Source organism: Arvicola amphibius, chromosome 5 (genome assembly GCF_903992535.2).
Source record: "Arvicola amphibius chromosome 5, mArvAmp1.2, whole genome shotgun sequence".
NCBI lineage: Eukaryota > Metazoa > Chordata > Mammalia > Rodentia > Cricetidae > Arvicola > Arvicola amphibius.
Window position 1 is genome coordinate 65904405 of NC_052051.1, and position 576716 is coordinate 66481120.

Here is a 576716-nt window from a genome sequence, read left to right on the forward strand (position 1 = left end):
TGGGGCACATCTATACCTGGAGTCAAAGCAAGATGTCAGGAGGTCTTTCCAGGAATAGAGACATGAGTTTTGCAGAGGGAAAAGAAAAGACTTTTTAATAGCATAATTTACATACAATCAAATGCTCAAACACTATGTGTACATATAAACCCATACTCATTGTCATACATACTATGCCACAATAACTTAAATATGCTTGGGTCTGTATATAATTATATAGAAATTTGGAACAAATGTGTTCAGATATAATATTTATTATAGGAAAATTCCTCTCTTAATCAATATCAGACCATTTCCAGGGCTCGAGTGGAAGAGAGCTTGCGCATAATGAGCTTCCACTAGAGTCCTGCCACATTTCTGGGAGCTGCATCTTAACACCTCCATTTACAGAAGGGAAAACCCATGGTACTCACCCTACACAAACTGATCCAAAGTCAGATTATTTTGTGATTTTGAGTAAAACACAGAACTGTGCTCTCCTTTTCTCAGTCTTAGTTGTAATTTACTAAAACTCAACCCATATTTTATTTATAACAATAATTTCTTACATAGTTTTGGTTGGCATTTTTGGCCTGCCCTGCCCTGGGTGTGCTAAGGAAGAAAACAGATAAAATCTTGATGTCAGTTATTAACTTCTATGAACAGTCTAGAACAGTGACTCTCAATCTTCCTAATGCTGAGGTCCTTTATTATAGTTCCTCATGCTGTGGTGACTCCTCAGTCATAAAATTATTTTGTTGCCACTTCATAACTATAATTTTGCTACTGCTATGCATTGTAAATATCTGTGTTTTCTGATAGTCTTCGGTGACCCCTATGAAAGGGTCATTTGACTCTCCAAGCGGTCATGACCCACAGGGTAAAAATTACTGGTCTAGAATGTGTCCAAATGAAAAGAAGCTAAAGAGTAAGTATTGTTTGGTTTGTTAATCATAGTTTGGATTAATGAGGAAGTACCTGATAGTGCTTAGCAGCACTGAGAGACTATTAGATTTGACAGAAAAGAAAGAGACAAAATGAGAGAGATAGAGAAAGAGTTGGAAAAGCAGACCGAGATGAAGGGAAAGTAGCTGCCCAGTGTTGACTCCATAGATTGGCAGAGTTCAGGTCTGCTCAGATGAAGAAGAAATCATCTTTCTAATTTATGCTTATTCCTCTGACCATGGAAGGTGGCAGGGTCATTGATAACATCACATTCAGGCTATTTACAGGAAATTGTCTTGGTTATTTTTCTACTGCTGTGAAGAGATAACGTGACCAAGGCAAGGTACAGAAGAAAAGTTTTATTAGGGCTTACAGTTCCAGGAGCTAGAATCTAAGGGTGTCATGGCAGGGAGTGTGGCAGAAGGCAGCAGGCAGCAGGCACGGGACTACAGCAGTAACTGAGAGATTACATCCTTATCTACAAGTAGGGATCTGAGAAAATGGACTGAAATTGCAGGGGCTTTGAAACCTTGAAACCAGCTCCCAGTGACACACCTCCTCCAACAAGGCCACACAACCAAATCCTTCCCCAACAGTTCCACTAACTGAGGATCAAGTATTCAAATATATGAGCCTATGGGAGCCATTTTTATGCAAATGGCAACCTAAGTCTATCTAAGTTGTTAATTAGTTAAGTCCATTCAAACACATGATGAAATAGGTCGCAGAAGAAGGAAAAATCTACATTAAGGTCAATGATAGAAGATGGAAGGATAAGATTTCCTTTGCAAAGCTTAAAGTAAGCTTGTAAGACTCCATGAATTCTATTGTGAGAACCTTCATCTACGATGTTCTAATCTTCTATTTTTTGGTTTTCTAGAAAATGCTTCTTCTTCTTCTTCTTCTTCTTCTTCTTCTTCTTCTTCTTCTTCTTCTTCTTCTTCTTCTTCTTCTTCTTCTTCTTCTTCTTCTTCTTCTTCTTCTTCTTCTTCTTCTTCTTCCTTGTCGTTGTTGTCGTCATCGTCTTCTTCTTCTTCTTCGTCATCTTCTTCTTCTTCTTTCTCCATTTTTATTGAATGAAGCCTTCATTTCTCTCTCTCCTTCTCATGCCCCATACACATCCAGAGGCATTACTTAATACAATATATTTGTTTCTGTTGCAAGTTTTACAAAGGTAGTCTATTGAACTCTTGCTATTTTAGAGAATACAAACATTCATTAATAGGCAATTCCATTATTCACTTGGGCCCAGTATTTTGCATGACAGCCATTACTTTCCTTTATAGAGCCTCTTAGGAAAATACCCAATACCACAGCATGGGAGGGGGAGCACTCAGCAGGTGAGACTCCAGATGACAGGCAGGTCTCCGATACATGACATGGCGCAGTGCACTAAAGATGTTCTTGTCGTTCAGCTAATATTGACAGAGACTCTTCTTTATAACAGGTCTCATGTTAGTAATACAACAGTGAACAAGACAGTCTTTGCCCTGGCAGACCTTGGTCTGTGTGATTTAAAAAGAGATAAATCACAGCAAAGCATGGGGCAAGGACCTCCAGTCTAGGCTGTGATTTTATTTTTTAAGTTGACTTCACCTTTCAACTGCCTATTTCCATGCCCTTTGATGAAGACGAGCAATAATATTAAAACACGCAGGAAGCCTCCTGTGGTGGCTATTTGCTCTGTCTTGTTGGGGTTCTGGCCAGATACTGGTAATGAATCCAGAAACTGCCTGTCCCAGCAGTCAAGCCCTGCAGAAATGCTGTTCTCTGGGTTTTCTTTTACAATTTTGATTACCAAATTGTTACTTGTTACCTTAGTTTGATTTCTCTTGCTGTGATAAAGACGATGATGAAAAGTAACTTGGGAAGGAAAGGGCTTATTTCATCTCATAAACTTACTTCCCCTCTTGCAGGGAAGCCTGAAGGAGAAGTCATGGAGGAATGCTGTTTTCTGTCATGCTCCCCAGGGCTTACTCAACCTGCTTTCTTATATAACCCAGGCCCACCTATCCAGGGGTAGCACCACCTTCAGTGAATTGAGCTTACATCAATCATTAATCATGAAAGTGCCTCACAGAACTGCCTACAGGCCAGTCTGGCAAAGACAATTCCTTAAGTGATTCTCCTTCTTCTTAGATTACTCTAGCTTGTGTTAAGTTGACTTAAACTAATTAGCTTGCTTGCTGTTTAAAAGTAAAGAGGGTAGCGGTATACAGATGTATTGGGAAATCACCCCAAAAGATATGCCCAAATTCTAACACACAGTCCACATGAAGATAACTCTTTTTGTAGATAAAATTAAGGATTTTGAGATAAAATTTAGGGTAGACTCTAAATCCAGTGACGGGGGTCCTTTTAAATAGAGGAGGGAAAGGTCCCTTTGAGTAGTCATGTGAACATGCCTATAAACCAAGGATCCAAAAGCTGTCTGTAATGGGAATCCAGGAGAGGGTCAGGGCATAGTGCTCTCTCAGAACTTCCAAGAAGAAGCCATCATGGTGGGCTGTTGAGTTCAAACTTTCACCTTCTGAGATGCTGAAAGAATCACTTCTAACGTCTTAAGCTGCAGTGTGTTTAGACTGGAAAACTAATTAAAGGGTCAATGCAACTTTGCTACCATTCTATTGATTAGGCAGGAAACTGGGCATTGGGATGAAGAGATTCCTGTTGCAGAGTGTAAAAGGATGGGATTCTTTTTCACTCCTGAAACCTAGAAAAATGGATGCATTTTTCTCTTTGGCCAAGGTTTGGGCATCAAACCCAAGGATCCTATCTTTCAGATATGCTACAATGTAGGCCAAACACAAATATTAACAAATTCAGAGAAAATATGTCCAAATAATCTTTTTTTGAAATATTAGATATTTGGTATTTCAAAAAGAATTAAAATAATCATCATGACAAAAATCATAAGTTCTTTGAATTCTTTGTATGTATTACACATTTGTGAACACTCTAATTAGAATTTATTCTTTGCTTTCCCAATGAGCAAATCAACAACAAAAGTTGTCAACATGAATAGACAAACTTCTGCATATGTAGATAAAATAATCAAATGCATTCATATTCTTCCCAATTTCTTAGTTATATTTATATATTGCAATTATAAAAATGCAGCCACGCAAAATTACACCTTTTATTTCTTACATATTATAATCCCCTGTTTAAAATCTTCATGTCTTTTTGACATTATCTTTGACGTGTATCTATTATTAGAGACATTTTTGAGTCAAATAAATTAGTTTTTGAGTTTTAAAGACTCAAAAAGTTCTTTTCTAGAGAGCATCAATAGCATTTCTAGATGAGTTGTTAGAAAGACAAAAATTGTTAAATTCATATACAACACTGTGACATCTAACTAGAATCATTCCCATAATTCCCAGAAACTTGAGTTTTTCATAGTTTGCTTAGTATTGTGTCCCTTTGAAGCAGACTCTCTTTATACAGTTCAAGTTGGCCTTGAGCACATGATCATCCTCCAGCCTCAGACTCTCAACTGTGGGGATTATGGGCATACCTTACCACAATCAGTTTGAATATTTAATAAATACACACACACAGCTTCCTTAGTATTAATATTTATTACCTACATATTAAGATGAGCCTTATAAATCTTGTTCATATGTTTAGGTCTTGAGATACATACTTGAAGCTATGTAGTATGACTTTGTCTTAAGAAACAAGTTTTGTTTATAGTATCTAAAATGTGAAATTATGGACTTATATTCATAATAACCATTTCTTCATAACCTCAATAATTTGTAAATTTCCATTGAAAATTTTTGTCTCTTTTTAAGTCAGTTTTGCCAGATAACTTCTGTAATTATCCTATGTCAAAATTAATTGATGTGGCTCAAGGTTACTGTATCTCTCCCCATAATGTACTTTTTTGCACAAAATGAATAATTTGAGATAATGTTCTAAAACATAAAACATTTTGGAAGACTTTAAATTTATGGGGACTCTGTCTATTCTAATGTATTTCTTTGGTAGTACTGGGCCTTGAGCCAAGAGCTATATGCCTGCTAACCATGTACTCTACCACTGAATTATGTTTCCAGAACCACTCTAATGGTTGGGATTTTTTTTTAGAGGGGTAGAAAGGGTAAGGCTTCCTATGGGGGAGTCAACAAAGTCTGACACATCAAGCTGAGGCAGGACCAAGCCACTTCCCCTTGGATTGTGGTTGAGCAAGGTATCCCTCCATAGAGAATGGGCTTTAAAATGCCAGTTCATGTACTAGGGATAAATTCTACTCCCATTGCTAGTGGTCCCACAGACTGCCCAAACTACAGAACTGTCACCCTCATTCAGAGTGTCTAGGTTGGTTCTATGTAGGGTCCTCAGCTGACAGTCCAGAGTCCCTGAGTTCCCACTAGCTTGGGTCAGCTATCTCTGTGGGTTTCTCCATCACAATCTTGAACCCTTTGCTCATATAATCTCCCCTCTTTCTCTTGAATAAACTCTGGGAGCTCAGCCCAGTGCTTAGCTTTGGATCTCTGCATCTGCTCCCATCAGTTACTGGATAAAGGCTCTACGATGACAAGACCCATCAGTACTACTCTTGGGCATATACCCAAAGGATGCACACTCATATCAAAAGGACATTTGCTCAACTATATTCATAGCAGCATTATTTGTAATAACCAGAACCAGGAGACAACCTAGATGGCCTTCAACTAAAGAATGGATAAATAAAGTGTGGTACATTTACACAATGGAGTATTAATCAGTGGTACAAAACAATGACATTTTGAAAGTTGCATGCAAATGGATGAAACGAGAAAAAAAAGCCATCCTGAGTGAGGTCACCCAGACTCAGAAAGACAAACATGTTATGTACTCACTCATAAGTAGATAGAAGACATAAGGAAAATGGTAACCAGGCTATAATTCATAATTCCTGAGAAGCTAAGTAACAAGGAGGACCCTAAGAGAACCATGCATGAATGCTCCTTGGAAGAGGAAATAGATGAGATCTTTTGAGTAAATTGGGAATGTGGGGAGGGGGAGCAGAGGGAGGAGGAGGGAGCAAGGAAAGAAATATCTTGATAGAGGGAGCCATTAGGGGAATAGAGAGCAACCTGGTGCTAGAAAAATTCCCAGGAATCCACAAGGATGCCCGCAGCTAAGACTCCAAGCAATAGGGGAGAGGTGTCCAAAACCTCCATTTACAATCTCTGTCATGTCCAGGGACCACAGCTATACTTCAGCTCCTGTTCTTGTAGAGTTCATGGAAGTCATAGCTCTTGTCTCACAATTTACCATTAAATTAGCGTGAGTCCAAAGCTAACACCTTCCAGTGTGGCTGTCTCCAGAAACATACTTTTCTTCCAGGGTCTCACTTGCTCTAGCTGATAAATGGTGCTCTTCAGAGGCAGCATTGAGATCAAATAACTGGGGTGCATGGAAGTGTTTTAAAAATTATAGATTTCCCCCTCCCTTAACCTTCGCCACCAATGATGAGCATGAGTGCTAGTCCTGACGTTGTAAGAACAGGAGAACTGACCCTGCCCCTTACCAGCTGCAGCACTTGTGAGAGAGCCCCAGCACCTCACCTGGGCAACACAGTAGAGCTGGGCCCGGTGTTGTATGTGCCAGTGAGCCCGCCTAAGGGTTAAAGACCAGGAGAACTGACTCTGCCCCTTACTGCTTGCTGCATTGGGAGAGCTAGTCCAGGCAGTGCTGGAGAGCTTGCCCTGGTGGCGAGGATGAGGACAACCTGGTGAGCTGATCAACCAGCATCACCCAGGCCCAGAACTAGAGGTATGAGTTGGACCATCCAGCATCCACCTTGTCTATGATCTGCTGGAGAACCAGTCCTGCAGACCCAAAGCTGCAGGGTCTCCTTGACACCGGGCGACAACATGCTATCCAAGAGGAGTCCCAGTACAGGTCTAGTATCTAGAGTGTAGCAGAAGCCAGAGTCCTCAAACTAGACCAATGATACATTGCAATGAACACTTCCAAGTAAAGATTTATGGACTAAAGAGTATATTGTGTCACTCATTGTGTCATGGTACAGCTTCCACCATGAGAGTTTTTTCCTCTTTTCTTTTAAATTTTATTTTGCGGGGAAAGGTGGAAAGGCAGAGGGTGGATATGAAGGGACAGGAAGATGAAATGGAATTGGAATGCATGATGTGAAACCCACAAAGAATCGATAAAAGGTTTTAAAAAGTATAGATCATTTATAAAATATGCATGAATAATCTAATTACTCTAATTATCAGCGGTAAATTATGGGGTGGCTCTCTTATGTTTACAAAGCAAGCTCATGGGATAACTGTGCTGCTCTCACAAGCTCTGGATCATGGGACATCCTCTGTCAGACTTAGCATATTGCCTTATCTAGTGAGCTAAGAATGATGTCCGTCACAGTGAAAGTCTTCAGACTCAGTAGGATTCCAGCAAGGCTGCTCCCCCTGCTCCCCCTCCCCCACAAGAACTGAATTGAGCTCATGTAGCAGGAAACTCTTCCCCTCTTCAATGCTTCTTGATCCATACCCCAGTTTCTTGGCTCTTCTAGTACCCTCCCCCTTTGCGTATACTGCTGTGAAATCCATCAGGGCAGGTCTCCATGTAGCAAACACTTCTTGTGATTTTACTCAGTCACAACCCACGTGACTTTCAGACCTTGGACTGATAGTGTGAGAAGCATGACTAAACAATTTCAGGCAACAGAGCCTGTTGTTGTGGTTAAAGAAATGGCTTCCTTTTTCCCCTGATTATGTGTACAACTGAGAAAATGTTTAGAAATTTCTCTAAATCATAGAGGAAACCAAAGCTAACACTTTGATATTTCACATATGTGGAACTAAACATAATAGGAACACACATACCTATTTACAAATATTATATATATTTCATTTAATTCTGCCTTCTTTTCATATTATATTATGAATTTTTTATTCTTATTATCCTCAAAATACTGTTTTAGTGTAGGCATAATAATTCTTTATTTAACTTTTCATCACATAAATTGTTAACTTTTATTTCAGTAATAAATTTTTATTGGCCATCTCTGTATCTTTGAATATCAATCTTATTTCCTTATTTCCTTAAAATACACATACACACAATACATGTATAAATATATACATATATATTTATAAATATATATGTATATTTAAAATTAGAAGTATTTATTCACACACATGTAATTTCTTTAAGAAAGAGGGTTTGAGATGGAGAAATTAAATATGATTTCAGAATTTGGCTACAATTGTAGGCTTGTTTATTCTCTGTTACTATTTTTTTTATAGTAACACTCTGAATATCCCTCATGGAATGATCAGTACCAAGTTCTCAGTCAATGTAGTTTTGTGATAATAGCTCAGCTTATGGCTATGATCTCAGTCATGCCCAGAGGGAAGGACAATCTTAGTTTTACAATTATAATCCTCTCAGGGATGAGCATGTGAACAATGATGGGACGTTTATATCCAATAAGAGCCAAGAACAACACTTTTGCTTGAGCATAGGTTCATAGAGTTCGCCTTTGCTGTGTGTGGAAATGGGAGAAGTGGACTCTTATTATTGCTAAAGGGTTTTCCACTTCTTGCCCCGACCCTGGAGACTTGAGAAGAAGCAACAAAGAGGAGCCCAGGAGAGAAATGTGTAACTAGAAACCAGTTCCTACCACGCTGCTAAGTCTTGACTCAGCTTCTTTCTAAAGCTATCCCTGAATTTTTCAGGACTGTGAACCAATATATTTTATATTTTCCCCTTATTTTAATCTCAAGGCACTCCAGTGAAATGAAAAATTCTGCTTGGTAAGTGCATTTGTCGAGGCCTGCAGGAAGAATGATTCTGGAACCCAAATAATGATTCTAAAACTACCAGTCCTTGGCTCCTTAGCAAAGGAGATAGATCGGCACCAGTAAGGCACATTGTTATTGTTTTGTGGTTAGTATTTTCCCTCATTTTAGGACAAGGCTTGGACTCAACAGATGTCCTCTCCTTGCTCTAATAATGGTTCAGCAGGAAGTTGGCACCTATCCCAGACTGAACAGAAAGGAGTTGGTTCAGCAGTGAGAAGGTAGATGTACAGGTGGCATCTGCTTTACTTATTAAGGTTACAACTTGTGGTCAGAAAGCCCCTTTTAGCTTAGGGATTTTTCCCTAGTTAGTTTGTATTTGTCAACATTCCTGAAATAGTCATGACTTTGATTATAGATAAAGTAGATGTACAGGAATATGACCAAAGAAACACAGAGAAGGGCATAAGTTCCCTCCCCTCTCCATTCAGGCCTAGGAAGGTGTGCATTCAAATAGAATAGGATCCCCAAAAGCAAGTACATGCAAGTAGAGACAAATCCCAGTGCCATTATCATTGTCTTCTTAGTCTGCCTCAATTGTCAGCCACATTCAGAGGGTCCGGTTTGATCACATGCTCTTTCAGTCCCAGTCCACCTAGCTTTGGAGAGCTCCCATTAGATCAGGGCACACTGTCTCAGTGGGTGGACCAACCCCTCGTGGTCCTGACTTCCTTGCTCATATTCTTCCTCCTTCTGTTCTTCAACTGGACCTTGGGAGCTCAGTCCAGTGTTCCAATGTGGGTCTCTGTCTCTATCTCCATCTGTCACCGGACGAAGGTTCTATGGTGATAATCAAGATAGTCATCAGTCTGACTATGGACAAAGTCAGTTCAGGTACTCTCTCCTCCATTGCCCAGGGTCCTAGCTGGGGACATCCCTGTGGACATTTGGGAACCCCTCTAGAGTCAAGCCTCATGCCAACCCCACAATGCACAAGACCCACTTGTACTGAAGGTTGATCCAGAATTTGACATAGTTCCTGGCAACGATGTACAATATACTATGAAGAAAATGGTCTTTACATTGAAAGGTAAATATTTGTTCATTCAATTTATGACATATTTATTCATTCGAAATTTAATATTTTCTATGTGGTAATTAATAATTATAAAGTTAGATTTTGTTAATAGAGCACATACAAATTAGATGAAAATATATATGTTCAACAATAAGAGATTTTTAGTTTTTCCAAGAACTTTTTCCTTTGAGAATAGTTCATGATTTATTTTATTATGGGGTATATAGGCCTCCGAATGAATGGGCTTACTGGTTTTCCTATAAGTCCACTGAACCCAGAGTGAGCATGTGGCCTATTAGTGCCCTCTGATTTTAGAGATTGATTTGAAAATGCCATGTGTTCCAAGACACAAGATTATGTCTAAGAATTTACAGAAGCAGTTAGCAGAGACAACTGTACTCTGCCTCTCTGGGATGTTGGTTTGTCACTGGAAAAGATAGTGACCTCTTTTCTTACCCTATGGGTTAGGGAAGGGTGGCTGGTCAAATATATTCTTGACAATAAATGTTGGTAACAAAGAATAAGATAGAATTTAGAAATTAGGAGATAAAAATAAAAAGAGCCCCTGAAAGTGGCAATGGAACATGTGGACCTGGGAATGCCTTTCAAGTTACATGGGGGATTATTTAACTTTCACATTGATTTTCTGTCCCAACTGATATATGCACAACTACAAATTGTTAAAATCATTAGGAAGGAGATGATCATGAGACTAGGAAGGGGGTGGGTATCAGTAAGAATGTGAGCACTGTTTGCTGTGTGGTTCACTTCACTCAGAGCCTGGGCAAGTGCCACACAACTGGAGGTGTCCACACAGCGGCAGTCCAAGAGTAATGCTATTGAATAGCTGCCCTCGGTTTCTGCAGTACTGTTGCCTTTTCCCAGGGAGATGTAAATAAACATCTGCTCATCTAAGAGAGGGTGCCAGGAACAGACTCAATAAACCATTCCATTCAAGTCTAGTTGGCGAATCAATGAGTTTATTTGGGTTATTTAGAAGACCATGGGTCATTCAAAGGCAGTTAAATAACCAAAAAGCCCACCTCAGCCTCAGGGATAACTTGTGAAAAGTGTATCTCTGGAACTCCCTGTCCAATTTGCTGGCTACTCTGTTTTCTCTCCCCTTGGAATTATGGCCTTGGGAAGGAGCTTTATAAGTCTTGTAACTTTCTGAGCATTTTGTAAGCTTTATGAGTTTCCTGAGCCTCATGATTCTCCATTCTCCTTCCAGGAGGAAGTCTCTCTCTCTCTCTCTCTCTCTCTCTCTCTCTCTCTCTCTCTCTCTCTCTCTCCTCTCTCTCTCTCTCTCCTCTCTCTCTCTCTCTCTCTCTCTCTCTCTCTCTCTCTCTCTCTCTCTCTCTCTCTCTGTATGTGTGTATGTGTGTGTGTAGGCTAGAAATCAATCTCAATCTCAGCTGTTCTTGCTCAAAAGACATCCACTATTTTATCTGTCTGTTGTGATGTGGTATCTCAGTTAGCCTAAGATAACCAAATAGATAAAGCTGGATGGTCTGTGAGTCCCAGGGATGTACTGATGTGGAATTCCCCTTAGCGAGCTGTGAATATGTTTTATGGCCATTGGTTAAAAAGGAAGCTGCTTTCGGCCAATGGCTTAACAGAATATAGCCAGGCTGGAAGAGATATATATAGAGAGAGAGGAGGCAGAGTTAGAGAGATGCTATGTAGCTGTCAGAGGAGAAAGACTCAATCTCTTAGGTGGAACCTTGCCGGTAAGCCACAAACCTTGTGGTAAAATATAAAATAATGGAAATGGGTTAATTTAAGATGTAAGAGCTAGCTAGCAATATGCTTAAGCTATTGGCCAGACAGTATTACAATTAATATAGTTTCAGTGTGATTATTTTGAGTCTGGGCAGACAGGAAACGACTACAGTGTACCTGCTTAAACTTCCTCAACGTTGGGAGAAGATGCAAGTAGCAGGATACTCAGCTCTCTTTTGCCTGGTCACAAGGTCTTGAACTCCAGTGATTACGCTTGTATGGCAAGTGCCTTATCAACTGAGCTATATCTCCCTAAGCCCTGGAATGTTTCAACTCTAAGAAAATAGCTACACAACAAGAACCTAGTTTCTGAGTTCGATGGAGCTGCTTTGGGGGAGATTTTGCCATCCCCCAACCCCCAGACAGGAAAGCTATGATTCAGCCTAAAGCCACTAACAAGTAACAAGCTCCTAGACAAAGGGCGGCCTGGGTTCTGGGAATTGTGATAATGAATCTGCTAAGGGCCTCTGGGCCGAGGCAGCTGCTAAGGACACGGGCCCTGGCCAGCTCCTACCTCGTGTGGGCTTTGACTGGAAACAGTAGAAGCTCATTAGGGACGAATAGCTTTAAAAATAGAACCATCTTCTCTCATCAGGCAGTGGGCTAGCGCTTAGACCCCTCTCAGTAGGGATGTAGGCTGAGAGGGGAAGGCTGGGGGAGACACTGAAGGGCATAGTAAGACAGCTGTAGCCAGCTGCCACAAGTCATATCATTACCGACCTTCGTGGGTACAGTGCTTCATGGTCTAATTAGACTTCACCACCGCCACCACCACAATACAATGTATTTCTTAGGAAACTGCCAACCACTGCCCCCACCAGCTTTGCAGAAGAGGAAGCATTGCTAGGTTTGGGATTAGGCTAGGGCAAGGCAAATCTGAATGAAGTAGGAGTAGAGAATGGTATCACACCCACGCAGATCTGGCTTTGCCGATTGCTCTGGGCTTGTGCTTCTGGGATTTCTGATGGGAATGCTGAGAATGGATGAGAGGAAGGCCCAGACTTCCTCCCCACCCAGACGCTGCTTATTGGAAGGATGTTGGCGCAAACCACACTGCTGGCTGTTCCATGCTTCCCCTTAGCTCAATTAAGGCAGCAATCGGTATTTCTTAATTGCTGCTCCTGTTCCCTCTCCTGCTCCTCCTCCTCTCTTTGTCCACTGCTGTATAGTGCCAGGAGACCAGTTCGTCCTTTGGGAATGGCCTGAGAGGAAAAGGGAAGTGACTCAAGGAGGCTGAAAAGCCTCAACACCTAGGAGAGTCTTGCGGAAAATAGTTCAGTAGTTATAACACCGCCTGGCTAACCTCCCACCGAAAGCTGAGGCTTCCCTCTGGCAGCCAGGGTGACACACGGACCAGCACTTCTGATTATTTTTATCTACTTTTTTCTGTATCTGGTTTGCCTGATTCCATGGCTCTCACTTGATAAGTGTCTTATTTTAATCCTAGTGTCATTGTGTGAGGAGCTGCGTGAGAGGACACCAGGTATAAATACTAAAGTGAAAATTGGAGTTATTTGTGTGGAAAGAAAAACAATAACATGAGTAACGTGATGGTAAGGGACAGCGTGTGTGTGTGTGTGTGTGTGTGTGTGTGTATGCATGTGTGTGCGTGTGTATGTATGTGTGTGGTGTGTGTATGTATGTGCATGTGTGTCCATGTGTGTATGTATATGTGTGTGTATGTGGTGTGTGTTAGTGTGTGTGCATTTATGCATGTGTGTGCATGTGTGTATATGTGTATTGTGTGGGGTGTGTGTGCATCTTCTATATATTTTAAAGAGGTTGGGTTGAGTCTTGCAAATTGGATGTGTATGGTCTTTGGGCAGATACTAAAGAAGTTACTTGACATAAATGAAATTCCAGAGGTTTAATGGTTAATTCTAATTGAGGCATTCAGGGCCTTTGACGTAGCTCTGTGAATGATCTGGGAGTTCTCAGACCAAGATTTCCTAAACAATGTGTTTCATGATTTTTTCCTTTTTTGTTTCTTTCCTCCACTCTTTTCTCCTTTTTTTCTTTCAGGTTTTTTTCTTACTTGCCTGCATGACTGCCTTTCTCTTACTTCCTTATATTTTATGGAACATTCATAGTTAAGATTCTGTATCAAGTGATAATACCACAATTAATCAGATATAGATCTTTATTAGAAATGTCTTAGTGCTAATTCCTAGAGATCAGATACATTCATGCATGACCGTTATAAATGGTGTGTGTTTGTGTTTGTGTGTGTGTGTATGTTTAACTAGTTATAGTTGAAACCCTATAGAATTTGTTATTTCTTTCTCCTCCATTGTCTTGGCTATTTCTATATTACTTACTATGTTCAGTTCCTAGTGACTCTATTTTGGTATTCAATACATTATTGTTCAATATGTTCCCCTTCTTGAATGATAGTTGTAAGCCTAGTAACTCTTTACAGAGTTTATAGGTAAGGCAAATATCTATTTGAAACCACCAAGGCCAAAAATCTGTTTAATTCACTTCTTGTATATGTCCAGTTGATGCAGACATTCCTAATCAGTGACTAAATTGGTAGTCCCATTGTGCCTGTGAGATGTGGATAGAGTGTGAGGACAGATGTTATGACACCAAAGTGCAATCTGAAATGGTTAATTCCAACTAGTGCTTTCTCTGAACTTAGTTTTGGAATCTGTCTCTTTGGTGATAGTTTATTAATCATCTTTGGCAAAAGCTCAGTAGAGGATGAAAGTAGCAATACAGGTCATGCTGCCACAGTTTGGAAGTTCAGTCAGGTGACCAGCCCCTCAAAATACTAACTGGGCATTGCGTAAAAGACTCAGTGGCTTTGTGTAGCTGCTGGACTTTAAAATTACTGATAAAAATGCTGGAAAATGGAATAGTTCTATGTCTCATTCAACTTTTGGACCATGATCTCTAATAAATCCAGCATGGAATCTAAGGTTTTCTAGTAGTGGACTTATTTTAGCATGTAAAATGGAACAAATGTCAGTAATTTTAATGGCATATTTTACTAAATTCTCTGTGACAAAATATCATTTCTACATGAACCAAGGTAAAAATAATTGGTGTGTATTGGGGAAAGGGTTGCTTGTTCATACTGGCTGTCCAGCCATGAAATAACCATTCAGGAAACCATATCATTTGAAATACTATTTGGTCAATAGCTTAAGCATAATTCTGGATAAACTAATATCTTAAACTAACCCATCTCTATTATTCTGTATATTGCCATGTGGCTGTGCCTTACCAGCTAAAGTTCCCAGTGTCTATCTCAGGTAGCAGATCTATGGCTTCTCCTAACCCTGTCTCCTTCCATGCTATAGGCCAAGCCAGTTTTCTTTGTTCATTAACCAATAATATTAACATAGTGATAGAAGGACCTCCCACACCAGGGGTGTGTGTGTGTGTGTGTGTGTGTGTGTGTGTGTGTGTGGTGTGCTAAGAACTTGGCTTCTACTTTCTGTGGATACTTGACAGTTTTGTATTGTGGGGATTCTGGTGTCATTAGTGGATGAATTCCCTGATGGACTCATAATCTGGGGGCATCATTGGGAGTGGTAGGAGTTTAGCAGGAGGTTGGAGGAATTAGGCTCCTGTAGATGGGCACCAAAGATATTCTACCTGTCTGGTCTACCTTTCTCTGCTTCCTAATCTCCATGCCTCCATAAGATGACATTTGTTTCACTATATTCTTTTCAGCATGATGTTTTGCCTCCCAACAGGTCCAGAAGCATGCAACCAGCTATGTGGACTAAAATAAGCCTTTAAGTAGTTTTTCTCAGGCAATTTTTAGAACAACAGAAAGTCTAACACACTAGCTCTTCAAAATCTAGCACTTAGTTTGTGCTGATAGTTAGCCACATGGCAAGTGTAGCTACCATGTAGGGCAGCACAGATTTGAACAATTAGGACAACCTAGTCACCACCAGGTCCTACTGGCAGAAGTATCAGCACTAACTTTACACTTCATCCCATACATTTATACATCACTTGTGGAAGGTACAATTTATCCATGCAACAAATTTGAAGTTGTGTATTTTGTCCCTGTTTTGTGCATGAAAAAAAATGAAGGTCAGTGAAATTAAGTCATTTGCATTACAAATGACCACAACAAGTCACAGAGTTTGGACTCCTTCAGCTTTGATTCCAAATCTCCATAGTTCTCACTGGCCAGCATTCCTTACGGTCTGTATACTCCATAGTAGAAAGATTTAGGGCTAAAGACATTGGAAGAGTGTTTTGTGCCACAGCTCAACTTTGGAGATTCACTACATAAATGAGCACGTTATGAACTCTGGGGAGTTTTACAGTTAAACACATAGCATGGGCCTGTTTATCCATGGGATATTTATTAAGTTCATAGGAACCAGTGTTTACCTTACCCAACTGTGAGATGCATAGTGCCAATGGAGTTCCGCTTTGTGAACTAAGTCTCCAAGTAACAAGAGGGCAGTTCACAAATAGTGACAGCGTTTTTGAGTGTCAGGCTCAGACATTCAAAGGAGGCATTGTCCGGTGGCTTCACTCTAGCAATAACATTGTTCCCATTTGGCCTCTGTGGTACCAGATAAAATCAGAGATTGTGACCTGTAAGGCTTGTCTCATGGACCCTGAATGCACATAGAACCCAGATAACTGTGGCTTCCTGCATCTCGCACAATGGTGCTTTGTGTTTATAATGTTAACTTTCAAGGACTTTCAAGAGTTTAGAACAACTTTGAAATCAAAGCTGAAAGAGTCACCCTCACACAGCCTAGTTTCAGCCTAAAGAAAATGTGAATATATTTCCATTTTGGGGAGGGAGATAACTGGTATTTATACAAGAAAATTAGCACTTAAACTTATTAAGCTGTAAATTTGGCTAAGAGAATTCACAGGCCACCAATGGGCAGGAGTTATCATCATCACTATCGATACTTTAAGATAAGAAAATGGAGTTACAGAGTGGTTAAGTCACTCAGCTAGAAACCAAGTTAATCATCCTTTAACTCAGGGGACCAAACTCAGGGGACCACTGAGCCCCCATGCCCAGTAACCCCTTTGATCTTGGGTGGAGAGATCTCCTAGAGAAGTGCACTTTAGAGCCCAGTTGGACAAGTGTGGTGAGTAAATTTATTTACATATGTGCAGTGAGACAAAAAGTGTAGAAGACAGAATGCAGATTAAAATGTGTTAGAGATTAGGAGAGCAATGGTAATGGGCCTTGCTTCCATGTAGTACTTCATTGAAAGAGTGCATACACACAATCACAGTGTGATGGTCATAGGAATTTGTTTGAGTCAGATACTGGCGTTGACAATGGTGGTCAAGTGTAAGAGGATGCCTCCTACTTGATGTCAATTTTCAACTCCTTCTACCTCTCAACCATTGCTTTCAGAAATCAGCCTCATGTCTCTCCCAGTCTCTTCTCTTTGCCTTCATTCCCCTACATGCATTTTTTCTTGTGGTGACTGGTGTCAGACTCAGGACATTGAGACAAACACTCCAGCACAGAACTAAAAGCCCCATTCCAGACACATTTTTACAAGGTTTGTGTTCCATGTTCCTCTTTTATATCTTATGGTACATTCTGCAAGTTCTAAATCCAGACACCACCCAAGCTGCACTCCACACATTTCTAAGGCCCCAGTGAGACTGACCGATGTTGTATGGCAAGAAGCCAGCACTCTTATTTCCTGAGGTTAGGCCTCTCCCTCCACACCCCCCCACCCCGTGTCTCGGCCTGTTTCCCAGCACACAGCTGCTGTGCTAGAGACTGGGTAAGCTAAGCGTTTTAGTATTTGACTGGGAAACCACACAAGTGAGAGTTGGAGGACAGAAAGACTCCTCCAGAGCCAGTGTCAGCAAAAGAAGGATGCAAACCATGGCAATAGGGAGCCTGGTTAGAACCCATCATGATGGTACCTGGAGAGTCCCATCCAGGTAACAGCAGAAGACCTTAAGGGTTAGCTAGGCAACGATGTATTTTCCATTTGAGATGCACAGGCATTAAGGTGTTTTTTGTTTTGTTTATTGTTTTTGCTTTTGTTTTTAAGTCTCTAGTTCCTTTGCTGGAGCATTACACAGAGAAAGTACCTAGAGGGGATCTGGCTGTTACTCCAGCAAGCTGTAGGCCATTCTTGGCTTTCTCCTTTGCCCCTTTCCAATACATTCAACAAACTGTACAAACTGGTTATGCTTTTTCGGATTTTGTCACAGAAGACACACACCCGAACTCACCTGAGGGCTCTATGGAATATCCACATGGCCCCAGACTCTAGAAAAGCTCTCATGTGGACAGCTGCAGCAGATAGGACTAACGTTTTGCTTTGATCTCACAGCTTAAGGAAGAGGCTTGCCAAAACGATCCCCAAAAGAAATGAGGGGAAAATAAAACGTAGTGGACTTTATTCTGTGGCCAAAATTAATTTCTTCACTGAAACATGATGATAATGACATTAGATTTCATCTGGTGAATGATATTTGCCAAATACTTGTCACATCCATTTATGTTATTCATTATTTTACCTGCCTGCCTTGTGTGTGTGTGTGTGTGTGTGTGTGTGTGTTGTGTGTGTATGTGTGGTGCTGAAGACTGAACATAGGGTCTCACATGTGGTATGTAAGTACTTGCTTACTGAGCCACATACTCGACTCATATTATATTATTTAATTCTCATAATAACTTTTAGTTAATTATTTTCTCCCGATGAGAAAATTAAAGGAAGATTACTTCCAAAGCTTTCCAAGATTTCCTCATTTGGTGTCTGTAATGGAAGCAGGATTTGATATCTGGATTTTTTTTTTTTTTTCAGATTCTAAAGCTCTTGCTCTTGACCATTCCTTCATTCATTGATTCATTAATTATTCATTCAACAAACATTTATTGTGCACTTGCTATGTGCTGGGCACTCTTTTAGGTGCAGGCAAGTTGAGTGGACATACAGGATTTACATTCTAACATAGAGACAGAAATCATGAACTTGTGATTTTATCATATTCTAGACGTGGACAAGTTCTGAATGCAAATTTAAGCAAGACAAAGACTATAGAGAGTAATTCCTGATCTATTGGAGTTGCTTTAGTTAAGGTTTCACAGAAGATAAAAGACCATGACCAAAAGCAACTCAGGGTGGAAAGAGTTTATTTTTTCTTACAGTTTATAGACTATCCATCATCCAGGGAAGTCAGGGCAGGAATCTGAAGGCAGGAACTGAAGTAGTGTTCACAGAGAGTGCTTCTTACTGTCTTGCTCTCTCAGGTACTTACTGGCTTTCTCAGGGTACTTTCTTATAGCATCCAAGACCAACAGCACAGGGGTAGCACTACCCACAGTAAGCTAGGCCATCTACTATAAATCATCAATCAAGAAAATACACCCTAGGCTTGCCCATGGGTTTTTTTTTTTCCTCAACTGACATTACCTCTTCCTAAATGACTCTAGCTTATATCAAGTTGACATAAATCTAGTAAGCACAGAGGTCCTGTTCAGAAAGTCCTGAACAAATGAGTTCAAGTATATTCTCGGCTTTCTCCTGTCAATTTCGGGGTATCAGGTTTTAGTTGAGGTCCTTGATTCATTTGGAGTTGTGTGTAGTCTAGGGTGATATATATGGATCTAGTTTCATTCATTTCTACGGAGCTAACCAATTTGACCTGCCCATCAACAGACTTCTCTAGTATATATTTTTGGACTCTTGTCAAAACGCAAACATTAGTAGGTATGTGGGGTTATGTACAGGCCTTCAATTTTATTTCATTGATCAACATCTCTGTTTTATGCTAATACTATGCTGTTTTCATTACTAGCTCTGTAGTGCAGTTTAAAATCAGGAATGGTGATATCTCTACCAGGTCTTTTATTTTTCAGGATTGTTTCAGCTATCTTGGTGTGTGTGTTTGTTTTTATGTGTGTATGTGTGTGGGGGGGTGTGGGGGTGGGTGTTTACATAGGAAGTTTAAGATTACTTTTTCAATTTCTTTGAAGAATTGTGTTGGAATTTTGATTGTGTGTTGAATCTATAGATTACTTTTGGTAGGATGGCTTTATTTCACACTATTAATCTTACTAATTCATAAGTTGGAGGAGGGAGTTTTTTCTGCTTCCTGATGTCTCTTCTTAAATGTCCTAAAACTTTGTTATGCAAGACTTCCACCTTCATAAATTTATTCTACGATATCTTACATGCTGATTTTTTGAGGTTATGATGAATGGTATTGTTTCATTTATTTATTTCAGAAATAGCCACAGTAAGTCTGTTATTTATATAGAGGAAGACTAATGATTTTTGTGAGTTAATTTTGTATGCTGCTACTTTCTGAATGTATTTATCACATCACCTATTTATTGTTGGATGATGTGATAAATTTTAAGGATCTTTAATCTATAAAATTATATCATCTGAAAGTAAGGATGCTTTGACTACTTTCTTTCTTATTTGTATTCCCATAATCATCTTCACTTATGTTAATGATGTAGCTAGGAGTTCAAGCACTATTCTGAATAGGACTGTGGAGAGTGGACATCTTTGTCTTGTTTTTTGCTTTAATGGTGATGTTTTGAGTTTCTCCCTGTTTAGAATGTTTCCTGACAGCTCGTCGTAAATTTCCTTTATTATGTTGAGATATGTCTCTCATATTCCCAGTCTCCCCCAAAATCTTATCATTAAAGAAATGTTGAATTTTGTCAAAGGCCTTTCCTGTATCTAATGAGATGATCAACTAGCTTCTGTTCTTTAGTTTGTATATGTGCTGAATTACATTTATTGATTTATATATATTGAGCCATTTCTGTGTCTCTGGAATAAAGCTGAATTGATCATGATGTAAAATCTTTTTCACGTGTTATTGAATTCAGTTTGTATTGTTTGAGAATTTTTTTGCACCTATGTTCAAAAGAGATACAGGCCATTTGTTTTCTATTTTGGGTCCAATCTTTGCCTGTTTTTTGGTATCAGGGTAATGGTGGTTTCATAAACAGAATTTAGAAATATTTCCTAATTTCTGTTTTGTGGAATGACTTAAATGAGTAATGTTGTTAAGTCTTTGAGGGTCTAACAGAATCCCCCACTGAATCCATGTAAGTCATAGTAATGACCTTCCTGACAATATATGCCTACTAGTGGAATAGTGGAAAAAACCGGTCACTTTTTAATTAGATTTAAGGGCTGCTCCATTAGACAGAGTCCATACCTGACACTGTTAATGAAGTCAAGAACCTATGACCAGACAGTTTATGAGCCCTCAGGGAAAACATACTACTTTTATTCTGCTAAATGGACATTGCAGTAAAATGACTTCTAATGATGGTGAATGACAAAAGACCAGCACCTCAATCAATCCTCTTTAGAGAAGCATCTTTTTACAAGAGATGCACTTAACACAGAAACCCACAACTGACCAAAATGCAGAGAATAAGAGAGTTTGGAATGTTCACCCCTGAAGGACATGTACTATAACATCCTTTCCCTCAAAACCCAGAGACTTGGAGGAAGAAAAGGCAGGAAAATTCTAAGAGCCAGAGGTGGTAGATGACTTTAGGGAAACAGTGTTATACCAAGGCAATAGAATAAATGCCCATATGAAGTTACAGAGATTGTATAGCATGTAAAAAGCCTGCACAAAGTGAAGACAGACAAAATCCTTCAGCATGAAGGAGGGGAGGAGGGCTTGACGTTCCATCTTCCAGCTGGAGAGATCCTGGCATTTGATTTCTGCTGGGAGAGGAGTCAATTTTCTTCAGGGGCGTGGCCTCTGGTATATTGACTACATTCCAGGGCAGGTATTATGGCCATAAGTAGTTGCCCAACACAGACTAGATTTGATGGATTTTGGTTTTTAAGAGACAGACATACAGACAGACAAATAATATATGAAGCTGAGGGGGTAGGGAGGTAAAGGGGGATGTTGGGGATGTAGAGAAGTAGGGAGTTTGGGGGAGCTGGGAGAAGATGGAGGAGTGGGATGAATATGATCAAAATAAGCTTCATGAAATTCTCCAAGAATAAGTAAACAACATTATTTTAAAGGGGAGCACAGAGAATGTTACATTGATTTTAGCTAAAGCATCAAGAAAGAACAAGAATATAGAGAATACTAGGGATGAAGGGAGAAGCTTGTCATTTTGTAGTGGCTAATAAGTACTGCCATTCCCTCGTAAGGAAACTTCTAAACAGAGACTGAAGGGCATAAGTCTTCAAGGTGAGAAGTGGTCCAGTCAGGGAAATAAAAGTGAAGGCATAGAAGTGGGAGTTTGCCTGGTGCTGGGGGAACATCAGGGAGACAAGGGACCAGAGTAAGACAAACCTCTTCAAAGAGGCTGGAAAATGGGGCAAGGGAGGGAGAACTAGACCAGTAGAGTCTTGTAAACCACAATGTGCCATGAATGGACCAAGAGCTCCAGATAGGGCTGTGAGCGGTGGGATGACTTGGGTTAATGACATTCTGAATGCGGGGTCCAGGAACAACACACTCCATATTCACAAGCATCTAACATTCAGATCTTGGCTTGGATAGGATGGATTTTGGGATCATATTGCTATGAAAGGAAGTGTGTTCTTCAGAGAAATTATCAGGATCGAAGAAGGAAAAAGAAATCAACATTAGCACGAAATACTTTTGGAGGAAATAAATCAAAATAGGGTGAAGACAAGCATAAAAAGGAGAGAAGTCGGCATGAAGTTCCTATCTAAGACAATCCAGAGAGTAAGATAAGAAAGAATTAAGTAAAATCCACAAGATCCAATATAGAGACAGAATTATATAACTTAATAAATAGATGGGAAAGAATAAGCTGCCTTTCCTTACAAAAGAACTTAATTAATAAATATAGAATAAGGGGTTAGGGAGATTGCTCAGTGGGTAAAGTGTTTTCTGTCTGAGCATGAGGACCTGAGTTCAGATCCTCAGCACTCTTGTGAAAACTAGATTCCCTCAGCACTACAGGCCAGAGACAGGTGCATCCCCAAGAGACACTGACCAGTCAGTCTAGCAAAAATGCCAAGCTCCAGATTCCATGAAGTGTAGTGAAATAGAGGACAAGATCTGATTTTGACCTCTGGTGTCTGCACATGCCTGCATGGCTGATAGCGTGCACACATGCACACACAGACACACACTAAACTGAAAAAATGTAAGATAATGTAAAGCCATTCTTGGAAAATGAGTAAGAAAAAACATTGCTACAGCTTCTAAGTATGTCCTCTGAAACCCTAGCCAGTTACAAAGGAAAAACTGGTAAACTAATAGATGTGTGGAATGTGCCACTTTATATTTAACAACCAATGTTGACATCAACAATAACATGCATTATCTCTTGGTACCCTGCATGTGGCATCTTGAGAACACTAGATGCATCAAGTCTGCAGTATACTTACTAAAACGACCTATCTGGAATTGGGAGGATTGCTTATTTGGTAAAGTCCTTGCCACAGAGCCAGTGTATGTGGTGATATGTATGCAACTCTAATGCTAGAGATGAGAGATAAGTGATTCCCTGAAGCTCACTGACAAGCTAGTCCACCTGAGTTGGTAAAGTTCAGGTACAGCGAGAGACTGTCTCAAAAAATAAAATGTGTAAGGAAGACAGCTAATGTTGACCCTTGACTATGCACACACGTGTACATGCACAAAAATACATGTATACATACAAACACATACATAAATATGTCAATACATATCAGCAAGAAACTAAAAGATCACCACACAATGCTATATATTTTATAACACAATTGGCCAATAAACTTCAAAGAATTTATCCCAAGATTAAAGACAAAAAAGAATAACAAAATTTATCACAAACAAGAGGAAACAAGAAAGGCACCGGCTTAGTGCAATGTGAGATCTTGAATTTTATCCAGGAACAAAAACTGCACACACGTAATGCATTAGGGGGAATAGCTAACTCCAGCAGGAGTTACAGTCAATAGTATGCTACCTGTATGCACGACCTGGCTCTAGTAATTATAAATCAAAGCAAAGTTATGTGGACACCGAGTAAAGGGCATATGGGGAGTCACTGTGCTGCTTGTGGAACTTTTCTAAAAGTCATTATTATAAAGTAAAAAGTTAAAACATTAAAGGTCAGAAAAATTCTAAGGCAAATAAAATGTCTCTGAATTGATGAGTAGACCATATGCGAAAAGAAGGAAGTGAGTATACTCTCGTAGAGAAGAGTCAGAAGAGAGTAGAGATGGTTTAGTTTAGCCCAAAGTGTAGAAGGGGAGGAGGTGAGAAGTTGTTGGCTTCGGGAAAGTTTTGACAATAAAACTATCAATATTTGCTGGCTGAATACTTTTGGGAGGATAAGTAAGATTAAGGATGACTTTTAATGTGTCTGATCCAAGCAACTGTAGGTTTGACAGAATGCCTTTGAAAGCAGCCTGCATCCAATATTCCTAACATTCAACGTACTCTAATGGCACCTGCTTTAACTTCAAAGCAATAATTATAATAACGTTTTCCAAGTATTTGTACTGAGCACTCTATACGTACTATCCCATCCGGTCTTCATCTGTTAGGTAGAACCATAGGTGTTCTTGTTACACCTATTTAACAGATAAGAAATGGAGACAGAGGCTAAGCATGTTGCCAGCTGGTGAGTAATAGATTTTTGCGTAGAAATACGGAGCCTGACTCTGGGGCCCACACAGTTAACTGATGCTTTCTGTTGCCTAATTTTACAGTTGAGGAAATCGACATTTAGGAGGTTGGATAATCTGCCACAACTCACACTGTTCCAATGTGGCAAAGCCAGGTTTTGGTGCCAGCTCTGCCCCCAAAGTCCAAGCTCTTCTCCTCTCTGCTCTGCTGTTGTAATGGGAATATTAGAATAAAGGGGGTTAGCTGCTCCCCTGGCACAGCCTGCATGAAGCTAAGGTCTGTTGGTGAAACACGACTTGGGGTAAATCAATGGGGTAAACAGTAGGACTGGAGGCCAGGGACTTGATTCGTGTTCTCGTGCTATATTTGTACACTGGCTAAGGCTGTTCCACGGCCCTGAATGATAAGAAGGGATGCTATTACCAGGCTCAGGGCAGCAACATAGTTCCATATGCTTGAGCCACATGTGCCCAGAAATCCTGCTATGCCCATCAGCCTCTCTGGTCAGCAGCCAGTTGGAGAGGAAAGAAAAATCATGCACTCATTTTAATGGGCCAAAAGGTCCCTGTTTTTACCTTTCTGCTCTATTAAAGGCATCTCTCATCTACTTTTGTTCCCAAATCATATAGAAATATATTTAGTATCTGAAAAATAGATTTTTCTTACAATAAATAAGAAGATACCCCAAAATAAGTATCCTTGAGTACTCTATAAATAATTGAGCCTGACTGTTCAGAGATTATTTTATTTCCCTTGCTAAATTATTTTCTGTCTTTTCTAGTCTGTTTTATAAAGAGTATATGAATTTCATAACTATCTATATTATTGCTGTTGTGTCAATTACTTAAAACAAAAATTGAATTGTGAACTCTGAAATAAGACTCTTTAGGTATAAGCCCCGAGTCTACCACCTCCTGTCTATGTGATGATACCTGTTTAAATCACAGTCATAATCTGTTAAAGGGGTCAATATGTGCATCTACTGCATGGATATCTCACTGGGATTAAGGAAGACAATATATGCAAAGAATTTAATAATAACTTCTGACTATTTTTTGAGGACAAAAAATGCTAGACATTCCATTGTGGCTATTTCCTTTCTCTCTTGTCCATTCTGGGTACTGAACCCATATTGTTGGCCAAAGAGAAACTCCATCATCTGGGGTCTGAGGAACTATGAATGGGAGGGAAAGTTTTCCAGAGAAAAGGGAATCATTTAGTTTTTTTACGGTTTATAGCAAATCAGTTCAACGAAGGACTGGTGTTTTTGTTTTTCCCATTCTCAAGGGGACACGTGTTCAGAGTCTCCAGTAAATTGGACTTTCAAAGGTAAATGTAAATTCTAGTGTTAATTTATTTAGAGTAAATTATTCAAAGAGTCATATGTCAGCAAACCTCATTTTGTGGCACTATATTAATGTCTTCCTTAAATACAGCTCGCCCTTTCTAAAAGCTGTTTTATGGGTCCAGGAAATCTGTCTATTACAAAGAAGTGCTTATTGTAAAGGATGTTTTAGTTCTTGGGTTCAATTAGGGAGAGAGCCAGGGTCAATGGGAGCCTATGTGTGAACAACTTTAATAGCTGAGATGTAGTAGGGAAGTGGGAAGCCCACTGAAGCACATGAGTTTTTTTTTTTTTTTTGCCCTGCAGGAAGTGACTTGAGAAAAGATAAATGAGTTTTATTCATATTTCACCAGCCTTCAGGGATCTCTGTGACAATGTCTGACCAGACCGTTGTAGTGAAGAAGAAGGCAAGTTCGGAATGGAGGTTTCTGGGTCCTAGAGCCTTCTCTGTAGTTTGCACAAGTCTAGAGTTTCCTCCTTGTTAAATGTGGGACAGCATCGGTTTTCTCTATATGACGGTTTACGATTAGTACCAAACAAAGATTAGAGGAAGGAATCAAAAGACCCAAAGACTAGAAATATAGAACAGCATATGTTATTATTATATTTATGATTACTAACCACTGTTTTTATTTTTTACCAGATCTCAGGTGCACAGGATCAAATTGCTTTTGCTTCTTAATTCCTACTTCCTTCACTAAGAAATGAGTATTCAATGCCCACTTACCTAGCTCTGTGTAGCTCTACTAAGCGTTAGGGCACTAATGAAGACTCTGATGGTGTCCCTGCTCGTACAGAATATAAGACACAGATGGAAGAGCTGGCTCATTTCTATACCACCAGGACCTAGCAGTGTTCCTGGTCTCGCTAGGAGCTCAGTTGGCTGAAGAAATGAAGAACAATGGACAGCACCCACCCTACTACTTTTCAATGTTAATGTAATAGGAACAATTCTTAGCCCCTAAGGTGCCTCCCCACCCCCAGGTAAATATGGTTCTTTTATGTACCACAGCTTGTTTTTGATATCCAAGGCAAGCCTTAACCCTTTGTAAAAGTTATTTGTAATTGACATGTATTATCTTCCAAGCACTTGGCAAAGGTCCTTTGTTCTCTAATCCTCATTCTGTGAAGTGGGTGCTACAGCATTATGATGCCTATTTACATATGGGGAAGTGCCTCAGCTCTCAGAGCTGCTGAGATATATTCTCAACAGTCTAAATAATGTTTGCCCAAGGCTCACACCCTGTCCACTATTAGGTGGGAGAGCTATTACCTCGGTCATACTATCCAGCACCTCACACATGCCTGTTACTCTCTTGACAAGTACCTGTTGAAGAACTGGTATTTTAAAACTGATGGCTTTGGTTTCTAGAAAATAATAAAAAAAAAAAATCACTAGTAGACCCTACCCCCACCCCACCCCCCGCGCAGCACTACCTTCAGCAGAAGAAAAGGATTCATTAGCATGAATCCCCAGACTTTGCCCAGCCCCCTCCCAGAAGCCTCAGTCAGTCCCTTTCCAAATGATTCTCACTCTTCAGGGCTAAAAAGATTTATAGCATCCTTCAGCTGCTGACGATATTTCCCTATTGATCCTGCTTCCGGAGCTCTGCTCAGGGGACAGGGAGTGACCAAAATGCTAAATTTTTACTAGGCTCACTGCAAAATCAGCCAGACAGTCTAAGCCTCCTTTGGGACCCAGAGCTGCAGGCGGAGAGCCACTGAGTCACACACTTCCTCCTGAAGCACAGTGAGCAAATGCTCTCCCTCCTCTTCAGGGCTTCAAAGTCAGTTTCTAAATTTAATTCATGGTCTCAGCATAAAGGTTTCAATCTCCCCTCTCCACGGAGACACTCAGTCCGTCACAGCACGAGTGTCCTATCTCCACCCCAGCATAAAGGTCCTTCTCAGCCTGCTAACCTGGTTCCGTCTAAAACATGTGTAGCTTTCTTGTTGGCCTTTAAATGCTCTGAGAGCAGGGGCTGTATACGTCCAGTTCTAGTTCAGGGTCTGTGGCTGAAAACACTGGGTTTTACAGAAGGCACCCAGGTCAGTGTTTTCAGGGTCTTAGAGGCAGAAACATGATGTCTCTCCTGTTTAGATAGAAGACAACTTGTCCACGGAAAAGAACTGTGTTAAAGATGGCAAAGAATGTGTGTGTGTATCACCCCTCCTATTTATCACACCCGCGATAGATATCGTTGATTGCTCAGCACTGCCAGTCAGGGTGTGTGCTAGCTATCCATCCAGGAGTGATGTACTACATTGTGCTCTGCTCCATAGATGATATCATGGGTTCTTGCAGTTGGAAATAAAGTTCTTTTTTGCACATGCAAACTATCACCATAGTTTCCTGTGATTTGCCACCATAATTTATTATTTCATTTAAAGACATTTATTAAGCATCTCTTACATACCAGGAACTATGAACAAACGTATACATATACTGTATTTATATATATATATACATACATATATATGTATATATATAGTATTGTAGTTTCTGCCTTCATGAATAAATACATATAAGATGAACTCTTCAACACATTTCATATCTAATAAAGGACATAGGTACATAAAGATGCATATAGCTGATCTACAATGAGGTAAGGTGTCTGACAGAAATATAGGAAAACCTCAGATGGTCTAGGAAGTATCCTGAGAAAGAGTGCCATGGTGTTTTCTGATTATGTAATCATCATAAACTGTTACCTTGAAACAACAGAAATAATTGTATTGCTGCTATTCTGGAGGCTAGTTGTACAACATCTTATCTGGACTTAAAATCAAAGTGTCAGCCAAGGCCACACTTGTTTTAGAGTCTTCCAGGGAGAATCGGCTATTGCCTTTTTTAGCTTCTTGTGGTTGCCAGCGTTTCTCAGTTTGTGGCCGCATCTCTCTTTAATCTTGAGCCCCAGATTTTCAAGTAATTTTTTGTTCTTTTTTCCAGCTCCTTCTTCTCTGTGTGTCACGTTCATTCTCTCCTCCATTGTAATGACACATGATTGCATTCCATGGTCCTCTAGTTATCCCAGGAGACTCTCCCCATCATAGGGTACTTAATCACAACTGTAGTCGTTTTTTTTAATTTAAAATAATATTTATAGATTCCAGTGGTGTGGATGTATCTGGCAGAATCCAGCCCTTGAGCCAGTGCCTGTTTCACTGTATACATTTAACAGATGTTCCATGAACGCATAAAGTTGAAACTAGCACGGGAATACAATCACGAGTGAGTACAGAGTCACACACTGCTTGTATGGACAGTCCATGGGGAAAGAATCTCCGGGCAACATCATAAAGCTGCAGAAGGAAGCAGAGGACTAAGAATCGGGGAAACTGGGTTCAGCAAACAGAAGCTAGGAAGTAAGACTGGGACAATCCTGGCAAAGATGCTCAGTAGAAGAAATGACTAGCATGGGACAAACCTCTGCAAAGTCACAGTCACCAGTGACCCACTGAAGCTATTGTCTTCATCCTTTGCTTTGGCTGAGATGGTGCCAGGGCGTCTTACTACCCTCTTCATTCCTCTGTTTATACTCTCCTTCCATCTTCTGCTTTCTTCCTCAGTGTCTGGACATTTTCCTGGTCTTATTTAGATATATTTTCTTGATTCTGGCTTTCCTATTGCCTCTTCCTAGAGAGCCCAAGTGACTAGTTAGAGATGGGGAATAGTAGTGGAACACAGGGTGAAAGTCAGAAGACTAGAACAGGGGATTCTGTGTGTAGATTTCAGATTTTGTACCTTTTTTCTTTCTTCATTGCAGCATGTTGGCAGCCCACAACCAGGCCTGGCACACAGTCGACTGCTGTGGGAACTCCTTCAGTGGACACTCAGCAAATATTAAGTAAAAGAATGATTGTATGGTGTCATGCTTTTTCATTAGCGCTCTGCTTATGTCATCACTACCCCTAAATTGGTGACTTAAATTCTCCGTGACCCCATACCACTATCTATAGAAACAGGTACAAATGTCTGCAAAGGAAGGAGACCAAATGAAGCAATACAGACAAATCATTTAGAATTTTCTTGGGGCAGAGATGTTTTTCAAACTTCATTAGATGTTTGATTAAGATATATTTTGAACTATTTTTAGAGTGTAAGTACCAAAGCATAAACAAACTCATAATAACAGTGACATACAACAAAACACCAATGTTCTAACTTACCTCTTACAAATTGACTTTAAATTCAGTAAGTGATCTGATCTAAAAATTTATCACTTATTCACCTCGTTGTGGTTCAGGGGATTCCAGCTGAAAAGAGTACATCTTCTGGAGAAAAATCTCATATATGTTCATGCATTTGCAAAGAAGAAAAATACTTGGCCCTTGTTAGAAAGACTATATATGTCTTACCTAAAGAAAGAATATTTGTGATTTGCTAAAATATAGTGTTTTTGCTCTGATGTTCAACTGTGGTTGCATAATGTGTGGTATCAAGACAAGATCAGTCTTTAGCTCTTGCACAGTGAAAAGCTGACCCAGAAATAGTAAATTAGTAGGACCTCTTCCTCCCACCTCCCTTCCTTCCGCCCTTCCTTCCTCCCTTCCTTTATTTGATTGTTGCTCTCTTCATTATACTATCTCCATTTATGCAGATGTTTTATTTTTAAATTTATTTATTAGCATACTTTTGATTATACATAATAACAGCTGTCTTTATTATGTCATTTTCATGCATACACATCACAAATTTTTGCTACACTCACCCTTATTATCTTGTCCTCTTGCCCTCCTACTTTTGCTGTCTTCTTTATCTTCTCATTTGGCCTGTCTTTTAATGTTGAATTATTTATTTATTTGATAGCCTTATAAGCTTCAATAGGGTTGCTTACAAGGTCCCTGGAAGGGAGTTACTTACAGGAACATGGCCAGTGGCTACACCATTGAAAAAAATACATCTTCCTCCTCTAGTAACCATTAAAGGTCTCCAGATACTCAAGGAAGGATGGAAGGGCTCATGAGTCCACCCTTCCCGCTGTCACTACCATCCTAGATTTTCTTAAGATACATAACAATGCATACACAGAGACACAGAAATACACGCACATAACATGAAAGCAGAAGGAAGCTGAGTGAGACAAGTAAGCCTAGAAGGAAAGAGAAATGGATAAAGGTGAATATGGTCCACATGCAACACATACAAGAAAGAAAAGAATTAGATTGTAATTACCCCCATATCTAAACTAAGTAAATAGAGAACTATGAAAGAATTCAGTATCAGCTTTTCCAGATGGCCACTACTCTTTGCCACATGTCCAGTACACCTTCAGTGTTTTGATCTTTCCCTGCATACCTGGTGTAGCTTTCTCATGCTAACATAAATGACACCTTCCTGTCTGGTGGCTGCCCCAAAGCTTTTCTTGTCTGCCTTTCTTGGGACTCAGGTTTCACACCCACAGATAGAAATCTTCAAAGAGAGATTGACCAACATAATAAAGTCACCAGTACAGGCTTTGCAAAATGAAGTAAGTCTTTGATCCCTCTCTGGTTGCCCCTCAGAATAAAGTGAAGTCTTTGAAGTGAAGATCAGAATGCCCAGAAGTGACAAAACAGGACCAGGGATGCTGCTATGTTAAGATGACGATGGTGCTGTATCTTGGTTATTTTGCAAAGGGAGTTAGGCGCAGGCTGTTAAAGTTAGCATTAAGAACCAACCAGATAATAATTCAAGCTGAAAGCCACCCATGCTATCCTGGCTATATGTACCCATGTGGCAACCCCAAGCCATTACTCATTCCACTCCTAAGAACTTTCCAGAATGTATTTCAGATGCCATATAAATCAATATCCAGATTCACTTCACACAGTCCTCAAACATACAATACTCTGCCCTTTAGAATTATACCTTGAAATCCACTACATTTGCCACTGAAGCTGTGCAGCACAAGTACGAAGGGCAGCATGAGCTGAGACCAGCAGAGCAATGTGAAAGCCATGTGATTCACACCACAAGAAGAGGGAATGAAAAGCTGGGTACCAGGCAACATGGTTATGGGTTGTTCTAGGGCCTGGAAAGAAGCCTTCATAAACATTCAGTGTTCACTGCATTCTTTCTTGGTCAGATACATGCACTGAAGGCCAGTTCAAGGTTCAGAGGACAATTCCAGGCTCCCACAGGAGGTGTGAGTACCCTGTGCTCAATTCTACCACTTCAAGTTGCCAGTAGGTGGCAGAAATTTAAAAATAATTTTAAAATTCGCTTTCTTCTTACAAAAGGTACAAGTGTGTCAAGTCCAGTCTTGGATAATAATCTTGCCACATCTGTTTGAGATTAGAGGCAGTGAGAGAATGGTTTGCGAGGGTGATGGATAACCAACTTGGACATACCAGGCTTTTAAGTCATTTCAGAAATTTCCCTGGAGGATGTGGTACAAAGTGTTTGGTCCACTGTATGATTTTTTACCATTCTTCATGAGAAACTGTTCTGAGTTGTGCAGAATTCATCTTCTTGCCAACTCTTTGGAACTGAGTATTTTTGTTGTCTGTCTATGCTTTTCATCCTTCTATTTTGAATGATTAGAGTTCAGATTTTTCCAAAGAGGATGCAGATAAGCGCTTCTGAGCATCACTTACTATCTGCTCAGCCTACAAAGACAGATGCCTAATAGGTGTGAAGACTTTTTTTAACACTGAAAAGATGTTTTTTTCTCATTTTTTTTATTAAAGATTTCCATCTCCTTCCCTCCTCCTCCCCCTTCCCTCCCCTCCCTTCCCCCCATACCCCCACTCCACCCCTCTCCAAGACAAAGAGCCATCAGGGTTCCCTTCACTATGTTAAGTCCAAGGTCCTCCCAGCTCCCCCTAAGACCAGGAAGGTGAGCAACCAAACTGACAAGGCTCACAGTGAGCCCATCTATGCTGTAGAGTTCATGTTCATTGCCGTTGTCCTTGGTTTCTCAGTCCTCCTCCACTGTCAGCCACATTCAGAGAGTCCGGTTTGGTCCCCTGTTCCATCAGTCCCATTCCAACTGGACTTAGTGGTCTCCCATTAGATCTGAAAAGATGTTTTAAGAAGCACATTTTTTAGCATGAATTCACAGGACAGAGTTAAATGGAAACAAGAATTGCAAGACGTGCAGAAAAGCCGTGTCAAGCCATGGAGAGGGGAAAAACCTGAAACAATTTCAGTGAAACCTACAGGTGGTGATTCTGAGGTTCTCAGGAAGAGCTGTTGGAAAGCAAAAGGAAGCATACAATGCAGGAGGCACAGCGCAAGCATTTCATTTCCTAAAGGACCCAGAAGAAGAAAAACCAAGTGTCCAGTTAGTTCATTGTTTTTGAAAGACAGATGAAGTACAACCCAGGGGTCTTTAGAGGGAATATGTGCAGGTTGTGTCAACTTTCAAATTCTTCAGGAAAGACAGAAAAATTCAAATAATTTTGATCACTAAGGATTAATTTCAAGGGGTAATCAAGGAATCATTCAGATCTTTGAAAACAAATATTATTAGCTTCTTGGTGCCTCTCCTAGTACAGACAGAGAAGACCCAGTGGAATTTCATTTCAAACAGATATTGAATTCCTTTAACCAAGCATAAGATAGCTCCCAAGGCAATCTCCTAACCCAGTGAGCCCCAACTCATTACATCAGTCGGTGACTGGGTTTGGATGATCCTCTCTTATCCTCCTCCCACTCCTTCTGGACACTCACCCTTCCTTCCTTCCTTCCTTCCTTCCTTCCTTCCTTCCTTCCTTCCTTCCTTCCTTCCTTTCTTCTTTTTTTAAATAACCTATTCAATTTAATTGGGATTACTTGCAAGAACATGAGTATGAGGTTCTTTATTGGATCAGGAGCAACCCATGAATAGCTACACCTGGGAAGAAAATGATCTCCCCTTTCTCAACAGACTTTAACTGTCAAAAGTTCCTCAATTTGGGTGTGGCTTCATGAGTCTCCTCATCATTGACAGAGTTTTGGTAAGCTTAATCTTGTGTAGGTCTTGCTATTTTTATAGCCTCTCAAAATCAAACTCACTTGCCCTACAAAGTGAGCCCTGTCTCCTCTTGACTGTCCTTTATTTGAGTCATGGTGAGAGTCTACATTTGGGCATGTAAATGACGTCATAATTTTCCTGTTCTCTGACAGACAGCTCACAGTAGGAACTTAACCACTTTATCCTTCTTCTGCTCAGGATCTGTGGTCTTGGGGCCATGCCTACCCAAGAATCACCCATCAGAAGTTGCATTCTGGTGGGCTGACATCTTGAGCAGTTGCCACCTGCTGCTCCTTTGACATGACCACTGGCATCTCTGTCTCTGTCTCTCTGTCTCTGTCTCTCTCTCTGTCTCTGTCTCTGCCTCTCTCTGTCTCTCTGTCTCTCTGTCTGTCTCTCTGTGTCTCTGTCTCTGTCTCTCTCTCTCTCTCTCTCTCTCATGTGTCTGCATTCTTCCACTTCCTGACTCCTCCCTCTTCCTCTCTCTGTCCATGCATTTTATTCCTTGGTAATCATAAACACAAGGAGCTTCCCAGTTTATTTCAGAAGGGTCCTTAAGGGCCCCAAAGATAGAAGATGAGTTACGGAGGAGAAAAGTAAAGCTACTTCTAGTTACTTCACATCAGGAGAAGTAAATATCCAACAAAGGTCTGTAGAAAGGAAGCAAATGTATGTTAGTCACGTTGTCTTTTCATCACTGTAACAAACTACCCTGTCTCATGGTTTCAGGCCAAGCTCAGCTGGAATCATTGTTTTGGTCCTAAAACATGACTTGGGGGAGAGTGGGTCCCTTTATGGCAGTTCCGAAGGAGAGCAAGGAGTGAGCAGGGAGAGAGAGGGAGGGAGAGAGGCAAGAGAGGAGAAGGAAAAGAAAGAGGAGAAGGAGGAGGAGGAGGAGGAAATACAATGACTGGGAAATAAGCCTTTGAAAGCTTGCCCTTGGTGTCTTACTACCTTCAATTAGGCCTTTCTTCCTGAAGTTACCACTCCCCAGTAGCACCTTCAGCTGGGTGGAGATTTCATATGAAAATCTAAACACTCTGTGATGGTTCTGGGGTGGGTATCCATCATGTCCACGGCTTCTTCTAGGGCAAGAACATTCTACAGAAACTTTGTAATTAATTGGACATACTCACTATAAAGAGCTTAGGCTGTCCCCCTTTAATATCGTTTCCTTCACTTAGCTTGATCTGTTTAAAATCTGTCTGTCCTCTCTCTCCTTCTCTCCCCTCCCTCTTTCACTGTGGGGGGGGGGGTCTAGGGCAGCTTCCAGCAGCTCAGGGCTCTGTACTAGATTTTCTACCTGAGGGGTTTATATTCTCTTTTCTCATCTTTATCCAGAAATGTCCCTTCTGTCTCTCTTGATGTTTTCCCTCTCCATCTAACCTCTTGATGTTCTTCTAATTCTCTCATTCTTGATGTTTTTCTTCTACTCTATCTTTATTCTTGATGTTTCTCTCGCGTTCCTTCTAAATCTCTCATTCTTGATGTTTTTTTCTAACTCATTTTAACTCTGTCTTTATTCTTTCCCTTACATCTTATATACCCAAGAAAAGTATTTTAGGGAATATAAAAATTACAATGAGGTTATATTCTGTTTTTCAAGTGAATGATCACAATGAATACAAGTAAAAAGATATTTTCCATATCCCTTACATATTAAACATTTTACATATTACAGGTTGAAAAACACATTATGCCAAGAACCCACGTACATTCATACCCAAAGAACTTGTTATAGGTTAACTGAGTAGGTAAGCAAGATATTCTTTTCAGTCAGGTCTTTTACTGGCTGGTTGCGTTTTGCAATTACAAAGAAATAGCCAATTATTTTATTACTTATCTTGAAAGGTAATCATATGAAGAATCTTAAAGGAATCATAAAGCTAAAATTTATATATGAAAAAGAATCAGCCAGCTCTACTTGAAACCTTTTGAGTGCATACCCACTTATCAATAGTTTTTTATATCAGGAGATCGAGGGCAGAAATGGGTATAAGGAATTAATCATCGCCGTTGGTCATAACCAATCCTAGCAAGAAAGGTGTGTCAGTGAGTAATATTCGGCTGCTTTGTTCTTGTTCCCTGACCTTAAAGAGCTTCTCACTCAACTCTGTGCCTTTCTAAAACTTTATATTGTCTTTCCCCCTCAAAACTGTTTGACGAAAACATGTCGTCTGACTTTAAGTTATTTTCAAAGCTTCTTTTTTTTAAGCTATGATACACTCTGAAACTTGTGACTACATCTCCCAACATTAAGATTAGAAGAATATAAATTAGCTGGGTTACTGGGATTCAATTATTTTTCTTTATTATTAACTTAATCTACAGTCTATATTGCTCCCCAATAGAAACTCATGTATTCTAGCTCTGTGACATTCCTTGTTTTATTTTTTTTATCATCAAAACTCTACTTAAACTAACATTATTATTAACAATTAGACAGTATGGCTTAGGAAGAAATCATCTTCATAATAATCCACAGACAAAAATGCCCAGTAGAATGGAATATTTCTATTAAATTATAGGCAGTGGGGATCTCCCCACATTCATTTACACCATGCCAGATACCAGAGAAGAACAACAGCAGCAAACATATAAAGGCACAGCAGAGGCAAAAGACAGTCCAGGATCTGTGGTCTTGGGGCCATGCCTACCCAAGAATCACCCATCAGAAGTTGCATTCTGGTGGGCTGACATCTTGAACTTCAGTTGCCACCTGCTGCTCCTTTGACATGACCACTGGCATTTCTGTCTCTGTCTCTCTGTCTCTGTCTCTCTCTCTGTCTCTCTGTCTCTGTCTCTGCCTCTCTCTGTCTCTCTGTCTCTCTGTCTGTCTCTGTCTCTCTCTCTCTGTCTCTCTCTCTCTCTGTCTCTGTCTCTCTCTCGTCTGTCTGCATTCTTCCACTTCCTGACTCCTCCCTCTTCCTCTCTCTGTCCATGCATTTTATTCCTTGGTAATCATAAACACAAGGAGCTTCCCAGTTTATTTCGGAAGGGTCCTTAAGGGCCCCAAAGATAGAAGATGTGTTACGGAGGAGAAAAGTAAAGCTACTTCTAGTTACTTTGAGGTCTAAGAACATAGAATCCTCTTATTTTGAAAGACCTTAAAACATCGTATCTTCCTCTTGCCTCTCCTTTTCCCTTCATATGTTTTATTCTCAAGCATTTCTCTTCTAATTTGGGTCCTACCCCTACTCATGCAACGTTGTCTGATGGACATCTTACTACCTTATGAAGACTAACAGAACCAACTCTTGTGCTTGAGATTCTCAGTTGGCTTGTCTGATGTGCTCAGCCCCGTGTCAATCACTGATCCAGCATTCTGATTGGCTGTTCTATGGCACTTCTACCCACTATTGAAAGAGCAGTGTTTCTCTGGTTGGAAATTATGATGTTATTACTTGAAAAAAATAGAGAGATTCCATGCTTGGGGAAAATGTTTCATTTTGCATTTACCGCCATATGTCTAAATGGTATGCTAGTGGTTTTATTTCCAATTTCCCTTTCTCATTTAGGTATTACTTGCAGACTTGAAGTTAAAAAAAGTAAAGATTATTTCTTTTATTTAACCTAATCCCCTAGCACATACCATCTCTCATCCCTTAACTTAATTCTTCATACAGAGCCATACCACAAATTTTACTTACACAAATATTCAGTGGTTAAATATTAATCAAATGTAGCCTGTTATGATAATAATCTTAACATGTATAATAAGTGCCAAAGAAAAGAAAAATAACAACAAACAAATAAACAACAAAAAAGTCTAAATCCTTTCAGTTGAGCAAAACAAGATTAGTAGTATAGTTCACCCACCCAGTAACTCTGCTTTTCTTCCTCTTTGATCTATTTAAGAATGCTACAAGAAACTAGTAATCCAAGTTCTTCTTACTCACAGGAGTACAAAATGGTTGTTTATGCTGGGATGTTATGGAGGCAGAACACTAAGGTGACCTTTTGCTGTGTGACTTCCTGGGGAGATATGAACAGATGTCTACTTGTCCCAGATACGGCGTGAATGACAGTCCTTAGAAATGTTCTACCCAAAGTCTGGCTTGGTAAAAACCTGAGCTAACTGATGTCACTTACGAGAGCTTGAGGTGAAAATTACCTACAGGAGCAAGCATCGGCTTTACTGTTAAGTCGGTCCCAGCATTATTGGAGCTCCCTCCTCAACTTGTACTCAGTTCCACTGAAGAGTCTCCTCTCGCCCAGAGACCTCCCACTGCTTTTATAACCATAGGGAAGTGTCTTGAGAATCTCTTAACTTACTCAGCTTCCTGGGGCTTCTAAGTTTCTTTAGCCTCTTGAGTCTTATGAGATTCTTCTTCCCTGCTGTAGGAGATGCCTCAATTCATAGGAAAGAGAACACCTCACTACTTCCTTTGGCTTTTACATTTTTAAAAATGTTCCATCTTCTCCAGTGTTCTATGATTCTAGGAGGCTGTGTTACAGATGGCTGACATTTTTAAACAATTACGTTTTATCAGTGGACTGCAGTGTCATGGCAGTTACTTATTCTCAGCAGCTTGACCAGTTGTGAGTTTCTTCAGAAAACACTGCCCACTTCAAAACAAAATAAGCCAAGCAAACAAACTCACACATACAAAGACAACTTACTCCCCATGACCAAGAGGGATAGCAGTGGTATTTTATGGTGACAAACATAAATGTTTAATAGTCAATTAGATGGGCCTATCACATTCATTTGACAGCACAGTAGCAGTTTCCCCACTGGGGACAAAGCATCTCCAGCTATAGGATTTTGTCTCATGAAACTAAATATTGTTTCTCTTCTATGGAAAGGGCCTTAAACAAAATTGGAAAACACTTGGTTGCAAACACAGCAGTCATGCCACTATGTCACCAGTAGGTGTATCTTACTTAATATCTTGGTAATGCAGCACACAGGATCTGTCTATATCTAACAGCAATTCTATTCCAGTGACTTACATACTATCAACTTGCATGATGAAATTCAGTTGTTAGGGTGACAAGATCTGGATCAATCTCGGCCTGAGCATGAGTTAGCTTCAGCAATGAAGTCTTATCTTCTTAGTTCTGGCATATAACTAACAGCAGTAATAAATGCCCATATTCAGTTGTGGGTCACTGCATGTATTTCCATCCCTGACAGTTCTTATGGGAATGGCTTGTGCTGCTAGTCCTGACTTAGGCCCAAGTAGGAGTAGGGCCGTTCTAGCCTATCTACATACTACTGGATCTGGTTCATTTGTTCTGATAGACTATGAACTGGGACTGTGGCACTTGCTTTTATATAAACTATACCTAGTTGCTGAACAGAACCCCGCAGGGGAGGAGAACAATGGTCTTCACTCCCAGAATGAATCTTGTAGGGAAAGGACATACATAGCATACTTTGGGGAGATCATACCCCCTGCTAGGATAAGCCTAAATTTTTGCCTGTACTATTGGATCATTTGTGCCATTTCTGAATTGTTTCTCAGGCTTTCAAATCTTCCATGGAATAATTAGCACAATTGCATTTATTGTCTTATTTTCACTGAAAATAAATTATTTTCATATAATATTTTATAGTCTTATTTTTACTAAAAGTAAATAATTCTTATACAATATATCCTGAACACAGTTTTCCCTTCCCTAGTTCCTCCTAGATCCTCCCTACCTCTCCACCCACCCAACTCAATGCCTTCTTTCTCTCTTTCTCTAGAAAACAAACAAGCAAACACAAAAGTAAATAAACCAGAACTTAAAAATGAAACTAAGGATAAGCACAAGAAATACACAAACCTTGTAAAAACACACAACTAGAAATCATAATATATAAGAAAAAGACTAGTAAGAAAAAAAGCCCAAGGTCATATTAAATAAAAAGTGTAAAAAAATACTATTGAATTTATTTTGTACAATAGTTTTTTTTAAATGAGAGTCAAATAATCCCAAGCTAACTCTGAATAGAGTATTTTAAGGTTTATTATTATTATTATTATTATTTTATTATTATTCTTATTGTTATTGGAAACTCACAAGACAGGAAAATGGATAGACCACAAATTTTTGGTACCCCAAAGTTGGTGTGGGAGGTCCTTCTGTCTATGTGTTGCTTTTATTGTTTAATGAGTAAAGAAACTGCCTTGGCCTGCTGATAGTGTAGAACTTAGGTAGGCAGGGAAAACTAGACTGAATGCTGGGAGAAAGTAGGCAGAGTCAGAGAGATGCTATGGAGCCACTGCCAGAGTCAGACATGCTGGAAATTTGTTGGTAGGCCACAACCTTGTGGTGATATACAGATTAATAGAAACGGGTTAAATTAAGATGTAAGAGCTAGCCAATGAGAAGCTAGAGCTAATGGGCCAAGCAATGATATAATTAATACAGTTTCTGTGTGGTTATTTCAGGGCTAAGCTAGTTGGGCAGTCAGGAATGAACAAGCGGACTCCCCTCCTTCTACACAAAGCCATGCCTCAAACCTGGTCCAGCCTTTCAAAGGCCATTGGCTGAAAGAGGCTCCCCATAACCTCCCCCTTTTGTTTCCAAACCCAATGTGAAACTATGTAAAATAAGAACAGATATCAAGTACAAAAATTAGAATTATAACCAGCATAAAAATATTAAGCAAGGAACATATATTAAATGTTTCAATAATCATTTTATTATAAGGAGTCTAAGTCCTGTATTAGAAATGGCTTATCTAAATTATGAGGAAAATAACTATGACTGGCTAATCTTCAACCCCATTGAAGTCCTGAGAAGGGAGATAATATTACTTGAGTAGGCAAGAAGTGCAACCAAGCAGCTTCCAATATGTGCAGTAGATGACAGAGACAACTGGTTACCAGAGCGATGACCCAAAGTCTCATTTGCAATGTTGAAGCAACCAACTTTGGCTAAGGCCTATAGTAACTGACCATTTTTAGAGGCAACACATTTTTTAAAAACTGTTTTATCCTGTCTTGGCAAGGCATGGCAGTCCTTTTTCTTGTATCTTGCTTGCCAGTCCAGACAATGTGCATTTTGTCAGTGGTCGAGGCATGAGAAGTTCCTTGCCCTAAGGCTAGTTTTGCCAAGAAGAAAACAAGCTCCAAGTGGAGTGTCTTCGGTGCTCAGTATTCTCTAGGGAATAGATTGGTGCTGCCAGGAGCAATCGTGTCTCATGACAGCAGATCCCTAAGTTATTTAAATGCCATGTTCTACAGTTTTTGAAGATTACCTATCTATACAGAATACAATCTCTATGTATCTAAAAAACCTGACATAGTCTAACTATAAGTATGACAAACAAGAATGACTTTGACCTATAATACTTAATACCTGTATAACTTAAGGATTAATACTTCATATTAGAATATTAAACAATCTCTAAATGACTTTGCAGCAATTGAGGAAAATGACCTCAAAATGTAAACAATGTACAAGTATCTTGATCAGAGGTAGAAATGTATAATTCAATATGATAAATACATCCTAAAATTGTATCAATATACAAAATGTCTTAAACAGAGGTAGAAACATGCATGCATACAATCTGATAAAATAACTTTGTATAGGTGTACAAATATTGTAAACAGAAATAGGAGCATATTCAATATAACAAATATAATTTGAACTTGTATCAGTATACAAGAATCTATACCAACGTAAATAGTCCATAAATAATAGCTCACAAGTATTTACTCTATTATTTACTATTATTATTATTAGGGTAAGCTCACACTAATCTACCTATTATCCCTTTCAATTTCCCGTTTTCTATTAAAAAAAGATCTCTTAAGTTCTTTATATATTTTGGAGATCAGATCTTTGTCTGAAGGGAGCCATTTGAGGGTTGGCAAGAGACTGGACCCTGGAGGGGTTCCCAGGTGTCCAAGGAGATGCCCCCAGTCCTTGAGCAGCTGAGGAGAGGGTGCCTGAACTGGCCCTATACTATAGCCACTCTGATGAATATCTTGCCTATCATCATAGAACCTTTGTCTGGTGATGGATGGAGACAGAGACAGAGACAGAGACAGAGACCCACATAGGAGCACTGGACTGAGCTCCCAAGTTCCAAATGAGGAGCAGAAGGAGGGAGAACATCAGCAAGGAAGTCATGGCCGCAACGGGTGTGCCCATCCACTGTGACGGTGGGGATGATCTAATGGGAACTCACCAAGGCCAGCTGGACTGGAACTTATAGAGCATGTGATCAAACTGGACTCCCTGAATGTGGTTGACATGGAAGGCCGAATGAGAAGCCAAGGACAAAGGCACTGGGTTATGATTCTACTCCATATACTGGCTATGTGGGAACCTAATCTGTTTGGATCCTCAACTTCCTAGACTGGGATGGAGTGGGGAGGACCTTGGACTTCCAACAGGGCAGGGAACCCTGACTGCTCTTTGGACTGGAGAGGGAGAAGGAGGGGGAATGGGGGGAGTGGGAGGAAAATGGGAAGAGGTGAAAATCTGTAGTAATAATAATAATAATAATAAAGAAAAAATAAATAAAAGATCTCTTAGCCTAAATAATTTCTACCCCAACTCCCAACCCTACACCAGTAATAATTAACCCCTAAATGATGTCCTTAACCCTGAGGACAAACTTTGTTGGGAGAGGGGGCATTGTCTCCTAGAATTATTTTTAGTTGTCATGGGGGTAATGCTCTTTCTATGGGATTCTGTCAAAGTAAAATGATAGCTAAGTTTCAAGATTACTTTCTGGAATATTGCAAATAGTCTCTGAATAGTCAATAAGATTTCTTTTTGAGGTTTGTATTTGGAGTTATTGCCAGAACATTGTAAGAAGGTGCACTATTTAAGCTAACCAATTTGGAACCATCTTGAGCAGCTGGAACCCAAAAATGATGCTGAACATGTCAAATGGGGGGATGGGGGAAGGCGAGTCAAATATTCCCAAACTAACTCTGAATAGGATATTCTAAGGCTTTTCTTTATTAAAAGGAAAAACTGTCGAAACAGGAATGGGGTCCAACATCAAGGTGTGGAGCACAAGAAGAGAGGGGCGAGCAGGTGGGACCATGACTTTTTGGTACCCCAAATTGCATGCCTCAACCTGGTCCTTATAGGCCCATATTTCTTTTTTTTCGTTTTTTTTTTTTTTTGTTTGTTTGTTTTTTCGAGACAGGGTTTCTAGAGCCTGTAGTTTCTAGAGCCTGTCCTGGAACTAGCTCTTGTAGACCAGGCTGGCCTCGAACTCAGAGATCCGCCTGCCTCTGCCTCCCCAGTGCTGGGATTAAAGGCATGCGCCACCACCGCCCGGCTAGGCCCATATTTCTGTATGGTGTGGCAGTCAGGCTATCAAGCCATAGGCCCCACCTGAGATGGTCACATCAATTTTCAGACAGGCTGTCACTAGCCTAACAAAAGGTTAGGATGTTGTTTTGCTCCATATATATATATATATATATATATATATATATATATATATATATATATATAGTTTGGAGGATGCCTGATAGAGATGTTAATTCAAACCTACGTGACAGCTAGCATACAGAGCAGAAAGGTAGATGTGGACATGATTAAAAGCCATTCACCTGGTTACCTAGGAGACAGAATGCTAATGTATTTACCACTCAGTTTATGTTTTGGTATAAAGACTGTTTGGAGAATAAACGAGAGGAATTTTTCAGCATGTGAACTCAGGATATCATGAGGAACCACTGAGAACCTCCCTCCCAATAAAGCCATGTGAGTTGTCTCAATTATTTCTGCGCCTCCATTCCAGTCCAGAGAGGAAAAAGTAGTTTATGTTGGGACATTGGACCCTGACAGGTCCTGCCTCTCAAAGACCATTGGCAATAGGAGGTTCCCCAACCTCCTATTACACCCAGTTACACAGCAAATCATAGAGTAAGAAGTAAAGAAAGGTGTTCAGAAATAAAGATAAAAGCGTGGAGTCAAAAGTTAAATGGGATAATTTAAGAAAAGCTAGATAGAAGCTAGCCAAGCTAAGATCAGGCAGTCATAAGAAAGAATAAGCCGCTGTGTGATTTATCTGGGAGCTGGGTAGCAGGTCCCAAAAGGTAAAGAGAACCAGCCAACTGCAGATAGTCCCAGCAATGAAGATTGCTTTCCCTCTACTGTCATCTTGTCCCTGGCATTTCTGGGCATCTTTGCTGGTGACACTCTAGAAGTCCTCACGACTCATTTGACCCATTCCATCAGATACTGATTTCCTTCATATTTCCCCAGGTTGTTCAGTCTTTATATTCATGAGTGATAAGTAGTCATATTATTGCATTTCTCTGCTCCCACAGCACTCAAATGGAATTTTCATATCACACAGCCTCATAATCTAGGCTGCGGGAAGCTTTTTCGATCATTGTTTAGAGGTCTTTGTCCATTGAAGACATTCTAATGAAAGTACTCTCTATTTATTATTTTCTAGAGTAGAAATCTATTAAGGCCTCTATCTTCATATTATCCTTTTTCTCTGTAGTAGTGGTTGGGGCTTAGTAGTCGCACCTATCAGTTTTATGCCTCTTCTTCTTCACTCTGTAACTTTTCCCATGGAAGAAATTTACAGTTGGAAATGGACACCCTCTAAAGTGCTGTCCCTGGGAATCACAGTTAAGTCATCTCATATCTTAATAATCGTATGTGATGCTGCTCAACTTTTCCCGTTCGTTCCGCCAGGGTATCTCTTGAGTTCATCTGCTTCCTCTCAGTTTCCATGCCCCTAGCAATTTCCTGGCATTGTCCTCTTGATTAATATTTTCATATATGATCTTTCTCAGCTTGTCCATTTTACAAACAAGAGCATGAGTGATAAAGTTTTAGGATGAAAACTGGATATGGTAGAAGGAACCTGTAAGTCGAGCGCTCAGGAAATGAAGGTAGTAGGAACAAGAAATTCTTAGTCATTGTAAAGGAGATAGTGAGTGTGAAACCAGCCTGAGCTACAGAGACCCCCATCTATAAACAAAAGAAAAAGGAAAGGAAAACGAAGACTGATGGAAAAACTAAGAGAAATGCATCAAGAATATCACTCAGTTGATAAAGTGCTTGCCTTGAAAGCACACAAAACCAAGAACTTACATAAAATTCTGAGTGTGGTAGCACGTGTTTGAAATCCTAGTACTGGGGGCCATGGTCAGGCCAACGAGTCTAGCGACTTGAGAAGTTCTAGTCCAATGGGGGGGACTCCATCTTAAAAAAAGTGCTGGGCCGTTGAGATGGCTCAGATGGTAGAAGGACTAACTAGGAAGATCTGACAAAGTGAGTTCTATACCATATCCCATGGTGGAAAGAGAGAACAAATTCCTCAATGTCATCTTCTAATCTCAGAACACATGCTGTGGCACAAGTGTGCCAGAACTCTTGTTTTACACACACACACACACACACACACACACACACACACACACACACACACCACTATAATTATATATTAAATTACATTTTTTTCCAGTAGGGAAAATGGTGGATGAGACCCAGAGCCTCACATATGACACCTGAGAATGTCCTCTGGCCTCCATCTACATACATACACTTGTGCACCAGCACACACGCAAACGTTCACCCACTAAATGCTTGTTTTCTGATTATAGTACCTTGGTAGCTTCAGAAAACACCTAGAGTAAAATTCAATATTCCTGAGGGCCCCACAGGCCTTGTGCTGTGGTCCCTGCCTACCTATGCAGGGGTAGTAACCCCACTGTCCAGGTCTTCTGTTTGCTGTGGCCATGCTGATTCTGCTGCTGTGTCACATTCTAGCTCAGGAGAGTTCTCGTTCCTCCTTTCAGATGACTCTGCTGTGAGTGACTGTCACTGGGCACAGCAACTGCCCTCTTAGGAAGTCCAGCTGAGTCCTCTGACACAAGGACTATCTCATTTGGTCTTGGTGATTGTCTACATCTCCCCATAGGAGAGCAGAGGGCATCATGAAACTCTAACCTTAGTTTCCAGCCTCTCCATACTGTGTGCTATAGGCTGCTCTGCCTTAATTGCACAAGTTCCTTCAGCGGTGCTAAAGTATGTAGGTTGAGACAAACTGGAGTGGAGTTGGTGTGGGAAAAGGAGAATGCACATATTGGGGCTACAGGGAAGCCCTCATTCCTGTTAAGTGAAGACTTTCCAGGTGCTGCCTGTGGAGAGGGGATCTACCCACACCTCTGTAAGTGACCCTTCACCTATGCTGTGTAAGAAAGTCCAATAAACACATTTCTCCAGAGCAAACATTGGTAGCATCATGCCTCATGTTGGGACTGTAGGAGAAGAAGAAGATGTTGCTTATGTCCCTCACCCATTTAGAATTCAGTTGAACCCCCTGCCCCCATGAAGAATTTATCTCATCCCTTCACTGCAAACAAATGTCTCCCTCCCCACCTTCATTTTATAAAAATATTTATTTATTTATTATGTATACAATATTCTGTCTGTGTGTATGCCTGCAGGCCAGAAAAGGGCACCAGACCCCATTACAGATAGTTGTGAGCCACCATGTGGTTGCTGGGAATTGAACTCAGGACCTTTGGAAGAGCAGGCAATGCTCTTAACCTCTGAGCTATCTCTCCAGCCCCCCACCTTCATTTTTTCCCTTTACAATAACTATGAACATTTGGCAGACTTGTATTTGTTTCCTGCTTTTCTTTTCTAGTTGGCTTGAATCTCTGTAAAGATGTGTACTGTGTCTTTTCTCCTACCACCTGCATGACAACACCAATTGACAAGGTTCATTTATTGAATGGAAGATTATTTGTTTGAAATTTTAGTCACCCAAATTCAATCCGAGCCTCTTTACTTCAATATTTGTGAGAAATTGGGCAAGTGGCTCAACCTTTTTTTCAGTTTACCTAGTTTTAAAATGGAAGTAGCAGGAAGCTACTGTGCAACTTTAAAGGAGAGATGCAATGGGTTTCTATCAGCTGGCATTTATTAAGTGCTTGCTGATTTTAGATGTTAATCTTATTGACAAGGCCAGTTTCTGACTTGAGTTCTAAGAGTGTGCAAACTTGGAGTAAAGTCATATAAAGGGTTTTTATCAATTACATAAGGTAACATAGTTACTTATGGACTATGACAGTAATCTTATAAACTTGTCTTTTCCAGAATAATACTATACAAACGGAGGAGCACGGAGGACAGTATAGGTGCTTAGCACATCTCTTCTCTTCCTTTGGCTAACGTGCTTCCCATCTTGTCCCTCCACCAGGGACTCATTCTCACCTCAGCCTGTTTGCCTTAGTGCCAGACCCCATTCCCAGCTCAGTAAAATTCAGATTAATCAAATAGTCATGAAAAAAAAATCCACTCTACTGGTAGCGATTGGCTAGGCACTGGCTGTACAGGCAACCACACAACCATTTTGTGACTGCAAGGGGGAATAGCTTTAAGAAGCTGCTGGAGAGATGGTTCGTAAAGGTCTCACTGCATTGCTCTTATTCCGCGCCTAAGAGTCACCGCTATGGTTTAGACAAATTTCGTTCCTATTGAAATTCATTTCTCCTTCCACCTCCTGGCAGGAGGAGGCAATTTCCTCTAACATGTAGGTCGAAGTCAAAACAGAATGTGAGCTGTAGCATCTCAACCAAAACCCAAGGGCTAGTTAGTTCTTCAGAAGCTGTACGGCACAGCCCTGAGGGCAAAAGGCCTTAGACTGCCCTTTCAGCTTTGAGATAACATGATGACATTTAGCCTTTTGTTAGACAAAAATTACTTGATGGGTTGAGGAGGCGGGGCACGTGGAGGGGGGGGGGTTGTTTAAAAACATTTTTGCCAGTAAACAGGACTTCACATTTGAGTTTTTGTAAGTGGGTGGAGTGATGTAAACTCACCACTCCCAGCGGCAGAATGGTGCCACAATGGGTCCCGTGAATAGACTCTTGTTTCCACAACATTATTCTTCCACTGTCTTGCCAGTTGGAAAACATCACGTGTTTTTCCTCTAGAGATAGGGGATCAATTCATTCCTCAAGTGTACCATAATAACACCCATTGCCCTGAATCTTTAGCCCTGTTTAGATGATTTCTGTTATTCAGCCTTAAACCTAGAATCCTTAGGAAACTCTCGGAAGGACGGAGGATTATCAGGCCCACCTGAACAGGAGAACCAGGTGCCAGATCCTATCAAGCCTGAGGGCAACGGAGTTAGTGGCGGGCTGAATATTTGCGGTTCAAGAGCATTCCTCAGGCTTTTGTCTCACTCTGCACTGAGGGCTGTGTTAAACCTGGCGAACGTTAGACAGAAGCACGGTGGCGTTGCTGTTAATGGCGAACGAGCTTGCAAAGTTAACATCTGAGGGAATTACGTGGAGCCCAAACCATTCTTGAAAGAGCCCTTAAAATATTCGATGTAGAGCAGTGTGCATACAGTTTGCTGTTTACAGCCCCACACATATATGTGTGTGATGAGCAATGTGTTTGGTGATGAGGAGCTGCCCCTAAGAAAGAAGTCAAAGGATGTTTGAATTAAAACAAGTTTCGATATTGGTTAACCCTCATCTAGGCAAGGCACCTACACCAGGAAAAGCCAGAGGAAACTGGGTACACAAAGGGCACAAGAGCAAATTTAGAAAGAAACTTCTACAAACAGAAATGGCTCTGCAGGGGTATCACTGACTTACTACTATCCCACGCCTAATCGCCATGTCTCTCAACTTGGTATTCTTTCCATGAACAAAGCCTCTATAGCTATCTATGCTTACCACTTTGATACTGGTGGGGTTTGGCTTAGGATACTTTATTTCCTAGGAGAAAGGCTAGGAAGCCTGTTCAAAGTCATACTAATCCTGGAAGTGAAACTCCTCAGTACTTCACTATGGCTGCAGTGGACTTGAACATCCAACACTAGGAGGTTCTGGGTTGATGCTAGAGCTTCACATACCTGCCCAGGTACATCCCATTTGAAGAAATATGAGGCTTTTTATAGGACACCTTGAAAGAAAATCAATATGTGTATCATAAAATGATTAAATGAGTACTCTGCTGCCAAATCGGATCTGCAATATCTTGGCAAGAATGAAAGGCTTAGAAAACATCATTCTTACATTCATTTTCTTCTCTATACTTCTGCTCCCTTCTTTTTCTTTCAATTCTTTCTTCACAAAGTTGTTACAAAAGTTTATAAATTTTCTCTGTGAATTTGTAAGTACATATATATATATATATATATATACATAAGCACACATATATGTATGTATATATATTCTGATCAGGGGTTAGAATTTAGGACCTTGTGTATGTTGAGCAAACATTGTACTATTGAGCTATATGCCAAGCCTCCAATATGATAAATTTGTATTATTTTGAGGATCATGAGTAAAGTTTATAAATTCAATTTTATGAGTATTCAAATTGGGTGGTGAAGAGCTATGAATGTGGACTTTGTACTTGGCTTCTGACAGCCGGAAGCTTGGTTTGGGTTTAGAAAAAGGGTTGGCTGAGATGCTGCTGCACTGAGGATTCCTCAACATTGGTGGATTAGGGTCATAGCCACTGTGACTCCTGAAGATGGCATTATGGGAGGAAGAAAGGAGAACCCAGTTCTGCTAAGGCATTTGCCTTGGATGAGACAAAAGAATTTCATCAAAAATGGGGCCTGTTTGCCTGATGCTTTTAAGTAAGTTGTAGTAAGGATGCCAAATCTTTTTTGTTCTTACTCTACTGGGATTCTGCGAGAGTCAGGGGAGAGAAGACACTTTAGAGTCTGTTGTCTTTTATGTATTTCTAATATTCAATACAGAAAAATAAATTGTACTTGATTTATAGTACTTTAAAACTTTAGGCTTCTGTTTCTCCTCTGTTTTCGGTTCGTTCAAGAAGAATCGGAGAACAAGAGTTATAGAATGGAGTTTTTAAAGGCTTTCCTCCAATCTTTCTTCTTATCTGACATTGGATGGGCAGTTGCAAGCACCCTCACTGATTGTTCCTACACATCTCCTGCTTCTTGCAGTTCATTTACTAGCAGCCAGAGCACTTGCTTCAAAACATACATCAGAGCAATGTAAAAAAAAAAAAAAACTCCTAACGTGAGCCATGTTCATGAACTTAAATATGCTAGCAGTCATGTTAATAAAAATCAAAAGGAAATGTAAAAGTGATTTCAATAATATATTTATACAGTTCGTTATGCATCAACATGCAATGTAAGGCAGTATGTAATCGATGTAGAAAAAATGATTAAGGTATTTCACATTCTGTTTTTCGTATTTAGCTTTTCAAATCTATAACATATTTGTACCTACAATGCATCTCAGTTAGGAACTTCTATGCTTTAAGTGGAGAAACTTATATATGTCCTTTGATACCCAGAAAGGACAGGACAACTGTAATTAAGCAAGACACTCCTTGAGATAACCCAATTCCCATGACAGGATGTTTTCCATCTGTGCTGCATTATTTATATGAAAATTCCATGAAAGCAGAGATTTAGGTTATATCGCCAGCTCCTAGAGTAATGCTAATCACCCAGCAAGGGCTCAACAAATACTTGGTGGGCATGTAGCTTATATATGAGCAAAGGAGAAAACAATCCAGAAGAAGCTGGGCAGGATGGCAAATATCTGTAATCACAGATAGTCGAGGGAGGAGGATCAGGAGTTCAAGGTCCTCTTCAGCTCCCTAAAGTTTGCTGAGGTTAGCTTTGATTACATAAGACTCTGTCACCAAAAAAGAAAAAAAAGGCTATGGTTGTCTTGTTCCCTCCATGGGCCTCATATGGGCAGTCAGCTCCTGTCTCAAGATTTTTGTGATTGGAATTCCCATTGTCTATAAGACATCCAAATAGTTTGTTTTTTCAATTCCAGCCTTTCTTGACCATCTAATTTAACACTGAACCTTTAGAGCCCTAAACAACTCTAATTTACTTTTCTTGTGTTACAACTTAAAATACAGTTACTTACTTACATTACCATCTCCTATTCCCTGTTAGATTTTATACTTCATAAGGCCAGTGGTTTTGTTGACATGGGTCTGTTTTACTTACTGCTTGAGTCAGCTACTTTCTAAAATATATGGACTTTAGTGGGCATTCAGAAAATGTTATAAAAAGTGATGTTTAGAAAGGAGCACTGATCTTGAGGCTCCCTGGCTTCTCTCTGACCACGTCAAGACTGTCTATGTGGATCTAAACAAATGCAAAATACCATTCAAAAATTCCAACAAGTGGGCACTGTCATTGACTAAGCACTAATTTCATGTCAAGCATTGGTTTGGAATTATAAATTATTTAATCCTTATGATGAGCATTCTTATTAGTTTTCTTTTGGGGAGGGGTTGAAGTTTAAGAAGGCTGAGTTTTATCATCTGTAAAATAAATAAACTGGGGCCAAAAATCCCCAACATCTCCTTCTCCCTCAAAACTTCCAAGATAATTATGTATTTCTGTTGGTACATATCCTTTTATTTACCTACTATGACTCAAAGAAAGGAAGGGGAGTCTCAAAGCTCATTCACAAATGTGTACTTCACCCTGCTGTTAGGTAAACTGTCTTCTGCATCTTTGAATTCTGTAACGCTCGCCTAGTGTGCTAGATCCTGTGTAAGGTCTATGGAGATCAGAGACCCCATAACACACTCTTTACACTTGCAAATAGCTTTAACTATGAAGCAGGGTGGTGCAAAAACTTGCCTTTTTCAAGGTATTTCATGGCCAGTTATTTTTAGGGAAACGAGTTTGATGTTCATTATTGGTTTTCTATTAGGCACGGGATTCAGAGCTGTTGTCAGCAATGCTCTTTGCCTCCAGCTCCATAGTCTTTCTTTAGCAACTTTTCACAAGAACATTGGGTTCAGGCAAAGATTCATGGGCTGTCTTCATACCCCAAATTACACACTCAAGGACTGGGAAGGACTGCAGCAATAACCTGAGGCCACTCTTTGATTTTGCAGAACAGAAGGAAGGCTCAGAGAAGGTAAATCACATACCAAACACATCCAGCCAACAACCGACCATTTAAAAATATGAAAATTAATTTATCTCATTCCATTGTATAGCAGTTCCTCACAGTAAGCTTGAGGAAGAGGTTCCCGTTTCAGATTTTATTTAGAGCATTTTTCCCCTCATAACAAATGTGGTAGAAGAAATCTAAATGTATAACATATTCTCATGGCATATTAGTTATGTATCTCATTGCTGTACTCAAGAATACCTGACAAAACAGTGTCAGTATGGAAACGGTTTGTTTGTTTGTTTGTTTGTTTGTTTTTGACTGACAGTGTCCATCACAGTGGGGAAGTTCTGGGTTGGTACTTTCATCAGTTGGTTATGCTGCATCCTCAGTCAAGAAACAGGGATAGGAATGCTGATGCCTAGTTGGCTCACTTTCTTCTTTAAATTCATCCTGGACCCATATCTAGCACATTTAAGGTAGATATGCCCATTTCAATTAGCCTAAACTAGATAATCAGAAATTTGTTTCCCATGGTGATTCTAAATACTATCAAGTTTAACTATTAAGATTAACTCACACACAGCATATTCAAGAATTGATAAAAATAAAATAGTATTTTGCATACAGATAAATGAAGATTATTGTAGGGATAATAGCATTTTCAGAATTTGTAAATGGCACATATATGCAAAAGAGTATAAGCAACAGACTAAGTTAAGTATTTCTTTGCCTTTGAGACAACATAACAACAAGGAATAGCTTTGGTTAAGTCCATTTACATATGTTTAGTGTTTTGGGCATTGTCTGCTCAGTTTTAAGTGAAAACTCAGAGGCAGCAAAGTACAGTGGTTAGTTGTCACTACACTTGCTGGGCATTGAACTTGGACTTGTTGCCTCTTTAGCTTGTCTATAAGACAGAGATTACTATGATATTTTCTTAATAGTATTTTTAAGGATGAAGCGGGGAGCTTGATGCTACTTGCCAGTCTCCGTTAAGAGTCCTCTGTGAGTACGCTCTCCTTTTATTTAGGCTTTACTGAAATACGCCAACAACGGCACTGAGATGCTTATTTCCTTTGCAGTCACTGGCACAGTTATGTAAAGGATAAAGCGACAGTGTCTGAAACATTCTAGAAGCTCAATAAATATTTATTTAATGAATCAGTTCCTTGAGCTATGTGCCTGTATCGTCCTCATTTTTCAGACTGAGACACTCAGCTTTTATCTTGTTTTGTTTTCAGAATGCATGACTCAGACATGTGATTTGGCGACATATTAAAATGTATGATAGACATGTTTTTTTTTATCTTGCTGTGCTGATAGTGACATGAAAATGCATATATTTAGCTTTTTAAAAAACAAGAGTAAAAAGTCTAATCATGAATCCCAAAAGTCAGGCATGGTAGCTTTTGCTTGTAATCTTAGCACTTGGAAAGATGAGGTGGGTGTATTGCCATGAGTTTGAGGTCAGCTTGGGCTTCACAGTCAGCTCAAGGTTATTCTGGGTCGCATAGCAAGACAATGACTTACCCCTCCAAATCCAGCTATTCAAGAAGCTAAGGCTGGAGCTCAGGCGTTCAAAGCAACTCTAGACAGCCCTGTCTCAGGAAGATAAAAGTACTTGCAAACTTAAGCGTCCCACCCCTCTTTCTTTGTTTTTTTGAAATAGGGTTTCTCTGTAGCTTTTGGAACCTATTCTGGAACTAGTTCTTGTAGACCAGGCTGGCCTCAAGCTCACAGGGATCTGCCTACCTCTGCCTCCCGAGTGCTGAGATTTATGTGTCCCCTTTCTCAATAGCAAGCATCGGTGTGACTTCTAAGCATAACGCCTTCACTTTTATATAAACCTTAATGTACATAATAACTATGATTGATTTTATTTAAAAGACAAAGTAGTTAAGACCAGACTAAATAGAGCTGTCTCTAAATTGATGTTAATTAATTTAAATAATTATAATTGTGATACTTTCAATGCAATTGGCTTCCATAATTTCATAGGGAGTGGCACTATTAGGAGGTGTGGCCTTATTAGAGTAGGTGTGGCCTTGTTGGAGGAAGTGTGTCACTAGAGGCAGACTCTGAGGTCTCATACATGCTCAAGGTATGGCTAGAGTCTCGACAATCACTTCCTGTTGCCTGCGAGTCGACGCATAGGACACTTGGCTGCTTCTCCAGCACTATACCTGCCTGCGTGTCACCATGTCACACCATGATGCTAGTGGATTGCACCTCTGAAAATGTAAGTGAACCACCACAATTAAATGCTTTCTTTTAGAAGAGTTTAAATGGTCATCGTGTCTCTTCACAGCAGTAGAAACCCTAACTGAGACAATAATAATCATCAAATTTCTAAATGTGGCTACTCTTACCATTTTAAGGTATGGATTACTGGAGACTTATTTGATACCTAGTCAGGATACGTCAGATGCTAGAATAAACTGTACACCATGCAGAACAATGAAGGTGCTAGGCCTTGGATAATACATTAAAGGGGTTTAAGCAAGGTGAGTATGGCGTAAGTGTTGTACATGGAGGATTGTAGGGATGCCTTGCATCAGGATGGGCTGGAATAGTCTTGAAACTACCTTAGAGTTACCCAAAACCATTAGATAATTACCCCAACCCTTGATCTCACTCACCAGGGCACAATGAGTGGGAGGAAATCTAATCTAGGCCAGTAAACTCCACGTGGCCTCCGAGCACCCTTAGCCCAGGTAGGAAAGGCTAGATGGTACATCTGCCTGACCCCAGGGATATTGATAGGTTCCTTTGCAGGGGAAGAGAAAAATTTGATCTGGGATTTGCCTGTGACTGTCCCAAGGGATAGTGCACACTCATGAATAATCCAGAGGGAATTCAGAAGCCCAGAGTGTCTGCTGTTCTAAAGTCAGCTGGCTTGGCTGACAGAGAAGTCGGGCTGGTGGCAGTGACCTGTGGGGTCAGCTCAGCCGAGCACAAATTTCCCTCCTCCTATTCTGCCACATCGCAGTTCTATATCCATAGAAACCTGGGACGTGCTGGGATTGTGATAGAGGAGAAGAGGGTGAGAGGGAGAAATCACAGAGACAGGAATGACTCAGAGAAGACCTGTGAGACACAGGGTCTTGCTGAGCCTGACGACAAGCCACATGGCAGTGAGCAAGTTGGGACCAATCAGGTCAGCCTCAATTACTGGAGACAGTCAAAGTGTATGGCCTCGGTGCTTACCTTATACTTCCACTAATGAGAACCACTGGAAAGCAGGAAGTGAAGAAAAAGGTGCTTGTGTTAAGAATCAGGATGTGTTAGGATAAGGATGGCACACAGGACAAGAGTTATTGAATTTTTGTTGTTGTCTGGCAGTTGTACCCACAAAGTTGTGGCTCTATGTGCAGATGTACGTAGGGACTGAATGGAAATGAGTTCCTGACTTTGTAGAATCGCTGGATATCTCTAATACTAAAGAAGGCAAAACTGCAGCAAAAATGAGCAGGCACAGAGATCTGTGTTCAGATCAGGACGCTTTTCTGATTGTGGATCTTTGAACTGATTGTGGATCTATATCACTTCGCTGGGCTTTGGGTGTATTACCTGTCAAGTAAGGCTGGCAATTGCACCAATAACTAATGGTTTTGAGTGCTAAGACGTGCCAAGATCATAATCATATAGTATAATGTATAAGAGTTATACCTATAAATTCAGTTTACATGGCTCACTAGTTATGCAAACCTGGCAAAGTCGACTTTTCTGTTTTCTTATTCATTCTCATGTCAAGAGAGACTTGTAGAAGCACCCGGCTTAAATGGCAAAGGCCGCATGTATATGACTGAGAATTGAGAGGTTGCCATATGATAATGTTTGTGCAAAACTGCACCCCGTGCTTGGCACAGAAGATCATTCAAAAGATATTAGCCATGATTACCAGTTAACAAGAGTGAGTAAACAGGAAAACATGGAAACTAACAATCTATGAGCTCTTGCTTGCGCTGTTTGCAGTGCCCCGACCCCTTGCATACTTTCCTTTTCCGGCTGTATGGATGACTCTTCAAAAATCTCTCACCTAACTTGACCTCCAGCCAGAAATCTCTGTTGCTCCAAACTGGTAATAACTGGGTACTCAACATAAAGTCAGTCTGTCCAGTAGATCTGAGAAGTGGGTCCTTGGTACTGGTATATGCACTAGGTGCCAGAAGTTCCTCCTCTGAATTCGAACTCTTCCTTTCTGCTGTGCTGTAAGAATGCTTGACCATGTCAATGCACCAGGTATTACGGGAATTCCCTGCTCATTTGTTGGCTCTCCACGACCCCCAGCTGCTGATTTCATCACAGCTCATGCGCACCATGTAACTCAGTAAAACATGCGAGTCTTCCTATGCCAAGTACAGCAGCTCCTGTTAAGCAGTATGTTAGTGTATGTGAAACACTTTGACATGTATTGAGCTCCCTAGAATATGTACTACCCAAGAGAAGGCAGCTCTGTGTGCTCTGTTTATTTTTTCCTCCGGCTCCTGGAAGAAGCCTGACATGTGGTAGACACCCAGCACACTTGGTGTGTGAGTGTGTTTCGATTCTCTCTGCAGCTCAGTGACATTAGAAGGGTGTGCTATTTTTACCATCTACATCTCTAGCTAGGAGAAAGAAGGCTCAGTAGCAAAGCTAAGAAGATATCCTTAAACTCTAAGTCTATCCCCTGTCCAATAAACCGTCCTTAATTCATGCTTATTTCCCCATTTGCGTCTGAAGATTTTAGCAGTTTGAGTGAGATTCCCGCTGTGGAGATATGTCTTTCAATTCTTCTCATAGTTTTTGTGGGCCTCTTGATTTACTGGTCTTTCTTATTTTTCAGTTATAGGCCACCGTGGCTTCAGAGAGATTGGATTTTAGTTTTTCTACATGGATATTTGCTCATGTCCTGCTTCTGGAATATTCCTCTACAAATGTCTGGCTCTGCTGGGATTACCAACTCTCTGAGAAACTAAAGAACAAGTGTGTAAATGCCAATTCTCCATAGGGCAAACTCTATTCAGCCTATTGGACAATATATATTTACAAATATTTTAAAGGCATATGCTTTAAGGTTGGTGGTTATCCAAAGTCAAAATAGAAGAGAATTTTATTTTCTACCTATAGTTGTGAAATGAAAAAAAACCTGTTTTGCAAATATTATTTTTATAAAAATATGTTTGTTACAAGCTCAGTGAAACACACGGGACACACTCCAGCAAGTCATTTAAAGGATGACAGCATTAGGGTCTAATTACCACGCTTCATACGAGGTGGTACGTAAGGTGTACTCTGTCCGTTCCTTATCTATTTCTGCTCACTCAGTAGTCTCTTCAAGTTACCAAGCTCTAGGTCCATTCTGTCTTTTTTTAATACCTGTTCTCTTTGGTTTGATTCCTCAATGAGGCCCTGATCACTGAATAAGTGAGCTCCAAAAATGAACTTCACCTTTATCAGGTAAAGAAGAATTGGGCATTCAGGCTCTAGAGATCAGATGATTGTAATATAAAGGTCACTTCTACAATTCCAGTTTCTGGTTTTTTTTGTTGTTGTTTTTTGTTGTTGTTGTTTTTTCCCTTGAAACTGAACGCTGCATGATCTGTGTCATGAGGCAAGCATCTCAAATAATAGTTTTTCATCTCACTTAGAAGAGTTTAAATATGTTGTTTATGTCCTTGATTGAGCTTCCTTCTTTAGGTAAGGGGTATTCTCTGGCAGTGTTTTACAGAGGAGATGGCCTGAGACTTCCTTGCTGAAAATAGCTCTCACAGTCTCACAGGTTTTTGGTTTTGGCTTTTTTTTTTCTTTTGATGAGTGACTATATTAATCTGCTCATTATCATTTACAAAATTCTTCATAATGGAGAACCAAACTGTGTCACCAGGCTAAGCTCACACCTCACTCACCTCTTCCTAGCCCAATTGCTAGTAATAATTAATTTCTTCATTGTTCCACAAATGTGGCCTTTCCATCACTTCCAATTGCCACTTAAATTATGCTTTTCTATGCTGATGCTGTCGCCTATGGTGTACAGAATACCCTTCCCATACAATATAGTGAGTGTTTCTGCCCCTTCTAGCACCCATTGATTTCCTCATCATCTTTCTGCAAAATCCCTTTTAACCCCTCTTACTTTTTAATTCTCTGATTCTGCTTCTCTGGCTACCTCCAAGTAAGACTTGAGTCATTCATTCTGGGGTGCCTCTAGAAGTCCCCTTTACACTATCCGAGTTGGCACCCAATAAATATATGCTGAAGAAATGCATGAGCACAAGACAGCAACATTTAGGTAGTTACCTTGATGGATTGAATGCAGAGTGAAGAAGGAAAGAAATGGGGGGAGCTCATTTTACTGGAAGTCAAAAGTATTAGTACTTGCATCATGCAGCATAGCTGACCACTCCCAGAAGGGAGACATCCAAATGTAAGATGCACAGCATTAAATATTGAAAGCAAAAGTTAAATATTAAATTTTAATATGAAACATTAATGCCAATAAACAAAACCAGCCAGAAGGGGGACAAAATTAGGACCAGGCCATAGCCAAAAAGGAGAGACTCATGGATTAGGCTGAAAGCTGACCATGACCTAGCCTTTCCCAGCAGGGCTCCTTGGTAACAGTCACACCCATCAAATTTCCCGGGAGAAGCAAAGGAGGAGGGAAAAAGCCTTTTATAACCCACAGCTATAAAACTCAAGTCTTTCCTACAAAACAAAGTACAGTAAAGTGTTTCAGGACCGCCAAGGCTCCAGAACTTATGGTACACTGGAGCAAAAATAGAGGCAGTGGAGAGGAAAATATGAGATTGCTGAGCCCTTGGGGCAGCAGTTCTTTCTTTCTTTGCACTGTGTACTATGGGGCTTGTGTGCAAGCAACTTGGACAGAATGAAAGAAGAACCATGAAAGGGGCAAGAACAGTGTGCTTGTTCCTGCTGCTGCCAATGTCTGTCTGTCTGAATGAGACATCACCGGCAGTACAGAACGGAAGATACAGCACACAGTTTGAATTTGCCAGAACTCAAACCTTAGCCTGACTGAGGATTACAGGAGCACTTAGGTCTACTATGACTGTCCAGGATCAATGGCTTCATCCAAATATGAAGTCTCATAAATTTTATTTTCCATCAGAAAGTCCATGGGTTTAGCCAACAAAATAGCCTTGAGGTTAGATGTTCAAAGTGTCTGCTTAACTTAGACTCACACCTAGATTCAAATATTGCTTTAAAATCTTTTTTATTTTTTTCTTATTCTAAAATGAAAATTGAGGCTGGAAGATCAGATTCTTCTGTGGCGACTGTGGTAAGGTATTAAGAATCAAAATCCACAACCATCTTAAGAAAATTACTTCATGGCTTTGGCACCCTGGAGGGCTAGGTTGAAACATGTAGCTGTTTGTCTTGCTTTAACCCTTGGAGGTAATGGGAGATGTGAAAGACAGACCCCCATCACAGCGAGTGTCACTTCACCGGTTACCTAGGATGTAGGAAATTTGAGAAGTTATTGAATAAAACCTCTGTTATGCAATGTGGTCCTTCAGCTTTGGAACAAACATGAATGTACACAAGATGGAGAAGTACACTGACAAGCTTCCCATTCCCTAAGACGATTTTTAGCTTCTGGGGAAATATGGAGACGATGGTAAGAAATAAGAAGTGGGGCTAATTCAGCTAGAAGGATAATCTTCACAAGAAATTAGCAACTGTAAAGGGGAAAATGAGCACAGATTGGTGGATTAATTTTAACCATATGGAAGGATTAACTGATCGGTGCTATCGAGTAACCCTATCACATGAAAGTCAATCAGGAGACAGCTTGGGGGAAATTGGGTTTTCTGAAAGGAAACAGAGTAAGAAAGTGGAAGCCGCAGTGCAAAAGCAGCGCTCACGCCGTGTGATGTTCTCTTTCCTCGGTGCTTCTTTGTTCCTTCTATTTTGAATGTTTTTCTTTCTCCCAGAGTCTTTTTTTGGGTGTATTTATCTGGCTTCCCCCCTCTTCCTCCAGAGTTCGTCCTTTTGCAGCTTGTCATGTGACGGTGACGAACGTCAGCCTTAGAAGTTAAGACTGTCTGATGAGTTCCAGAAGAGAACGAGGAGTTTAAAAATGGGCAAGTTCCGCCTTTCTTCCCGCACACAGCCTTACTTCTCTCTACATGAGGGTGAACACTGAACACAAGTGCATTCTCTGGGTAAGCAGTGAATTTCTTGCAAGTAAGACTGAGTACATTTTATAGTGGGAAAATAGCACTTATCATACTTTATCAGCAACACTTAATTATTTTTAATGCCTCACAAAATGCAGGATCAGAAGATCGGCAAGCCACAGGGTCAGGGACAGAGCTCAATTTTCATTCTGACTCACTGAATGACTCTCAGGTGAGGCACTCAACACTACCAGGCTTCAGTGCCAATACCTAGAATTTATGACAGCAGAGGGATGATTCTCAGACCATAGCCCACAGGTCCCCAATGGCTCCTGGAAAGGTGATACAAGGTCCCCATTAAAGGCAAACTTGAACACTCACTTGTTAAACCAAATGATCTTCATTCCAATCATCTTACTTGCCTTGTGGCCTCTTGTGTGATAATTTGTATTTAAAACTGTGTTGATGTTTCAGCAAGTTGAAACTCAAGTTGTTATAATAAATAACAACTAATTTATTTAACACATTTTCCCTTTACCAGTTCCCATTACATACAAATAGTTAATTTCCCAAAATGAGGAACCTGTAGTGAACTCTGAGAAAGCTTCTTTTTCTTGACTTGTCATTAGTGGCTGAATCCAAAGGCTGTCATCTTTTGATTATAGTGATGGCGAAACCTAGGATCTTAAGTGCTAGGGTGCTGTGAATGACATCATAGACCGAGTAGTTTAAACAACAGAGAGCTTTCTCCACATGGTACTAGATGCTAGAAGTCTAAGATAGAAATGGCAACAAAAATTGGTTTACTTTGAAGTCTCGTGTTTGGTCAACAAATGCTTGTCATCTCTCCCCACCCACCTGTTTTTTCTCACACATGTTCTACTCCCGATGAATATCTGTGTAGTCTAATTTCCTTTTCATATAAAGTCACTAGCTATACAGGATAAGAAGCCCCGACTACCTCAAGTGACCTTCCTGACTTCCTCATCTCCACTATACACATATTTTGAGGTTCCAAATTTGGGAGAGAAATGCCACAATTCAGTTCATAACAACTGGTAGTCATAGAGAATACCCAGAGAGCTTTTTGCTTCTTAAATCGCTTTAATACTTTTGAAATAGTAACATACACTCTTTCCAAAGATCAAGAGGTTCAGAATAGACATATTCTAGTTTTTCTCTTCATCAAACTATTATCAATTCCTCTTATCCCTCTTTTCGGGATAGCTTACGGATATTCAAGCTAATAGTGTATCTCCCCTAATATTGAATATACTGAAGAGATTTATGACAAAACGTCTCCTGGTTCAATTCCAGATTAATTAAATTAGAATGGCGTATGGGGACTCCCAGTTGTCTGCAAGAATAGGGGAGATTTGAGAAACTGCTCTGGTTTCTTGCTGCTCACACTGTGGCCTAAGGAGCAGAATCAGCATGGGCTAGGTGGTGTTAGAAATGTGGGTTTTCAGGTCCTCCTGGCCTCTTGATGGAAATCTACATTTTAATAAAATCCTTTCACATAATTTGAGTGTAGACAAAGTCTAAGAAGTTAAGTAATTTGCCTGTGTACGGGAATTTCTGCTGAATCTACACATTGGTGAGGCAAATGATACACTGAACAGGTCTGAAAAGAAGAAAGGACAATGGCTGATGCCTCATGGGTAGAAGATGTATTTTCACAGTCGCCTGTTATGGCCAGCAAGCCTGGTGATTTCAATGTCCTTAGGAAGAGAAAGGGACATTTCCAAGCTGATTTGCGTGCCTTTCTTCTGTAAGTGATACAATGCCTAGATTCGGAGCTGGAAGTTACTGAAAAGCCTGCTGCCTCCGTTTACTTTGGTTCTGTGACTTGGACAATTATTTGATAGAGAATGAATGGCGTGTCTACTGTGAGCTTGAGAATGGCCCCTGTAAACCACAGTGAACACATTACCCAACTGGCAGCATGGCATTTCTCTGGCCTGGTGTAATAAATTACCGAGACCATCATCCGTGGCAAGATAACCTAGCCAGGGCTGCCATCGCACGCCCAGGAGGGAGAAAAGAAGGGAGGGAAGTGTCATTTAGTCAATTAGCCATGGAAACAGCATTCCTTCCTGGAGGGTAGATTTCCTCTCTTAGCACCGCTAACTCAAAATGTCAACAGTTGTAACTGCCATGGATCACAGACTAACTACAGCATTTGCTTTCTGTAATAGAGAGAAACAACTGGGGCCATTTCAGTATTAACTGTTGGGGGCTCTGGGATTTGGAAGGGGGGCCAGGTGGGGCTGTTTGGTTAGCAAATTCTTTACTGTCTCCCCGCTCCTGCATGAGCGCTGCTCTTAGGGGTTCCCCAGTGCTGATTGCAAGGCCAGCGCTGGCGGAGAAGGGGAAGTTGGACTCAAGTGACTGTGGGTAGATGTTGGCCCTAATTAAATTAGAGCACGTCCCCAGCATCTCTAAACCCACCCCGAAAAGCTAATGAGGACTTGGATTCAGGCCAACCTGGAATGAACTGAGATGCCCTTCATGGCCCTGTAACGCCAGGTGTTCGCCTCAAAGAGGCATTTATGAGAGACACCAGTTTTGGCAATTCTATTTGGCAACAGCACATGATCCATGGGAACTGACCACCTGAGGGCAATGATAGGTGCCAAGAGCTCCTGTGAGTTGCCTAAGATCACTTGGCGTGGAGATGACTGGGCTCACAAAATTTCTGAACATGAGCTCCCAGCAGGCAGGGCAGCCGCCACAGTTTGTGGACATGTGGGGTCTGGTGGGCTCTCTGGAGAGGAGATAAGGAGGAAAGTCTGGATACTGGGTAGTGACAATGATGGCGAAGAGTGGACGCTGCCGTGTCCTTTGCCCTCAGGAACATGTCTGCCCCTCCGTAAGATACTACGGCAGGTGAACACTGCAATCTTGGAGCAGATGAGTTTTCAAGGGCTTCTCAGTTTCCTTCATTAGGAGGACTGGGGGAGCGGGACTGTACTGGACACTGAATTTTTACCCAGCTGGGACTGTTTAGCCTTAGGAAAATGATGTTCAAGGACTGAAAGGGTATGTTATCTATGGAATTCAGGAATGAATAGGAAGTCACGTTTGATGAGTAGGAACTGATCCTTTGAGTAGGTCTGAATTGCAGAGGCAGAAATCTAAGAGAAAAGGACAGGCTTAGAAACAGAATACAGAGTTAAGTAAGAACACGGAGAGAGATCAAGAGTAGAAACAGAGAAGCTGCAGAGATGGCTTGGCGGGTCAAACACTTGCCAAACAAACATGGGGACCTGAGTTCAAATCCCTAGAACCTATGGAAAGTCGGGAGTGGGAGCATGTGTCTGTGTTTCTTCTTATGGTGACATGGGATCAGAGACAGAAGGGTCTGTAGCAGCCCCTAGGCTAGCTAGTCTGGCAGGTGCAGTGGTTCAGAACAAGTGGGAGGTGAGGATCAATCAGCACTAGAGCTTGGCTGTCTGAACCACACAGGGACACAGGTACCTGCTCTCACACATGAACACACACACACACACACACACACACACACACACACACACACACACCACACACATGCTAGTTTCTGTTTTCTTCTGACTTCCAGCTTATTTGGGCATGTTTTCTATTAGCTTGTTTAAAGGGCTAAGGATGAACATAGTTTGGGGCACAAATTACAAAAGTCTTACTTCCTCTTCCTGCCATTAAGGCGGCTAAACTGTGCCCAGAAGGCTGTGGTTATAAGTAGGTCCCTCTCCACAGCTCTGGCCATTATGTACCAATAATGCATTAATTGCAGACTTGGGCATGTGGGCAATGGCCTGCCAAACCCTGACGAAACCACTCCTTCTATTTCTGAGATGAGCAGAAGATTCATGAACTGTGACTATCGTGGGTAGCTTGTCTGTTTCCTCACTGTGACAATCAATTAAACTAATGGGCACCAATAATATAGCAAGCCCGTGTTTCAGGTATTATTCTAGGGGCCATAAAGATATTTACTCATGAATTATCATAGCAACACTCTACAATTGGCACTGAGATCATCCCTAGTGAGACAGCTGAGGAACACAGAGATGAAGAAACTTTCTCTGGGCTACATCTTAGTAACAGATAATAGAAACCTGGTACACTTTATACAGAACTGTATTTTGAGCTTGGTTTTTACAATCTGTAGTATTATTTGACCCTAATTGGTCTGGGAATTGCCAAAATGCCTATATAGTAGATGCTTTATAAAAGCCTTCCAGTATGTATATATGGAGGAGGGAACAGGGCGAAGCCCAGGCCATCTTGACGAGATTCTTGTGAAACACATGGGTCAGTTTTCAGGAAATATTTTATGTAAGAAGCATCGGTGTTGATCCACATAATGGCTGCACAGCAAACACCTCCAGGAAGAGGATGTAACTGGAAGTCCATATCATCTTGGTTTTACCTAGACTCATACAAAGAAATGTAGTCTGAATTCAGAAGAAATTATTAGAGAGTTTTGATTTCTTAGTTGTTTATTCAAAAAATTATTTAATGGGATCTATTTTATAAGTCACATAGATCTTTCATTTAAACAAAAATCTTTTCCCTCATCCCTAATACATTCACATTTTGACACTCTTGCACTATTTTTCTCTCTCCCAGTTTTCTGGAAAGCTCCCTCTGACAATCAAGTAGTCCTTTCCCAGAGAATCATTTGGACATAGTCCACTGTAAGGAGTTTGGGCAGCGTGGGCCTTCTTATCCTTGTTCCTACTTTCCAGAAGCCTTGAGAAATTTCTAAGATCTCAGAACTCTGTGTCAGGGATGAATAAAGATGAAAAAGCTGATCTCTAAAAGGGGAAAGATTCTTCTAGAACTGTGTTTACAAGAATTGTCAGAACTGTGTGTTAAGACCACAGTACATTCCTTCCCATATCACAACGTCTTAGCCTTTTTTTTTTTTTTTCTGTACTTTTACCATACTGCTGTAACCTTCCTCTTTCCCACATGTGTCCTCCCCAGCCAGGTCTCCCTAAGAATCTGCCCAGCTCCTAGCAGCTTCTCACAGCCTCAGGCCTTTTTGTCTACTTTCCTTCCTAGAGAAGAAGGACTAGCAGTTTGCACTTGTTGCTGCTGGGTCCAACTGGTATTTTCCACTTACAAAACACTTTTAAAAAAGAAACAAAATAAGATCCCAAGTCTCTTCAAAATCAGAAACAAAGTCCTACAGGCAGGATCCAGGAAGGGTGGGGACTTCAGTTGTATCAGTGAAGGGAGGGACCCAGGCCTGGATTCAGCTCTTGTGCAAAGGGCACCTGGAGGGAAGGTCATTTGGCACTGCAGGAAGAGCACCCATCAAGTGTGAGTGACCCATGTCCTAGCCCCTTTGTGTCTCTGACTACTCAGGAGTCACTGACCTCTCTTAATTCCATCTCCTTCTGCATGGCCTGTGATGAAGCAACTCCAGCTTCCAGGGTCCACTCCCCATCCAAGAGCAAATGATTCTCGTAATGCTACCCGGCAGACCATCTGGGAAACATCCTATGGTTGAGACGAAGGGGCCTGTTCTCGCTCAGACTCTGGGTCCCCCTGGCTAGTGTGATTTCCCTCTCCAGTATTACACGACAGTATAGCTAACTTTTACTTTGGTTGAGGTGGTTGGTGGTTTTGTTCACTTACCTGTTAAGCAAATTCCTGCAATGCTTCCTGTTTTCCAGACGCCATGTTAGGTACCTGCGACACAGCAGAATACACTCTTGGTGGATTTATCATGTGTCTTATTGTCCCTTCAGCCTTATAACAACTCCCTAAGTAGATATTGAGGTAATTATTACCAACATATTATAAACAAGAAGTTCATCTTCAGAGGAGGTGAGTTGATTTGAGTTGAGGTGACTGTTCTCGGAACTCTTCCTGCCCATATTACTCTGCCAGTTTTGCCTTTCCAAGGTATGTGCCATAAGCAGGACCTTTTCTCTTTTCCCAGGGATAGTTAGACTCCAGCATCCCTGCCTCCCTGGACTGTAGAGACTTACACCTAATCACTTGCTTCTTCCACTCTAGCTTTTGGCAGAGTCCTTTCTTTAGACCTCTAGACTACATTCAAGATGCTTAACCTCCTTTCTATGGAGAAACACTCTCTTCTCGCATTCTGGGATCTTCTCTGTTCAACTTGGCAAGCAGCGATGGATGCCTTTTCTTTTCCAAGAGGTCAACCAAGCTGGGGACTAGCCCACAGCCACCTCTGCGACTTTTACAGTTCAGGTTACATTAAACTGCAAAACTTACTTTCCAGACTACACCACACCCAGGACCCTGTGTACCATGTCAACTTAGCACCCACCTTGGAGCACAACCATAGAGAGAAAGGAGTCTATGGAGCTTGACGTGCTTTATGCCATCTCTGTTCACAATAATCCTGCTGTTGTCACCTTCTACAGGAAACGTGGAAAGAGAAGTTAGCCAACATCAAGCAACAGGTACAGTTACAGTTTGAACACAGTTTGGAGGCTCAAGTTTCACGCCCATCTTGGTGTTTTCTTTTTGTCTTTGTTCACTTTAGTTTAGTTTGGAGTTTTGGCCTTGTTTCAGCTTTTGTCATTTAAGACTGAGTCTCATAGCCGCTGGCTTTGAAACATGGCAAAACCCGATGCCTCAGCCCCTTCAATTGGTGGCCTGAGGCACCACCCTCAAAGCACAAGCATTTCTTTAACTGTAGTTATGATGTTTGCTATTTTCATGATTTTGAAGGTCATATTCTTGTACATTAAACTTTCTAATATATTTTTTAAAATAACCCCCCAACAAGATTTAATATCTGCTATCATTACAGTTTATGTAATAATACGTAAATCATGATCCAAGAGTTCTCTACTCCCTTGTGTCCTGCTTCATGCCTGGGTATAGCTAGGAGCCACATTGGAATGCCTTGGCTAGTTCAACCCAGAGCCCTCATCGCAAGCTGCTCCTCTATTTAGAGGCTTTGGGCAAGACGCAGGCAGAGCAGCATCCCTTTCTTCCTTGCCTCATCTGCTCTGACCCCTTACGCAGGCCCAGCCTAGACTCACATTTGCACACACTATTTCCCAGACAGACCCAGGAGCCTCAACATTCTTGGTGCCCACCGCCTCAAGGTTCAACATGGACCACATTCGCCATATTTCTCTGTGAGTCTAACTCATTTCCTCCACCTCTCCCACTTCCCCATCCCAGCTCAAATAGGAGATAAGGCAGGCACACACCCCTCTTGTGGGTCTGACCCTCACCTGGTGCTGCCCACCCACAGTGCCCCTCCAGCCCCAGGTAGGAGCCGCATCTGTGAACACTCTTGGCCCAGGCATGCCCATCTCTGTATCTTTTCTTGTTAAGTCTGACCCAGGTCTGCCTCCGGGGCTAGGCCCAACCAGAAGTCATTTTCTTCATGATTTTCTCAGAGTCTGGCTGCTCCCTCACCCTACTATGATTCCTATTCCCAGACCCAGCTTGAAGCCCTCACCAGGGGATTTTTCTGGATTTCACCCAAACAATCTCACATGACCCTCAAGACATCTTTATTACAATGGTTAGCAGTGACTTGGAGTCACCCTAGTTTCTCCGATCTGTAACCAACACTGAGTATTGAAAGGACTGGCCTGCTCATTTCTGCTCTCTGACTTCCAACAAACCAAGTTCAGGCAACAGCACAAAATTGAAACAAACCTCTAGTCAACATAAACTGGCTAGAATCTGCTGTAAGATATGCAACCAATAAAATAAAATTTTTAAAAATGGTTTAATATATTGGTTGGTTTCATAACATGTGCTCAAATGACTGCTTCATACACTTGTGTAGGTACCACTGCTGCCCTTTGGCTTCTATACCATTTTCCACAGACATGATGTGAATGGCAGGGATGAAGACAGGCAGTCTGGGAACTAGAAAGACAAGACTCAATGGGAATGAAAGATGATCCTTTGCTTTGCTATAGCTATATAGCTTACAAAGCCATCTGACTTGGGAGCAGAGATAGTAGGTCAGCACTGACAAACAACTAGAAATTAGTTACTTGTGTCACCCCGAGCCGGTAGCCAGGTGCCTCTAAACACTCCTGTTTGCCAGAGCTGTTCTGAGCATTTGGTGTGTCGTGTATTCAAGGCATCTGTCTTCATGCCTGGCTAAGCACAACACGGCACAGTGTAAGCGCTGGGTAAGTGCTGTCTCTTCCTGACCACACTGCTCATTGCAGACCTCCCTCCTAGAAGAAGCCCAGGTCAGGGAGGTCAGAAGTTGGAGAAGAGAGGTGGTAATTCCTTCTCGTTTATCTAACTCTCCGTCCATCCCCCAAACCTCTATCCCACCTGCCAGGAACAGGGATGAAAAAGAAACCAGAGAAGAGAGACTGGTACAGCTGGAAGCAGCTAGGACTGTAAAATAATCAGAGGGCAGCCGGCAGGTATCGCTTTACAATGAGTGCTCTGGGGGGGTTGTGTGGAAGTGAGAGACTGGGTGGCAATCATGAAATATTAGCACATTGACACGCGTGGCCTTAGCAGTGTAGGTTTCTCTGGTTACAAGAGAGCTTGACCTCTGCCCTAGTCCCTCAAACCTGGTCAACAAAGACCCTCAGCAGCAGATCTGGGGCCACCCTTTGTGTATGGGCCCCATTGCTCTGAAGAAACTTTAAACCCTTTGCTTAATTATGACCTATGGCCCTGGGGCTACTTCAGGGGGACCTCCGTGCTGAATAAACTTCAGTGTTCCTGTCACATGTTAGGTAGGGAGGTTTGTTGATGTTAAGGTCTGACTTTAGGGTACTCTCTGTTTGGGCTTTGGCATCCAGGATGCCTAGAATACCACCTCCCTAAGACTTTGTGACTCTCTCTCTGAGTCAGTTTCTTTGTATGTAAGCAATACTAAATAAATGCAGCTATCAAGGTTAGTATGAGGTTTAAATGACATATTGTCTGTAATGTGGCCCTTGGGTAAAATCTCTAGATAAGATCAGTAGAAGAAAGAAAGTTTACTAAAATGAAAAAATCAGGGAAGATTAAAAACCTATTAGAATAGTAGGGAACTGAAGATAAAATGGGGATTCACTTTCTTTTAAAAGGAGTGGTGTAGTTGTAGTATCTCAGCATGCCGTAGCTTTGGAAGGACATCCAATGAGCCTCCTTCCCGTGCTCACTCCGAATAAGAGCTGTGCTTGCAGATGAGAGGTCCGGTCCTCTAGGAAGCATAAGAAAATTACAGGCTCATAAGGTTAGGATGCTTGGATGTGATCTTTGAAAGAGACTTGAAAGATATAGAGATGCTAAGAGCTCAAAAAGAAGACTAAGTAGGATTTTCAAATTTCATCCTTTTGTGGCCATCCATACATTGATAAACTCCTGTGCCTCTTCTCCAACTGGCAATCACCAACTTTGTCTATGATTTATCCATGGGGTTTCACCTGCTGATGGGCACCAGGCTGTACAATCTCTACCCTGAACCGAACCGAAACTGGGCTAGAAGGTGTGACTTCCAGGGCTTGATAGTAAAAGGGACCATGGCTCCCCCGTGGGTCACTTGAATCATTTGTTCTCAGGAAGAAAACTGCAATATTGAAGGACACCCAAGCACTCGTAGGGAGAGGCCTTTGTGCAGAAGAGATAGGACAAGAGTTGTGAGTGTGCCAACTTGGGTGTGAATCATCTAGTACTAGTCAGGCGTGAAGCCTACATCTTGACTGATGTTGCACAATCAACTTGAGTCCCACCTAGTCACTCAGAATCTCATTCATAGAAACCGTGGGAGATAGTAAGTTTTGTTATACTATTAGAACCACTAAGATTTGGGATAATTTGTTATCACATATAACTAATTTAGACTATAGCTAGAAAACTCAGCATAGGCCTCTATGTGGTAGAGGAATTTGCCATTGAGAAGCCTCATTTAGAGACTCTGCTGTTGTCAAACCCTGGCTGAAAAATATTGGTATCTTGAGATAACTTTTGAAAGTATATATTCCTGGTCCTGCCCATGGAAATTTGAATTCATGAACCCCGGACCCTATGAATAGACATCTTTAACATTCCTTAGTAGTTTTTGATGAATAGACAATTTAGGATCTCAAATATTGTCTTTATCATACTTCTCAGGGAGGGCTGAGATGGGAAATGGTTTGTTAAGGCAGAAAGGCAAAGAAGAGACGGAGGAAAGAAAATCTCAAAGGTCCCAGCACTGAGTTGGAGACTCTTGTCCCATAGTCATGGGATATCCGAGAAAGATTCTTATATGAAGTCAGGAGAGGAGGGCAGCTAGGGGCCAATTTATTCAGGTGTTGGAGACAGAGCACAGCCCGGTTTCCTCTAAGGATGCATTGGGTGGGCAGCAGCAGACAGGCAGGCAGGCTCCCACTGCCGTCTTGGGCTGGGACTAACCACACCATCTCTTGCGCAAATGCACATAATAGCATCTCGTAATGAACCCGCTGTGCTTTTAAGGCTGCAATGAGGGAAGATGACTGTTCAGTTTTAGGATGAACTTCCATCTGCCAGTCCCAACCAAGTGCCATGGTACAGTAGCAAACTGTGATAGCCTATACCATGTTTTGCATGTAGGATATGTGTGTGTGTGTGTGTGTGTGTGTGTGTAGGTGTGTGTGTAAAGAAATGAATATGATGACCAAGGGTATACCTGGAGGACTAAATGCATGGTCATGAGTGAGTTTATGAAATTTGTGAACACACACATCTGTTTGCCTGTTCCTTGATAATATTAGACCCTGTTCTACAGAAAATCTGCACGGTTTGTAAGTGCAGGAAGAGTCTTTGATGTTGCGCGTGCTTTTGGTCCATTCTTGGGGCTACACATGGTGACTTACAAAGATGATGTCCCATATTTTATCTGAATGAGACCTGGCATGAAGCCATCAATCTGGTGACTTAGGAAACATTTTCAGTGTACCAGTCACAATGATCATTGAGATCGCTATGCAGATCAAAGGCTTCCCCTGTACCATGGCATTTGTGAGAAGAAAGGATGGAGCCAAATAGGTCCTGATAATACTGGAGAGGAGTGTGGGGAACAGATGATCACCTGCCAAGTTGAGCTGCCTTCCCATTGCTCTCAGTCCTCGAGTTTTGGGTTCTGGCTGCTCGCCATGTGGGCCGCTTTCCAGCTGGGCTAGGGATGGGCTGTTTTAAGTAGAGCTGTGCAGTTTTGGCAACTTGGCTACACATAAGTCTCTGGCTTTAATGTTCTAGTTTCAGCAACTAATTGCTGGTGACTCCAGTGACTGCCCTTCTCTTCTGCTTCCTGAAGCTTCTGATGTATGTGCTTCTACGATAATCATTTATCATGTCATATTACAGAAATGTGTTAAAACATTCTATTTTCAGGCCTCCTTGTCCTCAGCCCTTTGCTGCAGTCACCCTGCCTTCTTGGTTGTAATAACCTCAGCCCCTGGTTCTGTACCTGGAATCTACGTGTCAGTCGCGAAGGAAGAGGTTATGAATTTGCTCCTGTGGCCAAACGTTTTGCCTTCACCCCACTTTCTAAAGCCCTTACTCAGCAAACTATTGGAGACCCCAGGTTTTAAATCTGGCTACCAGAAAACATCTCTCTCGTACTCAGTTCCAAAAGAGACAGAGGTCCTGGTTCTGACTCCTGCCCTGTGCCAGCATACAAAGACCAACCCAAGTCAAGTCCTGCCTAGGCCTGTGCTACTTGGGTCCCTGGAGCACTTAACCTTCTTCCTGGAATGAGGTTACTGTCTCTGTGTTCAGATGTTACCAGATAGGTCTAGTCCATATGGAGCAGCAAGCTCTTTTTTTTTAACCAAAGATAACAGCAAAATCATTCTTTTGTTTTGTTTTGAGACAGTGCTTATCTGTGTAGCCCTGGCTGTCCTGAAACTCTCTCTGTAGATCAGGCTGGCCTTAAACCCAGAGAGCCACCTGCCTCTGCCTCTGCCTCCCGAGCTCTGGGATTAAAGCACCACCACTGCCAAGCTTAGTTATCTTTATTTAAATTATAAAGTTACTGTGACATTAGAGCCAAGTGTCGAACATACTTAGTACAATTCTCACTTGTAAACTGAGGCCCAAGGAAGTTAACTAAGTTACTCAAAGTCATGATACTTCTTCTTCTTCTTTTCATGATACCTCTCAAGTCAGAAAGCAGCACAGTGACCTTGGGAGGGGCATAGACAATGATTTATGAATGCCTTGATCAGAGCGTGGGCACTCCTTTGACAATAAGGAAAGCAATAGCAGCCCACCCCTGCTGGTAACGACCCCTGACAGTGTTTCAGTCTCTCACAGGACTTGCTTGGCAGGCATCCAGGAAGTGCATATTGCAGTCTATCCGCTTCTGATTCTATCTTGAGTTCAGGAATCCTGATAAAGAGGAAGCACAGTGATGTAATTTCTGATCATCAGAGCTGCCAGCCCTGTGCTTTCCCCTTGTCACCTCTGGATCTCATTGTCTCTAAGGGAGCATAATGAGAAAGCTAGTATTCACTATTCTTAAAAAAAAGGTTCCTTGTGACACTAAATGTTTCCCCCCACCATGTTAGATCATTGTGAGCATGACAGGAGAGGGCCGTATAGAAAAGCAATTATTCTAAGTAAACGAATCCCACACAGACTCAAAGGGAGCGATTACAATGAGAACAGAGACATACATTATTAGGATATTAAAGTAGAAATCAAATAAGGATTGGGAACTCTGAGTCTCAAACATTTAATTGTCATAATTGCCTAATTAAGAATGGTTTTTAAAGCACTCCTCCCCCTTATCCATGAGTACTAGGAAGACTCTATTTCCAGGAAGACAATTACAGCACTTAGACTTATCATAACGTGAAGGTTGACCTCTGGCAAACCTTTTTGAAAGAAAAGCTACCCTGTCTCTTCATTCATTCCTCACTTGGCAAACAGAAAGTGTCTACTACGAAACACCATTTTGTAGGCAGCTCCAGGGACTGTCCTCTGGAGGTCAATGAGTTAAGAGGAGGTCTCTGGAATCAAAGCGAACTGACCTGTATTGCTCTAAAGACTACTTACTCATGGCTTCCCAAATCCGGAGGGAGTCCAGTGGTAACCTATACATGAAGTTGGGTCATGACCAAAAGGTAGGTCAGGCTGTAGGGAATAGCAAGGGCATAACCCCAATGAGTCACACTGAAAAGAAAGGAATACAAACAGAATATGTAATTGAGAGGGGTATAGTACCATTTGAATGTGTAAATGCAGACATTCCCCAGGATACCTCTGTGCTCAGTGTTGTCTGTAATGCTTGCTAGACAAGTTTGGGAAGGTAAGCCCTTCTTCCATCTTACTTGCCTTGTGTTCCATGCCTAACGCATAACCGGGCCTTTAAAAATGGTATTTCTTTAAGTTAGATCTTGATTCAAGTTAGGCATTCAGACAAGATGGGTACCTACGATGCCCACTACATAGTAAATGTTCTTTGAAACGCCTTGAGTGAATGAATGTGTGGCTTCCTGAATGAATGAATGAATGAATGGCAAGATAGCAAGCCCTATTGTACATTCTGGAATAGAACGATGATTAATGAATGGCTCTTGCCCTTGAATAGCTCTGAGATAAATGAGAGACATAGATTTTGGACCAGTTAATGAGAACCAAACCTGCTCTGAGATGAGTCATACCATTTATCAAGCGTGAGAGCTGGCGTCTCATTTTCATTAATGCAGGTACTGCTGTCAGGATCATTTTTGTGGGTCTAGGAGACTTTCTTCCCCACCTGAGTGTAAAGTTCCTGAGAAAAGAGTCCTATAAAACAGCAGATTTTTAGTTTGCCATTGCAGGATGAAGTCATGAATGAGAGGGCAATGGAATATTCTTGAAGTAGAAGGTTTTTCTAAGGTCGTTTTCATATTATATTGTCTTGCCATTTATATTGTTTGTGGTATCTACATCCACATTTGTCTCCCCACTTGACAAATATTTTTTTCTCTAACACCCCAGACACTTCTAAGTAAGTATTCCTTTGGAATGCTTTCAATAAATCTGCTGTAGTGCCAGATGCCATACGAAGAAGCAAGATATCATGCAACGTTGTCTTTACTCTTAAAAGCTTTATTTAAACTTTGGGAATAAAGCCTAAACCCAACAAAACAACTCACCTCCTATCAAAAGAAAATTAGAGACCTCATGATTGACACCTCTCTTGTGTTTTATCATATCCTATCTTTAAGTACTACTACTTACTGAAAGAGTTTTTGAGTCTGAAAACGTATTCATTGGGGTGGACCAACCTTCCTATCACTCTGACTGAAAATTGAAAACAGCGGCAACACACGCCTTTAATCCTTGGGAGGCAGAGGCAGGCAGATCTCTGTAAGTTCGAGGCCAGCCTGGTCTATAAGAGCTAGTTCCAGGACAGGTTTCAAAACTACAGAGAAACCCTGTCTTGTAAAACCGAAAAAGAGAGAGAGAAAGAGAGAGAGAGAGAGAGAGAGAGAGAGAGAGAGAGAGAGAGAGAGAGAGAGCATCAAGGCCCAAGACTTTTTAAAAGAACCTTAGGCAACATGAGTAACAACACACAGCACGAGATGTGTTTGCACTGACAGTGTGAGATGTCAGCTGTCGGTCAGGGAGTGACTTTATTTGAGAGCAGCACTTGAAGAGTGTCTTGAAAAGGGGGAAGGAATCATACATGGTACTCTAGAGAACAGTGAAGAATTATGTTAGGGTTTGGAAAAATGTATCTTATCTCAGGTCAACATCAGGAATCTAAGGAGATCCGTCCTTCTTGCCCTTGAGAAAAATGAGGTTCAGAGAAGTTGATTCATTAGTTCACAAATACTTTGTTTCAATGTGGCCCTGGATAAACTCCTTCTTTTTCCACCTAATTCCACATGGAGTGGGAGCTGGGAATAATAGAGTTGGAATATCAGTTTGAATGTACTGAAATCAGAGAGGGCAAGGCAAGTATCAAGATGATATTGAAATCTATTCTTAATTACTAGCAGCTGCATTTGCTTTTTGGCGGAATCCTGGAGTTATTTTTGCTTCACTTTCAAAGTTAAATCTCTGCAGGGTGAAGAAGCAGTCATGTGACTGACAACTTCAGCACAGCCAAACTCCAGGTCAGCCTATTTACCAGTTTTCTGTCTTCTGAAATATAAAAAGATTCTTTGAGGAGACATTAAGAGGAAAACAGTACAAAAAGAAGGGAACTGGGAATAAATTGACTTCCTCTCCTCTAAAAATTATAAGAATCATTGCTTTAATTTTCAATTATCCAAACAATTTGACAAAGAGTTCCACACAAACTAGGTCTGGTGGTACTCGTCTGTAGAGCTCCAGCCCTTTTCCAGCTTGGATGAAGATCTTAAGTTTGAGGTTGACTTAGGCTACAGTGTACAGCTTAGTACACCTCAGAACTAAAAGTCAGAAAATCAAACACAAGGAACTCATATTTTCTATAACTTCTACAAAATCCTACAGAAATCTGAGTACCTATTAACACAGCAATTTGAAAACATGGCTTGCTAGTCCTACTGTAGGAAGTTGTTGTAAGCAGAGCATCTACAGCTACAACGCCAGCCTCTGACATTTTCTTGAGATTACCTCTGGTGACAAATGTCACATACGTTACCCGGAGTGCCCCCCTCAAAGGTAGAACATCCAGTAGAAATAGAATCAAGGTTCAAAAGAAGAATCCATGTTTTTCTAAGTAGATACAGAGGTACTGATAATTACTTCGTTGCAGGATCCAACATAACTCTTGGAAAGCTTCAATAAATAAATGTAATGGGCTTCCCTTTAAAATGTATTGGTTGGCAATTATTACTCATGTATATGCACCTTATGGTATGTGACATGCTGCTCTTCCTCCCTTCAAGGAAAAGAACTCCATAGTACATTTCAATAGGTGTTGGTTGCTAAAGCCAGAAACAGTCTCTGTTTTATACTTAATGTATTCTTTCTACAGTCTTCTGTGTCCATCTTTCCTTCTCTGCTTTTTTCTCTCCTGTCTCCTTTTTCCTTCCTTCCTTTCTCCCTCCCTCCTTTCCTTCCTCCCTCTCTCCCCCTTCTGTACTTTTTTTTCATTCTACACTCTCATTCATTCATTCACTCATGCTTCAGCAAATGCCAATGAATTTGGTCCAGAGAGAGCTCCTGATGCATGTGGAGGGCAGATGATACTGTAAGTGCCGTATGAAAGACAATACATATGAAGGCAATGCAAAATTCATGGCACATTATTAATACCTTAACAGAACCTTTGTGGAAACTTAATAGAAAGTATATAACCAAAGTTTTAAAAAAAATGAATAAAATTTGCCTAGCAACCTACTCTGGGTAATTATCATAATTATCCTAAATGATGGAACAAAAGGCAAACCCCCCTCCCAAATAAGGAAGAAGTTTTGTGCCAAAAAATTTCATCATACATTATTTCTTACCAAAAGTAATAATTCATCTAAATTGGCTGCAACCTAAGTGATGAAGAAGTAATAACGCCTCTTTCTTAATTTCTAGCTGAGGTAAGAGTTGTAGAATGTCTCCAAAAAATACTCCCAAGAGAGCTAGAAAAACCAAGGTCTCAGGTCAACAACAAATAATTATACCAGAAACCAAGCGACAGATCACTTTGAGTAGTTGTCAGGTGACATGCAATGAGCAGGAATTAATTTTGACTTGCCTGTATTTTTGGTTTTCGTTATCGAACACCTACTAGGTGGGGGTCTCTAGCTACTTAGTTTGTGCTTTGGCAAAGGTGATCTTATTTAAGCCTCCAGGAATTCCAAAAGTTAAATTATCCCTAAGACATCCCTTCTGTTAAATGTCACGCAAACTGGAACTCCGAGAAGGAAATGTTGTGCTTGTGATAAGTGAGTCTAGGGACACACACACAATCTCTCAGCCAGTTTGTTTGCTTGTTTCTGAGATCCTCAGTGACTCTCCAAACATTTTAGAAGTTTTCCACCACACCGTAATCTCCTTAGTATTTTCATGTCCTACATATATATTTAATTCTAGAGTCCACAAATGAAAGAAAATATGTGATATTCATTTTGTGTTTAAAAAAACATACAAAACATTTTCTGTTTTCATTTTAATTAATTTTACAAGTTAGCATGCAAAGCATTGGGTTCCACTACAGAATATTTTTACGTTTGTATCATACCTTTTTCCTTAATTCATGTAACTTCACAATTCCATCTCCTACACCCTCACCCTGGATGATTCCCCTCCCCGTCTCAGAGAATACCCCACTTGTGCTTTCGTGTGACGTGTATCCCTGTTTCCCTGATATACTTGTCCTTCCTTTAAGGTACACACTCCCATCATTGTCCGATTAGTTCTATAATCTATATATCCACAATATATAATACATACAAGCCTAATTTAAATACAGGTTTTATGTATAAGAAAAAACCTGAGGCTATTTGTCTCCCTGGGTTTGACTCATATTTCCTGACATGATAGTTTCCAGTTCCATCAATTTTCTGTGAGTATCATATTCTCACTCTTTTTTGGAGATGAATAAAGTTCCATTCTGGACATATCATGCCATCTGTTGATGGACATCTAGGCTGGTTCCTATCTTGCTTAATGTATATGATGCAGCAATAATCATGAGTGTATTATGGGATCATATGGAGCTCCATTATTAGATATTCAAGGTATCTCCATACTTATAGTGGCTACACTAATTAACATTTCCACCAGAAGAGCACAAAGCTTTTATTTCCCCATAGCCTTGTTGCCATTTGTTAGTATTCATGCTTGTTTTTATTTTAATCTGAATTTAAATGGTGACTTTGGTTATCTTTGCAATTATAGACAGAGACTGCTTGTTCATTCCTCGCCACCCAGAATAATTACACAAAAACTGTGTTAATTAAATCACTGCTTGACTAATATCTTATACATATTTTTAGTTACCTCTTGCATCCTAAATTAACCCATTTCTATTAATCTGTACATTACCACCAGGTGTGGGCCTACCGACAAGGGTTCTGGAACACGTACATCTGTCTCCTGTGGTGGCTACATGGCATCTTTTTGACTCTGCTTACTCGCTCTTCCTCCATCTGCTTGGAAATCCCACCTTGTCCTATTTTGTGCTGCAATAAGCCCAAAGCAGCTTCTTTATTAACCAATGGTATTCATAGCATAAAGAGTGGAATCCCACATCAACTCCCCTTTTTTGCCTAAATAAAAAGAAAGGTTTTAACTTTAACATAGTAAAAGTATATATAACAAAACAGAGATCAAGTAAGAATTACAGTTACAATATTTATATCTACTTTATCTTTCATCATAGCTAAGGAAAACTATAATTACAACTATCTATTCTTAAACTCCATCAAATACCTCAGAAGGATATAATATTACCTAAGTTAAAAGGAAGTGCATTATAAGCAACATCCAAAACTCTAGAATTGACAGAGACATCTCGCTGCCTGGACAGTCACCCAAAGTTCTTCTGTAGCATTGGGGCACCCATCTTCGGTCTACAGGCCCATAGTATATGGCAGACTTTTTCATGAAGCAGGAAATTTCAAAGACAATTCTGACAATTGGCAGTTTGTCAGTCACTTTCTTCTGTGTCCTGTAGAATGTCTTGTAAACTCTTTCATGAAGCAGAAAACCTAAAGGATTGTCTCACTTTTAAGCAAGTTCAGCAGTCATTTTTCTGTGGGTCCTGTATGTCCAGTTTATACAGCATAATATCAAGCAGTCCATGCAAGAGCAGTTTCTTGCACAAATGGCTAACCAACTCCATAAGGAGTCTCTTTGATGACCATCATCTTCTTGAAGTAGATTGGTGCTGCCAGAAGTAGATGTGTTTCATTGCCATAAAAAATCATAAGTTCTTAAAACATTTTTAATGCCATATCCTGTTAGAAGAATACCTGTCCATCTGAAATATATCTCTGCATATATAGAAAACATAACTAACATGACTACAAGTTTAACTATTATAGATAACTATCTATTAACCTGTATTTGTTAATGATACATTACATTTTTAAATGAACTGCACAAATACAATACCTTAAACAAGAGTAGAAATACATATAACAAAATTGACCTTAAATTTGTATCAGTAAACCATGATCCATACCAATGTAAAGTATTCATATCTATAGTATACCCCCCTTTTAATATAAACAAACTTTTATAAATGATATTTGGGAATGGTGCATTTCTCTCCAAACTGTTTCTTGATTTTAGTTGGACAAAGTAATTTTGGGGTTCATGGAAACCTTTGGGTGATCTTGATCCATCAACCACATTAGTGTGGAAGAATTCATAAGTTCTCATCTTCTGTGGAAACAAAAGCAGAACCTTTTTCTCAAAGTCACATATCCTTACACCCCAAATTTTAAACACCTTTAAAATATATATGTTGGTTTAGCAGCCTGTACAATGAAATGTCTCTCTGTAGTTAGCTCATTCACAGTCAAAAATCCCCAAAAAAACCCCCACAATAATATACATTAACCCAGACTCTCTATGTATTTTCCATCTTACATGGCTTATTTTTATTCACTGCTTTAATCTATGACTGTCTGTACTCTGTCATTTTAAAGACTTTGTTTTATTTATTTATTTATTATTTATTTATGGTTTTTCGAGACAGGGTTCTCTGTGGCTTTGGAGCCTGTCCTGGAATAGCTCTTGTAGACCAGGGTGGCCCTCAAACTCACAGAGATCCGTCTGCCTCTGCCTCCTGAGTGCTGTGATTAAAGGCATGCGCCACCACCACCCGGCTTTATTTATTTATTTTTAAAAACCCCATTTGCTCCTTTTTATTACTGTTTCTTCTTTCTCCCAAGCCTATGTACATTTATCCAACACCATGGCCCATTTAGAGGTATTTTCCGTGCAATAACATTTAACAAGATAAATATACCTTTATCTACCTCAAGACTCAGCTATATCACTCCTAGGCATATACTCAAAGGATACTCTATCATATCACAAGGCACATGCTCAATGATGTTCATAGCAACTTTACTCATAATAGTCAGAAACTAGAAACAACCTAGATGTTCTCCCAACTGAGGAATTAATAAAGAAAATGTGGTAAATTTATACAATGGAGTATTACTCAGCTGATAAAAACAGTGACATCATGAAATTTGTAGGAAAATGGATGGAACTTGAAAAAAATCACCCTGTGTGAGACAAACATGATAAGTACTCACTTATAAGTGGATATTAGCTGTAAGTAAAATATACTCATGTTATAGTCCAGAGGCCAAGAGAGGCTAAGTAACAAGAAGGGCTAATGGGGGACACATGGATCTCTCTGGGAAGGGGAAATAGAATAGATTTTGCAGGTGGGTTGGATAGGTGGGATTAGAAACAGGAGAGATCACCATATTGGGCAGGAGGGATGGAGAAAACACTGGGAGAAATGACTGAAATTGGGGACACCTTGGGGATGAGGTGAATACCCAGGGCAATGGAAACACCATGGAATCTGCAAGAATAACCTTAACCAAAACTCTTAGTAATGGGGGAACGTGAAGCCTGAACAAACCACCTTTTATAAGCAGGTGTTTTAGGGTTTCTATTATTGTGAAGTGACACCATGATCACAGAAACTCTTACAAAGAAAAAACATTTAATTGGGTGGCTTATATGTCAAAGATTTCGTCCATTATCATTATGGAGGGACACAGCAGGATGCAGGCAGATATGGTGCTGGAGAAGAAGCTAGGAATTCTGTATCTTTGATCCGCAGGCAACAGGACGTGAACTGAGACACTGGGTAGGCTTGAGCATATATGAGACCTCAAAGTCTATCCCAACAGTGACACACTTCCCCTAACAAGGCCACTCCTACTCCAACAAAGCCATACCTTCTAATAGTTGATGTGGGAGAGTCTTCTGTTTGTGCTGATTTCAATAAAGAAACTGCCTTGGCCCATTTGATTGGCCAGCCCTTAGGTGGGCGGAGTAGACAGAACAGGAAGAAGGAAGTGAGGTAGATGGCTCAGTCAGATGCTACGCCTCTCTTAAGTTAGTCAGACTGCCGTGCCTCTGCTCAGAGAGAGAAGACAGACGCGCGATGAAGCTCCAGCCCAAGATGGACGCACGCTAGAATCTACCTGGTAAGGCACCACTTTGTGGTGCTACACAGATTGTTAGATATGGGTTAGTCAAGATGTGAGTAAGAGGCTGAAAATAATGGGCCAGGCAGTGTTTAAAAGAATACAGTTTCCATGTAATTATTTTGGGGCATAGGGTGGCGGGAAGCCAGCCCACAGCTAATCACTACAAATAGTGTCACTCCCTATGAGCTTATGGGGGGCAAATACATTCAAACTACAACACCAGGCAAGGCTTCAAGTGGAGGGACTGGGCCAGCAACCCAGCCACAAAATCTTCGACCTACAGTGTGTCCTGTCTACAGAGTGTTCTGAGATCAGAGTCTAGCAGAGTCATTGGTGTTCTTGATGGTAGTCATTCTAACTGGGATGAGAAGAAATTTCAAATAATTTGCTTTTTATTTATTTATTTTTGTTTGTTTGTTTTTTCGAGACAGGGTTTCTCTGTGGCTTTGGAGCCTGTCCTGGAACTAGCTCTTGTAGACTAGGCTGGTCTCGAACTCACAGAGATTCGCCTGCCTCTGCCTCCCGAGTGCTGGGATTAAAGGCGTGCACCACCACCGCCCGGCTGCTTTTTATTTTTGAGAGAAAGTTCCATTGTATAGTGTGCCTGGCTCAGAATGTGTAATATAGATCAAGCTGTATCTGCTTACTAAATTCTGTGATGACATGAGTGACTTGCAATTCTTTACAGATTCCACATGCTATTTTCATGTTTGATGTATAGTTGTAAAGAATTTTCTCATTCTATAGGCTGTCTCTTCATTCTCACAATTGTCATTTTTATTGTGCAGTAGATTTTTAGTTTTATTCAATCTCATTGGTTAGTTCTTTGGATTGTTGTGTGTGTGTGTGTGTGTGTGTGTGTTATTTGCATCCTCTTTATAAGCCCTTGTCTATGCTTATACCTTGAAGTATTTTGTCTGTGTTTTTCTCAACAGTGGAAGAGCATCAAGTCTTACACTAAGGTTATTGATCCATTCTAGATTGTCTTCTGTTCAGAGTGAGAGATATGAATCTGGTTTCATTCTTAGATATTTATTAGAACACAAAGGCAAATTTTATGTCTTCTGTAGGCACAATGGCAGAGTTGAACAGATGAGACACAGGCCATAAGATTTACACAGTCTAGGAAATGTTATTAGCTGGCACTTTTGTAACAGTTTTCTGACCCTTGAATTAAATAGTCACTGAGCTTATAAGAGAAAGGAGTGTCTTAGAGTCCTCATTTTTTTTCTGGTCCAAGCATGGAGAGATGTAGGTAAGATGAGAAGTAAAGAATTACTCAAGTACAGTTTATGTAGAACAGGCTATGACCCGGGTATGCAGCATTCTCTCTGACCACATCATAGTATCCAAACCTGAATAGTCAAAATAGGGTGAGGGGAAGAGGAAGGGAGAAGTGAAAGGGTGAGGAGAACTTGAGGGAATGGGATAGTCGAGATGGAGAAAGGACAGAGATGAGAGCAATGAAAGAGATATCTTGATTGATGGAGCCATTATAGGGTTATCAAGATTCCTGACTCTAGAGAAATTCCCAGAAATCTACAAAGATGACCCCAGCTAAGACCCTAAGCAACAGAGAAGGGGGGGGGGTCAATCTTGACTTGTCCTGTAGTCAAACTGATGGATATCTTAAATATCATCATAGAACCTTTATCCAGCAACTGATGGAAACATAGGCAGAGACCTGCATGGGAGGACTGGATTGAACTCCCAAAGTCCAGTTGAAGAGTAGGAGGAGTGAGAATATGAGCAAGAGGTCAAGACCATGATGGGTTCACCCACTGAAACAGTTTATCTGAGCTAATGGGAGCTCACCAAATTCAGCTGGACTGGGAAGAAATGTGGTTGACAGTAGCATGGCTGGGGCAGACTGAGGGGCCACTGTCAGTGGCACCAGGATTTATCCCTACTGCATGCACTGCTTTTGGGGAACCTATTCTCTTTGGATGGATGCCTTGCTCAGCCTAAATATAGTAGGGAGGGCCTTGGACCTTCCTCAGTGCAATATGCCTTACTCTCTCTGAGGAGTGGATGGGGGTGGGGTGGGAGAGTTTATGGAGGGAATGAGAGGAGGGGAGGGAGTGGGAACTTGGATTGATATGTATAATGAAAAAAGATAGTTTGTTCTCTTTTAAAATAAATAAAAATTAATAAACCTAGAAAAATTGCATGGCTATAATGTTTTCACCTCTCAAATTTGCAGCAAAACCTGGACAAGCATGTACCCATGGAAGGACTCTAGGGACCTTAGGATTCTTTGTAAATTGTCAGCATTAAGACCAGTTTGAAAACCTTGGGAGAGGCCACACTGGAAAAAATCAAGCATCCAATTTGTAAAGAATATTCTAGTCATTTCACAAGCTTTTCATTAAAAAGGAAATTCAGAAAATTGATAGATACACACTCTTGAATTAGCAGGGTCATTCCAAATTTGGCAAAGGAAGGAATGGAACTCAACACTCAATGAAATGAAGCACTATCCAGGAACAGATTATATTACCATATTAGTAAAACTAAGACACTAAAATGTGAAAACCTGAAAAACAGCAACTGACTCTTTGGTGAATATTGTTGGCCTTTTAACAATAAAAATTTTTATAGTCACATAAATACGTTGAAATTATCTAAAAGGAAGCTGGTTGTGTTAGCATATACCTGAAACCTCAGGGAGGATCAGTGAGTAAAAGCAGAATTGTCACATATTTTGAACCTAGTCTGGTCTACATAGTAAGTTCTAGGTTGGCAAGTGTTAGTTACAGAGATCTGTCCAAAAGCAATGTAGAATAAGGAGAGAAAAGGGGGGGGAGGAGGCAATAAAGATAAAAAGTTGGACAGAGCTCACTTTTGAGTCCTGCGGAATATTTTATGGATTATATTATATTGTTTGGTAACAACATTTTATATTTATTTATGCTTTCTCTATTAAAGGAACAGTATTAATAAATAAATTAATTAATTATAAAGATCAGTATTTGTATCATAGAATAAGAGAAGTATTACCACCAAAGACAAAGAAGACTCTAAAGTGCTGTTCCACCACATCTGGACCTACAAAGTCTTTTGCTTTCTCAAATCACAGGAAAGATGGAATCCCTTAGACTTTCTATTCTTTAAAAAGTTTTATTCATTTTATGTGTATAGATTTTTTTCAGTTTTTATGAACATTTTTTCACTGAATATATTTTGATCACACTATTTTTCCTCCTCATAGATCCTCCCCATCCTTCTACCCACTCAAGTTCATGTTCCTTCTCTCTCAAAAACAAATCCAGGTAAACATAAAACCAAAATCAAAACAGTGAATTAAGGAAAAAGGAAAAGAAGAAAGAAAGGAAGGAGGGAAGGAAGGAGGGAAAGAAGGGAGGAGGGGAGAGAGTCAATAAGACAAAAAATAAAACAAAGCAAAATAGAAAAATGTATACGCACACATACACATAATCTTCTTTGTGTTGGGCATAAGTATATGGGTGTTTTGCATATTTGTGCACAAATTGTATATTTGGTGCCTGCAGAGACTAGAAGACGATGTTGGATGTTCAAGACTGGAGCTGCAGACAGTTGTGAACTGCCATATAGATGCTGACAATCAAACCTGTGTCCTTTGGCAGAGCATCCAGTGCTCTTAACCACTGAGCAATCTTTTTAGGCTGTAGAACTTAGCTATTTAAAAAATGTGACCATTCCCACTAGATCTATGCCTATATTGCCTCCATACAACTTGTAGGCAGGATAGATTGTATGTCAGGTAGGTTGAAGGTTTTGTGGCTTGTTTGGTGTCCCAGTTCGACCATTGGAAGATGCCTGGTTACAGAAGATGGCTAGTTCATTATCCTTCATCCTTACACTCCCCCAAGCCTCATGCCTGGGGGTAGCACTATCTCCAATGGACTGGACCCTACCATATGAATTATTAATCTGTAATGAGGGGCTGTGGGCAGGCCTGCTTTTCATCCCACCCGGATCCCACTCGGCTAGCTTTACACACAAAATAACAACACACAAATTGTATTCTTTTAAACACTGCCTGGCCTGTTACTCACATCTTGACTAACCCATATCTAATAATCTTTGTAACACCACAAATGGTGTCTTACCGGGGAAGATTCTAGCATACGTCCATCTTGGGCTGGAGCTTCATTGCATCTCTCTCTGAGGAGAGGCACGGCGGTCTGCCTAACTTAGGAGAGGCGTGGCATCTGACTGAGCCCTCTACCTCACTTCCTTTTTCCTGTTCTGTCTACTCCACCCACCTAAGGGCTGGCCAAGGCAGTTTCTTTATTAAAACAGAAGACCTTTCCACATCATTAATCAAGAAAATATCCTATAGACTTGCATACTGGCAATCTGATAAAGTCATTTTCTCAGTTGAGTTTCCCTGGTCCTAGATGACTCTAGTTACCTTTAGTTGGCAAAATTATAATCATCATGCACTCCAAGCCCAAAACTCACAGAATAAATCTGTGGAAGAAAGGGAAGAAAGTTTCTAAGAGCTGGAGGTTTGGGAGGACCACACAGTAAAGCTGTATATTCTGAAAAGAACAGGACCACTGCACCCATGAACTTGTGAGCAGCTAAAGTTGGCTGTATAAATTCTGCACCGGATCTAGTCAGTCAATATTCTAGCATGGAACAGGAAGCAGTTCATGAGTCCTCGTCCCTAACTGATGAACTCTGAGCAGCTGATGGCTTCTCTGTGGATCCTGCTGGGTCAATAATGGTACAGTGGTCACCCCACACCCAGAAGTTTGGGCAGCAATAGCTGGAGTTGGTGGATTGTTAAAAGAAAAAAAGAGGGGGCATGAAGTTACTGGAGTGTGGAGGAATTGCAGAATTATCAGGGAGGAACTAGGAGGAGGAGTTGGGGTGAATATGATTGAAAGGCATAATGTGTAATTCTCAAAAATTTAACAATATTCTTATTGAAATAAGACTGATTCAAGGCTTTCCAAGAGCAGGGCAAGGCTTGGGTAACTGCTATAAAACATATTTGGTATCAGAATTCATCAGGTGCAGAGATTTGTGCCTCTTTTCTTGGGTTATTAAGTATGGTCTAGGCTTGGGGAGTCTATACTCTCAAAAGTGATTCTTACATATGCCACCTTACTACAATCTGATTTCATTACCCCATTTGTTAACGTCTCCATTTCTCTAACAAAACACATCTTTTATCTCAAAGGAATGCATATGTGTCTCTTGTACATCACGTATCAAATTATACATTAATTAGCACTGTAAACTTAGATAGCAGAGCCTATTTTCTTATCATCCTTGCTAACTCCTACATCATTTACCACAGTGCCTAGCCCAGAGTACCAATGTGGCTCTGAGAACATACAGAAAGTAGCATAAATATTATATTTTTCACTTCCCCAACTATGACAGGGAGACCTACTCAGAAAGTACCTAATTGCTATGTGATTTGACATAGTTGGGTAGTCAGGCTGAGATGAGGGTGATTAATTACAAGTATCATGCTGTGTTGCCCCAGAGGCTGGTAGCCTATGTTATAGTCAATTAGCTACCAGACACAATCATTTGTGTTGTTATTTATTACTGGGTATGTCTGAGAAATGAATCCTGTAAGGCAGAAAACAAGTGGGCCTCCAGGCAGAAGACACAAAAAATGTAGGGGGATCCCCAGGGGCTGTTCTCCTCAAATAGGGCAACTGGAAAAGATCCAGATCCTCTCACCTACAGCTTTCCATACACAAGATGAGAAGGAGCCGAACAAATTCCCTTCAACCAGGGTCACAAAGCACCAGGGAAGCCTCTGAGGTAGAAAATATAGACACAGCAATGTAAGACACTGACTGAGAAAGCAGAGAAGAGAGAGATCGTGGCTAGCAGCTTCAAATAGATTCCCATGACCCTAGTGAGTGAGCTGTAGCTGAGAATCAGAAGCAGACTCTGAGAAGTAAATCACCATTATTGGAAGAATAAGGGAAGGAGGGTAGACGAGGAAGGAGGTGGAGATCTTAAGAGTAAAAGAAAGGAAGTTTCAGGAAAGAGGGAGAAAAACAGTTTGAACATCACAGACACCACCTCTCAAATATTCTACCAGACATTGTGAAAGTCAGCACTGTGAGTGGAAACAGCATAGATGCTGGGACCAGATTCAACCTGACTTTGAAGATCCTGTTTCTGCCACTAACCTTGGGCTAATTTCTTAGGCCATCTGGAAGTGTTTCTTAATCTGCTAAGGGGGGGGCGGGAAGCGGGAAGATATTTATCTCAATGTGGTTTTGAAGATGAATTGAGATAATCATGTATGTGGAACACTTGGCAGGTTCTCAACAATTGTTTCCTCAGTGCATTATGCTACTTATAACAGACCCACAAAAATAGACTTATCTGTCCTATAGGTGAGACATCTGAGGCTTACAGAAACATTCAGTTTATACATGATCTCAAGTCAGTAAGTGGCAGAGTCATAACTGAAACCCATGTCAGGGGCGGGGAATGAGTTCAGCGGCAGAAAACAAGCAACACACATGTGAGGCCTTCCTTGAGTTCAATCTTCAGGACCAATGAGAAACCAATAAAGACAATAAGCTCACTTTTGTTTGGCTCTGAAATGTATAATGTTCGCTTTACATTTTTAAGCGAGTTGAGCAACATGGATTTACTTAACACAAAGTGGGTACAACACTTTGGGATGGAATGAACGTGATGGAAAGGAGTATGCAGACTCTTGCTAACAAAATAGAGCAGTGCAGAGGGACACTAATAATCAGCTTTAACCTCGTCTTCTTCCCTCCCTCCCTCCCTTCTTCCCTCCCTCCCTTTTCTTTTCTTAGCTCTGTAACAAACTCTTTTTGCACCTCTGCTTTGCTATTGCCTCTGAATTCTGCTACTCTAAATGTCTATGATGGTTAATACTGATTGTCAACTTGACAAGACAAGTTGACAAGTCTCTGGGCATGTCTGTGAGGAAATTTCTAATTAGGTTTAGTTAGGGTGGGAAGACTCACCCTCGTGGGAGGAAACATTTCATGGGCAGGGGGCTGAATAAAAAGGAGGAGGCAAGAGTACATGTGCATTCATCTCTGCTTCCTGGCTGAGGATGCAATGTTTCCAGCTGTCTCAACTTCCTGCTGCCACGACTCCCCCACCACGACCAGTCGTCCCACAAACTCTGAGCCAAAGTGTAATTCTTTCCTCTGTAAGCTGCTTATGTCAGGTATCTTGTCTCAGTAACAAGACAAGTAACTAATACAGTGGCCTTGCTTCCATTACTTCTTAGTACACTCATTATAGTGTTAATATTTATTGAGAGTTGAAGGTCCTTTGACAACATATTGGAAAAATTGTTTGTGCACACAACAGCCCAGCTGAATAATTTCTTAGGTTTTAGAGGCTAAAGCAACAACATAGTAGTGCTATATTTAGTCTTTTTTTTCCTCCACAAGGTGTGCTAACACGAGTGGGAAGGTGGGGAAAGGAAAGGTTAAGTCCAGCGTCCTAGAGGACTCGGCATCATCGCAGCATGTTTCAGAAAGTCCCGCTGGGCGGTGGTGGCGCACGCCTTTAATCCCAGCACTTGGGAGGCAGAGGCAGGCAGATCTCTGTGAGTTCGAGACCAGCCTGGTCTACAAGAGCTAGTTCCAGGACAGGCTCCAAAGCTACAGAGAAACCCTGTCTCGAAAAACAAAAAACAAAAAACAAAAAAAAAAGAAAGTCCCTCCACATGAAACCTTTGCCCACCTGAGTCTGAAACTAGGAAAGCTTCTCCCCAATTCCAATCCCAGTATCTTAAGTAGATACTATGACAAGGGTTTACTTAGACCCGCTTTGCAAGCACTCTGGAATATTGAGGTTCTTTGCTCGTTGCTTGTTAAAACATCACTTTCATTGCACTTTTCAATCTACAAAAGTCAATTTTCTTGAAAACCCAGGTAAAGATAGCCCTGAGTCTGTGACAAGACGGCTTAACCTTGGTCAGGAATTTTCTTCTTTGTCCTTGTGCTTTTACAGAGGCCAGGATTTCCTGGAACTAATTTTCCCACAAATAATGGAAGTTTTCGACTCAATTAGCACAGAAATGTGACCTGTTCCTCTTTCACATTCTTTTTTTCGTCTTTCTTCCTTTGTATCCTGTCCACTTCTTTTCCTTCTCATCAAACCTTTCCACAAGAAATACTACTAAGCTCATCCTATGAAACCAGCACTACCCTAATATCAAAAATTAGACAGGGATACAATAAGAACAACAAAACTAGAGACCAATCTCACCTACAATTAGGGTTGTTTGGCTCCTTCGTTTGTTATCTGCATCCTTGTTATATTTTTTCTTATTTTTTTAAAAGAAAACTTGACTTATATTGGATAAGAGTGGGGAGAATGGGCACCCTTGCCTCATTTTAGATTTGGGAGCAAAGCTTCTCAGTTTGTCCTCACTTAGTATTCAGCCTTTATCGTACTGATGCATGTTCCTTCTGTTCATTGTTTCTTTGGGGGATTCTCATCATAAAGGGATGTTGAAGTTCTTTCAAAGCCTTTTTTTAAAAAAATCAACTAAGATGATCATATGATTTTTGTCCTTAATATGTTGAATCACTTATTAATTTGTATACATAGACCCTACCCTGAATCTGTAAAATCAAGCTAACTGATCACACTGTATGACCTTCTTCAATAAGCAAGCGTTTTATGAAGTTTTTTGGTTAAGTTCATCAAAGAAGTTGGTGCGTGTTTTTCACTCTTTGTTGTACCCCTCGCTAGTTAATGTGAGTGAGTTTGCAGTGTGCCTTTCCTTTTTCCTTCGTTCAGTTTGAAGAACATTGGTGTTTTCTTTTCTTTGAAGGTTTAGAAGAATTCAGCCAAGCATCTGTTTGATTCTGGGATTTACAGTGTTAGGAATATTTTTATCACTACTTCAATCTCTATCATTATTATAAATTAATCTAAATTGTTATTATATTTTCTTGATTTTTGTTAGGTATGTCAGATGTGTCTAGTAATATACCCATATCTTGTTTTTAACTGTGTGCTTCTTTATTTTTGGGAAATGACTATAATTTCATTGAAAAAAATTCTCTATGCTTTAGGATTTACCTAATCTCCATCTATTCTGTGGATTCATAAATTTGGTCACTTGATCATTTCCAAGAACTCTTGGGTCTTGTGGTCATAGCTCCTACTTAAAGGATGTTACTTTACCTTCCACATGCTATCTTTCTTCTGCTTGTCTCACACATTGGTAATGCTTTCCATTTTTTATTTGATTCATTGCATTTTGATTGACAAATTTCTATTTTTTTTCAAAATGTTTATTACCTTGTTTAATTTTTATTTACTGTTTCTTTTTCATGTACTGTGCTGATTTTCTAATTCATAGTGTTACTGATCCCTCTACATCACTACTTTCGTATATAAGGGCTGATCAAGTCCACCTGCTGTTTTTTGGGTTTTTGCTTTGTTTTGTTTTGTTTTGTTTTTAATCTCCTTCCAGGTCATTCATCATTTTTACTAGCAAATGTTTTCAGGCTTCATTTGGTATTTTACCTCTTTCAGTATCTTAGGGTTCAGGAGTTATAATCACTTGGAGTCATCATGTTGCCTTCCTCTTGAATGTTTCTTGTGTTTCTGTTTCATCATTTGTACACCTGTTCGTTTGGATATTTCTGAACATGTGTATATTTGTATGTGTGTTTATGTGAGTATAAGTGTGCCTATGTTTGTGCCTGTTTGTATATGTGTACGTATGTGTCTGTTTCTATGTTTGTGTGTCTGCCTGTGTGTATACATGTCTGTGTGGTGTTTGTATATGTGTGTCTGTGTGTGCATACATGTGTGAGCATCTCTGTGTGTGTTGTGTGTGTATGCATATGTATGTGTGTAGTTGGAGCTTCCTATTAAGCAGCCTACTCTTGAAGGCTCAGCCACCATTAGCACTAAGAAAGGAGGAAACAACTTTCTATAGCAGTGACTACATCAAACCAAAGAAGATATAGAAATACATTTAAAGTCAATTACATCCCACAGATACATTTTTAGATAGTAGTACTGAAAGTGGGAAAGCTGTTTTAGAATGTTCAATGAAGTTTAAAATTATTTAGAGTAAGTGTAGAAATAGTAGATGAATGGAATAAAAGAAGGAGACAGGAAAAGGGAGCTAAAGAGAAGCAGGGTTAAGTAGATGGAAGAAAAAAAGAGAAAAATTCATGCTGTGGAGAGGAAGATATACGACTGAGCAATTAGAAAATACAAAAATTAAAACCTGAGAACCAAACACATTTCCCAATAGTGAAAATGCTTAAAAAACAAATAGGGTATGTATAAGGAATGAATGACAGTAAAACCATAAGTGTATTTATTTTAAAAATCTAAAAAAGTAAAGTCAGAATACTACTAAATGTATGGGGTTGGAGGGAGGACCATGTGCAAAAGTTTAAAAAAAAATAGGAAATAAAAAATTATTGTCTTCAAATGTAAACAACACATGAGCACAATTAGATATATGTATAAAAAGGAATAATAAATTTAAAAATGAAAAATACAGCATAAATTCACTAGATATATAGAAAACAAAAAGATATGGCTAGGCAGATGACCCAGTCCTTGCTCTGTAAACATGAGGATCTGAGTTCAAGTCCCAGAAGTTTTCTAAAAAGGCTGCAAGAGGCAGCCCATACCTGCAGTCTAGTGTTGTGAAGGTGGAAACAGAAGTGTGCCTGTTGCTTGGTAAGCAGCTGTGTGGTGAACTCCAGGTTCAGTGAGAGATCGTGTCCCCAAAATAAGGTGGTAAGCAGTTGAGGAGGATACCCAATATCCATCTTTGGACTCTACATGGATGCACATCTGCCTGGACACATATTTTAACATGTACATACACATGCAAAAAAGTGGTGGGGGCAGATTTACATCAAAATAAAAGAAAGTTAAAGATGTGTGCTAGAGTTGCTCTTCTCTCTAAATCCTCAAGTATTGGAGACATTTAGTTGCAAGGATGGAAAGTCCAAGATCAGCTGAACTGGGGACTCTTCTTTCTTTTGGTTAACCTGAATCTTTATTGGAATCTCTGTCCCACATGTCCAGCCATCTTCCTTCTTTTCCTATCAGGAGCCTTTATGGGCCATTCCTGTCTGTGTATTTTGTGGGCTTTGCAGATTCTCTCACCTTCTTGCCCAAGAATTCCCCAATTTTACCCTGCTGGAGTAGCTCATGTATTAGCTGGGTGCTCTCCACCGAGTGTATTGGGTGTATTGGAACAACCACAGGGATGAACTGGTATAGGCAGAAGACCTGCCTTACTACTTTCAAGGCCTCCTGAGCATCAACAGTCTTGCTGGGGGAGAGGGGATGCTGCCACTGCATGTGTCATATATACCCTTAGAACTACAGAGTTCCCAGACACAACAATTGTAAATAGTAGAACGGTGGCCCCAGAATCTGATCAACCTGCTGACCTCGGGCCCAGACCTGTCAAAATCTGGATTAATCCTCAGTGGATGAAAATTATTTCCAGACACAGAAGGTGAGGATGGGAATGGCATCTTCTTGTGAACTGTCTAGCTTGGGCCAGGCTCCTGGCACTTGCATCCTTGACCCATTTTGTGCCCAGCCATCTTACTCTTCACATCTGCCTATGTAGGTCCTTCCCAACCATGATGCTGCGGCAATCCCAGTTTGGGCTCTCAAACCTGAGATGTTCCCCCAATTTACAGCCAGAGATTCTCTCTCAGAATGGCAAAGGTCCTGTCCTCCCAGACATAAGGAGGATCGAAATGAGATTTCTCTCAGTTCTTGATACACACACACACACGAAGAATCAGTACCTCAGTGATACCCGGAGTTGAATTTGAGGCTTGTGAGGACCATGGGCTTGTCCTAAAGGTACAACTGCACCCTGTTTGTCTGGCCTACCTGTGGAAAGTGGTTTCTGAGGCCCTTCCTCTACCAGGTATCCGGTAGGTGTGTTTCTCTGGTTTTTCTGATGAGAAAATCAAGACACATTTTCTAGTACCCTTTCACTTTCTTTGTAGAATTCAGAAGCTTCTATTGTCCTCTTGAGATGACAACTATTTTTTATTTTCCTAACTCTGTGCTTTGCCAGCCACCAAAGAGGCAAACTCTAGCCACTCTCCTGCCTGGGAGTCCTGCTTTTATTTTGTAGTTTTGGCATCAGGACTGTGATAGTCACCAAGAAGTTCTCTGGTCATGTCTATTTGGAATTCTAAATACTCTGTGTTTCCATGCTCATTATTTCTCTTCTCTAGATTTTGGAAATTCTTGATTACTATTTCACTGGCTAAATTTTCTAAGGTTTGGTTGTCTGGATATACTGTTGGAAGTTTTGGTCGTGTTTGTTAACTTTATTCTTATACTTGTCTTTATGTATTATGTCTCGACCTTCTCTTCCATCTCTGAAATCCATTCTTTGGCTTGGGCTCATGTGTTGGAGATTCTTTCCATTGAGTTATTTATTTAGTTGATCTCATCTTTCATTTCTATTTCAATTTTCCTGCCATGTTTTTACAGTCCTCTGTGCAGTCATTCATCCTTTCTAAAAGTAGGACTTGGACATACATCTTTTTGTGGCAAGTCTGCTAGCTCATTGTCGTTTTCTCTAGTAGCTAGATACTGTAAGCTTGTGTTGGTGTCACAGTGGATTGCTCGCTAGTGTGCCTTATGTCCCTTTGCTGTGCTTTGCACATGATATAGTGGAATATATGTGTGCTCTGGTCTTTACACTCAACCCTTTCCACTGTATGTTTGTTCTATTTTACCTGAGTACTTTTGAGTTATCTTTGAATTTGAGCATTCGGTCCCCTTACTTACAAATACAGTAACAAGTACAATGGGTTCACAGCAGCTCCAGTGTTAACTGTCAATAGTATCTCACAAAGAAGACACCCGTGAACTGATTATGTGATGGGAAAGCCGCACTAGGGCACTAGTTAGGAAAATGCAGTTTATAATTATCTTAGGGCTAACTGTGCCAATAGCTAAGTAGTGAGTGAAGTGAGAAGGATATGGGACAGGGGAAGACTTAGTAAAGGAAGAATGAGAAAGAGAGTATGTAGGTAAGAGGCAATGCTGTATATTTGATTTAAAGAAAGACAGAGACTTAGAAGCATTTCTTGTGAGATACAAGTTACAGTGCAGCTGAACAATTGAAGGGCAAAAATATAAACACAAAATCCCCCAAAAATTGAAAATTAAAATTAGCAGTAATGTAAAGTAGAAGGTGCCATGTCTTCAGTTGTCTTCAGTTAGTGTTCATTTTCCCTCTTGTATTGTCTTCTTATAATCAGTCTCCAGAGTCAGCGAGATGGCTCAGTGGATAAATGTACTTGACACCAAGCCTGGCATCCCGAGTTTGATCCCTGAGACCCTCATAGTGAAGGAAAGGAACTGACCCTGGTAAGCTGTCCTTCACTTCTACATGTGAATCATTGTGTGTGTGTGTGTGTGTGTGTGTGTGTGTGTGCATGAGTATATATACACACACAAATATAATAAAATTTTTTTCAAAAAAATCAGTCTACACAGGCTATTGGGGGTGTTGCTGGTCTCAGTAATTCAAACAAATTAAGCCACTATTTCCCATCCAGAAAGAAGGATTTTTGTGGCTAAAAGCCACTTTTTCCCCCAGAATTATCCCAGCTGATCCCCAGTTTGCAAAATACAACCCTGCCTCTGGTGCTTTAGGGACCAGTTGTTCTGTTCAAGATTTTAAGAGATGGAGGAAATGGTTGGGGCCTGATCACCTGTGTTTACCTTTTTAGGTCCCTTAGGATATTGCAGTAAGTTCTGCCAAAACTCCCTGCCCTGACAATGACAGAGGTGTGGGGAGGGGCCAGTGAGACTCCTGAAGCTTCAGATTCCCTTCCCACATTTCTGTGGCTGTCCCCACCACCTGTGCTGCTTGGAGTCTGTTGCTCCCATCAGGATGTTGTACCAAATTCCATGAGCACTTTCTGTACTCTGGATCCCATGCTCTTCCAGGTAATGGCTGGGACTGGGAGGGAGGAAGGCCAGAGCCTTGCAAATTCTATTACTGCAGACTCCCATACCCCTTTCCTGGTGCTGTGTCTGCAGCCTTTTTGTGTACATGCATTTTTATATGTGCAGGATAAAACCCAAGTAGTGAACTAGAACAGTGTAGACCTTTATGCAGGGTGTGTGAGAATGCTGTACACTTGCAACCTTGCCAAAAGCACAGATTAAAAATGTTTTTTCATCATAGCAGCAATTTGCATTTTCTTGTTAGGAATGAATGATGATGAATACTCACTCACATGTCTGAGACATTTGTGTAGTGTGTTCCGTGATTCTTTATGAATTTATATCTTCCCTGTTAGAATGTTGGCTTTTACATTTAAAAAAATACACGTGAGACTTATTTATGTGATAGAAAAATTCACCCTTTGTTTTATGACCTGAAAATATATTTTCCTGGCTATTACTTATTTTTGCTGTGCCGTGGCTCAAACTCAGAGCTCTCCACATGCTAGAAAATGCTGTTATTACTGAGCAACATGTTTTTAGGCTTCTTATTGCTTCTTACTGTAGTAATTCTGCTATCTTGATTTTTTAACCAATAAAAATTGTTATTAATTAGGTTTTGGGTTTCTATAAATTGTAATTAGATATCTTTTCCCATGATAAGATTATAGAAGAACCCCATCATTCTTTTTAATACCTGTATTTTACTTTTTCTATTTAGATAGATGATTGCTTTGTACTGTGGTAAAGGATGGTTTAGGTATCTATTTCCTTTAGATCATAAATGCATTTGTTAACAAAATTACTGAATATCTCCTACCATTACTCTCATCTACCATTACTTTAATTTATTAACTTTCCATTTTAGGGTTGTTTCAAAACGTTAATTTTTACATGCATCATTTTCTAGCTGTAGTCCAGACCACACGGTTTTACTTATAAGGCTTTAGTGATGGTTAATCTTAGCTGCCAAATAAAGGGTACTTAGGAGCACCATGGAAACAAACCCCAGGGCCTATCTGTGAGTGAGTTCTTGACTGGGCTGATAAAGTGAGAAGTGACACTCTATGTGAACAGAGTATCCATGGGAAGGATATTTCTCATTCTTTCTTCCTGATCAAGGATACAACGCGACCAGCCATCTTCAGCTGCTGCTGCCAGGACTTCCCAGCCATGATGGACTGTATGCTGGTACTCTGAATTCAAATGAACCTTTATTTCCTTCCCCTCACAACAGCTGGAAAAATAACTAGCAGTTTTATAAGTGCAGTTCTTGTTACCATGCCATTATTATTTCTAGAAATTTTTGTAGATGTATATGTTTTTATTTTTCAAGTAAACTTTAGTGCTAATATATATATAGATGATATAGATAGAGATTGAGATTGAGATAGAGATAGAGATATCCCTAAATCAAAACGTTTAAAAGATCTAGTTGGTATATGCATGGGATTGTTTTTCACCTTCACCTACCATGAAGTAATATCTTTTTGAGGTTGTATTTTTCTTTTGAAAAGTGCCTTTTTCATTTGTCCAATTCTTTTTGAATTCCTAAAATGGATTTTAAACTTTCATCATACAAGTAGCATGCATTTCTTTAAGTTTATTTCTGGATACTTTCTCCTTTGTTCCTATGACAAATGCTATAGTTTATGTCACCCTTGAGATTTTGCTTGAAGGTAATATCATGTAACTCATAGTCTGTGGGGAATTCTCAACTTTGAACACTCCCTTTACTCTAAAGATCTGTCTCAGAAAGTTAATGGCATTTGTACCGTCCCTCCTGAAAATGTGAGGGGGGGGGTGAGAGGGAGACAATTCCTTTGCCTTAAACGAAATGAAGCAGATTTGGTCCCATTCTGTGTTGTGTAGAAGTACTCTGAGTATGAGAACTGGATGACTACTGATAAGTCAAGTGATTAAATCCTTTGATGTAGAAGAAGAGAAAACAGATCATAACATGGGGGGATGACCTGCTGAGATTGGGCAGAATTTGGGCTCTGGTTCATTCTGGTATGTGTTCAAGGCTGGATGGTGGATTTCCTTGTCACCAGAGCTAGGCAATACCCTTCTCTTTGGGTCTAAGTTTCTTCATAGATTTTTGATGTTTGGAAAAAATGTTCTTTACTCAATGTGTACTTTGCCCTTTTCATGTTATGGTTTCTTTATGCCCCTCCTACATATGAACTGTTTTGTGAACTACACAGCTTCACCTCTTGATCTGAGATGTCTGTAACTGTCTGTCCTTCTATCCCACAGTTAAACATTTCTTTTTCAGACCAAGAATGATATTGAGTTCCACTTGTCATTGCCTCTTAAGTCAAATTTGGACTGTGTGGATGTGGTCTCCATATCTTGGTTAACCAGGATGTGATTGCGGTTTACGAGAAAGATCACTTAATGATGTCTGCCAAGCCCAGCTTTTCCAAAACTTCTGTAGAAGAAGCACTATCTTAGAAAGTCAAAAGGTCTTGCTTTCAATTTGTCTCTGATGGTATGAATTGCATGAACTAATGATTGCACACATCCTCAAACCTGTTTCTTCCTATTCACAATGGAGATGCCATATTGATTTAGAAAATATGAAAATTTTGGTCAGTAATCTTGGTGAACCTCTATAGTCACAGCATTTGGGAGGTGAAGACAGGAGGATCAGGAATTTATTGTCACATAGGTCATATTTGCTTGGCAAATTTGAAGCCATCATGAGTTATGTGAGAACCTTTCTTAAAAATGGCAATAATGCCATTCTAACTCAAAAACAACCTAGTACCAACAATTTCTTATGATTAAATCTAATAGTGCTTATGGAATTGTAAAGAGTGGAGGAAACAGTAGACATGAGAGACTGCTTTAAGATATTCCAAATATTCCATCAATACAGGGAATGGTTGTATATCCCATCAGAATATTTGCCACATAAAAATAGTCCCTTAATAGTTCAAACAAAAGAATGTGTGACAGTAGATTATCAATTAAAGATTAAAAATTAAGATTAAAAATTAAACATGTACACGATTTGGACATCATGTTGAGTAGAGCCTAAATACGCCCATGTCCTAGTCCACAGAATCTGTGATGGTTGTGTCTTAGGGATTTGTTCACTACGATACTTTTCCTGGGTTGTTAGAGAGTAATTGGTACACACAAGAGGACTGACATCAAAGGAGACGGTGATGTGACTGATGACGCACGACCAAGTGATGACCAAGAAAGGACCACAAGCCAAGGAACATAAGTGTCCTTGACATCCGAAAAGAGCATGTAGCACATTGATGTCAGCCCCTTACATCTTATTTTACAGATCTCCACATCCTTTGGGGTGAGTGAGGAGTGAGTGCCCGAACCGCGGCAGCTGCCCAGAGAGGGACCACCGACTCTCCACAACTCCCCCTGCCACCAGCACACTTCCTGCTCTTCCTGCAGGGGTTATTCTCCCCGGATACCGCCTCTCTCTCCCTGTCCCTTCCCAGCTTGCACCCAGAATCTTCCCCCCTCCCCCTTCCTCATCCTCCCGTCTTTGGGGCCACAAAATCCCACAGCTCAGCCTGTTTGGGCTCTGGGGACCCGGAATTGAGTGCACCCAGGCTTGTGGGAGGTCCCCTCCTTCATTTGACTGCCTGGGGCAAGGAAGGCCTTTGTCTGAGAGCTGCTTGGCCTGCAAGGGGACCTCACAGTCTGCAGGAGGATCCATCATTCTTTGGGGTGAGTGAGGAGTGAGTGCCCGAACCGCGGCAGCTGCCCAGAGAGGGACCACCGACTATCCACAACTCCCCCTGCCACCAGCACACTTCCTGCTCTTCCTGCAGGGGTTATTCTCCCCGGATACTGCCTCTCTCTTCCTGTCCCTTCCCAGCTTGCACCCAGAATCCTCCCCCTCTCCCCCTGCCTCATCCTCCTGTCTTTGGGGCCACAAAATCCCACAGCTCAGCCTGTTTGGGCTCTGGTGACCTGGAATTGAGTGCACCCAGGCCGGTGGGAGGTCCCCTCCTTCATTTGACTGCCCGGAGCAAGGTAGGCCTTTGTCTGAGAGCTGCTTGGCCTGCAAGGGGACCTGACAGTCTGCAGGAGGATCCATCGTTCTTTGGTGAATGAGGAGTGAGTGCCCGAACCGCGGCAGCTGCCCAGAGAGGGACCACCGACTCTCCACAACTCCTCCTGCCACCAGCACACTTCCTGCTCTTCCTGCAGGGGTTATTCTCCCCGGACACTGCCTCTCTCTTCCTGTCCCTTCCCAGCTTGCACCCAGAATCCTCCCCCCCTCCCCCTGCCTCATCCTCCCGTCTTTGGGGCCACAAAATCCCACAGCTCAGCCTGTTTGGGCTCTGGGGACCTGGAATTGAGTGCACCCAGGCCGGTGGGAGGTCCCCTCCTTCATTTGACTGCCCGGAGCAAGGTAGGCCTTTGTCTGAGAGCTGCTTAGCCTGCAAGGGGACCTGACAGTCTGCAGGAGGATCCATCGTTCTTTGGGGTGAGTGAGGAGTGAGTGCCCGAACCGCGGCAGCTGCCCAGAGAGGGACCACCGACTCTCCACAACTCCCCCTGCCACCAGCACACTTCCTGCTCTTCCTGCAGAGGTTATTCTCCCCGGATACCGCCTCTCTCTCCCTGTCCCTTCCCAGCTTGCACCCAGAACCCCCCCCCCCCTCCCCCTGCCTCATCCTCCCGTCTTTGGGGACACAAAATCCCACAGCTCAGCCTGTTTGGGCTCTGGGGACCCGGAATTGAGTGCACCCAGGCCGGTGGGAGGTCCCCTCCTTCATTTGACTGCCTGGGGCAAGGTAGGCCTTTGTCTGAGAGCTGCTTGGCCTGCAAGGGGACCTCACAGTCTGCAGGAGGATCCATCATTCTTTGGGGAAGAGATGGGCAGGCGCCAATGCAGGAGCTCCTCCAACAACATGAAAGGCAACATGACATCACCACAAGCCAGACATCCCGAAACAACAAGAATTGAACACCCTACCCCAGAAGATATAGAAGAAACCGACATTAAACAGTACTTTATGAAAATAATAGAGGACCTTAAACAGGAGGTAAAAAACTGCCATAAAGAAATGGAGATGACAAACAAAAAGGTAGACGAAATAAATAAATCTCTCAAAGATACCCAAGAAAAACAAGAAAAACAAGAAAAAGCAATCAAACAGGTAAGGGAAACAATACAAGACCTGATAAATGAAATGGAGGTATTAAAGAAAACACAATCTGAGGGACAACTGGAAATGGAAACTCTGAGTAAACGAACAGAAACTTCAGAGACAAGTATTTCCAACCGAATACAAGAGATGGAAGAAAGAATCTCGGACTCTGAAGATACTATAGAGGAAATAAACTCACAGATTAAAGAACTAAACAAATCTAACAAATTCTTAATACAGATCTCCACATTTATAAGAATAACTATGTGTTCTGTTAAGTTCCCCTGTGTGTGGTAACTTGTTACTGCAGGGAAAACCAACATGGCCTGTGACCTGGAGATTTCACTAATAACTGAGAGAAAATTACCAATAAACATACATAATACTCCTCACGATAGCACTGCTCACAATGGAAAATCTTACCTGGCCCTTGATGACTATGAGTAGATGAACTTTATTAAAATGTTATCCAGAAGTCAAAAATTTATGAACAATAAAGATAAGAAGATCTGGATGAAGCCTGACAATATGTTTATTTCACAAACTTAAAGAAAACTTGCAAATACAATTTAAATAATTTTCAATTTTCATTTGAAACCAATTTACCCATCTGCTGATCTACCTACAAAGAATATTCTTGGAAATATTTTCCACAGACAAAGGCATCCTCTGGTATATAACATGACAATCAAACTTCAGAAAGCAACAGTGATATCTAGCCACCACAGGATGCCCAAATCTTGTTGCAGTTGTGTCTATTCTTTTAAAACACCTTTCAGGGCAAAAGACTCCCTTTTAGATGTCACGTCTCACTAATTTCCTTTGTTTAGAATAATTCTTTCTTACTTATTTGACTTTTTGTGAGATTTAGGCTTTTGAAGGTTACCATAGAATATTTCATAGAATGTTGGCAAATATGAATTTGTCAGATGATTTATTATGATTAGGGCTATTTATCGTTGGCAAGATTCTTCCAGAAGCAGTGCTGTGTTTGTTGTTTAGTTTTGTCTTTTGTTGTTGTTGTTATGTGGGAGGGTCTTCTGTTTGAGTTGATTTCATTGGTTAATAAAGAAACTGCCTGGCCCATTTGATTGGCCAGCCCTTAGGTGGGCGGAGTAGACAGAACAGAATGCTGGGAAGGGAAGTTAATAAATCACCATGCCTCTGCTCTCTGGGCAGATGCGATGAGCTCCGGCCCAAGATGGACGTACGCTAGAATCTTCCTGGTAAGGCACCACTTCGTGGTGCTACACAGATTATTAGATATGGGTTAGTCAAGATGTGAGTAAGAGGCTGAAACTAATGGGCCAGGCAGTGTTTAAATGAATACAATTTGTGTGTTGTTATTTTGGGTTTTAAGCTAGCCGGTGGCCGGGAGCCGGGCAGGATGAAAAGCAGGCCTGCCCGCAGCTCCACACTACATTGTTGTTATTGTTTTTGTATTTGGAGACAGGGTTTCCTCTATAGCAGCTCTGGCTGTCCTTGAACTTGCTTTGTAGACAAGGCTGGCCTTAAATTCACAGAAATCTGCCTGCCTCTGCCTCCCAAGTTCTGGTCCTAAAGGTGTGCGCCAGCGCTGACTGGCTGGCCATGTTTTTTTATTGCACCATATCAAGCACATGCCCCACAGCTGATGAAGTTCTCAAATGGTGTCTGCCAGATTTTCTCTCTGTAACGTTACTCCTTTCCCTTCAGCAATATGACTTTAAGTAAAAATAGCAAATTCAGAGATTGTAAGCAGTATGATATCATTTGTGAAGTTTAACATCATAACTAAATTTAAGAAATGCTTGTTATAAATAAATACAGATAAAGAGAAGCACCTAAGAATGAAGGGAAGGAGAATCAGCATTAGGCTGATTAGGGGAACAGTGCTTGGGCTTCATGAGGTATTCCACAATGCCTGGGGTCTATGCTGGTGGGCATGTTTAAAAACATACTGCTTTTTAAAAAACTAAGCAAGGTAAAAAGAAAAATAAGAGCAAAATTGGATCAATGATGAGAGTAAATCAACAACTATAGATTGTGATTACCCAAATTCTACATGCCTAAGGTCCAAATTTTAAAAATTTAAACCATGAAAAGTAGGTGGGAGAGAGATAGTGGGAAGCAGAAGTAAAGAGCTTCTGAAGTCATTCCGATAACCACACCCCCAGCCCAACCTCCCTTCTGGGAAAGGAGTTGCTGCTCCCCGTCTTTCAGCTCCCTGGACCAGTACTAACTGGTTTGAGACCAACAGACTGTATAGATCCTGGAGAGCTACTAAAGCTCATTTTGACAGTAAAATATAAGAAAATCATCTCTTACCTGGGGAAATTTTGCATCCCATGGACATTTGTATTTTTCCAAATTCATTTCCACTTTGTAAGACCACATAAAGGTCTGAGTAGTAGCTAAGTGAGTTAGCCCATGCCTTCCACCTGTATAAGGCCCAAGCCTTGACACTGCACTGTAAAACAAAAACAAACAAGACCAGAAAGTGCCCAAGCCTCTACCCATTCTAGTCTCAGTTCTGGCATGCATATGTTTGGCATGGTTAACACAGACAGGCCACTACCAAATAAGTTTTAATCCTGATTACATCTATAATTACTGGCAATTATAGACAATTATATCAAGACAAATTATTTCTTTTCTTTGGGCCTCAAGCTATCCACCTGGGATTACCCATCATCCTCTTTGCCCCAGAGACTCTGGTTTAGTATGTCAGGGTAGAGTCTAGCAGCTGTATTTAGAAAAAGCTATTCAGTAGGTATCGTTTTACTGTTGACTTTTCTATTGCATCTCCACTGTTTACCCTCATTTTTAATGCTTTTGTTTTTCGATAGTCTATTGTGTAATGAGTGCCCATTGAGTTGGGGGGGTTTCTCTAGGAAATAACCTACCCCAATGAGATGGACAGTTGAATTTCTTTCCTGTCATATCATCCGTGACTGATCTCAATTTGATTAGTGGTTGACACCAACTTAAAATAGTTTTAGTTTTCCCTTAATATTTCAAAGCTGTACAAAGAGACTGCAGTCTCAGTCTAGCCATTTCGTGAATTTTATAACAATATTTCTTTACTGTTCGTCCGGGAACCAGAAAAATTTCAGAATAAAGTTGATACATTGAAAGGAAGAGATTGGAGGTGAGTGCAAGCTGAGGTCTTGGCTGTTTTTCTTGGTTCCATCCCCAGTGGACAGCCGACATTCTTCTTCTCTTTGGGTACATGAGATGGGAGGATAATAAAGTCTTCTTTATCTTGCTTAAAATGACTACTTAAAGATAATTTACATAGGGCATGTTCTTTCCTACCCACTCTTCAGTTCAGCTTCCATCCTGGACTGGGAAAATTATGCTTGGGACCAATAGACCATAAACTTAATGGCTATAGGTTCTAACCATCAGCTGATCAGAGGCAGGGAAATCAAAGATTTGTAAATATAAGCTAAACTTCCTGGCTTGTCAGTGGGCAACAGGTTATTAACCCTGAACATTAGACAAGTGCATTTGAATGTGCAGAGAAATTTTCAAGCTGACCACACTGAAGGCAAATTAGAGTAAATATCTTTCCAATAACCAGAGTAAAATAAAGTGGAAAGAGAAACTTTTATAACCTTTCATAATATAGATATCTCTGGTGGAAAATCAAAACAAGCGGAGAAAGGAGTTTGTCTCAACGAACAGAATAATGATATGGAACACGCAACAAGATACCGTTGGTTAAATAAATATTTTTAAAAGCTACTTCTGTCTTACCTAGAAAACCTAGATACATAAGGACTCGATGGAATGCCAAAGTGTTGTCTAAGAGAAATGTGCTCCATAAGAAGCTATGCTAGGAGCACACACTCTTGCTACATTTTAAGATGGATATCTGACAACATATACTTAAGCTGTGACTGATGTGTTTTGACTCTAGATCTCAACTTCTTCTTCTAGGTATACCTGACAAGGAAATAATTAAGCATACTGAAAGTATTCATTCTATCATGAAAATATGTCAGCACCTTAACTGCCCCAAGCTGCAGCATTGTCTTCTCACTTTCACGGTACAGAAGTCTATCCATTAGAAGAAATAACACTAGTTGCAGAAGGGAAGATAGTCACAGAAGTTTAAATAATAACAAGATATAAAGCAAGGTAATTTGAGCATTTATTAATTAACTCATAGTCCTACATGCCTGAAACCACAATAGAAGGATTCACACCTTGGTATCAAGGAACATATTTCCTTTCAGTAATAAGATTGCTGTATTTTTCCTTTTAATACAATAGACCTTGTTATGGTAATACCTTTTTCTATGATGACCTAAAATTACCTCAAAGCTTTCATAATGTGGGATGTCATTCTGTATACACATTGCTTTTGTTGGCTAATGAATAAAGCTGTTTCAGCCAATGGCTTAGCAGAAGAAATCCAGGTGGGAAATACAAACATACATACATACATACATACATACATACACACACACACACACACACACACACACACACACACACACACACACACATATATATATATATATATATATATATATATATATATAGAGAGAGAGAGAGAGAGAGAGAGAGAGAGAGAGAAAGTGGAATCAGGGAGACGCCAAGTAGCTGCTGAAGGAGAAAGACTCTGGAATCTTACAGCAAGAGCATAGCCTCATGGTGTTACGCATATTAATAAAAATGGATTAATTTAAGATGTAAGATCTAGCTAGGAATACTCCTAAACTATTGGCCAAACAATGTTGTAATTAATATAGTTTCTGTGTAATTATTTATGTCTGGGTGGCGGGAAAACAAACAAGCAATCTCCTTTTACATTTTCATATTCAAATTCCATTTAAGCTATGTAACAATCCATTGAGTTCTGCAGGGAAAATATGGTTTTTACCCACTTTTGCTCATGAGAAGATGGACTGCATTAGCAAGAGGCAAAACTGGTAATTTGCTTGGAACTTCCTATGAAGACAGTAATTTTCCTTTGTATCACGCAAGAATGGCACAGTAGTGGTGCTTGAGATCTCAGCAACAGGTTAAGTGATTCAGATGTCAGTATGATGCAATGTGGCACATTCTATGGGTGTCTGTGAGCACAATAATAAAACATGATAAGAAAGAATAGAAGGAAAAGCCCAATGAGGTGGTGTATACCCATAGCATCATCTTAAAGGTGGGGAATATCATATGAAATAATCCCAAACATTTACAACTGAGATTACATGAAATTAAGAAGCTTCTGCATAGCAATGGAAGCAATAACCAGAATGAAAAGACAGCCCACATAGTAGGCTACACTACAAACACACAAGAGACAGGGGATTTATATATAGAATACATAAAGGACTGCACAAATTAAATAACAACGCATTACCTAATTAATTTAATAAATGTACTAATGAACTGGATAAATAGTTCTCAAAAGAAATATAAATGCCGAGAAGTACTTGAAAGGTGTTCAATGCATTTAACAAACAGGAAACAAAAATTAAAACAGTTTTTAGATTCCATCTTTTATTAGTCTGCATGACTATCATCAAGAAAGAAAAAGACAATAAATTATGGGGAAGGTATGGGGAAGAGGAACTACTAGTCACTATGGTGAGAATATAAATTTGTACTTCTACTACGGAAGTAAGTATAACAGGTTCCTCAGAAAACTGAACATACAACTCCATGTGGCCCGGCTGTACCACTGTCACGAATATGCTTGGATTCTAAGTCAATATACCACAGAGACACCAGCACTTTCAACTTTGTAACTTCACTGTTCACAGCAGGTGGATCCAGCCTAGATGTCCATCAGTGGACAGATGAATAAAGAAAATGTGGTCCAACTGACAAAAATGCAAAGAACACCGGTCATAGGATACCCAGCCCCATGTGATATACCTGTATCATAACTCAAGACATTATGGAGGAAAGACTGTAAGAAACAGAAGACCTGGAAATCTGCTATAACATTGTTTCCTAGAAATGTCAGGGTAGTTTCACCCATGTTACCTCAACAATATGGCTGCCTAAACAACACCTGAACAATAGTGATGGGCTTACTAACATGGACGAGAGAAATTTCATAGGATCACACTCCCAAAGAACTACAGGTAATTAAGAAGTTCTGAGAGCAGGAGATGCAGATAGTCCTTCCCAGGGATGAGCCCCTTAATTGGTTATCCAGTGATCAGCTCTGAAATTATGTCCATTACGGTAAATGAACCAAGTAGACTGTATTTATATATTTGAAAAATAGGGCAGAAATTTCACAGGGAGAAAGAAGACATATGAGGGGCTAGAGGGAGGAAGGGGAAATGATATAAGTGTATTTTGATTTAAAAATAGTACGTTTTAAAGAAAATGTGACTCATATATATTATGGAATTTTATATAGCTGCAAAAAATTGAAATAAACATTGGCAGGAAAACGTATGCAACTGGAAATCATTATATTATATGAAATAAGCCAGACTTACAATATGCCAGGTTTTCTCCAAAACTAGAAACTGGATTTGAAATTATATAAAACTCTGCATGTGTGTGTGTGTCTCTCTCTTTCATGGACACACACACACACACACACAGAGAGAGAGAGAGAGAGAGAGAGAGAGAGAGAGAGAGAGAGAGAGAGAGAGAGAGAGTTAGTTAGTTTATATAGTTTTATTTCTTTGTATTTAGTTCTAAAACTAGTAAAGGGATCATGAGATGGTAGGAAGAGATCTTTAGCAAGAAGAAATATAAACAGTAATTGAATACATTAGGACTAGCTTTGGGAAGAAAGAGGACCAGCTGAAAGTCCAGTGTTGAACTATGGATGAAAGAAGTGGGGGATGGGAGTCAAGCATGCATATATGAATAAATATTTCATGGGGAAATCATTACAAAACTGGAATTAGACAACAATAATAACAAAAACATAAAATTATGTAGATAGAAATGTAAAGGACTGGAATAAAAAAAGGTTAAGGCAGGGTGAACATTATTTTCCACTTAATCCTCAATTAAGAGTTTTTCTAATATTTTCTGGGCTAAAACTAAGAAAAATGTTGACAAAATCAAGACAAGCTATTCCTGATACAGAGTAGAAATAAAAGAGTTAAAGTAGAGTTAAAAAAAAAAGTCAGCCAAAACATAATGAGCAGAGCTCTGGACAGAGCCTATACCCTTTTACTGCTACATTTTTGATTGGTGCATGATGTATGTACACATTTATGGTTTACAATACGACAATCCAATATATGAATACAGCGTGTAATAAATCTTATATGTGGCAATGCAAAGACTGATTTTTGCATATCATTTCAAAAAAGAGGAAGCAGTATTTCGTGCTTGGGCTGCGGATTTGATTGACAGCAGCAATAAAAACACCAAAACAAAAAATATTCTGATATTCTGGGTTTGCCCTGAACTCTGCAGCTAAGTGCCCTGTGTTAAATTCTTCAATCTCTAATGTTTAAGATGAGAATTATCATAATCCCATTTTAACTGTGGTTTCTAATATAATTACCACTAAGCTAGAAGCAATAGTGGCCCCAGTCCAGTCTCTGTGCGTTTGCATTTTACTGCCTAGGAATCAGTCTTTCTGTGCTTACAAGAGTCTAATTTCCTACTTACCCTAGCTACACTGGCCCTGTTCTCAATTGATACTCACCTACCTATCCTGCCATATGCTCTGCTAGAATCTTTCTTTGCAATGCATCCCTTTAAGCATCCTTTCTATGAAAACACTATTTTATCTCGCTTCCTCAGAAGAACCTGTCATCCCTGGGGAATACATTCTGTATTATTAGCAAGGACCTTGTGGGATCAGAGTCTCAACTGAAAGGTACTCTCAGATTTTCTAGTGATGCTCTTTCCTCCCTCGCACTCACATCCTTGCCCTTTCTTCTAGGACCCAATCATGAGGAGGAATAAATGTGGTTCTGTCTGCTCTTCTTGGGATATAGTCTTCAGGGAGGTCCAGGAATTGAAAAACAGCCATAGTTTCAGTCAAACTTGAATTCGTCAAGCACTTTCCGAAGACAGTGAATAGACAGGGGCAGGCCTAAAAGCAGAAAAAGGAAAACCGTTTCTGAGCTGACCCCTGAGAATCTCATCTTACAGCTGGTTTTAACTTTTGGAAATTCCCTTACCTCTTTTGTCAATGCTATTACCAATGAAAAACAAGTAAAAATTAGAAAGCCCATGGATTCTGTTGTAGAAGATGATTTGCCTTCAGGACCACATGGGAGAATTCCCAGATGATTTCTGGGAACATTAGTCAGACAAACCCTGACAACAGGGAAATGTTAATGGTGGCATTTGTAAGTAGGCAACAGGATAAAATCTCCCTGGCTTCCACAGTGTTGAAATAAAATCCACAGAGACTGTTAGGAAGGAACCTTTCCCTGCCAAGTCTCAGTCTTCATCATGACAGTAAATTATGGATTTCCAAAGGACTTCCATTCATTCCTTCATCAAATATTTATTAAGGTCTTAGGTTGGAGCTGGAGATCTGGGAATCAACAAAGCCCTGCTCTTTCCTTATAGTATCTCACACTTTAATGAAGCAAACAGAGCATTACCATTTAAATATATATACTGAAAGTGTAATGAGTATAAAGGGGACTGGTTGGGATTTTATTGCTGTTTTTTGTTGTGTTCCTCTGAGACATACATACTCTTACTTTGCAGTCCAGGATGGCCAGGAACTCACTCTAGAACCCATATTGGTCTTAAGTTTCCAGCTGTGTTCCTGTTTCTGTCTCTGTAGCACTAAGTTTACAGGCATGAGCCACCAAACCAGGTTAGGATTGAGGTTATAAAGGTTTTCCAGAATGGGGACCATTGAGCCAAACTTCCAATAGTAGCCTGTCAGTTAAGACCAGAGGAAATGCTCTCTAAGTGGCCTGTGGTGACCTGAGAAAATGGTTGGCTACTCTCAAATTGAGTGGTTCAGTTCTACTTGTTTACTTTAAGGACACCTGTTTCAGGCTTTCAGGCCACCAAGGATATGAGCCTCTGAAAAGTCACCAAGTATCTGAAAGGCATCACTTTAAAAAAGTTTTGGGTGCTGTTCTGGTGGTAAAATGGTAGAATCAGTCAGTACCCCCAGGTCAAACAGTGGGGGCAGATAAAAGGTCAGTGACCCAAAAAGATTGAGGAATTTTTATTGCACATGCTTAAAAATTCAGAGAGTGATGCCAAACTAAAGGGCATCTATGTAGACGTAGATTCTCTAGTCATTGAACATAGTCAGGTGAAAACAGGACCCAAGATGTACTATCAAATTAACCAGACTCATAACTGAATTAACCCATCCATGAGTTCTCCTGCCACATTGAGATGATCCTCACTAAAAAAGAAAAGAATTGTTCCAAAGCTAGAAGAGGATTTGTAGATGGAGTTTTCTTGTGTCACAGCTGCTTCCCAAATAACTGACTCAGAGACTTAATATTACCTATAAATGCTCAATAACTCAGGCTTATTACTAGCTAACTCTTACACTTAAATTAACCTATATTTTCTATGCTTTGCCATGTGACTCATGGCTTGTTACTTCATTTTCTACATGTCCCACTTCTTCTATGGTAGCTGGCTGGCATCTCCTCTGACTCCACCCTTCTCAGCATACTCAATTTGGCTTTGCTGCCTAACTTTATCCTGTTCAGCTATTGGCCAGTCAGCTTCTTTATTAAACCAATCACAAAAACACTCAAGTCATGGGAAGAAATTCATCACACACACACACACATACACACACACACACACACACATGCATAAAAATGGTTCTATAGGAAGTATCTTTAATATGATCCAGCACATAGAATGTCAATAGATCATGCTTAAGATATAAATAGAGAAGGTAAATGTGGAGAAATTGGGGTACAGCAAGCAGGATCACAGAAAGCAAGCAAAAAACTATGTACTTTATTTTTTTAGATCCTGCAGAATTAAAGGGTTTTGTACAGAGAAGAATCATCTTGAAAACTTGGCTCTGAAATACTAACAAGGGTGAATTTTACAGGAGGAAATTGGAATTAATGTCAGCCAGGAAGCTCTTGCAATTGTGAAAAACATTGATGATTTAAATTAAAGCAATAGTAAAGTGATGATGGCAGTGGATATGAGGAAGAGTATAATTTGAGGACATGTAATAGCATCAATAATCATGACAGCAAATGATCTTAAAGCACTTGTTGCAAGTAAGGCATTGTTCTAATGCTCACAAAATACCTACCTGATAGATAATATAATTATTCTCATTTTATATGTCTTGAGACTAAAACCAATGGGGCTGAGAAATTTGCCAAAGGCCATTTGCCATCGAGACAGATAATCCTAGGTTGTGGTGTGTCAGGAGGTGGGATGTGATTGTACCTGTAGCGAAAGTTCCATTATCTTGGTATGAATTAAGGCCCAACTGGGATCTGAAATAAACTCACCTCCCCTGTAGAGCTCAGGAAATTGGGCTTCCTCCAAAATTATCCAGGTAGAAATATCCAATAGGGATTTGGAGACTGAATCTCAGGAAAGCAGTCTGAATTAAACTGGCAAGTCTAAGAATTACCCAGAAACAGATGTCAAGTGAACCCTAATCAATGCAAGAGATCATTTAAGGAAAAGGAGTGAAAGACCAAACCACACACTTTGTTCAAATACACCTGAATGTTATGTAATATGTTATACACTTAGCTAAAATATAAAAGCATAAAAAGGCATGAAAATAGGTGGACTTGTTGGAAAGAAGGATTTTTCCTGGAGAGCGAGAGTACAAGAGAGGGTATGTGGAGTAATTCTAAGAGTCCTCATATGCATATGTGAAAGGTCAAAGAATGAAAACATCAAAATAAAACATAATTTTATAATTTTCTCAGTATTTTTTAAGTAAAGGATGAAGACAAGAGCATGAAGCCCCAAATCTACAAAAATACCCAGTAAGTGTAAAACTTGAAGGGTCTGTGAGTTTTAACTAGCATAATCTGGCGGTGACCTTGCAAAGGCTACTTTGCAACTGGGACCAAGACTTTCTAGGGGTTTGAGTGATCAGAAGGCAAAATCTTCAAGGCATTAAGACTAGACTATTCTTTCAAAATAAGTTTTTTGAGAACATCACATATAAGCATAGCCTCTCCATTTCTTCTGCCCCTCCCTTTCCTCCAATCAACTCCTCTCATGCCTTCCCGTCCAAAATTCGTTATCTCTTTAATTAGTTACATACATATATAATATATACATTATATATGTATATATATATGGGGGGAGGGGTGTGTGTGTGTGTGTGTGTGTGTGTGTGTGTGTGTGTATCCTACTAAGTCCATTTAGTCTTGCTCATATATACACATGTTTAGGACTGACCACCAAGGTGGGAGCTGGAAGAGGAAACTGATTCTTCCCCTCTCAGCAGGCATTGACCACCTGCAGTTTTTCATGTAGAGGTCTGACCATGAGCCATTTCCCTAGGACACACTGTTATGTCAACTGCTATTGTTATTATACTGGTCTTGTACAGACAACCCTACTGTTGAGTTCAGGGCTTCTCTGTCATACATATAAGACACTATCTCAGCAGATATGTTGGTATTCTGGCTTTTACAACCTTTCTGTCTGTTCTTTCTTGATTTTCCTTAATTCATAGGTGTGGGGATAGAATCACAGTTCTATCAATTAGGGCTGAACGTTCCACTTTTTCTCTGCAGTTTGATTAGTCATGGATTTCTGCAGTAATTTCCATCTGCCGCAAATAGCTTATTTGATGAGGGACAAGAGCTACTCTTATCTATGGTCATAAGAATACATTTAGAATACAGTTAGAAATTATATAGGTTTAGGAAAGTGTCAGTCAGAAGTTCTCCTCTAGGGTTGATGATCTCTCTAGCCAGATTTACAGTACCAGGCATAAACTCCTTCCTGTCTAGTGATCCTTAAGTCCAATTAGACAGTTCTTGCCTACCTCCAAGAAGAAAAGGGTCAGTGTTGTAACACGATGGATATCTTGTCAGCAGAGTCACTATGTGGTTCATAGGTATTCTCGCAGGACAGGAGTGGCTCTTCTCTCTAGGCAGCTTGCATAGCACCCTGTGGTATGAGAGCCAATCCCCAAATGGGAAGCTTCCAGCTCAGTTCCAGCTTGATTCCTCTCAGACTGTTTTTTGAAGGTTAGGAAAACACAACCCCTACAATTAATATAGAAATTTGAGATTCACTGTAGAAATTAATTTCTATCAAACACGTAGGGGGTGAGAGTGTTAGTATGGCAAGAGATTTGGCATACCAGAGAAATAGCCATTGAATAGACTGCCAAAAAGTACAGATCAGTAAGTTGGGACAACTTTAAGGACAATCCTAGAAGCAGGATTATGAGAAACCTAAAGGGTAGCTCACAGGGATTTTATTTGAAGTTTCTGCTGCCCCTTGGGTTTCTCTTGACTGATGGCTGCTGCCTCCACAGATTTGCTGGTGAGCCTGGGATACATATTGTTCAGCAGGGAAGCAGTCATGAAAATGATCGAGACACAAAGTACAGGCGAGTGATGGCAATCGGTGTCCACTGATGACTTTTTCGCTTGCGTCCTCATCACCACATCAAACTGCAGTCGCCTACTGAGAGTAACATCTTCTGCTTTGCTTCCGTCCTTCCAAATCCTTGTCAGTTCCTTTACAGGGAAGAATGTTCCAGGAAATAGGTTCACAGCCTTAACCAGGTAAACCAAAACCAGTTTATTATAGAATCAGAAGAAAGAGTAGAGTTTTTGTTGTAGCAGCGGACCCCTGAGAGTGGTATGGGGAGCAATGCCATGGCATTACAAAACAACTCGAAAGAGATACTGACAATGTGTGGTAAGATGTATGGAAGGATTAGCTTAAGACATGGCAGTGAATCTTGGATTCTTAAAGGAGAGAAAGGTGGAGAGGATATGTATGGCTGCTGATGCATTTATAGGAGGACAGCAGCATGGAAAGTAGAAGGGCTTTCCTGTAGAGGGGACAGGAGTGATGAAGCTGAGCAGAGAACAGTCGCAAGTGAAGGTAGGAGTGTGGAAAATTTTTGTGGGGTCAGGAAAGGGAACGGTGTGCTTAAGAAAGAACACGTAGCTCGAAAGCACATGACTGCAGACGGAGTAATTGAATAAGGACGAGAGCTTGGTTGCTAAGAGCAACATGGACAAGAAAAAGCACGGTTCCCACTGCTCGGGAATAAGAGCTTTCACAATACCAGGTGTGATTCAGCACAGGACAGCTGTGTCTTCATCACGTCTGTGTCCAGAAGGGGCTGTGCGCTACTTAATGGATTAAGAAGCAAAACTGGAAATAAGGAGCCAGGAGAAAGAGAACTGCACATCCTCTGAGATACAGCTCACTTGAGTCTGTGACAATAATTAGATCAATATTTAAAGCAGAGCCTCTCGACCTTAGCACAAGTGACAATTTATCATGGATGGTTCTTAGTCAGGGAAGGCTACCTTATGCCTGTTACGTTGTTTAGTGGCCTTCCTAACCCTTATTACATAGACAACCATAGCAGACGCCCCAACTGTAACACCTGAACATTTTAGACTTTGCCAAATGTCTCTTGGATAGCAGAATCATCTTGGTTGAGAATGCCAGATTAGAATGAAGTAGCCAACCCTTTTCTCTTGTGCTAAGCTTAACTCCCATTGTCTAAATAGGGGAGTACACTTGTGGTTCAAAGGGGCTTCCCTAAGACTGGAATTGTAACTCAGTGATAGAGACCCAGCTGGCCTGGCATATGGAAGTCCCTTGGTTCAATCTGCAGCACTTGCAGCAGTGGTTGGAAGACAGCCCTATACATCCCCCAACCCCTTCTGATTGCCTAATGAGAGGAAAAGCAGCCCCAAGCTTCTCTGTAGGAACATTTCCTCTTTGGCCCCTAATTAGCTGGGACCCACTTCTGAGCAATAGCCATTCATTGGGCTGCATGCATATCTTTAATTACCCACTGATTCCAGCAAGCAACTCTTTCACTTCCCTACAGGCCAGAACCCCTAAGAGGCAGAGTCTTCAGGTTTCAGTGAGTCAGCCCTGACAGGACCAGAGAAGAACAGAATAGTGGGGAGGGCATCTGCTCTGGGCGATCCTAAGCACCTGAAGATATTTTAATCAGTAGGCAGTGAAGATGTTTGTATACCTCTTCTAAGAGCCTTTTGTTCAGTGGGCTCAGCATGGGGGCCAGGAGCGAAGGTAGAGGAAATGAAGAAACCTCTCAAAAACAACAGAAGTGATTTTTTGTGTATTTATAAAGACAAGTTTTTAAAAGAGATTTGTTTGACAGTGAGTCATCCCCAACATTTGATGGATATGATTCAGATGACCTTCCCTGACAGCAGATTCTGAAAACACAGGCTAAAGTTTTCTGATTGTTCTGAAACCCTCAAAGTGTTCTAAAAGGCAGTATCGTCAGCTTGGTTTTTAATCATCCAGATCTGTGGGTAGGGTTGTTCATGGGTTCAAAGCAAATAACCATCCCTGGCTTTATCCAGTAGAGCTGATGTTTAGCATCAGATGCAGAACACAGACATACGGGGGAATTCAAAGGCAGTCAGTTCTAAAACTCCTCCCGCAATCATGGTACAGTGATCTGACTTTGAATGATGAGACATTTTACCAACTTAGACTTTCATTTACTTCTAAAGTAACAGGAGGGTAGAGTTACCCTAGACAGTGATGAGGTACCCACTAGCATTCCTTGATGGTTCAGTATTCATCGAAGGTTAAGTATCCATTCTCTGAAACTTTAATGTTGTGTTTATTCTTGCTACGGAATAGTGTCATTTTCCCTTCAGGATTATAAACCTTCTTCATAGCCAAAGCCTCTGCCCCAATCACCACCATCTTCCTGAAACCTGGACCACTATGCACAGCAGATAGCCAACAATCAATCATTCATTTATCTCCGTGTATTCTAACTGCAGCATTCAGTCTCATTCTTTATTTAACTTTCTACTTTCTCTTGCTTTCTCATTGGCTCTAGAGCATAAACTTCTGTCCAAGCTCTGGGTAATCAGAGAGCCATTTTCAGAAGTGTACAAGCTATATACATTTTCCAGTCTTCACTTTAAATAGCCATCATTACGATCATAGGAATGAACCTCTTATCTGTCCAACTCTGAGAGTCCAATCAACAGAGCACTGATAAGATCTAGGGTTCTTCGCCATGTTGGTTCTGGCCACACCATCCAAGGGTTCCTTCTAGTTGATGAGTGAGTCCAGCAGGGACTTTCCTGTCCCGAATGGACACACATCTGCTCTGATGAGAAACTTTGGCCTGAGGATTCCCCAATGGCCTTTTGAATTCCTCTTGGAACATGAACTTAGAACCAATTTATGATTTCCAACAAGCCTCCCTCATCTTTCCTCTCCTCCTTCCTTCATTTTTCCTTCCCTTTCTCTCTTTTTCACTTGAAGGCAGGATCATGAGTTGATACTTCTTCTTGGGTTCCTTTACTCTTCTATCTCGTAGCCATTTCTTCTAGCACACTCTTGTCTAGTTTAATCTTGTCTTGCGTTTGCTTTTTGGAAGACATAAGAAAGAAGTTTCTCTAGAAAGATCCTCTACATCCATGGTTATCTTTAACTTCATTCCTAACAATTTAGACTAGAAATATGCTAACCACAATTTCTTTCCAAGGAATTTGGTATTGGGAGCAACGTATAATAAGCTTGTCCCTGGGTGTGGATGTAATTGAAGGAAAAAAAAAAAAGATAGCCATAGGGGTTCATCTTCTGACCATGATAGATTTGGGGATATAGATCAAGCCAATCTGGAGATTGGAAGTCATTGCTGTGGTTTGTACAGTTTGCAGCTTGTTCAGATTGATGATTACTTTTCTCCTCCAGTAGTTGGAAGGTGCTATGCAACAAAGGAGTATGGGGTACAGGGATAAACTGGAGGGGATGGAATAAAAAATAATTCAATCAAAGTATGTTATATGTATTCATTTAATTCTCAAACAAGCAAACAAAAACTTGGCCTTTTGGTTAAGATCAAGTGTAATATCTGTTTGTATCAATTCAGTTTTTAAACTTTCAATGGCAGGAATTATTATTTTCTTCTTGCATGATCTAGTGGAGATGGAGTATTGAGTGGTTAGTAAATATATAAGTTCTGGATCCACTTCTATCTAAAAGTCTACTTAGACCCCTCGCTGCTGTAGAAGCTCGGTGGGAGCAGACTCTTTAACACCTGTGTATCTCAGTTTCCTCATCTAAAAGGTGATAGCCATCATAATGCCTACTTGAGGAAGGTGGCAATGAGCATAACTTAGAACAATGCCTAATACATGGGGATGCTAGATAAATATTGACTTTCAAGACACTGAAAAAAATACACAAGCCCTGAGCTCATCTTGTCATTGATAAAGTGTTGTCAGATTTCTTGTTGAGATAATTAAATTACAATGAGGAGACAAGGGTTATTTTGCCTCATAGCTTGCAACTGACTATGTTTATTGTTTTGGACCTATGAAGAAATGCAATATTATTGTGATAGAACTTAGTAAAACATACTGCTTATCTCATGGATGGGAAGCAAAAACAAAAACAAAATCAAAAAACAAGAAGGGGAAGAGCGACGGAGCAGATGAGTCCTATAATCAATCTTCTTTGAGCCTATGCTCCCAATGATATAAAACTAAACCATAAGGTTCCACCTCTCAAAGATTCCAAGAAACAGTGCCCCATAGGGGAACAGGCTTTTAAAATATGAGGTTTGGGTAGACACTTAGAATCCATTTACAGCAGTTGTGAAGACAAGATTTTATGGGTTAGTTCTCCCTACTCTGAGAGGTTACAGGACATAGGAGAATATTAAGGTAGAAGCCAAGAGAAAGGAACTAGAGAGTCATCCTTTTGACCAGCTCCACTCATCTATCTATCTAGTTGTTCATTTATTCCAGCATGGGTATTTCTTTCATGCTGAGTCCTGCCCTAGGAGGTAAGGCTAGAGAAACAGTGAGAGGAATCTGCTTTTGAAACCATATCATGCAGGAAAGAAGGAAGACAAGTTAAACTCTCATGTATAAAATTTGTTTCCAAGATCTGGATTCAAATCTTTGCTCCATTCATTAATAAGCTGAGCAACCTGAACCTTGGAACCCTTGTCCTAAAACATAAATGATGGTAATAGCATCAACTTATTAAAATCTTCATGCACATAAATGAAAACATTAACATATTATGCCTAACAGATTTTGATACATGGTGCAGATCTGATGGTTTAGAGGCCTAGAATAAAATCAACATGATAAAGGAAAATTATACTGAACATGGTAAATTTAAGCATGACAGTGGTATAAATAAAACATTATTGGAGTAGAGGACAAGGGTACTTCCCCTTGCTGACAGTAGGGGAGATGACACAGAAGGGTGAAATTGGAACTGGCTTTTGCAATGACTAGAAGATTACCAAAAAATAAAGGAATAAAATAAAATAAATAAAATAAATGTTGTTACAGGAAGTGTCAGAAACAAGGGCACAGAATCAAAGCAAAGGATGCAGATTCAGAGAAGGGTGTTCCTTGAGACTGGGGCAGATTTTAGAGTTGATGCAAGAGGGTTCCCTAGGATGTGTCACAAAAAGGCTTTTCTTGGCAGAATGTAGAATGTGCACTTTGTCCTTTGGACTCATATATCTCAAAATCTGAAACACTCACCTCAGAAGCTATGGGCAGAGACTGCATGAATGGTCTGCACTCCAACTTCTTTGAGAAGCAAGTGATTTAATGAAGCTGATTTTTTTTTAAAAAATCCAAAACTCCCCAGCAGCTTTAATATACAAAGTGATCTCTGTACCAAAGAAGCAGAAGAGTACAGCATTTCCTTAGAAAGCTTGTCCTGTAACCCTGTTTTGAGTTGTGAGCAATAGTGTTCAGCTAATGCTACCATAGGTGTGATAGTAGACACTGCGTGTTCAGATCCTTGTCAAGATAGATTTATTCAATGTGAAGAATGGAGCTTGGCTAACTGTCGTGCAGATGGAAAGACTGAAGGTGAGTATCCGCACAGAGGGTGGCACGATTGTGCATATGATGAATGAGGAGGGTCTGAGATAGGGCTTTGTACAAAGGGAAGGCAATAAATCTGCAGTCAAACTATCCAGCTCTGAACTTCTTCCTTTCTTAGCTAAGGGCCTTTGAGAAACAACTTTACATTCCCATGCCTCAGTCTCCCTAACTACAAAATGAGAATAATATGCTTAAGGGGGGTATTTTGAGAATTAGATGATATCATATTTGTAAAGTTTTTAGAACAGTGCTAGTACATATTAGCATTGAAGAACATTTTGATAATTAAACATAGAGTAGAGGACAGAATTATCAGGGGTATTTTTCTGAGTAAGTCGGCAGGGAATGTGTGCATGAATAATATGTGTCTCTACTCTCTTGTCCCCTGCTAGTTTCTTTTGACTTTCTTCTGTCTTCCTCCACTAGCTTGTTTTATTAACAGAACACGGCAGCCATGACATTTGAAAGACAAACTGGGTTTTTTTTAGGTGTTCAGCTCAAAAGAATGCAAATAAAATAAACTTTAAAATGATAAACACTTATGTTCATAGTATTAAGCACTAAATAGAAATACACTAGTATAAAGGACATATAAAATGTAAGTGGTATGATTCATGAACATGCCCACCACGGTGCTACGGGAGTTTGCCATAGGAATGTGACTCTGTTGTTAGCCCAGTGGTTGCTGCTTCTGTGAGCTGTAGAGAATCTCAGGATCCTGCTCATTTAAAGATAATGTCAAGGTTGAAAAGTTGATACTGTATGGCACATGGCTTCTACATGCCAGACAGCGTGGCATGGTGTTCAGCTGGCAGAACACAGGTCTATGTGGGACACATGCTGGCTGTATCAGTGTTACAGAGGCATCTTTGTGAAGACCTTTGATGGTAGTCCTGCCCATGGGCTACTTTTGTTCAGTACGCATTAGACTGTCACTACCTTGTAAGCCGAAACTCTTAAAGTGTAGGACTGAGTCTGACCTGGGTCTTCCTGTCTCTGGTGACCTTGCTTTTTCTACTACGTAGGCCCTTGTGGATGAGTGCTTGTGATTCAGCCACTTGTTAATTCGTCACTTCTTAAAAGGTGTCTACAACATGCCTAAAACTTTGACAGGTGCTGGAGATTAAATGAAGAAAAAATCAGTCACAGTTCCTGTTCTTATGGGTCATCCAGACTCTGGGTAAAATGTTGAATAGGAAATGAAGTGATAGGCACACTATGGAAAGAAAGGCTCACACCACCATATGGTACTTCTATCATCTTTGAACCCACCCAGTAAGCCAGGTCCCTAGTTAGGGCACTGGGAGCTGCAATCAAAATCAAATAAAAACAAGAAAAGCTGATACTTGCCTGTGCACAAGGCTCTGGATTTATCCCCACCAAGGGGTGAAGTGTAGGGGAAGACTTTCAGAGTAAAGAGTTTTTAAGAGCATAGTTTAGCCTAGATAACCACTACTTGCTATCTATGTGATGCTGCAAATATTCTTAGTTTCCATTTTTTAAAAAAGAAACTGTGTGTGTATTTTTATGTAGGTTCTCTCTCTCTCTCTCTCTCTCTCTCTCTCTCTCTCTCTCTGTGTGTGTGTGTGTGTGTGTGTGTGTGTGTGTGTGTGTGTTTATATGTGTAAGTACCTTTTTACGTATATAAAGTTCAGAGGACAGTCCAATCTTGGGTGTAAGACCTCACCTTCTACCTTGTTTGGGACAGGGTCTCTTGATTTTCCTTGCTGTGTACATAAGTATAGTTGGCTTCTAGAGATTCTCCTGTCTCTACTATCATCTCACTGTAAATATGCTCATTCCACACATGACTTATATGGTTTCACATGATTTGTGTGAGTCCCAACTCAGGTTTCTCCCCCTTGAACTGTGGCATTTTTACCATCACCTTAGCCCAGTTCCAAGCTTAATTTTAATTTTTTAGATTAAGCAAGTTAACAGATATAAATGTTTTGAAAGAAAAACAATATACATTAATCCCACAGACCAACATTAAGTATCAGGAAGGAGTTAGTTCTTAAGAAGTACTTACCCTGGACATTTTGCCTTTCCTTTTTTGATGGTTTAGGTATTACACTGTTTGGGTCTTGTAACTGGTGACTGCTTGTTTGTTTCCTAGCCATCCAGAACTGAATAATCTTATACACAGAAATTATATTAATTACAATACTACTTGGTCAGTGTCTCCCCCCTATTCCTAGCTAGCTCTTGCATCTTAAATTAACCATTTCTATTAATCTGTGTTGCCACGAATCTGTGGCCAATTGGTAAGGTTTTGGAGTGTCCTTCTCCTTTGGCAGCTACTTGGCATCTCCATAACTCTGCCTACTTTCTCTATATAGCTCTTCCAGCCTGACTATATTCTGCCCTGCCATAGGCCAACACAGCTTTATTCATTAACCAACAAGAGCAGCACATATACAGAAGGACATCCCACATTCTCTCCCCTTTTTTTCTCTAAATAAAAAGTAAGGTTTTAACTTTAACATATCAAAATTACATATAAGGAAATAAGTATCAAGCAAGAATTGCACTTACAATATTTAGTCTATTTGTATCTGGAAAGTTTCATATCTAATTTATCTTTTATCATAACTAAGGAAAACTATAGCTATCTGTCTTCAACTCTTCAAAGACCCTAGAAGGATATAATATTACCCAAGTAAACACAAAGTGCATTGTAAGCAACCTCCAAAATTCTAGAAATGATGGAAACATCTTGCTACCTGGAAAGTTACCCAAAGTTCTTCTGTAACATTGGGGCATTCATCTTCAACCTACAAGCCCATAGTATCCTAAAGACTTTTTTATGAAGCAGGAAATTTGAAACATTGTTTTGCCTATATTGGCATTTTTGGCTGTCTCACCTCCATTAGGCAACTTCAGTAGTCGTTTTCTGTGAGACCTGCATGTCCAGTTTATGCAGCATACCTCAAACAGTACAGGCAAGGGCAATTTCTTGCCCAAATGACTAGCAAACTCCATAAGGAGTCTTTTCAATGCCCATCATCCTTTCTGAAGTAATTGGTGCTGCCAGAAGCAGACGTGTCTCACTGTTGAGTAAAGTCTAAATTATTAAAACATTTTAAATGCCATATTCTGTAGTCTTCGTAATGTTGAAGATTATCTATCTAGCTGAAATATATCGCCGTATATCTAGAAAACCTAGCTAACATGACTACAGTTTGACTATTATAGATGAGTATCTATTAATCTGTATTTCTTAATTATATCTTACAATTTTAAATGAACTGCATAACACAATACCATAAACTAGAGCAGAAATGTACACAGTGCAACAAACTGACCTTAAATTTGTATCAATAGACTAAGATCTATACCAGTACAAACTATTCATCTTCATATCATATATCCTCCCTTTTTTTTTAGAAAGAGATTGACTGTGACCATTTAATCATCTATATTCAACCCCCCTTAAATGAAAAGAAACATTTACAAACAATCAATTTGGGAATCTGGGCATAGTTTTTTTCCAAACTGCTTCCTGTTGTTTGTTGGGCAAAGTACTTTTAGGGTTCACAGAGACCTTTCAGGGGGTATTGCTCCATTAAACCAAATTAGCCTGGAAGGAATTCACAGGTTCCCATCCTCTGTGGAAACGAAACCAGAACCTCTTTTCCAAAGTAATATCTCCTTAGACTCAAATTTTGAAGTCAAGATACCTTTAAAATATATGTGTTGGTTTAGTTTAGCAGCCTGTACAATGAAATGTCTCTCTGGAGTTAAGAAGTTCAAAGAAAACACAAAAATATGCATAATCCAGCATCTTTGTATATTTTACATCTTTACATGACTTTTTATTACTTTTTAATATTTATTATCTTTACTCCTTTAATTTATGCCTGTCTGTACTTTTTTTCTTTCTTTCTTTCTTTTTTTTTTTTTTTTTTTTTTTTTTTTTTTTTTGGTTTTTCAAGACAGGGTTTCTCTGCAGCTTTTTTAGAGCCTGTCCTGGCACTAGCTCTTGTAGACCAGGCTGGCCTCGAACTCACGGAGATCCGCCTGCCTCTGCCTCCCGAGTGCTGGGATTAAAGGCGTGCGCCACCACCGCCCGGCTGCCTGTCTGTACTTTTATATTACTTTTACTGTCTCTTTAAAGACTGTTTTTAAGTTATTTCTTTTTTATTACTGTCTATACTCTTTTTCCTCTCTCTCCAAACCCTTCGCAAAAATTTTAAACACACTGTGACCCATTCAGAAGTTTATTTTTTCTAAATCTGTCTTTATTGTATATCTGTAATCAATTTTTTAAAAAAAATGCTAAGTGGGCATGGTTAGGACCAACTCTGTGGCCCTGCTTGTTTGTGCTGTGGAATCTCCTTCAACTCCTTCAGCCAGTAGCCTTTAAGATACCAGCCCACTTGGGCATGGTTAAAGCAGCAGTAGCCATGCTCTCTCTCTCTCTCTCTCTCTCTCTCTCTCTCTCTCTCTCTCTCTCGCTTCAGACTCAGCTTCTGGCTACTAGACCCCTTTCCTGGTCATGCAGAGGGCTGTTGTCTAGGACAGTGATCTGTAAGTTTTTCCTTTAAATAAATAACCCTTTTATTAATCATAATTTCAAACTGGTGTGGGATTGTTTTGTGATTTAGACCTTCAGTTTGTTCCACCCAGTCCAACATGGCAGAGGGATGTTTACTGCCTCTGTGAGCCATGCTCACAGTCCCAGCTCCTGGGACACAGTGGGTCTATGTCACCATTAAGCAATTTGTAGCACTCTGCTCACAAACCCTAAGTGCTCTGTAGTAGGTCCTCCCAAAAGATCCAGAGCCATTTGTATTTTCTTAAAGGAGCCTCACAGTTTTTGCTGCTAAGGCTGAATCAGGAAGCCTTCTCTTAAAGGAGCTACACCTCTGCTCACCACCAGCAAATAATGCCTATCGAAAAATATGTGACAACAAACAAGCAGTGGTTGGCTCCCGATTTTGTGTATCTAGAAGCCGCCTCCCACTTGTAAAGCTTTTGTAGTTCTTATGTAGACTCCTGCCCCAAATGGTGGGCACCATTGGTTGGCATACAAAAGAGTTCCACAATAGCCTAGTATGGAGTATAACAAAGGTTTATTTATTTGGGGATAAATTCACAGTGATCTGCAGTCAGTCCTCTGCATGCCCTGGGAACTGGAACTGAATCCAGCAGCCAAAAAGTCCATGAACACTTTTTGTCTGCATTTATACTGTGTGAGACCATGCTCAAAGTGGGCTGGTATCTTAAAGGCTATTGGCTGAAGGAGTTTTCCTAAGAGGACCTTATGTTGATCTGGGTTTATATGTTTCTTCATTTATGCTTTACTTGTTTAGGGTATTATGACAAAAAATTTAAATTATTGTTACTTTTCCTTTTAAGAGGTAGGCCTTTCACTCAGGAAGCAGCCACAGGCTAATCTCTGAGTTCGAGGTGAGCTTAATCTACAGAGCAAGTTCCAGGATGGTCAGGCTTACACAGAGAAACCAAAGCTGAGTCAAAATTTGTTCTTAATTGATCAATGGAATACAACAGAAATCGTGTTCCAAAATTTGAAGCTGGTAATATGGTAATAGTGTTTTATCTTCTTCAGTATTATGCAGTGGTCACTCACAGGAAGCCAATTCCTTTGTCAGAAGCCTGTACTCTGGGACCAGCACACCAGAGAGAGTCCATAAAAAAACCTTCAGTAAAGCTTAGAAAGTGCACAGGGAGAGAAACTCCTGGTGAGTTCTGGTGCATGCTAATCTGCGGTCTTTCTTTTAGCTGATACCCCATTTTTGGTATGTCAAGAGGAGTTATCCTTGCCAAGCCTGGCCTGTGGTTGATTTAGGGCAAAAGAAATTAATCAGGTTTAACATTGTTTATTACAGTTTATTTTATAGCAATAGATAATTAGAAGATGAATTTTAAATGCAGTCCAGCAGCAAATTCTTTGGAAATGGAGAGCTATATGTAAAACATTACACGGATTTCATAATGGCTTTGTATCTGTGAAGCTAAAAGAAGCTGGCCTCAGCAGCTCACGTGTTTGTTCACCTTTACATTGCTAAAGTAACTTGCACTGAAGCAGTATTCCTTCCAGTGCTGCAAAGATTGTTCTAATGTTCTCTACAACTAAAATATATTCTGTAAAAAGGGATGCTGAGGATAACTAAGAGTCAGAGCTGATTCACAAAGCAAGGCTAAAAGAGGAAATGATTCATGTAAGGATATGATTCCACTCAACAGGACTTTACTGAGCACCTATGATACACTAGTTGAGATACCAGAGATGTATATGTGAGATCTTTATGAACATGGTGGGGGGAGATAGGACCAATAATTAATTCTGTACTGGCTTTGCAAAGGTTAAGGCTGTGGGGAGGAATGTAGTGATAGAACACTTGCCTAGCATGATTTGATCCTCAGAATAGAGAGGGGGTTGCATACTGTGGTGTCAGTAGGGTCAAAGAAAAGCTATATTCAAGGCTTTCTGGAGATGTTGGGGGATACTTCCTGGTGTTGAATTGAGTATTAAAGAATAAACAAATGTTCACCAGGAGGTCCCAGCATGGGAAGATGTAACAGTGGTAAACACAGGCAGTGCAGAAGTAAACTGCCCAGCTCTATCCCCACGCCATGTCTAGACTGAAACGAACTACCAAATGTTTATTGAGGCTCTGTTTCATTATTTTTATAAAGGAATTAACCATTTGGTAATTCATAGGGTTATCTGAGAACTAAGAGTTAAAACATATAAAACATTTAAAGAAGTTTCTAGTAAAGCATAAGCAGCCAGTCAGTGTTGGTGCCAACAGAGAAAAGAGCATGTACAAAGACGAGAGGCCAGAAACAGCATGACAAAATGAGGGGTGATATAGTTCGTATTTAATGACATGAATATTTGATGGGGCACAAGGGATGGGTGCATTGATGATCTGCGTGAGACAAAGCAAGAAGAGTCAACAGGGATCTCGCCTTGAAAAGCCTTGTGTAAAAATCATGGATTTTATATTTTAGGGCATTTGTGCCTTGTCATGATGTGTTCTTAGGAGAAAATATTAGAATCACTGTTTGGGTAGCACGCTTTTTTTTCTTCAAAGCAATTCTGATATTATAAACCCCTATTGTTTGCCTAGCACATACAATCAAACATACCGAAAGACAAATTCTTCTTGAAAGGCCAGGAACTCTGCTTGCAGTCTGATGATTGCTACTTCAAAGAAAGGAGGCAGAAGACTCCTTACAGGAATATAACTCAGAATTTTCAGGAAATAATAAATACGAAAACTGAAACTACATGCACCTGAGTATTAAGACTGAGGATGCTATAGTGAGAAATGGAAGCCTTTGAAGGATTGCAATTGGATGAGACTAGGGAATATTAGGCTTGCATTTCAGAAGCATTACCATGGCAACAACTTGAAGGAAACATTGGGCTGGTGGAAGAAACTGGTCAATGGTGGAAGAAGATATATTGTTGGGAGAATATTGTGATGGTCCAGGTGAGAGCGTCTCAAAGCCTTCATTAAGGAAGGGATGTTGGGGATGGAAAGAATTGGTACCCTCTTCATGGCAGAATAGATGGGTGTAATAAACCTGAGCAGGGGACCATGAGAAGAAGATAGAGGTGTTAAGGGAGAAGGGAGGGATACAGGGCACATGTGTCAACTGGAGTAGAAGGGTGTGAGGCCAGAAGTGGGGTAGGATAACAAAATAAAAGAATTGTGTTTGTGAGTGCCATAATGAAGCCTGGTATTTTGAGAGCTAATTAAAAATGCATTTCTAAAAGAGTCAAGTAGCTGAATAATTTTGGATTCCTGACCCCACTGCAGGGCTCCTCATGGTAAATAGTTCCCTTTTTGGTCTCTCTGGCTACAGTGTTCTTAATCACTCTTTGAACTTACATCCCTCCAGAAAGTGTTCTCAATGAAGCAGGCCCAATTCTAGGCAATAAAAGCGATGACTACAGTTGTTCTCAACTAAGATTTTTTCATTGTACATAGTCCAAAGACCACAAATAATTTTTCACCCACTAACGTATGCATTTTTTTTTTTTTTTTTTTAGCTGAGAATGTGAGCCACAGGAAGGCCATTTCTTAAAACTTGTTATCAGGCAGATTCTCCTAGGCTGGGTTTTTATCCCAGGTGCAGTCCCAATTTCTGAATCCTGCCTGAATTTTTAACACTGCTTTAACTGAGGTGCAGAGACATGGACGGAGTGGGAGTGGGGAAAGTGAGGGCAGTTAAGGCTAGTCTGACCTCACGCCCCGATTCCAGGGGATTAGACACATCACCACACTGTGACTACAGTAACTTGGCAGGGGGAGCCAGAATAGGAACCCTCTTCATTGCAAAGCCAGGTGGAAAGTAAGCCAGCAATCTTTGAGAGCCTCATTCACAAAATGTTTCTGATTCCAGGAACTTCAGGCAGTGCCTCGAGGCCTGTGGTTCCCCTTGTGTAAGACCAAGCACATAGCCTTTTGGCTGCTGTTTCCTTATACTAGCCGAGGAGGGAAATGTCCAAGTAGAGGCTTCCAGTTTCCGGTTCTGAACTCATTAGGAGAACGGGTCTTGGAAATACAGCATTTGGGGACATATCCTTTCCAAATCTTTTACTTTTATAATGATTAGAACAACTGTATAACTAAGCATTGCATCATACAAGCCAATGGTAAAACAAGGGTCAAATAACTAGTGACAAAGGGGACACGCAGGAGGGATGCTGAATATATTTCTGTGAGAAGAAGAGGCCAGGGTCTGGGTCCTGGCAGGATAGTCTGGTCTAGGCATGAAGTTTAGGGTGAAAGGCATAACTTCAGAGGCTAAGTATCACGTTCACCACTTTCATTTTCAGATTGAAAGAGAAACACTTTGTGGACATGCCACAGTAAATGCTCATTCTATGATTGTTTCAACCGGTTATTCAGAAAGGCATCACCAGAGATGGAGACTCTACATACTGACACACCTAGGAGGGAGGGGTAGAGGTTAGCTTGAAGCAAGTGAATCTGAAAACAAGAAGCCCAGGAAAAACTCTCAGACCTAGAGAACATGGCGACAAGGGCTTTGAGCATGTCTGTAAGACAACTGCTGAAGCGCCCACTGAACTCATTCACACAGACACCGAGACCTGACTGGGGCTCTTCCCTCACCTTCTCGGATCAATTTTAGAGACGAAGAAACTGGGCCTGGGGGAATGAAACAAATTACTGAAGTTGACGTCTCTAATGATTATCAGCCAGGAGGAAACATAGGACTTGTCACTTTAAACCCTAAACACCACGACTTCCCTGCTACACCTAGTGTTTGACAAATATCCTAAGAGGGATGAGAACTCTGGAATTGTTCGTGAAAGGACAGCAGCAAACTAATGGCAGAAATCCGTCTGACACTCGATCCCAGCAACAGGAAATGTGCTGAACCCAGGAAGCATTGAAGACGGAGATTTCTGAAAAGATATCACGGGGCAGCTGAGATGGGCTGATATTTGTTTACAAGCCAAGGGTTTATAGGTTTGTTTTGGAAAGAGTTCATAATGACAATATGCAAGGACAACTAGACAATGTGAGAGTTTCAGGGCAAACAAAAAAAAAAATATGGGCTCCTTGTTGAAGGAGGGGGAAACCCATAGTACTCAAATACAACTCTTCTGACTTTCATTTTTCCTCTGAAATAGGTCCTCGTAGTCTTGAATTGCTATTTCATGTGCATGGGAATTCTTACCAGCAGGTGCAGTCAGAGTGTCTTCCAAGACTTTGTAACTTGTCAGGTATATGAGGAACTCAAACTGGAGAGTACCCTCTCCTGCCACCAATGTAGTTTCTCAAGCTGAAAACAATGAAGCCATTTTTCCTTTCCCACAAGCTCAAAGCTAGATCATGGTGCACAGCAGACACTCAAGGAATTGCAAACCCTGCACAAGGACATAGCAGCAGAATGAGGAGCAGTACAGGCAAGCCCAGTACAAACAAGGACAGTGGTTTCTGTTACCTCCCTTGGCTTGGACTCTTTACACATCCACATAGACTCCTATCAGAGGCAGTAGCTATCCATCATTGGCCAGGGTGGGGAAAGGAGGCCTGTGCCCTCGAGGATTGGGGGTGGACCATTGAGAGCCTGCCCTGTGCATAAGTGAAGAAGTAGAAGACAAAAAAGCAGGGAAGGATAATCTAAAACTTCCAATATCAGGAGTATGCTTTATCATTCTATCAGTCTTTAGAAAACGAAACTCAAATATAAAAGATATTAAAACTTTTAAGACGAGTATCACACACCCAAAGAGGCCAAGATCAGGGTGCTCTGAGAGTAGGATCTGATTTATATATGTTTGAAACTGGTGTCTGGTCTGAGACAATGCCAGCTGCAGTTGCAGTGGTTAACTATAAACACCACAAAAGAATCGAGGAAGGACTAAGACTCCCAACCCTTCCCCTTCCCACTGCCCAGGTCTACATGGTTTCTGTGGTCTTGCTGGAAGTCATGGTGGTCTTCTTCTGCCATCACGTGCACCATCTCCCATGCTACGACCTTTAATGCTGCCTCCGAGAATGTCACTGTGTCTTCAAGACAGATGAGGAGTTCCTCCCTGCTGGTGTTTGTAAGTGCTGGTGGTGTAAGTTAGTAAGTGCTAGAAAGTGAGGTATAGGGGCCCAGTTGGTAGAGTGGCTCACATGAGGGCCTCAGGTTGGATTTCCAGCACCCATGTAAAAGCCAGGAGCAATGGCCCACATCTGTAACCTCAGTACTAGGGAGGAGGAAACAGGTAGATCCCACAGGCAGACTGGCCAGCCAGCCTAGCCAAAACATGAGCTCAGGGTTCAGTGAGACACTCTGTGTCAAAAATAAGGTGGGGATCAGTAGAGGAAAACATCTGATATTGACATCCTGGCCTCTGCACATGCACATATAGCATACACACCCTCACACAAGTGTGTGTACATATGCACACAGCACACACATACATACACTATAGCAAACAATCAAATAAGTAAATAATATGAGTTACTTCTTTCCATTTCTTCTATATTCCATATTAAATAATATGGCAAAAATCTAGTAGATTTAAGAAGACTATATAATCAGCACACCTTCCATGTTGTATAAGAAAGACTAAGTAGACATAGGAACAGAATCATAGTAAATGTGACTGTCTCAGGCAACCTAGGACATATGGTCATTCTCTCAAGACTGAACATTTGATTGGTATTAAACAGTGACACATAGTCAAGATTTCCAGTGCTGCTGCCTCCAATCAGCTTTTCAACAGGAAACTCAGGTGTTTATTTTTTTCTTCCCATTCAGAATGGCTTCCTAAGAGAAGGGTGAGTCTTTTCCTGCTCTTTGCTCTTGTAGGATTCCTCATTTATGTCTGCATACACTACACTGTTTTTCTCCCAGGAAACCTAGCAGGTCATTCACCAAAATTCCCAGTCAAGTCTCTTGATACTTCAGGCTTTGCCACGGGAGTTGGGATACAGGTATGTCTCACTTTTTATAGCTATTTAAGTTAAAACACTTCCTTCTGGAAGGGGGAGGGGCTACAAAGCCTCTGAAAACAATAAAACTTCCAAGACTCAAGAAGCTAAGAAACTAAAAGCAATCACAATGTCCTTTCTCAGGGTTGTGTAAGCAGTAACATTTGCTGAGAAGAAACCTCCAGTGGAGCTCCTGCACGTTGGCCTGTGAGCCCTAAGAATACAGCTTTTGTGTATCATTACCCATTCACTTCTGTGATGCAGCTACTTCCAAGTCACTCGTGGTCCAGTGAATAAGCACAGTAAACCCACTAGTTTGCTGAACTAGACTTGGATGTAATTGTCTCATTGGTTGTCTTCTATGCCCTGTAGTCTCATTGGTTGTATTCTATGCCCTGTAGTTTCATTGGTTGTATTCTATGCCCTGTAGTCTCATTGGTTGTCTTCTATGCCCTGTAGTTTCATTGGATGTCTTCTATGCCTTGTAAGCATTGCTTGGACAATTGTTCATCTCTCCCCAGCAATAGTCATATGCCTCCCATGTTCTCGCCATGCCTGTAAATGGAGTGACTTCTCTCTACTCTCAAAGAACTGTGGGGAAGAAAGGAATATGCCTGCATGCATTCTGTGCTTGCTAATGATGTTTCTAAAGTGCCAGAGGATTGATGTCACCAGTTAGGAAATCTTAATTGGCCTTAAATAACATATTTTGGAGTTCAGAAAATACTTTGTTAATGATTTCAATCTGAAAGTAAGGTTCAACATCTTTAACCTTTGTTATAAAGGAAATTGCTCAGCCAAAATTATTCTTTTAAGAGGATAAAAACCATACAAGCTTGTTCTAAAGGGACTATCAATAGAAGATGAATTTCCTTTTCATTGCTGTGCCCCAAATCTTTCCCTCAGATGCTGTCCCTCTTGCCTCCGTGGGAATGTTGTCACAGGAAGTCAACTCATTGGTTCTCCCACCTGACATCTGAGATGATTTTTGTCTTTGTATTATTTCTCTTGAACAAGAAACACCTCTTTGAAGAGTTCTATTTATGCCAGGAGGTAGAAGTGTAATCTTTTTGGTACCTTTTGGGGGAAAAAAGAAATACTTCAAGGAGTTTTAACTTCAGTGTTAGCCTCAAGAACTTGGAACAACTATGATTCAGGAAGGGCTGGGTTTTTCAATAGGGTCATAGTAGATATTCTGCTCATTATTCCAGGTCTACATTATAACGTAGGAATTCTTAACACAAATATGTAAGTAAAAGTGATTTTTATCATTTTGTAATTCCAGGACTGAAAGTTTATCTTTCTCACAGTGATGTTCTTACCATTCAAGCCCCCTTAACCTCTGCCTCCTCCTGTTTCTTTCTTTTTCTAAGCAACAATTCTCTACAAATTCTGCAGCATCCCAGTCTAGTCTCAGCCATGCTATAATCACCACATATGTATTAAATAACTAGTTCTCAGGCACATAAGCATCATGAACTATGTCACCTCAAAATTAGTATGCTGAAACTCTAACCCCCGGGTCTCAGAATGTGACTATATTTGAAGATAGGAACTTGAAAGAGATAATTCAGGTCAAATTAGGTAACAGAAAAGTTTGAACACAGGATGTCTAGTATCTGTAGAAGAAAAGATGAACACACACACACACACACACACACACACACACATGGCTGGGGTGGGGGCAAATACAGAAAGAGACAGAGAAACAAGAGAGAGAGAAAAAAAGAAACGTGAGGAAAATAGCAAACTGCAAGCTAAAGAGAGGGGCTTCAGAAGAAACCAAAACTTAACAGTTTGCTTTCCCCATTTATCACCTGCACTGTAAGAAAATCTATTTCTGTGTTTAAGCCCCATGGTCTGTGTACTTCATTTCATAGCTGTAACAAACCACTACAATTAAGATCTTGTATTCATTTGAAGTTTACTCAACTTTAAAAATTCATCTTACAGGCCTGAGGCAGTGACCTCCACAAGACCAAGTCTAGGCCAGTGACCTCTGCCTGAGCAGGCCTGAGACAGGGACACCCATGAAAGCAGGTCCAAGCCAGTGACCTCTGCCAGAGCAGGTATTAGGGAACAACCTCCGAGGGAGCAGGCCTGACCCAGTGACCTTTGTGGGGACAGGGTCCAAGTCAGCTGGTGTGGGAGGTCCATCTCTCTATGTATTGCTTTTTTTGGTTAATGAATAAAGAAACTGCCTTGGCCTGTTGATAAGGAAGAACTTAGGTAGGTGGGGAGATAGAACCAAACACTGGGAGAAAGAAGGGCAGAGTCAGGGAGAGGCTATGGATCTGCCACCTGAGATAGACATGCTTTGCCGGTAAGCCACTGCCACAGGGCAATACACAGATTAACAGAAATGGATTAAATTAAGATGTAAGATTTAGCCAATATGAAGCTAGAGCTAATGGGCCAAGCAGTGATTTAATTAATAGTTTCTGTGTGGTTATTTTGGGCTAAACTAACCCAGTGTCTATGACAAACAAGCAGGCCCTCCTCCTACAGATTGGCGCCAACATGGCTATCTAAATCCACATAAAACCTGAGAGGGCTTACAGTCAGCAACCTCCACAGGAGCAGGCCTGAGCCAGGGACATCTTCAGGAGCAGGCCTGAGCCAGCAGCCTTCTTGGGAACAGGCCCTACTAACCTCTGGGATTGCAAAGCAACCTGTAGGAGCTCCGAGCAACATCCAGGAACATCAAGTAACCTCTGGCTTGACAGGAAATGTCACCCTGACTTCACCACAAGGAACAGTCATCTGAGCCTTGGATTCACTACACCTGGAAGAGTGATCACCAGAGACATGACACCAACTACACCAATTAGAGGAAAAGATGGGTAGACAGGGTAAGAACACACTCAACACCAGAAAGAGCAACACAACACCAACAAAAACTAGTGGCTCTAAAACAGCAAAACTTGAACATCCCAATACAAATGAAATAGAAGAAAATGACCTTAAAAATAACTTTTGGAGAATGTTTGAGGCCCTTAAAGAGAAAATGAAAAATTCTCTCAAAGACACGAAGGAAAAGACAAACGAAAAATTGCAAAAAATCAACAAATTCCTTAAAGAAAAGCAAGAGAAAGAAATCAAACAGGTGAAAGAGATGATTAAAGACTTGAAAATTGAAATAGAGACAATAAAAAATACATACTGAGGGAATTCTGAAAACAGAAAATATGGAAAAATAGTCAGGAACCACAAGTGCAAGCATAACCATTAGGATACAAGAGATGGAAGAGGGAATCTACAGTGTTGAAGATATGATAATTGAATTAGACTCATCCATCAAAGAAAACATTAAATCTAACCAAAGCATAACACAAAATATCTAGAAGATATGGGACACTTTGAAAAGACCAAACATAAGAATAATAGGGATAGAAGAAGGAGAAGTCCAACTCAAAAGCACATAAAATATATTCAACAAAATCAGAAGAAAACTTTACCAACCTAAAGAAGGATATGAATATGAAGATACAAGAAGCTTACTGAACACCAAATAGACTGGATTAAAAAATTCCCCTTACCACATAATAATAAAAACACCAAACATACAGAAGAAAGAAAGAATATTAAGAGCTATAAAGGAAAACGACCAAGTAACATGTAAAGGCAGACCTATCAGAATCACACCTGACATCTCAATGGAAACAGTGAAAGCTGGAAGGTCTTGGTTAAGCTCTATGCAGATATTAAAAGACCATGGGTGCCAGTCCAGACTACAATACCCAACAAAACTTGGTAGAATTAACATAATAAACATGGAAATCTTGCCAATAGCAATTGACAGATTTAATGCAATGCCCATCGGAATTTCTGAAAAAATTTTCACAGACCTCAGAAGAACGATATTCAACTTTATATGGAGAAGCAAAAAGCCCAGAATAGTAAAAATAATCCTGTACAATAAAGGAACTTCTGGAGGCATCACAATCCCTGACTTCAAACTCTACTACAGAGATACAGTACTAAAAACAGCCTGGTATTGGCATAAAAACAGACAGGAGGATCAATAGAATTGAATAGAAGCGAATAGAAGACCCAGATATCAATCCACACACCTACGAAATGCAAATCAAAATAACTCTGAGATTCCATCTTACACCTGTCAGAATGACCAAGAACAAAAACACTGATGAAAGCTTATGTTGGAGAGGATGTGAGGTAAAGGGTACACTCCTCCATTGGTGGTGGAAGTTCAAACTGGTACAGCCACTTTGGAAATCAGTATGGTTATTTGTCAAGATAATTAGGAAACAACCTTTTTGAAGACCCAGCAATGCCAGTTTGGGTTATATACCCAAATGATGCTTAATCATACCACAAGGACATGTGTTCAACTATATTCTAAGCAGCATTATTTGTCAAACCAGAAGCTGTAAACAACTTAAATGCTCCTCGACCCAAGAATGGATGAAGAAGTTGTGGTCTATTTACACAGTGGAGTACTACAGAGCAGAAAAAAATAATGACATCTTGAATTTTTTGGACAAATGGATGAATCTAGAAAATGTCATACTGAGGTAGCCCAGACCCAGAAAGACAAATATCATATGTACTCATTCATATGTACTCATTCATATGTGGTTTTTAAACATAAAGCAAATAAAACCAGCCTATAAATCACAATCACAAAGAACCTAGATAACAATGAGGAGTCTAAGAGAGACATACATGGAAAGTATAAAAAGACAAGATGTCCTGAGATAATTGGGATCATGGGGATCATGGGACATGGCAGAAGTGAAGCAGAGAAAAATATATAGCTCACTAAAAACAATAAAAAATTTATCTTACATTTTTATGTGTCTATTGTTCAAATGAACATATATATGGACATATGCATGTGGAGGCCCAAGGGCAACTTGGCTGTGTTTCTAGAGAGTTTCCACCTTGTCTTTAGAAATTGGAGTCCCTCCCTAGCCTAGAATTCAGCAAGTAAGCTAAGACAACTGGCCTTTGAGCCCCAGGGATCCACTGGTATCCCCTTCTCTTGCATGGAGATCACAAGTGGACACCAATACCCCCTGATTTTTGCCTGGATCCTGGAGACTGAACATTGGTCTTTGTGTATGTAAAGCAATCACCTCACTGAGTAAGCTATTCCTCTGACTTTCATAGTCCATTTTTAAAAGTCAGGTTTACACTCACTTCTTGGTCTTCTCTGCATTGTAGCAAGCTGTGTTTCAGAGTTTCACTGAAGTTACAGGAGGATAGGAGGACCAGAAGATACATCTGGGAGCAAAGACACCGGATACTAGCACCAGAAGACTCATCTGGGAGCAAAGACACCGGATATTCGTACCAGAAGACACATCTGGGAGCAAAGACACCAGATCTAAAAACCGGAGGACACATCAGGGAGGCGCCCCTCAGCTACCAGGAATCCCTGATTCAGTGCTGTGGAGTCCCATCTGGATGGCCTTCCCTAGTGTATTCAAGTGTCCTGATCCTGTACCAAGGCCACCAAACCAGAGGAGGGAGAGGCTGCCCTCCAGACAGGTCTGAGGAGCCCTGCAAGGGAGTGCAGGCTCCTTCAGATTGTGCTGCAAGGAATAGCTCCTGCTGTAGCACTGAGGAGATCCACCCAGATTCAGTCAGAGCAAGGATTGGAACAAGTCACCAAGTCTCTCCTAGCTCCATTTGAAGGAAGAGATGGGCAGGCACCAGTGCAAGAACTCCTACAACAAACCAAAAGGCAACATGACATCACCAGAATCCAGGCATCCCCAAACAACAAGAATTGAACACCCTACTCCAGAAGAAATAGAAGAAATCGACCTTAAACAGTACTTTATGAAAATAATAGAGGACCTTAAACAGGAGGTAAAAAACTGCCATAAAGAAATGGAGATGGCAAACAAAAAAGTAGATGAAATAAATAAATCTCTCAAAGATACCCAAGAAAAACAAGAAAAACAAGAAAAAGCAATCAAACAGGTAAGGGAAACAGTGCAAGACTTGAAAAATGAATTGGAGGAAATGAGGAAAACACAATCCGAGGGAAGACTGGAAATGGAAATTCAGAGTAAACGAACAGAAACATCAGAGACAAGTATTTCCAACCGAATACAAGAGATGAAAGAAAGAATCTCGGACTCTGAAGATACTATAGAGGAAATAAACTCACAGATTAAAGAACAAAACAAATCCAACAAATTCTTAACACAAAACATCCAGGAAATCTGGGACACCATGAAAAGACCAAACTTAAGAATAATTGGGGTAGAAGAAGGAGAAGAATTATGACTCAAAGGCCCAGAAAATATATTAAACAAAATTATAAAAGAAAATTTCCCCAACCTAAAGGAGGATATTCCTATGAAGCTACAAGAAGCCTACAGAACACCAAATAGACTGGATCAAAAGAAAGCATCCCCATGCCATATAATAATCAAAACACAAAACATACAGAATAAAGAACAGATATTAAGAGCTGCAAAGGAAAAAGGTCAAGTAACATACAAAGGGAAACCTATCAGAATTACACCTGACTTCTCACTGGAAACCATGAAAGCCAGAAGGTCTTGGACAGATGTGCAACAGACACTAAGGGAACATGGATGCAAGCCCAGACTACTATACCCGGCAAAGCTTCATTCACCATCAATGGAGAAAACAAGATATTCCAGGACAAAAACAGATTTAAACAATACATAGCCACAAATCCAGCCTTGCAGAAAGTAATAGAAGGAAAATCACAAACCAAGGAGTCCAACAACGCCCACAATAACTCAGGCATCTAGCAACCCTTCACCAGCACAACTAGAAGAAGGAAAACACACAAACTCTACTACAAAAAAAATGACCGGAGTTAACAACCACTGGTCATTAATATCACTTAATAATAATGGACTCAATTCACCTATAAAAAGGCACAGGCTAAGAGATTGGATACGAAAACAGGATCCAACATTCTGCTGTTTACAAGAAACACACCTCAACCACAAAGACAGACACCTACTCAGAGTAAAGGGTTGGGAAAAGGTTTATCAAGCAAATGGACCTAAGAAACAAGCGGGTGTGGCCATACTAATTTCTAACAAAGTTGACTTCAAACTAAAATCAATCAGAAGAGATGGAAAGGGACACTTTATACTCATAACAGGAAAAATCCTTCAGAATGAAGTCTCAATCTTGAATATCTAAGCCCCTAATATAAAAGTACCCACTTATGTAAAAGAAACACTTCTAGAACTCAAGGCAGCCATCAAACTACACACAGTAATAGTAAGAGACTTCAACACTCCTCTCTCACCAATGGACAGGTCAATTAGACATAAACCTAACAGAGAATTGAAAGACTTAATGGAGGTAATGAACCAAATGGACTTAACAGATATCTATAGAACATTCCACCCAAATAGGAAAGAATATACCTTCTTCTCTGTGGCTCATGGAACCTTTTCAAAAATTGACCATATACTGGGTAACAAAGCAAACTTCCACAGTTACAAAAAATATTAGTAACCACCTGTGTCTTATCGGATCACCATGGATTAAAATTAGAAATCAACAACAATGTTACCCCCAGAAAGCCCACAAACTCATGGAAACTGAACAGTCAACTACTGAACCACACCTGGGTTAAGGAAGAAATAAAGAAAGAAATAAAGTCTTTCTTGAATTTAATGAAAACAAAGACACAACATACTTAAACCTATGGGATACAATGAAAGCAGTGCTAAGAGGAAAATTCATAGCACTAAGTGCCCACTAAAAGAAAACAGAGAAAGCACTCATTGGTGACTTAACAGCACACCTGAAAGCTCTGGAAAAAAAAAGAAGAAGACTCACCTAGGAGGAATAGAAGTCTGGAAATAATCAAACTGAGGGCAGAAATCAACAAAATAGAAACACAGAAAACAATCCAAAGAATCACTGAAACAAAAAGCTGGTTCTTGGAGAAAATCAACAAGATTGACAAACCCCTGGCCAAACTATTCAAACGGCAGAGAGAGAACACGCAAATTAATAAGATCAGAAATGAAAAGGGGGACATAACCACAGACACAGAGGAAATTCAGAGAATCATTAGATCTTACTACAAAAGCCTGTATGACACAAAAATTGGAAAATGTAAAAGAAATGGACATTTTTTTTAGATAAGTACCATATACCAAAGTTAAACCAGGACCAGGTAAATGCTCTAAATAGTCCTGTTAGTCGCGAAGAATTAGAAACTGTTATCAAAAACCTCCCTACCAAAAAGAGCCCAGGACCAGACGGTTTCAATGCGGAATTCTTCCAGAACTTCCAAGAAGACCTAATATCTATACTCCTTAAGGTATTTCATATTATAGAAACACAAGAGTCACTGCCAAATTCCTTTTATGAAGCTACAGTTACCCTGATACCTAAACCACACAAAGACTCAACCAAGAAAGAGAATTACAGGACAATCTCACTCATGAACATTGATGCAAAAATTCTCAATAAAATACTGGCAAACCGAATCCAAGAACACATTAGAAAAATTATCCACTATGATCAAGTAGGCTTCATCCCAGAGATGCAGGGCTGGTTCAACATACGAAAATCTATCAATGTAATCCATCATATAAATAAACTGAAGGAAAAAAAAAACATATGGTCATCTCATTAGATGCTGAAAAGCATTTGACAAAATTCAACATCCCTTTATGATAAAGGTCTTGGAGAGATTAGAGATACAAGGGTCATTCCTAAATATAATAAAGGCTATTTACAGCAAGCCGACAGCTAACATCAAATTAAATGGAGAGAAACTCAAGGCCATCCCACTAAATGCAGGAACATGACAAGGCTGTCCACTCTCTCCTTATCTCTTCAATATAGTGCTTGAAGTTCTAGCAATAGCAATAAGACAACATAAGGGAATCAAGGGGATTAGATTTGGAAAGGAAGAAGTTAAACTTTCTTTATTTGCAGATGATATGATAGTATACATAAGTGACCCCAAAAACTCCACCAAAGAACTCCTACAGCTGATAAACTCCGTCAGTAACGTGACAGGATACAAGATCAACTCCAAAAAATCAGTTGCCCTCCTATACACAAAGGATAAGGAAGCAGAGAGGGAAATCAGAGAAGTATCACCTTTCACAATAGCCACAAATAGCATAAAATATCTTGGAGTAACTCTAACCAAGGAAGTGAAGGATTTATTTGACAAGAACTTTAAGTCTTTGAAGAAAGAAATTGAAGAGGATACTAGAAAATGGAAGGATCTCCCTTGCTCGTGGATTGGGAGGATCAACATAGTAAAAATGGCAATTCTACCAAAAGCAATCTATAGATTCAATGCAATCCCCGTCAAGGTCCCATCAAAATTCTTCACAGATATTGAGAGGACAATAATCAACTTTATATGGAAAAACAAAAAACCCAGGATAGCCAAAACAATCTTATACAATAAAGGTACTTCTGGAGGCATTACCATCTCTGACTTCAAACTCTATTACAGAGCTACAGTATTGAAAACAGCTTGGTATTGGCATAAAAACAGAGAAGTCGACCAATGGAATTGTATAGAGGACACAGATCTTAAACCACAAACCTATGAACACCTGATTTTTGATAAAGGAGCCAAAAGTGCACAATGGAAGAAAGAGGGCATCTTCAACAAATGGTGCTGGTATCACTGGATGTCAACCTGTAGAAGAATGAAAGTAGATCCATATCTATCACCATGCACAAAACTCAAGTCCAAATGTATTAAAGACCTCAATATTAATCTGAACACACTGAGCTTGATAGTGGAGAAAGTGGGAAGTACTCTACAACAAATGGGCACAGGAGACCGTTTCCTACATACAGCCCCAGCTGCACAGATATTAAGGGCAACATTGAATAAATGGGACCTCCTGAAGCTGAGCAGCTTCTGTGAAGGAAAGGACACTGTCATTAAGACACAAAGGAAGCCTACTGACTGGGAAAAGATCTTCACCAACCCTGCAACTGACAAAGGTCTGATCTCTAAAATATATAAGGAACTCAAGAGACTAGACTTTAAAATGCTCATTAACCCAATTAAAAAATGGGGCGCTGAACTGAACAGAGAATTCTCAACAGAAGTTCAAATGGCCAAAAGACATTTAAGGTCATGCTCAACCTCCTTAGCTATCAGGGAAATGCAAATCAAAACAACTTTGAGATATCATCTTACACCTGTCAGATTGGCTAAAATCTAAAACACCAATGATAGCCTTTGCTGGAGAGGATGTGGAGTAAGGGGTACACTCATCCATTGCTGGTAGGAATGCACACTTGTGCAACCACTTTGGAAAGCAGTGTGGCGGTTTCTCAGGAAATTTGGGATCAACCTACCCCAGGACCCAGTAATTCCACTCTTGGGAATTTAACCAAGAGATGCCCAATCATACTACAAAAGCATTTGTTCAACTATGTTCATAGCAGCATTATTTGTAATAGCCAGATCCTGAAACAACCTAGATGCCCTTCAGTGGAAGAATGGATGAAGAAACTGTGGAATATATATATATGTTAGAATACTACTCAGCAGTAAAAAACAATGACATCTTGAATTTTGCATGCAAATGGATGGAAATAGAAAACACTATTCTGAGTGAGGTAACCCAGACCCAAAAAGATGAACATGGGATGTACTCACTCATAATCAGTTTCTAGCCATAATTAAAGGACATCGAGCCTATAATTCAGAATCCTTGAGAAGATAATAAGAAAGTGAACCCAAAGAAAAACATATAGTAATCCTCCTGGATATTGGAAGTAGACAAGATCGCTGGGCAAAAAATGGGAACTTGGGGGTGGGGTGAGACAGGGCCAAGGGGAGATGGGGAGAGAAAAACGTGAAGGGGAGAATGGGGAGAGCTTGGGGGAATGGGATGCTTGGGATACAGAAAGGGTGGATATGGGAGCAGGGAAGCATATATCTTAATTAAGGGAGCCATCTGAGGGTTGTCAAGAGACTTGACTCTAGAGCGGTTCCCAGGTTTCCAGGGAGTTGCCCCCAGCTAGCTCCTTGGGAAGCTGAGGAGAGGGAGCCTGAAAAGGCCAGATCCTATAGCCATCCTGATGAATTTCTTGCATATCAACATAGAACCTCCACCTGGCGATGGATGAAGAAAATGACTGAGCCCCACATTGGAGCACCGGAATGAGCTCCCAAGGTCCTAATGAGGAGCAGAAGGAGGGAGAACATGAGAAAGAAAGTCAAGGCCGTGAGGGGTGCGTTCACCCATGGAGACGGTGGGACAGAACTAATGGGAGATCACCAATTCCAGTTGGAATTGGACTGATGGAACATGCGACCAAACCGGATTCTCTGAATGTGGCTGACGGTGGAGGCTGACTGAGAAGCCAAGGACAAAGGCGCTGATCTTTGACTCTTCTGCATGGACGGGCTCTCTGGGAGCCTTCTCAGCTTGGTTGATCACCTTCCTGGACCTGGGGGGAGTTGGGAGGACCTTGGTCTTAACATAGAGTAGGGAACCCTGATGGCTCCTTGGCCTGGAGAGGGAGGGGGAGGTATGGGTAGAGGAGAGGGGAGGGAAAGGGGAAGGAGAAGGGGAGGAGATGGAAATTTTTAAATAAAAAAATATGAAAAAAAAATTAAAAATAAAAGGTTTATTGAAGAATAACTTCCATATAATAAAGTATAAGTATTTCAATCATGTTGTTCAATACATTCTACAAGAGAGCTGCCTTTATCGGTGTGAAGAAACTTCAGTCAAAATGGGAAAACACTTTGCAATTCAAAACTTCTTTTATGTCTGTTTTATTCCCCATTAATGAACAGAACTATTCTTCCTGTTTCAATAGATAAATTTTGCTTCTTCTAGAAGTACTCATGAACAGAACTATACAGTATATATTTCTTTTATGTCTTATTTCTTTAGACCATTGATTCTCAAGATGTGGGTCATGACCCCTTGGGGGGTCATATATCAGATATCCTGAATGTTAGATATTTACATTATAATTCATAACAGTAGCAAAACTACAGTTATGAAGGAGCAACAAAATAATTTTATGGTTTGGGGTCACTACAACAAGAGGAACTGTATTTAAGTGTCATAGCATTAGAAAGGTTGAGAACCACTGATTCAGAATGTCATTTCACTCAAAGCTTGTGCATAGGGTTTGGGGAAATGTCAGGCCAAATCTTTTGCCCATCTTCATAGGTTATTTATCACTGAGATTAAGTATTACCTTTAAATTCTGGATATAGGTGTCTTGTCTGATACATATATGCACTGCATTGTTAAAATTTCATCCATGGCTTACCTTTTCTATTTCCTTAGCTGTATCTTCCATATGGAGAGGTTTTCATTTTAAGCATGACAATATTTATCAATTCCCCTTTAAGTAATTACTGACATTTTCATAGTCTAAGTTCCAAAGTCACAAATAATTCTCTGCCTCTCTTTTCTTCTAATGCTTTTTAATGTTGGGGAAATTAAATCTATGTACTGGGGTGTAATTTGCTCTTGTTGTTTGTGATAAATAAATATTTTAGTTGATTTGAGTTTATATTTTGTGGGGTTTTGTTGTTATTTTCCTGCATATAATCGTGGGATTATTTTAGCATCATTTGTTATAAGAATTTTTACCGATATATTAACTGGGCAACTTCATCACTAATTTATTGGTTGTCCTCATGAGACCTATTTTTGAATTCAGTTTGCTTTACACTTCTCCTGGTATACAAATATATGCATATATAAAGGTAGACTATATATAGGCATGCTTACTGCTCCTCTATCTTTGCCATCACACATTTTAGTATCAGCTTATCATTTTCCCCAAAGCATCCTGTGACTTTCATTGAAATTGTACTAAATCTATAAGTAAACATTGGAAAAATTGACATTTTTGTAAAGTTTTAAATTATTTTTGTATTCATTCATGTATAATGTGTATGTATCTATATCAATCTATGCTATGTATGTGAAGGTGCCCACAACAGGCAGAAGAGGGTGTTGGATCCCCTGGGGCTGGAGTTACAGATGCTTATGAGCTGTCCAATGTGGGTGCTGGGAACTTAACTCTGAGCTTTTGGAATAGCAGCAAGTGCCCTTAATCACAGAGCTATCTCTCCAGTCCCAAGCATAGACATTTTAATAGTATTAATGAGTGTTTGAGTGAACAAACACATGCTTTTTCTTCAGTTACTAAAGTTCTTAAATTTCTCAATAATGTATTTTAGCTTGCAGCTCTTATAAAAGGTTTTGTTAAATTTACCCCTATGTATTTAATGCATGCTTATGCTCTCATAAATTATGCCTTTGAAAATTCTAAGTTTTTGTTTTGGTTTGTTTACTTTCTGAGACACAGTCTCACTATGTATTCTTTGCTGGACTTGAACTCATTATGTAGATCAGGCTGGTATCACACTCAGATCTGTTTGCCTCTGCCATTCTCCTCAGTGCTTGTGTTAACAACACACACTGCCACACCCAGGGAAACCTTCTTTTTCAGTTGTTTCTTATGCCTGGAATTACTGCTGAGTTTATCATATTGACAACGTTCCCCAAAGTCTTCTTAAACCTCTTACTTCTAATAGTGCCATTACACTTTTTATAAGAATTTTCAATGCACGTTTGTATTAAATAATGAAAATTTTTGCTATTTCTTGTCCAATCTATGTGTTCTTTCTTGTTCCTTTTGCACAAGCCAGGACTTGTAGTACAGAGGTGAATAGAAAAGGTGAGAAGAGTTACCTCTTTGTTCCTATTGAGTACAGAAGCACTTACTGTTTTGACATTAACACCAATGTTAGTTGAAGATTATTTAACAGCCCTTTATCAGGTCATGGAAGTTCCCTTGCATGTTTACTTGGTTGGTGGCTTTTATCATGACTAGATGTTTGGTATTGTCAAATACTTTTTTTTATATGCCTGATGTGGGATTGCCCTCTCTATGCTGAGAATGCCATTGGTTAATAAAGAAGATGCTTAGGCCTATGAAAGGGCAGAATAGAGCTAGGCGGGTGTGGGGAGTAGGACAGGACTAAACTGAATGAAGGCGAAATCAGGCAGAAGCGATATAGCTGCCACAGGAGACTGCTAGTAGGTCATGAGCTTGTGGCAATGCATAGATTAATGGAGATGGGTTAATTTAAGATATGAGTTAGCCAGAAATATGCTTAAGCTATTGGCCAAACAGTATTGCAAAATAATACGATTTCTGTGTGATTATTTCTGGTCTGAACGACCAGGGAAACAAATGAACAGTCTCTGACAACATATGCCTATTAGGATAGTAAAATTGTGTCTCTAGCAAATCTAAAGAAAACTTTGCTTAATTTCCAGATCTTAAACTTAACATAAATTTCTCAGATATGTCCTAGTTCTGTTGGTAATTTCAGGCTAGCTTCTGGTTACCCCATCAGAGGTCTCAGCAACATCTAAGTGAAGCCTCCTCTTCAGATGTGTAAGCACAACCTTCAGGTTGGGTAGGGGGTTTTCTTTTGAGTTCCTGTTGTGCAAATGCTGAGAATGCCTGAGGGCCGACTGCTGGAGTCAATTTTCAGAGCAATTATCTCTGCTAATCTTTCATCTAAATTTTCTCATCCCAGTTCCAGAGTTCATGGTTCTTTCATAAAGTGAAGGTTTCACTGGGTTGGAAAAACCTTAGGCATCATTTAACATAATTGTCAACCCAATGCTTACTAAAATATCTCAATTAAATAGTTACTTGCTACTGACTTAAAATAACTTGGGACAGGAGACCCATAACATGCTGACATCTCAGGTACAAGCAAGTTAAGAAATGGAAGAGGTTAGAAGACAATGCTGTTACATCTGGGATTTCAGTTTTCCTAAAGACTTATATCTACTGCTTAACAAGATTTTATTAAGTTTTTTTCTTACAGTAGGTTCTACAAACATTCAATTATTCTCAGAATTTCTTGGGTTCCTCATGTAATTAAATGGAAAAGTTTATTTTTATAACAATCAAATATATAGTCACATACTACTTTGTTACCATGACCACAGAGAATTTCAGTCAAAAGCTATCCCATATTTCCAACGCTCATATTTACTTTATGTTCATATTTATTTATTTAGCCGAAAGACTCATTCAGGATACTTGGGTTGGAAATCTAAGTCAGTAATTAACTTGTATGTGTCTTTGAGAAAACTATCTTATCTTTCTGTGGTTCCCTTTCCTTATGTGTACAATGGAAAAAAAATAGATTATTTCATCAATACTATAGTTATAAAAATTAAGTTAATTAGTATATCATATATAAATACCAATGTTATTAAACAGTGCTAACTTATTTCCAGTTGTTAATAAGATAGGCAGACTAAATATTTTATGTCTTAATGTTTATTAAGTGGAAATCAAACTACCATAATGTATTTTGCGAAGATTTAATTGATAAATTGGAATGGTGATAAAGTTAAATTAGTCAATTATATGATCCCACAAGACAGACAATGACCACTTTAATTCAGCAAAATGGTATCATTTGTCATATGCATGTACTATTTATTAAAATTTACATTTATAGTTTATATTTAATTTAAAATTGAATTTCAATATAACATGTAAATTAAAACCATATAGAATTCATGTTTTGTTTCATGTTATATATATTAGTAAAGTACTAGTCACAAAAATTTATGAACACTCAGAGTTCATAAGGTAATTTTCTCCTCTATTTATTCAAATTTAAGATAGATGATGCACACTGAGGTTGTTCTCTCTCTGACGAAGTATTCTCCTTTGTGGTTGTCCTTAGTGACTGAGACTTAAGACAGGTGAGTTCTGTCTAAAGACAACCATGCAAGGGACAATGGGATATTCTGAAGCTTCTGAGTCAGTGGGGTTCAGTTACCACTGTTAGGGTCCAAGGTAAGGAAATAAGAAGTGTAACTGAAAGTCTTTTCTCTGTCCCATCCAGTGCCCCTGGACTGGTTTCTCTTCTACCCACCAGTCCCTTTAGCCACTTGGGAAATAATCACTTGGAGGCTTAATATTAGTTATAATTGTTTGGCTGATGACTCAGGCTTCTTACTGACTAGATCTAGGTATAAATGAACCCATCTCTAATAATCAGTGTGTTGCCACGCGCCCCGTGGCTTACCAGTAATGCTCTGACATCTTACTCCTCCAGCAGCAGCTTCTTGGGACTCTCTGATTCTGCCTTGTTCTCCCTGTATACCCGTTTGGACTTCCCACCCAGCACTACTCTACTTGCATATTAATCAAATGAGCTTCTTTATTAACCAATGATAATAAAACATACCGACAGCATACAGAGGAACATCCCACACCAAAGAAGAATCCTGGGGTCCCTGTGATGGAGGGGAATAAGGATGAAGACATGGAGGAAGCTATGCAGAACTAACAAATGCTGAGAGCCTTCAATGCCAGGCACCATGCTCGTGACAATTCTGTTATCTACGGGCACATTCCTTACTTCCTAGAAAAGGAAAATGGGGTTCAGGAAAATTAATAACTCACCAAATGTTACAGAGCTGGACAAATAGCATAAACAAGTCTCCCCACCATTGTCTTCCTAGCTAAAGAAATTATTGTTTCACTATAACTTAGCTTCTGAAAGCCAAAGATGAATTCTAGAAGGAAGACCCACAATCAGGGTGCCCTCCATTCCAGGAATTCCAGAACATGAGCTTTGTTAGAATGACCAGCCTGCAACAGCATTTCATCAGTTTCTGAAGCACAGGAGGAATCAATTGACAAGAGCAATGGATTATTGATGTGGCAAACTCGATGTGTTACCTTGACAGGGCTATGGGATCCCTAAATAGCTATAGTTATGCATTATTCTTGGGTGTGTCTGTGAAGGCATTTTTGAAATAGACTAACATTCTAGGGGTGAGGGAGCTAAGTAGAGTAGATGGACTTTTTTTCCCAAGACAGGTAGAGGGTAATCTACTGCAGTTCTGGATAGAACAAAAACATAAAGGAAAGTTGAATTAAGTCTGCGTGACTGCTGGAGCAGACACATCTGTCTTGTGGTTTCCCACTCTAGTTCTCAGGCCTTTGGACACAAACTGGAATTTACACTATTGGCTCTATGACTTTTTAGGCCTTCAGACACAAACTGGAATTTACACTATTGGCTCTATGACTTTTAGGCCTTCAGACACAAACTGGAATTTACATTATTGGCTCTATGACTTTTTAGGCCTTCAGACTGTACTTTTAACTTTCCTGTGTCTTCAGACTCCAGACAGCACATTGTGGGTCTTAGTGTCCAAAGTCACACAAAGCCAATAACATACAATAAATCTCCATTCATGCACATATATGAAGGCATCTAGAAGGGCCTGGTTCTCAGCATCCTGAAAACATTTGTTACAGCTCAAAGCCATGAGAGAGTTTGTATCAGACATAAATTTCTCTCCTTAGCTCTGCTAAGGAAGAGCCATGGTCATCTATTTCCACAAGTGGGTTCATGACCTCAAATAATTATAGACTCAAATATGCCTGGGAAAAATAGACTTCCCCACCCTTGGCTTCTTCTACTAAGGATGTAGAAATGTCTATGTCTTCCTGCTGGGAGATTCTCCCAGAATATTGTAGAAGCTGAAAGGAAAGCACAGTGCCCTCCACCTTTCCACCCAAAGTTGTGGATTGTTCTTCTTCACTAAGTAGCTACACACTAAACCCATTAGACCCAAATGCTCACTTGGTAAGTTAGAGTCAAAAGCCCTTTCACAAGAACTAAAGGCCCTCAATTTTCAGAAAGTCCAGTCCCTAGATCTCAAGTGTGTTATTATAAAACTGTTAGCACTTTTCTCTTTGTTGCTGTACAGTCCCTCTGAGACACTATGGAGCCTGGTTCCTCCAAGTCTACACTCCTCCCGGCTTCCTCTCCTAGGCAAAATAAGAGGCACTCCATATTGCCATCCCTGGCCTCACCCTGTTGTTAAGGTTCAATATGGTTTCTGTGGAGTAGAGTTAACAGAAATATTTTTTAAATTGTTGATGACTTATGTAGGTATCTTTTATTTTCCACCTCATTTTAGGTAATATCGAGCAAATTTTTAACAAGTCATAAAATTGGGAAGAATTTTTAACAGAATAATTTCAGCTCCTTATATTTCAAACCTAATTTCTCCTCCATTACTCATTCATTGTAGATGCCACATACACAGAAACCATCTCATGATAGATTATCTGGCCTGTGCTTTGACTTTTCCACATTGGGTTAGCCAATTAGCAAATAAGACAGGAGCATGGCTTCCTGGAAGCCATCTCTATACCAGAAGGGTCAATTGTAATGATATAAGGAAGTGACCTCAAACCACAAGTATGTAGAGCAACAATATCATGTAAACTGGGTCTTCAGCTCAACTCCTCTGGCGAGCACTCATTGTGTCTGCAATGGTCCAGTTCTACTTCAGGAAAAGAGACAGTAGAACCAGGATTCTGGAGTTGAGCAAGGTTTACATCCAAAGAGAATAGGATCCCATGAAGCCGGTATGTGCAGTAGAGACACATCCCAGTGTCTATCGGTGGCCCCTCAGTCTGCCCCAGCAGTCAACCCCCTTCAGAGGAGCTTGGTTGTTCCCATGCTTGTTCACTCGCAGTCCAGTTGGAGTTGGTGAGCTCCCATTAGATCAAGCAAACTGTCTCAGTGGACGACCCCCTCATGGTCTTGAATTCCTTGCTCATACTCTCACCCTTTTTGCTCTTCAACTGGATCTTGGGAGCTCAGTCCAGTGCTCTGATGTGGGTCTCTGCCTCTGTTTCCATCTGTTGTTGGACGAAGTTTCTATGGTGATATTTAAGATAATCATCAGTCTGACTACAGAGTAAGGTCAGTTCAGACACCCTCTCCTTTATTGCTTAGGGTCTTAGCTGGGGTTATCCCCATGGGTTCTTGGACATTTTTCTAGATCCAGGTTTCTTGCTAACTCCATAGTGACTCCCTCAATCAAGACACCTCTTTCCTTGCTCTCATATCTGTCCTTCCTCCATCTCAACTATCCCATTCCCTCAAGTTTTCCTCAACCCTCCTTCTCCCTTTCCTTTTACCCTCTTCCCTCCTGCTCCCAAATTTTTGTCTGATTCTATTTTCCAGGTGAGTCTATATATGTTTTTCTTTGGGTTCACCTTATTACTTAGTTTCTCTAGGATCCTGAACTATAGGCTCATTGCCCTTTGTTTATGACTAATATCCACTTATGAGGGAGTACATACCATATTCGTCTTTTTGGGTCTGGGTTACCTCACTCAGGATAATGTTTTCTAATTCTGTCCATTTGCATGAAAAATTCAAGATGCCATTATTTTTTACTGCTGAGTAGTACTCTAATGTGTAGATGTGCCACACTTTCTTTATTCATTCTTCAGTTGAGGGGCAGCTAGGTTGTTTCTAAGTTCTGGTTATTACAAATAATGCTGCTATAAGCATAGTTAAACAAATGCTCTTATAGTATGATTGAACATCTTTTGAATATATTCCCAAGAGTGGAATTGCTGGATCCTGAGGTAGATTGATTCCCAGTTTTCTGAGAAATTGCCACACTGATTTCCAACATGGTTGCACAAGTTTGCATTCCCACCAGCAATGTAAACCTATACAACAAAGGAACAAAGGAACAAAGGCATTACCATCCCTGACATCAAGCCCTATTACAGAGCTACAGTAATGAAAACACCTTGGTATTGGCACAAAAACAGAGATGTTGACCAATGGAATCAAATTGAAGACCCAAATATTAATTCAAACACCTATGAACATCTGATTTTTGACAAAGAAGCAAAAAAGACACAATGGAAAAAAGAAAGCATCTTCAACAAATAGTGCTGGCATAATGGGATGTCAACCAGTAGAAGAATGAAAATGGATCCATATCTGTTGCCATGCACAAAACTCAAGTCCAAATGGATTAAAGACTTCAATATAAATTTAATCACACTGAACCTGATAGAGGAGAAAGTGGAAAGTAGTCTTCAATACATGGGCACAGGAGGCCACTTCCTAAATATAACCCCAGTAGCACAGACAAAAAGAGCAACAATGAATAAATGGGACCTCCTGAAACTGAGAAGCTTCTGTAAAGCAAAGGACACAGTCAATAAGACAAAAAGGCAGCCTACAGAATGAGAAAAAAATCTTCACCAACCCCACATCAGACAAAAGACTGATCTCCAAAATATATAAAGAACTCAAGAAATTAGACATGAAAATTCTAAATAACCCAGTTAAAAAGTGGTATGCTGAACTAAACAGAAAATTCTCAACAGAAGGTTTTCAAATGGCCAAAAGATACTAAGGACATGTTCTTCTTCCTTAGCGATCAGGGAAATGCTAATCAAAACAACTTTGAAGTATCGTCTTACACCTGTCAGAATGGCTAAGATAAGAAACACTAATGTTAGCTTATGCTGGAGAGGTTGTGGAGCAAGGGGAACACTCATCCATTGCTAGTGTAAATGTATTTTTAAATGCATTTCAACAATGTACAGGCACACATCTCTGAAACTTGGAAGTGGTCAGTACAAATGAGCCCAGAAGCTCAAGCATCTTTATCTCCACCAATCTCCACCTTCTCTGTGAACGTATCACCCTTTGTGCTCCATGTTTCTTCAGCAGTCACATTATCTTTAAACATGAAAGACTCTTTTTTCTTTTATTTCTTTACTAGATGATCTTCCTTGACTGTTCATATAAATCAGCAGTCATTTACTTTTTAAAAAATATTTATTTATTATGTATACAATATTCCATCTGTGTGTATGCCTGCAGGCCAGAAGAGGGTACAAGTCTTCATTTCAGGTGGTTGTGAGCCACCATATGGTTGCTGGGAACTGAACTCAGGACCTTTGGAAGAGCAGGCAATGTTCTTAACCGCTGAGCCATCTCTCCAGCCCGTCATTTACTTTTTTATTTTCATAATTAACCCTTGCTACCAACACTCCCAGTGTATGTTACTGTCTGTGGAAGAACGCCCGTGGGCTTGTGTCTTCCAGTTTGGGTCTTCAGTTTGAAACAAAGGTTTTTAATCTGTACTCATGGTGTTTTCACATTTTTGGTATATCTCTTCTGAAGATATGGTGTTTCACAGCAATAGAAACTTTAACCAAGACACTTCCTAAAGAATTCTAGAGCTTCTGTGATTATATATATTTTGTATATGTTTTTCTCTTTCTACTAAGCCAAACAAAAAAAAACTGTAAAGTATCATTCAGAGAAAAATGGAAGTTGATATGGAATGAGAGGGTAGGGGGAGCATTGAGATATAAGGCAGAAATGTGGACTGTGTTGGACAAGTAAATCAATTCTAAACTGTTTTTTGAATAAGGTAAAATGGGAAACCTGATTTGTTACAGCATATACACTCTATTATTTAGAAATTCAAACCAGAGCTATTTGAATCCAGTAGCTCAACTTTTCCTATCTCCTGGATATAAAAGAAAGCTTTTTCTCTTAGGGGAACCCAATGGAGGTGGCCCTGTATGGTACTGGTTATGACTCTTCTTGATAACAATTTGAAGTATTTGTAAAACTCTCATTTCTAAGAGCTAACCTGGATGACCTGGTTACTCAGACATGAGGTAGAGTTCAGAACCTATTTACTTATTTATTTTTAAAAATAATAATTGTTTGGAAGTTTCATACCATGCACCCCAATCCCACTCACCCCCAGCCCCTTTGTATTTGCCCTTCATCCCTGCAGTATTCCCCCTAAAATTAATTAAAAACAAAACAAATTAAACAACCCCTCCCATCTTGATTCTCCATCTTCTCAACAATTAATCCTTGTGGCATCGGGAGCTGAGATACGAGACACAGTATACTCCTTTTGTCCAATCAGCCCCACCTGTAAAATGTTCATTACAATGAGCCATTGGTCTGGTTCAAGGACTTTGGTTTCCAGCACACCATCATTGCTGGGCCCTCACTGAAACTTTTCTTGGTTATCCTGTCGTTGCCCAGAGTCACGGAGATTCTGTAGCTATAGTTCCATAGGACCAGACCCTTTGTGCATGTTAGCAGGTCATAGATGGGGCAGCTGTTAGGGTGGGCCAATACCAAAGCCCAGGATGTGGATCTGGGTGGTAGCTGAGCTGGACGGTATGGGTCATTGGGATCACCCTCTTCAGGTGAGGGTCAGAACCATTTCTCCTAGACCCATGCCATCAGAGCCAGCGCTCCCACACTTCTGGAGGGGTTGGGACCATCTCTCCCGAGTGCTCAGGTCAGCTCTACCATAGGACGGGCGACACCAGCTCTCCTGCTGCATTGTCCATCAAGGGGCAGGGCCAGTGAGGGACAGGACTGGCTTAGTTGGCCCTCGGATTTCAACACAAGCCATGGACATCATCCCAGACTCTGTTGGGCTATGGACCCAAACATGGTCCACAGCAGCAGCAAGGGCCACTCAGGTTGGCATGGCCCTTGTAGCAGCAAGGCCTTTGGACACCAACATGGCCACAAGTGGTGGCCCAGACCTCTGGCATCAGGCTAGCCTTCGGTGTTTTCAGGAGCAACAGACATCAAATCAGACCCTGGCTGGGGTAGGGCCACGAACCCAGACATGGCCCTTGGCAGCAGCCTTGGTACAGATGACATTATGGCCCCAGGTGTCAGCACAGGCAATGCATATTTGTTTGGCCCTGGTGGCAGCATTGCCCTTGGGTTCCAACATGGCCTAGGCTTGGATGACACCTTGGCTCCAAAAATGCTACAATTCATTCACTCATTCAACTACCTTCCTTAAAGACCTGCCTTGCAAAGGCAGTGGTGTGAGCTCTGGGAACACCCCAGAACATTCTGAAGGCTCTGGGGATGATGGAAACAATAATGGGCACAGCATACATGTGGGAGCTGGAGAGATGGCTTAGCCATTAAGAGTGCTTGCTACTCTTCCAGAGGACCAGAGTTTGGATCCCTGCACCCATATCAAGTGACTCACAACCATTTGTAATCCCAGCACCAAGAGATCTGACACCTGGCTTCCTCAGGCACCTGCAACCATGTGCATACCACCACATGTAGACACACACAACTACACATAATTAAAAATAATAAAAACAAATACATTTAAAGAAGATATATACATATATAGACTATGTCCATTTTAATATAGTGTGTGTTATTGTGAGAGTTCCTTACGTATAGTGAGTATGTGTTGAATTCCATACAGTTCCAAAGGAAACTTTATTCTTCTGAAATTCCAAGGCTTACAGTACTGAGGTATAAGATCTGTGGAATTGTTTCGCTGAAGTTCTTAGAATAGTTCCTGGATATTTTGTATTTCACTCTTGGCCCATGGTGCTTTTAGGAAAAAAAAAACAATTAAATGATTTTACAGGTTATCTTTTAGATAAAGAAATGAGCTTCATCATGGCAGTTTCATATATATCCATATTCATACATATGTCTTTATACTTTGTTCATTTGTTGCCTTCTTCCTCTCTTCTCTCCTATGCCCTCTCCTCACCTCCAGCTGGATCCCTTCCCCCACCTCCCCTCCAGTTAGTTTGCCATCTGTTTTCCTATGTTATACCATTCCCCTCTCTATCTTTCACCTCCTTTAAGATCTTTTCACCCCACTTATGATCTATGATGATCTACAAACACACATACATCCACATTTTAATTTAGGTTTCTTCTATGAGAGAAAACATACACAGCATTTGTCTCTCTGAGCATGGCTTCTTTAAGTTAATATAAGAAATTTTCAGGTGCATCCACTTTCCTGAACATACAATGATTTCAATTTCGTTTTTTTTACAATTGCATAAAAGTCCATTGTGCATGTGGAGCACATTTGCTTCACTCATTCATCTGTTAGCAGACATCTAAGGTGGCTCCATTACCTTGTTATTGCGAATAATTCAGCAATAAACATGGTTGTGCGATTCTCTCCGTGGTGTGCTAACTAAAAGTCCTTAGAGGTATATACCAAAACCATCTCCCCAGCCCCCACATTTATATTGTGTCCATCACTGTTTCCTTCATCTCCAGAGCCTTCAGAATGTTCTGTTTACTGTGTATTCCCAGAGCTCACACTACTGCATTCACAAGGGTATACTTGAGTTATATAGCAATTTTTGAGGAAACTCCATACCGATTTCCATTGTGGCTGAACTAGTACACATTCCCACCAGCTGAGTATAATGAACTCTCTTTCCTGATATCGTCATCATAATTTGCTGCCACCTGTTTTCTTCTGGCTGAAATATTATTGCAAAACAGCTTGAATTTCCATTCCTCTGTTGGTTGATAATGCTAAATATTCTTTTCATATATTTATTGACCATTTGTATTTTTTTTCTCTTGATAGCAACAGTTTTAGTTCATTAGCTCATTTATTGATTGAATTTGGAGTTTGGGTATTTAATTTTTGAAGTTCTTTGTATATCCAAATATGAATTCCCAAGTTGATGTGGAGTTGGCAGTTTTTTCCTTTTGTAGGTTCTCTCTTCCTTCTGGTAATTGTCTCCTTTGCTGTGCAGGTTTCTAAATATCCTGTGATCTTACCATCAACTTCTAGGGTTGTTGCCTGAGCTATTGGAGTCTTTTTGAGAAAGTCCTTATCTATTTTTTGGATCTTGAAGTATTTTCTCTCATTTCCTCTGGTAGTTTCCAAGTTTTAGGTCAGACATTAGGGTCCTTGATCTATTTTGAATTCATTTCTATTCAGGATGAGAGATAACATTCCTAGTTTTATATTTCTGTGCGTTGAAACAATTTCTTTGGCACCATTTGTGAAAGAGGTTGCCTTTTCTCCAGTGTATGTTTTTGATAGTTGTGTTTACAAACTGGGAATTTTTGAAGGTTTAGAATCAGTAGAGTGTGATGGGACCTCAGACTTCGTGGATCCTCTAGGAAAGCACTTTCCTGCCCAAATTCAACACTGAATTCTTTAGCTGAGGTCATCTTTAGAAATAGGATCTTTTCTGGCCATTTATAGCTCTGAACAAGCTTGCTTCCTACTAAGGGAAGTCCCAGTGATGGGGATGCCCACTGAGCCAAGTCCTCACGGTCATGCTCGGTCATTGACCTTCAAGGAATGTTGCTTCTTCCCTTTGGCTCTCCTTTAACACACAGGGACTGATGTAGTATCCATTATCCATGGCGCCAAGAAGCCTAAGAGTCCCCTGACAGCAAGGGCTAGTAGGACTTGCTCTGGAGGCTGTCTGACGGTCAGGGCCCATTAACTTCCTATTCCAGTTCATTGTTTTACAAGTGGTCATTGCCACCTCACCACCCAGTCAGAAGCAAGTAGCAGCTTTATAGCCTACTTACAGAAAATGGCTCAGCACTTAGGCATTTTCTTGTGCCCCAGGGTTCAAAGTGAAATTAATTTCCATTACCTCCCATAATAAATCACCTCACTCAACACATGTATGAAATTCCATTCAGGAGACTCAAGTCATTCTGGGGCCACACAGAAAAGCATACACACTTCGGCTTGCACTTAGTTAATGTCTCTGCTTGAGAGAGCTTTGATGGGACTCTGCAAACAGATTTCTAGAGAGCCAATGGAGAATGACACAGCCCTACAACTCATAAGGTAACCATCTGGGCATCTTGAGCTGATGCAGAGGGATTTAAGTTTTTTCTTGAAATGCTTTCGGAAGTTCCTTGTTTGTGGCTTTCTTATTACAAGCCAGATGCATAGGAGTGGTGATAGTGACATCCCTGGCATCAAAATCTAGTAATAGACACTCAGAAGCCATTGAGAAGGTGTCTGTAGCTTGCCATTCTGATTCCTCGTCTTTTTATAAAAGAAACCTCCAAATAAACCCAAGTGCTTCATAGAGCTTGATAACGAAGAAAGCAAATATCAAGTGTGCTACTGTGCCCAAGGAGATTGAAAAGATGATGAGCATGACTCATATGCAGCAAATCATGGGCAAGGAATTTAAGGGAGAGAGGCCCAGAATCTTATAAGCTGGACTGCACCTTACAGAGTGTTGTGCCCCATTCCTAAGACACTAAGGGACAGTAAAAGGGAAAGGCAAAGATGGGAGAGCATAAGAAAATGCTAAATCCAACAGATTTTTAACACAAAATATCCATGAAATATGGGGCACCATGAAAAGACCAAACCTAAGAATAATAGGGATAGAAGGAGAAAAACTCCAGCTCAAAGGCATAGAAGATATATTCAACAAAATCATAGAAAAAAACTTTCCTAACCTAAAGTAGGACATGTCTATAAAAAACAATAAATTTACAGAACACCAAATATACTGGATCAAAAAAATCCCCTTGCCACATAATAACCAAAACACTAAACATACAGAATGAAGAAAGAATATTATGAGCTACAAAGGAAAAAAGCCAAGTAATATATAAAGACAGACCTATCGGATTTACATACACCTGCCTTCTCAATGGAAATTCTGAAAGCCAGAAAGTTCTGGATAGAGGTTCTGCAGACACTAAGAGATCACAATGCCAGCCTAGACTACCACACCTACTAAAGCTTTCAACTACCGTAGATGGAGAAAACAAGATATTCCATGACAGAACCAGATTTAAACAATACCTAACCACAAATACATCCCTATAGAAAGTACTGGAAAGAAAACTCAAACCCAAGGAAGTTAGCTACACTGCCAAAAACAGGCAATAGAAAACACCATACCAGCAAAATCCTAAGAAGTGAAACATACACACACAACACCACCAGCAATAACAAAACCAAAATAACAGAGACTAATAATCACTGGTCATTAATATCTCTTAACATCAATGGTCTCAATTAGCCTATAAAGGCCAGGCCAACAGAGTGCATACTAAATAGGATCCACCCTTCTGTTGCATCCAAGAAACACACCTCAACTTCAGAAACAGATAATATCTCAGAGTAAAGAGTTTGGAAAAGATTTTTCCATCAAATGGACCTAAGAAACTAGCTGATATAACTATCCTAATATCTAGCAAAATAGACTTCAAACTAAAATCAATCAAAAGATGAAGAAGAACGTTTCATATTCATCACAGGAAAAATCTATCAAGTAGAAGTTTCAATTCTGAACATCTATGCACCAAAGACAAGGGCACCCACATTTGTGAAAGAAAAATTACAAAAGCTTAAATCATACATCAAACCCTACACCCTAATAATGGGAGACTTCAACACATCACTCTCTCCAGTGGACAGGACTGCTAACAGAGAAAATAGAGACATAAGAGGTGTCTTGACTCAAATGTACTTAACAGACGTCTATAGAACATTTCACCCAAATGCAAAAGAATACAACTTCTTCTTGGAATCTTATGAAACCTTCTCTAAAATCGACCACATACTCAGTCACAAAGCAACCACAACAGATACAAAAAAATTGTAGTAATCCCCTGTATCTTATCAGAACACCATGGCTTAAAGTTAGAATTCAACAACAACACTAATGGCAGAAAGCTCACAAACTCATGGAAATTCAACAGCTGAATCACCCCTGGATCAAGGAAGAAATAAAGAAAGAAACTAAAGACTTCCTAGAATTTAATGAAAACGAATGCTCAATATACCAAAACTTATGGCACACTTTGAAAGCAGTGCTAAAAGGAAAGTTCATAGCAGTAAGTGCTTCCCATAAAGAAACTGTAGAAATCTCACACTAGTGACATAACAGCACACCTGAAAAGCTCTAGAACAAGAAGAAGCAAACTCACCCAGGAGGAGTAGATGTCAGGGAAATAATCAGATTGAGGGCTGAAATCAATAACATAGAAACAAAGAAAACAATACAGTCATTAAGACAAAGAGTTGGTTCTTCTAGAAAAATCAACAAGATAGACAAACCCTTATTGAAACTAACCAAAGTCAAAGAGAAAATACCCAAATTAACAAAATCAGAAATGAAAATGGAAAAATAACAACAGACACTGAGGAAATACAGAGAATCATCAGGTTCAAAAACCTGCACTCCACAAAATTGGAAAAATCTTAAAGAAATGGAGAATTTTCTGGATAGGTACCACATAGCAAAATTAAATCAAGAACAGATAAACAATTTAAATAGACCTACAACCCCTAAGGATAAAGAAGCAGTCATCAAAAGTCTTCAGACCAAAAAAAGTCCAGGGCCAGATGATTTAAGTAGAAGAGCTAATACTAATACTCCTCAAGTGGTTCCACATAATAGAAAAAGTAGAGACATTGACAAACTCTATTTATGAGGCAACAGTTATCCTGATACCAAACCACCCAAAGACTCAACTAAGAAAGAAAATTACAGGAACACTGATGTAAAAATGCACAATAAAATTCTGGCAAACTGAATCCAAGAGCATATCAGAAAAATCATCCACTGTGATCAAGTAGGTTTTATCCCAGAGATGCATGGATGGTTCAACATACAAAAATTTATCAATGTAAAATTATTTTAAAAAACTGAAAGAAAACCACACGATCATCTCATTAGATGCTGAGAAAGCCTTTGACAAAATCCAACACCCCTTCATAATAAAGGTCTTGGAGAGATCAGAAATACAAGGAACAACCTAAACATAATAAAGGCAATATACAGCAAGCCAACAGCCAACATCAAACTAAATAGAGAGAAACTCAAAGTTATTCCACTAAAATCAGGAGCAAGACAAAGCTGCCCAATCTCTCCATATCTATTCATCATAGTGCTTGACATTCTAGCTTGAGTAGTAAGACAACAGGAGTAGATCAAGGGAATTCAAATTGGAAAGGAAGAAGTCAAACTTTTGCTATTTTCAGATGATATGATAATATACATAAGTGACCCTAAAATTTCTTCCAGGGAACTTCTACAGCTAAGAAAAAACTTTCAGTAATGTGGTAGGATACAAGATTAACTCAAAAAAATTAGTAGCCCTCCTATATATACAGATGATAAACTGGTTGAGAAAGAAATCAGAGAAACATCGCCCTTCACAATAGCCATGAGCAACATAAAACATGTTGGGGTAACTCTAACTTTACAAGTGAAAGACCTGTATGACAAGAATTTTAAGTGTTTGAAGAAAGAAATTAGACGCCAGAAAATGGAAAGCTCTTCCATGCTTTTTGGATCAGTAGAATCAACATTATAAAACTGGCAATCTTACCAAAAGCAATCTACAGATTCAATGCAATCCTTATCAAAATGCCTGCACAGTTCTTCACAGACCTTGAAAAAACAATACTCAACTTTATAAGGAAAAACAAAAAACTCAGGATAACCAAAACAATCCTGTACAATAAAGGAACTTCGGGAGGTATCACACTCCTGACTTCAATCTCTACTATAGAGCTATGGTAATGAAAACAGCCTGGTATGGGCCCAGAATCAGATAGGTAGACCAATGAAATCAAATTGAAGACCATGATACTAATTGACATACCTATGAGACCTGATATTTTTGACAAAGAAACTAAAATTATTCAATGGAGAGAAGAAAGCATCTTCAACAAATTGTGCTGGCACAATTGGATGTCAACATGTAGAAAAATGCAAATGGATCCATACCTATCCCCATGCACAAAACTCAAGTCCAAGCAGATCAAAGACTTCAACATAAATCCAGACACACTGAACCTCATAGAAGAGAAAGTGGGAAGTAGCCTTGAATGCATTGGCACAGAAGACCACTTCCTAAATATAACCCCAGTAGCACAAACACAGAGAGAAACAATTAGTAAATGGGACCTCCTGAAACTGAAAAGCTTCTGTAAAGCAAAGGACATGGTCAACAGACAATACAGCAGCTGCCAGAATGGGAAAAGATCCTCACCAACCTTACATCTGACAGAGGACTTCTCTCCAAAATATAGAAAAAACTCAACAAATTAGACATGCAAAAACCAAATAATTCAATTAAAAACTGAGGTAAAGATCTAAACAGAGAATAAACAGAGGAATCTTAAATGGCTGAAAAACGCTTAAAGAAATGTTCGACATCCTTAGCCATCAGGGAAATGCAAATCAAAACAACTCTGAGATACCATCTCACACCTGTCAGAATAGCTAAGGTCGAGAACACTAATGACAGCTTACACTGGAGAGGATGTGGGGTAAAGGGAACACTACTCCAGTGCTAGTGGAAGTGGAAACTTGTACACCCACTTTGGAAATCAGAATGGTGATTTCTCAGAAAACTGACAATCAGTCTCCCTCAAGACCCAACAGTATCAGTCTTGGGCATTTACCCAAAGGGTGCATACTCATACCACAAGGACATTTTCTTGACTATGTTCATAGCAGCATTATTCATAATAACTAGAACCAGGAAACAAGCAAGATGCTCCTCAACTGAAGAATGGATAAAGAAAATGTGGCACATTTACACATTAGAGTACTACTCAGTGGCAAAAAGCACTGACATCTTGAAATTTGCAGGCAAATGGATGGTACTGGAAAAAAACATCCTGAGTGAGGTAACCCAGACCTAGACAGACAAACATGGTATGTATTCACTTATAAGTGGATATTAGACATAAAGCAAAGGATAGCTAGCCTACATCCACAACCCTAAAGAAGCCAGGAAACAAGGAGGACCCTACCAGAGACATACATGGATAACCCTGGGAAGAGGAAATAGACAAGATCTCCTGAGTACATTGGGATCATGAGGAAGAGAGTAGAAGGAGAGTGGGGAGGGGAGAAGAGGAGGGAGGAGGAGAACATAAGTGATCTGGAAGGTGGAGTTGTGGGAAGGTCAGAGAGGAAGAGCAAGGAAAGAGATATCTTGATAGAGGGAGCCATTATGGGCTTAGCAAGAAACCTGGCACTAGGGAATTTCCCAGGAATCTATAAGGAGGACCCCAGTGAAGAATCTAAACAATAGTGGAGAGGGTGCCTTAACTACCCTTCCCCTGTAATCAGATTGATGACTACTATAATTGTCATTATAGAACCTTCATCCAGTAACTGATGAAAGCAGATGCAGAGATCCACAGCTAAGCACTGTGCCGAGCTCCTTGTAAAGAGGGAGGAGCAAAGGGTCAAGACTATGATGGGGATATCCATGGAAACAGCTGACTCAACCTAGTGCAACCTCACTGACTCTGGACTGACTGCTGGGGAACCTGCATAAGACTGAACTAGGCCCTCTGAAGGTGGGTGACAGTTGTGTGGCTTGGGCAATTTGAGGGGTTACTGACGGTGGAACCAGTATTTATCCCTAGTACATGAACCAGCTCTTTGGAAACCATTCCCTATGAAGGGGTACCTTTCTCAGCCTAGATACAGGGGGAGGGTCTTGGTTCTGCCTCAAGTGATGTGACAGACACTTTTGACTCTCCATGGGAGGCCTCCCTTTCTCTTGGGAATGGAAGGGGGTGGGATTGGGGAAGGTTGGGGGAGCGGGAGGAGCGGAGGAAGAGAAAACTGGAATTGGTACATAAAACAAAGATTGTTTTAAAAAATAAAAAAATTAATAAAATAAAAAAGAAAGAGAAGGCAAAGAGTGGGTGGATGACTCTAAGGGAATGTCTTCCAGATACAGAAGGACTAATGTGCTTATGAACTCACATAGACTGTGGCATCATACATAAGTCCCGCACAGGATCAAACAATGGATTATGACAGCAATGAGAGAAAATAGTAGGCAAGGGCACTCACACCTAACCAAGAAACTATCTGCATTTAATTGGTACCCACTGACAAAGGAAAAGTTAGCTTTTTCTCCAATGGAGTCTCACTGAATATGTTAACCACATTTCAGGGCATGTCCAATGCCTAAGAGCAGTTGACCAACACAAAATGAACTCAGTAATGATTTTGTAGCCTTTTTGTCTAATTTTGCTTTCTTTTCTTTTAATGTGTTTCTTATTTTTATTTTGCTTTTGTCTGTTAAGAAAAAAATATAAAGTTGGGTGGGTAGGAGGAGGGTGGATTTGGGGAGTGAAAACATGATCAAAATATATTATATAAAATTTTTCAATAAAATAATAGAGAACCACCTCAGTTTTTCCCCTTAGCAACTACTCCTCTCTCCTCTAGAACCCATAAAAGAGAACCCAGGCCCTGGACTTCTCATTCATTCAACTACTCCACTGCCTCTTTTGGCTGTGTATCTGAAAAATGAGCCTTTGTTTTGCTCTTGAAATTTTTTCTGTCTTTTTGATACTTCGTGTGTGTGTGTGTGTGTGTGTGTGTGTGTGTGTGTGTGTGTGTGTTCAATATCTTGAATGACACACTGAGAACCTAAAAGTTCCCAGTCCAAACAGAGACTAGACAAGAATCTCACCCTGGAGGTCTTTCCTGCAGCACTTTTGACTTTCTGTTTTGTCTTGGTGTCAAAAGGAGAATGAAGAAGCTAGAAGAATCTGATTTTGGTCAATTTTAGCTTGGTTCACAGGAAGCATAAAGAGCTGCTTCAAATCCAGTACCAATGTGAGATATTGCACCATTTATGGATTTCAAAAATGTAATTACCACTTTCCCAGAAGTTCAACACCACAGAGATATGGAGGTAAAAATATAAAATCAACTCAATATACACTTATCGGGTAACATTTTCTCCAAGTGCTGAGGATACAAAGATGAACATTATAGACATACTGTATGCACTGATCAGTAAAGATGTGATAAATATAAAGATGGGAGAAGCTCACAATTCTATATAGAGGTATAGGATGAAGCCATAGCTCTGTGATTCAGTCAGTCAGGGAAAGCTAGACTATTCTGTGGTAACAAACAGTCCCTGAATAACAGAACCTTAACATTACAGAAACTTGTTTCTTTCTCATGTTACAGGTCTCCTGAAGGTTGTGAGGAGAACTAGGGTAATGAAGTAACTAAAAATGGCAAAGACAATATAGCTCAGAAAGATCAGGAGTTACCTAGAAAATGTTGGCGTCTTGAAGAGGCATATGTAACTCTTGGTCCCAACTCATTAGTTGTGAAGTCAGAGTCCCACCCAAGCAGAGAGATTCAATGTGGAGAATTCTCCTATGCATAAAGGAAATTCTATCTAGGCTAAGGTCTAGAGTAGTGGATCTCATCCGCTATGAGTGGGAGTTAGGGGAAGAATAAGTATTTGGGTAAATTGAAGAGAAAGAACAAAAACTCATGGGGTGAAAGAGACCATACAAGATCTTTCCCTAGGAAGGTGAGGATCCAAACAGACTAGGTTCCCACAAAGCCAGTACATACAGTAGAACCAAAACCCAGTGCCATTGTCCTTGGCTTCTCAGTCAGCCCTCCTTGTCAGCCACATTCAGAGAGTCTGGTTTGATCACATGCTCCATCAGTCCCACTCCAGTTGGCCTTGAGGAGCTTCCATTAGATCAGTCCCATTGTCTTGGTGAATGGACGCACCCCTCACGGTCCTGACTTCCTTGCTCATGTTCTCCCTCAGATGGGAGAGGAACTTGGACTTCCCACAGGGCAGGGAACCCTGACTGCTCCTTGGACTAGAGAGGGAGGGGAGGGGGTAGGGAGAGGGGAAAGGAAGTGGGAGGAGGGGAGGAGGGGAAAATTTGTAAAATTATATAATTTAATAAAAAAATACAGAATGAAATAAAAAAGAAAAGCTATGAACCTGGCATTATTAAATGGCAATATCATTCAGTTATTTGTTCTGTAGAAAGAGTATGGAACTGAAGTCAATAAAACCAGTCTCTAAATATTTTTTTTAAAAAAGATCTTTCCCTAGGCACTAAATAAACTAATACAGGTAGCCTATCTTTAGGAATGTGTCTTCTCGGGGAAAAGATGACATGTACCCTGAGTTGAGTTTCGAGTAATTTTGCTTCATGTGCACCAGGGATTGTATTACACCAAGAAACTTATCCAATTATACCACACTTAAATATGCTGCCAATAAACTGTCTGGCATCATACTTTCAAAGTTTGGTCTGGCCTGGCAGACTGTCTTGCTTAACTGAGTTTTTCTTCTTACCTCTCCATAGTTTATTTCTTTCTGGCTGCAGTGACACCTGTGGGGACCATTCAGTGGATTTTTAAAAATTATATTTAGAGTTATTTATTTCATTTTATGTGTATGACCTTTTTGCTTGTGTGTCTATACGTAAACCACATACAGGTACCCTGCAACTGGAGCTAAGTTACAGGTGGTTAGGAGCCACCATGTGGGTGCTGGAAATCAAATATGGGTCCTCTGAAAGATCAACAAGTGTTATTGTCTACTGAGATATCATCTCTTAAGCCAAAATATATCTTATGTGAAAGACACAGCCATTCACTAAACAGGTTGATAATTTTCACATTCTTTACTTCACTCACTCATCTAGGGCTATGCCTCTCCCCGGCATATTTTTCCTAAGGACACTTAGTTATCTTTTCAGTATTCCTTTTATTCATTCATCATGGTTTCTGAGTAGAGAAATGTCTACAAAGTACTTGACTAGAAAACTATGAAGATAGTTTACTCAATATGGAATTTGAGAAAAATGTTTTAACTTCCATTTACCACCATGAAATGTTTTAGAAGCAAGAAGGTAGGTAAGGCAAGACCCAAATTCTGAGTGGGTAATCACCTTCAGTACCTGCAAACCAAGCTCTATTCAGATATGGAATTCATCTTCTAAACTTTTTAACTGAGCCAAGATGACCTTACTGTCTATGTATTAGAGCAATCAGACAATGCTCATAGACTTGTATCAGACAAACTTAAGGTTTCAGAAGGTGTTCTTTCACTAAAGAATTTCACTGCAAGCATCCTTCATTTTTCAGTTCTTTACTGAACACACAGAGTGTACAGATCTGGGCACTATAGATAAGGTGCTGAGTAAAGACAAGCGCCTATCCACAAGGAGCTGACAGTTCAGTCAACAAGGAAGTATGCTATTTGTGTAGAATAAACTATACAGGAAATCTATGGGTGATTAAGGGAAAGTTGTCAAGATAACAACACGTAATAGGAATAAGGGAGTATATTTACAATAAAGAAACAAGAACCAGGAACGAAGAAATGTGTAAGTTGGAACCATCCTAGGAATGTTCCTAGAAACACAGGGCAGTGGGATAGAGAGCAGCGTAACCAAAGAAATGAGGAATGAAGCAAGAAATACCTAAGGAATGAGAAGGAACAGAAAAAGCCTCCCTATACTGTGAGGACTTTCTTTAGCATGAGAGTGAAGCGGGGCAGTGATGAGGGACTTTGATCCAAGAGTGGTATAATCCTGATTGAGGTTTCTTAAGGACAAGATGCCAACTGTGTTGAGAACAGACTTAAATGCAGGCAAAGATGAAAGCAGAAAGCCTCTTGCTGTGGTTCTTCTCGATGAAATACAATGATACACAGTCCAGCATTATATTTTGAAAAGCAAACAGATTTGTTATTGAGTTTTACGTAGATAGGGTACAAATTAAATAATAGAATAAAAATGGCAACAATGATTATTTCTTGAGAACTAGAAGGGAGAAATTTACTGAGTTGGGAAAAGTCAAGGGCTTATTTGATTGGTTGATTGATTGATTTACTTTTCAACTTTCTTATTTCTAATAGTACTGGGAACTGAACCAACAGACTCATATGTATTCAGCAAGCACGCTATCATTCACCTTTATCCCCAGTACAAGAGTTGTGGTTTTTATATAGTAAGTTTAAACTCATTCAGTATTCACGTCAAAATATTGGATAGATAGTTGAGTATGTGAACATAAGTTTCAAGGAGGAAAACAGCCTATAAAATCATCTGAAGATAAGGAGAATAATCTATGTGAACTAGTTTTACATTTATGTGTTAGAGTGACCTTAGCCACTGTTAAGTGCTCATGGGAAATTGAAAATTATAGGGTCTCCAGTAGAAATTTATTAAAAATGCTTCAAATGCTGATTTTCTGGGAGCAACCAGTTAGGAAATACATTTGCTATGGAACGCTAACCCCTAGAAGAAATGAGATAGTGGCATTTAAACATCTTAAGGGTATCAGATGCTAAAGTGTAGTAACTTGCAATCAATACCTGTAATTTGATGAATAGGTAACTAAATCCACCCACTTGAATCCAGTCCTTGTTTTTTTTTTTTTTCCATAACAGATTAAATTAAAAACAAAAGCAAGTTTTTAACCCACTAGTTCTGGTGAAGCACAGAACTTGATCTTTGATAAACCTGAAAATATAACAAACAACAAAAAAGGAAGTACTTTGAGGTTCAGATGGAAGGTGGCCCAATTATTCAGCCAGGGCTGGAGCCAACAAGGACAATGGCATTCCCACACATTGAGCGATGCTCAATTCACCTTCCCTTGGGAGTCATGGCTCCTAGAATTGAAGCCCAAGCCTCTGCCTCCCAGATGGTGCATCTACTAGCATATCTTTAACATGTGTCAACATTTTGCAGACAACTACAATGTTTCAACAGTATCCTCCAGCCTTTTAAGCTCTCTCCTCCAAGATACTTTTGAAATTAGCATCCACTTGGAGGGAAACCACTGTGCTTCTAAGGATTTTTTTATTTTCTCAAAATCTATAATTTTTATTCAGTCACTGCAAATAAATCCTTATCAAGTGCCTATGCTGAAGTAGAAACAAGAAATATAGCAGAAAAATGAAAGTCAGTGACCTTATGAAGTTTATATCTTAATGGAGGAAATGCAAATCAATTCATTCTTCAACTCTTGTCTGAAGAGAATTAAAAGATGAACATACAAAGCAATGATTATATTGTCTGTAAAGAATCTAACAAAGCAATATATATGGGCCTAAATTAATTTCTAGATTCTAAAACTGTCAAGGACTTTTATTTCATTGTCTCAAATACTGTAATAGTATCAATCAATTATACCAACTGCTGTGGTTTAAATGTAAAATGTCTCACACAAGCTCATGTGTTTGAATACTTAATCCATAGGTAGGAATGCTGTTTTAGAAGAATGGGGTACCTTTCAGATGTACACCTTGCTGGAGGAAGTTGACTGTTGATGCCCAGTCCTTGAAGCTTTAACCTACTCCACTTCCTTCCTTTCTTTGCTTCTAATCTATCACAACAGATGCTGTGCTCTATACTATAGCAAACTGCTGTCCTGAGAAGGGCGCCCAGTCACCATGACTTCCCTGTCATAAAATCTGAACTAAAATAAATCTTTCCATCCCTGTTGCTTCTTGTAAGCATTTAGTTTTGGCAAGAAGAAAAGTTACTAATATACCAGCCTACTCCATTTATGGGAGTAACCTCTCAAACTCAAATGACAGTATAATCAGAAGACTTGATCTTTGGACTAAAGAAGTTTTGGATCTAATGTTTTCTGTAGTGTGGAGCTGTGGGCAGGCCTGCTTTTCATCCTGCCCAGCTCCAGGCCACCAGCTAGCTTATACCCCGAAATAACAACACACAAACTGTATTCTTTTAAACACTGCCTGGCCCATTATTTTCAGCCTCTTACTCACATCTTGACTAACCCATATCTAATAATCTTTGTAACACCACGAATGGTGTCTTACCGGGAAAGATTCAGCACATCTGACCTGGTGGCTGGCTTCATCGCATCGGGCATCTCTCTGAGGAGAGGCATGGTGGTCTGCCTCACTTAGGAGAGGCGTGGCAATTGTCTGAGCCACCTACCTCACTTCCTTCTTCCTGTTCTGTCTACTCCACCCACCTATATTCTAACCTATTAGGCCAAGCAGTTTTCTTTATTAATTAACCAATGAAATCAACAGATAGATTGAAGACATACCTACATCATTTCCCCTTTTTCTGTTTAAAGAAAAAGAAGGCTTTCACTTTAACATAGTAAAATTATATATGACAAAAGTTATCAAGCAAGAATTACAGTTACAATATTTATATCTACTTTATCTTTTATCATAACTAAGGAAAACTATAACTATCTATCCATTCTTCAACTCCAAAGACTCCAGAAGTATATAATATTACCTAGGTAAACAAGAATTAAGCTACTTCCAAAACTCTAGAAATCACAGAGACATCTCGCTGCCTGGACAGTCACCCAAAGTTCCTCTGTACCATTGGGGCATCCATCTTCGGCCTACAGGCCCATAGTTTCCAGCAGACATTTCCATAAAGCAGGAAATTTCAAAGGCAGTTCAGTCAGTATCTGCTGTGTCCTGTAGAATGTCTCACAGACTCTTTCATGAATCAGGAACCCCAAAGAATCATCTCACATTTAGGCAAGTTCAGCAGTCCTCTCTCTGTGGGTTCTTTGTGTCCAGTTTCTGCAACAATCCAGGCAAGAGCAGTTTCTTGCACAAATTGCTATCAAACTCCATAAGGATCCTCTTCGATGCCCATCATCTTCTTGAAGTAGATTGGTGCTGTCAGGAGCAGACGTGTCTCATTGTCATGAAAAGTCCTAAACTATTAAAACATTTAAATGCGATATTCTGTAGTCTTTGAAAGATATGAAGAATGCCTATTTAACTTAAATATATCTCTATATATCTAGAAAATCTAACTAACATGACTATTAGCTTTACTATTATCGATGATTATCCATTAACAACCTATATTTCCTAATTATACATTACATTCTGAAAAGAACTACACAATCACAATACCTTAATCAAGATCAGAAATACATATAACAAGATTGACCTCAAATTAATATCATTAACCAAGATTCACAACAAGCCAACTTATTTATATCTATATCATCTCCCCCTTTAAATGTAAAACAACATTTATAAACAATATTTGGGAACATGGGCACAGTTATTTTTCTCCAAACTGCTTCCTGCTGAATGGGGACGCTGTTAATCAGATCTTTCATGGTGTAACCTTTGTGCCAGGTTCATCTCAGTCATCAGTTGGGTAAAGTAATTTTCTGAAGGTGTTCACAGCAACCTTTCAGGAGGGCATGGTCTATCATACCATATTGGGATAGAAGCAATCCATAGGGTTTCATTTTCTGTAAAAACAAAAGAAGAATCTCTTTTTTTTTTTTTTTTTTTTTTTTTTTTTGGTTTTTTTTTTTTTCTCATGGTTTATTTTTTTTTTATATTTAAAAATTTCCATCTCCTTCCCTCCTCCTCCCCCCTCCCTCCCCTAAGAAGAATCTCTTTTACAAAGTATCATATCCTTAGATCCAAATTCTGAAGTCAAGGTATTTTCAAAATATCTATCTTGGATTAGTTCAGCAGCATTTGTAAACAAATATCTTTTAGCAGCTGTTGCTCCTTCCTCAGCATTCAAACAATTTGAAGAGAGCATAATACTATACAGCATCAAGATTTTCTGTGTATTTTCCATCTTTGTGCACTTTATTTTAGCCTCTATTTCATTTATTTTTTACTTTTATTTTTTGAGACACGTTCTCTGCATATCTTTGTCCTGGAATAACTCTGTAGACCAGGCTGTCCTTGAACTCACAGAGATCCACTGTCTCTGCTTCCAAAGTGCTGGGATTAAAGGTGTGTGCTACAACACCTTGAGCTCAGGGAGATCTGTCTGTCTCTGCCTCCCAGGCATTCGGATTAAAGGTGTGTCCTGCCACACCTTGAAGTCACAGAGATCAATCTACCTCTGCCTTCCAATTGTTGGGATTAAAGGTGTGTACCACTACAACAAACTACTTCCTTTTTTTTTTACTTTTAAGAACTTTAACCTTTAGCCTGCATATATTTTCAACACATTGTAAACCATTTTGATGTTTTCTTCGATTTGAATCTTTCTTTTACTGTATATCTCTCTTTTTCTGACTACATGAGTCTTTAATTTACCAAACAATATCAGTAGGACTAAAGCCGTGACTTTGACAGCAAGATCCAGCCCATTCCTTAGCTTTCCAGCCTCATGGCAGAGGTACCACAACTCTGTGGCGGTTCAAGGTCCCTGCCAGCAAGCAAGCTGCAACAGTGTTAAACAACAATCAAAAGCTCCATAGTCAGGACCGCCCACTTGAAAGAGTCAGAGTTTGCCCTGGCAAGATGGCCCAGAAAGCTGGCATTTTAAAAAAGCACAACTTTTTTCTTGCTACGGCTGAAAACCGAGAGACACATGTTCAGACCCGAGAAATTGCTGCTACCAAGAAGCCATGCTTTACTTTATTCTTTCCCAAGCTTTCTCAAGCTTTCTGTGGATTCAGTTATCCACGTGGGCGCCATTCTGTAGTGATTAGCTGTGGGCTGGCTTCCCGCCTCCCTATGCCCCAAAATAATTACACGGAAACTGTATTCTTTTAAACACTGTCTGGCCCTTAGTTTCAGCCTCTTACTCACATCTTGACTAACCCATATCTAATAATCTGTGTAGCACCACAAAGTGGTGCCTTACCAGGTAGATTCTAGAGTACGTCCATCTTGTGCTGGAGCTTCATCGCATCGGGCATCTCTCTGAGGAGAGGTATGGCGGTCTGCCTCACTTGGGAGAGGCGTGGCAATTGTCTGAGCCTCACTTCCTTCTTCCTGTTCTGTCTACTCCACCCACCTATATTCTAACCTATTAGGCCAAGCAGTTTTCTTTATTAATTAACCAATGAAATCAACAGATAGATAGAAGACACACCTACATCAGTTTTCACTGTTTAACATTTTGCAGCTACTTCAGTTCGATCCCTACACCAATTGAGTAGGTGTTTTTTATCTCATTGTACAGAAACAAATAGGAGGGCAAATGATACCTTCAAAATGGAAAAATAAAACTGGGTAAATCAGAAGACCTTATATTAAGAGAGGGGGATCTAAATAAAAGCATTTTTGAGGCTAAGAGTGTAACTCAGTTGGTAGAGGACTTGGCTAGTCTGCTTGAAGTCCCAGGACACCCTAAAACTGGACATGGCATGGTGCCATATGCTTGTAATCGTAACACACTGTAGATGAAGATACGAAAATTCTAAGTTCAAGTTCATCTTCAGTTACATAGAAAAGTCAAATCTAGCTTGGATTATCTGACACATTGTCTCTAATAAATAAATAAATTATGAGGAAAGCTTCATAGATGGGCAAACTCCTCCAAATTAATGGATACAAACAGAAATAAAAGACTTTTTACTCTAAAATAAGATATTTAACCACTCCATCAGCATGGGTGGTATCAGCAACTCATGAATTCTAAATATGGGATAGTTTATAACAGTCTTGATCCAGCCACTTGTCTTCATCTTGCTTTGTGTTCAGGGAATTTGATATACATAAAATGCCCTGCCACATCCGTGTGCAAACTGGATTCCAGATGAGTTTGTCCAATAGCATTACCCACAGAAGCCAATGAGAGCTGGAGTAAAGGAAAAAGAATACATTTAATCTTTTACCAGTTACCATTCGGTCACATCATGAGTTAGCTATGATCAGGTTTTTCTACTAAAGCCATGGATAGTGTATTATCTACCCTTTCAGTTGTTGTGATAAAATTCTGACAAAGATAATAAGGCACGAAGAATATACTTTAGCTCACCATTTTATACGGTTCATGGGAGAGAGGGCATAGCAGGGCAGGCAGAGCAGTTCATATCATGGTGGGTCATGAAGCAGAAACAAGGGGAATTCTAGTGACCAATTAATTTTCTGCCTTTATCGTTCTTCTCATTTATTGCATCTTGTGCCCCTAAACCAAGGAATGGTGCCACATTCATTCAGGACATGTCTTTCCCCTCTGTTAATCTTCTTTCTAATGCCCTTATAGACGCACCCAATGGTATGATTTAGTCTCCTATGTGATTCTACGTGTAATCAGGTTGACAATGAAGCAGTCACATATGGCTCCCTCCTTGTTTTACAACTTTAGGCTCAAGTCATCACTCCATCCTTCTTCAGACGCATTGTTGATAATGGCTCCAGGGCCAGGCTCTTAATGGAAACAAGGTGTTTAACTGTTTCATCTTGTCCACATATCCATAATAATCTCTTCATCACATCTTCCTGAAGTAACCCCATCAGAGGGGCCATCTGTTTTGTATTGGGGCCCTGATTACTATTGCTTGAGAAATGGAACTAAAGAGCTAGATGAGCAAAATTATTTTCTCTGAAGAAAGATTAACTTATATGGCACACACCAACCCTGAACAGAGACTCCTGCCTATATTTAGTGCATAAAAGTCTATGTAATTCTTTTCTTATCCTTCCCTAAAGATATAATTTATCTCCCATTCTCCTCTAGCATTGTCCGAAAGACAAAGTCACTTTAACAATAACAGGGACTTATGCTTTCAGATTGATATTTTTTTCATCTAAAAGCTTGAAATTTCCTATAAAACTCAAGACCACAACAGATGTTAACATTTTACTATTGAGTTTTAATATAATCCCTTTTGGCCACACTAATGAGGTCTGATTAGTGTAAGGTTTAGAGTAAAATAAAGGAATGCTGGCTATATTTTAGAATGATGGAACATACTGAAGGCATATATTATCTCTAAGGAAGCCACCCGAAAGAGACTCAGACAGAAGTTCATAAGATGGAATCTATTATCACTGGTCTCCCTGCTCAACCATCTTAAAAATTGGTGTGCTCAGAAAGCCAATTACAGCCTCCTACACTCTCCTTCATTGACCAAAATAATTGCAGTTTTAAAAGGAGTTCAGAAGGAAAAAGAAAATGTTTCCTTTGGAAATATTATGCCAAGATATCTCTTTATTACAGATGCACAAAGTCTTGCACCAGTTTGGTTCCTGAGATGAATGGGGCACCTCCTGAGCTATAGCTTGCCTAACTGCTGCCATCTCAGTACCATAGCTTTCCAAGGATTGTCTCAGCTCCCAGTACCTCTCCTCATTTATCCATTCTTCTTGTTCTAGTTTCATTGTGATTCTTCTCTGTCGGTTTTTAGGATAACATCACACAATCCATATATTAAAGCAAACTGCAGAGAGATACAACCAAGGCTTGCCTGCCCTTGTAGGGCTCTAGATCCTCTCATCATCTCTAAGACTTTATTTTCCACATCCTGGGTGTCCTACCTTTCTTGATATTCTCTAGATGCAATCTAATCTTTCTTCCCTCCCTCTCTCCCTCCCTCCCTCTTTCCCTCCCTCCCTCCCTCCCTTCCTCTCTCCCTCCCTCCCTTCTTTCTTTCTTTCTTTCTTTCTTTCTTTCTTTCTTTCTTTCTTTCTTTCTTTCTTTCTTTTTCTTGGTTTTGTCCCTGCCTCCCTGGTTATGAAAACCATTTCCAGGATTCACATCTTTTGAAGACTTTCTCATGCACAAGGGACCAAGTCAAGTCACACCTTGACTGAAACTTTGTCCCAAACTTCCAGAATTATATCTGTTTTAGTTTTTGTCTATCTACCAAAACTTTTAGTTTTTGTTTAACAAATCATCCTTCCAGAAATGTGGCATAATGCTAATCATTTGTATAATGTTTTCTCCTAAATCTGTGACATAAGCTGTATATTTAGAAAGGAGATATTTGTTGAGCTTCTACTGTACCACTCAATAACTTACTATAGAAGGTTTTAATTCATCCTCACATCATAAAAAAGCACTGTTGTTCCATTTGTTAATAAAGAACCTGAAAACAAAGAAATATTGCTAAAGGTAGTGCAGCTAATAATGTAAAGTCCAGAAACTTATGGTCTGACTTTACTGCATTGTTCACTATGTCACATAATTCACATAGAAAGTGGACTTAGACTTTTCACATTTGCTTTTACTTGAAGATGTTCTTACAGATTGCAACGTTCCTTGGTAACATAGCATCCACTGACAGATCATCAGTAAACCAATAAAGTTGTTAAAGCAGGGAGGGAGCCTCCATCTTTGAAGTAAAGGTTCAGAGAGAAGAAAAACTCTTTCTAGGTAATTAAGACAAAAGCTAGAGTCACCAAGATGTGAACTCCTACCTTGCAAGCCAGCCATCTTTCTAAGCAGTCCTGTCTTCCACACCAATACTGTATTTCCTTTCTGGCAAGGAAGAAATGTGTCTTCAAAACAATTGGAATTTGTTAAGAGGCTCCCCACAAGCCGCCTGCACATCTTGCTCTTTGGTCCTGTCTTAGGCATAATGGATCTGAACCGCCCTGATAGAACAGCTGCATCCGAAGCTGTGGCTATAGGCAACAAGCTAACACTCAAATCTGACATTCTATTTGGACTTCTCTTTTCACTTCTTAACCTACACTGAACTTTGAAACAGCTTAATTCATTTCTAAGTTTTAAAAATCAGGCATCTAACTTCTCTTCCAAAAAAGGGGGGCATCGTTGCTCCCATCATTGGATCTAAGGCTATGACACCCACTTGTTTTGTCATCTTCAGGGTCCCCAACATGATTCTCACCAGTGAAAATGCCTCCTTGACACAGTGATTCCACACAGTACTACCACACGAGAGAGCTTGCAAGGGCCTTGTCCACTAACTCGCCTCTTTGCCACTTTTCTCAAGCATGGAAGGGTATTCATTATAAAGACATTGGCATAAGCTCCTCTTGCTCCCATCCCTTTATGATCCCCATTCCAACTGCACTACAAGTGTTCCTGGAAAAAGGCTATTCAGTGAGTGGGAAAGGATTTCCCATTGCAGTGGCAGAGACAGTTTTCCCAGTTAGACCTCTGACTTCTGCTTTATCTGCCCAGCCTTTGGAGTTACACCAAACAGGCAACTGTATGATAAGAATATTTCGTACTAATTTTAATTCAGGAAGCTGAGTCTAATATGATTCTTTTGCTTTTATATGGAGGTGCTATTTTCTATACTCTTCGTAAGGCTTTTCAAGTCACTTACTTCCTAATGCTATGCTATAAGGTAAGTACCTATAACATACTTCAGCTATTTGGCATAGTAGTATTTTCCTTCTAAATTTGTAATTAAAATATATCTTGCTTTTCACATAGGAGAATATCACAATGCACTCACATAGTGTTTTGGCTGCCCACAAATAAAATAATTATATGAACCTTTTGAATGAGCTGAAAGAGCCTTATGCTAATGGTCTGGAGACCTAAGTATGCCTTTTATCTTCTTTTCTTTTCTAGGTTTTGGATTTTTGTGAGTTTAGAGAAGTCACTAGAGTCAGTACATCAGTGATTATGAATGCAAAGATAAAACTCAAAGACTGTAAGTAACTGTGGAAATTGAAAACCAGAGACCTGGGAGATTTTAAAAGGTTTATTGCATACTGGCTTTGTGATTTGGGGAGTCACATGGACTGTCTTTATGATCTGGGGAGTCACATGGACTGTCTTTGGGTCTTTGTCTCATTACCATGTGATACTTCTACACTATGTCTGTGCATCTGTTTTTAATTTGTCTAGCATCATTCATTTTCATAATCCATGGACTCTATAGTCATTTAAGGTAATACCCAACCCTCTCCCAGGGCCTATCTGTATTTGTCTAGTACCTATATACCTGTCTTACAGTGCCAGAATTTTACTAAGAGTCAGGACATAGACATAAAACAAGCGGTGCCACACCCACAATGCTGGCCTCTTGGTCTATGATTCTATGTACCACATACTGCAGACACGAATGGCTTCTGGCACATAGAGTCTCCCTATCCCTTTTTACCTTCCCCTCCAACACTGTCTTCAACTAAACCTCCACCCTGTGTTTCCAACATCTCCTGGTCAGTGCCCTGCTCCAATCACACTATCCTCATTTGATCCCTTCCCATTGTAAAAACAAGTCACTGAAGTAAATGCATGAATAAAAAAATTCCTAGATAAAAAAGCTCCAACAATAAAAAGGTCCACATGTAGTAATGGATGACTTTTATCCAGAGGAATGCTGTGATTAAGTCCTGGGCTCAAGAGAATCTGAATTCAATTGCTATGGGACTTTGGTGAAGTTTCTTAATTTCTCAGAGCCCCAGCTTCCTCATCTGTGCAGTGGAAAGAGCGATAGTGCCCAACCCACAAGGATAGCATAAAACAGAGGCTTCGGTAGGGTCAGCGCTCAAGTTAGTGCTTGACCTGACTCAACAACACTCAACTCAATGGAAGAATGAACCTGAGAAAAATGGTGTTAGTGGTCTAGCCAATAGCAGACAAGTTCTGTAAGAGAAAGAGCTCCCAGAACCCCTGAACTTAAAGCAAGTTGGTGTGGGAGGTCCTTCTGTTAATGTGTTGCTTTTATTGGTTAATGAATAAAGAAACTGCCTTGGCTTGTTGATAGGGCAGAGCTTAGGTAGGTGGGGAAAACTAAATGGCATGCTGGGAGAAAGGAGGCAGAGACAGAGAGAAGCCATGGAGCTGCCAGTGTCAGAGATGCCAAAACGTTAGCTGGTAAGCCACTGCCATGTGGCGATACACAGACTAATGGAGATGGTTTAAATTAATATGTAAGAGTTAGCCAGTAAGAAGTTAAAACTAATGGGCCAAGCAGTGATTTAAATCATACAGTGTCTGTGTGATTATTTCGGCGCTAAGCTAGCTTGGCGGCCTGGACAAACAAGCAGCCCTCCATGCAACAGCTAGTAGCTCTCATTGATAACAGCATAGTCAAGAGCTCTGTAGAGTTTCCTCTGTGAGACAGCTCAAGAGAAGAGAATGGGTTGCCAGGCTGCAATTCAGCTCTATTGTTTGCTGTGTATAGAAAAAAAATACACCTTGTCAATACCAGAGACAAAGCTGCATTCCTCTTGCATATGGTTTTGACTTTCAGTGCCAAAACACAAGGCTCTGAAAACCGTTGCTTTTCTGCAAATGTGTTTGTCAGGGACCTTGTTCTGCAGATAATGGATTTACAAAAAAGTCTGTACTTCTTTTCTGGCACCTGGAAAGGAGAAATTTTCTGAATGGGAAAAAAGATCAAGTGGCTGTTTTGCACCCACGGTGTCTCTTGCCTACATATTGTGCCACAGTGTTGGAGGCTAGGTTTCATAATTATATAGTACCAACACACAATTACCCACAATTAGTCTAATTACATAAATACACTATGATTATCTGAAAGATAATGTTAAGTAGCACATAAAGGGATTGGCTGGCCCTGAGGTAAACCTGAAGGATGTTTTGGCAGTTTTGGTGATCCTGGACCAGGCATAGTAGAAAAGGCACTAGCCTCTTGGCTTCCTGCCCTTCTTCCCCCCATTGCTCAGTCCTTCCCATAGCCTTAGGGTTCTGCTTTCTCTTCAGGTGACCCCTAAATGTTCCTTTACCATCTCTGTTTGTTAATAGAACAAACAATAAAGGGCAATTGGTTTAGAAACCATATCTAAATTTCAAACCAGCTCAGCATTCACACCGCTGACATTTACAAGCTGGGTCCATTCTGTATTTCACTGCTACTGATGGGCTCTCCATTCTGAGTTGGTCAGGCCAGTCCAATTAAGCAAAGGTTTACATTGGCATAAAAGTTACTGCTGACTAATGGGGGCCAACTCTATAACCTCTGGTCTGTTCTGAATATTGGCTGTCAACTTCACATTTGGGTGAATGCATGTTGGGTTCTGGAAGAAAGCAGTGATCTCAAAAACACAAACACCCAAAACATGTTGGGTTAATATTTTTATTGTTGTTTTCTGTACAGTTCTGAGCCAGAAATATTAATATAAATAATCTTCTTAATATTAACCAAACTATTACAGGATATCATTTATTTATCTTATTTTTTTGGCCAACCTCCAAACCAGGATCTAAAAATACAGGCAGAAATGAAACAACAATTATTTTTGTCCCCAGCAGTTTATAGTCTCGTTGGTATGACAGAAAGGAACGTGTTCTGCTTTGAAGTAGATACACCATTGCTGAGGCTATGGATAGTTGCATCACTTTTCCCTGTGCTACTGGAAATCATACCCTTGTCCTTACTGTTAGGACTTCCTCTCCTGTAACGGAGCTACTTCTGCACTCCACTTTTGGTAGAGTTGGCCATGTGACATGCTTTGGACAATGGTATTTGGACTAAATGACAAGAAGGAAGTCAGGTGCAAACTTCATCCTCAAAAGATATCAAATTTTTATTCTGATCTCTCGGAGAATCTTGTAACATCTTGATAGGTAAAAACATGTCCCAAGTGCCCTGCTGGTCCTAGGAGAATGAGAAACTTCTAGAACAGACCCGAGTTGAACCAAGAAGCAAGCCTGACCTGTAGAAAAGACCAGAAGAGAACATTTCTGGAGCAAAGCCCAGCTGGTATCAACAGAGCCATCAGCTGACCTTCAGATGTATGAATGAGGAATAGATGCCAATGGATATACATGTGAAGATTTTGTGCACATTCAAGTACAAGACATTTTTATAGTGATGATGAATTGATGAAAAAACTTATCTGAATTTTCACATTAAAATATTACTACCAGATGTGTTCTGCCTAAAATGCTGGTAAGTTCTGCATGTGACAGGGAAGCTGATTCATGATATTTTAACAATATGATTTCCTAAACAGGATTAGCACAAGGACAACAGTTGGTGTGCTATCATGAAAATCTCACAATGTCCCATCCTAAGCTAGAGAGCTATAGGCAAATAATGACTGCTGAGACAAGAAACATCAGTCTTCTCCTGGGACAAGCCTCTACCCTCCATAGTTATCCGGTCTCAAGAAGTCAACCCTAAACACATGTTTAGTGCCATCAGCACTAAATGGACATGTATGTATGTATTTATAATAATAATGATTAAAGAAGAGGTCATGAATTTGAGAGGGAGTCGGGGCATGGGAGAATATGGGATAATAAGAAGAGATAGAAATGATATAAGCATAGCTCCATGTTCAAAATTTTTAAAAGCCTGAGCGGTGGTGGTGCACACCTTTAATTTCAGCACTTGGGAGGCAGAGGCAGGCAGATCTCTGTGCGTTCAAAGCCAGCCTTGTCTGCAGAGTGAGTTTCAGGAGAGCTAGGACTGTTTTGGAGAGAAACCTGGTCTCAGGAACTCAAATAAATAAGTAAATAAATAAATAATTAAAAAAAAAACCTAAAAACTTAAAAACAGGCCAGGAGTGGTGGCACACACCTTTAATACCTCACTCCTGAGCTCTAGAAATCCCATAGAGATTGCAAGAGTCAAAGGGGATGGAGGACACCAGGAGTCCATATGAGTTCACAGAGACTGAAGCAGCATGCACAGGGACTACATGGGTCTGCACCAGGTCCTATGGATATGTAGTATAACTTTAACTTTAGTATTCTTATGGGACGCCTGCCTGTGAGAACAAGTGAGTCTCTGACTTTTGTGCTTGCTTTCGGGACTCTTTTTCTTCTGTTGGGTTGCCGTGTCCAACTTCAATACACAGTTTTTTTCTTGATCTTATATTTTATTTTGTTGTGTTCGTTGTTATCTCTTCGAAGCTTGTTCTTTTCTAATGAGGGACAGAAAGGAAGCAGATGTTGCTCCAGATGGGAGGGGAGGTGTGGAAGAACTTGGAAGAGTGGAGGGATGGGAAACTACAATTAGGATATAATGTATGAGAAAGAATCTATTTTCAATATAAAAGGGGAAAGTGGAAAGGAATTTTAACAAATTAAGCCAGGAGTGAGAGTCCACACCATTAATCCAGTGCTCAGGAATCAGAGGTTGGTGGTGCTCTGTGAGTTTCAGATGATCCTGGTCTATGTAATGCATTCCAGGCTAACTAGGGCTACATGGTGAAACCCTATCTCCAAAAATATAAACAACAACAAATATTTAAATATGGGTGAATATAAAACATCTTAGAAAGGATGCATCTTTTGATACACTCTTGTTTCAAACAAAACATATGTTTTAATACATATCTTTCAAACAATATAGTTAAAGAGAAATTGACTAGGAGACATTCATTTAATTTTTATTATATTCTAGGCCTTGTATTATTGTTTTATATACTTAATTTAATGATTCTAACATCCCTGAATGGGATCATCTTGCCCCTCTCTTACAGATGAGGAATCTAGACTCAGAAAGTTTTGATAGCTTGCCCAAAGCCGAAGAGTACAGTAGGAAGAAGACATCTGGATTCAAGCTTGTCAGCCTCCAAATGGATATTCCTCCTCCATATTCTGTTGTTACATGAATAAAATGCTCAAGGCCTGTTCTTCATCTACACAAAAGAGAAGTTTGAACCACATCCTCCTGAATGCTTCTGACAGTAGAGAATTCCAGGAGTGAAAATCTACACAATGCTATAAAGATTCTTTACTTCCAGAGGAATACAATCAAATTCCCTTTAAGTATAGTGCTCCCCTAGCTCACATAAGTGCTTATTATTTCCAGATCATTAACTGCTTGACATAGAGATTTGGCTGAGAAACTTGAAGCTCAAGTGTTAGAGGACTCTGCCAATTGAAAATCAGTCAAATGTGGATAATGGCTTCTGTTACTATAATACAAGTCTACAGGAAAATGTGATTCAATTTATAAAAAATTCTATCAAAGGCAGCTTTTCAGGAATTCATCTGTTGAGTACAACAAGGTACACCTGTGCTATATTACTCAAATAAGTTCCACCTGGGAAACAGATGACTGTATGGCTTTAAAGAGAGAAAAATAATTTAATAAAGACAAGAACATTTGAAAAGCAAGAGGTTTTTTTTTTCATGGTTTTTTTTTATATTTAAAAATTTCCATCTCCTTCCCTCCTCCTCCCCCCTCCTTCCCCTCCTCCTCCCCCTTCCCTCCCCTCCTTCTCCCCCTTCCCTCCCCTCCCCTCCACCCATACCTCCCCTCCCTCTCTCTCAAGGCCAAGGAGCCATCAGTCCTTCCATTATCGCTCATTCCCACTTAAATTGTTCTAGTCTATAACATCCTCAATTCCAGGTAAAGCAGGCTCATTAAATTTAGCCAAGCCCTGGATGATGCATTTTCATTCACAGACAGATGTGAATTGGTCATGGGAAATGCCTCTCAACTGTCACTCGACAGTACAAAAAAAATTGAAAAGGGGCAAACTGGGGAGGAAAAACCCACAATGCCCATTCTCTGTCAAACTGTCTTTAATTATAAAGAAATTCACAAAGTGGTCATGGAAGTTATGTAAATATAACACTCAGCAGTTTGCTCGAGAGTCTACAAAAACTGAGGGTCTTGAGAATGCCAAAGAAAAACAACCCATTAAGCAAACTTATAATTCCTTTAGGTTCTTAAAAAGATCAGGGGGAATTTAGTCTGGGAAAGTATGACTCAAAGAATTGTTACATGTCTATGGGGTTTGGTACACAGGGCTTCATATAGTCCCTACTCCTCCCCAGGTGACGATGCTTTTGTTTCCAGTAGATCTCTTTCCCCACTCTCTGTACTCTGCTCATCTTTCATCAGAGCTTCTGTGGCTTCACCTCAGACAGTGTAGTCCATTCTTATGTGAGCCTTTGTCAATCAAAATACCACCAGACTCAAAAGTTAGCTTCAAGAGCCAGACATCTATTTCACTATGGAGATCCGTTTAGACATAGAAGGGGTCTTTCAACACTGCCTCCCATAATCTTTTGCCACACTAACAGACCAACACAAGACAGACAAACACATGTACCCCATCTAACCCCCCCTCAATGTCACCAAACCTCACTGACTCTACTTTTAAACAAATCAAACCAGAAAAAGGGGGAGAATACTCAGCTGAAACTATAGTGAACTGATTGTTTCAATAGTGAAACAGATTGTACTTGGTGTATTTGACTTTTACTTTGAAAAGCCAGGCATTTTCCTGCTCCTCAGTGAAGTCTCTTATGCTTAGCATGTAGCACATGGGTTCATCATCAAGCCTACAACAGGATCAAGAGGAAGAGTTTTGTTGATCAATTATTCTACACATAACTGGAAATATATAACTTATTTATGAATAACAATATGGTGTGGAAATATAGCTGTGTATTTGTCCCATCCATGAAATGGTGATATTGAGCATCTAGCATTGATAAAATTGCACTGATGTTGGGATGATCTGGTATTTTGCCACAGGACAAAGGTTTTTCCAAGAGAATTATCTGTCTGGATTTAAATCAGAAACTTCTAGAACAATTATATCATTAGTTTATACATTATTATACATTTAGTTTACACATCACTAAAAATAAACTCCTTACAAAATCTAAAGGGATGAACAGTTTTACCCAGCTGTGAACCCCAAGAGCTACAATACCAGTCTGCCAGGTAAGGTGTGCCTACTGTCACAAACTGGTAATGTTATTGCGGTAACCAAGCACTGTCTACCTGGATTCAAGATCTGTTCTGCAAGAGGGAATTTATACCTAGTACTGTAAATCTGGTCAGAAACCTGTTGTGGAATGTTTTTATGTTTATGTTCTGCTTTTATTGGTTGATGAACAAAGTTGTTTTAGCCAATGGCTTAGCAGAGTAAAGCCAGGTGGGAAATTCAAATAGGAATAGAGAAAGAGATAATAGGTAGAGTCAAAGGGACTCCATGTAGCTGCCTGAGGAGTAATATGCCACACCAGTAAGCCACAGCTTGGTGGCAATACACAGATTAATAGAAATGGGTTAATTTAATAGTTAAATCTAGCCAGTGTGAAGCCTAAGACATTGACCAAACAATTGTAACTGAAAATAAGCCTCAGAGTGGTTATTTCATATGTGACTTCAGGAAGAGGCAGACAGAGAAAAATGTGTACAGGGGGGACCAGAGGAATGGAGAATACTTCTAGCTACAGAAACCCATGCTTCAGGAGGTCCTTGGGATTAACTTACTTACAATTTACTTAATTAAATTGTTTAGTAAAATTGTCAGGTTACAAATCTGCCTTATTATTTATGTTTATGCCCATAAACAATTGCTACTCCCAGCCTTAACCAGAGAAGCTTCTCTCTTCAAAGAAGAGCAGTGAATGCAGAGACACATGACTGCTCTAGGTGCTGAGAAGAAGGGACTGCTGAGAGCTCAGCTCTAAAAAAGACATTTATATCATCCATGTAAAGCCAGGGCATTACTGTGGAAGAGGAGCCAGACAGAATGTAGGAAATAGATGGTAGAGAAAAAGATTGTGAAATGCTCTCTCCTGAGCATGGCACAGACAATAAAGTCATGATCTTTGTGTTGCTATCTGCAATGGACATATACTAGACTCACTGTCAATTATAGATAGATCAGAGGCAGCTTCAAAGGATACACCCCTTCTTGGTTAACTGCTGACAACCAATAGATACTGGGGAAGTCACTGTCTGCAGCTGTGAAATCATGGGTGAATCCACCAGACTCCAGTGAACATTTATACACTCATGGTCACATCAATGGCCCTGGTTAAACTCAGTGCATCATAAAAATCAAACAGAGATGGACTAAGGAAAGGGAGCTGTAGGAAGGGCCATGGGTAGTAGGGGAGAGAGATTCTATAGAGATAGATAGGAGGTAGGGGTAATCAGAATGTACTTTGGACATGTATGAAAATGTCAATGAACAAACTCAGCAAAAATTATGAAATCTGAAATAAACTCCTTTAGGCATAATTTTCTTATTTATCTGTGGGGAGACAGAGTCACAAGTATAAACAATCAAACTAGATTTTTCATAAACTACTGATAAAATTAGAATACATAAAATATCCAAATTTTTATTGTTCCCCTCAAAATTCTGTTAGTTGGAGGCCATATGCATAGACTACTGAGGTTTCTTTTCCCCCTCAACTTCAATATCATCTAAGGATATTTCACAGTCACTGGAGTTACTCTGAAAAATTAATCCAAAATACCTCCAATTTCTTTCTATCTTAAATCAACAAAATGACATTTCCCCAGGTTGCACTTTTCATATGAGATTCAATACTTAAAGATTTTTAATATTTACAAATGTCAAACACACCACCAAAATATTATTTGCAGATATTCAGGGCATTCCAAATAGTAGAATGTAGACTTTGAAGGCAGTTCCACAGTTTTGAACACGGTGATATTTTTGGATTAAGTATGCCTCTGTAAGGTGGCTACTTTGAAGAAGAGTCTGCCCATTGTTGTGTGTGTGTTTAGGTCACCACTGTGCACACCTAGAAAGAGGTTTCGATCTTACTGCCATCTGTGAGAATAGCATCTGTTAGAAGCTCGTGTCCTTCTCTGATTGAGGAAATGTCAGATTATTCCTTCACCGTTACCTACCCTCCTACTTTTTATGCAAAGCATCATTTTTACCATAGTAAGGCAGAGTATCAGACCCTTGAGGATTACTTTTTTAAAGTATATTTTCTTCCTGTGGAACCACCAAGTATTACCCATGATTTATTGTTAGTTATTCTTTGGTATAGTTATTGGTCTACATAACTGAAAACTTCCTTCTGGACATTATTTGGTTTTGTACATTTTCATATCACACCATATTTTTTAAGTGACAAAGATAAAGTTAAAAACATTTTTATCTCAAAGTGAGTCTCAGTTGACTTTAGTCAAAAAGGCCTTGGAATGCAAGTCTCAGATGTGGTTGAGAATGTTACTGCTGGAGTAATTTTCTTTAATCTTTTTAAATGCCAAAAAAAGTCAGAGTGAAGAGAGAGATTGGAAAAAATAATTTAAAAAAAAACTCTAAAAATTTCGTGAATAAAAATTGGTCAATGACTACTTAAATGGTTAAGCTTACAAGTCACATTAATCAATATTTTGTTTCATAGCAGATGTGGAGGAAGTTAAAAGTCTGGATTCCAAGGGGGGAAAAAACTAAGAATACTAAAAAGTATCACATTTCACACACAGGAGGGAAAGATACCGAAAGGGAAAAAGATTTATGTATATTTGAAAGTAATAGGGATGAAAAAATATACAATTGAAGTTATCAAAATCATTGTAGAAAAACCAGATTTAAATGCCTCTTGGTGTTTTTTAAAATAAAATTTCAGCATCATAAAGTTGCAACTAATAAGCACACACCTTAGTGCTCCACAGTGTGACCTAGTAACCCACCTGGTGGGGTGTACTTAAGCACCATATTAAGCACATATCATCTGTCACCCTCTCTCTCAACCTCTATCTCTTCCCCACTTCAATACATTAAAGTGTAGCCTCATGTCTATACCTTCTTTTCACTCAGAATTTGCTAGATTCCTCCAGAACTGGCTCCTCCACTAAGCAAAGTGAGAGAGACAAAGAGAGGCTTCACAGGGCAAGGAAAACAACACAGATAATGAGGAACGCTCAAAGCATGGAACAGTTTTGAGAAAAGAATCTCAAAGAGAAAACATTTGCTCCTCTGTTGGCATCCACTTGATCCTGGCATACTCATTCATGTCCATTGTGCTCCTGGGTGTGCCAGGCACAGTGGGGAACAGAAGAAAGTACGACAGAACCTTTTGTTCTCACCTTGAGTACATCTTTTAAGGTTTCATAACAATTTCCTCTTCTCTTACTCCTTTTCTTCATGGCATTCACCAAATCACATCACTGGAGATCAAAGAGCACATCCTACCCTTTTCAAAGTAGTAGAAACATAATTATAGATATCCTACTAATTCCAAGCAGCTCTTTACTGATGCAATTATTTTAAGACTGTCATGTGACTGCTAGTGGCAGATTGGTGAGTAGAGGAAACAGGAAACAAACAAATTCATTTATTAACTCTGAAAATAAAGCCAAAGGTGTTGGGTCCTGGGGTAAACAGCTTTGGTTACCATGAAAAACAGAATGGGGATTTTTCCAAAGACAGGGATTATCTGGAAGAATTTTCCAAAATGTGACCTTGGTGTCATGGAAAAAAAATGCTAATTTCAAAACAGTTTTGAGTGTTGAAAGTGTCTTCAAGAAGACAGGTAGTTGCAAAGAAATATAATATGAACACTGTCCTTGATGAAGTGTGTATGCCAGGGTAAAATACTGAATATAACACAGAGGAAATAAAAATAGGTGGCAGGTTTTTATATCAAATTCACTATATGATTAGCACAGCAATAGATGTTTTCAAAAATCATATAACTACCCTGTGATTTACAACTACTGCTTCACAAATGGTCACACACCTTAAAAGAGAATGAATCTTATGTTTGACAGTAAAATCCATGCCTTTCCAGGGAACCGCAAAGCTGCTCTTACTAAACTAATTATGCCATTAATGGGACATAGATTGAACCTCTGGGTTCCCATCACTCAGCACTGATAGTGACCTCAAATGAACATCCCACACTTTTTCTTTTGGTTCCCGAACAATCTTGGCTCTGAAACAGTTCAGAAGTGAGCAAGGAATGAAAAACAGGAATGATTGATTTCAATCCCAAAACTTGACTTCCCAGTTGAGGTAAACTGTCCTGAGGGGCAAAGGAATAGATGCATAGTGATGCTAAATGGCACCAAGAATACAAGGTGGGATGAAGGGATGGAGGTCCTAGGCATCAGGACCATGCCAATCTAGTACAAGACAAAGATTCAGATGTCCAGAGATGACTCCACTGAGGTGGTAGAATATGAATTTGAGTCTGATGACAAGGAGGCTGTCCTGTGATGATCTGGAACATGACTGGTAGGAAACATTTCTGGAACAAAATCAGGAGGGACAAGGGCCCTGATGAGGAAATAAATATGGCAAAGAATAGAATGGAAGAGAAAGTCAAGGGCCAGGCAAATCTAGTTTTCTTGGTTTATGAAGAAATTGGAAGTTGTTTCCACGGTGGTGGCAGCTATTGGAGGATCTCCACTGAAAGTGTAATGTGACTGACTTGCATCTTCAGAGTCAAACCTCCACTTTAGAATATATGCAGTGACCAAGATCTCACTTTCCAAAAGCTAACTTACTTGTTTCATAAACACATCGAAAGCCTGTTGTAGCTGCTTCATGGTGCTGAGACTCCAGAGTTCTTTTGTATTTAGTTTTTGTTTTTTGCTTTGTTTTGTTTTTATAAACTATTAATGCAGGGGCTGGAGAAATGGCTCAATTGTTAAGAGTGCCGGTTGCTCTTTCAGAGGACAGGAGTTCAATTCCCAGCACCCATATTGTGTAGCTCACAGTCTCCTGTGACTCCAGCTCTGGGAATCCAATGCCTTCTTCTGACCTCTGTAGTCATTCTCATATATGTGTACACTCAAGACACATACATACATGTAATTAAAAACTGAAGAATGTATTTATTCAGTTGTGTATTGGGTAGTCAATACAGGAGATACAATAACGTGGAGGACATAATTGTTAATATAAATTCCTGTGTACATTCTAACAGATGGTCTCAATAACAAACAAAAACAATGGTGGTATATGTCAGAAAATGGTGTTCTCTTGTCAAAACATTGGAGCAAATATGTGATCATCCACCTTAGAATGAGAATGTGGGAATTAACCATGACTATCTGAAGGAAGATCATTCACGTGGAAGGAACTAGGAACATAAAGAGCCCTAGCTCATTGTGTTAGGTGTGTGACGGGCAGTAAGAAATCATAACAGAGAGGTGTGTAGGAAGTAATAAAAGATGTCAGAGATAAGAAGTCACCTGATCACAAGATATTGTAGCCCATTGCTAGGACTATGTTAGATGAGATTCCTCGGGAAAGTTTAATAAATAATAGTGGGAGAATATACTGGTATGATTTGAAGCTTAAAAGAATCACTTTGGCTACTTTATTAAGAGGAGGAGGAAGAAAAGAAAGAATAAGGAAGAGGAGGAAGGTGGGAGGGGAGAAGACAAAGGGGAGGATGGGGAGGAGGAGGCCCAAATTTTGATATCTAGTCTCTAGGATGACAAAACCGATATGACAGCTGCACTTCTCAGCTGGAGAACCTTGAGTCCAGCTGAAACACGAGTGTTTGCTCTCAATAGAGAGAACACACACAACTGAGGGACTATCTGCAGTTGTCAAACCACTAGATCCATTTCCTTCCCAATTAGCATTCAAATACATATTTGACTCTTGATTCAGTGCTCTTTCTCCTACAAGAACCTTCTTCCTAATGATCTCCTAGCATTTAATCTGTGGCTCACTTACGAACCTATCCCAACAGTGCCAGGTGGAGATACGGTTAAGGTGTGTCTGAAGTTAGCACCCATTTCTTTAACCAATGAGCATTAAAAGGAATACATACAGTGATTGAAATTGAAGAATAGAAGGCATGGAAAAAATTAAAATGAATAAAGTGTAGTTCTTATCTTCAAGGAATTTATAAAATGAAGCTACAGAGGAGGATTCAGATATTTATATCATGTAATTCAATCAAAAGCAGAATTAAAGAAATAAGAACTTCTAAGAAATATATTAAGAGTAAGATTTCAATAGAACAACAAAGACTAGGAAGGGCAATTAAAGTCCAAACCACAGATGTAAGGTTGGAGAATAACAGCGAATGCATGCCAAATTCAAAGACTGATGAGATGTTTAGTGGATTAAAACATCCTAGGGGCACACGGAGGGATGTAATGTGATATGAGGTTGGACTGATGGGTTGAGGTCAGATGGTGACAGCCTGTAATCCCTAGCAAAGGTGTTTATACATCTTGCTGCAGGCATTGAAGAGCTATTTGGAGGTTTGGGGAATAAGTATGACTAAATCTTTTTGGGGGAAGTTCCCCTGTCAGAGTGGTGAACTGAGAAGAGAGAGACTGCTTAGATAAAAATCCTCTTCCTACCTTTGGGAATATATGACCATGAGCCTGTCCATGGCTTACCTTTCAAACTGATGTCCCTTTTTTAATCATCCCATAATGTCATAGACATGTGATGACCTTCTGTGGAAATACAATCATGCAGCACAATCATTGAGCCGAGAAAGAGGAAAGAGTAACCCCAATAATGTCTCTAGAACGATAGGACCTAGGGTATGTATCAGAGATCCTGGACAAGATGATGGCTCAGTCTGAGCTTGTGGTCTTTGTTACATCAGTTATCTCTACTACACATATCAGGACCTGCAGATGAGGCAAGTGATTGCCCAGAGCACAGGGTTTCAGTGACTGGCTTTATCTACCAAGGCAAATCCCAGAAAACCTTTTTTTTGCCCAGTGAAATGTTATTTATATACTATTTTGGACCCACTTTTTGGCCTGAAGTTGGCCAGAATAGAAGAGTCAGCCAATATTATTCCTTGTAGCAACCTCAAGTTTTTTTTTTAAGCTTAAATTTTTAGGCCTAATAACACTTGATACTTATCAACATCCATCCACTTGAATTACAACATCAAGGAGTCTCCTAAAGACTTTGAATAGTTTATGAGTGAACCGGCTAACCTTTGAGTCCTGAACATGGACTTTGCAAAAGACAAAAAAAATCTTGCCTAAAGAATAATAAAATATATAATTCGTTCACACTACAAAGGTGGGTAGGTCAAACAGATGTAATTTTCTAAATGCTTATAGTTCAGAAAAACCTGCCTGCATATTTTCCTAATTATTTCTTTTACTACCCTTAAAGGCCTTGATATTGATTCGATTTACATGGCAATCCTAGCCACCTGTTTCTGAAATTTATTCAGTAGTTTGTATTTTACTTCAGAGGAAAATAAAATTATAATAAAATAAAACTAAAACCCATGATAAGCCACACGAAAATACCTCTTATTTGCAGTTTCTTCACCCCACAGAAACAACTTGCCAATTGTAAAATACATGCTGACGCCCGGGCCATTGCCCTGTTAGTTGGGTTTGTTGGAGAGGCTTCCCTGAGCCAGGACCAATAATCACTGACAGGCAATGTAGACATCCTTGACAGGTTCTGGGAATGAATTGCTTTAGTTAGAAAGTCACCAAATCTTAAGCCATAAATTACTCTGGCAATAGCCAATGGAGCAAGCCTGGCTCCTATAAAGATCTGTTTCCCTATTTAGAGGTCTCCTGTGTGCCTGGGGCAAAGAACCCCTGGAAGGCATCCATCATTATGATTATCAAAAGCTTTTTGCTTTTCAAGTACATGGTCAATCTTCAAGTACATACTGGCTGAGATAGTGTGTATACGCCAAAGAAAAACCGGCTGAAATAACACTAATAAGCTTGGGGAAGATATTTCTCTGTTGACAAAACCCTTTCCCATTTACAAATGTTCCCAGAGAGGAGACTAGTAAATAAACTGGATTTCAGGAAAGGATACAGTGGAGATATCTCTGCCTCCCTTTTATTGAATTATATCAACTATAATTTCACAAAGGCTTATGTATCACTAAATTACATATTGTACAAAACAGTTATGTCCAAAGCTGTTTGACTTAGAGCACAGGCATGTGGGGGTCTGTAACTGTGGAGTCAGGCTGTCTTGAAGAGAAGCCCCTTGCTACACGGAGCTGCTGACCTTTGAAATGAGTTAAAAGCAAGTTGCAATGCTTAAAAGAGCAAAATGCCAAATTCTAAAGACTTGGTATTAAAGGAAAAATTCTAATATTGTTTCCTAAAAATTTCATATTGTCTATATACTGAAATAATGCAGCGATATAATTCACTCTTAAACACACCAAAAAGAATAAAATATACTTCAAAATTTTACCTGCTTCTTTTCCATGTTAAAGTGTGACAGTCAAACAGTTTACATTCATGATTAAATTAATTCAGATTTTCATTGCATGTTGTACTAGTCACTGTTCTATTCTGTGATCAAACCCCATGGTCAAAGAAATATATAAACAAATATTTAATTGGGTTTATCATTTTAGGGGGCCAAAGTCCATGATAGTGGAATGAGGGTCCGGCAGCAGAGACATCAGAGAACTCATATCTCAAGCCATAATCAGGAGGTGAGAGGCACACTGGGAATGGTTAGCGTCCTCCAAAACCTCAAAGCTTACTTCCAGTCCACTCCTCTTTCAACAAGGCTACACCTTCTAAGTCTTTCCAAATACAAGCCTTTGGGGGCCAACACTCATGTCTGGATGACAATTCTGCTCTAAAGGGCTTTAGATGACCTCTAACTCCAACAGTTCTGAGTTCTTCTTTGTTGGAGGCTTTTTATTTATTATTCTGAATGTTTCAACTTAGCTTACAATGTAATTAGTTTCATTATGGCATTTCATATGTTATGCTTGGCTCTCATGTATTGCCTTTCTCTACTGCCCTCCCTTGTGCTCTGTGGCTGAATCCCTTACTTGTCCTAAAATCCTCCCTTTTGCTGTTGAGAAACTTTTCCATACACCACTTCAATTTCATTGGTTATTATAGATCTGGTTAAGGTACTTACATACTCATTGTTTAATAATGGCAGATAATATATGTCTAGGAATGTATTTATTTCCTCTTAATTTTCCACAGAACATCTCCCTTTCCTCATCTGCAATGAAGTTGAGTTTTAATGAAGTGAAAATGTTGTAAATGAAAAACTCAGATCAACTAAATAAAAAACACACAAGAAAACATCAGCAATAGACTTAATCAAGCAGAAACGTTTTTTAGTTTAAATGGCATATCTAGAGAGAAGAGTGGAGTACTGGGGTATTAATGAATCATTTAATCCTTACAAAAATTGTGATATATAAGTATAAACTCACATATCTGATGGTGAAGGAACCTATGTTTGGAATTATAAAAATGGCTTTCCCAAAGTAGGTCTGAGATTCAGGCATAAGTCCAGGCAACTCCAACATTCAGGAAGTACAAACACGATACAAGAATTGAATACCTATACTTACACAATTACAAAGAATATATATTACTACCTGTGGAATAAGAGGTTGACAGCCATGTACATTGTGTCATGATCAGCATAAAAATGGAAGAGGAATTACAAATGGAAACAATACTATATAACAACTCTGGGTGTAGCCATGTGAACCTGACACAAAAGGGAAGGCATCTACTAGGAAGGTCATGGTAGAAATAATAGATAGTTTCTGATGTATATTCTTTGTGGAGAAATCAAAGGATGGAATACCATGTTACTAGGACATGCTGGGGGGGGGGGACAGAGGGCCAATAAATACCTGAAAAATTTCCAACTATCGTATCTATCAATTTAAAACTTACAATTTAAAATTTACAATTTAAAACTGCCCTGTGATTCTGTCACCCCAGTGAAAATGGTTATATCAAATGGACAAATGACAACAAATGTTGATAAAAAATGTATGTATCTATATAATCAGTGATGGAGTGGGAACTGGTATAGGCACTGTGGAAATCTACAGAGCTTTCCCAGAAAAATAAAAAAAAATGACTACATGACTAAGCTATAGCATCCTTGTGCTTGAAAGACTCCAAGTCAGTATATGACAGAGATACTGGAACATGCAAGCTTACTACTACCCTATTCACAATAACCAGGAAAGGGTGTAAGCATAAATGTCCAACCAATGAATGAATGAAATGGTGCATACACACAATAGGATATCACATAGCCATTAAGAAAAAAAGGAATTATGGCTTTTTTAGAAAAGTATTTAAACCTGGAAATCACCAATATTGGGTTAACTAAACCAGCCTTAGACAAACACCGTACTTTTTAATATATGTAGAACTTAGTTTCAAAATTATATACATATATATGCATATATGTATGTCATAAAAATAGAAGGGCTCTTATAGGAAGGAAGGAAGAGAGCTTAAGAACTCTTAAAATGGGGCATGGAGAAGGTAGAGGAATACATGTGATAAGAAAGCAGAAAGGGGAATTATTTGGAGGAAGAAAGGGAATGAGCCACAAAGAAGAACAGGGCAAAGGGGAGGATAGTAGATGAGGGGAATACATGAAGATACAATGGAATGACACTTTTGTATAAAATGCCACATAGAAACCTGTTCTTTCATATGCTGTCCTATAAAAGATGAAAACACTTAAGAATACAAGTGGGAGGTAGTTTATTGTCATCTCAAGATTAACAACCTTAAATGGGATAAAGGCAACTTAAACATATTGCTGTGCCAATAGGCTTTGGGGGCTGAAAACAGCTGCACAATGCATTCCTATCTGCAGTCCAAGTGTGGAGTCTTAGAGACTGAGATAGGAATGAGTACCCTATGCCTACAACCACTGAGCAAGCCCTGGAGCTTGACTCCAGTGAGCTTTCTGTCTAGGTCTGAAGCCACAGGCATAGGGAGCACCCGGCAAGTCTGCTCTACTGCATCTTAATGGTAGTCTTCCTTCTCCTGTGAACAAGCCAGACTGGAGCTAGAGCCTGCCTTCTTCATTCACACTTTCTCCTCTGCTTGTGTGGTCCCTGCTGCTGTGCTTTCAGCTTCCAGACAGCCAAGCCTTCTTTGTGCCATGGAGATTTCAGTAGATTAGAGTTCAGTTCCTGCTTTGTCATTTTTAACAAGGGGGAGAGGGAGCCATGCTTGAAGTCTATTGCTCCTCTTCTGTTATGCTTAGGTGGCTGCTCTCCCATTGCCCCAGGACTTTTTATTCCATAGGTATCTTGGTAAGCTAAAGCCTGCTTAGTTATTGAGCTGACTAGGTACCTATTTATACTCCCAAGAAGTTTTTCCTACTGGGTTTAAAAAGAAAACGAGAACATGAAATTCATGTCTGTTAGACCACGTGTTCCTGTGCAGCTTGTCTCCTGTCTCAGACTCCTGCACAATTTAAAACAATAATTTTCCCAAAGCCTTAATACATATGAGATGGACATAGATTAAACTGATAACTTGCTTAATAACTTGTTATTCTAATGTGAAAGAAGCTATACCGCTATTTTGAGAGTTAATAAAAGTTTATGAAAATTTCTGTATTTAGTTCTGAAAAGATAATTGAGTAGGTAAAAGCATTTGTTGCCAAGCCTGACCACCTGAGCTTTGATCTCCTGAGTCCCACATGCTGCAAGGAGAGAACCAACTCCCACACATTGTTCTCTGACCTCTGCACACATGCCCTGACACACTCATGTACCAGACACCCCCATACTAACTAAATGAAATGTAATTTAAAAGCTCTTAGATTTGGGGACTGGAGAGGTGACTCTGTGATTCAGAGGGCATACTGCTCTTTCAGAATCTCATGCTTGATTCCTCGAACCCATTTTGGGTGGCTTACAAATGCCTGTAGCTTCAGGTCTAAGAGATTTGATGTCTTGCTAAACTTCACTAAAACAATGCATTGAGAAACACTTGAAGTCCTAAATGCTAATCTGTTGATAGCATTTAAAATTATGCATGTTTCTTATCTTCTCCATTCTGTTCCCTGCATCACTGAATTTATGCATAAAACATAAATACTGAGAAAGAAGAGAGAGAGTACAAAACAGACAGAAGAGAAGACATAGTGAAGGAAAGGAAGAAGAGAGAATAGAAAGAGATCCACCTGCTTCAGTCTCCAGAATGTTAGGATTAGAGGCAAATGTCACCAGCACTAGTCACTTTCAAAAGGAGATTGTTTTAAAATATAATTATATACTTTGTGCTCCTTCCTTTTCCTATCTCCAACCCCCCAAAGTCGTCCCCCAACTTGCTCCCTCTCAAATTCATGGCTCCTTTTTCTTTAATTATTATTGCTCCATATATATGAAAAATTGCCTAAATACAACTTGGACAGTCCATTTAGTGTTATTTGCAGGTACATGATTTCATGACTGGCCAGTTGGCACTGGGTAACCAATTAGGAGGCTCATCCTTGGAGAAAGCTATTTATTCAAATCTTACCTTTCCTTAGTTATTTTCTTAGGGGCTGAGCCCCATAAGATGTCCTCTTCCATGTTAGCATATTCTTCTTTTACTTGTTTTGGTCGTCTTGAGGCAGCCATATCTGAAGTCTCTCTGTAGCTCAATTCCTACTTGTCTGTATCTCTCTCTGGTGGGCATGGTAAATCAATGTCAACAGCATTTCTCAAGCTTATAAAAGCTGTCACCCAAAGGCAGTCACATTTTTTATGAGCCAACCTCTGCCAAGAAACAAATCTGAATCCTGAGTCTGTGGCTTCCTATAGGTTATGTGTCCTTTCCAAGATGCTTAGGATTAGAAAGGTTTCAGATTTTAGGATTTTATTTTTATTTTTATTTTGGATTGTGAAGTATTTGCATTTTCATAATGAGATTCTTTGGGCATGAAACCAAAGTTGAAACAGGAAATACATTTATGTTCCACATAGATCTTATATGTATATCTAGAAGCTAATTTTATACATGTTTATTTAATCTACATTTTGACTATATACCATCATAAGGTCAGAGACAGAATTTTCCACTTGGTACATGACATCAGCATTCAAAGTCATTTGAATTTGTAAGGATTTAAAAGTTTCAGGTTAGAGGTTCTCAACCTCTCTTTCTTTTGGACATTGCCATGTTTTAGGATGATGGAGTCTTAGCATTCTACAATGGAAGAGGGGGACATTTTTCCATTTCTCACCCTTAAATAGCAGAAAGTTCCAACTGGGGATGTGATTTTTCTATCAAATGATCACTATCTTCCCACTAGAGGCTCTTTTCTGCCTTTGTGGAACCTTCCTGGTTCAGTAACAACTCTGTGTTCTGTGTTTTCTCCTCAGTTGGGTTTTAGAAGCGCGCTGCGCCTCAACTATATTATCCAGATATGTAAAAGCAAAAGTATAAATTCCCCAGAAGCAAAGCTTTATTTTACTTCTTCTGCTGTAGTTGCTTTCTTAATGACATATTGCTCCATCAATCTGGTCAGGATGCTGACTGATCAAAGTGTCCATGCCTGAAACTGTTGCTCTCAACATATTACCTGGGCATGGGGTAAACGCAGGGAGCCAGGAGATAGACAGCAAGTTGGGAGATGAAAGAGATCTCTATATTTAAGACATTGAAAAGAAAAGTAACACTCTCCAATTATTCAGTTCAACTAACCTGGGAAGACTAGGCCAATACCAAGGGATCAGCAATAGGCCTTAGTATCTAGATGCCAACATCAGATATGCTAGTTTAATAGTCTAAGCTTAAGGTGCTGGACATTCAAGGATTCTGACTGAGAGACATTTATTTCCTGTAGTTGCTATAAAATATCACAAGCTGAGTGACTTAGAAGAGCAGAAATGTATTGTCTCATATTTATTTGTAATAGCCAAAATACTTTTTAATTTTAAATTATATTTGATTTCACTTTACATTTCATCCACAGGCCTCCCACCATCCCTCCTTTGCTCTCCTCCCTCCCTCCCATCCCATCCCCATCCACTCCTCCCAACAGGTAAGGGCTCATACTGCTCCCGTGGTTAATAGCTCTAGCCTGCCCATTTTCCAGTCTATCTCTTTTGAATGTTTTTTTTTTTAAAACATTTGTGAAAGTCACCAAAGCTACCCCCACTCCATTCTAGTAGCTCAGTAGAACCAAAAGGTATATATTAAAAAAGAAAAAAAAAAGATGTATATTAAAAGACCTTCAGAAGTCAGGAGATGGAACAATGAGTGAAAATGCCTAAGAACAGAATTCTAAAGCTTGTGGAGTTTTCAATAAATTAATTGTCATTGGTTTCAGTATTAGAGAGAATTTTACAGGCTTGCATCAAACCAGAAAAATCTATGCATCTCTCTCAATAGAATTGCTTGGGTAAAAAATTAAGAACAACTTAGCACAAGGACATTGGCTGTGGAGATTTGTGGGTTTTCTCTCCAGCCAGCCTGGCAGTCTCACCAATTTGTAAGACTGTGGGTGCCAATCAGCCCATGTCAGCACCTTTAATAATCTATGCAAAGGTGCAGTGCAGACAATAAACTTCAAGACTCTGGTCCATACTGCTTCGGGTTTTTGTTTTATTTCTTTAAGAGAAACTGAAAATCTGCTTTCTATGTTTTACTCCTTAAATTTCAGTGTTGCAACTCCATGCAGTGGGCCAGGGAATCCATGTCATAGGGCTCTGTGCTCCCAGTGTGTGGGTCTCTTATAGGAAGAACAGAAGACATAGTCTAGGATCAGTGTCCGAGCCTTTTAAGGGTCTTAGGTGAAGGTAGTTAGAAACCCTGCCTCTTAAAGAACTTACATTTAGTTACATCAGCTCAGTTTCTCTCTACTAATCAATACCTTATAAGAGTAAATTGGTAGTGTGAAAATCTGTGAGTTGCTAGCTCTGTAACCTTGGGCAATCCATTAAAATTTTTTAGACATTTGTTTTCCATTTTTAGATAACTCTTTCAGAGCCTTTTAATACTGCTTAAATGAGGTAGTTCATGAAATGTCTAATGCGTCTGTTATGAACACAGCATGTTATTTTCAGAATCTCATTTTGGATGCACACTGATGATACCCACCAAGGAAGGACTTCTACTGTGTCTTTACTAATCTTCTAATCATAGTGACTGTATTGGAAAAGCAATGCTTACTAACCCTACTAGCAATCATGGCAACATAAAACAAAACAAAAACAGAAAAACAAAACACACACACACACACACACACACACACACACACACACACACACACACACACCAAAGAAACCAGAAACATTCATTATCACTTCCTATTAGCAAACATGACATGATTAGTTATGTTAAGTCACACAAAGGACTTGGACATGGTCTACATTAGCTTCCTCATTTTCCAAATGAGAAAACAAAGCCTCAAAAAGAAAGAAGTATTAGTGGCCACATAGCTAAATAGTAGCAGAGCCTGAAAATATGTTTGTATTTTTGTTTTGATTTTAAGCTTAAAATAATTTTTTCCAGTTTATTTATTTTTTTATTAAAAATTGCCATCTCCTCCCCTCCTCCTCCCCCTTCCCTCCCCTCCCCTCCACCCATACCCCCACTCCCTCGCTCTCCAGGCCAAAGAGCCATCAGGGTTCTCTACACTATGTTGAGTCCAAGGTCCTCCCAACTCCCTCCAGGTCCAGGAAGGTGAGCAACCAAACTGACAAGGCTCACACAGAGCCCGTCCATGTCGTAGAGACCAAGCCCATCGCCATTGTCCTTGGCTCCTCGGTGAGCCTCCACCATCAGCCACTTTCAGAGAGTCCGATTTGGTCGCATGTTCCATCAGTCCCATTCCAAGTGGACTTGGTGGTCTCCCATTTGTTCTGTCCTGCCATCTCAGTGGGTGAACGCATCCCTCATGGCTCTGACCAGGACCGTGAGGAGTGCGTTTACCCATTGAGACGGTGGGACAGATCTAACGGGAGACCACCAAGTCCAGTTGGAATGGAACTGATGGAACAGGGGACCAAACCGGGCTCTCTGAATGTGGCTGACGGTGGAGGAGGACTGAGAAACCAAGGACAACGGCAATGAATGTGAACTCTACAGCATGGACGGGCTCACTGTGAGCCTTAACCTTCACCTGGCGATGGATGGAGATAGAGACAGAGCCCCACATTGGATGGAGCACCGGACTGAGCTCCCAAAGTTCTGATGAGGAGCAGAAGGAGAGAGATCATTAAAATAATTTTTATGTTTTTAATTGAAACTTAGAATGTTGTAGAAGTTAGTTCAAACAATAAAAAGTAAAAAGTGAGTTTTTAATTGATTTGGCAAGAAAATACAGCCTAAATGCTATATAAAAACAAAAATATGTTGACCAATTCTAAGTCTCCTTCCCAGTTTTAAAGGAAATAAACTGTATTTGAAACATCTTGCTTTGGCATATATATAATATATTGAATTTCTTTTTTTTCCTCATTTTTTTATTAAAGATTTCCATCTCCTTCCCTCCTCCTCCCCCTTCCCTCCCCTCCCTTCCACCCATACCCCCACTCCACCCCTCTCCAAGACAAAGAGCCATCAGGGTTCCCTTCACTATGTTAAGTCCAAGGTCCTCCCAGCTCCCCCTAAGTCCAGGAAGGTGAGCAACCAAACTGACAAGGCTCACAGTGAGCCCGTCCATGCTGTAGAGTTCACGTTCATTGCTGTTGTCCTTGGTTTCTCAGTAGCCATAAATAAAGGACATCGAGCCTATAATTCGTAAAAAATCCTAGAGAAGCTATATAAGAAGGTGAACCCAAAGAAAAACATATAGTTATCCTCCTGGATACTGGAAGTAGACAAGATTGCCGGACAAAAAATGAATTTCTTTAAGTATAAGATTTGCTTTGATTTCTTTTGGGGGGAATTCAGGAGTAGCAAAATGCTGGTACCTTCTAAATGAAGATGCTGTTGCTATAGAGAGGATAATAGTGGGACACCAGTGTCATGAAAAGTGGAATGCAAAAAAAACTTTATCTGGGGAGGAAGAAGCGAAGGAAATAGAGGAAAAAGGAGGGAGGAGAGATAAAGAATACCACAGATTCTATAAAAAGTCATAGGGAAGCATATTTTTGCTTATTTCAATAAACATATTATACATAAGTGTCTGTGGATACATATATAAATGATTGAACTGATGTCATGGACTGTCTAGCAAAAAGCTCCATGCCAGGCATGGGAAACCTCCCTTCACGTTGTTGATCAGGCAAGTCCAAGAGACTTCTCGAACAATACAGACCACTGCCGTTGTTCTTGGTTGCTGCCCAGAACTTGATGATAAGATCCTATTTCTGAAGACACCATACAATTTTAACAAAAGTTAGAAAAATAAAGTTTGATCTGGTATGGAAGCTACATCCCTCGGGACTATCTCTATTAGTATCAGAAAGTGCTATCCAAGCTGCCAACAGAGAGTAACAGTCAGTTGTCCTTCCCACCTGTAAAAAGAATCAAAAGGATATAAATAGGAAAAGAAGAAATCAAATTACCCTATTTGCCAATTACATATTATACATAAGGGATTTCCCCAAATTCCACCTGAAGACTTCTAGTAATGATCAATACTTTTAGTAAAGTGTAACAAAAGAAAATATACTTACAAAAAATATCAGTAGGTGTGTGTTTTAGTTGGGGTTACTATTGTTGTGATGAAACACCATGACCAAATCACCTCCGGGTAGGGGAGGTTTTTTCTGCTTTTATTTTATTTTATTTATACTTCTTCATCATAGTTCATCATCAAAGAAGTCAGGGCAGAAACTTGGAGGCATGAGCTGATGCAGAAGCCATCAAGAGGAGTGCTGCTTACTGGCTTGCTCAGCCTGCTTTTTTATAGAACCCAGAACCACCAGCCCAGGGATGGAACCATCCATCATAGACTGAGCCCTCCCCTATTAACCACCAATTAAGAGGATTCCTACAGGCCTGCCCACAGCATAATCTCATGAAGGCATTTTCTCAGTTGAGGCTCCCTCTAATCTGATGACTCTAGCTAGTGTCAAGTCGACATTGTGTAACTAGGCAGTACAGTTTGTTTTATTCGTAAGGCTTTCCAAGAACAAGATTCCAGAAGGGTAGCCTTTCAGTGTGGCCATGTTGGTGGAGGAAACATGTTTTTCGTCTGTCAACACGGAGGACCACACATCACTTCCAATGCCATGACACCCGTAGGTACTTTCAGAAACACTGATACAACTGCTCCACAGGTTGGTTTACCCTGAGTCAACTCGGTAAGTTTCCTACCACAAACAAAGAATAGCAAGCATTACATATATATTAGGCTATAAAAAGGTGAATGTTTTGCTTCTGATCTTGTGAGCTAAAATGCATGCTACTCATATACAATGAGTCAGGTATATATCCTTTCCCTCAACTTCTAAAGTACAAGAATTTCATCCTTTTTTAAAAATCACATATTTTCCAGTGGGGGGGGGGGAGGAATCGCAAGTTTGTACAGCTAATCACAGTGGCCCACACTTGACCCCCAGCATTTGTACAAGGGTATTATTTGTTCAAACCAGCCTAGGCTGCATTCTCAGACCCAGTCTCTACATTTAAAATCTCATTTAGTTTTAACGACAACCTCAGAAGCTAAAAACCAAATTCATATTACAAAAGAAGAAACTAAGGCTTATGAAACTTCTGTATATTGTCAAGGCTTCTAATTACACATGGGTGAATCCAGAAGGACAGTATCTGCTTTGCATCTCCACAGGAACTTTCTTTTCCTGCAGCTTAGTAGCTTTCCTTGATGTACTAGCCTCTTCTGTCTTCATTGATGTCCTGATACAAATAAAAAAAAAAATAGGTCAGATAAAAAGAAAGAAAATAGGTAGTCAGAGGCCTTGAGTTCAGAAAAGAGAATCCCTAATATGACTACATTGTTGTTGTTTTTGTTGTTGTTATGAAAACCTCCAAATTGGAAGACTTCTCTTCTCTTCTCAAACCAACAACTGATGCTGCTTAACTGTCAAGGATTCGGTATCACACAGCTATTTTTTCCACTCTTTTCTTGTTTGGCCCAGACCTTTTGCCCCCCACCCCAACCCCCAAGACCAGTTACTAAAGGATATCAAGTGACAGCAAAATTTATGAGAAGTCCAAAGGCCACATCTGGGTCACTAAACAGAGATCAGTAGATATCATTCAACCAGTTAGGAATTAAAAAATCCTTCATGTTCCATTCCAACCAAAAAAAATTATCCATGAAATTAAAATGACCATTAATTTATTTATTCATCATGATTTCATCATTATTGAGTATTTATTTTATTCTAGGAATTAATTATATGCAAGGCATTTCACACCAAATAGGTATTGACTCTTTACAGAGATACATTTCAGTAGCAAAAATAATCTCATGTATAATGACCTATACACCACAGGTTTGCATTTAACAGCACATAAAGTATTCTCATTCTTGTGATCATGTAGTCAGCATACAGTATGACTCTTCTTTTTAGGTGACAAACGTCAAGTTAGAGACCAAATATTTTTCCCAGTGTTTGTTTATATATTTTGTGAGTTAAGAATTGTCCTGCTTTTAGAAGCAATGGGTGTGATTTACAGAAGTAAATACTAAATTACTTGGTATAGAATTCCCGCTTAGCATTGTAAGACTTACAGAATAAAATGAGAAATCCTGCACACATTCTATCTTCATTTCCGTGGGCTAGCTGAATAAAACTATGGAGAAATCTGGTGCAGAAAACCAATCCTCTTTAAGAGCAGTCAGTCTTACATGACTGATGTTGAACGAAAGATCAGATTTCTTTAAGCTAGGTAACAACCCGAAGTTGTAATCAGGTGAAATGAGCAGAACGAATTTAGATGGAGGTCACCTTCATAATGCCTCTCTGTCTTCTCAGAATAGATGGCGCTCTGCTTATAATGGCTTGTCACAAGACTTTTGACTTTATGATGGTCACCAAGCATGCTCGTGCAAACATTCTGTGATCCTCTCCCAACAACTTTCACAGCAGGATTCAACAAGTTAGATGGTATACCTCACCTTTTTTCACAAAATAAAGCCTTGTGTTAGGTGACTTTCCCATCTAGACTAATGTAAATGTTGTGAGCACATTTCAGGAAGATAAAGCATGACAGTCACATTAAATGGATTGTTACCTTACCGTGATTTCAATGTATGATGAGTTTTTGAGATGCAATCCCATGGTAATCTGAAAAGTACCTGTATGTCATGTAAGTCATGTCAGGTGCATTTCTAAACCTTAATCTGCTTTCTGTCATCCCCTTCAGGCTCATGCCCAAAGCATTCTTGCACCTAAAGAGAAATGATATTTCCTACTCATAGACACATTTGGTCATGGAGGACTATCTTAACTACTTGCCACTGTTCTCTAAGAACTGATGTTATTCCAATTCTATGGTATAACAATAATATGGCACTGGAATTGACCAATAACTGAAATCCCTGGGCAGACATATTAATAGGGTTTTCTGGCTTTATGACTCTCACAACTAGAATTGAAAATGGATGAGCGAGCCTCTTTGCTCATATTCTCACTCCTCCTGCTCTTCAACTGGACTTCGGGAGCTCAGCCTAGTGGTCTGCTGCAGGTCTCTGCCTCTGTTTCCATCAATGAAGGTTCTATGGTGATATTTAAGATATTCATCAACCTGACTACAGGGCAAGGCCAGTTCGAATACCCTCTCCACTATTGCTTAGGGTCTTAGCTGGGGTCATCCTTGTAGATTGTTGGGAATTTCTCTAGTACTACATTTCTTACTAGCCCCATAATGCTTCCCTCAATCAAAATATCTCTTTCCTTGCTCTTATCTCTGTCCTTTATCCATCTCCACTATTCCATTCCCTCAAGTTCTCCTCCCTCCCTTTTCCCCTCCTCTTCCCTTTTTACTCTTCCTTCTCCCTCCACCCCCATGCTTCCAATTTTGCCAGGTGATCTTGTCTATTTCCCCTTTATAGGTGGGTCTCTGTATGTTTTCCTTAAGGTTCACATTGTTACTTAGCTTCCCTAGGATCATGAACTATATAGACTCAATATCCATTGCTTTACAACTAGTATCTACTTATGAGTACGTACATACCATGTTTGTCTTTCTGGACCTAAGTTACCTCACTCAGGTTGGTTTTTTTTCTAGTTCCATCCATTTGCATGCAAATTTCAAGATGTCGTTTTCATGAGCAGTTCCACAAGCTAACACTGTGTTCAGAATGACACACATCATTTTGAGTAGCATAAGAAGTCACTAGGGTTATCACTAAGGTTACCCTCTACTATCCCATTTTTCTTGAAACAGTATTCATTCAAGGTTAGAAGTCACAGCATCAAGTGGAAGTCCGTTTTCATCTGAAGACAAAAGAGAGACTTTGCTTTGTATAAAAAGCAGGAAATCATGGTTCAGGATACTACCACAAGCTGACTCTTCCTTTCCTTGGGATGAACCCAGGGGGTTGGAGACAAAGGAAAAAAGAAGGAAAGAACCTGAGGCCACATATCACTGCAACTCTGGAGCAAACCCGACCTGACGTTCAATCTTCCCTTTTCATTTAAGTAGCTAATAAATTCCCCTGGTTACTTAACCAAGTTTTGAGGATAGTGCTGCTTTCAAATGAAAGCATATTGCCAAATCCAGATATATACTATTTGGTAGCTACAGGGTTTAAAGCTATTAAATCTCTCTTTATTTCTATTCCATCAAGTAAGAACACTAAAATGGAGCTCCTGATTTGCTGTGGTGATTAAGAGATAATGTGAGTACGTGCACTGAGCACAGTGCCCTAATCACAATGAGAAGTCATCTGTGTATGATCTGATATTATCCAAGAAACATTGTAGAGGACAGAATAGAGAGTTGCCAGTACTGGGGGTCAAATTTGAGACACCTCATTTGTTTAGTTCTGTGACTATATGGAGATGCTTCTGTTCCACAGATAGGCATTTGTCTCTGTTGTTTATGTAAACCTCTTTAATTATACTGTAAACTTCTAGAGAGGAACAAAGGAGGCAATGCCTTAATAAAGACCAAAACTGTATTGGGTGAATGACAAGTATTTCCTTGAAGCCTTTAGAATTGAAGGACTGAGTGTGAGAAAGAAGAAAGATAAATTCAAGTGGAAGAAAGGACCAAACCCATGGGCTAGGTTTCAGGAGGCAGCAGGAGAGGAAGGGATAGAAACATAGCTGGAGGGATTGTGCTCAAAATGAACAAGTTTAATAATAAAAGATATCCAGTTTTTTGTTCACAATGATAGCTATGACATTTCTTTTAGGCTCTGTACACAATCAGGCACTAAAATTTCCCACTGATTATAACAACGACAAAGTCTGGGAAAAACACTGGCAACATATATGTATATGTATAGATACTCCACAGTGAACTTTCCTCAGGAGGGCTGGGACCAGGATACTTAGGTTTATGCTATACAATGAACTGAGTAAGGCTTTTTCCAGCAACAACTGGAATAGTTTTCCAACTCTTCACTACACAATACAGCTCAAACTGTCTAACTGTATCAGGTGAAAATGGAATAGCTCCAACAGAGAAGAGAAACGAGTCGCTTAAAACCCCAAGTTAAATAAGTAAAAATTGTAATAAATATCCTGACAAGATATAGAAATAGTTTTAGAAAAATTCCATTATTTTCCTCCAAAAGTTGTATTAGGAGAATAAAGCAGGTATCAATGCTTCCCTTTGAGCATGAGTTAGTCATGGGTTAAGTCATTTAGAGATTTGGCCAATAGCAATATTTATGATTCAGCAGGAGCAACAATGCTCCAAGGACATGGCTAGCCCCGGGGACACAGATAAATGAGGTATGGCTGCCATCATCTGTATTTTTTATTATTTCACATTACTAATTGAAACTGGTCTATAATCAAATTTAGGAGAAAAGATGGGAAGTAAGAAAAAGTCAAAGTTATTGTGAGTGTTCTATAACTTTTATGGTAGTGGATTATTTCCTGGGGCTGGTCTACATTGAGCTCTATCTTCCACATGGCATACTAATAAATACTAACTAATATATTCTATGTCTGTGATGGTCTAGCACTTCCATGTAACAATACCACACACACAAAGCTTTATTCATGGGAATTTGTTCTCAAATTTGGAGGTCTGTAATGTGTGTGCAGATTTTTAAAAGAGCAGTAGAAACACCTCTGAAGTTTCCTGAGCAAACCTGAGGGAAGCGGATGTAGGTGAGGGAAGGGGGAACCTGGATGGGCCCAGGAGTTCTCTCCGAACCTTAATTTCTGTGTACAGGAATATCTGCTTCCAGACCCTGTGCAGGAAGTGGCTTGTATTGCCAGAGGAATTAGGTAACTTTTTTCAACTTCTCTCTCATTTGCTCTCTTTATTTCTCCCCATTTTCCAAGACTCTTGAGGTAACTACAATTATCTTACTTTCATGGATAAATATATTAAACTCAGAGAAGGAAAGTAAGTAACCAAGAGATGACATGGCCAGAAATTGTTAAGGAAGATTTAACTTCCTTAACAAGGAAGTAGTAGAAACTGATAACAGAGTTAATTCATCATGGAGATTTCATTATCTGTGTGTTTGCAAGTGAGGAAATATGGTTTTTATTCTATCAAATGCAGTCATTATTTCACTCACTCATTTTATCCTTTCATAAAATATATAACAATATAAAATATAAACAATATACATAGTAATTATATAAATGAAATATAAGACTTCAGTAACTAAAAATTCTAGAAAATTATTCTTTTCAAAAGAAGCAGTTATATATTTAAGAGTTGGAAAATACATCTAGAGAAAAATAAAGACTCAAAGAATGGGTTTTCATCAGGAAAACAAATGGAAAATATGGAGAGAAAGGTACTTAAATAAGTACAATGGTTAACATGCATTTAACTGGAGAGAAAGAGAAATGGAAGAGACTATAAAACTATTTCTCACTGGGATCTATATTTATTTTTAATAGTTTATCTTTTCTGAAATCAAGATGAGCCTTAACTTAATTAACTAAACCTTCTTCAGACTGAAATAGAGGAATTAACCCAAATAGAACAAGTTCCTCTCTTATCCCACTTTATATTCTAGTGTTGGGATTAAAGGTGTACACTACCACTGCCTGGCCTGTATGGTTGACTAGTGTGGCTGTTCTGCATTCTGATCTTCAAGCAAGCTTTATTTATTAAAATACAAAGGAAATATCACTACATATCCCCTTTTTATCTAAAATAAAAAAGGCTATAACTAATATGAGAAAACTATATACAATAAGTACAATAACTATATATCATATATACAGGCAATAGATACATCAACAATGTCTAGTCCATTTACATTTGACAAATTCAGAGAAAATACTCCATATCTATTCTACCTTGGCGAGTCCAAAGTCTTGTACCCAATTTACTTTCTATCATAATTTTCTCTCTGTGTCTGGTAAACAAGGATAACTATAACTATAACTATGTAGGCTTCAGCCCCCTCAGAGTCCCAAGAAGGAAATAATATCAATTGGGTAAGCAGGAAGTGAAAGTAAGTGACTTCCAAAATGCATGAGAAATAACAGAAACTATTGGCTGCCTAGACAGTCACCCAATGTTCCTCAGCAACATTGAGGCATCTGTCTTTGGCCTGCAGGCCTGGCATATTTGACAGACTTTTTGGTGAAGCAGGATATTCTGAAGGGCTGTTACTCCTTGTCTTGACAATATTTGGCAGTTATTTTCTTTTGTGTCTTGCTTTTCCAATTAGGACAGCATACTGTCAGCAATTGAGGCAAGGGAATTTTCTTGCCTAGTGGCTTACATTTGGCAAAAAGAAAGTAAACTCCATACTGAATTTTTTTTATTACCCATCATCTTCTCTTAAGTAGATTGATACAGCCAGGATCAGACATGTCTCATCATTTTTTTAAAAAATGGCATCTTAAATGCCATATTCTATAGATCCCTGAAGTGTTTGAAGATGACCTATCTATCTAAAATATGTCTTTGTTTGACATTGAAAGAATATCTAATGTGACTACAAGTTCAATTAAAATAGGTGATTAACTACCAACCTGCATTTCCTTAATATCATAAACAGTTGGTAATAATAATTTTCAAGGACTAGACATTTGCATTACATTGTTTAATGAGTTATATAGGTACAGTACTTTGAACAAGAGTAGAAATGTGTTGACAGTATGTTCTAACAAATTTGTATCAATATACAAAATTTGTGTACAGTATACATATATCCAATCAAATGTAGAATATTTAAGATTAGTAGCTGCTTTTTAAAAGCATATTCAATAATCTACTTTTATATCTTATCATATCTATATCCTCCCTTTTTGCTTTTCAGGGTAGATTCAATAATCTACCCTCTTATCCTATCATATCTATATTTTCCTTTTATCTTTTCAAAACAAGAACTCTGTATCCAATCTCCTTTGTTCAACTTTCCTCCTAATCATAACCAATAACAACTTGTAACCAACTCCTCCTTAAAAATAACAAATATGCATAGCTTATTGAATGACTTACCTGATCTCTTGGGAATGTGGGTGTTACATTCTTAAATGTACTTCCTGCTATCAGGGGATAACAGTATCTTTAGTGGATCCTGAAAAGAAAATTTGGGGTTAATTGTCAGGTCCTGGGAGAAGTAGCTATATCATTTTTGTCCAGTCTCTGCATAAAGTATAGAGTTTGAGTCCTGGCTGGAGCAGTCAGTTAGGTTGGATCATCTCAAAATTGTTATGAGCAGTTTGTAGTTCAAAGGTGATCTTCAGGTAGTATTTTTCAGCTTAGTGGTGTAATCATAGTCTTGGAGGAGTTGTAGTTATGGTACCCCATTCTCCTTTTGGAGACACTCCTTTTGGAGTGTCCCTGTTAGGCACACTCATGGTTCATTGAAGATAGAGACTCAAACCCAAAATCATGTACGGGAAGGTGGATGAAACCATTTTCTAGAATTAGTTTGAACTCTATATGACCATTATTAACACAACAAAAAGTTTATATATATGCATGTATGTATATACATGTATGTATGTATCTTATAAATCATATACCTTAAGAAAGATTCAATATAAAAATCAAAGAATTATGAGATTAGTGGCAATAAAATAGTCTTTAAATATTTGTTTTTCTTTTGTCCCATATCAGATGGTTCTTTTGATGTGAGACAGAGATTTTGGATTTCACTTTAATAAGCATGTTTGGTTTAGAGAAGAGAATCACACTCCAACTCCAAAGACAATTTTAATCTTTAATTGGACTAGAACTACAAAAAGACCATTTATATTATATGTCTGTAAATGGAGCCAATACTTATGTTTCCCAACCAAGCAGTCTTGAATAATCACAAAGAAACTATATTAATTACAACATTTGTTTGGCCAATATCTTAGGCATATTCCTGGCTAGCTATTCCATCTTTAATTAACCAGTTTTTATTCATCTGTGTATTACCATGAGACTGGGACCTACTGGTAAGGTTCTGACATCCTTCTCCTTTGGCATCTACATGTCATCTCTCTTACTCTGCCTATTCTCTCTATCTATCTATCTATCTATCTATCTATCTATCTATCTATCTATCTATATATATATATATATTCCAGACTGGATATATTCTTTCCTGCTATAGGCCAAAGGAGCTTCTTTATTAACCAATTGTAATAAAACATATTTCTAGAATACAGAGGAGAATCCCACTACAACATATCATCAAACATTCCAGGAAAGAGAATTTTCTTGCCCAAATTGCTAGCAAACTCCATAAGGAACCTCTTCAATGCCCATCATTCACTTGAAATTAGTGGTGCTGTCAGAAGCAGACATAACTCATTGTCAAGAAAAGACTAAGTTCTTAAAACCTTTCAAATGTCATATTCTGCAGGTCTTTGAAGTGTTGAAGATCATCTATCTAACTGAAATATATCTCTATTTAGAAAATCTAACTAATATGATTATAAGTTTGACTATTATAAATGACTATAAATCCATAATTTTAATTATATACAATTTTAAATGAGTTGTATAAGCATAATACTTTAAACAAAAGTAGAAATCTATATATAACAAAACTAACATAAGTTTACATCAATAATCCAAAGTCCTTACCAATGTAAAATATTCATTTTATATCATATACCCTTTAAATGAAAATAAATATTTATATACAATCATTTTGGATATTTGGGCATTGTTTTCTCCAAACTGCTTCTGCTATTTGTTGGATGCAGTATTTTTAGGGTTCATGGAGGCCTTTCAGGGGATTTTGTTTCATTAAACCACATGAGTAAGGAAGGAATACATGGGTTCTCAACTTCTGTGCAAATAAAAGCAGAACCTCTTTTCCAAAGTAATATTTCCTTAGACAGAATTTTAAACTCAAGATGACTTTAATACCCCTGTTATGCCAGATGGGGTGGAGGCAACAGGCAGGACCCATGCCTGCTTATCAGTTAAAAAAAAACGGGTGCTCCTGACCAAAAGATGATTACAGATATGCAATAAAGACAGATTCAGAAAAAAAATAAACCTCTGAATGGGTCAAAGTGTGTTTAAAATGTGATGTGTGCATAGGCTTGAGAGAAAGAGGAAAAAGAGTTTAGACAAGAATAAGACAATCATATATAAAGGAGTAAAGATAATAAAATAAACACTAACAAAGTAATAGAGTTTAAAAAGTAAGCCACTGAAAGACAAAAAATGCAAAGAGACTGGATTAAGTATATTATTGCATTTTCATTTAATTTCCTGTCTACAGAGAGACATTTGATTCTAGGGTCTTTAAAGCTAAATATATGTATGTGTGTGTGTGTGTGTGTGTGTGTGTGTGTGTGTGTTTTAAAATGCAGCTTCCTGGGCTGTGCTGCCAGTACAAAATCCAGCTATTAAGTGTTTCAATGGCATTTGTGGGCCTGCGTGTTTCTGTGCCTACTCGGGGTCAGGAGGAAAGTATCTGAGATCATGCCCATGGCTCAGCTTTTCCTGCCTGGGCAGATGGCAGAATCAGGCTTAGGCAGGCAGGAGAGCATGACGGATTTCTGCCACCATACACAGAGATGTTTCCAGGCTGTGCAGTGCTCTGCGTGGCAGATATGGCTGTAACTCAGATAAAAAGAGTTGGTGTGCTGCATGTTCATTCTCAGAGTTAAAGTGCTGAGCATGGCTCCTACCTGACTGCCCCAGAGCTGGAAGAAATGGTACGTCCACCATTTTGAAACTGGAGAGAGGCGGAGCCAATATTCAGAGCAGCTGCAACCAAGCTGCTTAGCATTTTAAAAGCTCTTCTAGACAGTAGAGAATTACAGATTCACAATAGGACAGATTCAGACATAAAAGACGTCCAAATGGGTCACAGTGTTGAATAAATGTACGTAGGCTTGGGAGAGAGAAGAAAAAGAATATAGAGAGTCATAAAATAAAGTTAATGCTTAAAAAAAGGGTAAAGTTTTTAAAGAGACAGATTACAAATAGTCATAGGTTAAAAAAAATAAGCCACAAAAAATGGAAAATTCACAGAGAATCTGGATTCTGTATATTATTTTTTTCTTTGAATTTTTTGACTGTAAAAGACCTAAGTATAGACAGGCATTTCATTGTATGGGCTAAGGTAAACCAGCACGTATATTATAAAGGTATAATGACTTCAGAATTTGGGTCTACGGATATAATGCTTTGGAAAAGAGGTTCTTCTTTTGCTTTCACAGAGGATGAGACCCTGTGGATTACTCTAGACCAATATGGTATGATAGACCATGCCCTCCTGAAAGGTCACCATAAACACCCTCGAAATTTACTTCACCAAACTGCTGACTGAGATGAACCTAGAATACAGGATATACCATAAAAGACCTGATTAATAGCTCCCTCATACAGCACAAAGCAGTTTGGAGAGAAAAAACTGCACTCATATTCCCAAATATTATTTATAAATGTTTTTTTACATTTAAAGGGGGATATGATATAGATATGAATAATTTGCATTGGTATGGATTTTGCTTTATTGATATAAATTTAAGGTCAATCTCATTATATGTATATTTCTGCTTCTGATTGAGGTGTGGTGATTGTGTAGTTCATTTAAAAATATAATGTAAACTAAGAAATATAGGTTAATAGATAATCATCTATAATAGTCAAGTTTGTAGTCATGTTAATTAGATTTTCTAGATGTGCATAGATATATTTCAGATAGGCATTCTTCATATCTTTCAAAGACTACATAATATGGCATTTAAGATGTTTTAATAACATTACTTTTCATGACAATGAGATATGTCTACTCCTGGCAGCACCAAGCTACTTCCTGAGGACGATGGGAATTAAAGAGGCTTTTTATGGAGTTGGTTAGCCATTTTGGCAAGAAACAGCTCTTGCCTAGACTGATGCATAAACTGGATATGCAGTACCCTCAGAGAGATGACTGCCAAACTTGCCTAAAGGTAAGATGGTCCTTTGGGGTTCCTGCTTCATGAAAAAGTCTGCAAGACATTCTGAAGGACACAGAAGAAAGTAACTGACAAACTTCCAATATAGACAAAACTGTCTTTAAAATTTCCTGCTTAATGGAAAAGATTGCTGAATCCTATGGGCTTGTAGGCTGAAGATAGATGCACCAACGGTTCAGAAGAACTTTGGGTGACTGTCTAGGCAGCAAGATATCTCTGTCATTTCTAGAGTTTTGGAAGCTTCTTACTTCTTGTTTACTTAGGTAATATTACATCCTTCTGGAGTCTTTGATGGAGTTGAAAAATTTATATTTATAGTTTTCCTTAGTTATGATATAAGATAAAGTAGATATAAATATTGTAACTGTAATTCTTGCTTGATAACTCTTTTGTTAATTTTATTATGTTAAAGTTAACACCTTCCTTTCCTTTTTAAACAGAAAAGGAGAAATGGTATAGGAGGTCCTTCTGTTTATGTATTGCTTTTATTGGTTAATCAATAAAGAAACTGCTTGGCCTGATAGGGCAGAGCTTAGGTAGGCAGAGAAGACTGAACTGAATTCTGGGAGGAAGGAAGCAGAGTGAGAGAGAGCTGCCATGGAGATTCCAGGTTGACATGCCAAATCTTTCCCAGTAAGCCACGACCTCATGGTGAACACAGATTATTAGAAATGGGTTAAATCAAGATGTGAGAATTAGCCAATAAGAGGCTAGAGATAATGGGCAAGGCAGTATTTAAATGAATACAGTTTCTGTGTGATTATTTTGGGAATAAGCTGGTGATCGGCCGGGACAAACAAAGAGACCCTCTTTCCATCAACACACTGTTTGACCAATAATTTAGGCATATTCCTAGATAGCTCTTACATCTTAAATTAACCCATTTTTAGTAATCTGTGTATCACCATGAGGCTAAGGTCTACCAGTAAGGTTATGGCATCCTTTTTCTTTGGCAGCTACATGGCGTCTCCTTGATGCTGCTACTATTTACAAAATGGACAACATCCATCTGCCAGATTTCATTCCTTTTAGAACCCTTTAGGTTACTTCCTGCTGGTAGTTATGATTGGTTGAATAAGGAACAAGTAGGACATTTCCTTATAATTTCCTTGGCTTGCTGCCACATGATGAAAAAGTCTCTTTAAAAACCTTTATTATAGACATGATGTTTTTACTAAAATTTTGAGGCCTTCAGCACATTTCCAATCAATAATTCATTGTTTTCTGCATTACTTTGTGTTTGAGGAACTGGCAGACCTGTATGAGATCTAATATGTGTTATGTATATGGGATGATTCCTATTCCTGATTGTGTCTTGTAACTGAATAAATAATACAGTCAATTCTGTATCATCTAGTATAAATTCAGTGGTTTTAATATGCAAGACAACTCTTTCTGCATATTGCAAATCAGTAACTATGTTGAGAGGTTCTTTAAAACCCTTTAGTACCATGAGAATAGTATATAATTCTGACTTTTGATTAGAATCATAAGTGCTTTGATCCACTTTGCTTAAATTTTCTGATTTGTAACCTGCCTTTTCTGATTTATTTGCATCAGTATAGAATGTAGGGCTCCAGTTATTGGTGTGTCCCATACACTGTGAGGAAGGATCCAATTAATTCTCTTTATAAATTGAATTTTCTTATATTTGGAATAGTTGTTGTTAATCCCTCCCAAAAAAACTACTGCAAGTTCTTTTTTTTTTTTTTTTGCTAGAGTCCACTTGCTTCCCATAATTTGTCAGTTTCACCATTATTAAAAGTTACTATAATTTCTGCTGGGTCTATTACTGCTAATTGATGAAGTCTCATTTTTCCTTTTGGAATTATCTCAGAAACTTTTTTCATATTCGTTTTTAATTTTTTTTACTCAGTTTATGTGGTAAACAGGACACATTATAATATATCTTCTCTCTGCATTCCTGTAGGGGAATGTTTGGAGGGTAATATAACCACAATGCAGTTAAGATGTGGATGCACATAATCCACATGTACCTTTTGTAATTTCTCTTTAATTAAAGTTAATCCTCTCTCAGCTCCAGCTGCTAATTCCTTGGTACTTTTTAAGTCTTTGTCATCATCTAAGGTTTTGTTTAAAATAATCAGTTTATCAGTATTTGTACCAATAGTGAGTCATACACAGAAAATGTCTCCTAGCAATCTTTGGAAGTCATTAAGTGTCGGAGACCAGCTTCTACAAGAATACCACTTACCACAGTAGCAGCATGCATTAGGAAAATAAGTAAAGAGGCTGAAGACATGAGTGAAAACAATAAAACAAAAACATAGGAAAGTACCAGGAGGGATGTCCAGTGAATTCTGAAAATCACCTGTGTTTTATTTTCATTTCTTTAAATACCGCGACCTGAAAAGGTAGGAGTAAGATAAAAACTGCATTAATATAATACAAGGAATGAACAGACCAGTTGAAGGATTACAGGCTACATTCTTAGTTAAACATTCTGTTGCCCAAATAAGACAAGTAGTTCTCATACCCTATACCAAAACATGCTGTAGGCAAACCACTCCCTGGTGGAATTCATATTTATCTTCCTAAGGGAATAGGAACTTTGTTGGATCCTTAGACTCTTGCTTGAGGTAGAAAAGAAGGGAAACAAGTGTGACCCTGAAGGCATCAAAAAGGCACAGAAAAAAGGCAACTAAAATGCACAGTGGGGATGATGATAAATATAAGGATACCTGCTGCATTGTGATAGCCAATCTGAGGGTAATATGTAGATTGAGTTCATATGTACAATAAAAGCATGTAAGTCCAAGGGTGTAGGCAAAGTGAAGGTAGTGGAAATCTTTGGATTGTTTGGAAGAAGTGCCTGAGTTCCATTAGATTTGGCTAAATTTGGGAATAATTTGTCACATTTAATATAATTGCTAATAGGAAGAGAAAATGTACATTAAAACTATTAGAGAAAAATATAATAAGTAAGGAATAAAAGGCTGGGAGAAAGAGACCAGAAGGATAAGAGGAAGTGAGACAAAAAGCAAAGAAATATTAAATTACGCTACATGAAGGTGTTGGTAAAATAATGGTCAAGTGTTAATACCTTGACAACAATAATATGCAGTCATATTTAGGTCATATTTATGCTAAAATATGTAGGAAATAGTATTGGCGACAGACTTCATATCAACAACACATTGTGGTGCATTTTTCAGTGTCCTTGGTGAAGGGATACCGAATACAGCTTTCTATGCAGTGAAGAGCAGATCACATAGTTGTGGACAGAGAACCCAACTAGGAAGTTTACTGTCTACACACTTCTGTTTTCTTTTTCTTTCACTTTTTAAGGTATGATCTATGCATGTGGTGCATGTGAGTGTATTTTATGTATGCTCCTGTGAGAGTACATGTGCCCCTGCTTGTAGAGAGAGCAGAGGAGGATGTCCTTCTCTATCACCCATCACTTTAATCTCTCCATACGGAGTCTTTCACTGAAACTGGAGCTAAACTTGCAGCTAGCTAAGCACAGAAAACCTCCTGTCTCTATCTCCTGTGGCACTGCAGTAACAGGTACATGTGACCATGCCTGACTTTTATGTGGGCGTTGGAGATTTGAACTCAAGTCCTTATGCTCTTGCAGAAAGTGCTGTATGCACTGAGTCATCTCCTCAGCCCACACTCTATTTTCAAAAATTACTTAAAAAGAAACTTTAGCAAAATAAAAAACAAATCCTGGCATATAGAATGGCATGGAATGAAATAAACATTAACATCTGGATGAGACATGAAGGGAGAGCTAGCGACAGACAAATTGGGAACTTCTGCTGGGCTGATTCTTTGTCAAATGTCAATGTTTTGGTGCAGTGCATTGTTTCTCAATCAGGACTATTTTGCCCCCTGAAGAAATTTGGCAAGGTCTGGAAACACCTTTGGTTTTCACAGCTAGAGGGATTGTTACTGGCATCCAGTTAATAGAGGCTAGGAATGCTCCTAAACAGCCAACATTACTTAGGACAGTTCCTTCCAACAAAGAACAATGGGGTCCAAGACAAGTCAGTCGAGGTTAGGAAACTCTGAGGTGTCGTATATGTGTCTTTCACTTCAATCAAACTTTACTCTTTAGCTCTACATAAATAAGATCTGCATAATTATAACACTGAGAGTACTTATAAGGATTATTCAAAAACAAAACAAACTAATAAAGAACACTTGTTTGATAAGCATATAACAGGGAAAACTTGATGGTGAAGCATACATTTCAAACACCTTCGAGATTTCACTAAAATGGGGATTTTCTAGGTATTGGATAGTTAGCTCAGTGGGTAAGAGCCCTTGCTGGTCTTATGGAGGACCTGGGTTTGGTTCTCAGCATTCACACTAGAAGGCTCCCAACCATTTGTATCTATTTCTGGGGGACTTTACCTCCACTTTACCTATAAAAGGACTAGCAAACTCACGTGCATTCACGTGCGTGCATGCACGCACACACGCACGCACACACACACACACACACACACTTTACAAAAATTTTGGTGTTTTCTGAGAGGAGGCTGTGGTGAAACCTGGGATTTTGCATTCCTAACACTCTCCTAAGCATTTTTGTCTCTTTCTGGAACTATTGAATATTTTCATTTACCTATTGTGTTTTGAAATAGCACTATGAAAATCTTCACAAAAACTTATTGACCACACATTTAATGTTTGTTATTGAAGACAGAACTCAGCTGTATATGCTTGTAACCACTTGAGTTTCAACTGCTAGCAATCAAGAAAGTCCTGCAATGTGTTTTTTTTTGTTTCTTGTGAATATTGCTCTTTCCTTTTCAAAAAAGAATGAGATGATTTTGACTGTTTTTATTCAATTTTATATGGATTTAAATTCCTCTAAAGCGCAAACTTCTCTTCACATGGTAGTGTTGTTGTGAATATATCCAGTCATTTATTGATTAATGATCACTTACTAAGCCGTATTCCATTAAGGGCAAAGAGGAGGTATACATGTCAGAGTCTGGTTAGAGTAATTCTGGGAAGGTTTTGCTCTCTTGAGAAAAAGAGATACAGCTGGGAAAAAACATTGAACTTTTCTTCTAGCCTTGAACATAGAAAATGACCAGAAAGACCCAAAAGATTGCAGGGGAAAATATCTGTGAGCATCACTGAACTGCAAAGCAAACACCAGCAATTAGCTTTCTAGGTTCCTAGTTATGAGTGTTGCAAATCCTCACTCATTAAACTCTTTTGGTTGGGTGTGCTTTTCTTTGCAGCTGTAGACATTCTTGACTAATATAGCATATGCAAACAATCAGGAACTGCCTGCTTCCCAGTGACATTATCAAGTTCTTGTAATAAAGGTTAATGATCCTGCAAGGCAGATTTTATTTTACATCTAAGAGGCAAACTGACAACAAGAGATGCAACTTCATTGCTTTGCTTTCAAGAAGAGAGGGAAAGCAGTAAGCTAGCATTGCCATGGATCTGATTTGGAGTCAAAAAAGGAAGGATTTTCTAAAGATTATAGCATCCCATTAGTAGAATGTACATACCCTCAGAGAGATTTCTTACTCATTCAAAATGTCATGAGGAGGTAGGAGCGGTACAGAACGGGATCCTGCTAGTGAGTGGTAAGAGGGGGAGAGAAACTCCCAATGCTGTGTTCTAAGCTTCCATGGTCAACTTTCAACAACTGCAGTGAGACTGTAACTTATAATGAGAAATACGTGAATCTGATGGTTATCGCCGTTTCTGGCCCAGAGCTCTTAAAACTCTTGGAATTTCCTAAGTGCTAAGGAACAAAGACGAATGGAATATCTTTTGTTGTTCATACCAAGTTCTTTTCAACCACACCTGAGCTTAGTTTAATGAGGGAATGTTGGAAAGTCCCCAGAACCACAGGATGGTGTCTGGTTGCCAGGGGAACCAGTCACATGACTAGAAAGGTGGCTTAAGGGCCCAGAGGATGACATTATCTTCAGTGACCAATGATTTAATCACTCATGCCTATATAATGAGAAGACTTCCATAACATTTCAAAGGAATGGGATCTGGAGAGCTTCCAGGTTGCTGGTAGCATGGAGGAGCATGGTCTCAACCTTCTTGGCAGCTTTACTTACTCTCGATTCCTTAGTCTTTGTCCTTCGTGCACCTTCTGTTTGGCTGTTACTAAGATAATAATTCATAATAAAAGAGTAAACACAAGTAAGTGCTCTGAGTTTCTTGAGTAATGACAACAAATGATTAAACCTGAGGAGGTTGTTTATGAGAACCCTAAAATTGTGGCCTAGCTGAGAAGACGTATAGATGTGATTGGTTCTTGAAGTAATGCACAGTCTGTAGACTGAACTATTAACCCATGGAGTGAGTCTGCATTATTTCTAGGTAGTTAATGTTGTGATTGGATTTTAAGACAGATTATTAACCCCCAAATTCAAGCTTTCAGAGCACTTCAAGTCCTCAAGTCTTATTATGTAGAACAGTTATTCATAAAAAACAAACAAACTACTAATTTAACCATATAAGTACTCACAAAAATAGAATAGTATGTTCACTATAAAGTCCAGGAAAAGTGAACTCAGAAAAAAAAGTATATATCTTTGTTGGTAGAGTATATACACACACAGGATTAATAAAAGCTATTTAGTGGATGTGTTAGGTAAGTTTTAATTCAAGGAATTCTTCACCTTTGGTTAAAAATCCCCTATAAACATTTGCAATTACAGATTTAGATCATAATTTTCATAAACTTGACATTATAGGAAAGTCTGTTAAGATATGATTGTTTTTGCAAAAACTTTTAGAAAAAAAATCTGATATTTAGTGCTAAAATTACAGTTTGCCAAGAATGGCATAGCCATGCATCCTTCTGCCCACACAGAGGGGAAATGGTGTGTACCTCTCAAGATTATGACTCACTGGATACCTGCGAGGGAGAACATGTGACCCGGGCCATTCTGGAGGAGTCATTACACATTGGAAAAGATAATTGTAAGGAGCCAGCTACATTTTTCTTGTTAGCTAAAAAAAAAAGAAACTAAGCAAAACAACTATGACTTGTATAATGTTTGAATTGTTTTCTCATACAGCCTGACTCCTTCTGTGAAATGCCAACATGAATTATACCAGGTTCTCCCATTGAATTTCTTGAACACGAGTAGACAGAAGGTCAGGTACCAAGACTATGTTAGACGCTAGAGCCCAGGAGTGAAAAGTATTGTGAACTTGGGTCTCATGAAGCTTGGAGGATCATTGACATGTACATTGCACAACTAAAATGACTAAAGCATAACAGGAGCTGAAAATATTGGTGTACTCTTTCCAGTTTAAATTTATGGGGTTTTCCTAACATTTACAGAAATATAAAGTCATTACACCATTTACTCTGATTTCTGTTAATAAAATACTATTTAAAACATACATGAGCTAAAAGTATAGTAATTACAAATTTACTTTTGAAAGTCTATGATTGCCTGTTATTCATGTTTGTTTATTTGTTGTTTGTTTGTTTTGTTGTGTAGATATGTGCATGTGTGCATGCTGTGGTACATTTGTAGACATCAGAGAACACCTTCTGGGAGTCCATTTTGTCCTTTCTCTATGTAGATCCAACAGATTCAATTCAAGTCATTGGCATCAAGTATCTTTACCCACTGAGCTATCTGTCTGGCCTTTGATAAATATTTAGAATGAAATTTCCTTACTCAACTTTTTGTTGCCATTTAAAGTACTAGTTTTATGTTTGTGTTAATGAATAATTTAATTCTATATTATTAACTAGTTATGATCACTGTAGTAATAAAATAGGCTAACTGACTCTTCCATTAAGTCTATTTTTGTATATAAAAAAGGTCTTTTTTGCTGCAGGTATGTAACTAATGCTACAACTGGTTGTGCCAATATAACAGTCTGGAAAATTGATTCTTCAAGAGCAGGTCCCCTCCCCCCCAACTTAAGCTATTTTCTTTATAATGATATTCCCAATTGCACGCTATTCTAAAGCCATTGAAACTGCTTAGTCCTGCAGTTTATGCAACCTAATGTTGCATTTGATCTGCAATTTGGTAATATGGTAGAATGTAGATACTTAGGTTTTTTTTTAAATATGTGTTTTAGTAATAGATTTTTCAAGATATTGCCAATAATTCAGGATTTATCAGTAAAACATGTTCTGCAGACTGCCATAATTATAGGCACTAAAATGCAAACATCTGTAACACTCATTGCACCAAATGTGTCCTTTTATATCCAAATGGTAAAAAAGTATTGCCATTCATTTGCAGAACTTGCTAAGCTCTAAAGTTTTGTACCACTGAGTATCTGGAATGTGCCTTGAAGCAACTTCTGTTTACAGACAAAGACTGTAAGATATCCAAATACCACAGTGTGAAGTGTTTACAGTTTATAAAAGAATTAAATACCAAGTCCTTCTGGGTGTGCATTTTTACATGAACATTAAATGAATAAGGGGGAAATGGAACATGTTTCTTTTTGGCACATGCCAAATGAATGATTGCATTCATCTTCCATTTATAGCAGGCTGAGGGACTGCTGGTCGCAGAGGGACTATCGCATGGTCCATAAGGTCATGACTGGAAATTCGTTTACTTTTATAATGGATTTCACCTGGAAGTGTCATTCCTCTGCAATCAACTGTATCACCTTGGGTCTCTGAGCAATGATGCCGAACTACTGACAGATGCAGCATTTTGAAATGTGTCCCAACTCTGACGGCCATCCTTTCCCACCACTCGCGTAGTTACAAATTAGCTTCCAATAGTGGGTGAAAAGATCAATTTACCTGTTAGAGATGTTTCAAATCATAATGTTTTAGCCATGATATCTTTGTTTGGAAAAGGGGACCAGTTTATCTAGGGAGTTCTGACTATTAAAGCAACCCAAAAGCTCATCATACCCAAACCTGCCAAATTACTCTTAGAAACTTCCACTCAGAGCGGGTGAAAAAAATCACAATTACAGGATTTTAAAACATGAAACAATAAACTTTACCTGTACAGAGCTTATTTAATTCAGTGTGTGTGTGTGTGTGTGTGTGTGTGTGTGTGTGTGTGTATGTGTGTGTCAAAGCTTGTGTTTTAAATCTTCCTTGGAAATAAAGATAGAAATGGTACATTTTGGGCTGGAGAGATGGCTCTGCTGTTAAAGGATAAGATCATCACCGAAAATATAAAAAATGGTACATTTCTTCAAGAATCAAAAACCACCCAATTGCTTGAATGATTTATATGTAGTGGAAAAATCTCTGGGTGGCTTTATCAGAGCTCAGCCAAAGTCATCTTTGGCAGACGCATTAGATGGGAATTAAAAAATGGGTTTGGAAAAGTCCATGTGAAAGATAGCCAAGATACATGGATCTATGCTACTGTAATTACTGATGGATGTTCTAGCTTTTCCCTCCATGCACACACGTCATTTTTTTATTTTGGTATCTTCCACATTGTTGTGGGCTTGGTGCTTGTGTGCCAGGAATGACCAGGTCATGGCATGCCTAACTAATGTTGACTCTTGGTTTTTTAATTTTTTTTATTTTGGTTTTCAGAATATTATAAAAAGTAGAAGAGTGGTTACAAGGGAAAACTAGTGGAATTTTGTAAGATGATGAAAGTAATTAATATAAAATGTTAGACGGCAGAAAGACAGACAAAGTGGCAGCACCAATCAGTTGTGAGTCAGGAACATAAGGATGCTTGAGTAGAGGCAAGCATTGAAGCTTGGGCATTCAGGAGATGGTTTGTAGAACTGAATAACACTTTTTGGGTCACTTGTGGATGGGGAGTGAGGAAATCTGGAAACTCAAAAAACCAATATGTTAAGTCTTGAGAGCACAGCCAGGGTTATAGTGTGCTATCCTGCCTCAAAACCTCATTAAAGAGAGAGGGAAATTTTAAAAAATTAAAATTTTCCCATAATTAAACTGAAAAAGTTGAAGTCATTTTTTGTAATGCTCTTCAGAACCAGACAGTAAAGTGTTCACTGTTTACCAGAGATGCCCTTGAAGTGACACGATTCTTTTCCACTGGTAGGTACAGAGCTAACTGGACTCAAAGCATCTCCTGTCCCCAAACTGAATTACAAGTGGAGTCTACAGCAAAAGAAAGCTCAGGTAGAATGCATCCTAAGAGGTTGTGACCTTTCAGCTGTAGTTTGAGCAGCTTAATGCTTTTCATTGGAAAGAAATTCAAAAGAGAAGCATGCTCGAGATAAAATTATCTTATAATTCTCATAGGCAGTGTGTGGGGTTGAGAATGGTGTTGCTGTCGAGACTGAAGGTGTAAGCTGGCTGGTCCACACCTGCGGGGGTGGATTTCCAGAACACTCTGCCCCTTAACATTAAACAAAACATACACTGGGGGTGGATGCAATATTAAGAACTGTTATTGGAAAGAATGCAGATTAAAGACTTCCTAAAAGGATTGTGAAACAGTCACTTGAAAGAATGACTGGGAAAATGGTAGTCTCAAAGACAATAGAATTAGGGAAGGATTCCATTTTGCATTTGACAAGTGACTTGTAGGGCACAGGCCTGAAATGCCATCACTCAGGATGGCTGCAAGGTTGAGGTTAATATGGTCTACAAAGTGAGACCACTTCTCACCTGCAACACATCCCCCAAATAAAAGAATCTTACACCCCCTCTCTCTGTCTGTCTCCCTCTCCCTCTCTCTCTCTCTCTCTCTCTCTCTCTCTCTCTCTCTCTCTCATACACACACACCCGGGCAGGAAGAGAAGTAGAGGACAGTATTTTTATCTGAAGTCCTGATCATAGAATTGTTTAATTTTTATGTCACTAATTTATGCATCAAATGTCTTACACCTCCATCTGTTTGAAAGCATAAACATTTTTAAAAATTGGCTTTTGGAGGCTTGGGAGATGGTTCATTGGGTAGAGTGCTTGCCTTGTGATTGTAAAGACTGAACGAAAGCCAAATGTGATAGCAGACATGTGTAACTCCAGCACTCCTACAGCAAGAGGAAAGTGGGGATGGGAGAACCATGAACGTTGCTGGCCGGCAAGCCTGCTAATATATAGTAGCAGACAGATGTTGTTGAAAATGAGGTGGACAGGGAGGATCACCACATGAAGTTCTACTCTACTTCTACATGTGTGATGTGCCACGAGTGAGCACCCTTTCTCACACACAAGGCCAAAACAAAACAAAACAAAACAACAAAAAAGAAAACCCCACAACACAATCACTTTTAGCCTTAGATGTGCTTGGGGACACAGACGCATACATTGCTATATATTTAACAGAAATATTTCAGGACAAACATTTTCCAATAGCTCCTCGCTTGACACACTAGTCACTGTCGGTATAGCTTGCCTTTGTGAGGCTTCAGGGGCTACTTAAAATGCCACAAAATTGTCTGTCTGGCAACTGCCGCATTTTAAAGAAGTCATATGAAGGATAAATTTAGTTCTCTAAACATTGAGGAGCAGGTATTCTATGATGACTCAAGAAGGCCCTCGCAGGATGACAGCAACTTGATCCTGGACTTCGCTTGCAGAACTGCTTACAAATATTACTTACAGTATTACTAATGCCGTAGACTTCGACAGTATTCTATCCTTTGCTATACAACTTACATGCACATAAAAACGTGCTCTTTAAAGAATTTAAAAAATTTTAAAAAGTAGGGAAGCATACAATTCTTAAAATTCTTAAGTATCTTACAAAAACCACTTCACAAAGTCTTAATAAAAATGATGGATAGTATTGCTGAAAATTATTTCAATTTGTTAAGCAAGAGTAAAGATAAATTTTATACAATTCCCAGTCATAACTATTAAGTCTGAATTCTTAATTTTACTTTTATTTTTTCATACCTACCTTTGATTTACAATCAAACTCAACTCTGTAACCCACCTAGACTTGCAGGGGAGTGGGGAAAAATATAGAGCCCAAGGAGATTAAATTAATGGGCATTGTGAAGAGAGAGGGTGGGGGCTGTCTCCTGTCGTATAGAAGGATGGTTTGTTGGGTAATACACAAGCAAGTCAAAAAAAGTACTAGAGGGGTCCACTGTCAGCAATGGCAATCACCTTGTTGGTTCTGGGATCAAAATTGTTCTGGAGGAATCTTCACCCTAATCCCTGGCATCCATATACCCAGAGTGTATGGAATGTTCTGGTGGAGGTTCCACCCAAGCCCCCCTCCCACATCTCTCTCCAAACCATGCTGGATCTCAGAAAGCCCTCCAAATGATGACCACTCACCCAGAGATACTCAAGACCACTCCCACAGGGTATTTAAACTGTCTCCCCCTCCACATGCCAGAAAACAGACATGGTTTTCCAGTGTCTCTTTTCCATCTCCTCTTGGGGCAGGGGGGCTGGAAAATTCATCCTGAAGCATTTTACCCATTAAACCTGGGCTTTTTCTAGTTTGGTTTGATTTGTTCTGATTTGGATTGCTTTGTTAGTGGACAAGTTTATTGGGGTGCAGAAACTTCTCAAAAATGTCCAATGGCTTCCATGACATTCAGACCTTCTTCTCAAAGACATTTGCTATGCAACCACTCAGTCTTGGTAGCAGAGATGAAAATCTGAAAAGCATTTGTTTGGTTCATCATTTGTCATGGGCAACAATACTACACGGTGTAGTTCTTATTCTCAAATTTCTCTCCATAGATGGACTTGCCATTGTGGTTTGTGAAGTCACCGCCCTGGCACATGAGTCCTGGAATGATTTTGTGCAAGGAGGAATCCTCTTTCCATATCTTTTCTGTGGAGTGCTTAGTGTGAAAACTGTAAATGGGCCAAAGGGGACACAATTGTCCCCTATGTTAGAGAACACCTTGGGGTTGACCAAGGCTGCCAGCAAGTGGCAACAGGAAACATCTGTGTCTGCAAACTGGCAATAGCATATTCATTTAGAATATTACACTTTAGAGTATATTCTCAGGGATATTACTAGTTCTTCAGTGTTGGAAGTCCTTGTGCTCAAAATGGCCATATTTTGACATTTCTAATTAAATAATCCAATGATGAAATGAGGTTAAATAAAGAAATGAAAAGATAGAGAAATATAATGGATACTATAAATGAAGAAATTTTGATTAGACTTAGTATTTACTATCAAATCAGTACTTAAGAACATCACACAAAATTTTTTACAAATATATGAATTTAAAAAAAAACAAACAAATATATGAATTTAAATGTAAAATTGAAATAGAAAAAAGTATGGTACAATTAAATAGACTCCAAGTATACAAGAGTACAAATCTTGAGGGTTAATACATCATCATTATCAATCACCAGGAAAACACCTCAGGGTATGTTTATGAGGTCATTTCCAGAAGTTTCGGTAGGCAAGGACGACCAAGCTGGAAACTGGGTTATATAGTCCCAAACTGAGAAGGAAAAAAAAAAAAAAAAAAAAAAACGAGCCAGGAAACAGCAGATGCAATTGAACAGCATTCGCTACCATGTTTCTAAGTCAGACTGAACCTTTCCTTCAAGTTGCTTTTGTTTTTATTCACATATTTTACAAAGGGAAAGTCTTTGATAAAAATTGCATAAGTAAGAAGATCACATACTTGTGCTTGAGGTGGACAACAGGTAGGTACTGTGACTACTGTGTATGTGTAACTGCAGTGATACACATGTAGAGGACAGAGGACAAACTCGCAGTTGGTTATCTCTTCTACCCTCAGAGGTCCAGGGATCAAACATAGGTCACCATGTACCTTTATTCACTGATCCATTTGTAGCCCTACTTACTAATCTTCTGGTCATTCATGTGGTAAAAAGATTTCTTTTAAAGCATATAATTACCTGAAGTAATTTGAAGGAATTACAAGATGGAAAGCGATTTTTTTTCTAACACCCCCCACACCATGACAGGGTTTCTCTGAGTAGCCCTGGCTGTCCTGGAACTTACTTTCTTGACCAGGCTGGCCTCGAACTCAGAGATCCACCTGCCTCTGACTCCTAAGTGCTGGGATTAAAGGTGTGTGCCGCTTCTGCCAGGGAAGGTGATTCTTACAACAGCCAACACAACCAAAAGCTAATCACAATGTACGGTGAAAATTTATTGGGCCTTTCCTATGACAGATTCTGACTACACCCCTACAAATGCAGGAGGAACTATGAAGATTATTCTGCCTCATGCTTTCTTGATTACATTTTAAATACAAAAGTTGATTAAGTGAAAGCTTTAAGAAGTCTTATAAGGTGCTGTATAGTTGTTTGGTTTGGCGTGAAGATTCCATGGAGGCAGAAACTTAAAAGTGCATTAGGCAAAAAAATGTACTTTTGACCACAAAAGTAGGTCAAACCAGAGAAGTGAATAAGGTTAGGTAGATAAGTTGTAGCTCTAAGTAATCCTCAAGTAACAGGAATGGTTAAAATATTTCCTCACAACTCTTCCTTATGAAGAAATGCATAGGTTATTTACAGATTAGGTCTGGGTACACACTACCTTGCTCCAGTATAAAAAACAAATTCACAAAATTCATGCTTATATAAAATAACATTTACTATATATGAGTGGTTTCAACAAAGCAGGAAGACAAACACTTTAAAATCTATATCTTTAATATACCAAACAATAAAATATTAGTATTTGTGACAGGTATTTAAACAATATTTACAATACTATGGGAATTTATATCTAAATTTCTGCACCAAAGTTTTCAAAAGTAAAATCACATATATGAATAAAACACATATTGACAGAGAACAGAAGAAAAATACATCTTGGTCTTAATTTTATGACTTCTAGAGTCTCCTAATTTTTGAAAATAATAAGGGTAATTTAGGTCACATTTTTTTTTCTACAATGTGCTAATCTAGCTGAGGTAAAGTAAAACTAAACTGACATGTTCACTTGGAGATTTTCAAGAGTAACAAATATTTGAGAAATGGTAAATACAACCTCTTGTAATTTTATATTTACTTAAAATACAAAAGGAGTTCTTATTTTGTTTGATGAAAATATTTTAGTAATCGGTTCTAGGTGGCCTTCTCTCAGTGACATCAAGTACATTTCTGCAGGGACATCGATACTTCTTAGTGTATGTTTTCTTTAGTAGCGTTTCTTCTAAATTTTCTAACCATGTTTGAATTTACTTTGTTGGTGTTTCTTTTATAACCTAGAGAAGAAAGATGAATAAATATAAAGAAACTTTCAAAACTCATTGTTTATACAATTTATATAACAATCTATTGACAAAAATTTACTCTTGAAATTCATGGTTAACTAAAACAATTTAAAATGCAATAGATTTTCTGAGATTTCCACCTCTTGGTACAAACTCAGGGCTTCCTTAGCTTCCCTCCCTGACCCCCTCAGACTTCCCTTCTATTCTACCTCTATTCCTTTGTGTTAGCCTCCAAACCACAGAAACACCCTCTACCAGGGAGTCCTAGTGGCCACACAGCTCTGGGATGCAGAAGTACTCTCCCCACAGCCAGCACATGTTCATAGGATCAAAAGTGGCCAACAGCAACTGAAGAACAGCATACTACTGAACAGAAGACCAGCCATCTATACAAAGAAACACCTCAAAGATCATAATTCCAGATGTCTAAATTCCCTGACCAAAAACCCAACCATGAATAGCCAAGACAATATATTTCTTTCAGAAGCAGGTAATCCTATGGTAATAGGCCCTGAGAAATGATATTTAGGAAAATACAGCACAAGAACTTTAAAAAAATAGCAAGGACAATAAAGTGGATATGAATAAATGCCTTAATGAAGACCATGAAAACACACACACACACACACACACACACACACACACACACACACACACACGAATGGAATAAAAACAGTTCAATATGTAAAAATAGAAGTAGAATCACTAAAGAAAACCCAACCTGAAATAAAACTATAAATAAAAAACTTGGAAGATCAAATGAAAATCTCAGGGGTAAGCCTCACTAACAGATTACAAGACACTGAAGAAAGAATTTCAGGTGTTGAAACAAGGTAGAAGAATAGTTCAGAGAAAGTACTGGACAGCTCAGTAAAAGAAAATGTTAAATCTAAAAATAATATGAAATCTATGGCACCATGAAAAGACCAAAACTATGAAAAATAAGGACAGAAAGAGAAGAATGCCATACTAAAGGCACATTAAAAAAAACATAATCATAGAAGAAAATCTCCCCAATCTAAAGGAGATACCTAAAAAGGTACAAGAAGCATCCAGACAACCACATAGGATCAGAAAAAAGGTACCTCATGACACAAAATAATTAAAATGGTAAATGTCTAGAATGAAAAAAAAGGTATTAAAAGCTAAAAGGGAAAAAGACCAACTAACACACAAAGGAAGATTTACTAGAATAATACCTGACTTATCATCAAAGCCAGAATGGCCTAGGTGGATGTTCTACAAACTGACAGACCACAGATGGCAGCTCAGGAAACCATACCCAGCAAAACTATCAATCATACACATACAAAAATTCATAATAGAACCAAATTTAAACATTTACAATCTACCAAATTAGCTTTACAGAAGGCACTAAAACAGTGGTTCTCACTCTGTAGGTGGTGATATGTTACATTTCAAATATTTACATTGTAATTTATGACAGTAACATTTATAAACATGCAGTAGCAATGAAACAATTTTATGGTTGGGGGTTATTACAACATGAGGAATTGAATTAAAGGGTCTCAGTATTAAGAACATTGAGAACCACTGTACTAGAAGGAAAATTTGAGTCTGAAGAGGTTCAATACACTCAAGAACCACTAGGAATAAGTAGTCCCAGAACAATAAATCAAAGGAGGCAGAAAAGACCCACACCACAACAAAATGATAGGAATCAGTAAGCACAGCTCATTGAAAAGTTTCAGTATCAATATTCTCAATTTCCCAGTGACAAGACACAAACTAATAGATTAGATCAGCTACCTCTCTTGCTGTGTCCAATAAATACACTTTACCATTTAGGATAGACATCACCTAAAAGGATGGGAAAAAAGTAAAGAAAATGGACCCAAGGAGCAAGTGGATGTAGTAGCCCTTTTAATATCTGACAAAATAGACTTTAAACTAAAGCAAACCAGAAGAGATATGGAAGGACATTATATGAAAAGTATAGAAAGGCCTCAAGAAAAGTCCACCAAGAGGATGTTGCAATTCTAAACAATATTCCATTTTTGCCAAAAGACAGATCATTGAGATAAAATTGAACAGAGATGCTGGAGTTAAAGAATGCCATAAACCAAGTGAACCTGCCAGATAATCTGAACACAAAAGAATATACTTTTCTTTCATCAACCCATTGCATTTTCTCCAAAACTGACCACATAATAGGACACAAAACAAATCTAAAGCGATATTAAGAAAACTGAAATATCCCCCTACATCTTATATAACTGTAGAAACTTTTGAACATACACACATATATTAAAGAAATCTAAATGGAGTCACCAAATAATAGAAAAGTAAATACCCCAACTAGGCATCTTATAACACCAAATAAAACCTTAGTGCCAGGCATGGGGGTTATATCTTGTTGAGTTATTGGTCAAAGCAGTCCCATGGAAACTCTCAAACAAATACAAGCTATTGGTCACTCTCAACAACTTGACAGTAAGGTCCTATTGCTAAAGACATCACTTTCATCACAGAATACTGAGAACTCAAGAAACCCTGCAACCTATAACAGTGACCTGACTGTAAGATATATTGAATCAGTGATCAGTGGTACAAATGTTATAGGAGTAACCAACCACTTTTTTTTTGGGGGGGGGGTTGGAATTAAGACCCACCGAATGAGATATATAATTGATTTACTGTATAATACATTTAACTATTATTTCATTATTAGGTAACTATAATATGAGGCAGTCTATACAACAAAAAGGGTAGACAGAGTAACAAGTTGGGAAATCTGGTTCAGTCAGGAACCTTAATACTTATTCAACATTGAATACATGCTTCACAACCTGAGTATGGACCTGACACTGCTAAAGTGGACAAGGACCTGGGAATAGCAAGCCATAGGCCTAGCAGAAAACCTACTACTATCACTCTAAGGGACCAGAGCAATAAAATGACTCCTAATGACGTCTATACACATGGATCAGTGCCTCACTCAACTCATATCAGAGAATCTTCTTTGCAGAAGATGGATATTTACAAAGAAATCTACATCTTGGAAATGAGCAAAGACAAATGGGATGTTTTCATCAAAGCTCTCCCTTCAAAACTCAGGGATCTATGAGGAAAAGGAGGTGGAAAGATTCTAGGAGCCAGAGGTGATAGAGAACTCTAAGGTAACAGTGTCCTCTGGACACAACAGGACTGATATACAGACAAACTCATAGAGACTACGGCAGTATGCCTAAGACCTGCTGAGCTTCAAGACAGACAGGGTACCAGTAATGAGAGGAGGAAGTAAATACTAGCTCCCATCAATAATCTGTAATTGACACTTGCTAGGCAAAGGGAAAGTCACTTTTCTACAAGAGTGTTAGTGGATATATCAACCACACTTCATGCCTGGTCTTATGCCTAGGACTAACTGACCAAGAATAAACTCAGTGGTATTTTGTTTCATTTTCAGCAATTTTTTGGCTTTATTGATCTTTTGCTTATTTGTTTTGGTTTTCCTTTTTACATTTTTAGTGTTTCTTATTTTTTGTTATTTTTATTTATTTTTAAAAGAGAGCCATAAAGAACACAAAGTTGGGTGGGTAAGGAAAACCTGGAAGGAATCAGTGCAGTTGTTTATACATGTTCTTGGTCACATGCTTTAGCTTTAGAGGCTCTTGTTTTCTTGTTTCTAGAACTGCCCAGCTGAAAATACCCGCCTTTCCCCCACTGCTGTCCCTGTCATTTCACCCTTGTACATTATTAGAAACTAAGGTGAATGCAATTTAAGAAAAGCAGTTGTATTTTCTTTCTTTTCTTTTATTTCTACTAATCTTTAAAATGTGTTTGGCTTGGATATTACATTTTTTTTTTGTTTGCTTTTTGTTTTTTGAAACAGGGTTTCTCTGTAGCTTTGGAGCCTGTCCTAGAACCAGCTCTTGTAGACCAGGCTGGCCTTGAACTCACAGAGATCTGCCTGCCTCTGCCTAGGATTAAAGGCGTGCACCACCACTGCTGGGCTTAGATATTACATCTTTTTATGAATATTTTTTTTTTTTTTGGTTTTTCGAGACAGGGTTTCCCTGTAGTTTCTAGAGCCTGTCCTGGATCTAGCTCTTGTAGACCAGGCTGGTCTCGAACTCAGAGATCCGCCTGCCTCTGCCTCCCGAGTGCTGGGATTAAAGGCGTGCGCCACCACCGTCTGGCTCTTTTTATGAATATTTATCTTCTATTAGAATTGATAACCTTCAAGTACTCCATTATCTTTAATCATTATATTTTTAAATTATTGTGTAATTTAAAAAATCTGTATAATAGATATATCTGTTGAAAAAGTAAACAAGTTATCAATTGTTATTAAAGAAATTGGCAAAGTTATTGAGGAAAAATAAGAAAAGCTTTCATGTTATACAGAGACATAAACATTATCTCATGACATTTTTTTAAATTCCAGGTGTTATAGGTTCTTCTAGAGAAGAAACCAGTCTTAGAAATCTTCATATTCATTCTGGGACCTGGCACAAGAATGCTTAATAAATCAGTACTCTAGGTAGTCACAGAATTGTAATGTCAGAGACAGGTCTGGACTTTGTGGTCAGGAACTGGTTGATATAACACACTCATAGTCAAAGAGAATGACTTTTGTTCCCATGGATTCATGCCACTCCCACATATGATTGAGGGTATTTAGGATCCTTCATTAATATCTTTTTGTCAATTTGTCAGTGGAAGTCACAATATGATTATAGCTAGGAGCAAAGTAGAGACTGTATATTAATTACATAAATGATTCAGAGGCCAGATGTAAAACCACAAGCACCCAGAGAAAAATTTCAAGTGGGTCTAATTTATTTATAAAGTATAGTTAATGAGCTAGGTGGCAAATGCCTTTAATCTCAGCACTGGGAAGCAGAGGCAGGAACATAACTAGTTCAAAACTAGCTTATACTATATAATAAGACCCTGCCTCAAAAACAAAACATTTAAATAATACACATATATAATTGATTTACTGCATAATACATTTAACTATTATTTCATTATTAGGTAACTATAATATGAGGCAGTCTATACAACAAAAAGGGTAGGCAGAGTAACAAGTTGGGAAATCTGGTTCAGTCAGGAACCTTAATATTTATTCAACATTGAATACATGCTTCACAATGTATCTTAAATTTCCTTTTCTACAAAGCATAAAAATCACACCTATCCTACCACAAAATACAAAGGGAGATATTTATAAAGACATAAAACCAAGGTACTTTATGTATGAGAGATAATCATGTAATTAATTATCAGATTAACAGCACAAACATACCTACTGTCAGTCTGTTTTCTTGCAAGAGCTTATCACTTGAATTATCCTGTCGAATGCGTTTGGCGAACCCATAATTTTCTTCAGATTTTAATGAAGCATTTGATGTAGAACTTGTGGAGAAAAGTTTTCATTTAGTTAAGGTATTCAAAAATATTCTTAATTCATATGCTCTATAGTAAGAAATCAAATATGGAAATAATAATTGTAAAAACCTGCATAAGTAATTGGAGACACTAAAAATACTTAAAAACTAAATCTAGTTATCTGTAATTTAACTGATGCCAATATAGGATTATATTGGGTACAGGTAATAGTTCTGCAGAGTATTTCCTGGGGAATGAGCACAGCTTGCTATTACAGTGTGGAGAGATATCACAAAGGTTAAAAAAAATCCACTGATGATAAAGATTTAAAAAAATTAAAAATATTGTTAGGATTAAAATTTCACTCACAATTTCATCAGAAAAATTTAGTTTGGTAGATTTTTGAAATTTCTAGGGAATTTGACTCTAATTTTCTTTTTTTTTATAAAGAAAAAAATTGACAGTAGATAAAGTACACATGGAGAGATTTTAGTATTTTAAAACCACATTAGAACATATACACCCCTAAATATGTATATGAAATCTATTAAGTGGAAAATACCAGAGCTTATTACTTTCAAGCTCATCTATCTTTAATTGGGGAAAAAAGGAAGATTAAGAAAAAGTAATTATGTACACATCTATCATTAATCTCTTTTAACCTTAGTTAATGGCAGGATCTAATTATTGATACCAGAGGGAATGTAACAGCGTAGTAACAGATAGTCTGTGAATAGTCAAGATACTTTCTTTAATATATTCTTTAATATTATCTCACAGTATTGGTTTATCATATGCCAGTCTTTAACATCTAACCCCACAAATATACAATTTATACAACTAGACATTTCAAGAAAACTTGTTGATAATGACTGTTTTACATTTTGAGGACATTCTTAGTATAAACACCTGCAGCATTTTAATAAAAGCATGGGAACATGCAAAAACCCAGAAAACAGTATTAATTAGTGGGAATGGGTGGTGAAACAGACGCTACTAGTTTGTTAGTCCAACCAAGTGAGCCAGATTAACAGCACAATTCAGACTGACACCGTTCTTTTGTCCCATGTTTTGGAAGGGTAAGAGAAGATTCTAAATACACTTATGAGAAAATACTTCCTGAAGTGTGAATAACTATGCTATTTGTAAATTTGTGTCCTGTGGCCTAAATAAGAAATTTAGAAGAATTAACTTTAGCTGATATATATATTTTCTCTATATACTATTGGAAAGAAAAAGGGGTAGAAAAAAATCAGATCATTTTCATATTTAGTATGTTTTGTTATTGTACCAATACAACTTAGGCTACTGTCGTTAACACGTGTGTAGTTTGTAGCACTTTTTCAAACTGGTGATTTAAGGGCTTTTGTCGATTTTAGAAAACTCTTAGCCAGTATCTTATAAAATACTGATTTCTATATTCTTTCTTTGCTTCAGGAGACTGAAAACACGTATTTCCAGGTTGGAAAATGGAGGGTTCTGTGTTTCCTCTGTGCTCTTGTTTCCTTTGTTTCTTCCTCTACTGGTTTAGGCACTTTTCTATGCACCTACCCTCTGGCTTATTAATATTCTCTTTTGTTGTGACTAATCCATTAAACTGGCTGGTTGAGCTATGAATTTCAGTAAAACCTCATCTTTGTGGTTCTAGGATATCTACTTGATTAATTTTAACAGAATCTTTGGTGAATCTTACACCTTAGCTAATCTGCTGAAATGAATCATGCTTACAATCAATAGTTCCTATTTGTTCACCCTTATTATCAATGGATCATTGCTTCTCTGATTGCTTTTCCTTCTCTAAGTCTTTTGATTATGCGTCTTGACAGTCCATAATTTTGTTTTAAAATTATATATGGATATCTGAAAAGGTTCCAGAGAGCATGCTCTAGTAATTTTAAATTTTAGTTTAGAAAAATATGGAATTAGAAAAATTACAAGAATTTAAGCAAAGACTGAGTGGGTCCAAGATTTCTTTTATGTTTTTCATAATTCGTTTGTTTCTCGTTTATCTTATCCCTACGGCATAACACCTTGATAATTTCAAATAAAATCCTGGGGTGTTTAAAAGGCCCCCTCTTCCATAGTTTTTGATCCCGAACCTTTGTATCCCTGAATGTCAATCTCTGTTTAACACAGTGGTCTTTCAGCAGCTACTTTCAGCTGGGTTCTCAACAGCACTTAGAAGGCAAGTCTTAAAAGAAATGGCTACACAGCACAACCCTAGCCCAGTGAGAACTGTAAATAGGACTTAAAGTGTCTTTCATTTGGCCTCCAGCCTTATGTCATGAACTGGCAAGTCCTATAATAATGGGACTACAAAAACTAAGGCCTGGTTCCTGTAGCATGTTGCTTTCTTGGATATTACATTCTCAAGTCCTGGTTACCACGATTGCTTTTATAATAAGTTCTTAGTTATATTATTAATACAACTTTTAATAAGCTGTTAGTTGTATTTTATTTAGCTTCTATAATTCAAAGACAATTTTAATTATTCTTGCTTGGTGGCTTGGTCTGATATAAGTTACAATGTCATGGCCAGAGATAGCAGACTCCTCGCTATATATTACATTTGATATGCATCAAAATCCACTAAAACAATTGAATTCTAGGAGCAAAGAAATCCAGGATAAATATGCAAACAAGTAAGCAATTGTCGTCAGAAGAAAAGTTAAGAGTTAAATGACAGTTTGGAAGGTAGAGGACTTTTCAAATCATTTTTCGTAACCTAACAATGGGATACTTCATATAAATTTCAGGTAAAATCTCGGGCTTCACTCACATTTCCTTTTAGTAACATATCCAGGGCTTCATGAGCACTTACTTAGCATAGATAGGACTAAATAAAAACTGAGAGTCTAACAACAATTGAAAGTTGTGGTAACTGAAAGTCTAAAGATGATCTTCTATAGAAACTGAAACAGTTCGCACTTCATCATACCTTGTTAACTTCCTTTTCCTCTTGGCAGCAGCAGTCATAGCCATGTAGGACGGCACACTCGTTGATACAGGCCTAGACTCCTTAGTTGAAAATAAGGAAGATTCTTGCCTGGACATTAACAATGAAGAGTTAGAAGAGAATAAGTTTGATTTACACAGAGAAAACAGATTTACATTTCTATAATCAGGAAATCATTGATATTACTACGTATAGAAAGATATTCCTCTATATAAAACGTTCTCTCGATTGAATTCTCTATTTTAAAAATACCAATGATGATGTCAAACATTTCTGTATTTCTCACAGAAAAAAAAAGTACAGGTATTTTTTCCTCCCATGTTTAGATTGGATGGATGTAATTATGTAGTTGAATGCTTGCTTAGATGACATTCAGTCAATCACACATTGGATATTGGGCTACACTGAATTCTGTATATTCCTTAAGTGAGGCATTGATGACTAGTAGTAAGCATGGGAGTCCTTCATTGATGGCTTTGTCCACACAGCATCAGAAAAGGAACACAGATGAAATATATCTTAAGGTCTCTTCTAGTTTAAGGTCAATGGACATAGAATATCAAATTTATGATGTAAAAAAAGTGGTTAGTATACCCATACTCAATTTATCAGTAGTAAATGAGCAACTTTTATACCAAGGGGAAGATACTTGACCTATGAAATAAACCTCCAATATAAACAAAGAAGAGGAAGGACATTAACAGTTTCAAAGGCTTGGGGAAAAAAAGAATTGTAAAGTATTCTGGTTTTGTACCTGGGTAAACTGCTTTTGTTGTTTGGTAGTGATTCTGGTTCAGGCCATTTATTCTTCAGGCTCCTGATATTATCACATATAGTTAATGAAGAGTCTGCATTCTGTTTACACTCTGTTCTCCCATTGAGAGGAGAATCTACTTCACAAGGCATTTTCAAAGAACTATCATTGGCTATGCTTGTAGTATGTGACAAAGGTCTTACTAAGGCTGGAGATGGGTTTTGAAGAGATTTTCTGCAGTCCTCTGGGGTGTAAACAATAGGCTGAAGTTCCTTGCTAAAAGAATCGTTGAGCTGTGAACTTTCAGACAGTGGAGACTTCTGAGTATGTTTTACTTTCAAAGAGGAAGACAATAATTTTCTTCTGGTTCTTTTTTGTGGAGTAGTATCAAGCAAATTAAGTTCACTTGAGGATGTGCCTGTTCAATAAAATTATAAAATTAAAAAGTTCAATAATGTGGCCTCAATAGTTATTTCCCAAATTGCAATAATTAAGAAAATAAAATCACTAGTAACGTATGTACCATTTGTTAGAAATCTGAAAGAGAATAACTAAGTAGGAAAGGAATAAAATATGATTATATATTAACAACTTTAATAGTAAATTTACTGAATAGATTTGAGTATAAATTCTTACTGTTAATAGATACATACATATAGCTACATAGGTATAGCCATCTTTAAGTACTTAGCAATCAAAAAAAGTCAAATTTCCAACCACTTGTGACAACTCACAAGCAATTCCAGCGTTCATGTTTGCCATATGGTTAAGAACAAATATTTACTGTTTGTAGTTACATATATGAATACTTATCCAACTATCAAATAACACCTGCTTAATAGGAGTAAGTGGCTGTACTGTCTAGATAAACAAGAAAGTAATCCCCAAGAAAACCTCATTTTTCCTTTCTATTTGTCAGCACCTCCTTGAAGTCTATGTTTTAAAAATACTTACAAGTAGAACAGTTGTGAATGTACAATCCTTCTAACTCAAATATTTTAGTAATCTTTAATGGAAACACACTAAGGTAATTTTTAGTGCTTGATCCAAAATTACGAAAACAAATTGTTCTGGTAAAACTAAGTGAATTCTCAGAGTCCCAGAAATGCTCTCACCATTAAGTATACAAATGTTTATTAAATGTCTTATATTAATGTCCAAAATAATAACAGAATATAACAGTATAATTCATAAATTCTAATATATTTATCTTACATTTAATATTCTGCCTGCTTCATTGCTATGACCTTCAAGAGACCTGATATGAAATATATGAGCTTAGCGTAACTTCTCGTAGAAAATTATGTGTTATTTCCATGGATTTTTAAAATCAGACAGAAAAGCTCCCAATTGATGTTACATTTGCTTTATTAGTTAATACTACTTAAATGCAGGTAGAAGCACCTATGTATTTCAGTAAGGCAATTCACAACCCCTGCTCAGTTAAAAATACATGTATGGCAATTACCAGATGTATGTGCATTATTCTTATTATGATAGTTGACAATTACCCTCTGGGAAACACAATTTAAAAACAGGAAGAAATAATGATCTCCATTCTACTAAGGAATTTGACTTTTCTGAGAACTAGATAAATGAGATCTAGATCTTAAAATAATTTTCCACTCCCTTTAACATGACATTTGTCAAATTTTCCATTAGCAGATATTTTTATACTGATGCTGCAGTGTAAAGCCAGTCACTCTTCTCCACTGTGCTGCTACCACCAATTTGGTGGCTAATAATAGCTAGAAGATTAACTTCTTTTCCCGTGAGAGACACAGGGGTATAGAAGACAGAAAACTATATTGAGGATAGAGGACTGAGTTGGGAGTCAGGAGACTTGAATTCTATTTCTGATTTTACAAAGACCCAGGGAGTGACCTTGGGCAACTCACTTTAAGTTGTGCGCACATTAATACCTTGTTGAAAAGTGGAGACAGCATCATTGTATAGAAAAAGGATTTTCTAGGATTAGATGATAGAAACATTTAGGGTTCAAAAGAAAGCTCTGGAAATAAAAAATGTTTCAAATTAAAGAATTAAAATTTTAACAAAGGGGTAGTTTATTTTCCAATACTCTATCAATAATCAATTCATAGCTATATCCAAAACAATACATTTCAAGCAATTCCTTTCAAATGATAGATATAAAGTTTATCAAAATTGATCATAAATTAAAATATACATCAAATGAATTAATTGTTGAAATAAGAACATAAATGTGTTGCTTGTCATGTAAGCATAGTAACATACAAAACTTAGAAAAATGGTACAGAAAATTTCAAGGGGGTAGTGACAGCCATAGTCACGACTTTTCTTCTATATATCTAATGGGAATAATCTTTGGAGTGGTAATCTGGCAATTGAATATAACGTAGAACTACTTTTTTCCTACAGCAAGTAGTATGTGAAATGAGAATCTTCCATAAGACCCCGAAAAGACAGCCACCTGTCTTCTGGGATAATCTAAACACAGACTTAACATCGAATAATATATGTTCAGAACAATAACCGGTTAGAGAAAGAAATAATAACTTCATAATGATATATCTTTAGCTATAATTTTGCACTATGAAATGGTGAGTTGGAGGAGAAACATGCTGGGATAGTAAATAGGGAATTACACTGACTGTTGTGCTTGGCGTGGAAAATATCCTACGAATATACAAAATGTATATGATAGAGCTTTTCTTATCAGTTTTCAATTTATTTATTTATATAAAATAGTGAGGAGGTAGATTGTCAATGTAAGACTGCCCAGGTAGAAAACCTGATAAGAAAGGTTTAGAAGACAGTAGAAGCAAAACCAATATTCAACAGTTCCACAAAAATTCAACACACTGTAACTATATACAAGGTTATGACCCTACTTAGCAAAAACTTAAAACACATAAGATATGACATTTCATTTTCAAAGAAGCTTTCTAGAATATAATGATTTCCTTTTATCTAAATTTGACTCTCTAGGAATGTACAACAAGTGGAACAAATAAGGTTAAGGTTACTACAATCTATATGCTCTAAGATCCACTGAATATGCTAGGCCTGTGTTTACAAAGAAGATCTGCTGTACTTTTCCATTAGAAGGGGTATACTGTAAATTTCCAGAAGAGCTGGTTTGTGACAGATGGACCTAATTCAGCCTGAGAAAACGTTATCTACCAAGTGGAGATAGTTCTATTTATCAAGATTCCATAATTCTCAAACTTAGACTGTAGAAGTGATAAAAAGGAACCTGAAAGGAGATTATATTCCTTTATAATGCCTCCATAAAAATCCAGAAAAAATGGCATATGCCTATAATCCTAGCACTCAGGAGGCCAAGGAAGGAGACTTTGAGAGTTTAAGGCCAGTCTCAATCATACAGCAACACCCTGTCAACAAACCAATCAACCAACCAAGCAACAAACCAACCAACCAACCAACCAAGCAACAAACCAACCAACCAACCAACCAACCAACCAACCAACCAACCAACCAACCAACCAACCAACCAACCAATTAATCAACCACAGGTTAGCAAGGACAAAAGTAGAAAGAGGAAATCAGTAACAACCTGCCTCTACAGCTCATGTGAAAAAATGATGACAGCTTGGATAGGGTAGTTATAGCAGTGATGGAGAAATATTGAAAGCATGCTAGAATCCAATTAGACACAAATGATATAAAGTATGGTTTGCTGTCCACCAGAGGGACCAAGGTAAGTAGTTCAGGTAAGGAGTAAGTCATCTGAGTATCACTGGGGACTGATGTCAGAATGGCTCCCAAATACCAGTCTCCACTCAAATCTCTTATAAATTTGTGGCAGGGGAGGAAGGGATAGGGAGAAGTATCACTATATTATAGAAGATCATAGTGAATTCAGATCAAAGAATCCTCTTGTTTGGGTCTCTGTAGTAGCTGGAGCACAGGAATGCAATTCTATGCCCAGCTTTTCATAAATAAAAGCATACTTACAATAATTAATAATACTTGTAATAAGAGAAAAATACAGAGAAATGGCAGAAAATCTAGAAGGTACATCCTCCTGTATTACACAATTTTAGCCTCTACTATAAGGAAAGAATTAAATCAATTATGGAATAGCTAAATAAAACATAAAACATTCACAATTTTACTGCTACATAAAACCATCTTTTATAGATTTGATATACAAGAGATATTTGTAAGATAAAGTAGTACTACTATATGAATTTTGTAAGCATCTTGATTTCAATTTTGACAAAACAAAGGAAAAGGTCACCAAATACAAATCATGTATATAACAAACCTCCACAAACAGGAAATCTCAGAAAGGATCTCAGAAAGACAGCAAAAGGAAATATGGCAGGTACAATGTGTCAGTGTATTATGCCATCACTAGGAAAATGACCGCTTTAATATGCATGACAACTTCTAAAACACACACACACCTCTTGTAGGAGTGATGTCTGAGGTAGAGTAGAAAGAAGACAGCTGTTAAGATACCAGCTCTTCAAAGGGACAAAGACCATAATGGAGATGCCCACAGAAACAGCTGACTCGAGCTAGTGGGAGCTCAATGACCCCACACTGACAGCTGGGGAACCAGCATAAGACCGATTAGGTCCTCTGATGTAGGTGACAGTTGTGTGGCATGGACAGTTTGTGGGAACACTAGCAGTGGAACCAGTATTTATCCCTAGTGCATGATGTAGTCCTTTGGAGCCCATTGCCTATGGAGGGATACCTTGCTCAGCCTACAAGGGGGAGGGACTTGGTCTTGCCTTAAGTGATGTGACAGACTTTGTTGACTCCCCATGGGAGGCTTCACTCTCTCTGAGGAGTGGATGGGGGATGGGGAGGGGAGAATGTCAGAGGGTGGTAGTAAGGGAAGGAGAGAAACAGAGATTGGTATGTAAAATAAGACTGTCAAAAACAAAACAGAAGACAAAACAAACTCCACCTCTTTGGGGGACAAGACTTTGTTTGCATATACATGGTACAGATGAAACAGGAAAAATAAAATTTTAAGTCTGTATAAGAAATGAGACACTGAGATTCTTCATGTTTGATTCTTTTATTTTATCATCTGCATTATCTAATGACTTTTTGCTTGTTATCCTGGTTCAAAGGCATGTAGTTTTACTCTCTGAACAGGCTGTAGACTTGTGACGAACATGGATAGTTAACACCAGGGGCTGAGGTAATTTCTCGATTATTCTTATCATAGTCCAAGGATCGGATCCAAACTTAAATATCCACCGAATGGGAAGATGAAGAGTTCTAAATGAACTATAAAAATGAAAAAGACCTACACACTGATAGTTGTGGGTTCCCGCAAATTTACTAGGTTTTTGTTTGTTTGAGACTGCCACCTTTTTAAGGTTTCTGAAAAGATACTTAATGCATTGAAACCACCTTTAAAAATCAATTCTAAACATAAACACTGAAGTGGTGCTGGGAAAGTTGTGCATGTTTATTTGGAATACCCATCGATTAATAAGACATAACACGAGGAAATGCAAGATAGAAGGAGAGGTGTAGTATCCACTGGTGTAGAGTTAAAAGGGTATATGGAAACAGGAAGGCAGTTGGGAGCAGACTGTAAGGTAGAGGAGGCACATAGAGTATGCAGAGGAAAACATTAAAGACCCTTTGAAAATGATATACGGAAACCTACCACTGCTAAAGTTTCCTAAAGAACATACACATTCATAGAGTTAAAATGGAGTTATGATGTAAAAGGGCAACAATGCTCATACAACACACCAGCGACTAAAAAAAAAATCAAAATGTAGTGGCAAGAATGGGTTAACTTCTGTTAGTTGGTTGGTTGGTCCTACAGATCCCCAAATCCCCAAACATTATAGGTCGCTGGCATTGCTTTTGGTTGCCCTCCAGATCTTCACAGGAAGACCCTATTGTTGAAGACACCACATACCTGAGTCAAAGAATATGGCAACATTAATCTGGTAATGATCTGGAAGCTTCATCTAAAGACTAGCAGTGCACATAATATTGGAGGGTACTATGAATGCTATTTAGGTAGAAAAGCAATCATCAATAGTATCTAGCTGTGAATTCCATGAGCTACAAAAATGACTGGCCTGGCAAGATAATGTCCACTGGTGTAATAGTGGAACAGATATGGGAGTAATCAACTACTTTCTGATTGGACTGAAGGCCCACTCTGGGATGAAACTCATACCTTGAACCATTATTGGCCAAAAACTTCTGACAAGACAGGTCAATGTCCTAGGGGAGAGTCCAGTACTGTTATTCTGCTAAAAGCACACAGCATTAAATCAACTCCTAATGACATTGTTATACGAAAGATAAACATATCTTTCAACTCTTATTTGTAGTAGTATGATTAACACAGAGACCTACAATTGGCCAAGATGCAGACAATAAGAAATGGTATAATGCTCAGTTTTAAGGGGGATATATACCCAGCATCCAATTTCCAGAGGCTCAGGGATCACTGTAGAAAAGGGGTGTGGAAATAGTGCAAAAGCAGGAGGCCAAGGATAACTACAAGGAAACACTGTCTTCTAGACATGGCAGGGTAGGTGCACATAAGAACAGTTGTGACAACAGGCACAAAAACCTGTGTACACCCAAACCAGAGTAATACCCAGCATGGAAGAGGAGTAAGTACAACTCACCCCCACCACCACACCAGCTGTCGAACTCTTGGCAATTGTTAGCTGCTAGAATAAAGAGAGAAAGTTTTCTCTAATACTAATACTAATATTAATACTCTACTCTACTCTACTCTACCCTAATACTATAGCTCCTTGTTAAGTTGACCACACTCCAGTGGAAGATCAAAAGCTAAAGATTATATGGGCAATACATACTGGTTGTAAAGGGTTAAAAAGAGGGGAGACTCAAAGTTGGGTGGGTGGGGCTGGAGTAGATATGGAAGAATTTGGTGTAGAGGAATGAACATGTTCAAAAACACATTGTATGGAGCTCTCAAAGAACTAATGCACATATACATATTTCCATAATAGTCCAGTTTAAATAAACATTAGTATATTACTGCTTTAAAAAGTTTTTAATCTTTTATTAATATTTTCCTTTTATTTCTTCAATTAAGTTATACATTTTAGTAATTATATATGATGCTTTGTAACACAGTCAAATATATTCACTTTTCAACCTGATACTGCTAAAACAATCAGTTAGATTCAGGACAAAAGGTGGTAGTATAAGTGAGCTAAATCTCCATCCCTCATAAATACAAATTATAATACTTAAATATAGATGAATCAAGAATAGCATGTAAGCATATTGTTTAGTAACAATGGATAAATACCAAATGTTGTTATAAGCTATACGACATATATTTTAGTAAACAAACAGAAATAAAACATTGTTTTGCCTATTTTCCTTGAGTAGCTTTTAAAAATGTAAACAAAATTGCTATGGTTTATTTTATCTTTTATTTATGTGTCTCTGTGTGGGTATGTGCCTGTGTATGCAGGTGCCCACAGAGGCCACAGAGATTTGGATTCACTGGAGTTGGAGTTACAGGAGGCTGTGAGACTTCTGACACTGGTGCTGAGAAACAAGTTCAGGTCATCAGTAAGGATAGTATGCAGTCTTGGCTGTGAGCCCCCTTACCAGCCTCTCAAAGTGAAACGTGTTAAGTGATTATCTTAGTAATTATAAGAACTATTGCTTAATACATTATTAACGAGAAGTCTATTGTAATAATTTTAAACCAAATGTGTGGTTTTGTTTAATCCTTACTATAGAAGAAAAGAAACTTGAATTCACATACAGATATGCTTCCTCCTAGCAAAACACCTGAAAGTCTTGAAGGTCACAAGTTCAAGGTTACCCTTGGGTACAGAAGCTACCTTCAGATTCTTGAGACCTCCACCTCCAAAAAACCAAAACTACCCTACTTAGTTACTCTAACAAAACAGTCCTAACTACTAAACTTAGGAACGGTCTTCCTGTCCACCACAAGCCCCAACCCAAACAAAAGCAACAACAATAAAAACTAAAGTAATAAAGTAATTTTTTCCATGATTTAGGACTTTTATCAGCTTTCACATTCCTTAGTCATGGGAATAATATGGTTTAGTACTCTCTATTTTTCACTGAATCTTCTAGCTACAAGGGTAGTCTGATTAATTGCAGACCACCAGAAAAATCACATTGGTTACAATTTCAGAATGAGAATATGCATAGGTATGTATACTTTGTAATAATCAGAAAAACAAGAGAAAAGATAACACAATTAGGTAAATCAAATAATTAGGCAATCAATTCAGAGATAATTACACTAGAAAAACAGTACATAACAATTTTCACTTTTATTTATTCATTTAGGAAGGTACATTATACAATTTTATTAGACAGAATAATTTGATGACTACCAAGTGCTTTAAAAACATACACACTACCTGACCTACCTATTATTCTTTTAGGGATACAGTCTAAGAGATGATTAGAATACTTGTAACACATATGTACAGAGAATTTAGTGGTTTACTTACCAGAAGAATGAAGTAAAAACAAACCCACTGCTTCTTAGTATATTATTAGATGACTATAACACATAGCAATCAGTAGAAAGAAGTTGGGGTGTAGTTTAGCATCTGGGTGCTTGTTTGCATGCACAGGGGTCTGTGTTCAATCTTTAATACCATAAAATAAGTGACTTAAATTCATGTGGTTCAGCCAGGTGGTTGTGGCGCACGCCTTTAATCCCAGAACTCAGGAGGCAGAGGCAGGCGGATCTCTGTATTTAGTGGTAACAAAACCCCAAAACAAGCCTGCTGTCTTAATCCAAAGGTTAATACAATGAAGGAAGAAAACTTACAAATGGATTACTGACCCAGTTTCCAACTCTTACAGTTTGCTGGGGATAAGAAGGCAAGCTGCAGCTATACCAACACTATGACTTTAGCAAAGGGAGTTTCATAAAAGGAGTACAGTTTTCATTAGAGTTTTACTGCAGACAAAGACTCAATAGGTCAGGGTGAAAAATGGGAGCAGCATCTGGGACTGAAAATAAAAAAGCTTGGAAACTGCAGAGGCATGGCTCAGGAAAGCCTCTGATGGCACCGTAAAATCTCTGCACTTTACTGGGAGAGAGTTTGGTGGTAGATGTAGATTAGACTTATAGGAGAGATTAGAAAAATGAGAACCAGTTTATACATCAGCACAACTACTCATTCGTTGCATCAAAGTTTCTCAAAAGGTTCTAAATTAAATTGTATTAAGAAACAAAGAACATTCTTTTTCACTTTCTCTTTATTAAATAAATAATACACAAATACTGTCAATTCATATGGTTCCTTATGCAGAGGGGCAATAAATTTTGTTTTTCAGCTTACTGAAATATTTCACAGGTGGTTCCTTTAAATAAGGAGACACGATCATTTGTCACTAATGAGTTTAAAATCCTTCTCTTAAAAATTGGGCAGGACTTCTGCGGTCATTGTTCGATGTGTCAAATTACATGTTCTGAGGATCTTGTCCAGAGGAACCGATTTATCATAAGCTTACGGTTGCAAACGTTAAGAGATTTAGTATAGAGCTGTACGTTAGTATAAAGCAGAATGCAGTAGTTAGCAAACATGAGTCACAGGCTAAAAAGCTGGCTGTACGTGACAGGGAGACATTGATGAATGGGATTAGCTCTAATTGATATTTGGTACAAAACGATGGCAAGGATTCTTCCTTTGCTAGCACCTCTGCTAATGCATGTAAGAGAAGGTATTCTGGGAACCAAAGCAAAAAAAAAAAAAAAAAAAACCCCACAAAAACAAAAACAACAACAACAAAAATCCCCCAAAACTAGAGGACAAAGTTCTAGAGGGAAATCAAAGAGTAATATATGCATTTCTCTTCTGGCTAATTGACACAATTATTGTACTAATCATATATCTCGATTCTTTTCCTCAGATCTGCGACTCAAAAAATTCATGGAAGCCAGTCACACAGGTAAGTAAATTAAAAATTTTAAGAGATATGTATGTACCCATGCACAGTGGTACACACTTAATTAGCCAAATGGGAGCTAACACAGAAATCTGAGGGCTTCCCTGGGCTACCCTGTGAGTGCAGTGGCAGTTTGAGCAACTTACTGGGACATCCTATCTCAAAAATGTTCCAACAACAATGGACAATTAACAAGACCCTTCCCAAAAGCAAGAAAACAAAGAAACAAAGGGACCTTTGGAGGTTTTTAAGTGGTAACATAATCACCTAGTATATTCAGGGCCCTAGGTTAAAATAGTACTGAAAACCAAAACAAAACACTCACACAAATAAAAGTTAAGGTACTATCAAAGAAGCAATACCATTGTGGCTATATATTATTAACTTCTATAAAGAAAATATCAATTATAAACAAAATATTACAAACAATATAATTTTACACATATTTAAAAATTATTACAGTGGTTTAAGAAAATACAGCAGTTAAGAGTTAAATCAACCAAAACCCTTTGACCTTTCCCTCTGTGTAAAATAGTAGAAAACATGATTTCTACTTGGTTTTATTCTCACAGCACCTGTACATATTTAAGATGTAAAAAAAAAAAACCCAAGGCAAAGGATCTTTACAGACATATTTATGGTTATATGTGAATAAGTAAACACTGTCATAATGTACTTGGAGAGCAAGAGGCAAATGCAATGTATTTAGGGCCCTTAATATAACTTCGGCTTACTGGTAATGACTAAAAGTGGGAAAAATATGGAATATTTAATGATAAATATTTCTGCACCTGTCCATTTGTCATTTGAAGATTATAAAGATTTTGTATTTTTTTTTTACATATTTCTTTGTAGGCAAACTCTTGTAGGGGAGATCTGAGTTGACAGAGGAAGGCTGCATTCACTAAGAGCATCTGTACTGTGAGAGACTGGCTTCTACTAGTGTTTTTCCTTTTATTGTGCTTTAAGATCAAAGCACGGGCAGAGGAAAAAAGAAAACAAACCAGAGAGAAAGGTTAGAGACAAAAATAATACAAACTGTGAGTTTCCAGATGGGTAATGAGGAAGTCTTGACTTTTCATTTAATGTCAAAATTTTATCAATTCCATAAATAAACCTTGCCTGTCAGTACGCTCAGTTCTCTGTGAGTGAGCTTTCTGTTTTAAGACCCAAGATAGGTGTACACTTTACTCTATAGACACACAAACTTAAAGATCTAAAGTTGCATATCTAGGCCTAAAGTTTAAAGTACCGATACGGCAAAGTACTGACATTTTAACAATGAAAGAAATTATTTTTTCCTGAATAAGAAATAATATTTATTAATAGAGCAAAAATGTTAAGAGTAGCCTGCATAATAAAAATATAAAATATCTATAGATAGTCATGCGTGGTAGCGCATGCACCTAAATCCCAGCACTCAGGAGGAACAGCCAAGTGGGCCTCTGAATAAAGGCCAGTCAAAGCTTACAGTCAGTGATGCCCTGTCTCAACAAACAAACAAGCCCTAAGGATATCTTTAATAAAAAATGGAGAGAAATGAAGAAAATGCTCAAGCTGCTGAGGATATGGGCAGACAGAGAAAATCTGGTAGTAAAAAAGAACGAAGACTAAGCTATGAATTTTGAAGCAGAGTTTATTTCCTTAGAATTAAAAAATAATTAGTTTAACACTCAGCTTCTAGGTGTTACAACAAAAGCCATTTCAAAACAATGAATAACGAAGAGGAACGAGAATTACTATAAATAAACTCTACCACAAAACAACAGAAAAACAGCTACCAGGGCTGGAGAGATTGCTCAGTGGCTAAGAGCAAGGGCTGCTCTTTCAGAGGATCTGAGTTTAATTCCCAGCATATGGGCAGTTCACAAATGTCTACGACTCTAGTTTCAGGGGACGATACCCTCAGACAAATGTACACATAAAAATAAGAAAGAAAAACAGTTACCTGCTCTAAAGAGTAAAGATTTCAATAATAAAATCACATGTGCCTATACTTGATATATGTAAAACAAAGATACCGACAAACTTCTACACAATTTATGAATGGGAAATGATTACAAGAGCATTGAGGGAAAAAATTGAAGTAAAATTTTAGCACCCAAAAGGATACCACAACACCTCAAAGTTAAAGGCAAGGGATAAAATATCCAGAGCTAATATCCCATAGTTTTTGCATCCAGTCCAACAGCTTTAAATACTATGTAAATGTTATCAATCATCAAAGCTAGGGTTAATCATGACTCTCTCATAAATTTAATATTCTTAACTGCCTACAAGGACATCTCTTTTTTGGATATACCTTAAGGCAAATTTAACTAGCTCCATACTAAATTATATATATATATATGTATATACTGGTTTGTCTCCCTATTCCAGGTGATGTCTTTTCTAACCCCTTTAACATGAACACATTCTTTCCGATGTCAAGTTTAAAAATCTTATGAGCCATACTATTGTCTCAGTAATTGAGGCAACTTCATCTTTACTTGATAGTATAATAGTCTCCTAACCCTCCAGCCGTTTCTTATCACAACATATTTCAACATTGTAGCTACCCAACTCATAGCCAAAGCCCACCATTTACACTCAGATCATGCTATACATCCCCATGTCATGAAGAATAAAAGAGTAACTCTTAATACTCACCCTGTGTGATCTGCCTTTTCTTTAATCTGATTCTAGCATTTACCTTCCTTTGTCAAGAGTTGTGTTTCATGCTTGCCTTTCTTGGAACAACTCAGACAAATTTCCAAGTTATGATTTAGCATGGCTTACTCCCCTTACTTGAAAAACAGTCTAGATACTCCAGCTGTATCTGTAAGATTCTTAAAGTTTATCAGTGTAAGCTACCTTTATTATGCTTGTAAAAACAGCAAATTATCTGCAATCTACTTCTAAACTCTGTTTAATTGAAGTACATTCTCTTTCCTTATCAGTGGGTCAGTTCAATGAGGAAGGAGCTTATTTTGCACTGTGATGTACTTTTTCCTTTTAAAATATATTTTTGAGGCAATTACATCTCCCCTTTCCTTTCCTATTTCCAAATGCTCCCATGTACTGCCCCTGTTCTCTTCAAATTCATGTTCTCCATATTTCTAATTGTTATTGTGTCTATGTGTGTATGTCTATGTGCATATTCCTAAGTATATAAATATTTCCTAATTACTTTATATCCAGTAATTCAGTATTATTAATGAATAAACAAATATCCTCATACTTAGGTGCCTGTTAGTAAACATTTTACTGAAATGATTAGTAGGTAATTCACAGAAAAAAATTAAAGGTTTTATTTCATTGCTGACAAATATAGTCTGTGCAAGTACACTGTAACTGAAATATGGGGTTTAAAATAAGGAATAATAACCTTTAATAACAGGTAGTTGGTAGTTTTCAGTCTTTGTGCTAAAACCCTGCTTCCTTTCCAACATCTTGAATTCATTATAAAGAAAGAGGTAAGTGCAGGAGATGAAAATATACTTGTTGCTTTCCAAATATCTCACCTAGGTAAATTCTAATGATAATAATGCTTCATTAAAAGAAAAATGATAATAAATGTACATTCACATATTCGAGAGTGGGGAGGGGGAGAATGAAATGGAGAAAGATTTTCAAATAATATATCTAACTCCTGTCATCTTCATATAACCCTGTCTTGGAAAAAAAAATAGAGATCCCCCACCCAAATACTAACAAGGCCTGGTTTTGCTTAGCTCCTGAGATCAGGCAAGACTGAGTGCATTCAGAGCTGCATGGGTAGTGAGGTAGAGAGGACCTGGGAGAAACTGCAGGTGGAAAAAGAATATGATCAATACATTACATGTAAATGTTTTTCAACTTCTGCTAGTAAAATAGGTGTAGCTAATCCAAACAAATCTTTCTTCTGAAGACAACTAAAAATCTGTACAAAGTGAAAACATCAGTTTGAAAGCACTGAATTGTTAACAAAACTGTTGAGAGCCACATGTAAAACAAGAAGCTGGAAGCTTAGGATGGTCAAGTCTAAAATTAAAGCTAATTTTCCTTTAAGGCTATTTGCTAGTTGTTGAAATCTGGTTTCTGTTCCCGTGATAATTATTGACCAAAACAACTTAGGGAGAAAGTGCTTACTTTAGCCTACAGTATATAAAGTCCACCATCTATCAAAGTCAGGACAAGAGCTTAAGACAGGAACCTGGATACAAGACCTGAAGCAGAACTCATAGACGGACACTGCTTATTGGCTTGCTCACTACTTCTGTTCAGTCAGATTTCTTAAACAACTTATTGTGGGCTGGGCCCTCCTCCATCAATAAGAAAGCATTGGCATATCCATAGGTCAATCTGATAGAGGCTGTTTCTCAGTAATGGGTTCCTCTTCCAAGATATATCAAGTTGGTAACCAAAATAGACATTTTAGCATTGCCAGAGAAGTGAAAAAAAGCTCAGCATACTGGGAGCACTTGAGAGTGAGCGGTAACAAAGCTTCAGGATGCCAGGTCACTAGACAATTCTCCACAATGGACTACATCCATGTAGAAATACAGAACGACCAAAGATTTGATAAAGCACTGTGTGCAGTGGTATAAACCAACACTCAGGATGCAGAGGCAGTAGGATTTCAAGTTTGAGGCTAGCTTTGGCTTCAAATTGCAGGCCAGTATGAATTATATAGTCAAGACTTTGTATAAGAAACAAATTCCTGGGGCTGGATAGATGGCTGTTCTTCCAGAAGACCAGGGTTCAATTCCCAGCAACCACATGGCAGCTCACAACTGTCTGTAACTCCAGTTCCAGAGGATCCAACACCTTCCCTCAGACACACATGCAAGCAAAACACCAATGCATATAAAATAAGAAAAAATAAATTTAAAAAAGACAATTAAGTTATCTTCAAAAACAGAAAGAAACAAATTCCCCTTAAAACCCCAAATAATAACAAAAACCTTGACCAACTCAACAAACACCTAAAGATATATAATAAATGATGCAGCAATGCTATCAGCAATCCAAATAGTAACACATTCTAAAGGCATGTGTTACTGTTCCAGTTTACAGAAAGATTAAACATGAACGTTAGTTAATAAGCACTAGGTACAGGTATTGCATCCTTTATCCTAAACACCAGAGACAATAATTGAATATATATATTCATATTCATATGTTTTAATTTGAGATATTTGTATAGCCGTATGTAACTTGAAGATACAAATTGAGCCAAAATCCCAAAATTCTGATTGTCACATTGGTTCTCAGTTTCAGTTTTGAGGCATCTGGGATTTTAGGTATCTACACAAGAAACTTATACTTTTTGGGACTCAAAATTTTCAAAGTACTTATACTGCAAAAATATTTTTGTTTTCTAATCTAGTAATCAGTTTCTAGGAAAGCACAGATGCAAATACACACAGCTTTGTTTTGAATATAAAATGTCTCACAGAGGCACATGTGTTAAACCAGCAGTAGGTGCCGTTTTGGGAGGTTTTAGAAACTTTTGGAGGTTGGACATTACAGGAAGAGGTGAGGGCATAAATTACAAGGTTATACCTGGCCCCCAACCCTCCCCCCATTCTCTGCTCCCTGTCTGCCAACTCCTCCACAATGTGCTCCTGCTCACTGCATGGTCTGCCCACATGACCATGGACTGAATCTTTTGCAAAATCTTTGATCAAAATAAAACCTTTCTTAGGTATCTGGTTAGAACAATGCAAATTTTGAGTAACACACATAGGCATAATCTCTAATGCACTATTCAACAGAATACTGATTAAATCACTGCAAATTTATTTTGTAGGCTCTCAAAGTTTTAAATGAGGTAAATTTCTGATGGAGGTTTATTTAAAATGTTTACAGAAAACTCAGGAACCAAGAAAATTTGCAGACCAAAATGTAATGTGCTAGCATTCATGTGGAACCTAACAAACTGCTAGGCTTACCCAATAAAAACATATTTGAGTAACAAACCCAGAGAGCTCAAGGGAAGACAGAATGTACAAGTGATAGAGAACATATAAAGATGACAAAATTGGTAATATAGGCTATCTCAACGACAGAGCATTCTGCTTGTTATTCTACATTGCTAAAAAGTGTCATTTTAAACCAAGATTTTAGGCTAGTTTTGTAATGAAAATATCTTAGGCACAATTTGTTAGAAAAATGAGAGAAAACTAATATGTCAAAAGAAAAATATTAAATTCTATAGTATTGATTTTAAGGTTAGATTATAGAATATAATATTATTTATTATAAGCTTTGGTCTTTAGTTGAAGTTAAATTTAAATAAGAAAAGAGAATTAAATGAGACTGTTAGTTATTCAGAACATCAGTATATACATGCTTGTAGGGACTGAGAGATTCTTGTTAATTAAAATTACTTAGAAGCTAGTTTCTTTGATAGTGGTCATCAAATAACTAAATCTCCTGAAAAGAAACCAACTGTTCTGTAGACTGGAATATAAACAGTCTCCTCAGAAATAATGCTACCATGAATTAAGTAAAAAAAAAAGTTGTACTTACAACAAGGAATAGACTGAATGGGTCCAAGCTGTGGGAAGGTCATAAGCAGGGAAATCCCTGGAAGATTACTTTGGTTTGAATGTCCCGTGGTTTGGTCAGCCCAGACCACCACCTTCTTCCTCTCAACCAAACGCTCAACATCTTCCAAGTCAGAGTCAAAAGCAGCCGTTGACGGATCAGCTTCTTTCATCATGCAATACTTTTTCCTTAAGGCTGGAAGTAAAGCATTCAACACTCTACGAAGAGAAGATGACAAGAAAAAAGAAGGAAACACAAAGTTGTAAAGACACTATTACTGTTCTTTTGCACAACAGGCAAATTCTCTAGTGAAGCCTGAACCAGTATAGGTGAGGTCAAATTGTCCTTTCCTAAGACTATCTCTTTCTTTCCCTTAGTACCCAGGTAAACATCAATATTAAAATCTTTTCATAATTTAAATTTGCTTTGTAAAAAAATGTGATTTCACCCAAACAGCTCAACATATACTTAATACATTCAGTATAAAGAGACTCCTGGATGGGAATCAGGAAAACAAGGCTCCATTAGTAGTCTCAGTAGCGTCTGTGTGACCCTGAGGGATATACCTGGCTGGAACACTGCCATCTTACAAGTCCTCAAGTTCTCTCTGCCACTTTTTTGATCACGACTCACCTACAGGCTTCTTGATAGGCATTGCATCAATATCAAACTTATGGACATTGTGGTATAGGGAATACACGATGCAGTCTAGCAACTACACAGAAGATAGAAAGTGAACAAGTTTGAGCAGCGAGTGTTGGAAAGGGACTGCGGATCTGAGGAGAGGAGGTCAGCTACAGCAGGACAGACTTACATCCTGTACTTTCGGCAACTGTATTGTGCAGAGTAAGATTACTAGGTTTGAAAGTGCTGTGAAAGCTCCGCTTTTGATGTTAGGAATATTTCATAATTTGCAGATTGGAAATGACAAGTGTTTCACTATATTTAAAATGTGTGTTTAAGCAACAGACATTACTGGGATTGCCTACTTTCTTTTGGAAAGTCTGACATTTTTATCTGTCACATAAATCACCCCAATAAAACCCTGAGGCACTCTGACAGAACCCAATTTCCAATGTGATGTGATGTCATAGCTTTTTGCTGAAATTAAGTATATACTGTGTCTCACTATACAAGATTTCTCCTTTCTGAAGTTAGAATCTCACTGTTACCACACAGACCAGGGGGTTTGCAAATTTATAGGAATCCTGCTTCTGCCTCTGCATGCTAGAGTTAAAGGCAAATGCCACCATGTCGGCACTTAACAAGATTCTTGAAATTTTATTTGTCTAATTTCTTCCGAACTATCCTATACACCTTTCCATTTTGCTGGTTTTATTTTGTATTGTTTTCTAAACTAACTCATAGCTTTGAGTATAACTATATCAATCTCATGGACACTAGTAAATAAACCTGGGAAAGGTTTTAAGAACTCAAGTACCATGTTATGTTTATATAGTAATTTATTTTTATGAATGAGAAATCTAAGGCTTAGCAATGCTACATAGTTTCTACAAGGGTCTATCGCTATCATAAGCAGAATTCAAGATTGAGTCAAAAAACTTATTCAGGTTCTACAATGTCACATTGCTTTGGAGATGATTTGGTTAAGTAGTTGTTAAAATCAGTTGAATCAATTTTATCTCATTATTTCCTTATTAAGGTAAAGCTTATAAAGGCATCTCAATCTGTGTCTGATATAAGAGCACAGTGGGGTTAAAATAAACGATCATGTCTCTGAAAGCCTAAGCTCCCACATACCACTTGATAGCAAGTGACGGTGATTTGCTGTGATGACTGTGGACCCCCGTTTATAATATATTGTTTTTCTTCATCTTGATAATAGCTTACTTTAAATCAAAAGGATAGAAAAATTAATCCCAGGTAATTTGAGAATACCTGTGGAACGCAATTGGGATTTTTGAATGAAAGCCCGTAGAGACATGAACCTCTCATTTTTATATAACCTCAAAGCAATGCCTACCCAACACACTGTAACTGATTTATAAAAGATGACAAGAGATTAATCCACACTTTTAAGGAAAACCATAGTTAAAAAATTGATAACAAAGTTCTACTAGTGAGTTGTACAGTGACTATAAGAACACATAAAAATGGAAACACTCTGGTCATTTTCACAGAATTATATCTTCCAGTTAACAAACAAGGGCACTATTTTTATTCTCTGCAGTGTTTTAAAATTTTTCATTGTAGAGCTCCTTTGTTTGCATAGTTAGGTTTACTCCTAGGCATTTATTTATTTATTGTTTAATGTTATTGTGAATGGAACTGTTTCCCTGATTGGTGGTTCAGTAAATCTGCCAATGGAGTTACAGGAAGGTTGCGGTATCACTGTGTTCATTTTGCACCTCACTATTCACAAAGCATTGGGCAGTTGTAAGAGGTTTTAGTGAAGCCATTAAGTTCTCTTAATTACAGAATCGTATCATCTTTAACTAGGGAAACTTTGACTTATTGTTAATCACCTCCACTCCTGTGTCAACTCCCCTCCCTCCAGACAGGGGTTTCTTGTGAAAAAGTCCTGCTGTCTTGGAACTCACTATGTAGACCAGGCTGGCCTTGATCTCAGAGATTTGCCTGCCTCTGCCTCCCAAGTGCTGGGATTAAAGTTGTATACCACCACCAGCTGGCACTCCATCCTGTTTTAATGTCCTAGCTCAGGTTTCAAGCACTGTAATTAGTGTAAGTGAAAAGAATGGGCTCCCTTGTCTTATTTCTAATCTTAGCGAGAATGATGTGAGCTTTCTTTCATTTAGTCCAATGCTGGCTACAGGTCTGTGAAATATAGCCTTTATTGTGCTGAGGTGTGCTCTGTGCATCTTTAGTCTCTTTGGATTTATGCTATGAAGGGACATAGGATTTTGTCAAAGGCCTTTTCTGTGTCTCTGAAGATAACCCTGTGATTTCTGTCCATTTTTGTGATGTATCGTATTTGTTGATTTATATATGCAGAAATCCTGAATCTCTGAAATGAAGCTAACTTAATCATGATGAATAATCTTTCTGATGTAATTTTTAAGTTCAGTATGTCAGTATTACATCAAGAAGTTTTGCATCATAACAGTGTATAACATGTGTGTACTTTTCTGGGTTTTGTTACCAGGGTAATACAATTGGAAGCTTTCCTTCATTTTCCATTTATAGAACATTTTGCATTGCATTGGTATTAGTTCTTTGAAGCTCTGATAGGATCTGTAGTAAAACCACTTGGTCCTGTGAGATTTTTATTTGAGAGACTTTTTATTGCTGATTCACTGTTATTGCTGTTTGAATTATTTATTTCATTTTTGCTTCATTTTGGAAGCTCATATGTATGCAGAAAATCCTCTGTTTCTTTTAGAATTCTTTTTTATTTACTGGAATGTAAGTGTTGGAGGATGCTATTAATGTTGTAGAGGGAGAAAGGTATCAGTGGTTTTATCAGCTGTGAACTCATTAGCACAAAATCCAAAGCAAAACCCCATCAATTTTGTGGACAAGATGTGGTGCAACTTGTGCAAAAGAAGAAGGTGGGTTGGGACGGGGCATGGGGAGAGGAGGGATGGGTATGCAAAATAAATAAAAAAAACTATTATCAAAGAAAAAGGGTAAGCAACTGACTAGATTTGAAGCACAATCCATGGGACTGAATTCATGCTTGTGACTGAAGCCTGGTTAACACCTATGACAAGGGAAGTCAAAGGCCAAGTGGGTAATTCAGTACTGTTGAATAAACTGATTACATCTAACTGTTTAAAAATTTCTATGTTTATATCCATAAAAAGAAAGAAAGAAAGAAAGAAAGAAAGAAAGAAAGAAAGAAAGAAAGAAAGAAAAAGCGCTACTATTAACCTTAATCAGAGAAGTCTCTGCTTTGAACAATAATGAATCTGGAGACTCACAGCCAGCAAAGACACTGAGAAAAAGTGATGGCTGAGGGCTCAGCCCTAAAAAAGGCATATTTACACCACCCTTTCCAAGGCTCAACGATCATTATGAAAGAACATGAAAGCATCTCGGAGCTGGAAGATAGGGTGAAGTGCTACAAATACCATCCTCCAGATTTGATGCAGCCACAGAAATCATGAATGTATAACAGTGGTGACCAACATTAGGCACACAAGACTGGCCCTGTCAAAAATCAAGTGAGGAAGAGAGAAGGGCTCAAGGTGCCCTATAGGCTACTGTTGAGTTACTAATAAAAACATAGAAGCTGGGAAAGGGTGAATCACTGTCTTGAGCTGTATATCCGTTCCTGAGCCCAGGAGACTTCAATGGATAGCTGCAAACTGGTAATCATATAGGTGGGTCTGGTTAAACTTGCTCGGTCACCAAACCAAAACAAACCAAACCAAAACAAACCAAACCAAACCAAATAAAAGAGAAAAACAAACAAACAGCAACAAACACACACACACACACACACACACACACACACACACACACACCAAAAACAAAGCAAAAAGAAAGAAAACAGGGAAGAAGGGAGAGAAGACAGCATTGAGATAGGAGAAGGGGCAGATGGAATGGTCATCATGCATTTTGCACATGGGTGAAACTGTTAAAGAAAATTATTTAAATAATAAAGATTATAAAATAATTGAGATACCTGATGCTCCTTAAAGCTAGTAATACTAATAAGCGAAGGGGAAGCCTAGCCAAAAACCTTGTTTTGTAAGGCATGTCCCCCTTAGGCTAATATTGACTTACAAAATCTTGCGGGCCACCTGCTCTTTGTTTTCCTGCGCTCCTAGCTGGAACCTTGGATTTATAAGTTCCCTTTTCTTTCCTTTATTAAAACTGAAATATATATATATATATATATATATATATATATATATATATATAAATAAATAAAAGCTAGTCTGGTGAATCATAACTGCCGATCAACCACGCACCTTCAAATAAGATCTGAGTACATGGATTTTTCTATGGCTGCATTTCTCATGTGACTACAGAAGGATGGGCTGGCAAACAGGATATGTCTCCTGGCCCAAGCAAACATCAGACTCAGCTACTGGGCACTGGATGCCGGACCCAGACTTCATCTGAAGACTGGGGTAAGGGATGAGTGCAGAAGGCAGATGATCGAGAAGGCAAACCCACCAAAAAGAAAAAAAATCATTCTGGAATTAACTAATAACCAAAAAATTATCTAATCTAATTGGTGTTAATAGCAGTTTTAATTTTTTTAAAACAAAATCCAAAATCTTAAAAAAGAAAATTCATTGAAAAACTACAAAGTACTATAAATAATTAGTTATTAGGAAAGAACCACATCCTTCACATTCTCTCAATGTTTCTGCCTGTGTGCTTTCTGATGCTCACCAACAATTCAAATTAATGAATCCCTTCTCAGACAAATTTCGATTTCCTGTAGCATTAAGATTGGTAGACTGTCCAATGCCATGTACTTACGCCTCAGTCTGACTGTGCTGCCGCTCTTGGAGACAAGCTAGAGCCTTCATGTATCCCGTTTGTGTTTTCAGGTCTCTAGTCTGGAGCCGAAAGTGGTGACAATGGAGATCTTTACTTAGTACCTAGGAAAAATAATGAAAAATGTATTGTAGATTTTTTTAAAAAAGTCTAATTTTAATATAACTCATTTCATGTGGACACCAAGATTTTTTAAAGTTGTAAAAAATGCTGAAAATTGTAGACAATAAGAAATCTTGTTATCTAAATAAGTTTAGTTTGTGTCAACTGAACATAAAACTAGATAGCCTAGAACTTAGCAACGAAGTAAGAGTTTAAATTTCTTCAGAAAAATAAATGTTAGGCATCTGGAAAAAGGCATACTATGACAACAGTTTCTTTGTTGATCTAATTTGTTTACAATACTGTAAAAAACAGTTGTGCCAGAAGTCTTTACTTCAATGCTACTACTAAGAGGCATTCCTTGAGAACCACATTTAAAGATGGACATCTCTCTCTTCCAACACCGTGACAGTACTGACCAATAAGAATGCTATTTATTCACTGTGCAGTTGCACTTCTACTAGAAGGTAAGGTTCATCCGAGGATGGACTATGATTACTTAGTTCTGTATACAGGTCAGTGCTGAGTTGCCTGCTGCACAATTATCTCTCTCATCCCTTATAATCTTCTTAAAAGCTTCATCTTAGAATAAAAAGTCTCTTGAATATTTCAGTTTTCCCAATGCTCTTCTGTTCAGGGTCAGGTGCCCTCTAATTTACCACTTATAATTTATTCTTTTTTTCTGAAATTCACTAAATCCTAAATACAAAAAGGGATCAGCTCAGAGGATATGGAGAGATATCAAAGAAAAAAATACCCCAGCAGTTCTAGCATCTTTAATTGTGTAATGAAATGTATTTCTGGGAACATTTGGATTGGTAAGCTACAATTTAATAAACAGAGCTATGCGTGGAGTTATAGGAAAAAAACTGGTATTCCATTTCAATTTTTTTCACTCCTTTCTAGTCTACAGTTGAACATAGATTGTCTAAGGTACAGATTTCGATTTTTTTGTTGTGGTTCTTTTTATAATTATCAAATTTATTATGTTCAAAACCAAAAGGATACATAAAGAGTTAATGTTTTACTAATGACAAAGAAATATAGTCTCTTTACCAGGCTTGTTACATATAAAATACATCACATACCACTGTTAACTAGGAAATGTTACTTTGAGATTCAAGAAAATATACCATAGGTTTGCCCAAAGGCGATCTGGTGGGGGCATTTTCTGAACTGAGGTTTTGTCTTTTAAAACGACTTTAGTTTGCATCAAGCTGACATAAAACTAGCCAGCACAATTCATTTACATAATTCACCTTTATACTTCAAGAAATATATCATGTATTTTGGAAAAAAACACTTTTTATGGAACCAGGATATGTCTAGAGGATTGACCTATGAGTCATTTGATTTTTAGGGATATGCTCAGTCTTGAAACAAATGTCAGCTCGAGCCAAATACATGGCCTTTATGGAGATCAGTTTACTTGACTAACGTGGAAGAGCTGAACTAATTCATCTTACTTGATCTCCTTATAGTTTTTCAGTTAGAACATCAAGTACGTGTGTAAACATGTTTTCCAAAGAATCCCAAATGCCTTCCTAATACAACAAACAACCAAACCATAAAACCCAGCTCTTCCTTAGCTCTTATCCTCTGCAACCACTCTTCCACCCAATCCATCATAGATCCTGGCTAGATGGCCTTAGGAAAAGCAAGACTGTAATTTTAGTGTGTTCTTGTCTCAGTATACCAATGACCACATCTGAAGAGAAGACCACAGTACAAGAAGTACAAGCCAGCTAACCACTGAAGTAGAGTATAATGGGAGGGCATAGTAAGCGTTAGAGAAACAGGGTGCCAGATTGTGCCAGGTTTGGTCAACCATTATTGCTTATAGTAGGAGCAGGGCACTGAAGAGTGATACTATCGGTGTTAGCACTCAAACTTTTAGTTTGGTTGTAGAGAAAATCAGAAAGGCCAGGTGTTAAAATATGATAACAGGAGTGGAGGGGTGGCAGTCTGAATTACAACTGTGGTACAGCTGGATAAAGACATATGATTAAAAACCATAGAACCTTCACCTGGCATTGGATGGAGAAAATGACAGAGCCCCACATTGGAGCACCGGACTGAGCTCCCAAGGTCCTGATGAGGAGCAAAAGGAGGGAGATCATGAGCAAGGAAGTCAGGACCGTGAGGGGTGCGTTCACCCATCGAGACGGTGGGACAGATCTAATGGGAGACCACCAAGTCCAGTTGGAATGGGACTGATGGAACAGGGGACCAAACCGGACTCTCTGAATGTGGCTGACGGTGGAGGAGGACTGAGAAACCAAGGACAAAGGCAATGAACGTGAACTCTACAGCATGGACAGGCTCACTGTGAGCCTTGTCAGTTTGGTTGCTCACCTTCCTGGACTTAGGGGGAGCTGGGAGGACCTTGGACTTAACATAGTGAAGGGAACCGTGATGGCTCTTTGGCTTGGAGAGGGGCAGAGTGGGGGTATGGGTGGAAGGGAGGGGAGGGAAGGAGGAGGAGGAGGGAAGGAGGTGGAAATTTTTAATAAAAAAAATGAGAAAAAAAAGTAGATAATGAAATACATACAAACACACACACGTGTATATATCTAATGAAATCAGCACTCATTTCAAATTTAAAAAAAGTATTGTTTTCCATGAGTTGCAGGACCTTGGGTAAGTCCCTCCGTGAAGTCAGCTCACATTTTGTTTATACAAGAAGTAAGTGCTTATGACTAGATAATTGTTTCAGCTGTGAAACATCTTACAAAAATAGAACAAGGAGTTAGGTGGTAGAACTAGAAAGTGTTATCTTTTGTGTGCTATTTATAATGAAATATATAAAGGACTAAAAAGTAATGGCTCATAGTCTGGTGTACAAAAATACTGCTAGAAGTGTTTTGGGATAGGCAGACTGGGGGTAGACACCACTAATATCAGACCCGGAGAGACAAAGGCAGGTGTATCTTTATGAATTCAGGGCCAGCCTGGGCCTAATACTGAGTTCCAAGCCAGCCAAGGCTACACAGACCTCTCAACAAGCAAGAAACAAAAATTCTAGATTATCTGAAAGATTATATGTGAGCATATTAAAAAACTAAATTCACTACAAGTAACTCAAATGATATTAACTTTATAAACATTACAACATTGAAAAAGGCAAGCAATATGCTAAAAATACAAACACTTCACCTAATTTTTAAATGAATATAAGTTTAAAACATAATTATTCACTTCCCAGCTTCTTAACTGGTGGGTGCACTTCCATCCTGGGGCATGCACCTGAATATGGGTGCTGAGAATATAGAGCCACAGTAAAAGGTTTTAAACACACAAGGATCACAAGTTAATTCAATAGCAAACATGTAAACAGGAGATGTGTTTCGGGCTGTGTACCCTCATACTGAAACTGGCCCTTAATACATAGCACTCTGCACTGGTTAATGTCAATGAAAGCTGCCTGAAAACACACTTGCTCTAATTCAAGACTAGTGAATGTAAGAACTGTACTGTTTTTACTGTACATAAAAGATTTCTATTCTACAGAAACACAATGGCTTACTTAGAGAAAATAAAGACTTGCTCCTGAGCTACTAAAGTATCAAATTTCTGTATTTTTGGATTTTACTATGCTATGTCTGATTTTTACCAGCCACTATTTGAGATGTTGATTGAGTTTCATAAAACATCAGTAAATGACTTTTGGCTTGCTGTGATCACGAAATAATTTCCAATCATTTCTAAAATGGCCTTAAGTAAACCTCTGCCACATTGTACTTTCCATTATAATAAGGTAACATTCTTGCTATTCCAGATCATTAAAAAAAAAAAAAAAAACAAATGATGAATTCTGAAAAGTTGCCCTATTAACAAGACCATTTATTTCATCACTACTCAAATTTGATTTTGTCTTTAATAAATGATAAACACACACAGAAAGACATACAGACACACTCTCACTTACAAAAGAACTACTACTTTAAATTAAGTTCCTTTATTTATAATGTGTAAACTCTTGATCTGTAAATCTATTATATACTTATACATTCAGGATCACAGAAAACTTTCTCAGGTGAAAAGAGGTTGTGAGTGGAAAAGTATAAGAGGCCTAGATGATGCAGCCTCAACCAGTTTAAGACACTTGCTTAATTCTAACTTAAGAGTTACCACAAACCAATAAGGTATTAGTGAATTAAGGACACAGTCATTAAAACAGAAAAATGAATTAATTAAATCCCAGAGAAGCAGGGCAGGCAGCAGTTGTCATATGCAAAATATTTACTCAAGAAACAGGAAATTTCAGGAGCTCAGTGTTTAAGATTGAATCTGAGCACACATATACACATATCCGCACCTCTGGAAGGTCACCGTTTTGACCTAAGAGCCTCATTTCACCTTCCACCCGCTGAAGCCAGTTAGTGTTCTCATCAAACTGTTTCAACACCTCTTCCTTCTTTTTCTCCAGGAAACAGCGAACAGTTTTCAACTTTTCAAGTCTGTGATCTCGTTTGCAAGTGGCCTGAAACACAATAATGTATTTAGTAATATATGTAATTCTTATATTTGATGTGTATAACACTCAAAAAGTCATATTTTCTTATATGGGTATAGTACAATATGTTAAGGCCTTCTGCTATTTCCCTATTAAAATATCATAGCAAAATAGCAAATCAGTTGTGAGTCATTTAATAAAATTACACCTTGAGTTTATAGCTTTAAGAAAAGCAGTGGTCAAATGGAAAGCTATAACTTTTTTTTTGCATGATACATTTGTAAAGTTCATATAAGGTTAGATAAATTCCATGATTTCCTTACTCAAAAAAAAAAAGCATGCACACTCTGTTCTTGTCTCCAAACTGAAAAGATACGAAGAAAAAAAAAGTTCTGCTGATTTAATTTGCCTGCTCTAAATGACAGAGAAAAAAGAATCGGGGTATATATCAATACTTTACCTTGCCCATGGTCAGGTTGAGTACCACAATGGATACTCTGAATGTCTTTGATATTTTACATCTTCATGACTATTTTTGGTCAGATTTGGTCTTCTGATTTTTTTAGCACAAAGGCTATGCATGCTAACACATGAGCCATTGGTCAGAATAGCTTGGCCTTGGTAATTTGCCAATGGACACTGAACTAAATAATTGCTGTATAAGATGCGTGTACCTGAAAGACTCAGCCCTCAAAGATAGGAACATTGTAGCTGGTTCTGAAGTAGAGCACGGGCATCCACAATTAGAGCAGAGCTGTGCGTACTTAGTCAAAGACCCTGTCCTCCTTAGGTATTAAATCATTATTAATATTTTCGGGCAGATAACATAAGCAAATAAGAGCCTTTTCATTTTGGTGGATGATATTAGCTTGTAAATATTTAGCGTTAAGCCAGTGTGACTGCGATTAAGCCACAGATTCTAGATATCTATACATCTCATTTAATTTCCTTTCATGGAAAAACAAAATGCTCAAGGAAAGACAGACTCACAGGAGGTTAGAGTCAAATGACAGGGATAGTGATTGATGGAGGAGAGTTATCTGTCTATGTTTCTTTCATTGGTTAATTAATAAAGAAAACTGCCTTGGCCCTTTAAGAGACAGAAAATTAGGTAGGTGGAGTAGACAGAACAGAATTGTGGGAACAAGGAAGTAGAGTGGGGGAGACGCTTCAGGCAGTCGCCATAGTGAGTCTCCATGCTTCTCCTCTCCGAGATGGACGCAGGTTAAGATCTCTCCTGGTAAGGCACCCCTCGTGGTGCTATATAAATTACTAAATATGGGTTAAAGCAAGATATGAGAATTAGCCAATAAGAGGCTGAAACTATGGGCCAGGCAGTGTTTTAAAAGAATACAGTTTCCGTGTAATTATTTCGGGTGTAAAGCTAGCTGGCAGCTGGGTGGCGGGACGCAGCCCCGCTGCTTCCTTCTACAAGTGATTGATAAGCAAAGTCATTCTCATTAAGGTTCTGAGTTCTTTATTGCCATTTTTCTAATCATATGATAAATGATTTTTTTTTTCTTGGCAAGACCATAGCAAAACAAAGCAGCTGCTTAAACAAACAAAATCCTTATCTTCTCCCAAAAGAGGATGGATGGAGTACAAAGGCTAACACAACAAATGCTACACTGCAGGGGTCTTTAACTTGGGAGAACTTATGGGCACCCACAGTTTTCATGTGAAGATGCCTGGGTCCTTGCAGGGGATTTACTAGGTCAAAATAATTTTAATTCTTTACAAAATAATAAAAAGACTGATTTATTTGAATGTGTATGCTTAGATGTAAGAACATACATGATATGCGGTCCAGGAGGGGACAGAGGTCAGAGAAGGCCATAAGATCACCAAAAACTGCACTGCATGAGTGTTATAAACTGAACCCAGGTCTTTTTCAAGAGTAACAAATGCTCTTATCCACAGAGCCACCTCTCCAGCAAGCCTTTTAAATTCCTAATGGTACTTCAGGGTAAGAGTTTTCCAGGAGCTAACAGAGGTGTAAGGTCACTACAGAAAATCATAGAAGCTGATAAGAGAATACAACTTTTGTGCAGACAGGCATATTGTTGGAAGGATGTAAAACAATGCTGTTGCTCTCACAAGCTGTCTTTTGTTTTGGAAAATAATTATCTTCATAGAACTGTAAACCAATATTTCTGTAAATCACATTAGTAATCTCTAATACACTAAGTCTAGCAATAAACAAAGGTCTTTGAAGTATTAGACAAGTTTAATGGTAGAAAAGGATCCGAAACTTGAAGCTTAGGGAGTGATAGAGCAGGAAGTGGGCAATGTGGCATTCTGACTTTCTTCTGTTATTCAGAAAGTGTGAAAACTCAGGTAAGTCAATTTCAATGGATCTTCAGTCAATTTATCTTCTGAAAAACGAAATTAAAGGGGTTATCCTTGCTTGTAGTTAGTGGCTAAATTAATCTACATGGCCTAAACATTTACAAATGTTATTGTGACTCCAGAAATGTGGGCAAGAAGTATTCTATGAACGTAAAGACAATGGATCTAATTGAAAATTCAAAAACGACAATTCTGATTTGACTTCTAATGCTCATCAAATGTATTTCTTATGGTGACTGGTCTTCAGGACATAAAGGTAGCCCCTTTCTCCATTGAGATCGAGAGAACTTTATATATTCAATGAACCAAATGTTCAGAAAACAACAGGCCTTGAGATAGAAAACATGATTCTTAAATTTTAGGTGTCTATATTGCTTTGAGCAAAAGGAACAGCAATAAACAAACAAACAAACAAACATACAAAGCCCACCACTACTATGGTGTGACAGTTTTGATTGTGAATTTTACAGGATTTAGATTAGCGTAAAACCTTTCTAGTGCTGTGCCCCTTTAGTATAGTCTCTCATGTTATGGTGACCCAAACCAAAATTTAATTTTGTTGCTACTTAATAACTGTAATTTTGCTACTGTTATGAGCTGTAATGTAAATATCTGTGCTTTCAAATGGTCTTAAGCGACCCTTCTGAAGGGTCGTTTGACTCCCAAAGGGGTTGAGACCAATATGTTGAGAACCATTGACCTAAGATAAAAGCATCTGTGATAGTTCTCAGAACGTTTCCAGGTAGGTTTCACTGAGGAAGGAAGGTCCATCCTGAAAGTGGAGGAGTCAGTTCGGTGCTGGGGTTGAGAACATCCTGTCCACATGTTAGTTATGTTATACTTGGTTTGAATTTCTTAGACCTGTTTTCCAGTTTCGAAATACTGAATTCTGTAGTATTTACCATGCAAAAAAGCAGAGCTAAAGTATAAATTCTAGCACTAACCTACAAGAGTTTAAACCATGGTTAAACTACCTATGGTTGCGTACTATTTTTGACAAAATGACTTGCCCTTGGCCTTGCTTAGAAAGGAGATTATTAAATACTTCACAGAATACCGCCTAAGCACTGCCTGGTACTGTATGATAATATGAGATTTTTAAGAATAAATAATTTCTGAAAATCACATTTGCTTTCCTCATGTTGTGACCCTCACATTTAGGTATTCCTTATTGGTAGTATCTTTATCTTTAATGTTTTTTGTCTTCTTTTTTTGAATACTCCATTTTTAGTTTTCACTGGATTATTCTGGTGTCTAAATTCTCAGGCTTTCTGTCTTATATGTTAAGTCTGCTGACTCTTACCTACACTGAATGTTAAGGTTTATTTCTTAGGGTAGTTTTGCATGGCTTTTGCTAGGTTTCCCAGAAGTAGCACTGGTTTGCTGCCATGTTATATGTCAACTCTAGGCATTTTCTAAATAAAATATAGTTTGCTAAAGCTTGGACCATAACCATTTTGGAATGCACACCATTAATAAATCTTCAGACGAGACAATTTTTTCTTACCCCTTGCCCTTTCCCCCCCATACAGTCCTTTCTCCCATAGCATGAAGGGGTGTAGATCTCTGACCTTTCTAGTTGAAGGTTCTTGTTTTTAAGTCAGTGTATTGTTAGTGGTTCAAATCAAAGGTAGGGCCGTGAAGAGTGGTCTCTGTAGTAGAGAGTAGCTCACCACTGTATGCAGAAACAACAGTAGAAAATACTAAAAGTTGGTTAAATTTTTATTAGGATCTTGTAAAAGATCCTAATAAAGATTAGTGATAAAGTACGGTCTTTTGAATAATAACAGAAACTCTCCTCTTGGCCTAAGTTGGAAAGTGTCGCCTACAACTGGACAGGCTGCTTCTGTCCCTAAGGACCTACATGCTCTCAAAAAAGGAACAAATGCAACTAAAAGTTTGCTTTTTAGAGTTTCCTCTGATTCTCACAGTATTTCTAAACTTTTCAGAAATGGGTGAGTAAAAAATGGTGCTTATCAAACTTCAGGAATTAGATTTCCATGTTCTCTGAAGTTTAGATATGAAGTGGTGAAGTACCTTTTCTACTTTGTCTTCTGAGCACAGCATCTCTATTTGCTTATGGCATTGTTGTTGATAGAACGACTTCAGTTCATTTTCTCTAAGCAACATTTCTAACTTCAGATATTCTTGCCTGATTCCATCTCGATTCTGGAACAAGCATTTTAGAATTTCTTGAAATCTACCGAAAATAAAACACACCATTATATTTCATTAAATTTGTATTATCTAATATACAGATTACTTAAATAACATATATCATTCAGACTATATTCAATGATAAATAGTAGGTAGGTGAGAACAACTTTCTCCTACACAAAAATGTTTAGAATAGAAACTTTAATTTTTACTACTGTAGGCTTCTTTCTCCTGCAAAGAAAATAATGTTATTTAAATATTTAGGTGTCATAAGGCCTCTGACAATAAGATGCTACATTTTATCATATGTAGTCTTAAAGCTTAGCAAAAATGCAAAGAATGGTAACATGGATTTTTACTGTGACAATTCTCACAGCCCTATTAGCAACAGAGCATCATGTGCTATTTGGTGTTGGCTTACTGTGAAGAAAAAGCAATAGGGGGCATTATCATATGGTATGTCCATGGCCCCCTAGGGAAAATGAGAGAACCAGTTTTAGCTTCAAAGATTATTATAGTGAGAATACACCATACGGTTAGGTACCCCCTACAGCTTGGCAAAAAGTCAACTGACACTGACAGGACCCAAAACATCCAAGTTAACAATGTGGCAAACCTAGAAATGAGGTTGTGGTTTCGTTCTCCAAAGGGCAAAATAAAGAATCTAACTTGTCGAGTTTATTAGACTCAAGAAGCCAACGATTCAAAACTGAATAAATCCTATGAAAAATTGAGGAAACACCTAGTTTGGTAACTTCTAACTAACAGAACACTGGGCTCAACGATATTTCATTCTTATCAAAAATCTGACACAGGGAAAATTATCTAAGAAAACTAATTACAAAGTCTTTAAAATAAAACCAAGTCTGTGCACTTAGAAATAAATGTTCTTTGGCATTGGAAATATCTGTAAGAATCTGTGGTAAAGGTACTACCAATTTACGTCAGTAGTTCTTAATGAAACTCTCCTGGGAATGAAGATAAACCATAGTACATTGACTGCCCTGCAGTTTGTTAAGCTGATGAATATTTCATAGGAGGCACATGCGGACATTGTGATTGCACAGTACTCTATGACTCCAATGCTAGTGCCAATAAATGAATTGATAAGTTATCTTTAGGTTATACCCCAGGACAGTATGTTAGTTTTTGTAACCTTTTGATTCAAGGACAGAGTTGAATACTGTTAAATTTGTAATTCTGTGGTATAAACATTTTACTGGGTGTTTACTGCTTACTAAGGAAAGTAAGTAATTATTATCAAGTGTTTCTACGTAGCATCTTAAAAAAAACAAAACAGAATAAATCCCAAGAGAATGAGTAGTTGGTATTTTCCATCATTTAGAACATCTAAATTAACTAGAAAACAAAATTTGCATTAATTTTTTTAGGTGAGACACAGGGAATTATATCATACCACTTCCTTGGGATAATCACAGGAGAAGTTTTACAATTGTTGTTTATAAAAAAACAATTGCATTTTCTTTTTATGATACTCTTTTGTATACTGCCATTATAAAACTTTCAGAGCCAGAAAATATTGCATATTTTTCCACTGTCTTCAGTCTTCAGAAAATGCACAAAAATGTTATTGTAGTTTTATGGAAACCAAAATTTAGGATGGATAACAACTGTTTGTGCTCCAGAGGAATCTAATGTTTCTGACTTCCCTGGACACCTGCACTTATGTGTACATATATATACACACAGACACCCCCTCAGACACAACTAACAATAAAAGAGAGAGAGAGAGAGAGAGAGAGAGAGAGAGAGAGAGAGAGAGAGAGAGAGAGTTGAATGATTTAAAACCATCAACTCAAAAAAGTTTCCTAATTTATAAGTCCACCCTCCTTCCTCCACCAGTACTGTGGTACTGAGGACTGAACCTGTACCTAGGGTCCCACATAGGCAAGCACTCCTTCATGAGTTATATCACTATAACTGTGTCTAAGCTTTCAATTTTAATATCCTATCATCCGAAGTTTCCAGTCTTAACTTGAAACTGCAATCCTTCTGCCTCAGAAATGAAGCTGGGACTACAATTTAACTGGCAAATTACACATTGTTAATGTCAACAAATTTATAAAAGTAATCATTCCAGTTTTGGAAAACTGGTAGTTTAATTTCCAAGAAACATGTATTAGTACTATCGTCATGTTTTAACTAACAAAATTAAATATTAATTAGAATATTAAAACAAAGTAGAAGTTTTCTTTGATAGGAACAAATGAGGGCTGGGAGATGGTAGGGCACGCCTTTAATCCCAATTCCTTCTGGAGGCAGAGGCATGATATAGGATTCCCGTCTGTCTGCTGTGAAGAAACTGTCTAAAGCCTGAGCAGGCAGAACAGGGGTAGGTGGGGAAAACTAAACTGAATGCTGGGAGAAAGAAGGCAGAGTGAAGAGAAGCCATGGAGCCGCTGCTAGGGACAGATGCAAGCCATCAGTTAGAACCTTATCTTCATGGTAAAATATAAAATAATGGAGATGAGTTAATTCTATAAGTAAGAGCTAGCTAACAATATGTTTAAGTTATTGTCCAAACAGTATTGCAAATAATATAGTTTCTGAGTGATTATTTCAGGTCTAAGTGGCTGGAAACAGAGGAGCAGCTTCCTACAACAAATTGGCACACCAACATAGGTAACTACATCTACATAAAAACCTGAGAAAGCTTAAAAAGTAATTTTAGACACAAAAGAACAAAGTTAAGCACAGCTTCTTGGTAGCTAGCATATTACTGGCAGCATGCCACAGCTCCTTTAAGAGAGGTCTTCCTGATTCAGTAGTAGCAAGAAAAAAGAAAGTCATGTAGTGAACTTTGGCTCTTTCAGGAGGCTAAGCATTTAATAGGGTTTATGGGCAGTGTGCTGCATGTTACTTGGTAGCAGCACGGGCCAACTGGTTATCAGAGTTGAGGTGGTGGGGACGCTTTGCTCCCACTCGTCAATTTTAGAGGCAGTGAACCGACTTCCTCCATGTTGGACTGGGGGGAGCAAGCAGGCAGGGCCGTAAATATGCTAGCAATGCTGCTGCTTAGGGTTTTAGGAAGCATTTAGCATTTTAAGATGCCATCCTGGTTAGAACAGGATCACAGATATGCAATAAAAACAGCTTCAGACAAAAAAGACCTCTAGTTTGGTCACAGTGTTGGATAAAAATACGTAGACTTGGGAGAGAAAAAAAAAAGAGTATAGAAAGTTGGAAAAGAGGTAAATTGTTTAAAAAAATAAAACAAAGTCTTTAAAGAGACAGAGTGCAGATAGTCATAGATATCATAAAGAAATATAAAATATATAAAGAAATCATAAAGATGGAAAATACACAGAGTCTGGATTATATGTATTATTGAGCTTTCTTTGAATTCTTTGACTGTGAAGGAGCTAAGTACAGAGAAACATTTCATTGTATGGGCTACTAACCTACAGCAACCTATATGTTTCAAAGGTATCTTCATTCCTAAATTTAGGTCTAAGGATTTGTTGCTTTGGAAAAGAGGTTCTGCTTTTGTTTCTGCAGAAGATGAGAACCAGACTAATGTGGTTTGATGGACCAAGACCACATGAAGCGTAACTTTGAACACTCCCAAAAAACTATTTCACCCAACAAAAAGCAGAAAGCAGTTTGGAGAACTATGCCCAGATTTCCAAATATTGTTTATAAATGTTTCTTTACATTTAAAGGGAGATATGTTATAGAGATTTGCATTGGTATGGATCTTGGTTTATTGATACAAATTAAAGGTCAATTTGTTATACTGTGTATTTGTTATTTCTGGTCTTAATTAAGGCATTGTGTTTGTCTAGATCATTCAAAAATGTAATGTATAACTAATAAATATAGGTTAATAGATAATTATCTATAATAGTCAAGCTTATAATCATGTTAGGTTTTCTACATATATAGAGATATATTTCAGTTAGATAATCTTCAAATCTTTGAAACACAGAATATGGCATTTAAAATGTTTTAAGAATTTAGGCTTTTCATGACAGTGAGACACATCTGCTCCTGACAGCACCAATCTACTTCGAGAATATGATTGGCATTGAAGAGACTCCTTGTAGAGTTTGTTAGCCATTTGGGCAAGAAACTGCTCTTGCCTGGACTGATTGATAGTACGCTGTAAGAACTGAACATGCAGGACCCACAGAGAAAGAAATGACTACTGAACTTGCCTAAAGGTGAGACGGTCCTTTGGGGTTCCTGCTTCATGAAAGTCTGCCAGACATTCTGCAGGACACAGAAGAAAGTAACTGACAAACTGCCAATATAGATGGAACTGTCTTTGTGGAAAAGTCTGCTAGATACTATGGGTCTGAAGGCTGAAGACATTTGTCCCAACGGTACAGAAAAACTTTAGATGACTGTCCAGGCAGCGGGATGTCTCTGTCAATTCTAGAGTTTTGGAAATTGCTTACAATGCACTTCCTGTTTACGTAGGTAATATTATATCCTACTGGAGTCTTTGACGGAGTTGAAAAATAGCTACAGTTATTCTCAGTTATGATAAAAAATAAGGTAGATATAAATATTATAACTGTAATTCTTGCTTGATACCTGTTTTGTTATATGTAATTTTTCTATGTTAAAGCTTTCCTTTTTATTTAAACAACAGAGGCAGGTGGATCTCTGAGTTCAAGGCCAGCCTAGTCTACAGAGCAAGTTCTGGTTAGCCAGTACTACACAGAGAAATTCTGTCTTAACAAACAAACAAATAATTGAGGAACAAGGAAATACTTAGTATTTTTTAAGGTGAGAAAATTTGCATGGAATTACAATTTTATATTACAAATAAAATAAAAACAGTTTAATTTCATAAGGGGTCATTCAGGAGATTAAACAATTTCACCATGAAGGAAAAACAAGGAGATATGGAAAATTGACTTCTGTTACCAACAGAAATAATGATCAGAATTATATGTAATATTTGTAAAATAGCACAGTGTGAGAATACAGGACAGAGCCTAATACTTCTGGGTCACTGAGATGGCCCAGTGGGTAAAAGTGCTTTCTGGACAAACACAAAGGCCTCAATACTATCTCTAAAATTTACAGTGGAAGGCAAAAATAAGCTGTCTCCTAATGTATACCCACCTACCTGCCTACACAGACAATTTCAATATAATTTAAATATAGGAAGTGATATAGGTGTGTCTTCTATCTATCTGTTGATTTCATTGGTTAATAAAGAAACTGCCTTGGCCCATTTGATAGGCCAGCCCTTAGGTGGGTGGAGTAGACAGAACAGAACGCTGGGAAGGAGGGAAGTTAGTCAGATGCCTTAAGCAGTCGATATGACTCTCCTCTCCGAGATGGATGCAGGCTAAAATCTTCACGGTAAGCCACCCCTCGTGGTGCTACACAGATTACTAAATGTGGGCTAACCAAGATGTGAGAGGCTAGAGCTAATGGGCCAAGCAGTGTTTAAAAGAATACAATTTGTGTGTTGTTATTTCGGGGCATAAGCTAGCCAGGCAGCCGGGAGCAGGGCTGCGGGAATGCAGCCAGCTGCTCAGCACTACAGGGAAGTCTTACTACACTCTGTAATCAAGGAAACAATACCTCTTTTAATTCCTACTTTTAAGAGTGCTTTAGTGGTCAGGTGAAAATTAATACTCTAGACTCAACATAATCTACAAAGCTGTAAATAAATTTTAGGGAGAAAAACAGAATGACAGCCGTCAATAGCATAATATGTAAAGGACTTCATCCTCTATCAAAGATGACAAGTTTACAAGTTGAATCATAGAGAAAAGAGACCAAGAAATATAAGTTTGAGAGGTAAAAGAAAGATAGTGGGGTACCTTCAACAGGAAATAAAATTCTATCATTCTACATACTAAGACGTTCACTCAGACAATAATTTAAAATTAAGTGAATTAGATATATATAGAATCAATATAAATATTTTATTTTCACAAAACTATACAAGTACAAAAGGCAGAAAAAGCACCATTCAAAATAAACTAAATTCACACATGATGAAACTAGCTTTTTCTTCTGATTTTTATATCTATAGAATCAAATAACTGCTTTTCACAGTGTCAAATACAAAGGACAATTAATTTTATGAATTCAACTGAGTGTATATCGTTACATATACATACATAATACATAACAAGAAGGGTTATTATTAATGTAAGGCTTATTTTATAACCATACATTTCTCAAAAGCTGGTTTAATAGTTTTACCTTTCAATTTCTTTGTCTTGAGTGTTTGAATGTACTAATTTTTCACAGTCATTTTTGTCAGTCAAGGCTTTCTGTTCATATGCTTTTAGTTTTTCTTTCAACCTTAAAATCTAGCAGAGAAAGCATTAATTAAAATACAAATCAAACTATTTGTCTCCGTCATACATGGCTGCAGCAAAAGTTCAGTTATAAATAATAAAGTAAGTAAAACAGATTTCCACTAAAATAGAAAATGTATTAAATTTTGGATAGTAAGGAATAAAGCATCCCTTAAGGGAAGAACTGGAGGTAATTACTGTATCACTGAGAACACGGTACATACCTCTGCTTTCTGTACATTACAGATCTTTACATACTGAGATATGTGACTGTCGACATTAAGAACATTGCTCTTCAACTGCCAAAAAATATAAACTATGATTATAATCACATAGCTAAACACAGCATAAAGTGGCATTGTATCTCATTAATTTGGTTCCACTAATTTTGACTTTTTGACAACCATAACTATGTGAGCATGTTTAATTATGACCATAATTTACAATCTGTGACAAGAAAGTATGGTTCGCATGTATATGAAATTATAAACAAATTGGCTTACTAAAAAAAATACCCTCAAGTATTTATGCACAATATAATAAAATTGCCTACTTTCTTTGTTCTTTTAAGAAATTCAGAATTCTGTTTTATGCTAGAGTTCATACTAGATTTTTACTCTTTTTCATATTTTCTACAACAGTATGAGCCTCCCTCCACATTTATAGATGAGTGGGGAAAAAATTAAAGTTTTTTAATATTCTAGAAATTTCTTATTTAAGAAAGTTAAAAATCAAGTACTTAAACTGCTTCAAGCTTTAGCCCACACAGTTGTAATGTGGAGCATAAAAAACAAAACTAGAATACTCTACAATTGGTTGGAGTAGAAACATAAAAAATGTGTGAAAATCTTTGTACACTCATAGAGTTTGGCCTTTTATATAAATAGTATATGGACATTTCTCAAAGGGTGTTCCACTGCTCATCTTCAGACACTTAAAGAAGAAAGGGAGTAGTCAAGGGGACAGCATATCAATTTAACTGAGATCTCTTTTAATCCAAATTTCTGTAGTTTTAAAGTAGGTATGTTTTTACTTGCGTGTTTTTTAAACTGTCCCAAAATTCAGGCAAAGAACATTTCCCTAACTAGTCTACGTTAGACTCCTTGATTTAGCACAATGTTATATATGTGAAAATTCATTTGTAAAGAATGTTATAAACCAAGGTAGGTATTATTAGTAGGTGCTCAGATAAATTGCAATATTTTCCAGAAATATTTATTATATTAAATAAAAAATAAATCTAAATATATCAAATTCTTGGCTAATTACTTTGTGGTGCTATCCAAACACTACTTGTCATGATGGGAAGACCAACGAAAGGCACCAGACTACTCTAGCACCCACTGGAACGAATAACATCTACTGCATAAGTAATCAAGACACAAAAGGTGTGACTAAGTTAAAATTCAGCAACTAGGCAGGACAATTCTAACTCATACTGTCAAAATCATTAACAAAAACGACCATAATTAAGACTTTAATTAGAGTTATAAGAATAACATATATCCAATATTATCACAAGACAAAGTAAATGCACTTACAGAAGATTTAATGTCTTTTGCACGGTTAGCATATTTAAGAGTGTTGTAAGTGTCGTCATAGAATAAAGAGGAAGGACTAACAGCAGCTATCATTATAGTTTGACAGTTTCCTCCAAGAGAATCCTTCAACAAGCGAGTAAGCTTACTATTTCGGTAAGGAATATGCTGATTCCTTCTCTGAAAGAACAAAACAAGAATTCTTAGATCCTTTTCCACATAGAACTGAAAAGTGACAATTATTTCACTAGAGGAATTTAAGCAATGTCCAATGATAACACTGGTGTTTGATGGATGCAAACAAATCTTGACTACCCAGTGACTATTATGAAAGTCCTAACTAGCTGACAGGAGGCTTCTTAGGAGGTAAAGAAAGGTAGCTGACATGGCAAAAGGGAGACTCACTCTGGAAAGCTGTCCTCTGACCTCAACATCATACACACAATAAACAAATAAAAACTCCATCTGAAATTGACGTCTCTAAGAACAAATCTCACAACAAAACAATGATCAAGATTGATTTTTTCAGTTAAAGGTGACATTTTAAAGCTATTTCAATAGATGATACGTGACAATAGTGCCTCTAATCCCACCTTCTTGGTACGTAGCATGGATAGCAAAACAAGATTATATTTCTAAAACAAAGCAAGACACCCCAAGGAAACAACCAAAAACAAACAACCCCCCCTAAACCAAAAACTTACAAGGAAACTAGGCATGAGATACATATTTAAGATGTGCATCACCTTTTTTCTTTGAACACAGAAGGAGCAACATACAAGAATGCATTCATCGTCTAAAAATCTAAGTGATTGTTCCCACCAATGGTTGTAGGTTAATCAATCTTTCTAAAATTGATAGGGCATCATGTTAGCATTGTTTATTCAATATACTAGGGACTGCCTCCTCTAACATTTTTGCATACATACACTCATAGGATAGTTTCTTAGAGGTTGAACTGCTTGGTCAGATCACAATTGCTAATTTTTTTAAAATTAATTAAACTCACTGATTTATTTTACATCCTGACTGCACTCTCTCTTTCCTCCTCTCCTCCCATTCCCTTCAAACCTCTACACACCCCAATCTACTCCTCCTGTTTCCGTGCTGAAGGAGGCAGGCCTCCCATGAGTATCAACAGGGCATGGCATATCAAGTTGAAGTAGGATTAAGAAATATGCATCATTTTATCAACTCTTCTATGAATCTAAATCTATCTAGAAACAAGAATCCTTTATAAACCAGTTTAATTTTTATACTGATTTTTATTGAGTTCTACATTTTTCTCTGCTCCCCTTCCTGCTTCTCCCCTCCCCACTTCAACCCTCCTCCAAGGTCCCCATGCTCCCAATTTACTCATGAGATCTTGTCTTTTTCTAGTTCTCATGTAGAGTATATCTATGTATGTCTCTCTTAGTGTCCTCATTGTTGTCTAAGTTCTTTGCAGTTGTGATTTGTAGGCTGGTTTTCTTTGCTTTATGTTTAAAAACCATTTATGAGTGAGTACATACGATAATTGTCTTTCTGTGTCTGGGTTACCTCACTCAAAATAATGTTTTCTAGCTTCATCCATTTTCCTGCAAAATTCAAGAAAATTAGGAAACAACTTTCCTCAAGACCCAGTCATATCACTTTTGGATATATATCCAAAGGATGCTCAATCGTGCCACAAGGACATGTGCTCAACTATGTTCATAGCAGCAGTTTGTCATAGCAGAGCCTGGAAACAATCTAATGCACTTTGATCGAAGAATGGATAAGAAAAATGTGGTACATTTACACAATGTAGTACTACACAGCAGAAAAAAATAACGACATCTTGAATTTTGCAGGAAAATCGATTAATTTTTAAAAAGAGATTTAACCAGAAAACAAATGTAATCAAACCTCTGACTTCCACAAGTGTATAAAGAGACCACATGCTCACACATACTAAACATACAAACACACACAAATAAATGCAATAAAAATTTCATTAAATTAAATACTTAAGTTTATTAAAATATATATTTCATTAAAAAGATATATTAAAAATACAGTTCTCATTTTAACAGAACAAATTTTATATATTCATTAATGTTATTAATGCTATCATCATATAACTTTCCTATTAGAGAAATGGAAATTATGGCAAACACTCTCTACTTTGATGGCTTAACTTTACAAATCAGTATTGTAACATGTGCAAATCTTTGAGTGTTCAACATTGAATGTAAAACATGCTGTTTTTTCAGTGGTCACATTTTAGTAATTTGCTCTCTCTTGAAGGTCTTCCTAATCATTTTAAAATACATTATTCTAAATCAAAGTAACAATACCTTCAACAATTTAACAGTAATTTTCCTAAAGTTTTTTTTTTTTTGTTTGTTTTTGTTTTTGTATTTTGAGACAGGGTTTCTCTGTGCAGCATTGTAGCCTGTCCTGGAACTTGCTCTGTAGACCAGGTTGGCCACGAACTCACAGAGTTCTACCTGCCTCTGCCTCCCGAGTACTGGGATTAAAGGTGTGCATCACGACCACCCAGCCTTCCTAAAGTTTTTAAGTCTGTTCTGTCATTAATTACCACATTTTAGAAACAACTTAATATACTGTCAAATATACTGTATACTAGTAAGTATTTCTGTTATACAGTGCATATAAAAAAGTTTAAATGCTCAAAGCATTTAGTAAACATCCTATTATATAATTACACTTCAGACCTTAAGCTTCTTTTCCTTCCTCTTTTGTATTACTTCAATTTTACAGTATATTATAAAATACTAACTAGACAGACTTACTCAAAAGGTTTTTTTATATCTTCATGTCAATTTTACTATTATCCTTGCTGTCTAGTGATCATTGAACATTTGCTTAATCAAGTCCAAAGCTGGGTGACTGAAAAAAGCACCCATTGCTGAGTCTGGAGGAACAGTCCTGTAATTACTGCTAGTGGAGAGTGAAACAAGAGGCTACAAAATCCAAGACCAGACTAATCAACTCATTTGAGATCCGGTCTCAAAAGACATCCAGGGGCAGTTGTACTTCCCTAGCACACGTGTTCAGTCCCACAAAGTACCACAAAACGCTCTCTCACTGAAAACAACAAACATAAAATGGCACTGACCCTCACGTAGCACCATTAGATAGCTCAGAGTCACTTATGCTTATGATTCAATTCACCACATGTTGTAGAAACTATTTTTCGGAATATTTAGCAAGTAAACATATAGTACTTACCTTTGTATCTGCTAAGGCATTGATGACATTCCCAAGGGCTAAAAGTGATTTATTAATATTTGTCCCTTCTACAAATCGTGTCCCTTTAGCACCAGAAGTGCTGGCCCGCTCAGATCCTGCCAGGTCAATGAGTGACATTTTGGCTATACAGACATTTTGATTGATGCTTGCTGTTTTGTCCTGTTGTCGCAAATAAATCTTAAATTATAGAACAGGGAAAAATAAGGGGAAAATTTAATAAAATTACAAGAAATATTTTATTAAAAAACATATAAATGAAGACAAAGTCATTCTTCTTTTAAAAGCCAGCACAACAATGTATTATCAATGTATAGTACCAGAATTATTGAAGTTGAGAAAAACATGAAAATAAAGACTTGTATATATGAGTTTTGATATTAAAGGCTGCTCCAAGGGCCCATTTGTTAACTGTCTTATCCCCCTTAATGTCACTAGATGAAAACCTAATAGGTCTATATGTAGTACAGGTTACTTGTGAGGAAGGGTGTGTGTGTGTGTGTATGTGTGCGTGTGTATGTTTGGCTATGGTGGATAGATAACTTGATTCTAAGAGTTTCAGAACAACCTGGGAATATATTTCCCTTACACTTCACAAAAAGCAAAGAGGGCAGCAAGTAGTAGGTTTTTGGATCAAGGTTGCATTTCCTTCAAGGAAATAACAGAAGACTAGCTTTTCTTTATTTCTATTAATTTTCACATCCAGATTATAAGGTAAGCAACACCCCATTCAATTCTGTTTTGCTTCAGCATAAGTTCCAAAGATATAAGACCAGTTGACAGCAGATTGAATCTTTCAGCCCTGTGAGTGAAAAAAACTGTCCATTTATAATTTGATCAATTCAAGTATGTCAGCTGCTCAGGAAGGTATATTCCACTCAACTTCTTTTATTAGACTAGTGGTCATGGGCTATAAGTTTATTAGTCAAGGATGACCTTGAACTTCAGAATCTTTTCTTTCTGAAACACTAGAATTATAGGTCTGAGCCATTGTTTCCAGTTTAACTGGAGCTGAGATTTAAAATTTGAACTTCACGTATGGTAGGTATGCTACCTCCCTTATATAACCATCTTCAGTTGCTTTGTACACTTCAACTGAAACAAGACAGGTGAAAGAGATGAAGACATAGGAAAGATCTAATACATTCTAGCAAAATCCCATTGTCATAAACATTTCTCTGAAGATTTGATAAAGAAAATGTTAGTGGAAGAGAAAAGATCAGTGAAACTACTGAATGGAAACTATCTGAATGGCTTGATATAAACACTTTTGATTGTAACAACTACTTCTTGAGAAGATGAATTTCACAAGCCAGTAAAAGTTGCCTGCTGCCAAGCTTGATTAGTGTGGGTGGTCCTTCTGTCTATTCTATATGTTGCTTTTATTCGTTAATGAATAATGAAACTGCTTTGGACCTATAGGAAGGCAAAACTTAGGTAGGGAAAGCTAGGTTGAATGCTAGGAGAAAGAAGGGCGGAGTCTGGAGTCAGGAGCCGTAGCTGCCAGAGTCAGTGATGCCGGTAAGCCACTGCCACGTGATGAATAGAAATGGGTTAAATTAATATGTAAGAGTTAGCCAATAAGAAGCTAGTGCTAATGGGCTAATCAGTAATTTAAATAATACAGTTTTTGTGTGATTATTTCAGGGTTTAAGGTAGCCAGGCGGCAGGAACCAACAAGCATCCTCACTCCAACACTTCATGACTGAGTTAGATTCGTGGACCCAACTATGATGGAAAGAGTATCGATTCCCGATAGAACTTTGTCTTCCACACATACACCATGGCACACCTATACCTAAGTACATACATAAGACACACAAACAAACAACACATAATCTACAGTAAAACTTTACATAAATCATCATCTGGATATAAAAAGTACCAAAAACTACAAACAATAATGAAAACTAATATCTGCGACTTTGGATCTTTGTGGACACTTTCTCCAATGCAGTACTGAATCATTCTTAAAGAATGCAGTTGATTACATGGTAAGCATCTCCCATTTCCACTTTAATATTCTCTATTTTCAAGAAATTCTGCAAGTCACAAAAATAGAAACCCATGTGTTGGAAGTACGTCATCTCAATTCTAAATATTTTTGATGCTGAAGTACTTTCAAGAACAAAGTGGGCTGGGAAGGTATCTTAGTACTTACTGTACGAAGATATATACTATATCTTATAGTATACCATATAAGTATATATGGAATATACTATTCGTGCTAATAGTGGGCAAGATGTCACAGAGCCAATAATCTCAGAGACTCAGGAGTCTGGGGTAAAATGAACTGAAGTCAGGGCTGGCCATTACTACTTAAGTGATGTCAAAGCCAACCTGGTCAACTTAATAAGATTATGTCTTAAAGTAAAGTTGCAAACAAAAGCTTCAAATTAAAGAAGCGCTGAGGAACAGAACTATCCATAGAAGAGATTTTGCTGCAACATACGAAAATTATTAATAATCTTGGCTTTATTTTAAATTCCAACTTAAGAGTAATAGCCTAAAGCCCGATACCTGGAAAACAGCATGAGAACGAGAAGATGAGGCATTTATGTCAGTGGGATGCTGTGTCCTGTTTTTGTTTCCATTGTCCAGTAGCTGTAATATTTCTTCTGAGGATTTGGGCTAGGAGTTCAAATAGCAAAAAAAAATATTTAGTAATCTATCTTTAAATTTTCAACTAACTTTTATTTATGTGCTAGAGACTCAAATGCTAGGACCCATAAATATGAGGAAAATGTTCAACCACTGAGCTAAATACCAGACCCTTAGTAAACTTACTCGACAATAGTTTTAAAGGTTAAATATAATTTTCTTCTTTAATAAATATTGGCTCTGTATCATCTCTTTAGTACTTGGTGCTATACAAGGAGTAAGAGGTAAAATCTAGTCTATGAGATAAAAATACAAACATATTTAACAGAATAATAAATTTTCAGCCAGATTTTTAGCAGGAAAAATATCCATCAATTATTTCATAAGAAGATGATACAAGAATAGTCAATGAAAGTCAGTAAAATGAGGCTATCCTCAGTTCTTATCTATTCTGCAAGCACCTCTGTGACCTTGGAAAAATCACTCAGGGTTTTAGATCCCTTTAGTCTTTAAGTTCATTAGTTTTTTTTTTTAAACACAGTCGAGTCAAATTGGTAGAAAAGGAAACCTGCAGATCTGCTACTCTACCAGAAAGAAAAGGCATTCATAAGCATACCTGGTGTAAAGTGAGACCTTGAACAACCACTCCTTTTTGGGCATCTTCCCGGACAGCAAGTGGTCCCGAATTTGTCAAGAGGTCACGAATCTGTTCATTATATACCTTAAAATAAAAAGAACCAAAATACAGTGGTGTCTAACTGATTATCTCACATGCACATTGTTGACTGATGATGTACAAACCCACACTTTGATCATGTCAATTTACAACTGAATATTAAATCTGATGCTATCATATTCTCACCCACTACTTCCTGATTTGACAACTCTGACAAAATAAAGATAAGCCAGCTTTCTCACCGCCGCAAAATACACCAACTTTAGAGACTAAATGTTAAACAGAAACCCAGTCAGAAACAGGTGTATTTATGTCACTAAATCCTTCAATTTCAGTCTAACATACAATTAGTAGAAGTCTCCATCATCTGAACTGTGTGTATAACACCTAAGATGCTGAGTGCTTTGCCAATGGTCATAAAATTAACAATAGAATAAGGATTGGAACTTGGCTATTCTTTATGGTCTACATTTAGCACACACCTTAATTTTATAACTTCGGGATCATGTAAAAGAGATTTGTACAAATAATAATTACAAATAGTATGCTGACTTCATTTTACGAATCTAGTAAAGGCACATTTAGTGTTTGCCAACAGAATGATAACAGGGCTTATGAAAAAAATTAAGGAAAATCAGAAAACTAGACCTTTAAAAAAACATTTTTTTCCCGGCTGGTGATAAAGCTTTTGGTAGAGCATTCTGCACTATTAACATGCATGACATTCCAGATATGATCCTAAGCATAAAAAAGAAAATGCACATACACAGACTCTACAATGTGACATAGTAGGTGTGTATGCACTGCCATTTCTTTCCATGTTTTAGTACTTCACATGTTTTTTTTTCTTTTTCTGGTATGTCTTTATATTCAATAATAACATCATTTTAAAAATGTAATAAATTTATTGAAGTGAGCAGACACTTTCTTTTAGATCTTATTTGTCTAATGTATAGCAATTACTCTTGCCTGCTTCAACCCACCATGGAGAATGAATACTCTCAAGGTGATCTATGAAAGCCAGTTCCCCTGAGAATTTTTTTTTAAAGACTTAGTTACTTTATTGCTTTTTGTGTTAAGTGTTTTACTTGCATGTATGTCTATGTGCCACATGGATGCTGGGAATAAACCGTGGCCCTTTGTAAGAAACAAATGCTCTTAACCACCAAGTCAACCTCTAGCCCTTACCTGGTGATTCTAACAAGCTATAACCAAGGAGTGAAGGTATAGACAGAGCTATTTCTAGAATGTAACAGAGATAATCTTAGACCATGGTCTTAATAAGAGATTAAGATCTAATAAGAAAAAAAATCTAGGGATGAACCAGAAGAAAATGACCTAAAAATAACTTCAAGAGAATGTTTAAAATTCTTAAAGATGAAATGAGAAATTCCCTTAAAGAAATGGAGGAAAAGCCGGGCGGTGGTGGCGCACGCCTTTAATCCCAGCACTCGGGAGGCAGAGGCAGGCGGATCTCTGTGAGTTCGAGACCAGCCTGGTCTACAAGAGCTAGTTCCAGGACAGGCTCCAAAGCCACAGAGAAACCCTGTCTCGAAAAACCAAAAAAAATAAAAAAAAAAAAAAAAAAAAAGAAATGGAGGAAAAGACAAACAAAAAAAAAGTTGGAAGATAACAGCAAATCACTTAAAGATAACAAGAAAAAGAAACCAAACATATAACTATCTAGGACTAGAAAACTGAAATAGAAACAATGAAGAGAACACAAGCCAAAGGAATTATAGAAACAGAAATCACGAGAAAAAGATCAGGAACCACAAACGCAAGCATGAACAACAGAATATAAGAAATGGAAGAGAGAATCTCAACAGCTGAAGATACAATAGAGGAAATAGACTCATCGGTTAAAGAAAACATTCAATCCAACAAAAGCTTAACCCAAAATATCTATGAAATATGGGACACCATGAAAAGGCCAAATATTAGAATAATAGGTATAGAAGAAGGAGAACTTCAACTCAAAGGCACAAAAAATTTATTTAACAAAATCATAGAAGAAAACTTTCCCTACGTAAAGAAAGATATGCCAATGAAGATAAGATACAAGAAGCTTACAGAACACCAAACAGACTGGATCCAAAAATAAAGTCCTCTCACCACATAATAATCAAAACACTAAACATACAGAGTAAAGAAAGAATATTAAGAGTTGCAAAAGAAAAAGGCCAAGTAACATATAAAGGTAGACCTATCAGAATTACACCTGACTTCTCAGTGGAGACGATGAAAGCCAGAAGGTCATGGTCAAGTATTATACAGATATTAAGAGACCACAGATGCCAGCCCAGACTACTATACCCAGCAGAACTGTCTATCACCATAGAAGGACAAAACAAGATATTCTGTAACAAATCTAGATTTCATCAATATCTAGCCACAAACCCAGCCCTACACAAAATACTAGAAGGAAAACTCCAACCCAGGGAAGCTGGCTACACTAACAAAACAGACAATTGATGACCTCATAACAGCAAAGAAGAAAAAAATGCACAAATTAACATCACCAACGATGAAAACTAAACTAACAGGTACTGGTCATTAATATCCCTTAATGTAAATGGACTCAACTCACCTATAAAAATGCACAGGCTAACAGATTGGACATGAAAACAGAATCCACCCTTCTTCTGCATACAAAAACTGCATCTCAACTTCAAAGACAGACATCGTCTCAGAGTAAAGGGTTAGAAAAAAATATACAAATCGAATAAACCTAAGAAATAAATGGGTGTAGTTACCCTAAAATCCAACAAACTAGACTTCAAGCTAAAATCAGTCAAAAGAGACAAAGAAGGTCGTTTCATATTAGTCGCAGGAAAAATCCATCAAGAGGAAATCTCAATACTAAACATCTATGCCCCAAATACAAGGGTACCTTTATATGTCAAAGAAACACTTTTAAAGCTTAAATCATATATTACACTCCACACTCTTAATAGTGGGAGACTTCAACACTCCCCCCTCAACACTGGACAGGCAAGCCAGAAAATGAAAAGAGAAATAAGAGAACTAACAGATGTTATGACTCAAATGAACTTAACAGACATCTATAGAATATTCCATCCAAACAGAAAAGAACGTACCTTCTTCTCAGCACCTCATGGAACCTTCTCAAAAATTGACCACATACTCGGTAACAAAACAAACCTCAACAAATACAAAAAAAATTAGAATAACACTTATCAGATCACTGTGGTTTAAAACTAGAAGTCACCAGCAATACTAATTCCAGAAAAAACAGAAACACAAGGAAATTAAACAATGCTCACCTGAATCATCAATAGGTCAAGAAAGAAATAAAAGGGGAAATTAAAGACTTCCTAAAATTTAATGAAAATGACCAACAACATACCCAAATTTATGGGACACAATGAAAGCAGTGTTAAGAGGCAAGTTCATAGCACTAAATGCCTACATAAAGAAGCTGGAAAAAAAAATCCCACACTAGTGAATTAACAGAACATTTGAAAACTTTAGAACAAAAAGAAGCAAACTCACCTAAGAGAACTAGACAACAGGAAATAATCAAATTGAGAGCTGAAATAAAAAAAATAGAAACAAAGATAACAATACAAAGAACCAATGAGACAAAGAGTTGGTTCTTCGAGAAAATCAACAATAGACAAACCTTTATCCAAACTAACCAAAAGGCAAAGAGAGAGAATAGCGAAATTAACAAAATGAGAAATGAAAAGGGGAACATGACAACAGACACGGAGGAAACAGAGAGGATCATCAGGTCATATTTTGAAAACCTGTACTCCACAAAATTGGAAAACTTAAAGGAAATGGACAACTTTCTGGACAAATATCACTTACCAAAATTAAATCAAGACCAGATAAGCAAATTAAACAGACCTATAACTGCTGAAGAAATAGAAACAGTCATCAAAATTCTCCCAACCAAAAAATGCCCAGGACCAGATGGTTTCAGCTTAGATTTCTACAAGACTTTTAAAGAACTAATACCAATACTCCTCAAATTATTCCACACAATAGAAACAGAAGGAACATGGCCAAACTCTTTTTATGAGGCTACAATTACCCTGATACCCAAGCCACATAAAGACATTACTAAGAAAGAGAATTACAGACCAATCTCACTCATGAACATTGATGCAAAAATACTAAAGAAAATGCTGGCAAATTGAATCCAAGAACACATGAGAGTCATCAACCACCATGATTAAGTAGGCTTCAAACCAAAAATGCAGGGGTGGTTCAACATATGAAAATCTGTCAACGTAATCCACCATATAAATAAGCTGAAAAATAAAAACCACACGATCATCTCATTAGATGCTGAAAAAGCTCTTGACAAAATACAACACCCCTTCATGATAAATGGAGAGAACAGGGATATCAGGAATATACCAAAACTTAATTAAGGCAATATACAGCAAGCCAACAGACAACATCAAACTAAATGGAGAGAAACTACCAGCGATTCTACTGAAATCAGGAACAAGACAAGGTTGTCCTCTCTCTCCATAACTATTCAATATAGTTCTTGAGGTCCTAGCTAGAGCAATAAGACACCAAAGGGAGATCAAGGGAATACAAATTGGAAAAGAAGAAGTAAAACTCGCTCTGTTTGCTGAATTAACATAGTAAAAATGGCCATCTTACCAAAAGCAATCTACAGATTCAACGCAATGCCCATCAAAATCCCATCAAAATTCTTCAAAGACCTCGAAAGAACGGTTCTCAACTTCATATGGAAAAGCAAAAAACCCAGGATAGCCAAAACAATCCTGTACAATAAAAGAACTTCTGTAGGCATCATAATCCCTGACTTCAAACTCTATTACAGAGCTACAGTACTGAAAACAGCCTGGTATTGGCCTAAGAACAGACAGAAGGACCAATAAAATCGAATAGAAGACCTGGATATCAATCCACACATATTCAAACACCTGATCTTTGATAAGAAGCAAAAAATATCAAATGGAAAAAGAAAGCATATTTAACAAGTAGTGCTGGCATAACTAGATATCAACATGTAGAAGAATAAAAATAGACCCATATCTCTTACCATGCACAAAACTCAAGTCCAAATGGATCAAAGACCTCAACATAAAGCCAGTCACACTGAAGCTTACAGAAGAGAAAGTGGAGCCGGGCGGTGGTGGCGCATGCCTTTAATCCCAGCACTCGGGAGGCAGAGGCAGGCGGATCTCTGAGTTCGAGGCCAGCCTGGTCTACAAGAGCTAGTTCCAGGACAGTCTCTAGAAACTACAGGGAAACCCTGTCTCGAAAAACTAAAAAAAAAAAAAAGTAGGACGTACACTTGAACACATTGGCACAGGGAACCACTTCGTAAATATAACCCCAGCAGCACAGACACTGAACAAAACAATCAATAAATGGGACATATAAAAAGTTAATATAATAATAGGAACAATCAACTAATTATGCAAGTGAATAGATGCAAGTAGGAAGTACTCAGTACCACTTCTGTGGTGTGTCTGTCAGATAATAAACCAAGTCTAATAGGGACAAAACAAACTGAGGGGCTTATGGCAGTATCATAAAGTACAAAAGAAACAAAAATGAAAGCCAAAGGCATACAAGTGAATGTAATTTATGATCTGTGATGCTTTCTGGAAAAGGTATTAATAATATAATTATCAAAATTGCATTAAGGTTCATAGATCAGACAATGATAATCACTGTTAATTTCTTGATTTTGATAAACATTCAGTGATTGTGGTTTAAAAATTACCGGGTTCAATAAATTTATACCTTAAATAGTACCAAATAATAAATGCACATACAACAGAGAGTATACTGCAGGTGTAAAACTTTAACATATAGGGCATCTCAGTGAAGGTTGATGGAGGAACTCTCGTTGGTTAATAAAGAAACTGCCTTGGCTTTTTGATAGGGCAGGATTTAGGTGGGTGAAATAGACAGAACAGGATGCTGGGAGTGAGGCAGACGCCTCGGGCAATCGCCATGCTTCTCCTCTGTGAGCTTGACCCAAGATGGACGTAGGCTAGAATCTTCCCGGTAAGCCTCCCCTCATAGTGCTACAGAAGGTTATCTGGAAGTTCTTTCTACATACTATTTTTGCAATGTCTCTACACTTTGAAATTAAAATTAGAGTAAGATAATGAAAAACATGCATGATTAGGAATTTTAATGACTGAAAACATTGACAAGAAGATTCCTGCATAAAATAATTTGAATGGACCATTGCAATTGAGTAATTGAGTTTTCTCAGACAGTAATTAATGTTGAGGTTAGTGTCAACTTACCTCTAAATAAGAAACTGCAGTACTACACACTTTCTCTTCTTTAATCTCATCCATGGATTTGAAAAGGTCTAACATTGTTAGGTACATCACTCCAGGCTCAGCAGCTGATCCTAGCATTGTGTGAGTCTTCCCAGCTCCAGTGGCACCATATGCAAGTACTGAGGTTTCAATGAAAGGTGTGAGATCAACATTCACTGTTCCAATATAGTAATACTAAGTCCAGTCTAGTGCTAGCTCTAACTGATATTCTGAACAGTAACTAAGTTAAATCCAATAGGTATCACCTGTTTCTACTTAGCGCTAACATTATTTTGTGCTTCCCACACTGTGACAGGCAGAAACACCTTCTCACTTATTTGCCATCAGAATATGATATCCATCCATATCCCTCTATGGTATCATGATCATACTGCCTCCACCAAGACAGACTGTGCTTTAGCAAATAACATGAAGCAAAACAGGCATAAGCTTGTTGAGATGAAGGAATTTCATGAAGGTGATTTATAAAATTGTTCTTTAAATATTGTTTTAGGCAAATTACTTATTTGCACAATTCATTCCAATACCATAAAGAAGTCATATATTTCTTCAAATGTAGAAGAAATCCACGGAGTTAGAGATGCAAACACTCAATACCATATTCAGCTATTAGATTCTCATATATTAATAACTGATAAAATAGTTTTTGGAATGAATTAAGCTGGCGTTTTACTTTAGCTTATGAAAAAAGTTTTAAGACAGCTAATTAGTACAAAGCCAGAGAGAAACCAAAGAAATGGTATTGACAGAGATCTTTTTTTTTTTTTTAAAGATAAGGAGGGAGGAATCTTCAAAACATCTGGATACAAGTTAGAACCAGCAGTTCCAACCAATAAACGGCATTTTGTTCTATATCAAGGATGAAGAGTGTCAATTTTCTGTGACCAAACTGAGTAAGACAATCTGAGTGAAACATGTTATAATGTGGAATATGTTAGAGAAAACACCATAAAAACTGACAATTTTCAAAATGAGATACTAGTATGCTAGTATTATGACACTGAATTAACTAGTCTTTTCTCAAAGACTAAATATAGCCTCCCCATGGCATAAGGAATGCTTCTTGGGCTGAAGATCTGCTAAAAAGCACACAACTCTCAAGCTTACCACATTTTAACCTTTTCGTATTAAGGCATCTTATAGATGGTGCTGCAAAGAAACAGCAGGCTGTTTGAGGAGGCAGATGACTGTAGAGGTCAACAGTGGATATACTCATCAGTTCAAATGGCAACAAATCTGGCACCAATTATAAGAAGCAGATGGCTTAATAAAACTGCAAAGAGTGTTTATAGGGCCAATGGCAGGGCTCCAGGAAGAGAAAGTTTCATTAAGAATAAGCTACGTATGACTACATTTTAAAGACAGCATGCACTTCAATTTACTAAAGTTTTCTTTTTAAAACAGAATTTATTTATTTTTATTTTAAGTGCATTATTGTTTTGCCTCTATGTATGTCTGGTGTGAGGGTGTCAGATCTTGGAGCTATAGACAGTTGTTAACTGCCATGTGGGTGCTGGGAATTGAACCCAGGTACTCTAGAAAAGCAGTCAGGTGTTCTAAACCACTGAGACATATCTCTAGCCCCACTAAAGTCTTAAAACTATTGGAATGCTTGTACCTTGAACTTGATTTATTATTACAAGATTAAAACTGAAGTTAGAAAGAAAAATTCAACTTCAAACTGAAACAATTACCTGTGCAATTATATCCGTTCAGAAAACTATGAAGAATTGGCTTCGTAGTGTGTTCAAAAACTTCCATTTGAGTTGACGTTTCATCAAATACAGCATCAAATACAAACTTAAGATCTTTATTTTGTCTTTTAGTAATATCAAAATTTGTAGTTTTCTTTTTGTGAAAAAAACTGACTTCTTCTGGCTTGGGATCAAAAATGAGCATATGTTTATCCACAACATGAACCACTCTACGGAATGCAACTGTTTTTTCTTTTGTGCTCTCGGGACGCACACGAACAACTACTTTCATGTGGTGACATAAATCCTCCTTAGTGACAGACATTTTTAGTTATCTTGATTCCTGCTCACATGAATGCTGGGGCAGTTTCCTGAAATTAAACAGGAAAAAGTCACTATTAGTTTTACTTATAACTGTCATGTAATAGTTATTTAAAAGGTAATGTTTATGTTCCATTTACCTAGAAATGTATTACTGGGAAAAATGTATATAGTCCTAAACACTTAAACATTTCCCCAAAACGGCACACATGTACACAAAAGCAAGGTAAGAATTTCCTGAAATATTAATCACGTTCTTGAGTTTAAACAAAACTCAAACATTAGAGCTGATTCACTTTCTGATTTGACTTTTCAAATGGCTCTAGCACAGGTTTTAGGCTGGATGATGAAAATGGGCAGAGAAGGATCTTTCTGAATCAGATCAGGGTAATAACGGAAATTTTAGCTTGGAAACTCCTTTTAGTAAAATTGATCTTGTCTGTAGTCTCTTGGAAGTGGAAAGATGCACCCAGGCTGTCTCTCCCCACGTTGTCAGAGATACAGTGGGTTAGTTCTTAAGTTGCAGTGGCTAGCCAGCACATGTCTGGAGAGGAGAGAAATAGTATACACTACTCATGTATTCAGAGGTCCTATTCTCTGATCTCTTAATGTGCGGTGAGACTGTATCTCCTAGGAATATCAGAAGCTATACCCACAAAGCCTCACCAACGTGACTACCTAAACATCAACTGAACAAGGATCATAACAACTTTATGCTGAAGCTCACTACGCCTCACGCTGCTACTCAGAGAACTCGAGGCAACTAAGAACAAATGCAGAAGCTGATTCTGATTCTCTTCCTTTATGTAGATTCTGAGCATCCCATTCAGGTCATCAGACTTCGCAGCAAGTACCTTTACCTGTTAAGCCACTTTACTGGACACACATGTATACTTCAGGTGGCAAGTCCAAAATTCTGTGACAGTAACAAGCTTGTGAAAGGGGAGGCTAATGGAGCTGCAAGGCCAGGTTTTGGCATGGTCAATTTAATTAAATCATTTATTTCCTTTATAACTGTTTAGTTTCAAATGCCTGGATGTAATTTTATCTGTAGAGCTCAAAGAATGCTCAAGGGACTCCTTGCTTTCTTGAGCTCCAGCTAGAGAACAAAGAGGAATGAGAAATAAGATCAATTTTTCTTAAAATCTGAAACAGGTTGAAACACAAAGTTACATGTGACATTGTTCTTCTTAAGTTCCTTTAAGAGAATGACTGAATTTCTTCCAAAAATTTTACTTGACCAATACTTACTGCCTTTTAAAAAACCCACGAAATTCCCAATTAGCTTCAAATTCAGAGGCAAACTCTTAGATCTCATTAAAAATGTGGAAGATTGGCCTCCCCTTACCTAGTTTTATCCTTTTCAACAATGGAAGACTGATCCTATTTTACAGAATCATACATTTTCCTACTTCCGGAATACAAGAAAGCAAAGAAAACTGTCTTTCCTCCATACTAGTGACTGAACCCAAGACCTGTGCTCTTCCATAGAGTTCCACTCATGGTTGAATTTTCTTAATCAAATATCTAGGGTGGATAGAAAAATCAAACAAACAGGGCCCGTGACACATCTGTAGTTATAGCTACTGAGGAGGCCGAAGGAGGACAGATTAAACCCAGGAACTGGACACCAGTGTCCATAACAAAGAGACCATCGACTCAATGAGAACCACATATAAGACATTTTAAAAATGAGTATTTCATACAAGTATATGTTTATTGATCAACCTTACCTATAACCTCACATATTCCCATCACTTTTGTTCAAAATATCTCTACTGAGTAAAAAATATGTTTAACCCTAAACTCAAAAGATCTGCCTGCCTCTGCCTCCCAAGTGCTAGGATTAAAGGCATGTGCCACTACCACCAGGTTCAGATATAATTTCTTCTTCCTTCCTTTTCCTCTTCCTCTTTTTTTCTTTTTCGAGACAGGTTTTCTCTGTAGCTTTGGAGCCTGTCCAGGAACTAGCTCTTGTACGCCAGGTTGGCTTCAAACTTCACAAAGATCCACTAGCCTCTGCCTCCCTAGTGCTGGGATTAAATGCGTGTGCCACCACTGCCCAACATTTTTTTTTCTTATTTTTTTTCAGATATACATTTCTTAAAGATAATAAATACTTCAAGATACAGACATCTTCAGAAATTAATGATGTTATTCCTACAATGAAGTGATGCTTTTTTTTTTTTTCTAACATGGGTAACTAAGAAATTGAGATCTAGGGGGCTGGAGAGATGGGTCAGTGGTTAAGAGCACTGACTGCTCTTCCAGAGAACCCTGGTTCTATTCCCAGCACCCACATGGCAGCTCACAACTGTCTGTAACTGTAGTTTCAGGGAATCCAACATTATCACAGACACATACACCAACACATATAAAATAAATAAATTATTAAAAAAGAGATTGGTATCTATTTGACTCTGCAACAAGTGCAGAGACCATGTTTAATATGAAAGTTATTGTTATCTGTGGAATAAGATGTTCTGAGGATAGTAGTAGATTTGAACTTTTTTTTTTTTTTTTTTTTTTTGGTTTTTCGAGACAGGGTTTCTCTGCAGCTTTTTTAGAGCCTGTCCTGGAACTAGCTCTTGTAGACCAGGCTGGCCTTGAACTCACAGAGATCCGCCTGCCTCTGCCTCCCGAGTGCTGGGATTAAAGGCGTGCGCCACCACCGCCTGGCTGTAGATTTGAACTTTTCACACTGTTGTTCTCTGTCAGTTTCCTTTTGTTGCAGTGAGACTGTCATAAAGTTCAACCATACTTTATGCATATACTGATGTTCTTTGAATTTCCATGTCACTAAGACACCAAAGACTAGGACCTCTGAATACATAAGCAGTGTATAAAGATATGTGCCACCACCAGCTGGCTATGCACCACCACCACCTGGGTCACAGTAACTATTCCTGACAATTATGCTAAAAATACTTGAATTACTTCAATATGGCGATGATTAGCAATAGTGGTGACAGTATAAGTTACTTTCTGCCAGGAATTACGACAAACGCTTTATATTCACGTCATTCAACCATCATAATGATCAAGCAATGTCTGTTTATAAACATAGTTTTTCCAACTGCTTTAACTAATGAGACAGAAACTGGACCCAGATCCAAATCCAAAATACACGACTAAGAAACAGAAAAGACTGTTTCCAAACAGGGGTACAGAAGTAGAATGACATAGCTATGAATTACGTCAAACTCGGACAATTCTGCTTCAACACTGTTCAGAACAGGGAACTCTCCTCACAGTTTCTATCTAGAATAAACCTTTCTGTACATTAACTTCAGTGTTAGGGTCACTGATTTGACTGGCTTACAGACTTCAGGGCAGAATGACAAGCTGCCACGGGGGGGGGGGGGGGGGGGGGGGGCGAGAAGGTCAGCACCGAGAGTGGGCTATCTTTTCCATCGCTCTTCACGGAATTAAAACCAGAAACTCACTCATTCGTGTCGTTACTGATTTGCGGTATAACTATAGTGGGACAAGATGCTGTTTAACATGAGAAACCTTGCATATCTGTAAACACCGGTTCAATAACGAGCATACCTCTCACAGCAAATCATTCTCGCTTACTTAAATAGTTCCTACAATATACTGCATTTAATAGCAAGTGCTATTTATCATCTCCGTGGATTTCATAAGTCTAATACCAAAGTTAGAGAAATCAACCCAAGGTGGGAACTGGGCGAGGTGCAATGACAACACCAACAAAGTTAGCTTCTTTGTAAGGCCAAGGCCAACGAGATCCTATAGGAAAGGGTTGCAAAAATAGCTCCTTGCCTTCAGCTCTTTCATTTTTCTTTGTGGTCCTCGGCAACACAGGTGGGCAGTCAGGGCCGGTCTTGCCCGTTGCTACACCTGGGCTCCGGACTGACCAGTGACCTGAGAGCCGCTGTGCACAAACGCTCCACACTTGACAGTAAAGCACAGACGTCGCACACTGACGTGAGCAGCTTAAGCAGGCTACTCCGAATTTGGAATCCGGAAGGAACCTCACACTCCAAGAGGCTGGACTGTCAGAGCCCTCAGTCCAGGTCTGGGAAAGGGGCCAGCTACCCTTTAAAGGGACCTGCTTCCTCTCGGGGCTCGAAGGCGAAGCCCGGGACCTCGGGGTTGGCAACGGCGGGCCGAGTCGTGCCTCCTCAGACAGGCAGCCCCGGGTCCTCCCCGCCGGGGGACCAAAGGGACCCTGGTCCCGGACTCCGCGCCCAAAGCTTCTCTGTCCGCAGACCTGACCGCCGCCGCCGGACCCTCCACTCCCGAGACCGAGAACCCGTACCCAGACAGTGCCCAGCTCACTCACCTAGAGAAAGCGTCCGGCAACTTGGCGGAGAAGGCTTCCAGGCGCTATAAGCACAGCCACAAATTCAAACCCAAGCTAGCTTCCTCAGCGACCTGTATCATTGGCTGCCGCTCTGCTGACGTCAGCACGTCGGACGTTGCCCCGGCGTCTCGCAGTTTGGCGCCAGAGGCCGGGCCTCCCAGGCCGGTGGGGGGGGAAAGCGGCTTTTCTGGGCGTCTCCGTGGCAACGCGCGCGAACGTTTCCGGGAGCCTCTGGCGGAGTGGGCGGAGCTAGGGCGGAGGTGCAGGTGGGAAGCCACCTGGGAGCCTTAGTTTGGTCGCAGACCCTGGGAGTGAGTAGGGTCCTGTGGTGTGGGGTGGTGTGCTTCTCCTTGGGGGCAGAAGGCGTGTTGAAGGGCATGGGTTATTTTGTTCTTTTTTTCCTTTCTGATTACTCAGGCTTCCAAGGATTAGGTCTCATGCTATGGAAGGTATGGGGCCTCTACCTGAATTAATTATAAGTTCAAGACTTCTGGCTCCAGGTCCTAAGTCTTCCTGCCAGGGCTTCCTGGCCTGTTTTCCTCATGGCTGACTGAAAATATTTGATATTTGACGGCTCTTTACATGTTCAAGGATGACATTACAAAATAAAAAAAAATCACTTAATGAGATATTGGCTTAGTACATTATTCATCAGGTTGTTGTTGAATGTTGTTCCAGATTGTATTATTTTTGAAAGTATACTTTAGAAATAAAAGTGCATGGAAACATGGGAAATATTTTTCCTAAGATAACTCATTTTTAATTTGGCAGGGTATTTTGTATTTTATATTTGTATTGTGGCTAGGCAAGCCCCCTATCAGTGTTTTGACATCCTCAGCCCTTGAGAGAAAGTTAGTATTCTGATGTTAATTTCATTGCTGTTGTTTATATGACTGTCCATTTACTTAGCAATTATTACTTGATTTTAGGAACACATTAGTCCATAATGAAGTCAATGTCTGCCTTCCTGGAGGTTAGATTCCAGTTGACTGAATATCACTGTAAAATTGTGGATGTTTCAGTATATTGCATTCTCTCTCTCTGTCATATCTCTGTTTTATATTTTGAGACAGGGTCTTGCTACATAGCCTTGGCTAGCTTGGAGCTTGCTATGTAGCTAAGGCGGGCCAAGAACTCAGAGATCTGCCTGCCTCTGCCTCCCAAGTGTTGGGATTAAAGGCGTTTGCCACCACACCCAGCAGTGCAGGCTACTGTTGGTGGAACTTTGTGTTGAATGCTCATAGATTATGATGGAGAATCCCTATTTCTATTGAAAAAATCAGGAACCTTGCACAACTATATATCATGCATGTTCTATGAGTTTTGCTGAGCCCTGGATAGTCCAGCAATAAAGTGACTACTTATTTCTGGTTGAATTAAATGTACAAAATAATAACATCATTTGTGTTGTACTGGGTTTGGCAATAAAATTGAGAAGAGTTAATTTTATTTTAAATACTCCTTCACACCTGGAGATGGAGGCACGCACCTTTAATCTTGGCACTCAGAGGCAGAGACCAGTGGATTTCTGTGAGTTCCAGGCCAACCTGGTCTACAGAGCAAGTTCTAGGACAGGCTCTAAAAATACATAGAGAAACTCTGCCTCTAAAGACCAATAAAATAAAATAAAATAAAATCCATCACTATATAGTACTTGGCCTTTGGTGTCCCAGGCATATTATTAACTCCTTACATATCACTTCACATTAGTCTCAAAACAGACTAAGAGTCAGGCGGTGGTGGCCCACGCCTTTAATCCCAGCATGCAGGGAGACAGAAGCAGGCAGATCTCTGTGTGTTTGAGGCCAGCTGGGTCACTAGAGTGAGTTCTAGGACAGCCAGCCAGAGATACACAGAGAAACCTTGTGTCGGAAAATCAAATCAAGCCAAAACAACAACAAAAACAGACAGTAAGAGACATGTTTTGATTTTATTGTGAGAAAGGTGAAGTGTTAGAAAAATCTCTATAGAGAAGTATAGTATTTGTCTTGTAAAACCAAAATCCAGCTATTTGTATTTAAATTACTTTTTTTTCAAGTGTCTATAAAATGATATTTTTATCTAGTTTGAAAATGTTTATCTTGCCATCTTGCAAAATAACATTGGTTATTGAATAAGGCACATAGATTTCAGTTTTTGCTTTTTACATCCACACTGTATAGGTTTCTTAGTGATACAGGTGTAGCCACACCTAATCCAAATACTATAAATTTAATTTCAGTTCCCCATTGCAGTTGCTTTATAGTAGTGTTCAAATTATGCAATCTATACTCTTGAGGAATCTTGCATTTGATTAAAACAGTGGTTTTGGCAATACAATCACTGCTGTTATTGTGTAGTTGGCAACTCATGAGTTTGGCAGAAGTAACAACAGGACAAGAGAACCTCCTGCTTTCTAACGAAATGAAAGGGGTGGGGGGAAGAACCAAAGCTTTCCAAATGTGCAGGGCTAAGAAGTGCGAAATTTCCATCTTTGGTTAGAAACTGGCTATGATGTATGGAGCCATTACAAAACTAAAATACCTTTATTTTCGACCGAAGAGAAAAGTGAAAGTTACTTTTAAAGTTGTGACGGACATTTGGCTTTTAAATCCTTAAAGGTGTGTTTAAACTTGGCAATGGTGAGATCTTATTTTCCTGGGAAAGTCTTTTGGAAACCTTTGACCCTCAACACCTTCTCCTGGCAGGTGCTGGGAGCAACGGAACGAAAGTCAGACAGACTTCAGTTGCCCCGACGGATTGGAGCCCATCAGTCCGTCCTGACAAGTTTCCCCACCCCCGACCTAGACGTATGCAAGGCCAGGCTCTTCTGCTTCTTAGTGTCGCGGCTGGCCCAACTTTTCAGGCTGACTGAGGACTCGTCGTTCCTCAGGTGAGGAGAAGGCAGCGAGTGGCTATTTCTGGGATGGAGACGGTGCTCTTGGTTTAGGGGTTTTGGGAATCCTATCTCCACCCAGCAAAGGAAGTAGAAGCCCCTCCCCCAACTGCTTAGGGTCTGCTTGTCTGTGAAGATTGCCCAGGACTGGGCTGGAATCCTATGACAAAGGGTGCCTTCCTCCCCTTTCCACTTTCCTCTGCCTTCCCGCCTGCCCGCTGGTCGCGTTCTTAGCATTAAAATTACATTTGTAACAACATTTCCTTTCAGGGTAGACTAATCATAGTGACGGTTAGCAGCCCGAAGGAAGTACTGCTTATAGTCATCAGTTTGTATTCCCACAATTAAAAGAGTAACCTGGTCAATTTTGTGGTCTCCACAACTTAAGATGACTTTGCCGGTGTCGAAAAGTGAAAAGATTTACTACCACACTGCAATCTGCTTTAGAGGCCAGGTTTACTGACTCGCAATAAATTTAGCACCTTCCCAACAAAGTGTGATACTACAAACAATCTCAAGGCTACAAATAATCATTTGTAGTCCCTTCTCCATGTTTGCCTAGGTTACAAGCTAGTTAGTTCATAATAAGAAAAAAAAAATTAGACTCGAAGCAGTGGTCGCTCACTCCTTTAATCCCAGCACTTAGGAGGGAGGCAGAGGTAGGTGGAGGTCTGTGAGTTCTAGGCCAGCCTTGTCTACAGAGCTAGTTCCAGGATAGCTAAGGTGGTGCAAAGAAACTCTGTCTCAATAAATTGGGAGCATGGAGACCATGGGAAAGGGTAGAAGGGGAGGGGACAGGAAGTGAAGGGAGCGGAGAAAAATGTATAGCTGAATAAAATCAATTAAAAAGAAAAAAGAAAGGCCGGGCGGTGGTGGCGCACGTCTTGAAGGGAGGCAGAGGCAGGCGGATCTTTGAGTTAGAGGCCAGCCTGGTCTACAAGAGCTAGTTCCAGGACAGGCTCTAGAAACTACAGGGAAACACTGTCTCGAAAAAACCAAAAAAAAAAAAAAAAAAAAAAAAAAAAGAAACTGTCTCAAAAACGAACAAGTAAAAAAAAAAACTTGGCTTTACCTTGAACATAATTAAATGAATGCATAAAATTTGACTACAATAAAGAATAAAATGATGGAAACAATTTTGCTTCCATTTTTATTTGCTTTATCCCACATTATTTTGAGTTTTTTATTGACAGCAGTGCTTCCTATAAAATAATACAGTTAAAATCTGGACAAGGGGCTGGAGACATGGCCCAGTGATTGATTGTACTGTTGAAGACCAGAGTTCAGTTCCCAACCCCCAGATCATTCTACCCATCACTGCTGCTAGCTCCAGCTTTGGGGGATACCATGCCTCTGGTCTCTATTGGCACCTGTATTCATTTGAATCCCCAAAGATAAAAATCAGTATTCATTTGAACCCCCAAAGATAAAAATCAGTTATTAATAGATTAATAACTGACATAGAGTAGAGGTTGAGAGTATAGGTTGTTTACATATTCCAAATTCCATTCTTTTGCCTGATGCATGGAGTTCCTTTTGTTGATCTATTAGTTCCACGTAGAGCAAAGCCAAGATATAGGAGGCATTTTCCCCTTAAAAATATAATTTGCGAGTTACTATATATACATAGTTAGTGTAGTTTACCATTAAATTATATGTGTACATTGAAATAGTTGCATTGGGTTATGTTTATAACACTGAGGATGAAGATTTTAGGCTCTGAAGGTAGATCCTTTGCACTATAGTTACAATTATAGCTCGGGATATGGGTAAACAATTTAGTTTCTTCAATTATAATTTAGGAATAATTACATTAAACTCCAAGAACTATGACAAATTACATGAGGTAGAACATAGTTTTTACAAAGAGTTATTGTCACTTAGTGCTGAGTAAAAATTAGTTATTATCTTGAAAAAAGGTCCATCAAATTAAAGGGTAGTTGTACTTGGCTTTTTAAAGTTATCTGGAGAATTTAAAGAACGACTAACAATTTGGTTAATTTGTTGGTGCTTCAGAACTAGAAATTCACTTTAGAGTTTTATTTCTAGTCTCTTTGGCACCTCCATATTTTCACTCTTTCTTATTGGCACATAATTCAGTGAATTATTTCTAAAGCAAATTTGGTGTGTTATCTTTAGGGTAGCATCTTATTCATGCTCTATTTAACATATGCACATACATTTGTATTGCATTCTGTTTTCGTCAATACGTATGAATTATTTTACTTTCTATTACAAAAGGAAAGGGAGACATTTATGTAGGACATTTATAGTTCTTCAAGTAATTTGAAAATGCAAATTTAGTGGGTACAATCAGACCAGATTGATAAAAACATTTATTTTGTGAAATTTAGAATGTATTCACTGGTCTGTGTATTCTCCCTCTCCCCTCCACTGAAGCACGTGGTAAGCACTTCTCGTTCATTTGATTTTATGCATATGAAATCATAGGACTCATTCTTAAATAACTCTTAATCCATGAGGAAGGAAGAGACGTACCAATTGGGTATTTACTATGGAAGTATTATAAACAATGTTTGAAGGTAATTGGTCAAAACACCAATGCTTTCAAATATATTTTTCTGTTAATATGTTAATGTAAGTATCCTTTTCTCCTGCATTTAGAAGAATTTCAAATTGCAGAAGATGAGAAAGTTTGAGAATCAATGATTGTGTTATCTGTTTGCTTGGTTTTAGGCCACAGGGTGTATACATCTCCAAACGGGGATCTGAGGTGGTAGAGAGGGAGCTTAGTGTACACAGGCCCTGCCTGGTTCAATATCTAACACCAGCTACCAAGGAACACATACCCCACCCCACCATACCCACACCAGACAAACCAAACCAAATAGTAGCTATGAAATTCCAAAGTATATTAAGGTGTCACGGCATGTAGTATTTGGGAAGCTGAGGCAGATATCAAGTTTGATATTATTCTGGTTCCATAGCAAGACCTAGCCCAGTTTAAAAAAAAAAGGAATAAAAATGTATTTAGCGTTTGTTTGTTTATGTGGTATTTGTAAACTGGGCTTGATCTTCAGGATTGAAGGTAGAGGGAAGAAATGCCTTATTGAGCGTTAAGCTGTAGCTTGACTGAGTATATGCTTCCTGGGTACAGGTTGTGCTGAGGCTGTCTTGTCAGTGACCCTTTTGACAATCTGCAAGATATTCACAAAGTGAACGTATTTTCTTGTCTGGTCTCCATGTTTACTCATTTCCAGTTCCCATCTTCTAAAAGCTAAGTTGAATGTATTAATTTAGCACTGAGAACAATAAGTGGGACAACAGGAAAGAAAGGGTGAACCAAACGTAAAATAAAATATTTATATTCTCTTTCCTGCTCTAGCTTAACTTTTAGACAAGATTGGGTGAGCCCTGGGTGCTGTTGCCATAAACCAAGTTAAATTTTTAAATAAATATTTTTAAGGTTTCTGAATCTACTCTTTAGAACTAATTAATAGCTATACTGCAGAAACTGAGTTAACAGTTTTCATATTGATGAAGATTAAAAATGGACGGTTTTAGAGTTGATAAAGCCCCTGCAGAAGTTGTATTTGTTTAATGAATTGGTTAATTATTTTTCGCAGTTCAGGTTGTCCTCCTCAATCTTTCCTCCTGCTTGAGGGTTGGAATTGGAGATGCAGTCATGGTGCCCAGTGAGAAATTACATTTAAATTATGTTTGTGTGTTCACTTGGGTTTCTTGTTTCATGTGAAGAAGGCAGTCACCTTTGCTTGCTTAGATGATGAGTTTTAAATGTTTTGTGTATTAAACATTTTACGTTAATGAGCTTTTTCCCAAGTAGTGTATCTTTTAAAAAAAATTAGAAACTGGGTTGGAGAGATGACTCAGCAGTTAGGAACCCTGGCTGCTCTTAAGGAGGACATGGGTTCAATTCCCAGCATCCACATGGCAGCTCACAACTGTTTGTAGCTTCCAGTCCACGGAATCTGACATCTTCACATAAACATACGTGCAAGCAAAGTACCAGTGCATAAAAAGGATTAAAAGCCCCACATCATCAAATTTTAATTTTCTCTTCTAGATTTTTTGATCTGCAGAATGCTTCGATATTCATGTTTTTGTAGAATGTACAAAGGACTATTTTATTGCTGGGTGGAGTCCAGTGCATTTAATTTGGGTGTCTATACCCAAGCAATGCACACTTCAGCAGCAGTGCATACTGAATATGAATCTCAGGAAGAGACAGCTCTGTGTGGCACTAGGAACGTACATAGATCTGCAGAGGAAGATTCTGAAGCTATGGCTAAACTGCATATTCCAGTAATGGTGGATGAAGTTATTCATTGCTTGGCACCTCGAAAAGGGCAGGTGAGTTGATTTTTAAAATCATTGTCATTTTTTATTGGGTTGTAAGTCACTATTTAAAAGTATATAATTGGGTGTTATTTAGTGTATTGATGTGCTTGTGAAGTCATCACTATCTTCTAGTTTAGGAGTTTTTTAGTACATGGATAAGCCTCATATCCAGTGGCAATTGGTCTTTTGTTTACTTTTCTCTGGACCTTGAAAACCACTAGGCTATTTTATGTCATTTTGGATTGACCTAAAGTATGTTTTGTGCTTACATTCTTTGACTTAATGCTTTTTAAAGACTTACCCATGTTGTAGAACGTTGTGATTTTTTTTTTTACTTTTATCCATTTGTATGTATGTATGCATGCATGCATGCATGAGATTTTGGGCATCAAATCCAGAATGTCACACATACTAGTTAGTGCTTTCTCACTGAGCTACAACCACAGCCCTGCTTTGTTCTTTTTTACTGTAGAGTTCTCCATGATATGGGTATAATGTGTTTTGTCTAGCCATTTGTCTTTGGATCTCGGTATGTTAGTTACTATTTTCTGGTTATCATAGTTGCACATTTTATGAAGATTTGTACACAAGATTTTGTGTGAATGTATGATTTTAATTCTCTTATATATTCCCATAGATAGAATTCTCTAGTGCTTGGCAGCTTAGAATCTGAGAAATTATTTACCTGAGCTGTTAAGTTTCACCAGATCACAGCTGTCAGAATAGTATACACTTGCTGAGAGGTTGAATATGAAAACTCAATTCCACAACAGTTTCTTGAAGATTTTATAATCTTTTTAAAGAGTGATTAGAGAAAAGATCGCGTTCTGAATCCCTGTTCCTATTTTATTCTCTCTACATTTCCAGTACCCATCTGTGTCATTCCAAACTCTCCAGAGATTCTAAACCAGTTGAGAAAAAGAGAGCGAGAGAGAGAGAAAGAGAGAGAGAGAATACCTGTGCCTAGTAATTCTTACTATAGATCTTAGCAACTGTAGCAATCACGTTTTGTCTTCCTTATTAAGTCATGACTTTTTACCTCTTCACTTACTTTTTGACTTCACTTTGGAATGTCTGAATTCCAGTATCACAGTACTCGAATTTAGAGGCCATTATGTACTACATGAAGGGTTTCTTAATTACAAGCAGCACAGATAATGAAGGCAGATGATAAACAATTGACAATAGGTAGCATGTATAATGTGGATTCAATGTCTTAGATGGGGTGAGAAGAATAGGCTGGCATGAAATTCTTCTCATTCTACTTCATGGCTGGGCAGTTGAATGTTAGAATTGCTGACATCTGGACAAACTTCTCCGTGTGACTGAAATTAGAGAAAGTGAATGGCAGATGCGGGAAGACTGATGTATGTGTATCTGTGGATGTGGATGTGGAGTAGGGAGGGAAGACTGATGTATGTGTATCTGTGGATGTGGATGTGGAGTAGGAGGAAGGATGATAGTAGGGAGAGTGAGAGTGCTAAGGGGAGTGGAGGCTGGGAGAGAGATGGAGATTTTACAGAATTGACATATGCAAGTTAGAGAGTCCTTTATCTACAGGAGTGGTTGACAGGCTGGAGACCCAAGGAAGTAACTTCTTGAGGACAAAAGAATGGCAGTATTTCTCATTCAGTTTGTTTTAGTAAGTTTTTTTCCATATTATGGAAGGTAATTATTTGATTTGCTTAGAGCCTGCCAGTTCAAATATTTCTATTTTTCTAAAACTACCTTCACAGAAACTTCTAGACTAATGTTTGATCACATTTTGGACACTTTGACTTGATTATATTGATACATGAAATTAACCATCATCCCTATCTTACTAATAGTTTTGTAGGCAGGATTAAAAGAAATTTTGTATGAAACATGTTAATATATAGGGAGATTACATAGATGTTACACATGTAATCTGATAATTTACTATCTATATCTCTCTATCTATATTTATGTATCTAATTAGTCCTTTCACTTTTTTCTTTCTTCTTTTCTTCTTAATAATTTTTTAGTACAATCTTTTCTCATTTTGCATAGCTATCCCTGTTCCTACTCCCTCTCTTCCTCCCACAAGGGTAAGGCTTCCCATGGGGAGTCAACAAAGTTTGACACTTCACTTTGAGGCAAGACCAAGGCCCTCCCCACTATGTCCAGGCTGAGCAAGGTATCCCTCTGAAGAGATTGTGCTCCAAGACACTAGTTCAAGCACTAGGGATAAATCCTGGTCTCGTTACCAATGTCCCCATAGACTGCCCAAGCCTCACAACTATCCCCCACATTCATTGGACCTAGTTTGATTCTATGCAGGTTTCCCCGCTATCAGTCCTTTGCATGCAAATAGATGAAACTAGGAAAAACATTGTGAGTGAGGTAACACAGATCCAGATAGACAAACATGTTATGTACTCACTCATAAGTGGATATTAGACATAAAGTGAAGAAAAACAAGGCTATAGTAAATGATCCCAGAGAAGCTAAGTAATAAGGAGAACCCTAAGAGAAATATATATGAATCCCTTTCCGAAGGGGAAACAGACAAGATCTCCTGAAAATATTGGGAATATGGAGGGATGGTGGAATGAGAGGGGAAGGGGAGAAGGGTCCTTTCATTTTAAAAGCATTCCTAAGGCTGGACCTACTGGCATATTCCTTTAATCCATAGTTTGGGAGGTAGAACCAGGTAGATCTCCATGAGTTTGAGGCCAGTCAGGTCTACATAGTGAGTTGCTCTTTCAGTAATAACAATAATAAAGTGGGGGAAAAAAATCACACATTGCTTCTTCCAGTATATGGGAGACATGTTGCTTCGTGGTTAAGAGCAAGTATTCTAGAATTATGTGTAGCTTGGACAGTGTATGCACAAACAGAATCTTTGCATTCTTTACTATTTTTTTAGAGATTTCCTTAAGTAAGATCAAATACCAGTAATAGAGGGCATATTTGTTTTATCATAAAAGTATTTCTTAACTTACCCCAGGCATTAAATAATTAACAAATTTTTTCTGGCCTTTTCGGAAGAGTTAATGTATGTAAGGCCTTCAGTGAATGCTGTCAAATAGTAGGTGATGGAGGAGTGTCTATGTGTTACTTTCATTACTAATAAAGAAAACTGCCTTGGCCCTTTAAGAGAACAGAAAATTAGGTAGGCGGAGTAGACAGAACAGAATTGTGGGAACAAGGAAGTAGAGTTGGGGAGACGCTTCAGGCAGTCGCCATAGGAGTCTCCATGCTGCTCCTCTCCGAGATGGACGCAGGTTAAGATCTCTCCTGGTAAGCCACACCTCGTGGTGCTATCCAGATTACTAAATATGGGTTAAAGGAAGATGTGAGAATTAGCCAATAAGAGGCTACAGATAATGGGCCAGGCAGTGTTTAAAAGAATACAGTTTCCGTGTAATTATTTCGGGTGTAAAGTTAGCCGGTAGCCGGGTGGAGGGACACAGCCCTCCGATTCCTTCTACAAGTAGGAACTCTAATAATTGTACATTTTGACTTAAATACATTCACAAAGGGTAAAATATACTCTTGCATACAACTTCATCAGGAAAAATTTTATTTCCCATACAGACTGATAATGGAAAGATAAAAAGTCCATGTTAAAGTACAACTTGTGCATCATCTTAGCTAAGGGACTGGGAATTAGTTCTAAATATACTTAAGTTATTGAAATATATATGTTGTATTTTATGCACACATACACAAAAGTGAAAATATACAGTGGGGACTGAATGTGAGTGGCTTCTAATTGATTTCTGGACTTCAGTTTGTCAGTTTGCTGTTCTCACCTGGGAGATTTATTTTGTACTTACCCATGTAGTAGAAGAAGAAACAAAAAGAAACCGTACTGACTTCACTAGTAAATCTCCACCATACTTTCTTTGCTCACAGCTAAGTGGAGCAAACATAGGCGGTTCTACAACTTGACCCACACTGTTGTTTCATTTTGTTCAGGTTCTTGGGAGACATTGAATCCTATTTTATTTTGACATTTCCACTGTTCTGATCTCGGTTTGATATTCCAGGAACTTTTAATAGAAAGTTTAATTTTATGAATGTTATTTCTGAAAATTTTCAAGTGAGGCACACATAGAGATAATGTTATTTTTACCTTTTTAGCTGTCTGGCAGGCAGCTTTATTCACTATTCCCTTAATCCTCAAGTAATAAAGAGCTGGTGACAGTCCTTGGACACGAAAGGTCTTCATTTCATTCAGAATCCATTATTTGCTCCTCTCCTTCCTGTGCCTTTTCCCCAAATCATTTTACTTTGTGAACTATGAGTCATACATTCACTTGTACCTTGCACCCACTTAATTATTTTTTTCCACATCTCCTTCAGTGGTGAATTTAGAGATGAAACTTTTGATCATAACAGGAACTTAAAAAAGCACCTTGTTTTAAGTGAAATCTAATGTAACAAGTCTGTCTTTGTCCTTTCAGCCGGCTCCCAAATGATGACGTGGAGACTTCTTGATTATGATAGCTCAACGTATAACTTGGGCTTGTTTCTAACTCGGTGTCATAACTTAAAGTAACCCATTTATATTAATCTGTGTTCTGTCACTTGGCATTTACTTCTCTTCTGTCTTGTCCCTCCTGTTTCCTTTCCATGTCTGCTGGTGTCTCCTGTGGCCCTAGATTTCCCCTCTTCTTCCTTTTTTCCCCTGGAAATCCTGCCTATATCTCCTGCCTAGATATTTTCCATTCAACTTTTTATTACACCAACAACAGAAATACAGTGTACAAATATCCCACAACAGTCCAGGGGGAATCAGCCTGGAATGAAGCCTTGAACTCTATGCTTACTGGGAGATGCTTCATATCTAAACTAACACTTTCCTGGTAGACTGAGATCTATGAAGTCTTGGATAGGTATGTCTTGATTACTATCACAAATTCTGTCCTTAGCTTAGCCTCATATTGCTTTCAATAATGATGTTCTATGTGAATGAATTAAAGTCAAACCAGAAGACAAATGTGAGTCAGTAAGAAAAATAATGTCCCTTGGTGCTAAAGTAGCTTCTGTGGCTTCTATAGAATTTCAGCCTTTGTGTGGCAGGCCTGTCCAGTCAAATAACTGGGGAAAACCTGGGGAGTAAGCAGAAGTGAAGCCAACTGAACTGGCAAGTGTAGGTCATGATGGCCAGTTAGAATTAGTTTACAAATTTAAGTATTCATTTTAATATTCTAAAATTTAATAACAGTTTTTATAATAACTAGATTTGCTGAAGTTATGTTACTAACATGGATAAGTTGTACATTTTTTATTTTGTTTTCTTTTATACATTTTTTTATTGAGCTCTACATTTTTCTCTGCTCCCTTCCCCGCCTCCCCTCCCAATCCTCCCCCAAGGTCCCCATGCTCCCAGTTTACTCAGGAGATCTTGTCTTTTTCTATTTTGTACTTTTCATGTAGATTAGATCTATGTAAGTCTCTCTTAGTGTCTCTCTTGGCTTCACTTCTGCTTACTCCCCAGGAGATAGTGGTTTTGTTCCCTTTAAAAAAATGTAGGTTCTGTGGGGAATTTTTTCTCATTGCATTCTACCTTTCAAGAATGTTTTTATCTTTAAAATATCATTTAGCATGTTCAGTGGCCTTTGTATCAGATTGTTTTCTGAGTGTGATAATTCTAGCGCTGTGCAGGTAGATGTGTATCTCTTGGCTCCATGAGTAGGGGTTGGCTGTAACCTTCTAAGGACTGCTCTCAATTTCGATTGTGATGTTCCTGTTCCTCACTTTAAACTGACAGCCTGCTGTCATGACATGTACATTTGTCTGCTCTTGTCAAGTTTATTTCCACTGTAATCCAGTTATGCAGTACAGTACTGTTTTCTTAGTCTCAACTTCCATTTGCTTTTCACAGTGTCCTTTGGGGAATATCTTTATCACCTTTCAAAGTATGGGTTTGTTCATTTAACTTTTGCCATGTGTCTTGGAAAAAGTAGTCACTGACTTTTCTCCTTTCTCTTCCCCTTCCCTTCCCTTCCCTTCCCTTCCCTTCCCTTCCCTTCCCTTCCCTTCCCTTCCCTTCCCTTCCCTTCCCTTCCCTTCCCCTCCCCTTCCCTCCCCTCCCTTCCCTTCCCTTCCCCTTTCCTCCCCTCCTCTCTCCTTCCCTTCCCTTCTTTTCCCCTTTGCTCTTCCTCTTCCCCTCTTCCATCCCTCCCTCCCTCCTTCCCCCTTTGCTTTTCCTCCTCCCCCTTCTATCCCTCCTTCCCCCTTCCATCCCTTCCTCCCTCCCTCCTTTCCTCTTTGATCTTCCTCTGACCCCCTTTGCTCCCTCCCTTCCTACCTTCCTCCCTCCCTCCTTCCCTCCCTTTATCCATCACTCCCCCTCTCCCTCCCTCCTTCCTTCCTTTCCAAATATGGTATTGCTGTATGTAACCCAGGCTAGTATTGAGGTAATCCTTTTGACATATCCTCCTGAGACTATAGGCCCTAGCCTCCTTTGCATTCTTAGGACGTTGCCTATTTCAAGTTGAAGAAATGCTTTATATTATATAATTTTTCTTGGTTGCCACAATATTAAAAGGTCATCCAAATCAAGGACAGTGTCTTTTATTTCTTTGTATTCTAGTGCCTATAGGGTTCCTGACTTACATGGTAGGATGTTAAGGAATGTTTAAGTATAACTGTAATAGTAATTTGTAGTGTTGATTTAACTTAATTGGCTTTCTTGTTTACACATTTCTTTCTTGTTTTGGGTAGGGATATAAGAGAATAGTGTCCAGTACTAAGTTTGCATTTTTCTTTTCTCTTTTTGTAATATAGAACTTTCATTTAATTTTTGAAATACTAAACTTTTGCAAAGATTCTTAGAAACATTGTGCAACTGTTTACTAGAATGTCATCTTTTAAAATCTGTATGCTTGTCTAAAGATAATTTATGATGTTTTCCCATTTCATAAACAATGATGAATTAGTTTTTATATTTATGATAATTGGAAACAAATTGATTTTTCTTTAAATTTTCTACATTTTTCTAATGGGTAATATTATTATAATAATATATTTAATGTATTTTTTACTAATAATTTATATTAATATTTATTAGAAGTTTATTTTGATTATAAGAAATGTGGAAAAATGATACAGAATAATTTTTTGGTAATCTTCAGATTTTATTCATATCTATCTCCTATCTATTTACCTATACATAGGTATAATTAACTGAGCTACTAGGGTAGACTCATAGTGTTGATATTTATTTTATGTGATTTAATTTATTTCTTGAAAATTTCCTACACGTGTATGTGATGTATCTTAATCATGCCCAGCATTTACTTCCCCCTTCAGTTATCTCCAGGTCCTTGCTATCATCTTTGTCCCACCTTCTTTTCCTCCTTTTACAAAAGTTTATTTATTTGCTCACTAGGTCCATTTAGTGCTGCTGATATGTATATGGGCAGGGACCATTAAATGGGATTTGTGACTCTGCCTTTCCCCATAGCTTTCTCCTGAGCTAGAATCCTCAGCTAGAGATGGGGCCTTGGGAGCCCCTACCCATTCCATGTTGGAATTTTGAATAGACTTGATCTTTTGTAGATAACCACTTCCTCTGGGAGTTCATGGATAGAGCAGTCATGTACTCTTCCAGGACAGCATTTCACATAATTCTCCATCCACCAGCTCTTACAGTTTTTCAGCTCAGTCTTCTGTAAAGTACCTGGGTCTTGTGTAGGGGATGTTGCTATATTCCATTTAGGCGGAACATACTGCACAGCAATTCATCTTAGAGTTAACCAATACCCACTGAAATAAGAAACTTCTTAAGAAGAAACTGAAATAAGAAACAAGGCTGGAACAACATAGATCTTTTGGATAGAAATAAAATATATTTAGGAGGCAGTTATATGACATGACATTTTACAAAAACAATGGCTACAGGTTTTCCTCTGTTGAGTATGACTTCCATTGCCGTGGATTTTGGACATTTTTACAGTACCAGACATGACTAACCCTCTCCAGAGCAGGTTTCAGAACCAATTTATAGAGGGTTTGGTTAACCCCATCAATTGTCTTGCCACTGTTGTTCCAGTGGGCACATCTATAAACATCACTGGCTTATGTATGCAGCTGGTTTTGATCATACATCCCTAAGATAAAGAATTTTAATAGAAGGGAAAATGTATTAGTCAGGGTCTTCTAGAGTAACAAAACTTATAGAATTAATCTCTCTATATTTAGAAAGTGGATTGTTAGAATGACTTACAGACCACAATCCAGCTACTTCAAATAGTGGCTAGCTATGAACAGGAAGTCTGAGAACCCAGTAGTTGCTAAGTCCACAAGGCTAGATGTCTCTGCTGGTCTTCAGTAGATGGTGGAATCTTGAAGAAGTAGGTTTTAATGCCAGTTAGGGAATGAATTTGCTAGCAAGGTGATGACAAGCAGGCAAAGAGCAAAAGCTTCCTTCTTCCATGTCCTTAGATAGGCTTCCAGAAGGAAGTGTGGCCCGGATTAAAGGTGTCCCTTCTTACCTCAAGATCCAGATTAGAAGTGGATTTTCCTACTTAAGACTAAGAGAAAAAGAATCCCTCACTGGAGTTCTGCTTATATTTGGGTTGTAGTTAGTCCAGTTGTTGTCAGGTTGACAACTATAAACAACTGTCACAGAAAAATAATAAAAACCTTAAGATTATATCTTATTTAGAGTGTACACAGTCAGTTATAAGGTTTTACAATATTTTTTTACAAGTTAATGTAAACAAAAGTGTTTGATATAATCCGTAAATTTCAATGAGTGATAAAACTGTTTACATTGGATTTAGCAATTACCTTTTAGATAAAACACCAAAGGCATTGGCAATGACAAAAAGAATTGATCATTTGAACTTAATTAAAATTATAATTTCTTCTCTATGAAAGATGCTAGCAGGAAATGTAAAACCATGTGACTGACTTGGTGAAAGTATTTGTAAAAGATATCTGTGCTAAAAGATTGTTCTCTAAACATGAAACACATCTTTAAAACATGGCAAGAGAACAGCCTAAGACCTCAATGTACATCTCATTAAAGAAAACATAGACGATAAATAAGGTTGTGAACAGATGGTCCCACACCATTTATCATCAGGTAAAAGTTGAATAAAACATCCGTACATTTGAAATTGAACTGCTGGCAGGATGTAGAGGATCAGGGATGTCAGTGCTTTGGAAATGCACAAAGGTAATGGTACTCTCGTATACAATTAAGTAGCAAAATTATAAAAAATAAAGATATCCATCAATGAGATATTCAGTATACTGTGCTAGTTCTAGACAATGTGATATTTTTCAGTACTAAAAGCAATTATGATGTAATGTAAAGAAGAGAAGAAACTCAAGTTCATGTTACTCCATGTAGGAACCAATCAGATAACATTAGGTAATCCTAAGGTAAACTGTGCTTGTGTGATAAAGACATAACAATGTAAATTCACAGTTGTAATGAATATACCAAACTGCGCAGCTGCTATTAGGGGCAGCTGTTCATTCTTGGATTAGAGAATGTGTCCTCCTCTGTTAATTTTGCTATGAATACAAAATTGCTCAAAAAAAAACGTGTTTAAAAATCAGTGATCTAAACAGAACAAAAGATAGTGAGAAAACTTATGGTATTCTATTCTAAAATTCAATATATATATATATATATATATTGAATTTATATTTATATTTAAGGACCATTCTGTTTCAGTAGAGATGTTCCAAGAAAATAGAAGTCTGTTTTATATGAAAAGCCTACAGAAAAGAAAGAAAGAAAGAAGTGAGGTTGTGCTGTGCACAGACATTCATATGAGTCATCCTGGAGGCTGGTTACTGTCTATTTAGGTCAGCACTAGACCCTGATCAATAGTCTAATCATAGCTCATGCATGAGGCTAGGTTCAGTGGTCCTCTCCTCACTGTTCTTCAGAGTTCCGCATTGTTTTTGTAAAGAGTGGTAGGAAGCGTACCTTGACCTTTCGAGTTTTCATAACATTTTACTTTACTTTCTTCTTCTGCCTTCTCATAACAAAACTACTGGGCGTTGAGTAGCATACTTAAAATGTTATTTTATAATGAACAAAGTCACAAAGCCTTACAGTGACTCATCATGTAATGTTCTCTGGATATTCTGTCTTTTTTCTTTTGTGATTGAGTGTTAGTACCTTTCTCCTTTAGGTAAGACAAATGCCATGCATTTAAAGAGTTTTGTTTTGCTTGCTGAATATTGAAAGCAATTATATGCATTTTTGTAGCTTCTTATTTTATCTCTCATTCATAAAACTGTTTATTTGGCTTAGTATTCAATATTCAGAAACTCATTATAGTACATTATACACTTAAGCATTTATGTTTTCTGTTTCTGATTGTTTGCTCTTTGTTTTTTATATTTATCTATATTAAACTTCTAGGCAAAGAAATTTTTATCCATTTTTAATTCACAGTATAAACAGTGAATATTGAAAATATTCATAAAAATGGGATATTTTCCACTTGAGACCAATATATGCTGTGAGGACTATTATTAATAATAGTATAGTGTCATGGAAGATGTTACTATTGCAGAGCACATTCACATATTATTGTCTGTGCTTTTTATTAGCACTGATCACAGAAGCATTTTGTAAAAATTATTATGTGAATTGTAGAAAGGAGAGCAACCATCTCCTGTGTTTCTGTTGGTTTAGAACTTTATAGTAATAAATGATATCAGTTGGGTGTCAGAACTGCTATTTAATATGACTACACAGTGTTTTTTTTACTATGAATATTAGTCCTTAAATTCTAATGGTTAGCTTATAATATTTTCAGGGCCTATTTCATTTCCCTTAATCACTTAAGACAGCAAATTTGAGCCAATATCGCTTGAGAAGAGCTTGCCAGCCTACTGAGAGTGTGAAAAAATAGCTGTGCAGTTGTTTGAAGCACATGTGTTTTTGCTTTCACAGTCATCCAGAACATTCTAGGCCTGCTTCATTTGTCAGCTCACTGGATTTTTCAGTTCCACATTCTAGCTTGATCTCTCATAAGGAGACCTTTTATTTGTAATAATAGATTAAGATGGGAAATTGTTTATTTTTTTAATTGTTAAATTAAAGAATTACATAAAAACTAACGCAGTATACTGTGAGAGGTTAAGGCATGAAAATAAAAAGTGTGGTATGGGCAGGGCACTTTAAAGGGATGATTTCAAGGAAGAGAACATTTATACTTAGCAGGGAAGCTGCTGTATGAGCCTCTGTTACCTTCTTTGATTTTTTTGGTGTCAATCTATCAGTTCAATTTTACTATAAGCTTGTTGAAGAAATAATGAAGCAATGAAAACTTGGTCTTTTATCTCACCCAGCTTTAAATAAATAATATGAGTATTTTAATATTTTAAGTTTTTCACATGAAAACAACATTTTATCTTTTAGCAGGAAAGATGATTTTTCTCTAAAGTGATTAAATAGAGGCTTACTGAACAACTGGGAGAACACATACTTAGGTTTTACAAGGTCTGAGGTTTATCCAAATGCCAAGGTAAATAAATTAAATGAAATTCTTGACTACTTTTATGGGTGAAAATGAATCAAATTCTCTATTGGGACTTTATTATACTTATTTAGACAGTGTGCTGTAAATCCAAGGCTTTCCTTGAACTTATTCTGTAGCTGACCTTCTGATCTTTCTGCTTCCCGCTTCACAGGTGTGTGCTACCATGCCAAGTTTATATGGTGATGGTGATTGAACCTAGGGCCTCAAGCATGCTTGGAAAATGCTTACCAATTTATTCTGATCACTGGCACGCTCCCTTGGGATTTGATAACTTAAATGTAGACTGGGAATTTAATGTAAATATAAGAAATGTTTTAGGCTTTTATTTACTAGTCGCTTTTGCTACAACTGAATTTTCATCCGAGGGCCTTTCACTTAAAGACATAGTGTGGAGGTGCATGCTCTGAATTCAAGGACAAGAAAGTTTGGGTGCTGAACTTTCAATTCCCCTATTCAGATGTTAATATATTTGGAGTTGGTATTTCTGGAGGTAATTAGAATGAGATGGAATCCATAATAGCATTAGTGTTTTTATGAGAAAAGAAACCTAAGCTAGTATGCTTGCTGTGTGTCACCATGGTCTTGTTAATACTTCAGGGAAACAGTAAAATTTTTTTATACTGTCCTTACTAATTAGTGTATTTCTACAATTTTTATGATAAACTTTTTTCTTGCTATTGTTAACATTTCATAACAAATGCTAAAACAACTGCTTTCTAGTTTAATGTTTTATCTAAAACTATCTATTAAGTGACCTTAATTTATTTAAAAGATTTATTTACTGTTACTACTACTAAGCCTAGCAGATTTATTTACATAAGCATATACTAATGAAATTGCTCAGATAGTTCATTTTGCCACCTTCTTACCCATTTCTGGCCCTTGATTTGGATTTTAGTGTATTTTGTTTCATGAATTTTTCCCTTTATTGACTGGGGCTAATGTTGATTATATTAGCTCATCATCTTTCATTGCGTGTTCTAGGTTTTGTCTGATTTAAGTGACTAGGAGGACTCATTTGAGTTATGAATGGAATTTCTTAATTACACTTTTTTCTTACCTACTACGTGAGTTATATAATATAATAGGGAAGAAGAAAGGACTTCCTTGCAAATAAGCTTCTGGTGAGTGCTGTGTCGACTTTTCTTATGTTACAGTTTCAACCAAGGCAGAAACCATGATCTGTTAATGATATTGCAAAGCTTAGGTTAAAAGACATATTGAGTAGTAATATAATTAACCCATTTTCTTTATAGATGAATGTGTGGTACTGTATATATGTTTGTGTGAGGATGCCACATCCTCAGAAACTGGAGTTACAGACAGTTATGAACTGCCATGTCAATTCTTGGAATTGAACCAGGGTCCTTTTAAGAATGGCCAGAGTGGCCAGTGCTCTTAAACACGGAGCCATCTCTCCAACCCCATCGCTACTCTTAATTACTGCTTTGGTATGTTATGGTAGTATTTGCATTCCTGGGTGGTACCTGGGTAGTCTTATTTTGTGGTCTTTATTGGAACCAGGTAGTGCCTCAGTAAATTACTGAGACTCAGGCCTCTATTGAGCTTGTCATGGTTGGGTCCTACACTGTGACAAGAGCAGCACAGGGCAGAAGAGATCTGTTTGACTCACAGTTCCAGACTGTAGCCCATCATTACAGGGAGTCAAGGTGGTGGGAACTTGAAGGAGTGTCACCTCATATTCACAGTTAAGAGCAGAGAGGAATGAATGAATGCATGCTTGCTAGTATTTACTTCACAGTTCCCTTCTCATTGAGTCCAATATCTCCTTCGTATGGAATGATGCCATCTCTAGTGGGTGTGTCTTCCCACTTTAATTATCGTTGTCAAGATGATCTCACTCTGGCCAAGGTAGCAGGTAGTCTGACTGCAGATCTTCACCTCTCCTTCAGCTCCTGCAAAACCAGTCCCCCCAGTCTAATCCCCAGCTCTATAGCAGACTATCTGTGGCAGCCTCCTTCCCCACCCTCTACCTCCTTCCCTACCTTCCCCAGTGGATCACATAAATATTCCTCTCTAAACTTCTTTTACCCTAGTCATTGATGTAACACTGCCCCCAACTCCAACAGGCATTCCTGGGAAACAGGAGGCTACTACTCCTTTTAGCAAAGCAGGTGGGCTAAATGCAGATCTTCACCTCTTCCTCTGTTCCTCCAAGTTCAATCCCTCAGTCTTGTCCGCAGCTCTGTAGCAGACCATCAGCTGTAACTTTTCCTCACTGTCTGTCCCCATTGTCAAGGAACTAAGCATATCCTGGTGGAACCACCCTGCTTTCCTGCCCTCTATGGACCCCCTCAGCCCTCTCATTCCTAACCTATCCTCATCCTCATCCCTAAGTCTCAGCTTCCAATACTTAGAAACACATTTCACATGAACCTCCAGTGTCCAAGTCTACCCAGAAAAATTTTCTACCAAGTAACACATAGTCACCAAAGTCTCCTAAGAACCAGAGAGGGCAACAGAAACCTAGGAAAAAATACCCACCCAACAAAGACAAGACTACATATCAGCACCTAAAATTATAATCTTCTAAAACCCAGATGCTTAGATGCCAGTATAAAAACACAATCAATAACAACAGCCAGGGCAAGGTTTCCACTAGAGTCCAGTAGCCCTACCTCAGCAGGACCCTGAGTATTACAACATAGGTGAAACACAAGAAAAAGACCTTAAAATAGCCTTTATGAGTATACTAGAGGTTCTTAAGGAGGAAATAAACAAATCCCTTAAAGAAATCTATGAAAGCACAAACAGTGGAAGAAAATGAGTAAAACAGTTCAAGACCTGAAAGTGTAGATAGAATCAATAAAAAATGAAATGAAATGAAAAAATTTAGGAAATGAAAAAATTTAGGAGCCTGAACAGGAATTTCAGAGGCAAGCCTCACTAACGGAATATAGGATATGGAAAAGACAATCTCAGACATTGAAGATAATGGAAATGATCAAAATTTGGTCAAATAAAATATTAAATCTAAAAAAGTTCTGGCACAATACATGCAGTAAATATGGGACAGCATGAAAAGAACAAATCTAACAATAATAGGAATAGAGGAAGGAGAAGAAACCTAGGCCAAAGGCACAGAAAATATTCTCAACAAAATCATAGAAGAAAATATTCCTAACCTAATGAAGGAGCTAGTTATCAAAGTACAAAAAGCATACAGAACACCAAACAGACTGGACTAGAAAAGAAAGTCTCTTTGCCACATAATAATCAAAACAGCAAAATACAGAAAAAGAGAAAGAATATCAAAATTGCAAGGGAAAAAAACCAAGTAGCATCTAAAGGCTGACCTATTAGAGTAACATTGGACTTCTCAATGCAGACTCTAAAATCCAGAAGAGCCTGAACCGATGTTCTGTAGATTCTAAGAAACCACAGATGCCAATGGAGATTACTGTATCCAGCAGGATTTTCAGTTATAATAGGCAGAAAGTAAGACATTTCATGATAGAACCAAATTTAAACAGTATCTACATACAAATCCAAATCTACAGATGGCATTAGACAAACAACTCAGATGGTTGCCAAGAGTATTCTTTACAAACTGATGACAAGGGCCTATTGCTGAGGACAATATCTGCACAACTCATTGCACTTGGAGAAGTCATTGTGGCGCCTTCTTAGAACCTTCACCTCTGTGCTCTAGTGTCTTTGGTACAGGAAAATACTGTGCATACTATCTAAGGATGAATACCAAACCAACCATCCACCCTTTAATGTACAATAGTGTTCTGACTGCAAGATATGCTAGTGCAATTGTGACACAAAGTTTTTGGGAGTAAACAACTGATATCTGATTTGATAGAAAATCTACTTCATAACATGACATTTTCTTGATTAATGATTGATGTGGGAGGGCGCGGCTCACTGCTGACTGGTCTCAGCCTAGTATTGGCAGTACCGTCCCTGAGCCGGTAGTTCTGGGTTGTAAAAGAAAGCCAAGTGAGCAAGTCAGGGAGACAAGGCAGTCATCAGTGTTTGCCCATGGGCTCTTTATCTGTTCCTGTCTTGGTTTTCCCTTAAAGTGTAAAATGAAATAAATTCTGTACCCTGTTCTGCCTCTCACCAAGTTGTTTTTGATTATTCCATCAACAGAGGAGGAAACTGGTTCATCAGGTGATTCTAAATTATGTCAGGTTGACTTTTAAAACTCAGCATTATTGTCCCTATACAGTTGTCTATACTAAAAATACCAATTGAAAAAGTATTATGGAAGACATGTTATTCATATTGGATATGACAATTATATCAAATTAAAAAGCTTTAAAAATATGGTATTTGAAGCTGACACTTGTAAATGATTTCTTAATTTTTTAAGACTTAGGTATTTCTTTTATTAATTAATTAAATTTATTCATTTATTTTATATCTCAACTGGAGTTTCCCCGCCCTCCTTCCTCACATTCCCTCCCCATCATTTGCCCCTCCCCCACCAATCCATTCCTTCTCTTTTTCTGTTCAGAAAGGTGGCCTCCCATGGATGTCAACAAAGTATGGCATATCAGGTTGAGGTAAGACTAAGCTTGCTTGTCCCCTTGTATTAAGGCTGGACAAGGCAACCCAGTATGAGGAACAGGTTCCCAAAAGCCAGCAAAAGCATTAGAGACAGGCACTGCTGCCACTGTTAGGAGTGAGCCTAGGTATTTTATTAATGTAAGTTTTATGAAGAGGCATGAGGTTTAATGGAAATGGTCAGCTGACCTGGTCTTCACCTGTGTACTGTTAGAATTGATGTGACCTTGAAAATGCTGCTTCATTAGTGCACATCTTAGATTTTAATTTGGAAAATGAAAATTTTGAAACTATATCCTCTTCAAAGGCCTTTAGAATAACAACAGATTATTTGTGATGTTTACAGTAGACTTTATAGATGGGATAAATCTCTTTCTAGAAGCACTTTCTACTTTTCTGTGTACACTTGTGTGTGTCCTGGGACACTGCCTTTGGCTCCTGGTTCAGTAAGACCCTTGGGCAACACCAGTAGCAGATGTGCTGTTTATAACCATGAGAAGTACTAGTCTTGAGTCCATGGTGTCTTCCTGTGTTGCTTTGATTGGCTGCTCTTTCTTGAAGACTGTATGTACCTCTATAGGAAAGCGCTCAGTGTGGATAACTATCCCTGTTTAGACTATGTTAAACACTTCTTTTGTTTTTGGGACTTGAACATGTCTTTTCAAAGGAGTTTGTACTATTTCTCTAGTCTGTCCACCTCTTAGTAACTAATTACTCCAACTGTCTTCTTATTATCAAGTTTATACTATCCTATACTTCTAGGACTTTTGCCTGAGTATATTTTATTCTCTTGGAGTGACTTGTTACTCTTCTATTTAGAGCCCTTATTGACTCTAGTGTATCATCAGGAGTCTGCTTAAAATGGAAATATTCTTGGAAGGGACTAGCTCCTATCTAGTGTTTTGATTATCAGTAATCACAATAGCTTAATATATGTAATTTAAAGGCATGCATGGGTGAATGCATTTGGGCACCTTTCCTCACCTTAGAGTTAGTGAGAGCCCAGTAATAGTCATTTCGTTTCAGTTCTTAAATCATCTTGCAGATTAGTATTTCACCAATCACTCAAGATTCATGGAGGATTTTTAATTTTTTTATTGATTTTTTTGCTGTTGCTTTTTTTGTTTTTAACTTTTTTTTTGCAGCAAAGAGGACTCTTTGAAGAGTTTTAAGGTAAGCAGTGACATTGTTAAATTTCCATTTTTATATGTCACTTAAATGGCAGAAGTTGGTTCTATTTTCCATCATGTTTTCTGAGTTAAAACTTAGGCTTGGATAGGCTTGGTGGTAAGTGCCATTACCAGCTGATCCATTTCATCAGCTCATGACTTGATGTTTTGAAATGGAAAGATAATCTTGGTAGGGAATTGCCTGCTATGCACAATAATTATAGTCTTATGAAATTCATGTGTTGAGTATCACACTTTACCGCATGAATGTATACCATTATTATAGGTCAATTAAATGCATTTCATGCTGTGAATAATGCTGTTAGACTTCAAACTGAATTCTGTTCCCTCCCTTCCTTTTTTCTTTCCTTTTTTCCTTCCTTCATTCCTTAGTTCGGTTTTTCCTTTTTTCATAAATAGATACTACAACTCACGTGGAATTTAGGCCATTTATTTTGTGGCTGTGCATTTATGCTTTCCATTGTAGTCAGTATTCTTTTATCTAATTTGGTCATTTGAAAGAAAATATTCTCCAAAGGGAGTGGGACTATTAGGAGGTGTGGCTTTGTTGGAGTGGGTATGGCCTTGTTGGAGGAAGTGTGTCACTTTGGGAGTGGTTGAGGTCTCTTTTGCTCAAACTTTCCTCAGTGTGACTGTCAGTTCACTTCCTGTTGCATGTAAGCCAAGATGTAGCTAGCACCACGCCTGCCTGTGTGCCTCCATTTTCCTTGTCGTGCTCTCCGCCTTGATAATAATTAATTGAATCTCTGAAACTGTAAGCAAACCACCCCAACTAAATGTTTTCTTTATAAGAATTCTTGCATCATGCTGTCTCTTCACAGCCATAAAAACTCTAAGACATTTTACCTGTTGAATACCGGTGGCATCTCAGGTTCTTTTGTTCCACGCAGCCCCAACACATTTTTAGAATGTCCCTACTAAACTTGCTTAGATGAAGGAAGGCACAGAGTACTGGGTGGTGAGATGGATGGAAAGGATTTTGTTTTGTGGCGACTAATGTGATAGACATGTGAGGTGGAGAATTTTATGACAACTGTATTTATAGGAAGACCCCTGTATAAAGAGGAGTCTACAGTGGCATGAAATGGGTGCAGTGTGAGGGAATAAGGTTTTCTTCTGCTCTCTGCTGCTTGTCCGGGTTGCCTTTTATGCTGTTATCCTTCTCGTAGTCACCTGGTTTCCTAGTTATGGCAAAAATTAGTGACTTATTTGAGAATTCTTGATTAGATTTGGTAATCAGTATAATATAAGAATAAATTTTTTTCCCACTAAGTAGCATGCCTTTTCTCTCTACTGTACTTTCAACCAGAGTTTACCCTTCACTTAAATGCAGGTACAAAATCCTACCATTTCCCATGTGAATGTTTTTCTCTATTTTTTCTTGGTATAAATAAATCTGTTGCATAAAAATACAATCATTGTTTTTTTATGTTTGTTTATGAGCAAAATCAAGTACACCCATACCAGTGTAGTCACTGAAGAGGATCATGCAATGTTTTTTTCAATATGATAAAAATTTTTTAAAAATTAAAATTTTATTACAACTGTCTCTGTCTTTCTCTCTCTCTCTGTCTCTCTGTCTCTCTCTCTGTCTCTATCTCTCTGTCTCTCTCTCTCTCTTTCTCTCTCTCTCTCTCTCTCTCTCGTGTGTGTTTGTTCATATACCATGGCATATATCTAGGAGGTCAGAAGACATCTTTGTGGTATTATCCTTTACATGCGTTTCAAGGATTAACTCAGGTCATTTGACTTCAAATAATAAGTACTTTTGCTGCTGAGTCACCCCACCAGCCACAGAATCATCTTTGGCTAATTAAATTTTTTTTTGTTTTGAAAGAACCTTTTCTTTGGTTGCAGTTTACTTTATGTAGCCTAAATCTATACTAGTATCACTTTCAAAATATAAATGCTATAAAATACATCCTTATGGGGCTAGATACTGTGTTTTGTTTAAATTAGATGGCTGCGATAACATGGAACAGAATACTTAATTTTAAAGAACAATTTGGGGCAACAAAAGAATTTGTCACTTATCCACAGATTTAAACAAGGTCTCACTTTTTAAGCTTCATCTATAAAATGAAACTCATAATAACGATTAGTAGTTCCTGAAGTACACAGGCTCTGTGAAATACATTCTGTTTTAGTATCTTTCCTAGAGGAAATGCCTCTGCATTGGAAATCACTGTGAAAAGCATTGTTATGCTTCTTGGATTTCCAAGTGGGGAAGCCAGAGTTGTTAAAATGAAACCTCCTTTTTATTCTATAAAGGTCATAGCAAAAGAAGTGGTTTTGAGATAGAACACTGTAATACTGGTCACATAGCTCATTTAAATAGTTCTGTGTAATTATATCACAATCATATGTATGAGTGACATGTCTTTATTAAGTTATTTTCTTCTATATTAAAATGTATATTATGTTAAAAAATTACATATTTCACAAAATCCAACTTATTCTTGTTCTTTAGCATTAGGATATTAGCAGGTGTTAAAGAAGTAGAAAATAACATTTTATTTAATCATATTCTTAAAAATTAAGCACTTCTATCAGTTGTATTATTCAATTTAAATGCTTTTTTACCCTCTGCTGTACTGAGATTCAAGTTCAGTTCTTATGCATGTTATATGAGTGTTTTCTCACGAAGCTAATATCTTTTCTGTTTCAGCTGCCTTTAAAATTCATTCAGTAGGAGAGTCTCCTGTGAAATTTTCATAAATTATAGTTGAGTTTATATTTACTCTTGATAAGAGGTTTTCTTTTTTGTGGTCTGAGGATTCACTTTGGTGAGCATGTAGAACATTCCAACATTGTCTTTATCTCTGATACATGATTTGATTCTTTTGACAGGATCCTGAAAACTTCTGTCAGAGCTTAGAAACTTGTATCTTGTGCTGGTGAGATGGCTCAGTGACCAGCAATACCTGCTGTGTAAGCCCAGTGTAATTCCCTCAGTATCATGCCCAAGGCCCATTCATATGTATAAGAAGTGAATCTCCTCCACATTGCTGTTCTCTGGCCTCCATATACGTGTAGTGGCAATTGCCACACACACTCCATCAAGCATGTAGAGACACACAAAAATATGTAAAATTAAACAAATAGGCAAATAAACTTGCATTCTATGTCTGCTGCTGTATGTAGTCATCTGATTAGATTTACTTGAACCCAAAGTTCTGAATTAATATTCATTCATAAGAGTTGTTATGCTTGAAGAGGGGTTTGCATTTTTAACTTAATTCTCATCTCAATTTGTAAATGAGAGACTTATTAGAATGACAATACATATGGAATTTAATTACAGTTTATAAGTCCAACTAAATAAAAAGTTTCAATTGGTAATAATGTAAAAAAAATGCTATAAAGAATGCCATCCTAGGGTACTGGGTAGATGGCTCAGTAGTTAAGAGCCTTGCAGCTCTTTCAGAGGACCCAGGTTCAGTTACCAGCACCAACATGGCAGTTCACAACTGTCTGTAACTCCAGTTCCAGGGGATCTGATGCCCTCATACAGACAGATGTGCAGGCAAAACACCAGTGCACATAAAATACAAATAAATTATTAAAAAAATAAATAAGGAAAGGGATGCCATTCTAACTAGGAGTATTGCTTAAAAGTAATTTACCAGAAAAACCAAATTAAGACGTGAGTTGGTACCAATTTTGTAGCTTTTTCTTTTAAAGACTATTTTAGAATATTTCCTCAAGTAGCTGGATCTGAAGTGGTGTTCAACAGGTGCAAAGTCGCTGCGGATTGTTTTAGGAAAACGTCTCTAATGGCAGGAAATGGGGTACCTTGACCTGTGGGATGGGCATTATGATGCAGGGACAACATTATAAGGCAATTTCAGGCTCACTGTGGTCACTTAAGTATAGGTCCTAGAGTGTATTATGTATTATGGGAATATTTTGAAAGGGCGAGAGTTTAGAGTAGAGTAGTATCAGTATGGGAAGAGATTTGAAAGGTTGTAAAAATTTTTATTAACACATTAAGGTATTTATTCTGCAAAAATGTGTCTCTTGATTTCTCCCTCCTGTTGTTAAGTTTGTATGTGTCCTTCCCATATTGAATTGGGCTGACCAGTGTAATTAATTAAATATTTGTATGAATGATGTTTGATTTATGGGTGAGTCAAAAGTCTCCTGCTGTCTCTTGGATTGCTTCCTGTGAGGACAGCTGCCATGCCACTGCTGTTCTTAGGAAGCCCAGGAAAGGCCTTCTGTATCTGTCTCCCTCCCTCCCTCCCACCCCTCTCCCTCCCTCCCTCTCTCCGTCCCTCTCTCCCTCCCTCTCTCCGTCCCTCTCTCCCTCCCTCCCTTCCTCCCTCTCCCCCTTCTTCCCTTTTTTTTGTGGTGATGGAGCTTTAACCTGGAGGGACTTGTGTACTCTAGGTGAATCCTCAACCTGAGTTGACTCTCCCATAAGGTAGAATAGAGTGTTCCTCCTCAGGTCCCCAACCATCCATGGGGGGATGTTGATCTTTTAGTTTCAAACAGACTTCATGAATGCATCTGTAGCTCACAGTGACTGCAACCACATGTGAAAATTACCTGATTAACTTTTTCTGAGTTCCTGATTCATAAAATCTGAGATAATAAAATCTTTGTTTAAACATTTAAACCTTAGAGTGATCATAGAAAGGTAATATATATTCAATTCAAAGTAAAATTTCAACTATAATGACTGTAATAAAAGAATGGATATCCATTATGAGAGTGGCTAACAAGGCTTTCAATTTAATATGTGTATTTGGGAAAGTCTTGTGAGCTGAGAGTCAAAGAGCAGGAAGGCCCAGTTGACAAAGGAAATAGCGTGTAAACCGCGCCGGTGCCCCGTGCGAAAGATGAGTAGAGCATGTTTGAGAAACTGAAAGACAGACATGGTGCAAATGTAGACAGTGGAGAAGAGATGGAAGGTCAGAACACGCTATGCCTGAGGTCATATTGTCTATTTATTGAAAGATGACAGTGTGGACTGGAGTAGTAGCCTTTAAATGGCAAGAGATGGAAAGATTTGAAAGGATGCAAAAGAAACTGAGTCTGGGGAAGAGATGTTAAAAGTGGAAAAGTGTTACGGAGTTTAAGGTACTTTGGGCCTTCTTATTCTTTGGGTGGATGGATGGGAACATTTTTACTTATTAATTTGTTTTACTTTCTTTTTCTGGTTTCTCAAGACAGCTTTCGAACCTGTCCTGGAACTTGCTGTGTAGAACAGCCTGGCCTTACACTTACAGAGATGCACCTACCTCTGCCTTCCCAGTGCTGGGCTTAAAGGTGTCTGCCACCACCACTCGGCTTTTACTTTGTATTTTGTTGGGGATAAGGTTTGCTATAATGCTTTAGACATCATTTTAGCTTTTTGGATACCAATGTTAGAGTTGGAGGAGTCAGATATGTAATTAGGACCTCGACGAGAAATCTTATCCCGAGACCAAGTTTGTGAGAATGGATTTTTATTACCATAACTATGTGATACATTCCTTCATAAACCTTGGGCTAGAGGAACAGAGTCCACTGAAGTAAAAATTATTTTAAAGTTACACGTACTATTTATGTGTATTTCTCAAAGACCAAGAGAATACTTGATTTTCAATAGTAGTTTTGAATGTTGCTTTTATTCCTTTCCTTTACCTTTGTCTATATTAAATGTTGTGTTTTTCCCACTCCTTCCTTCCCTACCAGCCTCTTTCTCTCTTTCTTCCTTTCCTGTTGTAAAATTCCTAGAAATGTTCCCCTACTCACATCTAATCACTCTCCTTATATTCTTTTTTTTCTCATTTTTTTTTTTATTAAAAATTTCCATCTCCTCCCCTCCTCTTCTCCCTTCCCTCCCCTCCCTTCCACCCATACTCCCACTCCGCCCCTCTCCAAGCCAAAGAGCCATCAGGGTTCCCTTCACTATGTTAAGTCCAAGGTCCTCCCAGCTCCCCCTAAGTCCAGGAAGGTGAGCAACCAAACTGACAAGACTCACAGTGAGCCCATCCATGCTGTAGAGTTCATGCTCATCGCCGTTGTCCTTGGTTTCTCAGTCCTCCTCCACTGTCAGCCACATTCAGAGAGTCCGGTTTGGTCCCCTGTTCCATCAGTCCCATTCCAACTGGACTTGGTGGTCTCCATATATCTCCTTATATTCTTTATTCTGGATTATTTTAATTGGCACATCTGTGCCTACTTTCACAACATTAGGATTCCCTTGCAGTGGAGGACAAGGGAAATCAGGGACCCACAGCCAGATGTGCTTTAGATGACTTAAGGACAGGAAAGTCAGAGAACATTGCCAACAGGGTACAGAAATTATTTTTGTCATGTAACTCAGTTGGAATTTTTCTTCTCATTTAGTAGATGAAATCATGTTCTGATGGTTAATGAATGCATTAAGGAAAGCAAGCCTATTTAATATATTAAAATTTGTTGACTTTGATGTGGGAGGGTCTTCTGTTTTAATAAAGAAACTGCCTTGGCCAGCCCTTAGGTGGGTGGAGTAGACAGAACAGGAAGAAGGAAGTGAGGATGGCTCAGGCAGATACCACACCTCTCCTAAGTTAGTCAGACTGCCATGCCTCTCCTCAGTGAGCGAGATGCAATGAAGCCAGCCACCAGGCCAGATGCGATGAAGCTCCAGCCCAAGATGGACGTATGCTAGAATCTTTCCTGGTAAGACACCACTTTGTGGTGTTACACAGATTATTAGATATGGGTTAGTCAAGATGTGAGTAAGAGGCTGAAAATAATGGGCCAGGCAGTATTTAAAAGAATACAATTTGTGTGCTGTTATTTCGGGGCATAAGCTAGCCCGTGGCCGGGAGCCGGGCGGCGGGAACGCAGCCCGCAGCTCATCACTACATGACTTCTTATTGTAACTTCTGGACTGTATTTATGTTGGTCCCCAGCATATTTTTTTGTAAAACCTTTACTGACATTTTAGTACCAAGTTAGTTTCTTCTGCAGCAGGATCTGATATACTATTACCATTTTTCCTACTTATGTGGTAATTCAACTGAATGAAGGCTTTAACTCACACCAACCTCCAGAAGCCTGGGAGGCAAGTTAAGCACCATGTCTCCAAAATCACTAGCTTGCTGTTTAAGTAATGGTATTCAGTAAATAGTTTTTAATTAATTCAAACACGTGTTCTCATTAGGCTCATTAGATTACATTTGTATATAGCAACATTTCTTGCTTAGCTTATTGTCAAAATATATAGACACACTTATTAGTAAATAACATAAAGTCTCTAAACTTAAGACCCTTCTCTGAGGTTATAACTTTGAAGGCTGTGTCATTTAATGTCTATAAAAAATGTAGGGGAAGATAAAATATTGGAAAGACCGAGGAGTACTTGTACTGCATCAAACTCATGTTCCTAAATTGTTTCCCCTGAACCATGATTTGTTGTTACTTTCTAAGTCACGCTGAAGGCCATTAAGGCTAATGGGCCTCTTGAACTCAGGGTTGTGTTTACTGCTTTTATCAAAGAGCGTAGTAACCGTTCTGTTTCATGTTCTGAGTACTAATCTACCATTGATTAGTCACACCATTGATCTTGATTATACTTTTTAAAATTTGCCTGACTTTAATGAATCTCTTTCTTTTTGCATTCTCATTTTTTTACTTTTTTTACTTTGTACTAATTTATCCTTGAATATTATCTCACTTTTCAAAAAAGATTTATAATACCAAAATACCATATGAGTTATAAGGAAATAATATATTTTTATCTAAACTTAGACCAGAATGATAAGGAGCTTTTGTCCTTTTGAGCCTGTTAAGGTATCCTTATTTTTACTTACAAAATTACTAATAATTTGTTTTAAAGATAATGCTGCCAGACAACATGAAATGTCCAAAATGATAGAGTGGCATATGTCTCTCCCTTAATATTAGCAGCTCATGGAGGAAAAGCTATTTGCATCAAGGAGTAATCTTGCCCGTGTCAATTTATAAGCACTTTTCTTCCCTTGTTACAACTTATTTCCAAAAATAATTTAAAATTTTATGCTTGCCATAAAATTAAGAACACTATTGTGACTTTGTTAGTTTATTATCAAGAATATTAGTCACACATGTGGTACATAGACATACCTGCCAGCAAAACACCCATACACCTAGAATAAATAAATAAAACCAAATGCCAAAAACTGTCAGCTACTAGTTCTGAAAATTTAATATCTTCTCTAAACTTGTAATTTCATATTAAGAATTTTATATTTGTAAAATGATTTCTACAATGTTCAATGAATTTCAAGTCTAATTTTTTAAATAGGTAAAGATCAAAATATATTTGAATGTAAAATAAAGTAATATAACATGTTATAATAACTCATAGTGTGATTTTTAGTTTTCTTCAACAAGAAAGAGTTTTTATTCGCTTTGTTGTGTTTTCATTACTTATTTTGTTTCGTAGTTTGGCTATGTTATTGGAGAGAATGCTTGTTTGCCTACATTTGTCTTTATGTAAAATCTAGAGAGTAAAATGTAGTCACATGACATTTAAACTTGAATTGTTTTAGGCTTAGTATTAACCTTGCTTCTCCTAGGTTTTCTAGATCACCTAGATATGTTAAGATTGCCTGTGGCTTCTACAATACCTTATATTTCCCAAAGAAAGATCCTTTGTATTTTCCTTTTAGACAGTAAACTTTTTTTTGAAACAACTTTAGGCAAACATTATATTTGATGATTATATATATATATGTATATATATATATATATATATATGTATGTGTATGCACACAGTTTGAATTAAGTTACACTAGTTAGGGTAAGAATTATCCCCACAAGAGCCATAGAGTATCTTAAAATCAAAAATAAAAACAAAATGGGAAACCACCCCTTGAGTTATTGGTCAAAGGAGTTAAAGTGATTCCCCAAATAATATGAACTATACCATTTGTCCTTTATTGCTGGAAGACCCCATACACATTTGACATAGGACTTGGAAGAATCCCACTGTAATTGTCTTGGAAGCTTCCTCCCTTCAGAATGGTTCCCATTGTATTGAAGAGTGCTATGCTAGATGCCAAAAGAGAAAAGCAGTCAACAATACTCCCCCCCCCACTCCACGCATATACATTCTTAAGCATATGAAACCCAACAATTACTAACATGGCATGGTATCTTCAAGGGAATAATAGTGGCACTTTTATCTTCGGGGTGACCAACATCTAGTTAGTTGAACTTAAGTCTCAGTAGGAAAGAATTCATGTTTAGTATTATAAACCTAGCCAACTCCAATTGCAGCTGAGGTCATAGATTTTGGAAGAGAATGTACCATGGCCACTTTCTGAAACTGGTATAATTTCTAACTGCATTCCAAATATTATCCTTTTACCTATAACTAAGTGTAGATCTCACCTCTCAAATTCAAAGATGCTTCTTTTTGTAGCCGGCAAAGACAACTACAGAACTATCACTGGTCAAAATGCAGAAGACAACTAGCCATGTGTGTCCAACCCTAATTGATACAACCACAACACAAACCCTACACATAAAGCTTATGAGATATTGTAGAAAATGGGGTAGAAAAATTGAAAGAGCCAGAAGATCAGGGTATCTGCTGTGGAATATAGTCTTCTGTACATGACAGGCAAGCTACACCCATGAAATCTCAACAATATATTCACCTAAACAAGACCTAGGTAATGACACTAGTTGGCATACCAATGTGAATGGGAGATTTCTTACAAGGCCCCACGCCAATATGAAGAATTACAGGAAATTAATGGATACGGGGAATGGAAGAATTCTTCTTTTCCGGGGCTTAGCCCCCGATAGGTTATCCAGTCTCTACTAGTTAGTCCTGAGTACTTCCTCATAGGAGCAAAATCAAATGTACTGAACAGGACCCACAGACACCAGACACATATGTGCTCTCTCTCTCTCTCTCTCTCTCTCTCTCTCTCTCTCTCTCTCTCTCTCTCTCTCTCTCTCTCTCTGTCTCTGTCTCTCTCACACACAGAGACAGACACATGCATGTATATTTGTAACAAGGAAGATGTCATGAGTGTGAGAGGGAGTAGGATGAGTTGGAAGGGGAAAGGAGGTGTTGGAGATGATTTAACTATGTTACTCAAGTATGATCATCTCAAAGGAAAAATCCAGCCAACCAACAAACCAACCAACTAACTAACCAGCATAATGAAACCTTTAAGTTAAAAACAAGACCAAACTCCAGTTTTTGGTTGGTCTTCCTTATTTTCTTTAAGGAAACATTTAAAACATTTGGATAGTAAAAGCATAGTAATAGTATGTATTAATATACATACTCTAGAATAGTAATCTTTGATCACACTGAGAATAAGCTGAATGTGAAATCAATATAGGAATAATTGTAGTTGATGACTTTAGGCTTTTGTTCAAGATTAAATTTTGTTTCCACTGCTATTTTAAGGAGCCATGTATTTTATACTATTTTTAATATGCTGATGAGATGATATTAAATTAACCCTTTTATTATTATGCTATTTATATCTTCTATGTAACTTCAAAACAGCTGGTGGTTTTATAGATATATTTGCCAAACTTTATTGTAAGCAATGAGTTTTTATTGTTTTGTTAAAAAAATCAAACTTCTCAAGCTATTTCTGACTGATGAAACTTTCTGGAAAGTTGTTTCATATCCTCCTGGTCATCTAAATTTATCACAGGGTTTTAACTGAGAAGGCTGGTGAACCCTTTTTCCTTTTGATCTTGTGTCCTGGCGGGTGCTTGGATATTTCTTGTGTAGGAAAAGTTTGGTCGATGAGTCAGTGCACTGAGTCATAGGCAGCATGAAGCCTCTAGTGTTCTATACTAACTAATTGGAAACAGTTTCAAAATTAATTAAGGCACAGTTGTCAGCTCAGTGTTACTGATTGACATCCCACCTAAGTATTTTGTCTTTTGGCAACTTGCTTAATTGTTCTTTGAAATTTAGTGTTTTGGTTGCTTCATGAATTTTGAAAAATGTGTTTGATATACCTATATTTACCACATTGCTTTCTTCAGTGCCCTTTTCTGAAGCTTGTGTTGTTCACATTTACTTTTTGATATTTTCCCTTAAAAATAGTCGAGTTCATTGTTTTATCTTGCTACTTTATCAGTCTATAAGAGAAGTCTTTTGTGCTCCACTGAAACTAGTTCATACAATAATAGTATATTGATTTGTCTTACAAAAGCCCACTCTCTATCACTGTGTATTTTATTTAATAAGGATATTAAGTAGATTATCATGATTCGTTTACTTTACAGTAATTTGATTTAATAAAGTCATTAAAAATGATGTGTGTTTGAAAGAGTTTTTTTTCATTGGCATTGCATTTGTTTGAAGGTATTTTGTTTACTTACAATATTTCATAAAGAAGATTGAGTAGTAACAACAGGAAGGTACTTGGCTCAAGGGAGCAAGTATCTTCTGGCAGGATGGTAAATACTAGAGTGAATTACTGAGAAAAATTTGAGCAAAGAGAAGAAAACTCATAAGTCAGTGCCTAGGTGTTTTCATGTACCTTTTACATCATTTCTGTTTCTCTTCCCATTGTCTCTTAGGGATGGAAATTTTGTGCCTGATGTGGGAAGTCCTTCTGTATATGTGTTGCCTTTAGTGGTTAGTAAATAAAGAAGGTGCTTTGGTCTGTGGTTTGGCTGAATAGAGCTAGGTGGGAAAACTAAACTGAATGCTGGGTGACTTTAGTGAGAAGCCATGTAGCTGCCACAGGAGACAGATGCAGGACTCTGAATAGAACCTTTCCAGTAGGCTACAACCACATAGTGATACACAGATTAATTGATATAGATTAATTTAAGATATAAGAGCTAGCCAGTAAGAAGCATGAGCTAATAGGCCAAGCATTGTTGTAATAATACAGTTTCTATGTAATTATTTTGGGTCTGGACAGCCGGGAAATGAACAAGCAGCCTCCGTCTACGTGTGCCCAAAATAAAATGCAATACTTGACTCCTACAAGTAAATAATTTAGCATACTTGTTTAAACCATATGCGTTTAAATACCTTTAGCAATCTATGATAGCATTTAGTATGTGGTTCAAGTCAATTCTTAGCATTTTATCAGAGGGAAATTTTGGAAGAACATTTGTTCTTGAAATACAACATACTAAAATTAATCCTCTCTACTCCCTTTCAATGTCTTTGCACTCTGCCCCCACCAACTCTCTCTTTTTGCTGGAGATCAAATATCCAAAGGCCTTGGAAATGCCAGAAAATTTTCTGCCACCAAGCCTTATCACCAGCCCACTTATTTATTTATTTGTTCATTCATTTGCTCATTTATAGTTTATTTATTTATTTTTTTTTGTTTCCAGATTGGGCTTTTTGTAGCCCAGGCTACCCCAGGCAGACCTTTAACTCTCTACTGTGCTTCTATGTACTTTATGGTAGGTAGAATTACAGCTGTGTTCCCCATGTCCTCTTTGGACTATAGTCATCTTATATTCATTTTCAAATATTTTTGAAATAGTCAGTTGAAATTGAGGTAGGTTTCATAATTGATGACATTTTACAAATTAATTGGTGGGCAGTATTTTTTCTTCATGACATTTAAAATTAATGCAGGAACAGATTTTCCTCTTTAGCATTTTAACCACCATCTCTTCCTAATATTTTCAAGTTAAAGATTAGCCTCAACTAAATTCTGTATCATTTGTCTTTACTTCTGTTATATCTCGGTATATAGTTTTTCTTCATTTATTAGAAAAATTTATGCTTTTAAACTTACTAACTAATGTGCTGGCTAGCTTTATGTCATCTTGACATAAACTAGAGTCATCTAAGAAGAGGCTACTTCTGCTGAGAAATTTTCTTTATGAGATTGGTCTGTAGGCATGCATATAGGGCATTTTTTAAATTAGTGCTCGATATGAGAGGGCCCAGCCCATTGTGGGTGGTGCCAACCCTGAGCTGGTCATCTTGAGTTCTATAGGAAAGCTAACTGATAAACCATGGAAGAAAAGCTAGTAGGCAGCTCTCCTCCAAGGACTCTGAATCAGCTCCCGAGTCCAGATTCCTTTTGAGTTCTTGTCCCAACTGCCTTTGATGATGAACTGTGATAAGGAAATATAGGGAAAACAAATCACTTCCTCCCCAAGTTGCTTTTGGTCATGGTGTTTTATCACTGCAGTAGAGACCCTGACTAATATGTCTCTGGAGGTTTCCTTTCTTTCTTCTTTAAGATAGTGAACAATTTGAGAATTTTGTGTAAAACATAAATTGTAAGGGAAAAATAATTCATTTCTGACATATTATAACATCTAAAGATCAGTAGACATGGGAACCTTATTTCCATATTTTATGCTTTGATATTAAACAAAGGTTTAACATTTTTCATATGGAAGAACCTGGGAAGAAAGAGGGAACTACTGTTTTTTGCAAAGTTTCTTTTTCTAGCCCTCGCCCTCCCTTTTCTCTCTGCCCACTTTATTCTGCCATTCCTGGAAATTCAGACTCAGTTACTAGTTCTATACTTTATCAGTACTGTTTATTCGTTTCTGTAATAATCAATCATGTTTAGCCCCATTTCTTTTGTCTTTCATTTTTATAATTCTGCTACTTTACATTTTTTAAATATTTTACTTTATTTTGTATGTTTCAGTGTTTTGCCTGCATGTATGTGTGTCCACAATGCCTTGTACCTGCAGAGCGCATTGGACTTCCTAGAGTTATAAATAGTTGTGAGCTAACATGTGGATGATGGAAACGGAACTCAGGTCCTCAAGAGCAGTCAATACCCTTAGAAAATACACTATGTCCTCAGCTCCTACTGTGTTGCTCTTGAGCCCTACTTTTAGTTCTCTCTCTCTCTCTCTCTCTCTCTCTCTCTCTCTCTCTCTCTCTCTCTCTCAACAAAGAAACCTTCCTAAGTTACTGGCTTTTTGTACCTAAAGTATCTTTTTCTTACTAATTTTATTCTTTGTTATTATAAGACTTAATTATCTTTCTTAAGTTACAAAAATTTATAGTAGTACGAGACTTGTTGCATGTTTTCCCAGTTTCTTTAGTTTTTATGTATGATACTTGTATCTGTGATTTATGAATGGGTGGGTGGTCAGTACTTTTCACACCCTTCCTGAGTTTTGTCTTTTTGTTACTACTATTTAGGTGGAGTTTATAGAACTTAAATATTTTTTAAGGACACTGTCATCTCAGAGAAAGTTACTAACTCATAATTAACTACATTTGTGTCACATGAAGGGGATTTAAAATGTGTTAAACTAAATAAAAATTTATAGAAAATGTGATTAGAAATGACATGGTACAACATTGTGTGGCAATTTGATTGTGAGACTAGCACTGCTAGAGGAAGACAGCATTTTAGAAAGTAAATAATTTGCTTCAATTTAAATCGGAAATTGATTTTTTTCATGTGACTTAGTACTTTATTACCAGCCTCAATAATAGCAGAATTCAGTTTCTTTTCTGGCTTTTTTAGCTGTAGCATTTGGATGAATTTTGTGTGAAAATATTTTCAATTGAGTTAATTTGACATTGTTTATAACATATATAAGAAATGATAGTATGTACTGAGATGATAATATAATGATACAAATACTAGAATCTGGTGTGTGTGTGTGTGGGGGGGGTGAGTGTGTCTGCTTGTGTGTGTGTCTGTCTCTGTGTGGTACATGGTGGGTGTTGAAACAGCAAATCTGTAACAGCCTAATCAGCATAGCCATTCTGTAGTTTTCAGCTTCTAAACTGAAAGTTAGGAAACCATTCTGGTTACTACAACTCTTACTTTGCAAACTACCTTTCTTTGAAGGACACAGCCCTTTATTGGCAGAATAATGCATTTAAATTTGGTTATTGCTAAAATATATGCTTTTGAATTTAAATACATAATTCAATAGGGTTAGGTTAGGGATGATTCTGTAAGTTTAATTATTGAGTCTAACATAAACTCATAATTGATTGACAAAGAAGCATTATGTACTTATGCATAGAAGCCACAAATTTTCAGTATTGGGCTCAAACGGGCAAGTTGAGACAGTTTAATCTTAGAACTAAACAAAAGGACCAAGTTGGGTTTCTGTGCTATGGGAGGTAGTAGCAGGCTTTAGAACGTTATGGGAGAATATGTGCAAACTGAAAGTAATGTCTGCTTGTGAAGATGAGCTCTTCTATGTACAACAGCCACCTGTGACAGTCTTTGCTTGGCCAGGTGTGCTACCCTTAATCTCTTCCTTCTGTGAAAGGATACTAATTGGAAGGGTGATACCAGGCAGAATATCCTGTGCCAAGCACTAGAGCAGATCCATGGATTATCATTCCCTAAAAGGCAGTCTTTTAATGTTAATCCTGTGTTTGCAGATGCCTGCAAGGCCTCTGAATTGCCATCCTGAAATCTGCCAAAGAAATATTTGTCGTGGTGATTCCCATGGTGGCTTATGGAGAATACAAGTGGGAGCACTGGTTTTATCTCACTGCATGGGGATTTCCCAAACTGTGTTGGTAAATGGGATTTATCTGCTTCCAGCTGGGCAATTGGTTTCTTTATAGAAGAATCTATATGAGAATTCAGTGTAACAAAACACTGAGAAGAGAGCATTTAAATAGATTGACATTTATCAAATTCAGTCAATGAAGAAAAATGAGAGGCAAGGTAACATCTCTGAGTTGCTGTGCAATCAGAAACAGCTTGTTGCGTCCACAGTGCAGACCCGTCATTCGGACAGAGAAAATGAGAACTGTTTGGTTCCAAAGTTTTACTTTGGAAATACCAGGGCCAATGTGGTTTCCTTCCTTTCTTCCAGTACCCATACTGGAGGCTCAACCTTACTCAGGCTGTATCTCTGAGGTAGGCGGTCCTCAAGGCCAGGCCAGACCAGACTTGAGAGACTTGGAAACTCCTTCTTGTGCCCTAACTTTTGGTACCCTTTCTGCTTGATTGCTGGAACAATATTAAGTCTATTTTAAAGATACTTTCTGAGATGATATGAAACTGACTTTTTCTTTGTCTTGGTTTCTGTTGTATTCTTAATTGTTTCTTTTCTTCTCTTTCCATCTGTCTTTTTTTTTTCCTTCTACATCTTTCTATATGGGCCAAGATGCAGATAGATTTGTGTTGAAGATATCAAGAGAACAAAGGAATTCACTTGATAGCTTCATATTAACAATTCTTCCTTGGCCAACGTGCACTACATGATTACACAGCAATAGTCTTTGTACAAAGGAGGAAGAAAAAAAACATTTCATTAAGTTTAGTATCATAATAGACATAAAAAAATGACTCAATGCTAGTTTTTCCAAAGAGATTTAGTTAAAAAAATAAAAATAAAAAACAGCTTTGAGTTCTCATTAACAGTATTACAAAGGAGCAGTAGCTTACCCCTATGAATGCATAGTGCTTGCTTTAATTGTGCTTGCCTTGCTTCCTAGTTCTTTCAGGCTTTGGGACTTTACTTCTGCTTCTGCCATGCATTACATGGTTTATTACAGTGTTAAAGTATGGTATCATTGCATAACCTGAAAAATTTATTTCAGTTCATAGTTTGAAAATACATAGTCTATTTTGGTAGGAGTTTGAGGTCGCTTGCCACATTCCATCCAGACTGTAGTTAGGAAGAAGAAGGATCAGTGCTGGTGCTCAGCTATCACTCAGTCTCTCTCTCTATCCCATCTTCTCTCTTTCCTCTCTCCATCCCCTGCCCACACTTTCAGTTGTGCTCTCTCTCTCCTATTTATTCGTTGAAAAGTTAGTTTGTGTATGAAGTGTATCTTGATTACACCCACCTCCTCATTATATAATTGTAATAACCTGTTTATTAACTTGTTTGTTTTTCTTTTAAAATTGTGGGAGGTTATGCCTACTTTTTATTTTTCTAGTGTTGAGCACAGTGCCTAGTTCAATTACTTTTTATTGAGTTATTTCTCTGGATCTTGTAAATTTTTGTGTGTTTTAGTCCCAGAATTTTTAGACTCTCAATTAAGATTTAAGCTGTTTCCTAAAACTCATGTTTCTTGAGTTTTCCACAGAAAGGAAATCTCTTAACTCTTTTGTTGATGTCCATTACTGGTTTTTCCCCATTTTTTTCAGTTCACAAATCATACATAGTCATTTGCCGATGAGAAATTGCAGCCTCTATACCCTACTGGAGAGGATGTGCATGTTGTGGCAACTTTGTAAGTGAGCCTATTAATATAGTTTTCTAGCACATTATCCAGCAATTCTATTCCCAGGAATAGAAACAAGAAAAAAAAAGATGCTATAGTAACATACAAAAACACAGCACATGAATGCTTATAGCAGCATTAATCATACTAACCAAAATTTGGAAACAACCTGAATTCATCAACTAATAAATGGATAAAAAAAGCTGTGGTTTATTTATACAACAGACTCTTACTGGATTATAAGCAACATTCAATGGATACAAGTCTCAGCATACATTAATACAGGCAACACTGTGTTAAGTAGAAGAAGTCAGTTATCAAAGACCATATATCACATAATTCTTATGTGAAACATTCAGAGAATGCAAACTATAAGGAGATGTGAAATAGATGGGTAGATTCCCAGGCAGGTTGTTACCTATTAATGAGGGCTGATGGAAAACCAGGTGGGAGCCCAGAAGCTAGAAATCACAGGTTTTCTTTTCTGGAGTGACAAAATACTTTAACGTTGATTTTATAATGGTTGTGCATCAGGTCTGCAAAAATGCTAAAATATACACACACTCATACACATGAAGAGAAGACATAGCTACAGACAAAACTTGGCACATTAATGATTATAGTTACATTGGTAATAGTAGCCAAAAGGTGGGAACAGCATCTCTTCATAATGGATAACAAGATGTGGTGTAATGATACAATAGACTATTACTGGGCCACAAACAATGTAGGACAGGTACATGTCACAGGTATATTTTCTTATACCAGAATTAGCAAATACCTATATGAAATAAGTGTTTGGACTGTAAATAATTAAGAAAATCACAAAAATTTCTTAGAGGCAAAATAGGAATCAAAACAGTTTGTGTGTGTTTGCATGTATATGTATGTATACATTCACTAAAATACAAAATGTCACAATTAACTGATAGCCAGTCACAAACAAGTACCTTAAGTAAAAGGGAAATAATGTTGAGAACTGTCGTGGGAGTGTACAGCAGGTGACAGCTAGTATTTAACAAGTTGACCTACCATATGTATAACTCCATGTTGGGGAGCCCCACTTGTCAAAACCTATGGTGTTACTGACTGGAAATGACCAGTTGCTTCTGTCTGTAATTTCTCTCATGTGCCAATTCATTTCTTCCCTAAGAACTGCACTTTTTCCCTAAGGACAGCTATGGGCGTTTTCCCAGTGCTTATGTGTGTATATATATATATATATATATATATATATATATATATATATTCCATAAATTGGATATACAAGTAGATGTGGAAAGTCAGGAAGATAATTTCTCCTTATTTCATATAAGTCTGATAAATAGAAATACTCCTAGAATATCTTTCATTACTCAGACTGATGTAGGAAGATAATGCTATTCTTAGTCACAACTGCAGGTAATTTTGGACTTCAGAGCAGATTCACAGCAGACTGGTTGTTCCTGAAGATGAATATCTCATTGCCCCTAGAGACAAATATGTGAGGTCTTTTTCTTAGGTGTTTATTGCTATATTAAGGTAAAATATGATGCAACTTTGGTAGAAACAACTCCTTGTATAGCAACTGCGACTTTCGGCACATACTCCCTCTACTCAAGGCTCAGCTCTGTCTGGGAAAGAGCTACATGCATGGCCAAGTGTTATCACTGGCCGGTCATGTGATATCCCTAGCCTAAAAGACTTATCATGTGTTATGAGAATAGGTCAGACCCTGAAAATGTAACATGTAATTTTTCAGAATTTGGCTAAGAGAGGAGGAGTCGGTTTAGGACAGGAAATTGTGTTGAGCTATGCAGGGAGCTGCTGGACACAGGACTTTGCAGGGCATGAATGAGAATGTGGGTGCTGAAAGGGAGATGTAAGAAGAAATGTGAAGGTAGCTATGGGAAGAATTTATGAAGAATGTAACTGTTTGGAGACAAGGAAGATGAAGCTGTATAGAAAAGAGATGTAGAAGAGAAATGTATGTACACAAAAGAAAGATGTGTAGTCATGCAAAAATAGATGTTACTGTGTGTAGAGATGTATGATCATGTAGGACAGAGATGTATGTATATAAACAGAGATATGTAGCTCTATGTAAAGAATGTAGCTGTATGGAGCAGAGAGATTCTCAGAGAGCATCTGTAAGATGAAGTAAAAGAGAAAGTTACCACCAGAAAGAATCTGTTTTCTTATTTTTCCCTTCAGATAGAAAAGGTCTAGTCCTCAGATAGATAAGAATTTTCCTAAGCCATGGATTATTTTTGCATACCCTGGGTGCTAGCTGGTGTGTGTGTGTGTGTGTGAGTGTGTGTGTGTAGGCCTTTACTAGAATGCAAAATGCTGTAATGAAGTGATAACCAATCACAAACAAATACCTTAAGTATAAGGGAAATAAATTCATCTATAGAAGGCAAAACATGACTAAATAAATGATAGATAACAAATTGTGTAAAATTATGCCTTATTTTTGTTGTACCATTATGACAACTAGCTAGGTTGTGATATAACATGGTATACTAATAGAGTAGAAAATTTTGCTTGTATGTCAAATTTATTACTTCTTGAAAGACAGAAGAGAGAGAGAATGAGAGAGAGAGAGAGAGAGAGAGAGAGAGAGAGAGAGAGAGAGAGAGAGAGAGAGAGAGAGAGAGAGAGAGAGTTTGAGAGGGTTTGATGGATGTGGCCCTGGCACAGCACTGTAATGAACATATTCAGCAGGTGGTCAAAATGAGAATTAGAGTTCACAAAAATGCTTAACCACTAGGATAGAGTATTGATGGACATTGAGAAAGTAGAAGTCTTTTAAGCAATTAGAGAATTGTACAAATAAATTGGGTAACAGTGAAGATAGAAGAGGATTTCAGAAGCAGTACAGCACTTATTGCTGTACATTATATGATTCATGGACAGAGCATGCATCTGATGTTCATGTATAGTCTATTTATTTCTTTTATTTTTGTATTATAAAATAATTACATTATTTTTTCTTCCTTTTTTCCTCTAAAATTTTTCATATACCCTCATCTTGCTCTCTTTCAAATTTATGACCTCTTATTACATTTTTGTTAACATTTGTGCACACACGCACACACACACACACACATACATGTATGTACACATATATTCCTAAATACATAAGCACAGTGTGCTCACCCTGTTATAATGTTTCTTCTATGTATGGTTTTAGATAACCTCAGCCCTACACAAAGAACTACAAACAGCTGATGTGGGATTCCTCTCTGTATGCTGTGACTATCATTTATTAATAAAGAATCTGCTCTGGGCCTGTGATAAGGTAGAACAGAGCTAGGCAGGGAAAAACTAAACTGAATGCTGGGAGATAGAAGGCTGAGTCAGTGAGAAGCCATGTAGCCCCTCTAGAGACATGCCAGTACTTTACCCAGTAAACCACAGTGTAGTGGAGATAGATTAATGGAGATGGGTTAGTTTAGGATATGAGTTAGCCAGAAGTACTTAAGCTATTAGCCAAACAATATTGCAGATAATATGGTTTCTGTGTGATTATTTCGGAGCTGAGCAGCTGGGAACAACCAAGCGGCCTGCTACAACAAACAGCTACCGAATGACATGCTTTTGTACATGTTTCTTGTAAAATGCCTATAAAATCAACAGTACTGTTGCCAACATCTCCCCCTTTTTTTTTTTATAACTAACTCATTAGCTTCCCATGGTGCTTAAAGGATTGCTAACCTTTTTTTATGTTTGAGACAATAGTAAAAAGAGGAAAATGTTTGTTATGCAGGACTTTCCATTAGAGTTGAGAAGTTCCAGGTTCAGTGTGATGAGCTGCTACTGCAGTTTCCATACCACTCTGGAGAGAGCCACTGGGTTTGCTGATGCCCTTATAAAATGGCCAGCTGATAACCACCACTGAGGGGAGAGAAATCTCCAGTATTCTGCTTGTCTTTTAATATCCTGAACTATAACCTACTCTCAAAATTTGAGCCTCTGTAGATGTTGCATAGCCATTCTGTTAATAAATCCTGATGTCATTCTTCAAGGAAATCTCAGAATAAGAAATCTAAGTTTGAATTAGCTTAGGACAGTGAAGTCTCTCGAAAGCACCAAAAGCAATGTTTTAATTTGTTTTAGAGGAAAAGACAAAAATTGCAGAAAAGTTTAGTGCGAAAATGGGAAAAAAAGGTATGATTTGTATTATGTACTCAAAGAAGCAGCGACTCATCATTTTTGAGTGTGATAATGAGGAAAGAAATATTCATGTGGGTGTTTGATGATTAATAGTTGATGTGTGTTAAATGCTCAGAGGAAAAAAAAGTATGGTATAAATTCCAAATATTATTATTTTATTCCCAGAATGCTGTCAGGCTTCATGGCTGCTTTCCCATGTGCCCATCTTTCTGCACCTGTTCCTAGAACTTCTATCCACAGCAGCATGGCTTTCACTGTTGCTGAAAATCTGTTCCAAACATTTCTCTTGTGAGTCTCTCCACATGCTCTTTCCCTGGGTTGTCTCACTCTTTATAGAGCTTTGTAAATCTAGGATACCGTTTCTTATAGAACTGTGTGAGTGGAAACAACATACATAATTATACTTCTATACTCTCAATAACTTGTCATACAATTTTCTATATAAATTTCCATAGAATAAATTGACCTGAGTGGCATTATCCTGAGAATATACAATGCATCATTTTTCTCTTATGTAAACCTTGACAAACTGCTTTTATACTGTTTGCTGCTTTTCTTGTGTTGTGTTTAAGCCTGTCTTACTTTTGCTCGTGCTTTGGGAACCACATTTGCATGTCACTACAACTGAACACATACCTGTTCTTTTATTAAAGACAATTATAAAGTTGACACATTTTATAAATTATAATTTATCTGCAGGAGAATTCCTTTTGTTTGTTTTTTAAAACTAAGCCAACCCTTTTTGCTTAAAATGAGCAAGATTAAATTTAAGCAAAATTAGGTATGAACTTAGAAATTGTAATTCATAAGAAAATCTCACCTTAAACATGAATATTAATTATATTTGGAGCTCTCACTATATATCTGCCCCTTAGCATGCATATTCATGTATAATACTTTGTTATTATAAAATTGAAACATACGTTTAAGAAGTGCTTAGCTGAGTATAATTGCTTATTTGTGAGGAAGTTTTGTCAGAATGGCCTGATCCTTTCCCTGGGAGATTATAAAAAAGAAACACTGAGCAGTGATTTCCAGTGATTACACAGAACCAGTGCTTGAAGTCCTAGGGCTGGTACCATGGAATATGTTGATTGAAGGCATTTGTACAGCAAGTCAACTTACATTGTGATGACGTTCATGACATTCAAATATAGCCATATATAAATCTTACCTTAAAAGTTACTTTATAATATCTCAGTGTGCTATTTTCAATTCCTTAAATTTTTAATTTTGTTTTTAACTTTCAAAAAATTAAATTTTTATTTGCATATTTAAATAAATATGTAATTACAAGTTTTTTCCATCTCCTCTCTCCAACCTCTTGCATTTCCCCTTCACACTACCTCTCAACTAATGGCCTTTATTTCTTCAGTTTTTATTGCCACGTACAAACTCGGGTATGTGTGTGAGTGTATGTGTGTGTTTGTGTATGTACATACATATATATTCAATATATAAATAAGTATATATTCAAACATAGAATATATAAATAGATATTGCTTTGTTTGTTTAGCATTGCTTGTGTTTTTACGTTCTTGGTATTAACTAATTTCAGTGTTTTCTATCTGATTTTAACCACAGTTCTTGTGCATGATGTTCAGGTGCCCTGTCTCTGAGAATAGTTACAATTACTTAAATATTTGCCTTAAAAATGATAGTTTAATTGACCAATCAAAAATATATATACACTAAATGGACGCAAAATTGTATTAATATATTTATGTTTAAACATGCATACATATAAATAACAATAATAACAAAAATATGTCATCAATTTTAGAGTTGGACTGAGCATGAGAAGAGTTTGAGAGAGAAAAGGAAGGTGGATATTATGTAATTATAATTTTATTAAATTTTTTTTTTAATTTTATTAATTTTTTTTAAAAAGTAGATCATTATTATACAATCCCAAGATAAATCAAACCCTCTGCCTAAGAATATATACATACTCCATAAACATTGCCTATCCATACTGTCATGTCACAGTAGGGGTAGTCAGACAGTAATTACCAAAAGTATAAACTTTTAAGTGAAATATTCAAAAGGGAAGGTATTAATTTGATAAGTTGCTCACTATTCTTTCATAAATGTAATAGTTCATGCTTGGATGGTTTAGCAAAAATGTTTATCAAAATTTAAATTTCACTTGTACTTATTTTTAAAATTTCTGTTTACTTATTCACTTGTTCATTTCTTTAGATGCACATGCTAAGCAAATGCTGTAGAATTAATTACATTCTCAGTTCTCATTTGTATACTAATATATTTTATAATTTTATAAAAGATATTATATCTCTTAAGAAATGTTAACACGTTGATGTTAGAAATAAATATATAATCTGAAAATATTTTAAATGCTATGTTTTATAAATAATGAACTGTATTTTATTTTAAAGAAAAAAATAGCCGGGCGGTGGTGGCGCACGCCTTTAATCCCAGCACTCGGGAGGCAGAGGCAGGCGGATCTCTGTGAGTTCGAGACCAGCCTGGTCTACAAGAGCTAGTTCCAGGACAGGCTCCAAAGCCACAGAGAAACCCTGTCTCGAAAAACCAAAAAAAAAAAAAAAAAAAAAGAAAAAAATGACCAAACCCTACCTTCTAAGTATAAGTTTTTGCCAATGAATGGAGCTCTCTCTTGAGGTTTAGTAGACTTAAGTGTTTTTCAAGTGCTTAGTCTAGGGAAAAAAGGGGTGGGCTTCTTGAAATAGGAATGAAGCAAATGTCTTCAAATTGGGAAACATTTGCTGGCAAAGCAGATGTTTCGTTTGAGACAAGTGTTTTAGAGAGTGTGAAGATGCCAAACAAAATGTCTGTGTGTAGAAAGCTATATTTAACATGGAATATGGCAGTGTGGGCCCAACACTTGAGTTGTATGTATTAAGTATGAAAAAGTGATTGCTAAAAGTGATTGGTTTTTTTTATTTATTTAGTTTTGTAATTCTCTTGGTCTCAGTGGTTTCCTCATCTGGTGTTATTTAAAAATGATGAAGGCTATTGGAATTTAGATTTCTTAGCTCCCTAGTCAGTCCTGAGACAGACTATGACAGCTCACAACAGTTCAGCTTCTTCTTTGTTTTTTCTATGTCACCACTTCATTTTTCCCACTGTCCTCTTGTTCATTTTGTGGGCTCCGCAGAAAAAATTCAGGCCATTGCCCTTGCTTGGTGTCCATGTTACCTACTGAACTACATCTCTATTTCAACAATCTGATGCACAGCATATCTGGTTTGAGTTTGTCTTAGTTACTTTTCTCATTTCTGTGAGAAAATCCTTGACAAGAAGCAACTTTAAGGATGTAGGGTTAGTTTCAGCTTGCAATTTGAAGGTGCATTCTGTCATGGTGGGGAAACATGGCAGCAAGACTTTGAGGCAGCTTTTCCCATTGAATTCATAGTGAGGAAACAGAAGACAGGAATTCCTCTGCTCAGATGACTTCTCATTTTTTATTCAGTTTAGAACCCCAGTCAATTTGTGGTACCACCCACACTGAGGCTGAATTCCCACTTCAATTAACCTAACCTAGGTAATATCTCACTGGCTGGCCCAGAGGTTTCTATAGCGATTCTAAATCCAATCAAGTTGACAATCAAGATTAACCAGCAGAGTCTTAAGTGCTTTCAAACTCAGAAAGTAAAGGCATGTGCAATACAAGTTGCTCATTCCTTAAATTTTCATATAGATGGAAGTAATTTGACCAGTAACTCCCCAATTTGGTTCTGTTTTCATTTGTCTGTCCAAACATTATATTAAGGCTAATCTATACTTGTGGTATGGTTTATTATTTGGGATTAGGTCATTATTTCTAACCTATACATAAATGCATTCACTGTTCTTAGGCCAGAATACGATGGTGGTAATTCAGTATTAATACTTTTCATATTAGTAACTATAAATAAAAACAGTATATTTAACCTCTCCATGCTCTACTATAAGAATACTTTATTGAGAGAAGAAACCCACACCCAGAAAGACAAATACCACGTCTTTTCTCTTATTTGTGGTTTTTAGTTACTAGTTTTTAAACGTGAGCATAAAGCTTGTAGCAACCACAGAAATCAGGAGAGTAAAAAGGGAATGAGGCAGGAAGGGTGGGACAGGAGCTCCAGAGAGGAGGTGAGAGAAGGTCGTGGGTGTGGGAAAGATAGGAGCAGGCAGATTTGACTGGGAAGGCTGGAGAGAGTCTGGTACAGAGGGAGCAAGAGGAAAAGGGGGTAAATAAAAAACCAAAAGTAAAAAGGTATTAACAAAATAATAAATGTACCTTTGCCAAAGCAACCAAATGCAATCAGTGATCCCAGATTGAATATGGGATATTTACCATATGATAGAGAATATCTCATGGGTGTTTAAGTATATAGATTATATGTTAGAAATGACTATACAACTATACACATAATAAGTTCCTGGAGTATGAAAATGTTATGATAGAAATATAGGGAAATATTCTCATAAAATATGCCTTCAGTTATTGAGGGTTCATTAAACTGTAATGTCATTTAAAAAAAAAAAGAATACACAAGAATTATGTAAGTAATTCAGTGCTATTTAAAACTTACTTTATTTGTAATTCAGGATGCTGTTCACAAAGTTGCAATGAAAATTATCTATATAATTATTTAATTGTGCGTAATTACATAAAATCACATTTATAATGTTCAGTAAATTCTGAATTATCTTTTGGGAGACATTTTGCAGTTTAACATTCTATCAGCAGTATTATATGTGCCCTTTCCCTGAAGGGCCAGTATGATAATTTTATTCAAGATCACCTTATTACTATTTTAATTTACATCTCCAGACTACAGGTGGGGGTTGAACATTTACTCATCAATCTAAATGTTTTTATGCTTATCTAAAAATTTAGGAGTTAATTTTTTTATTATTTTGGATAAAAGTTTAATATTATCCACATGAATACTTTCAAATTATATCCATTGTAACAATTTTTCCCATTAAAGTACTATGTGTAAGCCTTTACATTTGCTCTATTAGTGTTTGATAAATTCTCATGAGCCATAATCTGCTTTTTATTTATTTGAAGATACAGTTTCACAATGGGTTTATACTAAGGAAGGTATTCTTGATTCCTCTTGATTCCATAATTATACTGATATTTAGTTTTCTTCTGTACTTTAAATATTTCACCTTTATGAAGAGGGAGGGAGAGAAAGACAGACACACCTCAAGAGTGGGAATAGAGTATAAGGTGAAAGGAAAATCTCTCTCTCTCTCTCTCTCTCTCTCTCTCTCTCTCTCTCTCTCTCTCTCTCTCTCTCTCTGTGTGTGTGTGTGTGTGTGTGTGTGTGTGTGTGTGTTGTTTTCTTAAGTGCATTAATATAACTTGGTCAGTCTTTACAATGTTATCTGTATGTATGTTTTCAGGGCTGACCATTTGTTATGTAGTAATAAATTAGTGTTTTCTTCCTTGGCGAAGACCTTTTCTCCTACTGGCAATGTCCTTAGTTGCTTATAGCTCTTTCTGTAGGATTGAGGCCCTGTGAGCATTCTTCCTATCCATGGTATCCTGTATTTTGGTGTCATTTTGTTCAGGTTATGTAAGCCACCATGTGGGTGAGACTTTATGGGTGTAGCTTCTGATATTCCTAAGGGACATAATCTCACAGTAAACTCTGTGTTCCTTGTTGGGTTTCAATTTTATATATTAGTTTATTCTGTACCCTTACAAGTTGTCCTCATGTTTTAAAATATGTTTCTTTGATTTCCAAGGTTGGACATGGGCTTCTGATGTAGTTATATCAGTTATATATTAGTTATATATTAGTTATATCAGTCTATTCTTCTCAAGTCATCTTTCCTTTTTAGTATAGACAGGTACACTGCTGTGGAAAGGGGCAAGCTGTAAGAGGCCTGAAACAATATTTCCTTTTATGGAACGGTAGTGAGAGGTACAGTTTCCATAAACCTAGGCCAGTTTGTCTCTGTTCATGAATACTGTATTGCTGACCCTCTCCTCTGTTGTCTTGTGTCACTCTCCAAATCTCCTTGTTCTTTCCTGACTAAACTCTGGTTGGCCAGCAGGATGAGGCAGGAGATCTTGTGAAGTAAGAGTCTAGTTAAATGGCCCCTGTATCCCGAGGTACCACCTAATTTTGAAAAAAAAGAATATGTTTTCCTGTAGGAGTGGGTGGTTTTGTGAGATCTAAGAATATCTGGAGTCATATAGCTTGAGACAGATCACTGTTTACTCAAAGGCTCAGAAAATTGAGCTCAGAGGAGGTGGACTGTTTTTGGGGTAGGAAGGGGCAGAGACTAGTTGATTGGCAGAGGGGAGGGATATGGAAACATATACATTTAATTTTTTTAAATAAACAATAATACTAATATTAATACTACACCATTTAAGTATACCTGACTTATACAAATAAAAATTGTTCCCTTGGCTCCTTCCTTCCTTCCTTCCTTCCTTCCTTCCTTCCTTCCTTCCTTCCTCCTCCCTCCCTCCCTCCCTCCCTCCCCCTTCCTTCCTTCCTTCCTTCCTTCCTTCCTTCCTTCCTTCCTTCCTTCCTTCCTTCCTTCCTTCCTTCTTTCTTTCTTTCTTTCTTTCTTTCTTTCTTTCTTTCTTTCTTTCTTTCTTTCTTTCTTTCTTTCTTTCTTTCTTTCTTTCTTTCTTTCTCTTTTGAGGCAGGGTTTCAACCTGCCTTTGCTTCCTAAATGCTGGAATTAAAGGCATGCACCACCAAATGATGTGAGTGTCCTTCTGTGTATGTGTTGCTCTTATTGGTTAATGAATAAAGCTGCTTTGGCCTATGGCAGGGCAGAATATACCCAGGCTGGAAGACATATATAGAGAGTAGGTGGAGTCTGTGAGATACCATGTAGTTACTGATGGAGTAAGATGCTGCCGGAACCTTTCTGGTAAGCCACAATCTTGTGATGATATACAGACTAATATAAATTGATAGATCTAACTCTAAGAGCTAGCTATAATATGCTTAACCACTGGCCAAAAACTGTGATTATTTGGGTCTAGGAGGCTGGGAATGAATAAGCAGTCTCCGTTTACAAAATGTCACCCAAAGTGGGGCATGTAAGACCTAATAAATAAACAAACAAATAAATAAAAAATAAGCTTAAGGAAAAAAAAAAGAGGGTTCTAAACCAACAGATGTGGAGCCAAGTGCAGCTTCTTGGTAGCCACAATTTTTTTTTTTCAGATAGGCTCTGTTTGCTGGCAGTGAGCATATGTGCGGCTCTTTTAAGAGGTTTCCTTAATCAGAATTAGCAGCAAAAACTGTGCAGACAGCAATACTGGCTCCTTTGGGAGGATTGCACTTAAATGGCATTTGTGGGCCAAGTGCTATAAGTTTCTTAATGGTAACATAGATCTGCTGTACCCCTGTAGCCTGGGCAGTAAACATGGGTCCTAGAGCTGTCTGTGAACCTCCTCCGCAGTGTTAAAAGACCAGTGAGGTGGGACCAGTATCCATTACTGCCGCAATCACACTGCTTACCATTTTCAAATGGTCCTTGCCAGAAAAGGATTTCAGATACACAATAGGACAGAGTCAGACACAAAAGACCTCTAAATGAGATGCCGTATGTTTTAAAATGTACATAGACTTGGGAGAGAGAGAAGAAAAAGACTATATACAGTTAAATAAAACAAAGTCTTTAAAGAGACAGTACAAGTAATGTAAAAGTGTACAGGCAGTCATAGATTAAAGGAATAAAAAAATTAGCCATGTAAAGATGGAAAATACACAGAGAGTCTGTATTATGCATATTATTGTGTTTTCTTTGAATTTTTAGACTGTAGAGAGATATTTGATTCTGAGGGCCGCTAAGCTAAACCAACATAAAGGTATCTTGACTTCAGAATTTTAATCTAAGGATATGTTTCATTGGAAAAGAGGTTCTGCTTTTGTTTCCACAGAAGATGAGGACGTATGGATTCCTTCCAGGCTAATGTAGTTTGATGAAGCAAGACCTCCTGAAAGGTCTCCATAACCCTAAAAATACTTTGCCCGATAAACAGCAGGAAACAGTTTGGAGAAAACAATGCCCAAATTCCTAAAATAATTGTTTATAAATGTTCATTTTTTAAAAAGGGTTGCTTATAGATGACTAATGATTACAATCAATTTCAAAAAAGTAAGGGAGATATGATATAGAGATGAATACTTTGCATTGTAAGATCCAGTATGGATCTTGGTCTATTGATACAAATTTAATGTTGACTTTGTTACACTGTGTTTATGTATTTTTGCTCTTGTTTTAGCTGTTGTGTTTGTGCGTTTATTTAAAATGTAATGTGTAATTAAAATTACAGATTAATAGTCATTTATAATAGTCAAACGTGTAGTCATGTTAGTTAGGTTTTCTAGATATACAAAGATATATTTCAGTTAGATAATCTTTAATACTTCAAAGACCCACAGAATATGGCATTTAAAATATTTTAAGAACTTAGATTTTTCTCAATAGTGAGTCACGACTGCTTCTGGCAGCACTAATTATGTCAGAGAGAATGATGCTTGGGCATTGAAGATACTTGTTATGGAATTTGCCTTTAATGTGACAAGGCTAGGCATTTAGGCAAGAAACTGCTCTTGCCTGAACTGCTTGATGGTATGCTGTATGAACTGGACATGTAGGACCTACAGAAAAGTAACTGCGGAATTATCTATAGGTGAGACAGTCCTTCAGGGTTCCTACTTCATGAAAGAACTGCCAGACATTCTTCAAGACACAGGAAAAAGCAACTGATGATCTTTGCTAGTACATGCAGAACAGATCTTCAAATTTCCTGCTTCACTGAAAAGTCTGCCAGATACTATGGGCCTGTAGGCTGAAGATGGATGCCCAGTCTTACAGAAGAACCTTGGGTGACTGTCCAGGCTGCTAGATGTTTCTGTCAATTCCAGAACTTTGAAATTTGCTTACAATGTACTTCCTGTTTACTTCGGTCATATTACATTCTTTTGGAGCCTTTGATGGAGTTGAAGAATATGTAGTTATAGTTTTCCTTAATTATGATAAAAGATAAATTAGATATGAAACAATCCAGATACAAATAGACTAAATATTGTAAGTGTATTTCTTGCTTGATACTTGTTTTGTTATATGTATTTTTACTAAGTTAATTTAAAGCCTTTCTTTTTATTTAGAGCAAAAAGAGAAGATGGTGTGAGATGTCCTTCTGTGTTTGTGTTGCTCTTACTGGTTAATGATTAAAGCTGCTTTGGCCTATGGCAGGGCAGAATATAGCCAGACTGTAAGAGATATATAGAAAGAGTAGGCAGAGTCAAGAAGATGCTATGTAGCTGCCAAAGGAGAAAGACGTTGCAGGAAACTTTAAGGTAAGCTAGTCTCATGGTGATACACAAATTAATAGAAATGGATTAATTTAAGTTATAGGAGTTATCTAGGAATATGCCTGAGCCATTGGCCAAACAGTATTGAAATTAATTTAGTTTATGTGTGATTATTCGGGTCTGGGCTGCCGGGAACAAACAAGTGGTCTCTGTTTCCAGCTAAGCAGCTCTTAGTTACTTTTCATCACCAGTTTTTATTGTAGTTTTCATAAACTTTGGTTTATGATGCAAAGATTAAGTTAATATTTTCATCATTGTCTGTCCTTTTGTTAGCACATAAAAATACTCATTTCCTTTTCGGATTATTTTTTTTGTTTGGTTTGATTTTTGTTTTTTCTTATAAATTTTGTTTTGTTTTGATGGGGAGATTACAAGGGCAGAGGGCAGATGTGAGGGGCAGATAAGTGAGATCAGGAAGATAAGTGGAGTTGGAATCCATCATGTGAACCCCACAAAGAATCAATAAAAGTTAAAACAATTTAAAAATGTAAAAAATAATATTAATACAAACTCTTCCAGTTATTTTTTAAGTGTGAAGACATTCAGAGATATATAATATCCATTATAAATGATTAATATTACTGCCATGATTTGATTCATCAAATGATGCAGATACGTGAATGACTCTGTCTGTCTCTCAGTATATGATTTTTCCTTCTGGGAATTTAAACCCATGGCCTTGCATGTTACATATGAGTATCACTTCCAATCCCTAGAAAGATATTTAATGCTCTGACAAACTCCTAAACAAATATATAAATTGATTGTAATTTTTATGCAATGAAAGTTAAACTCATCTTTTTGAATTTATCTCGTGTGGAATACGTCATTTCAGTTGTTATTCCTTTCCTGGAATTCTGTTCCTATTAAGAGTTAATGCTGTTTCAGGAGACTCTAGTTATTTATTGTTTCTCTCAGTGTCTGTGCTACTGGTGTTATATATAGGTTGTGGTCTCCTGAGCCCATGCATTGAAGGCTACTTCCCGTTTTCTCTTCCCTCAGGTTCAGTGTGGTCGGATTTATATTGAGATCTTTAATCCATTTGGACTTAAGTTTTGTGCATGGGTATAGGTATGGATTTATTTGCATTCTTCCACATGCTGATATCCAGTTATGCCAGCACCATTTGTCGAATATGCTTTCTTTCTTTCTTTGTATAATTTTAACTTCTTTGTCAAATATCAGGTGTTTGTATTTTTGTGAATTAATATCCGTGTCTTCAGTTCGATTCCATTGGTCAACCTGTTTGTTTTTATGTCAATAGCAAGCTGTTTTCATTACTGTGGCTCTATAATAGAGCTTGATTTCAGGGACGGTGATGCCTCCGGAAGTACTTTATTATTATAAAGGATTGTTTGGCTCTCCGGACCACCCGTCCTGACAGTGAGGGAACCAGCATAGGACCAAACTAGACCCTCTGAATGTGGGTGACAGTTTTATGACTGGGACTGGCCGTGGGGCCACTGACAGTGAGACCCAGATTAATTTCTTCTGCTTGTTCTGTTATTTTGAAACCTGTTTTCCTTGGAGGGATACCTTGCTCAGCCTATATATAGTAGGGAGGTCTTCGTCCTTCTTCAAACAATGTGCTAGACTTTCTTGACTCTGCATTGGAAGCCTTACCCTCTCTAAGGAGTGGATGGGGCCTGGAATTGGGGGTAGGAGAGGGAAGTTGGAGGGAGCAGAAGGAGGAGAGTGAGTGGGAAATGCATTTGGCAAGTAAAATCATAAAAGATAGGTTTTTTTAAAAAAGAAAATTAAATTGAAATTTAAAAAGAATTAATGCTGTAGTGGGATTTAACAAATGCTTAAGAAATTCTTCTGCAGGTGAGGGTACAGATACATAATAGATGTGTGCTTCATGTATACAGAATCCTGTGTGTAATCCCTACAATAAAAAAGGCTTGTCTTTACACACTTTCTTTGTCATTTCTGTGTAGTGTTTGTGTGAGATGTGGATGCATTTGTGTCTGTGTACACACTTGGAGACCATTTTGGCACTGTCTTCTTCTGTTGATGTCTGCCTCATTTTTTTTTTTTTTTTTGAGCCAGGACATCTCATTGAATCTTTCCAGTGAATCTTTCAACCCTGGGCCTTTCGAGTCTGCTGTTTCTGACTCACCACAGTCCAGGGGTTACCAGGGTACACGGATGTACTCAACTTTAGTGTGGATGCTTAAAATCTAAACTCAGATTCTCATTCTTGGACAGAAAGATCGTTACTTACTGAACCATTGCCCTGGATCCCCAGAATTAGCCTTCTGGGTCATTTCCTTAAACCAGAATTATTTGATATTATTTGATAATATCGCAGAAGAAACAGAACAGTATGTAAAGTCTCATCTGAAGTTTAATTAGCCCCTAAATTTCAGGGTACTGCTACCTCCATACTTACTATGCCTGATAGATTTCCATTTTAGCCTTTGCACTATTGTACCTGATGCACAGGGCAGTGATATAAATATGGATGCCAGTTCTTCTATTTCTACTTTTAATACTGAAAAATGTCTGAATCAATTAGTTTTTATATATAATAATTATTTCCTAAAAGAAACTGCTTATTTGATATAATCTACATGGGAAGCAGAAAGTAGAAAAAGACAAGATCTTCTGAGTAAATTGGGACCATGGGGATCTTGGGAGAGATTGAAGAGGAAGGGAGAGGCATGAAGGGGAGCAGAGAAAAAATGTAGAGCTCAATAAATACCAATAAAATGTATAAGTAAATTTAAAAAAGAAACTGCTTATTTATTTGAATGATACTATTAAATGCATTAATTCGTTTCTTATCAATTCATTTATCTTAGCTATTTTTGCTGTTACATTTGTGATATAGAATTTACTACAATATGTTCAATGAGTAATTTGGGTATATAGCTTATTTCACTATTGACTTATTTCCAAGAAACCATTTGAGCTCATAGTAAAACAGATGACCATGACATTATAAACTGAAACACTGTACCAATAAATATATTGTTGAATTTTTATATTCCTCAGAAGCTCAAAGGAAATGTTAAATAATTTAGTGTTGTTTCCTAATTCTAAGTTTCATTTCTTTCTTTAACATTCGATTTGGAAATTTGGGGCAAATAAAATGGTTGCAAAGCCAATGATAACTTCAACTACAAAATGAAATTTTTGTCTGTTTAATTTAATGGTATTCTCTCTAGTGCACCGTTATTTTTTATTTCACAAAGAAACAAAGTCTACAGAATAGCATAGTAGATAAGCACTGGAGTATACCTAAAGTTAATGTCAAATATTGTTTTTAAAGAAAAATGCCATCAAGCACCTCTAAAGACTCTTCCTAAAACTTTCATTTTAAATTTCATACAGCCTTGTGGAAGAACTACTTATATCAGTCCCTTGAGTTCTTATCTTGACAATTACAAGCAAATCAGGGTCAAATTTCTCAGCCTCAATTAGCCATGAAGCTAGTGAGAGTAAAGGACAGAGTGTAAGACCGAATTGTATTAGGGATCCAGTTGTAATATAAAATAAATAGGTACCAGGGCAAGCTTCTATGAGTGAATCTTTTGTATTGGATGGTTCCCTATGGCGATTAGCTTGCAAGAACTGTAAACTTCGCTTCACATCTTATAAACTGTCACTAGATACCATACAAGGGTGATTTATATTTTGTTCAAATAACACTTTGACAGAAACTTCAATAAAGTAGAAGACCCAAATCGATTATAATGAGTTATGCTGTAATCATAAAGGTGCTTAGTTATAAAATCATTACTATAGTGTTCTTCATAGCATATTGTACAGACGCGCGCACACACACACACACACACACACACACACACACACAGATACTTGCATTGTTCATGACTGACAAGTTTCCTTTTCAGGGTTCATGGTAGAGTACCATCGAGTTGTCTGTTTTTTGACTTAATGCTATTGATCTACCTTAAATGTTGATTAAACTTTAGCATCTGCTTTATTTTTTGTGTTCAACAGTAATTCAAAATTAAGTTAATATTATATATCCTGTTGACTTTAGCATTATTTCTCTCAAAGAGTGACTTGCCTCTTCTGGTTTCCCTTCAGAGGGAAAGTAGTCCTTAGGGACTGCTCACAATCACTCAGAACAGGCACAATTAGCCTTTTTTTTTTTTTTTGTATTTATCTGAGAACATAGATGAAATGTCTTTCTTCTGTAGGCCTACTTTATAATCCATTGGCTAGCAACATAGCAGACTTATAGTTTCATAAATAATGTGTGAAGACTAACTGTTATTTTCAGGAGTTACAGCAGATCTAACCTTTCAAACAATAATCAGTCTTTTGATTACTCAGCTCTTAATGTCTCATAAACATTAAGTAACTTCCCTAACTTTTGTGATGATTAAATTATAATATTCTACCCCCAAAAGAAGATACTTTGACTTTGAATCCCTTTTGTTCCCCTTGATGCCTTATTTATATCTTGTTTAATAGTTATATATTTGTAAAGCATAAAACAGCTGGTTTTAAAAGTGGACATTTTGTTGAAATTGCCTCATTTTCATTGTGTTAATTATGAAGAAAACACTATCTTGATTGATTTCTCCCTTTACTAACTTATGAAAACTTCATTTTCTTAACTTTTACTTTGTAAATTCTATGCAAGAGTTTCCTGGTGCTCTAGTATGCAGTACTCTGAGTTTGAAACTTACATACTTTTGGGTCACATCATTGGATAAGTTTAGGAATATGGAAGCTCCTCATCATCTACCTAATATACATATATAGTTATGATTACACTTGCATGCCTGTGGTTACCTATAGATGGGATACTGGATACTGGTATTTGGATATATTAACCTGTTTTTATTTGGAGTGTGTGTGTGTGTGTGTGTGTGTGTGTGTGTGTGTGTGATAGAGAGAGAGAGAGGCGAGAGAGAGAGAAGTAGAGAGAGAGAGACAAAGAGAGAGACAGAGAGAATGATTTTAACATCATTCATTTTTAACTTAATGCTTATGATTAGAAGTTAATATTGAAGGAAGGATGGGGATGTAGCTCAGTTAATAGAGTGCTTCCCTAACCTATGCAGAGTGTAGGATTTAATGCCCAATGTCACATAAATCTGATTAGATCATGCATACTTGCAGTCCCATTAACTCAGAATGTAGAGAAGGTAGATCAGAAGTTCAAGGCAATCCACAGTTATATAACATGTTTGAAGCCAGCCTAGAATACTTGAAATTTTGTCTCAAAATCAGAAACAAAGTGTAAGCCAAAATGAATTTAATGTTATAACGTCATCACTAAAATAATGTATTACAGAGAACAGTTTGTTAATGGAGTCAGTAAATAGACCAGTATTTTTTAATTTTAGGCTATTGTAACCAATTTATATACTTAATAATTCTTAAAGAAAACACATGTCTAACTTTCTCTTTATGTATTTTGACACAATTTTAGGTGATATAATTTCTTGATGATGTAGGTAAAATATTTTTCTTATAAAACAAAACAAAACAAAACAAAACAGCCAGGTGGTGGTGGTGCACGCCTTTAATCCCAGCACTCAGGAGGCAGAGGCAAATGGATCTTTGTGAGTTCGAGGCCAGCCTGGTCTATAGAATGATTTCCAAGACAGGCTCCAAAGCTACAGAGAAACCTTGTGTCGAAAAAACAAAAACGACAAACAAACAAACAAACAAACAACAACAAAAAGAAACGAAAAACACCAGTGACAGGGTGAGAAGTCAGTAGAGCACTTGCCCCATAAGCATGGGGTCTTGGATTTGATTCCTGATGCCCTTGGCAAACCTGGTCTTGGTGGTGTTCACTGGTAATACCAGCACTGAGAGATGAGAGCAGAGGATTACTTCTGGCTCACTAACCTACTAGCCTTCCTCATTGGTGAGGCCACTGGCAAATGCAAGTCATGGTGAATGAGATTGTCCTCCAGCCTACACACACTTACCCAAAGACCCTGAAAGAATGACATTTTTTTTTCTGGCCAGAGACCTGTTTGAAAGTTCCCTATGGTGACTACCCACACTATAGTATTTTTAGCCATTTGCATTAGCTGTCCTGTTCTCTGTACAAGGAGGGAAAGCCAACTGTGTGAATGTGATTGAAATCTAGACCATGTTGCAGATAAGAGTGGAAGATGTGCATCACAATGAAGAATGAATTGGGTATTAACTTAGTAAAATATAGTTAAAGAACATATTTTTTCAAATTGCCAAATTATGTAGTTTGTTAGAGCAAATAAAGATTTCATTCGTTAATAGGGTACAATCGATGCTACCAGATGAACTGTTTGGAGAATTGTTCAGTATGAGTCATCATCTTGACACCAGCACTCTCCTTAAAATGGGAAAAGGGATAAACTTAAGAAATATTTTTTTCTTTGTAATGTAACTGTTATATTATTTTTGTTTTGTTTTGTTTTTTGACACAGGGTTTCTCTGTTTAACAGTTCTACCAGTCCTGGAACTCACTTTCTAGAACAGGCTGTCTTCATACTCACAGAGATCTACCTGCCTCTGTCTCTCATTATATTCTTTTGAGAGTTATTTTCTTTTATATAAGCCTGTGTAATGGTTACAAATGAAGCAAAATAAGTGCTTAGCAGATAGATACTACAAGGAACATAAAAAAAAAAAAACACAATGAAAGGATCAATGGGGTTGGTAGGAAAAACATTTCTGAAAATACTTCCTATAAAATTGGCCTTTTATGTTCATATGTAGATATGTTCTAATTAATTTTGGGTCCACAAATTTATTAGTGTAAGAAATATTTATTTGTAAGAAACACAGTCAACGCCTTTAATCCCAGCCCGAGAAAGTTGAGACAGGAGTGATATGGCTGCGTGGAGAGAGGAATTTAAGATGGGTCAGAGACAGGAGCTTGGATGCAGTCTGAAGATTCAGTCTGAGGATTCGTAGAAACAGGATCTCCCCTTTGGTCTGAAAATTGGTGGAGGTAAGAACCCTCCAGTGGTTGACTGCTCTGCTCTTCTGTTCTTCCAGCATTAACCCCTATATCTGACTCCGCATTTTTATTATTAAGACTAATGAGAATTTATGCTACATCTGGCGCCCAACTTTTGGGGTACAGATTTACAATAAAAGACCTTTCCTTGTGGCTTTGCAGCCACCTGCATAAGCTGGAGTCACTGTCCTGCTAGTTGGGTTTTCCTTTCTTCTCTCCAAATGGGCTTTCCCTGAACCCACTTCTCAGGCTGCTGTCAAACTAGGTAGCTGCCTTGAAATCCAGTCTGGCTTCCTCTGCTCTGTGCAGCAGCACTCAGCTTCACATCTTCATTGTCATCATCAGCAGATGTGGTGAGACAATTGGGAATTCATAGAGGGAGGAATTAGTTAAAAGAGAGGTTTTTCACACGTTAAAAATGGGGAACACAATTACAATAGAGAGACTTAGGTTTCTGTATAATTACACAATGAATGGTTTAAAATGGAACAATTAATTGAAAGGATAATCAACTTAACTGGGATGGACATAATGTTAATTATCATCTTGATAATTCTTGTTTTTTTTTTCCTCGAGAAAAGTTTTTTTATATGAGTGCCAAGAAACAGTTCTTAAAAACCTTTTTTATTTATAATTTTTAATACAATCTTTTCTCATTTTACATAGGTATCCCTATTCCCACTCCCTTCCCTCCTCCTGCCCCACCCTTCTCTCTACCCCCTCTCCCATCCACTCCTCAGAAAAGGTAAGGCTACCCAAGGGGAGTCAACAAAGTTTGTCATTTTTCCCCTCCCCTTCTCCTTCTACCCTCCCTTCTTACCCCCTTCCTAATTTTCTCAGGAGGTCTGGTCCTTTTCTCCCTTCCCAGGGGAATTCATGTATGTCTCTCTTTGGGTTCTCCTTAGTACCTAGCTTCTTTGGAATCTTGGACTATAGGCTGGTTATTATTTGCTTTATGTCTAATATCCACTTATGAGTGAGTACATACCATATTAGTCTTGATGCCTCTCAACTGAAGAATGGATAAAGAAAATGTGGTACATTATACAATGTAGTACTACTCAGCGGTAAAAAAAAAAAAACAATGACATTTTGAAATTTGTATACAAATAGTTGGAACTAGAAAAGGCCATCCTGAGTGAGGTTATCCAGACCCAGGTAGCCAAACATGGCCTGTTTTTTTGTTTTTTTGTTTTTTTTTTTTTTAAATGCTTAAGAAAACAGATCATAGAGATATTCAAATCCAGACAGAGGAATTTAATGGGAGAGCCAATTTCACCATTGAATTATAAGATTAGAGAGGAACAGCCTAAGGTTTCAAACAACCAACCTTTATATATTCAGTAACTTTACAGGACTTACACTTTTAGGATAATATTGACTATGGGTTTGCCATATGTAGACTTTATTATGTTGAGCTATAGCGCCTGCAGTCCTACTTTCTCTTGGACTTTTTTTTACAAAAGCATGCTGGATTTTGTCAGAAATTTCTTTTGCATCCATTGAGATGGTCATGTGATTTTAAGTCCATTTATATGGTTCATTATAATTAACTGATTCACATATGCTAAAACAATTCTGTATTTCTGGGATAAAGCTAGAGTGATCATCGTGGATGATCATCTTGATGTGTGCCTGAGTTAGTCTCCGTTTACACTTATTATCGTGCCCTTACTTGTTTTGGTTAGTAGAATAATACTGTCTTCCTAGAATGAGTTTGGGAATAACCCATTTTTATTTTTCTGAACAATTTGAGAAATATTAGGTTGTAGTTTTTCTTTGAAACTCCTTGGATAGCATTCTGCTGTAAATCTATCTAGGCCTGTACTGTTTTCAGTCAGAAGGCTTTTTTAGTCCTGTATCAATCTTACTTCTTATGGTTAGATCTTTTGATTTAGCTTAAGAGAATTTTTCTTCCTATTTGGCCATTTTTTTCTAGATCCTCTATTTTAAGTTCTAATATTCTAATTTTTTTCTAACTCTACACTTGTGTAAGGCTTTTCTGCTTTTCTTCCTTTTTGTTTTGTTTTATTTTTTGAGGCAGGGTTTCTCTGTATAGCTTTGAAACCTGTACAGGAACTCTATAGACTAGGCTGTTCTTGAACTCCTAGAGACCTGCTTGTCCCTGTTTCCAGAGTGCTGGGATTAAAGGCATGCCTCACCATGGTTTGGCATCCTCAGATTTTTCTAATTGAGATACTGTATTTTTCAATTCCGTATTCATTTCAGCTTGTGTTCTCTTCAGTGCTTTGACTTTACTGAATTCAGTTTTCAAATCTTGAGTTTTCGTCATCATTTCATTAATCCATGTTTTTGTATTTTCTTGAACATTCTTTCAACATTTATTTGTTATCTTCTTGGGTTTCAATGAATAAAGCATATGGGTTTTTTTTTTTTTTTTAAATTCTGTATACTAGAGTTTATCCAGGTAGTTCTCAGTAGAGAATACATCTTTCTGTAGGAGTAGTGAGTTTAGGGAAAGCATCCCAAGACTAAGTTCTTAGCACAAAGGTGATTTATTTGCCCCAGAGGAATGGGGGCGGGGAGGGCGGGGGGGGGGGGAGATAAGAGGCAAAGGTGAGAGACAGAGGACTCCAGAGAAGGGGAAGGGAACAAGGAAGAGGCAGCAAGGATATTTGTGTGTGTTTGGGCATACAAAGGACTGCTTCCAGACTGAGAGGAGACAGACATGGCCTGTAGGCAAATGGCAGTTTACAAAGGTAAAAGGGGGAAACCTGTGTTAGGATGAGGTGTTTAGTTTTATTAGGGCATGCTACTTATGTGAACCAAAAGGGGCTTTTGAATCCTGACTTTAGCACTTTGGTAGCTGGAGTTGTAGTCAGCTTTAGGAGGACAATATGGCCAAATAAGTGAGTATTTGGTAGCTAGCTTTAGGAATGTAATCTAATGGTTTTTAGCAAGGCAGAGGGAATAGGTGAAAAGAGCAAGGCCTGCCAGAGTCACATTTGCCATCCTCAGGTTGGCTAGAGTCCCGTCAGTGAGTTTGTTGGGAGACATACTGTCTTCGCCATTCATATTGCTTTGTTTTTTTGATTTGCCATCAACATGTGAATTTCTTACCTTTTGGTTGTAAAGCTATTCAAATGAACTATTTAACTAGACCAGACAAATGTCTCCTAAAGCATGGGACTGGATATAGCCCTGTAAACACAAGGGAAGGCAGTGAGACAATGGAAATATGGGATTGGAAAAGACGTCCTCACCAGTCAAAGGTGACTCTTGAACCAAGCGAATTCTATGGCTTCAAATTGGGCTAGGCCTGTGGGATAGGGGTGTTGGTGGAGGGAATGGAAAAGGGAAGAAAGAGCTTACCTGTTGAAGTGGTCACATAACAAAGAGTTACCCCAGACTCTAGGTGGGGAGCTAGGCTTATGCATTTGCCTTCTCATTAGGATGTTGGGAGAAGGGAGGAAGAGAAGAAATGACTTACCAGGCAAAGGTGACTAAATGTCATGGGCAGCAGGTCTGGAACTAGCCCCACACATTATTTTTTATCAGAATGTCCGAATAACCTTATTGGAAAGCTCATTTCTCTCCAATTATATTTCAGATTCTCTTCTATATTCCATGTTGCAAATGTGTGCTTAGTCACCTCCAGGGCCTTAGTATTCCCTGAGGCTGCTTCGTAGTGTATTTGTAATCAAATAATTCAGCGTTTTTCCGTGCTTTGAGTTTTTTAGGATATGTTTTTAAGGTATAATTAGAATTTGATGTTTTTAAGTGTTGTTTGAAATCAATCTTCTTTGCTAATACTATGCATTACTGAACTATTATAGCTGTAGATTTTAATTTTTTAGTATTCTTTTCATAATCTTTCTCCAGAAGTGCCCCTCACTTCTGCTTCAAGTTTACAACATCAAAACAATTAGGATTACACAGCTAAATTCCTTTTGTAATATTTTTTTCTTGTATTTCTTATTCAGCTGCCAATGAAAAGGGGCTTTCACTAAAGTTAAAGTATACACATATAAAGGTAAGGCATAAAGAGAGTGACCACCTGCAAAGTAGAGGGGTGCTCAGAAAGCCTAAGTCCAGTTTCTCCTCAAGCCCTGGGAGTATTAAGGGTCTTTGACAAACTCTAGCTTGGGGCTGGTCAGTTTGACAAAAGGCAGGGAGGCTGATTAGGCCCAGAACTTTGAGGTTAACATGAATCTGGCCTTAAACTTCTTAGGTTGGTCCTCCTGCAGTGGGGCCCTACTGGCTGGGGAGAAAGCTTTCTAGACCTTTTCCTCAGGTTAGTAGAGGAGGGAAGAAGCTGAAACTTTGCCATCTTTATTATCCATCTATGTGTATTTTTATCTGTGTACTTACTAGTAATCTCTTTAAGTCCTAGTTCTTCCTCCTCTCAGCCAAACTAACTGCTCTTAGGAGGCTGGGGAACCTAGACTGCTGTAACTGCTTTGAACTGGCAAAGGAAAGATGTAGGAGGGCTCAGTGGAGTGCCTAAGAGGATGGTTGGTAAGAGGCCAGGATAAAATTAAACAGTGGCAGAGAACATACAAGAGCATTTAATGACGGCATACGTCCTTGGCTCATGAGGTAGCATCTGTAATATGTAAAACTGAGAGTGTTAGTATTAATATAATTCCAAGAGTGTTATTAAGAAATAGACAGGGCAGGTTTGTTTGTAATGTAGGAGGGAAGATAACAGGCAAAAAAAAAAAAAAAAAAAAAAAAAAAATTCCAAAGAGCCCTTGGCAAACTTTGTCCCGGGGGTCAGCAAGATTAATAATTTCTTTGACACCATCGTCCCACTGTAAGGCATGTACCACGTGAAGGCTGTTGGTTTGGCTCAAGAGTTTGTGAAGCTTTTTATTGGGCAGCTTAAGTTTAGAGGCTGGCCACTGGATCTCCTCTGTTACCACCCTGTAGGGCAACATTTAGAAACCAGATTAATGAGGGGAAAATGTTGGACATCATGATTAATTTACGTCTAGTAAGATGAAAAGTAATCATGCATCTGACGGACTATGGTTCCTAAGGCTGTGGCTCATTTTGTGGTGACCCCCAACCATAAAATTATTTTTGTTACTACTTTTTGATTATAGTTCTGCTACTGTTATGAATGATAATGTAAATATATTTGGAGATAGAGGTTTGCCAAAAGTTTCATAACCCACAGGTCGAGAGCTGCTGCTGTAGAGAATAATGTCTTCTCTAAATCTACATTGGCATAGTTTGGTTTGCCAGGTCAGAGTGTAGCTGTGCAGTTAGCTGCTGTTTCACTAGACTCTTCCTGCGCCACGGATTGAATGCCTGTGAGTTTTAGAGGACGTCAGAGTGACTGTTCAACTGTCAGTACCCATCAAGCAACAGCTGCCCAGCCGATACACCAGACATGAAGTCTGTGGGGTGCTCAGGTGTATGGCATCATGCCCATGGTCCACAGGGGAATTTTGAAGATACTTTGCCATTTTTGTCAGGATACCAGCATCTTCTCATACTCTCCATTTACTTTTGGTGTAAAAAGGTTATGCCATTAACATTTTCATTTGTAAAGTTGAGTCATGGTTTTGTTATGTGGTGCTTGATATATATCTAGAACTGAAGGTATGCCTCTATCAACTTTCCAAGTCCTGGGTGCCGAGATTATAGATCCCTGTCATTGTGTCTAGCTCAAGGCCTGGTGGCAATTATGGAAGGAACAAAGAAGAAATACTTGTTTTAGCTGGAGAGATGGCTCAGTGGATAAAGTGCATGTTTCAGAAGCATGAGGACTTGTGAGTCCAAATTCTGTACAAATTCTCTTGCAGACACAAAAAAGCTTGGCATGGTACAGCATTTCTGTATATCCAGTAATTAGGTTAGAGATGGATAGGTTCTAGGGGTTGGACACCCAGTTATTCCAGCCACAACTCCAAGTCCCAGGCTAGCATCACAAAATGAGGCAGAGAGTGATATAGTAAAACAGTCAAAGTTGAATTATGTCCTACACACACACGTATGCATGGCTGAGCACACACACACACATAAACACACCTCCCCCACACAAGAAGTACGCATATCATTTCTGCTTCTGTCCTAATTGTTCCTCTAAGTCTTATTTTCTGAAGTAATCTCATTATACACTTCTGTGAGATGAGATTTTTTTTGAGGATTTATAAAAATTATATGAATTTTTAAGATATAGAGACTGTTGTTGTACCCCTCTTGTGCCTCATGGATCTGGTGAGTTTTTTCCCAGGAGGGAATGTTAGGTAGCCCAATCTAGTGACAGCTGTGGTCAATTCAAGACAATTATTCCTTATCCAGAGAACACTGTTGCATAACATTCAATGAGTGCTGGACATCTAACTATGTAATATGTAACTTCTTCAGTCCTTCAGTACCCTGAGGCCATGCACCTCCCCGTGTAGTAAGGCTTGAAAATGCAACTCAGTATGATGAACAGGATCCCAAAAGTAAAAAAGTCAGAGACAGCCCCTGTTCCCGCTGTTAGGGGTCCCATAGAGGACCAAGCTACACACCTGTATCATATATGCAGAGTTCCTAAGCCATTCTCATGCAGGCTCCCTGGTTGTTGGTTCAGTCGCTGCAGTTAGTTGATTCTGTGAGGTTTTTTTTGTCATGTTCTTGACTGCTCTAGCTCCTACACATCTTTCTACTCTGATGGAACTGGAAAAAATCATCCTGAGCGAGGTACTCAGACAAATAAAGACACACACTGTACGTATTCACTCATGAGTGGATATTAGCTGTAAAAGAAAGTATACTAATGCTACAGTCCACAGACCCAGAGTGACTCAGTAACAAGGAGAGTGCGCTGGTATGCACCGCACACACACATCTCCCTTGGAAGAGGAAATAGAAGAAGTCTCCTAAGTGGACTAAGGGCAGGTGGGATGGGAACATGAGCAATCATGTTGCTAGGGCCCCGAATGGGAGAGTGCTGTGCGCCCATTTCAGGGTCGGTGGAAGCCGGGCACAGGGAATCCCCCAGAATTCCATGGGGGAACCCCAGATTAGACTGCTAGCAATAAGAGAAACTGAACTGGCCATCCCTGTGACCATATTGGTGCCTGGCCCCATTGTCATCGGAACTGATGCAGGCAGATGCAGAGACCTACCGCCAAACTAGGTGGAGTTTGGGGCTCTAGAACTTTATTTCTTAAAAATAAAATAAAAGTCAAAATTAAAAATTGCCAGGAAAAAAAATTCTTAGGAAGATATCTTAAAGTGAAGCCAGGCCATATTGTTTCCAAATTCAGTTGGTAACTTACTATTAAAAATCTTGCACAGATTGGAAATGACTAATCAGCATTAGGGAAATGTAATTGGGAGATCTGCCCTCATGCTGTTTGTGGCTGAAAATTCTTCATGTCCAATTTTAGCAATGGCGTTCCAATGTGATTTTTTTTAATGATTAGAACTACTATATTGAAAAGAAATCAATTATAAATTCCCTAGTCTCTGTTGATGATTTCAGATACACTAGTCTGTATCACTTTCCATCTTCAGTGAGGAACATTACCAAAATCTTAGGGACTTCAAAAGACAGGAAACATTCAAATAAAAGGCGAAGTATAGTCCAGAAAGACAAAAGTTTGTATGAGTAGGGAATTACATTAAAATTATTTGTGATTATTAGCTTTATACACCCATGTCTTTTTTGGTTTTAATGTTTTGTTTTAATTTTGGATACTATTTTTAAATAAAAAAATCAACCTTGAAGCTATAACCTGTGAGTACTGTCTTCATCAGAGTCAGTGACAATAACAAGCAATATTTATACCAGGCAATATGCAAAACACTTGCTTGTTTTTGGAATATGTTCAGCTGGCTTATCTTCATAAACACTCTGAACAAAATGAAATGGTGGACTAGTTGTTGTTTTTAATATGATAGAGACATATGAAGCAAAGCTTGTACTTAGGCCCATGCCCATAAACCAGGTGGCGGTGGCGCACGCCTTTAATCCCAGGACTAGGGAGGCAGAGGTAGGTGGATCTCTGAGTTCTAGGCCTGCCTGGTCTACAGAGAGAGTTCCAGGACAGCCAGAACTGCACAGAGAAATCCTCTTTACAAAAATAAAGTAAAATGAGAAAAGAAAGAGAAATCATTTGTGTTTTAGTGATATAATTTTGACAGGAGAGTATTATGGGATGACAGGTTTAATATTAACATTGCCCCCAACCAGCTTCCTTCTGGACCTCTTTCTTCATAGTTGAAGGATTAGAATATTCAGTTATACCATTTTTTTGTTCTGAAATTTTTTCATGTCCTATGTCCAAATCATATCTATTCAATTGTGATTCAATTGTTAATTCACTTTGAAGGAAATAGGAAGAGCGAGATTCTTTGATTTTAGATGATTATAGAGATAAAATATCATTTAATTGTATTACCTCAAAAACAGTTAACCTAAAGCCAGAAAATGCTTATTTTTTTTTCATTTTAAATGTAAAGGTTGCCGACTGACAAAACATACTGTTAACAGAATTAAACACTACAGTGAGTTATAAATTATTAATGTTCTCAAAGAGTTCTCTGTTTTAATGAAACAGTGTAATTGTTAAATAACAGTTTGAATGTCTGGAGCAGTGGATAACTTTTGCTGTGCTCTTCTAGTACTGAGTCCTAAATTTGGCAGCTGTTTCTTGACTGATGCCCTCAGTATCCCTTGCTTCTATGTGGTGACATGCGGACCCTTAGCTCCATTGTTCACATCAATCAACAAGCACATCACTCAGTTCTTCCCCATGAATTTTCCAGACTCCTTTGCTCTGCTTATACATACTCACCAAACAAAGCGTGAACTCCCGGGAATCCGTAACTTAGGGCTCTCCTTTTGAGTTGTCTTTAAGGAAACTGCTCTCGTTTTATACTAGTTAAATCACAACTTGTGCATCTTTTCTCTTTCCTCTGTCCAACTTCAGAAAAATATCTCTTCTTAAATACAGTTTCTCTGCTGCTTAACCAGCATTTTCTATTTATTTTTACTGAAAGATGATTCTTTGCAATAAAATGGTTTTGGTGGTTTCAAAAAGATAGGAATTATAAAACATATATTTTTTCCTGTGCTGAAAAAACACACAAGAAATATATATTCTAAAAACTTCTGCCTAAAAAGAGAAGGAAAAGTGCAGGATATAATTAAGCACACCTCGGAACTCTTCCTGGCACAAGGAGTGTGATGGATGGGAGGAGGAAAAAGAGTTAGAGGCCCAGAGGTTAGAATGGAGAGAGGTGGGGAGGAAACATGGATTAAAGACATCTTCCCTAGGACTTAATCGATCCCAGTGGGGTGCCTGATCTAGGAACAGTTAAACTTCCTTGTTTAACAGTTACAGTGCCACTTCTGCTGTGATTCAGGTTATGGAATCCATGTTTTTCTTTGTTTTCTTCTATCATTCCCTCTCCTTGTACTTTGTTTAGAAGGAATACTGGAAGAGTTGGAGCTGTTCAAGCAGAGCTGGTCTCCTCTCAGTTGCTGATATCATCTTAAACTCTCATCTCTCATCTGAGTTGTTTTTTTTTTTCAAAAAGCAAAATATTTCTACTTGTCCATTCTTTTCCCCCTGAGTTTTCGTTAGAGAAACAGGATAACTCTCATGCTTGATAAACTCTAAAGTCACTTAGAACCCCTGAAGCTCAGAGCACTAGAATGATGTGATCAGGGCTATGGAGTTCATAAATGAATTATCCAGAACATAGTCAGTATCAATAGTAAGTTTGATTTTTTTTTAATTAAGTTGTAGCATGAGATTAGAATTGTGACATGTTTATAGAGAAGATTTATGGAAAGGGTCATTTGAAACATTCATGTTGATTTGTTTTGTAAATTTCTACGGAAAGGGTACATCCATAATAAAATTTCCTAGTTTATTATCAGCTTGTGAAAATGAAAAATGTGGCCTATTGCTATATTAATTATCCATGAGAATAAAACAATTAATGCCTATTATAATTTTAGAACTGCAAAGTGATGGCTTGGTTACCCATTCACCCAAAACGTAATGGGGTTTACTTTATTATTATTATTATTTTAACAAAATTTCACCTCCTCATCTCCTCCCATTTCCCTCCCCATTCCCCCATCTCCCCTTCCCTTCCCTCTCCAGTCCAAAGAGCAGTCAGGGTTCCCTGCCCTTTGGGAAGTCCAAGGTCCTCCCAGCTCCATCCAGATCTAAGAAGGTGAGCAACCAAACAAGACTAGGTTTCCACAAAGCTGGTACATGGAGTAGAATCAAAACCCAGTGCCATTGTCCTTGGCTTCTCAGTCAGCCCTCCATGTAAGCCACGTTCAGAGAGTCCGGTTTGATCACATGCTCCATCAGACCCATCTGGCCTTAGTGAGTTCTCATTAGATCGGCCCCACCGTCATAGTGAGTGGGCGCACCCATCGCGGCCCTGACTTCCTTGCTCATGTTCTCTCTCCTTTTGCTCCTCATTTGGACCTTGGGAGCTCAGTCCAGTGCTCCAATGTGGGTCTCTGTCTCTATCTCCATCCATCGCCAGATGAAGGTTCTATGGTGGTATGCAAGATATTCATCAGTATGGCTATAGTATAGGGCCAGTTCAGGCGCCCTCTCCTCAGCTGCTCAAGGAACAGGTTGGGGACATCTCCTTGGACACCTGGGAACCCCTCTAGAGTCCAGTCTCTTGCCAACGCTAAAATGGCTTTCTTAATTAAGATATATAATTCCCTACTCCCATATCAACTCCTCCTCCATCCCAACTGTCCCATTCCCCCAAGTTCTCCCCATCCTCCCCTTCTCACTTCTTTTTTTTTAATATGGTTTATTTTTTTATATTTAAAAATTTCGATCTCCTCCCCTTCTCCTTCTCCTCCCCTCCCCTCCCCTCCACCCATACCCCCCCTCCATCCCTCTCCAGGCCAAGGAGCCATCGGGGTTCCCTACTCTATGTTAAGACCAAGGTCCTCCCAACTCCCCCCAGGTCCAGGAAGGTGATCAACCAAGCTGGGAAGGCTCCCACAGAGCCTGTCCATGCAGAAGAATCAAAGCCCAGCGCCTTTGTCCTTGGCTTCTCAGTCAGCCTCCACCGTCGGCCACATTCAGAGAGTCCGGTTTGGTCTCATGTTCCATCAGTCCCATTCCAACTGGAGTTGGTGATCTCCCGTTAGTTCTGTCCCACCATCTCCATGGGTGAACGCACCCCTCACGGTCCTGACTTTCTTTCTCATGTTCTCTCTCCTTCTGCTCCTCATCAGGACCTTGGGAGCTCAGTCCGGTGCTCCAATGTGGGGCTCAGTCATTTTCTTCATCTATCGCCAGGTGGAGGTTCTATGGTGATATGCAAGAAATTCATCAGTATGGCTATAGGAACTGGCCTTTTCAGGCTCCCTCTCCTCAGCTGCCCAAGGAACTAGCTGGGGGAGTCTCCCTGGAAACCCGGGAAACCCTCTAGAGTCAAGTCTCTTGACAACCCTCAGATGGCTCCCTAAATTAAGATATATGCTTCCCTGCTCACATATCCACCCTTCCTGTATCCCAAGCATCCCATTCCTCCGAGCTCCCCCCATTCTCCCCTTCACGCATTTCTCTCCCCATCATCCCTTGGCCCTGTCTCGCCCCACCCTCAAGTTCCCAATTTTTGCCCGGCGATCGTGTCTACTTTCAATATCCAGGAGGATTACTGTATGTTTTTCTTTGGGTTTACCTTCTTATTATCTTCTCAAGGATCCCAAATTATAGGCTCAATGTCCTTTAATCATGGCTAAAAACTGATTATGAGTGAGTACATCCCATGATCATCTTTTTGGGTTTGGGTTACCTCACTCAGAATAGTGTTTTCTATTTCCATCCATTTGCATGCAAAATTCAAGATGTCATTGTTTTTTACCGCTGAGTAGTATTCTAACATGTATATATTCCACAGTTTCTTCATCCATTCTTCCATTATCTTTCACTTCATACTTGCTGTGTTACCTTTGGCTAGTAATAAATGATTTTTTCACCTGCAGAAACCTTCTTTATTGGTAGTACATCTCTAAGAATATAATCGTGATATATTAAAAAATAATCATGTAAATTGCAATTATCTTACATATTTCAGAATACCTTTGAATAGGAGACCATACCTTTTCAAAAAACTGCTTCAGATATATTTGACTTGGGAAAAATGAATCATGTGAAAATTGTTTATTTAAATCCAGTGTTCTAACAAATTTTTGATGTTGATACATATTAGCTTTGTTTGGGGGAAAGTTCTTTGTTTAAATTATGCTGAAATCATGTCTTTAAAACACAGGTAAGGATGGATAGGAGATTTGTAACTTAGAGGATCCTGTTTTGTCTGTTCACTAAGTGCCTGAAGGTCTGCTTTGGGAAATGCCATCATTTGATCATGAGATTTGTGTGTGCTTTTCTTCTTTACATTATTTATTTGTTTATATTTTATGTACATGTGTGCTTTGTTGGCATGTATGTCTAAGCACAGTACACATTCTTGATGCTTGGAGAAGGCAGACGGAAGCTTCGGATTTTTTCTAGCTCCAGTTACAGATGGTTGTGAGCTTCCAGGTGGGTGCTGGGAACTGAAACAGGGACCACTTGAAGAGCAACCAATGCTCTTTACTGCTGAGCTATCTACAGTTCCTCTAACTAGGAATCTCTTAAAATGTAAAATTGCTGTTTAAAGTGGTATATAATATATAGCCGTGCTTTTTGTGCCAATGCTGATAGAAGTATAATGTTAAATTCTGAAAATGTTTTATGTCGGTCTCGGGAAATGGCTAAATGTAAAAACAACTTTCGATATGTGTGTGAAATACTTAGTTCGAAGCCGCAGGACCTACATAAAGCCAGGCAAATGTATCCACCCCCACACACCTGCACATCCATATACATGCATACAGACATGTATAAAAGAAACATAAATGATATATACATACTGCATGAAATACATAAATTAAAAATTGTCAGTGCTGCTTGTACACTTTTCCCCCATGTTTAGTTCACATTCTGTTTTATGACCATGTTCTTTCTATTTTAGTGAGAAGATTTATTCCAGATTAAGTAGGTTTTAATGTTAAAATAACAGACACAGGGACTTCCCTTCTTGTGAAGTTTGTATATACAGTTTTTAACATGTGTACTTAAATATGTTTTAACCCTGGTTGATAATCTTAGGCTATTTCTCATTTTATCCAACATTACTACATTGAATATTATTTCTCATCCAAACCATGACACTTTGGAGAGTGAAAGATTTGCAATAATTCTACCAGAACACTAGAACATAGTTAGATACATATTTTTAAAAGTGGATCTTTATAGATATAATTGTAGGAACTAGATCTCAGTCTTCTTAGTTATCTCGTTTGCCCACATTTTAAAGAGAATTGTAAAATTACAGTTGATCAGTACACCAGATCTGGACCATAAGAAACAGTGTACAGATTTGTAGGTTAGGACTGGTTTGGAAGTTAGGGAAGTCTCTGAACACTCTCCCAACATCATACTTTTAGTTTAGTGGGCTATTTCAATAAGGTCACTGGTAATATAAAATAAAAACAATGTATGTATTTATTACATGAATATAACCTGCTCAGACTGTTTCTTTGCTGTCTTTTATTATTCTTGCTTCTAAGCGCTGGAAACATTTAAAGGTATTAGAATTGTGTTACTTTGGTGGTTCTTTCCCAAAGATATGTACCTAATTTAATGACAAGCTTAGAATTTGTCTCAGATGTTAGACATAAGAAGCCTTCGACTTTTTTGTCTTGTATTTGTTAATTTTTTATTTTGCAGATTTTTTATATTTGTTCTATGACTGTTTTTAGAAATATCTAGTCTCATTCCCACCTTCATGAATATATCTAGATTTCATTCAAGTATTTAATAAAATCATTATGCTATGAACCACACCAATTTTACACTATCTCCAATAATGAGAAGTTATTAGAAATATTGCTAGTTTTCAGCTAGCTACAAAGTACTAAAGCTAGCATCACAGCACTGTGGCCAATTTGACCTCATGTTGAAATATTAATGTGTCTTGGTTTTCCAGTGAATCTTACTGCTATTCCGATGAAACACTTACTGCTCAAAATAAAGCCACGTCTTAATTCTGAAAATTTGAATTTAGGGCAAACAATACTATTTTTATGTTTGTTCCTATCTTTAAAGCTGTCTACTTCTACAAAATAAAGTAGTTGAAAACAATGGTATGTTCATTGCTAAAGAGTAATTGTTTTCTATTTTGGTAAGGTCTTTCTAGATATGACATTTGGTGCAGGAGGACACACAAAAGCTATTCTGCAGAAGGAACCAGATATTACTGTCTATGCTTTAGACCGAGACCCAACAGCTTATGCAATAGCCAAGCAGCTTTCACAAGTGTATCCGTAAGTAACTCTCTATTTAACTTTGGTGCTAAGTTTTACCAGGTTTGGTTTTTTCTCCTGGAATTTGTTTTACCTTGACTGTTGGTCTGTTTTTTCATTACTGGCTCTTTCACTGTTCACATCCATCACTGCAAAAGGAAGAATTAATGTAAATGTGTTTATCATGCACATAAAGCAATGCCATTAATGTACACATACTTTCTAAATCTGTGGGAATAAACAATAAAGAAGGACTCCAGTGTATAAGATTATATATATATATATATATATATATATGTATATATATATTTGTTGAAATTTTCCACAAACAATAATTTGACAATGAATATATTATCAGGAAATCACTCTTGTTAGCTGTATTTAGTGATGTTTGCCTCAAGTATTTACTGCTCACCAAGCAGAGACATGCTGACCTAAATCTTGAGCCTGGGAAGAATATCAAGATATCTTCTCAAAATATTATACAATATAATACAATGCAAAAATTACTTGCTATAAGTTTAGCTGTATATATATACACATATATATACAGCTGTATATATATATATATATATATATATATAACATATACAAAATCTCACAGAGTATCTGTATCTCACAATACTGCACCTGCTTTCTCTGAATTTTCTCCAATTCGTATGCAGTGATTTATCCTTTTGTCAGAACTAGTGGACTCTCACTCTGCCACCTTTAAAACAAATAGGATCACAGAGTTGGTTCAGCAGGCAAGTGGGCATGCCTCCAAGCCTGACTACCTGAGTTCAGTCAATGAATCTCACTTGGTGAAAGGACAGAGCTAACTGCAAGTTTTCTCTGATCTCTTATCTTCCCCTACATGCTTTGGCATGCACACTCACATGGACCCTCATATGTGGACACACACACCACAGCTTAAATATTGTCTTAATGAGCAATCATTAAAGAATACTCACTATGTGAAATCTATCTCGTATGGTATTTGTAATACTTTATTCTAGAAGAGACAGTGTCTTGGGCGATTGTTTCCAAGTGTAAGAACTATTTTCAGCCAACGAGAATGTTATTCTCTCACACTTCGCACCTGAAATCAGGAGAAGAGAATGGAATTTGAGAGGAGTTTGACTGTTGCTTACCATGTCTAGCAATGGGACGGCCTGGCTGGTGACACAGCACAGTATGGTCATGGGCAGGTTTATCCAGAGTCTGAGAGTAGAGTATTGGCACTCGGGGGTGGGGGGCATGTTTCCCACTCTCTCAGCAGATTTTGCAGATCTAAAGAGGAAGATTCACACTTTCAATGAATTTCTCAGTAATGTACATTCTTCTTAAAGTCTCTTGGCTTGATCCCATTTTCTTTCTTCTTCTAGAAATAATAAGAAAATGTAGTTCAACAACAAATTGTTATTTTTTAAACATTTCTCCATTCGGCAATGTAACATACAAAGAATTATTTTTAAGTGGATTTTATTTTACCAAGCATATTATTTTTCGCTTTGTAGACATGGAAACTATTCATGTTAGACATATAAATGTTTAAAAGAAATAATAATGATCTAGCTGTTTTTATTAAAAATATTCCAGTTAAACAAACGAATATCAGCAAAATAATTTTGATTTACATTTACTTGATTATTGCTTTTGCATGTGTGTACCATAGTACACATTTAGAAGTTAGAGAACACCTTGGGAGAGTCAGTTTACTCTACAATGTGAGTCCACAGGCTCAAACTTAGGGATTGTTGTTCAACGGCAATGAGCCATCTTGCTGGCACAAGAAAACAATCTAAATAGAAAATATTATTTAAGAAATGGACTAATGACAATTAATTTCTATAAAAGTAAATATTCCTTTAAGCAATTTACATAATTTTTGCTTTTTTATTTATAATTTCAAAATGCCTTACATCTTTTCTTCTATAGTTATTTAACCTATAGTTAAAATCTCCCAAAATAGGCCAAATATGGCTCATCAGTCAAAAGCATGTGCTACTCTTGCAAAGGATCCCTTTTCAGTTCCCAGAACCACCTGTAACACAACCCCAGAGGATCCAATTTTCTGTATTCTGCCAACAGCTACACTCATACGTGTACCTTATTCCCACCCAGCACACATTCACACACACATACACATATGCATAATTAACAATAAAAAGCAACATATGATATGATAAAATAGCTATAAACTTAGAAATCTGTGTAAATTTAAATGCCTTATACAGGAAATGGTATAAAAACTCCATTCACAAGAAGCCCTAAAAGTAAATAAAATTGTTAATAACAAGTTTATCAATGTTTTATTTAAAGTGTAACTTTATTAACTGCAATACAAAATCTGAACAAATGGAAGCATATTTGTTTGGGGGTGGAAGTACTATTTTTGAAACCCCTTTTTTCCTGAAAATCATTTATCCATGAAGCATCTTAATTTCATCTTAACTGATATATGCTTTTTATTTGAATGATGTGATATTTCATTTATAGTAGATAGAAAGGGCACCTTTTTGAATAACAAGCAGAGGAGACGTTTACTGCAGATGTCAGGTGATGCTGTGAAGACTAACGGGTCAGTAGGGCATTGTCATGAGAAGTCCCAGGGAGTGTAAGAGAGCCTGGAGACAGATTCCAATAAGTAAAAACAGCTTAAAGAAAGACAAAGATGTGTATGCTTATTGATAAGATAGCACATTTTTAATATAAGACTGATCTGCCTTTCAGCTTTACAGAAAAACAATGACCCTTTGTTTTTTATTACATTAAAAAGTGCTTCTATTTTTACATGTACTCACTCATAGGGGGTTTTTAAACATAAAGCATAGAAAACCAGCCCACAAACCACAATCCCAGAGAACCTAGACAACAATGAGGACCCTGAGAGAGACATACATGAATCTAATCTACATGGGAAGTAGAAAAAGATAAGATCTTCTGAGTAAATTGGGAACATGGGGACCTTGGGAGAAGCTTGAAGGGGAGGGGAGAGACAGGGAAGGGAGCAGAGAAAAATGTAGAGCTCAATAAAAATCAATAAAAAATAAAAAAGTGACTTCCAACAGAGAGAAAATGTGTGAAAAAGGTGGCAATAAAGTACCTAAAAGTAAACTAAAGGAACAACATAGGTTTGAGAAATTAACCTAATTACAGTCACAAATCTATGAATCATAATTTAGAAAAAATATTCTATAAAATGAAAAGACCTGGTTATAAAGTGACACACTAATTTTTAAACAGAAAATTATAAAATAAAATATGAAAGGATAAATTGGTTAATATAGAATGCATTTTTAAAATTTGATAAGAAGACCACAAAATCCAATTGTCAAATTGGACGTAAAAATTCTTGTTAGATTTCTTCACAGAAGATTTGAAAAGATGTCCCAACTTAGTAGTGGTAATGGAGGTAATGAAATTATAATTGTACACTATGGGGAATGAAATTAGAGTGGTACTCTATGGAGAAGTACATTTTTGCTTTTGAGGATATAGGGAACATATACATATATATATATATATTCATTTTAAAGGATATTTCTAATATTAATATAAACATATGCTTTTTTAAAAATGAAAGTTGCCTAATATAAGAGGAAGTGCCTAACAAGACCCTTCTTTAGGCTTCAGCAGTGTATATATATTGTATGCATAGTTGACAGGAAGCTTAGAGAAGGGAGCAGCATTTAAAAGAAACTATATTTATATGATCGCATCTTTGCATATTCATGTAAATTATAATATACGATGCATTGTATAGTGTGTATACACGCATACATAAATACCTTATTGTATCAATAGTATAAAATGTATACAATGAAAAATTTGAATGGAAGTAATTTCTGGGAATACTGGATGTTTATTGGAATATTATCTTCTTGAAGGAAGTAACCACAATTTATTTTAAAGAATATAGTGGAATTAGTAATTTGTTATTTTAGTATGAATATCTTTTGAGAAAATAAAGGTAATTACTTCTCTTCATGTATTTATGTTGCTGTCATTTTAAAACATTTTACACTTCTGAAATTTTCATATTATTTACCCCATCAAAACCCAGCATTTTCTCTGAAAACTGAACAATTCAGGCAAATGCTTACTCTTCTGTTAACCAAGCTTAGCTCTTTCAGAAGAGATGACATGTTAGATTACCTGCTGTTTGGAAACTGGACTTTTCCCCAGTGCCTCCGAAGACTGCGCTGAGGAAGCACATTTAAACTGGAGCAGTAGGGCACTGGAAGATGGATGTTGAAGGCAATTTAACCACATGTAGGCTTCTTTCTAATTTCTGGAGGAACAAGATGTGTTCCATATATTAAGTTCAGAAAAGATAGAAATGTTTGTAGAGTGAAATATAAATCATGCTGATTTCATCATTGTATTTTTTAAAGCAGATTTTTAAAAGCCTAGCTTTATTTCAGAAGTTTCCTGCATGGCGATGTAATTAGAGAATTTATCTGTATGATGCAATATATCCATAATTATGTATTTATCATCTTACACTAGATGTTTGGCATTTGCCTTCTCTTGTTATGCTGCTATTTCTCAATTTTTGTCATATTTGCATATGAAGTCAAAAAAGGGGCAAGTCTTTAATTCATGGCTTCAGGTTATTTTTTATTTCTCAACCAAATGACAGTGACTGGACATAATTTAGTTATATTCTCAGTCAAAGCCAAAGCAGGTGAGCCTGGTTTTCATAGCAGTTCACTCCGGTCATAGTCTCCAGGAAGCAGAGAAAGAGAATCCCTACACTATCTAAAAGACATCCTTTTCTTGTTTATTCCTTCTGGCCCTTGGGCTATAAGATGGTACTCACTACATTCAGGGCATACATGCTTCCCCATTAATTAATACAGTACCTAGAGATGAGCTTCACTAACTTAGATGATTCTCTGTACCATTAGGTTGGTAAGATTAGCTATCTCACATGAGAATATCTGCGAGGCAGTGGTAATCCCTAGTCTCCAACTGTTCTGAATCCTTTGCAAGGTCTTCTCCATTAACTTTATACAGCATTCACAGTTTTGATAAAATGCAAATATAATTAAAATAGTTCCATAGTTTAAATATTTTGTGCTTTTCCATTGCTCTTAAGTATAAAATCTTGAACAAGGTTATGCATAATCAGCCCTAGTTTACCTCTTTAACATCTCTCTTTCTGTCTGCTCTGATGACTTGTTTTATGCTTCCTTTCCATGTGCTGTTCTCTTCACTGTGAAGGATCTTTGAATATTCTGTTCTCACTACTTATAAACATTCTGTCCTGTTCCAACATTCCTGCTTCCTTTATCAAGATAGCATTCATTTCCTCTGGAACTCATCACAGATGTTCTAGACTAGAATAATACTGATATCATGTTACCTTTGAATATACTGTACTTATTAACTGTCATGATCACGACCATAATTAAGTGTTTATGAAATTATATTGTTCCTATCTATTTTGCCTTACACAGTAAGCTTAGTGATGATATAAGCTACTGGTTTTAATTTCTTTATAGCTCTCAGGACTTGGAAACTTCATGAAAACTAGTTAGTACAGTGCATGCTTATGGAATAGACATAGTCATCAAGTCTTGGGATTTTTTTATTTTTTATTTATTTATTTATTTATTTTTTTGGTTTTTCGAGACAGGGTTTCTCTGCAGCTTTTTTAGAGCCTATCCTGGAACTAGCTCTTGTAGACCAGGCTGGCCTCGAACTCACAGAGATCCGCCTGCCTCTGCCTCCCGAGTGCTGGGATTAAAGGCGTGCGCCACCATCGCCCGGCTACGTCTTGGGATTTTTAAACCAGAGTTCAATGGTTTTACTTTCACAAAAAATAACTTATGCTATATTGTTGACATCCCATGGGCAAAGGTTATTTTTACAACATCCTATTTTTTGCCATCTTTGTGTTATCAAAAATATCTGAAAAGGTAATAGACCACAATCTGTAGCTCAATGATACCATGTCATATAATTGGATGGGCAGGATCATGGGGAGGTTCTGGGAGGGAAAACATGATCAAAATACATTGTGTGAAAATTTTTAGATTAAATATATTTATAAAACAAAAATGTACATTTTGAACAGATAAATAGAATGTAGCAAAATATTTTAACAAAATTGCTTCATTAGAAGTAATCTTAATTTAACTTCATATAATACTTAATATTGTTATTTCTTCCATTCCATTCCATAAAATGCTGATTAAGACCCCCAAATCAGTTTCATGACTTATTAAAAAGACATATTAAGTAGGTTGCTAAACCTGATTATCTCAGGATTTATAGCTATCAGATATTGTATTAGTTTTTTTGTTTCACTGTGACCAAATACATGACAGAAATAACAAGAGGATAGATTAGATTAGTTTTGACTTGTGATTTTGATGCATTTAGTTCATGGTGTAGTGGCTAAGTTATTCCTATGAGAAATTAGGCTCAGCAATGCACAAGGAATCAGAGAGCCAGAACTTAAAAAGCTTGCTCATGGATATCTCCTTTTGCCAGTTTGACCCTGCCTCCTGAAGGAGATAAGCTTCCCAATACAGCACAACTAGAAGAAGTAAGTATTCAACCAATGAGCTTGGAAAGGATGTTTCAGACTATAATAGGTGTCATTGTTATCTCTATTTTAAAAAGAGAAAACTTCAGAACCGAAAGGTTGAGTAACTGACTCATTTTTTCACACTGGTAAATGATAGAGATAGGAATGTGAGGAAGCTGCATTCTTGCCCCTTAGTTCCACCTGAAGAAGGAAACGAGGTAGATGTTACATTGGAAAGATTTGTGACAATTTTATTGCTACACACAGAGGATGAACAGGGAGTACAAAAAAATGATATGAACTGTTTGGGCTCATAAACCAGTGAACAGATGTATGTTTCCAAGATCAAGTCATTTACCCAAGAGGTAGACTATGAAGTGGAAGATTATGGGTAGAATTACTGATCTTGTGTTTGCCTTTCAATACTACAGGTTTTCTATTAGAAACTAATAAACTGTTCTATATGACTTGGTGATATAGGGGGTTAGACTGCTTTCTTTATACTTGCCAAATCACATGACTAAGAATTCTTGAGAGATCAGACACAATTGTGTTATAATATTAAGTTCTGTCCCACGCTTTCTCTGGCTTTTGACAGTATAGCATGATGTCTTTACTGACAGCTTCATACTAAGAACCACAGTCTAGTTACCAAAAAGAAAAAAATTACAAGTCTCATCGTTTTTAATTAATTTTATGATTTTCAATAAAGATTCATTGATAGCTACTTTGGTATAAATTTATCAGAACTTTTAGAATGCCATTAAAAATGTGAAGCTAGAGCCGGGCGGTGGTGGCGCACGCCTTTAATCCCAGCACTCGGGAGGCAGAGGCAGGTGGATCTCTGTGAGTTCGAGACCAGCCTGGTCTACAAGAGCTAGTTCCAGGACAGGCTCCAAAGCCACAGAGAAACCCTGTCTCGAAAAAACCAAAAAAAAAAAAAAAAAAAAAAAAGTGAAGCTAGAGACTGTTAACAGGAAGTAGAACTTACTTTTTTGTTACTTTAGCAGTTTTTTGTTTGTGTGTGTGTGTGTGTTTGATTTGGGGTATTTATTTGTTTATTTTTTGAGACAGGATTTTTTGTGTAGCCTTGACTGTCCCTGAACTAGCTCTGTAAACAAGACTGGACTCAAGTTTATAGATAGCCAACTGCTCTGCCTTCCTAGTGCTGGATTAAAGGCGTGTGCTTCCACCTCCCAGAGAAAGAAGTTCTAATAGGTGACTGAGAAATGAAAATATTTTCAGTCTATTGTTAGTTACCTTTCTGTCTATGACCAAAGTACCCAAACAGAATAATTTAAAAGAGAAGAATAACAAAATAAAAAGCCCACAAAAGTCAAAAAGAAAAACAAAACCATGGCATTCATTTTGAGTTGGCCAACTACTCATAGACATGCAGCCTACCCTGGAGTGTGGTTGATATACTACACTGGAAAAAACTTATGTTCCCTTTGCAAGGAGGTATACATAACATTTGATTGGGGGTGGAAGAGATAGCCCAGACCAAAAAGACAAATATATGTTTTCTCCTCTGTGGATATTAGCTTTATTTTTATTTTTATTTTATGTGCATAGGTATTTTGCCTTCACACACCTATCTGTGAGAAAGTGTCAGAACTCCTGGAGCTGGAGTTACATACAGTTGTGAGCTGTCATACTGGTGCTGGGAATTGAACCCAAGTTCTCTGGAAAAGCAGCCAGTGTTCTTAACTGGTGAACCATTTTTCCAGTCCCTGGATGTTAACTTTTAAGCTTTCAGTTATCTGTGCTACAATCCAAATATCCACAGAGGTTATTTACCTAGTAAAGAATTGGGGTGGGTGCAGGGTGGAGAGGATCTCTAGAGGAAGAAAAAATAGATGTTATTGTTGTATAGAGATACAGGGGAAATTAGACTAGAAGGATTGAATAGGATATGGAAGAAAGGAGTAAATAGGAGGGACTATAACTAACAGACACTAAAGCCCATTTGAAAAACTATATGGAAACCTATTATTATAGAAGCTTCCTAAAATATATGAATATAAGAAAGGAATCTCAATTAAGCTTCCATATATTAGGGAATGCAGTGCTCCAAGAAGACATCTTGTGCCACCAAGTAAAACCTCTAGTTCTGGGAATAGGTTACATCTTGTTGATTCATTGGCCAAAGATCTCTCATGGAGCCCTCCAAGCACCACAGGCTGTTGCCAAGACTATTGGTTGCTTTCTACATGTTGATAAAGCCCTGTTACTGAAGACAATACTTAATGTCATCAAACACATTGATGTTAAGCTGATGTCTAACTAGAAACTTCACTCCTACTGAATAGCCTTCATGGTAATAAAAAGTATTTTTCATGCTACTAGAGGAGAAAAGTAATCTCAATATCACTCAGCTACAAATCCTACAACCTACAGTAGTATCTGCAGCAAGATTTACTGGTGCAGTAGTGGCACAGATGTTAAGGGAGTAGTCAGTCATCTTTTTGTTGGATGTAGGGCCTCTCTGTGAGATAGAATCCTTGCCTGACACTATTTAAGTATCCAAGAAACTGATACTCAATATGTCATGGGCCTAGGTGCAAACCTACTGCTGTTAATGTGCTAGAGGAATATAGCAATAAAATGACTCCTGATGACATACTTCTATACCCATAGGTCAGTTCCTCAATCAGCCCACATTAGAGAAGCTTCTTTGCAATACATAGGAATTAACAAAAAGGCCAACAACTGGACTATTCAACAACAACTAATGAGCAACTATAGAGCACTCAGTTGTAAACAAGATGCCTTTATCAAAGTCCTTCCCTCAGGGCTCAAGGATCTCAAGTGGAAGAGGAAGGCAGGGAGGTTGTTAAAAACAACTGGATGACTGTAAGGAATCAGTGTCTTCCATACACAACAGAACTGCTACACATACAGCTCACAGAGACCGACAGTGCGAAGAAGGCAGGTCCAAGCCAAACTGGGTGTCCAGATGAGACAGAAACGTGGATACACTGTATATTCTTGTATATCTCATACATGGTTCTTTCTCCAGTGACTAGCTCAGGGCCAGGAAAACCAGTACTTGTGATAGCAAATGTTAGTTAAGACTCAAATAAAGCAAAAACTGATGGTATTTTGGAAGGACATGTTGAAGGATCTTTTGCCTTGAAAACCCAGTTTTCCTAGAGAATTTGAGTCCCTTGGACACTGCCCTCCCTCAAGTGTTTTGTTTTGTCTCCTTTACCTAGAAATAAGGTAGAATGTGAAATATAGACACTGTGAGGAAAGGGCACATGCTTTAGAATGGGATGGGACTCCCGATGAAGATGGCTACACTGTGCTCAAAGCATTTAATTGTATGTGGCATGGGAAATAATTAATTTGCTCCTCATGTGCAATTTTAATAGAAGCTTGGAACAGGGGATATATAGGTTCTGGAGTTTCCTGTAGCCTACATATATAAAATTAACTGCTTTTTCTACCTTTCCACATTGACCCACATGTTGCATTCTTACAGGTGTGCTGCATAGCCACCATTTGTCCTTGTGTCTTTCTTTCTCCACTGTGATATCTACCTTTAGAAAATAACTTATGTTTATGTCATGATCCTTCTTTCCTTGAATGCTGGCTTCTGGCTACATAGCAAATGGAAAGCAGTGTCAGGAAAGCAGAATTCCAGGAGAGTGAATTTTGCTGTGGCCACAGCCTACTCATAAGTTGCTCCTGCCTGATACCATTTTGGCATTTGGGGAATCTAAACAAGTGTATTTGCCCTGGCTTTTCTCCTTTGCTTTTTAGATTAAGAAATTTCTCCATCTCTCTTTTGTTCTTAAATATTTGTGCCCTTCATAGTTATGTTTCACAGAATATTGTTAAGCGTTGAGTCCTTTTAAAAAATGGGTGTGGGCTTTTTTTCTGCCCATCATCTGTCTGTCTGTGCACTGTGTGTATGCTTAATAACCAAGGAGGTCAGAAAAGGGTGTTGGGTCACCTGACACTGGAATTAAAGATATTTGTTACTTAGCATTCTGAGTGTTAGACTCAAATCCAGCTCTTCTTGAAGAGCAAACAGTGAGTGCTATTAACCTTCAGGTCATCTCTCTGGTCCCTGGATATGGTATCTTTTTTGAAGTAATTGCAGCACGATAGCAGAGTCCCTGGAATGGGCTTAGTGGCCTTTGTAAAAGTTGAAGGAAAGTACCTGTCCATCTTCTTTAAGGCCACAGCCTTCATCTTGTTTCTTATACTCGATACGACACAGTAAGATGTCCCCTTTTGAGCAGAAGACATGCCCTTAGGAGAAACTGAACTGAAGATAACTTCAGCTTAGACTTTCTGATATTCAGTATGGAACACATCCCTGTAGTCGTAGCTTATTCAAGTCTGTGCCTCCTTCTTAGAGCAGCATGAACAGACTGAGAGAACCGTTCACAACTCCAAGTATGACTTCACTAAATTATATCAGTATCTTTTTCCCCTCTCTGATTTACATTTTAAAATTAATTTTTAAAATTGACATGTGAAATAATGGTTTTGATTTTAGCATTTGCACATATATTGTAGATATAATATAGCCTTATCATCCTGAAATCAGAGCAGTGGTTATTACTCACAAGCAGTCCCACAAGATCAAGCCTATTGTCACACCCTCTAGGATCTGGTCAGAACTGCTGAGGTCTTTTCCTGAGATTGCAGACACTTGCTTTTATTTGCCCTACCCCCAAGGACTCAGGAATCCTGCCTGCCCTGTGTAGTCTTAGGAGATACTATGGTAAATAGAAGAGAGAAGTGTAACTCCTGTGGAGGCCTCCATTTATGCCGCTCTTAACAATTGTCACCTAAGTTAGGGCAGGAATTTTGAATTTTGAGGTCACCCATTCTCCTGAAAAGAGCTCCTCACATTCCTGTAAGTGAGGAGTTCCCTAACAACATGACATGATTTCCCATCAGGACTTGTGAGGGATCAGTTCCTAGGTCTGTCTTTGCTGGTTATCTAGAGTAATTGGCATTTGTTCACATCTCCCTTTGGAAAGTAGAGCAGCATTTTCACCCGCTATGTTGTCTGTTGCTCACGCTCCTGCCACCTGACTCTCAGTATCCCTATGGTGGTGAGGGTTTTGTGAATAGCAGGTGGCTGATTCAGACTCAGGCCAATGGACTGTGGGACTGTTTTGAGCTGGTACTTCGTTGTTCTAACTACTGTGGCTTTGTAGTATGAGATTGGGTATTGTGGCATCTTCACTAACTCTCTTCCTTCCTGAGATTGCCTTGACTAACAAGATCCCTTTTCACTTCTATAGGAAATTTAAGAGTATTCTTCTCTGTTTCTGGACAATTTTTTGTTATTGTTTCTCCATTATTCTTGCCTTGTGTCCTGAGCAGCTCATATTTTATGAGATTCTTTTCTATGCATAAAGCAAAAAGGAAAACTGAATGGGGCAGAAAGAGGGAATCAGGGATGTGGAGTATGATGAGGGTTGGCATAGAATGAGTTATGCATAAAAATGCCATAAATAATCTTCATTGTTTTAATGTTAACTTAAAAACTAATATATAAAAAAGAAAATTTTCACAGCAAGAAAAAGGCAAACATGAATTATTTCCCATGAGTCTTCTGTTCTTTGACTCCTTTCTTCTATATGCACATCATGCTGACTTGTTGAAATATATTATTTTCTTCATTGAAGAAAGTTTAAGATTTTCTGGGTTTTGCTTTTAACTTTTGGTTCTGAAGCTTAAATTTTCTGTAAGCCTAATTATACAAATTACATCAATGATTATTTAGGGCATTACTAATATAAAAGGACATGCTTTGCTTATTGAAAATAAATTTTGGCTTTTACTTCCTAACAAATGTAAGTTTCATTGCAGACCTATATTTTAATACATCTACACTGGCTCCCAATTAGTGTTATAGATTTATTCAAAGAATATTTGGCTTAAAAGTTTAGAAAACTGATTCATGGAATTTAACATGCATATTTGAAATGCAAATTATATTTATATTATGATAACTATGAGAAAATGAATTACCCTCACCAAATTGAGATAATCCATTTTCATTGCCTACGTCATTTGAACATACCCATATGGTAGAAGATTAGAATAGCAGCAGCTTGCTTGTTATAACACTTGCTATACCTAGAAAGACTTCATTTTTTCTTGGGTAAACAGTATATATAGAGAGGCATTTTTTATTACATATGAGAAAAATTTTAGTAGAAGTCTTTATGTTTTCACTTCTAAGCTATTAAAAGAATGAAAAGAATAGTTATATTTTCTCAGACATCATTGAGTAATTAAATTAAAATGAGTGCACTCTAATTACATGTGTAATCCTCCTTTTCTTTGTACTCCCATTTTTGCCTGATATTTAAAGTAAAACTGAAACTAACAGCTGCTGGATTAGATTATCTAGTTTTGTATTGTGACTTTCTTTCCTCCCTGGGAGAGCGGAATATATGTTTAATGCACAATTCAGCATCCATTTTACTGCCTCCTGGCTATGAGGCCATTGGCTTGGCCTGGGGAATGTTGACAAGCCCAAGATCAGCTCTTCGTAGTACAAGGAGAGCTCATTATCTAATAGGTGAGTAAACTTCTGTAAGGCTCAGAGTGTAAATCTATGGGGTGGGAAGTCCCAAGTACATTCTGAAGCTAAATTTAAATTATATTTGGAATGTGTACTCTCATCTTCTCCAGTACTTTTTAAATTCAATTCATGCAACTGTATTTTGGGACACATACTAAACCATCTTTTGGGCTTTCACGTAGATAAAAAGATCTACATAATCCCTTCTTACTCCGTCAGGAAATACAGATATTGAATGGGTGTTTACAAGAGAGTAACAAGCTTTAGGACTCTGTCTTAGGTGTTAAGGAAATGTACTGAGTGATTTTATGGAGGTGGCTGAACATTAAATGAAGTACTAGTACCATTGCAACTAATGTTTATGAAAATGAGCCTTTTATATATGGCCTATTGTGAAGATTTCGTTGTACAAGTAAAATATTCAATGACAAGTTACCATTGGCCAATTAAATGTGTTACTGATTGCTTTAAATTAATGTTGAAATAGTCCTCTATACAACTTACTTACTCCATCCTTCAAAAGCAGTCATATCTTCCATAAAGTCATTAAGAAAATTCCAATTTGATTTAAATGTGCCTCACCTATTCTGTATTACAAATTATGCAACATTTATTCGAGATCTTACAGTATTCTGTTTGTTTAATTACATATGTCATATGATCTTTAAAGTATGGCTGTTTTTCACAATCAATGGCATATAATAGATGCTTCTTATCAAATGTGTGTCTATCTGGATAGAAAAGTGATGATTTCCATTTTTGGTATCTAGTTTTTACAAGAAGACTAATATGTATTAATTTTACCTTGTCTTCCATTTAACAAGGTAAGTAGAACTCTCCTAAATCTTCAGACCGCAGTTAATATTTTAAATATATCTAGATTCTAGAAAGAACAAGGGGCAAACATCAGATAAAATTTCTCATTAAATATTCATTCAGGGATATTATGTGACACATCTTGTTAATATAGCCTACCTTCCAAAGATCCCAAACTCTGGCCCACAGTAGCAACATGTACTTTGAAGAAACTGGTTATCACTGCTCTTTTGCCTTGAGCTTTTGTTTTAATGGATACTTTTGTCTATGCCTATCTTTCTGTATGTATGTTTGTATAGTCATTACAAAATGTTTTAGACCATATTATAAAGAAATTTTATTTTAGTCCCCAGTAATGCTAATCTCCTATATTTTAACAGAGTTCAAAAACATTAAAATTTAGCATTTCAAACTCTTATATATAAAAATCATTTATTTGAAATAGAAAAAAGGTCAGTATTATATGGTACTTTATTATCACTTAATAATTAAATATGACAGGATTAATAAAGTAAATTACAAAGCACATTTTATATTAACACAGTTAATATCTTCAAACATAATTTCAGCAGTTGTATTCACAGAATTATATTATGTTCAATGTGTAGGCTCAGAATTGGATTTTTTGCATTAAAACTGTGCAATCCTATTGGTTATTGGAACACTTTAGGATGCTTTCTAACCTTCTTTTTATCAGGTGTGAAAGGGTTTATTTGTAAGAGATAGAGCTACTGAGAGAATTTTATCTTTATCTGCTGGAGTCTCCACAGCAATTCCCATGTTAGAGGCATCCCCAGAAAGTTTGTCAAAGGATATCCACCCACACTGTGAATACCTAACAGGGCTTGACCTATTTTTTCCCTTATTAATGTAGCAGATCTACATCATTGGGGAAAAATAGAATAATAGCTATCCTGAGCTTTAAGTTTCAAGTTTATCTAGTGTATCCAAGGAATTGGAGTGTAAACCAAAAATTTTCTTTATTTCTAAGCAAACTGTCTAACTATAACACACCACAAACTCACATCTGGCTTAATCAGTGTGGTGATGCCAGGCTTGGTCCATTCCCTTACTTAAGTGCCTTGTGACACAGTGGACCATCTCTTCCTTCCTTTATACCTGGATTACTTGATTTTCTTTTTTCCTGGACCACATTTCTCAGCTCCTTATTGGTCACTTTTTTCTCTTCTAATATTTGTTTTTTGGGGCTGGTCATACAGATTTCTTTCATTGAGTAATTCTTTCCAAGCCTCAGAATTAAAATATACCTAAACATTGATAATTATTACCTCCACCCTGTCACTGCCCAAAATAAATCTCTCTGTATTCCTTTGTCTGCTAGTTATGTTCAGCTGCTTGACACCATCTCTATTGTGGAGTATGAGCTCCTTCAACACAAGACTGACATTGAACTCTAGTGCCTGCTCAAATTCTGCTTCTTGAATTCAATTAGAATAGTCTTAATAGTCTGCACAAAGATCATAGAAGCAGTAAGTCAAAGAATGGGCTTCAAATAGCAAACTCTAATTCTAATGCAAATGTAGAGGGTATCATTCCTAGAATGTAAAAGAACCCCTTTTCTTTAAAAGCAGATTACTGCGCTATGTGGTAGTTTCCTTCATCCTAAGTTAACTTATTTGTCATTGCTTTAACATTTATCAGTGACTTCCCCTTGCTTAAACTTAATGAAACTCCAGTTTTTCTTTATATAAATTTTTGCATCTTTTGATCTTAAATAACAGCATAAATATTGGCATTTTGTTGATTTTTTTAATGACAGAACAAATATTAGCATGTTAAGGAATTGTAAAGAAGGAATGTAGTATTGATCTGCTCTGTGCTTCTGTCAAGGGTTCAGCCAGGGATCTTCTAGGGTTAGTAGTGCGACTCCCAGGGAGGCCACCCTAGGAGGTTGCAGTACATAATCCCAGGAATCAGCCACCCTTTGCAAGACATGGCTGGCTGGACCACATCAGTTCTTCCTATTGTTTTCCAGGTATCTTATCACTGCCATAATTTCAGTAGTACAAGTCTCTGTTATTAAATGAATCCTTTATGTTTTTAAAGGCAATTGTATTAGTTAAGCTTTATGGCCCAATTGTAACTTTCATCTCATTAATAAATTTAAGGGCAGAAAGCCCAGATGTCCGTACAAGTATCAGATGATTAGAGTCAGCTCCATAATTTTTCTTGCTTGAACATCTTCTCTTAGCAACAAAAGAGACATCTGTTACTGTTAAAATCATCAAAGTTGAAAAACACCTCAAAATCAGATGTGTTGTTTTACCTTTATTTCTATCAATTAAGCTCTTTATATGTTTGTTTATACCTGATTTGATCGCATGGTATTATGTAATTGTATTATTTGGGGGGACTTAAGGGGTGGCCCAATAGTTAAGAGCAATTGTTGATCTTACATAGGACCCAGATTCAGTTCCTAGCACACAATTCTGGTTCAAAACCATCTGTAACTCCAGTTACATGGCATCCAGTGTCCTTTTCTGACCTCTGAGGGAACCAGGCATTCATATGTCATATATACATATATAGAGACAAAACAGTTATAGACATACTCTAAATTTTTAATTATATTATTGAAAAGAAAACCATTTTGTTCTATTTTTCTTTTTCTTCTCTTTTGCTAGTATTAACATTCCAGTTTCTACACTAAAATGTTAATATAAAAGCTTAATTAAGAGTTACATTAATGCCAGCACTCAGGAGGGAGAGATAGGCAGATCTCTATGAGATCGAGGCCAGCCTGGTCTACAAGAACTAGTTTGAGGTCAGGCTCCAAAGCTACAGAGAAATCCTATCTCAAAAAACAAAAACCAACCAACCAAATAAATAAATAAATTGTGGAATCTATACTTACCTTTGGAAGCCTATCCTGACTATTCAGTGTACCTCTGTGTGTGTGCAGATTAAGATAGACCATGGAAGCTGGAGGTTGCCATTGGCTTTTGTCTTCCTTGTTCTCTCCTTTATATTTTGAGATTTTGAGACAGAGACCTCATTAAATGTGAAGCTGATGAATTTGGCTAAACTTGCGACCAATGAATTCTAGAAATCATCCCGTCTCTTTGTCCCTGGTGCAGGATTTCAGACAAACCTCCACGTACAGCATTTACAAAGGGGCTTCAGGTCTGAATGCAGTCATCATACCCCTGTGGCAAACACTTTACTGGCAATATCTCTATGTCTGCAAACCTGCAGTGGGGCCACCCACCTCTCATTCCAGATACTACTGATTTATTACTGATTTATATTTTTTTCCTTATTTGATTAATCTTGGTAGAACTTTCTTATTTTTGTTACTGCTTTGTCAAGTAATTTGCTTTATTTTCCACTAATTTTGATATTGTTTTTCATTAATCTACCCACAGTTCCCTAAATTCTGGGATTTGGGGTATATACAGCTATGCCCCGTTTCAGTTGGATTGGTTAAATAAGATAAGTGTTTTTTCATGTTTAGCTACACACTTAGTATAGGCTGTATTTACTGTACAAATATTGTGTTTATTCCTCGTACACGTGATGATTTCCATCTGCTCATATTTTTGTTTTCATCGACACACTACCTTTCATCTTTTCTCATTCTCAGTTCATTTGGTGAAAGAGTTCTCTCAATCTCTGCATATTCTGCAGTCACTTTATTTGTGATGTGTTTTGAAAGAGCCTCTCATTGAGTATAGGATTCCAGGTTGATGGTTGTTTTTTGTTTTGTTTTTTTTCCCTCCTATTCTTCCAACATGTTTTTCCAGCCGTCTTGTAGGTTGCATTATTTCTGACAAGAAATAGTTCATTATTTATGTATTTGTTACACTAAACATAATGTATGTTAAGATTTTTGTTTATGACTAGATTTATTTAATGTCATTATGGTAGGACTTAAGAGAGTTTTCTTTCTGCCTCCAGTTCTAAAATTCATGAAGTTTAGAGACTTTCTCATTTTAATGTCCATGTCCCATCTCCTTTAGATGTCTGCTGCATGTGCACGGTAGCTTCATGCTGTCCTGCCGTTCACCAGTGTCTTCCTTTTGACGTTTCTTCGGGGCATGTCATCTCTTTGTGCTGTTTTCTTTTCCTGTGTTTTCTTCACTATTTTTTTTCTTCTGTGTTGGCTAATCTTTAGTAGATCTCATCCCAAAGTTATCCCAAAAGTTATAATTACCATCCATAAAAACATGACTTTTTAAGTAGTTTTCATAACTTTAATTACAGCAGAATTTCTTCTCACTTCTGGCATATATGCTGTTCTAGTGTTACTCTGCCAGTGACTTCCATTGTCTTTGTGTGCTCTGGGTCTCTGAAGATTGTTTTTAAGTTTTCTCTTTATTCTAGATCATCATTTATAGTTTCTTTCTGTACCTAGAGTTTCTTAGTTAGATGTCTATTATTATAAACCTTGTTATAGTGTGTATATATCTCTTGAATTTTGTTCTAGTAAGTATGTAATGTACTTTGAGAAAGTTTGATGTTTTTGCTCCTTGATTTAGGCTTCTAAAACTAAAAGAGCACCCTTTAATCTAGAACTAGTTCTGCTCAATATTTGCCTCAAGATTAAATAGAATTGCAAGTTTTTCTGCTATAACTCTTGAGGAAGTGAACTTTCCACAATTAGGTGTGTATATTGGGCTTATTTTTAGTTCTTTTGAGATGTTGGTTTTTTGACCCTCTTTCCTTTAATTCATGCATGTATCAATTGTAAGCTGCCTGTAAGTGATTCTCTAGAACCTTCTTGTTTGTTTGTTACTTGTTGAATAATCCTTTTTGCTCATTGACAAGAAGGCATCTATGGTTTCACAGACTCACTTTTTTCAGTCAGGATTTTACTCTATAGTCTATGCTAGCCTCAGACTTGAGAGGCCAGCTGTGCAAATACTTGGATTATAAGTCTGTCCTATTTCATATTAATTTCCCTTGCTGTGTTTCTGTTCAATCCCTACAATAACAGAAGTTTTGGAAAAATTTATGTCTTCCCTCATGGAGTTCCCCTTTCTATTATGACAATCTTTTGGTATAAAATCCTTTATTTTATGCATTCTGTCTGCGTTTTCTTTCCTTTTATTTTTGAGATTATAATATAATTGCATAATTTCTCTCTTCACTTTCTTATCTCCCAACCCTCCCATATACACCCTCATTGCTCTCTTTCAAATCCGTGGCCTTCTTTTCATTAACTATTTGTGCATGAATATATGTAAATGTATGATATACATATGTAGATATCATTGTGGGTATATATATCATATATATATACATACATACATGTAGAAATATATGTTTTTCTAAATACACAAATACAACCTGCTAAATTAGTATAATGTTCTTACAATGTGTTTTCAGGGTTGACCATTTGATACTGGATAACTAATTGGATTGCCCTTCTCTGGGGAAGATTATTTCTTCCACTGTTACCACTTCATAGTTAACTGTAGTTCTTTGTGTGGGGTAGAGGCCTCCTAGCCTTTCCTGCTCCATGTTAGCATGTCTACTGTTATTGTCCTTGTTCAACTCCTATTTAGGCAGACATTTTAGTGAGACTATTTGGTTGTAACTTCTGACATTCCTACGAGACACAGTCTCATAGTAAACTCTACAATCTTCTGGCTCTTACAATTTTACCCGCCCCCCCCCACACACACACTTCTACAATGTTCCCTGAGGCTTAGGTGAGGGAGCTGTTTTGTAGATGTATCCACTGGGATTGGGCTGCACAGCTGTGCATTTTGATTGGTTGTGCTTTTCTGTAATGGTTTCCATATGATGCAAAGAGAAGTTTCCTTGATGAAAGGTGAGGGCTACACTTTGCCTGTGGGTATAAAGACAAACATTTGGAGTATGGTGAAGAGTAACTCTGACTTCTGTTTCTATATTTTGTACGAAGTGCAAAATTCTTCCTTTTATTTTGACCATTGTAATAGTCCTGTGAGTAGAGGTTTAATACTTACCAACAGTTTAAACCACTCTTTCTGAGCTGGGTTGGGTCTTCACTCTCCTCTTTTCCTCTTTTTTTTTTTTTTTTTTTTTTGGTGAAGTTGACATTTATTTTTGTCTTGAAATGAAAAACAAAACTCAAAAAGAAAAAAATACGTATTTTTTTTGTACTCCACATAATCGAAATTACTTTTTAACATGATTTATACATTATTTATGTAAACTTTACAGTACGGACACACACAAACATTTGTTATTTTTATTTTTTCCCATTTTGTTACTGATGTACTTAGTACCAAGTTCATGTAATGTGTCTCTTTCATTTCATACAAAATAAAAGCACACCAGTATCTTTAAAGCACTCTTCAACACATACAGTCTTCCAGTAATCCCTCTCACACAGGCCTTTCCATCTACTCTTCTCTGTTATAGTCCCACTATTTCTCCAGTCATTTCTAAGAAAAACACTACTCTATGAGTTTAGTGATATAGTAGAACTGTTCCCTTTTTCTCTCTTTTTAATTGTTTTTATTGAGCTATATATTTTTCTCCATTATCTCCCCCCCCCCCCATTTCTATAATCCACACTCTCCCAATTTACTCAGGAGATCTTGTCTTTTTCTATTTCTTATATAGATTAGATCCATGTATGTCTCTCTTAGGGTCTTGTTTTTGCCTAGGTTCTCTGGGATTGTGAATGTAGGTTGGTTTTTCTTTGCTTTATGTCTAAATAGAGAATTCTCAGCAGATGAATCTCAAATGACTGAAAGACACTTAAAGAAATGCTCAAAATCTTTAGCCATCAGAGAAATGCAAGCCAAAACAACCCTGAGATTCCATCTTACACTTTTAAGAATGGCCAAGATCAAAAACACTGATGACAGCTTATGCTGGAGGGGATGAGGGGTAAAGGGAACACTCCTTATTTGCTGCTGGGAGTGCAAACTGCTTTGGCAATCAGTATGGTGATTTCTCAGAAAATTAGGAAACTACCTACCTCAAGACCCAGCAATGGGTATATATTCAAAGGATGCTTTATCATACCCGAAGGACATGTGCTCAACTATGTTCATAGCAACATTATTTGTAATAGCTAGAACATGGAAACAACCTAAATATGGTACATTTGCCCAATGGAGTACTACACATCAGAAAAAAATAATATTATCTTGAAGTTTGTGGGCAAATGGATGGATCTAAAAAGCATCATATTGAGTGAGGTAAGCCGGACCCAGAAAGACAAATATTATATGTGCTCACTCATAAGTGGCTTTAAAACATAAGGCAAAGAAAAAGCAGCCTACAGTTCTCAACCCCAGAGAACTTAGACAATAAAGGGGATCCTAAGAGAGACATACATGGATCTAATCTACATGGGAAGTAGAAAAAGGACAAAATTTCCTGAGTAAATTGGGAGCATGGGGGCTATGGGAGAGAATAGAAGGGGAGAGGAAGAAAGGGCAACAGAGAAAAATATATAGTCCAATAAAGACAATTTTTAAAAAGATAAAAAAGTAATTATGATAATGATTTCTGGTTCTTCCTTATACCTTCAGATACTTAGGTGTTTACAATACCCAGTATCATAATATGTAAATACATCATTCCTTAGATAGGATTTACTTTCCTATAATTGGAAAGTTTATGCTTCTTATCCAGTGGTTTCATTGTTGCTCATATCTTACTGGTGACTTAATTGTTTTTTACTAATGGTGAAGTGATTTCTTTAAGTCATTAAGTCAATAATACTCATCATTATGTACATTATGTTAAGTAATTTTGCTTTCTTGCACACATACACAGATAATGTTGCTTCTGATGTCCTAAACTAATTTAGACATTTTAGGAGTGATGTGTTTTAAGAACTGATATTTTTCCTGCATTTTTCTCATGCATTTGTCTTTCTGAAAAGTAAGGCCAGAGTAACTTAATTTCGTACCTTTCTAAACTGCATTCATAACAGAGTTAGCAAAGTTATTGATTGAAAGACCAAAGCAACCTTCTGTTAGTTGATTTTACATCTTCAAAAGTCATCTTCAGCTGTTTTTCAGCTGCCAGAAAGAGCATCTTTTCCCTTGTTACCAGTGACCTTTGACTTGTCAGTAGCATTCTAAACATCGTTATCTCTGCATTACTAATAAAATACATCAGGTCAGCCACCTTGTCAGTTTCAGCTTTTGCCTTCTAGCCCACTTGCATTATTCGTAGTTAGAGTTTTACGGAAGAATTTCAGAGATTTCTGCAGATATTTTGGGAAAACAATAATTCTAGAATCAATGCCATCATGTATTTTCTCTTTTATCTTTTAACAGGGTGTTTCCCTAGTCGCCTCATAATATATACCCCTTTCTGTGAGGTATATGACTATCAACCTCCTATTTCTTGTCAATAATGCATATATATTTTATTCTTGGAAACAATTATTGCTTTTCCCATTTGCTTTATACTCTTGCCACATCAGATAACAATTATCCGCTTGGGAAGCAATCACCTACTGCTGAATGTGAAACTCCAAGTTTTTGATGGAATTCTGTTTAACTCTTCACAAATGGCCCTCTTAACAATAAATGTTTTAATTAACAAAGTTTCTGGCCTTAGGTTAGCCAGGATTTTAACAAACGTCAAATTTACAAACTCTCTATAAAATGTCTGGGACAGTGAGTTGACTTGGTATGTAAAGGCTCTTGCCCCCAAACGTGATGGCTTAAGTTCTGTCACTCAGACCCAACATGATGATAGGAGATAACCACCACCAGCAAGTTTTCCTCTGATTTCACATGTGGGTTATGGTATGCCTTCAACTCCTCTGAAAAGACTGAATATAAGCAACCAAGCAATATAAATATACAAATAGTTACACATCAATTTTACTTTCAGCAAAGCCATCAGTTTTCTAATATAAGTGAGCCTTTATTATAGGTGTCTGAGATTACCAATAGATTATATTAATGGAGTTGGGGCTGTCTGCTCACTCTGAGTATACCATTCATGCCTGGGCTCCTGAAGTATGTAATTGGAAAAAGGGAATGGAGCGGTAGCCAGCATTTGCTACTCTTGGTTTTTTTTATTGTTGTTTTTGTTGGTTGTTTGTTTTGTTGTTTTATTTATTTTTGTGTTTTATTGTGGATATGATGTGACCAATTGTTTCAAGCTTATGCTGACTTAATTTCTCCACCACAATGAACTGTACCTTGAGTTCAAAGGCAAAATAAACCGTTACTTCCATAAATTGGGGTAATTTGTCACAGCACATGAAAAGAAAAGGCGACTCTCCCATCCATATATTCTCTCTCTCTCTCTCTCTCTCTCTCTCTCTCTCTCTCTCTCTCTCTCTCTCTCTCTCTCTCTCTCTCTCTCTCTCTCTCTCTCTCTCTCTCTCTCTGTGTGTGTGTGTGTGTGTGTGTGTGTGTGTGTGTGTGTGGTATTCATGCACATGTGTGTGCATTCTTGTCAAGCTTTCCTCCTGGCATCTCTCCCATTCCTAGATGTCTGGAATACATTGAGTACAAGGTACTCCACAAAGCAGTATTGTTGTTACCTCACTAACAGGTCCTCATACTCTAGTTCTATTCAGAATCTGCTTTCTTGGTGCCTGGTTTCCATTAAATGAGTGTTGTTACTATTCTAATCGTCCATTCGCTTATACAGAAATACCCAGAGAGTAAAATTCCAGTTTCAAACTTTTCTTCCTTATATTCTCTTCCTGTTCTTGTAGATTTACCAAAATACTCTTCCTCTTTAGTGAAGGTCCTAGAGACCATCCAACACCTGTTCACTGTTCACTTCCTACAGTACTTTTTCCTTGTCCATCACTTCCCTCTTTAGGTCTTTGCTTACCTTGTAACCTTAATGCATTCCAGACTAATGTGGTTTGATGGACCAAGACCTGCTGAATGGTCACCTTGAACGCCCCTCAAAAAATTACTTTGCCAATAAACAGCAGGAAGTAGTTTGGATAGAACTATGCCCATATTCCCAAATATTATTTCTAAATGTTTGTTTACATTCAAAGGTAGATATGCTATAGAGATTTGCATTGGTATGGATGTTGGGTTATGTTATAAATTTAAGGTCAGTCTTGTTATATGTATATTTCTATCTTGATTAAGGTATTATAATTGTGTAGCTCATTTAAAAACGTAATATATAATTAAGAAATATAAGTTAATAGTCATTTTTAATAATCAACCTTATAGTCATGTTACTTTGATTTTCTAGATGTACAGAGATGTATTTCAAATGAATAGGCATTCTTCAAACCATTTAAAGGCTACAGAATATGGCATTTAAAATGTTTTAATAACTTAGGACTTTTCATGACAATGAGACACATCTGCTCCTGGCAGCACCAATAACTTCAAGAAGAAGGTGAGCATCAAAGAGCCTCCTTATGGAGTTGGTTACCCATTTGGGCAAGAAACTGCTCTTGCATGGACTGCTTGATGAACTGGATATGCAGGACCCACAGAAAAATTGCTGCTGAAGTTGCCTAAAGAAGGTGAGTCAGTCCTTTGGGGTTCCTGCCTCATGAAAGAGTCTGGCAGACATTCTGCAGAAGAAAATGACCAACAAACTGCCAATATAGGTGGAACTGTGTTTGAAATTTCTTGTTTCATTGAAAAGTCTGCTGGATATTAGGGGCCTTTGAGCTGAAGATTGGATGCCCCAATGCTACAGCAGAACTTTGGGTAACCGTCCAGGCAGTGAGATGTCCTTGTTGGTTCTAGAGTTTTGGAAGTTGCTTACAGTGCACCTCCTGTATACTTAGGTAATATTATATCCTTCTGGAATCTTTGATGAAGTTGAAGGTATAGTTTTCTTTAGTTATGATATAAGAGAAAGTAGATATAAATATTGTAACTATAATTCTTGCTTGATACCTGTTTTGTTATGTGTAATTTTACTATGTTAAAGTTAAAACCTTTTTTTTCATTTTTTTTCTTTTTTTATTAAATATTTCCACCTCCTCCCCTCCTCCTCCCCTTTCCCTCCCCTCCCTTCCACCCATACCCCCACTCCATCCCTCTCCAAGCCAAAGAGCCATCAGGGTTCCCTTCACTATGTTAAGTCCAAGGTCCTCCCAACTCCCCCTAAGTCCAGGAAGGTGAGCAACCAAACTGACAAGGCTCACAGTGAGCACGTCCATGCTGTAGAGATCAAGCTGATCGCCGTTGTCCTTGGTTTCTCAGTTCTCCTCCACCGTCAGCCACATTCAGAGAGTCCAGTTTGGTCGCCTGTTCCATAAGTCCCATTCCAACTGGACTTGGTGGTTTTCCGTTAGATCTGTCCCACCGTCTCAATGGGTAAACACACCCCTCACGGTCCTGACTTCCTTGCTCATGATCTCCCTCCTTTTGCTCCTCATCAGGACCTTGGGAGCTCAGTCCGGTGCTCCTATGTGGGGCTCTGTCATTTTCTCCATCCAATGCCAGGTGAAGGTTCTATGGTGATATGCAAGATATTCATGAGTATGGCAAAAGGATCTGGACATTTCTGGCACCCTCTCCTCAGCTGCCCAAGGACCTAGCTGGGGGCGTCTTCCTGGACACCTGGGAACCCCTCTAGAGTCAAGTCTCTGCCAACCCTAGAATGGCTCCCTTAATTAAGATATGTAATTCCTTGTTCCCATATCCACCCTTCCTATATCCCAACCATCCTATTCCCCCAAGCTCTTCTCATCCTCCTCCACTTCATACTTTTCTCTCCCCACCCCACCCCCAAGTTCCCATTTTTTGTCTGGCAATCTTGTCTACTTCCAATATCCAGTAGGATAACTATAAGTTTTTCTTTGGATTCACCTTCTTATTTAGCTTCTCTAGGATTTTTTACAAATTATAGGCTCGATATCCTTTATTTATGGCTAGAAACCAATTATGAGTGAGTACATCCCATGTTCATCTTTTTGGGCCTGGGTTACCTCACTCAGGATGGTGTTTTCTATTTCCATCCATTTGCATGCAAAATTCAAGATGTCATTGTTTTTTACCTCCGAGTAGTATTCTAGCATGTATATATTCCACAGTTTCTTCATCCATTCTTCCACTGAAGGGCATCTAGGTTGTTTCCAGGTTCTGGCTATTACAAATAATGCTGCTATAAACATAGTTGAGCAAATGCTTTTGTAATATGATTGGGCATCTCTTGGGTAAATTCCCAACAGTGGGATTGCTGGGTCCTGGGGTAGGTTGATCCCGAATTTCCTGAAAAACCTCCACACTGCTTTCCAAAGCGGTTGCACAAGTTTGCATTCCCACCAGCAATGGATGAGTGTACCCCTTCCTTACTCCACATCCTCTCCAGTAAAGGCTATCATTGGTGTTTTTGATTTTAGCCAATCTGACAGGTGTAAGATGGTATCTCAACGTTGTTTTGATTTGCATTTCCCAGATTGCTAAGGAGGTTGAGCATGACCTTAAGTGTCTTTTGGCCATTCGAACTTCTTCTGTTGAGAATTCTCTGTTCAGTTCAGTGCCCCATTTTTTAATTGGGTTAATTAGCATTTTAACGTCTAGTCTCTTGAGTTCCTTATATATTTTAGAGATCAGACCTTTGTCAGTTGCAAGGTTGGTGAAGATCTTTTCCCAGTCAGTGGGCTGCCTTTTTGTCTTAGTGACAGTGTCCTTTGCTTTACAGAAGCTGCTCAGCTTCAGGATGTCCCATTTATTCAATGTTTCCCTTAATGTCTGTGCTGCTGGGGCTATACGTAGGAAGTAGTCTCCTGTGCCCATTTGTTGTAGAGTACTTCCCACTTTCTCCTCTAACAGGTTCAGTGTGTTCAGACTGATATTGAGGTCTTTAATACATTTGGACTTGAGTTTTGTGCATGGTGATAGATATGGATCTACTTTCATTTTTCTACAGGTTGACATCCAGTTATGCCAGCACCATTTGTTGAAGATGCTTTCTTTCTTCCATTGTGTGCTTTTAGCTCCTTTATCAAAAATCAGGTGTTCATAGGTTTGTGGGTTAAGATCTGGGTCTTCTATTCGATTCCATTGGTCGACTTCTCTTTTTTTTATGCCAATACCAAGCTGTTTTCAATACTGTAGCTCTGTAATAGAGTTTGAAGTCAGGGATGGTAATGCTTCCAGAAGTTCCTTTATTGTAAAAGATTGTTTTGGCTAGCCTGGGTTTCTTGTTCTTCCATATAAAGTTGATTGTTGTCCTCTCAAGATCTGTGAAGAATTTTGATGGGATCTTTAAGGGGATTGCATTAAATCTATAGATTGCCTTTGGTAGTATTGCCATTTTTACTATGTTGATCCTCCCAATCCAAGAGCAAGGGAGATCCTTCCATTTTCTGGTATTCTCTTCAATATCTTTCTTCAAAGACTTAAAGTTCTTTTTTCTCATTTTTTATCTCATTTTTTTATTAAAAATTTCCATCTTCTCCCCTTCTTCTCCCCCTTCCCTCCCCTCCCTTCCACCCATACCCCCACTCCTACCCTCTCCAAGACAAAGAGCCATCAGGGTTCCCTTCACTATGTTAAGTCCAAGGTCCTCTCAGCTCCCCCTAAGTCCAGGAAGGTGATCAACCAAACTGACAAGGCTCACAGTGAGCCCGTCCATGCTGTAGAGTTCATGCTCATTGCCGTTGACCCTAGAGGAGTTCCCAGGTGTCCAGGAAGATACCCCCAGCGAGTTCCTTGGTCAGCTGAGGAGAGGGTGCCAGAAATGTCCAGATCCTATTGCCATACTCATGACTATCTTGCATATCACCATAGAACCTTCACCTGGCATTGGATGGAGAAAATGACAGAGCCCCACATAGGAGCACCGGACTGAGCTCCCAAGGTCCTGATGAGGAGCAAAAGGAGGGAGATCGTGAGCAAGGAAGTCAGGACCGTGAGGAGTGCCTTTACCCATTGAGACGGTGGGACAGATCTAACCGGAGACCACCAAGTCCAGTTGGAATGGGACTGATGGAACAGGGGACCAAACCGGACTCTCTGAATGTGGCTGACGGTGGAGGAGGGCTGAGAAACCAAAGACTTAAAGTTCTTGTCAAATAGGTTTTTCACTTTCTTGGTTAGAGTTACCCCAAGATATTTTAGGCTATTTGTGGCTATCGTGAAAGGTGACGCTTCTCTGATTTCTTTCTCTCCTTCCTTATCCTTTGTATATAGGAGGGCAACTGATTTTTTTGGAGTTGATCTTGTAACCCGCCACGATGCTAAAGGAGTTTATCAGCTGTAGGAGTTCTTTGGTGGAGTTTTTAGGGTCGCTTATGTACACTATCATATCATCTGCAAATAACGAAAGTTTAACTTCTTCCTTTCCAATTCGAATCCCCTTGTTCCCCTTGTGCTGTCTTATTGCTATTGCTAGAACTTCAAGCACTACATTGAAGAGATAAGGAGAGAGTGGGCAGCCTTGTCGTGTTCCTGAATTTAGTGGGATGGCCTTGAGTTTCTCTCCATTTAATTTGATGCTAGCAGTCGGCTTGCTGTAAATAGCCTTTATTATATTTAGGAATGACCCTTGTATCCCTAATCTCTCCAAGACCTTTATCATAAAGGGGTGTTGAATTTTGTCAAATGCTTTTTCTGCATCTAATGAGATGATCATATGGTTTTTATCCTTCAGTTTATTTATATGATGGATTACATTGATAGATTTTCGTATGTTGAACCAGCCCTGCATCTCTGGGATGAAGCCTACTTGATCATAGTGGATAATTTTTCTAATGTGTTCTTGGATTCGGTTTGCCAGAATTTTATTGAGAATTTTTGCATCGATGTTCATGAGTGAGATTGGCCTGTAATTCTCTTTCTTGGTTGAGTCTTTGTGTGGTTTAGGTATCAGGGTAATTGTAGCTTCATAAAAGGAATTTGGCAATGACTGTTCTGTTTCTATATTATGAAATACCTTAAGGAGTATAGGTATTAGGTCTTCTTGAAAGTTCTGGTAGAATTCTGCATTGAAACCATCTGGTCCTGGGCTTTTTTTGGTAGGGAGGTTTCTGTTAACAGTTTCTAATTCTTCGCGACTAATAGGACTATTTAGATTGTTCACCTGGTCCTGGTTTAACTTTGGTATATGGTACTTATCTTAAAAAATGTCCATTTCTTTTACATTTTCCAATTTTGTGGCATACAGGCTTTTGTAGTAAGATCTAATGATTCTCTGAATTTCCTCTGTGTCTTTGGTTATGTCCCCCTTTTCATTTCTAATCTTATTAATTTGTGTGTTCTCTCTCTGCTGTTTGATTAGTTTGGCTAAGGGTTTGTCAATCTTGTTGATTTTCTCCAAGAACCAGCTTTTTGTTTCATTAATTCTTTGGATTGTTTTCTGTGTTTCTATTTTGTTGATTTCAGCCCTCAGTTTGATAATTTCCAGTCTTCTACTTCTCCTAGGTGAGTCTGCTTCTTTCTTTTCTAGAGCTTTCAGGTGTGCTGTTAAGTCTCTAATGTGTGCTTTCTCCGTTTTTCTTAAGTGGGCACTTAGTGCTATGAATTTTCCTCTTGGCACTGCTTTCATAGTGTCCCATAAGTTTGAGTATGTTGTGTCTTTATTTTCATTAAATTCAAGGAAGACTTTAATTTTTCTTTATTTCTTTCTTGACCCAGGTGTGGTTCAGTAGTTGACTGTTCAGTTTCCATGAGTTTGTAGGCTTTCTGGGGGTAGCATTGTTGTTGAATTCTAATTTTAATCCATGGTGATCTGATAAGATGCAGGTGGTTATTAATATGTTTCTGTAACTGTGGAAGTTTGCTTTGTCACCAAGTATGTGGTCAATTTTCGAAAAAGGTTCCATGAGCCGCAGAGAAGAAGGTATATTCTTTCCTGTTTGGGTGGGATTTTCTATAGATGTCTGTTAAGTCCATTTGGTTCATTACCTCTATGAAGTCTCTTAATTCTCTGTTAGGTTTCTGTCTGATCGACCTGTCCATTGGTGAGAGAGGAGTGTTGAAGTATCCCACTATCAGTGTGTTTGATTTGATTGCTGCCTTGAGTTCTAGTAATGTTTCTTTTACATAAGTGGGTGCTTTTGTATTAGGGGCATAGATATTCAGGATTGAGACTTCATTCTGATGGATTTTTCCTGTAATGAGTATAAAGTGTCCCTTTCCATCTCTTCTGATTGATTTTAGTTTGAAGTCAACTTTGTTAGAAATTAGTATGGCCACACCGGCTTGTTTCTTAGGTCCATTTGCTTGATAAACCTTTTCCCAACCCTTTACTCTGAGTAGATGTCTGTCTTTGTGGTTGAGGTGTGTTTCTTGTAAACAGCAGAATGTTGGATCCTGTTTTCGTAGCCAATCTCTTAGCCTGTCCCTTTTTATAGGTGAATTGAGTCCATTGATATTAAGTGATATTAATAACCAGTGGATGTTAACTCCGGTTGTCATTTTTTTAATTGGTAGTAGTGATTGTGTGTTTCCTTTCTTCTAGTTGTGCTGGTAAAGGGTCACTAGATGTCTGAGTTATTTTGGGCAATGCTGGACTCCTTTGTTTGTGAATTTCCTTCTATTACTTTCTGTAAGGCTGGATTTGTGGCTATGTATTGTTTAAATTTGTTTTTATCTTGGAATATTTCGTTTTCTCCATTTATAGTGAATGAAAGCTTGGCTGGGTATAGTAATCTGGGCTTGCATCCATGGTCTCTTAGTTTCTGCAAAACATCTATCCAGGACCTTCTGGCTTTCATGGTTTCCATAGAGAAGTCAGGTGTTAGTTTGATAGGTTTACCTTTATATGTTACTTGACCTTTTTCCTTTGCAGCTCTTAATATTCTTTCTTTATTCTGTATGTTTTGTGTTTTATTATAATATGGCGAGGGGATGATTTTTTTTTTTTTGATCCAGTCTATTTGGTGTTCTGTAAGCTTGAACCTTAATAGGAATATCTTTCTTTAGGTTCGGGAAGTTTTCTTCTATAATTTTATTAAATACATTTTCTGGACCATTGAGCTGTAATTCTTCTCCTTCTTCTACGCCTATTATTCTTAGGTTTGGTCTTTTTATTGTGTCCCAGATTTCCTGAATGTTTTGTGATGAGAATTTGTTGGATTTGCTGTTTTCTTTGATCAGTGCGTTCATTTTCTCTATGGTATCTTCAGAATCTGAGATTCTTTCTTCTATCCCTTGTATTCTGTTGGTTATGCTTGTTTCTGTAGTCTCTGTTCATTTACATAGATTTTCCGTATCCAGCTGGCCCTCGGGTTGTGTTTTCTTCCTTGCCTCCATTTCAGTTTTCAAGTCTTGCACTGTTTCCATTATCTGTTTGATTGTTTTTTTCTTGGTTTCCTAGGATATCATTTACGGATTTACTCAATTCTTCAAACTTTTTGTTATTCTTCTCGTCCATTTCCTTAAGGGAGTTTTTCACTTCCTGTTTAAGGGACTCTATCACTTTCATAAAGTCAGTTTTTTCTACTTCTTCTTGATTAGTGTGTTCAAGTCCTCCTGTTATAAGTTCGCTGGGTTCTGGTGCTTTCATGTTGTTTTTCAAATTGTTGGAGGAATTCTTGCATTGGTGCCTGCCCATTTCTTCCTCTGAATAATCCCCTTTGGGTCTTCTTTTAGAAGTTCGATTCACCCCAATGAATTCAATTCACTCACCCCAATGAATGATGGATCTTCTGGTAGACAGTCAGATCTCCTTGCAGGCCAAGCGGCTCACTGACAAAGGGCCTACCTTGCTGCAGGCAGGCTATTGAAACAGGGGACCTCCCACGGGCCTGGGTGCACTCAATTCCCGGTCCAGGCGCCCAAACAGGCTGAGCTGTGGGATTTTGTGGCCCCAAAGATGGGAGGATGAAGCGGGCGGAGGGGTGTTCTGGGTGCAAGCTGGGAAGGGACAGGAAGAGAGAGGCAGTATCCGGGGAGAATAAGCTCTGCAGGAAGATCAGGAAGTGTTGGGGGTGGGGGTTGGGGAATGTCGGTGGTCCCTCTCTGGGCAGCTGCTGTGATTCAGGCACTCACTCACCCCAATGAATGATGGATCTTCTGGCAGACAGTCAGGTTTCCTTGCTGGCCAAGCAGTTCGGTGACCTTTCTGCTGGCAGGCTATTGAAGCAGGGGACCTCCCACTGACCTGGGTGCAATCAATTCCAGGTCCTGGAGCCCAAACAGGCTGGGCTGTGGTGCCCAAACAGGCTGGGCTGTGGGATTTTGTGGCCCCAAAGACTGGAGGATGAAGGGGGGGAGGGGAGTTCTGGGTGCGAGCTGGGAAGGGACAGGAAGAGAGAGGCCTAAAACCTTTTTTTTTTATTCAAACAGAAAAGGGGAGGTGATGTGGAATTTCCCTCTGTATGCTGCAATTACCATTAATGAATAATGAAACTACTTTGGACCTATAGCAGGACAGAACTTAGGTAGGTGGGAAAAACTAAGCTGAATGTGGGGAGAAAGAATGGCAGAGTCATAGAGAAGCCATGTAGCCCGGCAGAGACAGACACTGGGAACTTTACCTGGTAAGCCACAGCCATGTTGCAATACACAGATTAATGGAAATGGGTTGAATTTATATGTAAGAGTCAATAAGAAGCTAGAGCTAATAGACCAAGCAGTGATTTAATTAATACAGTTTCTGTGTGATTATTTCGGGGCTAAGTGACTGCGAACTAACTAGCAGACTCTCTGCAACAAGGAAGTGCCTAGGAGAGTATGGAGTAAGAAAAGGGAATGGGAAGTACTACCTCTAGAGGGCAAGGGGCTGATATTGTAACCTACAAGGAATGTATCTCTAGTTTGAAAGGTATTTTTATTATAATCAGTACTAATCCTATTCCATTCACCTAGACAGGTTTTCCTTCTACATTTTAATTAAATTGCTAAATTTGCTTTTCTTTTCCATCTCAAAAAAGTTCTTTTCAACCTACTTCCTTCACAGAGAGTTGAGATGGAACAAAATATGAATTTTCCTATTGCCATTCATATTATATTCACTACTCCCCACCCCATGCCTCTGTCATGTTCTCACTCTGCCTGTTCTCTAGGCTCCTGACCTTAGAGTTGTTGCCCCCTCATTAATGATACATCCCAGTTTCTTCTAATGTGCTACTAGTTATGATGTGTCTGTAGCCTTTGCCCTTGACCTTTTATTCTATAAATTCTTTTTTCAAAATTTGATACATTGGTGGTTGAGACTATTGCTTTATTGGTCACTCTAGAAGTTATATACTCAGACCTAACCTTTTCTCTAAGCTCAGATCAAATTTAGTTTAATTAGCTGCTTAAAAATTGGTATTTAACATGTTCCAAACCAAAAGATGCTTTGTTCCTCACCAAGTTATCCTTTCTTCCCCATCTCACTAATAGGCACCTTGTTGCTACTGTCATCTTGTCCTCTGCTCACTTCTTGACTACTCTACCACCCAGCTTCTGATACTCTGCATTCTGTAAGCTTGGTGTGGCTATTGCTGTTGCTAGCTTTGTTTTACTGCAGAAGTCTCCTGATTTTGGTATGTTTTGTGAGCTTGTTTTATCTACTCAACCTCATCTTTCTTGTCCACATCAAGTACTTCTTAGAACATTCCTCTGCATGCCTCCTCTTTTTCATTTGCAATCAAACATTTGCTATTTTAAGTAAAAAGCTATTTTTGCATGTTACCACCGAAAAAGCCACTTTCCTCTTTTTCCCTCTCAATTGTTGTCATCCATTTATTCTTTTTTTCCTACCAAACAGGTTTCTCTATGTATCCTTGACTGTCCTGGCACTCTCTCTGTAGACCAGACTGGGCTTGAACTCACTATCCACCTGTCTCTGCCTCTTAAGTGCTGGCATTAAGGACTTGTGCCACCATGCCCATCTTCTTCATGATTTTTTAAATTTAAATATTTTTGAGAATTTATACATGAGTAATGTATTTACATAATTTCCACTGCTTCTTTTACTCCTTCAACTCCTCCCATACCCCCAAATTCTTGGTTTCTTCCATAGTTATTGTTTTAAACACACAAGAGTGAGTTTATTTAGTGGGTCTCATAGGTACAACAGTTTAGAAATGACCACTTGGATTGGGATGACCTATGGGATCGCAGAGAATACTGATTCTCCTTCCTTCTGCAGCCATTTATTACCTATAACTTTTTATCTGCCACATATTCTTTATCCACCTACGTTTGATCCCTCAATTTGTTTCTTAATTCTGCTTTTGTTAATAGTGCAACCTATATTCTATGTGTTGTTTAACAGTTTCCTTTGGGATGGAAACCTCCCATTCTGCAGGGACTCTTATTAAAACAGGAAGTAAACAATTCAGAATAGCTTCATGTAGACCCTGAAACTGATAAGATTGGCTAGACACTTTTCTTCCCAAGAGTATGTGAACAATAAAGACTCTCTAGAGTCACTTTCAAACCCAGCAGCCTGGAAGAAACAGAAATCTACTAAGCAGTGACACATCAGAAAATTTGAAAGAACCTTGAACTTCCTAAAGGAAAGAGACAGCTTCCTAGGTCCGTAGAATATGCTGAGACCAACTAGGCACCAGGAGACGATGACCACCAAGCCGCTGAGCTGCCTGAGTGTGCTTCAGGTTTCCAGCGATGATGAGCTATTACCCACACTGGAGTGAGCACTGCTGATGCAGCTGTTGGTTTTCACTTATTTTATTAATTATAGTTTAATATAATTGTGGCATTTCTCCCCTTGTTTTCTTCCTCCTATCACTTCCTTGCTCCCCCATAAGTTCACAGTCTTCTTTTTTTGTGTTCCTTTTTTTATTTTGTTTTAAAAAAAAAAAGCTTTTCCATACTGATCCCAATTCTCACTTCCTCCCCTTGTCCTGATCTCTCCACATTCCCCCCAACCCCATCCCCACCCACTCCATAGAGAGGTAAGGAACATTTCTTTAAGGAATGACCAAGGCCCTCCATACCATATCTAGGCTGAGCAAGGTATCCATCCAAAGAGAATGGGTTCTAGAAAGCCAGTAAAAGCAGAAGGGGCCAGTGGCCCCACAGTCTGCCCCAGCCATAGGACTGTCACACAAATTCTAAGAGCCTAGTTTGATCCTATGCTTGTTCCTTCCCTGTCTAGGCAAAAATTGGTGTGCTCCCATTAACTCAGGTAAGTTGTTTCAGTGGGTCTCCCTATCATGATCTTGACTTCTTTGCTCATTTTCTCACTCCTCCCACTCTTTGACTGGACTTGGTTAGCTCAGCCCACCCCACCCAGGGCTCTGCTGTGGTTCTCTCCCTCTGCTTCCATCAGTTGCTGGATGAAGGTTCTATGGTTATGAGCAAGGAAGTCAGGACCGTGAGGAGTGCGTTTACCCATTGAGACGGTGGGACAGATCTAACGGGAGACCACCAAGTCCAGTTGGAATGGGACTGATGGAACAGGGGACCAAACCGGACTCTCTGAATGTGGCTGACAGTGGAGGAGAACTGAGAAACCAAGGACAACAGCAATGAACATGAACTCTACAGCATGGACGGGCTCACTGTGAACCTTGTCAGTTTGGTTGCTCACCTTCCTGGACTTAGGGGGAGCTGGGAGGACCTTGGACTTAACATAGTGAAGGGAACCCTGATGGCTCTTTGTCTTGGAGAGGGGTGGAGTGGGGGTATGGGTGGAAGGGAGGGGAGGGAAAGGGGAGGAGATGGAAATCTTTAATAAAAAAAAATGAGGAAAAAAAGGTAAAAAAAAATAAAAAGATAGTCATCAATCTGACTACAGGGCAATGCCAGTTCAGATACCCTCTCCACTATTGCTTAGGGTCTTATTGGGATCATACTTGTGGATTCCTAGGAAGTTTTCTGGTACCACGTTTCTTGCTAGCCCCCAAATGGCTCCCTTAATAAAGATATCTCTTTCCTTGCTCTTCATCTCTATCCTTCCCCCAACTCAACTATCCTCTTCTCTCAAGTTCTCCCCTTTCCCCTTCTCTTCTCCTCTTCCCCTTCTGCCCTCCCTTTTCCCCCACCCTCATGCTCCCAATTTTCTCAGGAGATCTTGTCCATTTCCCCTTCCTATGGGGATCTATTTATGTTTCCCTTATGGTCCTACTTGTCACTTAACTTCTCTGGGATTGTGAGCTCGTAATCCTTTGCTTTACAGCTAGTATCCACTTATGAGTGAGTACATATCATATATACCTTTCTGAGTCTGAGTGAACTCATTCAAGATGCTTCTTTCTAGTTGTCATTGTGTTTCAAGATGTCATTGTGTTTTTTGCTGCTGAGTAGTACTACATTGTGTAAATGAACCACATTTTCTTTATCCATTCTAAGATTGAGGGGCATCTGGGTTGTTTCCAGCTTCTGGCTAACAAATATCCCTGTAGTATGATTGAGCATCCTTTGGGTATATGCCTGAGTGGTATTGCTGGGTCCTGAAGTAGAATGATTTTCAATTTTCTGAAAAACCACCATACTGATTTCCAGAGTGATTGTACAAGTTTGCACTCTTACCAGCAATGGAGGACTGTTCCCCTTACTCCGCATCCTCTTCAGCAAAAGCTCTCCTTGGTGTTTTTGATCCTAACCATTCTGACTGGAGCAAGATGGAATTCCAGGGTTGTTTTGGCTTGCATTTCCCTGGATGGCTAAGGATGTTGAACATTTCCTTATGTGTCTTTCAGCCATTTGAGATTCTTTTGTTGAGAATTTTCTGTTTAGATCTGTACCCTGTTTTAAAATTGCATTATTTGGTATTTTGATGCCTAAATTTCTTAATTTCATTATATATTTTTGAGATCAGTCCTTTGTCTGATGTAGGGTTGGTAAAGATCTTTTCCCCATTAAGTACACTGTCTTTTTGTCTTACTGACTGTGCTTTTTGCTTTACAGAAGCTTCTCAGTTTCATGAGGTCCCATTTATTTATTTATTTATTTATTTATTTATTTATTCATTCATTCATTCATTCATTTATTTAGTATTTCTCTCAATGTCTGTGCTTCTGGTATTATATTTAGGAAGTGGACTCATGTGCTCATGAATTAAAGGCTACTTCCCACTTTCTCTTTTATCAGGTTCACTGTGTTCAGATTTATATTGAGGTGTTTAATCCATTTGGATTTGAGTTTTGTGCATGGGGATAGATAAAATCTATTTTCATTCTTCTACATGTTGACATCCAGTTATGCTAGCAAAATTTGTTAAAGATGCTTTCTGTTTTCTATTGTATAATTTTACTTTTTTGTTAAGATCAGGTGTTCATAGATGTGTGGATTAATACCTGGGTCTTCAATTTGATTCTATTGGTCTACCTATCTGTTTTTATGGTAGTACCAGGCTGTTTTCATTACTGCAGCTCTATAATAGAGCTTAATGTCAGGAACGGTGATGCCTCCAGAAGTTCCTTTATTATATAGTATTGTTTTGGATATCCTGTTTTGTTTTGTTTTGTTTTTCCATATGAATTCGAGTATTGTTCTTTCAAGGTCTGTGAAAAACTGTGTTGGGATTTTGATGGGCATTGCATTGAATCTTTAGATTGCTTTTGTTAGGATTGCCATTTTTATTATGTTGATACTACTTATTCAAAAACCTGCGACATCTTTCCATTTTCTGGTATCTTTTTCAATTTCTTTCTTCAAAGACTTAAAGTTCATGTCGAAAAGGTCTTTAGTTTCTTTGGTTAGTGTTACCCCAAGATATTTTATGTTATTTGTGGCTTTTGTGAAGGGTGATGCTTTTCAGATTTCTTTCTCAGCTTCTTTATCATTGGTATATAGGAGGGTTACTGATATTTTTTTGAGTTGTTCTTCTGTCGTGCCACATAACTGAAGGTATTTATCAGCTGTAGGAGTTCCTTGGTAGCGTTTTTGGGGTTATTTATATATGCTATCATATCATCTGCAAATAGTGAAAGTTTGACTTTTTCTTTCTATTTGAATCCCCTTGATACCCATTTGTTACCATATTGTTCTAGCTAGAACTTCAAGAACTCTGTTAAATAGATATGGAGAGAGTTGACAGCCTTGTCTTCTCTTAATTTTAGTGGAATCACTTTGAGTTTCTCTTCATTTAGTTTGATGTTGGCTGTCGGCTTGCTTCATATTGCTTTTATTTTGTTTCGATATGTTCCTTGTATCCCCGTTCTCTCCAAGACCTTTATCATGAAGGGGTATTGAATTTTGTCAAATACTTTTTCAGCATCTGATAAGATGGCATCCAAAGTAACTTAGTCTCAAACATGAAGCTTCCTCTAAAATACCAGGCCACCGCTCTCCATGACTTTGGCAATAACAAATGAACCTTTTCCAATGCTGTTACCAGATTCTCCCAACTGACCCAATGCTTGGGAAAACCGTGGGCTAATTCTGTGGGCATGACTGCTGGTCTTTTCACCAGGGTGGTTGAATTTTTGAATGAGGCTTCTGTTCTTCCTCCCATTCCAGAAAGCTGCAGCTGGTTGTACGGTGCTTTCTGCTCTCCTGCCGTTTCCCAGCTGTCAGCTGCCATGTCACCTTCCTTTTCACAGCTGAAGAAACCCTTCCAGTCTTTGTGTACTTGTAATACGATATACCTTGTTATTCTCAGTCTTTTCTTTCACTGTGTCAGAGAGTAACAGCTTCTGATCCATCTTACCTGAGCAGCCACTATTGTTCTTCTGCAGCAATCTCTACCTAGTCTTCCTGTCTCCTAATCAATTCTGAAAATGACAGCCACTAAATGATCCTTCTAGGCTATGTTAGATGATACCACGTGCTTGCTCAAAACTCTGTGATGGTTACTGTCTTATGGAAAATGAAATGTTTCCTGTGGCTCTCAAGTCCCTACCATGTACAGCTTCATTTTTTCCTCTGCACCTTGATCACTTTGCTGTGGTTAATGGCTTTCTTGTTATTCCTGGCATGAGAGTACAAAGGGGACTATGTAATGAGCAGCTCTAAAGGGATGCAGAATAAGGGAATAGGGGTAATTAAATACATATGACAATAAAGCTGAGAGGAGGATAAATAAGAGAAAGAAACGAGACCAACAAGGATGGCGAGGATGATGGAGGAGGGTGGGAGTGAACAGGAAGGCATAAGAGTAAAGTGCAATGGCACATTTGGGTGCATGTGCCGTAATGAAGCCTTTAGTATGCTTGCTTATTTTGAAAGCTAACAAGAAACTCAGGTACATAAAACAAGATGTGTATACCGCTGGGCATACCTTAAATTAAGGCTGTGCATTACTTGCTTTTTCTGTCTGGAGTGTTCTTTCCTCATCTGCTTATGGAGTCTTGCTATGTTGCTAAAACTTGTGGGTTGCAGGAGGCTCTCTCTGAGTAGTCAGGACTATGGGCAAGAGCTATCATATCCAGCACCTTCTCAAAATCTGTTTGCCCACCACACACTGAATTATCTGACCACTCACCCTGTTAAAATGACAGCTTTCATTTTGGTCTATCTACCTTATATTACTCTGCATTTCAGATGTTATATGCCAGGCATTGAACAACATAATTTAAATAGTTTATAATGCATACCTATCCTCATCCCCATTAACATTGCACTTCCACAGTGGCAATCATCTTTATTTCCCAATAACTCTCAGTAACTTTGCATTGTGCATGGAGAGTTGCATGCAGTTAACATTGTTCTAGAAACTCTACTCATATATTTCGTTTCACTTATGTCTCTGAATGTTCACTGAAGAGCTGGGGGTGATCTAACTAGGCTGGAGAAGTGAAAAAATAAAATCTGTAGAGTGAAACTCAGCTCTTGCCCTTGCCCTCTTTGAAACAAGAGTGTTAAGTCATGAAGGAAGAGAGCAGTGCCTGTGTATGTTGGGATCTATGTTTTATGGTTCACACACACACACACATACACACACACACACACACACACACACACACACACACGAATAAATATTTTTGTAGAAACATTTGTGTAGAATTATTAACTAAATAATACTGTGATTTATTTTCTTACATAAAAATGTTTTATCAATGATTTCATTATCTTTTGAAATTAGTTCAATAAATACTGTTGCTGAGAAAATTATTTTTATTAACTCCTCTCTCCTATATGAACATATATTCTATCCAGTTCACATCATGAGCTGTCATAGAGAGTTAACTGTCTTGATAGTGCAGTGTTTATTTAGCAGGGGGATGAATTCTTAAAAGATTGCATTGCATCCCCTTTGTCATGAAACAGATTATATGTCATGATTTTTTTCAGTATAAATTAAAATTCATAAATGGTACAACTAATAGTTTCAAGTCTAGTTCTAAACACAATTGTTATTTAAATGGAAAATTACCATATATACTTAAGCAACAATGATTTTAAAAAACAACTGATACCCTTACAGGTATTGCAACCTATCTTTTGAATTTTGTATACATTTCACTCCATGTCCCAAATTAGAATATTATCAAAGCAATCTAGGCATATTTAGAAAGGTAAAATTGCTTCATCTTTGAGTTATGTGAATATTTTTGTCAATATATTACCAGCTTTGGATAACTTAGTTGCATATCCCTTCAGAAAAGACAGAGTAAAATATAGTATTTTATTATTTGAAATTTGAGAATCTGGGCATCTTAAACCACCAGATACTATTTTTGTATAATCTGTCACCTTTGTTAATGTTTTATTGGACATAAATCTTATTGTATCAGGTTGCATAGTGACAATATGGTTCACCAGCCCTTCTATTTTTATAGCTTTATTTAAAACTGACATGTAACTTGCTGTACTGAAACTTCAAGTGAGCCAGTTATTGGAGTGAAACAAAGTTTTGACGTCAGAGGAGCTATTTATTCTACTGGAAACCATTAGCAATGCATTACTCTTTGGCACTGCTGGGGTTTTTTTTGTTTTTTGCAGAAGCATGGTTAAAATTTTATGACTGATTTTGACCAATTAGATTTTTCTCCTTCTTATAACTAAGCAAATTATATATAATGCACAATTATATTTTATACTTGCACACGTATAACTTATATTCTTAAATATATCTGTATATATTAAAATTATACATATTAAAAGTATTATAGATACCTTTGTATTTTAATTTTATTTCTTTATTTTAAGCCTCATTAGTATTTTATAAAAGAATAGTAAATGATAATATTATTGGATATTATTTTGGGTATAGATGCTGATTTGCTGAGTAGTGCTGTGATTTTAGTATTGTTGCTGCTAATATTAGTTTTAAAGTAATCATTTTAATTTTGTTTGTTTAATGTTAGTAATAAATTTTTTAGAAGTTTTAGGTGTGGTTCTATTACTTCATATAAAGTAAAACTAGGTACGATTTCTCAGAAAATTGGGAATCAATTTACCTAAAGACCCAGCAATACCACTCTTAGGCATATACCTGAGGGATGCACACTCCATGCTACAAGGACATTTGCTCTACTGTGTTCATAGCGGCATTATTAGTAATAACCAGAACCTGGAAACAACCTATGATATGAAAAGTCCTTCTGTACATGTGTTGCTTTTATTGGTTAATGGATAAAGAAGTTGGCTTGGCCTGTGACAGGGCAGAGTATAGCTATGCAGGGAAAACTAAACTGAATGCTGGGAGAAAGAAGGTGGAGTCAGCAGATGCCATGTAGCCGCCAGAGGTGAAAGACACAAGTTGTCAACTGGAACCTTGCTGGTAGGTCACAAGCCTCATGGTAAAATATAAGATGAGAGAAATGGGTTAATTCTAGATGTAAGAGCTAGCTAGCAATATGCTTAAACTATTGGTCAAACGGTATTGCAAATAATATAGTTTCTGTGTGTTTATTGCATGACCCGATGGGACAGAATCCTTTCCCAACAAACCTCGGTGCCCCCTAACTGATGAATGGATTTAAGACCATGGTGAAGATACCCACAGAAATAGCTGACCTAAGCTTGTGGGAGCTCACTGACTCAAGACTGACAGTGTGGAAAACGGCATAGGACCAAACTGAATGTGGGTGACAGTTGTTTGGCTGAGGCAGTCTGTAGGGCCACTGGCAGTGCAGCCAGAATTTCCCCTAGTTCTTGAATTGGCTTTTGGAGCCCATCGTCTTTGAAGGGATACTTTGCTCAGCCTCGATATAGTGGGGAGGGCCTTGGTCCTGCCTCAAAGTGATGTGCTAGACATTGTTGACTCCCTATTTGAATCCTTACACTCTCTGAGAAAGATGGGATAGCAGGAGGAGAGGAGAGAGTGGGAACTGGGATTGGTATGTAAAATGAGAAAAGCTTGCTTGAAATAAATAAATAAATAATGAAAAAACTGATACAGACAAGTTTACCTCCTGTGTAAGTCCATCTATATGCCTTTGACTCTTAAGCAAAGTGCAGAGATATGTATAATGCATCCAAGCATGGAATTTAATTCCATTGACTCCCTAGCTAACCAAGTACCAGGTTACCTGGTGATCTATGCCAGAGCAGTTCAAATTAGATCTGATGAGACCCATTTGCAATTAAGTAGAAAAACATTTCAATATTTTAGCAAGTAAATGGGTTGCTTGCTCTTAAAACCCTATGTTATAGCCTTGTCAGACCTTAACTGTAAAATAACTTCATTTTACGCATCACCTAAATAAATGTGATAAGGAGATAAAATTACCTCTCTCAATTTCCACTGTGACATCAGGAATTTAGAACCATTACATTTTCTTCCTGATTGTGAGACAAGGTCTCAGCAGTTCAGTTTATCCTGGACTTCACTATGAGGCTAAAGTTGAGTGGAGATTTATGATCTTCTAGTTTCAGGTTTGAGTTTTCATTGGTGCTAGGGTCCCCATGATTCACTGTATCTCCATGATGAATGGTTGGGTTTTCTGTAATGCTCCTCATTTGCCGGAAAGAAGCTCCTTTGACAAGGGGTAAAAGCTACACTTCCCTGTGGCTGTAAAGGGAAGCTTTGGAATGTAGTGAGTATTTATGTCCATCTTGTAGATTTTTGTTAATAGGGTCTCTTCTGAGATCCATGACCTTACTGGCCCTAGGCTTCTAGTGTTAGGCATGATTTGCCTTCCATTGAGCCATAAGTATTTTAGGTGTTCGTCAAGTCCATTTCTGGTATTTTATAGTGTCACATACATAATTATTGTTTCATATATAGAAATTATTTGGTCAAAGTCCCATAGCATTACTGGATGCTGTGACTCCTAATTTAGAGTTCCCAGATCCTGAAAATTCTGTTTTAATAAGTACTTTTTGTGAAACTCATTTGAGCATGAATGAAATCACCAAAGTTATTGAATTAAATGACAGGAAAATTTGAATGGTTCAGTTAACTAATTTTATAATTCAAGTCTCAGATTTTGTTATAGCTCCTTTAAAGTTCAGAGATGTGATATCTTTATGGCAATTATTAAGTCAGTATTATACTAATCTAGTAAATTTAATTCAAGACTAATATTTGAATTGTTTGTATTTTTTGTTATACGTATTTATTTGTGTGTGGCAGTGGGTGTCATGGTCTCTGTGGAACCCTTTCTCTTCATCTACCCTGTGATCCCCGGATAGATTTGTCCCCACCATATGGTTCTTCCTTTCCATAAAAAAAATGTATGTAGTTAACATGCATTACTTACTGTTACTTGAGTTTAATTCTTATTGCTACTACCTGTGTAACCTTCAGCAGTATGTCATTCACTTAATATCAAATATTTATTGAGGACTCATTCTCAGATCTGCTGGCCTGTCTACTTCAAACATAAATAAGAAAAAGTGTTTTTGGTTTTGCTTTTTCTTTTAGTTCAAGTTGCTATAACTGTAATGTGAGGATAATGTTTATATAATGTATACAGCTGTGATATAAATGAAAGTGTGATTATGACAGTTAAAATATTTGTGAATCATAAACTTAATATGAAATGTTATTCACTGTGAGTTTTTCAAGATTGGGGAATAAATCTTTGTTACCTTATCATCTAGCTTTACTTGAGATGTGGTATGGAAGTGTTCAGAAAGTCTGCAGCTGAATTCTGACTTTCTTAAGCGTCTGAAAACCATTTATATAGGTACAGATGAATACAGTGTGAAATGTAAACTTACAAATGTAGGTAGGTTAGTCCTTTAATTTTTTAATTGTATTGCATCTCTGCTTAGGATTGTGTGGAGCATTCCTATTAGCTTTCCTGAAAGTAACTGTGTTCTTTGATAAAATCTTTAGCCTCTTGTGGGTTTTTATTTTTTCATTTTTATCAGTTCTTTAAGAATTTCATGAAATATTTCTTAACCATATTCACCCCCACAACTTTTCCTAAATCTACTCTACTTTTTTCATTTACCAAACTTTGATTTGGTAAATCAAACTTTCCTCCAATTAAGACCAAATTGTGCTGCACAAATACTTTTGGATGGATGGCTTTCTCCTGAAGGGTGGTCAGCTTACTTTTCCCTCTCCTAGCAGATAACACTTGCCAGCAGCCCATGAATATGAGGTGGGATTCTGTGCCTAGTTCCACTCTCCATGCTGACTTCTGGTCTGCCTTGGACTTGCACATGTCTTGTACATGCTGTCACGGCTACTATGAGTCCATATGTACACTGCCTGGTAGTGTCTGGAAGGCTTTCCTTGTAATCCTCTACTGCCTCTGGATCTTACGTTCTTTCGTTCCTCTCTTCTGCAGTGATTCCCAAGTATGCATAGTAGTGGATGTAATGCTTATGATTCATTTAGTCCCTACTGTTCCGCAGTCTCTTAGTTTTGTTTCTCAGTCATGGGGGGGGGGGCTCCATATTAATTACCATCTACTAAAAATAGAGGCTTCTCTGATAGGGTTAAGAAATGCATTGATCTATGGATACAACAATAAGTTATTAAGAATCAATTTAATACTATAATTTGCAACATATTAGTTATAAATTATTGCTTGTGGCCTATGACCTGTTTAGCCATCTATTCCCAGCCAAATAGTAGTACCAGGTAGGGTTTTCATCTTGTCGAAAAAGACATATTTAGAGGTAGAGAATATATATGCTTCATTTTAATAGATAAAAATAATGCTTAATAATAATATTAAATTGTTGACTAAGGTTAATGTACCACCTGGTCTTACAGCCGTTTAGTCTCAGAGAAACACACAGAGGCCTACATTAATTATAAACTGGTTGGCATATTAGCTCAGGATTCTTATTAACTCTTATAACTTACATTAACTCATAATTCTTGTCTGTGTTAGCCATGTGGCTTGATACCTTTTCTCAGCAAGGCATACTTATCTTGCTGGCATTCTTATCTTGCTTCCTCTGTGTCTGGGTAACCACTGCAGACTGAGACTTTACTCTTCCCAGAATTCTCCTGTTCTGGTCACCCTGCCTATATTTCCTGCCTGGCTACTGGCCAATCAGCATTTTATTAAAATACAAGTAACAAATCATTACAGGGTACAGGACCATTGTACCACATCAAATAATAATAAATGCTCATTACTCCTTTTCCTAGTTACTTTTCTATTTCTGTGATAAAAGCCTCATGACCAAGACAACACATAGAAGAAAGTGTTGAATTTGGACTTAAGGTTTCAGGGGTTTAGAGTTCATGATAGCTGACTAAAGGTCATGGAGGAAGAAACATCCAGGAGTCACAGTTGCCTAAAAGTGGAAGCAGAGAGAGAAACAGCAATAGTTCAAGTCATTTGAAGTCTTAAAACCCACCCCCAGTAACACATCTCCCAAAAGGCTCCACAGTTCCAACTAAGGACCAAGTATTCACATATATGAGCCTATAGGGGTCTTTCTCATTTAAACTCCCACAACATTGAATGCTAATAATGTAGGAACTGACTTATAGACTGTACAATAATGAAAAGTATAAGCCTAATGTCCCACCACTGCCAAAATATCCTGAAGACTGTGCTTGAATTATATGTCATGCAGCCTAATACTTGGTGCCCTCCTTTGCATAGTATTTTAATTCTGATATAAATTCATTGTTGGTTTGAGGGAATCTTGGTTTTCATATGTATTTACATATTCCATTAGAATAGGGAAAGATGCACAAGAGTCATCGAACTAAAGTTCAGCGACAATAATTTATAGAAACCTCTTTCAGAGATATGTCACAGGAAAACAGTGTGGCTAAAACAAATTTTCTCCTGAAACACGTCTAGATAATTTAATTTGCATGTTCAGAGGAATCAATTTGTCTTACTCCCACTGAACTTTAAAAATAAAAAAGTTAAATCCCAGTAGAGCTCATACTGCCTATTTTAAATTTTAAGAAACTTTTTTCAAGAGGTCAGAAGATCTGCATTTTCATTTCATTCAATTAAAGCCATTAACTATTTGTGATAATCTTTTTATGTATTTTGCAGTATCCACACTTAGTTTTGAAGTTAATGAGAACCACCAACACAAGGAGTGATTTGTATATCTTTTTTTCTTCCCTAGGTGCATGGTTGTGGTGCATTGCCCTAGTATTAAAGACTTCAGGGAAACGTGGTGTCTCTTTTCTGAGTATCTGAATGGTTAACAAATAATCATTTTGTAGTTTTTTGAGGGTGGTGCTGCCCTGGGACTCACTACATAGCTTATGTTCACCCTGAATTAATGGCAGTCTTCTTTTCTGCCTCATATTCCCTAGTGCTAGAGTTACAAGCATGTACCTCATGCCTAATCATAAATTAAATGCTTTTTTATAAGAACAGACTAGAATAAAAATAAGCATATTGATTTTAAAATCCCAGATGTCATGAGCTATAATTTTGATCTTTTCATTTGAAAGTTAGACTTCCATTATAAGTCTCCCTTTTATATTTAAATACTTAATGTCTAAATTTATATGATTTTTTTTTCTTTTGAAGTGCCATTGTAAAGGCCAACTGTAGTTGTTTAAATGGGAATCTCCACTATAGGACCATTATGTTTGAACGCTTGGTTTCCAATTGGTGGCAGTGTTTGGAAATACTATAGGAATCTTAGGGCATGGATTCTGCGTTGAGGAAGTACAGGAGACAGGCTTGGAGAGTTTATGACTTACCCACTTTCAATTCCTCTGTCTGCTTCCCATGTGCTGTTGATATGTGATTTCTCAGAGTCATGCTCATGTAGCCCAGTTCTTTCTTCCAATATGGATATCTAGATACCTGGGATAGTAGCCAAAGATAAACTCTTATTTAAATGCTTGTAGTTATACTGTTTTCTTACAGCAGCAGTCAGTAAAGTGGTTGGACCAAAGTTCAATCCCAGAACTCACATACTTAAGCTGGGCATGGGGATGTACACTTGAAATTTCAAGGGAGCGAAGGGAGAGACAAGAAGATGACTAGACCTGCTGTCAAGTCAATTTAGCCTGTCACAAAACAAAGGAAAACAAACAAGTAAATAAAACACTAACAACAACAACCCCCCCCCCCCACACACACACACAGGACTGAGGAATGAGATCTGAGATTGCTCTCTGGCCTCTCCATGTACTTACTTGCATATACACATATAAAATATTTTTATTGAACACGAAATATATTAAAAGTTCTAATGTATATATGTATACATAAATATATTTGTGCTTTATGTATTTATTGTAGATAGGAACTTAAGGGACATATGTACTAGCAACAGAAGCAGTGAGATACATATGTAAATCTTAAAGGAGCTCCATGAAATACAATATACTGAGTACCAAATCAGTCTTCAGTAAGCTTAAAAGTTGCTAACATAAGAAATTACCATCAACCATTGGAGTGGTACATCCTTTATAGTTAATCCTCATTGTCAACCTGACTAGAATGGGAGTCACTGAGGAGACACAACATCGGGTATATCTATGAAGAATTTTCCATAGAAAATTAACTAAGGAGGCTTGGTCCACCATGAGTGGATGGGGAACTATCCCCTGCACTGAATAAAAATTGGGGAAGGGTGCAGGAAAGACCAAGGAGCACCAACATATGTGCCTCTCTGCTACCTGACTACAGATAAATGCCTCTGGCCCCAAACTCATAGTTCTTTCTACTGCCATGTATTCCTCCACCTTAGAGACTTATTACAGCAGTAAGAAAAGTAACATAGAAAGCACACACAGAAGACAAAGCTACTACTGAGATAACTGAGAACTGACCATGTCATCTGTAGCTCTTTAAAAATGCTTTGTGGGAGAAATATGGAAGAATTTTGAGCTTTGGATTGGAATACACTTGGTCTTAATGAGTTACTTCAGTGGGAGTGCTGAAAAACAGACTGTATTCTTAAGTATTCGGAAAAGAATAAAACCTATTTGAGGAATTAAATTAGAGGCTGGTTTGTCTCACATGAAAGCAGCACACCTGACTGTTTTCTCCCCACATGCAGGAAAGTGCAATTGAGCTGAATTCAAAATAATGGACTAAGTTGTCTGCTGAAGGAAATTTCAAGACATTGAGACATCCAGATTATCATTCCATGGAATTTGCCTGATACTCAATGAGAAAGATCAGAAAAATATGAGAAATGTGCAATTTGATAAGGGATGGATTGTGAGTGAATTTGAATTTACAGATAAAATGGCTGTGCACAGAACAGCTGTACTAATAAAGATACTAGCATCATCAGAGAAACCTCAGGCTCTTCCCTGAGACAATATAGTATCTCATTGTTAGGTATGGTAAGGGCAAGATTTAGTGAAGGCTCTAACTTGTATAAATACAAAGTGATCTGAAAGGAGAGAGCATGAAAAGAGAATATTGATGAACCGTTTCCCTGCTCTAAAAGAGACACCCATGGAAAATTATTTTCTCAGGTCTGTAAGCCAGTGTGTACAAAATCATGGCAGCTTTGACAGAAAGAAGATAGACTACATATTGAGTGGGCATTAGAATGCTCAACATCTCCATGGTGCATGGTTTTCAGGCATGCAAAATGCAAGAATTATGTGGACTTGAAGGCTTGTTCTGAAGGTTTTACAATGGCTGAAACCAGGTGATATATGGCAGGGTGGGATTCTCTTGAACAAAGCCTTCTGAAGCCATTTTGTGAAGCTATCTATGTTGTAATGGAGACATCAGGTTGTTGGGGGGACCAGAATCATGGAAAATTCAATAGGAAGTGGTGGACAGCATGGAGCTGACTCTAGAGGGACTCTGTGTCTGACACAGGAGTCAGACTAGAGGGTAAGTGATTCCCAAACACACCAGAGCCCAAATGATGATGCCACAAGCCCAAGGCCCTAGACATGGAGTTCCTGGAGTTAATTTTGCCCTTCTGATTCTGAGTATGCCCTTTCCTTACCATCCTCCCAGCCCTTCAGTTGTGAATAAGAATGTTGCCATGTGCTATTACTGGAAGTATATAATGTTTGCACTTTTTTCTTCCCTTCCTTTTTATTTTTTAATTCACAAGGCATTTCAGTTATGAGATTGCTCTGAGTATCAGAAGGGGACTTCTGACGTTAGGTCTTTGAGTACTGTTAAAACTGTTAAAGACCATAGGGACTTTTAAAATTGGATAGCATGCATTGTGCATTAAAGGACAGACATCAGTCTTTGAGGACCAGGCATAGAATCTGATGGTTAAAGTGATCTGTTTAATTATTAGGTTGATAAACTATGGAATTTGTGTTGATTAACCACCATTGTCACATTGACTGGTTTGAAACCACCTATGAGATGCACCACTCTGCCTGTCAGTGTGTGCATTTCTAGAGGAGTTTGAGGGAGAACTCATCCTGAATGTGAGTAACGCCACTTGATGTAGTGGGGTCCCAGGCTATTTAAAAAGGGAGTAAAGAAGCAGGAAAGCCTAAGGAGCACACACATTCATCTTCCTTTGCTGCCTCTGAACTAACTGCGACTTGGGCCTCACCATTCTGCCTCCACTGCCCCAGCTGCTCTCCCCATCTCTCCTACCTGAATGTGCTACACTATACTCTCAAACTGTCAGCCAGAATAAACCCTTCCTGATGTCACAATAACAGAAAGAGTAACTAATACTAGGCTTTAATGTGATATCAGTACAGAGGAAATGGATGTCTTATGTCAAAAATATGAATTAACTGTTCAGAGTTTGAATGTCTTATGAACAGTCGAGCGAAATATCAAGGAAACCAAGGATGAACAGTTATCTCAAAGAAAATGTCTTTTATTTCTTTCTGATTTTCTAATTTTTTTCATTATAATTGGTAATGAAGAACTTACAGGACAGAAAATAGTGTTGGCTGAGTAGAGAAAAAAAATGAATCACAAGCTATTTGGGGGCTGATAAACAACATTGTAGGAAACTCTGCAGAACTAATACTTTATTTGAAGTAAATAAACTTGCATGTGTGAGGCCCCTTGAGATGTTATCTGGACTACATATTAGAGAAGGTTGAATCTTTGTTTCATATTTCTTTTGGAATCAGATATCTAGGGCCTGGAGAGGATGCTCAGCAGCTAAGAATGCTCACTGTTCTTCCGGAGGACCTGGGTTAACTCCAAGATGTTAGCTTACAAATGTTTGAAACTCCAGTCTCAGGGGATCATATTGCTGTCTAGGGGGACCAGTCTCTAGCAATGCAGGACTCAAAAGGAATCCATAAAGTCGGCACATAATCAGCTCATACAATGACATTTTTATCCAAGGAGGATAAGGAAAAAAAAAAAAAACACTCACACATTTTCTTGTTGGTTTCTTTCAGACCTTTTCTTTATTCCTGTGCATTCTCTATTCTTTATTTTCCCATTGATTGTCTTCTCTCATTTTAATGTTTTCTTTTTAAATCTACCTTTATTCTTGATATTTTCCTTTTAATTCCTTCTAACTTTTTCATTCTTGATGTTTTCCTTCTAACTCATTTTACCTATCTCATTCTTGATGTTTTTCTTCTAACTCTCTCATTCTTGATGTTTTTTTCCTAATTCATTTTAACTCTATTCTTTCCCTTATAGGTTTTATACCCCAGCAAAATCTTTCAGACAGCATAAAAATTACAGTGTGGTTACACTCTGCTTTTCATGTGAATGAATACAAATGAAAAGCAGCATGTTTTCCTTATCCCTTACATGACTAAACATTTTATGGTCTACAGGTGAAAAACAAATTATCCCAAGAACCTATGTACATTAATACCCAAGCACCTTATTATAGATAGATTAACAGTGTGTAATCAAGCAAGATATTCTTTTACTGGCAGGCTGCATTTTTGTCATTACAAAGAAAGGACCAGGGCTGCAGAGATGGCTCAGCCGTTAAAGGCTAGGCTCACAACCAAAAATATAAGAAAGGACCAATCACTTTATTATCTTGAAAGGTAATCTTGTAAGGAATCTTAAAGGAATCATAAATCTAAATGTTTATATATGAAAAATCAATCAGCTCTAATTTAAATCATTGGATTGCATACCAACTCATTTGTAGTTTCTTTTATATATTTAGGGCAAAATGGATATAAGGAACTAATCATCACCTTTGTTCATCAACCAGTCCTAGCAAGAAAGGCATGTCAGCTAATGATAATTGGGCTGCTTTGTTCTTGTTCCCTGATGTTAACGAGTTCCTCACACAACTACATTCCTTTCTAAAACTTCAGAGTGTCTTCTTGGGTTTTTCACCTCAAAGCTATTTAACAAAACATCTTAGTCTAACTTTAAGTAATTTTCAAAGATTTGTTTCTGCTATGATGCACCTGCAAACCTGGGAACACAGCTCCCAACTGTAAGATTAAAAGTTTTAAACTATCTGGGCTAATGGAACTCATTTGTTTTCTTTAAACATTAACCTAAGGCACAGTCTATATGACTCTTCAGTAGAAACTCATGTATTCCAGTTGTGTGACACTTCTTTGTTTTATTTTAAATGATTAAAACTCTACTTAAACTAGCATTATTATCAATTAGACAATATAGCTTAAGAAGAAATCATCTTCATAATAATCCATAGGTAAAAATGCCCAGTAGAAAGGATGTTACCATGAGATAAACAGATGACTTTATAGGCAGTGGGTTTCTCCCCATTCCCATTCATACCATACCAGATACCAGAGAAAGATGGCAGCAAACATGTAAAGGCACAGCAGAAACAAAGGGCAATGTAGCCTGTGGTCTCAGGGCCTTGCCTATCCAACATTCACCCATCAGGTGTTCACCTCCTGGTGACATGACCTTGGCAGCATCTAATCCCCCTCTATTGGCCTCCATGGTTATCAAACACAAAGTGCACAAAGGGCATGCAGGCATAGCAACATGCAAATAAAAAATTTTTTTGAAGGATCATGTATCTATCTCCTAAGGATATTATGCTAAAACTGACCAGAATATTCCTGTATGTAAATCTGTATACATGTATTATATTTGTGTGTGTGTGTATGTGCACACGCGTGCGTGCGTGCGTCCAGGTAGATAGGTAGATAGATAGATAAATAGATAGATAGATAGATAGATAGATAGATAGATAGATAGATAGATAGATAGATAGATAGACAACTTTAATAGCCTTCACTAAGACCCTCCTATCCTAAGGCAACTGCCAAAGCTTTCTCCAGCCACACACCATGCTCAACCTTGAGAGATAATCACTTATGTATATTTGACTTGATTTGATCTGCTTATATTTGTTATTTTGACCATTAGATAAATTGGCTTTTAAAACATTGTCATTTTTTTAGGTTTTTTTTTTTGCTTTTGTTGTGTTTGTTTTGTTTTTGCTTTTAAGCTACTTATTCTTTTCCTTTGCTTGAAAATAGATTTTTTTCTCACAATATATCCGGATTGTGGTTTCTCCTACATCCATTTCTTGTACTAAGGAGGCCACCAGTTAGTTCCTGGCCACTTATCCCTGAAGTAATCACACAGAAACTGTATTATTTAAATCACTGTTTGGCCCATTAGCTCTAGCTTCTTATTGGCTAACTCTTACATCTTAATTTAACCCATTTCTATTAATCTGTGTATGGCCACGTGGCAGTGGTTTACCAGATAATGTTCTGGCATCTGTGTCCAGTGGGGCTACATTGCTTTCTGACTCTGCCTTCCTTCTTCCAGCACTCAGTTTAGTTTTCCTGGTCTAGCTAGGTTTTATTCTATTAAGCCAACCCAGTTTCTTTATTAACCAATGGTATTCACAGCATACAGAGGGGAATCCCACATCACCTCCCCTTTTCTGTTTATATAAAAAGAAGGTTTTAACTTTAACATAGTAAAATTACATAAAACAGTTATCAAACAAGAATTGTAGTTAGAATATTTATATCTATTTTGTCATAACTAAGGAAAACTATATTATTACTATCTATTTTTCAACTCCATCAAAGACTCCAGAAGGAAATGATATTACCTAAGGAAACAGGAAATGCATTGTAAACAACTTTGAAAACTCTAGAATTGACAGAGACATCTTGCTGCCGTCCACAAGACAGTCACCCAAAGTTCTTCTGTGCCATTGGAGCATCCAATCTTCAGGTCACAGGCCCATAGTGTCCAGCAGACTTTTCCATGAAACAGAAAATTTCAAAGACAGTTTCACCTATATTGTCAGTTTGTCAGTCACTTTCTTCTGCAGAATGTCTGGCAGACTCTTTCATAAAGCAGGAACCCCAAAAAGCTGACTCACCTTATTTAGGCAACTTCAGCAGTAATTTTTCTGTGGGTCTGCATGAATTCATCAAGCAGTCCAGACAAGAGCAATTTCTTGCCCAAATGGCATACCAACTCCATAAGGAGCATCTTTGATGTCCATGATGCCCCTTCAAGTCATTGGTGCTTCCAGGAGCAGATGTGTCTCACTGTCATAAAAGTCCTGAGTTCTTAAACATTTTAAATACCATATTCTATGCTCTATAAAAGGTTTGAAGAATGCTGATTCATCTGAAATATATCTGTACATCTAGAAAATCTAGATAATTATGACTATAAGCTTGGCTATTAAAATGACTATTAACATATTTCTTAATTATACATTACATTTTAATGAGCTGCATAAACACAATACCTTAGTCAAGAGCAGAAATATATATACATAGTATAACTAAATTGACCTTAAATTGGTATCAATAAACCAAGATCCATACCAATACAAATCTCTATAGCATATTCCCCTTTAATATAAACAAATATTTATAGACAATATTTGGGAGTATGGGTGTAGTTCTTCCTCTCCAAACTGCTTCCTGCTGTTTATTGGATGGAGTAATTTTTGGGGAGTGTACAGGGGGGTCTTGGTCTGTCAAGCCACATTAGCCTAGAATGAATCCACAGGTTCTTATCCTCCGTGGAAACAAAAGAAGAACCTCTTTTCAAAAGTAACATATCCGTAGACTCAAATTCTGAAGACAAGATACTTTTAAAATATATATGTTGGTTACATAGCTTTTTCACAGCCAAAAATTCAAAGAAAACACAAAATACAAAATGCAGATGTTACGATCTCTTGGTCTAGTCTGTCACTTGGGTACTACCCTATCCCTTTAAAAGACAAGCCTCTATAATATACATAATCTAGACTCTGTGTATTTCATCTTTACATGGCTTGTTTTTACTCTATTACTTTATTATTTTTTAATCTATGACTGTCTGTACTCTGTCTCCTTAAAGACCTGTTCTAATTTTTTATAAATCATTTATTTCCTCTTATAATTCTCTATACTCTTTTTCTTTTCTCTCCCAGACCTACCTACATTTATCCAACACTGTGACCCAATTAGAGGTCTTTTATGTCTGAATCTGTCCTATTGTGTTATCTGTAGTTATTTACTGCCTTGAAAAGCTTTTAAAATGGTAAACAGCTTGGTTGCAGCTGCTATGGATTCTGGCTCCGCCTCTCTCCACTTTCAAAATGGTAGACGCACCATTACTGCCCACTCTGGGACTGCCAGGTAGGAGCTGTGTTCAGCACTTTAACTATGAGAATGAGCATGCAGCACATAAACCCTTTTTATATGACTAATAACTATATATGCCGTGCAGAGCACTGCACGTCCTGGAAATATCTCTGTGTATGGTGGCAGGAATACACCATGCTCTGTTGCCTGTGCTCTCCTAGCAGTCCTGATCCCTCTGCCTGCTGGGGGAGGGAGGGTGTGTCGCTGAGCTTCAGGCATGGTCTCAGCTACTTTCCCAAGCAGGCATACAAGCACCCAGGCTACAAAACCCATTCAAGTGTTCTATAGTACTCCACAAATGATACTTAATTTTAGGTGTCTCTCCCATATTTCCTCCCTCATCCTTCTTTTCTCCTCCCTCCCCACTTGATCCTCCAGTTCCAGTCCCCCACATTCATTCATAACTATTTGTTCCATTCTCTTTCCTAATGAGATCTTTCTGTACTCCCAGTCCCTTACTCTGTACCTTGATCTTTCCATTTCAGAACCCCCGTCCAGTATGCTTGCCTTGTGATTTGAGTTGAAATAGCTCTTTTTTATTTTCTGGAAGATTTTACTATAATATCAATGTTGTTTTGTTTATATAATATTAAATATTACCTAAATAGCTAAATATTTAAATATTTGGAAGAATACACGGTGAAGCCACCTGTGCATGTCTTTTTCTCTGTGGGAGACTTTATAATTACAGATTAAATTTATAAGTGATTTTAGGACTATGTTTTACATTTCTTATGTCAGTTTTAATAAGTTATAGTTTCCTGAAAATATTTTCATTTTATCTAAATCTCTAATTTACTAGCATACCATTGTTAAACATTTCCTCTTGTGATATATTTGATGACTTTTAGTGTTTAATGTGGTATTTTCCTCTTCATCCCTCATATTGATAAACACCCTCTGGACTGTTAATCAATTTTCTTAGTCTTTTCAAAGAGCTTATTATAACTCATTGTATAAAATACTCCTTTTTAATTTTTTCATCTTTTATTTATTTAATTCTTTCTTTTAATATTGGTTTTTATTTTTGCTTTCTCTTATCAAGGGATTTGAGTGTGTGCTGTGGTGTTTTGATGGCAGAAGGTACAAAATAATCCCACCCTATTTCAGAATTACTTATAATAAAGGGTTATTTATTTAGGGGAGACTCAGAGACCACTGTCCTAGATTACAGTTCTCTGCACGAGTGGGGAACAGGAACAGAGTCTAGCAGCTGGAAGCAAGAGAGAGAGCATGCATACTTTACAGCTGCTTTCATAGTATAATAGACCACACCCAAGTGGGCTGGCATCTTAAAAACTATTGGCTGAAGGAGCTGAAGGAGCTCCCACAACAGTGTTTATTTATAAAAATAAAGACATTGTTCAGCATACCCATTTTTAATAAGCGTACACACATGGAGGTTTCCAGAGCACAGCATTAGCAGAGTATCCTAAGCCTCAGTGCTTTGCCTTTTCAGTGAGTTACTTTGTTATTGCTGTTTAGCTCATTCCTAGTATCATTTTATAACTTATTTTCTTTATTGATATTTAGAAGTATGAAGGGTTAAAATATTTTTTTGCTTTCCAAGTTATCTCTTTGTGTCTGACTACCAGTTAAATACTGTCCCTTGGTCTGTGTCTGTAATCCTACCACCCAGGAGAAAAGAATACTTGAGGAGTATAATTGCCATAGTGGTTGGGATGTTATTTGTTTGTGTGTGTACATTCATACATATGTACCTTTAGTAGACCTGCTGAGTTCCTAGGAAGTATCTCTTGTATCTTACTGGCCAGAATGGTACACATGTTGATCTCTGAACAAATTATGCTAGCCATGAACATGATGTATGCAAAGCATTTAACAGAAATCTACCCCTAAACATCTGTTTTTACCAGGATTCCCCAGAAAAATAGAACTAGTAGAAGATATATAAACATGCATTTTATATGTGTGTGTGAGCGTACATGTGTATATGTATTATGTATGGTATTTAACTTAAGAAATAAGTACAAGGTGTGGTTTAGCGTATAGAAATTTATGCAAAAATATAAATAAGTTAAATGCTTTTTATTTTTGGATGTTAGCTTTTTTTATTATGTGTATGTGTGTTTGTATTACGGTATGTATACTTGAGTGTGTACATGAGTGTAAGTGCCCATGGAGGCCAGAGGAAGGTATCAGACTACCTCAGGCTGATGTTACAGATGGTGGTGAGCTGCTGTATGCGTGCCCGAAACCAAAGGTGAGCCTCTTTCATTACAAGTGCTCTAAACTACAGAACCATCTCCCCAGTACTACACAAAATATACCTTACTCACCCTGCCACAGCGCTCTTGTGCCCGTGTGTGTGTGTGTGTGTGTGTGAGTGTGTGTGTGTGTGGTGTGCGTGTGTGTGCACATGTGTGTTTATGTGCGTGTGGTGTGTGCGTGCGCGCGCATGTGTGGTGTTTGTGCACGTGTGTGTGTGTAGGAAGGTGAAGAAGTAGAGAGAATACTGGTCGGGGGAGGGTTTACTTCAAGAAATTTGCTCACAGACCTGTGAGGTCTGTCGTGTTAAATCTGTTTGGGAACAGGCTGGAAAGTCTGGGGTATAAAATAATGTTGCAGCCTTGAGGCAGAATTACTTCTTCCCCTGGGAAACATGATTCTTACTTTTAAGACATTGTAGCTGAACTTCCATTCTTAAAGTTAATGTTTTTTACTTAAAACCCATTCACTGAAAAGGACCTTTATAGCAATACCTAAACTACTAAACTACTATATAACCAGCCTGCCACAAATATCAAGTACCTAGTAGTTTTTTATTTTAATCTGTAGCTGAACTTTTGAGGTCCTATTGGAATGGAGAGTTTGGCAACTCAGTGGAGGCTAAAAGTGTCCCTAGAGTAGGTAGAGGTTCATGTGTGGGAAGGCTGCCATGCAGCCTGGGTTCTGAATTGAGTAACATAAGGTAACTTACGAACCTCACAGTGAGAAGGTGCAGAGGTGACTGCTTAATTGAAAAGTACTAATAATGTGTTTTCCTTTTTATTTTATTTGGACTTTCATGTATAAGCTTTATATATTAGACTCTTTTATACATAAGCTAACCCATTCTTTTACTCTTGAACAACCTCTTCAGTCCCAAGAGTAATAGTGAATTCTAACTAGTAATAATGTCCAAATATGAATCAGATTACTGGTGCTTACTGGAAATTAAGTTCCAACATTACATGTTTCTTAACATCTGGTATAAATAACACATCCAAAGCAATATTTTGCTCATATGTAGTTTATGATGTAATGGGCACGATTTTTTTCTACAGTTATTTTAATATTGACTAGTAGTTGAGAAAGGATAGCATCAGGATTCCCCCAGAGGAGCAGAATACTTTGGATTTGAATTAATGATATTGAATTATATTTATTTCTGTATGTATATATAAATGTTATTGTTTCTTATATTTAAATACTTGGTGATTACTTTAGTATATGAAAAACACTTGTTTCTTTAAGTGTCCTAACCACAAATTTCCCTTCCTACTGTGCTTTTGAAGGTAAGATTCTCTAGATGAGCATCTTTTCTTGGCAGAGGGAATCTCTTGGGCTCTATATTTGCTTCTATTTGATCAGCAGCTTCAGTTCCCAGTAATTTTGTGCAGCTACTCAAACAAGCCCATCACATCCTTCTGTAACAAGGAGGTGCTTTGACAACATACTGCTTCCTTCCTCTATGTGTTCTCGCATGGTTTTGTTTCCTTATCCAAAAATTGTGAGGAGATGTGATTAATCACCCATATCCGGTGAGGAGTGTTGGATATTTGACTATCTCTGCAGCATAAGTTTGGGATCTGGAGGTGATTAGAACAGAATAATTCCTTTTGTTCAGCCCTACTTATGATATTGGAGTAGGGAAAGATTCAAATTTCAGATTGCCCTAAGTGAATAGTGAAATGTGTTCCAATCCTGAAACTTTATTTTTTTTTTTTTGCTTTTGGAATACAGTTTTATTATCACTGATATTTTTCTAAAACAGGTAGAGCATTTATTTATCTCTCTATCATTAGCTCCAGCCAGATTGCTCTGTAAATTATATCTGTTCCTCTCAGCTGTTAACTCAAAAAATGTGACTTACTAGTTTTCCTCTTCCCTTGTTATATTTGCCAAATAGCATAATAACTGCCACAGCAGAAATGCAGTAAATATTTGGCATGTAATCTAAGAGTAATCCAGAAATTACCCTTTCATCCAGAATTTGAGGAAAACTTACCAGTGAGCTGTGAATTTTCCCTTAAATGGCATAAGACATAAGTAAATAAATGCTTTAAATGTGAATTGCCTAATGTTGTTAAAATACAAGCCCATTCCATTCACATTCAGAGGGGAGAAAGAAACTTCAAAATGTTACCTGATTTCTCTTTACTCATTCTCCTTTCGAAATGGATTGTTGTTGCCTTAAGGCCTCTGCTGAAACCTAAGGGCCGCAGCTTCCTTTGCATAGGAAGGAGAACTGGAATGGCAACATGGTGATCCAAACTTCTTCCTGTCTGTTGATTCTGAATGCTTCATGCCCAGTTTGAAATTCTTGTTGGAAGAAGAATTCTTCAGTAGTTGTTTAGTCCTGTCCTTATTTTATTCCTGATGTATGTAGCTACATAATATCCCTGTCCTAAGTACAGGATAAACGTGCATAGCAGTCAAATACTGGGAGTGAACTTATTAAAAAATTTTCTCATGGTTCTTTTTACTACTTAGAGATTTGTATTTAACAGGTACCTAAAAACTACCTGTAAATGGCACAGTATAGAATACATGTATACACTGTGTAATGTTTAAATTGGGGTACAATAGCACATTGAAAATCCTTATCTTCTGTTTAACTATGATTTCGTAACTATACATTGAGCAACCTTTTTTATTTTCTTCTTTCCCCAACTCTTTTCTCATCACTGCAAGACGCCCATACTCACCTCAACTTTGAGATCAGTATTAAGATTTTACGTATGAATGCAAGTTGTGTATTACCTGTTCTCCTGCACATTCTTACCTCACCTAGCATGAGTTCCACTTCCATCTGCATTGTTGTTTTATGCCTACTGTATTTGAATTTGCTTGTAAGTTAAGTAATTCTTTTGTAAGAATTTCATGTGCTGTCTTTCTTACTCATGAATGTAAGAAATTTTTAAAGAATAAAAAATCTAGTCTGACAAAGGGTTGTTTTTCTGATTTCTAAATATATACCTTCTCAAAAAGTATAATGCTAGGAAAGTTCATGATACTTTGTGTATTTTGGGTAAATCATCCAGCGATAGGATGCACTCCCTTCCATTGGTCAGAAATGTAACGAAAGACTAACACAGCAGAATTTTTCTATCTTGGGTTTATTTACAGGAAACAGGTCCAAGCTTTGTTAGGCCAGTTCAGCGAGGCAGAGGCTTTGTTACTAAAAGTTGGAGTGCAGCCAGGGACTATCGATGGAGTTCTTTTGGATCTGGGATGTTCCTCCATGCAACTTGATGCTCCTGAGCGAGGTTTCTCCCTTCGGAAGGATGGTCCCTTGGACATGAGGATGGATGGAGACAGGTGGGTATTAAAAAAGCATTTCTTCTTACCACAAAAAAATCAATTTCTTAAAATCATTCACAATTTAATTTCCTTGAAGACTGAAAAATTCCCAGCACACTCCCACATCCAGCACTGTCCATACATAGTAAATCAGCTGTGTTTGGTGCTCATTATAGACTTCAGTATTTCTTTGGCTTTGGAAAATATTTACTGTCTTTACAGACTATAGTGAGGAAGTATTCAGAATGAGGAAATCAAATTTTATGGAATTTTTTTTCACCAACAATATGGCTTTTTAATAGTAATTTGGAAAAAGTTAATGCTGAAACAATTGCTTCATTTTTGTGCATGTCCAACTATGCATCTGTAAGAAGCAAGAATAGCTGGATTTAATTGATATTCATTTATAATGCTGCAAAAAAAAGTCTGACAGGATTCATGTGGTCAGCAGTTCTGTTTTTGTTCTATCTATTATGCAGTCACCCTAGTTGTAGCTTCTCTAAAGTATTTGCAGTGTATGGCACTGCATCCTACATCACGACATAAATCAACAAAGACTATTACCTGTGACTCCTCTTCATTCTTTGGTGCTGTAAATATACTAATGCTTATTTACCATAATTCAATTCACATAGACACACAATCCATTTAATAGCATTATGTTGTATTGTAGGAAAGATTAGGAAAAGTTTCTTTTTCTACATTGATTTTTAAAGCTTAAATTAGTACTGACATCTGCACCTACTAGTGGTACCATGCCAGAATAGCCTATATCTCCAAAGCTTACCCTTGATTTTTGTGTGGACATTGTGTCATGCCATGAATATCCTGTGGTAAATACTCATATATGGTCTCTTACCTTGATATGTGACATGAGTGCTAAATTTACATAGTGACATATTTATTAGAATTGTATTGTTTCTGGATCTTTTGCCTTCTATTTGTAATATTAACATTTATAGAACTAAGACTATCATGATAAAATAAATCCTTTAACAACTAGCATCTAATAGTGAAGATCAGATATCTCAACTTTGGAAATAAGGTGGGGTTGTATAATAATAAAATGTTTAATAAATTTATACTCTTCCTGTGTCTTGCTGAGGAAGAAAGGTACTTTCTGTAATACAGTGAACAAATCATCTAATTAATAGCAATGAATTACCATATTCTTAATATAAAGCTTTTTGGGCAAGTTTTAATTTGTAAATCTACATCCATGAGTTTCTCCTCAGCAACTTCAAAGTAAGATTGTTCCTGAGAATTAAGCCTTCAAGTCAATACCTTATGATTGAAATTATATTTTAAATTATATATATATATATATATATATATATTTAAAAGTTGAAGATCTTCCAGGTAGATCATATGGACTATAACCTATTTGAGTATTCAGAACAGGAAAATCAGTTTACTTGAATATATGGGAAAATGAAAGTCAGGCATACAAAGATGTGCACTGCAAATACAAGTAGAAGGGTAGGCCATGAGGGAAAAATTATATTTATACACACACACACACACACACACACACACACAAGTTGTGATCTGTCCAACCCCAGAAAGTGATAGATTCCTATGATAAAGACACACACAAGAGTCATTTTCATACTGGCTCACAGTAGAGTCTTAACTCTATGTTTACCCAAATCTCACCAGGCACTGCTTTTAGATTATATTATCTTCTCATGTAGCAGGGAGGAATTCCAAGCCTCAGGAACTTGAAAGGCTACTTCTTTTAGCAGATACAGCCTTTGTTGGGAGATAATAAACTGATACCCAAGTTAAGACTTTCTCTTATGATTTTGGTTGTAGTGAGTGAAGGAAATCTTTGGACTTGTACAAGGGTAAGCTTGTGTTTTCATAGAGGAGCAGTGCTTCTTGTTCATCATATTAATGCCTGTTCTAGTACAGATTTCTCACCTGCCAACTTCAAAAGTGATGTTCCTTTTGTTTTCTAGCATTGTGGAAACTTCCACATAAATATTTTGTGTTAATGGAACAGTAAGATAACATCATACCTTTGTTTATTAAATGCCGCCTGATCAAAATGCTGTTTTAGTTTTCTTTTTTAAAAGTAGAAAGTTATGAAAAACTAAATTAATCCTTACTGTCTTATAGTTTCTTTAATAAAGCTAAAGGTCTGAATAGCAAGGATTGTCCCCAATGGGCAGTGGCTTGGCTAACTAAATTCATAAGTAGGTAAGATCTAGCAGGGATTTCTGTCTTTTATAGTCAGAATGATGGCTGGCAAATATATGAATTGGAAATATCTGAAGGTCATGAATGTTTATTGCCCAGTCATTATATTGTCTGTATTTACTATGTCATGGTGGGCGTCCTCTCCCAACAATTTAATAATTGAGATAATAATTGTTATATTCATTTCCCAGATTAAAATTGAGAGTCTACTGCATTTAAAACTTTATCCAGTATAACAAGGCTGCAATTCCTTTATAGATCACTACAACCTTAAAAGAAAGGATCTTCATTTTGTAAGCCAAAAAAAAAAAGCAAACCACTGATATCAAAGTTAGGGCTACCATATAAGACATTCATTGGTACAGGGCTTCAAAAGAAAATGAGGCTGACAGTTTGAGAGGGTGGGAAGAGCTGGAGTGAGGAAAGGTGACGTAGTATAATCACACTTCAATTTAAAACATACATAAATAAATAAAAGTCAGCCAAAATGAAAAATAAAATCATCATACATGGAATAGGATGTTTCCTACTCCCAAAAAAATAAGAGAGAGAGACTATGAGTTTCAGAGATAGACAAGCAGACATGCAAAATGGAGTACAAGGATCAAAGTTCCTCCTGAATGCACAAGCATGTTAACAAGGTAATAATTTTCCAAGAGAATTTGAGAGGTTTTTCAACCTCAGTGTGGCTTAAACCTCAGGTCTTAATGCTCCTGTATCTTTGGAACTCATGACTATTCACAGTATGAAACTAATAATCCATCATATTTGTGTGGGAGTAGTAACTGTACTACTGTCAGATGTGCCTAATAAGTCAAGTCATGGCTAGCTCAATAGTTAGAATGCTTTGACCCACTTGTCTAATTGGAAATAAACTAGAATGATCTGACAGCGAACACTATGTTATGCTAGTATAATTTAGTCTGTGTGGTCAGAACTTGGATTTTCTTTTTGTGCCGTACTTGAAAATAATATTTAGGCTTTTTCAATCAGTACTGTTTATTTTGAAGCTTTAATCCATGATGACATTTGTCACTGATGCCTGAGCTAATATCAAATATCCAAAATATGCACATTTAGCATTAGGTCTTTTAGTTATTGTACAGGGAAGCTGCCTAGTGTCTTCCTGTGTAGACTTTCTCAGTAGGGTTTTGCGGTTGTCCCACATATATGTTTTTTGCTGACATAGATTACTCACTTGCGTTTAGACTTGATCAGCTATCATCTGTCTGGATTGTGTCTCCTATTATCAAAAAAAGAATAATTCAATCAGTAACTTAAATTTTGAATAAGTTAAATCTAAACATTCTTCTATTTTATCTTAAAAGAAAGCTACATGATCAAAATTAACTTTTTATGAATGAAAGTTAAAGATTAACAAAATACTATAACTTCCCATTTCCTTGACCTCAATGAATGTTTCAGGTTTCTCTTGCCATAATGATTACTATGTAAAACAGAAACTCTCTTTCATTCGTGTGCTATTTCAGTCTGATTCAGAATTTCTTCTAGACAATGTGTGACGAGTGCCTGCGTTCGTGTTTCCACTACTCTGAAGTATCAACTCTTGTCAATGAAAATGGTGTTAGTAAACTGGCTGGCTCTTTTTTGCACAGGTATCCTGACATGCCCACTGCTGCTGATGTTGTGAATGCTTTAGATCAACAAGCACTTGCATCCATCCTTAGAGCATATGGAGAGGAGAAGCATGCCAAGAAAATTGCTTCTGCAATCATTCAAGCACGCAGCATATACCCTATCTCTAGAACCCAGCAGCTTGCCAGCATTGTTGCAGGTACCCTCATTAATTCTCTTCAATGTCTACGACTAAAAAATTATATAAATATCTGTTTCATATGTATATGCATACATACACACACACATGCGTGCGTGTGTGTGTGTTTGTGTGTTCTTCCGTGTGTGTGTGTGTGTGTGTGTGTGTGTGTGTGTGTGTTCCTGTCTGGCTCCCAGAGGGATTCATTTGTATGTGAAATCTTTCAGAATAGCATTCTTTATATCTTTCTCAAATGTCAGGTTTCTTTCTTTTTTCTTTTTCTTTATTTTAGCTTTCTCTCTTTGACAGCTCTAATACTGCACACACTTTTTAAAAATTATTTGCCATAGGTGGATGATTAATATAATCGAAATTTTATAAGTGGTAATTTATCATCTGTGCTGACCAAGGTGAAAGATGGAATGACAAGGTTTAAAGAATGTCTTGATCCATCACAGTGGTTGATTAGCATCCTGTATGAGATTTGTCATTACCGCTCATAGTTCTGCATTTTAATATTTCAGGCAAAAGGAGAATTGCATTGCCCGACTGCTAAAATAAAACTCAGTGACTCATACATCTATTCTAAACAATCAGCTAACAAAGGGTATGTGATGTATAGGTTATTCCGCTTTGTGGATGCTAACTAAATCAGCCTAAGGGACTTATTGAAACATTTCATCTTTTCTGCTGTTCACCGCCATAAACCTCTTGAACCGGATTCTGGCTAGGAGGTGCTTTTTTGTACCCTTTCCATTTGAAGCCAATGTTTCACAGCTATGTTTTAAAGAAAGTTTCTCTAAGTAAAAATGCAACTCCTTCAGTTATTTAACAGAATTACAGTGGTAAATTATTCATCTTGTTGAACCAACAAAAACACTGTATCATTTTTATATACCAAAAAATATTAAGATTGTTTTTATTGTTTCTTATTAAATTGTGCAAGTAATAAGTAAATACAAGACATATTATAGCATTTTAAAATTTCTCAATATTGGCTAAGGCTATCATAATACTAGAGATGGAGTTTAAGGAATAAAAATGATAAATCCACTCAAATCATTAAACTGTCTTATAATAATTGTTTTATAGCATAATTAAATAATATTATATTCTATTTAACATAATAAAGTATAAAGAATTTATTAAGTCTAATATTTTAAGGTGCCTTTGTCATGCCCTTCCCAATTTAATACCTAGTATTGAAGTTGGAGCAGAAAACATACAGTATTTTATGATTTTCCCCCAAAAGAGTTTATACAAGCATTTTAGCAAGTAATAGATTTACCTTCTCCTTATATATGTTGCCCTTCTCATTCTTTACTCACCAGGCATCTCTACTTCTCCTTGCTGTCTTTAAGACGCACTGCATGCCATTTTCTGGGAGAAATCATATTATTTATTCATAAGAAAACACAATTTTGTCTGGTACTGAATGAGGGTTTGTAGCTAACGAGCACCCTAGAGATTGTTCTGTTGAAACATTTATCTCAGAACTTGTGGAATCAATTCTAAAGAAGACCAATAGTTTGCTCAAGACCACAGTCTAATTAAGGACAGTTAGTACTCATTAAAATTTAGGAGACAATGAATATGAAACATAATTGGGAGTATAGCTATAAGAAATTAAGTTAGTTATTTTGTTTCTGGATCTTGATCTGTGAACTTGGTGAAATGCTATGTGTGTATGTGATAGAAATGATATGAACATATATAACAGGATCAATGTAACTATTCCTTGGAATATTATAATGTTAAGATCAAATTAGCGCTATATTAACAATGAGTTAAAAGTGAGAATATTCATATAGCAAGGAAAAAAGTTGTTAATGGCATTAAAATTTCTCTGAGTCTGTTTTTATGTTTTTAATATCAGTTAATAGAAATACAACTGTATTGAGAGCAATATGACTTTTTGAAAAAGAAAAAAAAACATATTTCAGAAAAGAGAAAACTTTGACATACCAGAATTGAGCCAAGAGAATAGAAACTTTAATAGACCTATAGCGAGCAATGAGATTAGAGTTTTCCAGCTAAAACAGTTCAAGTATAGATGTATTCTCTACTGAATTCTATGAAACCGTTGAAGAACTAAGTAACTCTCCATAGAACTACCCATAAAATAGAAAGTGAAGAAATGATACCAAGCTCATTTTATCCAAGCTGAATATATATTACAAGAAAAAAAAAAACAAATTATGAATCACTCTCCCTGGTCATGCATGCCACATTTTTAACTTTTTATATTTTAAATTATAATATATGCTTTTTTCCCTCTAACCCATCCCATATATCCCTTCTTGATCTTTTCAAACTCATGGCTCCTTTTTTCATTCAATGTTGATGGTGTATATGTGTGTGTTTCTAAGTACATAACCTAAACCTGCTCGATATGTATAATATTGATTGCATGCATGTTTTCAGGATGACCATTTGATACTGGATAATCATTTGGTGTCCTCTTCCATGAAAAAGACTATTTTCCCACACCCAGTAATCCTTGGTCATCTCTAGTATTTTGTATAGTGCTGAGGCTTCCTGGCTTTTCCACATTAGCATCGATGTTGTTGGTTTCCTCGTTCAGACCATGTTTAGGCAATCATGTTGGTAAGACTATACGGGTGTAGCACTTCTGTTATTACTAGGAGACACAATCTCACAGCAAACACCCTTTTTCTTTGCCTTTAAAATTATTCAACCCCCCTCTTCTACAAGGATTACTGAGTCTTAAATGTGTGAGTTGTATTGTAGATGTATCTGTTAGTGCTGGACTCTACAAATCTACATTTTGATTAGTGGTTTTCTATAATGGTCTTTGCCTATTGCAGACAGAATTTTTCTTGATGAGGGCTGAGAACAACACTTTCCTGTGGGGATAAGCACAAATATTTAGAATGCAGTTGGGGATTATCATCGTTGAGTAAAGCAGTGGTTGTAAGCTCTTAGAGCCAGGACATCACCAGCTCTGGTCAGTTAACTAGGTTTTCAGTGAAGAATTTGCAAACCAAATTCAACAACACATTCAAATTTGCAGTATTAACAGAAAGTCTTGCTTCAACCAAAAGAGTTCTGTGTTCATAGCATTTACTACTGACATTAGATAACTGAACTAAATATTCCATAGAATGATGAAATATTGATTATGAAATAAAGACATACAGAGTAGGCTGTGTCTTCACAGGACTCTTTCCTTGGTTGTGTAGAAGCCTTTTAATTTCATGTAATACAATTTATCAATTCTTGACACTATTTCTGAACATGATTGAGACTTTTTCAGACAGTCAGTTCTTACCAGGACCAAATGAACTTTATTTCAAGGATACAAGGATTGCTCAAAAAACACAAATCAATAAATGCAAAGCACCTTATGACTACATTCAGTAACTGAAATTGCATAAATATCTCAATAGTTGCACAAAAGGTCTTTGATGGAAACTAACATACCCTATTGATAAAAGCCCTGAAGAAAATAATAATAGAAGAAACATTTCTTAATATAATAAGAGTATATATCACGTCTATAGTCAGCATTTACTCAATGGAGAAAACCTGCAAAAATTTTCACTACAGTGAGGAATAACACAAAAATATCTTCTTTCTTTATTCATCCAATATTGTCATTGAATCTTTACTAGAGTAATAATACATATTTATTATATTATTAAATAAATTAAAGTCATATAAATAGGACAGGAAGAAGTAAATTCTTCTTGAAGGTGACATGATCCTATACATTAAAAAGATAAAGATTCTAGTAGAATCTTATAGAAATTTCTGTTAGAAAACTTTGAGCTGATTAACAAATGATAAGTATACAATGTTAAGATATAAATCAACAGCTTGCGAATATATTGATAGCAAATCACCTGAGGAGGAACTGAAGAAAACAAACACATTGGTAATAATTGCAAAAAATGAAACAAATGGAGTTGAAGAGATGGGTCAGCTGATAAGTACTTGCTGCACAGCATGAGAGCATCTTTTATCCAAGAACTCACTTCAAAATGATGAACATGATTATAATAGCCAGAACCTGGAAACAACCTAAATGCTCCTCAACCGAAGAATGGATAAGGAATATGTGGTACATTTACACAATGGAGTACTACACAGCAGAAAAAAATAATGACATCTTGAATTTTGCAAGAAAATGGATGGAGCTAGAAAACATCATTTTGAATGAGGTAACCCAGACCCAGAAAGACAATTATCACTCATAGGTGGTTTTTATACATAGAGCAAAGAAAACCAGCTCACAAATCACAATCCCAGAGAATTTAGACAACAATGAGGACCCTAACAAAAACGTACATAGATCTAATCTATATGGGAAGTAGAAAAAGAGAAGATCTCCTGAATAAATTGGGAGCATGGAGACTTTGGCGGAGGGTTGAAGGGGAGGGGAGGGGTAGGGAGAGAGCAGAGAAATTGTTTAGTACAATAAAAATAAAATAATAATGATGAACATGAGCCAGGCGGTGGTGGCACACACCTTTTATCCCCAGCACTTGAGAGGCAGAGGCAGATGGATCTCTGTGAGTTCAAGGCCAGCTGGGTCTACAAGAGTTAGATCCAAGACAAGTTGCAAATCTACAGAGAAACCCTGTCTGGAAAAAAAAAATGATGACCATGGTGGCACATGTGTGTTAGCCCAGTACTGGGAAGGTAGAGTCAGGGGGAACCACTATCAGCCAGCCTAGTCAACTAGGCAAGATTCAAACCTTGTTTGAAACAAAGTGGCGGGAGTGGTGCTGAAAAAATAACTCTATGGGTGAGGGTTCTTCCTCCTCTTTCAGAGGACTCAGGCTTAGTTCCCATCACCCCCATAGGAGACAGACTCACAGAATCTCAAAACTAGACATATAAACACAAAATAAGTTATTTTAAAAATAGCAGGTAGATAGTGCCCAAGGAATGGAACCTGAAGTTGATCCCTGGCACCTCACACTCATGGACTGGCAAAATTAATATTGTGAAAATTAGTGTGGTTCTAAAAGTCATGTTATGTTGCTAATTCTCACAAGTGGAAATATTCTCTCCTAGAAGAATAGAAAGTCATAAGACTCAAGGTGCTGCATTACTCACAAGATTCCAGAAAGTTATGAAACTTAACAGGCTTAGGAGGCTCAGAGAGTTACAAACAGATTTGCAGAACCCTCTTCCAATTACAAAAGCTGTGAATAACTATTAGACAGAAAAGATTCTACATGGATCTTCCTCCAGTTAGTCAGATAGCTACAGGTTTGAAGTTTTCATGAGTTGTCACCAGTATTAAGTTTTATGATAATAATGCTGCCTTTGATGGCTCCTGTAAGTAACTCTAATAAACTCATTTCATCAGGCTACACTTAGTTGGGATTGTTGATTTTGTCTTTTGTTGTTACCCTGCCTCAAGTGAGTATATGTGTTTTCATGTATTCTCAGGAACAGTCACATAACAGTGATCTACAGATTCACTACAATGCCAACCAAATTTTCAGTGATGTTTTTCACCGAACTTGAGAAACCAATCCTAAATTTTACATAGAAGCACAAAATATCCCAGATTATCAAAGCAGTCCTGAACAAAAAGCATAATGCTGGAGCTATCACAATTTCTGATTTCAAATTATAGAATCATAGTAATAAAACTAGCATGGTGATGTCTCAAAAGTAAACATGAAACTTAACAGAATAAGATAGAATTCCCAAGATATACACAATACCAGTGGCCCAACTGATTTATGACAGATATAGAAAACATTCTTTATAGAAGAAATAGTGCTTTTCAAAAATAGTGCTATGAAAATGATATCCACATGACATGTAGAAGAATGAGACTAGACCCACCTTTTATTTTGCTTAAAATTCAGTTGATATGGATCAAAGACCATAATGTAGGTCTTGAGACTTTGAAATTATTGGAGTAATATAGAGAGAAAGCAGTTGAAGATATAGGGATGAGAATTGACTCCCTGAAAAAGATTCAGCTATGCTCAGAAATTATGTCAAGAATTGATAAGTTGGAGTACGTGAACATAAAAACCTTCTACACAGCTAAGGAAACAAAGTTGTAAAGAAAGAGCCTACTCTGTGCGTCTTTTCTTTCATAATAAATATTTAGTAATTTTATGTAATATTTAGTTCACTTACCTAATGTCAGTAGTAAATGCTATGAACAGAGAGCTCTTTTGATTAAAGCAAAACTTTATGTTAACAGTACAAAGTAGAATTCTACCCTGAAGCAATTTCTTGAACAGCAGAAAGGTCCTGCTTGTCAGGCTGACAAATGACAATGTGGCATAAGAGCTGCTTATTGAAGGCAACAGGAAACAGCAACGGGATGCCACCTGCTAGTGATGAGCACTTCCTGGAGATGCCAGTATGGAAGTGTTGCTGACTGGGGAGTCTCAAGCAATAGAAGTGTGTTCTTCCAGTTCTAAGACATGAGCTGAAGTGGAGATATCAGCAGGATGCTGGCCGAGATTCTTCCTCAGCTTTTCCTAGAACTTACTAGCTGCCAGCAGAGCGTGTCAGGTGTTCTGTATCTTGTGGATGGCTCTGCCTCTAACTCCAGCCATTTGACATTGACCCTCTGCCTCTGTTTTTGTTATGAATTTCCTTTTGGTTTTCTTCCGTCTTTCTTTCTTTCTTTCTTTCTTTCTTTCTTTCTTTCTTTCTTTCTTTTTTTCTTTATTCCTTCTTTCCTTCTTTCTTTCTTTCTTTCTTTCTTTTTTTTTTTTAACCTGGGAACCCCTCTAGAGTCAAGTCTCTGCCAACCCTAGAATGGCTCCCTTAAGTAAGATATATAATTCCTTGTTCCCATATCCACCCTTCCTATATCCCAACCATCCTATTCCCCCAAGCTCTTCCCATCCTCCACTTCACACTTTTCTCACCCCATCCCCCCTCCCCCCATCCCACCCCACCGCTATGTTCCCATTTTTTGTCCGGCAATCTTGTCTACTTCCAGTATCCAGGAGGATAACTGTATGTTTTTCTTTGGGTTCACCTTCTTATATAGCTTCTCTAGGATTTTTTACGAATTATAGGCTCGATGTCCTTTATTTTTTTTTTTTTATAAGAAACCACTCTTCTGTGATTCAGGACCCATCTGAATCCAGTATGTGCTTGACTTATCTTTCTGATATTCATAAAAAATCCTGTTTCAGGGCAGAGCACAATCACAGGTTCTGGGTAGATGCAAACGGTGGAGGACAGATACTCTTCAAAGCAGTGTAATTCCTAAGCAACAGGTTTGTTCAAGAAACAAGTATTTTTGTCAAACTAAATGTACAAAGGCTATATTTAAAAGCCTTTCTTCTTTGAATAAATTCCCATTAATGTCTTAAAACTTGCCTATTATATATATATTCCAGATAATATATATATAATAATAATAATATATATATATATTCCAGAACACCAGGATATAGTTTATTCAGTTCCTCACATATCTTAAAACTCATGTTTTTATGGAAATATGAATAACTTCCTTTAGAACCATACATGGAATCATTATATCCTCAGTAAAATTCCACAGTCCATCAGATCAATATGCAGTAATGTGTAAACCTAAAGCCTATGACTTTTGCTAGCATTAGGAATATCACAGAGGTTCCCAAAGACAAAAGTCAGGCTCTGAGTTAGTATTCTACTGTCACCACTGTTATGTATTTTGCTGGGATCTCCAGCAAGTAGGGCTGTGGCAGAGCCAATCCTGCTGGTCTCAACCTGGGACTGAGCAGGATAGTGAGTGTGGATGACTTAAACTTCCCTGCTTGGCCACCTGAGAAAAACACACTGAGTCTTGTTGAAGCAGGATCTCGTTTAATTGTATTACACAGGAACTTATTTAGGGTTGTGATAGAGAATGGGAGTCTTGGAATGGGGTGAAGTGGAATAAGGAATAATGGCCAATTATATTCTGCCTGGTTAGTGGTGGCTGGGAAGAGGCGGGTTTAGGTAGGGCTTTGCTGAGTCACTCATATGAGGAAGTAATGGCCAAAACAGTTCACCAAACTCAAGTTGCCCCGACCTCTTGAGGCCAAACAGTATTTTATAAACCATAGTAAACATAAGTTATAATCATTTTATAATTCCCCAGATTGTCTCTGGAACTTGACTGTTGATGTTTCTACACATATTCGTACATACACTATTTAGAAAATAATACTGATGTGTTTTTATAAATTTAACACACATATAGTATTGTGTACAATATATACAGTATTCCCTCCAAAATACTTTATAAATAATAATTAACATTTTAAGTATAACTTTTTTCTAGTGTTATCATAAATGAAGCAGTAAAGCTAAAAAGATTAAGAAATGAAAAAGGCTAGAAGTCATTTACTAAATGTCAGTTTAGAAGTAAAATGTTCTATCCGGTTCAGTGTGCTTGGATTTATATTGAGGTCTTTAATCCATTTGGAGTTGAGTTTTGTGCATGGGGATGGATACGGATCTATTCTTTTATATGTTGATATCCAATTATGCCAACATCATTTATTGAAGATGCTTTGTTTTTTTCATTGTATAATTTTAGCTTCTTTGTCAAAAATCAGGTGTTCATAGGTATGTGGATTAATACCTTTTGATTCCATTAGTCAGTCTCTCTGTTTTTATGCCAATACCAAGCTGTTTTCATTAGTGTAGCTCTGTAATTGAGCATGATATCAGGGATGGTGATGCCTCCAGAAGTTCCTTTATTGTACAGGATTGTTTTGGCTATCCTGAGTTTTTTGTTTATCTGTATGAAGTTTATTATTGTTCTTTCAAGGTCTGTGAAGAATTTTGTTGGGATTTTGATGGGGATTGCATTGAATCTATAGATTGCTTTTGGTAGGGTTGCCATTTTTACTGTGTTGATTCTACCTGTCCAAGAACATGGGAGATCTTTCCATTTTCTGGTATCTTCAGTTTCTTTTCAAAGAATTAAAGTTCTTGTCAAATAGGTCTTTTACTTCTTTAGTTAGTGTTACCCCAAGATATTTTATGTCATTTGTGGCTATTATAGAAGGTGATGTTTCTCTGACTTCATTATCAGCTTCTTATCATTTGTATAAAGGAGGGCTACTGACTTTTTTTGAGTTGATCTTGTATCCTGCCACATTAATGAAGGTACTTATCAGTTATAGGTGTTCCCTGGTAGAGTTTTTGTCATCATATATGTACACTATCATATCATCTGCAAATAACAAAAGTTTGACTTCTTCTTTTCCGTTATCCCCTTGATCTGTTGTTGTCTTATTGCTATAGCCAGAACTTCATGAACTATGTTGAAGAGATAAGGAGAGAGTGAACAGCCTTTTCTTATTCTTGATTTTGGTGGAATCGCTTTGAGTTTCTCTCCATTTAATTCGATGTTGACCGTCGGCTTGCTGCATATTGCATTATTATGTTTTGATATGTTCCATGTATCCCTGATCTCCCCAAGACCTTCATCATGAAAAGGTGTTAGATTTTGTTGAATACATTTTGAGCATCTGATGAGATGATTACATATATTTTTCTTTCATTTTATTTATATGTTGGATTACATTGATAAATCTTCTAATGTTGAACCATTCCTGATTCGCTGAGATGAAGCAACTTGATCATGGTGGGTGATATTTTTTTATGTGTTCTTGGATTCGGTTTTCCGGGATTTTATTGAGAATTTTTTGCATCTATGTTTATGAGTAGGATTAGTCTGAAATTCTCTTTCTTGGATGAGTCTCTGTGTGGTTTCTGTTCAGGGTAACTGTATCCTCATAAAATGAGTTTGGCAGTGGTCCTTCTGTTTCTATTATATGGAAAACTTGGAAAAGTATAGGTATCAGCTCTTCCTGGAAGTTCTAGTAGAATTCTGCACTAAAACCATCCAGTCCGGGCCTGTTCTTTGTTTTTTGTTTTTTGTTTTTGTTTTGTTTTTCTTTTTCTTTTTTTTGGTGTAGAGGCATTTGATGACAGCTTTTGGTATATGGTATCAATCCAGAAAATTGGCCATTTCTTGTATGTTTTCCAATTTTCTGAAGTACAGGTTTTTTTAGTATGACCTAATGATTCTCTGGTATCCTCAGTGTTGATTGTTATGTCCCCCTTTTCATTTCTGATTTTGTTAATTTGGATGTTCTTTCTCTGCCTTTGATTAGTTTGGATAGAGGTTTGTCTATCTTGTTGATTTTCTCAAAGAACCAGGTCTTTGTTTCATTTATTCTTTGTATTGTTTTCTTTGTTGCTATTTTATTGATTTCAGCCATCAATTTGATTATTTCCTGTCTTCTACTCCTCCTGGGTGAGTCTGCTTCTTTTTGTTCTAGAGCTTTCAGGTGTGCTGTTAAGTCACAAGTGTCAGCTTTCTCCACTTTCTCTATGTGGGCACTTAGTGCTGTGAACTTTCCTCTTAACACTGCTTTCATAGTGTCCCATAAGTTTAGGTATGTTGTCCCTTCATTTTCATTAAATTCTATGACATCTTTAATTTGTTTCTTCTTTCCTGCCTGCCTCCTTCCCTCCCTCCCTCCTTCCCTTCCTTCCTTCCTCTCTTCTTTCTTTTCTCCCTTCCTTCTTTCCTTCCTTCCTTTTTTACTTGACCCAGTGTTGGTTCAATTAAGCACTGTTAAATTTCCATGAGTCTGTTTTCTGAGAATAGTATTGTTGTTAAATTCTAACTTTAAACCCATGGAGATCCAATAAAATACAGGGGTTATTCCAGTTTTTTTGTATCTGTTGAGGTTTGCTTTGTTACCAAGTATGTGGTCAATTTTAGAGAAGGTTCCACGAGGTGTTGAGAAAAAGGTATATCCTTTTGTGTTTGGATAGAATGTTCTGTGAGTCATGACATCTACTGGTTTTCTTATTTCCCTGTTAAATTTCTGTCTGGGTTGTTGCACAAGGAGGGTGGCCCTTGGTCCCTGCCGCCCGGCTAGCTTACATCTAAAATAACCGCACAGAAATTGTATTAATTAAATCACTGCCTGCCCCATTATCTCTAGCCTCTTATTGGCTAACTCTCACATTTTGATTTAATCCATTTCTATTAATCTGTATATCACCACAAGGTCGTGGCTTACCAGGAAAGATTAAGCATGTCTGATTCTGGAGGCTCCATGGCGGTTCTCTCACTCTGCTTTCTTCCTCCCAGAATTCAGTTCTGTCTCCCCCCCCCCCCCCATCTGCCTAAGTTCGCCCTATCAACTAGGCCACGGCAGTTTCTTTATTAACCAATGAAAACAACACAAAGCCAGAAGGACCACCTATGCAACTGGGTGACCTATCCATTGAAAAGAATGGGGTGTTGAAATCTCCTACTATTAGTGTGTGGGGTTTGATGTATGATTTAAACTTTAGTAATATTTCTTTTACATTTGTGGGTGTTTGGAAGCATATTTCTTCAGGATTGAGACTTCATCTTGCAAGTAGAAAGAGAAAGTCGGAAGTAGCCTTCAGTGCATGGGCACAGGAGACCACTTACTAAATATAACCCAAGTAGCACAGATACTGAGAGCAACAATAAATAAATGGGATCTTGTGAAACTGAGAAGTTTCTGTAAAGCAAAGAACACTGTCAATAAGACAAAAAAGCAGCCTACTGAATGGGAAAAGATCTTCACCAACCTCACATCAGACAAAAGATTGCTCTCAAAAATATATAAAGAACTCAAGAAATTAGACATCACAATTCCAAATAACCCAATTAAAAATGGGGTACATAACTAAGTAGAGAATTTGCAAAAGAAGAATCTCAAATGTCCAAAAGACACTTAAGGAAATGTTCAACATTTTTAACCATTAGGGAAATGCAAATCAACTCTGAAAAACATCCTACACCAGTCAGAATGGTTAAGATCAAAAACACCAATGATAGCTTATGCTGGAGAGAATGCAGAGTAAGGCAAACACTCATCCATTGCTGGTGGGAATGCAAACTTTGGAATCAGTATGGTGGTTTCTCAGAAAATTGGGAATCAACCTACCTCAGGATCCAGCAATACCAGTCTTGGGCATATACCCAAAAATACTAATTCATACTGCAAAGACATTTGTTCAACTATGTTCATAGCAGCATTATTTATAATAGTCAGAAACAACTTAGATTAACCAGGAAACAACTTAGATGTACCTTAACTGAAGAATGGATAAAGAAAATGTAGCACATTTACACATTAGTGTACTACTTAGGTAAAAATCAATGGCATCTTGAAATTTGCATGCAAATGGAACTAGAAAACACCATCCTGAGTGAGGTAACCTAAACCCAAAAAGATAAATATGGTATGTACTTACTCACAAGTGGATACTACCCATAAACAAATAATGTTGAGCCTGTAGTTCATGATCCTAGAGAAGCTAAGTAAGAAGGTGAACCCTAAGAAAAACATATATATATACATCGACATGGAACATCAAAATAGACAAGATTGCCTGACAAAATTGGGAGCATGGGGGGTGGGGGAGAAGGGGGGATGGAAGGGAAATAGAAAGGGAGAACAGGAGGGAGGAATAGTGGAGATGGAGGAAGGACAGAGATGAAAGCTAGGAAAGTGATATCTTGATTGAGGGAGCAATTATGGATCTAGCAAGAAACTGTCTCTAGAGAATTTCTCAGGAATCCACAAAATGACCCCAGCTAAGACCCTAAGCAATAGAAGAGAGGGTGCCCGAACTGGCCTTACTCTGTAGTCAGACTGATTTAGTATATTAAATATCACCATAGAACCTTCATCCAGCAACTGATGAAAACAGAGGGAGATACCCAAATTGGAATATTGGACTGAGCTCCCAAAGTCCAGTTGAAGAGTGGGAGGAGTGAGAATATGAGCGAAGAGATCAAGACCATGATGGGTTCACCCACTGAAACAATCTACCTGAACTAATGGGAGCTCACCAACTCCAGCTGGACAGGGAAGGAACAAGAATAGGACCAAAGTAGTTCCTCTGAATGTGGTTGACAGTTCCATGGCTGGGGCAGACTGAGGGGCCACTGTCATTGTCACCAGGATTTATCCCTACTGCTTGTACTGGCTTTTTGGGATCCTATTCTCTTTGGATGGATACCTTGCTCAGTCTAGATATAGTCAGCAGGGGATTGGACCTTCCCTGAAGCAATGTGCCTTACCCTTTCTGTGTAGTTGATGGGGGGTGTGCTTCGGGGTAAGTGGAGGGAATCAGAGGAGGGGAGGGAGTAGGAACCTGGATTGCTATGAATAATAATAAAAAATACATAGTTTGTTTTCTTAAAAGAAATAAAAAAGAAGTAACCTGCCGATCACCTCTGCTAAGTCATTATCTGGCTGTAGCTTTTGTATTCCAGGCATACCAATATTCTTGCCATCTTTCAGACATATTGTCACCGTCCCACAGGTCTTAAACACACTTGTGCCCAGAATTGTAACCTTCCTGCTTCTTCTCTCATGTCCATTTCCTCTGACTGATTCTGGTTATCCTCTGGGAATACTTAAGATAGCTATGATGATTGCCCACGTCCCTCTGTAGTGCTGAATAAACAAAGATTCATGGCACAGTTGTGGTGCATCTGCTTTTCTCAGTTGTTCTCTACACAGGTTCAGTATAGTTGTCAGAAGTTACATTTGGTTATGGCATTTAATATGTGACTACTCTAAGACAAAAATATATTCATATATTCGCACATACACATTTATGTAATAAAAATTTTTAAAAAGAGACCATAGATTTGAGAGAACTAGAGGGGGTACAAGGAAGGGGTTTAAGAATGAAAGGGGAATGGGCAATGATATAATTATGTATATTATATATAATTATCTATATAATATTAATTTCAAAAAATAAAAAAAGTATTATAAAATCAGTGCTATAAATGTAAAATAAGTTTTACATTTTTAATATATACAAATATAAAGTAGTTTTGTCTTAATTATATGTTGAAATGGAAATACCTAATGACATCTGTGTTATATATGATTTTTTAAAAAATTAACTTTTCCTTTTTAGTATTTTTAAATGTGCTTACATAGAAAAGCTTTATATAATATGTATAGCACATTTTATTTTTATTGAACATGTGCAATAGCCTGTAAGTGCCTTTAGAAAATAACATTGCCATATCATAGTATTTGAACTTTGGGAGACCTTTTCCAATGTTAAGGCATGAAATTAACAAATGCACATTAAATCAGGGTTTCTTTACTCTCAGATAGATCAAATAATTTTTTAAAATATTCCCAATTTATAGATCATAAGAATGTAAATGCTCTAGCAACATTGAAATAGCTTATGCTGATAAGCTAAAAAACCATATTGCTTCTCAGTTCTTTGGTTTATTCATTTTCAGAATAAAATTATTTATATCCCTATCTTATTCTTTAATAAAATGCTGAAGGAAAATAATTCTCAGTCAAAATATTTTATCAGTTATAGAGTCTTTAAAATGACAAATACCATGTACAAACACACACTTGATGGGAAAACATTGATTTGGAAAGAAGTGACTGCATCTAGAATGTTCAGAATTTTGTGATTTTACTTAGTCTTACAAAGCAGTTAGGTTGTTGATCTGCTTCAAGCTGAGAAATTTAGTTCTAAGTCTTTTCAAGAGGCCGGTTGTCATCATTTCGTATGGGAGCACTCCAAATTCTGGACTCCTTTCTATTTTTTGACCACAGCAGGTGATCACTAATTGAATGCTGATCTTGTGGAAGGAATGACTTAGTTCAAACCCTAATCCTTGCTTTCTACAGAAACTAAAACATCTCTAGACCTCATCTTTCTATCTTTCTTATCTTGGGACTAGCAAGAAATATCTGACACTAGGGATATTCCCAGGAATTTGCAAAGATGGCCCCAGCTAAGACCCTAAGCAATAGTGGAGATAGTGCCTGAACTAGCCTTCCCCTGCAATCAGTTTGATGACTACCTTAATTGTCATCATGGAACTGATGGAAGCAGATGCAGGGCTTCACAGCAAAGCACCAGGTTGAGCTCCCAAAGTCTAGTCAAAGAGAGGGAGGCACTATAATATGAGCAAAGGGGTCGAGACCATGATAGAGATAGCACTGAAATAGTTTACCTGAGCTGTTGGGAGCTCACTGACTACTGATGACAGTGGGGTAACCAGCATAGGACCAAACTAGGCCCTCTGAATATGGGTGACAGTCGTATTGCTGGGACAATCTGTGGGGTCACTGGCCGTGCAGCCAGCATTTATTCCTAGTGCTTGAACTGGCTTTTTGGAGCCCATTCTCTTTGGAGCAATACCTTGCTCAGCCTAGATAAAGTAGTTCTGCCTCAAAGTGATGTACTTGATTTTATTGACTTCATAGGGGAGGCCTTACCATCTCTGAGGAGTGGATGGGAGGTAGGGTAGGGGAAAGGTGGAGGGAATGGGTACAGGGAAGGAAGTGGGAACTGGGATTAGTATGTAAAATTTCAATTAAATAATAATAAAGAAATAGGATTATTTGGCATTATTTTTGTTAAGCAGATATAATCATACTAATTATATTGTGGTTAAACCAATATAAGTATTCATTTATGGTCTAAAACCTTTTGCCAAATCCAAAATACACCCAAAGAACTTTATGTTCACAAGTAAGATAGTTGATCTCTCCATAGTCAAAAGTTGGTGATTCATGATACTATTTGAATAGAAAACATGAAGGCAGTGAAGCTTTGTTTGTATTTGTGATTCATGTTGATTAAATGTATATACTTATTTCCTGACTAGAATTTTATGTAACCTTTATTATGACTCATAAACTAGATGCAATGCTGGGGCTTAATGTATGCTTGTTGGACAAATGAAATTTTATGCACATTTATAGCGAAATAAAATGAAAATTTAGGGGAAATTGTAAGTGCCTAGGTGTCAACTGGGAATCAGTTGTAAGGATACATAGAACATAAAAAGGATCGAGAAGCTTACAGAAAATTAAAGGCACAGAGCACATGAACAAAAGCCTCCTTAAACCAGGCTGTGGAAACAGCTCAATCAGACAATGCCACACAAGCCGGAGGTCCAGAGTTCCATCCCTGGATCCCATGTAAAAAGTAAAAACTAGAATGGTGGCATGCAATTTTAGTTTCTGTGCTCAAATTACGGGTAAAAGAAGGCAGATTCTGGTGGCTGCAGCTCGTAAGAGATTTTGTTTCAACGCAAAAACAAAACCAAAAGCTCAGAATGAATGGCACCTAAGTAACAGCACGGAGGTTGATCTTCAGCCTCCATACACATTCATTCAGACATGCACGCGCACACACACACACACACACACACACATCCTCAAATATACTGCTCTTCTGTATTTGCTCTGTGAACTTGAGTGTGTGATTAATCTTCTCCGATTGGGGCGGGGGATGAAATATGGCCTACCAATGAGATGGTATCTAAGAATATTTTCTGTGAAAATTAGGGTCCAGGCGCACTTATCCACATTCCCTCCCCTTTTTATCCAAATCCAGGATAAGTCAGAGAGCAAACGAATGCACTGCCCAGACTCCTATGTGGCCTTTTGCTAACCCGCACTTTGCCGAGCGCACTTTGCCGAGCCGTGTGGTCTGTGATAGGCTGATCACTTCATTTCAACCTTTCTTCCCATAGGGATGACATGACTTTTAGGAAAAAGAATAATAGTCATCTTTCCCTGCATTGGGACATGTAAAGCATATCTTTCCACAGAAATAAACTTACTCCTAAAATGTCAATTGATACTTTAAGCAACAAACCGAGTTGCCATAGTAATACCATGCTTATTAGGATGAAGTTAGAAAATAACATGATTTATATTAATGGCATATGCCCTTACTTATTTCTGAAATCTTTTATTAGCAATGTTTTATGGCAAAGGGAGATTTTTTAGAAATAAGTAAAACATTTATCAAGATATAATTGTTGCCATCAAACATTAATGCAAATCCTAGAGTAGTGAAGGAATTTTTATCACTGTATTGTTGTGTGTTTCCTCCATCTTTAGAGAAAAGTTCTTTATACTAACAGTGGACTAGAAATAAAGTATTCGGTTGTTTCATTATCATGAAGATTAAAAATATGGTATGGGTAAACCCACAGTCAAGTTTTGATGTTATGCTAACATGTCATGGCTGTTGCGCTCATATCTATGATTATATATTGCTATTTTGTCATTTGTAATTTGTTGAATTAAAACATTACATACCATATTAGTTAATTTCATAATGTTTTTGACACTGAACTAACAAATAGCATTTCATGAATATACTTAGTTTTCCTATACAAGAAGTCCAGTTTTGAAGAGAATAAAATCTGGTACAGGATATGACCTTAAATCTTGCTTCTTAGAAAGAAAATAGAGCTTGGGGCTTGAAAGACAGCTCAGTGCTCTTGCATAAGATCCAAGTTCAGATCCCCGAAACCACATGGGGAAGAACACAATTGCCTGTAACTCTAGCTCCAGGTGATCCAGTACATTCTTTTGGCCTCCGTAGGCACCTGCACACATGGCATACTCTTACATAGACATATGCACATATATTGAATAATTGCTAGTCTCTATCAGTAGTACTAAGTAAGAAGAGATGTTCTAATACCAGCTGACCCAGACCAAGCACTAATTTAATGGTGATAATAACAATAAGGAGTACTAATGTTTATTAAGCACATACTAGGTACTATCTAAAATTATTTTTATAAATAATTGCAACAACCCACAAGACCTGTGTGCTGTTCCTATTTGCAGACCTCAGCTGCCCATAGTGAGATCATGTCATCAGAATTAACCTGGTAGAAATTGGAGATTAGATGAGATTTTGGAGAAGTTTAAAAAGAACCTCGCTGACTAAAGCCAATTTTACCCAGGATCATTCTGTTTCACAGATTTTAATTAACAGTTTGAAATTCGTAATATTACTTGAATTTCAGACTGGTGAAAATTGAACACTGTATTAAAGGATCCCAGGCGAAAGGGCACGAGTTGCGTCACAGAGACTTATTAAATGTGATGGAAATGCAACAGATGAATACCGGCAAACAGGTGCAAGAGCTCAATTAATTTTAAACCCTACGACTCAGGAGGATTGCAATGCATCGTGTTAACAGCCCCAGCACGTTGCTAATTTCATCTATGAGCTTAAAAATCTCAATACACTAGAGCATGTGAATGCATTAAATTTTAAAAAGTGGGACTAGTACTAGGGTATCCTAAAACTGAAAATGTTATTTTTTCTACAGGACATGAAATCACTTCTCTGGTGAAAAGATGGGGGTTTTTTTGTTACTGAACTCAGACTGCTTTTATGTACAAATTGAATTCCATTATTATGTGTAATATAGACTGCTGCTACTAAGCATGACTTTGTAAATCAGAAAAAGACTAGCAATTCACAAACAGTTTCCAGCTTCTTCACTGACATATGAAAGACGTTTGCAATCCATGCAGTGATAGTGTTAAATGGTAAGGGAATGCTGAAGTCTTTTTGGATGGTATGGTTGAAAATGGTAAATTGGGAACTAAGAGTAGCTAACACCAGGAATTCACCTCATTTGAGGTTCTGGGACCACTTGAAACTGTGATGGAGATGGGTGGAGGGCATCTCCACAAAATTCTACATACATGAACTCTTAAGGGACTATTTGAGAATTTGATGGAGACGGAGAACATCACCACATAACCTTGCACACATAAACAGCCTTAGAAAGAGATGAGTCAGAGAAGTTCTACTTCTAAAGTACCATTTCCTATATAGCACTATCTTTGAGTCAGACTGGTAAGATACCTTTTATCCAGTAGGTTTTCCTCCTTGTGCTTATTGTTTACCAGTCTTTGTATCTGAGATTGGGGAAGAAGAGTTAGTTCCCAGTTTTTTACAACCAAGTATGAGTGAAATGTGTACTGCAGGGTACTGCGTTGAAGTAGGTGGTGAAAATTAGGGCATCTTGGTAAGTGTTAAGGGTATGTAGATAGAAACTTCAAGAAGAAAGAAAAGGCATCCTAGTAAAAGGAAAGGGGCTAGAGAAGAAAGCCAAGTATGCCCCCTTTTTACTTTTAAATCATGTTTTTATGATAAATGTGTAACACAAATGTTTGAAAAATACTTTATGTCATGATTTCTGAAGAAACTTTAAAGAAAATAAAATCAGCAGGACTTAATTCCTCAAGATTTTTCCAGAAAAAAAAATACTTTATTCCATTTTGTATATAAGCTTACTCCTCCCAATGTTGGCTTAGCTGGAGCATATTTAGCAATCCTTTTAAAATATAGAAACAACTGTAACACAACTCCTTTCTAACAGGTGACTTGGGTGCATTTTGATTCTTAATCAAATATATGTAATCTGCACCTACCCAAAAGTCGAGATAATGGCACCAATCACAACTGTTGCTTTTATAAACCCACTATCAAGGAAGCGGATGAAAGGGGGGAGACAAATGTCCAGTCTAATAACCTGAGCTAACAATAAGTTATTTTCAGTAGAATGAAAAGGACAAAAGCCAAGGGTATTCATTTACATTCCCAGGTTATGAGACCAGGGAGGTTGCTGCTTTCACCAGATGCATAGTCTCTAGGGTTGACAATGCACATCTTCCCCAGGGACATGAAGAGAGAAAGCCAAACTCTTGCAACTCGATGCGAAGAGATTTGACATCCATTAAAACATCTCTCAGTAACAAGCTATTCAGGTTTAGAGTAAAGATTCTATACTTGGTCTTTCCCAGAAAATGAGATTGTTGCATAAAACACCTGACGTGGAATCAGAGCCTGTGTAAGCCACTCTGAACCTCGTGCCATCATTCTAGCTTCCGTTCCTCCTAATCAGGAAAGAGGAGATGAGGAGATTTGCTGAGCATACCATCTTAAAATTGCTGCCTTATTTGAGTGCATTTAAGCCAAAGATGATTCTAAGGACACTGAATTATATGCACAATGATATGGTGAAGTTTCACAACAAAAACAACAAAGAGCACTGATCTGGACTTTCCTAAGTGTCCAATAAATTGCTCAAAAATGTTAATTTTCTTCTAGAGTGTTTAGTTGCGGTATTTATTACCAAAAAGGGAGATAAGTGGTGTTTTAAGGTCATGAGTTTCATCCACATACAGTACCTGCAAATTTTGGAGGCAACATTTGACCCCTTGGTTTTTCTTTATTTGTTTTTTGTTTCATTTGGTATTGTTGTTTAGCTTTAATCAAATATAAGGATATCTGCTTCTTACCTCTCATAATTTGGGTAAGGATTTATTGACATAATTAAAGCACATAAACATGATTAACAGAAAGTCTGCTTTCAGCATTTCTCAAGTGTATTACCTGTAAAATAAATTATACAGAGTAATTAGTTTTTGAAAATAAAAACAGCTGGAGAGATGGCTCAGTGGATTAAGTGTTTTCCATGAAAACTGAGGAATAGAGTTTGGATCTCCAGCATCCACATAAAAGCCAGGTGTGTGCAACCTGGAGGCAGAGACAGAATTTAGGCCAGTATGGCTAGCAAGACTAGCCTAAATTGGAGAGTTCTATATTCAGCAAGATACTCTGCCTTAATATAGAGAGTGAAAAGTCACTGAGGAAGACAATATCAGATTTTCCAATTAATGCCCATATTAATTAATTAATGTGCATGCACAAACTCATACTCATATATGTGTGAACACACATGTACACCACACAAAACCTTGAGAAACATTGAGGAAGATCTTTAAATAGTTATATTTAGGATTTTATCATGGTCATTGTCGCTTAGCAGAGGAGGGTGGCATCTTGCATTATTTATACTTCTGTGACAGAAGCAGTCTGTTGTTTGGTTGGGATTTGGCATTTTACTATGCCACTTTCCCAGAAGCATCAGTTTAGAAAAATATCATATACACAACCAGGAATCTTCCTTTTCTTTTTGCTACTGTGTCTTTGACAGTCATTATAACATTGCTTTTCATTCCTATTAAAGGGTTTCAGTTCCTTCAAGTCAATGATGACATACGTTTAAGTGTTTTAATCCTCAGTATTTAGCCTATTAAAGATTTTAAATATTGGCTAAATGAATGAATGGTGTATTGTTAAGCATATGCATTTGTTTGGGTTCTTGCAGGATATTTTTGTGATAATGTGAACTATAATTGTTTTAGTCTAGAAATCTACTGGTAACTTTAGATGCACTAACTAGTCAGACTAAATAAATGGACCAGCAGAGCAAGACTGCGAAAACAAAGGAGTGGATTAAAATGACTCACAATATATTTTATTGTTGTGAAACTATGCTTAAGAAATAAGATACCTGTGTAGAAAGATATCTTATGAAAGCTACAGAAATAAAAAAGCAGAAACAGAAAAAATGTAATAAAAAACAAAATAATAATGTTGTACTCTTAAAATGACAGAATACAAGTTGTATAATTTACAATGTAAGAGAAGTTTAGAAGTTTAATTATGGAAAATAATCTCCTGGCAAGATGGTTGAAACATAATCTGGATGGTTTATGTTAATGAGGCTTAGGTGCTTATTCATAGCACCAGTTATAAATAGTCATCATCAAATAAAGAACAATAAATTCTAAATCCTCATAGTTTAAATATATAAGCAATACTTGGCAAATTTGAGGGTATATCATTAATCTGTGCATTAGAAACATTTTGAATACTGATACTCCTCACTTCTTAGTCTAGAATAAGTGTTTAGCAAATCTTTTTTTGTTTTTATTGAGCTATATATTTTTTCTCCACTCCTTTTCCTTCCTCTCCCCTCCCCTTCTACCCTCTCCCATGATCCCCAAGCTCACAATTTACTCAAGAGATCTTGTCTTTTTCTACTTCCCATGTAGGCTAGATCCATGTATGTCTCTCTTAGGGTCCTCTTTGTTATCTAGATTCTCTGGGGTTGTGAATTGTAGGCTAGCTTTTTCTTGTTTTATGGCTAAAAGCCACTTATGAGTGAGTACATATTATATTTGTCTTTCTGGGTCTGAGTTACCTCACTCAATATGATGTTTTCTAGATTCATCTGTTTATCAGCAAATTTCAAGATGTCATTAGTTTTTTTTTCCTGATGTGTAGTACTCCATTGTGTAAATGTACCACATTTTCCTTGTACATTTTTTTTGATTGAGGGGCATTTAAGTTGTGTCCATATTCTGGCTATGACAAATGATGCTACTGTGAACATAGTTGAGCACATGTCCTTGTAATATGATTGAGCATCCTTTGGGTATATACCCAAAAGTGGTATTTCTGGATCTTAAAGCGGGTTGTTTCCTAATTTTCTGAAAATTGCCATACTGATATCCAAAAATGCTATACCAGTTTGCACTACTACCAGCAATGGAGGAGTGTGCCTCTTACCCCATATCCTTTCCAAAATAAGCTGTCATCAATGTTTTTGATCTTGGCCATCCTGACCAGGTATAAGATGAAATCTTAGAGTTGCTTTGATTTACTTTTCTCTGATGGCTAATGATGTTGAACATTTTCTTAAGTGTCTTTCAGCCATTTTAGATTCATCTACTGAGAGTTCCCTGTTTAGGTCTGTACCCCCTTCTTTATTGGATTATTTGTTGTTTTGATGACCAATATCTTGAGGTTTTTTTATATTTTTGAGGTCACCACTTGTCTGATGTGGGGTTGGTGAAGATCTTTTCCCATTCTGTATGCTGCTGTTCTGTCTTGTTGACCGTGTGCTTTGCTTTTCAGAAGCTTCTCAGTTTCAGAAGGTCCCATTTTTTAACTGTTGCTCCCAGAGCCAATGCATTCAAGTGTACTTTCTCTTCTATGAGGTTCAGTGTGGTTGGTTTTATGTTGAGATCTTTGATCCATTTGGACTTGAGTTTTGTGCATGGTGATAGATATGGGTCTATTTTTATTCTTTGACATGTTGATATTCTGTTATGCCAGCACCATTTGTTGAATATGCCTTATTTTTCCATCTTATAATTTTTTGCTTTCTTGTCAAAAATCAGGTGTTCATAGGTATGTAGATTGATATCTGGGCCTTCAATTTGGTTTCTGTTTGTTTTTATGGTGTTTGGCAAATCTTCAATGTTTAAAGTTCCCCTTCCCTACCCACTTTGTTTTACACCTGACAATAAGAGAGAAATAAATTTGTGAATGGTATCCACCAGGGAATTTTTTTTTATGTACACTAAATACTACTTAAATGCTTTTAATATTTCATATTCATAATAATTCAGTGTTCCAGAGTTATCAATGTGACATCTTACAACTGAAAGACATACTCAGAGACTAAGTGTATACCTCATACCCACAGCCATAAAGAGAAAGGCTTTTCTGAGATTAGTACCATTTTTGTTACCCAATCTGTCTTACTATATGTGTGACCATTCATATGCTTTTGTTGTAAGGAACTGCTTATTCATCCCAGTTGCCCAGAACCAAAATAATCACACAGAAACTGTATTAATTAAATCACTGCTTGGCCCATTAGCTCTAGCTTCTTATTGGCTAACTAATACATCTTAATTTATCCCATTTCTGTTGATCTGTATGTCACCATGAGGTTGTAGACTACCAGCAAAATTCTAGCACATCTATTTCCAGCTGCGGTGGTTTCATAGCATCTCTCTGACTCCGCCTTCTTCCTCCCAGCATTCCATTTAGTTTTCCCCACCTAGTTCTGTTCCCCTATAGCTCTGCTATAGGCCCAAAGTAGTTCCTTTATTCATTAATCAATCAAAGCAACATATAGACAGAAGGACCTCCCACATCATGCTTTTCCTTGGTAAGATATAATTTTGTAAATGGTGTACTTACAGATGTTTAATCATGACTTAGATGACAACAGCTATTAAACTATAATGACATGTAAAATATCAACAGAAATACCATGTTCTTGGATTAGTTTAATATTAAGATAATCTTAATTATTATTCAAACTAGCCAAGGAAGTTGCTGTAGTTCTAATTATACTACTACTTTCTGTATATGCCTCATTAATTATTTATTTCATTTGGAATTATAAATGCAAGAGAAATATACAACAAAGCTTTGAAAAGATGTTTAATTATGGACTAGGATGGTTACGAGGAAGTTACCCCAAGTGACAAAATCTAGCATACTGTATCTTGAAATACAGTATTTCATCAGAATCATGGTGTGGGGTATTCCATCCCGCCCTGCCCCCACCTTGGCCCTTTTGTCTGAGCTGCGACCCTGGGCTGCCTGGAATCCCTGATCCTGTGCCCTGACATTCCATCTGAACTGAACCTCCACCTGACGTTAGATGAAGAAAATGACAGAGCCCCACATTGGAGCACCGGACTGAGCTCCCAAGGTCCTGATGAGGAGCAGAAGGAGAGAGAACATGAGAAAGAAAGTCAGGACCGTGAGGGAACCTCCAGCTGGCGACAGATGGGGAAGGTGACTGAGCCCCACATTGGAGCACTGGACTGAGCTCCCAAGGTCCTGATGAGGAGCAGAAGGAGCGAGAACATGAGGGAGAAAGTCAGGAACGAGAGGGGTGCGTTCACTCATGGAGACGGTGGGACAGAACTAATGGGAGATCACCAACTCCAGTTGGAATGGGACTGATGGATCATGCGACCAAACCCGTCTCTCTGAATGTGGCCAACAGCGGGGGCTGACTGAGAAGCAAAGGACAATGGCTCTGGGCTCTGATTCTTCTGCATGGACGGGCTCTGTGGGAGCCTTCTCAGCTTGGTCGATCACCTTCCTGGACCTGGGGGGAGTTGGGAGGACCTTGGACTTAGCATAGAGTGGGGAACCCTGATGGCTCCTTGTCCTTGAGAGGGAGGGAGGGGAGGTATGGGTGGAGGGAAGGGGAGGGAAGGGGGAGAAGGAGGGGAGGGAAGGGGGAGGAGGAGCGAAGGGAGGGGGTAGGAGGAGGGAAGGAGATGGAAATTTTTAAATATAAAAAAAAATAAACCATGAGAAAAAAAAAAAGAATTGATGCAGAAACTAGAATGTAATACATAGAACTCAATGTGAAAAGTTGCTTGTAAGACACTGTAAAGAGTTGATGCCTGAGACTAAGCTATTCAGTTACCATTCAATTTAGGCTCAGTATTCATATATTTGCTAGTATTGCTACTACTGTTATTTCTGCTTTAGATTTGGATTATTTTAATGGGGCATATTTTATTCTCCTTTTGGTAACCTCACAAAGTACACTGAAGTGCCATGACTTCAAATAGTTGCCATTTTAAGTTGCATTTTCCACTAGGCTAGAAAATCAGACATGACACATCAATAAGAACTAGTCTCTGCTCTTTGTGATATATGGTAAGGTGAGTCCAAGGTGGCTGTCTGAACTTTGCCCAAATGGCTTAAGAACCTAGTGTTGTATATTTATAGACTCATGCCGAGAGTCTTTATATTGGTCATCAGTTAATCTTCTTAAATTTTTCATGTACTAACTAGTTGCTTGCTATTTTATATGACGTGTCCATGGTCCATGTTGTATTTCTAACTTGCTCAGAGTTGGTGCAGAAGCAGACTCTGCAATGTCTAGAGAATAGACCTGGAAAGAGCGTAATGCTAATGGTTAAAACTCTAAGGGTCCACATTTAAAAGAAAGTGGGTGGAACAAGGATAAGACTCGGAAGACTTTGGTTTTGGAGGTGATTATCACAAGAATAGTTCCACAATTTGTCATCTTTCCATTAATAACTCATTGTCAAAACACAACTAGACTTTCCAAGATGACTAATTTTGGTATTAGATTCAGTCTTACAATTTGAGAAGAATTCTGGAATCATTGTGTATACCAGGTTCAGATGAGATTCGGGATCTTTGACAGGGTTTTTTTTTTTTTTTTTTCTGGTACTGATTTAAGAGACAAATGTAGACCTTTCATATTCCCAAGCTACAATTAATAATTCAGGAAAAAATATTGTAATGTAGTCCCATATTAAAAGGATGTGTTTTGGTCCAAAATGATAGAATTAAAACTATTACGTACTCCCGCTGTCACTTGATATCCATTTTGCTAAGCCAGCATGTACACCTTCAGACTGCTGTGAGTACTAACTGACTACTCCTCCACACTTCAGGCTTGGCACCCATGGTACACTATGTGTCCTAATCTATGTGCTGGTCCTCATGCATTTTGTACAATCAGTGTTTCCCCTATAACTATAGACATTATAGTTTCCGATTCCATTTCTTTAAATTCATGTTTCTATCAGGAGACTTTAGAGACTTTAAATCACATCATTTAAAACTGTAGTTTCTACTTGTTGACTTTGGGCACACAGGTAAAATAACAAGGAATTGTTATTGGCAGGAGCAATGCATCATGATGATTGGGGGAAGTCAGATTTCTTCATAATAGATTCCATCTAGAAAAAAAAAATAAAAATAAATAAAAAAATAAAAAGAATCATGGTGTGGTAAGTCAATAGGTGAAATGTAGCATTTACAAAATAGGAGTGCTGGACTTCATACTATAATGAAAGTTATTTTCATGTGAATCAAATACTTATGCATACAGACAAACCCAGAAATATATCAAAAAATGACTCAGTGGATGAGAGTGCTTGCTTTGCAAGTTTGAGAACTTGAATTTGAATCCCAGCAACCATGTACAAATCCAGGTCTGGTTATCCCCTCATTATTGTGGAGCAGGGACAGCAGAACGTGGACATTACCTGACAAGCCAGCCTAGCCCAGATGTGTTCTTCTGGTTTTGAGACATTGCCTTGAGACACTTAAGACAGAGAGCTAAAGGGAAGGCATTGCATGTCCTGTAGCTTCCTCCCGCACAGGCACTCATACCTGCATATACATGTACAAATACTGCCGCCCTGCCTCCACCCCATCACTCACACATAATTCATCACATACAGAATTTTCTGGGTTGGCATTCAGTCCACACACCACAAAAACCTTAATTTCTGTATAGCAGGAAATCTATAAAATTGAGGTCATAATGTAAAAATTTGATTTATATATGATAGAACAAGGGTTAATATTATTTTTTAATAAACAAGCCTTCCAAATCAATGAAGGTAAAAAGCAACATCACATTAAGAACATGAGCATAAGATTTATTCAAGCAATTTACAGCCGGAATCAAATGGCTATTAGATTTGAAAAGATGCCCAAACCTACTAATTGCCAAAGAATGCAAATTAAAACAACAGTCCACTATCATTAGCCTACTATTAGACTAGTCAGGAGTAAACAGTTATTATTCCTCATACTGGCAAGGATGTGGGGATATTGACTCTATAATATACCATTGATGGAAGTAAATTGGTGCAATCTACTTAGAGGGCAAATTTAGAAGTATTGATCCAAATTTAAGTGGGCAAAAATACCCTTTGACCTAAATAATTCCAATTCTGTAGACATTTAAAGTTATCATACAGGGTAAGCACTTTGCTCAGATTCTGAGTTCCAATATACTCTGTAGGCTTTTAGTGTTGTACATAAATCTAAATTGTGCAGTTTACATATTTATTACAGGCCCATTGAAGTAAAAAATTAAAAAATATTTTACATGTTCCTGTTATGGTAACAATATGAACTTGACCTGATAAAGCCACCTTTATCTTATCTACAAGTGTATTCTGAGCTATCTGGGATGTGGTTAGCAATATAAATACTTGATAAGTGAATGAACAAAATGAATTATAGAGCATCTGTACAGCTGAAGTCACTTTTCAAAATAAGGTAAGTAAGCCATGTGATACATTATTTTGCAGTTCATTCTCTTATATACTTATATATGCATAAGTTTATATAGGTATATATATATATATATATTTAAAGACACAAGGAAACATGCTTTTTGGTTGACTCTTGGGAAGAATTTTTTAAAGTAACTATATTGGCAATTTATTTCATATGCAACAGCATTTTCATTAGCTTTTACGTTTTAAACAGTGGCTATGTTTATGCAGTTTAAATTGCTTAAGATATTAATGGCATTTAAATGTATATTGCTAATTTTATTTTTATTTTGCAAAAGAAATATATAAACTATGTTCAATTTGCATGTTAACAATGTATCATCCATATAGTAAGGGTTTGCAAGTTTGCATTTCCTGAAGTAAAAATTACCTGCAGGTGCTCCATTTTGTGTGCAAATGCTTGATGGATTAAGTACAAGTCCAATAATTATCCAATATAATTAAATCCATGGAATCATGTGTGTTGAGACATTGAAATTGCTAGCCAATTTGAGGCCTCAATTGCCCCATTAACATCATAATTTAGTACCCACAATCACATTTGATACAATGATCTGGACCTCTACCATGGGTTTGTTTTTTTTTACTATTATTATATTTTTATTTTTTTAATTGAGCTATATGCTTTTCTCCCTTCCCCTTCGCTTCTACCCTCTCCCATGATCCCCATGCTCACAATTTACTCAGGAGATCTTGTATTTTTTCTACATCCCATGTAGATTAGATCCATGTATTTCTTTTTTAGGATTCTCATCGTTTTCTAGGTTCTCTGGAATTGTGAATTGTAGGCTGGTTTTCTTTGCCTTATGTCTAAAACCCACTTCTGAGTGAGTACATATTATATTTGTCTTTATTGGTCTGTGTTACTTTACTCAATATGATGTTTTCTAGCTCCATCCATTTTCCTTCAAATTTCAAATTAGTTTTTTTTCCTTCAAATTTCATTAATTTTCATTAGTTCATTTTTTCCCCACTGTGTAGTACTTCATTGTGTAAATGTACCACATTTTCCTCATCCATTTTCAATTGAGAGGTATTTAGGTTGTTTCCGGGTTCTGGCTATGACAAATGATGCTACTATGAACATAGTTGAGCACATGTCCCTGTAATATGATTGAGCATCCTTTGGGTATATACCCAAAAGTGATATTGCTAGATCTTGAAGAGGGTTGTTTCCTAATTTTCTGAAAATTGCCATACTGATATCCAAAAGTGCTATGGCAGTTTGCACTCCCCTCCCACCAGCAATGAAGGAGTGTGTCTCTTACCCCACATCCTCTCCAAAATAAGCTGTCATCAGTGTTTTTTATTTTGGCTATTCTGACAGGTGTAAGGTGGAATCTCAGAGTTGTTTTGATTTGCATTTCTCTGATGGCTGAGGATGTTGAGCATTTCTTTAAGTGGTTGGTGGTTGTTTTTGAGAGACAGAATATGAAGTTGGGAATGTAGGGATTGAGTGGAGAAGATCTGGGAGTAGTTTGGAGAGAGGAAAATTATGACAAATATGTTGTATGAAAAAGAAGCAAATTTAAAAAATAGCTTTGTCTCTTGACCTCAAAGAAATATCAGGCTCTTTTAAGGTACTGGCCCTATGTAATGAACCGCTGAAACTGACTTGTTAGTTCTAGAGTAGAGCTAGTCATCTCATTTTTGTCGATGGTATGCTAGGGCTTTAGGAGGAAACAGGAAACAGCTCCTGTTGTCAAAAAAGTCAGAGACAAATCTTTGAGTTGAGTAAATATGGGGTAATTGTGATGAGTTCTATCCAGGTTAAGCACATCTTTTCCCACATAAAACTAATATACATTGTCCTATGTCAGCCAAGTCTGTTAATTAAAACACAAAAAAGATAATTTTCCACCCAAATTGTGGTTGAGACCATATTTTCTGTCTTAGCTACTCTGTTCCATAATTGAATGAATTAGGTATACTAGACTCCATGATTAAACTCAGGAAATGGAAAAAGAAACAAATTCTATTTCTGATTTTAAAGAAAAGCCCGTGGGAGATTAGGAAGAAGTGCCAGGCTGCAATACCGAGCTCCTTAAAGGCTGGGACCGTGTCTCACTTTCAGTAATATTTCCTTCCTTATGGCCTAATCCAGAGCCCAGCAGCTGAGCAGGTACTGAATTTGGTGTGGTTTTGAATCTTTTTTCCCCCAATGACTTGTAAATAGATGTTTCTTTCAAATCTCTGATAGTCATAAAGACTCCATCCTAGCACTCTTCCCCAGGGACTGCAACAAGGAAATCCATTTAGGGACTCTCACAATGGCAGGATGCTTACTTGTCTCTCAGCTTAATAATTGGGGGAAAAAAAAGCCTTGATGAATCCTTCATGTTTGGTAGACGTTTTCATTTGTATTTTTGTATTTGTATTCTTGCTAGTTGGTGCTTTGTTCTTACTGCTTTTGAGCTCTGTTCTCTTATGGATACCTTTATATTCTTTGTGTGTATGTGTGTGTGTGTGTGTGTGTGTGTGTGTGTGTGTGTTGTGCATGTGTGCATGCACACAAATGCTTATAAGTAAAATCTATAGATCATTGTTAAGTGTCGCCCTCAGTTGCTCTTCCTGCTTTTTGAAATAGGGTTTCTTCAGTGAAGCTGAAGCACATCAATTTGGCTTAGTTGTCTGGCCAGTGAAGCCCTAGCGTTCAACTGTCTCTAGCCCCAAAATTACTGGGCCAGCAGACATGTTGCTATGGCAGACTTTTACTGGACACTCAGGGTCTGAAACCAGGTCTCATACTTGCACAGCAAGAATTATATTGATTGAGCCGTTTTTCCAATCCCCCTTTTAGTCCTTCTTTTTGTAAGCTATAAAAATGAAGCACAGATATTAATAAAAAGAAGCCTTGGAAATTACTTTATCCAAAACAGAAGAGGATGTGTGACAGATATTCTTAGCAACACTGAAATGCTTAACAAAGCCCGACATTTCTTGTTCTCTGAAGATAGGGCAGGAAAGTCACTGAATCATATTTAAAAATCTTCTCCAGGAAATCCATTGAATATAGTCCACATGAGAATTCCATAAACAATAGTAACAAAGCTCCAGAATGAAAGTGTAATAGTTTAGTAATAGCTTGTCATTCTTAGACCTAGATATAATTGAAAGATTTCGTGTTCATTTTCTGTGACTACATGGTATTGCAAAGGTCACATGGGACCCGCCTGAAGAAAAGCATGTCTGATTACAGGGATCTTAAGTTGTGGTCTCCAGGTTTCTATATGGTGTGGATACGTCTAATGTAAATATAGATTATATAAACTTGAAATTGCATTATATAGTACATTAACATAATTTTACTTTATGTTACTACTTTGAAATAAAAAACAATTTTTCAGATTAAAAAAATTAGCTAAGATCCTCATAGTGTACAGCTAACTTACTGTCAGAATTATAAACACTCTGTTATGAGGCCTTAGGAAAGAGCCATTTTTTCTGGGAAACAGAAATGTCATGTTTCTAGGATTACTCCAGATCAATTGATTATTTTTATTATTTTGTTATAAAAAAGCCTTTTTATTTCAAAAACATATTCATTGACAGTAGTCTGCAAACATACATTGTGCTCTCCACTTTTCTCTGTTTTATGAACTTAGATAAGATAAAGCCATTTATGAATAATTCAGTACTATGTTTAAAATTATATCCTGAAATGAATATCTTTTAAATAAAAATTCTGTTATAAAGTATCAAGTTAAGTGATTGCCACATATAAGTCGCTCTTAATTTCTATAAAATTGTAAATATAATGGTAAATTTAAATCATTTAAAAGCACCCTATAATATTTGTTTTGAAACTGAATTTTTCATGGCATTTCTCTTTTGAACATGGTGTTGAATTCTGAATACTTTAGAGTAGCTAAGAGTCCAGTCTTGTTCTAGCTTCCTCTAAATCTGAGCCTCAAATAATGACTCACTAAATTTTGTTTAGGTCCTTAGAATTCTGTGAAACTCATTTCTTAGTGATCCAAACTATTTTTCTTAAAAACGTGAGGCATCAGTTAACAGATTGAAAGAAATTGACCTAGCTTTTCTCTTCTGACAGTGACATCTTGTTTCTGAGAGTCCCATCAGGTTGGAGGATAAATTTCTAGAATCTAACCTTTTCTAGCATGTATGTTTCCAGGGAACAGAGTGAGCTTATCATGATTTTTTATTTAGATACCCAGGTTCTTCATACTTTTGTATGTTACTTCTCTCTTGTATAATGAAGTTCACAGAGAAAATTAATATATAACACTGACTGTCCTGATGCTATATAAACATTATGAAATGTGAGATAAACATACATATCCTTGTATGATTTACTTTTTTTCAAGAAGCATATGTAAGATATTAAAATACTAGGATTTCATTCATTTTTGTAGATGTTCATTCATAAGAAATCTAGAATGAAAATATAATTTCTTTGGAATGTTTACTAATAACCTGCTCTTAAAGGTAAAATTCTTGTGTAAACTCATTGGCATTTCTAAGGTATAATTACATCATATCTGCCAATGCAAGCTTGTATAAAATTCATCATTTTTGCTCATATCAATCCTTGAGCTGTACAGAGCAAGCTTGATCTTATGTGCATGTTGCAGAGTGTTATGGAGACAGTATCTTCTGATATTCTGCACTTTGCTTCTTTTGTGTTCAGATTCAAATATCATTAGATTGGTGATTTGATTTTTTTTTTCTTTTCTGTGGATTTTTTATTACGTTTCAAAGCAAAACTTTTTAATTTTCATAGACTCCCAACTTACCATATTTTTCCTTTTATCATTCATAAACAGTATTTATTTCCCCCAATACAAGTGTTGCAGTTCTGAAGGGAAAGGTATCCTGGCAGTCGGGAGCAAGGAAAACCACAAAGTTACACTGCACAACAAACCTCACAGAAGAAATTTATTGGGAAAGACACAGAGGATTGTTACCTCTGCTTAAGAGCCTCTACTTTCCCATCCTTTTCTCTCATACACTGAGCATTCTTCTCCTTTCCCCCACAAGTTCAGTTTATTTTGCCCAAGAAGTCTTTGGAATGGGGTCTGACCTGGCCTGTGGTCAACCTACTAGGGATTGATCAAAAAAAAAAAAAAAAAAAAAATCAACTCTTTCTCTTCCAACAGCTATCACAGGCCAGTGGCTTCTCAACAAGGGGTGGGACGTGGTGCTCACCTGGCCACCTCTTTGCTAGGAGTTTGTTTGACCTAAACTTGCACGTATCTTATGCATGCTTTCATAATCACTGTAAGTGATCTTCCTGTTGTGTTGGGAAAACACTGTCTCCTTGAAGTCATCTATCACTGCCACCAGCAGCTCTTAAATTTCTGCCCCTTCTTCCAGGAAGAATCTTGTGCCCTGAGGGGGTGGATTGTGGTACATAGATCCTATTTATGGCTGAGCATTCCCTAGTCTGTTCTCCTCTGTGCATTGACTTATTGAGGATCTGTTATTTTCTTTGCTGCTTTTATGATTTTTCTTACTGTCTTTAGCTTATGCAGTTCAGTTATGATGCACTTAGATATGGTTTTCTTTATTTTATTTGCAGCATATTACACTTTATTACTATAAGCTAATGGTTTTTGCAAAGTTGTGAAATTTTGTAATAATATCTTCAAAATATTGTCTACTCCTATTTCTCCCTCTTTGATTACAGTTGTTGAGCTATAAAAGATAGTTATGATATATGGTTTTAAACCATAAAGAAAATTAAAATAAGAGGAAATTATTACTAAAATGTCATTATTTCTCAGAAAATTTAGTTTTTAAAAAGTGTACACTGTATGACATTTACATAGCAAATGTTAATGTTGCCTGTCTTTTTTCCTTATTCTTGCAATATCTCTCTAGGTGCCTTTCCTACCTCAGCTGTCTATGCAAGAAAGGACTTGCTACAAAGATCTACCCACATTGCCACCAAGACGTTCCAAGCTCTTCGGATCTTTGTGAACAATGAACTCAATGAACTCTATACAGGACTGAAAACAGCACAGAAATTTCTGAAAACTGGTGGTCGTCTTGTTGCGCTCTCCTTCCATTCTTTAGAAGATCGCATTGTCAAACGATTTTTGCTTGGGATAAATATGACAGAAAGATTTAACCTCAGCATCAGACAGAAGGTAAGGCAAACTGCACAGCTGGATTCAAGTCAGAGTGAGGGGAGCAGCTCTGGAAGAGCTCCTCTGATGTGGGATTTGATTCACAAGAAGGTACTTACCCCAGAAGATGAAGATGTCCAGGATAACCCCAGAGGGCGCTCAGCCAAGCTCAGGGCGGCTATCAAATTATGAGGCTCTTATCATCAAAGTTGCCTTCTACACTTCTAATATATTTCTAATTGAAAACCTTGTTTCTGAACAGTTTAATGCAATATAAAGTATGGGGCAGCCTGGAAATTAGTGGTATTTCGTATTTTTGTCTCTAAAGATAATATAGGAAGTTTTAACATGAATTAAAAACTTTCACTCAGAGAGCAGAGAGTATCAAAACTGTAAGCACTTGTTGATCTCTGCATTGTATTTGAATTATAAAATTCAATTCTTTCTTTAATGGGGAAATGGAAAAACTGTGACATTGTATTAATCTAGGTTTGTAAACTCAAGCTGTCAAAAGAAATATAATCATATTTGTATGCTCTAAATTCCAAAATGAGTTATTCACATTTCCAACAGACTTCCTATGGCTCAAGTAATTCATGATGATTATGAAACAAATTATAGTTACTCCTACTATAACTTTCTCAAATATAAACTTTTTATTATTATTATTTAAAATCTGCCACACTGATGACTTTCACTAGCAAAGTCATAGCTCATTGCTCTGGTGGCATTTCTCAATATGACCCATGTTTCATGTATCTCAGAGTAACCACATAGACTTTCCCTAACAGCCCGCATGGAAAATTTGAAGTCCAGAATTTCTACTTGATGCCAAGTGTATCAATTGCTGTAATGTATAATACCTTTAGTGAGCAATGTAATCTCTCATTTGCATCTTGTGTTTTTATTAATTTTTAGACATCATGCAGAGTAGTATGTGTCTTTTTAAATGGTGTTTCCATGAAAATAAAGCATAGTATTGATTATTCTCACCCCCAATACTCTTCTCTTTCCCTTCCCCAATTCCTTCTTCCCTTACTGGACTCTCCCTCCCCTAAAATGGTCCTTACTCTGCCTCATGTTGTCACAGATACTCTATTATCCTCTATATATCACTCTCCCCTCTCTTAGCCCTATTTCTACTTGTGTATACATATTATATTCATATGTATATTTATACATAACATACATGTAAGTTTAAATATAGTTTCTTTCTGCATATGAGAAGAAACATGTAATATTTGTCCTTCTGAATCTGACTTTTTTGCTTGATATAATGATATCCAGTTTCATTCTATTTTTTGAAGATGAAAAATAAAATAACCTCATTTTGTAACTGAATAAAATCCCACTGCTTATATGCACTATATTATGTTTGTGTGTGCATTGGTTTTTTTGTGTGTACACAGATGTGTGCGGGTGCTCATATACATGTGTTTGTTTATGTGTAGGTCAGAGGTCAATCAATGGCAGGTGTCTTTCTCAGTCTGTTTTGTGAGATAGGGTCTGTTAATTGACTTCAAGTTCACTGACTGGTTGCAGTGTATTGCCAGTTAGCTTCAGGGATCTACCCATTGCTAGCTTTTCATCCTGGAATCATAGATTTTACCCTTGTACCCTAGTAGTTAAGGAAATGATGCCAAGAACTGGCTATTGATTCCATGAGATTAAAATCAATAAAAAGAGGCTGTGAATGTGATTATAAATGGACTAGTGAATAGACCATTCTTAACATGTGAAGTGCAGATGTGCAATATTCATATAAATGGCTAACATCTTTATACATGGGGAAATAGAAGTGAAACTTCATTGAGAGACTGTTTCTCCCATTCCGAAAAACAATCATTATGAAAACAAATTCTGCTTCCTGGGGCCCTCCATGCATGTCCCTCTTTGGTTCCTCCTTTTTACCTAGCTTTTCTAGGGTTGTGGATTGTAGCCTGGCTATCCGTTGCTTTATGTTTAATATCCACGTATGAGTGTGTATATATCATTTGTCTTTCTGGGTCTGGGCTACCTCACTCAGGATGATTCTTTTCTAGTTTCATCTATTTGTCTACAAATTTCATGATGTCATTGTTTTCTTTTACCTTGGAGTAACATTCCATTGCATAAATGTAAAACATTTTCTGTAGTGATGGGATGTGGGCCACTTCCCGCCGCCCCTGCTCCAGGCCGCCTGGCTCCTGCATGGTTAGCTTTATACCTGAAATAATTACACCGAAACTGTATTCTTTTAAACACTGCCTGGCCCATTATTTTCAGCCTCTTACTCACATCTTGATTAACCCATATCTAATAATCTGTGTAGCACCACGAAGTGGTGTCTTACGGGGAAGTTTCTAGCGTACGTCCATCTGGCCTGGTGGCTGGCTTCATGGCGACTCTCTCAGAAGAGAGTCATGGTGGTCTCACTTAGGAGAGGCATGGCTTCTGACTGAGCCATCTACCTCACTTCCTTCTTCCTGTTCTGTCTACTCCACCCACCTAAGGGCTGGCCAAGGCAGTTTCTTTATTAAAACAGAAGACCCTCCCACATCATTTCCCCTTTTTCTGTCTAAACAAAAAAGAAGGCTTTAACTTTAATAGCAGAATTACATATAACAAAACAGTTATCAAGTAAGAATTAGTTACTATATATATATATATATATATATATATATATTCCATAACAAAGGAAAACAACTATAACTATCTATTCTTCAACTCCATCAAAGACTCTATAATATTACCTAGGTAAACAAGAAGTAAGCTACTTCCAAAACTCTAGAAATGACAGAGACATCTCGCTGCCTGGACAGTCACCCAAAGTTCTTTTGTACTGTTGGGGCATCCATCTTCGGCCTACAGGCCCAAAGTTTCCAGCAGACATTTCCATGAAGCAGGAAATTTCAAAGACAGTTCAGTCACTATCTGCTGTGTCCTGCAGAATGTCTCGCAGACTCTTTCATGAGTCAGGAACCCCAAAGAATCATCTCACATTTAGGCAAGTTGAGCAGTCCTCTCTCTGTGGTTCTTTGTGTCCAGTTTCTGCAACAGTCCAGGCAAGAGCAGTTTCTTCCACAAATTGCTATCAAACTCCATAAGGATCTTCTTCAATGCCCATCATCTTCTTGAAGTAGATTGGTGCTGCCAGGAGCAGATGTGTCTCATTGTCATGAAAAATCCTAAGTTATTAAAACATTGAAAATGACATATTCTGTAGTCTTTGGAAGGTATGAAGTATGCCTAACTGAAATATATCTCTATATATCTAGAAAATCTAACTAACATGACTATAAGCTTGACTATTATCGATGATTATCCATTAACAACCTATATTTCCTAATTATACATTACATTTTTAAATGAACTACACAATCATAATACCTTAATCAAATCAGAAATACATATACATATAACAAAATAGACCTTAAATTTCTATCAATAAGGCAAAATTTATACCAATATAAATTATTCATATCTATATCATCTCCCCCTTTAAATGTAAAAGAACATTTATAAGCAATATTTGGGAACATGGGTGCAGCCATTTCTCTCCAAACTGCTTCCTGCTGAATGGGAACGCTGTTAATCAGATCTTTCATGGTGTAACCTGTGTGCCAGGTTCATCTCAGTCATCAGTTGAGCGAAGTAATTTTTTGAGGGTGTTCACAGCAGCCTTTCAGGAGGGCGTGGTCTTTCATACCATATTGGGATAGAAGCAATCCAACAGGTCTCATTTTCTGTAAAAATAAAAAAAGAATCTCTTTTCCAAAGTATCATATCCTTAGATCCAAATTCTGAAGTCAAGGTATTTTCAAAATATCTATTCTGGAATAGTTTAGCATCATTTATACACAAATATCTTTTAGCAGCTGTTGCTCCTTCCTCAGCATTCAAACAATTAAAAGAGAACATAATAGTATATAGTATCAGATTCTCTGTGTATTTTCCATCTTATACGACTTTATTTTAACCTCTATTTCGTTTATTTTTACTTTTACTTTTTGAGACAGGTTCTCTGTATATCTTTGTCCTAGAATAACTCTGTAGACCGGGCTGTCCTTGAAATCAGAAGTCTATTTGCCTCAGCCTCCCCAGTGCAGGGGATTAAAGGTGTGTACTACAACACCTTGAACTCACAGAGATCCATCTGTCCCTGCCTCCCAGGCATTGGGATTAAAGGTGTGTGCTACCACACCTTGAAGTCACAGAGGTCAATCTACCTCTGCCTCCCAAGTGTTGGGATTAAAGGTGTATGCCACCACACCCTAGCTACTTCCTTTTTTCTTTTTTCCTTTTAAGAACTTTAACCTTTATCATGCACATATTTTTAACACGGTGTAAATCATTTAGAGGTTTTCTTTGTTTATGAATCTCTCTTTACTCTATCTCTCTTTTTCTGACCATATGAGCCTTTAAATTACTGAGCAATATTGGTAGGACTAAAGCTGTGACTTTGGCGGCTCCATCCAGCCCATTCCTTACTTTCCAGCCTCATGGCAGAGGTACCAGCTGTAGCCATGTTTATCACCACAACTCTGGCGGTTCAAGGTCCCTGCCAGCAAGCAAGCTGCAACAGTGTTAAACAACAATCAAAAGCTCCATAGTCAGGACCGCCTGCTTGAAAGAGTCAGAGTTTGCCCTGGCAGGACGGCCGAGAAAGCTGGCATTTTAAAATGACACAGCTTTTTTCCTGCTACGGCTGAAAACCGAAAAGCATGCAGTTAATTTTCATCAACAGCATTTAAGTGTTTCCTAGCAGGACCTCTTAAAAGAGCTGCAATGTTTTGCAGCTGAAGCTGAGTCAGGAAGCCTCTCTTAGATGAGAGTGCTTGCTCAGACCCGAGAAATTGCTGTTATCAAGAAAACATGCTTTACTCTAGTCTTTCCCAAGCTTTCTCAGGCTTTCTGTGGATTCAGTTATCCACGTGGGCGCCATTCTGTAGTGATGGGATGTGGGCCACTTCCCGCCGCCCCTGCTCCAGGCCGCCTGGCTCCTGCATGGTTAGCTTTATACCCGAAATAATTACACCGAAACTGTATTCTTTTAAACACTGCCTGGCCCATTATTTTCAGCCTCTTACTCACATCTTGATTAACCCATATCTAATAATCTGTGTAGCACCACGAAGTGGTGTCTTACGGGGAAGTTTCTAGCGTACGTCCATCTTGGGCTGGAGCTTCATTGTGTCTGGCCTGGTGGCTGGCTTCATTTATTAAATTTATTAAAACAGAAGTCCCTCCCACATCAATTTTCTTTACCCATTCTTTGGTTGAGGGGCAGCTAGGTTGTTTCCAGGTTTGGGCTATTATGAATAATGCTGCTATGAACATAGTTTAGCAAGTGTCCTTGTGGTATGATCTTTTGGGTATATGTCTAATCGTTAAGATCTCTTGGGTAAACTGGGAGGGGTAGAAGGAAGAGGATGGTAATTAGAACATGAGGGCTTGAGATGGCCAAACTGGGGTAAGAACAGAGAGGCAGAACAATGAAAGAGATAGAGGGAGTCATTGTGGGTGTAGGGAGAAACCTGCTGCTAAGGAAATTCCCAGTAATCCACAAAGATGATGACAGCTAAGATTTCTAGCAATAGTGGAGAGGGTGCCTGAACTGGCCTGACCCTGTAATCAGATTAGTGACTACCTTAACTGTCATAGAACCTACATCCAGTAACTGATCGAACAGATGCAGTGTGGTCCACAGCCAAGCACTGAGCTGAGCTCTTGGAGTTCAGCTGAAGAGAGGGAATAGGGATTATATAAACAAGAGGGGTCAAGATCATGATGGGAAAAAACACAGAGACAGCTGACCAGAGCTAGTGGGAGCTCAAGGACTCTGGACTGATAGTTGGGGAGCCTGAATGGGACCAAACTTGGCCCTCTGAATGTGAATGACAGTTGTGTGGCTTGATCTGTTTGTGGAGCCCCTGGAACTGGGACCAGGACTTATCCTGGGTATATGAATTGACTTTTTGGAGCCCATTCCCTATGCTGGGGTATCTTGCCCAGTTTTGATGCAAGGGGAGAGGCCTGGTCTTGCCTCAACTTGGTATGCCAGACTTTGTTGATGCCCCATGGGAGGCCTTGCCCCCTTCAAGGAATGGATGGGAGGATAGAATGGGGGAAGGTGAGGGGCAGGAGAAGGGGAGGGTGGGAAACTGGGGGGGTAAGTAAAATGAAAATAAAATTTAAATAAAAAAGAAAAAGAAAAATGAATTGTGGCCTGGGTGGACATAAAAGGAAAGCCTGTACCTTCATAGGGAAAGTGTGACTTAGTCTAGTCAAGTCTAGTCATTATGGAGATCAATTTGAAATTTTCTCAAAAAATAAAAAAAGAAAACTTAAAAATCATCTGGAAAGAGCAGATTAACCTAACCTTAGCCAAGGAAGAGGTGTATGAGGTGGTATGAAGGTAGAAAAGTGAGAAATGGAGCAAGATCGGCTAAGCGGGACAGAAGTTAAGAGAGTAGACTAGAGGCAGGACTATAACTGTCATCGTTAAGGTTTTATTCCTGTGAAGAGACACCATGACCATGGCAACTCTTCAAAGGAAAACATTAACTGGGGCTTGCTTACAGTTCGTTTAGTCCATTGTCATAATCGTGGGAAGCATGGTGTCATGCAGGCAGACATGATGCTACATAGGTTTCTAAGAGATAACATCTGGATCCACAGGCAGCAGGAGTGAGCCACTTGGCCAGGCTTGAGTTTCTGAAACTTGAAAGCCCACCCCTCAGTTAAAGGGGAACCTCAGCCAATCACCCTGTTTGTGGGGCGTCTTCCCCTGAGGCTAAGATTTACTTATAAAACTCGTGGGTGTGCTTCCCACCTCCTCTTTGTTTTCCTGCGCTCCTCGCTGAAACCTTGGCTTTTGTAAGTTTTCCTTCTTTCCTTTATTAAAGAATATTTTATAATAGAGCTAGCCTGGTTAATTCTATCGACCACTTGACAACACTCAGTGACACACTTCCTCCAACATGGCCACACCTATTCCACTAAGGCCATACCTCCATCAATGCTATACCCTAAGAGTCTGTGGGGGTCATTTTCATTCAGACAACCACAATAACCTATACTAAAGACCTTTGTAAAAGACGTGGAAACCTAACCATGGTGGAAGCTTCCTACTATGAGTGTAAAAACTTTCCACAATATACACATATATAAATTCCCAGAATTCTCCTGTTCTCATTGCCCCACCTATACTTTCTGCCTGGCTACTAGCCAGACAGCATTTCATTAAAGCAATACAACTTACAAATCTTTACGAGGTACAAGATCATTGTCCCACAGCATATTTCCAAAGTTTTTTTTTTAAATCTTATTACAATTTTGTTTGGAAATAATAAACATAATTATTATTCCATATACTTTCAAGAATAATTCCAAATTTCTTCTTCTTTCCCCAAAATTGTGAAAGTATTCTTAATTGGACTTAATAATTATACACACACACACACACATATGCTCATATACACTGCTTCTCATTCAGTGTTCATGTAGAAAAGGCTAACCATTCAGGAAAAAAAGTCTAAGCTTACATATTTCTTTTTATACTCACTACTTCCATTATTGTATAAATTATGTCAGTTGAAATAATATTAATTTATATTGTAACTTAACTCTGGGCAAATAAATATGAAGTGAAATTAGAAAACTAAGTCATACATCTTTGTAAGCCTATATTTTAACTCATGTTTAAATGATTGCTGTAATATTTTAGCAGATATTTTATGTACTCAGCATTCTATCATTGAACAAGATAATCATTGAAATAAAAAGGAAGTTTTGTGGATGCTTGATAAACATGAATTGGCAATAGAAATCCTAAATCAGAGACATATTTTTCTTAGAACTACTATGCCATGTGTTTAATATCAAATGGAGCTTTGTTTGCAAAGTCCACAAATATCTCAAAAGAATGAGTTGTAGAGAGAAAATATTTTTATATTTCTCAAATATCATATTTTTGTCCAATTTTATTTGGGGATGCTATCTTCAGCTAATAAAAACACAAGGTGATTTAACAGAATTTTAAGAGAATATCTAAATATAAATTACTTTTGAAAAGTCTCACACTATAAATTTTAAAAATAAAGATTTAATAGAATACTTTATGTAAGATAGCAGTGGTCATATTTCATAATACCTACCACAATGTTCTTCAAAAACTTTGTGGTTAATTTTCACCTTAAAATCCATTAAAATTATTAGACAAAAAGTAAAAATTTTGTAATATTTTGATGTATGAAGTAGAAGATTGTCCCTTTGGTAACAGTGTAGCACCTTATGCAATTTGTTGCCTTAATTACTGGGCAAATCATTTACCAGTAATAGTTTCAATGTTACTAATCTGATTACTCTGGTTGTATACAAAGATAAAATTATCTGGTTGTATACAAAGATAAAAATTAAAAATGGATATGAGATATTTCTGATTCTTGAGTAACTGTGTCCCGTGATCTCCATCTTATATATACCAATTAATATTCAACTGCCTTACTCAAATGAGAACTTATATTACTCATCTATAAACATGAGTCCCATCACTCTCTCAAGGAAAGTATTATCCAAGTGTTACTGGATCTAACAAACTGAACAGTGTAAATAAATACAACTATTGATGATAGAGAAAATAAAAACATTGCCAGACAGTGTTGGCACACGCCTTTAATCCCAGCACTCAGGAGGCAGAGGCAGGTGTCTCTCTGTGAGTTTGAGGCCAGCCTGGTCTACAAGAGCTAGTTCCAGGACAGGTACCAAAGCTGCAGAGAAACCCTGTCTCGAAAAATCAAAAAAAAAAGAAAAAAGAAAAAAGAAAAAGAAAAAAGAAAGAATGAAAAAAGAGAGAGAATAAAAACATTTTTAAACATGGTTACTGAATATCTAAACTTAGGTATGCTATTTAATTTCTAGAATTCTTGTTTATTTCACTTCAAAACAAGAATATTTAGACTTTGTAATGAAGTTTTCTGTGAGTGAAACAGAGGATAATATTTATGCCTGAAATCACAACTAAAAATGAAGTTAAATAATGAACAGTCTGGAAACATAGTGAATGGTGCGCTTATTTTGCTGACAAAGATTTACCATAATATACCCTATTATGTGTGTGCACACCAAAATTGAGGATGTATATGCTTTATCCTCATAGCTGTAAGTATAATCCCTGTGTCACTCACAGTAATTGATGGAATTGTGATCCATTTATTCAGAAATTTTACTTCTACTTACTATTTATTGAAAGCCTTTGGTGTTTGTTATACCTTGATGTTTTGAAAAGATATAGATATTGGTCTTGTGGAAATTCTGTTTATTTAAAACAAGATGGCATTAAAAGAATCAGCTCCTAAAATTTTTGATATTTATTTAGGTTGCACAAAGTAACGTTGTATTCCATTAGTGTCTATGCTGTTAGAAACCTATGGAAGATGCTTCAGTGTATTCTATTAAGAAAAAATGGACAAAGTAATTTTGCTATATTAAGAGAGGATTATTCCAGGGCTATAAAACACAAGGACAGAAAGACAAATATGACACTTTTTCTCACATGAGGAAACTAGAATTACTAAAAATGAAAAGACAGCCTGCAAGCCATGAAACAATTGATAAAGTCAAAAGAAATAGTAGGGGAAGAAAAGACAGTTAGAGGAGTGAGTATGGAAATTTTACAATGAGACATGTTGAGCTATAACACATGTACAAGTATCTACTCCATAAAACCAGAAGAGAAGACCAAGATTGTGCATGTTGCAGACTTTAAGGGGACAATAGCTAGTGAAAGGACTGATACTTTCAGTGTACTAATTCTCTTTGGTTTCACAGACCCAGAAAGATGTTTTCTTAGAATGGAATTAAGCCTTGCCCCTCCCTTCATCTAAGTGTTTATAAATCTTATCATTATTTTGTGCGCCCATATTTAAAACAAAACTTTCTTTTCTTCCCATATTTTGCCTCTTTTCCAAGATTCAGTTCAATCAATTCTGCTTGTCTCCCCAGTCTCTAATTAGTAGTCTTAAAATGGCCATTTTAGCGTTAGGAACTGATCCTTTTAATGGCATCTTGTTTTTCATAAGCAGAAATTACACAAAACTAAATAGTAGTAATTAGATAGGTCCTAGATAAAAGGAAATATATCAAGTATTACATTATTGTTTTATATACATTAAATATGGAAGAAATGGAGGCAAACTAAAAAGTATTAAGTAAGACATCACCTTTGATAATGACAATATAATACCTATCAAACATCTAAGAACAAGAAATCCAGTTTAAAACATACCTTTTGTATGTATGTATATATATATAATAAGTATATTTATATAATATATTGTATTTATTATATAACATATACATATATTACATATAATAAGATATCTAAGAGAAAAGAAAAAGTCAGCCTTGATAGTCATTAATTTTGATTCTTAAAAAAAGCTGCTATGAGACTTAGGAACTTTAAACAGTCTTTTGGGGAGTACATATGAACATGCAGTCAAATGGATTTTGAAATAACTGAACTTAATTTCAGATCATTAGACCCTGAAATAGGATTAAATTGACCTGCCTGCTAGATTCATTAACAAACATTACTACCAAAAGTGTTTTAAACTCCTTTAAGATCACATTTCTAAAATAATTTGAATGAGTTTGTATATATAATGTATATAACTCAGCAAATTACCCAAAATGAAAAGATAATACAGTTTTTAAAAGGAAGAAGAATGTGAATAATGAAAACTCCCCTTGTGGGTTTAAGTGCATGACCTAAATACATTTCGAGAAATAAAAGAGTTCTGAAAAGTAAGGACAAACTGAAACATCTAGAATTGAATAAGACTCAGTAACAAAAGCTTAAGACCTCAGTGGGTTTGAGAACATTTCCGACATGAGCTGGAGGTTTCTCTAAAGGAAGTATCTGAAATAAAGCAACGAATAACATAAAGAAAAGGAAAAGGAAATGTGCAAGAGAACAGTGAGTTAGAATCAGAGTTCTAGTTCATGAAATTTCAAAAGGAAATAAAGAAAACACACACACAGAGAGAGAGAGAAAGAGAGAGAGAGAAAGAGAGAGAGAGAGAGAGAGAGAGAGAGAGAGAGAGAGAAAGAGAGAGCAAACTTGGAACATACATGGTTAGAATTACCTAAAAATTGAAATTAACATCAAGCTTTAGAGTCAAGAAGCACCACAAGTCCCTAGAGCCACTACAGATAGAAAGCAGTGGATATAGCCAAGGAATTTTGCTCAAAGACCATCATAAATATCTTTATTGATATACTCTATTTAATACTAAGGCACAACGTTGATACATTTTGGTATGGCGACTGTGATTAGATGTGGAATCTGTAAGCATAGAATTACAATAATTAGGAGTTTCCATCACAAAATGTGATACAAATATATGTCTTAAAATGTGAAATTAACAGAACTTGCTGAAATTATGAAATTTAGGAGGCATGGGAGAAGGACATGTATATAAACTCATGTCTACATCTTAGGAAGCAAAGAATCATTGTCAAGTGAGAAGAAACATGTAATTTTTTTCTTTGAAAGTGTTCCATCCTTTTCATACATTGTAATTTTGGTAGCATAAAGGGCTTTTCATGCAGAAAAAATATTTTTCCTATTTTTCTTTTATTGAAAATAGATTTTTTTCATATATTATTCTGATTAGGGTTTCTTCTCCCCCAACACATCCAAGATCTTTCCCGCTTCCCCTCCCATCTGAATCCACACTTTCTGTCTTGCCTTAGACAACAAACAGGAATCTAAATAATAATAATAATAAAATAAGATCAAACAAACCAGAAGAGGACCAAACAAACATAAGAGGAAGACCCAACAAAAAAGCAGAAGAAACACATATGGTTACAAGAGATACATTCTAACACACAAGGATCCCAAAATACACCAACCTGGAAGTTAAGATAAATATCTATATCTATATATCTTTCTATATATATGATGGCCAACATATTACACTCCTGAAGCCATGACTTACTAAGAATACAAATGTAACATCCTCTTCCTAGATGTATGTGGACTCTTCATGCTGCTGTTTTCTTTTGAATGGCATTATATCTTCTGCTGACTGTAAAATCAGTGTTTGCTCACAGAAACCTCTTTGATGATTAAAACCATGTTTAAGATACAACCAGATGGCTTCCACATTTACACATACAAACACACACACTTTTGCATGCATACATGCACACATTTATTTTCCCATGGGAAGAGAGAGTGTCAGAAATAAGATAAAAAGAAGAAGAAACCTCCAGTAATTGGTCATAGGTTTTTGTTTGTTTGTTTGTTTGTTTGTTTTTGAAGAGATTCAGCACCTGCCTTGAAACAAAGACTGAATATCAACTGGTAGGGAAGGCTCTTGAATTTCAAAATCCCTTTGAAATCATGTCACATTAACCAGTTTAGATCTCTCTTCTTTAAAGTATCTAACATTTCTAATGATCCCCAGATATCCATTCTCTATATTTCATTAGCTTAGAAACCACTTCCTTTGTTCTCAAATGAGCAGTAGTCGAGAAGGCCCAGCAACATTTGCGTTTGGAGAAAGGGAATCATAGCTGATGTATGCAGATACTCATTTGACAGATCTGTCCAATTATGAACATCACAGAAAGCTCTCAGGATAAATTTAGTTGCTTTCTCTAAGACTCTATAGTGTTGCCCTATATCTAGCTTTTTTTAACATTTTATTTTTAAAGTTTTGTATGTAGCTTATCTTTTATTGGGGGATATATAGGAATCTATCATTAGACATTAATTCATTACTGTAGTCACCTGTAACTATTCAGTATTCACTGGGTAGTGAGGGTAAAAGAAATAAAGCATGTTTTTAGTTCTTAAGGAAGGACATTATAGTACAAAATAAGAAAAGTAAACTTTTCAATGTTACAACATAATAGAGTAAGTTCTATAACAGAGCTTAAAGTACTGTGGGAGTTTCAAAGGTAGAAGAGGTATAGTCTTCTTACAAGCATGATTGATTTTACAGCAGCTGTTTATGATAAGAGCTTCAAGAATTTTGTAGTAACACATTAACAATGGTTTCTTGAGATATTGTAACCAGTGTGGGTGCCATTTTGTAAATGGAGAAGGCACGTTTGTTTCCCAGATGTCCAGACCCAAATCATCACACACACACAAAAAAAAACTATATTAATTGCAACAGTTGCAACACTGCTTGACCAGTGGTTAATTAAGTCTTATTCCTACCTAGCTCTTATATTGTAAATTAACCCAATTCTATTAATGTGTGTATTGCCATGAGACTTACCCGAAACGTTCTGGGCATTTTTCCCTTTCAGCAACTACATGGCATCTCCTTGACTCTGCGTACTCTCTCTACATCTCTGTCTGGATTTCCTGCTTGGCTTTACTCTGCTATGTCACTTTTGCAAAACAACATTATTCATCAACTAATAAAGCAATACATATGCAGAAGGACATCCTACATCAAGATATAGTTAATAATTATTATCAGGTAGATATTTTTACTGTAATGTGTTTGGGAGTCTTCATCTTTTGTTTTTTTTTTAAATTTTTTTATGGTTTATTTATTTTTTTTCTCATCGTTTTTTTTTTATATTTAAAAATTTCCATCTCCTTCCCTCCTCCTCTCCCCTCCCTCCCCTCCTCCTCCCTCCCCCCTCTCCCCCTTCCTCCCCTCCCTCCCCTCCACCCATACCTCCCCTCCCTCCCTCTCAAGGCCAAGGCGCCATCAGGGTTATCCACTCTATGCTAAGTCCAAGGTCCTCCCAACTCCCCCCAGGTCCAGGAAGGTGATCGACCAAGCTGAGAAGGCTCCCACAGAGCCCGTCCATGCAGAAGAATCAGAGCATAGAGCCATTGTCCTTTGCTTCTCAGTCAGCCCCCGCTGTTGGCCACATTCAGAGAGACGGGTTTGGTCGCATGATCCATCGGTCCCATTCCAACTGGAGTTGGTGATCTCCCATTAGTTCTGTCCCACCGTCTCCATGAGTGAACGCACCCCTCTCGTTCCTGACTTTCTCCCTCATGTTCTCGCTCCTTCTGCTCCTCATCAGGACCTTGGGAGCTCAGTCCAGTGCTCCAATGTGGGGCTCAGTCACCTTCCCCATCTGTCACCAGCTGGAGGTTCCCTCACGGTCCTGACATTCTTTCTCATGTTCTCTCTCCTTCTGCTCCTCATCAGGACCTTGGGAGCTCAGTCCGGTGCTCCAATGTGGGGCTCTGTCATTTTCTTCATCTATCGTCAGGTGGAGGTTCTATGGTGATATGCAAGAAATTCATCAGTATGGCTATAGGAACTGGCCTTTTCAGGCTCCCTCTCCTCAGCTGCCCAAGGAACTAACTGGGGGCGTCTCCCTGGAAACCTGGGAACCTCTCTAGGGTCAAGTCTCTTGACAACCCTCAGGTAGCTCCTTAAATTAAGATATATGCTTCCCTGCTCCCATATCCACCCTTCCTATATCCCAAGCACCCCATTCCTCCGAGCTCCCCCCGTTCTCCCCTTCACACTTTTCTCTCCCCATCTTCCCTTGGCCCAGTCTTGCCCAACCCTCAAGTTCCCAATTTTGCCTGGTGATCGTGTCTACTTCCAATATCCAGGAGGATTACTATATCTTTTTTTGGGAGTTCACCTTCTTATTATCTTCTCAAGGATCCCAAATTTATAGGCTCGATGTTCTTTAATTATGGCTAGAAACCGATTATGAGTGAGTACATCCCATGTTCATCTTTTTGGGTCTGGGTTACCTCACTCAGAATAGTGTTTTCTATTTCCATCCATTTGCCTGCAAAATTCAAGATGTCATTGTTTTTTTCCGCTGAGTAGTATTCTAGCATGTATATATTCCACAGTTACTTCATCCATTCTTCCACTGAAGGGCATCTAGATTGTTTCCAGGATCTGGCTATTACAAATAATGCTGCTATGAACATAGATGAGCATATGCTTTTGTTGTATGATTGGGCATCTCTTGGGTAGATTCCCAATAGTGGAATTGCTGGGTCCTGGGGTAGGTTGATCCCGAATTTCCTGAGAAACCGCCTAACTGCGTTCCAAAGTGGTTGCACAAGTTTGCATTCCCACCAGCAATGGATGAGTGTACCCCTTACCCCACACTTTAGAGTTTAAAAATTTCCATCTCCTTCCCTCCTCCTCCCCCCTCCCTCCCTCCTCCTCCCCCTTCCCCTCCCCTCTTTCTCCCCCTTCCCTCCCCTCCCCTCTACCCATACCTCCCCTCCCTCCCCTCTCAAGGCCAAGGCGCCATCAGGGTTCCCCACTCTATGCTAAGACCAAGGTCCTCCCAACTCCCCCCAGGTCCAGGAAGGTGATCGACCAAGCTGAGAAGGCTCCCACAGAGCCCGTCCATGCAGAAGAATCAGAGCCCAGAGCCATTGTCCTTTGCTTCTCAGTCAGCCCCCGCTGTTGGCCACATTCAGAGAGATGGGTTTGGTCGCATGATCCATCGGTCCCATTCCAACTGGAGTTGGTGATCTCCCATTAGTTCTGTCCCACCGTCTCCATGAGTGAATGCACCCCTCTCGTTCCTGACTTTCTCCCTCATGTTCTCGCTCCTTCTGCTCCATCAGGACCTTGGAGCTCAGTCCAGTGCTCCAATGTGGGGCTCATCACCTTCCCCATCTGTCGCCAGCTGGAGGTTCCCTCACGGTCCTGACTTTCTTTCTCATGTTCTCTCTCTCTCTCTTCTGCTCCTCATCAGACCTTGGGAGCTCAGTCCGGTGCTCCAATGTGGGGCTCTGTCATTTTCTTCATCTATCGTCAGGTGGAGGTTCTATGGTGATATGCAAGAAATTCATCAGTATGGCTATAGGAACTGGCCTTTTCAGGCTCCCTCTCCTCAGCTGCCCAAGGAACTAACTGGGGGCGTCTCCCTGGAAACCTGGGAACCCCTCTAGGGTCAAGTCTCTTGACAACCCTCAGGTAGCTCCTTAAATTAAGATATATGCTTCCCTGCTCCCATATCCACCCTTCCTATATCCCAAGCACCCCATTCCTCCGAGCTCCCCCCGCTCTCCTCCCTCTCCCTCACACTCTCTCCCCTTCACTCTCTCCCCTCTTCCTTGGCCCAGTCTTGCCCAACCCTCAAGTTCCCAATTTTGCCTGGCGATCGTGTCTACTTCCAATATCCAGGAGGATTACTAGGTCTTTTTTTGGGAGTTCACCTTCTTATTATCTTCTCAAGGATCCCAAATTTATAGGCTCGATGTCCTTTAATTATGGCTAGAAACCGATTATGAGTGAGTACATCCCATGTTCATCTTTTTGGGTCTGGGTTACCTCACTCAGAATAGTGTTTTCTATTTCCATCCATTTGCCTGCAAAATTCAAGATGTCATTGTTTTTTTTTAACTAACGCTGATAGTATCTAGCATGTATATATTCCCTCCCATTTAGACTCTTTCTCCACATAATGTTTGGCTGTGGGTCTCTGTTCCCATCTGCTGCCAGATAAAGCTTCCCTGATGATGAGTGGATAAGGCACTATTCTATGAGTATAATAAATTTATTGAGACATTTTCTTTTAGACCAGTAGGTTTACCCTAGGTCTCTGGGCTATCTAGTTGCTGATTCTCGGTTACCCAAGTAATGTTGATATGGGTTCCTTCTTCTGGAGTTAGCCTTAAGTCAAATCAACATAAGTTCTGTGTCATCATTATCCTAGCGTACTTGTTAGGGAAGACATATTGTAGGTCAAATGTTTTGTGGCTGGTTTGGTGTCCCTGTTTCTCTTTTGGTAGCCTGCAGAGAACCTTCTTACACCAAAGATACTAGAACATAGGGGTGAAGGCTCCCTGTAGGCACCAGCTCAACTTCTCCATGTTGATTGAGGTCAAGGGGATTCAAATTGGAAAAGAAGTCAAAATATCATTATTTGCAGATGATATGAAAGTATGCACAAGTGACCCTAAATTTCCACTGTGGAACTCCTACAGCTGATAAACACTATCAGCAAAGTAAATGAATACAAAATGAACTCACAAAAATTTTGTAGCCCTCCTATATAGAGATGACATATGGACTGAGGACGAAATCACCTTTTACAACAGCCTCAAATAATATAAAATATCTTGGGGGTAACTCTAACCAAATGGGGAATATTTGTATGAATAAAACTTCAAGTCTTTGAAGAAAGAGATTGAAAATGATATTGGAATATGGAAAAATATCCCATGCTCATGGATCACTAGGATTAACATAGTAATCATTGCCATCTTACCAAAAACAATCTACAAATTCAGTGCAATCCTCATCAAATTCCAACACAATCCTTTACAGACTTTGAAATGGCAATTTTCAGCTTCATATGGAAAAACAAAAAAAACAAGGATAGCTCAAACCACCCTATACAGAAAAAACTGTACAAGGTAACACCATCTCTGATTGCAAATTGTGCTACGGAGATATATTAATAAAAATGCTGTATGGTATTGGCACAAAAACAGACATTTTGGTTAATTGAATTGAATGGAAGATCCAGACATAAATTTACACACATATGAGCAACTGATTTTTGATAAAGAAGTCAGATACACGCTTGGGGAAAAAGAAAACATCTTCAACTAATGGTGCTGGTCAAACTGGGTATCTGCATATAAAAGAATACAAATGGATTCATAGTCATCATCTTGCATAAAACTCAAGTCCAAGAGGATCAAAGACCTCATTATAAAACCATTTATACTGAGCCTTATAGAAGAGTAAGTGTGGAATAGCTTTGAATGCATTGACACAGAAGACAATGTATTGAGCAAAACACTGATAACAGAGCCACTAAAATCAAAAATTAATAAATGGAACTTCATGAAACTGAAAAGCTTCTGTAAGGTAAAGAATACCAAAATTGAACAAAGCATCAGAAAAGAATAAGATTTTTACCAACCCCATATTCAATAGGGGAATATATATATATATATATATATATATATATATATGTATTTATTTAAATATATTTAAATATATATGTATATATTTATTCATATATGATATAAAAATTCAAATAATACAATTAAAAATGGGGTATAGACAGAAACAAAGAATTCTCATTATAGGAATACGAATTGCTGTGGTAGACTTAAAGGAATGTTCAATATCCTTAACCTTCAATGAAATGCAAATCAAAATGACTTTGAGATGCCATCTTACCCCTATCAGAATGGCTAATATCAATAATGCAAGTGATAGGTCATGCTGGTGAGAATGTGGAGCAAGGGAACACTCCTGGTGTGGGAGTTCCTTCTGTCTATGTGTTGCTTTTATTGTTTAATGAATAAAGAAACTGCTTTAATCCTATAGCAGAGCAGAAGTTAGGTAGGCAGGGAAAACCAAGCTGAATACTGGGAGGAAAAAGTGCGGAGGCATAGAGACACCATGGAGCCATCACCAGAGATAGACATGCTGAAACTTTGCTGGTAGGCCACGACCTTGTGGTGATACACAGATTAATAGAAATGGGTTAAAATTAATATATGAGTTATTCAATAAGAAGCTAGAGCTACTGGGCCAAGCAGTGATTTAATTAATACAGTTTCTGTGTGATTATTTAGGGTCTAAGCTTGCTGGGCAGCTGGAAAGAACAAGCAGCCCTCCACCAACACACTCCTGCATTGATGGTGGGAGTGCAAACGTGTACAAACATTGTGGAAATCAATACTGCAATTCATCAGAATGTTGGGAATTGATCTACCTCAAGATCCAAGGTTATACTATCTTGGGCATTTGCCCAAAGGACACTCTATTCTACTACAAGGACACTTGCTCAAAAATGTTCATTGTGGCTTTATGCATAATAACCAGAAACTGGGGGAAAAAAACTAGATGTCCCTCAACAGAATAATGGATAAAGAAATTGATGTACATTTACACAATAGAGTATTACACAGCTGTTAGACATCATGAATAATAACATCATGAGTAATAACATCATAAAAATAGAATTAGGAAAAAACTATCGTAAATGTTATAACCAAGACACAGAAAGATAAATGTGACATGTATTCACTTATAAGTAGATACTAATCATTATGTAAATGATAACCAAACTATAGTCCGTAGACTCAGAGTTGTCAAGTAAAGAGGAAGGTTATAGGTAGGGACACATGGATCTCCATGGGGGAGGGGAATAGAAGAGATTTTATAGGCAGACTGAAATCCGGTGGGGACCAGAGCTGGGGGATCAGGTATGGACGAAAATGGAATGAGGGGAAGGAGCAAGAGGGTACTGTGGAAACAGTGCAGCGAGGCTGTCTTTAATGTATGAAAGTGATCCTAATGAGGACCCCTAGTAATGGAGGATATAGAGTTTCCACTTCCCATCTCTTGTCATCAGGCAAGGCTTCCAGTTGCAGAACTGTGTGTTGCATTCAGCTGAGTTGTTGGCCAAGGAGGTCCCGTGAAATTCCACAAACAACCCAGGGTGTTGCTAAGTTAAAGGGCTGCTCTCTGAAAACAGACAGTGTGGCCCCGTTGCTGAGAACAACACCCACAGAGCATGCAATAAATATAAAATATTTCACATTTTTGTACTGAAGTCTTAAAAATTGGCATATGATCTATTTTTATGTCTTAGTTTAACATAGCTTCACTTAAAAACACAGTTACTGTAGGTATATGCAGCTTTGTATAAACATGAACATGGTTTTTAGATGTGTTTTTTGTCTTTATTTATTCATTAAGTATTGAAGATTGCATTCAAACCCTAATACATGCTAGGTAAGAGCCCTGCTACAGAATCATATACCCAGTTCTTTTATGTTTTATTTTTCATTTTTCTGATGGCATTTTGCTGAATTAAATAGTCTGACCTTAAACTCACTCTGTAGTCCAGCAGGCCTTCAACTCCTGCCTCGGCCTCTGCATACGTATGATTAAAGGCTTACATCATGCGACCCTACTAGCTGTGACTATAGTTTTCACTGACTATAAAATTTACTTCCCTACAATAATTCAAGGATGTCTTATATAATTTTGGGAAGTACAAGTCTGGCTTAAGAAAAAGAATATAGTATTTTGCTATAATACACATAGAGAAAAATGGGATGTTCATGCCCTGAAGAGCAATGCAGTCAATTTAACCCATGAGGATGCTATAGCCTTTTCTTTCTTAAGAGCTTAAGGACATCCTTGCCTTAGAGAAGATAGACAAAACAAAAATAGATTTTCACCCATATTCAATATTAGGCAAGCTCATATTAACATTCTTGTTAAATATGAGCATGCCTGAACTGGCTTTCAGAACAAAATTAAAAGACAAGTGTACATTGTGGCTAAATCCAGCATCATAACCAGGAATGTGACTCCAGGATGTAAGAAGTCAGGAATGATATTTAGAACAAAAAGAATTTAAAACAGGTGGGAGTGGGTATGTGTGTGTGCACATACATGTATTGTGTGAATGTGTGTGTGGTGTATTGTGTGAATGTGTGTGTGTGTGCATGTGTACTTGTGCATGCAAGCACAGAGGTGAGAGGAGATTACCAATTGTTCTGCTCCATCACTAGACATTATTACCTTGAGATAGGGTCTCGCACGGAGCATGGAACTCACCATTTTTGCCTAGACTGGCTGACCAGCAAGTCCCAACAGTCTTGCTGTCTCTGTTCCATGCTTCCTACAGCACTTGAGTTTCAGGAATGTTTTCATCTATATCTGGTTTTTACAAGGGTCCTGGGGATTCAAACTCAGATCTCATGCTTGTACAAGTTGGATAACCTACTGAATCATGTATTCAGCCCTGCTTTTTTTTTTTTCTGGATTTTCGAGACAGGGTTTCTCTGTGGCTTTGGAGCCTGTCCTGGAACTAGCTCTTGTAGACCAGGCTGGTCTCGAACTCACAGAGATCCGCCTGCCTCTGCCTCCCGAGTGCTGGGATTAAAGGCGTGTGCCACCACCACCACCCAGCTCCAACCCTGTTTTATATTTCAATTCTTCACTTTTCACCATGCACCAAATTCCCTTTCTCCATCCCTCCCCACTTTCTGTCTGATATATATATATATATATATATATATATATATATATATATATATAATGTGAATGTGTGTATGTGCGTGCATGTGTACTATTCAGACGTAATGTATTTAATGAGATAATCTTAAAGAAGAAATGGCAAAAGTATAGCTCATTTGGAGTAGCTAATGTCTATTTTAAAAGCATGTCTTCAGCATGATTGCTCAGCCAGGCTGACCCTTATATCCATTTCAATTTTCGAATAACAATTTTCTTGTCCTGAATGAATAGATGGACCCAAAATCCCGAGTTATTCATTTTTTTCTGCAATGAACTCTGCTTTGTTGTTTTAAGCAGCATATTTTGGAACATACACATCATCCTTTGAGGAACGGGTATATTGTTAAGCTTTGTAAGAGCTGTACTGGGAAACTTGAATACTTTTCACACAGATTTTTTTTAAAACTCAATGTTAGGTGTTAAGATTTTTAATAGTGACTACAATATCACAGTGTTCATTGCATTACTCATTGAAAAATGCAACGACTAATTGTATAGTTGTTTCTTATGCAATTTAGAGAACTTCTCAGGGACCTGATAAAAAAGAAGATTGCAAACCTTATAAAATGAGTTTAGAATGACCACTTGCTTCTCTAATAGGGTTTAGAATAATTGTAGTTCAGAATAGACTAAAGCAACTCCAAAATATGTTCTGAATTTACAGTCTTTCTATGATCAACAGAATCTCAACTTTTCCTAAACTTTGCAAAATTGAGAATATATGTGTCCCTTTCTACCAACTTCTGTCTTCAATATTAACCCAGTATTTGAGGGACAGTTAATAGACTTACCAAGTAGAAGCAAAAGGCATTTCACTACTTCACTAAAAGTATATCCAGTTATTAACCAGCTTCCATTTGCTCCACATATAACAACTTGTGTTGCCTCATGACTCAAGTACTTTTGGAGATATGATTATTATGCAATAACTGATGTCCCAAGACTAAGGAAAGAACCAAACCAGAGGATGAGCTGGTTTAAATCTGGATACTCTCTTGGATTACTTTTATATTTAATTTTAATTAACTTTAATGCCAATATTTTTTCAGTTCAACTGACAAATACCTCTTGTAACTCAACAAAATTTGTTTTAGAAATAAAATGTTAACCAAAGGTAAGTAATAAATACTTAGTTTAAACCTCTCCACATTCCTCTGGGGTTTTTTTCACTTCTTTGCCAACTAAACCTTCATCATCTGAAGTCAGTTGACGTTCTTAAGATTCAACCTTGCTGCTTTCCTGGGACAGGGAGTGTTTGGTGGCCATGTTGCTGCACTCTGAGGTCCATATATGTACCCTGCAACAACCATCCCTACTTTAGGTTACTCCTTCCATATGTTCAAGTAAGGTACAAATAACCACATAAGGTACATTTTTTTGGCACTGGACTACTTTGTTGAATCTAGATCAAGGACTCACAATGGCTTTGGCTGATGCTCACATTCACCCCTCCTTACACAACTCCTTCACTAATGATCAGGCTACATCTCAATATGATGACTCTCCAAATCTTCAACTTCATCCTTCCCTATTTCTTTTATGCAGGCACTTTCTCTTAAACTCCTGTGTGTTTAATACTTGGTATGTGCTTCTTAGGAGACTTCTGATGATATGTTATTTAGTCAGGGTTCTATTTCTGAATAGAGACATCATGACCACAGCCACCTCTATAAGGAAGAACGTTTAATCACATGCCTACAGTTTAGTGGTTCAATCCATTGTCATCAACGTGTGTGGTAGCCATGGTGCTGGAGAAGTAGATGAGAGTTCTATCCTATAGTTCTATATCTTTATCAGAGGCTTATAGGAAGTAAACTGAAACATTTAGCATGGCTTGAGGATCTAGGATACTTGAATACTAGGATAGGAGAAGGTGGAAATTTTTAATAAATAAGTAAATAAATAAGAAATGGAGGAAAAGACAAGCAAAAAAATTGAAAGAAATCAATAAATCTCTTATAGAAACCAAAGAAAACCTTGAAAAAAAACCAATCAGTTAGTGAAGCAAACAGGCCAAAAAGTGTAAGACTTAAAGATTGAAATAGTGGCAATAAAGAAAACACAAATCAAGAGAATTCTGGTATTGGAAAAAATATGGGTAAATGAATGGGAACTACAGAGGCAAGCTTAACCAAGAGAATATAAGAGATGAAAGGGAGAATATCAGGTGTTCAAGATAGTATAGAGGAAATAGATTCATCAGTAAAAGAAAACACCAAATCCAAGAAATTCTTAACACAAAATATACAGAAAATTGGGGACATCATGAAAAGATAAGCCTAAGAATAATAGGAACAGAAGAAGGAGAAGAATAGCTGCTCAAAGGCACAGAAAATATATTCAACAATATCATAGAAGAAAATTTTCCCAACCTGAAAAAGGATATCCTTAGACTGAACCAAAAAAGTTAACTTGCCATATAATTATCAAAACGTAAAACATACAGAATAAAGAAAGAATATTAAGAGCTGCAACAGAAAAATGTCAAGTAGCATATAAAGGCAGACCTATCAGAATTACATCTGACTTCTCAGTAGAAACTATGAAAGTCAGAAGGTCCTGGAGAGATGTGCTACAGACACTAAGAGACCATGGATGCAAGCCCAGACTACTATACCAGCAAAGCTTTCAATCACCATTGAAGGAGAAAATGATATCTCATGACAAAACCAGATTTAAACAATACCTATCCACAAATTCAGCCCTACAGAAAGTGTTAGAAGGAAAACTCCAACCCAAGGATGCTAACTATACCCACAAAACCACAGGCAACAGATAACCTGACACCAATAAATCCAAAGAAAGGAAACACATAAACAATGCCACCAAAAATTAACAGGAGCTAACAATCACTGGTCATTAACATCTCATAATATCAAAGGACTCAACTGACCTATAAAAAGACACAGGCTGAGAGAATGGATATGAAAGCAGGATCCATCCTTTTACTGTATACAAGAAAGACACCTCAACCTCAAAGACAGACATAACCTCAGAGTAAAATGTTGGGAACAGATTTTCCAAGCAAATAGACCTAAAATACAAGAGGATATAGCAGTTGTAAATCTAACTAAACAGACTTCAAACTAAAATCAAATCAGAAGAGATGGAGGACACTTTATACTCATCATAGGACAATTCAATCCAGATGGAAGTCTCAATCCAGAACATCTATGCCCTAAATACAAGAGCACCCACATATGTAAAAGAAACATTACTAAAGCTTAAATCACACATCAAATCCCACACACTAAGAATAGGAGACTTCAACATCCCACTCTCCACAACTGACTGGTCAACCAGACAGAAACTTAACAGAAATGAGAGAACTAATAGATGTCATGACTCAAATAGTCTTAACAAACATCTACAAAACATTCCGTCCAAAAGCAAAAGAATTTACCTTCTTCTCAGCTCTTCATTGAGCCATCTCTAAAACTGATAACATACTCAGTAACAAGCAAATTTCAAACAGATACAAAAATTAGAATAACCACCTGTATCTTACTGGATCACCATGGTTTAAAGTTATAATTTAATAACAACAATATTGCAGAAAGCCTACAAACACATGGAAATTGAGAGTGCTCAATTGAACCACCACCATATCAAGCAATCAAGCAAACAAGGAAGCAAGAAAGGAAGAAAATAAGAAAAAAGAAAGAAAGAAAGAAATGAAAGAAAAAAAGAAAAGAAAAGAAACAAAAACAAAAAAAGAAGGTAAAGACAATAAAATTCAATGAAAATGAAGGCACAACATACCCAACCTATGGACACTATGAAAGCAGAGCTAAGAGGAACATTCATAGCACTAAGTGCCTAAATAAAATGGAGAAAGCTCACACTAGTGACTTAACAGCACACCTGAAAGCTCTAGAACAGAAAGAAGCAGACTCACTCAGGAAGAGTATATGACAGGAAATAATCAAATTGAGGACTGAAATTAATAAAATAGAAACAAAAAAAAAAACAAAACAAAGAATCAATCACACAATGAATTGGTTCTTTCAGAAATCAACAAAATAGACAAAACCTTGTCAAAGTAATCAAAAGGTACAGAGAACATCCAAATTAACAAAATTAGAAATGAAAAGGGAGACATAACAACAGACAACTGAGGAAATTAGGTCATACTCTAAAAATCTGAACTCCACAAAATTGGACAATCTAAAAGAAATGGACATTTTATGGATAGGTACCACATACGAAAATTAAATAAAGACCAGATGAACAACATTAAATAGACCTATAAACTGCAAGGAAATAGAAGCATTCAAGTTCTTCCAACCAAAAAAAAAAAAAAGCCCAGGACTGAATGGTTTCACTGCAGAACATCAAAGAAGAGCTAATACCTATACTCCTCAAAGACTTCCACAGAATAGAAACAGAACAAACATTGTCAAACTCTTTTTTTGAGGCTACAGTTACCCTGATACAGATACAAACAAAGACTCAGCCAAGAAAGAGAATTTCAGACCAATCTCATTATGAACATAGAAGCAAAAATACTCAATAAAATACTGGCAAAACAAATCCAAGAAGACATCAAAAAATCATCCACCATGATCAAGTCGACTTCATCCTAGATATGCATGCATATTTCAACATGCAAAAATCTATCAATGTAATCGAGCATACACATAAACTAAAAGAAAAAGAAACATATGATCATCTCATTAGATCCTGAAAAAGCATTCACCAAAATCCAAAATCCCTTCATGACAAAGGTCTTGGAGAGATCAAGGATACAAGGAAAATATCTAAACATAATAAATACAAATATACAATACATAAACAGGCAGCATAAAACTAAATGGAGAGAAACTCAAAGCAATTCCACTAAAATCAGAAAAAAAAACCCAAGGCTATCTACTCTTTCCATATCTATCAACATAGTTCTTGACATTCTGGCTAGAGCAATAAAACAACAAAAGGAGATCAAGGGGATTTAATTTGGAAAGGAAGAAGTCAAACTTTTGCTATTTGCAAATGATATGACAGTATACATAAGTCACCCCCAAAATTCTACCAAAGAACTCCTACAGCTGGTAAATACCTTCAGTAATGTGGCAAGATACAAGATCAACTCAAAAAAATCAGTAGCCCTCCTATATACAAATGATCAAAAAGCACCCTTCACAAAGTCACAAAATCCAAACAGAAGATACCAGAAAATGGAAAGATCTCCCATGTCAATGGATAGGTAGGATCAACATAATAAAAAATCGCAATTCTACCAAGAGCAATCTAAAGATTCAATGCAATCCCCATTAAAATCCCAACACAAGTTATCACAGACCTTGAAAGAATAACACCCAACTTCATTTGGACAAACAAAAATACCCAGGATAGTAAAAAAAAAAATCCTGAACAATAAAAAAACTTCTGGAGGCATCACTATCCCTGACATTAAGCTACAGTAACAAAATAGCTTGGTATTAGCATAAAAACAGAAAGGCTGACCAGTAGAATAGAATTGAAGAACCAGAAATTAATCAACGCAATGATGAACACCTGATGTTTTACAAAGAAGCTAAAATTTACAATAGAAAAAGAAAGCATCTTCAACAAATGGTGCTGGCATACTGGATGTCAACGGTTAGAAGAATGAAAAGAGATCCATATCTGTCCCCAGGCATAAAACTCAAGTCCAATGGATTAAGACCTCCATATAAATCTGACCACACTGAACCCGATAGAAGAGAAAGTGGGAAGTACCCTACAATGCATCAGCACAGGAAACAATTTCCTGAATATAACTTTAGTAGCAAAGACAGTGAGAGCAACAAAAAATAAATGGGACCTCCTGAAACTGAGAAGCTTCTGCAAAGCAAAGGACACTTTCAATAGACAAAAAGGCAGCCTACTGAATGGGAAAAGATCTTCACCAACCCCACATCACACAAAAGATTAATTTCCAAAAGATATAAAGAATTCAAGAAATTAGACATCACAATTCCAAATAACCCATTTAAAAATGGGGTACAGAACTGAACACAAAATTCTCAAAACAAGAATATCAATTGGTAAAAAGGCATTTAAAGAAATGTTCAACATCCTTAGCCATCAGGGAAATGCAAATCAAAACAACCCTGAGATACATCTTATACCTGTCAGAATCACTAAGATCAAAAACACCAATGATAGCTTATGTTGAAGAGGTTGTGGAGTAAGGGGAACACTCCTCAACTGCTGGTGGGAGTGTAAACTTGTACAACCACTTTGGAAATCATTATGGTGTTTTCTCAGAAAATTGGGAATCACCTACCTCAGGATTTAACAATACCACTCTTGGACATATACCCAAAAGATGTTCAATCATACTACAAAGACATATATTCAACTATGTTCATAAGAGCATTATTTGTAATAGCCAGAACCTGGAAATAACCTAGATGCCCCTCAACCAAAGAATGGATAAAAATGTGGCACATTTACACATTAGAGTACCACTCCACGGTTTAAAAAAAGTGGCATCTTAAAATTTGCATGCAAATGGATGGAACTAGAAAACAACATCCTGAGTGAGGTATCCCAGACCCAAAAAGATGAATATGGTTTGTACTCACTCATAAGTGGATACTAGGTATAAACAAAGGATATTGAAACTGTAGTTCATGATCCTAGAGGTTAAGAAACATGATGAGCCCTAAGAAAAACATATATAGATACACCTGGAAAATTAAAATAGACAAGATTGCCTGAAAAAAATGGGAACAAAGGGGTAGGGGGGGAGAAGGGAAGGTGGTGGGGAATACAAGCAGAGAAAGGGAGCAGGGAGGAGGACTTGAGGGAACGTATAGTCAAGATGCAGGAAGGACAGAGATGAGAGCAATGAAAGAAATCTTGATTGAGGGAGTCATTTTGGGGCCAGCAAGAAACCTGGCACTAGAGAAACCTCCAGGAATCCACAAGGATAACCCCAGCTAAAACGGTAAGCAATAGAGTAGAGGGTGACAGAACTGACCTTGCCCTGTGGTCAGACTGATGAATATCTTAAATATCACCATAGAACCTTCATCCAGCAACTGATGTAAACGGAGGCAGAGCCCCGCATCAGAGCACTGGGCTGAACACCCAAAGTCCAGTTGAATAGTGGGAGGGGTGAGAATATGAGCAAAGGTGTCAAGACCATGATGGGTACACCCACTGAAACAATCTAACTGAGCTAATGGGCGCTCACCAACTCTAGCTGGACTGGGAATGAGCAAGTATAGGACCAAACTAGTCCCTCTGAATGTTGTTGACAGTTCCATGGCAGGGGCAGTCTGAAGGGCCCCTGTGAGTGGCACCAGGATCTATCCCTACTGCTTGTATTGTCTTTTGGGGAATCTTTTCTCTTTGTTTGGATGCCTTGCTCAGCCTAGATATAGTAGGGAGGGACTTTGACCTTCCTCAAAACAATATGCCTTAACTTCTCTGAAGAGTGGATGGGGGGAGGGGGACGTAGGTAGAGGGAATGGGAGGATGGGAAGGAGTGGGAACTTATTGTGGGCAGCTCTTTTAGACACTTGGATCAAATATAAACATTTTTCGACCAGTAAGTGTGATAACCAATGTTCACCCAAACCCTGCTTCCGAGTTTCATGCTATCCCCACTCTTTATGCTTTGAGCACTCTCACAACTTGTTATTATTCCCTCTATCTCAGTTTTTCTGCACAATTTGGGCCCTTACTACATACATAAGTGTCATGTATGATAAGGATCAATTTTGGGAGAAACTCAAGGAGTGGCGAAGAACATATGTGTGTCTTGATAACAACACCACTGACAAGCTCAATGATTTGAGTTTTACATCAAAATACCCTTGAATCAAAATAGTCACAATATATATTTGCTGAAAGGTAGCCTAGTTTACAGTGTAATGTGTATGTTGTAGGGAAAAAGAAACGTTGCTAACGGAGGAGCCGAGGAAGTGGAAAATGTTATGCTGCAGAAGTGAAGTGGGTGCGTCATTTTCTCAATGTTAATCTGTAAGATTCTTGGGTGACATCACACTGAGGGAAAGAGAAGGCTAAAAGTGGATGAGAGTTTGGATGTTGTTTCAGATTTATTTTTAATAATGGAAGATGGCTCTAGTCTATTATCTACCCAGAAATGGCGAAGAAAGCTGTAGACTTTGAGAGGACAGAGAAGAGAGAGTCAGTAGAATGGCTGGAGGGCAGCAATAAAAAAAACTTGACCTTATTGTATCCTTCTTGGCTCAGCTCATTCAACAAATAGACACAAGAAAGGTCAGGGCAATAAATATTTTTGCTCATACTGTGACATAAAGCTGAAGGGAAATACGTGAGTGGTGCTATAATTGGGTGATTCTCTTCTCCAATTTTACAGAACTTATTTTAAAATCAGAATTGAGTTTCTAACTACCTTTATATATGCTCCAAGAATATACAATTCTACTGCTTAAGAAAAAAACATTGAAAATCCCTGTGGGAGAGATCAGGGATCATGGAATTGAAATTTTGAGGGGATGAATACTTGGTGCTCATCAACACAGAAGTGCCTGAGATGACTTCAGTCCCTGTCCCCGGGGCCACCCCAATGCATCTAAGACTCCACACCATCATCTTGTTTTGCTTGTAGTAATTATTCTCAGGACTAAGTAGTCACGTAAATTCCTCACCAGTTCACTGTCCTCAAGTTGGCTCTTTTGTAAAACATTGCCTCAATCCTCACTTTTTTAACAATAGCAGACTTCTATAGGCTCTGAAAATCTAAGGGCCTGAAAGGGAACTTGCATTTACAGAATGTCACCTGTGTCTTGATTTGAAAGTCTTTTCTGATTTTTATGGATGCTCTGCAGGGCCTAGTTGACTAACTTCTTGGAGGCTTGTTTTTTTATTTTATTTTATTTTTTTTCCTAGAAAAGACACACTTAATGGGTCTGTGAGAAAATCAAATGAAAGATTGCCTATGATTGCCTACAGGCTCTGGAGATTTGAATTTCCCATGCTTGCAGCTCAGGTATCTTTTTCCTAGCACACTTTTTCCTCAGACACACCATGCTGTTTCCCTCCTCTGGGAATCCCTTCTCTGCAATATCATGCTTCTACCTCTTTTCCTGTTCTCTTCTTTCAGGTGTTAGCTCAAATACTATCATCTTTGAAATGCATTTCCTTCCTTTCTACCTAATGGTGTTTCATTTGCATATTTGCACAGAATAATCTTACTTTTGTCTCTCCTAGTATTTATCACAACCTAAGTATTTTGTTCATTTATTTTCCACCTTCTCTGGTGGGTTCCAAGATATTTGATATCATCCTTTTCAATCATATTGACTGCAGTATTCAAAGTAGAACATTTTCTGGCATGCTAAAGTAGACACTGAGTAAATATTGTTGAAGGAATGACATTAGCTTTCTGTGAATGAAAGTCTCTAAGAAGCTTAGACTGAACATTCTGAATGACAGAGCAATAAAATATAGTAGAAGAATTGCTCCACTATATTTTTATGAAGGCACCAAGGTAAAGCGCTATGGAAAAAGGGGCCCCACAAGCTGGTGTGTTTACAAAAAAGGGAACCAAAAGCTGTAGTTAGACAAACAGTAACCCTGTGTTTTCTGACATCAAACATGGCCCCTGTGAAAGCATGGAATGAACTCTTATCTGGCAGAACATTTGAACCATGCCAAGCCAATGGCCTGGGCACAAAACCAGTATTTCTATAATACCATTTTTCAGGGTGAGTTGGAATGATCTTACAGGGATAAGTAGCAGTGTTTTGTGGTATTTACAGCTAACCTGCAATTAATATATTTTTTTATCTTAAAATTAGAGAACCAGATGTCATTGTACTATTGCCATAATGTGCTCCTGGTATACATATATATATACGTATATATATATATATATATATATATATATATATATATATATATATATGGAGAGAGAGAGAGAGAGAGAGAGAGAGAGAGAGAGAGAGAGAGAGAGATTTGGAGCTGCTGTGGCTATCTCTGTGTAGTGGACTCAGGGCTCATTTCTTGGGAATATTAGATACATTTAGCATGACACTTGGGTATAAATCTATAAGCATGGTCCTAACCTTCACAGTTGCCAATAACAGTACACCCAGATTGATTCTTCTAATTGTGTTTCCTGCTTTCAGCAGGCAAAACAATGCCATTTGCTTTTGAAAGGATATACCGTTGTACAGATGACATGGCAGACTAGAAGAAACAGTCTTTTGATTTACATTTGGTTCCTTGATTTTTAAATTCCAAAATTAAGTTGCAAAAATTGTTTAATCTAAATGTCAATATCTTGATTGGTAGACAGATAATGAAATCCCTTGTGTCTGAGGTTCAAGGGGGACTCTGATGCTGATTGTCTCTTTAAGTAAGGAAGAGATTTATGGGATCAGAGAGTGGCTCAGCAGTTAAGAACACTGGCTGCTTTCCCAGAGGACCAGAGATTTGATTCTCACCACCCACATTCTGGCCCACAACCATGGGTTAACTACATTTCCAGCAGATCTGTAACAGGAGGAGCTGGGCTCATTGGGATTTCTGTCCTGCCCAGTCCCCCAGCCATTTAGTCCCAGAGAAAATCACACAGAGGTCTCCATAAGCTATAAAACTGATTGGCTCATTAGCTCTGTCTTTGTATTAGCTCTTATAACTTATATTAACCCATTATCCTTATCTATGTTAGCCACATGGCTCTGTACCTTTCTCAGAGAGGCAGCTCACATCTTGCTTCTTCAGTGGTCTGAGCAGAACTGCAGAGAGAGCTTCCTGCTTCCCAGAATACTCCTGTTCTCATTGCCCTGCCTATACTTCCTGCCTGGCCAATCAGCATTTATTTAAAATATGATTGACAAGAATACAGACAATTCTCCCGTAGCACAGATCCAGTGCCCTGTTCTGGCTTTCATAGAAACCACCAAGAACACGTGTGGTATCCAGGTAGGATACATCCTTAGCAGTGTTTACAGCCAAGCTTTCTTTGATTCCTGGCCATCCAGCAGGGAGGCATTGTGAAGAAGGAAAAATGTGTTAATATATTTCTCAAAGTACGTTGAAGTGGTGGAAGAGGTGCACATTTAGAAAATTTTTAGTTATTGCATGGGTGATGGATGTAACACTGAAAGCTCTCAAGTGAATATAGATGAGCATTGCCTGAGTAAATGGAGTGTGGTCTGGAATCTAACAGAGAAGGTATTATACAGACACTAGAATATTTCTGAGAATTCAATGAGATAAAGAATGTGAATGTGGTTGACACATAAACAGTTCTGTCCATTTTCCATTTATTCTTTTTTTATTTATACCCAGCCATGATGATTTGAATGAGAATACCCCCCATAGGATCATTTGTTTGAATACCTGGTTGCCAAATGGAAGAATTTCTTGGGGAGGATGAAGAGTGTAGAAGGAGCTGCGGGCCTGCTTTTTGCCCCACCCGGCACCCGGCGGCTAGCTTTACCCAAAATAATTACACAGAAACTGTATTCATGCCTGGCCCATTAGTTTCAGCCTCTTATTGGCTAATTCTCATATCTTGATTAACCCATTTCTAATAATCTGTGTAGCACCACAAGGTGGTGGCTTACCCGGAAAGATTCTAGCCTGCATCTGTCTCAGAGAGGAGAGTCATGGCGACTGCCTGAGGCTTCTGCCTGACTCTGTTTTGTTTCTCCCACAATTCTGTTCTGTCTACTCTGCCTACTTAATTTTCCATCCCATTAAAGGGCCAAGGTAGTTTCTTTATTAACCAATGAAAGTAACACATAGACAGATGACCCTCCTCCATCATTCCCCCTTTTTCTGTTGGCTAGGCTTTCTATCATACTATGGTAAGAAACTAATTAAACTCAGTTGTCCTCACACATAAAGAAGGCAGGCAAGTAAGACCTTTTGAGAAGAAAGGTGCCAGTGAGAGAGGGTGTAGAGGGAGGAGGAGAATGTGGTTGAGTAAAACTCATTATATAAATATCACGGAGCAGCCTGTGAAAGTACACAGCATTGCTTCTGCCATGTACTCTTGATTACTCAGGCTTACCCTCACTCACTGTGGGAAGAGAGATTATACAAAGGTGTGTAAACTCAGATGTGGGAGTCACTTTCAAAGTTGACTACTACCATATTACCTTCTGTGTTTTAGATAGTATCCTTTGAGTATTCTTTCTTGAATTTCTCTCCCAAACCATGCAGCTGTTATCCACCCATACTCCTATTATCCATGTGTATAAACACACACACACACACACACACACACACACACACACACACACATATATGTATTTATATGTTTAGTGCTTTATTTTCTTGTTGCTGTGATGAAGTACCCAATAAAAGCAAATAAAAGAAGGAGGGGTTTATTTTGTTGGACAGTTTGAGGGTGCAGTCCATCATGGTGGGGAAATTATGTCAGCAAGAACAGTTCGAGCTGTGACAGTGAGAATCTGAGGTGACCGTCACATTGTATTAACAGTCAGGAAGCACACAGAGGTGGGTCCTGGTGCTGTATTTACTTTTTCCATTTTGTATTCAGTTTAGAACCCAAGCTTAAGGAATGGTGCTACACACATTCTTCCCAGTGCATTTCATACTCTTGGGAAGTGCCCTCAGTCACGAGGTTTGGTGATTTTAAGTCCCATTAATTAATGGTACAGTCAGGATTTCTCATCACATTCAGTATCAAATGTATAGGATATTATAATCACCAATTTATGGTATCTTACTTTCACCTTAAGTTGAGCACATGATGATCAGTGTGCATGCCTTGTTTCTAAACCTAATACTTTTGCCAAAAATTAATGAAGGAAGGAGGGGATGGGGGAGAAGACAAGGCAAGAAGGGAAAGAAGGAACAATCTTGATTAATTAGACACAGTTGTCACAATGCTCTGTGACACAGAAGAGTTCTAATTCTATTAATTAGCAGATGATTAACAAAGAAAATATCTTCAGAGTGGCAGTTTGGAAGGCAAAGAAAATCAGCAAAGCCTTCATTTGCAGCATAAATGCTAAGGAATGCGTATGCACTTTGGCAGCATCAATTTGCTCTGCTCTAACAAGCGTGTTCGGTCACATTTGTGTCTAGTTTTCTTTCGTGCCCTCTTTTAAAGAATATTTTACTCACATATCCTGGCACACCAGGAGGAGGAATGGAAGTTATAAAGTAGACTGCGGTCTTGCAGATAACAAAAAAGAAAAGTTCTCAATGCTAAAAATGTCCTAAAATCTCCATGTTTCTCTTAGTTGTAAGTAGACCCTGCTGGGAGGTCCACCGTTGCTGAAAATGATTGCAATTTTTCTATGGCAATATTCCCTATGAAAAAACATGAATTTATTGGTGATTCTTCATCTTTTGTAATTATACCAATTCTTTCCTAGAAGTGGTTCCTATGGCTTTTCAACAAAATTCTTACCTTGCTTTTCCATAATTGTTAGTTTGTGCTAGTCTCTTCACAGGGCTATGAAAAATAACAAGTATAACTTATGTTTATTCATTGTGCATTGCATGTAATAGACACATGTTAAAATTTATATTAAATGAATTAAGCCATATATTCAAAAGGCCATAATTATATTTGTTTATTGACATATTACTTCCTACTATGCACAGGACTGACCAGGATCAATGAAAAGTGTGAGCTGAGAGAAGGACAATGGTGGTGCACGCCTTTAATCCCTGCACTTGGGAGGCAGAGGCAGGCAGATGTATGTGAGTTTAAGGCCAATCTGGTCTACAAGAGCTAGTTCCAGGATAGGCTCCAAAGTGACAGAGAAACCCTGTCTCAAAAAAAACAAAACCAACCAAACAAACAACAACAAACAAAACAAAAACAAAAACGAATGAGAATAAGATGATCTTATGGGTCTGTCAGAATTGCAAAATAACTTAATTAAATTTTAGGGACATTCTTTCCTTAGTACATACAGAATTATCTGATGTCATCTAGCAAAGTATCCTTTGAGATATTTTTCAGGTTCAAATAGAGCCTGATTGTCTTCAGAATTTGGAGATCCAGGATTTCTTGTGTTTTGATTTTAGTGAAGAGTGGGTAAACTGACATTTATCTATGGGTGGTGGGGTGCCTTACAGCAAACTCTGACTTGATATTTCTTCGATGTCAAACTATGAGCTAGGACAGAGGGCTGGTAGCGCTAGGAATGTTATGTTTGTTTTATGAGGGATGGAGAGTATATTCATATATAGCCCCAGAAACAGGGTCACTGAATTCAATGGGCCAGCATGTTGTCCAATTTTCCCACTCTATCAAGTTCATGACTAAATGCTCCTAGCTGCTGAGGGCAGTGACTAAACGATTTGTGGCAAGACCTCTTGGGAAGATAGATGACCTCATCTTGAAGGCTGATGCCTCATCCAAAGTTAGAGTCCCTTTCCCTAGAAAGTCTATATTTAGTGACTGGTAAACACAGAAATACAAAGTTCCAACCCCAGGACACAGACAATTCTACAAGACCATTCTTAAGACAGAGCTTCTGGGAGGATCCGTTGGGCCACACTTATTGTGAATGCGTCAGCATCTACTTCACCCTCTGCTACTGTCTTCTTACCTCAGAAACATTCCTGTTTTCTTCTGGATGACATTTCCTCTAGTCAGTCACTGTAGTTAGGATCTTGGCTGTGTTATAGACTCAAAAAATAGGTTTTAATGCTATGCTTCATGTGTGTTTTGTATATTTTTATAAAAGAAACCTTAATTGAGCCAAAAAATTGAGTTAACACCGATAAAGCACAATCTATCCATGAACAGAAGTATAATTCACTGGTTTAATGCTTACCACATTATTCTAGAATGCAGTACTCAGACTTAGTACTGGAGGTCCCATATTAGAATTAAGTACTTAGGAGTATAAACTATTTCCAATTTATTAAGGGTAATGGATTTTATTCCTTTACCAGCCACAGGTACTATAAGAGAAAACCGTACTTCCAACTTTTGGAAGACAACTTCTGAAGCACACCTGTTACATTTGCGAGAAAGTTCTCTATCTACTAAGTAAATATATTAAGACTAGTTAAACTTCTTTATTTATTGTATTAGAAACTAAACCTGGGATTCGCACAGGTTGCTGAGTTATATCTCTGACCCTAATTGGCTTTTCAAAAATTGTTTTAAATTGCTTGACAATTTCACACACATACACACACACACACACACACACACACACACACACACACACACACACATACACACTAAAATTTAGTCATTTTCTTCTCCAAATTCTGCCCTTTAATTCCCTCCCTCTCATGGTGAAACTCTTCTAAATTTTCCTCTATTCCCTGTGTATGTGGCCTACTGAGTTTAATTAGAGTTTCTTACTTGAGCATTGGTGGGACGCAAAGACACTTTATCAGGGGCTACACCACTGAAGAAATTTCCTCTCCTCCTCCTGCTTCTCCAGCAACTATTGATGGCAAGGGTCTTCCAGGCTTACTGTTCATGTCTCATTTCATACTACGTTAAAAATACATCTCTTCCAAGCAATTAATGTAAGTTTGCTTATATTATTGTGTATATTTTTAATCAAGTGAGAATTTGGTATATTAAACATTAGCATTACCTCTTTAAATATAAAAATAAATCTATTTATTAATCATTAAATGTAAGAGATTTTATTACATATAATCTTCATAAACATAGGGATATAAAAATCCATGGTGGTTAAAAGCCATTCTGAGAGGCTGTTTCTAAACGCTTCTTGGTTTAATATCATCAGAGAGAATGACGAGTTGCTATGTTTCTCAAACTACTTGGCAAGAGGGTACCTAAAGTTCTAAGCTAAATATTTGTGTAATACAACATAGAGAATAAAAATTGCTTGAGCTTTTAAGATAGGACATAAAACCAAAGAAATTCCTGCAGTTAAATATTTTTGTCTCATCTTAAATCATGCTTTCTTCTTATGCTCCTCAGCGTCTTCCTTCTATAGAAAAGCTAGAAACATAGCCACCCAGATTTGACCTGCATGGAGGTGATCACAAATTCTCATGGCTCCTGAGTCATTATCTGGTAACAAGTTCTGTTTTTAGATTGCATAAGTAAAGATTCCCTTTTCTGCTATGTAGCAGTGATGTAACAAATAACTTTATTAACCCAGCCTCCACCTAAAGCCTACTGATGTGTTTTGATTTTAAGCTCATATGACTGTCCTCCAACTCATCAGCATGGGGGAAAGGTAGAGGAATTAGGATTGACCTCCCATTTAGACATGAGCTGTGCAGATACTCACATAAGCATCAAGTTGGCTTCACCTAATCATGAATTCAGAAAGGTTCTTTGGTGACAATGCAAGGAGATCTGGTATGGATAAAGTGAGAAAGCTTAACCTATTTAAATTTACCACTCAGTTTCACTTGAATTCTCCTCATTTCTCAGGATCAATGGGTACATGTTTCCCTAAACACTTCTTCCTTCAGCATCCTTGCTCAGTAGGCTAAGTAGTATGGGGGGTGTCGTGGGAGTTATATTCACCAGATGAGTGAGTATGGATGAAATCAAAGTTTTATCTTCTCTTATGGGTGGCCTTGGTAAAAGGAATGAAAATGTTTTTTTTTTTTTTTTTTTTTTTTTTTTTTTTAAATTGAGAAGGCTCTTATAATGCTTACTAACCACAACAATGTGTTTTCGGAAGACTAAAACTGGAAGACAAGCATATTGCCCCTAAGCAGTTATACCCAATACCGAGCTCAACAGAATTGAAAACACTTGAGAGCAGTGAGTTGCTTGTAGTCCTGTTAACTGCAAGATTTCAAATAGAACAGGGGCATAAAAATCTATGTAAAGAATAAAAATTAGTGTATGTGAACAGCTGTCAAGAGGGAATCACTGCCAATAAATGTTTTAAAAATAGCTACAAGTTTTCATTAGAGTATAGATTTTTTTTTACTTGGCATCTAATTCCTCAAATAAATGACATGCTCAGTTGTGCATGTTTTTATTTTAATGTCGACAAAAAGTCTACTGGTTTTGGTGAATGTGAGACAGCCACAATTGAGGATTCAGTGTAATGAAATGCCCAAGTCACGGAATTGATTATCCTTCCTGAAATGGCTATTTTCCAAGAATGGCAATCAGAGGAATAATATTCTGTCTATAAAAATCAGCCTGTGATATTTTTATGGCTTTTAAAAGTCATTTTTAGCCACTAAAATCCCTTAAGAGTTCATCTCCTGTTTCATAATTTGGATGAGAAAAAACGTTCCATGTTCTTGCATATTGGCTTGATTTGTGTGTTTATTTTTCTTTTTTTTGACCACACTGTCTTGATCCCTGCTCTTTTACTGAGCAATTGTTTTGATAATTTCAGACTCATGCACTTAGCTTATTTTCTAATCTTTTCCTTTCAATGAAGACTAGAAACCGCCAAACACCAGTGAAGCCATGCAAGGCAGGCAGTACCACACACAGAGAGAAATAGCTGAGTGCCATCAGAATGCCCTGTGAACTTGCACTTGACCTTGCCTGAATGAGGAGGGAAGCTATTTTTCTTCTATTATGGTTTGAATGTGAACGTATCCTGAAGCTCATGTGTATGAACATTTTCTCCCCAGATGGTGGCAGTTTGGAAAAGTTGTGGAGTTGGTGATCTCCCTTTAGTTCTGTCCCACCGTCTCCATACTCCAGTTGGAATGGGACTGATGGATCATGCGACCAAACCGTCTCTCTGAATATGGCCAACAGCGGGGGCTGACTGAGAAGCAAAGGACAATGGCGCTGGGCTCTGATTCTTCTGCATGGACGGGCTCTGTGGGAGCCTTCTCAGCTTGGTCGATCACCTTCCTGGACCTGGGGGGAGTTGGGAGGACCTTGGACTTAGCATAGAGTAGGGAACCCTGATGGCTTCTTGGCCTTGAGAGGGAGGGAGGGGAGGTATGGGTGGAGGGAAGGGGAGGGAAGGGGGAGAAGGAGGGGAGGGAAGGGGGAGGAGGAGCAGAGGGAGGGGGAGGAGGAGGGAAGGAGATGGAAATTTTTAAATATATAAAAAAAAAATAAACCATGAGGAAAAAAAAAGTTGTGGAATTATTAGGATGTGAAGCCTTTCTGTAAGAAGTAGATCACTGTGTGCAGAAGGGGTTTTGAGGTTTAAGAGCTTTGCTCCCACCTCTTGCTATTCACCTTCTGTTTCTTGAGCGTGGTTGCAATGTGATCAGACAGCTTCCTGCTCCTACCACAAGGCCTTCCCTTCCTGCTGTGTGTCCTTACTACCATGATGGACTGTATCCCTCTGAAGCTGTAAGCCCAAATAAGCCCTTTCTCCTTTAAGCTGCTTAAACTCACAGGTGAAAGGAAATAATAGCAGCAGTGAAAGTAACTAAGACGTTTGTATATCATAAAGATGAAAATCCTCATCCTGGATGCCTAAGAGATATGAGGAAAATCCCTGGTCCTTTGTAACTCATACACTTTTGAGATCCAATTGATCTTGGAGGAGAGACACTAAGGTTTCTTAGAGAAGCCACTACTACAAGAACTTTATTTTACTTTTTGTGTCATTCAAGGTATTCATGGGAAATAAAATTTAATTTAAAATTATGAACTTTATAATTTGACCTATTTTTCCCTTGAGAGTTAATATGAAATTAACATACATAACAGAACACACCTCATTTATCTACATAAAGCCTTTCCAAGTCTACCAAAAACATATTGGTAGTTTCTAGAACATTTAAGAAATAATCTTTAAAAAGTTCTGAATAGACCTCATTCTTTGCCTTGTTTTAAGGAATGTCACAATTGCATTAATAGCTACCCAACCCATAACTTGAGATGTCATCTTGCTTCATTTCTTTTTCTCAGTAGCAGCAATAAGTTACTTTAAATTTCGGGCTTTTTTTTCTGAAAGTTATGTTAGACTTTCCTATGTCTTAACCAAGATTGCTCTTGTTTGCTCCTTGTTGCAGTCATGGTAATCTCAGGTATCAATCCCATCCTGACTTTTAGCCCCATTAGTGCACCAATGTGGGCTGACCACATCTACATAAAACCTGAGAGAGCTTGAAAAGGAATTTTAGATACAAAACAACAGAGTTTAGTGCAGCTTCCTGGTAGCTGCATTTTTCTTTTATTATTATTATTATTATTATTATTATTATTATTATTATTACTACTACAAATTTTCACCTCCTCCCATTTGCCTCCTCCTCCCCCCATTCCCCCTTCCCCTCCCTCTCTAGTCCAAAGAGCAGTCAGGGTTCTCTGCCCTGTGGGAAGTCCAACGTCCTCCCCTCTCCATCCAGGTCTAGGAAGGTGAGCATCCAAACAGACTAGGTTCCCACAAAGCAGTACATGGAGTAGAATCAAAACCCAGTGCCATTGTCCTTGGCTTCTCAGTCAGCCCTCCATGTAAGCCACGTTCAGAGAGTCCGGTTTGATCTCATGCTCCATCAGTCCCAGTCCAGCTGGCCTTGGTGAGTTCCCATTAGATCGGGCCCCACCATCACAGTGGGTGAGCGCACCCCTTGCGGCCCTGACTTCCTTGCTCATGTTCTCTCTCCTTCTGCTCCTCATTTGGACCTTGGGAGCTCAGTCCACTGCTCCAATGTGGGTCTCTGTCTCTATCTCCATCCATTGCCAGATGAAGGTTCTATGGTGGTATACAAGATATTCATCAGAGTGGCTAAGTATAAGGCCAGTTCAGGCACCCTCTCCTCAGCTGCTCAAGGAACAAGCTGGGGCCATCTCCTTGTGGGCTTTGTTTGTTGGCAGCAAGCAGGGACTCCATGGGCCCTTTAAAAGAAGTCTTCCTGACTCAGTGGTAGTGGCAAAAACATGCACAGCTTCTTTAAAAATTGGCTTCATGGTTTTTTCTGGCAGAAGGAACTCTGACTCTTTCGGGAAGTCCTGCACTTAATGGAGTCTGTGAATAGTTTGTTACAAGTTGCTTAATGGTGACACAAACCTGCTGTGACCCTTGAGTATAGAAAAAAATAAAACAAAGTCTTTAAAGAGACAGAGTAAGACAATCATAGATTAAAGGATGAAGAGAAATAAGGCATGTATAGATGGAATATACATAGAAAGTCTGGATTATGTATACTATTGTGTTTTTCTTGATTTTTTGCTGTGAATGATCTAAGTACAGAGAGACATTTCATTTTATGTTCTGTTAAGCTAAACCAGCATATATACTTTAAAGGTATCTTGACTTCAAAATTTGGGTCTAAGGATATGTTGCTTTGAAAAGAGATTCTGCTTTTGTTTCCACAGAGGATAGAAAGCTGTGGAATTTTTACCAATTAATATAGTTTGACCAAACAAGACCCCTTGAAGCAATGGCCCAGATGGCCATGCTTCAGGACTGCTGCATGTAATGGACCTACCACACAGGATATCTCATAAAATATCTGATTAACAATACCCCCAATTATAAGAAGTAGTCTAGAGAACAATGCTCAAATTCCCTAAATAATTATTTATAAATGTTTGTTTACACTTAAAGGCGGATATTCTATAAAGATTGTTTGCATTGGTATGGATCTTTGTTTATTGATACAAATTTAAGGTCAATTTTGTCATATGTATATTTCTGCTCTTGATTAAGGTATTGTATTTGTACAGCTTATGTAAAAATGTAACGTATAATTAAGAAATACAGGTTAATAGTCATCTATGATAGTCAAACTTATAGTCATGTTAATTAGGTTTTTTAGGTGTACAGAGATATACTTCAGATGGATAGTTATTCTTCAAACCTTTCAAAGACTAATAAAATATAACATTTAAAATGTTTAAGAACTTAGGATTTTTTATAACAATGAAACAAATCTGGCAGCATCAATCTACTTCAAAAGGATGATGGGCATCAAAGATGTTACTTACGGAGCTTGCTAGCCATTCAGGAAAGAAACTGCTCTTTCCTGTACTGCTTGATTGTATGTTGTGTAAACTGGACATGCAGGACCCACTGGAAAATGACTGCTGAAGTTTTCTAAAGAAGGTGAGACAGTCCTTCAGGGTTTCTGCTTCATGAAAGAGTCTGCCAGACGTTCTTTAAAACACAGAAGAAGGTGAATGACAAACTGCCAATATAGGTGAAACTGTCTTTAAAATTTCCTGCTTCACAAAAAAGTCAACTGAATACTATGGGCCTGTAGATGGATGCTCCAATGTTACAAAAGAATTTGGGGTGACTGTCCAGGCAGGGAGATGTCTCTGTCAATTCCAGAGTTTTGGAAGTTGCTTGCAAAGCACTTCCTGTTTATGTAGTTAATATAACCTTCTGGAGTCTTTGTTGGAGATGAAGAAAGTTTAATTATAAAAGATAGATTAGAAATAAAATAGACTCACAAAGATAGCATAGATGATAGAGTATTTTCCTTAGTTTGCCAAATGTAAATGGATTAAATATTGTAACTGTAATTCTTGTTTGATAATTGTTTTTGTTGTTTGTAATTTTATTAAATTAAAGTTAAAACCTTTCTTTTTATTTGGCTATAAAAGGGAAAATGATATGGGAAGTCCTTCAGTATATATGTTAATTTTACTGGTTAATGAATAAAGCTGCTTTGGCCTACAGAAGGGCAGAATAGTGTAAAGTGGGAATTCCAAGCAGGTAGAGGAGGAAAAGAAGGTGGAATCAGAGAGATGCCAAAGGAGACAGACACTGGGGAATCTTACCAGTAAACCATGAGCCTCATGGTAAAACACAAAATAATAGGAAATGGTTAATTTAAGATGTAAAAGTTAGTTATTAAGAAGTCTAAGCTAATAGGTCAAGCAGTGTTGCAATTAATTAGCAATTTCTGTGTGATTATTTTGGGTCTGGGCAGCCGGGACATGAACAATTAACCTTAGTCTACAATTAACTTTATTTAATATGCTTACTATTTATTCATTAAATCACTGTGTCACCTCTCTTAACCCTTAACACCTTGAGGTATGGTGGCATTCAAGTATTTGGCATTTCTTGCAATTAGGCATTTGTACCTATCACTTGCACTGCCTGGAATGTTTTTCTTGATTATTCCCTAGCCTCTTTCATTACTAAAGATTTGATTTGCAAGGCACTGTAAGATACAAGAACAACCAAATATTTCTTCCTGCTCTCTGTTCATACAGTCAATACTGGTGACTAAAGAAGTGTGGGGCTTTCTTTTCTAAAAAAAAAAATTCTGCATTTCTCTAGTGGACACCAGCATGGTAATGCCATGACACTGCCTGGAGATACCCTTGACTCTCATTGTTTGAAGGATCATGTCCCCTGACCCCATGAATTTTCCATACTTCACAGGTCAGTTACAATGCAGATTTAAACAAAAGGCTCCTGTAACCTTTTTTGGATTCAGGTATTTTGAAAACTATAGTCTCATTGATATAAAGCAGCCTGTGAATTGCCTTAGATGGTAAAAGTGTCTAAGCATGAAGACCTGAGTGTGGGTTACAATCCCACAGTGAAAACAGAGAAACAGTTCCTAAAAGTTGTCCTCCCCACATGACCATGCAACACACACATACACACAACACACAAACACACACACACAATTTTAAAAATTATAGACAAAACAAAAAACATAACCAAGAAAACCATAAGAGGGAAATTTCACTGCAGAGATTCAAAAGAGTTTTAGGAGATACGTCAGGAAGAAGGGATAATGCCCATATGTATTTCATCACATTATAATATCTTCTTCAGATATCTTCTAGACAGAGTAAGTTCTCTTTCTGTGCCCTTGAAGCTGTGGGATATAGAGCTATGACTCTTCTTACACTGTGTCATCAAATATCTGTATTTGGAGGCTATGGTGCTACTTGTTCTTTGAAGATTTCCAGGAAAGTCAGAATGAGACTTTATTGAGAGCTTCAACAGAAAAGGCATAAGTGGTAGTCACAGTAAATCCAGTCATCTTGAAACTACAGGGATACCATGAAACACTCTTATTTTCTGTGCAGAGAAACTGAGATCCAAAAAGAGATAAGTCATAACCACGTTAACCACTAAGAACCCCCATAGTTCAGGTGTCAAAACCAAAGTATGTTTCCTAGAGGGCATGTTGTATGCATCCCGTGTTGTTGTTTAACACAGTAATAATGTACTGAATGTGGCAATTTCACATTATAGAATAACGAGGGTGGACTGGAAGTTAAAATTTCAAATATAACATCAAAAGGGCATATATAACATATATAACTCCAGGACAAGGCAGTGAAAACTATCTCTATTTCACCATATTTCCAGTTCTGGTGAGTTACTCTGTCCCCAACAAAGAACATTATCATAGGACTCAATTATATGATTTATAGGCATATAGGATTCTATACTCTTTCACGGGAATGCCTGTACATCCATATTCATTGCTGTGATACATGCAATAGCTAAGCTATAGAGGCAGTCTGGATGTTCATCAACAAATGAATACAATAAAAATGTGCTGAATGTAAACAATGGCATTTTATTCTGTAGTAAAGGAAAATAAAAACTTCAGGAAAATGTATAAAATTACAAGAAATTCAATGTTGCCCTTAAAGTCTGTGCAGCTGGGGTTCATGCGACCAAACCCGTCTCTCTGAATGTGGCCAACAGCGGGGGCTGACTGAGAAGCAAAGGACAATGGCTCTGGGCTCTGATTGTTCTTCATGGACGGGCTCTGTGGGAGCCTTCTCAGCTTGGTCGATCACCTTCCTGGACCTGGGGGGAGTTGGGAGGACCTTGGTCTTAGCATAGAGTGGGGAACCCTGATGGCTCCTTAGCCTTGAGAGGGAGGGAGGGGAGGTATGGGTGGAGGGGAGGGGAGGGAAGGGGGAGAAGGAGGGGAGGGAAGGGGGAGGAGGAGCAGAGGGAGGGGGAGGAGGAGGGAAGGAGATGGAAATTTTTAAATATAAAAAAAATAAACCATGAGGAAAAAAAATTAGAAGAAATTATAATGAATAATGTAGGCAAGCCCAAGGACACCATAACACCTCATGCTCTCTCTGATGTGGATCCTAGCTTTGCCTCTTTAGTTCTGTTTGTTTAACATAGAGCACACTCCTCTCCTCTCATTCTTTCACCTCACCTCTGCACCCCCAATCCTCTGTTTCTGTTCAGAAAGTGGCAGGACTCCCATGAGTACCAACAAAGAATGACATTATCAAATTTTGCAGTAAGACAAAGCACCTCCCCTTGTATTAAGGCTGGGTAAGGTAATAAGTATGAGAAATTGGTTCCCAAGTGTCAGCTGAAGCACCAGGGACAGCCACTGCTCACATTTTTACTAGTCTTACAAATAGACTGAGCTATACAACTGTCATACATATAAAGGGCTTAAGTCTGTCCCATGCAGTTTCCCTGGTGGTTGATTCAGACTGTGGGTTCCTATGACTTAAGTTGGTTCCTTTGTGAGTTTTCTTATGATGTTCTGACCCCTTTGGCTCCGACAATCCTTTCTCGATCTGGTCAGCAAAATTCTCCAAGTTCAGCTCTGGATCTCTGCATCTGTTTCTATAAGTTACTGGATGAAGGCTTTTTGGTAACAATTGGGGTAGTCACCAGTATGATCACTAGAAAAGGCCAGTTCAGGCTACATATCCACCATTGCTAGGAAGCTTACACCAACTTCATTTTTTTATTGATTTTTATTGAGCTCTACATTTTTCTCTGTTCCCCTCCCTGCCTCTCCCCTCATCTTCAGTCCTCCCCCAAAGTCCCCATGCTCCCAATTTACTCAGGAGATCTTATTTCCTTCTAATCCCACATAGATTAGATCTATGTATGTTTCTCTTAGGGTCCTCATTGTTGTCTAGGTTCTCTGGGATTGTGATTTGTAGGCTGGTTTTCACTGCTTTATGTTTAAAAACCACCTATGAGTGAGTACATGTGATAATAGTCTTCCTGTGTCTTGGTTACCTCACTTAAAATGATGTTTTCTAGCTCCATCCATTTTCCTGCAAAGTTCAAGATGTCATTATTTTTTTCTGCTGTGTAGTACTCCAACTATGTCCAGAAGTTTTATCTGATCACAAAGAAATTTTCATCCCAATCCATTAACTTAGATGACAAAGGATAAACCCTGATTTCAATACCTTTTTCTGGCTAATGCCTGGATCACACTTAGTCCATACTTGTGGGGTATCTCATGCCTGAATCTGGGTACCATATCCAGTAATTCACTCTTTCACAGAGCAGCAGTATCCAGTCATACAGGGTGGATAATAGATAATTTTATAGTACATTGGTAAGAAAATTTCCTTATATTTATTATTTTTAATACAGTGGTAAAATACCTAAAAAATGTGGCTTTTCTTCTCTGGTCACTTCTCTCTTTCTCTTGTTGCTTTTCTGCTTCTTCTTTTCCTTTTGCTCATCTTCTTTTCTTCACATAACTATACCAATAACTTAGAGAATTGTTTTAAATTTCAACATTAGATTGTGGCTTGCTTCTTGTGTATATTGTCAAAACCTTGAGAAATATATAAGAAATATATTTTAAATTTTATGAGGGATTTAAAATGCATTTGAAAATGTACTGAGAGCTATGTAATCCACCCATAAAAATATGAATACTTATTCTGAATGAATAAGTACTTTATTTGTATTTGAATAAGTATTGAATTGAATTTGTGTTTGAATGAATAAGTGGAGCAGTTTCCTCCAAGATTGAAATATTTTATTCTGCAGAAAAGTTTCTTAAGACAGAAGGTAAATAGCTCAAATAGTTTTGGTTTTTTACCATTGTAAAAAAATATAAATAAAAAGAAAATTTCTAATTGATGCAGTATTAAAACCAGCTAAATTCACTAGGTTTCTCTATCCCAAGAGAAAGAAGCAAAGGATGCAAGGAGTCAGACAAGCCAAGATTCAAAGAAGCCTCTTGAGACCTAAACAAGTTTGTAGAAGCAAAAACCAGCCTGTGATGGGTGATTCTCCTCTGTATGCTGTAAATACCATTGGTTAATAAAGAAACTTCTTTGAGCCTATAGCAGAGCCGGGCATAACAATGGTATGCAGGGAAAATTAAACTAAATGCTGGGAGAAAGAGGCCAAAGTCAGTGAGAAGCCATGAGGTTCCACTGGAGACAGATGCTGGTACTTTAGTCAGTAAGCCACAGCCATGTGGTGATACACAGATTAAGAGAAATGGGTTAAAATAATATGTAAGAGTTAGCCAACAAGAAGCTAGAGCTAATGGGCCAAGCAGTGATTTAAATAATACAGTTTCTGTGTGATTATTTTGGGGCTAAGCAGCCAGGAACCAATAAGCAGCCTTTCACACTTGGCGCCCACATGGCTAACTAAATCCATGTAAAAACCTTAGAGGGCTTAAAAAGGAATTGTAGGTACTAAAAAGCAAAGTCTAGCCACATTTTTTTCAGCTGGCTTAAGACAGGTTTTCCTGATTCAGCAGTAGCAGAAAAGAAGCCATGCCACATTGAAATGCCTATTTTCTGGGCTGTGCTGCCAGTGCAAACTGGCTCTTTCAGGGGGATGGGCATTTAAATTGGGTTTGTGGACATTGTACTTGGTGCCAGGATGTGCCAGCTGGTTATCAGTGTTGAGTTGAGATGGTGAGGATGGTTCCCACATGGCAGATCAGGCATTAACAGACTTATGCCATATTGGACTGGGCAGAGTAAGCAGACAGGGCCATATATACCCTAGTACCGCTGTAGCTTAAGTTTTTAAGAAGTCCTTAGCATTTTAAAAGCCATCCTGGTCAGTAAAGAATTACAGATGCTATAGATATTTGCATTGGTATGGATCTTGGTTTACTGATACAAATTTAAGATCAATTTTGTTCTGTGTATATTTCTGCTCTTGATTAAGGTATTATGTTTGTGCAGCTTATTTAAAAATATAATGTATAATTAAAAAATATAGGTAAATAGAGAGTCACTTATAATAGTCAAGCTTGTAGTCATGTGAGTTAGATTTTCTAGATGTACAGAGATGTAGTAAAGATAAATAGGCATTCTTCAAACCTTTCAAAGAATACAGAATATGACATTTAAAATGTTTAAAAAGTTAGGACTTGCCGGGCGGTGGTGGCACACGCCTTTAATCCCAGCACTCGGGAGGCAGAGGCAGGTGGATCTCTGTGAGTTCGAGACCAGCCTGGTCTACAAGAGCTAGTTCCAGGACAGGCGCCAAAGCCACAGAGAAATCCTGTCTCGAAAAAACCAAAAAAAAAAAAAAAAAAAAAAAAAAAAAAAAAAAAAAAAAAAAAAAAAAAAGGACTTTTCATGATAGTGAGACACATCTGCTCCTGGCAGCACCAATTACTTCAAGAAGATGATGGGCATCGAAGAGGCTCCTCATGTAGTTTCTTAACCATTTGGGCAAGAAACTGCTCTTGAAGTTGTAGACTCCCTATCTGGTGTGAGAAAACAAGTGTTTTGAGCCTCCCCAGAAAAAGTTTTATCTCACAACAACTCACATAAACAGAAAATATTTTCCAGAATTTCAGGATTCTGAGAGCCCTATTTTATTGTATTTGGATCATACCGTAACAATGATCGTTAAATAACCACAAACTGGATTAATTTTAAACAACATAAACATCTGCTTCTGGTTCTAGAAATTTGGAAGTCCACGTTCAAGGTTCTAGCAGCTCAGTTTCTGATGAGTACATGCTTCCCAGCTCCTCAGTTGTACCTACTTGCTATATATTCAAATGGCGGAAGGGCAAGGCAGTTATCTGGGACCTTTTAATAAGGGCACCAGTTTTTTTTTTAATAAACGGTCTTTCCTCATATCCAAATCATATCCAAATGGCCATACCTCATCATGAACACACTGGTGATTGACTGTTAACATACAAACTCTGAGGCTTCCCAAACATATAGATTATAGCATACTTCTGGAAACTTGATCAATCCAGATGGTGCATCTTTGCTATGAAAGGTAAATAATCAGTAGAGCAAACTGGAGTTGCCGAGGTGATAGAGAAAATCTAGAGGAGCAAAATCCTCAGATCCTTTGAACACAAATATCTGTTCAGACAAAAAGCAAGATACTTTTTCAATTGTTACTAGGAAGTTGTAACAATCTGTCTTTCTCTTGATTTAGGTTGAGCAGCATATCATTACTCTTTAAAATGTGGACTTCAATAAAGATTATGGTTATATAAAATTTAGGATTTGCCAGATACTCACAGAGAAATAAATTAGGTATTCTGAAGTTCAAATGATACTGAATATTACCACTAAACATTTTTATTTTATTAAGTTTTTTTTTTACATCTCAGTTTCCATCTCTTCTCTCCTTACATGGCCTACCCTCTGACAGCCCCTCTACTCCTCTGTTTCTGTTCAGAAAGGGTAGGCCTCCCTTTGGTGTCAAAAAGCATGGCTTATCAAGTTGAGGTAGGAATAAGCTCCTCCCTTTGTATTAAGACTGGCTGGGGCAACCCCGTATGAGAAATAGATTCTTCAAAGCCAGCTCAAACTTTTGGGGTATGCCCTGATCCGAGTGCTAAGAGTTCCACAAATATATCAAACTACACAAGTGTCACACATATTTAGAGGGTATAGGTCAGTCCCACTAGGCTCCCCAGCTAGGTCCAGACTATGTGAGTTCCTATGAACCCAAAATAGTTGTTTTGTTGGGTTTCCCTTGTGATGATCTTTGCTCCCTCCCACCGTGCAATTCTTTCCCTCTTCAACAGGATTCCGGTAGCTCAGCCCAATGCTTGGCTGTGGATCTCTGCATTTGTTTACATTACTGGATGAAGGCTTTCTGATGACAATTAGGGTAGTCATCAATGTGATTACAGGAGACCAGTTTCAGGTACCTTCTACACTATTGCTAGGCATCTTATGTGAGGTCATCTTTGTGGATTCCTGGGAGTTTCTTAATGTCTGTCCAGTTAATCATTCACTAAATATCATGCCTGTCAAGATTTATGGAGACAGAATTAATAACCTATGCTAACAAATCTAGCTGGTTTCAAAGGCCATCTCTATATCCCAACTGCACAGTATGTTAAAACTCCCAGTTCATCACAAATTTCTTTTAGCTAGAGCTATGCTCTGACAAAAGGATAGTTATTGCTTTTAAAAGAAATATAAGAAGTGCAAATTAATATCAAGACTTGACAGCATGTATCAATTTCCATATAAATATTAAACCTGATCTAACATATTCTGACATAGATTTTCCATTTGGTTTTAACTACAGATTAATTTTTCACAATTTCTTAAGAGTAATTCTGTCAATCTTGTATTTCACAGAACATTTTTCTTTCAAGATACTTAGTGTATACAGAATTTTGTGATAAAGTAAATCCTGGAAATATTTCATGTAATAGTCTTCATTTGCTGTGATAAGAATATATAGGAACATCAAAGGCTCTAGAATCATCAGTCACAAAATGAACCCTCTGTAACTTTGTTTTTATTTCTTAAAGTCATTGTACTATAGAAAAATTTTTATTTGTTATTTTTATCTTTCTTACATTTTTACCTAAAATGCTAAAATCACTCCATCTTAGTTAAGGTTTCTATTGCTGTGAAGAGGCACCATGACCAGAGCAATTCTTACAAAGGAAAACATTTAATTGTGGTGTCTTGCTTAATAGTTCAGAGGTTTTAGTCATTATCTTCATGGTGTAGAGCATGGTGGTATTGAGGCAAGCATGATACTGGCTATGTCTTGACAAGAAGGCAACAGGAAATGAACTGAATGACACAGTGAAATGGTCTGAGTGTCACACTAAGGGGAGCTGCCACAAAAGAGACTTCAAAGCCTGCCCCCACAGTAACACACTTCCTCTAACAAGGCTACACCTACTGCAACAACTACACCTACTCCAACAATGCAACATTTTCTAATAGTGCCACTCCCTTTGGGGACCATTTTCTTTCAAATCACTATGTTCCCTTTTCCCCTTCCAACCTTTCCCAAATACCCTCCCCAACTCCTTTGATATCTCCTACTTGATATCAATTTGATAGCCCCTTTTATTTTTATGTATATATATGCACATAAATATATAAATACAAACTATTGGGTTCATTTTTATTGTTTATGTGTATATGATTTCAGTTCTGACCTCTTGAAATTGGATAGCCATATATGAGGCTCATCCCTGGGAAAGACTAATTTCCCTTTTCTCAGCAGTCATTAGTTGCCTTTGTCTATAGGTGCAGGCCCATGAAAATTTCCTCTTCCATTTTAACATGTTTTTGATACTGTTCACATCTTATTCATGCAGAGGTTCTTTCATAGCAGACTTCGTATTCTGGCTCTTACAATCTTTCTACCCCCTCTCCCAGTATGTTCCCTAAGGCATAGATTTAAGAGATGAGACGTAGATGTGTCCATTACAGCTGAACACCCTGTGATCTGTTGGTCTTTGCATTGTGTTCAGATGTGACTTTCTGTGATAGTCTCCATTTATTGTAAAGACAGGTTTCATTGATGAGAGGTGGTAGCCCTACTTGTGGGTATAAAGATACAATTTAGAATGTAGTAAGGAATTATGCTAGTTTATCAAGATGGCAGTAGTAGTAGATTCTTTTTTTTTTTGTTGTTTTGTTTTTGTTTTTTGAGACAGGGTTTCTCTGCAGCTTTAGAGTCTGTCCTGGAGCTAGCTCTTGTAGACCAGGCTGGTCTCGAACTCACAGAGATCCGCCTGCCTCTGCCTCCCGAGTGCTGGGATTAAAGGCGTGCGCCACCACCGCCCGGCTAGATTCTTTACTAATTATATTTGCTACACAGTTTTCCAGTACCAGGCATAATTTCCCTACTGTTGAGTGTGTTTTATGTCCAAGTAGACAGCTGCTCATTATAATCAGCATGTGAATGTTACCTATTACACCTTTATGGGTATCTTGTAATTTTGGTTATTATTGTCATTCTTAGATCTCACAACTGAATAGGACTATTTGATTGCTCCCTTTTTGTTGTGCCTTGCATAGTTTTTTCTGGTACTAGAATAGCTAGTTTGCAGGAAGGAGTCTTTCAGATCCCACCCAGCTGAATTTACCCAAGTTCTGTATCCTTTATGTGCAGTACCTTCAGCAAAGTTTTCTTTGACAAACACATACAAAGATTTCAGAAGAAGTTTTATTTACAAATTGACTTTGGAAAGATGCATTTGTACTTAAAATATATTTAAAAGATTTGGATTAATTTCCACAGGATTTGATTTTTACAGATGTTATTTTTAGTAAATAATAGATACAATATCCTGTACTTTTCCATATAAAAAGCATTCTTATGGAAACAGAAGGACAATCTGGATATTACATGTATACATTCATAATTTCATTGGCAATGCAAAAACAAGTATCATTTTTAACCTTCCTTATTCAGAGTTGTGATTATAGGACATAGAACATACAGTACTGTCTATCATGTACTAGGAATTTCAATGAGTGACTGGAGGAATAAAATTTAAATGGGACCGACATCTCCATGATAGTTTGACTTTATTCAAGAACATATTTTATTAATGAACCAAATTTAATATTTTTGGTATATTCTTAAGCAGTTTGAATAACATCCTTTTCCCATTCACTGGAGATTAAATTATGGAACATATTACTGTGACCCATCAAGGAAAATGTCCTGTTATGGAATATTTCTTTACATTGTGTGAAAATGTATCACTGTGATTGATTAATAAAGAGGGGAATGGCCATATATAGCTAGGAAAGAAAAGTTTAGGTGGGACTTCTGGGAGAAGAGAGCTCTGAGAAGAAGAAAGGAGAAGTTAACAAAAGAGGCAGAGAGAACAGACAAGCAGGAGGAAATGCAAAAGCTACAAGACATGTGACAACACATAGATAAACAGAAATGAGTTAATTTAAGTTATAAGAGTTATTGGGATAAGGCTAAACTATAGGCCAAACTTTTATAATTAATCATAAGTCTCCATGTCAATTATTGTGAGCTAGTGGCCCAAAGAAAATTACTTTCATAAATGACATCCAATTTGGGTACTCAAATATCCAAACACAGGACCTGAGAAAACAGCGAAAAATCTGGACAAAGAGCTGAATGTAGTTTCCAAGTCCTGTAGTCTCTCATGCCAGCTGGTGTTTAGCAGCATACAGAGGAGCAGCTACCTGTTGTTGCCTACAGGCTGAAACCATCTGCCAGCTCCATGTGCCAGTACCATGCACTAAACTGAGCCACACCAGTGTCTGACATAGCATTTTGATTTTTGCCTCACAAAGCAAAGAACACAATCAGAGAACATTGAAGATGCTTAGTAAAGACAGATCCAGAGGGAGAAACCTCTAAACAGGTTACAGTGTGTTTTAAAAATGTGTGTAGGCTTGAAAAAGAAAGAAAATGAGTAAAGACAGCCATAACAAAAAGAAGTTTATGAATTATTAGATAAGCCCTTTAAAAAGAGAATAAAATAATATAAAAAGATAAGCTACATAATATGGAAAATACACAGAGAGTCTGGATGCTATATGGTGTTGTGTTAATTTTGTATTTTTTCAATGCTAATGAGCAGAAAACAGCATCTGCTTAGAGACACTGAATTGTGGAAGGGACTGCTAATTAAAACCAGCCTAGATACTTTAGGAATGCCTTAACTTTAAAATGGAAGTCAAAAATGTATTGCTTTGGGGAAGAGGTTATGATTTTGTTTCTACAGAAAATGAAAGACTAGATTTTTTCAAGATTAAATAGAATCAGGTTTGATCAGGGAGATTCACTGAAAATCCTGGCTATAAATTTAAAAAATAAACCTAAAAAAAGACTGAGAAGACAGGTGACATATATTTTACTTGCTCAAATATAAAACAAAAAATATCTTTAGCTGATTTATGCACAATGAACAGTCCATAGCTGTGATAATGAAGATATATATGTTACCTTTGAAAGTTTTTGTGCTTTCAGAGCAAGGGGACCAGACATCCATGAAAACAGGTGAGTCAAATGATCTAGACTTTCATATTGCCTCTATTGCAGTGTTCTCAGAGTTCTACATCTAGAGCAGCTTACAGGCTGCTGGCTGAGATACTCCAGCCTCACAAACTACTCCAGTCAAGATTCACATAAGTCCCAAATTTCCACATCATGCCATGACATGACAACAGCTAGATATCCTAGGACTTGACCACTATCTCAATTTTCTCAGGGTTCTCCAAAGATGTCATTACCCCTAGTGAACAGGAAGCAGTGTAGAGAACATAATGTCCACATTTGCAAAATTTGGAGTAGGTGGTTTTGGTCATTTGATGGGTTATTAACATTTGTCATCATTTAGGGAGGTTGTTTATGAATTGTTATTGGTCCTGGACAAGGAAAAAGTAAAACAAAGAAAATTAGATTCAGGGATCTCTTTCTGATGGAAAACAGGGAGATATAGTATGGAATTGATGGGATAAAAGGGTGAATTGTTGGGTCTACATTTGAACAATCACTAGTCTCAAATCTTTTGCATTAGTATAAATATTTGTACATTGATATAATTTTAAAGTTATGTTTGTTATACTGTAAATATGTTTCTATTCTTGTTTAAGATTTTGTACTCATGCAGTTCATTTAAAATGTAAAAAGTATCATCCTTGAACGCTATTTAGGATAATGAAGTAATACATGTTAAAAGTTAGTTATCAATAATAATCAAACTTATACTCATATTAGGTATGTTTTCATCATTAAAAGTTATATTTTAGATAGATAGGTGATCTTCAAACACTTTAAAAACCTACAGAATATGTCAATTAAAATGCTTTGATAATGTAAGGCCTTTCATGACAGTGAGACATGTCTGCTCCTGGCAACACCAATTTACTTCAAAAAAGAATAAAGCGTATTGGAGAACCTCCATATTGAGTTTGATTTCTTTGTGTCAAAAGCTATCCATTGGGCAAAGAAACTGTCCTTGCCTCAACTACTGACAGTATGTTGTCCAAAGTGGATAAGCAGCACACAAAAGAAAACTACTAACACACTTTGCCAAAAAAAGGTAGGAAAGTCCTTCAAAATTCCTGCTTTACAGAAAAGTTTGTCAGATATTCTGGGCCAGGAGACAAAAGAAGGATGCCCCAGTGTTACAGAGGAACCTTGGGTGCCTGTCCAGACATCCAGTTGTTACTGTCATTCCTATAGTTTTGGGAGTTGTTTGCACTGTACTTCCTGCTTACTCAAGCAATATGTTATCCTTCTTTGGTCTCTCATGGAGATCGATGACTAGACAGTTATAGTTTTACAGTTTTTCTTGTTAGCAAATTCAGAAAAGAAACTTGTGTAACAGATGTAAAGTTAGTAAGGTTGAGAGACATAAAAGCTTAAATTGTTTATCTAAAATGTGTTAAGGTCTAAAAAGATAGTTTTAAGATGGAAATACAAATTATTATAAAAATGCCTTAGGTATAGAACTTTGAATTTATCAAGATAAAACAGATAATAGAGTATTTTTCCAAATATGCCAAATACAAATGTACTGGACATTGCGAATGTAATTCTTACTTAATAATTGTCTATATTGTATAGAGTTTTAATTGTTAAAGTTAATACCTTTCCTTTCTATTTAGAAAATACTTAATAATTGTTCCTATTGTATATAGTTTTACTATGTTAGGATTAAAACTTTTCTTTTTGTTTAGACAAAGGGTATTGATTGGTTTAATAAAAAGCTGAACAGCCAATAGCTAGGCAAGATTTTCATGGCAGAGAAGACACTTGGAAGAAGAAATTAGAGACACCAGGAAATGCAGAACAAGCAGGATTGACAATACAGAGATTTGGTAACAAAGCCATGAGGCAGAAAGTAAATAAATAGAAATGGGTTGGTTTAAGTTATAAGCTATTTGTCTCACTTTCATAATTAAAAACAAGTCTCTGTATCATTATTGGGAAGCTGACAGTCCTGATGAAAAATATGCCTGCAATCCCAAGCTCCCCAGGTTAGAATCTGAAACAGATCAGGAACTGTTGAACTGTTCACTGTTCACTTGGAAGTTGTTTCTAACTGAGGAATAAAAGGGAGGTTGAATCCAGGTGAACATTCTTTTTGGGGGGTGGGTTGAGAATGGTTTTCTCTGTAGCTTTGGAGCCTGTCCTAGAACTAACTAACTCTTGTAGACCAGACTGGCCTTGAACTCACAGATATTCACCTGCCTCTGTCTCCCAAGTGCTAAGATTAAAGGCATGTGCCACCACTGCCTGGCTCAGATTTCCATTCCATTCTTTGATCCTTCCAATGAGTCTTCATCATGAGACCATTTCCATGGGTTACTTCCATAGCAAGCAGTATTTAGCACCTTATCATTTCTCCTGCTGCAGTGACAATTATCTATGTTGTTTCAAAATACTGTGTGTTGTGTCATCAATTACAATGTAATTAGAAATTTCTTTGATACTTTTAAACAGCATGGATGTAATTGAAGGAAATTATTATGCATGAAACTGGAATTGGTAAGAACCAAATAGGAAGTAGCATGTTTGTAACAGAGTCACTTTTATAGTCTATAAAGATAAATAATGTAGATCATAATGTGGAGAAGGAGTAAGGGTCCTTCAGCAAGGAAACTGAAGCTAAATCACACTTGTCAAGCAATGAAAGATGGCAATTAAGTGGGATCACAGAGAACTAATTTTCATGTTGCAGCCCGAAGCAGAGGGAGAAAAGCCTTGACATCTTTCCTGCTCTCTTCAATCTCTTGCCAATGTCTTTGATTGCCAAAATTCAGGTAACTTGACCTGGAATCCTGGAGAATAATGTACAGGATTTGGTCTCCTTCTATAATGCAGAGATAAGATGAAAAAATGAGAGACAATTCAGATTACATGCTCAAGCTCCCTGTCATACAGTAACAGTAGCTATTTATCCTGTAACTTTGGCACACCTTCTCAAAGGTTTCTTGTGCTTTCAACTATTTAATTCTGTTTCAACATTTCTACAGTTCAAGACATTTGCTTTTTATTTCTGATAACTTTACAGAATCATTTGGTAATGTCAGTTGGACACTACAAAAATATTTTTAATTTGCAAATTATCTAATATGGATCTTGTCACTGTCACTGTAGGTATTTAGACATTTAACTAAAAAATGTTGCCAAAATAACGAAAAGTTTTGAAAGTCTTTGTTATTGAATTTGAAAAACGTTAATCATTTTTTTGAAAACTTCATACAATTTATATTGCTCAGATTCACTTCCTTTCCCACTCCAGCTCCTCCAAGGTCTTCATTTTTTTTTTTTACATAGCAACTCAATGAGTTTCAAAAACAACTTTTCAGATTTTCACTTTTCCAGGTTTATATGTCCCTGAAAGCTCATCCTCTCACTAGCATAAAGAGCTGCTGGAGTAGATTCTTAACTAAAAATGCACAATGCAAAGAATACATGCCACCTTGTAAGATCTATTTGAAGTTTGCTTTGATGTAGGCCTACCTCTAAAAGATTCCTTAGGATTCAAGAAAAATCAAAGTTACTCATGAGAACCTAAATGCTTAAATCCTTGTCTCTGATACTGGGGATTATGTCACTGGATACTCCAGAAAATGAATATGTTCTGAAGTGGATGAAGTGGAAGATTAAATCCCAAAGTTGGGTGAGTATGACATAATAATGCTTGACAAGTGCTTGAAGAGTTTAAACAGCAATCAAAGGAGAAAATGGTTTTTTGTAGCATAAGAACACAGAGCCTGAAGTACCCAAATGGAAACATTTTAATGCTTTTCTAGAAATATTTCCTAATGGAGTCATAAGTCATGCCTACAGAATTTTTTTTTGGGGGGGGGTTGGAGAGAAGTGGTTGGTGCAGAGATTTTTGAAGTAAATAAAAGGAAGTAGAGAATATACTATGAGAATATAGTCAGGGAGTCTGGCATTTGAGCCTTTAGTTCCAGTGCTAGAATTAACCATCACATTTGTAATTTACCGTGAAGTATGTGTACCTATATAATTTTCTTCAGTTCTCAGGTGAGTGGCCACATTCAGAGAGGTTAAAGAATGGCTTGTTCAGGGTGAAGAGTAAAAGCCAGGTTATGTCTGATGATCATAATGCTAGACAGTAAATAAGTGGAAGAAATCAGCAGTGTATTTCTGGAACATGCTGCTAGGCAGTTTAGCTAAATCAGTGGGATACCCTGTGAGAGAGACTGTTTTAAAAAATAAAGTTGAGAGCTACTAAGGAAGGAAATACTGATTTCTGACCTCAACACATGCATACGCAAATACCTGAACACATATGCACATGCTTCTGTATGAACATAACACACACACACAGACATACACACACACACACACACACACACACACACACACATTGTGGAACAATCTTTTTGTATACTGTGAAGACACATTGCTTTCATTGGTTTAATAAAATTCTAAATGGCCAATAGCTAGGCAGGAAGATGTTAGGTGGGACTTGCAGAGAGAGAGACACACACATACACACACACACACACACACAGAGAGAGAGAGAGAGAGAGGGAGAGAGAGAGAGGGAGAGAGAGAGAGAGAATGAAGAAGGGCAGAATCATGAGGAGATATGGAGAGAAGCAATATAAACTTGCTGTGCTGAAAAAACCACATGGAAGAACATAGATAAGAAATATAGGTTAATTTAAGATATAAGAGCCAATTAATAATAATTCTATACTATTGGCTGAGCATTTATAGTTAATAATAAGTCTTGGTGTGGTTATTTGGAAGATGGCAAGTGAGACAGAAGAGTTTCCCTACACACACACAGACACACACACACACACACACACACACAGACATACACACATACAGAGAGGAGGGATGTGACTGGTAAGTGTTAGAAGCCAGTTTCCAACAACACTTGTGCCTTCCAGGAGGTCCAGTTGTCAAGCATGTTCACCAGATCACCTAATTGTCTTCTGCAGTTCAAGTTTCTGGCCCAGTGGAACCTAAATTAATGTGAAAACATAGATTGAAATACAGTTCATTATTTATTTTACTACTTAGAAAAACAAAGAGAAGCAGATCAAAATGCATGACAACAAGATACCCAAGCTGTTTTACATTGCTCAGTAAAGATCATTTATTGAGTACAAATGAAATAACTTGGATGCTTACTAGCCCTGTCCCCTGAAGACAGCATACATCTTAAACCACAATTGCAATTTTATTAGAAATAGTCTTTTGGAGTAATCTCTTATATGGAGTTCTTAGACTAACTCTGGACTCAGTGAGTCTGGTGATGTAGATTGCTTGTCAACTCAATAATACCTAGGATCAACTTAGAGACAACCCCCTGTGAGATACTTTCTAGATTTGGAATGTTGATGTAACTATCCTCTTGGCTGGAATCCTAGACAGAATAAAAAGGGCAAAGAAACCTGAACACCAGAATTCATTGCTCTCTGCCTCCCTGTGGGTGTCATCTAACTCTTCTCTTAAACTCTTGCCTTCATACCTCTGGCTATGATGGACTATATTCTCACACTGTTAGCCAAAATAGATCATTCTCTCATTACTTGCCTTTTGGTAGGTGTTCTGTCACAATGGTGGAAAACTAACTAATATAGTGAGAAAAACTCATTTTTGTCAACTTTACCACTTGTGTCTTCTATGACTATATGATTAACACAGGGGCACTATATAATCCATCTCTAGAAGGAGGACTTTACTTCAGGGAACAAATATATAAATAGGTATGAAGTTATGTTTTTTAAGCAGATGAACAAGCATAACTAAGTGGATGCTTTAAGGAAAAAACATTGTTTTAAGGAAAAACATTCTGAATTTTACCATTCAGCAAAACATATCCACTGAATCTTATATTTCATCTATGTATCACAATGAAGAGAAAAAGATACAATATATGGTGGGCTAGCAGAACTAGTGCTTGTAGAAATTAAGGCTGAATAAGAGTCTGACCATTTGAAGGACAGTGAAAAAGATGATAAACGTTAGAAGTAGGGTCAAGTTTCAAGTTTCCCTCACCTTTTTTTCCTGTTCAGCCCCCAAAGTTATGTGGCTCAGTAAAATATATAACCTTGCTATCATTCATACAATGAGGTACATTTTGTAAGGTGGGGAAGGAGTTTCTGGCTGATGAGGTTGTCACATTTAAGTGAAGCCTGGGCATCAAATGTATAGAAAGCCCATGAAAGAATAACATGGAAAAAATGCCATCTTTAATTCTAGATGTGACAGACATAGCTTCCACTCCCCTTTTCATTTGAGAGCTATTTGGGTTGGGCTGTAAGTGGTGGGAAATTTGAGGCTGTGTTTTGGAAATACTGCCTGGATGCTGCTTCTCAGCAGGGATCTACTCCAGTTTTAATCCTGACTCACAAAGAAGTATGTCAACACTTGCAATCTTCTCTAGGATGCTCTTTTCCTCAGTCCCACCTAAGATTACATAATTTGTATGCCTGGGCACCTACATTTCACGAGAAGCCCTCCTCATAATTCTTACACACCTCCATTCTGAAAAGTACCACCTCACATTATGGAATGGCAGTACACACCTCCAGAAAGTACCTTGTCATCTCTACCCTACAGCCCATGATGGGAACATTCAGCAGGCTAATGTTTGAAGACCTTTGCTGACATGAATTGTATTTCCTTTCTCCCTGCCAGTCAATATAGAAGGAGCAGCAGGCTGCTTCCCACCACCCGGCTCCCAGGCACCAGCCAGCTTTACACCTGAAATAACAACACACAAATTATATTCATTTAAACACTGCTTGGACCATTAGCTCTAGCCACTTACTGGCTAACTCTCACATCTTGATTAACCCATTTCTAATAATGTGTGTAGCACCATGAGGTGGTGGCTTACCAGGAAAGATCCTAACCTGCATCCATCTCGGGGGGAGGAGAGTCATGGCGACTGACTCACTTCTCTTCTTTCCAGCATTCTGTTCTGTCTACTCCATCCACCTATGTTCTGACCTATCAGGCCAAGCAGTTTCTTTATTAATTAACCAATGAAAGCAACACATAGAAAGAAGACCCACCTACATCATTTCCCCTTTTTCTATTTAAACAACAACAAAAAATGCTTTCACTTTAACATAGTAAAGTTACATATAGCAAAACAGTTATAAAGCAAGAATTATAGTCACAATATTTATATCTATTTTATCTTTTATCATAACTAAGGAAAACTATAACTAACCATTCTTCAACTCCATCAAAGACTCCAGAAGGATATAATATTACCTAAGTAAACAAGAAATAAGCAACTTTCAAAACTCTAGAAATGACAGAGACATCTCTCTGCCTGGACAGTCACCCAAAGTTCCTCTGTACTTTGGGGCATCCATCTTCAGCCTTCAGGCCCATAGTATCAAGCAGACTTTTCCATGAAGCAGGAAATTTCAAAGACAGTTCAGTCACTATCTGCTGTGTCCTCCAGAATGTCTCACAGACTCTTTCATGAATCAGGAACCCTGAAAAGACCATCTCACCTTTAGGCAAGTACAGCAGTCCTCTCTCTGCACGTTCTTCATGTCCAGTTTATACAGCAGTCCAGGCAAGAGCAGTTTTTTTTGCCCAAATGGCTATCAAACTCCATAAGGAGCATCTTCGATGCCCATCTTCCTCTTGAAGTAGATTGGTGCTGCCAGGAGCAGACGTGTTTCATTGTCATGAAAAGCCCTAAGTTATTAAAACATTTAAATGCCATATTATGTAGTCTTTGAAAGATATGAAAAATGCCTATCTGAAATATATTTATGCACTTCTAGAAAATCTAACATGACTACAAGTTTGACTATTATCAATGATTATCCATTAACAACCTATATTTCCTAATTATACATTACATTTTTAAATGAACTATACAATCACAATACCTTAATCAATATCAGAAATACATATAACAAAATTTACCTTAAAATCCATATCAATGCAAATTATTCATATCTATATCATATCCCCCTTTAAATGTAAAAGAACATTTATAAACAATTTTGGGAATATGGGTGCAGTTATTTCTCTCCAAACTGCTTCATGCTGAATGGGGGTGCTGTTAATCAGATCTTTCATGGTATAAACTGTGTGCTAGATTCATCTCAGTTGGCAGTTGAGTGAAGTAATTTTTTAAGGGTTGTCACAGCAACCTTTCAGGAGGGTGTGGTCTATCATACCATATTGGGATAGAAGCAATCCATAAGGTCTTATCCTCTGTGAAAACAAAAGAAGACTCTCTCCAAAGCATCATATCCTTAGACCCAAATTTGGAAGTCATGATACCTTTAGAACATATATACAGGTTCAGCTTAGCAGCCCATACAATGAAACATCTCTTGTATTTAGCTCCTTCATAGTCAAAAACTTTAAAGAAAACACAATAAAATACATAATCCAGACTCTCTGAATTTTTCATTTTTATTTTTCTTTATTTCTTTTAATCTATAACTATCTGTACTCTGTCTCTTTAAAGACTTTACCCTTTTTTAAGGCATCAACTTTATTCTCTATATTCTTTTTCTTATCTTTTTCAAGCCTACGTATGTCTAACAGTATGACCCATTTAGAGGTCTTTTATGTCTGAATCTATCCTATTGCATTGCCTGTAACTTTTTTATTCTCCAGGAACATTTCTTTCTTTCTTTTTAAAGATTTATTTATTTGTTATGTATACAACATTCCTTCCATGTATGCTTGCATGCCAGAAAGAGTGCACCAGACCTCATTACAGATGGTTGTGAGCCACCATGTAGTTGCCGGGAATTGAACTCAGGACCTTTGGAAGAGCAGGCAATGCTCTTAACCGCTGAGCCATCTCTCTAGCCCTCTGGGAACATTTCTTAAAATGCTAAGAGCTTCTTAAAAACTTTAGCTTGTGCCACACATGGGTAATAAGGTACCACCTGTTTCCTGACCAGTCTAAACCTTAACTGTGCTGTTATTATGATAATTATGACAGTTCCTTCTTGAGACCAGCACAGTTCAGCATGGCAGAGCCTCTCCACTCATGCCTCTCAGCCAGGCTCACAGTGGAGCTTCTTGTGCCCGAATCAGTTGCACCTCTGAGCTGCAGAGCAGCAGGTTACTCTGGATGTTGGCTCTACCTCTTTCCAGTTTCAAAATGGAGGACGTACCATTTTCTACTAGCTCTGGGGCCGCCAGGTAGGAACCACACCTAGCACTTTAACTCTGAGACTGAGCGTGAGCCACAAAAACTCTTTTTATCCAAGTTACAGCCAAATCTGACAGGCAGAGCACTGTGCATTCTGGAAACATTTCTGTATGGCAGCAGGAATCCGCCATGCTCTCCCCCTCGCCTAAGCCTGATCCCACAGTCTGCCCAGGCAGGGAGTGCCGAGCCATTGGCATAGTCTCAGAGTATTTTCTTCCTGATTCCTAGCGGGCACACACACATCCAGTCTCATAAAAGTCACTGAAATGCTTTAAAGTCAGAGTTTGCACTGGTAGCACAGCCCAGGAAGCTGCGTTTGAAAATGGCCCAGATTTTTTCCTGCTGAGCCTGAGTCAGGAAAATTTCTCTGCAGCACACTCTAGCAAACAACAAAAAGCTGTGTTAAACTCCCTTTCTTTTTTAAGCCCTCTCAGGTTTTTAAGTGGATTTAGTCCATCATGTTGGAGCGCCAATTGTAGAAGGAGCTGCAGGCCACTTCCTGCCGCCCAGCTCCCAGCAACTGGCTAGCTTTCTACCCGAAATAACAACACACAAATTGCATTCATTTAAACACTGCTTTATCATGTGACTTGTTTTAGCCAATAAAAATGACTTGAGGTGACAACTTGTACTTTTTAATGGAGATTTAAGATCCAGCACATTTGTGAAATCCTCTTTCCTCTTCCTGCAAGGTGCAGAGAATAGTAGTCTGTAAGTTTAGCTCATGAAATAAGGAAAGCAGGCAACAGGAAATGAAGTTTACCTAACCCGTAGGGCACATGTAATGAGAAAGAATATCTATGCTGTTCTAACCTTGGGAATTTGGGAGTCATTTGTCACTATGGCATTGTGCTGACTGACAAACCTGAGTCCACCAAGCTATACCATAACAGCCATATTATATGCATGGTTTTGCAAGCTTTTCTCCATGGGGTCATTTCTCCTGGGTCCTCTATTACTTCTGAATGAGACGGCATTCCTAAATTTTAAACAATCGTCCTTGAATTCTTTCATTCTTTATTTTTTTTATTTATTAAAAATTTCCGCCTCTTCCCATCTCCCCATTTTCCTCCCACTGCCCCCACTTCCCCTCCCCCTCGCTCTCCAGTCCTAAGAGAAGTCAGAGTGCCCTGCCTTGTGGGAAGTCCAAGGCCCTCCCCCCACCATCCAGATCTAGGAAGGTGTGCATCCAAACAGATTAGGCTCCCAAAACACAATTCTTTAAGGCTTTTTGTCCTTGTTTCCTATCTAGTACTGACAAAATCTAGAAACACCAATTATTTGTACATCAGAATATGTACCTCATTTTTCCTGATTCTGATAACTCTAATTGTTAATTTTCATGAAAAGGAATAAGCAACATAAAATGTCACATGTGGTCATTTCTTGCTGTGTCTTATTGATACCACCCCTATCAATCTGTTGTCAGTCTCTTGCAGGTTCAAACATTCATTAATGTTTGGTGGTAATAATTGAATTTATTTTTAAGATCTGAATTAAAGGATTCAAATATAAATCAAATCATACAAAAATGGGGACTGTTAGATTAGGGCCACCTTAAGTCGTCTATTAAAATCTTATTTGAATCTTGTCAGCATGCACACTAACATCTCTTACCCAAGACTGGAAACTAGAAGCAGGCTGGCAAATTGTGGAGTCATGTATTTGGGTTTGTGTATCAGTGTGTAATTTTTTGGGAGGGTATGGGAAGTTTACCTACCTAATTATGTTAAGTTTAGACTTGTATTAGCATAATGGCTTTGTGTTTCCTGAACATGGCTCTGAGACCAGTGAGGGGCAGGTGGCTTGGGATTAAATTTGGAACATAACCAATGTACAAGAAAATGTCAACTATCTATCTGGAACATTAAGGAAATGAGTTGTACTGGATACAAAGTTCATGCGTATAAAAATAGGTTCATTTTAAACTATTTTTGGTGAACATCTTTGAAAATGTATATATACTTCCCTGCTTTATTAAATAGAACATTCTAATTTGATCTCTGCCTGATGACTCAATCATGAATTATTCTAGCGGGCTTTAATAGAGCTTCAGAGTACAGGATTCTGTGTTTGAATCTGTCAGAGGCCCAGTTTGGAGTCCTGGGATCATCTTTTCTGATATTTCTGTCCTCACCATCAGCTTTCTGGCTCCCGGCCATGGCTTTTGGTGCTGCGAGAGTGTGTCTCTGCAGTGGCACATTGTGTCTAGGAATCATCAAACTAAGGCACCAGACAGTCTCACTTGTTGAAGTTTGACCTAAAACAAGAATAAATTGACTCTAACCATGGCCCCAGGAGCTCTCTTGTGGGCGGAAAATGCACTCAAACTTGATGTCGCTTTGGCCCATTTTTAGTTCTATTTTTCTTGATTTTCAAGAAAACAAATCTCTAGGTTTCCTGAATATTACCGAGTTTATTTTGATTAGGGATGATACAATTTGAGGTAGGGTATTATAGTTGTATGAGGCCAGTGAATAGCTTATCCATAACGGCTCATCTCTAGAGCCCTCTGCACTATTGGGATGTTTCATATTTGCTTCTAGAAACCAAGTTTGGTATCATGGTAGTGTTACATTATTTGAAACAAAAAACACTGAAGTGTCTTCACCTAGTCTTCATACTAAGGTAGTTTAAGGGTTTTGGAGGGGGTGGCCCGATCAGCAAAATGCCTGCTGTACAAGTACAAGGACCTGAGTTTGTCTGTATCCACATAAAAGAGGGATTTAAGTCAGGCCTGGCATTCCAGTGCTGGAGGGTAGCCAGACTTTCTTTGGACTGCCAGGTCATGAATAAGGACACAGAAAGTTCATATTAAGTATGAAAGCCTTACATTATTAAAACATTTTAAATGCCATTTTCTTTCGATCCTTGAAGTTTTTAAAATGACCAATATATCTAAAATACGTCTCTGCTTAACTTTAAAAACATACCTCACATGACTACAAGTTTGATTCTTATAAATGACTAACTATTCACCTCCATTTCTTAATTATCCTAAACAGTGTATAATAATAGCTTTCAAGGACTAAAACTTTATATTGGATTTTTAAATGAGCTGCATAGGTACAATGCCTTAAACAAGAATATAAACATTATATACAGTATGTTATAACACAAGTAACCTTACATTGGTATCCATATACAAAAATCCATACCAATGGAGGAAGAGATAGGCGGATTCTGGAACTAGTCAGTCAGTAAGTGTATCCAAATCCAATGAACTCAAGGTTCAGCGAGAGACCCTGTATCAAAGGTAAGGCAATGGGTTGTCATGATGGCTGAGTGGGTAAGAGCGCTTGCCTCCAAGCTGATTTTGATCCTAGAATTAATAAGTTAGAAGGAGAGAACCAGTTCTCACAATTTTTCTTCTGATCGCCACGCTATGACATGCATATTTGGGTACAGGAACAACACACACACTCACAATAAATATATAAATACAAAAATATTTAAATATTTTTAAAAGATGGAGTATCATTGAGCAAGATACTTATCTGTCTCTGGCCTCTATACACTAATATACATGTACACATGTGCCCACAATTATGTGAACAAGTACTTAAATCACACACACACACACACACACACACACACACAAAGTTGCTTTAATATTGAGTCTTACCTTGTTCTTATAGAGAATCTTTGCCCTTCTAAACATTTGCCCTTTATTTTCCTAGGTTGTCTGCTATTTGGAAAAGATCTAAAATCACCCCTGCTTGCTTGGTTTACTGGTGTCTAAGACAGGCCACTCTAATAACAGCGCCCTTATCCTGTATAGTTATATTCAGGGAGCATATCATAGGAGTAAAGGGTGAGAGGGCTTATAAAGATGACAAGGATGATTGGAACATGGACATCATCCATGTGTGGAGGTATTTCTTGATGCGGCCCCTCCCTTCAGCAAGTACTAGTGAAGGTTTTGCAAAGCCATTTTATTGTCAGTTATAGAAATCACATTCCCTTGAGCACCTGGGCTGTTAAACCACATGTGGTGTGAGGAAAGTAACCTCTGCCAGTTCAGACATGCTTCTGCACGGCCGGCAGGGAAGTGTTTCGCCACACATGGATGAGAAGGCACGGTTCCTTTCCGCTCTTTCCCTGACTGGTGAGGAAGGTATGATTTATTACAAGAGACTGAGACCTTTTGTGTGGCTGTGATTACCTAAGACATCTCAGACAGTTTCATGCCCTTTCTCTTCTGTGGTTTGCTGCAACCTGTGGTACTCCTGCAGCAATCACGGCGAGCAGCAAACATGTGTTTACAGTTACTTTTAGAGGAAGTGCAGGACCATGTAGCCTCATATGCCAGTGGAGGCCGCCTGGCTGGGATGGGGGCATGAGAGGCCATGCAAAACATGAAAGAAAACCACCATAAAATGAAAACCAGTTATCACTTCCATATGATCATCTTCTTGTTGGCAGAATTGCCCTCTGGGGCCGCCTTCTAGAGTACAGGCTTTAGTAGAAAATAGAGAACACAGGAGTTGCAGGAAAATTTAATTTATGTGAGTTCATTTTATGCAGCAGGAAAGTAAAGAGTTTTCTGCTTCTTCACAGTCTATCCCTGTTCTCCATCTCTTTGCCCATTCTTCTATTCCCCTCTCTTTTTTCTATGTAGAAACCAGAATATCTTCCAAGTCTGCTCAAGTGGTCATGTTACCCATGTCTTTAAATTTTTTCCCCTATGAGATCTTGCAGGCCTGCATAATTATAACCAGGCATCTCTCCACATCTCTGGTGGCATGTACCATCTCTTCCTCCTGGCTCCTATATATTTGCTACACTTCTGTCACAAAAGCTTCCTTCAAGATTCCATGGCTTTGAGTAAGTGAAACTTTTCCTAGTCTCTAGTCTGTTTCTTCAAGAGCTTTAACCCTAAGCCTCTCCTCCCAAAATATACCACCTTTAGGGACTATTGTTCCCAATGCTAAGGACCTCTCTCTCTCTGCGCATCCCAATGTCTCCTTTGTCTAAGATCTTGTTCCCTGGGACCATGATACTCTTATAATATTGACCACTTGTTCATTTCTATCTTTCTCTGGAAAATGCATGGCTGCGATCTACTTGCTTGACAATTTCAGTGCCTGGTTGCACTTTAATGCTTGCATGACTTTCCTCCTCCCCCCTGCCTGGTTACTAAGCCTTGTTGACCATTTTTGAGCATGTGTTGATATAATTCCTCCTGCTTAACCTATCACTGGGTCCCTTCTAGGTGATACTCTCTACTCGATGTATCATCACAAATCCTCTTTAACTCATTAGGAGCTTTCAAAAACTATCGTATCTTAGAGAAAATAATACTGTCTTTAAACGACCATTAAGATAACTGTGTATGTGCATCTCTCTGTGTGTGGGCATGCGCCTGTGAGTGAAGGTGGCTACGGAGGACAGAAGTGTTAGGTCTCATTGCAGGAGAAGGAGTTATTATCAGTTGTGGGCTATCTGATGTGAGTGTTAAGAAACAAACTCCAGTTCACTACCAGAGCAGTGTGCACATCCTTCATCACTGGATCATTTTTCCCGGTCCTAAAATGACCCTTTAAAAGATTGAAAGTCAGAAGTGACTTGGAACATTGGTCGAAATTCTGACAAGATTTTGAAAAGCAAAGTAGATGCTTGCAATGAAAAAGAATACTCACGTACAGTGACATTCCATGACAGAATTAGATGAAAACTTTAGTGTGCAATAAGTAAACTGCACCTCCAAAGGTTATTGCTCTTAGATTTTTTTTACTCTTTCCTGGTCTCTTTTAGGAATGCAATAGGCCTTCAATACGCACCAGAGTCTATAAATGCAGGTGCAGCAAGGACTCCATCTGTTTACTTCAAAGTCTTCTCGTGACAAGGTGTATATCTTGCTCCATTCAAAGAATTTTGACAGTAAGCCCTATCATCTGAATATAGGGTTCAGATACTGAATGAGAATAGAAAATAATAAAAACATTGAGCTGGGGGGAGGGGGAAAGTTACTATGTTTTTGTTACTCACTCATATGGTTGTAGCAGTTTGACCAAATTTGGCATAACTCTCATTTTGAATAATTAAATTAAAGTACCAATATCTACTTAGATCAGAAATCACCTGTTTTGGTCGGTCAACATGGATGCAATGACCTTTTTATCTGTATGATAATTCTGTCATCTTGAAAATGAGTTGGAGGAAAATAAAGCTTCTCCTTCATCTCAGGAGGCAAGGATCAATACTTCCAGTGGGCCTGGTCACTCTGTTAGTCTGATATAGAATGAGGAAAGGTTTCAATATTAGATCATTCTGAACTATTGAAGTCTCTTACAGCAGGATAATTGTTCACTCATTTAGCTTTGTACACTGAAGGGGATGATACTGATCTCCAAGCATTACCGCAAGGAGCAAATTAAGGAATTTGAATAGAGGGACTGCCTTCCTGCCTGAGCTAGCCAGGCACAAACAAGCCATCTCCTACTACAAATTGGCTCCCAATGTGAGGCTAGCTAAATCCACATAAAACCTGAGGGGGGCTTGGAAAGGAATTCAACAGGACTGGAAAAGATAAGGGAGATGAAACATGGTGAATTTTAGATGTTCCTACAGGTTTCCATTGGTGAAGGAAGAAGCATGCTTACTAGGGGAAAATGCTCTGTAGCATACCCATGCTTGAGCACAATCTAGCAAAACATTCTGAACACTACACTTCCACAGCATTGATGATATCCTTCTCCTGGTTTTTGTCATATGCCTCTAGATATATAAAGAACATTCTTACCTATAGACGTAATCTACTTGTTTTTATATGGAAATTAATGTTCATTTAATTACTCTCACAAATTCTATCTTGCTAATTTCTTCTTGAACAACATAGTGGAAGTGTTGAAAAGTTATTAGTAATTACTGGCCCACAGTGACTTTAAACTCCTAAAATGACCCTTTAAAAGATTGAAAGTCAGAAGTGACTTGGAACATTTTTCGAAATTCTGACAAGATTTTGAAAAGCAAATTAGATGCTTGCAATGAAAAAAAATATCACGTACAGTGACATTCCATGACAGAATTAGATGAAAACTTTAGTGTGCAATAAGTAAACTGCACCTCCAAAAGTTATTGCTCTTAGATTTTTTTACTCTTTTCTGGTCTCTTTTAGGAATGCAATAGGCCTTCAATACAGGCTGAACGTTGCCTGTCTTCCCTGCTCCTAACTGATTTTAATGAGTCTAGCCCTTGTTTCTCCTTATGGTTCTTATTTTTTCACACTAGCTTGCTTTTACTATTCTAGTCTTCTTGGCCATTTCCAAAGAACATATGGACCTAGATATACAACTCTGGCATATAACCAAAGGACTCAACATTCTACTGCACAGATACTTGCTCATTCATGCTCATTGCTGCTATAATAGCTAGGAAATAGAAATGGTTTAACCAACAAGTGGATCATGAGAATATGGCACATCTACATATACACTATGGAATACTATTCAGCTATAATGAAAAATGAAATCATGAAATTTGTAGGTATATGGATGAAACTAGAAAAGATCATATTGAGTAAGGCAAAATTTGCATGCTCCCTCTCATTGAAGACTCCTAACTCCACATCTTCAGATGTGAAGACAGTTGCATGTCACAACTGCAGAAACTAAAAAAAATAAAAAGGACTGTTGTTGGGGTGGGAGGTTGGGGGAGCAGTAGAGAGACTAGTAGTGGGATACAAGTGATCTCTCAGGGAAACATGAACAATGAGAGAAGACTTTCACTAGGCAGGAGATAAATAAATTGGGAAGGAGAGAAAAAGGAAATAACAGTAAGGAGTTCTAAAATGTCACGAGGAATCATATTATCAACTATCTATCTAACAACCTACCATACACATAAGTTTATGTATAAATATACATATATAGTTTAAATGTAAATTTCTCATCTGAGTGTATAAAGTTCCCCCCAAAAGCCAAAATAAAAGCCAAACACTGTGCATGAGAAGCCCTCTTTCAGGTTGTTTGTCAGGGTTGTCCAAGAAACTCCTGTCTATAGGTTATTGATTGCTCTTGACCTTGGTTGCCACCTATAGGTAGAAAATAAATTCCTTTGATGAAGATACGTACTTCAGACTCAGAGACTAGAGGTCCTTGAGGTGTAAGTGTCTTGAAAGCCTCTTCCATGAGGATGAGCTTTTATGGTATCAATAAAAGCAATTCAAGCTCCCAAAGGGCAGAAGCAGCCAACAGTCTGACTTAGCTATTAAACCTGAACAATGAACTATGAACCACAACAATAACCAGAATAGTAAAACAACCCTACAGTTATACATAACTATACTATAACTATACTATACAGTTACAGTATAGTCATGTATACCTTGTTGGTAATGAACAACTCTCTAATTAGACTAAAGAATCTATAATCACCACCTTACTAACCGGCATTATCTCTAAGTGCCTTCTAAATATTTGTCCTCATACCACAGATAAGTTTAGTCCTCATGCCTAATCAATGAAACTTTCTTTGAAGTAGATGGAGACCATTACAGAAAGTTACAACCAACAAAATGCAGGGTTGCTGAGCCCTGCCAGTTGATAAATATACAAAACAATGCTGCACCCAAGGCTTAGGGAACATGAGGAAGGGAGATCAGGGAGAAAGATTCTAAAAACCAGAGGATCAGAGAGCTTGCTGTGAGACTGTATCTCCTATTAAATTCAGAGGCTATCCCCATAAAGCCTTCCTGGCATGAATGCCTAAACTTGTACAGAACAAAGACAAAAACAATTGACACACTAAAGTGTAAGGGGAAAAGGCCAAGAGCCTCAATAGTACAAGAAGATCTATAGATAACTGAAGAATGCTGAGAGCAGGGGAAATAATTTTCCTTAGGGAAGAATATACCAACTCATTATCCAGAAACATACACACAAATAACAAAAATGTTAAACAGGTTTCATATATATATATATATATATATATATATATATATATATATATGTCGAGTATGTGTGTGTATGTGTATGTGTGAGCAATAAATAAAAAAGAGGCCATAAAAGAGAACACATAAAGGGGTATATGTGTTCCACTTATTGGTTTCTGGCTGCTCATTCCCAAAATAACCACACAGAAACTATGTTAGTTAAATTAATGCTTGACCTATTAACTCTAACTTCTTATTGGCTAGCTCTTACATACTAATTTAATCCATTTATATTAATCTGTATATTGCCATGTGGCAGTGGCTTACTGGGTAAAGTTCTGGCATCTGTCTCCAGTGGGGCTACATGACTTCTCCTGACTCCACCACCTTTCTCCCAGCATTCAGTTTAGTTATCCCCGCCTACTTCTATTCACTACACTGAATACAGTTTCTTTATTAACCAATGGTATTCACAGCATAAAAGGGGAATCCCACATCATCTTCTCTTTTCTGTTTAAATGAAAAAAAAGAGTTTTAATTTTATCATGGTGAAATTACATATAACAAAACAGGTATCAAGCAATAATTACAGTTACCATATTTATATCTACTTTATCTTTTATCATAACTAAGGAAAATTATAACTATAACTATAAATTCTTCAACTCCATCAAAGACTCCAGAAGGATACGATATTACCTAAGTCAACAGGAAGTACATTGTAAGCAACTTCCAAAACTTTAGAATTGACAGAGACATCTTGCTACCTGGATGGTTATCCAAAGTTCTCCTGTACTGTTGCAATATCCATCCTCAGCCTACAGGCCCATAGTATCCAGTAGACTTTTCCATGAAGTAGGAAATTTCAAAGACAGTTCCACCTATATTGGTAGTTTGTCAGTCACTTTCTTCTGTGTCCTGCAGAATGTCTAGCAGATTCTTTCATGAGTCAGGAACCCCAAAAGATCATATCACCTTTAGGCAAGTTCAGCAGTCATTTCTCTGTGGGTCCTGCATGTCCAGTTCATCAAGCAGTTCAGGGAAGAGCAGTTTCTTGTTTAAATGGCTAACCAATGCCATAAAGAGCCTCTTCAGTACCCATCTTCTTCTTGAAGTAATTAGTGCTGCCAAGAGCAGATGTGTCTCATTGTCATGATAAGTACTAAATTCTTAAACGTTTTAAATGCCATATTCTGTAGTCTTTGAAAGGTTTGAAGAATACCTATCTAACTGAAATATATCTCTATATATCTAGAAAACCTAACTAACATGAATAGAAACATGACTATTATAGATGATATAGATGATTATCTATTAACCTATATTTCTCAATTATGCATTTTTATATGAGTTACACAACTACAATACCTTAATCAAGAGCATATATATATATATATATATAATCTTAAATTTGTATCAATAAATCAAGATCCATACCAATGCAAATCTCTATAGCATATACCCCTTTAAATGTAAACAAAAATTTAGAAACAAAATTTGGGATTATGGGCATAGTTCCATCTAAACTGCTTCCTGCTTCCTGCTGTTTATTAAGCAAAATAATTTTATAGGGCTGTTCAAGGTAAACTTTCAGGTTAGCCTGGAATGAATCCACAGGCTCTCATCCTTTATGAAAACCAAAAAAGAACCTCTTTTCCAAAGCAGCATATTCTTGGATCCATATTTTGAATTCAAGATACCTTATAAAGTATATATGTTGATTATTTAGCTTCTTTACAGTCAAAAAATTCAAAGAAAACACAATAATATACATAATCCAGACTCTCTGTGTATTTTACATCTTTACATGGCTTATTATTATTTATTTCCTTAATCTACGACTGTTTTTACTCTGTCTCTTTAAAGACATTGTTCTATTTTTTAAAACTATTTACTTGTTTTCCAACTTTCTATACTCCTTTTCTTCATTCTCCCAAGCCTATATACATTTATTCAACACTGTGACCCATTTAGAGGTCTTTTCTTTCTAAATTTGTCTTATCGTGTATCTGTAATACTATACTATCCAGGAGTGCTTCTTAAAATTCTAAATGCTTCTTAAAAACCTAAAGTGTGGTATTACTAGGGTGTATATGGCCCTGCCTGCTTGCTTCACACAGTCCAAAATGGTGGCTATCCATTCACTGCCTCTGCAAGCCGTGCACATTGCCCTAGTTCCAAGTATGCAGTGGTTCTATGTTGATCCATAAAGCAGTTGTAGCACTTTGCTCACAAAACGCATTTTAATCCTCCAGCTCCTGAAAGAGTCAGAGTTTGTGCTAGCACCATGGTCCATGGCCTGGAAGCTGCAGTTTCAAAACAGTGCAATGTTTTTTCTGCTATGGCTTAATCAGAAAAACCTCTCTTAAAGGAACTGTGGCATGCTTCCACCTGAAAAAATGTGCTAAACTTTGTTTTTGTGTGTGTCTGGAGTTTTTTTTCCAAGCTTTCTCAGGTTTTATGTGGATTTTAGTCTACCACATTGGTGCCAATTTTTTTAAATAGGCTGCTTATTGGTTCCCGGCTGCTCAGCTCCAAAATAACCACACAAAAGCTATATAAATTAAATCACTGCTTAGCCTATTAGCTCTAGCTTCTTATTGACTAGCTCTTATTGACATTTCTCTTAATCTGTGTATCGCCACGTGGCAATGGCTTACCGGGTAAAATTCCACCATCTGTCTCCGGTGGGGCTACATGGCTTCTCCTGATTCTGCCTATTTCTCCCAGCATTCAGTTTAGTTATCCATGCCTACCACTATTCCCTGTGCAAGTCTAAGACGGGTTCTTTGTTAACTAATGGTATTCACAGCATTAAGAGGAGAATCCCATATCATATATGGATGATTTGAATGGAGGAAAGGAAGGGGGAAATGATGCAATTATAATTTCAAAAATAAAAGTCATTAAAAAAGAACATTGAGAAATATTTATACATTACATCTATCAAAATTTGGGAATACATAAGGTTTTTTGCAAGCTTAAGATATTTTTGTACAGTTTCAATTCATTTTGAGTACAAATTGGCATAACATTGCCAATCCAGCTGAAATAAAATGTTTATATTTCCTTGAATAAGACTTGATTTCCCTCTGTGATTTAAAAGCCACACATTCTATATCTTTGTAAGCCCCTTTGTTTGAGAGAGATGTCCTTCTAGGCTCCACTTTAATTCTTTCACAGAACTTTATAGTGGTCTTATAGCTACACCTGTAATTTGATCTTTGTTCCTCAGCTATATTTTCTGAGAAATGTCTTTGCTCCCTTGAGGTACTATGGATGACGACATTTTATGTTTCCTCCCAGACAATCATAAATTCTCTCTCTCCCTTTTCTATGTTCTACCAATAAATTTGATAGCTTTATTCTCTAAACAATCTCCTTATAGCCAATATGCAAGACAACACTTCCATATTGTTGCTTAAGTTTACAGTTCATTAATGTATTTTGGTTTCTATAATTATAACAGGTGACGGTTTTACCAGTAGCTCTGTGTAATATAAAATGAATCAAGATATTTCTAACAATCTTTTCATCATTTCTCTAGCTTGTGCTGGATGCTTTGACCAAGAGCCAATGCCATATGGTTTAAGTTGTACATGCTTTAACACAACTCCATTACAGAATTCCTTGTTGGTTTTCTATTGTATACCACAAAGCATTCCAGAACTTAGTGGCTTAACATAAAGACCATATGATGCTTCTTGTTAGTCTAGGATAATTAAAGGATGACAAGAGCTGAGTTATGCCTGCATCAGTATTCATACACCTGTTGTCTGCTGGAAGCCCTGCAAGGAGCCAACGGACTCAAAGAGGCCACAGTTGGGAAATCTTATACTCTTATATTTATCTCTCAATATTGAATCTGACCATTTGTAAACATCTTCATTGAACATTATATTATATAAATTTAGAGAACATGAAAGTAGGCTGGGTTAATTAAAAATTTTAGCCATGGTAAGGGGAATAAAAGAGGTGGTTCATCTTCTAATTATTTAGGATTTCTCTCTTATTGTCTAACATCTGTAAAGATACATATATATGTACATATATATACACACATGTATACATATCCATTAATGATCAGTAAACATTTTATATTAATTATTGAATAATAATTGGATCAAGAACATGTTTACATAGTAATGTCACACTGACCAACTAGATAATATACAATGTATTCTGGTGCTTTGCTTTATGTAACTTTCATCTAGTTACAGTTTCTCAAATAAAATGGGCAGATGTGCCTTTGCTTTGGTTATTTCAGCAATTCATATCCAAATATCAAAATTTGCCTCTATTTAAAGATTTTTTAAATGTAAACACTGCCTGGTCCATTAGCTCTAACTTCTTATTGGCTAACTCTTACATCTTGATTTAGCCCATTTGTGTTAATAAATGTATTATATGTATAATATAATATGTATTATATGTATTAATACATATAATTATACATATGTAATGTGGCAGTAGCTTACCAGAGATTCTAACAGAAGTCCATCTCTGGAGAAGGATATATGGCTTCTCTCACTCTGCCCAGTATTCAGTTCTGTTTTCTCTGCCTACCTAAGTTCTGCACTATCAACTAGGCCAAGGCAGTTTCTTTATTCATTAACCAATGAAAGCAACACACAAAGAGAAGGAACTCCTACAGCATTTCCACTTTTCTGTTTAAATAAAAAGGAAGGTTTAACATAGTAAAATTACATATAACAGGTATCTAGCAAGAATTACAGTTACAATATTTTTATTTACTTAATCTTTTATCATAACTAAGGAAAACTATAACTATAAATTCTTTAATTCCATCAAAGACCTCAGAAGGATATACTATTACCTAAGTAAACAGGAAGTACATTGTAAGCAAGTTCCAAATCTCTAGAATTGACAGAGACATCTCGCTTCCTGAACAGTCACCCAAAGTTTTTCTGTACCGTTGGGGCATCCATCTTCAGCCTACAGGCCCATAGTATCCAGCACACTTTTCCATGAAGCAGGAAAATTCAAAGACAGTTTAGTCACTTTCTTCTGTATCCTGCAGAATGTCCCGCAGACTCTTTCATGAAGCAGGAACCCTGAAGGATCATCTTACCTTTAGGCAAGTTCAGCAGTCATTTCTCTGCGAGTCCTGCATGTCCAGTGAAGCAGTCCAGGCAAGAGCAGTTTCTTGCCCAAATGGCTAAGGAACCTCTTTGATGCCCATCTTTCTCTCAAATTAGCTTGGTGCTGCCAGGAGCAGATGTGTCTTACTGTCATGGAAGTCTTAAATTTTTAAAACCTTTAAATGTCATATTCTGAAGGTCTCTGAAGGATTTGAAGAATGCCTAACTAACTGAAATATATATCTATACATCTAGAAAATCTAACTAATGTGACTACAAATTTGACTATTATAGAGGATTATCTATTAACTTATATTTCTTAATTATACACTACATTTTTAAATGAACTACACAAACACAATACCTTAATCAAGATCAGAAATAATATACATATAACAAAATTGACCTTAAATTTGTATCAATAAACCAAGATCCATACCAATGCAAATTATTCATATCTATATCATATTACCCTTTAAATGTAAACAAACAATTATAAACAATATTTGGGAATATGGGCATAGTACTGTCCATACTGCTTCCTGCTTATTGGGGGCACTGTTAATCAGGTCTTTTATAATGTATCCTGTATGCTAGGTTCATCTCAGTCAGCAGTTGGGTGAAGTAATGATTTACAGATTTTTACAGTGAACTTCTCCTTAGGTAGCTTCAGCCCAAGGTGATATAAATTTTGAGCTTTCAGTATTCATTCTATTTTGTTCAGGACTAGAATAAATTATCTTGATTTCAGACTTTTCAATACTGAAACTAGTTGTATGCATGTGCTATTTTTGTCAACTTTATGGAAGCTGAGACATATGAGAAGAAAGAATCCTAATTGAAGGACTACCTGCATCAAATTGCTTGTAGTCATGTCTGTGGGGGAATTTTCTTAATTGACTCAGGTGGGATGGCCTAGCCCACTTTGGGTGGTACCACCAATGCACAAGTGTTCCTAAGTTATATAAAAGAGCAAGCAGAATGAATCAAGGAGAAAAAGTAAAAAAACACCATTCTTCAGTGGCTTCTGCTTCAGTACCTGCATTCTGGTTCCTGTTCCTCTGAATTCAATCAGTGATGAACTATGATTGGGACATGTAACCTAAACATAACATCACCTCTAAAGCAATTGGGACAATGCATAGTCTCTGAAACACTTTTTAAAATATTGTTTACCATTTCATTCCTAGTTTCCTTTAAATACCACGGCAACTAAGTTTATTGGATAAGTAAATGAATAAACTATATTTATGCCATACAATGTCAGGGCAAAGATTTGTCTGTCTTCTTTATCATTGGTTGTTAGGCCAGTTCCTTGTAAAATGATCAGTGCTAAGTTGACATTTAATGGCTGGAAGAGGAGCAAAAGAATAAGTCACTAAATTAGCAAATAAACTGAAAAAATCTAATCTAGATTCACTATATCTACTTAATGAATTTTAACTCTAAACTGCATTAACAAATTATTTTACAATTAGTTTTACTAAATCCTTAGGATAGTTCAGGAACTCAGGTCTATTACTGTCCTGGTTTTCATTCTAATCCAGAGACCTTTTACTAAGACAGAAAAAGAAACTACACACCATGTTCACCAGGAACTTTATTTATAAAGTAAAATATTTCCAAGTCTTTGACATGACAAATACAACATTGTCAGGAATAACGTGCCGAGCTATTCTTTGTAGGTGGAAAGGAGTATCCCCTGTGTTCTGTAGACCCCACATGTCTTTCACCTTGTGTTCCCTCTTTGACTGAGATGTAGTTCCTGCAGGTAAGATGCTCACTTTTCTTAGCAGTAGCTGTTGGAATTGTCTAACTCTACTTCCACCTCCAGAAATATTCTAATTATATTATGGGATGGGCCCAGGTAAATACATTCTATCAACTACTTCATTCCCTTGACTCTCTTCTCTCTCATTCTTTCTCTCCCTGTGTGTGTGCATGTTACATCTATGTGTTTGCATGAATGTTTGCATGTGTGTACATGTAACAGAAGCTAGAAATTTACATTGGCTGTCTTCTTAGATCCTCTTTCCTCTTTATTTCTTGAGACAGTGTCCCTCACTGTTTCTGATGTCATCTTTGTGGCTAGGCTGAACGGCCAGTGAATTCTAGGGATTTGCTTATCTCCACTGCTCCCTTCCTCCTCACCACTGATTTTATAGAAATGTATCATCAGTCTGACTCTTTACATGAATCCTGGGGATCCAAACTCAAGATTTCATGCTATGCTAGTTCAGCAGGCACTTTACTGATGAAATCATCTCCCTGTTTCCCAAATACTCTCGTGATTCCGATATTAGTAGTCCGCAGTGTCTAACCTTGTAGTCTATATATCAATTATGTGAGTGTGTGTACATATGTCTCTGCATAATGAAAAGTAAAATGCAATGGGGATTTTGATGGATATCTGTGAAAGACAAAACTGAAACAGAAAGAAAGGTTGTCATTTTTTTCCTTGAAGCCCGTGGATCTTTGCTTAAAGTATTGACCTGATGAATATTTTCCGTGTTGCAATAATTAGTATCATTTCTAGCATTCAAAAAAACCATATATGGTCTTCAAAGGGACTAAGGCATGCATGAAGATTAACAAAGTATGTTTCTTTCCTGGAGTATCCCAAGAGGTGGTCATCATGTGTTACACATTTCTGAGAACTTTCTAATTAACTTTGTTGTTTCATAAAAAGAATGAAAATTCTCTACACTGGATGTGTACCCAGGATGTGGACAGAAGGGGTGAAGGCATTACATGGGACCAATGTGCTCCATCAGATCCCAGGAAATCTCGATTCCCAAGTCAGTAGTGAGCGCAATTTATAACTGCATTTCCCCTATTAGCTTAGATGCCTAAACTTGAGCTTGATGGTATAGGTTTTTATTTACAGCTCTTTAGTTGCCTTTCCCCATTATCCCTGTAGGTGGGAACAATGGGGGGTTAAGGAGTAAAGGTATTCAGTGTATACTCAATAATCCTACTAACATCACATTGCCTTGGGCCATTGGATATGCATTTTATAAGCACTGTTAAGTTTTATCTCTTTTACTCTTATTGCAATTATCTGTTGGTATTTTATAGGACCACGGACATACCTAGAGGAAGGATTTAATCATTAAGTACTTTCAGGATAATTGACTCTCAATTGGAGGAGATGCCTTGGGTTTGGAAACATGCTGCAAATTAACAGAGCATGCCAGTTCATTGCCCACCTGTGGAGTTGACAGACATAAGAAAACATTCTGATTTGGCAACAGTTTAGTGTATAGTTAGTGTATCTGTCTTCAGGGATGCCTCTGGAGATCTCTGTGTTTGTTAGCGGTGTCTGATGTGAAGATATTGTGGCTAAATTGCTTAGTTATTTAGGCTGAGAACCTGACTGTAGCAGCTGGCTTGAGTAGACATGGCGTCAATCCTACAATCATGTTGCCTCGAAAATAAGATGATGTCATAGTTTTAAATCTTTATTTACTGGGTCTTTCTGTGTTGCTACATCAACTACTAAGCCAGTTATATGTGTTGCTAAACAAAAAAGCCCTAGATAAGTGAAGGAAACTAAAGTCCAGAAAAGGGAGATAGTTAAATAAGTTGCTGCACATCCATAGGCTATCCAGTGAAAATCATTACCATCATTAGCAGAATGTCATAAGATGAAAACTTGCTTAGAGTGAGTTATTAGATAGTGACGCTAGTTCTAATGTGTACATTTCACCATAAAGCAAGTTAATCAAATGAATCTCACAAACATAATATTAATTAAGAATAAAAGACTACTCTTTCAGGAATCATTTTTCCAGACTACCAGGGTAAGACTAGCCTTGTTTAAATGGGTTACATTACTTTTTTCAAAGTTACTTAATTTTTGAATGATTTTGAAAGTAACCTGCATAACTCTGAAACTATTTTCACTTTGTGTAATTGAGTACGACGCATTCTAATGACCCTATAGAGTTGTTTTTATTATTTAACAAACTAATATAACAAAAGTGCTTAGAAAATACTTGGCATATAAAGTAGCTGCTATAAATACTGCTGGATGTCCATGCAGAATTGCTAACACACCTTTTCAGACATATGGATACACATGTACACAATTCCTCCTATTTTTGATCTTTCTTTTTTACCTCTGTCAATAATTCTAAGAAATCATATCAAGAGTGGAGCCATCTAGAACTGCACAAATTTACGCCATAACCATTACTCCTGGTATGGGATACACTGAGTACTTGAAATGAGGCTAGCCAATGTTGAGATATGCTATGGCCAGAAAAATTTTATATTATATTTGAAAAGTATAGAAAAATGGTTTTGAATATCTGAGAAAATGATGTAAATTATTTTAATAGTTTTAGTGGTTTTTAATATAATATTTATGGTCTATAGATTGTTAAGTATATAAACTCCCTGTGGTTTTTTTTTATTAAAAGCCAATGTTAGACCCATTAAAGAAACCCACAGTAATATTCCTCCCATGGAACTATGTTTGAAGTGATTTTTGTATTTCCCTTGTTCCTCTGTCAAGTCAGTAATTACCTGTAATTTCTCCCCTTTTGAAGATTTTATTCTTAACTGTGTATACGTGTGTCTGTGGATGGGTGTGTGTACATGAGTGTAGGTGTTCACAGAGACCAAAGAGGGCATCACATCGCCTGGAACTGAAATTACAGGAACAGTATGCAGCCTGATACGGTTGCTGAGAATGAAACTTAGGTACTCTGAACGAACAGTGCATGCTCTTAACCACCAACTCTTCTGTAGTTTCTAAAAATTCTACCTGAACCATACTGTCATCTATAATGTACTGTTTTCTAAACTATAATTTTATTTTCTTCACAACTATATATATCCTTTTTCTGATTTTTCTATTTCTCTTCTAATCTCATTTGTTCTAGGACCTTACCTTTGCTTGAACCCTCGCTCCAGTGGTAGGGTGCTTCTATCACGTGGTCTCTACTCAGTCTATTCTGCACTGTAGTGATAATTCATTTGTATGAATTTTAAGAAATGAAGTTTGCCTGAAGTTCAGAGAGTAAAACAGTGACATGAATCAACCTCACAGACCAGGCGGTGGTTACACACAAGAACCTGGGTGGTAGTGGTGCACACCTTTAATTCCAGCACTAGAGAGGAATATAAAATGGAAGGAGACGGCTCTCAGACACAGTCTCATTCTGAGATTCCTGGAGGCTGGATTGGCTTTTGGTCTGAGGTAAAAGTAAGAGCCAGTGGCTGGCTATTTTGTTTTTCTGACCTTTAGGTTGAACCCCAATTTCTGTCTCTGGGTTTTTATTAATAGTACTACACTGCACCTCTTCATCTGGCTAGAATATCATTTAAAAATATGCACAGCACAATTTTTGTCAATGCTTTCAATAGCACCCACTTTCCCCATGAGATAAAAATCTATACCCATTAACTTGGTCAAGTTTTCTTACAAACGTACATGGTCATACTGGTCTGCTCTCTGCCTTCATTCAGCTTCTCAGTATAGAAAAAAATAGTAGTTGTGTTATGTTCTACAAGCATGACTTCTGGAGAGGTCCACATGAGCTCAAGAAAAATGAGTAGTCTTGGGAAGCTGGACTGGGCGGGGAAGATATTTCTTTTTTTCTTTTTTTTTTTTTTTTTTTTTGGAATGCCTGTAAGTTGATATGACTTTTAGAGAAACTGAAATCTTCTTTTCAGCTAACCTATCTGAGGAAGGCAGGAGGTTCGAGGTCTGATGTGTGGTGAGCATGGGAAAAGGCACAGAGATGGAAATTTGGAGTCATAGGGACTTACCTTACAATTTCTCAACGTCTTCTGATTATGCCACAGCAAGCGTTGCCTGTAGAACAACAATGTTTCAGGTTCACAGTTATTTGATATTTTGCTCTGGGCTATTCCTTTCCAGGAAAGATGGAAATTTTTATGTGTAGCTTCAGAGGGCACAGCCCATGGAGAGTGATGGATACAAACAGAACAGCTCATGGCCTCTCATTCTATGATTTCTGAAGCCTTGAACTTACGGATCCATTGTTATTTCCTAAATGCTTCTTGGTCATGGAGCAGCTTCAAAACTAAATGGTAGACATTTTATAGACACTGCAGATAGCCTGGACAAGGAACTTAGCTGATTTTTAAAGAAAGCAAAGCTACACTTTCAGCCCTGTTGTCTGTGTTCATTTATTGCTTTGCTTTGGTAAAATGTAAAAACCAGCCATCACCTGAACTGTATGTTCCTGACCCGTGAAGAGAATGTTTCCTGCTCTAGCTGTAAAAATTGATTTTTTTTTTACTTGCAAAAAGAAGTTTCCCTGGGAAATCCATGGCAAAGGTTTCACTATGAACTTTATTCAAACATTATTTACATTGGTTTTTGTTTGAGAAAAACATAATATTCTGCTAATTCTTACCTTTACAATTCAAAGAAGGTTGACATATACAGTAATCCAACCTTCATTTCTAAATGTTTATTTTTTATTATAACAGTATTGACTGTTCATTATGGTAATATCAGAAAATGCAAAAATGAAAAATTAGAATTTATTTTTATTGAAATGTAATTTGCATACTTTTGAATGCCATGAATCCAGAGATCTTCAGTGGAGTTGGTCAGTTTTGTGAAGTATTCACATTTGTGTGCCCCACACCCTAGTTATGATGTAGACTCTTTCTCTCATCCTGATGCCTCTTTCCTGTATATATTTCACCATCTTTATCCTACCTCTAGAAGCACCACGTTGATTTCTACCAAGAGGATAGAATTAAAAATTAAGAGGCTAGAATTAAAAGTGAAAAGAAATCAAATCCCACCACCAGCCCCATGCAATGGCATACTCCTATAATCCTAGAACTCAGATGTTAGAGGAAGGAGAACTGTTATTGGGCAACACAGTGTGTTTGAGGGCTGACTGGAACCACATTGCTGACAATCACTGCTTAATTCCTCAGCGTCTTTTGACATCACCAATTCTCTCCAAAGTCTGATGGTTTGATTTGGCTTCTGAAGCACAATATTTTGTCATCATTTCTTTCACTGGCCTGGTTGCTCCTTCACTTTTGCCATTGTCCAGTCCTCAGTTCACGAACATCGAAGTGAAATCAGCATCTGTTCCTCTTCCGTTCTCTATCTACACAACCTTTATCATGATCTGATCGAGTTTCTTGGCCTGAATTTGATCTCTATGCATCTAAGGAGGTGACTTTTAATTTTATATCTATAACACTGACCTCTCCAACAAGTTTGAGTCCTGTATCCAATGGTCACTCAAGTGGTGACACCCGAGGAAACATGCTCAATTTCTAAACCTTGGCCTTCATAGGTTCAAATGTGCTCCTTCTAGCGCATCCATAACAAAAAATTGCACTTCCATTTCTCAAGACAAACGACTCAAGACTATTATTTTTGTTTTAACTTACAATGTTTAACATTGATTTTTATAAATTTATTTATTTATTTGTGTGTGTGTATGTGTGTATGTGTGTCACATAGCACATGTGTGGAGGAGATTGAGGACAAGTTTTAAAACTTTTCAGGTTTAAATGTGCCTTTACCCTAAACACCATCTCATCAGCCCATCAAGAATATTATCGATTCTACCAATTTCCTTCTATGTGACAAAGCAATCATGAAGTCTTATAAATGCCACATACAAGTTTATGGAGCAATTTTAAATATCTGTGATATCTTCTGCACTAACGACTGATTTCAACCATTTCATTCTGCTCAGGGATGTCACAACTAGTTGATTCACTACATTGTAATCTGCTCTCCACCTAGAAGACTGGTGCAATTGAAATAATAAAGTATTCTTCCAAGATGCAGTCATCCTTCATAATTGATTTCATGTTTTCCATTTTTTCCCACTTGTATGATACTGCATTTTCATGCTATTCTAAACTCTCTCTTCATAAATGTAATTTTCAATACCTGAGTGGTTATCACCTGGAAAGAGAAACTGTTCCGCAACTCCACCTGTTCATTTGGACATTTGGCTAATAATTAAACTATTGTTAAGGAGCACCTTGGTACACAAACTTCTATTTACAACACTGGGTAGCCATTCAGGGATTTCTAGATTAAACAGTATAAGGATTTTGAGGGTATACATCTATATTAGCATTTCTATTGCTGTGATTAAACATTATGACCAAAAACAAGTTGGGGAGGGAAGGGTTGATTTGGCTTACACTTCCACACTGTAGTCCATCATTGAAGGAAGTCAGGACAAATATTAAAACAGGACAGAAACCTGGAGGCAGGAGCTGATACAAAGACGTGGCAGGGACCTGCTACTTACTTGCTCCTCGTGACTTGCTCAGCTTGCTCACTTAGGACCACCAACCCGGGGATGCCACCACCCACAATGGCTTAGACCTTACCTCATCAATTGCTGTTTAAGAAAATGCCCTATTTCTGTATCTGTTGGCAGCATTTCATCAACTGGTGTTCCCTTCTTTAAGATGACTCTAACTTGTGTCAAGTTGACATAAACCTAGCCAGGAAAAGCTCTATTCATTTTACCAAGTAATTTTCAAAAAAAAAAAAAAGAATGTATCAGAACATACTTATGTCCATAGTTTCAACAATAAAATAATTCAGAAAACTTTGTCTAGATGAACTGAATTTTATTAATAACTTTATAAGATATATAAACAACAAATTAATCCAAATGGTTTGTATTTTCAGAATTTAACAAGGGGCATAGGTTAGATTTTTCTTGTTATTGTTAATCGTGTTGACATAGAGACGTCCACAGAATTCAGGGAGCATGGAATGAAATGGCTTAGAAAATGAGCTTTGGAAATAGACACTCAGGTTTTCATATTGGATTATAGCTTAATTGCTTACTAGCCATAGGTTTAAGTGACTTTTCATTTAGAGTCTCATCTATGAAACAGGGATAATAAAATCTGTCATGCAGAAATGTTGTAAAGATTAAATAAGATCATGTATATAAATCATTTAGGATGAGGGTGGCACTCCTAAATGTTATTTCTTATCCATACTTCCAGAGCAACCTCTTTTTCTAGGTTAATAATAGTTCCACCATAACGTTCTCAGAAATACATGATAAGCAGGCCATTTCTCCCGTGGCTTATTGAACTCTTGTGAATACAAGAGAGGGTTTTAAATTCTGCTTTGCTCAGGGCAATCTACCCAGATGTCATGTCAGAATGTGAGCAGCACCAGGCAAGAGTGCCATATGGGGTTTGGGGATCCAGCTGGCAGGAGTACTGATTTTGAAGGGTTCAGGTTAAGGTGTTAAGGGAAGAACAAGGGAAGCAAACTGAGGTGCAGAACTAGGACAATCCCAATGATCAAAACAGAGTGGGAAGTGAGTGTGTAAAGTTTGCTCTGATAGATGCAATTTCTTGTCTTCAGGAACAAATGAGAGGGGAACCTTCCAGACTGATAACTGAAGTCATGGTACAAACGTTAAAGTCCAATGCTTAAAATTCTTTACTTTGAAATGATTAATAACTTGGCAGAAAAGTTTTAAGAATTCTATAAAAGCTGCACCTCCTTTCTCAGATTCACCAGTTCTGAACATTTTTCTCATCTGTGACCCATCACGTGTGTGTGTGTGTGTGTGTGTGTGTGTGTGTGTGTGTGTGTGTGTGATATTGATTTTACAGCATTTATTTTACTGGATGGCTCAGTCCATGATTAAGCATTGCACTGAATTTTCACAGCTGTCAAGCTTCTTTTAATGTGAAATATATGTTGGCCTTGCTTTATTTTATATGTTGCTGCTATTTTTTAAAAATTAAAAACCAATCATTTTGGAACATGCCCTACAATCTGGGCTTCGCAGAGCTGCTGTTTTGGCTCTGATTTGGAATAACATGCTTCTCACAAATGATAGCTATTAGACACCCCCTACAGATGTGTGCTGCGGAAGGATTCTAGCAGGGTGGGGCGAACATCTGCAGCCTGTGGAGACAAGCAGTAGACACAGGTGAAGGGCCTAGGGTACGATGGGGTTCTGGTGGCTGAGCAGGGTTATAAGTCCACATCTACTAGCTGGAAGGGACCTTGAGGGGTCACCAGATCCATCTGCTCTGCCCTCAGCAGAATGCTTTTCCACTCTCCCAGACATGCTTGCCTATTTTTAAAGTCCTCCAGGGAAAGTAATTCTGTGTGTGGCTTCCACACTAGTACTCTTGTTCTTACAGCATGGCCCTTGTGGCTTAGACAACATCCTTAAAGGACAGGACTTACATTTTTCCCCATCCTGTTTATAGGGAGGACTTACCGGCGTGAGGCAGCCTTCTTTCTGTTGAAATGATTTCGTCAATATACTCACACCTCAGGATTCTTTTCTTTATCCTAGTCTAACTTTAAAAAGTCTAATGTGTACAAATGGAAATATTGTTACAATATCAATAATGGTAAATAACAAAACATTTGATTACATGATAACAATAATATATTCAACGATAATATATTTTTAATTAAATTTATTTTCCATAGACCTGATTGTCAAGGAAATAGTTTAGAAAATCTTTTTTAGTCACTCAAATTTCTTTCTGCATTATTATGTATTAAACATTTATTGTAGAATCCCAACTCAAACATTGCTGAAGAATTAAAGAAAGAAAACATCTCTTCCCTCTCTTTTACTGTTTTCAAGTCCTCAAATATAGTCTCTATTTATAACTTTGATTCTGGTTTTTATTTCAGATTATACTCTACTTAAAATCAAGTATACATTCATACAAATAAACAAACATATATTATTTTCACAAAAATTAAATTAGATTTATACTCCCATTTGAATGATATATTTGAAAGTAAAAATATGTTACTTATAGAAAATAGCAAAGAACAAACAAAAATTTCTAAAAAATATCTATAATTCCATTGCTCACATCTTGATGTTTGGCAAATTTCTTGGACATTTTATCTACACATATGTTATCATATGTCATTAAATTTTTTAATGCGTGTATATGAATGTGTGTAGTGTGTGTGTGTGTGTGTGTTCAACAATGTGTGCACAAACATGTGCTCATGGTAGTTTTAGAAGTGAACATCTACAGTCTTCCTCTATTGCTTTCCACACTAATATGTCTTTGCTAAGGTCTCTCACTGAAGTTGGAGCTCACTAATTGGTTGAGTCAATGTCCACCTGTTTTGGCCTTCCCAAGTGCTGGGAGTACAGGTATGTGCTACCACTCCCAGCTTTTTACACAGGCGCTGGAGATCTGCACTCACATCTTCATGTTTGTCTGGCAAGCACTTTGCTAACTGATTTATCCCCTCAAACACTATCGCTGCTTTTTCACTCTTCCCTTCCTTGAGCAGTTTGGAACATCGCAGCCTGTTAATATTTTTCTTCTAAAGTGGGGCCCAACTAAATGTAGCTCTCCCATCAGTTTCTATGTAAGAGAAAAAGAGAATAATGAAAAAAGATACAGTCATGGGAAGAATAGTAGGCAAACTTGATAACTGGGCATGTAAAATATTTCTGGGGAAGAGAGAATAGCACCATACCCACAAAGTGCTAATGATAGGGCTTGTTTCTGATGGTCAAAGTACAGGGTCTTCCTTGAGAGACTCTCAAATCCTCTGCTCATCACGAATGCATCAGATTAAACGTGCTGGTGTTAGTGCATTAGATAACCAAAGTGTGGACCAGGATTCCTTCTCTTTGGTCTTTCTTGGCCAGTATTCAGTGGTGATGTCTTTACCAATGGCTAAGCCTCATTAACCTGTTGAGGGTGGAGAATTTTTTTATCCTCTCTCATTTAATTTTATGAATCTTCTGATAAAACTTGCGATGGTGTAGTTTCTGTCCTGCCCAGTGCAGCAGTCATTCAGTCTCAAATAAACACACAGAGGCTTTTGTTAATTATAAACTCTTTGTCCTACTGTTCAAACTTTTTACTAACCAGCTCTTACGACTTAAATTCACCCAAAATTCTTGTCTGTGTATGGCCACATGGCTTGGTACCTTTTCTCAGTGAGGCATTTTCATCTTCCTTCCTCTATGTCTGGCTGGTAACTGACTCTCTGCCTTTCCTCTTGCCAGAATTCTTGTAGTCTGGTTGGTTGCCCTACCTATACTTTCTGTCTGGCTGCTGGCCAATCAGCATTTTTTTGTAGTTTTTTTAATTGATATTTATTGAGCTCTACATTTTTCTCTGTTCCCCTCCTTGCCTTTCCTCTCCCTCCTTCAATCCTCCCCCAAGGTCCCTATGCTCCCAATTTACTCAGGAGATCTTGTCTTTTTCTACTTTCTACTTCCCATGTAGATTAGATCTATGTAAGTCTCTCTTAGTGTCCACATTGTTGTCTAAGTTCTCTGGGATTGTGGTTTGTAGGCTGGCTTTCTTTGCTTTATGTTTAAAAACCACCTATGAGTGAGTACATGTGATAATTGTGTTTCTGTGTCTGGGTTACCTCACTCAAAATAATGTTTTCTAGCTCCATCCATTTTATGTGCTCAATTATGTTCACAGCAGCTTTGTTTGACATAGACAGAACCTGGAAATAACCTAAATGCCCCTTGATCAAAGAATGGATAAGAAAAATGTGGTATATTTACACAATGGAGTCCTACACAGCAGAAAAAAAAAACAACAGCCAATCAGCATTTTATTGAACCTAAATGAGTGACAAATGTTTGCAGTCTACACGAGAATTATCCCACAGCACCATGGATAAGTCTTCCCACCAGTTCTTTGTGCATTTGGTTTAGAGACTGATGATGATGATGATGATGATGATGATGATGATGATAATGTGTTCATATTGAGAATACCCTTGGGAGCAGAGACTATGAAATGTCTTTCTTTAGGATTTAGATGAATTATACCCATTCTCTGCCTCACACTCTTACAAACTTACACCTTTTTCCTTAAATTAACTCAGGCACGGCATCCAGTTTTGTTTTGTTTGTTTCAACAAAAAACTCAGGATTTTATTTCAATCCCACTGGGCAGGGCTTGGCAGGACAGGGAGCATGCTCTCACAGAGAGAAGAGGCCTCTACTGTACTTGCAGGCAATGACAATGGTTTATGCAGCACCACAATGACTGAGTCCCCACACAGGAACATCTTGGAGATGTAGCAGCTTTGACTTCTTGCCCGGGCTGGTTTTGAGAACCTTAGTTTACATTTCCTTCACATTCTCCAGCACCATGTTGCAGTGTCTGTCAAAGGTCTTCACCCAGGACCTTCTTGTTGGTGGGCAGTTAATGAGAACTTGCATGTTGTTCTTGACTGGCTGCGTGAACGCTGAGAGTGGACCTGTGCTGAATTCCTCCTCCTGCTGCTTTCACAGCTCCTCTGGGGTCATCTCACTTGGGTTTATTGAGGAGCCTCGAATAAATAGCAACTACCTAGTCTCCATCTTTGGCCCATGTCCTTCCAGCCTCCAGATGTCTCAACTTGAAAATAACCCTCCAATAGTACACGGTATGAGTGCCTATAATCCCAGATCTGGGGAGGCATCTTCCTATGCTGCAGCTCACTCAACAAAGCTGGTTTCTCCCACTTGCTCCTCTCAGCACCCAGACTTTCCATTAGTCCAGTGGAAAATGTGGAGAGTTCTTTAAGTCACCCCCTGAGCCTTGGGTCCAGTGACTCACGATTAATGCCTTCTGTCACAGTTTGGGTCACATTCTCAACTCTGCCCCTGTTGCCATTTCTGCTCAACAGGCCTAGGATTTGGGTTTTCAAATTGGATTATAACATCCCATATTCCAATTCCCTTTCTTCGTGATTCCTCACTTTATCACAGAATAAAGATTTCTATTCAATTTGTTTCCTTTTATCTCTGACAAGTGGCTGCATCTGACACAAAAACTGAAATCATTCACTGCCTATTTGGCTTGGGCTCAGAAAATTGCCTAGAATTTGTTGGTAGTTGAGGTATTTTTACTGTATATTCTTTTGTCATGATTTAAAAGTTCTTGCTGCCCAAAAAATCCCCACTAACCATCCGTACTTAGTTAGCTTCCTGCATTTCTTTAGGCCAACCCTCACGAGCTTCATTTGTTAAAAATGAACAAGTATTTATTGTGCCTTTCTACACCAGGGGTTGCTCTAAGTGTCAATGACATCAATGAACAGACAGATTTAGCCCTTGCTTCCCCTGTAGCAGCATCTACATCCCAGTGAGTCATGTGAGACTGCCATGTGTGGTTGTTTCATCCCATCAGATTCCAAGCTGCTCTTCTTCTACCCTCTCTTGGTTTTATATTGCAGCCTATGCCAATGCCATATTTTGTTTATTACCTATACTATTCTTGTACTCTAAGACTTTTGGTATTTTTCATATGTTTTCTTTCTAAATCTACTTAGGTTATAAAGCAAAATTTTACATTTATAAAGGAATTGATTTCCCAATATATTTAGTCATATTTGAAGAGTTCTGTGGGCCACCATGCCCCCCTTTCTCATTTGATAACTTTAATCTGTTTCTGTTTTTGATTATTTAATGGCTAAGAAAAGCCCTAGGTAAATGAAGGAAAGCATACACATAAAAGCTTCATGACAAGTAGAAATGAATGTCCTGGCATAATGAGAAGAGAATCATGTTGTCTGTGGAAATAATTTAAACTCTAGGAATGATGGTGCCTAAAATCAGATGCAAAATTCTGTTCAATGTGGAGATTCCAGAAATCAGTGTCAAGAGTAAATTTTTTGGAATTGTCTGGGATGCCCTCTGTTTGTTTGCGCTATTTGTATTTCCTTTCTTCTATGCTGTTTCTGGGATCATTGTGCTATTTTAGTTCTTACTTAACCATACTCCCTGTTGAGATGCTAAAATATCTTGAAAGTGGCAGTGCTGAGTTTTTTACATGCCCAGGAGGTGGAAAGTGCAGGGTTGATTTGTAATGACACTTTCCTGTAGAGTAAATTTTTAGCTGTAATGATATTTTGGGCTGCTTGATCCCACTAGATTTGGAGAAGTTTGAATTACCTTAAATAACTTGAACACAAACACTCCTCTGTTACCCCTGAGACACACTCACTGAAGCATGGAAATTAATTCAAATATGCATCTAAGCTTCATTGAATTTTAATCCAGGGGTTTATAGAATTATTTACTGATATTTGGGAAATGAAACTTATTCCATAAGGAAGGTCTGATCAAGGGTGGAAGCCAGAGCAACCCCATAGCTTAATCTTTATGATAATGTTCCCACTGAAGTAGGTTCTACTTCTCCACTGCTTATACCACAGGCCAGGATGTGTCTGCTTCCATCAATGCAATATGCTAGAGATGCTGCTGCTTACATTTTAAGTATAGTTCTTTAAAAAAATATTTATTGATCTTCATTTCACATGTGTGAATGTTTACCTACATATATGTATGTACATCATGTGTTTACCAAGCACCTGAAAAAGGCCAGACAAGGACACCACATCCCCTGGAAACTGGGATATGGATGGTTTTGAGTTTACGTGAGGGCACTAGGAACCAATCCCAGGTCTTCCTCAGGATCAGTAAGAGCACGTAACTGCTAAACCTTGTCTCCAGTCCCTAGATAAAACTCTTAAGTAGCTTGGAATCTTTGCTTCTGTGTAAGGATATGAATTCCTAAATAATCCACTAGATAGACAATATAGAGATTCTGACACGGCGTGGAGAGGAAGTAGTGTCGAACTAAGGCCAATCTTCCAGCTGTCTGTGAACAGACAGGCAGTGACTGAAGATGCCCACTTGGAACTAGGTCCTGTTCCTTTTGCTACAGCTGTGGCGAAGTGGTTTGGAGACAAATCATAGAACTAAGCCTTTCTCAAATTCTGTTGCACAAAACTGAGAGGAAAGTGAAGTGGCTGCTCTAAGTCACTAAGTTAGGAGGTCGTAGATGAAAGAATTGGAAACTCTTTGAATGCAGCATTCAACTTTTAAAACCCAAGCTGCTTCAAGGCTTAGGGAGCTCCACTGAAGAGGCGGCAGAAAGATTATTAGAGCCATAGAGGATGGGTGGCTTGAAGGGAACGCTGTCTTCCAGACACAACGGGAACAGAGCACATTTGAACTCAGAGATTGTGGCAGTTTACACATGGCCTGCATAGGTTCAGGCCAGGTTGGATCTGATCCCTGAGAGTGGCGGTGATCATGGGATTCCACTCCTAACCGAGAAGCTATCTTCAATTGATGCCTTCTTAAAGAAAAAATTGGTTTGCTCAGGTAGAATCTCTTGGGGGTATATAACTACACTTAAGGCCAGGATACATATCCAGCAGTAGATGGCCAACACAAAACAAACTCAATAGTATTTTTGAGTAATTTTTGTCTCATATTGCTTTGTTTGAATATTTTTTGTCTTACTGGATGTTTTCTTATATACTGTGGTTTATGATAATCCATTTTTTGGGTTTTGTTTGTAGGTATATGTGATATGTATGTATTCTGTTTTCTCTACATTTTTATTCTGCTTTCTTTGTTTTTGTTATTGTCTGCCTATTTGTTTATTTTCTAAGAGTGAAAGGGTGTGGAGTTGGGTGGGATGTGAAGAGGATTTTGGAGGAGCTAAAATCAGGAAAAGAGTGATAAAAGTATATCTTATGAAAAAAAATTAATTAAAAAATTCTACTATGTAAAATAACATAATACTGACATCATAGAATATAATCACATATTTGTAAAGATATACTTCGATTATTCTGTCCCAAGCACCCTCCATATCTCCTTCCCATCTCCTCCTCCATACTAGTTTCTTCTTCATGTATGACTATTTGTCTTGTTTTGTGAGTCATTTATTTTAACCATGGTCATGTGTATGACCAGTGGATTGAGGCTACTTATTGGGGCCTAGTGGAGTCACCAATTAGTACACAACAGAAGGGGATAAATAATTCTCCACTTATCAAATCTATCACTATTAGATAGTTCTCTCTCCCCCTCTTCTACCCATGCCTGACTCTTGAGAGGCCTATTATTCAGGCCGTTCTTTCTTCTTTCTTTCTTTCTTCCTTCCTTCCTTCCTTCCTTCCTTCCTTCCTTCCTTCCTTCCTTCCTTCCTCCTTCCTTCCTTCCTTTCTTTCTTCCTATCTTTTCTCATTTTACATACCAATTTCAGTTTCCACTCCCTTCCCTCCTCTCGTTCCCTCCACCTTCTCCCCCATCTCAACCCCATCTACTCTCAGAGAGGGTAAGGCTTCCCATAGGAAGTCAACAAAGTCTAGTACACTGTTTTGAGGAATGTACTAGAAGGCCCTCCCTACTATATTTAGACTGAGCAAAGTATCCCTCCAAAGAGAATGGGTTCTAAAAAGCCAGTATAATAGTGGAGATAAATCCTGGTCTCATTGCCAGTGGCTCCACAGTCTGCCCTAGTCATAAAACTGTCACCCACATTCAGAGGGCCTAGTTTGGTTCTATGCTGGTATGTCACTGTCAGTCCAGAGTTGGTGAGCTTCAGCTCATGCAAGCTATTTCAATGGATATCCCCATCATGGTCTTGACCTCTTTGCTCATATTCTCACTTCTCCGACTCTTCAACTGGACTTTGGGAGGTCAGCCCAGTGCTCACTAAATCTCTGCCTCTGATTTCATCATTTGCTGGATGAAGGTTCTATGATGACATTTAAGATAGTCATTATTCTGACTACAGGGCAAGGCCAGTTTAGGCACACTCTCCACTATTGCTTAGGGTCTTAGCTGGGGTCATCCTTGTAGATTCTGAGAATTTCTCTAATTCCAGGTTTCTTGTTTGCCCCAAAATGCCTGCCTGAATCAAGATATCTCTTTCCTTTCTCTCCATCTCTGTCTTTCCCCCATCTTGACCATCCCATTCCCTCAAGTTATCCTCTCCCTCACCTTCTCCTCTCCTCTTCCTCTTTACTTTTCCTTCTCTCTCCCACTCCCATGCTTCCAATTTTCTCAGAAGATCTTACCCATTTCCCCTTCCTAGGAGGATCTATATATGTTTCTGTTAGAGTTCTCCTTGTTACTTAGCTTCTCTGGGGTTGGATGGTCTCTCTCTGTTGGGCCTATTTTTAATCAGTCCCACTACAGTGGGTGTGGATTTTATTGTTTCATGATTTTAGTCATTGTGTCTTGCCTAGAAGGTAAAATTTTTTTAAGTCCTCCTCCCTATGATCTTCTAACCCTTCTTCAACGTTCTTTGAGTCTCAGAGGGGTGGGATAGGTATCTTTTCTTAGGTCTGAGCATTCAACTGTTATTTACTCTCACAACCTTTTATAGCCATCTCATTGTTGGAAGCTTAAATGATATAGGGAGTGTGAAAGCCATTTGTAAGTAGTCATTTTTATGGTTTAAGTCTAATTGACACTGCCTCCCTATTTTGTTTTTTTCAAAACAAAGTTTCTCTGTGTCACTCTGGCTGTCCTAGAGAACTCTCTCTTTAGATCAAATTGTCATCAAACTTAGAGATCCACATGCCTCTGCCTCCAGAATGCTGTGACTAAAGGCATATACCAGCAGTAGCAATAACAGGAGAGTTCAGAGACAAAGTAAGTAAACAATAATCCAAGTAAAAAAATTCATGTATTATCATGAATTGTAACCAATTGTAAGAGTTATTAATTTGGTTTTGATGATCTCATTATTAACCTTTAGTAAATAAAAAGAAAATTTGAGATTGCATACAAATTTTGTATGAATACACCCATACATATTTCATATGCATAATCACAGACTTAGGTCTATCATTAGATTAGGGATTAGTGATCTTGAAAGGGAAATAAATATTTTTCTATACAAAAAAGATTATTGGATTGAATTAAACACCATCTCAGAGATATCTACACTTCATATTTCATAATATTAGAAATCGTGTTGAAGAGATTAAGTGACATCCATTTAGTAAGTGGAGTTTGTGATTCCAACCTAGCTATTCCTGACTCTGAAGGTCTTTCCACTAAAGCATGCATATGAAAGGTCTCAGCTGTAAGTTACAGAAAGCAGTTGTTCAAACAAAAAGGAAAGTTTTTTTTTCTGGTCATGGAACCTTGCAAATTTTCTGAAAAAAAATAGAAAACAAAAAATTATGTTGCATAATACCATGGCATATGATAAATGGAAAATGTGTTGATTTGCACTTCCAGAACAAGAGAATTCTGTCATGATGTTACATGTGATTCCAGAATTTGGGAAGCAGAGGATGATGAATTCAAGGTTGTCTTGTCTATTCAGGCCAGTGCGGTGTCTCTGGAACCCTTTTTCAGAAACAGTTTGAAAACTATGCATTGCATATAACATATTTGTATGGTAACAGTTTTGTATAGTAAAGAGATACAGGAATAGAGAGGTGGTTCAGGGGTTAAGAGCATTGACTGCTCTTGCAGAAGACCTGGATTTGGTTCCACCAGTCACATGCTAGCTCATAGCCATTCTTAACTGTAGTTTCAGAGGATCTGATGTCCTCTTCTTGTCTCCATGGGTATACATACATGTAGCTAAAACACTCATACCCCAAAATATAAATCTAATATTATATATATAATTAGGCACAACTAGCTTATAGCCCTTGTTTCCGCTTCAGATTACAAGTGTTACCTGGGATTTCTGATAACTGTCCACTGACCATGCTCATTCTAAAATTTTCCTTTAGGAAGAAACTCAGTTAATGTTTGTGATATGGAGTAATAGTCTTTCATTCTTGTGCATTGAAACCTTTGATAGTTATGGTTTTTGTGATATCAGCTATGAAAGTCTTCCAGGAAACCATATAACATTACATTATACAAAAGGAAGTAGATTAAAATGGCTCCCTTTTCTCTCTCCAAACCCTCATTTTCCCTAATCAGGTAGTTGATGAAGCAGGTCAATGACTTCAGAAAACCTTGTAAGCCTGCGAGCCTATTAATGCTTAATCAACATGATGAAGGGTCTGAAATGACCATTTCGCAGTCTCAGTTTCTAGGTGAGTGGGTACATTTGAGGGGATCCCAGTAGAATAACTTCATCTTGTAATATACAAACTTTAAGCAGGTAGGGGCTAAAGTTATGTAAAGGAAGAAAACAAATATTCTGTGAGAATTTCTCTTTATTTTTAATTTATTTTACATCCCTACCAGAGTTTCCCCTACCTCCCCTTCTCCAAATCCGTCCTCACATATCCCCTGTGTTCCCTTCCCAAATGTCTCCTCCTCCATTTGTGTTCAGAAAAGGGAAGAGCTTCCATGGATGTCAACAAAACATGACATATCAAGTTGCAGTAAGACTAATAACCTTTCTCCCTTAGTATTAAGGCTGGGCCAGGCAACCTAACATGAGGAATAGGGCCTCAAACTCCAGCAAAAGAATCAAAGACAGCCCCTGCTCCCACTGTTAAGAGTCCTACAAGAGGACATAGCTGTCATATACATGCAGAGAACCTAGGTCAGTTTCATGCAGGCCCCCTGATTGTCAATTCAGTCTCTGGGAGCTCCTGTGACCCCAGGTTAATTGATACTGTTCATTTTCTTGACCTCTTGGCTCCTACACTCCTTCATCTTTCTCTTCATCAGGATTCCCAGAGTTTGTCCTAATGTTTGCCTGTGGGTCTTTGCATCTGTTTCCATCAGCTGCCGGAGAAGCCTCTCTGATGATCGTTGGGCTAGGCAACAATCTATGAGTATAGAAGAATATTATTAGGCATTACATTGACATTTTTTTCTCCAGCCATATTTAGTTCTTTCTATCTTGCATCTCTGAGCCATCCAGTCTCTGGGTCCTGTCACTCCAGGAAGTGTCAGGGTGGCCTCATTCTCATGGCATGGCTCTGAGGTTGGAACAGTCATTGATTGGTTACTTTCACCATCTCTGTGTCACCCTCACCCCAGCACATTCCCATAGGCAGGATAGACTGTAAGAAGAAAGTTATATGGCTAGGCTGCTATCCCAATCCCTCTGTTGGAAGTCTTGCCTGGTCTTAGGAGATGGCCAGCTCAGGCTAAGTATCTCCTATTGCTTGAAGTGTTATCTGGGGTCATCCTTGTAGATTCCTGAGAGAAGCCTTTGCACCAGGTGTCTACCTCAGCCCAAGATGCCCACTTTCCAATTGTCTCTTTCACTACTCTCTCCCTAAATCTCTTCCCAACTGACCCCTCATATTCTCATCCCCACCTGCCCTGAGTCCACCCATGGAATCTCCTCTGTCTACCCTCAACACTTCTTGTTACCCAGCCTCTCTGGATCTAGATTGGTCTGGATTGTCACATGGTTATCCTTTAGTTTGCAGCTAATATCCACTTATAAATGAGTACATACCATGTTTGTCTTTCTCAGTCTGTGTTACCTCAGGGTGACTTTTTTTTCTAGTTAAATCCATTTTCCTGCCAATTTTATGATGGTATTGTTTTTAACAGCTGAGGAATTCTTCACTGTGTAAATGTAGCACATTTTCTTTATCTATTCTTTGGTTGAAGGACATCTAGGTAGTTTCCAAGTGCTGGATATTATGAATAAAGATGCCATTATCATAGTTGCACAGGGTCATTGTGGTATATGATTGAGTATTTTTGGAGTATATGCCCATGGATGGTATAGCTGGGTCTTGGATAGATTGATTCCCAATTTTCTAAGAAAACTGCATATTGGTTTCCAAAGTAGCTGTACAAGTTTGCACACCCACCAGCAATGGAGGCGTATTTACTTTGCTCTATAGCCTCTCCAGCATGAGCTGTCACTTGTGTTTTTGATCTTAACCATTCTGACAGATATAAGATGGAAACTCAGAGTTGTTTTGATTTGCATTTCCTTGATGGCTAAGGATGTTGAACATTTTTAAAAGTGTTTCTCAGCCATTTGAGATTCTTCTGTTGAGAATTCTGATTAAATTTCCATTTTTAAATTGGATTGCTGGGTTTTAAAATTTATTTTACATTTTTCTTTTATTTTATATTCCAACCACAGTTCTCCTTCCCACCCCTCCTCCTGCTTGCCCCATTTCCCCTCCATCCCAGCCCCCATTCATTCCTCCCAATGGGTAGGGCTCCCATGGGAAGTCAACAAAGTCTGGCAAGTTAAATTGGGGCAGGACCAAGCCCTTCCCCCTGCAGTAATTCTGAGCATGGTATTCCACCATAGGGAAGGGGCTTCAACAAGTTAGCTCATGCATCAGGGATAGATCCTGATCATACTACCAGGGGCCCCTTGTATAGTTCAAGCTTCACCACTGACTACCACATATGGTGGGTCTAGTTCAATCCCATGGAGACTCCAGTCTCTGTCAGCCTAGAGTTCATGAGTTTTCATGAGCTTGGTTCATGTTGGAGGAGGTGTGTGATTGGGAGCAGGCTTCAAGTTTGAAATGCCCATCCCAGGCCCTGTCTCTTTCTGTCTGATGCATGCAGATCAGTATGTAAGTAAGTTCTTAGCTACTGCTCCAGGAACACACCTACTTGCTGCCATGCTTCCCACCCTTCTGAAACTGTAAGCAAGCTCCCAATAAAATATTTTGTTCTAATCTGCCTTGGTCATTGTGTTAGCACAACAGTAGGAACCCTAACGAAATTATATATAATGGTATGTTTACAAATAGATGGTGGGTAGAGCCACAAATTCCAAATCTAGAAGACCACCTGATTTCATGAAGGAAAAATGAATCACATAATATTTATGTCACTAGGTGACATTATGGAATTCAGGTTTGTGATGTTATATCAGGGATACAGGATCTGTTTCTGTTGCTGCATCCAAGTTGGCCTTGGTGAGGGAAAGCTCCTGTGTTTAGCTTATGTATAACCCCGCCTCCTTTTTGAGCACGATTTAGCTGAATACATATGGAATCTTTAGGAAAGCAGAATAATTGGTTTCCATATGTGCTTTATCTCATTCATTCACTTTTTAAGACCATATTTCTTAGAAAACGAATTCTCATTGAACATTTATATAACACCAAATATCTTATTTGTCTGTTCTAAAAAGTCCATCTACACAGTTCATTGTTGAATCAATCCAATATGAGTTCTCCAAATTCATCCTTAGAAAAATGTGTTCTATTTGGTCACACCACTGCCCATGGCCTATGACAAAGGGTGGACCTTTATTATATCAAGTCTCTTCTCACCTGAGTGCATGACATGCCCCTTTCTTTTAGGTTCCATATTCTGCACCCATGCAGAATCATGGTCATCACTCATGATTAGTGCCACAATATTGTGTAGTGATTTCTGTAAGACAAACCTTAATCTTTTTCTTACTTAGGCAGTAAATTCTTTATAGACCCCAGCAGTCCCCTATACAGAGGAAATAAAGCTGCAGTAAAGGAATCATGCTTAGGAAAGCAGCTACAAGTGGAATGAATAGCTGGTGGTTTGAATCAGTGTCCTTCTTTAAGAACCAGCTTTACCATTAACCAATCACTAAAGAGACAAGAATATGTTCCATTCTCCATTGTACATACTTGATAGTGGGGCTAATTGTAGGATTCCTTCAGGATTGTGCTTTAACTTTAGTTTTGCATTTTGGGAATATGTACATGTTTGTATTGAACTTTCCACCTTTTATTTATGAATTTATTATAATGTATTAACACATGTTGAAAAAATTAAGAGGATTCATTGTGATTGTTTTATACATATATGTACACACACATACATATATCATGTACTTTTGCTATTCATATTTTCTTCTCTTTACTGCTCTTCCCTGATTCTTTGTAGCTCTCTTAGTTACAGTACTTTCTGTCTTTATTTATTGTTTTACGTTTTCATTTCTGCATATTACAGAATACATATAATACTTATCTTTCTGTATCTGGATTTTTTTCAATCATAATGTCCTCAGTTTCATCTGTTTTCCAATATATTTGAATTAATTCCTTTTGATGAATAGTACTCCATTGTAAATAAATGCCAAATTTTCTTTATCCATTTTCTTAGCTGCTTCCATATGTCAGTTATTATGTATAGTTCTGCAATAGCGATTAATATCCAGTCATCATTTCTGAGTGAAATAAATAATAGTAGTTTTGTTTTAAGTTTTTTGAGTAACCTCATATGGTTGTTCATTTCCATCTAGTATGTATTTCTAACTGTACAGATCAAAGAGACACCAAGAATAATAATATTAGAAATCAGTTGTAACTGCCCAAACAAGACGTTTGTTTGGAAATAACAAGATAGTTTGGGGGTTTCTCTCTTTATGGTAGAAATGACTTTCTGTCAAAATTCTATTAATATCCTGACACCAATCCCATTATTTTCTACTCCATGTAATCACTCCAGTATAAACAGAGCCCCAAATATTGTATTGGCGTTAAATCTGATCCATTGTTAATACTTCCCAGATGCTCTACAGTTTTAGTTTTAATTCCTCAATTTACATTTTAATTGTCACAGGTCTCTTGAGAGAGAGCTGGAAGAGAACTAACAGGTGGATACATGACTGAAATTTCATCATTTCTTCATTCTGCTGTTTTTGAAGAGTAAACTGATAATTGGACAATGAATATTATTCTCTTAAAGTTTTTCAAGTCTATACTCTGATCAATAGACTAAGAATTATTTTGGCTTTGCCAGTCAAGTAGAACTTATTTCTACTTGAGTTAGAAACTCCCAATCAATTCATGTTGTCAGTGTTACCAGAAGATATAAATTCTTCACGTGAACTTTCCAAATCTCTTCCTATAATGGTAGCCATAAAACTATCAAAAATTTATTTATTTATTTATGTAATCTTTCTCATTTTACATACCAATCCTAGTTCCTTCTCCCTTCCCTCCTCCTGCTCCTTTCGCCTTCTAGTCACCCCACTAGAAGGCTTTTAATGGGGAGTCAACAAAATCTGGCACATCAATTTGAGGCAGGACCACATACTCAAAATTCTAGCTAGAGCAATAAGACAACAAAAGGAGAACAAGGGGATACAAATTGGAAAGGAGAAAGTCAAATTTTCACTATTTCCAGCTGATATGAATATATATATAATTTCTGCCAGGGAACTGAAGAAATTTCTGAAGGATACAAAATCAACTAAAAAAAATCAGTAGCCTTTCTATATACAAATAATAAAAGGGTTGAGATAGAAATCAGAGAAACATCAGTCTTTACAATAGCCACAAACACAATAAAATGTCTTAGGGTAACACTAACCAAAGAAGTGAAGGACCTGCATGACAAGACCTTTGTATCTTTGAAGAAAGAAACTGAAGAAGATATCAGAAAATGGAAATATCTCTCATGCTCTTGGATGGGAAAGATCAACAGAGTAAAAATGGCAGTCTTATTAAAAGCAATCTACAGATTCAATGCAATCAAAATCTCAACACAATTTTTCACAGACATTGAAAGAACAATACTCAACTTCATATGGGCAAACAAGAAACCCAGTATATCCAAATAAATCCTGTATGATAAAGGAACTTCCAGATGCTACACCTTTCCTGACATCAAGCTCTATTATAGAGCTACATTAATGAAAACAGCTTGATATTAGCATAAAAACAGAGAGGTTGACAAATGGAATTGAATTGAAGAGCCTAATATTAATCTACACATTTTTAAACATCTGATTTTTGACAAAAAAAACAAAAATTATACAATGGAAAACAGAAAGCATCTTCGACAAATTGTGCTGGCATAACTGGATGTCAACAAGTAGAATAATGCGAATAATTCCATATCTATCCCATCTCCAAAACTATCACTGATTTTTTTAAAAGTCACTTAGCATCTATCATCTCAAAGACTTTGGAATTAAGAGGCCCATTTCTACTGACATGTCTCTCAAAGACATCTTTGTTTTATAGAAAACAGTTGCAAAGTTACTTTTTGCAGCACACTGGTATGCTTCTCATTAGTGCATTCTTGTTAATAAAAGGTTTTTTGAGGTCCCTTGTAAAACATGTTGGGGTTTTGTCTATGAGTAATACAGAAAAATATTTATTACACTATTTGAGTTCCTTATGTTTTTCTGTTATTTCTTCTACATTAAGCCAGCAATATAAGACTTTAAAAATTTATTTAGCAGGAGCCACTGTTGGGTTCAAATTTCAGTCTCCCCATGAATAATTCTTTTTTATATTCACATTTCTTTTTTATTTTCTTTTTTAGAATTGATTTGATTGATCTATACATTTTTCTCTGATTCTCTCCTTTCCTCTCCTCTTCCCTTAAACCCTGTCATGGTCTCCATGCTCCCAATTTACTCAGGAGATCTTGTCTTTTTCTACTTCCCATGTAGATTAGATCCATGCATGTTTCTCTTAGGGTCCTCATTCTTGTCTAGGTTCTCTGGCACTGTGATTTGTGGGCTGGTTTTCTTTGCTTTATGTTTAATCCTCAGGTGGTGACTGGTGTTAGCCCACTTAAACTGGAGTCATTGGCAAAAACCTTGAGACTGAGCAGGAATGATGCTCTATTTCCCCTGGCACATAGTCCCAGATCCTTTGTTTAACCAACTTTCATTAGTCAAGTATGGAAATAATCTTGATGTATCTGCTTTTTTTCTTGATTTGATTTTGTTTTTTTTTTATTAAAGCATTCTGACATATGATTGTAAATAAAGGCTTGATGTCACAGAGGTTGTGAATGAGGTGGAGTAAGAGTAACAGTACCTGTTTCTTTTAAGACCACTTCATCAAGTGACTTCATTATTTTATTTTTGGTACATGTGTGTATGTGTGTAGGAGAAGGCATACACATATGTTTCTATGTGTGTAAATGTGTATTTGAATGAAAGTACACTTGCTAGTCAGAGGACAACTTGTGGCATCATTCCTCAGTCATTATCTATTTTGGTTTTGGAGATAGGGTTTCTCATTGACCTGGAGCTCAACTAATAGGCTAGATTGACTAGCCAGCAATTCAGAGAACTACCTTTGCCTTCACAGAAATGGGATTAAAAGTGGTGTTGCACGCCTTTAATCCCAGTATTAGGGAGGCAGAGGCAGGTGGATCTCTGTGAGTTTGAGGCCAGTCTGGTCTACCAGAGCTAGGTCCAGGACAATTTCCAAAGCAACACAGAAACCCTGTCTCAAAAAAAAAAACCATAAAACAAACCAAACAAACAAAAAGTACATGCCAGCATGCCAGCATCCGTTGTGGGTTCTGGCAGTTAATCTCTGGTTCTCTTCATGATTTTTAAAAAAGCACATGGCTAATGAGATATCACCTCTTTAATGATTTAAAACAAAGAAGAATTTTTTTTCAAAAAGATATTTGGTAGAAAGTGGCCCTTCAGAGAGATTGGAAATTGAAAGTACCTGTTGAATCCTCTAAATTGTCACATAGACATCCGTTTCATTCTCAGCATTGTACTACTTCATATATTCTTCTCTAAGATACTAATGACTTGGGGGGAAAAGAAATTGAGTAACTATGTGTAATTCCCTGACCAAAAGAATCAACTTGTTATGTTTTTTAAACAAGAAAGAAGAATGTTATAGCTTGTGGTAATAATTTCTGATCCATCAAGCCACCTTTAAATGCTCATACCATTCATATTGTTATATGAATATAGCAACTGATTCAATCTTTATTTTAGTCAACAATTAATTTCATGTATGGTGTGGGAGAATGGCCTGTTTTCTGTCAATTATATTTTAAATAAACACTGATTGGCCAGTAGCTAGGCAGGAAATATAGGCAGGACAACCAGACAGGAAGTGGAGGTGGTTCAATGAGAAGAGGAGAATTCTGGGAAGAAGGAAGCCCATTCTCTGCAGTCCTGGCCCAGCCACAGAAGAAGCAAGATGTGACTGACTCGCAGAAAAAGATACTGAGCTATGTGGCTAACACAGATAAGAATAATGGACTAATATAAATTATAAGAGTTAATAAGAGGCCGGGTGGTGGTGGCGCACGCCTTTAATCCCAGCACTCGGGAGGCAGAGGCAGGCGGATCTCTGTGAGTTCGAGACCAGCCTGGTCTACAAGAGCTAGTTCCAGGACAGGCTCCAAAGCCACAGAGAAACCTTGTCTCGAAAAACCAAAAAAAAAAAAAAAAAAAAAAAAAAAGAGTTAATAAGAAGCCTGAGCTAATGGGCCAATCAGTTTACAACTAATGTAGATCTCTGTGTGATTTCTTTGGGACTAAACAGCTGGGGGACCTAGTGGTACAGAAACCTCTAACAACACATGCACCCATAAATTCAATTAAATAATGAATTAATTTATCAATGATGAATTAGTTAACATTTCATTGTTGTGTTATGAATGTAAAAATCTGCTATTTATCAAGACATAATAGTGTTACCAAGACATATGAGAAAAAAGCCCTTCCTAGCATGTGGTGAACTCTGTACTAATATATTTTCTGCCCCAAATTGTTACACAATGTACGTTTCACTTTGATGAGATATAAGCATGTGAGCAAGGATTTTAAAATAAATTACAACTATAGCCGGACCTCTAATATGAGAAATGTACTCAGGTACCAGGTACCGGAATGATGTTATATATTCTATACCATCATGCTGTTTAAATATGTGAATAAAAGCACCAAGGTAGACACAAGGTGAAACATAGCTAAAATCAATGGCAGAAAGACATGTGAGAGGCAAGAAATGTCTTCAGGCCAAATTTGCTCTGTAGAAAACAATGTGATAGGATCTTATGGGGCCAATGTATTGTAACTTTGAAAAAAATTCTGATATAAGGTCATGGTCCAAATGGTTTATGAACTGTTTACAGAGAATCCAAATAAATGAAAATAAACACCCAGTTTTATTTCTCTTCTTTCACACTTATATGTATGGGAGGGATATCAACAGCATAGCTTATATATGCAAATATACACATAACCTATAGGACATACTTTTAAGGGCATAAGAAGGCAGTGGAAATGCCACTTATGACTGAGGTCATAAGGCTTTCATTAGAACTGTCACACTTTGCCCTTCTCAGGCACTTCTAGGATATCATCACTCTTACAGCCCCCTTACAGCCTGAGCATTGCTGCTTAGCTGTTAGAAGATTGACAAGTGTCATGACCAATCATTAAAACACAATCTGAAGTGAGGTGGGTTGCTGCCATGTTACGAATTTGTGTTCACCTGCTTGTCAGTTTCAGGTGACAGTTTTTGTGAATATGAATGCCAGTTATGCTGGAGTTACAGTGTGTGTTGCTGGCAATATCATTCAGGGTTTTCCACAACTGGCAGTACCTCACCACGCGTGAGGAGAAGCAGGCCATTACACTTGAGTACATTTCCCATGAAGCAGATGGATATCTTCCATGAACACACCCAGGGAAATTCCTCCTATCCAACGTTCTCTGGGAGCCTTTTCAGGAAAAATGCCCATTGGTCTTACTAATGTCACTGACATGGGGTTAGATTCATGTATTAGATTATTCATTTTTTTGTCAAGACTCCTTTTAAGCCACCTATAGGATTCCTTTTTGTACCAGGTACAGACATGGATCAATGGCCATGTTTCTTTTTATTTTCCACATAAAATTGTAGTTACCATTTGTACTTCTGTGTACTTATAATAGCTTCAATTGTCACAACCTCTATGAAGTTGAAATTTTTTTACCTTAGGTTTTATATATAAAGGAGAGATTTAGTCCAGCGGAATCGGATCTCTTACTTTTAGACAAAAACAAAACAAAGTGAGAACAAAAGGAAAAACAAATCAAACCTATGTTTTTCTAAAACCTGTGGATTTTCCACAGTCTAACATACAGGGCTAATATAATAACAAACAAGTAATTCCTCATTTATTCTTTTGCCATCATTACAGAAGTGCTATATCCTTTGTAATCAAGTAACTCTGTGAAGCTGGATATGGTGGTTCATGCCTGCAATCACAGTATCTCAGAAGACAAAGTAAGCGGATTGGCATGTGTTGGAGACTCACCTGTGAAATAAAGTTCGTACTAGGGCAGCCAGGTAGAATTGGTCTCAGAAAATCCTAAGTCCAAAAAGTTACTCATGATTCATTTTAGGAATTGAGAAATTGTGTAGGTTAAACAAACCCTTAAACCATTTTTACCATCAAAAGAGAAAATCCCTTTAAATAGTTGGAACCAGGGCTGAAAACACAACAAAACAAACCAACAATTTCTATCTATGTTCATGTCAGAAAGGCTTAACTTAGAATAGCTTCTTGGGTGAAATCATTGACCTCATTTTTCTTCTTGTCCCAAACATAACCAGTTGGAGATAAAGATGTTTATCCCCAGTCATTTGTTCTGCTGTCCAGAATAGAATTATGGAATAGCTGTTTCTATGCCCTATGTGTGCATAGAGGAACTTCCTATGGCTTCAGTACTACCAATTTCTATGCACCACGCTTGCCAATAGGCATTGTAAGGAATAAAGTTCCTTTTGACTCTGGAGGACCATTTACTTATGTGTTATTGAGTGTTTCAGAGATGGAATTTAATTTTCTCATAGTAAGAAAGGTATGAATATGCAATTTAGTTCCATTTTTATTTTGTCATGTGTACTACTTACAGCTGTTTTTCACTAGACTTTGAACATTCAATTTTGAGATTTCAAGTTGTTCCTGTGGAGGAGCTGCCTGGGGCCTAAATATCTTTTGCCTTCCCTTTAACATTCTGAATAGGAAGCAAAGGCTTACTTTGCTGTTCCATTTTTTTTTCTGGTTTTATTTTTGCAATAGTGTAGTCATTCATCCATCTAATTCCTGCTGGTATGTCTGCTGTATACTGGAAACCATGATTGGTATATTTTCCTCACTTTCAAGGAGTTCAGAGTATAGTAGAATCCAAAGATTACATATAACCTTACAGTGTGTTTACAGCACTGTGGTGCCTCAAGGAAAGGAGGAGCCATGTTTTGAAAATGAGTCCATAAGTAAAAAGAAGATATTTAGGTAGACAAAGAAAACAGACTTTTCTGTCAAGGTGTGCAGCGGGCTTGAAAGTGTGAGGAACAAAAATCGTTGGAACAACCTGTAGAAGCTCAAAGTGTTAAGCTTGGGTTAGGATGAGATAGGAAGCAGGAAAGGTAGAATAGCATTACATAGGGTCAGGGGTGTCCTTGTATGCGAAGACAGGGATCTGGAATTGACTGTGCTGGCCAAAGGGTAACTAAACTAAAGTGACTAAGAAATCAAGTGATATATTTTCACTTTAAGATTAGGTACAGATACTATCAAGCAAACACTTTCTGGATGATAAAGAAAGACAGCAGGTAGAATGGGGCAAGGATTATTAAATCATACAATAAGAAAGTCAGTTCTTTTGTATTCTTTAATTTTTATCAGCATTTTGTTTCTCTGATTAAAGTTAGTTCATTTGAATAATTGCAAGATTGGACTTTGAATCAATCTTTTCAGGAGGGTAGATATGAAGCCTGACTTCCTTTCTTCCTTCCTTTCTTTCTTCCTTCCTTTCTTTCTTTCTTTCTTTCTTTCTTTCTTTCTTTCTTTCTTTCTTTCTTTCTTCTCTTTCTTACTTTCTGATTAGCAATTCAGTAGTGGTTTATCAGAAGTAGGCAAACTACATCCAACTTCAGAATGTCCTGAGGGACTTAATCCTCATCCTTCATTCATATCAGCAGTCTTATTAAGGATCAGATGTTTTTTCCTTCCTCCAGATGGTCTCAGGAGAGGAGGGAAATCCTATCTGTTATACAAGGTAGCTCATTGCATAATGGGTCATTGCATATTACTGCAAAGATAGAGGCCATGGGAGCTAGGAAGGAAGAAAAAAATGGCCCTAAAATGTGATGTGTCAGTGGAAAACGGGGAGGCAGAGAACCATGGGAGAAGTGGGGCAACTATTTTTGCTTTCTACTTCTCAATACTTATTAAGTATTAACTCTGTAAAATGTTAATGGGATACAATTTTTTTAAAAAATTCAGAATTGGAAATTTGAAATGTAGAAAGTAAAAGTAAAATGCATCTTTTGAAGAGAGCCCTTTTCTGGCTAGATGTGAGTCAGTTCATTCAATTTGGCAAACACTGGATTTGTTGAACTTTGCCAGCATGTCCTTGAAGACCTCAGCATTTCCTGGAAGAGTTGTACGTGTGAATCACTGGCCGTGATACCATGTGGTTAAAAAGATGAATCCAATGCGTAAGGGCAATGTTGCATATTTCCCCATGTTAAGACCCAGGAAGAGTTTGAAATACAAATATCTCCATGTTTGGGCTAGGGCTTGGTGATGAAGTGGAATTTTTGATGAACGGAGCAAGGGTATTGTGGAATTAGGAAACAGCATTGACAAATGGTTGAAGAACAGAAGTGTTTGGTAGGTTATCGAAATGATTCTGCTTTTAATAGTTCCAGAATCTAGGAATTCTAGAACATGTCTACATGACAATGGAAGTGGGGAATCTGGTAGATTCTGATGTTACACATGATAAAAACAAATAGAAGTCTTAGTATACACACACACAAACACACACACACACACAAACACACACACACACAAATTCATTGGAAGGATGGGTAATATATTCACTATCTGGTAATACAGAAGAGCATCAATTCAAGAAAGTGAAGTATCAGGGCACCAGAAACTTTTGGTGGGCTCTCCAGACATGCTCATTAAGTAAACAATGTCAGTGCATATTCCCAAAGCTCAATGTTCACATCAGTTTATTATTGATTCAACCCGAACTCCTCTTGCTTAAGAGAGAACAGATTTCTTCAATAGGAAGCATCATGTCAAGCTGAAGTGATGGAGGTAAGTTGAGAGACTCCAAATCAGATGTAGTTGTTTATCAACTCCACAGGACGGGTGACAAGTTCCTATTGCAAGTAGTAAGTAGAGGCTGTTCTTTTGTGAGATGAGTCTATGACGATATTATAGACAGAATCACCAAGGCTTCGTGGTCCACAGTTGTCTGTTGAGATGACAGTAAGAATGGAGTCAAAGACAGGTAAGTTTTATCTGAGATGAGTACATGGAAAGTAAGTAATATAAGTGAGACAGTGTCAGAGGTGAATGACAAGTCTATTTTGAGAAGTCTGACAAATACGTACGGTGAAAATGTGCCAATGAGATGACTAAATATTTCATATATATATCCATCCTTAAAATTGTCTAAAAAATTCCCAGAAAGATTTAACAAACATGATAATCTATACACATCTTATGTAAAGACTTAGTTCCTTCTCTGATATAGAAATGCCTTGTAAAAATATTAAGATAACACCCCCACAAGTGATCAAAATGGATGTTAGGGAGGACCATTACTACTTAAGTATTTTAATCACAACTATTTTTCAAAGGCTTCTTGTAGTGGGTGTGGTCGGTCGGCAATTGGAAATAACCAACCTAGCCTTATATAAAATACTCAGCTTTAATAAAAGGAGAAAATGGGAGAAACTTACAGAGCCAGAGTTCCAGTGAAGAGCAGGGAACCAAGAGGGCAAAACAAACAAAACACGGATCTTTTAAAGGTATTTTGTGCCCCGGAGGGGTCACGCCCCTCAGACAAGGGATTGGTCAGCTTCCCCAACAGCTTCTCTCCAAGACAATTTTTACTTAAAAAATGTCAGTTACAATCCTCTAAATCAACATTCTTGGCTTATAGACATTAAATAGAGGCAGATTGCTATGACTGTGAACAGGGAGCCACTGACAGCTATTTACAAGGGTAGTCTGATCTTAAAGAATGGGAGAAAACATAAAGAGTCAAAGAATGCAGAGGTACAGGGGACAGCAGGCACAGCACAGAAGTAAAGGACTGCCTGGCTTCTGCAAGGTCCTGGGTTTGATACCTAACACTGAGGAAACAAAGCCAAACCAAACAGAAATGAAATTTCAGTGCTCTAAAGACTACGAGTCTGTCATTGTACAGCATGGAGGAAAACATTCTTAAGCAGATAAGCATTCCATAGCACCAAACTATTGGTTAGGATTTAAAGCAAACAAACAAACAAACAAACAACCCACCACCCCCCCCCCCAAAAAAAAAACTTTACAGACTCAATACAACTCTTTTGTAAAGAGTACTAAATGTAGTTACCATCTATGTCCACTGACTTGGTTCATTATGTTAGAATATTATATATTGTCTCAATGGGTGAATGCATCCCTCACGGTCCTGACTTCCTTGCTCATGATCTCCCTCCTTTTGCTCCTCATCAGGTCCTTGGGAGCTCAGTCCGGTGCTCCAATGTGGGGCTCTGTCATTTTCTCCATCCAATGCCAGGTGAAGGTTCTAT

The 576716-nt window shown here is 38.0% G+C and overlaps 2 protein-coding genes and 1 pseudogene across 2 annotated transcripts; 1 reads left to right on the forward strand and 2 right to left on the reverse strand.

The window, feature by feature from the left end:
* Positions 1-224377: 224377 nt before the first annotated feature.
* On the reverse strand, positions 224378-291983 carry Kif18a (kinesin family member 18A). Its single transcript, XM_038331015.1, has 17 exons — positions 291898-291983; positions 287268-287638; positions 285535-285692; positions 279197-279301; positions 278500-278610; positions 275962-276159; positions 272749-272925; positions 271432-271506; positions 271110-271219; positions 264795-264957; positions 260271-260435; positions 255833-255954; positions 250397-250632; positions 233972-234389; positions 233200-233307; positions 230179-230288; positions 224378-224894 (listed from the first exon to the last, which is right to left on the reverse strand). Exons 2-17 carry the CDS (start codon positions 287590-287592, stop codon positions 224812-224814), a joined length of 2664 nt encoding a protein of 887 aa, XP_038186943.1. The 5' UTR covers positions 287593-287638; positions 291898-291983; the 3' UTR covers positions 224378-224811.
* Positions 291984-292141: 158 nt separating this feature from the next.
* Mettl15 (methyltransferase like 15) lies at positions 292142-467172 on the forward strand. Its single transcript, XM_038330281.1, has 7 exons — positions 292142-292229; positions 294606-294790; positions 298839-299125; positions 368073-368209; positions 427987-428178; positions 431979-432157; positions 465556-467172. The coding sequence occupies exons 3-7, from the start codon at positions 298856-298858 to the stop codon at positions 465993-465995; spliced, it is 1218 nt and encodes a 405-aa protein (XP_038186209.1). The 5' UTR covers positions 292142-292229; positions 294606-294790; positions 298839-298855; the 3' UTR covers positions 465996-467172.
* An 88469-nt stretch (positions 467173-555641) lies between these two features.
* LOC119815256 lies at positions 555642-561570 on the reverse strand (annotated as a pseudogene).
* Between the last annotated feature and the right edge of the window lie 15146 nt (positions 561571-576716).

Coding starts and splice junctions, on each gene's coding strand:
- Kif18a (XM_038331015.1), bottom strand. CDS start 287,592: ATGTCTGTCACTAAGGAGGATTTATGTCACCACATGAAAGTAGTTGTT. Junction 272,926..275,961: donor ATGCCTTAGCAGATACAAAG/GTAAGTACTATA, acceptor TTGTTCTTTCAG/AGAAGGAATCAGCATATTCC. Junction 260,436..264,794: donor CAGAAGACAAAGTAGAAAAG/GTACTTCACCAC, acceptor ATTGTGTTTCAG/GCCACTTGCAAACGAGATCA.
- Mettl15 (XM_038330281.1), top strand. CDS start 298,856: ATGCTTCGATATTCATGTTTTTGTAGAATGTACAAAGGACTATTTTAT. Junction 299,126..368,072: donor TGGCACCTCGAAAAGGGCAG/GTGAGTTGATTT, acceptor TATTTTGGTAAG/GTCTTTCTAGATATGACATT. Junction 432,158..465,555: donor GCTTGCCAGCATTGTTGCAG/GTACCCTCATTA, acceptor ATATCTCTCTAG/GTGCCTTTCCTACCTCAGCT.